This window comes from Ischnura elegans (assembly GCF_921293095.1).
Source record: "Ischnura elegans chromosome 13 unlocalized genomic scaffold, ioIscEleg1.1 SUPER_13_unloc_4, whole genome shotgun sequence".
Taxonomy (NCBI): domain Eukaryota; kingdom Metazoa; phylum Arthropoda; class Insecta; order Odonata; family Coenagrionidae; genus Ischnura; species Ischnura elegans.
In genome coordinates, this window is record NW_025791660.1 from 3,540,316 (window position 1) to 4,117,031 (window position 576,716).

The 576,716-nt window shown below is 39.0% G+C and overlaps 5 protein-coding genes and 10 long non-coding RNA genes across 22 annotated transcripts; 6 read left to right on the top strand and 9 right to left on the bottom strand.

The window, feature by feature from the left end:
• Positions 1–24,757: 24,757 nt before the first annotated feature.
• On the top strand, positions 24,758–33,934 carry LOC124173047. Of its 2 annotated transcripts, XM_046552567.1 has the most exons (3): positions 24,758–24,836; positions 30,129–31,593; positions 32,418–33,934. In XM_046552567.1, the coding sequence occupies exons 2-3, from the start codon at positions 30,271–30,273 to the stop codon at positions 32,421–32,423; spliced, it is 1,329 nt and encodes a 442-aa protein (XP_046408523.1). In that variant the 5' UTR covers positions 24,758–24,836; positions 30,129–30,270; the 3' UTR covers positions 32,424–33,934. The 2 variants fall into 2 exon arrangements, with proteins under 2 accessions (XP_046408523.1, XP_046408522.1); XM_046552566.1 differs by having other exon boundaries at positions 30,129–33,934.
• Positions 33,935–61,514: 27,580 nt separating this feature from the next.
• On the bottom strand, positions 61,515–339,148 carry LOC124173289 (zinc finger protein 182-like). The gene is made up of 6 exons (XM_046552808.1): positions 339,119–339,148; positions 338,778–338,897; positions 332,903–333,028; positions 314,156–314,281; positions 309,429–309,492; positions 61,515–63,407 (listed from the first exon to the last, which is right to left on the bottom strand). The coding sequence occupies exons 1-6, from the start codon at positions 339,146–339,148 to the stop codon at positions 61,804–61,806; spliced, it is 2,070 nt and encodes a 689-aa protein (XP_046408764.1). The 3' UTR covers positions 61,515–61,803.
• Positions 108,551–109,112, top strand: LOC124173061. Its single transcript, XR_006868370.1, has 3 exons — positions 108,551–108,684; positions 108,920–108,969; positions 109,088–109,112. It is a non-coding gene; the product is annotated as an uncharacterized LOC124173061 (long non-coding RNA).
• Positions 109,177–129,221, top strand: LOC124173062. 2 transcript variants are annotated; one of them, XR_006868371.1, is made up of 5 exons: positions 109,180–109,219; positions 120,270–120,423; positions 120,703–120,906; positions 122,831–123,001; positions 128,166–129,221. It is a non-coding gene; the product is annotated as an uncharacterized LOC124173062 (long non-coding RNA). The 2 variants fall into 2 exon arrangements; XR_006868372.1 differs by lacking the exon at positions 120,270–120,423 and having other exon boundaries at positions 109,177–109,219.
• On the top strand, positions 266,310–274,278 carry LOC124173052. Of its 2 annotated transcripts, XR_006868365.1 has the most exons (3): positions 266,310–266,390; positions 269,888–271,348; positions 272,170–274,278. XR_006868365.1 is itself a non-coding variant. In XM_046552573.1 (2 exons), exon 1 carries the CDS (start codon positions 270,031–270,033, stop codon positions 270,718–270,720), a length of 690 nt encoding a protein of 229 aa, XP_046408529.1. In that variant the 5' UTR covers positions 269,638–270,030; the 3' UTR covers positions 270,721–271,348; positions 272,170–274,278. The 2 variants fall into 2 exon arrangements, 1 of the variants encoding a protein (XP_046408529.1); XM_046552573.1 differs by lacking the exon at positions 266,310–266,390 and having other exon boundaries at positions 269,638–271,348.
• On the bottom strand, positions 320,987–324,437 carry LOC124173064. Its single transcript, XR_006868374.1, has 2 exons — positions 324,397–324,437; positions 320,987–321,045 (listed from the first exon to the last, which is right to left on the bottom strand). It is a non-coding gene; the product is annotated as an uncharacterized LOC124173064 (long non-coding RNA).
• Positions 325,604–326,306, top strand: LOC124173057. 2 transcript variants are annotated; one of them, XR_006868367.1, is made up of 3 exons: positions 325,604–325,691; positions 325,978–326,020; positions 326,141–326,305. It is a non-coding gene; the product is annotated as an uncharacterized LOC124173057 (long non-coding RNA). The 2 variants fall into 2 exon arrangements; XR_006868366.1 differs by having other exon boundaries at positions 325,638–325,742; positions 326,141–326,306.
• Positions 339,149–339,733: 585 nt separating the features above from the next.
• Positions 339,734–343,184, bottom strand: LOC124173065. Its single transcript, XR_006868375.1, has 2 exons — positions 343,144–343,184; positions 339,734–339,792 (listed from the first exon to the last, which is right to left on the bottom strand). It is a non-coding gene; the product is annotated as an uncharacterized LOC124173065 (long non-coding RNA).
• A 34,508-nt stretch (positions 343,185–377,692) lies between these two features.
• On the bottom strand, positions 377,693–378,894 carry LOC124173231. Its single transcript, XR_006868463.1, has 3 exons — positions 378,366–378,894; positions 378,138–378,274; positions 377,693–377,837 (listed from the first exon to the last, which is right to left on the bottom strand). It is a non-coding gene; the product is annotated as an uncharacterized LOC124173231 (long non-coding RNA).
• Positions 378,895–437,470: 58,576 nt separating this feature from the next.
• On the top strand, positions 437,471–438,750 carry LOC124173290. Its single transcript, XM_046552809.1, has 3 exons — positions 437,471–437,522; positions 437,686–437,767; positions 438,319–438,750. The coding sequence occupies exon 3, from the start codon at positions 438,397–438,399 to the stop codon at positions 438,748–438,750; it is 354 nt and encodes a 117-aa protein (XP_046408765.1). The 5' UTR covers positions 437,471–437,522; positions 437,686–437,767; positions 438,319–438,396.
• A 35,516-nt stretch (positions 438,751–474,266) lies between these two features.
• Positions 474,267–489,219, bottom strand: LOC124173252. Of its 2 annotated transcripts, none has more exons than XR_006868478.1 (7): positions 489,081–489,219; positions 482,533–482,632; positions 482,323–482,450; positions 482,054–482,228; positions 481,899–481,974; positions 481,365–481,429; positions 474,267–474,664 (listed from the first exon to the last, which is right to left on the bottom strand). It is a non-coding gene; the product is annotated as an uncharacterized LOC124173252 (long non-coding RNA). The 2 variants fall into 2 exon arrangements; XR_006868477.1 differs by having other exon boundaries at positions 481,365–481,822.
• A 1,975-nt stretch (positions 489,220–491,194) lies between these two features.
• Positions 491,195–491,823, bottom strand: LOC124173253. Of its 2 annotated transcripts, XR_006868480.1 has the most exons (4): positions 491,693–491,823; positions 491,477–491,548; positions 491,358–491,408; positions 491,195–491,230 (listed from the first exon to the last, which is right to left on the bottom strand). It is a non-coding gene; the product is annotated as an uncharacterized LOC124173253 (long non-coding RNA). The 2 variants fall into 2 exon arrangements; XR_006868479.1 differs by having other exon boundaries at positions 491,477–491,823.
• Positions 491,824–494,257: 2,434 nt separating this feature from the next.
• On the bottom strand, positions 494,258–497,750 carry LOC124173292. Its single transcript, XM_046552810.1, has 7 exons — positions 497,571–497,750; positions 497,013–497,391; positions 496,806–496,889; positions 495,427–495,510; positions 495,287–495,322; positions 495,102–495,146; positions 494,258–494,377 (listed from the first exon to the last, which is right to left on the bottom strand). Exons 1-7 carry the CDS (start codon positions 497,579–497,581, stop codon positions 494,258–494,260), a joined length of 759 nt encoding a protein of 252 aa, XP_046408766.1. The 5' UTR covers positions 497,582–497,750.
• Positions 497,751–497,827: 77 nt separating this feature from the next.
• On the bottom strand, positions 497,828–508,182 carry LOC124173348. Its single transcript, XR_006868516.1, has 4 exons — positions 508,151–508,182; positions 507,772–507,952; positions 504,199–504,334; positions 497,828–497,936 (listed from the first exon to the last, which is right to left on the bottom strand). It is a non-coding gene; the product is annotated as an uncharacterized LOC124173348 (long non-coding RNA).
• A 227-nt stretch (positions 508,183–508,409) lies between these two features.
• LOC124173015 lies at positions 508,410–509,449 on the bottom strand. 2 transcript variants are annotated; one of them, XR_006868333.1, is made up of 5 exons: positions 509,148–509,449; positions 508,955–509,005; positions 508,739–508,812; positions 508,596–508,634; positions 508,410–508,453 (listed from the first exon to the last, which is right to left on the bottom strand). It is a non-coding gene; the product is annotated as an uncharacterized LOC124173015 (long non-coding RNA). The 2 variants fall into 2 exon arrangements; XR_006868334.1 differs by having other exon boundaries at positions 509,115–509,449.
• Between the last annotated feature and the right edge of the window lie 67,267 nt (positions 509,450–576,716).

Consider the following 576,716-nt stretch of genomic DNA (forward strand, 5'->3'; position numbering starts at 1 on the left):
ACAGAAATATGAAGATAATAGGAATTACTGAACAACAAAATAGTCATTTTGAAAGCATTCATTATTTAAAAAACGCAGTGGTCTCTTGGACCACATGACAAAGGTTATGGTTCAAAACTCCATTTAAAACAAAAGCAAAAAATAATCAGCTCATAAGAAATGACAAATGTTGCCCTCTGACACTGCCTCAAGTGACCATAAGCTATTTCGTACACACAAACATAGCGATATGACTATTACTCAATCAAAAGAAAAATGCTGATTCCCTTTAAGACAAGAGTTTCAGAGCAGTGTTTTAAGTCTGTAAACTTAGGAATGAGTACGAAGTACACTATAGCAAAAAACATTTTGTGCAAATAAAACAAGAAATATTTGCCAACCATTCTTATCATACATTACGTTCAAACTCTGTTTGTCCATTTCATTAGATAAAAACTTTCTCTTGACAAGTATGCTTCTTTAAAGCAAGGCAGTCACACAATAATAAATACTTCATGGAAAAGCATAGATTAAATGCATTCCCAACTTCCTACTTACCAAATAGGTTACGCAATCTGGTTGGAATGGGTAATCGCTCCTTGCTCGATTTTCCTATTCCCAGTACAGAGAGGGCAATCCTGAAACATAAAATAAATTACTTCTGTTTGTGCTCCCACTGTTTCTTTCTTTTAGTTACTTCAGTAGACTGCAGTGGAGGCCTCTGCAGGAGAAGGAGAGGGGAGGAAGGCAACCCCTCCAGCCCCTGAAGCAGCAAGAGCGACGGGAGGCGATAGGTAGTCACGCAGTGTCGGGATTTTTGGGAGCCAGACTTCATCGTTTGGCTTTGCCATATTCACAGTTGGTGAGAGCATGAGTATTATCGGATGAAACCGGCCCTTTTAAATCACCTGGTAGTTGTTGCTTTCAAGCGTCAACATTATAAAGTAGTTGAAGTGGCTGCCATTACCAGCAGATTGAGCTCTTTTTCCTTTCTGTAGAGGCCGCCATTTAGTTTCTGTGAATATTTCAAATATTAGACGGTTTTATCAAGGATTTTTATTAGTTATTATTTCTGAACGAGTTACGTTTGTTTTGGATCTTGCAGCTTGTATGCTGATTTGATTTACCAACAGTAAGATAATATGATAACTTAGTGTTTTTAGTTGTGTTTTAAGCCCGTGTAGACGAATAATTGATAATGGATACTCGATATTATGGATTACTTTTATTGGCACATTTTTTGTGCTGTGTGTCGAGGGGCAAAACCATCATGGGAGAGTGGGGCAGGACCGACAGAGGTTGGATAATCTTAAGGCCGGTTTACGCAATGCATTAGTATACATGGGCTATTGTCTAAATGTATGAACGCGAGAATGAACGCCAAAATGCACCATTAACCACCCAACTTGCACGAATGCATTCACAGAAAATAGAACCTGTTCTAATTTGGTTCACTTGCGCCAGGTCCTCACTTCCTTTTCTCTTCTAAGAAATGCAAATTACCTTAGTTCTCTATTATCTTCCCCTAATACACCATCACTTATATTATGTTACTTTACTTAACCATGGGACTACCGAATCGACTGCGTAACCTTGAAATATGTTGTAAATTGGACAATAGCTCCTTTTAAAAGATTCCATCTGACATGCACAATTGGTGATCCTCTTATCTCCATCCATTCACCATTCCATCTTTACACTAAAGCGAAGACGTGGCTAGGATGGAAGCATTTTCAAAAGGGCGATGAGCTTCAGGACAAAGCCAAAATTAATGCAAGTCATTGGAGGATACATCCTATGAAGAAGGCATAGTGAATCGTGTCCGCAGGCACGACCAATTCCTCAATCACCGAGGCAATTATGTCTAAAGAACACCACAAGTGTGCTCAATGTTTAATGTATCCATGTCATATGCTTCCTTTCTCGGATTGCGTAAGTGATATATTTAATGCAATGTGAACTATGTATAGAGATAAGGGAGACATTTATGGGTATAGGGAAGTAACTTATTATTTCATAATTAATTTTATTTTAAGATGCCTAAAGCAATATGTAATATCTTCACTCAATTATCCTCATCCGTTTTTTGCAAATTTTTTTTTTTAATATTCAAACTAAAATAAAAAAAATACTTTCAAAATTGATGAGAAGTAAGATACCTTATTGCAAAATATTTTAACTTTATTTATTTTATTTTTCACACAATGTTTGGCATTATTTATTTAACTGGTTTCACCAGAAGAAATCTTTTTCCTTGCTGTGGCTCTCATGTGGTTAATTGCTTTTCTGGTTGTCTAATTTTGGACAGAATCCAGGAATGTGTGATTCAATTTTTATGATAAATAATAAGTTCCGAGTTTATTTCATTCGCTATAATTTCATCATGGCAAAATTTATTTTGCATTTATCATATGTACATTAGCTGCCAAACTCCAGATAATAACCATATTTGCATAAATTTGACATTAACTTTGGTGAAGTCTTTGTTCCACATTACAATTTATTTTTTCCTATTTAAATTTTATGCACAATAGCTATATTTCCCCATCATTACGTTCCTTAGCATTTGTATTGGAGACTCATTACTAGAATTTTTTCCACAGTATTCGCAACCCTTACATTATTTAGTTTACATTATTCTTATTAGTATTTTATTTGGCATTCACTGCAACGAAAAATGCCAAAGAGAGAACCCTCCCCTCACCAAGTTGCATGCTGTCGAGCTCAGAGAAACTGACCGGGCCGAAGGATATATACAATGGAGGATACGTGCAGAGCATAGCGAGTCCTGTAGCAACAATTATCAGATGGAAATATTTAACTATAGAAGAATTTCACCACTTTTTGGCCTTATTTTTCATACAGGAATGATTAAAAAATAGCCCGTATTCACAATTATTCGAAAATGCATCCTTTATATGAATAGTCTTGCCCGCAATGCATTACCGTGCAAAAGATCCACAGAGGAAAAATCATTCGCCTTGACCGGGATTCGAACCTGGATCCCGGTCAAGGCGAATGATTTTTTCTCTGTGGATCTTTCGCATGAATTGTCTTGCTTCAGGAGACAAAACTCGCATGATGTTAATTCTCCATGCCGTTTATTTCAGCGAGGACCCTGAGTCAGAGAGTACCTTACAGATGGACTAACACCCTTCTGATGGACTGTTTATTCAAAACCACAGGCCCCTTATTAATGCATTCAATGAATAAATAGACAAAGTAGTTACCCCCTCATGTGACTTGAGTTTGGAAGACTCTATGGTTCCATAGAGAGCTACACTGGAATTTAGTGAATATATGAGAAAGCATCAAAGGTACGCAACAAAGTTGTATATGTTGACGTAAGCAAAGGGTTTGGCACTGCAGGTCTTCAAATACCAATTGTCTGGAAAAGAGCATTCAGAGAAGATGGTAGAAAAATTGACGGAGAATCATTTTGGTTGCAGCCAATCCTTTTGTATGGACGACTTTTACAAAAGTATTGTCACTTCTAGATCCCATCCAAATGGGAAAACTTACGATATGGGAAAAATGCTGCGAGCCAAGAAAGGTATTCCTCCTGTTGTGCTCTCCCAGGTTTTAAAGAAAGGTTGAGGTGGGGGAGGTCTTATCTGAGGGTGAAATCGTTATCCCAAGGTGGGAGGATAAGTGGGAAGTGCGGACAATCAGCGCTGAATTCAGAGCAAAAAATGATGAAAGCCTCGAAAAGACGAGGTTGCGCAACAAGAAAGCCACAGGAAGTGATTGAATACAACAATTATATGAGTGGCATCCATCATTGGGATCAAATAAGGTCTTCCTATCCCATGAAAAAGAAACCATCAAGTGGCACAAAAATTTGGGAAGCCACCTACTAATCTTACTGTTACCGAACCGTTACTTTTTATTCTCTGAAGATTTTTGAAAAATTCCTCCCTTTGACTTTTCAATTCAAATTTTAGAATCACTTTTAACAATATCTATAACTCCAGCTCCCTTGAAGAGACAAGCATCATCCCAGCACACCTCATTCCAAACCAAGGGCTTATCAAGACATTTCCCCGACTAAAAGACAAAGACGGAAAAGACTAAAACAAAAGAGGTGTAGGTAGCACTTCATCAAGAATGTCTGCTAGGACACTTCATATTATTGCCCCACCTGCCTGGCTGAGCCATGATCATGTCTTGAGTGTTTTCTGGAGTATCACAAGAATTTGTAATGCTGAAAATTATTTACACAGCTGGACAAGTTTGTTTTATAAAATTTATATCGTCTATTTTTATGCGTAAATTTATTTCTTTTTAAATTGATATTATTTGATGCAATACAAATAGTAAATAGAAAAATCTCCTTCCTATGGTTGACAATTTATGATTTGTTTGACGATGTTTCAACAATATAATTCTTCTTTTATACAAATTTTCCTTTCTATTAATTAACCTATGCAAGCCATCACACAATTTTCCCAGAGGTTATCGAATCGCTCAGTCGCATTATCCATGATAAGGAACACCACTTTTGCCAGAAATATTGGTAATATTTAGTATATTTTCTTCAGCGCAATAAACATTTAAAATTGTATTCAAATGTAAAATTTCCAGATTGAAAAATTAATATTAGCTGGATGACTATCTTCATTAGTTTCCAAGAAAATGATTTGGTCTTAATGGGTTTTTGCTGCAGTACTGACAAAAAGCAAAGAAATATCAGAACCATATATATGTATTGCGGCAAGGTATCACAAGATTGACAGGATACTTGGAAAATTTTAATTTAAAATTTTTAAAAAATGGAGGGTTACTTTTGGGAAAAATAGTAAATACATGTACGAAGAATCACAACTCATAAGATCACGTCGTTAAGTTAATAAAAAAATAAAACTTTTTGCCAAAATGTCAGCCACTGAGCATTTTCTTTAAAAAATGGTGATAATACTTGTGATGTCCTCTGGAAAGGACACCACAAGTGTGCCTAATGTTTAGCAATGGAATAATTTTTAACCCACCACTTCGTCTTCAGTTCCCTCGTCTCCAATTCATTGGAGGCTGAGAAAAAAACAGCACTTCTACATTATTGAATTTTTTAAGCTGTGAAATTCCCACTTTTCTCACTACTTTATCTTACGAAATTGTAATTTTTCATAAACTTTTATGAGGGTTTTAAGAAGCAGAATGGTGTCAAAATCCATTTCCACGCAAGGGATTTCCCAGTATTCCAAGGCAGGGCTCACCAGTTAAGATTGGCCCTATTTTGAGCCCCAGCCGAGGGCCCCAATCACTCTGCACCGCCCCTCCCTATCTTCCTTATATATTCCTCCCGTCCACTTCTTATCTCCCCCTGATATCCTATTAATCTTTATTGAAAATTTCTCATTGCCAGTGACTTAGTGTACCTGAATTACAACAAAATTTGCTCAAATAGACAACATCGTTCAATATTTCACTTATCTGATTTTTATGGCATTAATTGTGATTTAAATTTTTCATAATTATGGCCCTACTCTGCACAGATATTAGAGGTGGCCTCATATTATATGTAAAGTATTGGGGCAACACTTTCCTATCTTTCATTCAGTACACGTTGAATATTTTTTCCTGAAAATAAGAATTTACCATTCTGTCCTCTATTAATGAGCAAAATTCATTAGTTGCACAATGCTCAGACGATGGAGAACAGATGCAGATATTGGGGAGGGGTACAGGGTCACGCCCCCTCCCCTGATTCTTTGAAAATAGACAAGGTTTTTAATATGGTTACCATAGTGCATGTTTTGGTTTGATTATCAATCATAAAATATCATACTAATACGGAAGAGAATCTTTTGGTACAATATTTGTTGTATGTTGATCATAATCCAAATTACAAGAAGACACGGGCATTCACAGGTAGGATATTAATTAAACTATGATTTATATGATTATAAAGCAAGCACTACCTCTATGAACACATTCTCTTATCTCCCCTTAATTAAACTCAAATGTCTCTGGATGCATCCTTTACGTACAGAAGGCAACATAACTATTACAAGGGGCATGTAGTAGTAGAAACGATTATAAGAACATATTTAGACACATCATTTCATGACATTAATTTAAACATGAAGGAAAATAAGATATATGAAATAAAGAGAATATAATGAGAAGAATAAAGTTTTACAATGGTCGCTAGTCATAATAACTGTATAAATTGCAAGTTATTAAACTGTGGATCACCCACTTTTCTCTTAATAAGGTAATTAATTTATAAAGGAAGAGGTATGGGGGGGAGTAGTTGTGAGAAATGTAGTCCCAAGTTTCTTTTTTAACTTTGTGGAACCACGATCATCCATATAAAGTTTTTTCTAATTATATTCGACCACAACCATAAGTATTCAATGACCTTGATCGCCTCTAGTCACAATTGAAAAATTCTCCTCCATCTCATAATCCAGCTAGCCTGACCTTGTTCATTCTGCTATTTTGACTCCGCTCTTGACCGCTTCGGAAAGATATTCTCGCAGCAAACGTATCGCCAGTCGACCAGTGCTCTGGAGTACTTCCATGGAGAGCGTGCTGTAGCGAATGCAGCGTTATTTGTACCTCACTCCATGGTAACAGAGATTTCTAAATAGTCTTATCCACTTTCAGAATTATACTCCTATCACCTCACCTTGAAGAGTAGCTCACTGAAGATCGTATCCTTAACTTTCAAATTCAGCGTATTGTTTAAAGGATTTTTGGGATTGTGATAATTGCATCCCAGCTAGCACATTATAAGCCATTGAGATAAGATGAAAGGAAGAAATATGGAAGGCGCTTATCAAGTAAGCTTGTTATAGCTTTCTTACGGCCAGGCCAACAAACATCCAGAGTAATGACAAAATGGATGCCAAACTTACAGCACTTCAGTAGATTATTACATGTATCGATTCCGAGTATTCATTAAGGGATTTATGTATAAGAATAATTTTTCCATTCCTGGCACTTCAAAAGTATGAGAGGAAATAACATCAAATGTCTATAATTTGAAAGTCATTCACATCAATGAACTGATAGCGAAATGACGGACGGAAGACAAAACACAATTTCACATGAAAAGCGTCGTAGAATAATATAAAAATGCCGTAAGGAATCTCTAATATACATATTGTATTCATCGCGTTATCAGGCCATAAATTAAAATTCATAAATGTTATATCTTGCGGACCTTGAATAATTTCAGTTGTTCACGCACACACCAGCAAAGTTTTTCTACGTTATGGAATTTTGAACTGGTAACTACGACTATAGTATCAGTAGGTCTGTTTTGTTTTAGTTGTTGGGAAAATTTAGTTGTGTCTACATCTAAAAAAAACAGTAAAATGGAGACTAATGCCTTTTTATGACGTGGTTTTCTTTATTCTAATTTTCTTGCCTCTTTTCTCTGGCAATATTTGCAGAATATTTAAATAAGTTTTATGTATCAACAATCAGTGAGACCGCAACTTGAACATTTTCCCCACTTTTATAGAAACATATGGCCTTTCTGAAACATTTATTTAATCACTTGTTGTTTGAAAAATGAAATTTTTTATATTCTCGATGGTAAAATGAGAGTATCCTATAGATTTTAACATCATTTTAAACAAAAGCAGTAGTTAATTGGTTTGTAAGAACTGACTAATGCCGGCCTCTGATTGAGGTAGTTACAAAGCTATTTCGTACATATTATTTTGCGGTAGGACTACATCTCGCAGAAAAGGAATTGGTGGATTTCATTTGAAATAGATTTGTGTAGTAGCATTTTTCAGCTATGGAATAAGTATGGGGTAAACTGTGGCAAAAAACGTTTTTTGGATAAAACGAGAGAAATATTTACTATCCATTCTGATGATAAATTATATTCAAACTCAGTTGGTCGATTGTATTAGACAAAATCTTGCACTTGAATGGCATGCTTATTTAAAGTAAGTCAATCACGCAGAAATGCATAATTCATAAAAAAAAGCTTCGATTTAATGCGTTTGCATGTACTCACCAAATAGGTTGGACAATCTGGTTGAAATCGATATTCGCTCTTCTCTCGACTTCCCTATTTCCAATACAGGAAAGGCAATCCTGAAACGTAAAATAAATTACTTCTGTTACTGCAATGGGAAAACTTTTATACTCGTATGAAGCAAACCTTTCTTTAATGGCCTTTTAAACTTGCAGAAATTACAATCCAATATGATGGACAACTACTTTTCAGATAACAGGTGTTGAAGAAAATATGGCAGATCAATTTGCAAGATACAACTCGCACGAGTTATGCTCGTCCCATGACTTAGGAAATGGCCTTTACACGCACAGAGAATGGGCTTATCTAATCTTTAGTGCCTCATAAAAAATGGAGGAGTAGGTATTGCCAATTTACTACATTGTTAGTCATTGCTTGGGCAAAAATTATTGCCATTTTCTCGACTGAACATAATGGATAAGAAGGATAAATATCTATTTAACATTTTTTTCTCGGGTTGATTGCGATTTTTTGCATGATTACAGAGATAGGGGATCACGAGATGATGATGAAGGTAATGGATTTTGAGCTGAACACACTGGCTAGCCTCTACCCCTCGGGTAATCCAGATAAGAAAGCTGACAAGCGTTGTGCTCACAATCAAATAGTGACGCGAACTATTTGCCCAAGAACTGCAAATGCTTCTTCATCAGAGAAACGATTTAATCCAAACATAAGCAAGTTTTATTAAATAACCAAATTAAATAGTGATAACCTATAAACAGTACCGACAAAAGAAATTGTTGGTAGGTACCTATATGTTGATATAGTTATTTCTACCATAATGATAAGATAATCCGTGCCGTAGTTGAGAGAAGAAGGTCGCTTTTGCCGTTTTCGGATGTTGGCACGACGAACGAAGATCAATTGATTTTTCTATACATAGCTTGATAAATGAAGGTGATTTGAAGTTTACTACGTCCTCTAGTATATAATAAAAAAGTTTATTTTTAAGTATCTCATATGTCCTTGGTTGCACACCAAGAAAGCCACAGGAAGTGATTGAATATAACAATTATGTGAGTGGCATCGATAGTTGGGATCAAAAAAAGGTCTTCCTATTCCACTGAAAGGAAATCCATCAAATGGTCCAAAAATTTGGGAATCCACCCACTAATCTTACCGTTACCGAACCGTTACTTTTTATTCTCAGAATATTTTTTGAAAATTCCTTCTATCGACTGTTGAATTCAAATTTTAGAATAACTTTTAACAATATCTATAACTCCAGCTCCCTTGAAGAGACAAGCATCATCCCAGCACACCTCACTCAAAACCAAGGGCTTATCAAGACATTTCCCTGACTAAATGACAAAGACTGAAAAGACTAAAACAATAGAGGTGTAGGTAGCACTTCTACAAGAATGTCTGCTAGGACACTTCATATTATTGCCCCACCAGCCTGGCTGCGCCATGATTATGTCTCGAGTGTTTTCTGGAGTATCACAAGAATTGTTTATGCTGACAATTATATACACAGTTGGACAAAATTGTTTTATGAAATTTATATCTTCTTTATTTTATGCGTAAATTTGTTTCTTTTTAAAATGATATTATTTGATGCAATACAAATAGTAAATAGAAAAATCTTCTTCATATGGTTGACAATTTCTGATTTGTTTGACGATGTTTCATCAATATAATTCTTCCTTTATACAAATTTTCCTTTTTATTAATAAACCTAGGTATGCCATCACACAATTTTTTCAGAGGCTATCCAATCGCTCATTCGCATTATCCATTATAGGGAACAACACTTTTGCCACAAATATTGGTAATAGTGATGGGTCGATTCCAAAATTTTATCGATTCCGATCCCGATTCCGATTCTGACATTTCGATTCCGATTCTACCGATACCGATTCCATCGATTCTGATGCCATAGGCTCCAAGAAAAATATGACTTAATTCCAGGAAACAAGAAAACCACTTTAAAAAATATTACTCTGTAGAAGAGTCAGTTGACAAAAGCATCTTCATATCATCACTATGTAATTAAAATATAATAGCTAAATTTCAAAACAGAAAATACCTGAAAAGTGGTGTTACATGATAGGTATTACTTTAAAATATTGGCACTCATAATATGTCGACCATATATATGTATCCAAACTACAAGGGAGAGCCCTGAGTTCAGAAATTTTCATAGCTGTAATAAAGATTACATTCTACATATATGAATCATGTAATATTTGGCCCTTTCAAATTCTCAAGCAGAAAAACCAATTATTGTACATGCTCAGCCAGCAGGTTTTGACGTATCCATGTTACAGCTGTATTACTGCCTGCAGATAATTGCCTTTTGCTACACACTTGTGTGATTGGACAAGTACTTTCTTACCAAAATTGCAAGCCGATGGAGACTTTGGAATTTTTATTAAAAAATTATGTACATAAACGATTTTTTTGGATCTTGAAACTTCATGGAATTCAAGTGGACGAAGCGAACGAACTATAGAACTAAACTTTAGTTTTGTAGAGCCAAAAAAATTCTATACTTCTCACGTCATTTAATCAACCTTAAAATCTCTTGCTTTTTTTAAGTTCAAGAAAGAAACTAAACACTACAAATGAATATCACATCGGACGGACGCAGTAATAAAAAAGGCTAAAAGAGCCTTGTGGTGTGAAAACTCCCCCTTCCGCGCGACTCACCTCGGCTAAGGTGGAAAGGGAAAAAGGGTATCGGTTGTTTCCTTTCACGGAAACAGTTCATTTTTCTCTCTCTTAAGCATGCTGACTTAATCTCTTCACTTCAATACCCAAGGCATATTTCTTATGCGGGGGATAGTTTCGAAAAATATCCAATCCTTAGTATTTTCACTCGAGTAATGCGCTAAATGTTCTAGTCGATCTATACATAATCCTTTTTAACATCCTCAGTTTAGTGTTTTAAGTCAATGAAGACGATTATCCATGCTTTACATGACGATTTTCAAGACTAATGTTTTTAAAAACTTGAAAAATCGGCCTCAGAGTTCCGCGGCGTGTAGCTGAGCCTTGACGCGCCATTGAAAAATCACTCTTATTTCCTTCGTCGCAGACTTTTTTTCCTAGATTTCTAATTAGTACTCTTTAGAAATCTCTACTTTATATTGTGGTTCAAAATTTCCGAGTTATATGTTTCGTAAACGAAAGATAATGTCTACTTTATGTAAAATTTCACGTGAAAAACGGGTCGGCCATTTTGCGTCGTAAAACCAGACAGATAAGAGCCAAAATCTTCAAAAGTCATTGAAAGTTTAGGCAAAGCACCAGATCAAAGGAATATTGCGTTTTTTATTCCATAAAACTCATACCAACGCAAAACCACTTGGATAAATTCAAAGATTTTTTTAGGAAAAACGATATCTCGCGTGGCATCGAAAAATTGGTCACGTTTGGGCCTCTGTATCTCACTAAAGGTTCGTATATATGTAAAATGGCATATAAATTTATATATGGTAATGATTTAAGATTTTTACGCTAAGTTTCAAGTCTATCCCCAAAAAGGTCATTTTGAACTTTATTCCAGCTTTTTCCGATTTCGGACCAGTGTGCGCCGGGTAGGAAGACGATCGGCCGCCGCGGCTGGCGTAAACGCGTAAAGGTATTCGGCGCCCACGTCGACAATTATAGTGTATTCGGCAAGCTGAAACTACCTGGCCAAGGCATTAGAATGACTTATCGGCTTTAAAAACTGCATTATTACCAACATGAGTTTCATGATAGCGCTTCCTGCCGGCAGATTGCAGGACCTACTAGCCTCGAAAGCTCTGTAACCTTAGCTACTCGACTCGACATTCGTAATGCTACTCGAAACGCTCGAGTCGAGTACCAACTACTCGATCTACTTGAATTTTCGAGTACTTGCACATCCCTAGAAGATGTGTTGTCATTACGATTACGTGGCGCGAAAATTCAAATGACTGTTGGAAACGCGGTCGTATATTCTGTTGTTTGATGTACTACTGGAATCGGAATCGATTTTTCACCTTGGGAAGTACTCGTTTTCAATTCCGGTTCTTGGTTGAGAATCGAGGAATCGAAGAATCGAGGAATCGAACCGACCCATCACTAGTTAGAACACTTATAACTCGAGAACGGATGCACCGATTTCAATGAGATTTGGTTCTTTGGATTTGTCTCAGGCGGGGTTAACATATAGGCCATTAAAAAAGGATAATTTCACACAAAAAATCATCTCTTTCCTGTGGGCATGCTTTTAGGAGTTATAGTAACACAACAATTGATAAGTTGGTCTACAAATTAAATAATTTGTTTTGTTTTTACCACTTTAATAACTGAATTTAGTAACAATATAACATTTTAATTACTAAATATATTCAAAATATTAATTAAATTGAAATTACATTCTAAAAATTTAATTCGAGCTGATTGTAAGCCCAGCCGTGGCCCAGCTCGAGTTGACACTTCACTACCTTGTTTGTAAACAAATCTCCAAGCAATTGTTGACAAACGGTAATGTCCATGTTCCTGTCGAGGAATCGAGTAGTTTTAACTCATTTCTTTGGAATGATTGCAAATTAGTTTCGGCGGTGAGCTCATCAACAGATTTAGCGAGCAAGAACGAAGATGTGGATGACTAAAACGAGGTAAATTCAAATAGTTCATACTCTGCATGGATTCGAATCTTTTAAATTTGTAACAAACGAAGACGAAATCACCAACTATCTATCTGAATATTTTAAGTCCTTGGACGTACCTGGCTTACCAAGACACGATTTACAGAAAAATGTAGTTTCTGTGCTCATGATCTTTCGAAGCCTAAACCAACCATAACTATCCAACGGAACTTGTTTGATCATTAAAAAATTGGTGATGAATAAGATTCACGCAACTTTACTCAAAGGTATTCAAAGGTTAGGAAGTCCTCATTCCGTAGATTCCATGATCTCAACTCATATGCCCTTTTGAGCTTAAACGTATTCAATGTACAATTCGTGTTGCATTCGTGATAACGATTAAAAAATCGCATGGTCATTCTTTAAGTTTTTGTGTTGTTTGTGCTCATGTGCTAATGAAAACCCATGATTTTCTCATGGTCAATTTAGCATGCTATGTTCACGAGTCGATAAACCATCATCTGTATTTCTTCCTTCGCTTCAAGTGCGTAGCTAGGATAGGGGGTTTTGGGCGCAGCTAATACCACAGGTCTGTGGGGTATAGAAAACTCGCGTAAGCGGGAAGTGTGGGCGCACTTCCCCCAGACATTTTTTAAGATAAATGGTACAAAATAGTGGGTTTTGTGGCTGTGTGAATAGTTAAATATGTTTTGTTTGTTAGTCATCCGTCCCCCAAATATTAATAACAAAATCTTTCATAAAAAAATTCTCTAAGCTCTTGGGGGGAGGTTTATCCCCCAAAACCTCCCCTCGCTGCGTCACTGCTTTGCTTCGCTATATTTATTTAGCTTCATCCGCTTCATCTTGCGCCTGATAACAAAACAAAAACTGTTGTTTCTCAGAAAGTGCTTGACACAAGACATTAAACCCGAATGTGTAGGGCTCACCGTGGTGCGTTTATGCATGCAGTACGTTTACGCAGTGCATTTTTTCCAAACAGAGATACTAAAACTGGCGCGCCTTAAGTCATTTAATGCGAATGCTGCTTCATAGGGGCTTTTCTTGCACGATTTTGAGCATCAGTCAAGCGTCGGTCTGGGGTCGTGTCAACCTGCCCCCTGAATGGGCCAAGTGTATGCAACAGACTTGGACCTAAAAACATTTTTTTACAGCTAATAACGCGAATAGCCAACAACTGAATGCGTATAATTTTTATTTCATGAACTGCTTTATTAAACCACAATGCCCAAAATTTCTTAAGCTAAAACGTAAGAAAATTTGTTGAAAAAAATCCGCGTAAACGTGCTCCGATTCACCCTATGTAGATTCAATAAAGAAAATGTCTTTATGACAAGCAATTTTGGTACTCATTTACGTAGTTTTATTGAATTTGTATCCTTATTTTATTATAATAAATTAAACATGATTAAAAATGATACAGCCGCTCTTGATTTATAAATGGTGTAAGTAAGCTGTAAGTTCATTGATTGTTATGCGGTACGAAGTTCGCCGGGCCAGCTAGTATGTTTTAAAGGAGTCCTAAGTGGTGTTGGGCGATATTCTGGGTGCCAGTGTGGGTAAAATCTGCCTACTCTCGGAAGGGGAAGGGTGCTAGGTTGAGGGTAGGAATAAGTTAACTTAAGTTAATTGATCCTCCAGAGTAGGTGGCAACGGACAACTTACTACTCACTGGCTCGTAAACCTGTCCAAGTTTCAGAGGAGGATGGGCAAAAGGACAGGATGTGTGAATTATATGAAGAATTTGGAGGTAGAACTAACTTAGAATACTCAGGCTCTTGCCAACCTTAAAGATGGCAAACCCAAACAACGAAGTCTGGCTCCCAAAAACCCCGACACCAAGTGGCTACCTGTAGTCTCCCGTTGGTCTTCCTACTGCAGGGGCTTTAGGGGTTGTCTTCCTCCCCTCCTGCAAAGGCCTCCACTGCAGTCTACTGAAGTAGCTAAAAAAACATTTGGGGCACTAACAAAAGTAATCTATTTTACGTTTTAGGATTGCATCTTCTGTATTGGGAATTGGAAAGTCAAGGAAGGAGCGATTGCCCATTCCAACCAGATTGCGTAACCTATTTGGTAAGTAGGTAGTTGAAAATGCACTTAATCTATGCTTTTCCATGAATTATTCATTATTGTGTGACTTCCTTGCTTGAAAGATGCATGCCTACCAAGAACCAGATTTTATCTAATAAAATAAACAAACTGAGTTTGAATGTAATTTATTGTAAGAATGGATAGCAAATATTTCTTGTGTTACATCCACAAAAATTTTTTGCCATGGTATAGTTCGTTCTTATTCCCAAGTTTACACGCTTTCTGAAAGCTTTCCCGAAACTAAATAAAACGAAATCTCCATTTTTCTATTCATCAAGAAATAGTCGTATCGCAACGTTTGTGTGTACGAAATAGCTTTTGGTCACTTGAGGCAGTGTCAGAGGCCAACATTTGTCAGCTATAATGAGCTGATTATTTTTTGCTTTTGTTGTAAATGGAGTTTTGAAACATACCCTTTGTCTTGCGGTCTGAGAGACCACTGCGTATTTAAAATTATGAATGCTTTCAAAATGACTTGTTTATACCAATAATTCCTGTTATCTTCATATTTTTTATGCTACAGATATCTTAATCAGAATAAAGATAATATCAAAGTCTCGAAAATTAATGCTTTTATTTCCATTAATATCCGACTTTTAATTCGATTAATAGCGTGTTAGACCACATGCCACTCCTGCGAAATGCATCAAGGAAAGGAATGATTGAAATAGGTTCAATTTTTTCCAATTAATTACCCATTTCAATTTAATATTTATGTCTATATTTTTAAACATGGCAAAATGTTGAATATTAAAACATATTATAAGGTGTTATGGGCACCAGTTTTTTATTCTGTTTCAAAGAACTCTTTTTGCTGTAGAATTGACCCATATAGTTGATGCATAAAATATAGTATAAATTTATGATACCTCAGCAGTTAAAAACAAAACTAAGCAAGAAAAATGTCTTGAAATGTTCATTACTTATGTAAAAAAAACAATTTATTTTTATTTGTGATGTTATTTAAGAATTCTCTTTGGTCTCATTGGGTGCTTTCTTTGAGAGTACACAATCTTTAGGCAATAACAAGGTTTTACTCGTACTATTACTGCTCCATTTTAGAACTGGTTTTGAATTCCACGCATCCGCGAGATCACATGTACAGAAAAGTGGTTTGCATGAATACTTCAAAACCACTGCGTGGCATCAGAAATCAAAATTTTAAGGCACCACGCCTCTTAGTCGCGTCTTGCATATGTTGCCCGGTCTACAACTGCTGTGGGATGTGTATCTGTGAACACGTACCGCGATTGCACACTGCGAGGATTCGAAAAAACAAGACCACTGAGCTTTTTGTGAATGCAGCTAGCACGTGATCACTTCTGTTTTATGAAGGGGATTCTCGTGGAAGTAATAAGGCTGGTGTGTCCTACCATTCAAATGCAGTAATTCTGATGATTTTGCATCCGATTTCAATTTTCATAAAGATCGTTGGGAACACTGAGCGCAAGTGAAATTGGTACACGGATAATCCGCAAGACGGATATGCCGCAGCCGGATAATCGGTAGTCTCAGGACAGGCAGTCTCACTAATATTGATAGAAAACATTTTTACTAATTTTTCCTTATCAAAGTTAAGTGGGAGATTCATCCCCCAAAAAGGCTTTCTCTCCACCTTTTGTGTCCATTTTTACCAAAAAATTACTGAACACATTCCGTGCTCACGGTTTTTTAAAGAAAATGCTCAGTCGCTGACATTTTGGCAAAAAGTTGTATTTTTTATTATTAATGTATTGACGTGATCTTATGAGTTGTGATTATTCGTGCATATATTTGACTATTTTTCCCAAAAGTAACCCTCCATTTGTTAAAAATTTGAAATTTTCCAAGTATCCTGTCAATCTTGTGATACCTTGCCGCAATACATGTGTATGATTCCTATATTTCTTAACTTTTTGCCAGTACTGCAGCAAAAACCTGTTTAGACCAAATCATTTTCTTTAAATCTAATGAAGATAGTAATCCAGCTAATGTTAATTTTTCAATCTGGAAATTTTAATTTGAATACAATTTTTAATTGTGCTGATGAAAATATAATGAATATTACCATTATTTCTGGCAAAAGTGTTGTTCCCTATCATGGATAATGTGACTGAGCGATTTCATAACCTCTGGAAAAATTGTGTAATGGCATACATTTGTTTATTAATAAAAAGGAAAATTTGTATGAAAGAAGAATTATATTCATGAAACATCGTCAAACAAATCAGAATTTGTCAACCATATGAAGAAGGTTTTTCTATTTACTATTTGTATTGCATCAAATAATATCATTTTAAAAAGAAACAAATTTACTCATAAAATATAGACAATATAAATTTTATAGAACAATTTTGTCCAGCTGTGTAAATAATTTTCTGCATAACCAATTCTAGTGATACTTCTGGAAACAGTCAAGACACAATCAAGGCTCAGCCAGGCAGGTGGGGCATTAATGTGAAGTGTCCTAGTAGACATTCTTCTTGAAGTGCTATCTACACCTCTTCTAAAATTTGAATTGAAAGGTGGATAGAAGGAATTTTCCGAAAATCTTCGGAGAAATAAAAGTAACGGTTCGGTAAAAGTAACAGTAAGTTAAGTCTGTGGATTCCCAAATTTTTGTGCCATTTGATGGTTTCTTTTTCATGGGATAGGAAGGCTTAATTTGATCCCAATGATGGATGCCACTCATATAATTGTTGTTTTCAATCATTTCCTGTGGCTTTCTTGGTGTGCAACTTCGTCTTTTCGAGGCTTTAATCATTTTTTGCACTGAATTCAGGGCTGATTGTCCGCACTTCCCTCTTATCCTCCCACCCTGGGATAAAGATTTCACCCTCAGATAAGGCCTCCACCATCTCAACCTTTATTCAATTCCTGGGAGAGCACAACAGGAGGAATACCTTTCTTGGCTCGCAGCATTTTTCCCATATCGTAAGTTTTCCCATTTGGATGGGATCTAAAGGTGACAATACTTTCGTAAAAGTCGTCCATACAAAAGCATAGGCATGGCAAAATGATTCTCCGTCAATTTTTCTACCATCTTCTCTGAATGCTCTTTTCCAGACAATTGGTATTTGAAGACCTGCAGTCCCAAACCCTTTGCTTACGTCAACATATACAACTTTGTTGCGTACCTTTGCTGCTTTCTCATATATTCACTAAATTCCAGTGTAGCTCTCTATGGAACCATAGACTCTTCCAAAAAATCGAGTCACATGAGGGTGTCACTACTTTGTCCATTTCTTCATTGAATGCATTAATAAGGGGCCTAGTTTTGAATAATCACTCCATCAGAAGGGTGTTAGTCCATCAGTAAGGTACTCTGACTCAAGGGTCTCGCTGAAATAAACGGCTTGGAGAATTAACATCATGCGAATTCTGTCTCCTGAAGCAAGATAATTCATATAAAGGATGCATTTTCGAATAATCGTGAATAAGGTCTATTTTTAAAATTCCTGTATGAAAAATCATCCCAACAAGTGGTGAAATTCTTCTATAGTTTAATATTTCCATCTGATAATTGCTGCTTCAGGATGCGCAATGCTCTGCATGTATCCCCCATTGCATATATATCCTTTGGCCCAATCAGTTTCTCTGAGCTCAACGGCATGTGACTAGGTGAGGGGAGGGTTCCCTCTTAGGCATTTTTTCACTACCTTGAATGCCAAATAAAATACTTGAAAGGGTTTCGAACATTTTGGAAAAAATCTAGTAATGAGTCTCCAATAAAAATGCAAGTGACCGTAATGATGGGTAAATCTAGCTATTGTGCATAAAATTTAAATAGGAAAAAATAAATTGCAACGTGGAACAAAGACTTCACTAAAGTAATTGTCAAATTTATGCAAATGTGGTTATTATATCGAGTTTGACAGCTAATATACATAGTGATAAATGCAAAATAAATTTTGCCATGATGAAATCATAGCGAATGAAATTCACTCGGAACTTATTATTTATCAAAAAAATTGAATCACACATACCTGGAGTATGTCCAAGATTAGACAACCAGAAAAGCAATTACCGAGCATGAGAGCCACAGCAAGGAAAAATATTTCTATTTCTTCTGGTTAAAACAATTAAATAAATAGATGTTAAAAATTGTGAAAAATAAAATAAATAAAGTTAAAATATTTTGTACTCACTTCTCGTCAATTGCAAGTCTTTTTTTTTATCTTAGTTTGAACATTTGTAAAAGTTTTTTTTGCAAAAAATGGATGAGGACAATTGAGTGAAGATATTATTGCTTTCGGCATCTTAAAATGAAATTAATTATGAAATAATAAGTTACTTCCCTCTACCCATAAATGTCTCCCTTATCTCTATACATAGTGCACATTGCATTAAATATATCTTTTTCGCAATCCGAGATAGGAAACATATGACATGGATAATGATCCACCATTTCGGAATCCACTCACAGCAAAATCAGATATCTGGGGAATTTTTTGTAAATTAATTACTTCAGTATTTCGTTTTCTTTTATGGAGGCGATTAATTGTGTTCCCATATTTTGGGGGGGTATCTGGACCCCCCTGGACCTCCCTTCTCGCCAGGCCACTGCCTTGGAGACCCCCTTTCACAAGATTCAGTCCTCTAGGGATGCGCCGTCGCTCTGCTTATCCCCATTGTGTTTATCGCTTATCTTATTTGTATTCTCCTGCTGTCCACCTCTTATCTCACACTCCAACCGCTTTCGATCTTACTTTGAAATGAGCGATCGCTTTTCTAGACAGAATTCTGCGTGCGTGACCACTTACCTCTGCGTCCCAAAGCACGTGAAAAGAAATTGAAATGGATCAGAGAGATGACTTTAATAGCAAATTGAGTCATTTGGTGAAAACGACAAAAAACGATATTTTATTTCTTTGCGATCTTGTCTTTAGCCACGTACGCATTCGTAAAATATTGAGTTTTGAATCATTCAGAAAAAGTAGTTTTTCTTGGAACAAGAGTTATTCTCCCTTAAGTTATTTTCACCTATCACAGATTGTATGGCAATATTATTTTTAGAATGAATTTTAAGTATTTACTTTTCGATTTATCTCATTATTCAGTTTCGATTTAATATTTTGCTTTAAAAGAAACAATTCTAGCTGCAGCTGGCAATGAATTTTGAAGAAAAAATATTCTCTAAAACGAAAAAAAGAGTTGCATTTAATAAGAAAAGAGAAAAAATATTGCTCAATAATAAATGTAAAAAACATTTGAATATTGAACAAGGTAAGAATATTAAAATTCACCTAAGTTCTTGCTCACACCTACAATAAAAGGCAACACTGTTTGCTTTACATTAGCTTACATCACTTGTCCCCATTTTACTGCTCTCTGTTTTGCAATCACTTCGGCTGTAGTGATGGAAAAGTTTCATTTTGTACCCCCCCCCCCCCGGTATACAACAAGGGCAAATTTTAAAGATTGTCATCAATATTTCTTGATTTTGTTAACTATAAGCACGATGGCTATAGTATGAGGATTTCACAGCGCATCAAATGTATCGGAAACTTAAATCAAGGTGCCGCAAAAGACGAGAGAAGGCGACGGTTGTAGGGAAAGAGCGATCGACTCGCACGGCTTCCCGCAAACAATGGAGGGCTGAGAGGCGAGCGAACAGTCACAGGGGACACCGAGTCTTTATCAAAACAATAGAAGAGTGGAGAAGGCATCTACAAATGGCATTCGGTTCCTCTTCGACACTTGCCTGTCATTGTAATGACTTTAATGGGTGCTTTCCATTCATAGACACACGTTGACAAAAGTCGACCTGCGTCGAGGTTTTCGTGTTCCATTCTGTGTGTGTCGCCGACTGTTGTGACACAAGTCAACAAACGGTAACGCACAGGAATAGGAGAGTTATAAACAGTTACCGCGAGTCGACACAAGTCGACGCGTGATTCGCATGAATGGAAAGCACCCAATGCATATATTCATGGAATCGAATGGCGTGAACATCATTAGATTATATCATTTCCCATTTTCAGAAATAAATATTTAAGCTAAGTTGCTTGGATAGTTACAGCCTTGAGTTATTCAATTATTTTAATCTAGTGATTACAGATATTCGACGGAAATTTAGTCATTTTCGCAGTTAAAGCTTCAGATGTTGAGGGACCACAACAAAACAATAGTGGGTAAATATCATTTGCTATGGTAAAAAAGTTGCTATGACTTAGGTAATTTTATATGTTTTAAAGCATCCGTAATTATTAAAATCATACCATATCAGACCATATTATATATTATCATTAAATTCCAAGGTGGTGCCGGTAGCAAGATGGACTCCGTACGCTCATATCATTCATGGAAATCTTTCAAACCAATTTGACCATGCTCTAAATTACATTGGAATAATCATTAGTTAGTAATCAATAATCAGAAAGTTTCAGTTTCAGGTGAAGAATGATGGTCATTCGATTGAAAACCCACTGAGTAAAACAGCCATAACACTTTCCTGCCGGCGCCTACGAGAGGAAAACTTTTTCCGTCTTACAAGTAGGGTAGAATTTGAGAAAAAACTCAACATGTGCCCGGCCCTGGTCAATGGGCTATGCATTGTGTTTTCATTTGATTATGCGTTATTTGAGGTCACTAAAATAGACCTAACCCCATCTTCAGCAAGTCCATGGTGAATTCATTGAGTTACCAGTGTTTTTAATTAAAATATTTCTTTTGAATTTCAATTATTTACTCGTCTAAAAGAATTAATAACATTTATGCAGCATTTTGTATATTTAAAATGATTTCTTGCATTTATTACAGCAATGTTAGTGAACACGACACAAAAACTAATTATAAATCCATAATTAGTATGTATGAACCGTGGTGGAAAAAATTAACGCAAAGCTCGTTGGCATCTAAGAGCGGCCAGTTCAGGCACTAATTGTCTTCCAAAATATTGCCCTTGCAATTCTCTTATACAATCGGGAGTTTAAAAGCAATATATCCCTTATACTGGGGAAATAATCATACCCGTCGCATTATGACAAGGCGCAATAGATCCAGCTACGAATTCTTCGCCATATTCTCCGAAGTATGCTTTGCCCACGACTCACCTACAATGGAATCTACTCTCGTCGGGACAGTGGACACAGCCGACATATTGTGCATTGAGATTGCCTGAGAACCCAAACGTTCGTACAGTGTACATTTTACAGGTGACTAGGGTGCCTTCACAGCAATGCGTTGCGTCGACGCGATGAAAACTCTAGCCCCATTGGCAAAAAAGAGCCCTTGACAGCTCAGTATTGCGTAAACAAATGAAATGCGATAGTCGTCGGCTCCTAAACATTGGCCGTAGAACAAGTCGATTATTGATTTCGATAATCGCGCAATACGAACGTTGTTTTTATATTTTCATGCCATGTCATTCCTTAAAACTTTCTTCCCAGCTGGTCATTACGTTGAAATTAAATTTGGCGATTAAAGAGTCGTTAACCATGTATCATCACTAAGAGCACTTGCCTATGCATTATTATGGCTATATTTGATTTCCTAAATCTAGCTATATGAAAAATAGAAAATTAAGTACAGAGAGTGAAAATAAATAACGTGAAATAGTATCAGAAAAATTTATTTGGGGTCGTCATTGCTAAAACAGCTAGGTGCAGCCAAATTACCCAAATAGCTTCAATTTGAGCAATCAAGAGAGGACAGTTATATTACATAAATTGGTATTTAAGAGACAGTAGTCACTAACAAGGAGCTCTCACACTGTGTTCATCTGCTAATACCGATGACGGATGTGCATTATGGTAATCAATGGTCCTTTTGTGATTGTAATCTTATTTAGAGTTTAACATTTGTCTTATGTTGAGAAGAAAATCGATTTAATTACGATCAAAACTTCAAAATAATATTGAATGATGAAAATAATGGCAATCATCACTCCAAATTCTGCTACTCCTGCATATCAACCTCCAGCATACCCAAGCTTATCATAAACGACAACCAATGCGCATTCGCCTGCGCAGTGCTTCCTAAACGTGGAGAAAATCCAACGCGAATACTTTTATCTGCGACGGTGCAGCGTGCTGGCGATATTTACGTCAACTTTCAAAGATGGATATCAATTTTTCAGTTGCCAAGCCGCGCCTTTTATGGAGTAATTGGGATGTTCCGATTGCCTTTGAGTGGTCCGCTCAAAATCCATTACCTTCATCTTCATCTCGTGATCCCATATATCAAAAATCTCGTAGAAGATCACAACCAATCCGATGAAAAACCGTAAAAAGTGATATCCATCCTTCTTATCGACTAAATCAGTCGAGAGAATTTCAATTATGTTTGCCCGAGCGTTGACTGGCAGTATAATGAATTGGCAGTCCCTACACCTCCATTTTTTTGTAAGGCACTAAAGATTAGATAAGCCTGCTGTCTGTGGGTATAAAGGCTTCTTCCTGAGCCAAAGGATGAGCATATCTCGTTCGTGTTGCATCTGGGAACTGTTCAGCCATCTAGTGGTTCAAATCCTGCTATCTTAGAAGTATTTGTCCGTCGTTTTGGATTAAGATTTCTGTAGGTTTAAAAGACGCATTGAAATAAGAGGTTTGCTTCGTGAGAGTGAAATTATTTTCTCATGTCAGTAACAGAAGTGTTTCATTTTACGTTTCAGGATTGCCTTCTCTGCATTGGGAATAGGAGAGCCGAGGAAGAAGCAAATACCGATAACTAACGTGTTGCCTTTCTATTGGGTGAGTAATTTCTAACGCATTTAATGAACGCTTTTTTTTTCAATTATGCATAATAGCGTGATTGCCTTTTTGTATAGAATGCCTTTCAAGTTCAAGATTAAATCTAATACAATCAACCGACAGAGTTAGAAGGTAATTTATTATAAGATTGTTAGCAAATATTTCTTGTGTTATATCCATAGAATGTTTCTCGCCACACGTGTATTACATATGTGTTCGAAGGTTGACAGAGTTAATGCGATATTCCGAAACTCTATGTAAACGAAATCTTCATTTTTTATTCATGGGGAAATAACTTATTCCAACGTTAGTGCATAAAATAGCTTGTGGGCGCCCTAGACCATCTTAATCAGAGGCCATCTTTAGTCAGTTCTCATTAGCTGATTATTTTTTACTTTTGTTTCAGATTTAGTTTCAATTTATACAGGCGTTTCCAATGTTGGCATGCGGTCTGAGGATTTGCTGCATTTTTAATAGTGAATACTTTCAAAATTACTATTTAAATGTCAATAATCATCGCTATCCTCATATTTTTGAGTAATAAGGACATGAAAAACTGAAAAATAAACTTTTATTATTACTTACTAGAGGACCCGGTTGACTTCACATTTTGTTTACATAGCTTGATTTATCAAGCTGTGTAAACAAAAATCAATTGTTATTCGTTCATCTCGCTAACATCCGAAAACGGCTATAGTGACCTTCTTCTCTCAACCACGTCACGGATTAGCTTCTTTTTATTTCATAAATAACTATATCAACAATTAAGTACCTACCAACAATTTTTTTGCAAGTACCGTTCATAGGTTATCACTATTAATTGCAGTTATTTAATAATACTTGCTTACGTTTCGATTTGAATCGTTGAACTGATGAAGATGCGTTTGCAGTTCTTGGGCAATAGTTCGCTTCACTGTTTGATTGTGAGCACAACACCTACCAGCTTTCATATCTGGATTGCTCGTGGGGGTAGATGTTATCCAGTGTGTTTAGCTTAGAATCCATTACTTCCATCTTGTGATCCTATATCTCAATAATCCTGCAAAAAATACCAAACAATTCAAAGATAAATAGTAAAAAGTTATATCTACCGTTTTTCTCCAATATGTTCAGTTGAGAGGATCGTTATAATTTTTACCCAGTAGATCAGTAACAGAGTCAAAAATTGGTTTTCTCTAAACTTCCATGTTTTATACCTCACAAAAGATTAGATAAGCCCATTCTCCTGTGGGTGTAGAGGCCTCACCCTACGCCATCGATCTCGATCGAGTTGTGTAGTCATGGGGAAACGATCCGTCATTTTTTCTTCGCTTTTTTTCTCTGAGAAGTATATTTCCATCAATTTGTATTGATATTTATGCAAGTTTGAAAAGGCATTAAAGAAAGGTTTACTTCATACGAGTATTATAATTTTCCCATGTCAGTAACATAAGTTGCCTTCTCTGCATTGGGAATAGGAGAGCCAAGGAAGGAGCGAATACAAATTTCAACTAGATTTCCCTAACCTATTGGGTAAGTATTTGCAAACGCATTCCATATAAGTTTTCTTTGAATTATGCATAATAGCGTGATTGCCTTTTTATATAAGAATGCCTTTCAAGTAAAACATTAAATCTAATACAATAGGCTGCAACTGAGTTCGAACGTAATTTATGATAAGAGTCAATAGCAAATATTTCTTGTGTTATATCCGTAGAAAGTTTTTTTGCCACCGTGTATTACATACTTGTTCCAAGGTTGACAGTCTTAATGCGTTATCCCGAAACTATTTAAACGAAATATTCATTTTTATATTCATATAAAAATAGTCTTATTGCAATTTTAGTGCAGAAAAGTAGCTTTTTGGCACTTATCTTAATCACAGGCCATCATTAGTCAGTTCTTATGAGCTGATTATTTTTGGCTTTTGTTTCAGTTGTATTTTTGACGCATACAGGCCTTCGAAATTTAATTTATGTAAATTTGGCATGCGGCCTTAGAGACCGTTGCGTTTTTTAATCGTGAATACTTTCGAAATTTCTATTTTTAATTTCAATAATCATAGCATTCTTCATTTTTTTTGAGTCATAAGGACACTAGATACTTACAAATTAACTTTTTTATTTTTTACTAGAGGACGCAATAAACCTCAAATCACCCTCATTTGTCAAGCTTTGCATAGAAAAATCAATTGTCCTTCGTTCGTCTCGCTAACATCCGAAAACGGCTAAAGCAACCTTCTTCTTTCAACCACGGCACAGATAATCTTATCATTATCATATAAATAATTATAACAACATATAGGTACTTACTAACAATTTTTTTGTACTGTTTATAGGTTATCACTATTATATTCAGTTATTTAATAAAACTTGCTTCTGTTTGTATTTAAATCAAAGCTCTGATGAAGAATCGTTTCAGCTCTTGGGCCAATAGTTCGCGTCACTATTTGATTGTGAGCACAACGCTTGTCAGCTTTCTTATCTAGATTACCCATGGGGTAGAGGCTAGCCTGTGTTCAGCTCAGAATCCATTACCTTTATCTTCATCTCGTGATCCCATATCTCAGTAATCTCGCAAAAAATAGCATCCTACCCGAAAAAAAACGTTAAAAAGATATCTATCCTTCTTATTTATTATGTTCAGTCGAGAAAATGGCAATTATTTTCGCCCAAGCGATGACTAGCAATGTAGTAAATTGGCAACACCTAAACCTTCATTTTTTGTGAGGCACTAAAGATTAGATATGTCCGTTATCTGTGGGCGTAAAGGCCTCTACCTGAAGCACAGAACGAGCAGATTTTGCACGAGTTCCATCTTACGAATTGATTCGCCATATTTTCTTCAATACCTGTTATCTGAGAAGTATGTTTCCATCACATTGTATTGTAATTTCTGTAAGTTTAAAAAGGCCATAATGAAAGGTTTGCTTCATACGAGTAAAATTGGGAAATAATTGGGGCCCTCAGCCGGGGCTAAACATCTTATATTTTATTTCCTTACCCGAGGTGCCCTGCCTTGGAATATTTAGGAAATCCCTTGCTAAGGAATGGATTTTGACAGGGTTCTGCTTCTCAATAACTGGATATAAATTTATGAAAAAAAAAACAATTTCGTTGGATAAAGTTCTGTGAAGGGTGGGAATATCACAGCTCATAAAATTCAATAATGTAGTAGTGATGTTTATCTTCAACTTCCGATGTGTTATGAAAAGAAGACGAAGTGATTATTTAGAAATAATTCCTTTGCTAAACATTGAGCATACTTATGGTGTTCTTTCGACATAATTGCCTCAGTGATTGAGGAATTGGTCGTGCCTGCGGACAAGATTTGCTATACCTTCTTCATAGGATGCTCCCGCTAATGACTTCCATCAATTTTGTCCTGAAGCTCATCCCCCTTTTGAAAATGCTTCCATCCTAGCCACGTCTTCACTTCAGCGTAAAGATGGATGGATGGAGATAAGAGGATCACCAATTATGCATGACAGATGGAATCTTTTAAAAGGACCCCTTGTCCATTTTCAACATTAAGGTTGCCCAGTCGATTCTGTAGTCCCATGGTTAAGTAAAGTAACATAATGTAAAAGATGGTGTGTATGGGGAAGGCAATTGAAAGCTAAGGTAATTTATATTTCTTATACCCCGTTTACACTATGAACGTACCGACGTTAAGCGCGACAACTGCACGTTTACACGTCTAAAAGTTACCATCCTAACTCAGTGCTGCCCTCGTTGTGGAATTGTGTCAATTAACAACTGACGACGATACTGCGCGAGGACATTGAAATCTTTGAAATTATGAAGCAAAATAATATTAATATTTTCATGTGCTAAAACTAAAGCTAGACCGACCTGCCGGTAAAACTTTAAAGAATGTAAGATTTATTATGGGAATCTGTCCATAGTTTAATAATATTCATGCGGTGAAGACAGTAGATATGTTGCTTTGCTACGTTCCAAATTGGAATATAATGTCAACTGGTCATCTTATTACAATATCGACTCAATCCGGCTTAAACGTGTCCAAAATTAATTTCTCAAAAGTTAAATAATTACGATATAGGGATCTCCCCGTCTAATTACAGCACTTCATGTCTTCAATCCTTTGTTCATGTGAAAACTTTTGCACGACATACGATCATTCAACAACGCCTTATTCTTCTGTAAAATTATCAGTTCCTATTTAGATTGTTCCTATCTCCTTTATTAGTAAATTTTAATGAATCCCGTCGTAACTACACATCTTAACCTGCTCGTTTTTAATTATCATGGAGCAAATTATGTCTTTAACTCCCAGCTATCCAGAATGATGAGGTATAACTAACTATAACTAGTCATAACAGTCCGTGAAGTCTATAAGAATCTAGATTCTTCGGGAGAACGTGTCAAAAAATTTAAGAATATTCACGCATTAAAGACAGTACACATTGCTCTTATTATTTAACTACAAAAGGCTAAGATTTCGTCTTAATTCGGCACAAATATTGATTTCTCCATGTCTTCGTCTAAATGTTATAGATATTTGTGGCGAATTTTTCCGTGAAACCCTGTATACATCGATTTCAATCGGTTAATATTTTGAGTAGGTTTGTTATTTTCCACCATCTGTGAAGTATAATGTAAGGATACAGGGTTATAGGTTAACCTGTAAATAAAGAAATAAATAAAACTGGTATAGTATAGAATATCCGATATTATTTGCTAAATAGAACAGCAGAAAAAACTTTCCCCTAACGTCCTTCAATTACCTGCTCAATAATGTCTCCAATTGTTGCCATATATCTTAGATATATTAGAGTTAATTATGAAATATCAATTATTGTATCAAGATTGCAACGGCGCGAAAGAATCGTATATGCATCGATATTCATTTCCTAACTCTTTTGTCTTAGCACACAAGCGCTAACCATCGTAAGTTCGGCAGCGTTAGGTACTAAGGCCTACGATGGTAACTCTGCGCGTTTACACGACGTTTTGAGGTTACGATCGTACGGATCAACGTCGCGACGATCATTGTGTAAACGGGGCATTAGAGGAGATAAGGAAGTGAGGAGGAAAACCTGGACTTTACTTGATTTGACGAAAGAGAAATTACAATATACTTGCCGTCCAGAAAGTAACCGAGCAAATATTTATAATTTTTTGATGCATTTCCATCCATGGCATCCGCTATTAGGTTGTTACTCAGGAACATTTTTTCTATTTGAATACAAGAGGGCAGTACTTTTCCACAACATTTCAATGCGTATGACCCGTTTCGGCTCACAGACTCATCATCTGGGACAACAATTGTTCATTAAATCCGGTGGAAAAGTTTCACCATCTCTAATTCAAATATTTCGAACTTCCACCATGTAGCACCTGCATCTGTCGATTTTCATCTACTGTTCTTACTTCTTTTTTCTGTTTTTTCAGCAGCCTATTTTCCCATCTAATCATGTCACGATAGATTTTCGAGCATATCTTCTCTATTTTCATTCGAACCTCACCTCCCTCACTATTATGGGGTCCGTACCCAGATAGCACAAAGTAAGTGAGTTAACCGTTTCTTATGGTTTTCTTACGGAAAAAATTGATAAGCAGCTTATCGTAAGCTAAGGGACTTATATAAGGCAAGGGTAAGACGTTAGGGACGATTAGGTGAGAAATGCCATCAAATATCCTCAGGCAATGTAAGTCACTTCTGTTGGAGCGCCAAAGGCGGCTGAACAGCGTACTACACATGCTAAGCGGTTCATCTTGACATGAATTTCAAGGCTTTTGGTGAAATAAAGCGAGTTTTTATAAGGGCTTAACAATTGATAACAGATTTTCCCGTAAATAGAAAAAAATTAATAACTGCTAGCGACCGGCTAATGAAAAAATAAAGCATAATACAAGTACTCTATCCATGCGGCGGAAAGAAAAAAAAATAACATCAGGGAAGATCTGAACGTGCGTCCTCCGTAACCGAAGTACTGCACGCTAGCCACTACATCACGGCATTTGTTATGACCATGGGGCGTAGTTACCAATTGAATAACCAATTATGTAAAAAAAACTTGTTTGGCATGTGCATGAAAAACGGAAATTATTCAAGGTACATACATTTTAACATTTATGAATTTTAAATTATGGCTTGAACACCCGATGACTACAATACGTATATTAGATGTTCCTTCCGGCATTTTTATATTATTCTACGTCGGTATTCTTGTGAAATTGTGTTTTTCTTACGACCTTCGTTTCGGTATCAGTTCATAAATGTGAATGATTTTCAAATTATGGCGGTATGATGTTATTTCTCCTCATAATATAGAAGCGCCAATGATAAAAACATTGTTTTAATGCATAAAGGCCTTAATTAACACTCTGAAACGATGGGATAATAACAGCATCTACGGAAGTGCTGAGAGTTTGGCATCCATTTTGCCATTACTCCGGATGTTTGTCGGCCTGGCCGTAAGAAACCCATAACAAGCTTACTTGAGAAGCGACTTCCTTATTCCTTCCTTTCACCTTATCTCAATGACTTATAATGTGCTAGCTGGGTAATAAACGATCGGTATTCCTGCTTGGTAGAATACTTTCCAGACATTTTCAGCGCAGCTATATCTATTATGGTCTCCAGCGGAATTATCATCTCCTCATTAAAGCGATTATTATTAAATAGTTATTTCATTTCAAAAATGCCATTCCAAAGTATTTTCCTTATCATAAAATTGATATATTTTAAAAGCGAGATATTTGTTCTTGAGTCATGTTTATGGTAGTTGTTATTATCACAGACCTCTACCGACATATTTTAAGGTAATAATTTCACATTCATTCTTTTTCTTTGCAGTCATATTTCATTCTTTCATAGCAACACTAAGATCGTGTGTTACTCCTCACTGACCAATGCCATCACGCCTGGTTCCCATTGGAAACTCCCTGTATTCTGAATCCAACATACTCTTAAATAATTATTTGAATCTTCCGAAATAATGGCTGGCAACATTTTTGCTATCGGCGCTGAGCAGTTTGTTGAGGAGAGGCTTCTTGTTGGATTATTAACTGGCTCATTGCTTCAGCATAAAGAGCTGCTTGACATTTTAGAAGATGTGGATGTACGGCACGCGCGGCAAAGAACACTCTTGCATGTTGGTGTGGGACTTGGAAAAACTGACTGGGTGGAGGAGTTATTAGCAAGAGGAGCCGACACTGACATTACAGATGACAGTCAACAGAATGCATTGTCTTCGGCTGAGGAGATGGTGCAGAAGTACCCTGATGACGTAGAACGCTCAAAAGTGCTGCAGTTGGTGACGTTGGTTCACAAGAGAGACCAAGTTATTATGCGTCGTCTCCAAGCATCTTCGAGTAGGAGCACTGATCATGTGACACCCGTGGCTAGCCCAGAATGTGATATTGCGTCTCTCAAGTCCTCTGTGGACTCATTGAGGCGAGAGATGAAATCTCTTGTGCGACAGCTGAGCTCATCGTTGGAGGAACTCAAGGATCAAGTGTGTGGACGCGATGCACTGCTGCGTTGTCTGGAAGAATCCGTGACGTCAACAGCGGAGGATGTGACGTGTATCAAGTGTGGTCTTATTGGGGAGGCATCTTTAAGTCAACCTACATCCGATCCGGCCAGAGCAAGGCAGGAGTGCATAGAAGCCATGATGCGAAAGACAAGGATAGAGTACGGAAACGGAGTTGATGGAATGCGTAGATTGTATGAGAGACTGTATGATGAGGATGAATGTACTGCTTGCATAATTAAATTTTTAAGTGGGGATGATCGGGTGAAGGTGATGGTGGATCTGGAAAAGAATCACATTGGAAGGATGAAGGAGAAGGTTGTATATTTGGATGGGACTCAGTGGAATGGGAGTCAATGGATGTCATTTTGTGATTTTGAGAGTGAGACTGTATATTTGGGTGCAAAGGATTCTTCTGGTGATAATGAGAAATTCGTATGTGCTTGGTTAGCTTGGGCCCTCTCACAATTATTCCTGAAACTAGTTTTTGATAATGAGTGGATGCCCTATAGCAAGGGAGACGTGGAACGAGAGCGTGAGTGGATGAGGGCTCTAGAGGAGTTGGAGGAGAGGAGGAAGAGGGGAGAGGGATTACATTGGTGGATCTTTGATGCATTGAGTGGGAAGACACTGAATGCAAAGTTATGTTGGCTTGCGGCAGCTGTCACTAGTATTATCGCTGATGATGGATCCACAGATGGAAGAGCTTATTTGCAGAGGAAATTCCCCCTCCTCTTCTCTCTCTATTCTAACACTGTGATGGGAAAACTTATAGCCAGTGCAAAGGTGGGTCCTATGTCTATTTATTACAGTTTCTTCCTTACATCATGGTCTTCATTAAAACATTGAAATCATTATTTGAAGCTGTTTTAGCCAATAAATCGGTAAATAATAAAAGTAAATGTAAACATCCTTTTGAATAATTGAAAGAATTGTTCGTAATTTAATTGTCCATGATTTCCCAAAAGTGGGCAACTCATTGGTTGGCATGTAGGGGTGAAATGAAGCTTCTGGTACATTGGTTGGCATGTAAAGGTGAAATGAAACTTCTGGTACATTGGAGTTCATCCTCTCATGTGTTCTATGAGTAGTTTGATTTAATGAGTGTCAGGTTTTTTAGTATTAGAATATTTAAATGCAATTCATTGTAGGCAAACATTCTACTTCTCAATCTTCCAAGATGAAGATTTCTTGGTAAAAGGTAAAATGTTTTTGAGATCTTATGTGTCATAAGTTTAAGAAAGTGGCTTCAAAACTAACAAACTCTAATCTAATGGATAAATATCGAGGTTAAAGATAAAATAATATAAGGAAATTGAAGAGTCCCTAAATTCAAATCTATGGTATATCAATGTAGTGATTTTTTTGTGAATTCCAAACAATAGTGAAAGTCTTCCAATATTTTTCACTTATAAAATTAATGATTCTTGTAGAACATGGGTTTGTTCGAGGATGGTTAATAATTGTTGCTTATGGATACTGCCATTGCATTCTTGTAAATGGAAGAAAATATATTTTATCTCACTACGAATATTGACCTAATTTTGACATTGCATTTTGTTTGTGATTGCACTACTTTTCAATCTATTAATTTATATTTTCTGTTTCAGAGATGAATTTGGACTGATACACTTTGGAGATTGTGATGGAGCTAGTCCTGAAGATGAATATTATGTTTACATTCATTATTGTGTATTTCGTGCAATCGTAACACCTATTTTATGATTATACACAGACATATATGTTGATTTCATGTTTGCTACATATTACTTTTTCATATGGTAGGTAATCACATTTTGAGATTCTTGATGTTTTAATCTTCTGGACACATAATTTAGTCAGTCTTTTCCTAGTAATGCCGTTGGGATATTTGTATTTTTGATAATGTATCATATTGCATCGCATTTGCGCTGTTAGTAAATGGAAGGAATGGACCATTTTAGCTTACCAATGTAATGCTACAATTTATCTGAAAGCCATTGTACACATAAATCTATTTGGAATATATACAGCTCTTTCCAGATTTATAATCATATTTTGCCGGATGTACTCATGTTTGTGTAGCCCTTTGATAAACATTAGTTTGTTTTGGTTCATTGCTCTGACCTTGTTTGGCCTCATTCACTTGTGAGACATTTCCCTGTAGTTTGTAATTATAATGATGTAGGCATAACATTGTGTAGTAGGCATAACACTATATTCGTCAAAGATTGTTAATTTCAAAGAAATGCTGTACATTTTAAATGTTATGTAGACTATAAATTTACAATCTTGTCATATTTCACACACAATAGTTAACATGGGATTTTTTTTCAGTTTTTACTAGTTGGAAGGCATTTACGAAATGTCATAAGTAAGTAATTAGGTTCTTAAATTCATTTTCCTACATGTTTGTGAGCTAAGTCCATTTTTATTCTAGTTGGTCTTTTTCAAACTTTCACTGAGGTTAGAGAAGATCTTTTCATTCATTCATGCACGTATATATTTCCAACATTCACATATCCTTTGTATAGTATTCAGTTGACTGGAAATGTGCATTTCCTTATTTATAAGCAAACAGTAAATGTCTCCTAATCCTCAGGATCGCTGCTTGGCTTTCAAGGATTTAAGTGAATATAATGGTTAAACATGTTACCAGTTCTCTTCATAAGAAATATAGCTATTCCTATTTCATGGCTTTGTGATGCCTCCTTTCTTTGGGTTTCATCGTATATCTAGTTTTTTTTTTCTTAAATGGCTCTTCATTTGTCCAATCTCCATTTGGTAAATGGGTTTGCGGTTTTTTTAATTACTTTTTATGTTTCACAATTTTACTTTTTCTATTTTTTGCATTAGTATTTGTTGCTCATTCGTGTCTGTAATTATATAATTTGGTGTTATTTTATTTACTCTCTGCTACCTGGTGCAACATAAATGTGGTTGTTATGATGTGTAGTTTTTTCCAAAAGAAAATCCATTTACAGCGATTGATTTTTTCTAAGGTATTTCTGAATTTATAATTTTACCTGTGCTACACCACTCTAGTTGGCAAGGCAAGATTAACAATCCAGATTTTGTAAATATGATCCATTAGGTATAAATATAATATATTTATTTCGTTAACTAATCTGCAGTAGTGTCATTATATGTGGATTTAAAAAAAAAATATTTTATAATCATATCTGATGGTAAATAATTTACATGTAAATTGCTTTATGATCATTACTTGTAATTGATAATCTAGGATAATGAATGCATATCTATGAGAAAAACAATGCATTTCTGAATAATTCTCTTTTGAATTTTTCTCAGTTGGCTTATCTCTGAAGAGGAATTGCAAGATATCCTCACTTAAGGTGATGCCTGTTCTTATTTATTTTGCTTTCTTTTTATTCCCATTTATTTTTCTTTTTAAAAATGTCATGATACTATGAGGAAGTAATGTATTTATTTTTCAATAATCAAATGGATTATCATGTAGTTGTAAATGTATGCATATTGTTTCTATAATTAAATTACTTATGTGGTATCACACTATATTCTGTACGATGCCATTCAAGGAACATTTGTAGAAATAGCATTTCATTGAATGTGATATGATTAAACCAGTTTTTTATTTTTGCTGCAAACTGTTTTGGAACTTTATCCAATATTGCATTTCATGCTCCACAGAGATAAAATAAATTTTGTAATGCTCAAAGTTTCAGTGATGTGTTTTGGTTTGAAATGAGTATATCCCGTAAGGTGTATCAGATTCAATGATGACAAATTTTGTAAGAAAGTGCAGAAGGACCTCCTGATGTTCACCTCGTATTTGTCATGATGCTTTTTAGTGCCGTGCTCCATAGCCCACCTTATCCTTAAATTTTTTAATCTAATCGCCTATCAAAGGTATTATTATACTCTTCAATTTTGTTATGCATATGATATGAATCCATTTTAAGAGTAAAAGTAATAATTACCCAGCTCAACCCGCAATTATTGTAACTACATTGCATATACTACCAGTCATGAGTTTATAAACTAGGACCTCCTTTCCCTACGAATTTGAATGTGGTATTTTGAATTTGCATTATCATTTATGTACAGACCTTTTATCTATTTACTACACTCCCCAATAACTCGAGGCAGTGGAATAGTATTTTTGTCTGCTGAAACGTTTCCCTTTTGCCCAATATAAGCACAGAACATGTATTGCTGTCTACAGTGACATTCGAGTTATCATTCCATCAAACAATACTGACCTACAGCTTCATCAAATGCTTGTTTTCACGCTCCTCTCGGTTTTATACCGATGTTTCGCTAAATTATATCAGGCACTCACCCTATCTATTTTCACGCATGGTGCCAGTGTCAAAAATCCTTTTTCTTTCAAAACAAATATAATTTTTTAAGATGTAAGGAAGTTATTGAAAAACATATGCTGATTAGTGGGATCAGGGAAAACATTGAGAAATTATAAGAGGGTTCAGGGTTATTATCTTCAGGATGCTTATTTTCATGTTTCTCTCGGTTTTATGCCGACGGTTTTACTATATTCTATCAGACACTTCCGCATTCCAGTGTGAAAAAATCTTTTTCTTTCAAAACAATAAATAATACACACGATATAAAGGAGTCATTGAAAAACATGCGATTATTATGCGGTTCAGGGAAAACCTTGATAAATTCCAGAATAACACTTACTTCCTAGCCTAACTTTCGATTAAAGTCGTTTACCATCGCCTGGTTGAATCCTTAAGTTGTCTGAAGAACATAATCACCTAAGTTTAAAGCCAAATCCAAACGGCTTGTTTTTAAAGAACATTTTTGCACTGAGGCGAAGTGAGGTATCATTTGCTCATCAATTGACAAATAATGCGCAATTATTCCGAATATTAAAAATTTATGATTCAAGTCGTCAAATATAGGCAATAATTAACAAATCTCTCATTGTCGTCCAGAGAGGAATTGTTTGAAAAGTTCATTTTTTCAATAATATAAATATGCTTCGGTTCAATGATTTCCTTACACAATCCACGCCTTATCGTATTCTTTCGACCAATATCTTGCTTTTGAAGTCAGTGATAACCTAAAACATTAAAAAAACGGAACTTTTCTGATATCTATTATTGACAGACGCAAAATATGCCTATTGTCGTCAATAGAATATTTATTTGAGAAATACGTAATTTTTCTCATACAAAATCATTAAAAGACCACGTGAAAATTTTAAATAGAAGAGTATCAGCTCAATTCTTTTTTTTATTTTTTCAACAAATACCACCGAAAGAATTAGGAGAAAATATTAATGCAACATTTTAGGTCTTCCTCTACTTAGGACGCAACTCCGCTTTTTGAACATGAATTAAATAAAAAGTACTGATACCTTTTATTGGGTGTTTCGAAAGAGAACCGCCATGATGCACTACACCAGATGTCTCGTCCTGTATTTCAAAGGCTCCGTCTATATTTACGTCACCAACCTCATTTTCAAAATTTATATGAGTGTACTAATTTTGTGTTCCATTGCACCAATATGCATTAATGTATTTCATAAATAGACATTAATTTTTGTTATTCGATCTGCATCGATAAAATTAATGACAATTAAACATGCGAAATAAATGTTCTTCTGAGCAAATAACATGTTTTTCTGAGCAAATATTCGTTATGACTTAATTTCTTTCAAACCGTAATGCGTATATTTTATATTTTGGATAGATTAAATAATACAACATCTTACTGGAAAAATAACATCTAAAAATTTTAGTTATCAAATATTACGATTTCTGCCAAATGCGTGGCATAAAAAGGGCGAAGATGATCCTGCGTAATCATACTTTGACAGAAAAAACTGCATATTTCTACAAGACGGCAATAGAAGGTAATGCGGGTTGCACGACTGTCTATATATACCGAATAGGGCCAAGGTTGCGAAAACGCAACATAATTTTCCAGATCCGATTTTCGCTTAATGTTGACTTCCCGAAGAAATATAAGCTGTAACATCTATTAATTGAAATTTTGACGTTTAGGTATATGGACGAATAGAAAACTTGATGAAGGAAATAGCTGATCTTAGGAAAACATATTTATCTTACGTATCAGGTGACTTGATAATAGACACATTTTGAGTGTTTTTTTAATAATATCGAAATACTTATGAAATGTCATTAATATCTTTCTAAATCAGTTCTACCTTATATTTATCGAAAATAGTGAGTTCTATATCAATAAAATTCAATTGAAACACTTTTTTGCATTTATTAATAACGTTGCGTTTTCTCAACTTTGGACGTGAATTTATACCTAGTTAGCGGCCATAGGCACATCGCAATGCACAATTGGTTTAATTTGTACGAAAACTTGGGCGAGAAAAAAAATATCGGCAAGATCACTGCCACGTTTGCTCACAAATATAGTAAAGACTATCGCGTGGTCAACTCAAAAGGTTATTTTGGCGCTTTTACTTCGCAGTCCTGGAGATTTTCCGCGTTGAAACATTACCTTCGATGAAGTATGGATTCATCACTATACTACATAGATAAAGTAACGGGTGAAAAAAGGGATTTTTTAAGATAAAGGCTCCAAAGCAGGCGAAGAGTGTGATATGGGCCTTTCAGGTCATGTCAACGATGTTTTGGATGCATATGGAATAATCTACATCGAATACGTGGAAAAAGGAAAAACGGTAACAGGGGAGTTTTATGATCGTTATTGGCAGTGGCGCAGCGAGGGGGGTTTTGGGGGATAAACCCCCCTCCCCCAAGGCTCAGAGAAATTTGTAAGTTTAATCCATTTTACTTATTTGGATCGGTATTACTTGTAGAATAGGGCTAGGATTATTCAAACATCGCTCAGAAAGCCGTAAAACTCGCAATTTTGAACCATTATTCTTAAAATTTTCTGGAGGAGTGCCCACACAACTCCTGCTTACCCTGGTAGGTATGTGGGTGGGTATACCCCACACCCCTAAGTATTAGTTGTGTATAAATACCCCCAGCCTTAATTCTTAGCTGCGCCCATGCAACACATAACATCGTTGTAACAGCATAAATCGTAGCTTTGTTTCCTAACAATCGTGATCTCAATCATATATATTCATCCATGAAAGGTACTGTGTCTGACTTAAAGGAGAGATTTCACTGATATAAAAGTGGATTGCACCTTTTATTACGGATAGAAAATATATAAGATATATATAGAAAATTCTTATCTATTATAGATATATCATTCGAGTCCGTGCGTGGCATGGTCTACTGAGGTCTTTTTTTTTTATATTACTTAAATATATCCTGCTATCCAGCAACGACGTAATATTTCTTGTCAATGATATATTGGCAACGGCTGGCAATGAATTATAAGGAAAACATTTTTTTTAGAGAGTAAGAAAATTTTCTAAGGGCAGGAAAAGAGTAAACGTATTTTAAATTGGTCCAAACAGTTTGCTGTAAGTTCTGTGATCAATGGTAATCGCCGTTTACGTAACAAGTGCTCTTGCTACACGTTTCGCAGAAAATGATTTGATTTTTCTTCACCTATGATGCAATGAGTTAGATTGACGCAAACGAGAACCCTCGTGACGTCACCAACTCATGAAAGAACCTTAAGTAACCTTAAGGTTTTCTTACTTTTCGCGTGCAAGAAAATGGCTTGATAGAGAAGATTTTTATTCGTTTGAGTTCATCTTCACTAATATAGTTATAAGATCAAGTCAGTCTTGGATTAATCCCATAGTCGCAAAATTGTGTATATCTCTGCCTAAAAGCTCTCCCAAATGTTATGCAGACGACTCAATCGCTCGTGCGCGTGGATTTCGTAGGCAATGTAATTCATTGGTGAAAGTGGCCGTTAGACAATGTCCCTCGTGGCTTTCCTCATTGGTCCCAGCGAAGTAAAAGAGCTCCGTGCATTTTGGACTTCTTTCCTTCTCGCAATTCTAATCCACTGCGCTTCCATTCTGCCAATCTCATCCAAGCATAATCTCTCATCCCTGGAACCTCTCTGCAAGGTTTTTGCAGTAATACGTAAAAATATATTGTCTCACTTTCGCAACGTGTCAACAAATAAACTCTCCTCCCTCTTAATCCATAATCTACATCTACGAACTACGCCATAATCCCCTAAAAAAGGCGTGTGGACGGGGGTGCTAGGACAACAGCCATCTACATATAAATAGCAAATGCTCAAACAAGATTAAAACTAGCATAGAGTAATAATTGACAATATGCGTATGTTTAGTTATTAACTACACGAAATTGAGATGTGAAACGATATAAAATATTTATCAGCTGTGGATTCCAAATTATTCTGCACGATTAAAAAAATATAAATAAGTACAATTTAAATTCCAATATATTTAAAATATGAATACAGTTATTTGCGAATATTGTACAATTTCACGATGACGGTGGAGAGGAATAACCAGTGATGATCTTGGACGCAAAGATCCAATTAGTGACTGGTTATTCAGGGCATAAGCTGGTGACAATGTGACTGCTGGTGACAATGGACAAAGCTGGTGACTTTCAAATCTTTGAGTACTGTCTGCGGTATTCTCTTATTCCTTATTTAGAAATTCTTCGGAAAACATGAATTCATTGATAACAAGTAAGGACCCAGTGATTAAGGTTAATTTCTTCTTGCGTGGCCAAAGGCGAGGGCATCACTTATTGGCAACCTGAATGAGTTTAAGCTTAGTTTTGGCGTGCCAGGAGATAGGAATTCAAAAGCAGTAGATGCGTCACTCGAATCCCTAATCTCTTGAATCTTTTTAAAGTTTTATGATCATAGGGATAGTATGACATGAGTTGGTCGTCGCGAAATTTATTAAATGATGAGAAAGGTTTCTTGCCGTCTTGAAAAATAAGCATTCTAGGGAAAATGTCAATCCTGACGATTTTTTTCCGATTTTATATGCTCCATGTAAGTAAATCTGTAGACCATATTAAATCTTTCGATCAAAAAGTCTTCCCGAAGCATGCTGAGGATGTCCTTCTTTCGCCTGCAGCTGAAAGATTGCCGCCATGGGTGGAGAACTTCATTCTTAAAATAAAAGTAACCTGAGGTTTAATTTCACGAGGTAAAGAGTTATTTTTAGGGGTATTTTTAACTAATAATCACTAATATCGTAAACAATACAAAAATATCCCCTCCGAGAGTCCCTAGCAACACAAAAAACATCGATAATTTTTTCAATGCCTTTTTAGTAAAGGATGATTAGCATTAATGAATTAGTGGAGAAATGTTGAGAATATAAAATAGAAACATTATTATTAACACCCCCAACAAAATTAAGAGAAAATTACCTCATAAAAAGTGTAAGAACTTTCGGAGGACGCCGGTGACAGACAGTGGCGCCGACTCCATGGGACCTAAAGTTGCCCGAGCCCTCTCGAAAGTTCGTTATGGGTGTGAGGAGAAAATGTGTCAGGCTTGTCGATTTTTGTTATCAGGGTTCTTATGATGATCATACGACTCTTCCAAAATGCTTAAAAGACTTATAACTCACCACTTGTAAAATTTCCCGTGGCAAGATCCCCAGATTGGGCTCCCCTTATATTTTTTGTGTGTCGGCATCCTTAGTGACAGAGGAAAGCTTGAAACCAGAACTGACGCAAAATGCAAATGCCTGAGAATCTGGTGCCGACGTTAGTGAAGGTTCGAGACCGCTAAGCAAAGGAAAAGAGAAGAACGGAGATTTCAAGGTTGAGGCTGCCGAGCGCAGTCGGCAGCCACCTATTGATGACGCTCGGTTTCAAGGTGATATACGTCAGTGCTTCAACTTGCAAAGGATATTTTTTCCATCATTTCCTGAAAGCGGCCTTTGCAAAGAGAGATATTGATAGTTATTTCCAGTAAGTGAAAAAAGACAGGTGAAGGCAGAGTGAATGTGGTGGGGAGATAAGATATCAGGAATGGAGAGATATCCGTATTCACGACCTCAACGCTTCTCCATTTACCTTTGGACGCTGAGTTTAGCCAATTTAGCCAACTATTTCAACTCTCTTGCAAGAGAGTTGAAATAGTTGCAGTGCGGTGGAAATTTGGAAGATGGGCTAGAATATAACTTCCTCAATGACTTGAATGACATTATATCGTCCAAAAATGAAATAGGAAATTCAAAAAGTATATCCTGTTTGCGTCAGAGATACGTGCTTTAATTGTCTCAAATATAGTCAAGATCTGATTGCGGAAGAATGTATTCTCCACTCTTTTAATTGCAACGCAGTAAAAGAATTCTCCCATCATTCATGGTTCGAATAAAAAACACGCTTGATTGCCTCATGGGTAAAATATTTACGGACATTCACGCTCGAAAATTTTCGGTGTATTTCAAAATCGACGAAATCATGGGGTAGTTTTTTCCATTTCTTAAACCTGCATTCATGGTCATTTTTCCGATGAACGTTGGTCTACGTTTAATCCCACGCTTAGTTTCCATTAAGATTATTTAATGGCTTTTTTGCATGCCTGTAAGCTGGAATTAAGTCACATTAGATTAGTATAGAAATAGTGAAATTCTAAGATCACAATTAAGGATAGCTTTTTTGTAGTTTCACTATAAACTACTGAAAAAAACTACCTAATCACTCAAACCATTTCTACGAAAAAAATTCTTTTAGCAACTACTACCGCTTGATTACGATCAAATGACATTTTTCCGGTCATTCCTTCACAAAATTGGAATTCCTCTCCAACTTGATGTTAAAAAGTTATTTTCAGCATCATAAAACGTGATGACCAGTCTTCAACTACGGTTATAAAGTAAAAATATTGTGCGAAGCAGCGAAAATATAAACAGGAAAATTATTGATGTAGTTTTTCTCCCAATGCCACTGCGAATCATTTAACTATTCAAATCAAACTCGTTGACACATTATTTCTGCATCTTTAATAGTCTCATTACTGTTCTCTTATATCCTAACCACTTTCTGCTGGGAGTGCTTCTCCCCTAATTCGTTTTCCCAAAAACTTCTACTGCAGCCAATCCTTTGACAGTTAAGGCGACAACTTAACATTTCTTGTCAGCATTCCATGGCACTTCCAAATAAGGACTCTCATAATGTTCAATGCAAATAATATGAACTGAAGGTGAGCCCTTCACTCTGAAAGATATAACTTCTTCCCACTCAACGGTTTTCTTTTGAGTTACCCATCCATTCTGAAAATTAGCTATCTTTTTCTCTCCGAACGAAACCTTTTGTATTGCGTTGGGTATTTTGAAAAATAAATACGTTTTGGTGTCGTCGTTTCGAGGGGAAATGTGAAGTAAAACTCAAGGAAAGATTCCAAAGCAGTGAAGTTTTCTCCGGTGTCACACCGGGCCAGGTCCTCTATTTCTCCTTCCAACGTTTCGATGGACAACTCGCCCATCGTCATCGGGGATTCTGGAATCCATTGGATTGATCCAATTCACTGCAATTGTTCTGCAATCCTAGCAAACTTCACTGCAATTGTTCGCCGGAAAAAAAACAAAATTAGATTCCAAAGCAGTTAATAAATTATCACCTTATCTAGCTAACCATCCGGACCAAAAAATATCGGCCGTCACGAAACAAGCTCTTGCAGATGGACACCCGATAAACCGTCGCTTAATTTTGACGAAGATAAAATGGAGATGGTTTGACTTATCTTGTTCACATTTTTCTCGTTGAAAAATGCATAACGACAAATCGTTTTACAGATGCATATATCCCCTGAGCGATAGTGGAGGAATAAATTTCAATGAGATCCCTTTTCCCGTCGAAAAACGATTCGATTTTTAAGACATTTTCTAATAAGTTCCGGGTAGTTTCTTCACGAAACTAGCAAAGAGAGATGCCTATTTTTATTGAAGTGTCTTGTTTTCAGGTTCTGCTCTTTCTCACCCTTGGCCGAATTTCTTGGTGAAAAGAGTTCCACAGGTATATGTTATTCATTATTACAATTGATATTAATTTAAAATAATTGACCTCATTATTTAATTTCGTGGGATTATTTATATCAAGTGATGACTTATTCAATAAAAAATGGAATAAAAATCGAAATAAATATCATTTGATCATGAATTTTTAACATTTGAAACGATGCTCAACGTAGGTAATTATGTATTGTGTTTTGCAGATGGTTTACACTATAATGTTATTCTATTCAAATGAATTTTTTGAGCCATAGATTTTGTCAAATAAACTTCAAATATCATTTTTGTAAGCTGTTAACGTGTATCCTTGTCTTCATTATTATCCACTGTCCAACATTTGCATTCAATTAGTCTTCATAACCGATTGATTCTGAAATTAGCCGGATTTTTCACAAAATTTTAAACTTTAAAGCTCGGGCAGCAGTTTCTGACGTAATCCGATTTTAAAAGATTTGAGTGCAATATCCTGATATCATTTTGCAGCTTTCCCGCAAAGGGAAAATTTGATCAGGGAGAAAACTTTTTTTCGGCCCACCGAACTGCTTATCTCCATCGCGTTTATCTCTCATTTTCTTTGCGTCCTCCTTTTCTCATTTCCCACTTATCCCGTAAGGCGGCGAATGAGATCAACATATACACTTTAGAGGGATTTGGAGGAATTCCTTAAAAGACAAACATAGACGGAGGAATAGCATTTCAAGCAATTACTACTAAGTGTCTGCTGGGATTAATTTATTGGAATCAATGCGGTTTCCTGACTCGCTAAAAGTAATTTTTCTATGTTTCACTCTTAAAGGAGCCCCTAGGAAAGTTTTTAGCACATCCACTTTTATGGATATTTAAGCCAGAACAATGGGGAAAGTTGCATGATCATTTTTTCATCGAAATTATACATGATTCTTATAGCAATTTTCACCAGGAATCCATTTTCACCAATCAAACTTCTCGGCAACCATTGATTTTATCATTAAAATGCATTTGGAAACAGTGAAACCCGTCTGCAAACGCGAAGTTAGCTCTTATTGTTGGTGACGTCATTTCTCCCTACGGCGTTTTCGTTTTGCATATACGGCGGCAGAAGCTACAATGAAGCACTCGTTGAGTAAGTGAATATCTCGGTATTTTTTTAATCTGTGTTTTCTCTGAGACATGTTATGATGTCATTTAGTCACGTAAAATATTTTTCATCCATTTTCTATATTCGTAAAAAGGAATGTGTCGAATATTTGCGAAATGGTAGACGGTTTCGTGTAGGCTGTTGCGATAATCTCCCAAAGGTGGATTCCATAATGATGGCTTTATATTTTAAAAGTAACCCGGACTTTTTGACTGCATAATTTAAAGAAGTGAAGGCTTCGCGGTAAGTTCGTCTAGTTTATTTCATCATTAATAGGCCAGCTTTAACGAATACAGAAATAACTAATTTTCCCCTGTTCAAAATTTCTCCATGAAATATTGATGCATCTAGTTAGTGCTAATATAGTTTATATGATATGAGTTATGATTTTTGCTTTCAGTATGATATCAGTTTTTTGATTCAGTATGTTTTCAAATGCTTTCCGTGCACAGATTTAAGGTAATTTCGCTGTTTTTTTAATGAAAAATACAACTGCATTTTGAAGAAATGGTTTTGGATGAATCGTTCAAAGTATTTTTCGACGCTACCTTCAAATTTTCCCCATCATTGTGGCAGAACCCGGAAATCCTGTTTTTGCACCAAATGGTTATCAATTCAGGAATGAAGGACAAGCTATTCTCACAATATTCTTTGACCTTTCTTATTACTCTCTCAACGTGTCCTAAATCTTTCTATTTGCTTAGTTAGCTTAACTCCATTTTTAGAGATCTTTACATTCTTGGAAACACTTGATGGTCCAATTAACTCTCAAATTTTACCACTGAATGAGTGAGCAGCTTTTTTGAAGCCGCGATCTGCCATTACCCCACAGCCTTTTGGAATTCGCTCAAGAAATTCAGTCGAAGAGAAAACTATCTATTGCCCGGCCACAATAACCCCTCGAAATGAAATTTTCTAAAGAAGAATCATAGGATTTTTTAAATTGAGTTTAGATAGAAATATTTGAGCTGTAAACATACCATTAATTTTGCAGTAATTTTAAAAGCTGATTCCTTTGAAAAACATTTTTTATATTTTTATTTACTATTAGCAGTATAATGCACTGATTGCTGTAAAAAAACGGATTTAGAGTTACCTTCGCAGTTCACTTCTTTTTTTATTGCTTGGCTAATTTTAGCATATTACCTTTTGCAGCGTAATAAACTAAGCGCAGTTTGATATACTTATCACAGTAGAAAAATTGATCTACAAAAGGAAAATGCGTTGTATGTCACTCACTGCAGTGAGAACTGATCTATTTTTATACTCCTATTCAGTTTAAACTTTGCCAAATTAGGTAACCTGGCTTTTCAATTTCTAATTCTAAACAATCAATAATAGACACTACATGCGAAAAGCGAGCAGAAAGGGAATTGGCATGTTAGGCAAAATATTATTTCTGTCAAACCAAAAAACTAGATTCTTCAAAGAACTAACCACTGGAATAATGGAAGCAGAGATATATGGTGCCGCTGTCGAGGACGAGTCATTGAGATGTACTGGGCTAAAATATTGAAGGATTCGTTGAGTCTTATATTCGTTGACATAACCATGAGAAGCAATCTAGTCTTTCGTGATAGCAAATTGACAATAAAATAATTTTCACTGGCTATCCTTGAATAATACGATGGTTTTTTTCCTTCAAAAACAAAGTATACTTGGCCCTTTGGCTTCATATCTCCCTGTCTGATTCCATGTCAGAGCTGCTGCTGCTGTCGCCAAAGTAGGAATCACTTATCACACTCTTCTTCGGTAGTTGAATTGCTACTCTCATTAGCTGCAATACCATCTAGCTTTTACAGGCAGAAGAACTTCATAGGAGAGTTAGCAGCATTGGTAGAAACAGGTTTTTTTCTGAATACCTACAGTTTTTGTTTTTGGCTTCAATTGGCAGAATTTTCCAGGACCTCAACTCTCCTCGACCTTCCTCAGGTTGTATTTCCTCCTGTGGCACACAGTTAGTTGATTGGAGGAAGTATTGGTCATATATCAGTGAGTTTCTTACACATTTTACGCTCCTAGGTAGCAAATATGGTTTTGAGAGAGTTCAGATAGGAATACTACGCATGTATATGCCATAAATATACCACATCAGGTAATAAACGTTGGCACTGTCGAAGGAATAAGTGACCATAGGGTAGTAACTGCAAAGTTTTCTCTAAATACCGCTGTAAACTTTAAAAAAGAGCGTAAAGTTTTCATTTTTAAAAGAGCTAATTTTGATGGGTTTAAGAGTCATATGAAAAATGCTTTCCCCGAGTTTCAAGAATCAGTATTAAAGTTAAATGTAGAGAATACTTGGAAAGCTTTTCTTTCGCTCGTAACTTCAGGAATAAATAGCTACATCCCTAGTAAAATAGTAAAAGAAGGCAGCGAACCGAGATGGTACGACGCGGAAGTGAGAAAATCATTGAGGCGACAGAGAGCGTGTCATGCTAAAATGAAAAAAGTCAGCACGGATTTATCCGCTAATGAACGAGAGGTAATAATTAAAAAAATATAGGATGACTAAAGCCGCCACGAAGGAAGCGTTCAGGAATGCGTTCACGAATTTTAAAAGAAAAACACTAGTAGAGCAGTTACAGGATAACCCAAAAGCATTTTGGTCATATGTTAGGGAAGTTCTAGGTAAACGATCTACCGTATGTTCGCTGAGAAACGACAATGGAGATGTGTTGACAAGCAGTTACGATAAAGCCAATTTATTAAATTCCTACTTTAAGAGCGTGTTCACGGAGCCTTCCGAAAACTCACCCGAGACCGATGACAATCCCTGTATACATAAGATGCCAGCTATTGACATTAGCACGCTCGGAATAGAAAATATATTGAAATCACTTAGTCCAAATAAATCACCTGGTCCAGACGAAATCCCTTCTCGCGTATATAAAGAACTAGCCTCAGAACTTGCCCCCTACTTGCAGTTAATATTCAGTAAATCCATCAAGCAACACGAAGTACCTAATGACTGGAAAATAGCTAATGTAACGCCTATATTTAAAAGTGGAGACAAGGAACAGCCATCTAATTACAGGCCGATATCTTTAACGTCCATCTCTTGCAAAGTCCTTGAACACATCGTAGTCAGCTCGGTAATGAAACACCTAGACGCGCAAAACTTATTAATGGGAAATCAACATGGATTCAGGAAAAGCAGATCGTGCGAAACTCAGTTAGCCCTTTTCGCCCACGATATTTTAGTCTCCGGGGAAGACAACATTCCAGTGGACGCGATTTTTCTTGATTTCAAAAAGGCATTTGATAAAGTACCCCACGGAAAGTTAATAATAAAACTGAAATCTTATGGTCTAGACGAAGATGTCATTTCCTGGATTAGAGAATGTTTGAGCGACCGCGTCCAAAGAGTAGTATTAGACGGTGCAGTCTCCAATGAGGTTAGAGTGACTTCTGGCGTTCCTCAGGGTAGTGTCATTGGCCCACTCCTATTCCTTCTTTATATAAACGACATTGGCGAAGTAGTGCAGAGTAAGTTTCGATTATTTGCAGACGACGCTGTAGTTTACAGAGAAATTCGTTCCAGCAAACATATAGATGAACTAACGAATGACCTTGCTGCTATCCAAGCTTGGTGCGATGCTTGGCAGTTAGAATTAAATTTGGAAAAATGCGTCGTAATGAATTTCTGGAAGAAGAATAACTCCCTACAGCGTAACTATGTCATTCGGGGCACGCAGTTAAAGGCAGTTGAATCTGTGAAATATCTAGGGGTTAGACTCAATAATGATCTATCGTGGAAAAAACATATTCGAGAAATAACCGGTCAAGCTAATCGTAAAATGGGTTTTGTTAAAAGAATATTAGGAAAGTGCGACGACAAAGTGAGAGAAATTAGCTACTTTTCCCTCGTTAGACCACATTTGGAATACGCTGCCAGTGTTTGGGACCCTCATGAAAAAGGCTTAATAACAGAGTTAGAACGCGTGCAAAGAAGAGCTGCCAGGTATGTGAAAGGTCGTTACGATAGTCTTGTTAGTGTAACTGACCTCTTACATAAACTCGGATGGGAATCTCTGTCGGACCGTAGATTGAAAAATAGACTAAACCTTTTAGATAAATTCAAGAGCAGTGTCTTTTCTGACGAAGTTAACCATATCTTGCGGACGCCAACGTACTTCGGAAGATCAGATCATATAAATAAAATAAGAGAGATAGATTGCAGAACAGACAGATTCCGAATGTCATTTTTTCCACGATCAATAAGAGATTATAACGGCAGCAATAGAACGCGTAAATAGATTGCATGACTTGTAGTGTAGCCTACTAACCTATGTAAAACTTACTGCATGTTTCTGAATTTCTATTCTATATTCTATTTCTAACAGCATATAGTAGTATAGTTTGTTATTATACGGGACGTTTCTTAGGCGGTGTGGTGTGCATGTGGGAGTCCAAATGCATGCTGCATGCTGGTGATTGATCACCCCCTGCCAAACACCCTAGAGGTGGCTCGCAGGGTAATTTGTAGATGTAGATGTAGATGTTAATCAATTGATTTCGGAAAGGGGCAAGATAGTCTACTGCAGTGGCGCAGCGAGGGGGGTTTAGGGGATAACGCCCCCCCAGAGCTCAGAGAAATTGTTAAGTTTAATCTATTTTGCATAATTGGATTAATATTACTTGTAGAATAGTGTAAGAATTAATAAAATATCCTTCAGAAGGCCGTAAAAACTCAACATTTTAAACGATTTATGTGAAATATTTTCTGCCGGAGGGCCCCCGCATCTCCCGCTCCCACCCTGGCGGGTAAGCCATACCCCCAGACTCCCCAGTAATAATTGCGCCTGAAACCCCCCCTCCTGGCCTTGATTCCTACCTGGGCCCTTGGCCTACTGTACGTATTCTTGTAATGATTAATCATTGATAAATTCAAAAAATACAATAATTTTTAAGCCATCGGATACTACGACGGCCGTTTTTTTCAACCTTTGATAGCTCAGAAAAAACACCATTCAAGCGACCGGCGGGTACTGCGCGAACAGGGTAGCTGCACGTCCTCCGCACCACACGCTCAAGTCATTTTTCAACATAATTCTGTTGTAATTACTTAAAGTGATCTTTACAAACAAATTCCGTCGTTTTCGTCGACAGATCTTTCTTCCTCTTCATCACCTTAAACCACTACATTCTTCTCGCTTCATTATTCCAGACGACGACGAATATATCTAATAAATAATTTCGTCATGTATTTGAACAACTAGGCCCCGCGTAATATTTATAATTCGACATAAAAGCACTTCACGTAGGTAAAAAAACTTCTTCCTGGCATAGACATGCCGCAACAATCTCCTAACTCCACGCCTCGGACGTTAGCAACTCTGTTTGGGGAGAAATGACGTCACTCCTCTTGGAGACACTACTTTCGCTCGCACCCCCCACTCCTCCATTTTGACCTTTAATATCTCGAAAACTACTGCTTGCAATGAAATTTCTCCGGTAGATAATTTTTCCTAGAGGTTTACGACATTTTGACAGAGTTTTTAAAAAATGTGAAAATTCCCCATTGCGCAGTTGGAGTGAGCTTCTATAAATCATGTATCGCTACATCCAAATATATGCTAAACGGCAAATGTGTTTAAATTTATGGTATGTAAATGATAAAATATGCCGTATTTAAAAAAATGTCAAGGTGAACTAGGAATGTATAAGGCTCGCGTAATTTAATCATAAATTAGCTTAAATATGTCCTAAGACATGATGTGATGAGAAAAAAGGCATTCAAAATACGATAGTACAATACGAATAATACGGAGAATTAGAAATGTGAACTATGAGTCGGGATAGTTAATTATTATGGGGTTGATTTCTTCAGTTTAGGGTACCAGATTTTTTTGAGATGATATTCGAAAAATGTGGAGGAATTATATCATCTCAAATATGTGCGACGTGTAAATCTATTTCCCGTTTGTCTTTAAGTGAACCCATCTACCTTAGTACTTCCGCTTGCAAAGGATAATTGTCCATCATTTCCATTTATCTCTTCGGCACATGCCTCACCCAGTCCACGTTATGACTGAACACCAGACTATGCTCCTTTTATGCTAATTTGACAATCACAAGACTTGAAAACGGAATATTGGTTAAAGTTAAACTATTTTCATCATGAAAACTAAAGTTTTTATAATAGGTTTAAAACCATTTGCATTACTATCTTACCTGTTTCTGCGTTCACTAAGACCTGTCTCCGGCAGGCGTGGATCCAAATTCTCCTTCTCTCAAAATCTTTGGGAAAACGAAAAAACTTCACACTTCCTTTGCATTTGCGATAGCTATTGCTGCAGCCAGAAACCGAACAAAAAGACATCGCAGTTCCTTGGGTACAATTTCCTTTAAACAAAAGTTGTTCGCCACAAGATCCAGTAGTCTTCCCAAGATGCACGTTGCAAATGAAATCCGGTTGACGTCACGCGAACGTCTGCATGCGTAATGGCTTAACTATTTTAGTAGTACAATGCAGAATACGCACTCATTCGGAAGTAGGGGGAAAGTTAATTTCGTGGTCAAGAAAGTCCACATCGAGAGCTTAACTCCGGTCTTACTTGGTTGGCGTGTTAATTTTTGAGTGAAATACCTCCATTTTTGGATATTTTTTCTTGAAAACCGTCATGTTAAAAACCCGAAAATCCAATGCAACAAGCGGAAAAATACCTTTCCGCGTATCTGAACTTGTCTCAATTCCGCGACATTGAAACAGATTTTCGAATGAGGATTTCATTTCTTGCGTAAATAAAGCCCTGAAGTACGGAACAAAAGATGGGCATAAACCATTGTCCGGGGATGGGGAATACAATACGTCGACCGGTCTACTACCGACGGTCAAAATACTATTTTTTCGAAAATTTTGATGACTATTTACAGAAATTTGCAACAATACCGTAAAATTCAACATTTGGGTGCGAAATATTCTTCAAAAGCATTAATGTTTTTACAATAATAAATTCAACTTGGAAACGCCAAAAAACACCATTATTAACGACATTTGCCATGAAGTCGCTGTTGAATACCTTAATTTATGCAACCAAGATTCTCGGTACGTATAGAAGATAACCTTGTCGCATTTCAAAACTACCCCAAAAATACGGTACAACACTAAAGTAGGCGCACCTCACTTTGTGACGTAAGTGGGCGCGTGGGGTCTTTTAATACCCCATGCGGGATTGTTTATAACTTCGCCAAATTTGTTTATTTTACACTGCTATATTTTACGATATATGCTGAATGTTGGATAATTCGACTTAAGTACCTTTAATCATTTCCTATTAGTTGAGCTAATTAATATGATCTCTTTTCTTCTATTTGCTTATTTCACTATGTGCGGGTACATAACTCATGTATTTTATCATTTACAAACGTTTTAAACGGTACATAACATTTTAATGCAACATATTTTTCTCTAAAGACATTATTTTAATAATTTTTGCTGTAAGAAATAATTTATATTGTTATTATATAGCAAATGTTTATGTCGAATTATGTTCACTTTTTTATCTCTGAATATCATACTTTAACATCTAGGGAGTAGTTCATTATCGACTAAAGATGTATTAAAATCAAAATATCAAATGTTCAGAATTATGTTTTATGTAAGCAATTTTTTTCTTATTTATTTAATTATTAGAACATATTTTTTCAAATCGCAATTTGAAGGGCTTTATATAATTATATACTGCACATAAAACTTTATACTCTGTACTAATATGGAGGGTTACAGCAATAATTTCAAAAACAATGACAATTTTTAAGTAAGTCATTTATTATTTTCATTTAAATGATCAAAACAATGAGGGAATACAGTTTTCATATGTTTTAAACACATAGTTTTTGAACAGCGGCTGCAAAATTGGTTTGTTTTTTGTCCATATTTCTAGGGCAAATGGTGCACCTAGCTCTTATTTTCACATCAAACTCACTGTGCCCCGAAGATGTTGACCCTGAAAGTTTCAAAACTTTCTCACGAAGAGATCTAGGTACAGAATTGCATGCTGATCTTTTCCTAATCTGTGCATGAACGAGTTCTCGACTCGAATTCTCGAGTTTTTCTCAGAAATAACCGCCGAACCAACTTACGTTCGGCATTATTGGACACATAAATTACTTGCGCGTTGATGCCTGCGATATTTAGAATCCTAAAAAAACATAACTAATGGCCAACGTTTGCAACGTCTCGCAGTGCTGTACGTCGCACACATTTCGTCTACAGTGTCCACTCCTGACTTGGTATAATTATAGTCAGTAATGATTTCAGCCTTACGCATTTCTCCTGATCTGTCGTCAATTGAAGCATCGTGATGCATAGAAGAAATCATTATAACGTTCCGGTTTTTCTTCGGAATGTAAGATAAGAGTGTCAAGTGTTTCTGAAAGGCAAAAATGCTAGTTCCTACAGCTCTTTGCTTAGCGTTAGATAATTCTGGCGGAATTTCAACCTTGTTTTTCCTCATGGTACCTAAGTATGTTATCCTTTTCTCTAACAAGTCTTGTACCAAGGGAATACTCCTGAACCAATTATCAGCTGTAATATTTCGTCCAGTGCCTGCCATTGTTTTCGCTAAACGCTTCACAACATCGCATGGCCGATTTGAAATGCGGAAAGGTCCTTCTGGTTGTGTTCCAAGATAAACTTCCATAGTATTTGTGTACATCGATCTGGCATCCGTCAAAGTAAAAACTTTAATCCCATATTTTGCCGGCTTGCTTGGGATGAACTGACGAAAGGGACATTTACCTCGAAATGGAACCAATTGCTCATCAATTGTAGTTAGTTCTCCTAAATTGTAATATTTTTCCCAGTTAGAGGTTAAAGTTTCAAAAACATTACGGAAAGCAGTGAATTTGTCATGCTCACGTCTTTGTGGTCGGTCTTTTACGTAATCAAAGCGGACGCAACGCAATAGGAACAAAAATCTTTTCATACTCATTGTAGCATAAAATATTTCGATTCGAAACCAGTCTCTATCCCATAAATCACGGATATTTTGATGTCCAGAACGAATGGAACCTGACAAAATAAGAAGACCTTTGAAAGCCTTCATCTCCTCTTCATCAGTCAATTTTGCATCTCGATCTCTACTGAATAGCAAAGCAATCTGGGAGATGTAAATATTTGTGCATATGGTCACTATACTTACAGTAGCATCATCTAAAAATAGTCTGTAGCATTCGAAAGGGGTTTTTGCATTTTTTGCCTGCAGTAATGGTCCCGACGAACTAGACACAATGTTCACTTGTGGGGTCCTAACTCTGCGTGAAGGTGGAAGCTTTTTCCTACGCGTTACCTTATCTTTTCCAACAAAATCTAATGAGGATGACCTATTGGGAGAGTCGTTGGCACTACACACCTCATCATCAGATGCACCACTTTCTTCTGTCCCCGTATCATGTTCCGACTCACTAAGATGATCCTCTTCCTCCGAAGCAGTAGAATCTCTTTCATCCTCGGAGGGGATATCCCGAAGAAGGTCAAGGATGCGGTTTCTTTCTCCTTCCTCTGGCTCATTCATCTTGTCCGCGAAGGGCAAACTCAAATATTTTTAGGATATGTGTCGAATTCGATGCCGGCATGAAACTGATAACAAATAAACAGCACAAATAAGAAATGAGTCTAATCAGAGTAAAAAAGAGTCGTTTCAGGCGTGATGTGGTGAAATAAAATAATTAAATAATACTGGCAATTTGCCACAAATAAATCTTTCCTGATGACGAAGTATCACTTCGAAATCGGTCGTGGTAATGATTTCTTTGTGGAAATTGCCAATAATATTTAATCTTATCAAGAGTACCATAAATGAACAAGCGCTTCATATACATACCCTGGATAGAAGAAGAAAAATCAGCGGGTTCCCGAGTTACTCCGAGGAAGCTTCAACTACAGTCACAGTTTTCTTGTTCACTCAAGAAGTGTTTCCCCTGCAAAGCACCGTTCTCTTCACGGTAAAAGAGGAAGTAGTTATGGGTACGAGCATAAACTACCTTACTACATCAGAGGAGGAGGGGGTCATCTAAAAGCCTACGGCTGGTTAGGAGGGAATGATGGGGTGAGGGGATTCTTTCAAAGTAAAGCACCTATTTTCTACAATGTGTTGGTTTGATTTTATCCCTCCTCGCTTTTGAATCTTCCATGAATAAATTGTAATACACGAGAAAGAGTGCGTGGTGTTCCTCTGACTCCGCAAGATTCTACTTGATCTGGCCATTCCATCTTCAATGTTGCAGGCCTTCGTAGCGTCACATTGCTTACATTTTAATTAAATTTGAACCCACTATTAGGTTAAGTAAGGATCTCATGACCAGCACTTAAGTTAGAAATGAGAGGAGGGTAGCGTGTAAGGAAGACGAACGCACCACGTGGCGTCCCTGGTACACTACATTTGTAACGTTGGTAGGCGCGTGGGGTCTAAAAAGACCCGAATACTTAAAAATATTATTTTGCGTGAAATTGATCCATTAAAAAAATAGAGGTTTTTTATTTATCAGCTGTATGTAGGTGTCCTAGGAAGGTACTGAAAAGGTCAACTTCGAAAGCAATTTTTGTTATAAAATATTGCGTTTGCTACACCCATGGGGTCTTTAAAGACCCCACGCGCCTACTTAAGGGTTAAGCTTAAAATACCTTTCCGCGTATCTGAACTTGTCTCAATACCGCGACATTGAAACAGATTTTCTAAGGAGGAATTCATTTTTTGCGTAAATTAAGTCCTGAAATACGGAACAAAAGATGGGCATAAAATATTGTCCGGGGATGGGGAATACAATACGTCGACCGGTTTGTTTTATGTATATAAATCGATGCAAAATATTACTTTTTTCTAAAACATAAAGAAGAATTGACAAAAATTTGCAAAAAGTACCGTAAAACTCAACATTTGAGTGCGAAATGTACTTCGAAAGCATTGATGTTTTTACAACAATAAATTAATAAATTCCTTGAATTGAATACCTTAATTTATGCAACCACGATTCTCGGTATGTAGTGAAGATAACCTTGTCGCATTTCAAAACTGCCCCAAAAATACGATTTACGCTACGAGGAAAATAGAATAATTATTATTAAATCTCATTCGAGTGAATATTTGTGAGTTCTGTTTCTATTAACTAACTTACAATTTCTTTAACCACTTATCTAACCGCATTTATATTGCATATATTAAAGAATTTTCGCTTTCTTGACCAAACGAATCAGACTGAACCTGCCCATGTAGTGTTGGCGCGTAGAAGACAGTTGAAAAACAAATAAAGACGTCCATAAATCACTTGGAGTCATTAAACAAGAGTTGCAAACGCATGGAAAGCAGTTACACATGAATATTCTCAGTACACAGCAGTTAAAATACGAATGATGACGTCTGGAAATCCTGTCGAATCGTTAAAAAGGAGTTCCAAACATGTAGAAAGCGATGTCTTACGAATGCTCTTTGCAAAAAGGAGTTAAAAAGGTGATTACAAATGAGTAAAAAACGTCTTCATATTGTCAATTTTTGGTATAAATGAGTGGAAATTGAGTTCTACAGCATTTCCATGATAGATTTTGGTGTTTTAAAAGGGTTCCAAAGCAGTTGGAAAGCAAAAATGTTTCCCTGAGAAACCATGGCTGGCAATATATTGTTTTCAAGAAGACGCATTTTATTGTCATTTGTACAAATAATTGCATGGTGATTGTGGTGCACGCATTCAAGCAACAACACAATACTGAATATTTGGTCCTTCCTTAAAACAACGAATAAAAGTATATGAAGCAGTATTTGCTGCTTCAAAGGTAAAATAAAATGATACGCAAACAGATAAGTTATTTTGTGCGTGAAATTTCAAGCCCCTTCCCCGAATTTGATGACTTCTAACATCAAGCAATATTATGGTTTTTCGAAGTACATTATCTGTAATTTTATCATCAATTTCGTATAAAAAATATTTTGCGATTGATTCAGTACTTTTATGGCTTATCTCGGACGATGAAACTCTTCGAACGGTTTATAATTCATATCGAATTACCTGTGAAAGTGAGTTTTTAAACGTGAGACTTTATTTCTGAGAACTATTTCGGAAATTTTAGGACAGCGAGAAATTATTCTTTTAAAAAGAATCAAACGCGACCATTTTCCTCTGTTTTCTTCATTCTTTTTCAATGTAATATAGATCTTCCCTTTGTGCAGCTACACACACACACACACGTTCCTCATCAACACCTGATCCTTTTTATCTGGAAACTTACCCTTCCCTATCCCAACCTCGTAATAGAAACGGCGCACAGTGGTCCGGATTGCGACAAAGTAGAACAAAAAATCAGATTTTTGCAGGATTGTTTTGAAAATTGCACCACAAATGTTTTTTTTGGCATACTCACTCCATTTCTGCAGTTATTTTTGCAATTACAACATTATTTTAGAAAATCTTGAGGAATTATAATTCATAATTATAATCCTCCTTAGGATACCTGGAATTAGGGTGGTGACAGAGTTTCCATTGGAATATATGCACCTAATTTGTTTAGGGGTGATGAAGAAGATGATGGTGTCATGGACAAGTGCTGTTCATAGAGTGCGGCTTCCATCCAGAAGCATAGCTTTTCTCAATCAGGATATTTTCGGACTTCAAAAGTGTGTGCCCACTGATTTTTCAAGGAAGCATAGGGCAATAAGTGAGTGAGTTTTGATTGGAAAGAAGAATTTTATTTTTTGGATTTTTTTATGATGGACCTCTTGTAATTGAGTTTTTGGATATTTCAAAGTCTTTAACTGGTCCCTTGATGTTCGATTTATCCCATTTTCAGGGTTGTGTTTGGAAACAATAGCATATAAAATCCAAAGATGATTTCTGTATGCGTGGTGTGGCAAGGTTCATAAAACTATTGGCTTGAAACATTAGCCAAAAATAAAACTTCGTGTGGATTCGAAACTTCTCATCATAGGCAGATCTCGGGGGAGGCATTTGCAGTTACAACAAACCCTCCACCGTAAGAATAGGGTAGTTTCCTTCATCAAAGAAACCGAAAGGCATTGATTGCGATTTGTTACCCACCATTACTTTACTCATAATATACGAATTATTTCGTTTTAGAAATACCTGTTTAGACGAATGGCAATGGTCCATTTTTATCCTCATTTGAAAACGGCCAGATTGGCGCCCATGTGATGCCACTCCACGTGACGTCACAGGGACCTAGTTTCTATATAAGAAGATATTGGGTTATACGTCGTCTGAGATTATAAATGCATGCATGAGGTGCAGAGCTCAGGGAAACATGTCTTAATAATCACCTATTAAAACTGGCTAAGGTCGGAAAGTTTTCTTCCTTTGATAAGATATTAATAAACCTTTTTTAAGCCAAGCGCCACCTGCCAGAAAGGTACTCAGCTACCCGATAGCATCCTGCGTCCTATCAGCGCTCAGAGCCTCGATCAAGGTCACCTCACATGGCGGGAGGGGGAACCAGAAATACGTCACACGGAGAGATTTCCTTACCCGTCGCGTTTTCGCGCGCTTGAAAATTTTCACTTTTCATTTAATCGCGAAAAATAGATATCGTCATTTAAAAATCTAAAAGCGTGAAATACGTACTCCAGGAGTCTTTTTCACTGTCTATATCTTCCGATATAGGCAGTGAAAAAATAATAGAAAACCACCCTATTATTAGCTAATCCTATAGAGAACTCACCTCCTGCTCCCACTACTGCACTATCATCCGAATGGTTCCACACATAATTTTTATGCTCACATAGGGTAGGGTTTGAAAACATTAACATTTGAATAATCAATGCTATTGGAAAAGACAAGGTTAGTGGTCAAGAGTGGAAAAAAATAATCTTTTCTGAGGGTCCATCACCTTTACTTTCTAGGACACAACATTTCATCATCATCTTTCTGTTGTAGATTTATTTGTCGAACTAATTAATTTTTCTATATTAAATATGGTATTAATAAAAACTGACCTTCTTTATATGGCAACATAACACTTGGACAATGTCTGAATGGATTGCACACTACACCCAGGTACAATGTTTTTCACTAAAAATACACCAATACTCTGAATATTCTCAGGAATTTCTCCATACACTGTCTCAAAATGATAAATCCAAGTTTTCAATAGAGGCACTATCACAAACAGGCAGGGATGGGCAAAGCAACAGACTTATTTTCAACTTTGATTAGAGAAGTTGCAATCGCTCGAGAACAGCCATTTTTTCTCATGTTTGCTCTTGCACTCCATTCAAGTTTTCCCCCTTTTCTGTAGAAGTGGGGGTCTCATTTGTATTGGAAAGAATGCGGTTCTCTTGCATCAATCGATTCGAATTATGTATCTTCATCAGCCTCCTCGTTACCGTTTCCGGGGATAGCATGCTCCTTTTGCACTTCCGCGGGCTACATTCTTCATTCTCCTTCAGGAGCTAGAGAATTTTCCTCTTCCTAATCACGGGGCGATCTGGAGAGAATGTAATGTCCTGATTCGTGTATTCTATTACCATTATTCTCAAAGGGTCTTGAATCATTTTCCAGCTCATATACTGTCTGTAAAAAAGCAAGATACCCGAGTTTGAGGAGCTCTAGCGTCTAAACGAAGCAATCAACTTCAATGCAAGAAAAAGCATACGAAAGAGAATGCATTTCTGTGTTGTAACATGTACTTAAAAAATCTTCGGCTTCATAATTTTTCCAGTTCTTAATTTTTTCCCCAAAAGCACCCGTTTTATGCGCGTAAAATCAAGGTTTCCTAATTTGAGCGCTTGGCACAACCGTAATTTTCGTTCCTATAACTACAATCTTGATATGAAGAAACCACATCTATCACTAGTAGTTAGCCGAAATCAAGCTGTTTATACCACTAAAATTAACGGAGTTGTTGTACACAACGCAAAACCTCTGCTAACTTCCAAACCAGGGGGTCAATTGAAAATTGATATGTACTGTTGTCTTCCGTAGAATGTTAGTAATACATATACGTAGATCATACACGTTAAATGTCAGCAGTAAAACAAAAGTAATAAACAGGCAGCGAACCGACAGCGCAGTCCCCCACCTGTTTACTGGCTGTAGTCCAACAAGTAAGGAGCGGAGAAAGCCGCTTCCGTAGCAGGGAGAGAACGGTCCAAGTAAAATTAGCCTCTTGGTGCAGCTTGGCTTCCGAGTTGCCCTCAGCGCCGATTCCTCTCTAAACGATAGTTTCGCCGGCGTTGCTGCAGGCGTCTTCGGGTTTGAAATGACGGACGCAGATGTTTTTCAGTCTTATATAAGGCTTAATTATGGTAAGGTGCGGCAAGGTATGGCAATTGGCTGGTTTGGGGATGAGTCTCTTCGAGGCGTTGGAGAGCGAGTACCTGTCCACCCTGTTGAAGCTTGGTGTTTTGGCTATTACGATAGCCTCTTCAATCAGCCGGGGAAATTATTGCTTCTGTCTGGTGATGAGTTTCCGAAGTACACGTTGTGCATTGGCCTTCCCCAAACATGCTCGGCGATGGCGGATAAACGAAGTGATCTATTCTTGGTAGCTCTTTGGTGTTCATTCATTCTGCATTTCAAGGCTCGTGATGTTTGGCACATGCACGAGTCTCCGCAAGAGCACTCCACTCGGTATATTCGCCTTTGTATCTGGATGGCACTTGGCCTTTCATATGGGGTCGTCTGTCTCCTCGCCACAGGATTCTTGCAGAACACGACTAAGTCACAAAAGTGTCACTATGCCGTATTTTGCCACAACCCTCGCACCTTTTTCCGATATATCGGATGCATATATCCTTGAAATTCAGAATGGAAACGCACCAAAGGCCCACCAAAAATAGACAATTTCGTTTATCCGCCATCGCGAAGCACGCCCAAGATTTACTTCGAAAACGCTAAATGCTAAGAATTTTTGGGAGACAAATGGTTCCTGAACTGCCCGCATTCAGACGCTGATGAGCTGTGCGTCAATTTTTTCCGCCACTATACCTATCTTCAAAACTTCATCGCAAGTGGCCATTAAAACCTCTCGGGCAGTCTCCACCCGGACATCAGAATGGGGGACTACTTTTACCTCCGGAATGTTTTGCCTTAGGGAATTCCATCGTGAGTGATAATTTAACATTGGAGAGGCAGCGACTCCTCGGGATATTAATGTGGTTGTTTTCCCTTGCCTTCCTCATCGCAGCACTACAGCCGTTCAAGTAAACGTTCTCACGCCTGCAGTGAAATGAGTGTCGCTGTACTGACCACCGTAACCCCTACCTTATATGAAGATGAGCTGCTGCCTTCTCCTCCAGATGATGCGAGGCATATTTAGAAGCCTCCCATCGCCAAATCACGGCATTTCCAAAGGCTTTGTGTATTCTTTAGTTGGCCTATCTTGCCCAGGGATAGGTATCTGCTCGAATAACTGCCGCCTTTTCTCATGACTGCTTATTCGACATATAAAGTTGCTTATGTCGCTGCTAAATTTTATGACTAAATGTCAACACAACATCTGCATCCCCGGCGGACGCAGTCGCTGGCTGTAAACCTTTAACTGGGGGAGCGTCAAAATTTTTCTGCCACAGTGTGCGGGACATGAGCGGGGAAGATATTTTCCATCGACCCCGGGCGTGTCTAGCAGGTGGTGGACCCTCATAATCCGGGACTGCTCACCCTACCCCCTCACGACGGACCACGAATGTAATATGTCCTTTTTTCTTAATACATTAATTACTTACATCTCGTTTTTGTCCTTACGGTTGATCTTATTCTTTCATATTTCCTCAAGCTGTTCTTCGCTATTTTCTATCTATATTACCAAAATTGACCACCTTTCGATATATCGGGTGCCATGCACGTGGGTGAATTCTCTTTGCTAATCTAACAGTGGCTGCTCTTATATTTAACCAAACATTTTTATTTTGGCATAGTAAATTTAATTTTAAATTTTATTTAACGATTTAACGCAAGCGTATTGATAGAAACTATCCATAAAAAAGATTTTTTCCTTGGCAATAAATAAATATAAACACCCAATGGCACCTTTGAAGGCGACAATGATGCAAGATTACCCTCAAATGTAACGTCATATAATCTTTATGAGTGGAGAAAGAGGAATCCTCTAGTTAACCTAAAATGCATTTCTTCATTCTGAAAAGGTATTAAAATGTGGAAGTCGTCTAGACTTTTTCTTTATTTTTCACAGATAAATTTTAAAATTACATATGCATACAAAGTATCATAAATTCTAGATATAAAAATGTGAACCTAGCTTTGTAGGAGGAACTTACGGCATTCCTCGGCGATTAGATACTGTCAGGATACGCTTAATCTTTTTCATATGTAATCTTTAATACATGTTTATCTGTCCGCCATGTGTTTCCAGACGGCTGAACGGATTGCGGCCAAAGTTTGTACATAAATGAATCTCTTGATCGCTCACTCCGTAGTACTACTTTTGGCTGCGTCCAACGTGTCCTCTGAATCATTTTCTCATTACCAAACCCTGCAAAGGCGCTCAGCGCCACCTAGCATCCAATCTCCACCCTCTGCTTACTCTCCCACCCTCCGATAACATCCCCATTCACTCTGCCAAAGTTTGTACATCCTCCACCTTTATTGCTGCCTTTTCTCGCAACTTCACCATTCTAAGGTTAATGGCCCACGATTATCCTTGCTTTCCTTTTAACCGTGCATTCTGACAAATCATGACGAATCGCTCAGCCGCGAGTGAAAACAGAGAAATAGAAATAAAATTGCATATCTTTTAACAATGAAAATAAATGACATGCTGGATTCATTAAACTAACAAACTCGGCCAGAAGCTTTTATTGTGCACTAATATCACATTATTTACAAAATGTGGACAAGAATAATTATTTTAACAAAGAACATTCAAAGAACAAATGATTAATTCTAAGAAAATTCGGAACCAATTAGAATATGACAATGAAGACTAGACTTAAAGCCAAAAACATTGGAAAACATTGTTCTTCACAAATGTACTAAGAGGCTCTTCTGTAAAAAGAATTTTCGCACATTCTGCACGACAAAGGCTTCTCTCTCGAGTGTATACGAAAATGTGTCACTGAGTGGTTCTTATTCGAGAGAGACTTTTCACACTCGTGTCATGATTTAATGCCTCTCCCCCCATATGCAAACGCATGTGACTGTCGAGAGAACATCTCTTTGTGAAATGCTTGCAGCAAATGCTACAAGAATAAGGTTTCTCTCCCGCGTGTCTTTGAGTGTGTAAGGTGAGCTGACTTTTCCAAGCGAAGGACTTGCTGCACAGGTGGCAGATAAAAGGTTTCTCTCCGGTATGTGTTCGCAAGTGATTGTCGAGAGTACTCTTCTGAGTGAAACACTTGCGGCAAATGCTACAAGAATACGGTTTATCCCCCGTGTGGGTACGTACATGTGTAACTAAGTTACTCTTATCCGAGAAAGCCTTTTCACACTCGTTGCAAGAAAACAGTTTCTCTCCCGTGTGCGTGCGCACATGTCTAACTAAGTGGCTCTTATCCGAGAAAGACTTTTCACACACGTTGCATGAAAAAGGCCTTTCTCCTGTGTGAGTACGTACGTGCACGTAGAGAATGTCTTTCCTAGAGAAGGACTTGCTGCAGACCTTACATATAAAAGGCTTCTCTCCCGTGTGTGTTCGCGAGTGAATATCGAGATGACCTCTACGAGTGAAAGACTTGCAGCAAGTGCTACAAGAATACGTTTTCCCTCCTGTGTGTTTAAGTTTGTTTACGGTGAGGTCCCTTTTCTGAGTGAAGGATTTAGTCCCTTCACTGCATGAATATAGTCTTTTTTCCTTTCTCGAACCCACGTGATTGCGTAGATTTCTAGTGCTAGATGACTTTGAAGATGAACTTTGAGAAGTTGTTTTCTCTTCTAGAGTGATACTTCTCGTCAATCGTCTTCTATTTTTCTCGTCCCCTTTTCCTCCACTGGTTTCCTTGATAAGAATATTTTCTTTTCGCATAGGCTTTAGTCTTTTCCTATCCAGCCCACTTAAAGCATTTGAGATGGTAGGCTCGCAAGATCTTCTATGTCCGCTTGATAGAAGTGCTTCCAGAGACACATCTACGATTGATGATTCTGCTGCAGCATCAAATTTACGAGCAACAAAATGAATTGTCATGTGTTTCATTAGCTCCTTCTTGTTGTTGAACACATCTCTGCAGTTGAAACAATTATATGAATCTTCGTTTGAACTGTAACTCCTCCCTGGATTTTCGATCAAGCAATTAAGTATCTCCTCATTGCCTCCCATGATGGTCTCACAGCCACTTCTGTAATTTCTGCTTATTCTGATAAACCTAAGGTTATGTGAGGTATTTGGTGCATCACAACCACTTTTCTCCCCAACAACAGCCATTGCGGCTCCACCTCTGCTGCTTTTAAGTGATTCAATGTCTTTGGTATTACATTGTCTGACACCAGGAATTGAGCAACTTGATATCTCATCAGATTCAGAAGCACCACATTTCCCCAAGTCTTCATCTATCAGATTTTTCTCCATCTCTTCATGGGATGTTCCAGCCTTGGAATCAATTTGTGTCACCAAAGGTGTGGGACCAATGCATTCATCAATTGAATGATTCCTAAGATTTCCTTCTGCAAGCAGATATGAACTTGATGTTGTTTGCTCGGGCATTGCTTCGGCAGCCGGGACCCCTAGAGAAAAATTCAAATAGCAATTAACACAGTCAGCCATGAAATTTAAGACTACAACATCTTCTATTTAAAATCCATCGAATGGATGGAAAAATTCACAAATCAGGTGGTACAATTGCTTCCCAACTTCGACTTGAACTTAGAGACTCGATGTAAATGAATGGAGGGGAAAAGAACACATAGCATAAAAATGACGAGGGCAACAGGGGTGTAGTAGAACAAAAAAGACGAAATCATTATACAAATAATCAAGCACACACATATGACTTCCAATTGCAGGAAAAGAATAAAATTAGACCCCTTTAAGAATTGGTCCTTTAAAAAGGAAAAAATATTTTCTTTTCAATCGAATATTTAATGATTGGTGAGTATTTTCTAAATTGAAAAGGTTCCTAACAATGGCAATCACAATAAATTTTGTGGTACTACAGTTGAGTATCTAGAAATATTATTTTGAATTTTTCCTGGATTAGTTCTTATAGAGGTAATTAAACATTTAAAGATAGAAGCAATGAACAAACAGCCAAAAGAACCTCCCTTGAGTGAAATATACCCAACTGTCATGAGATAAGCAATGGTTTGGAGCGGCACCGGGGGCAGATATTCCAAGTATTGCACGCAAACCTGAGCTCTTATTTGTGTTGGGATAGTAGCATTTCCAGTCTTTTTCATTATATGCAGTTTAATCATTTCCCAAGCCTTCTTCTGCAGAAAACCACTCCTAAAAACTTGAGAAGATATTTAATGAACCATTAAAATGCCAAGGGCAATGAAAGCAGAAAAGTTGGACTTGAACTTAGAGACTCGATATAAATGAATAATGGGGAAAAGAACGCATAGCATAAAATGACGAGGACAACAAGGGCGTGGAAGAACGAAAAAGACGTAAACATGGGTTAAAATGATACGCATTGCGACGATACGTACCATCAGATGAATTCGCCAACTCTAATGTCGTACGATTTCGATCCCCGGCTCCACTGGTTGGAAACCAGCGGCGATAGTGCATACCGTAACGTCATCCACTGACGGTGGACGGATCTTAACTGATAGAAAAACCACGTGGGTTCTACCGCACGCGATTACGAAACAAAAGGAAAATACGGCAATTTTTGAACCCAAATGCGAAGCACAGCAGAAACAAAACGACTTTGCTTGGATTGTGAATGGTTTTACACATTTATTGGTGACAAAAGAAAATAAAATGAACATAAATAACTTCCTTCTTAAATCTAACGAGGGACGGAATGATTATCTGTTTAGATGACACACTGATGGAAAAAGAATAAAGAATGCAATGCCCCACCAAAACAAAAACTAACACTAGTGCATAACAAAATTTATAATGGCCTCTCTAGGAATTTCTACGACAATTATGAATGACTGTTGGATTTTCCAACTTGAATTTTACATGCCCCACGTCCACACGTACTAAAGTGTCCAGCACTATTGGAATTTCAAGCACAAACTGCAAGGACGGGAGAATACAGGTTTTAGCTTCGGGACAAGCTTTTTCTTTGACGTTAAATGAAATCGTCCCTGATTCACTGTTACAAACTATCACCTCCACACAAGGTGTCTTCTTAGCGGAAGAAATGCTGATTGGAGTAGGGAGAGTGGATAGTTCACTATCCTGGGAGAGTACTTATGCGTCGAGATGTGGCTCCTCGTCGAGATCACCGCTTGGCGCGTCATCAACCCACACGCTTTTGGTGTCCTGAGGTTTTGCGGGATGACCGACGTATTTGCTTTACTCGATTTGATGAAATCTCCTTGACACAGCTCCTATTCCTCAATCCTCCGCCTTTTCCCTCCTCGGTGCGCTGCTGGCCTATTGCCAGGCTTACGGAGTACCTCTGACACCTAGCACCGCCCACTCACAGTTCAACAACCAACACCTCTCTACGTCTTGCGCCGGGCCTGGGTTTATATCGTAAATCACGTGACACAAAAACAATTGACACACGAAACCTGAAATCTGTTTAGAGCACGGCCGCCTGTCTGCTGCTGTGCCCGCGAATTTGAATGAGCAAAAGCTCGGGAATGGGAACGAGCGAAGTGAAACAAAGAAAGAAATAGACCGAATACAAAAATATTGCATTTGCGGGCCACACCGTCAAATTATACTAATAATCAAGCACACACATACGCATCACACATGACTTCCAATTGCAGAAAAAGATTAAAATTAGACCCATTTCACAATTGGTCCTTTAAAAAGGGGAAAAATTTCCTTTCCAATCGAATATTTAATGATTGGTGAAACTTTTCTAAATTAAAAAGGTTACAAACAATGGCAATCACAATAAATTGTGTTGGTACTACATATGAGTACCTAGAAAAATAATTTGAAAATTTTCTGGATTTTTTTCCATAGAGCTAATTAAAAATTTATAGATAAAAGCAATGAACAAACAGCCAAAAGAAACTCCCTTGTGTGAAATATACCCAACTGCCATGAGATAAGCAATGGTTTGGAGGGGCACCGGGGGCAGATATTCCAAGTATGGCACGCAAGACTGAGCTCTTATTTGTGTTGGGATGGTAGAATTTCCACTCTTTTTCAATATATGCAGTTTAATCATTCCCCAAGCTATCTTCTGCAGAAAACCACTTCTTATAACTTGAGAAGATATTCAATGAACATTTAACATGCCAAGGGCTATGAAAGTACAAATTTTCAATAATCAGTAAAAAAATCACCACAGGCTGCCATCTTGTATTACGTCCTGCAGTATAGTTTTTGCACAGAAGTGGTCCACTAGATAGACGTCAATTTTAGTTGTTGTAGGATGTAAGCATATCAGATTTATTTTGGCTATCGCTTTCACCATCAATGGCAGAATCATGATACATTTTAGATAGAATAAGGACGAATTTATTATTTTGGGTCAGTATGACATTATATCGTACAATTCTTGTGGAAACTTAACAAGGTGAATTCCCTGCTCTGCTTTTGGGTGGTAAAATTTCTCTCCGAATTCACCTCTTATTTCTTTTTTTGCACCAACGTATGTAGGCCTTTCTCTTTCAGCAATTATTTAGGCTAAAGGAAAAATAGATTTTTCTTCCCTGCTGTTCATTACATACATTGATGAACACTGCTCCCGCATTAGCAGTAAAATAGGTTTATTTGCTGACGACCCCGTCATCTATCGTGAAATTAGTGATCACTCTGACTATGAAATTCTATCATTGGACTGAAACAACGTTAATTTGTGGAGCCAAGAGATGGCACTCGAACTTAATCTGAGCAAATGCATGACGGTATATTTCTTGTGGAATTCGTACCACTATAACCATGTTTATGCAGTGGATGGTATTAACATAGAGACAACATACAAAGTGAGGTACGAGGGAGTAACGATAACCTTGAACCTATTGTGGGGAACACACATATGAAATTTTTGTGGCATAGCTCTGAAGAAATAAGGATTTGGGAAGCGTATTGTGGGAAGATTTTCAGATAAGATAGTTAAATATAGGTGCTATTTTGCACTCGTCCGACAGCACCTTGATAATGAACGAGCGTATGGGATCCAGCAAAGAAAGACTTAATCAGCGAACTAAAAAAAATACCAAGGAAGGCTGTGTAGTTCGTCAAAAACCGCTACAATTGTACAGAAAGCAATACCCAGATGTTATGTGAATTCGACTGGGAGCCACTGGAGACTCGAAGGCTGCATGCTAGGCTTAAATTTTTTGAAGAGTTGAGAATGGATTTCTTTAAAAGTGACACGGAGGACAAATTACTAGAGCCCCACTATATTTCCAGGTCCGATAGAAGCGATAAATTAAAAGAGTTGTTTTGTGAAACGGGTAGATATGGGAATTTTTACCCCCGAGCCGTTAAGGATTTTAATAAACGCAAGTCCTAATTCCCATAGAGCATATCCTTTTTATGTAAGAACAGCGGAAGTCCTAACACCCCCTACCACACGCCTTTCAGTTTATTATGCAGATTGAATGTAAAATTATTTGATTGATATCAAGAATGCGGCTGTTTCTTAGCCACACTGATTTCATTTCTGGAGCATACCTCTAAATTTAATATTATGTCAACCATATTTTCTCCCCCAAGGAAGCTTCATGCCTAGTTGTCAGTAAAACCTAACAAAGCACCATTGCTAATCCCAAGGACAAAAGATTGAATAGGAATGCACTCATTTAAAAGATTTTCGCTAATTTTCCCACGAATTCAAAATGGTCTAAAAGTATAGCCGATTTTTGCCCTCATTTGACCAAGTTCAATGTTTACATTTTCAATGAACCCTGAAATTTACTTTTCATACTCAATTCTCAAACAAAATGCTCCATTCTGGCTTTTTGGGTGTATAATTTTGAGGATTCGCACCGCTTTTCACCGGCATTTCTGGAAAAAAGGTGCGTGGCTACAATGAGTAAATTTTTTCTTTCAATAAACTAGTCTCCAAGCTTGGTTGAAGCAAGGCAGCATTCTTTTCATTCATTTGATGTGACTCTTTAACTGTCAAAAATGCCAAATAGAGAAAATGAAGAAAAAATTCTTAGCTATAAATAAAAATTCTTAAAATTAAAAAACTTAATGTCAGTAACATACTCTACAGTTTCAGTGAAACAAAAATATTTTGTAAGGGAAGACCATTAAAAACGATTCGAATGACTACAAAAAAGTAAGTAAATATAAAACTTCTTCCCTATTCAATTAACATTTAAAATAACGACAACAGGAAATATGTATGGATGACTAATTCAGGCTCTTCATCCTTCTAAATCAGTCAAAGTAAGGCCGATTTCAGAAGAGACGACTTTTCACATTCCTACATTCTCCGCATGGCACAAGGAAATCCAGAGTTTTCTCATCTGAAAGCTGATTGGTAGGGACATTAGATTATATTAAAGCACAGCGCCGTGCCATCTGAAAGTGACCTAAGCCTTACTTGTATGCAACTATTTGAGGCCCTTGAAAGTACTCATCCATGGCTTCCATTGTGGACTTATGGGACACTGTCAAGTTTTCAATAATTGCTTAAGTCACAGTAAAAGTTGGCGAAATAAAAGCATTTACTTGTAAATCTTCCACATTAACATCAATCCCTCCAAGTATTGAGTTATTTGCAACCTGTAAGAGGACTCACCAAATGCAGACTCATGGGCCGTAGTTGAACTCTCAAATGGGTCCCCATCCTCACTTAAAGTAGGCTGGAAGTAATCATCAAGATATTAATCATGCATGAATAGAGATTAAGGACTTTTTTTGAAAGGATTGATTTTAACTTTTTCATAAACCACATTACAACCAAATATGGAATTCCTCACAAATTTTTCCTTACTAAACAAATATATTTTCAACACTTCAGGGAATTAAATATTATTCCATTTTTTTTCAACATGTAAATCGTCTTTGATTTATGTTCCGCCTGCATTGTAATATTATCTTCATTAGATAACTCTGTATTGGATGTAATTTAGTTCATGTGATACCATGTAATAATTAAGGTTTCTTTGGCAATGAATGAACCGAAATAAAGTAATGGAAACTAGGCATCTGTGTGAAAAAATGGGATAAAATCTGATGTTGCTATATTGCAGAAAAAGATTTCCACAGAGAAAACTAAATTCTTCAGCCAAAATCATGAAAATAATTATGAACAGCAGGCTTTTGTACAACTTTGTGAAGTGAAAAGTAGAAAAAAATTATGAAAAAAGTGCTGCATGCGAATGTTGAACCTCGGACCTCCAGATAGTAGCCAAACACCATAACCACCACACTACCAATGCTACTTGAAAGGAGTCATTTCTAGGGGAACATATTAGGTGTATAAATGTTTAACTGCATTCCATTTTAAAACCATTGGTTATAAAACCCAATATGGTAAGATATTTGTGGACAGGTCCCTATGAACTAAAACACTAGAGTTTGATTGAAATGAGAGACCTGATTTTCTTAATGAGCTATGAATTATCAGTCCTAGGATTTCATATTGTAAAAAAACATCTTCATGAGGCATGATTTATTGGTTGCAGGATATGTTATTGTAAAATAAATATTATATTGATACTTGCATTATCGGTACCAAGATTTAACATAGAAAAATACAAGGCAAGAAAAATATAAGGCAAGAAATCTACAACTATTAAATACAAAATAAAGGGGAAAAATTACTTATTTTGTGATAAGAATATGAACTCTTTTCAGTTATAAGTAACTTTGAATCCAATAGATAAGACTGCCTGTAAATACTCGTGCGTAAGCCTAACTAGCAATGGGAGACCACAAACCTTGCTACACCTTTTTCAATGCCGTATTTTTTATGGCCTTCGGAATGGTAAACACATCTCTGAACTAGTAGTGGTTCCATTGTATGGGCCTTAGTTTGGCTGCAATTAATTAATTTTCATGCGCTTCTTTTCACAAGCCGCCTATAGATCCATAATATCTCACCTCTTAGTCAGACGGGAGCAGGTAGTGGTAGCATTTCAGGCTACCACACAGGGGACCAGGGCTTCATCATGGCTATGTATTTTGTTGTCTTCATCGTGATCATACGGCACCAACTTTTTCAATTTTAATAGGGGTGTTAACCTCAAACGAAATTACCCATTTAAGTAGATGCTAACGGTGAGTTTTGGCTAACAATTCATGTTGGTGAAAACATTTCTGCAATGGGTGCATTAAATTTTCTTTTGTGTACAGCTACTTTGCTGACTGCACACTTTCAGTGAACCCCATTATCCAAGCCGCGCTTGCATTTGTGGATGCCATAGTGAGAAATGCCTTCGGATTGTGGTTTTGTGAGGGCTAATTCTAATACTGTGCCCAATATGAGCTAATTGCCCTATGCTCATTTTTCATTTTCAATTTTTTTAATAAATAGTGGTCAAGGCAAGAAAAAATCTAAATACGCAGAAAATAAATCTAATGATGACATTTTTAGTGCTCTGGAAATTCAAGGAGTCAAACGTGTGAGGTTAAAGTTGATGCATATTAACTATGATAACACTGTAAAATATGTAAATGTACTTATGAGTATATTTTGTATCAAATACTTAATTTTGTTACCATTTACTTGGCCTAGACTGGCTTCCATTTTTATTTGAATTATACCCTAGTAAATGCTGAAATGGTTCTTGAGGGATACATTTCATATTATATCAACAATCTGTGTCACACAATGCTCGTTTATTTTAAGTTTGAAAGGCTTTTGATAATTTCTAGCCTATAAAAACTATGGTGACTAAAGGGAAATAATATCGTAAAATAATCAATTATGTTCCTCTCAGATTCGTCTGCATTGTAACATTGCAAAATGTTGTCAATATTTATTCTTGTGAAGATTACTGAAAGGCCTCTTGCACACACACCGATTCTGTATAGCCAGTAATATACTAGCCGTCACCATGCCTTCGGCAACCATCGTACGCTTTCGGAGCGTTTGAGCCGACCCTCGTATTCCACACTTTTTGCTTAGCCTTTTAAGGGTTAAATTTTTTAATAGAAAAGTTCTGAAACTGCCGCCAGTATCCCCTCCATGTGTACTTTTATTTAAGACCATATAAAAAATTGGTGAACAATCCTATTGCAACAAGGATAGACATGAGACTATTTTTTATCATCATAGCGGAGTTAAGGTATTTAAGTAGTGTCATTTCAAACAAGGAGATACGAGGACTATACTAGCAAGCGTTGGTGTGCGCCAATATGTTAATTTTTTCATTGCTTATACTGATCGACTTCCTCATTAAAAATTAAAATCAATCTTGCGAGAGCACATGCAATTACAAGCTCGCAGTGATCAACAACATGCGTACAGACATAATTAATAAGAACACAAAAGGATTATAAAATGCCATATTTCTCAAACACTTGTAATTCACTTTACTCCAAACGGAGTTTACTAACACAGTACCTATGTGCTAAAAGAACCATTCCAAAATATAATTTCAACTAATAAATAGGGTGATATAAAGTTGATGGCCCTGGACCGGGCGTGCTGGCATATAAAATAAATGTCAATCCTCGAAAACCAAGGATTTCAACATTGTACGTATATTCTAGGCTAGAATGGTCTCGCGTATTCCTACAATGTACTTTGACTGTCTATATTGTGAGTTTTCAAAGTTTGAGGTGTAGAAGCTAATTTTTTAAGATCAGGAAGAGGAACCCATCACACCTGGCGTATAAATTACGCCGTGCGACCAGCCGTGTACCACCTGTGTACCTTTATATCTGTATCACCTATAAATGTACAAGATTTAACTACTTTATAGAAATAAAGATTAATTTAAACTAAAATCGAGTGTTATCATGTATGCACATAATGTGGGCAAAGTACGCCATTTGCCCAGTTGTGTAGAAATAACAGTCGCACCTGCTAGAAGGTTAAAAGCAACAATTACACCAAATGTGTCTTGTGCTCGCCGCTTCCCAAAATCTTCTGTAGCCCTTCCATTATAATAACAACAGTCGCACCAACAAATGTCATTTCTTCAAAAAAAAAAAAAAAAAAGCCATTGTTATAGCTCCCCATTAATCTTTCGGTATGTTTTTGAGGAGAGTAACAAGTGGAGCCTTCACTTCTCCACGTTGGAAATGTCACTGCTTAAATACCTAAACGCCTTTATGAATGATAAAAAAGTCTGATGTCTATGTTCGTCGCAATTAGTAATAAATGAAAAAGTTGAGGCCGTATGGAACAATGAAGACAACAAAATATATAGCCATGACGAAGCTCCGAACCCTGGTCCCCTGGCAGGTAGCCATACTCGCTACCACTACCCCACCTGACCTGTATGCTGAGCAGTGCAATATTATGGAAGTATACGTGGCTTGTGAAAAGTACTCCTTGAAAATTAATTAAGTACAGCCAATCTAATGCCCATTCAACAGAACCACTACTAGTTCAGGGATGTGTTCACCATTACTAAGGCCATAAAAAATACGGCATTGGAAAAGGCAGAGCAAGTTTCATTATCTCCCCTTGTAAGATGAATGGAATTTGAAGATGGGTCACTATACTTCCAATAAACAGTGCCACTGGGAATCCAGGCTCCGGCATTGCAGGAATACAGCTCTTTATTATTCACCACAGGGAAAAAAGTGGAGCTTGGTCACTTGTACAGCTACAGCATTAGGTCATTTGCATCTCACCCCCTCCCTTGTGATGAAGGCAAACAAGTAGGCCACTTGCTGAGGTACCAATAAAAGTAGCATAAACGTGCAAAACACTTCTAACTTGTGGCCCACTTTCCCACTTTATTTTGCTATTGAATGCTAACCAGTTACTAACAAGTATCTATGAAAGGCATTTGACACCAAAATAATGGTTAGCTTCTGAAAATCACAGGTATTTTATGTCATCACATGAATAACAGCACACGCATGAAACACTTTGGACCAACGAGGTACCCCACGTCCCCACTAGAGGGCTAATAAGGTTAACTTTATCGGTCCCAGGATTATATAAAGTAATGTATAAGGCAAAAAATCTACTACACAAATGAACAACATAAAAAGGAAAAAACAGATTTTTTATGATGAGAAAACTTATTTGAGTAATTGGTAACTTTGAATCAAATGGGTTACCTTTAATGCTGTGAAAAAATAAAAATGTCCTAGCATTTTCCATGATTAACATTTTTTACCCACTATCTCCTTCAACAATTAATTAAATTCCATATATACCTGGGCACTCTCCTCAGGAGATGGTTCCTCCTTTGCCCCGACCAGCATCCAGTCCAGATCTGCCACCATGGCTCCTGTGCCCTGAGCTTCCACCTTTTCGACTTGGGAAGCAGTTAAGGTATTGGGCTGCAACATAAACCCCAATCATCATCATTAATGATTGAGATACAGAAAGATAAAAACACTTTTCAGAATTCCTCACACAAATAAAATTAAAGTTTCAAATGGATATATTCTTCATACTACCCTGCAAGCTGCCTCAAGGTAATTAATGTTAGGAATTCATAATATTTATAATTATTTTGTTAAAATTACCACTTTTACCATTTGTCGACTTTCCCAGTTCCACCACTGACGTGATTGTCTATAGTCATAACACAGCTACAAGGGAAGTGTCACATAACCGAGATATATTTGGTTAAACTGTGGTACTGACCCTTTTCTAGGTTTTGAAATAAAAACCAATGTAAGTATATATTTAAACTTGGAGTTTTTGAGAAAACACCATAATGTCTATTTGTAAGAACCGAATTCCCTATTTCAAAGTACAGGTTTTCTCCCTCTCAAACCACCGAAAAAATCCTATCCCTACTCACAAGTGGTGTTTTCTTGAGGTATTTTACATCCAGGGACTACATAAAAATTTGCATTGCAATTCAAGTAGAACAATATTAGCTTTCCCTAAAAAACTGAACCATTTACAACTTATTTGCTCAAAAGGTATAAGACAGTGCTTTCAAACATGTGAAGTTGTTTCAGGTGGAAAAGGAATATATCCATGATAAAATATAAAAAACAAATGATAACGTCTCCACTTTAAGGTATAAATCCACTACTTAACATGGCTTCAATAATATGCGATTTTCATGTTTCATAACCTTTCCAACTCATATGCTAAGCTACACAAACCAGAGCAACCAGTTCATTGAAAAGCAACAGAAAGTCTAGCTACCATTGATGGAGGAAGCAAGAAAGAAGTAGACATTGGAATAGTAAAGGCACACGGAGCATTCTACAAAAAAGAATGATCTATTCACAGCTGAGAATACAAATACAGAGGTAAGGAAACAATGCATCAGATACTAAGTATGGAACATATTTATAAATGGTGGCTTCAAAAGCTTTGAGTCTAAAGCAGACCCTTTGTGTTGATGCTATTCATATACAACTCGGCCACCACTCCATTTCTACCGCATGAATACCAATGACCTCAAAGGCTTTAGCATAGACCCTCTACCTGGAAGTCAATCGCCTGATAACCTATGATGGCAAAAATTACGTCTCATACCATATTGCTTAATAAAACTCATTTCCACTAACACTGCGTATAATTAATGATCTTAATTAACTATTGTCATTCTGTTAAGGAGAGGAGATATATTACTTCTGTAGGCCGACTATCTAGACCCAATGTCAAGTAATGCTTTTGGCAATTGCACAGCAATAGATTTCGATTAATATGTAAACAAAGAAGATTTGAGGAAAGCAATACTATTAAAATGCGTAAAATGATAGCACTTTTGTGTGTACTGAGCGCAAGTTCACGTGTTGTTATGAGAACGATAAAGTTTTATGATCAGGCTACACTGCATTACTATGTTTCCCCGAGGAACGAATTTGCGCTACATCGAAATTGCACTATACGAAGCATGGGTGTACATCGATGTGAGCCACAAATTTTCTAAGGCAGTGGCAAAATACCAATGGCAACACCATTAGAACAAGAAAAATTCATTTTCCTCGTATTTTTTTGGGCACATCATGCACAAAAAAATTGAAAGAAAACGGTGGCGTGGGGAAAAAGCAGACCTTGTGCAACCTGCACCACGTGTCTATCCCACTGTGCAGTTGACGGGAAGGAAAAAAAATGGAAGCTGCTCAGGGTAATTTTGAGTTTTACATGGTCAGCATTGGAAGAGTTAACATCACAAACAATTGATATCTTTTGGCAATTGCCAATCATTGCCTATGCCCAACACTCAATTCAAAAATGGTAAAGAAGGTCATAAATATCCATCATCCCCACAGTAAATTCCTCTTCACTTTCATCACCAAATCCAAATCTGCACCATTTTGATTCCTATGAACATCAGTTTCTCATAAGGAATGCGAGTTATGTAGTTGAATCTAGCTAGCAGCTACATCATGATGTCACGATCAATCTGTTTCAGTGCACCTAATTATATAAAACTCAGTTTAACTCTCAACTCAAAACATCCCCCCTTCCGCTCCATAGTAAACTAAAATGAAGCTGTGTTTGTATGATCACATAACAAATGAGTGCTTAGTGCCGAGATGACAGAGCTTACTTGCTCAGTGAGCAAAGCTGAGCTGTCAGTTTGGCAAAATCCAAAAATCTGTTATTTACATTTAATTTAAATGATTCAAACATGAAAGCTCCTCCGTAGTTGTTCATGACTGAACAGGCAAGGCAAAATGCAGTACGTTTCAGATGAGAAGTATTAATAAATTATGCAGAAAGGTATGACATTGTGCCGTAGAAAACTTAAATTACACTTGGCAAAAGTACACTCACCAGGTCATCAGTGGCCAATGGGTCTACGGCATCACTTGTTATTGCAGCTGGATCTGACGTGCAGAACACAGGAGTGTTCCCTTCACTCAGAGGGTCTTCACTCTCATCTTTCACATGAAACTAGAAGAGAATAATGGGCGTCACTAAATAAAGGAAGAACAACAATTCCCTCATTCGATAATGAAAACTCCTCGTTTAAGTGAGACCACTCCAGCTGGCCAAAGTACTCACGAGATTCTTGCCACTCACGGATCAAACTCCAGCATATAAACGCTCAACTAGTGAGGGGAAAGCTACACCACCAGCATCACGTGGTTAGTATGAGAGTATTGGCCACTTACAGTAAGGGCACAACAGTGGGAACGATACATTGAGGTTCCACTGTACATTGAATTGTCTTCATCATTTCTTCACCTAGGCCTACAAAAAGGATCCACAATTGTTTATGCTGGTTCTTCTGCTGAAATAATGGAGGATGATGGCGTGAAGGAATAGAGGGCAATCATGAGACACAGCCTTGTAATAGCCACCACTAATGGCTTGAACATAGATTTGACAAGGGTATCCAAAATAACACTCCACGGGATAAGAGACATTTCTGTCAACATATTATCAATGCTGTACAACTGCTATTGACTAGCATGAAAATATTTGTGTGGTTCCCCTTCCTGCCTCATGTGTCACTACTAGAAAGAACAACATCTGAAGGTTGCATTATGCCAGTGACTTCCCACAAAAATTCTTAAATTTATAACAAAAACACCCTCGAGAAATTTGTAAAACTGAAGGTGATTAGACTCAGTTTTCACTGTGGATGAGAATATAACTTACCAACTTATCGTCCCTAGGCAATAAGCAGTCTGGCACAAGAATGTATACTTCAGTCATTTGGGCTGAGCATGTACACTCTGATGTGTTTTCAATGGCATCTTGAATGCAGTCCTTAGTCTCCACACAAGGCTCCGACTCCTCATCATCTACCCCTCCTCCTTCAAAACTCTGCAGAAAAAGTAACAGGGATAAACCTTTATCTCTTTAAAAACACATACATGGGATACTCTAAGCATTGCAAAGAAGTGTGTTACACATATTGCCTCTGCTATTATATAAAAAATAGCCTGGTCTACGCATGCCTGTTAATCAAATACTGAAAAACTTCAGCGCAAACTGAAAAAAATTTAACACGAATATCCCTGATATTCCAAGTTCACACAGTGTCTTTTCTAAATATCTTGGGGACCATGGAAGCTGCCTTCTCAAAGCAAAATACATGATGGAGAATGGAAATTATTCAGATGTATCATTTTTCCATTTTTTCAAATCATGAGAAATCAAATGAGAGACTGAAGATGAAATTTTTTGCAGTTACCAAAATGAATAAATCAAGTTCCTTATTTTTGCACTCCATTTGCTTCTGCAATTGTCACTTTTGTAGTAGTAGCTGTTAACAGGCCAAATTCACTATTTATTCTTTTCTCAACAGTAGAATCATGGAAAAAACATGTGGAGCATGTTTTCAATGCATTTGTTATGTTCTCTTACGTCTTGTTAATACTCAAATAAACTCCAGAAGAGAATAAATGGTGTAATATTTATGCAGAAAGAAAACAGGCCTCAATATCATCCTCTGTTCCAAAACTATTTCATGAAATGGTTTTTTAAATTACCCTGGTTTTATTATCCTTAAAACATGCGAAACCAATCACACAGCAATTATGTATTATGCTCAAAACAAAGTTCCTACTGCCTGTCAATTGATGGTTATAGCATGACTCAAGCTTAGACATTAGGTAAACAAACTGCTCAACAACCATGATGAATACATCATGACATTAGATACTTAGTGCTGAGAGAAGAGCACCATAAAGTTAACTGAGATGCTGCTATTACAGAAACACTGTTACACAATTGGTATCATTGCTTCAAAGACAATCATTTCAATGATGACAACTGTCTATGTGAATAAAGGCCAAAAACCTCCAAAGAAAATCAAGTGGAGGCATTTCTCAATGAAGATCAATGGCATACTCAAGAAGAGACTGCTTTGTATATGGAGTTGCTCACCAAGCCATTTCCAAGGGATTGCATGCATTGGGAATTTAGTGTCAAGCAAGAAAATTGTGTTTCCAACGATTCAACAGTAATTCCACAGCATGAAATGCTCAACCTCACATTACAAGTCTAGAACAGTGTATATTAAAACCTAGCTGGAAACACAGTGCAAAGGCTGAATGCACCCACCAAATTCCCCAGACATTGAATCATCTGATTATTATTTGTTGCATTCAATAATACATGGTCTGGCAGATCAGCAGTGGCACTCAGATGAATACATTGAAAAATGGCTTCATTCATGCATAACCTCAAAAGATGAACACTTAAACCATTCCCGTGTTCAAGCTCTGCCATAATGATGGGGAAAAACTCAAGCTAGCAATGGACAACAACCTTCCTTTCACATCTCACCCATAAGATATTCTAATAGCTACATTTCTATCATAGGGTGGGCAGAGCCTTATTAATAAACCACAATTATAAATTATTAATCACATCGTCCATTAAAATACAAAATAAATACACATCACGAAGTAAATCTTTAACTCTACAGTTAGGTGAAAAAGTGTATCACCACAGTTAACTGCATAAACTCAAAGGTACTCCAAAAAAATCAGCAAAAAACCTTAAATTACTCCTTATGAACTAAGAAAATATTTCTGTCAACACACTCCAAACTCATTGAGCAAAATTGATCCACAAATTAAAACAGCATCCCATTCCAAATATCACGCAATTAATACACAAAACGTTATCAAAACAAATACAAAAAAAGGTTTCAAGAGAAAAGACCTCAAAATAGATTGTAAGAATTAAGCTACTCTGAGGATGAATTTATAGCCTTTATTTACGTCGATAGCCCCAAAAAAATAAGAATGCAATAACCTTGCCAGGCATGCATGTCATAAAAAGAATTATCACAGGTTTTCCCTGCGTATAGAAGATCGTTATAAGTTACATGGGAATTCCACTGGGTCAGGTTCTCCAACTCTATCTTACAATCAGCCGAAGTTTCGATGTATGAGTTGTCCATCAACATTAGTGCACCTGGGCAACTCGTTGAAATAGAAATGTCGGCCATGATGGAGTAGGAGAATCTGAGAATTCTTGAGTAAGCTTCTGCATGCCATAGTCTTTTCAAAGATTTTGAAGACCGTTATGAAGGATGAACATCGCAGTACCTTAAAAATTTATTTCCTAACACAGGTAACCTTTGAACGTATTTATGCTAAGGTCATATTTAAACTTGCTTACCATAAAATTTATAGAAAACTTTCAAATTTTACAATGCATTTTTAGTAAGAAAATAGTTTATCTAATTGATTGTGTAAAAACCTGTTTTTATAAGTACAGATGCAAATAATTTTAATTAAGGCATTACCAAAAATGGTTCTAGTCAAATATGCTGTAATTTAAATAATCAAAGTTGATGCAAATATAAAAATTATATTCCAATATTGGAAAATAGTTAATAAAAACAAACTCAACAAATACAGAAACGGTATACTACATCCAAGTTCCTAATTTGCTTCCTAATTTTACATTTTTGATGAAAATGTTTCCTGAGTTAATTTCTCTGCACTTAAATTAATTTCCAATGCTTTGCCAATCTTGCCTTCATTGTACCACCATCTATTCATACAAGATGACTTGAAAATAAACAATCAATTTCCGAAACTTCACAAAGATATTTTTAGTTATACATAACCATAGTCTCATGAGATCATAGTTAAAGGTAAGAAAGAGGCCCCGAGCTAAAGAATGGTAATATATTTACGTGCAACTGTGACTTTATTTGACAACGCATACACAAACCAATTTCTGGGTCTCTGACACTTCAATCTTTAGCAGCAAATCGTCAGGGATTTTATTTGTTCACTTTAACATGCTCCGATTACCTAATCAAATACTTAAAAAGGTAGCGTGGTATAGCACAGTGGGTAGATTGCCTTTTTGAGTTCATAAATATTGAATTTGAATGCCATACTTTCCTAGTAGTTTAGCACACACTTAATTTTACCAGAATACAAAATATCTACAATGGTCGCAACTGTAACCCCAACTGCAACATTAATAGGACCTTGCCATAGATTGACGGATAGGGAAAAACCATTTACGAGGTATTGGACTTGTTACACTTTTCCGTAAACCGTTTCGCAAAATGCATCTTTGTTGATTCCTACTGCTGTCGACATAAACCAAAGAGTTTCACCACTAACTCTGTAATACTTTTACTCCACCAGTCTTTAAATAAGAAATTACGATAAGTACTCACCCTGAAGCAACTACTCGGCAAACTTTTTCTCAGAATGGCGTTTGATTCTAAACAAATCTTTTTGAAAACACTGAATTCCGTAAGTTTCTTCAAACACAGTGGACACATGGTAGTGGGCAGGCCATCTCCCACAGCAACCTGAGATGTTAATAAACAAGTTACATATCAATAGAGTTTGGAATTAAAACATAAAATGTAGTAAGCACCATTTTAAGAAAATCGATAAAATTTAATGTGCCACTTACTTGTAAACCAACTAAATCATGTAGGGCATCCTTCACAGTTATTTTGCATGCTACATTCGAAGTGAATATGCTGTAATAACAATCATGCTTCTCCCTACAAAGTCTGCAAAGGTCTATTTCCGGATTCCTATCTGAAGATTCCGTGATAATCCCGATGGTGCGACTCATGTTTTCGATTCAAAATCTCATTCACTCTTTGAATCAGGTTTATCGTTAAAGAAATCATGTACTCAGCATTGACATAGATCACAAAATCTAACAAGGAAACTACATTCACTTAGATGATGAGTTAAATGAAATACATTAGAATTCTCAAAGAGAGGAACACAAAATCCAACACATGATGAATCGATGGAAAGATATATCACGACTCAATAGCATGGATTGAGAAAATTTTCGACAATTTATGACACGACTGTAAATTCTTCGGACAAACATCCAGGATAAGATTAATCCATAACGTTCACTTGTTATTATATGACTATGGAATCAACCTCAGTATAGAACCCAAGTTTTTTAGTTGCCATTTTATCCGCCAACAGCACACCTATAGAGCAGGCCAAACATCGGTGTGTGAAGAGTAATTTATTTCTATAAAAAAATGAAGGACCATTTCATTTAAAATTCATCAAATGTTCGATTAATTTTAGTGCAAAAATGTTTAGTTAAAAGTTATTCAATCATCTGGCAAGAAAAGAAATTTAAAGCCCAACTTCGTCGTCCACAAGGTCACATTACATCTACAGTCTTTAAAGAAATGAGAATTTATAGGAAAGAGTTCAAAATTCTCTAATGCAGAATAAATTTTTTTTAAAATATGTGTTACTCAAATAATGCAATAAACCAGAATGATGCATCACATATTGTTGGAAATATTAGATTTTTCGATTTTAGGCCTTTTGCAAGCGCAGCCCTCTAGCGGTGCAACACGCAAATGAAGTCCGGTATGTAAACTAAACCTTGTTACCTTGGTCAGTTAGGTTAGGAGTTAGGCCGTCAATGAGCATTGAGTCCGTGTAAAATATTTGCTGTCTTTTCTGTCGAAATGCGATTTATTTTTTAGGTACAATGTAAATTTGAGTTTTTTATGCAATTTTCCTTTATTATTTTGAAGTTTTTGCGTTGGTGTAAGTCATAGAAATGAACGTAATGTACTAGAAATTTGTAAATAACTGAGTGCTGTGTGCATCCTTTGTTTGAGGAGTGAACTGGTTTAGAGATAGAATGAGTTATTGCTGTGAAAATATGAGTATTACCACTGGGAATTTCTCTGAGTCTTCAGAAAGGAATTTCGAGGGTACTCCGTGCAGACTTTGCATGAAGAAAAATGATTATTATTACAACTTATTCTTTTCAATTGCAGGGAGCCAGATAACTGGAAAGGATGCCTTAGGCGATTTTGTTGACTTACAAGTAAGTGAGGGTTTTTTTGATCTGCTTAGTAATTGTTTTATTCCGTTTTATGGGCATGTTTTCTACAGCAAGTCTGAAATCTCTCGCGGATATGTTTTCATTCCTTTCGTAGGTTGCTATTGGAGATGGCCTGCATGCCACTATATGTACACTGTGCTTGAAAAAGCTCATCGAAGTCAACGATTTCAGAAATATTTGTCATGAATCGGACGCAGAACTGACTAAATTTTCGTGTAGAAATTACCTTAGGGTGAGTGCATCTTATTTTATTTCATTGGAAGCCTCGGGTAACTTTCAAATAATGTGAAATCATTCACGTAACCAGATATTAACTTGTTCGTGTTAACTTAACGTGTAGCCCGGCCTTAATAGTTTAAAGTTCATATGGACTGGAATGAAATTTTTGTCAAATGTTTGTACTTGTGGTTTCAACAGATTATAGCATTAACCTGAAAATGTAATTAATCATGTATTTGATGAATCACTTGCCAAGGCGGGCGATGTATTTGTTTGCACGGTACATTGACACGTACGGGTTAATGTCTAAATGTATGAACGCGAGAGTGAACGCCAAAATACACCGTGTAACCACCCAACTTGTGCGAATGCATTCACAGAAAATAGAACTTGTTCTAATTTGGTTCATGCATTCGTACATTACCGTTCTGGTCCGCAAAAATCATTCACGAAAACGTATAATAACTCATACCTGTTAATGCATCGTGTAAACAGGCCTTAATGCTTAGTGACTGTATCAATGTATTACTTGAAAAATTAACTGAAAAGCACTTCTTATTAGAGATCAAAACTTAATGTATCATTGAATTTGTCATTTAACAATACTGACTGTTATGAAAGGACCTCGCCAATGATCCACGGAGCGTGTAAAAAGTCCAATTTCCCGCTTAGTGTTTCCGAATCCTGACGAGGCATTAATTAACTCGCTGTTGGTAGGTACCTCAATGGTGACGACCGAAGTCGTTTTTTATTTTGGTATAACTAAGTGTTTAAAATTCATTCAGTCATAAAAGTGAATAATTTGAATTTACCAATGACCAACTCATAACACAAATCAATGAACGTGAAGAATTTTGTGGAATATGTTTTCCATGTATTTCTTTTGCTTTTTACCTCCTCTTTGTTTTACAACAGAATAATTCAGCTGCAAAAAATATCCAATGAGGCATTTCAACAAATCGATATAAGTATTTTAAAACAAGTTAAGAGAATTGATTTGTGGCTATTTAGTGCATTATTCATTACCATGTTACAATATTATATACGTATGCATTTTTTATATTTGATTCGTAATTGATTGATTTGATACATTTATTACTTGTTTAAATTACATCTGTCAGATGTTGGTAAAAAAATATATGCGCATGCATTAAAAATGTTTATTCAAATAATTTTTTGTTTTATAGTATTTTGTGTACATAATATTGCTGCTGTCAAAAATGAAAGTGTGGTATACATTTATTGCTTTGGAAAATGGGCTCATTCCCATAGGTGTGTTATTTCTAAGAGATATTTTTGCTGTGAAATACTATTTTTTTATGTATTTAGATGTTTTCCCCATGCAGGGATCCTCATAATTCTCACAGGGGATATTAAACTCTGTAGTGCTTTTTAAATCAGTAGAGGTCGTTTCTTTACCGTTCTTGCTGAAAGGTCGGTTTACTCCATGCATTTACCTGTACCAGTTATTATCTAAATATGTGAACCCATGAATTTAAACAAAAATGCACCGTGTAACCACACAACTTGTGTGAATGCATGAATAGACAATAGATCCTGTTCTGATATGGTCAATGCATATGAACACATTCCATTCTGGTCTGCTAAAGTCGTTCATACATTCACTCAATAACTTGTGTATGTTAATGTGTGGTGTAAACAGGTGTTAATAATATGAGGTGATGATTTTGAATCTCGTGATTTATTTTTTTGTCTTCTTTTATGGAAACGCTTATTATTTGTACATATAAGTTTTTTTGTAATTAGACTCATGGATTAGAAAATGGGATGTGTTTAATTTTATTGATCCATTTTGTTTTATTAATTTTGAGCACATGGAAAATTGTTAGCTTTTTTATTTGTTTTACACTCAAAGTTAAGGTTATTTCTAGAATCATATTTGCCCCCATTTTTTATAGTTTATTTACTAATGGGATGTGGTTTTTTTATAGATCAATTTTGTTTGTTTAATTAGGAGTACATGAAAAAAATAATTGTTGGTGTATAGATTGCAATGAACTACTTGAACGGGATAGTCTTCTTTTCTTGTATATTTTGCAATTTTATTTTAATGGCTGTCTTCGTGGGCTGTTTTTAGTATAAGTGGTGAACGACTTTGCTGAAGGAACAATTTGTGATAGTTTATGTAGCAATCACTAAGTCCAAGAGGTACTTCATGGCTTGCACTTGGCCACATCTCATATGTGGTCTTTTAGTATGAAAAACAGTAAAAAATCTCATTAATGTCGAATGAAAAAAGTTTTAAAATATCCATGTTTAAAATAATGCAATGCACTTCAATAATATTTCACTCATCGTTAGATATACCTCATTTTTCGATGGTAAGCCTGTTGCATACGTAAACCTCTAGTGGTGCAATACGCACATGAAGTCTGGTATCTAAACTAAACCTTGCTAGCCTGGTCAGTTATGAGCTAGGGCGTCAATGAGTATGGAGTTCGTGCAAAATATTTCCTGTCTTTTGAGTTGAAATTCGATTTATTTTTGAGGTCATATGTTCATGTGATCTTTTTATGTCTGTTTTCTTAATTATTCTCAAGTTTTTTGCGTTGGTGTACGTCATAGAAATGAACGTAATGTATTAGAAATTTGTAAATCACTGAGTGCTTTGAGATTTGTTTGTGGAGTGAACTGGTTTACAGGTTGAATGAGTTATTGCAGTGAAAAACATAAGTATTACCATTGGGAATTTCTCCTAGTCTTTACAAAGGAATGGGGTGCTCTCCTGAAATTAAAAGCTAATTTTTTTTCAAGTTTAGATGAGTAAGTTAAAGTTATTAACGTATGCAAAATAATATTTTTGCATATAAAATGTATATGAAAGATAAATAATTCATGATTCTCATTATTCTTGTTGCTAGAGAGCTTCTAAGTTCCCAACAATTACCAAATTCTTTCATGCTACAAAAACGCCCTGTGACATCAGCGAGTAAGCAGACTCACTCCATGACAATAACAAAACAGTAGCGACGATAACAAACATCTACGACGATACATAATGTGAAGGGTGTGTGATAACATATATGAATTGTTTAAAAGTTTTTATGGTGCTTGTGTTGCACAATGGTTGACTCGGACTTCGTAAAGACGCATCCTGGGAACATTCTGAAGGTAGATTAGTTCATGGCAACTTATTTCTTTTCCAGCAATGAAGATTTCTTTGTGCAGAGTTGTGAAGCCGCAAAATTGAAATGTAACATAAATTAAATCAATAATCTCATTCGCTAATAATCTAAAGCTTGGTTTGTGTCTCATTTAACTACTGTCATTTACTCATTGATTTTAATGTGTACTTGGCGCAATAGTGGAATATGTGATGTTAACGTTTTGGAGAAATACAACAGATCATATTTTATGCCGATTTACTTAGCATTCTTAAGGTCTGGAAGAGAGACATACCGTGTTTCAGCAGGTTGTTAGGTTCAAGTGTTAATAAATTTGAACATTTGCACTGTTGAAGCTAAGGTGACACCAGAACATTAAGAGACAACAATAAGCTTATACTGTGGAAATTGCCGTAGATGAGGAGGATGAGAAAGTAATAAGCGCTATTTGTCAAGATGGTGCTGCATCTTCCAGTTTGCATACATTCTTTAAACCTGTCAATTATTCAGGATAAATATTTCACATGACTGATGATGGAATTGACGTATAAAAAAATTAATTGTAAAGAGAGATACATAGGTATTTCTAAAACTTGGACAAATAGTCTACTGGCACCACTTAAACCTATTGTTTACTGGCCTCTGATGTCACGCTCAGCCAACATGGCAATGGGTCGTTTTGAGTGCAAGATTAATGTATAATTTTCAAAGTGAAATTCTAAAAAAAAAATACGCAGCTTAGAGAAGAACTGCTTTCACTTTAATGTACAGCACGAAGGGTATTTTTTTATCGCGTAATCATTCATTTTCAGTGAAATTTCCCATTCCGAGGGTACCCCTGTGCAGACTTAGTGTGAAGAAAATGATTATTATTACAACATATTCACTTCAAATGTGGCAGGCCAGATAACTGTAGAGGATGCCTTGTATGATTTTGTCTACTTCGGAGTAAGTGAGGGGTTACATTTTATGTTTTCATTCCTTTCATAGGTTGCTGTTAGAGATGGCCTACCTGCCACTTTATGCCCACTGTGCTTGAAAAAGCTCATTAAATTCAATGGTTTCAGATATATTTGTCAATTTTGGACCCAGAATGTTGTCTGGAAAATTTTGCAAAATTTTCTGTGGAAATTTCTTCAGCGTGATTGATTCTTTTTTCATTGTAAGCCCTGTGAAATCATTCAGGCAAGCAGATATTAACTTGTTCATGTCAATGTACCATGTAGCTCGGCCTTAATAGTTTCAAGTTCATATCATCGAGAATGAAAAATTTAGCAAAATGTTTGTATTTGTGGGCTCAACAGATTATAGCAATAGAAAAAGTAACTAAATCTTGTATTTGATGAATCACTTGCCACCAAGGGCAAAGTATAATGCTTAGTGACTCCAACAAAGTATTACGTGCCAAATTTACGAAAAAGCAATTCAGTTAGATATCAAAATTTAATGGAACATTAAAGTTTTTTATGAATAATATTAAATGTTATGAAAGGACCTTTACAATGATCGACAGAGCAGTGAAAAATGTTCAGCATTCAACAAAATACATGAATTTATTAATTTTTGCAAATATAACCCGTAAATTTGATGTTTGTATTGAATGAAACAAATATCTTGAATTCTATATTCCTTGAGTTATCACGGACAGTTCTGTCTGGTTTTCGTTTTAGCTCATTATAACGTTAATAACCCGGCGTTACTCACGCGAGATTCCCGATCAAGGTTACTCGAGTGGGGTGCTCCTGACACCACATAGAATATTGGAAAAAATGGGTTGGACAATATTTTTATTGAAAAACTTACCAGGATTTATGTTATAAGTATAGCATCAATGAACCTGTAATGGGTCATCCCATTAAAGAATAAACAATTTAATTATGGTTGTTATCAGTGCCCAAATACAATGCAATACAGGTAAGCAAATGGAATTACATTTTATAGTGAAGGAATCTAATATAAGGGAAAAAATAACTTTGAGTTTATTATTTAATCGTCTGAAAGTACTTATTATGATTTAAATCAATATTTACTTGCAGTTTTAACTTGAAGGTAGAGTGTCATCCTCATGGCAGACGTGACTCACATTTCCCCAGAAAAACGATGCTGGATTATAGTGTTGAAAAGTCTGAAACAATGGCCACTGTGACTTGGCCAAGTCAGGTCACAGTCAAGGACATAAGGGTGGCCAAAAGAATAGCATACAATCAAAGGTGTCGATCCATGGGTTTTAAAGGGTGCCCAAGTCATTGGTATTGTCTAAATACTCGTCTTATCCAGTATTTGACCTCCAAGGCTAATACTGAGGTCGAAGGTCATAGAGGTAAATATTGGGCCATCGTGACAACCAACGTGTCAAACCACAGGTTTTAAAGGGTGCTTAAGTCATTTTTGCAGTTCATTTATCAGTGTTGTTGATTTTTTGACCTTAGGAGACCACAATCGGGGTCAATTGTCTTAGAAGTAAACGTCAAGCCATCGAGACAACCAGTGTGTCAAACTATAGGTTTTAAAGGGTGCTTTTGACAGTTTTGTAGTTCATTTATCAGTATTGTTGATTTTTTGACCTCCATAGGTCATAATGGAAGTAAAAGGTCATAAAGGCGTGATTTGATATATCAAGGAAACTAATGTCACCAACCTAAGGGTGACCAAGTGAGTTGCGTGGTACACATAGGACCCATTTTGTTAAGTCGTTACCCTCCTGACGTCATAAGGTGGTCAACATTCACTGAGGTTTGCACAAAAATATCCATGGAATTAACCCGCTAGCCGGAAGGTTTTCAAGGTTGCCCCAAGACAATGGAGTGGTGAGCACCATGCTAAATTAAAGGTTTTAAATGTGTTCTAAAGGGTGGAGCCATTCCCATTTCAATGTTACTAAATGAGTGATTAAGAAGGGGGTTGATTTGAGCCAAATTTTTTCAAACTTTTTTGAAACAAACAAATTTCAAACTTAAATGTGCATTGAAATGAAATTAAAATTTTGGTTTAAATTAATGAGAAAGTCTAAGTCATATTTATAAATGATAATAAAATTAAATATTAAGTACCCAATATTCAATGTGCCCTCCCTCCCGTGACAGGCATAATTGAATTCACTTGACAAATAATCCAGTAAAATGTCCCCAAGCAAAAGCAGGGTAATAAACTCTGCACATCTTATTCTCTCTCTTTTCTGTTCTTCAACATTATTAAATGTTTTTTTATACCCTAGCTGCTTTAAAAATCCCCATAAAAAGAAATCGCACGGAGTGAGGTTGGGGTTCCTTTGTGGCCACTCAACTTCTGTCCCCATGGACACCAGCCGATTTCCAAACTTCTCTTTTAGCACATTGAGGTCTGCCTTAGACCTGTGTGCAGGAGCTCCATCCTGCTGCAACCACACTTCCTCAGCATTTCCAAAGTTTTCATGCTCCATATCCCGGTGAAGTCTTTCCTCCAGCATAGCCTGATAGGTGTCTGTCCTCACGTTCTTTTCGAAAAAGTATGTCCCAAAAACATGGCCAGCTTAAATGGCCATGAACACCATTACACCATTTCAGTTTAACAACCTCTCACGCTGTGCCTTGGGATTACTTGTTGCCCAATATCGTGTGTGGGTTGAAGAGACAGCACCATTTTAAAAAGATATTGCTTCGTCCGAAAGCATAAGCTGAAACAAAGGCAGTGGATGAATTTCATTTTTAATTTAGATACATCATACAAGTTGATATAATATTATCAAAAGACATTAAGAGCAAAGAAAAATAACATAAAACAACAGAATAAATAAGATACTAACCTGAAATGTGAACATAGGGTTTTCATTAATCTTGTCAATCATCCAGTTTGCTGAAATGGTTTCATTAGCCATGATCTCCTTCACGAAGCTCCTGCACCATTCTCATTTTATAAGGCCTCAAGATTAGAATTTTTAAAGGGCGTTGTAACACAGATCTGGAAAGGTGCAATGAAAGTGCACGATGGTGGATGGATCTTGATGGCTGAAGCCTGAAGCCACAACTGTGTTTCTCTGCTTTGATAGGATTGATGGGTGCCCTTTACAATTCCTCTTCTTAAGATGTTCCATGATGAAACAATTTCCCTTCCTGAATTCGTCATATAACCTGTGGTCCTCTGTTCTTGTAAGGCAAACGCCAATGCTCAAAGAAAATTTTATGAATCGTTTTGATAGCTGACTTTCCGTTTAATATGTAAGTCTCGATTATATCTGCGGTGATTGCGGGAGTAAGGCTCTTCACGGTGGTTCTTTCCACTATGACTAACGACAAACTAATGCCAAAGAGACATGCAGCTGAAGAGTTTCCCAAATGGGTGACATTGTTGCTGAGGTAAGGGTGTCTGCATGAAAATACTTGAAAAATGCATCAAACAGTTTTTGAGGCATACAATAAGGTTAATGTGTAACTTATGTAGGGTAATGATATGTGGACAGCTCTATACCTTAGAACAACTTTTGAAACCTTTTGTCTGTCATGGTAGTTGTCCTGTTATTCCTGTGAACAATTCTTTGACATTTGACCCCTACGTATTCATCGGAGGTCAAAAACTAACAAGAGGGACATGTTTATTGCTCCACTGTCTTGGGCATCCTTGAAAAACTTCTTGAGTGATATGTGACTTATTTCAAATTGAAGTAAGTAATTTTCTTGTTTATTTCTGTAATGCATTTAGAATCATGGTAATTGTTGAGGTGTAGTCGTTAGACAGAACTAGAGATATTGTCGGTGTGGGGCCATAAACTTAAAGGATTTTTTTCTCATACTTCAGCCTTAATCAAGCCATACTTTGACTATCGATTGACTTTCATGACTCGGCATCGTTGTTCAACGATCGTAATTTCGACTGAGGAGAATTTGAAGAAAGGATTTCATTGGACCTATTATTAGTATGAAAAATTTCCATCTTGATTTGTAGGTTGTGCAGTCAGATGGCTTCCTGAGATGCGTCTGTTCTGTCTGTTTGGACAAGCTGAGGTAAAACAGTATCTATGAGGACTACTGTCTTTTCAGAATCCCCAGTGTCTTGAGTAACGCTCCACCTTCCAGCTATAGTTACGATTGGAGGGTAAAGGCCACGGAAAAACAGCTGCTTGCTGCTGGAGTTTAGCAAGATCCTCGGGTCAGTGAGTTATTGATTAAGGCAAACTCCATGTTGAAGATGGCATACTTAACTCTTTCTGCCAAAGAAAAATGTTTTCCATTCTACGCATAGCATTTGAATATTTTTAATCTCTCTCTATTGAGGTGTAATTTTCAGAGGAGTACACTTCTCTTGTGTTTGCTTCCCTCTGATTTGGGACTCAACTCAATGGGGTGCCGGGCTATTACCCCAGGCAACTGTACTAGACCCTCTAGCCCATGAGTCCACCATCAAATTATTGCATTACTAGGTACTGTTTTTAATAGAAATATTATTTACGCCTCACAATAACTTAGACTTATGTTAAAATAAGTTAAATGTTCAATTCCCTTTTGAATTTGAAATGGGTTAGGGAAATTTGTTTACTGTGTGGTAATAACAGCGTGGTCCAAAAACAATCTCTTGGCCAGGAATTAAAAAAGAACTTCCAGTGTCCAGATGGAAGAAGGTCCTAAGGGTATTAGCATATTAAAAGAGGCTTTGGTATTCAGTGCCCGGGCAAGAGCGCAGTTGGGTTACGCCTTCCTGAATTTTGCAAACAATAGGCGATTTCATAACAGATATCACTTTCATTGCTGCATATACATTCACAGCATCTGTTGCGTATGTTAATTTTTAGTTGATGTACGGCTGGTGAATGTTTTATTGTTGGCTTATTAACGGACTGTCAATTTGGTGACATTGAGACCGTGAAAACCTGGAAAAAACTGTGAACTTCAGTATGTAGGCAGTGGCAACCCTAAAATCTCCTTTAAATCACAGTTCGAAAGTCATTGTTTTTGCTTTTAATATGTCTAAAGGATTCATTTGTCTAAAGAATGCAAGGTGAAGCCAATGGTTTAAGAAAAACTCAGTATTTTCTTAACATGCAGCCTTATGGCAAATTTACGAAGCTGGGCAAGACATGATGGCTAAATGCGTAAAGAGTACCGTTGGGCATGGCTTCACATCTGAGGGCTTATGCCCTCTCCAGGAACCCCTACGTAAAAGGGGGAGTGCTGGTAAACGTATGAATCTGGCATTCATTTATTTGCATAAGAAATCCTCTGAAGAAAATATTCGGCTTTCGTCTCCCGAGTCAAGAAATATCCACTCATATATTGTCGTCTTTAGTTGAGAAAAGGTTAAATGCACTGAAAGCAATATCTTTTTATTATATTGAATTAGTCACACAAATTTGTTGTTTACTTTCAACTATGTAAAGGTGCTGCAAGCAATGTTACTTAACCATATTTATGTACTTACTATAATAGGTCTGTTTTTAATGGCTTTTATTGTTGTTTTATAAATTAGCAATGTGTTCAATGAATTGCCATCTTGCTATTCCATGTTTCCTTCCTGTGATTTAAATATTTCCTCAATTTGTTACTCAATGTGGAGTATGGGCATATAATTGGATTATTTGATTTTTAAAAACATTTTTACACATTTTCACTGTGTTCATTTTACATTGTCACCATAAGTGTATTCAAATTGAGCATTTTGTCATCAATATGTTTGTGGCATTGGAAATAATGCAGAGGTATTTAACATTTTTTTCCCGGTTGCCTGTTTGAACTTGAGAGTAGCTAATTATGCCAATCGGGAGATGAGAGACAGAGGTCCTCCTGATTTTCAACCGAGTGCATTGTTGGTGTGTTTTTTTTTATGAGGCGTGGAAGGTGGAGTTGTTTGGCTGACCTTCACCCTGCCTATGGTGGCCACACTTGCCTTGTCATAGTCAATCGCTAGTGTTCCACGTGTGATTGATTTTGATTCTCCATGGATAGACCCGAGATTTAGGGGCACATAATGGTGGGAGACAGCCATTTTGTGTGGTTGGTGTCTCTTCTGGGGTACCACCTTGAGAGAGGCAGGGGAGGTTTTTCTCTTTTCAACGAATCTTTAATGCATTTTAATTTCTGTACTAAATGCTTCCTTTGCTCATAGGTTATCCAGCTGCCATTGGACTTTGCGTATCGGGCCAGAGCGTGACGGAATTGCAGAGAGTTTTGCTGGATGTTGGATGCTTTTATTCTCCAATGATATTATCAATAGGTTCCAATGACTTGTGGAGGAACGTTAGATTTCATCAGCTGATGAGTAATTTCCAGTTCTCAGGTACACAACAAAGGCATTGTTCACAATATTTTTGAAACTTTTTTACCATTAAATAAACTGCTGATTTCCTTCGAATCTAAAGGAAATATTTTGTTATCAATGTGTTCGTTGTATTTGGAATCAAAATCATTTAGACTAATTTAATTTTGATACATTGATTCAGGAATACAATTTATTCCTTTATTCAGCAATGTAAGGGTGCTTCAAAAAATTGCGTCACTAAGCGACCTGTACACCATAACTATTATTTTCATAGCAATTGTAAAAGGTTATATTTTAATGATTTTATTGTCCTTCCATAACACATTGTTATACCAACAAAGCATTTACATTTCCTTATGTGGTTATTTTAACTCAGGACGTGATGGATATTACTGTACATTACGATTCTTAAAAACATTTTCCATCTCCGCAGTGTTTCGTTTTTCGTCAATGTCACCATAGCTGTTTCTTTAACAAAGACAGTGAAAACATATAGGCTTTAATGAGTAAATGGCATTGAAAGCATTGTAGAAGTCTCTAAATTATAATTTAATTTGCACGCAGCAGCAGTTTAATTAAACCCATTGTAGCATATGAAGCTGCTCTTGATTTCAATAGCTGGTGCATGAGAGAAAGAAATTTTTAATTCTTGAATAAATGCATTGTAATACTGTTCCATCGTGGTTCGTGGAGAGGGGTGTTGATTAGCTGAGCTTCCTTCCGGGTATTGTTGTTGCACTTTCATTTTCCCTGTCAAAGTTTTCTTCGTTTGATAAGGTATTAATAAACCTTTTTTAAGCCAAGCGCTACCATTCAGCAAGGTACTCAGCTACCCGCTGGCAGCCTGCGACGTATCAGTGCTAAGCCTCGCCTCAAGGTCACCTCACCGGGCGGGAGGGGGAACCAGAAATACGGCGTACGGAGATATTTCCCGGCATGCATACTTGAGCGTCGCGTTTTCGCGCGCTTGAAAATTTTCACTTTTCATTTAATCGCGAAAAATAGATATTGTCATTTAAAAATCTAAAAGCGTGAAATACGTACTCCAGGAGTAATAATCTTTCGTTTAAGGCAATAAAAAATAATAGGAAACCACCCTATTCATCAAATTGCATAGCAATAATTGCACACATACCTGGGCATTCTCCTCAGGAGATGGTTCCTCCTTTGCCCCGACCAGCGTCCAATCCAGGAGTGTCACCATGGCTCCCCTGCCCTGAGCTTCCACCTTTTCACCTTGGGAAGCAGTTAAGGTATTGGGCTGCAACATAAACCCCAATAATCATCATTAATGATTGATAGACAGAAATGTTAAAACAAAACTTTTGAGAATTCCTCATACAAATAAAATTAAAGTTAGCTTCAAATGGATATATTCTTCATACTACCTGCAAGCTGCCTTAAGGTAATTAATGTTAGGACTTTATAATAATTTTTTAAAAAATACCACTTTACTATATAACTATTACTTCTTATTTTGATCGCAAAATCCCTGCAAAAGCCACCTGATGATCCACAGGCCAATCGTTTCTGGAGATGCAGAACTCCAGATAAAATCTTATTCATAACTGTAACTTATTTTGCGAAAGAACTTTGCATGAGAATCCAGAGCTCATAGGTAATAACAAAAATTAATGGAAAATAAATGGGGTCAATAATGGAGGATAAATTTAGTGTACATTTTGGTTTGTAATTCAGTTTAGAGACATCAAACCTTTTGACTAATAAATTAAACTTACTCAGACAAGATATAACAGAAGGCCATTCTGAGTTAACAAAAAAGAGAAATCTGTAGATAAACTCCTTATAGAACACAGCTTGCGTAGCTTCAATGGGAAAATATGAAGGTTCATTTACTCTGCATGGACAACTGATAAGTAGGGATGGGAAAATTTTGCCATCATGAATTTTGCGGATTTAGACACAGTGTCATGGTAGAGGTAAGACGTTACAAAATACCCCAAAGTGACTGGGAAAATGACTTATGAACTCACGAAATGTCGCAAATTGTGTCCCAAAATACGAATATTTATTTTTATGGGGAAAATTTTGAAACTATAATTTCAAACACAGGAAAAAGCATTACATGACACAGAATAATTTCAATTCGATTAAAATTAACACAAGTGCGAGTATTCCTTAGGTATGTGGAGAAGTGCAGTTCGTAAGAGCATCACTAATGTTACGATACAATCCCGGGAGGATGGCATCGTGTGTTTTCGATTTGCTGCATTATGAGGCAATGGCAAAATATATGGCAATCTCCCATCCTTACTCTAGAGGGAATAACCGTATATTTGCTCCCAGAGTTGAACAATAGAAGAGCAATTTATGCAATTTTTTCTTATCAACATCACGAATGGAATATTACATTAGTAGAGGAATCTGAAGCATGCCCCTAGAACTGTTGTCACTCCGTGAGTATTAAAATCAGATTTCAGTGGTAAATCCCGATTAGAACTGTCTGCTAGCCCGGCGCTAGCCTGATGAATGCACCCATGGACAGCACGTGCCTGAATACCTGTTGTTTGGATCTCTACCTTTTAGCTAGATCTGTCAAATAATTGTTTTTCCAGGGTCCATTGTTAAGTATTGCTGCTGGTGTGTCAGACATTCTAGTTATTTTGACGAGTTATTGTAGTGCCGAATGAAAAATTATGAAAAGGGACAGGGCTTTTCCGTATCAAATAGATGAATTTTATTGTATCGATAAAAGTATGGTTATGTTCCAATTCTGCAATTGTCAGGTAGCTTGGGAAAGGAAAGACTCGATTGAAAAACATTGGAAATCTTCGAAGCATCTAACTGCTGCAAAATTTGGTAATTATGGATATTCTTTAAAGTTAAAAACATCAATCTCTATCTGCATCAACTGCTGCCATGAAAGAAACCAAATTGCTCATCATTTTGGGAAGTGGGTAGTATGAAACTTTCTCAAAGCTGACATTCTTCTCTACAAATTGGAAAATGAGCACATGAAGTCATTTTTGAATGACAGGAATAGAAGGATCAACAACTTTCCTATTTCCACATGGTGATTTATTGAGACCGACCATGGTTTCATTGCAGCGTAAAATTATCAAGGTTGCTGTAACGAAACCATGGTTGGTCTCAAAGAATTACCATGTGGAAATAGCAAAATTGTTGATCCTTCTATTCCTGCGATTATGGATTTCCACAAAGTTACACCCGCTGCTGTTAATTATTTTTGAATGAATTCGTGGAGTGCAAGTATACGAGTACAGCAGCTTTTTGTAAATCAAGTCAAAGCATTCTAATCCTAAATCCTAGTCATAGGAAAACTAACATTTTATTTACCGCTGTGAATAATTTTACCTCGCCACTGGTGCTGGAGAAATTCCCTGCATTTGCCAACTTAGGGACAAATATATTCCTGATCTAAAATACAACACGAAGACTCAACTGAAGGACAAGTAGGTTATAGTTTTTTGTGATAAAACAATGGAAAAGAGAGAAGAAAATGTTTTTGGGATCCAGCTAAAAATTGTTGAACTTCTTGATAGTGCCTTGGACATTGTAGTTGGTGACGTGTGTACTTTGGAAACAGCTAATTCAAAAACATGTTCAAGAGCAATTTTAGACACACTGAAGAAATATGAAATACCACTCGATAATGTAACAGCATTAGTGTCAGACTCTGCTCGCTAAATGACAAAATGTTTTCATGCAATGGAGGATTTGTTGTCAGACATTGTTCTGATTATTCAGTGCTGGGGCCATCAACTTAATTTAGTACTGTATACTCTTGTAAAAGATCTGCATATTTTGCATCAAGCAGTATCCAAAGTGAGGATGCCATTCCTTAACACATGAAAAAGGAAGCACCTTTATAGAAAACATATCTGAATACAGCCTACCCCGAATCAGCAAGTGCCACTATTTCCTCAGCCATTTTTAACCAGGTGGAGCTCCTGGTGTGAATCTGTGGCATATCTTGCAACACATGCAAAAGGTCATTGTAGGGTTTATGCACAGTGAGAACATGACACGTGACAATGATGGGTTGATTTTTCTCATAGTATTTCAGAAGAAGACTAGGAATCAATCCAAATACAGGCTATGTTCATCACAGAACATGGCAAACACATTGTTGAAATGATCACATTTCTGGAGGGACACTCACAGCCAGCTGTACCTATTCTAGATGGGCAGCTAAGGGTAATTCAGCAAGCACTTGAACTCATTGTATGAGGGAGTTACGGGAGCAATATTATTAAACTACTAGAGGATTGTGGAAGGGGAGTCGGTAGGGGCTAAATGAGTGCAGTTCTGTCCAGTGCAGCTTCCCATGCTGTAACCAAGCTACTGGAGTTCCGGGCTTTATTTGACTCTACAGCATTACCTATGTTATTCTCGATCCCGTGGGATTTGTAAAAGAAGTAATTTAGATTGAAATTTACTTATTAGAAAGAATTAAAGCCTACTAGCCACACTAAACAGCATACAATTTTTATACATATCACATTCCCCATTTCACTACCGACAGGTATTATAGCTTAATTTTTGACTTAAATCGATTTTCCCGGTTCCACCACTGAGGTGATTGTCTGCAGTCATAACACAGCCACAAGGGAAGTGTCACTTAACCAAGATATATTCAGTTAAACAATGGTACTGTCCCTTTTCTAGGTTTTGAAATAAAAACTAATGTAAGTATATATTCAAACTTGCAGCTTTTGAGAAAACACCGAAATGCCTATTTGAAAGAACCGAATTTACAATTTCAAAGTACTGCTTTTCTCCCTCTCAAACCATCAAAAAATTCACATCCCTAATCATAAGTGGTGTTTTCTTGAGGAATTTTACATCCAGGGACTAAATAAAAATTTGCAATTCAATTCAAGTTGAACATCATTAGCTTTCCCGGAAATAACTGAACCATTTACAACTTATTAGCTCAAAAGGCATAAGACAGTGCTTTCAAACACGTGAAGTTGTTTCAGGTGGAAAAGAAATATATCCGTGATAAAGTATAAAAAACAAATGATAACATCACCACTTTAAAGTATAAATACACTACTTACCATGGCTTCAATAATATGCGATTTTCATGTTTCATAACCTTACAAACAGACTTATATGCTAAGCTACACAAAGCAGAGTAACCAGTTCATTTATAAGCCACAGAAAGTCTAGCTACCATTGATGGAAGAAGCATGAAAGAAATAGACAATGGAAGAGTAAAGGCACAAGGAGCATTCTCCAAAAAAGAATGTTCTACTCACAACTGAGAATACAAATACAGAGGTAAGGAAACAATGCATCAGATTCTAAGTATGGAACATACTTATAATTGGTGGCTTCAAAATTTACAGCTGCAGAACAGTTAAGAGATAATTGTGAGTTTAAACTTCCATGCAATATTCCTTCGATGATCTCTATTTTCAAAGCAATTCACCTCTTTCAATTTCTATTCTAGGCAAATGGTTTTTCATGATAACTTCTTGATTTTTCTACCCGCATTCCTATATTTGGCCATTGTTCTCTTGGTTTTCCCTCTGTATGGCTCTATCAAAATCACCTACTGCAGCACAGTATTCCTGTGTCACAAAGGTCCTACGACTGCTGGGAGGGAATGATGCGATTGTGTTTGAAACTAATGCAGACCCTTTATGTGTTAATACTATTCATACACAACTCGGCCACCACTCCATTTCTCCTGCGTAAATACCAATGACCTCGAAGTCTTTAGCATAGATCCTCTACCTGGAAGTCAATCGCCCGATAACCTATGATGGCAAAAATTACATCTCATACCGTATTGCTTAAAGAAACTCATTTCCACTAGCTCCACGCATAATTAATGATCTAAATTAACTATTGTTATTCTGTTAAAGAGTGGAGATAAATTACTTTGGTAGGCCAACTATCTAAATCCAATGATGAGTAATGCTTTTGTCCATTGCACAGCAATGGATTTCGATTAATATAGGGACAAAGAAGATTTGAGGCAAGCAATATTAGTAAAATGCATAAAATGATATCACTTTCATGAGCACTGAGCGCAAGTTCACGTGTTATCATGAGAGCGATAAAGTTTTTTGATTAGGCTATACTGGATTACGATGTTTCCCCATGGAATGTATTTGCGCTACATCGAAATTGCGCTATACGAGACATGGGTGTACATCCATCTGAGCCACAAATTATCCATGGCAGTGGCAACATACCACTGGCAATACCATTAGAACATTACCAATTCATTTTCCTTGTATTTTTTGGACACAACGTGCAGAAAAATATGAAAGAAAACAGTGGCGGGGGGAAGAAGCCGACCTTATGCAACAAGCATCACATATCTATCCCGCTGTGCAGTCGACAGGAGAGGGAAAAACGGAAGCCGCACAGGGGGTTGATTTTGAGTTTCACATGGTCAGCTTTGAAAGAGTTAACATCACTAACAATTGATACCTTTTGGCAATCGACTAGCATTGCCGATGCCCAACACTCAATTCAAATATGGTAAACAAGGTCTAAAATATCCATCATCCCCACAGTAAATTCCTCTTCACTTTCATCACAAAATCCAATTCTGCAACATTTTGATTCCTATGAACATCATTCTCTCATAAGCAATACGAGTTATGTAGTTGAATCTAGCTAGCAGCTACATTATGATGTCATGGTCAATCTGTTTCACTGAACGTAAGTCAATAGTATTCAGTTTAACTCTCGATTCCTAACATCCCCCCTTCCACTCCATGGCAAACGGAAATGAAACTGTTTGTGCGATCACATAACAAATGACTGCTCAGTGCTGAGATGATAGAAAGCTTACTTGCTCAGCGAGCAAAGTTGAGCAGCCAGTTTGGCAAAATACACCAAATCTGTTCATTACATTTAATTTAAACGATTCAAACATGAAAGCTCTTCTGTAGTTGTTCATGATTGAACAGGCAAGGCAAAATGCAGTATGTTTCTGCAGAAAGGTCTTAGGAATAATGCAAAATAGAATGACATTGTGCCAGAGAAAAATTAAATTACACTTGGCAAAAGTACACTCACCAGGTCATCAGTGGCCAATGGGTCAGAGGCATCACTTAAAATTCCAGCTGGATGTGACGTGGCGAGAACAGGAGAGTTCCCTTCACTCAGAGGGTCTTCTTTCTCGTCCTTCACGTGAAACTAGGAGAGAACAATGGGCGTCACTCAATAAAAGCAAAACAATAATTCCCTCACTCGATAATGAAAACTCCTCTTTTAATTGAGACCACTCCAGCTGGCCAAAATACTCATGAGAATCTTGCAACTCACAGATCAAACTCAAGAATATTAATGCTCAACTAGGGAGCAGGGAGCTACGCTGCCAAAAGCACATGATTTTAATGAGAGAATTGGCCACTTACATTAAGGGCACCACAGTGGGAACGATACATTGAGGTTCCACTGAAAATTGATTTGTCTTCATCATTTCTTCACCTAGGCTTATAAAAAGGATACACAATAGTTTATGCTGGTTCCTCAGTTGAAACAATGGAGGATGATGGCTTGAACAAATAGAGGGCAATCATGAGAGACAGCCTTGCAATAGCCACCACTAATGGCTTGAACAGAGATTTGACAAGGGATTCCGAAATTATACTCCATGGGATAAGAGACATTTCTGTCAACAGATTATCAATGCTGTACCACTGCTGTTGACTTGCACGAAAAAAAATTGTGTGTTTCCACTTCCTGCCTCATGTGTCACTACTAGAAAGAACAACATCTGAAGGTTGTATTATGCCAGTGACTTCCCACCAAAATTCTTAAATTTATAACAGACACACCCCCATTCCTCATACAACCGAGAAATTTGTATAACTGAAGGTGATTAGACTCAGTGTTCACTGTAAATGAGATTATAACTTACCAACTTATCCTCCCTGGGCAATAAGCAGTCTGGCACAGGAATGTACACTTCAGTCATTTGGGCTGAGCATGCGAACTCTGAAGTGTTTTCAATGACATCTTGAATGCAGTCCTTAGTCTCCACAAAAGGCTCCGACTCCTCATCTTCTGTCCCTCCTCCTTCAAAACTCTGCAGAAAAAGTAACAGGGATAAACCTTTATCTCTTTAAAACACATACATGGGGTACTCAAAGCATTACGGAGAAAAATGTTACACGTATTGCCTCTGCTATCATATAAAAATAGCTTGGTCTCTGCATGCCTGTTAATCAAATACTGAAAAGCTACAGCACAAACTAAAAAAAATTAACAGGAAGATCGCTGATATTCCAGGTTCACACAGTGTCTTTTCTACATATCTTAGGGACCATAGAAGCTGCCCCTTCACAGCATAATACACGACAGAGAATGGAGATTATTCAGATGTATCATTTTTCCGTTTTTTTTTTCAAATCATGAGAAATCAAAAGAGAGACTGAAGATTCAATTTTTTGCAGTTAAGAAAATGAATTGATCAAGTTTCTTATTCTTGCACTCAATTTGCCTCTGCAATTATCATTTTTGTAGTAGTAGCTGTTACCTGGCCAATATCACTATTTATTCTTTTCTCAACAGTAGAGCCATATAAAAAAACAAGTGGAGATTGTTTTCAATGTTCCTATTATGCTCTTATACCTCCTGTTAATACTCAAATATAAACTCTAGAAGAGAATAAAAGGTGTAATATTTATGGAGAAAGAAAACAGACCTCAAAATCATCTTCTCTTCCATAACTATTTCATGAAATGGATTTTTAAATTACCCTGTTATTATTATCCTTAAAACATGCGAAACCAATCACACAGCAATTATGTATTATTCTCGAAACAAAGTTCCTACTGCCTGTCAATAGATGGCTATAGCACTGATTGTTGGTCAATTTTGAACTACCAGAATAATCATGACTCAAGCTTAGACATTAGGTAAACAAACTGCTCAACAACCATGATGAATATGTCACAGCATCAGATACTTAGTGTTGAGAGAAGAGCAGAATAAAGTTAACCGAGATACTGCTATAACAGATACACTGTTACACGATTGGTATCATTGCTTCAAGGACAATCATTTCAATGATGACAACTGTCTATGTAAAGAAAGGCCAAAAACCTCCAGATAAAATCAATTGGAGGCATTGCTCAAAGATGATCAACGCCATACTTACTCAAGAAGAGACTGCTTTGTATTTGTAGTTGCCCACCAAGCCATTTCCAAGGGATTGCATGCATTAGGAATTTAGTGTCAAGCGAGGAAATTGTGTTTTCAATTATTCAACAGTAATTCCACAGCACGAAACCTCACATCACAATGCCTAGAACATTAAATATTAAAACCTAACTGGAAACACTCAAATGCAAAGGCTGAATGCACTCACCAAATTCCCCAGACATTGAACCATCTTATTATTATTTGTTGAATTCAATATTACATGGTCTGGCAGATCAGCAGTTGCACTCATGTGAATACATTGAAAAGTGGCTTCATTCATGCATAACCTCAAAAGATGAACACTTAAACCATTCCAGTATTCAAGCTTTGCCACAATGATGGGAAAAAAGTGCAGCTAGAAATGGACAACATCCTTCCTTTTACACCTCACCCACAAGATATTCTAATACCTACATTTCTATCATGTGGTGGACAGAGCCTCATTAATCAACCACAATTATAAATTATTAATAACATCAACCATTAAAATACAAAATAAATACACATCACGAACTAAATCCATAACTCTACAGTTAGGTGAAAACGTTTCTCACCACAGTAATCTGCATAAATACAAAGGTATTAAAAAAATCATTAAAAAGCATTAATTATACCTTATGCACAAAGAAAATATTTCTGTCAACACACTCCAAACTCATTGAGCAAAATTGATCCACAAACTAAAACAGCATCCCATTCCAAATATCATGCAATCAGTACACAAAACATTATCAAAACAAATTTAAAAAATGTTTCAAGAGAATAGACCTTAAAATATATTGTAAGAATTAAGCTACTCAGAGTATGAATTTATAGCCCTTATTTACACCGATAGCCCAAAAAAAATTAAGAATGCAAAAACTTTGCCAGGTATGCATATCATAAAAAGAATTATCACAGGTTTTCCCTGTATATAAAATCGTTAAAGTTAACATGGGAATTCCACTGGGTCCAATGTACGAGCTGTCCATCGTCATGAGTGCACCAGCGCCCTGATTATGTAACTGTGAGAAGGGTGAGAGCGATGTCGTTGCCAGGGGCAACGCGATTCCCACGACGGAAGGTGATAGCAGCGATTATGAAACCGTGATCGCTCTCTTTATCACGCTGCGAGCGTCATCGGCCTATCACGTTCGAAACCCATGGTGACAAGCATATGCTGACATAAAAACGAGCACGAAATGCATATGTTAGCAAACAATTATTGTTTATTTAATTTAAAAATGCCCTATAACCGATTAAAAACCAATATAATTCTTAATTATTTCAACTGGAGTCCTCTGTTGACTTTATAGTAGCCCACGTTGTTCAATTGTTATATGCGCACGGTAGTGAATTCGATAGAGCTGCTTTATTTCCACACAGCAAATTGGAAAGTACTGCTAATTGAAGTACATCCGTGATTTAAACGTCAATTACTTTATATCGAAGTTTAATTATCAACATTTGCCAAGTACGTTCTCCAACATATCAACATCGTTAAACTCAACTGATTTGGGCGTTACCTGTTGGGACGATGAAATGTTCATGATGAAGCAAAACTCAGAACTATTCCACAAACTTTTATTTTAACAGACAGGTTAGTCTTGATAATGACGGTATAAACGTCGAAACTAGTAGACTGTTACAATAAAAGTTTGTGGAATAGTACTGAGTTTTGTTTCACCATGAACATCGTTAAACTCCTTTTCGATTTTTTAATCATCATAAATCAACTATATAACGAACAAAATATATGGAACAAGTAAAGAGAGATGTGAAGGAGAAGAAATACGTAGGAGTGAAAAGATTAGCTGCTAGGAGAACTGAGTGGAGAGCTGCGTCAAACCAATCCTAGGATTGTTGACCAGTGATGATGATGAAATCAACTATTAACTACTTACATTCAAATCGCTAGCGCGATTACACTTCCATTATCATTTCAACATTAATTAGTTTCAATCCAAGATCACGACTTTTTGGCCATTCTCTACGATATAGTAAATATAATGACTGCAGCATCTCCCGGCGAGCATTAGCATAATGGATTACGTTATCACACATCGGAAAGTAATACAACACTTTCCCCATAACTTTACCATAATACGAGTACTTTATTATAATATTATCTATTGGCGAAGCGAAGTACTTAGCTTTGAACTACATCCATTTTATGTTTTCGTTGTTTGTTATTGTTATTTCAAATACTCCGCAGACGACGCATTCTTGGACAGAGATGTGTCGAAGGATTTCATTGGCTCTTCAGATTTCTCAATGATACCAACCTCACGCGCTCGTACCTGTATGATACGCGCGATGACGGTGGCTTACATGATCGCGTGATACAGCGGAACGTGATAGGAGAACGTGATGTTCATCTCTCGCCGTCGTCGCTGTCACATTTACATAATCAGGGCGCAGGACAACTCATTGAAATAGAAACGCCGGCCATGATGGAGTAAGAGAATCTGGCCTGGCGTAACTCCTGAAAAAGCTTCTGCATGCCATATCCTTTGCAAAGATTTTGAAGACTGTTATGAAGGATAAAGGGGCCTATTACGAAGGAGCGGGCGGTACGCTACCGCCGGGCGGAGTTTTCGTTCGGTATACGGTATCATACCGCCCCTTGCGATTACGAATGGGACGGTCGGCAAGTCACCGCCGGGCGGAGAGTACGTGTCAGGGGGTCGGTAAGGAGCGATGCGGCGGAAGTGACGTTTGTATGAAAAATTCTGAGCTCCTTCAGCCCGAAAATGGTGTAGCCAATGGCAAGGGCGTGCGGTGTTCCAATTCCGCGGCAACTGTTCCTAGCAGACGAATATTTCGGCAAGAGTTGTTGGCAGTCTATAAAGACAATTAGTGGTATTTATGGATTAATAAGGATGTGTTCTTCGTTAATTCACCTTAAAAGTTTGACAAATGAACGAATTTTGCTCCTCAATTCTTACTTATAGGATAAAAAGTTGAATAAAACAATAATTAGCAGTGACTTGCGGAAGATATCATCAAAAAATCACGTATGAGCAGACGCAGGTAGTGACAAATTGCGTGGCAGACCATCGAAAATTTACGATAGAAGTACTTTTAGGGCCAACGGGCAAGGTGAACCACCAATTCCATTAGAGCTTTGACCGAAATGTCCATTCTTAAAAAATATATGAAAGCTGGAGAGCCTTAATCACAGACAATATGACACTCAACATCTGTGAAATGACAAAATATCTGTTGCTCTGCATTCCTTTCGTGTTAGTAACGGGGTTTGGAAACCTAATGCAAATTCAGAGAACAAGAAAGGCACTTTTAAAAATAATGAAAAATAACTTTTTGGCTGTTATCTATGAAAAGCAATGGAGAATTAAAAAACACAAGATATTCGCTTCTGGTTAAAATAAAATTTTATTTCAAAATAATGTGACAGAGTTTCACCATTTCTTTGGTTTAATCACGGGTACACAACCACAGCAAAACAGTCTGCCCACAATAAACATGTACGTGAGATCGCGAATCGGTTCCTCGGCAATCACACACACAGGCTACAACTTATTTCAATATTTCAGGTAAAATCCACAATCGATACAAGCTCACACCATTATAAATAATGGTAAACAGGCAAATACGATCATAAAAAACTGGAAGTCACTACCATTCTTATATTCATCACGTAAACATTACAATCAAGAGCTCGCTATGATGAAAACAACTGTTTAATCACTGATTTTAAGCCTCACATTATCCTACGCAAGTGGCACAGGTGACTTTTCTCACTACAATTCCTTGGTACGAAATTGATATACTAGTATATAAACAAATTTCACACATGACTTTGAACTTGATAGCTTGATCGTGAAATGTTATCTCTGCGGTGAATGACGAAGGTATAAACGCCACTGACAATCTTTACATTACTATCAGACACTTCTCGATAGCGTAAACCACTTTTTAAAAACCAACCACAATGGAACAGTGATAACTACAGCTCCTGGCAGATGTTTGTCAACCTCGTCAAACTTTGTGCATTACAACCACTGGTACTGTGATTAACGGTAGTTGTCACATTGAAAATAACACTATTTTGAAACAAAAGATGTTCGTAGAAATCTCCAAGCAGTGAGCAAAAGTTACATTCACCTCACTATTCAAGCAGTTATAACGTTGAAAATAACACTACTTTGGCACAGAAGATGTTCGTAGAAATCTCCAAGCAGCGAGCAAAAGTAGTATTCACCTTGCAATACAAGAAGTTGTCACGTTGAAAAAATAATATTTTGCCACAAAAGATGTTCGTAGAAATCTCCAAGCGGCGAGCAACAGCTGTGTTCACCATACAATACAAGCACAGGCAGTCCTTAACGACGAATTTTCCGGCACCTATGAAGAAATGGAAGATGTTATTGCATATAAAAACATTGCGGACATTAAAAAACATCCAAATTGTTCTAATTAAATAAATGAATGAGGGTCAACTTACAATCAACGTATCCATCTCCTACGGCCGTGGCTCTCTCTCTCTCATCTCAGACGGCTACAACGTTGTTGTTATATGGGTATTATACTTTTTTTGTTCAACTGCTCCAGTCGGCTCCAGTTTTGTATTTTATACGCTTACTCAGACATTAATATTATAAATAACACAAAATATGATAGCTTCCGAGTTTCTATCGTCGGATATTTTGTTTTAAAAACGCCAGCTCGACCCGAAAAATGTAAACAGACGTCCGCCATTAGGGGGTCGGTATCTCACCACCGGGGTAGCTGGCCGTGGTATCATACCGACCCCTAAGCCGTGGTATGATACCGACCGGTGGCCACTCGTAATCGCTCGGGGGCGGTAAACGCGCTTCGGGGCGGTATGATACCGCAGGCGGTATCTCACCGCATGCGGTAAGCCGTTCGTAATAGGCCTCAAACATCTCAGTACCTAAAAAATATATATCCTAACACAGGTAACCTTTGAACTTGTTTATGCTAAGGTCATAATTAAACTTGCTAACCACAAAATTTATAGAAAACTTTCAAATTTTATAATGTACTTTAAGAAACAAAATAGAGTTTATCTAAAAGATTGTGTAAAAAACTGATTTTATAAGTAAAACGCAAATAATTTTAAAAAGGGCACTAACAGAAATGGTTCTAGACAAATATGCTGTGATTGAAATAATCAAAGTTGATGCAAATATAAAAATTGTATTCCAATATCGGAAAATAGTAAACTAAATAAAAATAAACTTAACAAATACAGAAGAGATATACCAAATCAAAATTCCTAATTTTCTTTCTAATTTTACATTTTCGATGAAAATGTTTTCTGGGTTAATTTTTCTGCACTTAAATTAATTTCTAATACTTTGCCAATCTTGCCTTAATTGTAACCAGCATCTATTCATACAAGATGACTTGAAAATGAACAATCAATTTCCGAAACTTCGCAAAGATATTTTTAGTTATACATAACCATAGCCTCATGAGATCATAGTTAAAGGTAAGAAATGGGCCCCGAGCTAAAGAAAGGTAATATATTTACGTGCAACTGTGACTTTATTTGACAACGCATAGACAAACCAATTTCTGGGTCTCTGACACTTCAATCTTTAGCAGCAAATCGTCAGGGATTTTTTTGTTCACTTTAACATGCTCCGATTACCTAATCAAATACTTAAAAAGGTAGCGTGGTATAGCGCAGTGGGTAGATTGCCTTTTTGAGTTGATAAATGGTGAGTTTGAATGCCATTCTTTCCTGGATATCGTAGTTTAGCACACACTTAATTTCACTAGATGACAAAATGTCTTCAATCGTCGCCATTGTAACACAAACAGCAACATTAATAGGACCTTGCCAACGATTGACGGATAGGGAAAAACCAAATTTACGGGAAATTGGACTTGTTACACGTTTCCGTAAAACGTTTCGCAAAATATATCATTCTTGATTCCTACTTTTGTCTACATAAACCAAAGAGTTTCACCTCTGCAATACTTATACTACACCAGTCTTCAAATAAGAAATTACGATAAGTACTCACCCTGAAGCAACTTTTTCTCAGAACTGCGTCTGATTCTAAACAAATCTTTTTGAAAACACTGAATTCCGTAAGTTTCTTCAAACATAGTGGACACATAGTATTGGGCAGGCCATCTCCCACAGTAATCTGAGATTTTAATAAACAAGTTGCACATCAATAGTTTGGAATGAAAACATGAAATGAAGTTAGCACCATTTTAAATAAAATCGATAAAATTTAATGTGCCACTTACTTGTAAGCCAACTAAATCATGTAGGGCATCCTTCACAGTTATATTGTACGCTATATTCGAAGTGAATATGCTGTAAAAACAATCATGCTTCTCCCTACAAAGTCTGCAAAGGTCTATTTCTGGATTCCTATCTGAAGATTCCGTGAAAATCCCGATGGTACGACTCATGTTTTCGATTCAAAATCTTATTCACTTTTTTAATCAGGTTTATCGTCAAAGAAATCATCTACTCAGTATTGACAAAGATCACTAATTCCAACAAGGAAACTACATTGACTAAGATGGTGAGTGAAAATATAATACTTTAGAATGCTAAACGAAAGGAACACGAAATCCAACAATTGATGAATCGACGGAAAGATATATCACGACTCAATAGCTTGGATTGAGAAAATTTTCAACAATTTATGAACAATTGTAAATTCTTTGGACAAGCATCCACGACAAGTTTAATCCACAACGATCACTTGTTATTATATGACTATACAATCAACCTCTTTATAGAACCGATGTTTTCTAGTTGCCCTGTTATCCGCCAGTAGCACACCTATGGAGCAGGCCAAACATCCGTGTTTGAAGAGTATTTTCTTTCCATTTCAAAAAATTAAGGGCCATTGCATTTAAAATTCATCACATTTTCGATTAATTGTACTGTAAAAATGTTTGGTTAAAGGTTATTCAATCACCTGGCCGGAAACAAAATTTAAGCCCAACCTCGGCGTCCGCCAGGTCAGATTACATCTACAGTCTTTAAATATGAGAAAGAGTTCAAAATTCTTAAATGTAGAATTAAAAAAGTTTTAAAATATTTTTTTTATTCAAATAATGTAATGAACTAGCATAATATATCACTTATTGTTGGAAATATTTCATTTTTCGATTTTAGACCTGCTGCATACGCAATTCTCTAGCGGTGCATTACGCAAATGAAATCCGGTATGTGAGCTAATCCTTGCTATCATGGTCAGTTAATAGCAAGGCGTCAATGAGCATGGAGTTCGTGGAAAATATATGATGTCTTTTCTGTTGAAAAGCGATTTATTTTTGAGGTCCTTGTCAATGTGAGCTTTATAAGCCATTCTCCTGGATTATTCTCAAGTTTTTTGCGTTATCGTAAGTCATGGAAATGAACGTAATGTATTAGAAATTTGTAAATCACTGAGTGCTGTGGGGATGATTATTGAGGAGTGAACTGGTTTTACAGATAGATTGAGTTATTGCTGTAAAAATATAAGTATTACCGCTGGGAATTTATCTGAGTCTTCAGAAAGGAATTCTGAGGGTACTCCGTGCAGACTTTGCATGAAGAAAAATGATTATTGTTACAACATATTCTTTTCAATTGCAGGAAGCCAGATAACTGGAAAGGATGCCTTAGGCGATTTTTTTGACTTACAAGTAAGTGAGGGTTTACATTTTATTGATCTCCTTAGTTATTGTTTTATTCCGTTGTATGGGCATGTCTTCCACAGCAAGTCTGAAATATGTTGCGCATATGTTTTCATTCATTTCGTAGGTTGCTGTTGGAGATGACCTGCCTGCCAGCCCACTGTGCTTGAAAAAGCTCATCGAATTCAATGATTTCACAAATATTTGTCATAAATTGGACGGAGAACTGAGAAAATTTTCGTGTAGGAATTACCTCAGGGTGAGTGCATCTTATTTTATTTCATTGGAAGCCTCGTGTAACTTTAAAATAATGTGAAATCATTCACGTAACCAGATATTAACTTGTTCGTGTTAACTTACCGTGTACCCCAGCCGCAATAGTTCAAAGTTCATGTGGGCTAGAATAAAATTTTTGACAAATGTTTGTATTTGTGGTTTCAACAGATTATAGCAAAAACTTGAAAATGTAATTAATCGTGTGTTTGATGACTCACTTTCTATGATGGGCAAAGTATTTGTTTATACGTTACATTAACACGTACGGGTTAATGTCTAAATGTATGAACGCCAAAGTACACCGTGTAACCGCCCAACTTGTTCGAATGCATGCACAGAAAATAGAACTTGTTCTAATGTGGTTCATGCATTCGTATATGTACCGTTCTGGTCCACAAAAATAATTCACGAAAATGTACATTAACATTAATTCATCGTGTAAACAGGCCTTAATGCTTAGTGACTGCATCAATTTATTACATGAAAAATTAACTCAAAAGCACTTCTTATTAGAGATCAAAACTTAATGTAGCATTAAATTTGTTAGTTAACTATATTGAATGTTATGAAAGGACCTCGCCAATGATCAACGGAGCAGTGAAAAATGTCCAATTTCCCGCTTAGTGTTTCCGAATCCTGACGAGGTATTAATTAACTCGCAGTTGGTACCTCAATTGTGACGGCCGAAGTCGCTTTTCCTTGTGTTATAACTAAGTGTTTGCAGTCATAAAAAGTCATAAAAGTGAATAATTTGAATATACCAATGACCAACTCAAAACACATATCAATGAACGTGAAGAATTTTGTGGAATATATTTTCGATGTATTTCTTTTGCTTCTTACCTTCTCTTTGGTTTTACAACAGAATAATTCAGCTGCAAAAAATATCCAAAGAGGCATTTCAACAAATCGATTTGAATATTTTATAACAAGTCGAGAAAAGTGATGTGACATACCTGGCTATTTAGTGTACTTGTTCTTAACTATGTGACAATATTAAATACGAATGCATTTTTATATTTGTTTCGTAATTGATTGATTTGATAACTTTATTATTCGCTAAAATTATATATGTTAGATTTTTATAAAAAAATTATGTGCTCGCGCATAAAAATTTCATTCGAATAATTTTTTGTTTTATAATGTTTTGTGTAAATAATATTGGTGCTGTCAAAAATAAATATGTGGTATACATATAATTAAATCAGTAGAGATGGTTGCCTTACCGTTCTTGATTAAAGGTGTTTACTCCATGCATTTACCTATGCTGGTTATTATCTAACTATATGAACCCATGAATGTAAACAAAAATGCATCGTGTAACCACACAACTTGTGTGAATGCATGAATAGAAAATAGAACCAGTTCTGATATGGTCAACGCATATGTACACATTCCATTCTGGTCCGCTAAAGTCGTTCATGCATTCAATCAATAACTTGTATATGTTAATGTGTGGTGTAAACAGTGGTTAAAAATATGAGGTGATGATTTTGATTCTCATGATATATTTTTTTGTCTTCTTTTATGGAAACTCTTATTATTTGTACACATAAGTTTTTTTGTAATCAGACTCATGGATTAGAGAATGGGATGTGTTTTATTTTATTGATCAATTTTGTTTAATTAATTTTGAGCACATGGAAAATTGTTAGCTTTTTTATTTGGTTTACACTCAAAGTTAAGGTTATTTCTAGAATCATATTTGCGCCCATTTTTAAAGTTTATTTACTGATGGGATGTGGTTTTTTTTATAGATCAATTTTGTTTATTTAATTTGGAGTACATGAAAAAAATAATTGTTTGTGTACAGATTGCAATGAACTTCTAGAACGGGAAAGTCTTCCTTTCTAGTATATTTAGCGATATTTTGCAGTTTTATTTTAATGACTGTCTTCGTGGGCAGGTCTAAGTATTAGTGGTGAATGAAATTGTTGAAGGTGCAATTTGTGATAGTTCATGTAGCAATCACTGGGTCCCAGAGATACTTTCATGGCTTCCACTTGGTCACATTTCATCTATGGTCTTTAAATATGAAAAAGAGTAAAAAATTTCATTAATGTGGAATGAAAAAAGTTCATGTTAAATATCCATGTTTAAAATAATGCAATGCACCTCAATAATATATCACTCATCGTTGGAAATACCTCATTTTTCGATTATAAGCCTGTTGCATACGTAAACCTCTAGTGGTGCAATGCGCAAATGAAGTCTGGTATCTAAACTAAACCTTGCTAGCCTGGTCAGTTATGAGCTAGGGCGTCAATGAGCATGGAGTTCGTGGAGAATATTTGCTGCCTTTTTCGTTGAAATTCGATTTATTTTTGAGGTCATATGTTAATGTGAACTTTTTACGCCCGTTTACTTAGTTATTCTCAAGTTTTTGCATTGGCGTACATCATAGAAATGAACGTAACGCAGACTCGCTCTGTGGCAATAGCAAAATAGTAACGACGGTAACAAACATCTACGACGATACTGATTCATAACGTGAAGGGTGCGTGAAAACATGTGAATTGTTCAAAAGTTTTTACGGTGCTTGTATTGTGCAATGGTTGACTCCGACTTCGTAAAGACGCATCCTGGGAACATTCTGAAGGTAGATTAATTCATGGCAACTTATTTCTTCTTCAGTAATGAAGACTTCTTTGTGCAGAGTTGTGAAGCAGCAAAATTGAAATGTAACATAAATTAAATCAATAATCTCATTTGCTAATAATGTAAAGCTCGGTTTGTGTCTCATTTAACTACTGTCATTTACTCATTGATTTTAATGTGTACTTGGTGCAATATTGGAATATGTGATGTTAAGGTTTTGGAGAAATACAACGGATCATATTTTATGCCGATTTACTTAGAATTCCTAAGGTCTGGAAGAGATACATACCTTGTTTCAGCAGGTTGTTAGGTTCAAGTGTTAATAACTTTGAGCCTTTTCACTGTTGGGGCTAAGGAGACACCAGAACATTAAGTGAGAACAATAAGCTTATGCTGTGGAAATCGCATGGATGGGGAGGATGAGAAAGTAATAAGTGCTATTTGTTTAGATGGTGCTGCATCTTCCAGTTTGCATACACTCTTTAAACCTGTCAATTATTCAGGATAAATATTTCACATGACTGATGATGGAATTAAGATATAAAAAAATTAACTACGTAGATAGATGCATAGGTTTTACTAAAACTGGGACAAATTGTCTACTGGCACCACGTAAACCTATTGTTTACTGGCCTCTGATGTCATGCTCTGCCAACATGGCAATGGGTCGTTTTGAGCGCAAGATAAATGCAAAATTTTCAAAGTGAAATTTTACGAATAATGTTCAGCTTAGAGAAGAACTGCTTTGACGTTAATTTACGGCACAAAGGATATTTTTTTTATCGCATAATCATTCATTTTCAGTACAATTTCAGTAGAGGGTACCCCTGTTCAGACTTTGCATGAAGAAAAATGATTATCATTACAACATATTCACTTCAAATATGGCAGGCGAGATAACTGTAGAGGATGCCTTATATTATTTTGCCGGCTTAGAAGTCTAAGTCAGGGGTTACATTGTATTGATTTCCTCAGTTATTGTTTTATTCTATTCTATTCATATTCTATTCATTACTTTCCACGACAAGTCTGAAATCTCTTGCATATATTATCATTCCTTTCGTAGGTTGCTGTTGGAGATGGCGTGCCTGCCACTATATGCCCACTGTGCTTGAAAAAGGTCATCAAATTCAATGATTTCAGAAATATTCGTAATATATTGGACACAGAACTGATAAAACTTTTGTCTGGAAATTACTTCAGAGTGATTGATTCTCATTTTTTTTCATTGTAAGCCCTGTGTAACTTTCAAATAATGTTAAATCATTCACGCAAGCAGATATTAACTTGTTCGTGTTGATGTACCATTTAGCCCGGCCTTAGTAGTTTCAAGTTCATATCAACGAGAATGAAAAATTTAGCAAAATGTTTGTATTTGTTGGTTCGACAGATTATAGCAATAGATTGAAAAAGTAACTTCATTGTGTATTTGATGAATCACTTGCCACGACGGGCAAAGTATAATGCTTAGTGACTGCATCAAAGTATTAAGTGTAAAATTTACAAAAAAGCATATCAATTAGAGATCAAAACTTAATGGAGCATTAAAGTTGTTAATTAATGATATTAAATGCTAGGAAAGGACCTTGACAATGATCAACAAAGCAGTGAAAAATGTTCAGCATTCAATGGAATACATGATTTGATTAATTTTTACAAATACAACCCATAAATTTGATGTTTGAATTGAATGAAACAAATGTCTTGAATTCTATATTCTTTGAGTCATCACAGTCAGTTTGGTCTAGTTTAAGCTCATTATAACGTTAATAACCCAGCGTTACTCACAGGAGTTTCCCGATCGAGGTTACTCGAGTAGGGTGCTCCTGACACCACATAGGACATTAAAAAAATGGGTTAGACAACATTTCATTTGAAAAAATTGATTTATGTATTTTAAGTATAGCATCATTGAATCTACAAAGGGTCTTCCCATAAAACAGCAAACAATTTAATTATGGTTATAAGCAGTGCCCAAATGCAATGCAATAAAGATGAACTAATGGAATTAGATTTTATAGTGAAGGAATGTAATGGAAGGGAAAAATTTAACTTTCAGTTCATCATTTAATCATCTGAAAGTACTTATTATGATTTAAATCAATTTTTCCTTGCTGTTTTAATGTGAAGGGAGATCATCATCCTCACGGCAGAGGTGACTTACAATTGCCCAGAAAAATGATGCTCGATTGTAGTGTTGACATGTCTGAAACAATGACCATTGTGACTCGGTGTTCCATCTGAGAAATTTTTGTTCACACTTCTAATACGTACCTGATAATACTTGGATTATACTGAGACTATACTTGGGGGTGGTGTTCCCCCCAAAATTTATAGCCTAATCCTCATCTGTCTCCTACAAATATTACTTCCTCAGAATCTTCAATATGCACAGTGAATAATTTTATCATGGCATTAGCACGGTAGTCCTTTTTGGCCCCGTGCTGACTCATATTTCTGTAACTTATCAAAGTTTCGTAGTCTAGGTTCCTAATGAACGTAAACACGTATTGATATTTTTACACTTTATTTTCCTTGTCAGTGATCCTTAGAATTTTTCTTACAGTCTTTGGAAGTATAAATCATATTGCTCATGCACGTCCCATTATTGCACGAGCAACGGAAAAAATTTGTTTTATTTATTTCACACACCACCGAAAACAGCCCTGTTCAGCCTTAACATCGGCCATAACATTAAACAATCACAAACATCCATAGGGGTAACTTACCCAGGCGGGACTCAACCCGAGACCTTTGGTTTGGCAGGTGAGGACTTTACCCCGCCGCCACCGAGGCTAGCAATGTCTTTATTCTCATTTTAATGTCTTTATTCTGCGGTCATACGATACATCTACTACTTCTTTCTTTTCAGCTCATTTGAGATAATTTTATTTCTGATCTTATCCTTATAAATGACTACCAACTCCCTCAAAAATTTTCGCAGGTATTTTGATCTATACGTCTTCCTTCGTAGATTTATGTTATTGTACGGACTGTCCCAACGGTGGTGTGTCATTTTTGACCTCTAATTTTAGTAACTCCCACTCCAGCAAATATTCGTGAAAGTTGGCATACTTATGGGGAAAGGTCATAAGTTTTGTTGAATGCAAGCAAAATTTTAGAATTTTGATCATTTGACCTCACAATGTGGGCCCAAACCAAAATTTTGAATTCGCCTCATGGGGTTTCAATGTTAAAAAAATCGAGATAGAAAAAAGTCTGAATTTCATTGATCTGAATGTCAATTCTTAGGTTTTCGGACATGAGGAAACCAAAAATAACACTTTTGTTCATGAAAATTCAACTGTTGACCCAGTCAGGTCACAGTCAAGGACATAAGGGTGGCCAAAAAATAGCATACAATCAAAGGTGTCGATCCACAAGCCATAAGGCATCCTCTAAAGTTATCTCGCCTGCCACATTTGAAGTGAATATGTTGTAACGATAATCATTTTTCTTCATGCAAAGTCTGAACAGGGGTACCCTCTACTGAAATTGTACTGAAAATGAATGATTATGCGATAAAAAAATATCCTTTGTGCTGTAAATTAACGTCAAAGCAGTTCTTCTCTAAGCTGGGTTTGAAAGGGTGCCCAAGTCATTGGTACTGTCCAAATACTCGTCTTATCCAATATTTGACCTCCAAGGCTAATACTGAGGTCAAAAGTCATAGAGGTAAACATCGGGCTACGTGACAACCAACGTGTCAAACCACGGGTTTTAAAGGGTGCTTAACTCATTTTTGCAGTTCATTTATCAATATTGTTGATTTTTTGCCTTTAGGAGGTCACAGTGGGGGTCCAAGGGTCTTAGAGGTAAACGTCAGGCCATCGTGACAACCAGCGTGTCGAACCATGGGTTTTTAAGGGTGCTTACGACAGTTTTGCAGTTCATTTATGAGTATTGTTGATTTTTTGACCTCCATAGGTCATATTGGGAGTCATAGGTCTTAAAGGCATGATTTGATATATCAAGGAAACTAATGTCGCCAACCAAAGGGTGACCAAGTGAGTTGCGTGGTACACGTAGTGCCCATTTTGTTAAGTCGTTAACCTCCTGAGGTCATAATGCGGTCACATTCACGGAGGTTTGCACTAAAATATCCTGGAAATTAACCCGCTCACCGGAATGTTTTCAAGGATGCCCCAAGACAATGGAGCGGTAAACACCATGCTTAATTAAAGGCTTAAAATGTGTTCTAAAGGGTGGTGCCGTTCCCATTTCAATGTTACTTAATTAGTGATTAAGAAGGGTGGATGGTGGGTTGAGTTGAGCCAATTTCAAACCTAACTGTGCATTAAAATGAAAGTAAAATTTACGTTTATATTAATGTGAAAGTCAAAGTCATATTTATAAATATTAGTAAAAATAAATATGAAGGACCCAGTATTCAATGTGCTCTTCCTCCCGTGCCAGGCATAATTTAATTCACTTGACAAATGATCCAGTAAAAACGTCCTCAAACATAAGCAGGGTAATAAACTCTGCACATCTTATTCTCTCTCTTTTCTGTTCTTCAACATTATTAAAAGTTTCTTGCACACCAACTGCTTTAAAAATCCCCATAAAAAGTAATCGCACGGAGTGAGGTCGGGGCTTGTTGGTGGCCACTCAACTTCTGTCCCCATGGACACCAGCCGATTTCCAAACTTCTCTTTTAGCTCATTGAGAACTGCCTTAGACCTGTGTGCAGGTGCTCCATCCTGCTGCAACCACACTTCCTCAGCATTTCTGAAGTTTTCCCACTCCATATCCCGGGAAAGGCTTTCCTTCAGCATAGCCTGATAGGTGTCTGTCCTCATGTTCTTTTTGAAAAAGTATGTCCCAAAAACATGGCTAGCTATAATGGCCATGAACACCATTACACCATTTCTGTTTTACGACCGCTCACGCCGTCCCTTGGGATTACTTGTCGCCCAATATTGCGCGTGGGTTGAAAACAACGTACCATTTTAAAAAGATATTGCTTCGTCCGAAAGTATAACCTGAAACATAAAAGCAGTGGATGAATTTCATTTTTGATTTGGATACATCATACAAGTTGATATAATATTATCAAAAGGCATTAAGAGCGAAGAAAAATAACGTAAAACAACAGAATGAATAAGATACTAACCTGAAATGTGAACATAGTGTTTTCATTAAGCTTGTCAATCGTCCAGTTGCTGAAATGCTTTCGATAGCCATGATCTCCTTCACGAAGCTCCTGCACCACTCTCACAATATAAGGCTCCAAGTTTAGAATTTTTAAAGCGTGTTGTGACACAGATCTGGAATTGCCCAATGAAAGTGCGCGACGGTGGATGGATCTTGATGGAGATGCAAAGATTGAAGCCACAACTGCGTTTCTGTGCTTTGATAAGATTGTTGGGTGCCCTTTACAATTCCTTTTCTTAAGATGATCCACGATGAAACAATTTCCCTTGCTAAATTTGTCGTATAACCTGTGGTCTACTGTTCTTCTAAGGCAAACACCATGCTCAAAGAAAATTTTAGGAATCGTTTTGATGACTGACTTTCCATTGAATATGTAAGTTTGGGAAGCTCGGACCACCCTTGTGTGGTCCGCTCAAACTCCATTACCTTCATCTTCTTCTCTTGATCCCATATGTTATGTTTATGTTGAGAAAATGTTTGAGTTATCTATGATTAAAAATACAAAATAATATTGAGTAATGAAACTATTAGCACTCAACACTGCAATTTCAGCTACTCCTGCATGTTGATCTCCAGCTTACCTTAGCTTCCCATTAACAACAACCAATGCGAAAGCGCCTTCACACTGCTACCTCAACGCAGAGAAAATCCAACGCTATTTCATTTTCTTGTGATGGTGCTGCAAGCTGGTGAAATTACGTCACCATCCCTCAAAGACGGGTTTCAATTTTTCAGTTGCCAAGCTGCTCCTTCCGTGGTGTAATTGGGAAGCTCTGACCACCCTTGAGTTCTCAGCTCAAAATCCATTACCTTCATCTTTATTTCCTGATCCCATATGTCAATAATCTCTTAAACATAACGGGATCAGTGATTGAGGAATTGGTTGTGCCTGTGGTCTAGCTTTACTGTACCTTCTACATAGGATGTTGCCTCCAATGAATTTTGGCTTTGTTCTGAAGCTAAATGTTTGTTTGAAAATGCTTCCCTCCAAGCCACATCTTCACTTCAGCGTAAAGGTGGAAGCCACACGGCCCAAGGTATGCAATGCATGGCGGGTTATCGAAAATGTCCCATTAAAATTGTTCAAGGTGGAGCTGGGCTGCATCAGTGCCGATATGACGGGCATTGTCATGGATCAGAACACTTCCGGAAGTCAGCATGTCTCCTCATTTGTTTTCAATGGGAATGGATGTAACGTTTTACACTGAGCAGCTGCATTAATGTTAAAATTCTCTTTTATTGGCATACAGATGAAGACATGTCAATGCTGAAGCCATTCAGTGAGTGTTCTGGCTGTCGATCTATAGTGCTCATTTGGCTGGCGAATACCTAAAACGAACAACTCATGGTCAGAATATTATTAATATATATTATAATAACTAGAGCGTTTAGTGCGGAGGACGCACAGTTGCCCTATCCACTGACTACCCACTTGTCACTTGTATGGTGTTTTTGCTGAACTATCGGAGGTAAAAAACCACCCTTGCATTAATTAAGATCTTTTTTTAATTTTTTAAAAATTTGTTACAAACAAATAGATGGTATATTGGTTTAAATTATAAAATTTTTATACCTTCTAGAAAATGTATGAAATTACTTTATGCTTATTCAAGCAAAATATATGGTTATGTTTAAAGAAGTTCACTACATAGAGGTTTGTGTATAAATTTAAAAGAAGGGACAAAGGGGTGGTATGAAGTATGGAGGTTTATGATGTAAAGAGGTACACTATATAGAGGTTTTACTGTATTTCTAATCCAGCCGCGTGGACGGCATGTGAAATATACAAGAACTACCATGAGAAAAAAGTTTCCCTAGACCAGGAATCGAACCACGGACCCTTGGCTTTCCGTGCCACCGTGAAGACCACTACGCTTTCCATGTTCTTTGATTCCCATGGCAGTTATACCGAGGCTCATGTTACTAGGTGTTGGGACCTCATGGTCCATCAAGGATGGCAACGCGAGGGAGAAAGGACTTCCAGAAAGCCACAACCGGTTGAGATCCTCAAACCTGCGCTAAAGCCACACAAAGCTGTATTTGTTATATTTATCCCTCGTGTTGCCATCCTTAATGGACTGTGAGGTCCCAACACCTAGTGCCATGTGCCTCGGAATAACTGCCATGGGAATCAAAGAACCTGGAAAGCGTAGTGGTCTGCGCATTGGCCCGGAAAGCCAAAGGTCAATTCCCAGTCCAGGGGAATTTTTTCTCATGACAATTCTTGTATATTCCTACGTTCTGTTAATGATTGCATTGTCAGCCATCTAATATTAAGTCATTAAATGGCCAGCTTAAATGTCCATGAACACCATTACACCATTTCAGTTTGATGACCGCTCACGCCGTGCCTTGGGATTACTTGTCGCCCAATATCGCGTGTGGGTTAAAGACACAGTACTAGTTTAAAAAAATATTGCTTCGTCCGAAAGCATAAGCTGAAATATAAAAGCGGTGGATGATTTTCATTTTAAATTTAGATGCATCATACTAGTTGATATAATATTATCAAAAGACATAAAGAGCAAAGGAAAATAACATAAAACAACAGAATAAATAAGATACTAACCTGAAATGTGAACAAAGTGTTTTCATTAAGCTTGTTAATCATCCAGTTGCGGAAATGCTTTCGATAGTCAAGATCTCCTTCACGAAGCTCCTGCACCATTCTCATTTTATAAGGCTTCAAGTTTAGAATTTTTAAAATGTGTTGTAACACAGATCTGGAAATGTCCAATGAAATTGCACGTCGGTGGATGGATCTTGATGGAGATGCAAAGACTGAAGCCACAACTGCGTTTCTGTGCTTTGATAAGATTGTTGGGCGCCCTTTACAATTCCTCTTCTTAACATGTTCCACGATGAAACAATTTCCCTTCCTAAATTTCTCGTATAACCTGTGGTCCACTGTGCTTCTAAGGTAAACACCATGCTCAAAGAAAATTTTACGAATCGTTTTGGTAACTGACTTTCCGTTTAATATGTAAGTCGATTATATCCACCCTGATTGCGGGAGTAAGGGTCTTCATAGTGGTTCTTTCCACCATGACTAATGACGAACTAATGCCAAAGAGACATGCAGCTGAAGAGTTTTCCAAATGGGTAACATTGTTGCTGAGGTAAGGGTGCCTGCATGAAAATACTTGAAAAATGCATCAAACAGTTTTTGAGACACAAAATAAGGTCAATGAGTAAATTTGTAACTTATGTAGAGTAATGATATATGGACAGCGCTATACCTTAGAACAACTTTTAAAACCTTTTGTCTTTCTTGGTAGTTGTCCTGATATTCCCGTGAAAGATTCTGTGACATTTGACCCCTACATATTCATCGGAGGTCAAAAACTAACAAGAGGGATATGTTTGTTGCTCCACTGTCTTGGACACCCTTGAAAAACTTCTTGAGTGATATGTGACTTATTTCAAATTGAAGTAAGTAGTTTTCTTGTTTATTTCTATAATGCATTTAGAATCATGGTAATTGTTGAGTTGTAATTGTTAGACAAAACTAGAGATATTGTCGCTGTGGGGCCCTAAACTTAAAGTTTTTTTTTACTTCTGCCCTAATCAAGCCATACTTTGACTATCGATTGACTTTCATGACTCGGCATCGTATGTCAACGATCGCAATTTCGACTGAGGAGAATTTGAAAAAATGATTTCATTGGACATATTATTAGTATGAATAATTTCCCTCCTCTTGATTTGAAGGTTGTGCAGTCAGATGGCTTCCAGAGATGCGTCTGTTCTGTCTGTCTGGACAAGCTGAGGTAAAACAGTATCTATGAGGACTACTGTCTTTTCAGAATCCCCAGTGTCTTGAGTAACGCTCCACCTTCCAGCTATAGTTATGATTGGAGGGTAAAGGCCACGGAAAAACAGCTGCTTGATGCTGGAGTTCAGCCAGATCCTCTGGTCAGTGAGTAATTGATTAAGGCAAACTCCATGTTGAAGGTAGCATACTTAACTCTTTCTGCCAATGAAAAATGTTTTCCATTCTACACATAGCATTAGAATATTTTTAATCTCTCTCTATTGAGGTGTAATTTAGAGAGGAGTGCACTTCTCTTGTGTTTGCTTCCCTCTGATTTGGGACTCAACTCAATGGGGTGCCAGGCTATTACCCCAGGCATCGTACTAGACCATGAGTCCACCATCAAATTCTTGCATTACTAGGTACTGTTTTTAATAGAAATATTATTTACGCCTCACAATAGCTTAGACTTATGTTAAAATAAGTTAAATGTTCAATTCCCTTTTGAATTGGAAATGGGTAAGGGAAATTTGGTTACTGTGTGGTAATAACAGCGTGGTCCAAAAACAATCTCTTGGCCAGGAATTAAAAAAGAACTTCCAGTGTCCAGACGGAAGAAGGTCCTAAGGGCATAAGCATATTAAAAAAGGCTTTGGTATTCAGTGTCCGGGCAAGAGCGCAGTTGGGTTGGGCCTTCCTGAATTTTGCAAACAATAGGCGATTTCATAACAGATATCACTTTCATCGCTGCGTTTACATTCACAGCATTTGTCGCATATGTTAATTTTTTGTTGATGTACGGCTGGTGATTGTTTTATTGTTGGCTTATTCACAGACTGTCAATTTGGTGACATTGAGACTGTGAAAACCTGGAAAAAACGGTGAACTTCAGTATGTAGGCAGAGTGGCAACCCTAAAATCTCCTTTAAATCACAGGTCAAAAGTCATTGTTTTTGCATTTAATATGTCTGAAGGATTCATTTGTCTAAAGAATGTAAGGAAGCCACTGGTTTCAGAAAAACTCAATATTTTCTTAACATGCAGCCTTATGGCAAATTGACGAAGCTGGGCAGAACATGATGGCTATATGCGCCAAGAGTACCGTTAGGCATGGCTTCACATCTGAGGGCTTATGCCCTCTCCAGGAAAATGGGGAGAGCTAGGAAACATATGTATTCGGCATTCATTTATTTGCGTAAGAAATCCTCCAAAGAAAATATTCGGCTTTCGTCTCCTGCGTCAAGAAATGTCCACATATATTGTCGTCTTTAGTTGAGAAAAGGTTAAATGCAGTGAAAGTGATATCTTTTTATTATATTGAATTAGTCACACGATTTCTTTACTGTCAACTATGTAAAGGTGCTTTGCGGCAAGCAATGTTACTTAACCTTGTTTATGTACTTACTGTAAAAGTTCTGTTTTGCATGGATTTTATTGTTATTTTACAAATTAGCAATATGTTCAATGAATTGCCATTTTGCTTTTCCATGTTGACTTCCTGTGATTTAAATATTTCCTCAATTTGTCACTCAATATGAAGTATGGGCATATAATTGGATTCCTTGATTTTTAAAAACATTTTACGCATGTTCACTGTGTTCATTTTACATTGTCACCATAGGTGTATTCAAATTGAGCATTTTGTCATCAATATGTTTGTGGCATTGGAAAAAATGCAGAGGTGACTAACATTTTTTTCCCGGTTGCCTGTTTGAACTTGAGAGTAGCTAATTATGCCAATCGGGAGATGAGAGACAGAGGTCCTCCTGATTTTCAACCGAGTGCATTGTTGGTGTGTTTTTTATGAGGCATGGAAGGTGGAGTTGTCTGGCTGATCTTCACCCTGCCTATCGTGGCCACACTTGCCTTTTGATAGTCAATCGGTAGTGTTCCACATGTGATTGATTTTGATTCTCCATGGATAGACCCGAGATATACGGGCACATAATGGTGGGAGACAGCCATTTTGTGTGGTGAGTGTCTCTTCTGTGGTACCACCTTGAGAGAGGCAGGGGAAGTTTTTCTCTTTTCAACGAATCTTTAATGCATTTTATTTTCTGTACTAAATGCTTCCTTTGCTCATAGGTTATCCAGCTGCCATTGGACTTTGTGTATCCGGCCAGAGCATGACGGAATTGCAGAGAGTTTTGCTGGATGTTGGATGCTTTCATTCTCCAATGATATTATCAATAGGATCCAATGACTTGGGGAGGAATGTTAGATTTCATCAGCTGATGAGTAATTTCCAGTTCACAGGTAAACAACAAAGGCAGTGTTCACAATATTTTTTAAACTTTTTTACCATTAAATGAACTGCTGATTTCCTTCGAATCTAGAGGAAATATTTTGGCATCAATGTGTTTGTTGTATTTGGAATCAAAATCATTTAGACTAATTTCATTTTGATACATTGATTCAGGAGTACAATATATTCCTTTATTCAGCCATGTAAGGGTGCTTCAAAAAATTGCATCACTAAGCGACCTGTACACCATAACTATTATTTTCATAGCAATAGGAGGGAACACTCAAAATTAGAAATTGGATTTAGTTATTTTAAACCAAAAAGATATGAATGAAAAACACACACGCCAAATTTTAGAGCTCAAATTCGATTTTTAACCGAGATACGTAGCTTTAAAAGTCCGCTAGGAGCTTTGGCCACGCCCACGACGCGAAACGTATTTCTATTGGCTGACGCCGTGTGACGTGTGAACCTCATGAATGCCGCGGGAGAAACTCTTGAAGAAGCCGTAAACACATTAGGTTCGTGGAAATAGTGGCCAAAAGTTTATCATCATGGTGAAACAAAACATTAATTTTGTTCTGGCTGATTCTCGAAATGTACTGACATTATCAACCGAGGCTCTGAACAATTCTTTTTTCCCAAAACGAATCATTTCATTGAAATGAAACTTCGTAAGATGAAATTTTTACAGTTTTCAGAGAGACAGTAATCACGGCAATTATAGTGGATGCTTTAATTTGTTGACATACCATCGTAAAATCCTTTACTTATTAATGGTTTTTAGTTTCCGGATTTAAATAATGAAGTAAATTAAAAAATGTGCTAAGGTTATAGCTGTTTTCTTGCTCTCTGAAGTGAGGAAGTTCGGGGTTCTCTTCGTTTCTTTTAGGATTAATGTTAAAATTTCGTTGGAACAGCATTTTTAAAAGAGAAACCTCGCTTTGGTCAACTGTGCTCCTGATAACTCTTCAAGTCAGTTTCATACTATAAAACATGGTAAACAGTTGTCATCAAAATGGTAGAGGAACTCAGAGATCCGGATTTTTACGTGAAAATATCCGTTAGTTCCCTTATATTTACATCTGAGTTACACGTACAGCCTCTTTCAAAAGTTTTAGGACAAAGTTTGTGGCACCACTTATGCTTCTATAGGAAATTTAGTATCCTATACTCCTTTCGTAGTTTTCTGCTGTGCTCCACTAGCATTCCGCTTGTGAGTGAAATTACATGTATGGACTCAAAGAGATAAATTATTTTATACTGCAAATGTATCATTCCGCTTCTATTTATGCAGGTTGTAATGATTATTTCGTATGTATTTACTGCATACTTGAACCGGTTTTCACCTTTACTTTTTATAATACTTATTTTTTGAGTAATTTTATGTGACCGAGGCGGCCAAGTGACCATCGATTTGAGCTGTGCTTGTGAAGGTTGAAGGATCAGGACTGTTTTTCATAATTTTTCAGCTTTTTCTCTTGTTTTCTTTCTTAGTTACAGGTTTTTTGTATTCGTAATTTCGCTGTCAATGTCAATATGATTTAATTGAAGCTAATGCAAATTTTTTAAATTAATAAAAAATATGGTGGATAAAATCCTGAGGTCGGCGTTAACGTACCTACAGTTTGAAGTCTGGCAAGAGTAGTCGCACATTACATTGTATAATTTGACACTTATTCTTTTTCGATTGATGATAGTTCAAACTATTTGCTAGTATTCATTCAGTACGCATTTTCCTTTGGTTTCTCTGTTTTGTTGTAAGATTAGAAAAATTAAAAAAGAAATAAAAGTTATTATTTACTATTTGTGCTTCCATTAATAAATCTGGCGGCACGGTGACTCAAATGTGCTTAGTTCTGCTTGCTTTGAGTAATACGATATCGTAGTATTTCCTAGAGTACAAATTTGTGATTATGATGTATTACTTTGTACTATTTGGCACATCACCAGGTTAGCATCGAAGACACTTTCCGTTACACTACTTAGCTTTTAATGCGCAAGATAGATACAAAGAGTGAAAACCGGGGAAAATATGTAGTAAATGCACACGAAATAATCATTAAATCCAACATTAATTGAAACATAATGATGTATTTGCAATTAAAAAGTCAAATTTCCCGTTGAGCGCGTACGTATTTTAGCAAATACGAAATTTTGCTATGTGTAGCCAAAGACAACAAAAGGAGTAATGGAAACTAAATCCCATTGAGAAGCAGAAGAGACTTACATTAAAATGGCCCTCACTAATTCTATAACAGCCCATCTCTGAAGGAATATGCTGTCTCCATGCAACGTCGTACCACCGCCTTCCTCGGTCTCGGTCGTTTGGCACTGCAAAAAAAATACTTTCCTTGTGTTTAACGAGAGGTAGATTCACATTAAGCACACAACAGTACACGTAAGGTTTCCTCCCACTCATTTAAAATTCTCCGTTTCATCTACCATTTATTTATACTCGAAAAAACGCCTGCGATAATGCACTCCTTATGCAAGCAATGCAGACATAATGAGGTTCACACGTCATCAACATGGCGTCGCCCTAGAAATACGTTTTTGGCGCGGAATTCAAGTTGAAACTTCAAACTCCTCTAGGGGCGAAATTATTCAGCGCTCAGTGGTAAAATTTGGTGAGAGGCTTTCTAACACCCATTGCTTTATAAATCAAGAATAATATTTGGTAGTGTAATCCCTTCTATTGTAATAGCTTATATTTAAAGGATTTTATTTTCCTTCCATAACACATCGTTATACCAATTAAGCATTTACATTTCCTTACGTGGTTATTTAAACTCAGGATGTGATGGATATTACTGTACATTACGAATCTTAAAAACATTTTCCATCTCCACGGTGTTTCGTTTTTGGTCAATGTCACCATAGCTGTTTCCTTATCAAACGCAGTGAAAACATTTAGGCTTTACTAAATAAGTGGCGTTGAAAATATTGTAGAAGTCACTAAATTATAATTTAAAATGCACTCTGACAGCAGTTAAATTAAACCCATTGTAGCATATGAAGCCGCTCTCGATTTCAATAGCTGGTGCGTGAGAGGAAGAAGTTTTTAATTGTTGAATAAATGCATTGTAATACTGTTCTTTTGTGGTTCATGGAGAGGGGTGTTGATTAGCTGAGCTTACCTCCAGTAATTGTTAATGCACTTTTATTCTCCCTGTCTATGCCTTACATACCTGTAACTGTTTGTCCTGCAATCTTCTTGAGATGCTATTTTCAATTCCTTGCCAGAGATTTCACTATATTTTATTGTTTGCTGATAATCAATTGTCCACTGCCAAGTTTAACGGCCATCTTGACAACTCACCATGTCATCTCCACATCGGTTACGAGTAAATTCTTCTGTTAACTGAAAAGCTTGGTTGTTTTTGCATTTAAAGTCATGTGTGTGCACGAAACGCGAGTGTTACCTGATCATGTGTTTATTGGTATAAGTGCTATAGTGGGAACGGATATTTAACAAACTGATCAACATTACAAAATAGATTTATTTTAGTTTAATAGTGGCAATTCATTTGCCTTCATGAGAGGCACCTTGCATGATACATTAATGCATGAGCTCCAAAAAGAAGGTTCTTTGGAGTATGCTATTGTACAATTTATTCACATCATATCAACTTACCCTGATCCCTTGTATGAGTTATTTGATATCATTTTGGCATTAGTTGAAATTCGTGGCAGTACTGTATGGCTGGTGGGGAATGTTTTGTTCATGACTATGAATCACTAATACTTAATGCATGTATTAAAAAAATTAAAAGCCATAACAGCAAGAAACATATTTTTTTAATTTTAGCTTAGCAAATATACCATTACATGACATGCTGCCAGTGTGTGCTGTAATAAGAAGCATATTGCATCATGTATCAATGCATGGGCTCTTGAAGGAGGTTTGTTGAAGTACACTTGCATAGCCTATCTACCCATTCCAGCAATTTTTTACACAGGAATGTGGAACTCTGTTGTCCCATGGAGGGGTGGAAGATTCTCATTCAATCTTTGATTTCAGGTTTCTGTGTTATCGTGAATGTTAACGGGAAAAGTATTTTTTAGGGGAATGGGGCCTTTTTAGAAGGGGTCTTGAGTTATGGTGACATTAGGGCATCCATGATTGGGGATCCTGCCAGTTGGTGAAACTGAAGGGATCTTCTGGCATATACCCAGTTCAATTGGATTTTTAAATATAATGCACTCATGTTCAAAAGCCTCAAGTGGTAAATTCATCTCCTTATTTTAACTCTAATATGTTTACCTGTTGTATGCGTAACCCACCAAAATTTTTTATCAAATGAATTAAATTTTTGTTGAATTTTATGCATTTGTTTTTTCATGACTAGTTGATAATTCATTGCATTGTCTCTCACTTAAGTGGGGATAGTCTCTTTTAATATTTCTCTGTTTTAATTCATCAATAATGTATGCATGGTAGTAAGGTACTATATACATAAAAATTGAATCTCTATGTCAGCACATTTCATTCTCCATCCTGCAGCTGCCATAATTCCACCAACCATCTTGTAGATGAAATGATTCTCTCAGCGATGGCTTCATATTCTAAGGTGATATTTTTTTGCAAGTCACCATTTTTATCTGCAAATTTGATGCATATCCTTCAGCACAACATGGTGCTTTAGAGATTTACTTTGGTTAATAGTTTTTTGGCAGCTGCATTGGTGTACCAGGGCTTTCGTCATAAGTAGTATGTTCTCGTTTTCTGCAATGCTCCACAAATGTACTGGAGAATACATATATGGTATATACTGAAGTGGTGTTGCTCTATTGGAATTTGACCTATGTAACCTCTGGTATAATCTCTACCCTCCGTAAGCCTGAACAGTCTCTTGTCCATCCACTTCCCTTCCTACCGCTCCCATTAATAAGAGGCTGCAAAATGCTGTAACATCTCTAGGCAATGGGTAGAAGTGGTTAGTAGTTATGTAGTCTCATCAGTGCCAGCTGTGGAATTGCCTCTAGGGTCTTAAGTATTTAGAACTGTGGTATACCGACATTATAAGAATATTAAATTTCCTAATATGCTAAATCGGTATTATTATCTTAATCATCATTTCCAATACATAATTTTATGCAGCAGTTTTTAAGTTTATCCAGTTTGTTTTTCCAATTATTCTCATGTAGGTATTCTTAACTTGACTGTTCCAGATGAATTTCTTAAGATATGTAAAGAGCAGAGGCGAACTAGGGCAACAGGAAATCTCTTCCTTCTGTCTATCCAAACAACATTTGGATACTGTGAAGAGAGCCATGCCTCAAGAGCCCCAGAGGCTCAGCTCGAGGCTGTGAAGTGATATATGGATGTTAACCCAGAAGTACTTAAGTATGAGACATTCATCTTAATCCAGGCACAGAAGAGACTGGATTTAATGGCAAGAAAGAAGTCCGGATATGCCTTGCACACAACTTAGCATCAAGAGGTGAAACCCATGGTGTCCACCTGTGCATTTCTGTTAAAGTATCTTACCTAACAAATCTCACCTCGGGAATAGGAAAGCAACGAATGAAATAGCTGTTGAAAAAAATAAAGCGGCCTGAATTTGAACTATTTTACCCAAAACACTAAAAAATGTGAAACAACCTTTGGTAAATTTTGCTGACAAAATTTCGATTGCTTGTGATAAATAAATATAAATCTCTCCTTTGTTTCTGCTTGCGCAAAGTAATCTTTTTATCCTTAAATTGCTCATATTTGAGTTGCAATACTTACATGTATGTCAACTACTTGATTTTACTTGATGACTTCTGCCAAAGTAACTTTCAGTAAGTATTACCCCAGAAATTTCAAGGTATACAGTTAAGAATTTTATTAATTTGTAGAATGTCATTTAAATTAGGTTGTTGTGATCTTGTCATGGTCTTCGATTGTGAAAGTGTATATTCTCTATACTTGCACCACAGTGGGCCATCAAATGAGTTTCCTTAAATCGTTAATTTTTGTACAATCTTCATATACTGGAATACAGTAAATTTACCTCTACATTGCAGCCACACTTCTTCTCCTAACTTTGGAAGAGAATGTACGCATTTCATGTGCAACATTGCTTTCAGTTGTAATAAAAATGTTGATTGTGAATTAGCAACTTCATATTATTTTTTTTTTCGAAGTTTCACAATCAAAGACCTAGGCTGCTTATGCATTATTCTTAAAAAAACATCGGAATTACTCTTCAGTATAACAAGCATTTAATAGTAGCTGTTTAGGAAAGCATTCCCTGCGGAGAGGGGATTAGAGAATACCTCCGCAGTATCCCTGCTTGTCGTAAGAGGCGACTAAAAGGGTTGGAATCACAATAACTATGAAAGTTATGGTTCCTGAGTAATGAAAATTGGAAATAATAATTTATTCCATCCTGGAGGCATTACAGGAGTGCAATTTATAGGTCAGATTAAAACTAAAAGAAGTTATCCTACACACTCTAAAAAAACTTTGACTATAGGAATGACAATATGACTGACTATATGAATGACTGGCATTTAAATACAGACATTGTTGGAGTGTTTTTAGATGCACTGGAAGAGCATTGCGCACTTTAATACACAACTCTTGGTCCCTCCTAGAAGAGACTTCACAATTTTGTTTAAGATATGGATCAGTTACCTGTCTAGTATTATGTTCTTGGTAGTGTATTTTTTCAGAAACAAAGATAAATTTTCCCTTGTAAAAACCCATGCACATAAAATATAAATCCATGGTACGATAAGCAATTCTAACTTTTTAAAAAGAGGGTGGCTTTGGCTCCTGAACATATCATAATGCATAGATCTTACTATTTTATTTTGAATTTTAAAAGTAAAAAAAATTGAAATGGATCATAGTCATGGAAACGGGAAATACAAGAGAACAGTTAACTATATAACTCACTGCTAACATGAGGTGTGGAACTGAATTACAATGTGAAGAGATAGTGTATACTTGAGTTACCCTGGTCCTCGCGTGTCCTAAGCACCCCACATTTTTTGTGCTGGCTCGTGACAAAGAAAATTATTAAAACAAAAATTCAATTTTTTACCCTTAATTTGTATTATTTTGTCATGCCATGAATGTAGAATCTATTAGTAAAAATTATTTGTTCAAGTGTTCCTGTATGTCTTTCGCATGAATTAATTGCCTTACTCATCAATATCGCCATCCTGATATCCAACCACAAGAGTTCAAAAATGTCTGCAATTTAAATCCATTATTATTCAATTACAGAAGTCTTTCGGCAAGTTAAGTGAAAACAGATAGCTCGTAGTACCTTCTAGGTGCCTGGTAGCAGTAGTTTGGTGTGCTTTATAAGCTGAAGGTGTGGGCAAGGGCAAAATCTGAACATCTTGGTATCAAATGGGAAAACTCTAGGTGATAGCCTTTTTTATATTATGAAATTAAATATCATCCCTCTTGAGGAAATAAAACCAGGAATCACTGATAAATATCTATATTATAACAGTTATTTTAAATTTTTGTTGCTATCGCCTGGATCTGAGAAAAATCACTTTCTCTGTCCCACACCTCACTGTCTTTGTTATTTTAAATTTTTGTTGCTATCGCCTGGATCTGAGAAAAATCACTTTCTCTGTCCCACACCTCACTGTCTTTGTTGCAGTGCAGTTCATTCGCAATGCAACATTTTTTAATCCTTATCAATGCCATCACTGATTCAGAATTTATCGTAGGCAGTAGTAAGATATTATAGTGATGAAGGTATTCTTGGTTCAAGTGGGGTGCGGATGGTGGTTGAACTTTGTGGAGGGAATATGCATTACTAAGGCGTAGCATTGCGTGACACAAATGAGTTAAATAATTGGATTCAGTGCTTTGAAGATGGATCTTCTAGGCTATGTGGTGGATGCTGTAGCAATGGTTGAACTAATATTACAACTTAGTGGCACAGCAATGGAATATACCATGTAATGGTTGAATTTTTAATAAAATAGCTATTGGGTTTACAATGCTCTCATGCCCTCCTATAGGAACATCAGTTTTTTACACTGCACTGACCTGTTAAAAAGCAATTTGATATTTAGTATGCCACTTTGTGAAAGAATATTGATATTGGATTGCATGGTTTGCGAATAAGCACACATGATGGAAGCACAATGGACTTAGTTCTCGTCGTTGCAAGTTCTTGGTCATTCTCATTAGGAAAGCATTCCCTGGGAATGGGGGACTAGAGAGTCCAACAGTATCCCTGCTTGTTGCAGAAGGCGACTAAAAGGGTGATGGCAGAGCAAAGGGATGGCCAGCTTGATGTCTTTCTCTGAGACATCCTTTAACAGTTGATAATAATATTTATTGTTCCGTTGGTCAAGGAAATTTGACATAGAACATGGCCATGAAAACATAAAAATATACACTTTACACAATATAGACATATTATATTTCAAGATACTCTAATCATAGCATTAGACTTGGTCACAAGAGTATTCCTTAACACAGTAGTAAGCTTTATTGAGCAACATTTTCTTTAATTGACATTTGAATGCGTGGGGAGATATAATGAACTTAATTGATTGGGGCAATTAATTGTATATAAGGGAAGCAGAGTGAAGCGGTCCATGTTGAGCAGCAGTCAGATTGTAACTGCAGATGAATGTGGTTCTTGGAGCGAGTGGAGTGCTGATGAATGGTGGAACTTAGTGGAAACAGAGAGGGATTGTTTTTTGCAAAGGTGCAACATTGCAAAATATACAAACAGGGTAGGGTTAGTATATTTAGTGCTTTGAAGAGAGGTCTTCAAGGTGCTCTGATAGATACCCTAGCTATGGCTTTAATTGATCTTTTTTGGAATGAGAAGGCTTAAGTTGCAGCACTACTGATACCCCAGAAGATAATTCCATAAGACAGGTGGGAATGAATTGCAGCATAATAGACTAATTTCAAAGTGTCAGTGGAGGTGATCAAGGCTAGTTTCCTTAACATGAAGGTACCGGTTGAGATTTTCTGTATAACTTTATTAATATGGAAAGACCAGTCCAGATCTTCTCTAAGGTGGAAGCCAAGAAAATCAGTGGAAGTAGAGCAGTGAATACTCTTATTATTGATTCTTAATAATAAGGTAGATGTTGGTGGAGATATTTTACAGTGAAAATGCATGAAGCATGATTTATTGTTGTTAAGTGTCAGGTTATTTTCGAGACACCAATTCACCATACTGATTAGGGTGTGATTTATGCTGCTAGACAAGTCAACCCAGTGTTTATGGAAGAAGTATCATCAGCATATAAAATTGTGCTGCAATTAGGCAATGAAAGAGGACGGTCATTTATGAAAATTATGAACAACAGGGGTCCCAAAATAGAACCTTGAGGAACACCACAACTTGCTTCAAGAGTTCCGGATTTAAAGGTGTTTATTCCCAACTCAGACTTACTTAAGATGTGTGCAATACAGACTATTTCTGTATTGCACAATTTGCTTGCGATTGGAAAGGTATGAGATAATCCATGCATGAGCATTACCATTAATACCGATATTTAATAATTTACTGGATAGTATGATATGATCAATTGTGTCAAAAGCCTTACTCAGGTCAAAGAAGATGCCTGTAACCCTTTCATGATTGTTTAAGGACTGGCATATGGTTTTGAGAAGATGGAACGCAGCTGTTGTTGTAGATTTACCTTTTCTGAAACCATGTTGAGCTGCATGCAACAAATTATATTTTTCAAGATAGTGTACAATGCGGTTGTACATGAGTTTCTCAAAATTTTTTGAGAAAACTGACAGGATGGAGATTGGTCTGTAGTTATTAGATTCGATTACTGATCCCTTCCTGTGAATGGGTGACATAAGGGCTACTTTTAAGTTGGAAAATTACCCATGAAATTGATGAGTTGAAAATATCAGGAGAGAGGTTTGGCTATCCATTTGGAGGCACTTTTTACATCAGGCACAGACACTTCATCATAACCAGCACACCACTTATTTGCTAGGGAGTTGATGATTGGAAGATATTGTGCAGGGTCTGAGGGGAAAAGGAAAAAAGAATATGGGGCTTGTTTAACTTTGATTCAGGAAGACCATTACTTGGCGCAACATGGCAAAATTGTTTATTAAAATGGTCCGCAATAGCAACTGGGTCCGTTATTGGAGTTTTGTTGAAAGTCATGTATGAAGAGCTACGTGATTCACTGCTTGCACTAGTATGGTATTTAATGATGTTCCAAGCAGCTTTCACACAGTTGCTGGATGAGGAGATGTAGGTAGCACTGTGATATTTAATGAAGTCCTGGATGAACTTTTTGTAACTTTTCAAGTTGACAAGGTACGTGTCACGTAAGGAATGATCTGATGACCAAATCCTAAGTAATTTATGCATTCCAGAATGCATGCAAAAGAGGAACTGTCCTTTCCATCAATTTGAAAGACAATGTACACAGGTTCGGATTCACCCAAAGTTACGCTATAGGCACATCTCCATTGAGCGCTCCTCCTCACTTGAGCCCCCCCCCAATATTTATGATAAGGCATACCAACTCGATAGAGGTAAGATTCGGAAAAAAGGAATAAACAGATATATGGCTGACAGCATAATTTTTACACAGGGAAAACTTGGACAATTCAATTAAAGAAAAACAGCTTGGAGTAAAACAACAAGAAACAGTTTAACTTATGTCTACCCTTAATTCATACAATAAAAACAGACGTGTAATTTCAAAAATAGAAACATTGCGTACCGCTGTAACTGAATGAACTGCCTCCCCTGAAGGAGCCCTTTGCACTGTGGAGCCCCTGGACAAATCTAATGAGTCAAATTAAAGTGAACAATTTGATAAATTTATTAAATAAAATAAATGCATAGTTTTGAAATAATAATCACTCTATCAAAACTTTAAAGACTGCCTGAATATCAGCCATAGCTACAATCACAGTTTAAATGTATAAATACTGCTCTAACGACACCAAATATTTCGTTAAGGAAAAATGGAACATCCGAATATTTCTGCTAACAAAAAATTTTTCAGAGTGATTGAGTTATGAATATATGCACACATCTTTTTACCAAAAAAATCGGAAAATGTGGAAAATACACCTCTTATAAAGAGTAAATATTCCATAGATGAAAGAATCCATAAATGCATTTCACAATTCATTCATCTGTGGTGATGTCTTAGAATAATAATATTTATCTGAGGCGATAATATAAATTAGAACCATTTTTCCCATCCACCAACAACATGATGACAGTAAATATTTGGCAGTGAATTGAAATACAAATCTTATTCTAGGAATAATGTTAAATCAGCAAGTGCTGACTTTATATTTAAGTAACAAATCCGATGAGTCAAATTCAAGCGAACAATTTAATAAAGGCATTGTTTTTAAATAATTTTGAAGTAAGAATACCTCCATCAAAATTTTAAAGACCGTCTGAATATTAATTCATGTTTACAATCACAGTTTATGTAAATGTTTAAATACAACTCCAAAGTCACCACATATTTCGTTAAGGAAAAATGGAGCATCCAAATATATTTGAATATTTTTCTGAGGTATCATCATTGATGGATACATACACATATTTTTTGCTTAGAAAAACTAGCAAATGTACAAAATCCACTTCTTAAAATAGTACATATTCCATACATGAAAAAATCCTTTAAGACATTTCACAGGCCATCCATCCGTGGTGATGTCTTAAAATAATAACATTACCTGAGGCATTAATATAAACTAGCACCATTTTTACCATCTACCCATGATCACAATAAATATTTGGCAGTGATTTGAATCATACATCTTACTTTAGGAATAAGACTACATCAACAAGAGCTCACTTTAAACTTAAGTAAAAATATGAGGAAATTCTATTGCAGAATTTAATAAATGCATAGGTTTTATATAGTGCTGAAGTAGTAATAATTCTATCAAAACTTTGAACACCGTCTAAATATTCTCTCATACTTACAATCACAGTTTAAATGTATAATGCAACTCCAGTGACTACATATTTTTCGTTAAGGAAAAAGTATAACATGCAAATATTTGTGTGAACAAAATATTTTTCCGATGGATCTTAAGTTATATATATTTACACGTATCATCTAGGTTCTAAGATTTTCGCGGCGTTGGTTATATGGTCTTTCCGTTCCATTCGGGTTTTTCACCGCGTTTGTTGTTTTTTTTTTAAAGACAACAGTTTCGCTGGCGTTACAGTCAGCGTCTTCAGGTCGAAGGTATGTGAAAAAAATGTGATGTGCCCTTTGTGGCGGGCACATCAGAAAAGATTGCCAGAATGCTTAGAAAACACAACGTAAAGCACGTTTCAATTGCGTGACAAAGATTTCAGACAAGCTATCCGGAGCGAAGGACAAACTCCCAATGCACCTTTATGAGGGAATATATCGAGTGCCTTGTTCATGTGGGAAATATTACATTGGCGAGGCCTGCAGATCAATGAAAGTCCGATTGCAGGAACATCGGAGGACCACCCAAAAACAAGCAGCACCAACTCTCAGCCATATCTGAGCATGCTTGGAATGAACCTGGGCATAACATCCTCTTTGAAGACGCCAGGATAATAGCTAAAGAGAATAAATACTTCCCTCACTTGATCAGAGAAGCTATTGAGATAGCGAAAACGCCCGCAAAATTCAACCGAGATCAAGGCTACAGCTTGCATACTGCATGGAAGAGGATTCTCCGACCATTAACAATGAGAGATGGACAACCGGCCAATGAGAGAGCAGCAACGGATCAGCAGCCGCCGCCGACTATATAAGGCGGAAAATTTTATGCCTATAAAAGGCGAAAAAAAATTTCCAATTTTTTTCACATACCTTCGACCTGAAGACGCTGATTGTAACGCCAGCGAAACTGTTGTCTTTAAAAAAACAACAAACGTGGTGAAAAACCCGAATAGAATGGAAAGATCATATTTACACGTATCTTTCTACTTTAAAACAGCAGAAAAATTAACAAAATGAAGCCCTAAGAAAGAGTGGATACTCCGCAGGTGCAGAAATCCATAAAGGTATCTCACAGGCCATTCGTCATCGGTGATGTCTTTGAATAATAAAAATACTCTCTCAGCCGAAAATAGAAGATATCACCAGTTTTCACATCCACCAACAACATGATCACAATAAATATTTGGCAATGATTTCAAATAAATATACTGCTCTAGGAACAGTGCCACTTCAACGAGAGCTCATTTTATGTTGAAGCAACATATGTCCTGAGTCAAATTCTAGCGAACTATTTAATAAATGCATGGTTTTTAATACTTTTGAAATAAGAATAACTCCATCAAAACTTTAAATACCTATCTTATTATTCACTCATTTTTAAAATCACAGTTTAAATGTGGAAATAAAACATTACTAGGGCACCAAATATTTCATTTAGGAAAATTGAATATCAAAACATTAGGGTTAATAAATATTTTTGTAGGATCTTTAGTTAAGGGTACTTATACATATCTATTAATTAACTAAATGCCAGCCATTTCTGTCGGTATCTTACGGTCGGTATTAAATATTCATTTGTAGTTGTACGAGGTTGTTCAAAAAGTACCCGGAATTTTTTTTTTCAAAAATATATTTATTTATTCGTCTACATCATCAATTTGAGATCCTATTTAAAGTCCACACAAGCCAGAGTAAGATTCACCACTCAATCTCTTCCAATGCTAATATTAGAAAGAAATCTGCTAAAGGGCCAAAATGACTGTATCAGTTTATCTTAGGGAAATGTAGCTTGGGTCCTTAATTGATAGCTTTCTCGGTCAAAATTACAAACTAAAAATTCCATTACATTAGCATAACTATGGGGGGAGGGAAGATAGCTCCCCCACCCCAAAAGCCTCAGAAATTTTAAAAACTATTGCCTGAATTAGACACCCAATAACTGTATCTGCTTTAAGTTAAATTTGAAGTTCCAAAATTATGCAAAAAGCATTTCTAGGCATGTTATTGTTCAAAATTTTTCCTGGACTCCTTGTTGCCTGTGGGGGTAGCCCCCCCAGTCCTCCCCAAAAGAATATTCCTATTAACGCCACCTGTCCGTACCTGTGGCATACTGCCGTTGTACTTCAAGAGTTATCGTGAGAAAAGGAAAGATTCTAAGATGTATCAAGTTGAGTATCATGAACACTTCCAAAGAACACCCAGATATAACTTCATACATTCCCCAATGAGCTAAATGTAATACGTCATTGAACCATTTTGCCAAAAATTTACTTGAGACAGCGTTGAGAATAAGGTAAGAATATTTCGTGATTGACCAATGAAAATTTAAAAATATGGATCTAGAAATCGTATCATTGCAATTTTTAAAAATAAGCATCAAATTGGAAAGCAAACTTTTCATTTAATACTACAAAAATTAGGCGGTGCTACGATAAAGTTTAGTGAGAAAAGGACAATAAGAAAATTACTTTTGACTAAATTTTTATTGCCTAAGCAGGGAAAAAGTACCAAAAACAAAACACATACTATTTTAAAAACCCTCGCAATGCATTAAAGTAAAGAACAATAATAAACACACACAGAAACCTTCAAAAATAATTACATGCAGTGATATACTGCCCCAGTGGACCCATTTGATACTCATGGCCTCCAACCATAGTTGAGGAAGGCCTTCCGTATGACACGTCACTAATAAGAGGAGTGCTCATTTCTCCATGCTCATGCAATGGCCTTACATTTTCATCTCCAGCATTCGTGGAACAAATTACAAAGAATTATTACCCAACTCTCATTTGACAATAATGTTGAACAGCATCCTAGAAGGTTCTATACAGACTGCAAAACAACATACTTATTTTTATTCGGCTTTCTGGCGTAACGGTACTTCCCTTCACAGACCGGTCATGCCTCCTTATATTTCCTGACATTCAGTTGAATGTCCTTTTGATAGACGGCACCTCTTTACCCTTGAATCGTGATTCTGTGTACACTGTAATACATTAAGAAAAGATATATTAGCAACAACAAATATTAGATTCCTTACAAAAACATGTGACAATGGACAAAGCTACAACTCTATAAAAAGCAGCAGGGAGATTTCATCTCAAATCAGGCAGAGGGGTGTCAGGTGAACACCGATTACTCTGAAATTTATATATGTGAAAGCAGTATCCTTACGATGAATAGTGATGACTTTATTTCTGCTCAGAACTGAACCGTTATAAAGATACCATCCTTTGAACATTGCAGAATCACGCCTCAGAGTAAAAAATTAAAAATCACATAAACGCTGATTACTAAGGAATCATGGCTCGTAAAGCAGTGGTTATTGTTTCATTTTAAAGAGAATTCATTGTTTAAACAAGTCCTATTTGTTTATTATTGCTTCAAATGGCTTGCAAGTTATGCCAGAATGTGTATGAATGAATTCTCTTTAAAATGAAACAATATCCACTGGTCTACGGGCCATGGTGCTTTAGTAATCAGCATTTATGTGATTTTTCATTTTTTACTCTGAGGCGTGACTATGCAATGTTCAAGGGATTGTAAATTTATAACGGTTCAGTTCTGAGCTGAAATGAAGTCATCACTATTCATCATAAGGATACTGCTTTCACATACATAAATTTCAGAGAAATCGGTGATGGTCACCTGACATGATTTTGCACTATCTGCCTGATTTGAGATGAAATGGCCCAGCAACAATGAACCTCTTATTTAACATTGAACCAGGAAGACCAATTCGTGGGAACACATATCAGAATCTCAAAATTCATAAGCACACATATCAATGTTTCAGACAGTAATACGCTGGTAAAGGCAATTACCGTATTTCTTCAAATAGTCCCCCCCCCAATTTTGAAGCTTGAGTTCCAGGAAAAAAGGGGTTTGAATATAGTCTCCCCTTTACTCTTACCACAATCATTTTAGGAAAAAAGGGGGCACTATTTTCAGAGAAATGCTGTACATGTGAATAATCAGAATAGCAAGGAGGCCAGTTTAGGCAAGATGGCAGTTTGCAAACTCACCGCAGTTCTTATAGGAAATGATGGATAATTTAACTACAATAGGTAGTTTAGGTCAAACAACTTGTGTCACTAAATCGATCGTGATATCTTTTCACATAGGCATACATCTTAACGAAACAGCCAAAATATAGAACTAATAAGTACACTACATCCAATTAAAAGTATTAATTTCATTGACACACACTGCACTGCACTTAATACATCTGCATCAGCTGCTGGAAGTCCACCCATTGCTGCTCTTTGCCCTCTTGCGCAATGTGTTTTTATATACTCCCTCCCCTTTATCTTCTCCAGCAGGAGCCGCTGCAATTTCCCTGGGTTGCTTTTTGCCCTAGAGAGGCACTCCATTTTATCGATTTTCCTAATCATTATATTGAAGCCATGGTACACAGGTATCTACCGAAATGAAGATTCAGATACAAAATTAGGAAGTAATCATAGCTCCATACTTTTAGATGTTACGCATAATGAGATAACATTAATAGGCATTGTACAATGGACAGCTTACATGTTCTACCCTTACAATAATTAAAAATTTATATTCATAATACCATCAATAATTAAGAATGTTGATGAATGAAATGGTTTCCTAACTCTATGGTAACAGAAAGCACATGGCAACACGCAAGACCCACGCAACATGCATGAAGTTTTCCCTGAACAATTTACCAATAACAATATATAATTATAGCATCAAGATGCTCTATTATTACTATTATTATTATTATTATTAAATATTGGTTACAAGTCGACCATGTAGTCGGGTGGTAACATAAAGTTATTACACAATAATATACATAAAACAAAATGCAAAACAAAATACTTAGTACCACAAAATTTTTGAAAAGCCCTCAACAAAACCATTTTTACACAATACATGTCCCCGTATACCTAACACCAAGTCAGCAAAAATACATTAAATATCTACATTTACATTGCCCTCAAAATCCATTTTTACACAATAATATACTAAGACAAAAGGGAAAAAAACAAGAAACACAAAATTTGACAAAAAAAAACCTGTGACAAAACATTTTAGTATTCAGTATGCTCCTTTGTGAAAAAAAACTTGACATTGGATTGCGAATAGGCAAACATGATGAAAGCACAATAGACTTCCTTCTGATTGTTGCAAGTTATTGGTCATTCTCATTAGGAAAGCATTCCCTGGGAATGGGGGACTAGAAAGTCCAACAGTATCCCTGCTTGTCGCAGAGGGCGACTGAAAGGGTGACGGTGCAACAAAGAGATGGCCAGCTCGATGCCTTTCTCTGAGGTGTCCTTTTACAGTTGGTTCCTATGTACAGCTTCTGCAATGAATGTACTGTAATGTTAGCAGTCACCCTAATTTTTTTTGTCTGTATCTTACACTTAGCACTGGTGGTTATGCTAAATATACTTAAAAAAATTTCATGAAGACAGGCAAGAGGCTGTTTAAAATTATATAAATATATGATAACAAGAATGTTGATACATAGACTTACTCAGCAACAAAATAAAAAATGCAGGGAAGTTGGCAGTATTACTGACAGACTGCATGGAGCATATTGTTTATCATATAGCGCATTGGTGCCTCCATGGTTACAATATTGAGATTTGGAACACGGTTTACAGGCAAAATTCTTGACTGAGTCCTTAAGATAGGAATGCCTTATAATTCATAACTACCAAATGTGGAAAAATAAGTCCCGAAAATGAATATAACATTTAAGATGCTTTTTGGCCTGCTCGAGAGTGAGATTTACGCTCATTACGTACCAACAGGAGGGTTCTGTAAAAAATGTTACCTTACCACCACTCAGGTAGAGTTTCACTGAAACACGCAAACTCCACGCATCAGGCGATATAATAAACCATGTTAACATTCTTTTTGTTACATCTGCAAGATGATTTCCCCCAACAGTACTCAAATAAGTTACCTGTAAAGTAAATAAACTACATGGCAAAGAGTAATTTGTTATGTCTTAATGTTTACAGCCACATTTATTACAAACACTATACAATTCACATGTTACACTTCCATCACTCCATTTCCGAGAGGGGAAGAAAACGAAAAACAATCAACCCAACAGAAAACAAGCAATGCCAACCTTTGCGATATGACCACATCCTCTCTCTAAGATTTTAATACACAGAAAAAGGAAACAGACCCGTTCCCTTGGCTGTGGTTTCGCTAGATAGTAGATAGGGACAGAAAACCATGAGAGCTCAAGGGGAGCTCTTCGAGGATACAACCACCGGGGCCGGGAACCCAAGGCCTAGCCTTATACGCCCGATCACCCGGGGAGGGGCTGGATGGGAAGGAAAAAGGATAGATGCGCCGTCGCGATCGGAGTAGATAGGGACAGTGGGAATCTCGTTCATCCATTCATGCGCGTCACTAATTGGATGACGAGGCCTTTGGCTAGTTTACAGGAATACTTCTGCTCCTGTTCTTCCTGGGCTTCTTCTTTGCCCGGTCCTAATTGTGCCATCAGTACTTTCTTTTCAAACACTTGCTCGACTAGTCGCTAATTTAAATTTCCCTAAATTAAATTATCCTAATCTTTCGGTCGCTCCGGACCGAAAGATTAGGATAATTAGATAGCTCATAGTTAGACCAAGTCCTCGCGACCACAACCCAATGGTCCTGAGCCCTTTGACTGTAGCTTTCGGGAGGGGCTGGATGGGAAGGAAAAAGGATAGAGACGCCGTCGCGATCGGAGCCCGCCGACGCCTCCGGGGAAAGGATAGGAATGGAAGGGAGAGGAATAGGGAAAAAACACCCCAGCGCTATAGAAGCGAAGGGGGCCCTACCTAGCGAAACCAAGCTGTTCGGGCCGGAACAGCCTTATGCCTTCTTTTCTTCCATTTGAATTTCCCTCTTTTCTTCTTTTTCCCGCCTGCCTTGGTTTTTTTGTTTTGTGCCGTACTTTTTTGCCTAAAGAGGGCTTGAGCAGCACCGGAAGAACGGTGCAGGCCTGCGGCACCGGTATTCATTCATTCGCTTGGGTCCGGGCGAAGACGACAGATTTCGTTCGCCTGAGTTCAAGGCGAAGAGCGTTTATCTCGTCGAAGCTCTGACGAGAATCAAGTGGTGGACGGACGCATGGGGTGGAGAGTTCGGGCGGAAGCCAAGGTAAGGCGGGATTCCCTTCCTTATTTTCTTCCACCCCCGTCATTTCTTCCTTTCACTTTATTTAAATTTTGGTTTCCAGTCCCTCATTTCTCTTTTCTTATGATTTTCGTCGTAAATGTAAGGCTAGTTCCGGCCCTGCATGCATTGCATTTCGGGCGGAGCACAATGGCCCCGTGACGCGACATTTTTTGGTGCCGAAACCCGGGACCGATTTGGAAATCATTAGGCTTTATTTTATTTTAATTTATTTAGTGCATTTAGTGCAATCATGCCAGAAAGTGAAATAACCACGAGACAGAATTTCGAATCGCGTCTATCCCTTCTGCGATTCAAACGGGACCAGTTCAAAGCCACTCTTTCGGTCGCGTATGATTTGGCACGTCAGTTGACTGAATACCAGGGGCGAGTCAGGGAGCATCCTAATTTTGGCGTATTTTCTGCCAGGTGTTCTAGTCTAAAGGAGGTTTATCGTGGTTTTTTAGATGAAAATTTGGCAATTTTTGAGCACTGCAATAATTGCAATCGCGCGGACGTGTATAAGCTAGATTCCGTTTTGGCAAAGGGGTTCGAGGAGAAGTATTATTTTATTTTGTCTGTTTCTGATGGATTGAGGGCGTCCACGAGCGATGTGGACGGGGAAGCCCCTGTGCAATCTCAAAAATGTAAACTCCCAGCCATTGATGTTCCGAAGTTTTCGGGGTTGTTTTCTGAATGGCCCGCTTTTCGCGATATATTTAAATCGGTGGTGCATTACCGGAATGATATATCCGCCATTGAAAAATTTTCCTATCTTAAATATTCTCTCCAAGGTAAGGCATTGGCAATAATTGCCTCTGTACCTTTTGGCGAAGCTCATTATCCATCCGCCTGGAGAGAATTAAACGATTTTTATGATAATCCTCGCATTCTTGGATTTTCATTTTTGGACAAAATGTTGTCGTTTCCAGAAATTTCTAATAATCAAGCAGAGTTACAACGATTCGTGACAACATTTGCAGAAATGTATGCGGCCTTAGGGACCCTGAATATTCCAGATTTGGGAGAATTTATTTTATTCCGCTTAGCCGCTCGAGTTTTGAATTCTGAGATATTATCCCAGTTTGAAGGATCGCTGAGTGGAAACATGTTCCCTTCTGTAACAAATCTAATTGATTTTGTAAAGAAAAGAATTAAAATTCTGCAAACATCAAGCGGATCGGTTTCTAAATTTACCTCCACGAATTCTCGAGGTAGATTTAAATTTTCTCTGCCAGTTTCAGCCAACGAAGCCTCTTCAAGGATGTCTAATTATTCAGAGAAACGTGATAATTGCCCATTGTGTTCTTCTTTGCATCCTTTATTTAAATGTCCACGTTTCATTGAAATGAGTTGTAATCAACGTTCAACCTTTGTGCGTTCAAAAGGGCTGTGTCTCAATTGCCTAAGGCCGGGTCATTGGGCTCCCAAGTGTCAAGCAAGAGGTATGCGCTGTCAAAGATGTAAACGCTATCACCACACGTCTTTACATAATTCTGCCGAAGACGGGAACTCAGTCGGCGCGAAGGACGCAGGAAAGGTTTCCACCGGATTGCGTGACGATAGTCAAGAGGGTATTTCCTTGTCAAAAACATCTACCACCTCATCCATACCCCCTGCTATCATATCGTCATGCACTCGGAGTGATCGGCAGCATTCGACTATTCTAGGCACAGCGGTTGCCTTGATTCAGGCTAGTAATGGGGCGTGGGAGCGTATCAGAGTTCTAATAGATCCAGGCTCGCAGTTATCCATTATTTCGTCCTCGGCGGTAAGGCGATTATCTTTGCCCATCTCCGCTTACGAGGGCGAGCTATTTGGCTTAGCGCATGTTCCCCTGCAGCAACCCAACGGTCAGGTTTTATGCTCTTTATCTCCAAGACATACGTCATCCCCCGTATTGACCACGAGGTCGGTTGTAGTATCGGAGGTCTTAAATGAACTTCCATCAACTCCTATCCCACTCTATCTTTTCAAAAAATTTGCACATTTGCGTCTCCCAGATCCCGAGTTCGATAGACCGGCCCCCGTAGAAATGTTATTGGGCATGGATTTATTTCCTAGGATTCTTCTTGGTGGGCGGAAATCATTGTCTTACGCAAATGTGATAGCTATGAATTCTGTGTTCGGTTGGGTTATAATGGGAAGTTATCCAACCATTTAACCCCAGAATCCTTCTCAGGTACTTTCGCTGGCTATTGGTAAGAGGGAGACACTTCTTCTCAATCAACTGAAAAGGTTTTGGGAAGTGGAAGAAGTGGAGGTCGAAATTCTACCGAGACCTGAAGACGTGCAATGCGAAGTAGGGTTTCAAAATACGCATCGTCGTATGTCTGACGGTAGATATCAAGTTATGTTGCCATTTAAGGCATGTCCTCCCACTCTGGGAGATTCTCATGGATATGCTATCACGCGCTGGATGAACACGGAGCGCAGATTGTCAAGGAACTCGCGTTTAAAAGGCGAGTACCATAAATTCATGAGCGAGTACGAGTCGCTGGGACATATGTCCAGGTCTACGAGTCCCGGATCGTATTATCTGCCCCATCATGCCGTGTTTAAGGATGCTTCTCAGTGCGGTCAAATACGTGTTGTTTTCGATGCCTCGGCGAAGACATCACTCGGTAATTCACTAAATGACGTCTTAGAAACTGGTCCCAAACTTCAAAAGGACATTTTTGACCTTTTAATTGGATTTAGGACGCATAAGGTCGCGTTTATTACCGACATTGTGAAAATGTATCGACAAATATCGTTACATCCCGACCATCGCACCTATCAACACGTTGTCTTCCGAGAGGATCCATCGTCCTCATTATTGGATTATGAATTGAATACGGTGACCTACGGAGTTGTTTCTTCACCTTTTCTAGCGATTAGAACTCTACATCAGCTCGCCAGTGATGAAGGACAAAATTTCCCGTTAGCCTCAAAGGTGCTTCTTCATGACACATATGTTGATGATATCGTCACGGGAGCGAGCTCGATTGCAGAGGCACTAAATTTGCAAAAGCAATTAATTTCCTTGCTTTTATCAGGAGGCTTTTCTCTTGGAAAATGGGCAAGCAATGCTCCGGAATTGTTAAGTCATATTCCCGAGGAGAAACGGGTATCAATTTTAAATTTTGATTCAAGCGATGTTTGCCTTTTAAAAGTTTTGGGAATGTATTGGTCACCAAAATCCGATACTTTTTCCTATCATGTCAATTTTGATACGGTGGTCAATTCAAAAAGAAAGCTGCTTTCGAACATTGCCAGAATTTTTGACCCGATTGGGGCTTTGTCTCCCGTAACTTTATGGGCTAAAGTTTTGATGCAATCCCTGTGGAATGAAAAATTATCTTGGGATGATTCCCTTCCAGAAGTCATTAAGAATCAATGGGATAATTTTGTCTCGCAGAGTCAGTTGTTGCAGCAGATAAAGTTTCCTCGATATATATTTCCACGGTCTTCTTCAGAGGCGCAACTGATCGGATTCTGTGATGCATCGGAGCGCGGCTACGGTGCGGTGGTGTATATAAGAACGATCGCAGAATCAGAAATTAATGTTCATCTAGTTGCAGCTAAAAGTAAAGTTGCTCCCTTGAAAACTTTATCTATTCCAAGGCTTGAGTTAATGGGAGCGTATTTATTATCTAAGCTTCTATCCCGTTTGTCATCTTTTTTGGAGAAAAGACTTCAGATCCTCAAAATATATGCCTGGACCGATTCTCAGATTGTGTTGGCGTGGTTGCGAATGTCACCTCATTTATTAAAGACCTTTGTTGCTAACAGAATCACTAACATTACGGCTTCAATTCCCAGTTCTTCGTGGAGACATATTGAATCATCCAACAATCCAGCGGATTGTGTTTCGAGGGGAATGATGCCAAATCAGTTGCTGCTATGTGACTTATATTGGTCAGGTCCGGAATTTCTAAGGGAGGATGAATCAAAGTGGCCATCTATACCTTCGGAAAGTAAATATGCAAATGATCTACCGGAGGTTAAGATTCAAGCGCAATGGGCAGGGGCCATCCAAGATGAAAAGGGATGTTCATGTCATTGGATGAAGGCGTACTCCTGCTACTTGAAATTAATACGAACAGTTGTATTTGTGCGTAGATTTATCTCTGGTTGTAAGGAAGTGCAGCGACCATCCAATCTTTTTATTTTGGAATCTGAATGGACCAAATCTCTTAACCTCATCATAAAACTGGTTCAGAAATGTCATTTCAAGAATGTCCTCCATTCTATTTCTAGAAACAAGTGTCTTCATTCTACTTTTTCTCGTCTATCTCCTATTATAGATGATCAAGGGATCCTCAGGGTGGGCGGCAGGCTCATTAATTCCGCATTGCCTCAATCACAAAAACAACCTGTTTTGTTGCCTAAGGAGAGTCATCCCTCTAGATTGATTGTGCGACATTATCACTTTGCATCTCTGCACGGGGGACCTCGAATGGTAGAGGCATTAATCGTCAGAAAATTTTGGATTATATGTGGTAGAGCACTGGTGAGATCGGATGTAAGATTTTTTTTTTCTCGCTAGTTGCGCGTTAGTTTCGTTTTTAACATTCTTATTCCTTCTAATTCCCTATCCACGGCCTAACCTGAGTCATGTAGTAAGTCTTCCAGATGGGCCTCTGGAAGTGAAGCTATAGTATCCCAAACCCAACTCTTAGGATAGGACTAAGAACGCAGCTTATTTCAGTTTTCGTTATAAAGAGGTGAATTTTTGCTAAATTCAGGTGGGCGGTATGTTCGGGCCGGAACAGCCTTATGCCTTCTTTTCTTCCATTTGAATTTCCCTCTTTTCTTCTTTTTCCCGCCTGCCTTGGTTTTTTTGTTTTGTGCCGTACTTTTTTGCCTAAAGAGGGCTTGAGCAGCACCGGAAGAACGGTGCAGGCCTGCGGCACCGGTATTCATTCATTCGCTTGGGTCCGGGCGAAGACGACAGCTTTCGTTCGCCTGAGTTCAAGGCGAAGAGCGTTTATCTCGTCGAAGCTCTGACGAGAATCAAGTGGTGGACGGACGCATGGGGTGGAGAGTTCGGGCGGAAGCCAAGGTAAGGCGGGATTCCCTTCCTTATTTTCTTCCACCCCCGTCATTTCTTCCTTTCACTTTATTTAAATTTTGGTTTCCAGTCCCTCATTTCTCTTTTCTTATGATTTTCGTCGTAAATGTAAGGCTAGTTCCGGCCCTGCGTGCATTGCATTTCGGGCGGAGCACAACGGCCCCGTGACGCGACACAAGCATACGCAATTTCTCTACCACCATCCCGGGGAGATTTTCCTATGAGGAAGAAAAATCCCAGATGGGACAGTGGGAAAGTAGATAGGGACAGTGGGAATCTCGTTAATCCATTCATGCGCGTCACTAATTGGATGACGAGGCATTTGGCTATTCATTTTTGCTTTAGGTCTTGATGGGTTGGCGTTACAAGCACAACCAACCTGAGCAGATTTTGCGGAGGTGGACTGCCGCAGACAGAATATCATTTACAGCCAATGCCAGTGAGCTCACCCAATCCCTTCCCTTACTTCGGGCTCACGCGTTCGAGCCGTCATACGACCCCATGCCCAAAAACAAATCCAACCTCCACGGAGACAGCGTATCGTGATCTGATCCAAGGTCCCTTTGGACAGTCAGTGTCGCCTCAGACTATCCGCAGACTCCCCAGACCAGACTCCCCTCCACGATACCGTACAAGTCGTGTGACTGATTGCAGAGCAAGCCACCCACCATCTCTCCGCAATCCGCGAGGTAAGAGAATCATTGCTCGCGTAGTAACCGAGCTTCCTGGAATGCTGTGCATCCAAGGGCTCTAGCCGACACAACCTGCACATCAATCACTCTAACAAGACCATCCTTCTTGGCTATTAGGTCCGGTTTACGGTTGCCGTCGTCACTTGGGTTAAGTTTTTCTCTTTCAATCGTATAGCCCTTATCCTTCAAGCTGCTCGCAAGAAAGCCGCAGATGGCATCATGCCGACGGATACGTAGGCCCTGGGTGCGGAAGCATCCCTGCACTACGTGGCCGGCGGACTCCTGGATTCTGCACCCAGCCCGGCAGTTCAACACGTCACCCTCCTTCCGTTGTCCCCTCGTGGTGCGTTTCAACGTCGGCAGAGCATTGCTGCGGATCTGCTGGAAGTGACAATAGTCACGACCGGGAATACCACCGGCGCGCGTCACCCAATTGGAGGAGTTTTGACTTCGGTGACGCTCCCGAAGGTCTCCTCCGTCTGCAGATGTATGCAGAATTCCAGCGAAGTGCTTTCTCGCCGCCTCTCCCCGATGGGTCTCGATCCTTCGGTGGTTAAGGATTTGGCGTGCCCATGCGAGCTGCCTCTGTACAGATGGCGACTCAAATGCAGCCCGAGCAACCTCATAAGGGCTCTGCGCGAGACGGCCAAGGCGTTTCACTTTCCAGATGGGTACCATAGTTTCAAGATTCAGAATACCAAGGCCACCGTCCCGAATGGCAGCATGGAAAAAGCCCACCGTCACGTCATGGGGCAAGTGCAGAAATAGGCGAGCGGCTGCGCTCAGCTGCCTATCAATGGAAGCCAGCTTGGTTACGGTCACTCTCCCCAGAACTAATCGATGGATCAGCCTAGGGAGAACATATAACCTGAGCATCTGAAGCCGCTGCTGGGGCATCAGTGGGGCTTTTCTCACTCTGCGGATCATCTCCGAGAGTGCTGGTTCCAAATCTGTACAAGCCTCGCCCAACGTAGTCCCGAGATAGTTCCAGTCCCCAAGGGAGGCCAGTGGTTCAATTTTCTGGCCACATCTCAGGGAGAAACCTAGGTCAGTTACGACCTTCAGCCTCTTCCCTTTGCCGTCTGGAATCAGGGAAAACGTTCGACTCTTCCAGCTGTTGAGAGTCAGGCCTTGTTCACCGCACACTTCCTCAAATCGAGCAAAAGATCGACGCATCCCTGCAGCGGTTTCCGACACAAGCAGCACGTCATCGGTGAATGCCAAGGTGTTAACCCTGACATCGCCGAGTTGGTAACCAACCTGTGACGGAATCGTGCGGAGTGCGAGGTCCTTTACCCGATTGAATAGAAAGGGACTCATGGGATCCCCCTGTCTCACCCCCCGCCGCACGCACACCTCGCGAGTCTCACCCTTCCACCCGATGACAGTACGGATGCCAGAATAGAGCCCTCGTATGTATTCAGGTGGGATACCCGAGGCCACGGCACACGGCCGCGCCGCCGCTATTATCGCCTGGTGCCTTACCGTGTCGAATGTCTTCAACACGTCCAGAATGGCGATATGTATTTGGCGACGACGTATTCTGGCATCAGCTAGGACACTGCGTACCACTGCCGCATTTTCTAGCGCCTCATCACCAGGGATAAATCCCCTCTGGTGTGGGTCTCCTTGGATGTTAGCGGAGAGTCGCTCGGTCAGGGCTTTCTGTGCCTGGCGCAGAATTACCGATGCTATTGCAAGCGGTCGATAATCTGCTGGCGTCCGTGGTGCCTTCAACTTCGGGAGGAGCACGGTACGACTTGAGTTTGAGATCGTTAGGGATCTCAGTGGTAAACAAGAAGACGTTGAAGAGGGCCGCGCGTTGGAGTGGTGAAACTGCCCTCCATTGTCTCACCGTTTTGCCGTCGGGTCCCGGTGCTGACTTGGGTCTCAGTTCATTGTCTTGCACGTCACCTGGTGTAACGGGCTGAACTGCTAGCTCGAGGGGGGGTCCCTCGGCCGCCTGCGGTTCGTGACAGACTCGGGACAGCGGTTCGGGCACTTCCTACATGACTTTAGCCCAGTACCTGAACACCTCTCGAGAACCGAGGGCATCCGGAATCCCGGGCCTCCCATCAAGGATTTCACGCGCGGCCTTTTCCTGGTTTTTTGACCACAAAGTCTGGATCCGTGCATACTCACTACGCTTGCGTGCCTTTCCATTACCAATCGGTGTAGATTTCGTAGGCTTCAATCGCTTAGACTCGCCTCTATCAGTCCTAGGAAAACAGGCGTTGACCCACGCCAGGATCTCATCATTCACCTGTTTTCCCTCAAGAGCGAGTTGGAAGATGGTCGCCAACTTAGCGACATTGTGCGCCTTTTCATTGGAAAGCTTCGGAATTACATCACGAAGCCATTCCTCCAACAGGTCGGTGCCCTTGGCTGACTTGGGCGACGACTCTTGATTGGCGGTCATCGGAAGAGAATTTTGAGGGCCGGTCTCAGGAGTCTCGTTTTTGAGTGAGTCGAGCAGCGCCCGGTATTCTTGGCGCTTCCGTTTGCTCTTGATCCGATCGAGTGACCACTCTGGGAACAACTCTTTCAGATGTATGTTCAAAAACTTAACTCCGTCATTGATCGCCCTCAGCTCAGCTTGAGCGAGCATACGTAATTCCTCCCCCTCCCACCGAGGACGAGTCCGAGCGACCGAAATCTTCGCGTTCGAAATCGCATTATGTGCGCGACTAACGTGGACATCTAGCCCGATCTTGGAGTCGAAAGATCTGTCACAGTGTAGGCATGGATATGATTCATGGGTTGGAGCAGGATTTTCATGGGCTACTTCGGGCAGAATCATCGCTAGACGCCCCCTGGTACTCCCCGGGGGAGCAGCCCCGTCATCCGAGACCGGGACGGGGACGCCGGCATTCTTCTTATTCCTTGGGCCCAGCAATTAAGACTACCGGCCTGGCAAGCCGACGGGTCTAGGCCTAATCTGGTATCTGCTAGGGCTTGCGCCCTACCCGACTCTCACCGCGAGGAGGTTCCATTATGGCCATTTTGGTCAGAATTCCGCTGCAAAGTCAGGGCCCTGGCTTAGCCCCGCCATTACCAGGCGACGGTCACGATGCGTAATGTGACACGAGATCGTGCACGGTTCACCGATTCCCAAAGCGATCAACCTGGCTCCCGACCTGGGACGACGAGGTTCCACCAGAGCAAAGCGATCTTCAGCGTTCATCATCATTTTTTTACAAGGTGGTGGAAATATCGTTACGGACACCTAGGGAATGGGACCCTAGGTAGTGTGAGACTCATTGCTGGCTGGGTGTTCGGCCAGGATATACTCACTAAAACCACCACCTTCCGCTGCTGATCTGACCTTGGTCAAGCGTTTGGCTTCATTTCCTGCGGCCATTCTTCAGATCTTGTTGGTGCAGGTTTCCCAAATTGCTTCCCATTTCTTCTTTCCGCTGACCCGATTCCGGTCCTCTCTCCTTTTCTGTACTCGGTCATCCTATTAAATCTGTTCCAAATCATGTGGCCTCCTTGCAATACTCTCGTGGTGATTCCTGCCAAAGCACCGGACTTGATCCCTAATTTTCTTAAATCGCTAGCTGACTCTTCTGACCATACGACTCTCCACGAAACTGTTAAAGATGTTACTTTAATCTCTTCTTTCTTCCTTTTTAACTTATCCGCTATCGCTCTCTTGATTTAATCTCTGTCGTACTTCTCCACCTTTTTCTTGTCCACCTCATTCAAGGTTCTTGCCCCACTAAATATCTGCGCATCGATAATCCACACTTCGTCACCTTTCTCCGCAACCAGGTCTGGTTTCCGCAATCCTACCTTCGTTTTGTAACTCGGGTTCAGGTGAGTCCGACATGCACACTGCTTCATCTCGTTGTTAATAATCTTCAAAGCCGCGTCGTGACGTATAATTCTCCCTCCATGCGTTCTGAAGCGTCCTTGAATTATATGCGCGGTGGTTTCATCGCCCTGGCATCCGGCTCTGCATTTCAGTTCTACTTCAGGGTTTGTTCTTCTCCCTCTGGTGTTTCTAACTCGTTATGGTAGGCAATTTACATGCACGTGTTGATTTTGCACGTATTCTCTTCCTGGAATACCAAGGGAACCAGTGTAAATCACCTGGTGCTTGCTCTCACTTTAGATGACTCTCTCATCTCCAACCCATCGATTGAAGCATGGAGTTTCTTCGTCCAGTAATCAATGATGTTTGTTTTATTGATTACATTCCTACCGTCCCTTCTCATTGCCTTTTCGGCCCAATCCAATCTTTTTTGTATCCAAAATTGTCTCGCTATTGCTGTCGCTTCCGGAGATGGTGATTTACCCAGGCCTGACAGTCTTCTCCACATTAGACTCGGTATTATCGTCTCAAATGCCGGCAGACCCAGACCTCCCTCTTAACACTGAGCGTGGAAGTACGCTATTGTCACATCCTTCGGAAAATGAAGCCATTTTCTTACCGCGCTGCGTACTTGCCGATCCAGAGCCCTTTGCGTCTTCTTCGTTGTACCCGCGAGAACCAACGCATGATAGAACTGGGGTATCAGGAAGTTCCTAACAATCTTCACATTCTGCTGAGGTTTTAGCGCAGTCTTTGTGATATACTCTAATGCTCTTTCTAGTGTGCGACCAGTCTTCCTTAATCCCAATGGGGAAAAGTTGACTCCTAAGTACCTCCATTCTTCTTAGGCTTTCAGCTGTTTCACGAAATATCCATAACTCAACCTAACTTTAGGCTCTGTACCAATCCTGAATTGCTTCGTTTTCTTGTTTGGTACTATTGAAAAGGCCACACACTTCTGCGAATTAAGAGTTAATCCATTTCTTTCACCCTCCTCTTCCACTTCCTTCAGTGCAGTTTGAAGCCCGATTTCCGATGACGCTTACACACTAGATCATCAGCGTAACCTACTTCCGTAACTCTAGTGTCTCCCACTTGGTAACCGATCCACTTCGGCTCTGCGTTAATAATCCTGTCAATGACCAGGCAAAATAAAGGAGACGACAAAGTATCGCCTTGCCTTACCCCTCTGCAGGTTCTAATTGCACTCGTTCTTTCTCCATTTACTTACGTCATTGTACTAGATTTGTTGTAAGTCTCCACAATATACTCAATGAAAAACCTTGGGAGTCCAACTTCAGCCATCGCCCTAGTTATCGCCTCATGCGTCACACTATCATATGCCTTAGAAATGTTTACAGGTAATACATGCAATTCTCTGAATTTTTGTTTAGAGTCCGCGATGACGGATCCGAGTATGGAAATATTTTCGTCACATCCGTCTTGCATGCATCTCTGCCGCTTATCGCCAACTCCTGAGCAGATTAATCGCTTCGCAAGTATTTTGTGAAGCTGGCGGACCACAACCGAAGCAATACTAATAGGTCGGAAGTCCTCCGGTTTGTCGCTGCCATTCTCCTTAGGCACAAAAACAGTCCTTCCCGTTAACATTTCCTCATAAAAGTTTCCTTGATATAATATTAAATTATAGAACAGGCTACGTACACTGGCTAGAATACTTCTCCACTGTCTCGGCGTAACACCATCGATTCCCGCCGCAGATGAGGCAGGAATTATTGTAGCTTCCACTTCACTAGTTTTTATTGGTTTAACAATCCACTCGAGCTCTTTATTACCCTCACTGATCACCTCATGGTTACTCGGTGCCCCTTCTCTGGATAAAATTGGCTCCCAAAAGTTTTTAATCGGGCCAAACTCAGGAGGCTTTGTTCGCTTTGCTCCTTCGAGAACAAAGGCTGCCGCCTTCCCCATATCCTTCTTAAACATTTTTTGAAGTGAAGCATACTCCCTTCACCTTTCCCGCCACGCAGGGCCTTTATCATTTCTGATCTTCCTTGGTCTTGGTGGATTGGGTCCATCCATATCTCCTGTTTCTACCGGACTTCTCTTCGGAAACACTATCTTCACCCACTGACAACAATCCAGGGTCTCTTCACCATGAATATCCCTCTCCGCTATATTGATTAATGTAGAGGCCTGGTGCGTTTTTAAATCTTTCACTTCCTCGATGAACTCCACCACATTTGTTCTCAACAATTCCTTAGGACCGTTCGTTGCATCCTTTGCTTTTACTACCGCCGTCTCATCCTTTTTTCGGTGTTTCGATCTCCACATCCTGTGTCTTCGCTACGGTTACCGGACTAATTGGCATTTTAATTCTCGTTATGCTTTCGATAAGTCGCGTTACCATTTCTTGGTATTCGCGTTTCTTTCTTAGTCCTTTTATGCTGTTCTGATGACGGTTCTAGCATTTGTTGCTCCCAGAGTATTATACAAATGCTGATATACAAACGTATTTTTACCGCTAACCATGTAGCGCGCTTCTTCGTTCGCATACACAAGCATTTCTTCCTCACTCCACCTCTTATTCTTAGCCGTCTTAATAATCTCATTTGCCAGGTCAAGATGGCAATGTCTTTTATGAACGCCAAGTCCAATCTTTGTTGGAAATCCCCTTGGGGGTTCGCAGTCAACACACATATGTAACTCTTTCTTCACATCCAAAGTCCTCCCGGATTCATTTTCTCTGTCTTCTCCATGGGACGTGCCCGCCTTAGGGTCAGTGGTCCGAGGCTCCACTGACGGGGGACCACAGGTCCCTAGAAAAATCTTTTTATTTCTGTTCGTACCCAAGGCATGTCGATCCAGCGGGAAGGCAACCCACTGGACCACTGGAAGGGCTTTTACACCCGATACCTTCCCCGTTATTTTAAGGTACACCGATTGTATATCTGGTAGGCACGGAAGCAGGCTATTTGGGGAAGGGTGCCCCCTTACAGTCGGTTAGCGCACCAAGCCTTCGTCCGTTAGCCCTCAGTCCTGGCATTTGAGGTTACCGACTCACACCACATGGAGGTGAACGTAAGGCGCATGGTCATCCTCGGCTCTCCACTTCCACTTAAGGAATTGGTTCCTTGGCGACCTTAAGAGAGTCATAGTTTACTCACGCACGCCCCCGGCCGAAGGCCGGCCCAGCCGGCCTCAACCTTCGACAGGGAGCTGGTCGGAACCAAGGAGTAGAAGGAAAGGGAGTCACGCTATCGGTTAAAGCACCAAACCGGGGGCACCCCCTTACACCCCGTACGCCGTCAACATTCTGACAAACGAGGAGGCCGGACTATCGGTGCTCTTCTCAAGACCGGGCCTCTCCCAGACCCAACTATGCTCGCCCATTTTAGCGAATTTTGCTCGCGGAGCAGGGGTCGCTAGCGCCCAGACCGTGCGGTCGCACAAGGCTTGAGAGAACGACCCCGTCCCACAACGGGAGGGAGGTTCCTCGCCTCCTGGTGCGAGGGGCGACTAGACATCGGTTTCTGGCTCACCAACAATCTGGATCACAGCTGACCCCTCGAGCGTCTGCCGCCTGCCAGCAACTCAGCCAGGGGGTAGAGTCGCCTCTACCAGCTTAAGGGAAAATGCTCTTACTCCTGGCAACGGATCCCCTAACTTGCCCCAACTAACGGCCACAACCCCAACGAGTCCGACCCAAGGCATTAGACTGGCTAACCTCACCAGTGGCTCCCGATTGAACCATTTTTAGAAAGATTTCTCTTTCAGCCATTGAATGGTCACGGCTGAGGCCGCTTGCGCGTACCTCTCCCTCACATCAGATTGAATCCCGCTGCGCCAACGTTACCCTAGGGTCACTAGGGATTGGGTAGCAGTCTGGGAGACTTTTAAGGATGCAAGCCCGTGTGGTCTCTCTGGGCTAACCTTAGCTTCTATGGGAGTGCCAGCCTCTCACGACAGCCTCGAACGGCGGCGCCACGCTTGCTCCATCCCGCATCACCGCGGTTCCCATCATTATTTCGGTTCCCCGAACAACATTTGGTGGGTTACGGCTGGGTCGCTAGTGCGATTCCCTACCGCGCTTGTCTGAACTCCTTCGCATCCTTTGCCCGGTAACGGGATTGGGTAGCTCCGGAGAACTTTCTAGGCGTGCCAGCACGGCAATCATACTCCAAGAGCCACAGCCAGGATTTAGCTGGGAATTGCTTCCCGTTGCCCGGGATCCGCCACGAGGAGGCACCTGGATGACGACTGAGTAACCGAATTTCCCGGATTTAACCCGCCTGAGGACACCCGTACTCCGTTCTACCCTCCAGAGCCTGCCGCGCTGGTTCCCTCAAAAACGCTCATGTAGAAAAGAAAACTTTCCAGGGCTCCCAACGGCGTCTCCGGGCCCTTTTAGGTTACCTTGACGACGATTTTTTTTACAAGGAGGGGAAATCCAATTACGGACGCCTAGGGACGGGTACCCTAGGCAGTGTGAGGCTCAGCCATGACCATACTCACTAAAACCCCTCCCTTTCCAAGTCAGTCCCGTACCTGCTGACTGACGGCTTAATTTCTTCTCCCCTGGAGTACCCTCGTGGTAATAGATGACAGTGTGCCTTTTGTTAGTCCCGCGTCGAGCAGCTCCTCCGATTTTGGATGTTGGAGCGCAAGTTACTCATAAGTTGGCGGCCGTCTTCCCCTAATCCCCTATCCAATTCCTGTTTTAGCAGAAGTCATCTGGCTCCACCGCGTCCAGTTGGTGTGGCTCCCCTGGAGTACCCTCGTGGTAATAGATGACAGTGTGCCTTTTGTTAGTCCCGCATCGAGCAGCTCCTCCGCAGACATCTTGCTCCAAACGCCCTTCCAGGAGACGGTGCAGGCAGCTATTGCTACGTCTTCACTCTTCACTCCTTCTTCTTCTGCAACCACCGTCTTCAGATCTTCAACGTTGTATTTGTCCTTCTTCCGACGATGCGATTGGTCAAGGCTTGTAGCTCCGCTTACGACCTGAGCATCCAATACAATAGTTTGCTTGTTCTTCGTAGCAACGATGTCCGGTTTCATTCTTCCCAATCTCGTGCTGAATTTCGGCTCTTCCCTTGCCTTCCATCCTTTCATTCGCAGCTCATTGCAGAGAATCTTGCACACATCGTTATGTCGAAATATCCTTCCGCCATGGGTCCGGAAGCAGTTTTGCACAATGTGCGCGGCTGTTTCAGTTGCGTGGCATCCGGCGCGGCATTTCAATTCTTCTTGGTCGATTCTTCTTCCTCTTGATTTTCTCACTCTACAAAGGAAGGGCATTAATCCTAACGTGATGGTACTGAATGTAATCTCTTGCGGGATCGCCGTAGCTACCACCATCGACCCACCTACTACTCATAGGCACTTTACCCGCTTCGCGCAACTCCTTTCCATCGTTAGATGAATAGAGCTTATCAGTCCAGAACTTCTCGACCTTGGTGGAACCCTCACCTCTGCACCCCATCGTAGTCAGAACCCGTTCGGCCCACCTAAGGCGCCCTTGCACAAATTCCAATCGTTGGGCGATCCTCGCGGCACATAGGGAAGATTTTTCCATTGATTCTAACCTTTGGAGCATCAGTGCTGGTATCGTCGTGGCAAATGCTGGGATACCCAAGTCCCCGTTCTTACAGCCTGCGTGAAATTATCCAGCGGCGTATCCTTAGGCAAAACTAGCCACTTCCTAACTGCCTGGCGCACTTGTCTGTCCAATGCACGCAGGATTTTAGATGTACATCCTGCTAGTAGTAATTGATGATAAAAGCGGGGGATTAAGAAACATCGTAGTATATGAAGGTGCTGCTGAGGTTTTAAAGGGGCAGAAGTAATCCTACCCAGTTCCTCCTCCAAACTGCGGCCAGATTTAATGATGCCGATTGGAGAGAATTCTACGCCTAAATATTTGAATCGCTCAGTTGGGCGGAGCTGTCTAATCGGCGTTCCATTGGTGAGGAAGAATTGCTGCTCCGTTAAGATTTTGTACTTTTTCACCTTTCCCGCTGGTACTATAGAAAGGCAATGGCACTTTTTCGCGTTAAACAGCAGGCCGTGTCTACTAGCCTCCTCCTCTGCTTCCAAAATGCTTCTTTTCATGCCTTCTTTAGTTGACGTCACGATCAGCATGTCGTCTGCAAATGCTAGATTTTCTACGTTGCATTCTCCTCATTTGAATCCTACTCCGGCTGGAGCAGAACGCAAAATCTTGTTCACAACGAGGCAGAAAATAGGACCCGACATTGGGTCACCCTGCCGGACTCCTCTTGTGACTCGTATGACTTCCGACCGTTTCCTACCAACCTCGAGACAAGTTCCACTCCTCATATAGGTGTTCGATATGAATCCTACAAACTTCTCCGTAGGGCCAATTTCCCTGAGAACGTTGACGATAGAGAGATGGCTTACGCTGTCAAACGCCTTTGCTAAATCAAGGAAAGCGACATGCAGCTCCTTGAGGTGGTTTTTAGCTTCATGAAGAAGCGTTGCCAAAACCATGATATTTTCTGCGCACCCATCGTTCAGGGCACGTTGCCTCTCACAAATCAGCTGTGCGTCGATTAACCTCCTGGCCAGAATTTTATGTAACTGGCGCACTACAGTGGAGGCGATGCTTATTGGTCTGAAGTCCTGAGGCAAATTGCTTCCGCTTTTCTTCGGGACAAAGATCGTCCGACTAACTAACATTGACTCGGTAAATCCTCCAATGTATAAGACAACATTGTACAAGAGGACGGTGAATTCTTCTCGGGTTTCCATCCGGGTGAGCTCCATCTCCATCGCTGCCGACGTTTCGATAGAATCCTTTTCTATCGTCATCAGGGCCGATGAAATCTTACATTGTGAAATCTTACATTGTGAAAACCAAAGTGAAATCTTACATTGTACAAGAGGAGTTTAATGGAGATAGGTACTTTTTACCACAGTTTAGGATTAATTCCATCAACTCCCTCTGCTGAACTTAAGGGAATTTTCGCTGCTTCCAACTCGCCCATCGCGATTAGCTTCATTATCCAATCGTACTCTTTCTTGGGGCTGGGTTGAATTGGGGGATTTAGTACTGAAGGCTGAGTTAGAACAGATTCCCAATATTCCACCATTTGGCTTAGAGGCGGCGTTTTGGATTTTACTTTTCCATCCAAAACCTCAGTCGCCACTCTACTCATGTTCTTCTTAAATGCTTCCTGCTTTTTTTCATACCTCCTCCTCCGGAGGCGCCAGTTCGGAATTGGATTTTGGGCCGCTTGTTTCCGTGCCCTTCTGTTTTTATGCTTCTCAGCTTCATCTCCCTTAGCCGGGAATGTGTCCTTCAACCAATGTCCCAGATCTTCCCTTACATCGTCGCCTCCTATTGACCTGTTGCTAATCTCCGCTAGAGTTTTGCCATTGAAGTTACCGATACCGTTTACTTCGCTTGCAAGCCGTTTGATTTAATCGATAATCGTGTCGTTCACCTCATCCCTTTCGTTTGACTTAACGGATTCATCGGTGACACATTGTGAAGGCGGTTCCTGAGTGTTCGCAGCTGATAGTCTCTTCACCTCCTCTAAGACTGCCCGCTGGTAATCGGATCTCTTGCGCAGACCTTTAATGCTATTAATTCAGCGATCAGGGAACTGCTCCATTAGATGCTGGGTAATAAATCTTACACTCCTGATCCTTGTGCGCGCCTCCTCTTTGACGAAGAGGGTCTTCTCTTCCTCACACCATCGTTTACTCACTCCATCCACGTTCATCGCCGTGTTTGCCATGTCTGGGTGTTCCCGCCGTCTGTGAACACCGATTCCAATTTTAATCGGGAAATTTCTTGGGGGGTCGCAGGCTGTAAATCTAAAAGGTGGTCCGTCCGGGTTTACCACTCCACTATTCGAGGTGTAGTCATCATCAGTTGGTTCGGGGATCGTGTGCTCGCCTGTCGTTGCCACATGGCCAGTGATCCGAGGCAGCACTGGCAGAGGTTCACTTGAACCTCGGATTCTTTTTCCTGATTCCGTCGTACCTATGGCTTTAAAGCCTAGTGGGAAGGCAACCCACTAGACCCCGGGTGATTGCTCGCACTGTGTTTTACGTGCACCGGCTACCACCATTAAGGCACTGAGGCAGGCCACTTGGGGGGGCCGCCCCCTCACAGCTGCCTATTGCACAAAGCCTCCGCCCGTTAGCCCTCAATCCTGTTAGTGATTGAGGTTACCGACTCTCAGCACGAGTAGGTGGGCGTGAGGCACATTGTCACATGGTGTGGCTGTGACCTTTAAAGAACTTTATTTCCTTTTTTATGTCATACAAAGTGAAAGGTTAAACAGCACAATATGAGCAACACCCAGATCAAGTCACCCCTTCCCTTAGCAGCACTCCCCCCTCCCCTTACAGGTCATTTTGTTCCACTGAGTCCAATTTGTATGTGTCCCTTGCAACACCCTGGTCGTCACATTGACCAGGGCCCCCGGTTAAGCCCCATACCCCGCAGATAACGAGCACTTTCACTGCACCAGACTCCACGCCAGCTGATCGTCGCTGTGGTGAACTCCGGAGCCGCGTCTGGGTGACAAGTTTCCATCCACTGGCGGACTCCCTCGTTGCTCTCGTACTTCTGCAACTTCCGCCGAAGAACTTCCTTCAGGTCACCCGCTCCGGAGACGATCCTCGCGTCGACCGAGATGGAGCGGTCTCCGCGATTTCCTCAGTCCCTCGTCGGTCGGTATCCTCGGTTCCCGTTCTGTTGTCCATCCCTTGCGTTGGAGGGACGAGTCGATGATCGACACCACACAATCGTGTCGTCTGACTTGTCCCCCGTGCGTCCTCCAGCAACCCTGGATGATGTGGGCCGTGGTTTCGGAGACAGGGCACCCAGCTCGGCACCCCGTCTCCATGTTGGGCCGCCGACCCCTCGATGTCCTTATGCGGCTGGGCAGGGCGTTGATCCGCACGTGCTGATATTGGATGAAGTCCCGGCCGGGGATGGCAGCTGCAGTTGCGTCGACCCACGCCGTAGACGACCTCTCCTTGGCGCAGTCTCGGAGCTCTCTTCCATCCACCGACCGGTGCAGCCCGGACGCCCAAAATTTCTGGGCGTCCCGTGCGGACGGCTCAGCCACTTCGAGGTCAGCCGTTGATCTCCTGGCCCAGTCAACCAGTCGCCTGAAATGACCGGTTGACACCACGGCTCGGGTTACTGGATCCTCCGACCGGTGGAGCCGTTGAAGTCTGCTCCACCGTTGGAACGGGATGGAATACCGGAACGCAGGAACCCCCAGTCCTCCTTCTTTCACCGGGGCATGGAAGTAGCCGACGGGCAAATCCTTCGGCAGGCACAGCCAGGACCGCAGAGCGGCCCGGATTCAGGCGTCCATCTCCTTAAATCGCCCGCACGTCAGCCTGCCGAAGGTCAAGGGGTACTGCAGTCTCAGAATGATGTGATGTCGCAGCACCCACAGCCGCTGATGAGGTTTCAGCGGCGCCCGCCGGACCCTCTCCAGTAGATGTACCAGGAGAGGTTTTCCCGGGAATCCCTCAGCTCCCTCAAACTCCACTCCCAAGTACCTCCAGGACTTAAGCACACCATGTGCCTTAACTGGAACGCCCCGGAGGTAGAACGATGGTTCCGGCAGGACTTTGATCTTCTTCACCTTCCCCGCCGGAACAAGGGAGTGGCTCAGGCATTTCCCGGGATTTACTTCCAATCCGCGCTGCCCCCGTGACTCCTCAACTCGATCCAGCTGCTTTTGCATCCCGACGATGGACTGGGATGCATGGACGAGGTCATCTGCATAACCCATCGCTCCTACCATCGTCCCCTCCAGCCTGTAGCCCACCTCGTCCAGCTGCTCCTCCAACACACCGTCCAGGACCAAGTTGAAGAGAAGTGGTGACATCGGATCCCCCTGTCGAATCCCGCGCCGAACCAGGACTGGCTCAAAGATGGCTCCCCGATGATGGAGTCTGGTGGTCGCTCCAGCGTAGGACTGCCCGACGTAGCTTCGGAAGTGGGCAGGAAAGCCCTTCACCGCCAGCACTCCCAGGATGGCGTGTTGGCTGACGGAGTCAAACGCCTTCCGGAGATCGAGGGAGACTAGATAGAGCTCCCTCCGCCGGGCCTTCGCGTCCTGCAGCAGGGCCTGCAAAGTGATTATGTTTTCGCAGCACCCATCCCGCCACAGGAACGCTCGCTGCCGGCCATCGAATACCGGCAGGTCCATAATTCGGGAAGCCAAGATCTGATGAAAGTGCCGCAGGAGGAAGGATCCCACACTCAAGGGCCTGTATTCTGTCCTAGTGTTCACCGCCCCCTTTGGCACAAACACAGTCCGGGATTCCTTCCACTCAGGGGGTGAGTCACCATGTAGGAGGACCAGGTTGAAGAGACACCGCTTCACCGACGAGCGAACTGCACTCCAGCGCGCCGGGGTGATGCCGTCTGGTTCAGGAGCCTTCCCCGCTGCCACTCGCTCGGCGATGATTTCCTCCTCAGATATTGGTTCGAGGAGGAGCCGGCTCTCGATGGTACTTCTTCTGGGTCCTGGAGTGTACGGAGCGGATGGGGATCCAAACAAAGGACCCCAGTACTCCTCCATCTCCCCCAGGGTGTGCGGGGGAGACTCCTTCCTTCCCTCCAGGACCTCCCTCGTGGCAGCGCTGGGGTTCTTCTTCCACAGCTCCTGGATCCTGGCAAACTCCCGACGGCGCCGTGCTCTGGGCCGTGCCGGCTGGTGTGGCTGCGGCCTTCTCTGCGGGGCTGGGGCCAAGGCATCACGGGCAGGAGCAGGCGGGGCACCCATTGTCTCCCTCGTCCATCTAGATAGTAAGACAAGAAAACCATGAGTACCAAGGGTAGACTCCCCATTTCGAGCAGGAGCCGTGGATTCCATCGGGCCGCTACTTCGGCGATCCCGGCCAGTTGACTATCCAGGGCTTCGCGGAGAGGTTGAAGCTCCGCGACCTGCTCCGTGTCTGAAATGGGGGGTGGCGACGGAGGATGGAAGCTCAGGGCACTCTCCAGCTGACGCTTATAAGCCAGCTGGCGGCGCTTCCCATTGATGGCTTCCAGGGACCGGCCCGGGAGGCGTGCGGCTATGAACTCATTCATAAACCGCTCCCCCCGGCGGACCCCTTCCACCTCAAGGCGCACCATGACCCTGGTCTCCTCCTCCGTCCACCGCCGCTTCTGCCCAAGCTGGATTTCTGCATTCGCCTCCCGGGGGTGGGCCTTCACGCGGTGGACTCCAAGTCCGCGTGCGGTTGGAAAGGCTCTGCTGCAGTTGGGACACTGGAACTCAGTGGAACCGGACCTGTTCGGGGCTGCTGCTGCTTCTGGGTTGAGTTAACTATCTCCGGGTGCTGCTCTTGGTGCACTCGCCCCGGCCTGTGGGCCGGGCCGATTTTCCATCCGAGACTTTGTTACTTGCAGGAGCGGTGCACGTTGACGGACCGGGGGGTGCTAGCCCCTCGGTCCCTTGGGTCGCCGTTGCCCTCGTCAGCTACCACCGGAGCGGCACCCGATTCACACCACGGGGAGGTGAGGGTCGACTTGCGGAGGATGGTAGCGGGCCAAACAAGTGGCCTATTTTTCCCAGAGCCTTCCGCCATAGAGAACGAAGAGAGAGTCATAGTTACTCCCGCCGTTTACCCGCGCTTGCTTGAATTTCTTCACTTTGAAATTCAGAGGACTGGGCAGAAATCACATTGCGTCAACACCCGCTGGGGCCATCGCAATGCTTTGTTTTAATTAGACAGTCGGATTCCCCCAGTCCGTGCCAGTTCTGAGCCAGTCATTGAATGGCGGCCGAAGAGCGGCGCGCGAGCGGTGACCCCGGACGGGCCGTGATCGCCAGCTCAACTGGGTCTTCTTTTCCTGCTGATTCTTCCTTCCCACTGTCCCTATATTGGGATTTTTCTTCCTCATAGAAAAATCTCCCCGGGATGGTGGTAGAGAAATAGCTTTGCTTGGTTTCGCTAGGTAGGGCCTCCTTTGCTTCCATAGCACTGGAGTGTTTTATCCCTATTTCCCTCCCTTCAAGCCCTTTCCTTTCACTGGAGGCGTCGGCGGGCTCCGATCGCGACGGCGTCTCTATCCTTTTCCCTTCCTGTCATCCCCCTCCCCGGGTGCGCGGGCGTATAAGCTATGTGCTTGGTTCCTGGCCCCGGTGCGTTTTAACCCTGGTGAGGGTTCGCCCAGAACCCTCGAAGTGTCTGTCTCTGCTGATTCTTCCAAGCCCGTTCCCTTGGCTGTGGTTTCGCTAGATAGTAGATAGGGACTGTGGATTCGGGGGTCCCAGGGCGAGCCCCGCGAGGATACTACTCGAGGACCGGGAACCAAGTCTGAAACTTATACGCCTCTCTCTTATAGACCCTCTTATAGACTCTCGAGAGGGGGGGGGGCAGAAAGGAAAAAGGAATGGAGGCATCGCTGCGAAGAGAGCCCGACGACGCCACCGGGTTAAGGATAGGAAAGGAAGGGAGGGGACGAGGAGTCCCGCGCCGTCACAAGGCGGGCGGGCCCTACTAACAGCGAAACCAAGCATACGCTATTAATATTCTAACAACCTTGGAGGATTATTCTATGAGGAAGAATAATCCAACGATCAAATCGTTAGATAAGTAGATAGGGACACCAGTGTTAGGGACATTGCCCCCATGTTCCCTTCACCACCCCCCGGGTTTCAAGTTAGTACTTATTTCCCGGGGGCTGCTTTTCTTAGCCTTTTTAGTGAGTTAGCCGGATAATTGATTTTTGCGTTTTGCGTATCATTAGATTAATTTGCCCCGGCTTTCGCCGGGCTGGTGTCTCCCTCACTAACCGCATAATGCGTTTGGATCATTGGAATTCGGCTTTCTCAAGGCTTTATTGACTTGGTTCGTGTTATTATTGTTGTGTGAGCTCCATAATTTTATTCATGAGGCGTTTAGTTTAGTTTGTTTTATTATTTTATTATCCATCAAATCATTTTTATTGAATTTCAATTTGTTCTGGGCTAATTCATTTTTGATTTCGGTTCTCCAGTGTTCAAGTGCATCACATTCCTTTAATAAATGCCATGCGTATTCGATTGACTTGTTGCAAAATGTGCATATTTCACTGTCGCTGAGGTTAAGAGTTTTCAGTTTTCCTCTAAAGTCACCGTGTTTAGTCAGGAATTGAACCGTCACGTGGTCTAGGTTGGAGGCTTTACGTTCTACTGTTTGCTTGACGTTTTTAAAATAAGAGTAAGTTTCTCTTCCCTTGGTAGAGTCGTCCCATCACTTTTGCCATTTGGCGAGTGTCTCTTCACTTAGTCGTTTCCTTTTCATCCCGCTATCCGCGTTAGTCATTTTATTTTTAAAATTTTGTCTTCTCTCTTCCACCAGAAGATCGATAGGGATGCATCCCGCTAAAATACATAATGCCTCGGTGGAAACAGTCCTGTATGCTTTTGTTACTATCAGTAATGTCACCCGCTGTGCTCTTTGAATGTTTTCTCGGCTTTTATTTCTCATTATCACTTCAACTCCCCAGGCCTCGCAGCCATACTGTAGTAATTGTTCTGCCAAACCAACGTACAACTTTCTCAGTGACGCACACGTGTATCCTTGATTTGCTCGGGCAAGTCTTGCTAGCTGAATGAACGTCTCTTTAATTCTTCTTATCACATATTTGCAGTGTTCATCAAATTTTAGCTTTTCACTGACTATCACACCCAAGTATTTTATTCTGTCGCTGTATTTGATGTTCCTACCGTCCATTTTAACAATTGGCTCACTTATCATTTTCCCTTTGAGTAAGGTGAATTCAGTTTTTGCTCTGGAGAACTCTAGCTTATTTCCTACTCCCCAACTTGTCACTTTTTTTAGAGCATCGTTGCTTTTGTTTTCAACTTCCTTCCTGCTATCCCCTTTTATTAGAAGAAGGGCGTCATCGGCGTATGCTATGATTTGTGATTCGTTTGGTAGTTCGAGGTTCAGGAAGTCGTTGAAAATAATGTTCCAAAATAAGGGTCCCAGCACTGATCCTTGGGGGCAGCCTTTGCTGAGTGTTTTCGTTACCACAGTGACGTTGATCTCCAGAATGGTTCGTAGCGTGTTAAAATAATCCTTCAGTACATTGTAGATATTTCTAGAGCAGCTCTCTATAAGTAATTCATTTAATACGATCGGCCACCAGGCGTTGTCAAAGGCTCTGGAGATGTCTAAAAAGATTCCTAATACATATTTCTGCTGGGTATTTCTGACACTTTCCACCATGTTATTGTTTGCGTCGACTGTTCCTCTTCCTGGCATAAAACCAAATTGCTGCTTGTTTAAATATTGATTAGTGTTTAATACCTTGATTATTCTTATAGAGATTAACTTTTCGTAAATTTTACCGAGCACCGGGAGTAACGTTATTGGACGGTAGGATTTGGCTTCTGATAGGTTTTTATTAGGCTTTGGGAATATTTTTAAAATGCCAATTTTCCACTCTTCGGGGAATTTTTCATTTTGTAATAAGTCATTATAGATTTTCAGTATTTCGTTTTTAATATGTGGATAGGCATGTTTAATAATCTCCGCTTGTATTTCGTCGTGGCCAGGAGCTTTTTTATTGTTTAATTTATGGATTATTTCGTTTAGTTCGAATGGTTCCGTCGTTGTTCCATTTAGTAATACTGATTTTGTTTTATTTCGTAGTGCTTTTTGTTTTTCATTATCGTCTAATTCACTGTCAGAGGGGAGTAGAGTATCCATAAGTAGGTCTACCGTTTCCTTATCACTTTTTGTGAATTCGCCGTTTGATTTTTTCAGGGTGCATGGAATTATCGTTTGGTTTTTCCTACGTATTAATTTATAGGCGTAGTCCCAGGGATTTTCATTACCTTTTGTTATTGTTTTCTCCTAGCTTTCGCGTTTTACACTTTTAATTTCGTTGTAGTAATCGTTTCTTCTTCTCCTGTATTCCTGGCGCCAGAGTTCTAAGTTATGTGACTGGATTTTTAGTTTTTCTTTAAATTTCTTTTTAGCCTTTTTTCACTCTTTTCTTAGATTTGTCAGTTTTTCATTCCACCAGGGGACATTTTTTAATTTTTAGTTCTTTCTTGGGATAGTCTTATTGCATGCCTCGAGGATTATTCTTGTGAGATTTGCTGCATTGCTCACTTCACTGGATTTGATTTTTATCTCGTTTTCGAATACGTCCCATTTTGCCTTAGCAACGTTGAAATTTCTTTTGCTTGTGGTTTTGTTAAACGATGAACTTTCTGAGATTTGGAATAGTATTAGGCGATGATCTCTCAATGTTTCCTCATCGCTCACAATCCATTTATTTATTTCGTCGTTAAAACCTTTAGTTAAAGTAACGTCAATGTTACTAACACTATTCGGGCCTGCGTACGTCGTTAGGTAACTAAAACAATTTTCTACCGTCAAATCGTAAAATAAAATAAAATCATCAAGCTTATCTCCGCGGTCGTCATTTTTTTTGTTAAACCATAGGGTTGATTTTGCGTTGGAATCCGCCTACAGAATTACCTTGCACTCTTTTAAAGTCCTTAAAACCTTTTCGATTTCATTCAGAAACGGGTCGATTTCGTCTGAGAACTTGAAATAGCTGTTTATTAGGATAATGTCTTTGTAACTCTTCGTGGTCAATTTCAGTCACTGTTTTGGAATTCGTGAATTGTGTTAATATTGTTAAACTCAGATTTTTGTTTCTGCATACAGTGGCGAGTTCTGGTGGCTATACGTTACTCCCGTGGAGAAGGGTATTTTTCCATGCACCGAGTATGGCTCTTGTATCATTATTAGGTCTAGATCATGATCTTTACCTGGCTTCTCGAGATTGCCCATGGCTGCGAGGCTCCTTCCGGTGTTGATTTGCCCGATTTTGATTTTAAATAGGTGTACCGCCATACCCAAGTGTTTCGCACTTCTGCTCCCTGGCTTTTTTGAAAAAGGGACAGTTACGGTCCCCGGATCGATGCGAGCTGGGTTTCTCCGCAGTCGCGCAGTCGCACATTTCGGCGTTTTTTCTTTATTCTTGCAGTCCTCGTATCGATGCTTGCCCGAGCAGTGGGTACAAATGTCGTCTTCTCTCTTGCACAGCGTGGTTTTATGCCCGTAGGCTTGACATTTAAAACACCGGAGAACCGAAATATAGTCTTTTATCTTACAACACGACCACTCTAAGTAGATTTTCTCCTTTTCCAACAGCAAATGTCGTGTCTCCATATTTGTCTCAAAGATCCAATGCTCTTTTTCGATGTCGTTTGCTTTAAGTTGGTAGACTTTTTTGAAATTATTTTTGAATTCCTCTTCATTTATTCGTATGTTGACGTTCTGGTTGTAAATTTTGTCTATCACTATTTCAGCACTTAAATGTTTCGGGACGTCGTACACTTGAATTTGTGGTTTTCATTTCTGTATTTGTTCGATAATAAACCCTTTCTCCTCAAGTAATTTGTTATTGATCATCCTTTCTATGTTGTTCCTTTTCTAATTCGACGAGGACTCCTTTCTCGACGTTCCTGCTGCGCTTGACGTTCACTCCCAATTCGGCTGGGGTCACAGTGTTTTTCAGCATATCCGTTATTTCTTTACCACTTTTTTCTTTATTTGAGTGTTTAACTATGATTAGCTGTGGGGCCGGCTTCAGACTGCTACTCACTCCTGTTACCTTGGGCTTTTGGATTACTGTGGTTTGTGATTGCTGTATTTGCTTTTGGGTGATTTCTGCGAAGGTTTTGATTTCATTCTTAGCCTGTGCCGAACTTGTTTTCTCACTTTCTTTAATTATTTTTATGATTTCTTTTCTCTCTTCTGTCCTACCTTCTAATTGCGCGTTTTTCAGTGTTATTCTTAAGGTAAGTTTGTCTATTCCTTTGAGTCGTTTAAAGTGTTCATCTTAGTTGCTTCTAGAGAGTTTACCGCTTTTTTCTGGGATTTGAGACTTTTCTGTATTTGCTCTATTATTTCTTTAATTTTTTCATATGGGTTCCTAGATTCACTTACACACTCATTTTCACCGTCCTCCTCAGTTTTTTTTTAGTCTTTTTAGGTGTATTTCCGTCGCACTCATCGCTTCCACTACCCCTGGGCCTCTTATCAATCTTAGGGGTTTCCTTCTGGGGGTTCGCTCGAGCTTGCTAGATCGTCTAAAGGCCGCGGCCGGATCCACTTCCACCTCGTCCGACATTTTCTCTACGTTTTCCGTTGTGGATACTGTTTCCTAATATAGTAAGGAACACAATGTACGGGTATCCCCACCTTGGGGGAGCCCGGATGACTCCCGGGAGTTTTTCGTCGATTTCGGCGGGGAATGACTGGCCAGTCGGGGGGGAAGGCGATGAACGGGGCGGTTAATCGTCGCTACACTGGGAATTGGGGATCCTTGGACCTGGGAGGGATCCCGGGCGATGAGGTAGGAGCCCTGGGGAGGACTCGTTGATTCTTCTTGGGATGGGGGGATTGATGATTGGACCTGGGACGACGAACGTCGACTTCTTGAAGATGATGCTCCAGCGATGGGAGTCTCTACGTTTACCTACACTAGGAGAGAAAACACACACACACACACCCTTTCTGCCGGGGCAGTCCTGAGTAACTCACGCAGTCATACACACACACACACACACACACACACACACACACATGTTCAGGGTCTCTGTCCCACAGTCCTACGCGCACTAGCTCTCTTTGCCGGCCGCGGGAGCTTATTACAGGGACGTGTCCCTGACTGATGGCCCGCGGCACGTTTCCCGGCCCCAGCCCTCGAGGAGGGGGAGCCACCCAGATCTTATTGGTCACTAGTAATCGCGTATTTTCAGTCAATGTCTCAGTTAAATCACTCCCTCCAACTGACTTTGAAAAGTTCAGTGTCAATGTTTTTACTCACACGTTAATGCTCACGCAAAACGCACTCGACAGCAGGTAGACCACACCACTGCTGGGCCTGGGGGACAGGAATCATGAGGGTTCAAGGCGAACCCTCTAAGGGTACAACGCACCGGGGCCCGGAACCAAGCCCGAGGCTTTTACGCCAGGACACCCGGGGAGGGGGCGGAGAGGAAGGTAAAAGGACGGAGACGCCGCACAGTGGGCTGAAATCGAAAAAAGCTGGACAAAACCTCGAAAATGGTTTTTTTGAGTATGGAAGTTGAAACTTTGCACAGTTGTTGCCAACACATTAGTGCATTTTTTGACGCAAAACGTTTTTCTTAGGCTAATTTTTTATATAAAATACATAGCCTCAAAGTTGAACAAATTTGGCGCAAATTGCCCGCTTTGAATTGTTTTCGAAATTCAGCATGTTTAAACTAATGTCACACCGTTAGTAGTAACTCAATAGCAACAAAAATTTATAACATTGTTAAACGGTTTGTTATCATCGATTATCATCAACTTTTATGACTTAGTTGTTGTATTTGTGACCAATACGATACAAAATGGCGGACCCTGTTTTTCGTCGAATTTTTGTGTTTATGTAGGATTTTAAAAAAAGGATCACCGAGTTACCTCGAGATATTTACACCACATATACAACAAAGTATATAGATTATGATAATCGGAAGTACAGCTGCGACCACCAGCGACGCCGAAATAAAGATCGATTTTTCGAACGTGCGGCACCGCCCGGAGCTGGCTGCTGGCCACGGGAATTGCCGTACTCGACGGATGTTGGATAGTGAATCATTTTAAGCAAGTTTATTGAATAAAAGCTATGATATATTATTACTACATTTATTTTCCTTTTGTTGTAACCCAATTTCTTTACTGCCTTGTAATATTTATCGTCGATGCAGTACAAAATGGCGGACCCTAATTTCAGTAACATTTTTTCCCGTGTGTGGCTGTATAAAAAGGAGGACACCGAGTTGCTCTCAGATATTTACATCGTAATTGCATCAAGCCTTTTAGAGTCTTCATCCACAGAAATCATCTGCGACCGTTCGCAACAAACTAAATAAAATCGATGTTTTTACCGTGCCGCGCCGTCCGCTGCTGCTCCCTGGGCGCATGGAATGTCGTGACGCAGCGTACATCATAAAGCGCTATGAAGTCTTTGCTGTGGATATGTTTTATTCGAACATAATTATTACTATTCCATTTCAAGTTGGATTGTTATCACTTCAGGTAAATGAATTCATTCCTCTATCCATTTTTACTGACTAGTGACTCTTTACCAAATTCCCGAATGCAAACTAGCTGACTTGAAACTCTGACAATTCCGCTCGTGCATTTTACCACTTGGATGGGTAAAACGGCTCTATTATCCTGCTTCTAACCTCAAAGACAAAATACATTTTACCACCATCTGACCAACCCGCAGCCTGCTGGTATTTGCCCGTCCACCCCATGCGGTAGTCGCGAAAAGGGTCTTTTTATGACCCCACGTTGCACGTGTGCGGTGCCTTTTACCTTTTTCGGAAATTCCGTTTCTAGAAAGAAATGTATATATGAATTTAGTTTTGAATATACAGTGAAAGAGGTTAGTTTTGCTGTGGTGATTTTGGATGCTTTGGACACACGCTTTGGATATTGAGAACTCCGGGAAATCTCATCGGTTTTCTGATTAACTTCATTGGCGGTGTCAATCACTCATTCACCAGGCATCTATCATCCAAATGGTAAGAGATTTTCATTTGTAGTTCTTTATATTTGCCTCGTTAAGCAATTTCCCTTTTTTTATTTACCATTAACGCCTCTAGAATTGACCCTTTCTTTAATTTTCATGTATGTTACTTGTTATTGGTAACTCGTTCGCCTGAAATGGAACTAGTGTTGAATTGAACAACAAATTTGGATCAATTATAGAAATGTCTGGTCCCGAGGTAACTCGTCTATTGCTTCATAAAAGAGTTGTCAAATCCGGATGCAAATCCTGCGGAGAGATATGAATTTTTAATGTAATATCTGACGAAAAAATTACACGCGCAAGGTAATATTGAAGCTACGAAGGGCCTTAGTGACTCTCTTAAACGATAATTTTTGATTCGCTACCAAAGGAAATGGGAATCCTGCAGTAGAGACGATGAAAGATTTTTGAGGAGAAATATTAAGTGGCTGAAAGAACCTATATAAGTACCAGAAAACGTTCTAGAATTTACCAGAGCTTCTAATTCTTCGGGTAAGTATATGCGATTAATAAGTGACCTGAGTTGTTGCATAATCTCAATGGATTTAAGGGCGATTTTTTGCTCATTTTGATCCCATTATAATCTGGTGGACGCCCGGAAAAAAAATTTGACAAAGTTAGCGAAAGAACTATGAGGAGGAAGACTGAAAGTCTTAGATCTTCTCACTCGGCGGCAACTTTATCATTCGCAGCATCGATGACATTAAGAGAGGAAGGAGATGAGGCGGCCTCCAAAATGGTGAAGCAAATTACAACGACCACTCCAACCAGAGCAAGGAGAGTCCTAGCTAAATGGAAGACACCCATTTCAGGTTTCTCCATGATGTCAGTAGACGAGGCTCTTTCTGTTATCACATCGATGCAACTAACAAAAAACCAGTACAAGGATCTTCGGAAAATAGCTGAAAGCTATGGTCATAAAGTATACCCGAACTATGAAAGAGTGAGGTTCGCTAAACATGCTGCGTACCCGGATGGCATAGAGATTATAGAAATATCGTGCGAAGTCAATCTACAAAGTCTCCTCTCGCACACTGCCTCACGGATTCTAGCTTGCGTGGCAACTATTCCTGATGCCAGAAATGAATTTAAGTGCACTCTGATTTGTATATAAGGTTTCGACGGCAGTTCTGGGCATTCACAGTATAAGCAAGTTTGGCAACAAGAGCCTAAGTCGGAGGAATATTTGTTTATGAGTTCTATGGTGCCCCCGACCGTTCATAAGGTCCTAATACATGGAGCAGGTATAGCTTCAGAGATGATTCTTTATCTAGGGCAATTATCTGAAGAAGCAATTGAAGCACGCGATAAAGATAGCAGAAAATATCAAGAAAGCTTTAGCAGGAAGCACTCAAGAATATCTACCAACGATGACGTATTTCGCCGGTTCCTCCTGACCTCGGATCCAGTAATACCAAACGCCGAACCCCTAATTGAGAAGAAATCCCGAAAAATGCCGATAGAAGTGAGGAATTTACTGTTACTAAATGATGATGACCCAGAAATCCTGCAGCCTGGAAGTGAAAGCGACAGTTATTCAACCGACTCGGAGTGATGCTATTACATGTACATAGGGTAAGTTCAACAGTTATTTAGATATTCATTGATAACCTTTTAGCAAAATGGAAGGACTGAGAAAGAAGCCTAAAAGCCTATACAGTTAATAATAACATTTAATACATCCTCAGCAAAGGCTTTGCATTCATAGCGCTTTATAATGTACGCTGCGTCACGACATTCCATGCGCCCAGGGAGCAGCCGCGAACTGCGCGGCACGGTAAAAACATCGATTTTATTTAGTTTGTTGCGAACGGTCGCAGATGATTTCTGTGAATGAAGACTCTAAAAGGCTTGATGCAATTACGATGTAAATATCTGAGAGCAACTCGGTGTCCTCCTTTTTATACAGCCACACACGGGCAAAAATGTTACTGAAATTAGCGTCCGCCATTTTGTACTGCATCGACGATAAATATTACAAGGCAGTAAGGAAATCAGGTTACAACAAAAGGAAAATAAATGTAGTAATAATATATCATAGCTTTTATACAATAAACTTGTTAAAATGATTCACTATCCAACATCCGTCGAGTACGGCAATTCCCGTGGCCAGCAGCCAGCTCCGGGCGGTGCCGCACGTTCGAAAAATCGATCTTAATTTCGGCGTCGCTGGTGGTCGCAGCTGTATTTCCGATTATCATAATCTATATACCTTGTTGTATATGTGGTGTAAATATCTCGAGGTAACTCGGTGATCCTTTTTTTTTAAATCCTACATAAACACAAAAATTCGACGAAAAACAGGGTCCGCCATTTTGTATCGTATTGGTCACAAATACTACAACTAAGTCATGAAAGTTGATGATAATCGATGATAACAAACCGTTTAACAATTTTATACATTTTTGTTGCTATTGAGTTACTACTAACGGTGTGACATTAGTTTAAACATGCTGAATTTCGAAAACAATTCAAAGCGGGCAATTTGCGCCAAATTTGTTCAACTTTGAGGCTATGTATTTTATATAAAAAATTAGCCTAAGAAAAACGTTTTGCGTCAAAAAATGCACTAATGTGTTGGCAACAACTGTGCAAAGTTTCAACTTCCATACTCAAAAAAACCATTTTCGAGGTTTTGTCCAGCTTTTTTCGATTTCAGCCCACTGTGCGCCGTCGCGATCGGAGCCCGCCGGCGCCTCCAGGGAAGGGAAAGGGCTGGAAGGAAATGGGAGTAGGGATAAAGCACCCCAGTGCTATGTAAGCAAAAGGGGCCCTACCTAGCGAAACCATGCCTACGCAATTTCTCTCCCACCATCCCGGGGAGATTTTTCTATGAGGAAGAAAAATCCCAATATAGGGACAGTGGGAAGGCATGGGGGACACTCGTTGGGGGATTAACCCCCATAAACCCTCCTTCACCCCCCCGGGTTTCAAGTTGGGACTTATTTCCCGGGGGCTGCTTTTCTTAGCCTTTATTTGAGTTACCGATATTTTGATTTGGCGTTTGCGTTTGCCGTTTTTGTTTTGCCCTGGCTTGCGCCGGGCGAGTGTCCCCCTCACCTCCCGCAATGCGGTAGGATCATTGGGAATTGGTTTCTCAGGCCTTTGATCAATTTAGTTTCTTGGTTCGAGTTATTTTCTCTCCATAATTGTTCTCATGAGATTTCTGGTTGCTATAAAAACTTTATCATTCATTAGGTCATTTTTGTTAAAATTTAGATTGTTCTTGGCTAATTCACTACGTAGCTCGGTTCTCAGATGTTCCAGGACTGTGCATTCTCCCAGCAAATGTCATCCATACTCCAATTGGTTTCCACAGAAAGTACACTTATCATTCTCACACAGGTTAAAATGTTTAAGCTTAGCGTTAAAGTTGCCGTGTCCAGTTAAAAACTGACAGGTCACATGATCTAGGTCGATTGCTTTTCTCGTTATTCGTTGTCTCACGTCCGGAAGGTAAAAATAAGTTTCTCTTCCTTTAGTGGACTCATCCCAGCGTTCTTGCCATTTGGTAAGTGTATCCTCTCTGTGAAGTTTCCTTCTCATCTCGCTGTCGGCGTTCGTTAGTTTATCGTAAAAAATTTTCATTCTCTCCTCGATTAATAGGTCAATCGGGATGCATCCCGCTAAAATACAAAGGGCCTCGGTAGAGACGGTTCTATATGCTTTAGTCACAATTAGAAGTGCAATCCTCTGTGCTCGAAGAACGTTCTGCCTGCTTTTTCCGCGAATTGTGATTTCCTTACCCCATGCTTCGCAGCCGTACAGAATAAGTGATTCAGCCAGTCCTACGTAGAGCTTTCTTAGAGATTCGCACGTGTATCCCTGCGCTGCTCGGGCAAGCCTGACGAGGGGGAGAAAAGTTTCCTTGATTCTTTTGATGATGTTTTTACAATGTTCATCAAATTTTAGTTCTTCACTCACGATCACCCCTAGATATTTTATTTTCTTGCTGTATTTAACATTTGAATTATTCATTTTAATGATTGGTTTGCGTTGGATTTTTCCCTTCAGCAGAGTCGTTTCTGTTTTCTCCCTCGAGAATTTTAATTTCCTCTCCTCTCCCCAGTCTGATATTAGATTTAACGCCGTGTGTCCCTTTTCTTCCAGTTCTTTCCTACTATCCGCTTTGATAAGTAAAAGTGCATCGTCTGCGTAAGCTATCAGCTCCGAGTCTTTGGGTAGGTCCTGGTTCAGGAAGTCATTGAATAAAATGTTCCAGAACAGAGGTCCAAGAACAGAGCCCTGTGGGCAGCCTTTGGTTAAAAGCTTGTCCACAGATGCGTCATTTATCTCCAATACGGTTCGTCGTTCTGTAAAATATTCCTTAGTGACATTATAGATGTTTTTTGAGCAGTTCTGCGTCCTCAATTCATTTAAAATGTTAGGCCACCATGCATTATCAAATGCTCCGGAGATGTCCAGAAATATTCCCAGAACGTATTTTTGGGTACTGTTAGTCACACTTTCACACATTTGATTTATTGCGTTGATAGTACCTTTTCCTGGCATAAACCCGTATTGCCTTTGGTTGAAATATTGTTTTTCATTTAGCTCTTTCATTATTCTTTTTGAAAGAAGCTTTTCATAGATTTTTCCTAACACCGGTAGTAGCGTAATGGGTCTGTAAGCCTTAGGTTCCGTTTGGTTTTTATTTGGCTTAGGAAATATTTTTAGGATGCCGATTTTCCAATCCATGGGGAAGCTTTCATCATTCAGTAATTTGTTATAAATTTCGAGCATTTTGTTTTTCACGTGCGGGTATGCGTGTTTAATCATTTCAGGCCTTATTTCATCGAATCCAGGGGCTTTTTTATTCTTTAGTTTTTGCACTATTTCGTCTAGTTCTTTGATTTCGAATGCCATCGTAGTTTTTCCAGTTTGTTGTTTATTGCTTGTTATTTTACGAAGATTCTTTTGGTTTTCACTTTCATCACTTTGCGCATCAGAGGGCAGTAGGGTATTTATTAGAAGTTCGGCTGTTTCCTCGTCGTTTTTGGTGAATTCCCCGTCTGGTTTTTTAAGTGTTCGTGGTGTTATCGTTTGTCGTTTGTTTCGTATTATTTTATACGCGTAATCCCATGGATCTTCGTTTCCTTTTGATACAATTTTCTCCCAACTTTCTCGTTTTGCCCTTTTTATTTCGTTGTTATATGTATTTCTGATTTCCTTGTATTCTCTGTACCAGACCTCTAAATTGTGTGCTTGAATTTTGACTTTTTGACTTAGTTTTTTCTTTGATTTCCTACACGCTTTCCTTAATATGGTTAAATTATCATTCCACCAGGGGACATTTTTCTGGCGTGGCCTTATCTTTGGGATGGATTTTTCACTTGCATTCTGTATGAGAATAGTTAGGGATTCGACGTCGTACACTTTCGATGCATTATTTTCTATTTCCTGCTTAAATTCCTTCCAATTTGCTTTTGCGATGTTGTATTTACTTTCCGTAAGTTTTTGACTCGGCGTAGGTGTTTTGGTGATTGTAAACGTTATCAGACGGTGATCACTTAGCGTTTCATCGTCGTTGATTTTCCATCCGTGGATTTCGTCGTTAAAATTTTTGGAGAGGGTCACGTCTATGTTACTTGATCCGTTTGGTCCTTCATAGGTGGTCAATTCGCTAAAAACGTTCTCTACGGTCATGTTGTTCACCAGAATAAAATCCTCGAGCTTATCCCCACGCTCGTCGTTTTGCCTGTTGAACCACATGGTAGATTTAGCATTTGCGTCCGTCGAGACGATGATTTTGCAATCTGTGAAGGTCCTGAGGGCTGTTTCTATTTCGGTCAGAAACGGATCTATTGCGTCGGCGAATTTAAAATAGCTATTTATTAGAATTATGTCTCTTGAGCCTGGAGTGGTTATTTTAACGGTTACCGTTTTGTCGTTTGTAAACTGAGTTAAAGTTGTAATTTTTAGGTTTTTATTTCTGCAGATGGTAGTTGCCCATATGGTTTCTGTATTAGCTTCCCCATACGCTACTCCCGTGGAGAAGGGAACTTTACCGTTTACAGAATACGGCTCTTGTATCATTAGTAGATCTAATTTGAGGTCGCTGCTAAGTTTCTCTAGATTCCCCATTGCTGCGAAGCTCCTTCCTGCATTAATTTGTCCTACCGTTAATTTATACGGGTGTGCCGCCATACCCGAGCCGCTCGCACTCCTGCTCCCTTGCCTTCTAAAAGAATGGGCAGTTTCTATCTCCGGAACGATGTGAGTGTGGCTTGTCCGCTGAGGAGCAGTGAAAGCATTTGGGCGTTTCCTTGGTCTTTTTGCAGTCCTCAAACTTGTGCTTGCCCGAGCAGTGCGTGCAAATGTCTCCTTCTCTTTTGCACATCGTTGTCTTGTGACCGTATGCCTGGCATTTTAAACATCTGAGAACCGAGATGTAGTCTTTAATTTTACAGCAACTCCACTCCAGATAGATTTTCTCCTTTTAGATTAACAAATGTCTTATTTCCATGCTCGTCTCAAAAATCCAATGTTCCTTATCAGTTTCGTTTGCTTTTAGCTGATACACTTTTCTGAAGTTGTTTTTAAATTCCTGCTCGTTTATTCTGATTCCCACGTTCTGAGTGTAGATTTTCTCAACGACTGCTTCCACGTTTAGGTGTTTTGGTACATCGTAAAGTAAGACTTGTGGCCTTCTTTTTTCTATTTTTTCTACTATGAATCCTTTGTCCCTGAGTATTTCGCTGTTAAGCATTTTTGTGATTTGATTCTCCTTTTCTAATTCCACTAACACTCCCTTCTCCACATTGCGGCTACGTTTTACATTAACTCCGAGTTCGGCTGGCGTTACAGTGCTCTTTAACATTTACGAAATTTCTTTTCCATTCTTTTCCTTGTTTGTATGTTTTATTATGATTAATTGCGGAGCAGGTTTTAGGTTAGCCTTTAGTCCAGGCACTTTTGGGCGTTGAGACGTGGATCCTTGCGCCTGATTTAGTTGTTTTTGAGTGATCTCCGCGAAGCTTTTTATTTCGTTTTTAGCTTGCATTGATGTTGTTTTTTCGTTTTCGTTAATGATTTTTATTATTTCTTTTCTCTCACTTGCTCTACCCTCTAGTTGCGCGATGTTCATGGCCATTTTCATAGTGATGCTTTCGATTTCTCGTAGCCTCTTGGAATGTTCTTCCACGTTGTTTTTAGAAAGTTTGCTGTTTTTTAGTTGCGACTTTAAGCCGTTTTGGATTTGTTCAATAAGGGTTTTAATTTTTTCGAATTGCTCCGTTGTTTCATCAGTGTTTCCTTGGTTTTCGCAGTCACTATGATGTTTCGCCTGTTTTGGGGTGTTTCCCTCGCACTCATCGCTGGCGCTGCCCCTGTGCCTCTTTTCCTTCTTAGGGGTTTCCTTCTGGGGAGTTCGCTCGAGCTTACTCGATCGTCTAAACGCTTTCGCTGGATCGTCCTCCACCTCCTCCACTTCTGTTTCTTCTGGATCCATATTCGCTGGCATTTCCTATAGAAGCCAAAACGCAGATGCACGGGGATCCCCACTATTGGGGAGCCCGAGTGGCTCCCGGTAGTTTTCCTTCGGTTTGGGTGGGAGGAACTGGCCAGTCGGGGCAAGAACAGGGGGGTATCGTGGTTCACAGGGGGATTGGTGATCCTGGGCCTGGGGGTTCCCGGGCGGTGAGGGGAGGGCACTGGGAGTTTCTTCTTCCTGGGTTGAGAATATGGTCGGACCTGGGACGGTGGACCTTGGGGGACCTGGGATGATGGGTCCCAAGGGGACCTGGGACGACGAGTCTTGTCCGATTGACGTTGGTGCTCCAACGATGGGAGTCTCTGGATAAACCTAACACTAGGGAGAAGCACACACACACTCACTCTCTCTGCCGTGGCAGTCCGGAGTCATACGCACAATCACACACACTAGCACACCTGTTCAGGGTCTCTGTCCCACTGTCCTACACGCGCGATGGCTCTATTTGCCGGCCGCGGGAGCTTATGTGATACGCGGCCTGGGGGACAAAAAAAAAAAAAGAGAGAACGGAATTGGAATGTTGGCAGAAATGCGTTGCGCCCTTCGGAGCCCCTGCATTCTACGTTTCACGCTCATTCCAATTCCGTTCTAAACCTTAGGAGTGCAAAATGTTGCACTCCTGGCTGTCACATAATTCATTCTTTATTGAATGCTTTTCAGTTTGGTGGGGTTCCTTACACCCCCGCATTACATTTATAGTGTACAATTCTTTCCTTAATCATTCCAGTGACAATATGTATCAGTGCGAACACATATAATAATACATAAAATACAGAATACAACCTACGGAAATACAACTGAACACACAAAGTACAATTACAGAGGATAAATACTAGAGATAAAATACAGAAGCTTCTGCCATTATGAGAATCAAAAATAGCAATTCCCTTTTATCGTTCCAATATCAGAGTTAAAATAATTGGGTATTTCCCTAATACGTCACATCATTACATCATATACTATATAGAACACACAAAATACAATTACAGAGGATAATTACTAAAGAGAAAATACGGAAGTTTCCGCCGTTATGAATATCAAGAACAACATAACTTGCTTATCATTACAATAACAAAGTTAAAATAATTGAATATATCCCTAGTACATCACATCATTCCATCATAGAATATACTGAACACACAGAATACAGTTACAAGGATAAATACTAAAGATAAGGTATAGAAGCTTCCACCATTATGAAGGTCAAAAATAACATAACATAACCCGGTTATCTGTGCAATATCAAAGTTTTAATATTTTGGTATAACCCTAGTACGTCATAACAACAGACACAATATATGCTGAAGAAAACAAAAGAAAGGGCTGCCGACCACTAGTCGCCGACATGCTTCCCTCTCGAAGCCCACCGAGAAGGCGCCATGGGTAGGCCCTCTCTTAATTCCTCTCCCCGTTGAATTCCCTGACCATGCTCAGCGCCTCCGCGTTTGGCAAGATTAGTTTGATCAAGGCGTCCGGTTTTTTTGGCCACTGTAAGATAATCTCTGCCATCTTTGTTCTCAGACTCTCAAAGTTGTTGCATGAGTATATCCTATGTAGCACATTATCTCCTCCGTCGCCACATACACACCTTTCACTATCTTTCTTTCCTATTTTGTATAGGTACTCTCCATATCCTCCGTGTCCCGTTAGAATCTCTGTTAATTCTTTGTCCATGTGGAAATTAATTTGGAGTCTATCTTCTATGTTGGGGAAAAATTGTTTAGTAGTTTTGCCCCTAGTTTCCGCTTCCCACTCTATCTGCCACTCCTCTATTATTTTGGTGTTTATCCTTCTCATGTCTGCTTTCCACTGTTTGTGACTCTCATAGTGTGTGTCGTATAGGGTGGTAGAGCCGGCTCTGCGGATTTCACTTTTAGCTCTCCACATTCTGAGTTCGTGCTCTATTGGGATTATGCCTGATACTACATTAAGAGCTGGGTGGCTGGCTGTTGCATACGCACCAGTTATGACTAATAGGCAGTGTCTCTGGGCTTCATTTAGTTTCCTTTTTATTCTGCTGTGGTCAATCTTTGTCCCCCAGATTTCTATAGCGTATCCCAATATAGGGATGGTAACTGCTCTGTAGATTACCCTCATGTTGTCATTTTGAATTTTATATTTAATTTTTCCTAAGCGCCTTATCTGTTGAAAGATGTTTTTTACCTTATTGGCAATGTAGTTGACATGGGGCACATATGTCAGTTTGCTGTCGATCATTAGGCCTAGGTATTTGAATACATTTACTCTTTGAATATTCTTACCCGAAATTTTAACTGTGGGGTTTCTATTGAGTTTTTCCCCGAAGCACATGTATACAGTTTTTTTTCCAGACACTTTGATTTTGTTAATTTTACACCAGTCTTCTATTAGGGCTGTGCACTTTGCGGTTTTTTCTTCTAATTCTTTCCTTGTATTTGCCGGGATAGTCAGGGCAATGTCATCTGCATATGCAGTAAAATGACAGTTCTCTGGCAATATTAGCCGTAGGAGAGAGTTCATGTATACGTTCCACAGAAGGGGCCCCAGGATTGACCCCTGGGGGGCTCCTTTTGATACCTTTTTTTTAACTTTCCTGTAATTTAACTGAAGAGTTGTTGTTCTGTCTGTGAAATAGTTCTTTAATAAGCCTAGTATATTAGCTGGGATGCTTAGTGTTTTCAGTTCTGTGATACAGCTGGGCCACCAGAGTGAGTCGAAGGCGCCTTCAAAGTCTACGAATAGAACTATTGCGTATTTTGTACCTCGGGTAGAGATTTCGTGGATCACTTTCTGTATTGCGTCTATTGTGCTTTTGCCTTTCCGGAATCCGTACTGAGTGTTGTGATACAGGAGGTCTTCTGGAACTGCTTCTTCTATTTTGTTTTTAATTATTCGTTCAAATATTTTGCCGAATTCTGAAAGGAGGGTTAGTGGCCTATATGATTTGGGGTCTGCTGGTTCCCTTGTCTTGTCTTTTAGTATCGTTTTTAGTAGTCCGGCTTTCCAGGAGTTTGGAAAGTATTTTAGTCTGAGGCAATCCTGAAAGATGGTAGTTAAATACTTTTTCGTTATGAACTGTGTTTTTTGGATGTATATTCCGTTTATTTCGTCTATACCAGGTGCCTTCTTCTTACTTATCATGCTGATGGCGAATTCTGTGTCCTCGATTGTTATTTGGACATCTTCTCCGTCTCCATTCCCGTCGTTGGCTTGCTTTCTTATGTCCTTCTGAACTTCCATTTCTCCCTCCTCTGTATCACTTGGTATTAGTTTGTCTAGTAAGTTTTCCATTGTCTTTCCAATAAATAAGACTTTTCCTTCATTGTTCAGGGTAGTGCTGAGCGGGCGGGATATTTTGAGTTTATCACACGCTAACTTATATGTGAAGCCCCAGGGATTATTTCCTATGTCATTTTCAACGAACGTAGTCCAGCTTTTCGCTTTTGAGATTTCCATTTCATCTTTGTATTCCCGTATGGCTTCTTTGTACCTCTCTTCATGAATTATTCTATCCTGTATTATCTTGCTCCTCTGGAATTTCTTTCTCAGCTGCTTGCACTTCCTTTTTAATCGGTCCAGCTTCGTATTCCACCATGGTGTTGTTCTTCGTCTGTTCCTCACTTTTGGAATTGCGATATCCCTTGCTTTTAGCATACTTTTTGTAAGGGAATCAATCCTTTTATTCACATTCTCTGTTGAAGATTCCCATAGAATGTTTTCAAAGTATGTCCAGGTAGAATAATGAAAGGATTGTTTGAATTTTTCCCAGTTTGCGGCACCAATATTGTATTTTTTTGGAGTTGGGTACTTGTTAGGATTGACGTCTTTTGTGTGAATTTGATATGTTATGAGTCTATGGTCACTGATGGTTATACTATCATTTACCTCCCAGTTGAAAAGGAGCTGTGCTGCATTGCTATTGGTTAGTGTGATATCTATGTTAGATTCCCCATTTGGGGAGAAGAATGTACTTGCTTGTCCTGGCTCATTATGTATTTATAGATCCTCGGTTAGAATGAGGTCCTCTAATTCCTGTCCTCTTGAGTCAGTTACCTTGCTGTACCAAATTTCATTTTTTGCGTTGGAATCGAGCCCTATTATGAGTTTCTTGTTTTGGCAAGTTTTTATGAGTCTGGATAGATGTTGGAGATATGATTCAATCTGGTCACTGGGAGGGAAATATGCTGAGATGAAGACCATATCTAGATGCTTGCTTATGATTTCGACCATAGCGAAGTGAGGTGTGGTCTGTATGTTGAGGACATCATAGTTTTCATTCAGAATCACTATTGCTGCTAGGAATGGTTGTTTTGCGTTTAAAGGTGATATTTTAGTCCGCATGTTAAATCCAGGGATTTTCCATGTTCCCTCCTGCGGTGAGAAGTAGATATATGGCTCTTGAAGCAGGAGAACGTCCAGTTGTTGCTCCTCTGCTACCCTTTGGAGGTCTGCTGTACTTAATCGCGACCGTTGAAGATTTATCTGTCCTATTTTGATGATCTGTTTATGAATAAAATCCATAATCGATTTGGTCCGTCAACTCTCTTATTTTCCTCTCCAGGATAGGACATTTTTCAAAGCTGGCCTTGTGGTTTGAGTTATCACTGTTAGCCCTTTTGCAATTAGCACAGCATGACGGCCCCTCTTTGTTTGGGCATTGCCTAGTGTCATGTGCTCCCGAGCAGTGCTCGCAAGTGTCTTCTTCGGCTTTACAATATTTACTAATATGTCCAAGTCTTTGACATTTAAAACATCTATTAACTTTGATGAAGTATTTCACCTTATGGGGCTCAAAGCCTATATACGCTCTTTCTGACTTGAGAAGCTGACTTCTAGTGAAGGGGTCTACCTCCACCACCCAATTGGCATAGTTGCTTTCTTTCTTGCCGAATGAGAATACTACTTTTATAACAGCTTCTTCCATCAAGTTATTTTGCTGTTTCAAGCTTTGCACTATTTCTTCTTCAGACTTTTCTTTATTAATATTATACATTACTACTCTTGGTAATAGCTTCTCTTTTCGTTTGATTGACAGTTTCGCTGCCTTCAACTCTTTACAATTCCTTAATTTTTCTTCTATGTCCGGCTGATCACTCTCCAATAGGATTGTGTTATTCTTAGCTCTTATCATCCTATTAATGGTTAGCTTGTGGGCGCACGGGTTGAGAACTTTCTTCAACAATTCTTTAGTATCATCGCTTGTTTTGATATCTTTGTTGTCTTCGTCAGGCACTATAGCAACAATAGTTTGGTTTTTCGGGCTGTAAATAGCGCCATTTGGGAGCTGCACCGCATTCTTTGGGATATTTTGAGCATTGACTACTTTACTTGCATATGTTGGGCTGGGCTGGATCGTTTGTGTAGCCTTAAGTTCCTCTTTTATAATACCTCTAAGAGCTTCCTTTTGCCCATTGCTGCACTCTTGGATAGTTTTCAGCTTAATCTTCTCTGCCCATAAAGCGTCAAAATCTCTCCTTATGTCACTGAAAGCATCTATGATTTCACTCTTTTTTGCCACCGTGTAAATTTTTTCAACTGTCATAAGTTTGAGAATCGAGTCTATCTTTTTTTCGAAGTTCTCCTTTACATCCTCCGGGAGGGAGGCACCCTCCTCGGAGGGAGTCATTTTCCCACTTTCTTTCAGAGACCGTCTACTATTTCATTCATGTTCACGGAAAACAAAACAATAGATAGGGACAGTGATAGGACAGTGAAGCTCCAGGAGCCTTAAAATCACTCAACTTAAATTAGTGCGTAATATTAACTGAAGTTTCTGTTTGACACTACAAAATAACAGCCGTTAACACACAGAGTGGAGGGAAATTTTTAGCGCGGCAAAATTTTTATTATTAAGGTGGCAGTAATTTTTCGAAAATTTTCACTTTATGAATTTTTAACACTTCACTGGTTGCTCAGATCAAAATTTCACTCGGTGGATCTACTTAATAAATTCGAATGTACTTACAGTAATTTTCACAGGGTTGTAGGAGCCGCCACAGCGGAGAAAAGACACTTCCGGTTGACCAACCACGGGCCTGGGGGACAGTGGGAATCACGTAAATCCATTCCTATGCGTCACTAATTGGATGACGAGGCATTTGGTGAGAGAATTTACCGCAAGACCGGCATCGCCGGTGTGTGTTCAGCCTGGAGTGCTGATCTTTTAAGTGTGCCTGCAGAGACCACCAAGCAAATAATGAATAAACTGCATGCAACCAAGAAAATTTATCAAAACACTGGACAAATAATAAAAGCCTAAGCCGATCCCAATGATCCTTTTGCTTGCAAAAGGTGAGGGGGACACTCGCCCGGCGAAAGCCGGGGCAAAATTGACTGTGTTCAAACCCATAAACAACAATAAATCGGCTAAATTTACCAAAGGCTAAGAAAAGCAGCCGCTAGGAGATAAGTTGCCTACTTGAAACCTAGGGGGGTGGCAGGAGGGTCCGCGGGGGCATTGCCCCCACCGAGTGTCTCTTTTGTTAGTAGGGCCCATCCGCCTTTGTGACGGTGCGGGATTCATCGTCCCTTCCCTTCCTTCTCTATCCCCTCCCCGGAGGCGTCGTCGGGCTCTCATCGCGGCGGCGCCTCCTTCCTTTTTCCTTCCCGTCCTTCCCCTTCTGGGTGCAGAGGAGAAAAGGTAGCGCTTACAGTCCCTGCCCAGGAGTGTGTCCCCGCGGGCCCGCCCTAGGGTATCGTTTCCTTTGTCTCTTTTGTTGAAATTTGGCCCCCGGACCCAGCAGGTTTATAGGATTCGTAAAACCTGTTGTTTTCGGGTGCGAGTGTGATTTACTATGAACTGTGAACATAATAGTCAATAAGGAGGTGAAGTACTGTTGAACTGATAATTGTGCCTAAAACTCTAAACTATATTGTTCTTCCAAAAGTGAATCTGGGGGTCCCCACCTCCAAGATGTCGGGGGTCGGGCATCGAGCTGCGGGCGATTAGTCGAGGATCGGTCCTCGCAATAAGCTCCCCAGCCGGCTAAGAGGGCCACGCGCTGCGGTGGACAGTGGGACAATTACTGTGCCGTAAAAGGACTTGTGTGTTACTAGTGTTCAAGAGTTTGTGTGCGTGTGTTGCCGTTGGACTGCTCTGCAGATAATGTCAGACGTGACGGACCTGACGGGTGAAACAGGGGAAGGGCGAGAGAAAGTCTTTCGCCGTTCCATGAAGCTTGCCAGGACTCCTCCTCCTGAGGGGGAAAATTCGGAAAAAAAGAGGCCGTGGGTCTGAGGAGTCAGAGGGAGTAACCCCAAAAAGAATTAAAGAAGGTAAGGAAAATAAAGAGGATAATGCCTTCAGACACTATGACAGTATTCGACATCTACTTGAGATAGTGGATAAAAGCATAAGGTCTCAATACAAAAGCGGAAAGCTTACTAAAAGCCACATGGAGGAGCACCAGAAAAGAATTAAGGAAATTAACATTATTGCTCTCCAGATGGGAATGGAGATGGCTTAACTTTAAGGAAAAGAAAGTGAGCGGAAGGGAATAGTAAAAATACTACATGAAACGAAAATAAATCCCCCCGTCCCTGAAATATCCTTTTCTGCCTTGGTCAAAAGGCCACAGGTAACCGGACTCAAAAAAACAGGTCAAACCTCCCCCGCAATTCATCACCGTAAAGCACTCCAATAACGACTTCGACGGGAAAAAGATAAAGCGAATTCTTGAGAGTACTATTATACCAACGGAATTGGGGATTAACGTTAAAAGAACAAGGAACATCGACAAAGGAATTCTAATGGAATTAGAAAAAGAATCTCAGATCGATTAAATAATAGCTTGTAAAAAACTAAAAACCTAAGGACTAATCATTGAAAAATTAAAAAAAAGAAACCCTCAGGTTCTCATCTACGATTTCCCTAAGGTTATCCCCACGGAAACGGTGATTAAAAAACTATACGAACAAAACATAGGAATGATCATTCTTGAAAATCAATTCTACGAACAATTCAAAAACGTCCATTAGCTCAAATCGAATGAATCAGAGAAAGAGCGCCAAATGTTTGAGTGCACTATGAAGGTTAGGGACATACTCAAAAGCAAAGATAAGGTATATTTGGGGTGGGATTCATGCAAGATCAAAGATTACATTACTGTGCTTCGCTGTTTCAAATGCCAGCAATATGGACAGAAGACTTCAAAATCCCGAAAGCAGGAAAAATATGTTACCACTGTTGCGAGAAACATTACTTTGAAGGATGTCCAAATGAGGAAAGGAAACCCAAATGTTTTAATTGCTCAACCGACGATAAACAAATCATAGCCATCGGACCGGGGACCGAAACTGCCCGGCTCACATAAAAGCCAAGGAAACAGAATGCCAAAGACTCGGTTTTGGCGGGACGTAACCAAGAAATTAAAATAGGACAAATCAACGTAGGCAGGTCCTATGCTGCAATGCAGCACTTGGAGAAAGTGGCACAAGAGCTGCAACTTGACGTTCTCGTAATTCAAGAACCTTACGCGTACAGGGGAAAAGTAATCTTCCCCAAAGGTCAAATTTACTATGATGAGAGTGCTGAGTAAATTCGGTGCTGCACCATAGTATTAAACCCATTAATAAAATTAATAAGGATTTCCCAACATACCGACGGTAAAACCGTGACTACCAAAATACATCATTCCAACCAAGAATCAATCCTCTTAAACAGTTACTTAAAGTACTCTGACGAAATTCAGGGCTATTTAAATAAAATTGAAAGAGTATTTGTAGAGTACACTCGTAGTGAATTAATCATTGCAGCAGATGCAAACTCGAAATCGCAAATGTGGTGCAGCGAAGACACTGACACGAGAGGAGAACTACTTGAAGAATTGATTATTAGCTGGGACCTGCAAGTTGAAAATAAATTTAGTGAACTCAAAACTTACGAGGGCCCCTCGGATATGAAACTAATATCGATGTCACCTTGACTAGGAACATGAACGATAGAAACAAAATCTGGTTTATAATCGACGAATCTATAAGTGACCATAGACTGATAATCTTCAAAGTCGAGGTGAAACCGTGGCAACCGAATGCGACCGCAAACAAAATGGACACTAGGTTTAATATCAAAAAAGCAAATTGGAAAGCCTTCGACGACACCATTAAGTGCAAAATGCAGGAGTTAGGTGACCACCCAAGTCCAGATGAGATCCAAAAATTGTTGCTAGAAGCCTGCGAAGCGAGCATCCCCAAAACGACATGCAATGATAAAAAAGTAAGTTGGTGGTGCCAGGACCTCGAAAGGAGAGAAATGAAGAGAAAAAGAAAAGGGTATATGCGAAGGAAAAGAATCCAGGAAGCCGACTTGGTCTACTGGTGGACTGCTTTCGTCAAATCAAGAACTAAATACATGGAAAGGATCAAAACTTCAGAACGTGAGAGCTGGGAACGCCTATTAGAAGAAGGAAACGATAATCCATGGTGCCTCGCATACAACATAGATCGGGAAAGGAGAAAACCTATAATCCCTAAAACTTTAAAACGCTCGGATGGGACATTTACAGAAAAAGTAGAAGTCACTTGCAAACTCCTGCCGGATACATTATTACCACATGACTACTCGGGGAACGATACAGAGGAACAGGAGGAATACTGCTATACTGAAAACTAGGAGCCTGACACTAATGAACCGTAATTCACCGTAATAGAACTAGACACGGCATTAAAACGATTAAAGAACAATAAAGCTCCTGGCATTGACAGAATCAAAGCCGTAACCATAAAACATGCATATAATCGACTCAAACAGAAACTCCTAAACACTTACAATCATCTTCTAAACATAGGTGAAATCCCCAAAATATGGAAAGAAGGAGTTCTTAAAATATTTCCAAAATCAGGCAAGGATACGAGTCTCCCCAAATCGCATCGCCCCATTACACTACTACCAGTATTTGGGAAAATCTTCGAAAGCTAATGCCTAATAGATTTAATTCGTACCTTAATAACATACAATACTTTTATCCTAGGCAATATGGTTTCCGTGAAGGAAAAGGTACCATGGACGCACTCAGCCAACTTATAAAGACGTCGAAGAAGCTCAAGAAAAATACGTTGTAGGGGTCTTCTTAGATATTGCAGGAGCCATGGACAACGCCTGGTGGGGAGGTATACTTAAAAAACTAGTAGAGTGTAGGTGCCCTAGAAACATCTATGACCTAATTAAGGACCACTTAACAAATCGAACTGTGCAGTGCGAGGTATTAAAATGACTAAGGAATTAAATAAAGGCTGCCCCCAAGGATCCGTCTTGGGTCCTCTTGTATGGAACATTATCTTCGACGAATTTCTGCGGATAGAACTCCCAGAAGATACAAAAACCATCGCGTATGCGGACGACGGGCTAATCATAATATATAAAAGGTCGAAGTAGAGCAGAAATCAAGAGCCGAGCAAACAGGGCCATCGCTACTATCATCGAATGGGGAAACAAGAATAAACTAACCTTTTTCAAAGACAAAACGGAATGCACCCTTCTGAAAGGAAATCTTAAAAGGAAGCCAATAGTCAAAATCGAAAACATTACCATCAAATATTCAAAGAAGATCAATTATCTAGGAGTGCAGGTAGGAGAAAAACTCGACTTCTACGAACACACAAAATACGTCACCGAAAAGATAAAAACAACATTCCTTCCGCTAATGCAATTAGCCAAGAAGACTAACATTTACAATACGCAATCATTGAGAAACTATACGTCGGCGTCGCCCACCAAATCATCACCTATGGATGGGAATGTTGGTTTAGGGACATCAGAAACCGCGTAAAATGCCGAGATCAAATTCTGCGTGCTCAAAGAATAGCTTTGCTAGACATCACCCTCGCATACAAGACGGTTTCTACAGAAGCTCTATGTGCAATATCCGGGATAATTCCGATGGACTTACTTGTAGATGAACAGGCGAGAAGAATTGAATAACCCGACGTTACAGAGGAAGAATTACGAGAATGCACCCTACGGAAGTGGCAGGAGAGGTGGGGATTCAGTACGAAAGGAAGAGAAACTCATCTCTACTTTCCGAGTGTCAAAGAAAGAATGAATTGAAACCTAAACGATCTTAACCCTAATATTTGCCAATTCTTAACCGGGCATGGGGATTTTAAATCCAAACTTCATAGTTTTGGACTAGCAAAATCACCCGCATGCAATGCTTGCGGGCAAAATGAAAATCCTTGGCATGTGATTGCAGAATGTCCAGCTTACGAGTGCCTCAGAGTGGACCTAAACATGAGGTTGAAAAATCATAATCTTAAAATGGAAAAAAAAGCACTATTCCTGAAATCAATAGTAACAGAAACTAAAAGTACCATGGGATAAATTTTAAACTATAAAAGGAAATACATATCTCAAGATGATGACTAGTAAACTCACAACAGCCAAAATTCTTACAACAGCCAAACGGAAAAACCCAAGTCGACTATCCCGATGAGCCTTACCCATCTTGGGTAAGGGGAGGGGGACAACTGGCCCCGAAAGGGGACGATCGAAACGCAAACTACAGTCGACATAAATTTGGGTAAGGAACGAGAAAAGCGGCCTCCCGAAAATAAGTCTACGACTTGGGTGGTGGAGGGTCCTCGGGGGCTTTGCCCCCGAATCCAGTTGTCTCTTTTGTTGCCCCCATGGGCAGGCGGTTTGGTTAGTTGCGAGAGTTCAGAGCCCCGCACCAGCCGCCCTTGCTAGGTCCTGCGCCGCTTAACGCAGGGAAAACCCTAGGTTTCTGAGCCGTTTAACTCAGAAGGATCTTTTTACTTTTGGCTTTCCCTCTGACTTGATTCACTTGACGTTTTCGGCCAAGTGTGTAAGAGACAAAGAGGCAAAGAGGGTTTGCCATTTGTTTTGTTTTGTTGTATTTACACATATTGTTTGTTAGGAAAACACATTCACCTAATGAACTACTGAGGTGGAAGGCAGCTTGTACATGTAATTGTAACAGATGTAATGTGTGAATTTGGTGTATCATGTTATTTTGATGGAGAAATATACTCATGTTATACATGTACTGGCAGTAATTCCATCACATGTTAATTTTGAACATATTAGAAGGTATTTTAATGATAATGTTTTTTTGTAAAATAAAATTAATCAGTTTTCAAATCAAATACAAAAACCAGTTACAAGTTTTGCAATTTTTTATATTATACAATTTTATGGAAATATCATATTGCTTAGTTTTGTCTAAAAGCAATTCTGTTGCAAATGGTAATGACATTCTCTTATTTCATTTTGCCTGAGTTGTTGCTATGTTATTTTTCAAACAAACGAAACCAAGATTGTCCGCAGCGAAAAGGAGGAAGCTGATACAGGAGATGTCTTCAAGACACCGTCGCCGCCTGATAGCTCGTGTTGACCTGAATGATGCAGCATTACCGGAAGAAACTGCTTGCGTTCGTGCTGATGAAGACGAGATTTTCCTCAATGCTGAGGAAACGGGGGAGCCTGATAATCTGTCTGTGGCTGACCAGGAGTCAGCTGATGAGACAACAAACTTAGATGTATCGGCCGATTCCTCAGGCTCTGAAGACTCAGACAATGCATCAGATTCTGCCTTAGAGATTCAATGTGTGATGGGTTGGCTAAAATTTATCTAGCATTGTCGGAGTGGGGGGCAAAAGGTGTGAGTTGGGATAAATTTAGTGACCTGAAGATACTAAGGCTACATCCATGTTTTAGTTCCCTCCCTGCTGATGGTATGACATTACTGAACACTCCTCGCAATGTTGCCATGAAACCCATTGGTGGTGGCAGTTATTACCTTTGTGGCTTGAAAGAAAATCTTTCTAACATCCTGCAGCACTATCCTCTGGTTGCCCAATCAAGGTATTTGAACCTGTTGTGCAGCATTGATGGGCTTCCCCTTGCCAGCAGTTCTGGGAGCCAAGTTTGGCCCATACTGATGAGTCTAGTTGGTCATTCTGAGATCTCACCATTTGTTGTGGGAATTTTTCATGGGTATGAGAAACCCCAGTCATGTGCTGATTATTTGGAGAAATACGTGGAAGAAGTGAAATCCCTCATCAATTCCGGCATAACCTTCAATGGGTCCACATATCGTATAAATGTGTTGTGCTATGTTTGTGATGCTCCTGCTAGGGCTTTCATATCCCAGATTAAGAGCCACACGGGGTATTCTGGCTGTGGGAAGTGTAACATAGAGGGTGAATACATTTCAAACCGTGTTGTGTTTAGTGAAATAAACTGTCCTCGCACCGATGAAAGTTTTTCGAGGAGGGAGGATGAAAGCCACCATATAGGGCATTCTCCCTTGGAAGAAATCCCAGGAATGGGAATGGTGACTAGGCTGCCATTTGAATACATGCATCTGGTATGCCTGGAGGTTATGAGGAAAATGCTGGTTGCCTTCACAAAAGGAAATTTGAAGGTACGACTGCCTGGCCACAAAATTTCAGCCCTAAGTGCTGCACTGGAAAGCATAAGAAGCTTCATTCCAGTGGAGTTCAACAGAAGGCCTCGGTCATTGAAGGAGTTGCTCCGATGGAAGGCCACAGAATTCCGTACGTTCCTCTTATACTTAGGACCTTATGCTCTGCAAGATATTGTTGCTAGGGAGGTAATAAAGCACTTTATGGCTCTCCATTATGCTGTCAGAATTTTGGTGTCCAAGAACTATCACCACAACTTGGATTACGCAAAAGTGTTGCTTCATTATTTTGTTGAGAACTTTGGCACACTTTACGGCAGGGGAAGTGTGTCATATAATGTCCATGGTCTGCTGCACCTGGCAGATGACTCTAAAATGTTTGGGCCATTGGATAGATAGAGCGCTTTCCCTTTTGAGAACTACCTTCAACACATTAAAAAGCTTGTGCGGAAGCCAGACAGACCCTTGGCTCAGATAGTGAAGCGACTGCATGAGGAATCACTCTGGTGCAGGGTACCTTGTGAGCAGGTGCCTAGATATGATAGCATGAAAGGAGTGGGAGCAATGCCATACGGCTTGGTGGAGCCGTGTTTCAAGCTTTTTCAGAATAAGGAAATGAGGATAACGACAAAATCGCCTAATAATTGCGTAATATTTGATTGTGGATCTGTTGTCATTGTGCACTGCATGGCTACAAAAGATGGTGAGGCTCACCTCCTTGGAAGGTGTTTTGAGGCAGTGGAAGAATTTTATAATGAACCTGCCTCATCTGCCTGCATCGGTGTTTACAAAGTAAAGACTTTAGGAGAATGGAGTGTGCGGCCTGTTGCCAGTATCAGATGCAAAGCTCTGACAATTCCCCTAGTCAATGGCATGGGGTGTTATGTTGCATAATAGAAGGGATTACACTACTAAATATTATGCTTGATTTATAAAGCAATGGGTGCAAGAAAGCCTCTCACCAAATTTTACCATTGAGCGCTGAATAATTTCGCCCCTAGAAGAGTTTAAAGTTTCAACTTGAATTCCGCGCCAAAAACGTATTTCTCGGGCGACGCCATGTTGATGACGTGTGAACCTCATGATATCTGAATTGCTTGCATAAGGAGTGCATTCTCGTAGGCGTTATTTCGAGTATAAATAAATGGTAGATGGAACGGAGAATTTTAGAGTGGGAGGAAATCTTACGTGTACTGCTGTGTGCCTAATGTGAATCTACCTCTCGTTAAACACAAGAAAAGTATTTTTTTGCTGTGCCAAACGACCCAGACCGAGGAAGGCGGTGGTACGACGCTGCACGGAGACAGCACATTCCTTCAGAGATGGGCTGTTATAGAATTAGTGAGGGCCATTTTAATGAAAGTCTCTTCTGCTTCTCAATGGGATTTAGTTTCCATTACTCCTTTTGTTGTCTTTGGCCACACATCGCAAAAGTTCGTATGTGCTTAAATATATACGCGCTCAACGGGAAATTTTACTTTTCAATTGCAAATATATCGTTATGTTTCAATTTATGTTGAATTTAATGATTATTTCGTGTGCATTTACTACATATTTGCCCCGGTTTTCACTCGTTATTTCTATATTGCGCATTAAAAGCTAACTATTGTAACGGAAAGGGTCTTCGACGCTCACCTGGTGATGTGTCAAATAGTACAAAGAAATACATCATAATCACGAATTTGTACTCCAGGAAATACTACGATATCGTATTACTCACAACAAGCAGAAATAAGCACATTTGAGTCACGGTGCCGCCAGGTTTATAAATAGAAGCACAAATAGTAAATAATAACTTTTCTTTCTTTTTTAACTTTTCTAATCTTACAGTAAAACAGAGAAACCGAAGGCAAATGCGTACTGAATGAATACTAGAATAATTGTCAAATTATACAATGCAATATGTGACTCCTCTCGCTAGACTTCAAACTGTACGTTAATGCCGACGTCATGATTTTATCCATCATTTTTTTCTTAATTTAAAAAAAAAAGCTTCAATGAAAGCGTATTAGTGAAATTACGAATACAAAAAGCCTGTAAATAAGAAAGAATACGAGAGAAAAAGCTGAAAAAATAATGAAAGACAGTCCTGATCCCTCAACCTTTACAAGCACAGTTCAAATCGATGGCCACTTGGCCGCCTCGATAACATAAAATTACTCAAAAAGTACGTATTATAAAAAGTAAGGGTGAAAACCGGTTCAAGTATGCAGTAAATGCATACGAAATAATCATTACATCCTGCATAAATAGAAGCGGAATGATAAATTTGCAGTATGAAATAATTTATCCCTTAGAGTGCATATATATATATTGCATACTCACAAGCGGAATGTTAGTGGAGCACAGCAGAAAACTACGAAAATAGTATAGGATACTAAATTTTCTTTAGAAGTATAAGTGGTGCCACAAACTTTGTCCTAAAACTTTTGAAAGTCACTGTACGTGTAGCTCAGATGTAAATATAAGGGATCTAACGGATATTTTCACGTAAAAATCCCCATCTCTTAGTTCCTCTATCATTTTGATGACAACTGCTTACCATTTTTTACAGAACGAAACTGACTTGAAGAATTATCAGGAGCACAGTTGACCAAAGCGAGGCCTCTACTTTATAAACGCTGTTCCAACGAAATATGAATGCTAATCCCAAAATAAACGGAGAGAACCCCGAACTTCCTCACTTCAGAGAGCAAGAAAACAGCTATAACTATAGCACATTTTTTAATTTATTTCATAATTTACATCCGGAAACCAAAAACCATTAATAAGTAAAGGATTTTACGATGGTATGTCCACTAATTAAAGCGTCCACTATAATTGCCGTGATTACTGTCTCTATCAAAACTTTAATAATTTCATCTTAAGAAGTTTTATTTCAATGAAATGATTCGTTTTAAGACAAAAACGTTGTTCATTGAACCTCAGTTGATAATGTCAGTACATTTCGATAATCAGCCAGAACAAAATTGACGTTTTTTTCACCATGATGATAAACTTTTGGCCACTATTTCCACGAACCCAATGTGTTTACGGCTTCTTCAAGCGTTACTCCCGCGGCATTCATGAGGTTCACACGTCACACGGCGTCAGCCAATAGAAATACGTTTCACGTCGCGGGCGTGGCCAAAGCTCCTAGCGGACTTTTAAAGCTACTTCTCTCGGTTAAAAATCGAAGTTGAGCTCTGAAATTTGGCGTGTGTGTTTTTCATTCATATCTTTTTGGTTTAAAGTAACGAAATCCAATTTCTAATTTTGAGTGTTCCCTCCTATTGCTGCATCATCAATATTAATGGTTTACTATTTAATTCACCCTCCTTCATTTATTACAGGTGTGTTTGGTCATTTGAGTCATGTTTACCACATAGTGCATGTAGTCCTATTTTTTATATTATCGATTATAGTTTGTAAGAATTTTTTCCAGCGGATATGTATTGCTTGACTTTTTCTTGCCTTATTAAAGTGTACGTAATTATTCTTTTCCTTATTTTTACAGGATGTCTTGGTGTTTGGCAGAATTTTATCCCCACAGGGACTATGACAACATGTCGATTCAAGTTGTCCCAAGTTCATGGGTTCATCAAGTGGACGGAAAGCTTAATACTTGGTTCCCGCCCAACTATTACTCAATTGCTGCCATAAGACGAGCAGTGAAGCAGGAAAAAACCCCAGAAGATGACTGGGACAAACTTGAACTACATTACGTGATTAAGGACTTTGGTATGTACATAATCCCTTATACTATAGTTATCACTTCTATTTTTCTTGTTAGTCTGTGTCTGGTATTCTATTACTTTTCCATTTTCATTGCTTACTAGACTCACTGATAGATGCCAGAGCTCTTGAAGCAGAAGTTGCTGACTGCTCTGACACAGAGTTAGAGGTATTTGTAAGTGCATACTTGGGGACCCAATCAAAGAGGAGGCGAAAAATGAGGAAATGCATATATCCAGATGAGTCCAGTGACTCTAGAACCTCGGGGACTATTCACGATGAACTTCCCAACCTCCCCAGTAAGTAAACCTATTCATTGTAAATTAAAAATTAACCAGGTTATAAAATAATTCATTTACTATAAATTATGTGGTGTGTGCCGTATTTGATTGGATTATGTATATCTTTCTGTTTTACTTCCTTTCCTCTTCTATCTTCTCTTAAGGCATGGCAGTTTTGCCTCAAGGTGCCGCTAAACTGAGTGGCCCAAACGGGAAGGGGAAGCATCCAGGAAAGGAGATGAGAGTAGTGGCAAGATTGAAGATACCCAATAGGCTAGAAAGCCCTGTACCTGCTGTTCATGCTCCTATCAAGCAAATAAGTAAGGAATTAGTAATGGAGGATGCCTCCACCTCTCAACAAGCTGCAGAGTCAAGGGTATTTGCTTCTGGCATAAACATTGATCAGTAAAGCAGCAAAGGAGAAAGCAATACCTTAACAGATAGGAAATTAAGATTAGAAGATTCAGGCACATCATCTCAAATGAAAGCTCTTTTGAGCTAAAAAAAATCCTTTTCAGCTTCTGTTTTAAAAAGCTGATGCATATTAGTTATTGTTTTCATTGCTCTAAGTGGGTAATGATTTTAGTGCTTCCTGACAATAAATGATAGACAGTAGTATGAAAGTTCTTTCAGGATAATGATTCCAGATACACACTTTGTAATGTTCCATTCTTAAGTTATCACACTCATGACTGGATTTGACTCTCTCAGATCATTTCAAGTAAGTTTTTCGTGAAAAGTCAACTAGTCTACTGTCAATTCATCCAGGTTTTTCACCAGGTTTAACAGTCATAAAATACCAAAGGCTGACTAGCCTGCCATCCATAAGTAGTGTACTTTCATACATGTGTTGTTGGAAATCATCAGTTTGATGAGTAACTCAATATTAACTTGTTAAATGGAGCTGTTTCCTTGAAGAAAATTATTATCTTAGGAATTCAATGATTTTAGCCCTGTTGAGACACCTAATCTATACTTATACATCCATTATTATTATGTTTTCTCAAATTTATCAATCCTTTTCTCCTCTGTTTTTTTAGGTATGACTATTTCTACTCCACGGCAAAGATCAGAAAGTATTGGTATGGGCGACACAGCTGCTGCGGAAGTTGGGTCAAAAGTGTGTTCTCCTGAGCAAAATACCTCTCAACCTCATGCTAGCCACAATGGTATGGGCAAGTGGAAATTACAATAACACCAAATACATGAAGTGGATTTAAATTCAATATCTGCATAGTTTCTGCAAATGGGACAACATTTGTTGAAAATCCAGCATAAAAACGTACAATTCTGAAAAATTTCTTTTGAAATTTTTCTAAGCTATTAATATATGTGCAGTAAAACCTCTATGTTGTGAACCTCTTTACATCGTAAACTTCCATACTTCATAATACCCCTTTGGTCCCGTCTGATTTGCACGTAAATTTATAGGCAAACCTCTTTAAATCGAAAAACCTCCACTTATCATACCAAGGAGACACCTTCGAGACTGCCTAACTACCTCTGCAAATCGTACCAAGGCAACAAGAACCATTAATACAGCCGTGATTATGTACATGGAATGAATAAAATTTTCAATAATAAATGTTTCACTTTTTTTCTTATACATATACCTTTAATATGCTGTAATTTTCACGTTAATCATTAGTTGTGACCATTTTGTTCAATATGAGAGCATACCTACCAGTAAATAAGAAAAGAGGAATCAAACTATCCTAGTCATTTTAAGTGACTGTTGAATTGAGAGAGATCACATCATTTACTCTCGAATCATTGTAAAAATGACGTGATAGCGCTCCCTTTATGTAATTATTAAATGATACATGTATATTCACTAATTCATGCATGTTTGTTTAAACAGGTAAATATAATAGTTTAAACACAGTACTGCCTTTTATTTCCGACGGATAGGAAAAAATGGTGCTAATAAATCTATAGTGATCCTCCATACATCAAATTGCCCAGATTTTGGTCCCCTCCATTATGGCGTAAAGAGGTTATAGTTTATAACGCATATTCCGCTGTTGGCAACATTGATATTTTTAGCGATAGCGATGAATATTCCATATTTAAGAAGAAGTGTATTTTAGGATTGTCTAACACTGTCTGACCTCATGCTAATTCGGTAATATCTTTTTTTTATGTAATTTATATTTTAGTGCTCCTTTTCTCATGTAATAATTAAAATTTTAAGAATGTTTTATTAATTACTAAGAGTTATATTGCCAGATATGCACATGTTCTGTTCTAAACTGGGTATATGCCCTTAATTTACATTGTTTTTATCGTTATTACTATTGTACTTGATGTTTAATGAAAGCTAGGCAAAATATATTGACAGTTCAATTTTTTCCTGTTTGGAGGTTGGAAAGCTAAAGACTTTTTTTTGTTTCAGATATTGTGTCAGCAATTAAAACAATGAAAGGGCAGATGAATGTGGGGCATGCAAGCCTCAGCGATAGAATAGATGCGCTCACTTTAAGGCTGGATGTTGTGCTGCAGCAGAAGGGTAGTGCTTCTTATTGGAGTGGATATGAGTCCCTCCACAAGCTTCCTGCAGCCTCAGAAAGGAATTTGTTAGCTGTGGAGCATGACGTTGAAGTTGATTTGGAGTACCGGGGGTTTTTGGTAAATTTTCCAAACATATGTGGCGAAAGGCAAAGATAACTTTCCTCCAAATATTTAGAAAAGTTAGTAATTCTTTATTCTAAATATCGATTAACATTTTGTCTGCTTTCTTATCCAGATTGATTATTTGAAGAAGAGGTGCTCCACCCTTTTGCCATGGTCTGCTGGGAAGGAGCAAGGGTCTGCATCTGTCACAAGATGTGTGAACGACTGTTGCGTTGCGTTGTTAACAAATGAGTTGGCAGCAACGTACTCAATGACGGGCAGATCACAAGGAAAGACCGCATTTTCCACCAAATTCCCAAATCTAATACATACTATTTGTTGTAAGTTCTTGATTCGTCATGTTACATTATAATAAAACAGGCGCAAAATATGTTCTTAAAATTTTCAACCCTTTTTGCAGTTGCAGTAAAATAAAAAGGAGAGGGACGTTTTAACCCCTGCATCCAGGAAGTTAGGAGTAGAATGGGCGAATGGATGCGCCAAGCAGTGCGTCGAACAGAGGCAGGGAAGGCTGCAAGGATAGCCTGCTATGAAGCCCGTAAATTAAGGGCCATATCAGATCCTAATAATTAATAATTGACTTTTTTACCCTTTTGTAGAAGACCTTAACTACTTATTTTTTTATTTATAGGAAGAACACGCTTGTAGCTTTTGGTTCCTTTTATGTGCAAACAGTAGTTGACGTTTTTGGGAGAATAGTCATATGTTTTTTTATGAATACCATAAATGTAGAGGGATGTTGTAGTCAAGATTTCGTGCTTCAAAGTAAGGCAGACAAGGTTATTTATATATTTTAAGTTTTAATTCTCAAAGATTTCTTTTGTGAAATGAATATCTTAATGCTTTTGTACCTGTAGCTAGAGAAATTAATACCATAGAAAATCAAGGATTTAAATGTAGCATAGTGCACATATTTTAAAACTCTCAAAGACTCTTTATTGTAAATGATGCAGTTTATTCAGACTGATGCAGATATGCGACAATTTGGTTGTTAAGATTTTGATATTTTTTCACTACTTCTAGGAATTGTCTTACGTGATACCAATGAAGAAATATTATTTGTATAGGTGATTTATTTTTTATCTTCTTCTTTGAGAAGAGGGTAAACTTGAAATTTTTTTCATATCAATAATATTAATTATATTGTTATTTGATGATACTATTATAAACTTTTTATTAAAATGTTATCTGATTTGTAAATAAATTCTCATACATGGATCTCAACCTCTTATTTGACCTCTTGCTTATAATTTTCGCCTCCGTTCAGACTCAGGAAATCAGTCGTGGATGATTGAAATTGGGCTGACATACCCATCTCAAGGTTTCCAACTAAGTACGAGCCACTTAAGAATGCTGCATGTTGGGGTTGCGTGAATTATCCACGAGAATTCCATTTTTACAGACTTATTAAAGTGGCAGTGTAAGTTTTTGTCAGTTGTGAGTTTTTCGTGGTAATTAGAATTCATGGTATAGTTTTATTATTAACCTATTGAGAACTTACAATTCGTAACGTTCTCTGCTGGCACCATGGCGTCGCTACGACCGGTAGCTATCGATTGTGTTGCGTTCGATACATTTTTCGATCGTGCCAGTTACGATATATCTCATTTTCGACTTAAACGATACAGATTAGCCTAAGCGCTGTGTTCCTGCGCGCTTCGTATCCTTTCGAAAGCACTTCGTAGCGGACATTCACATGCTCCGTACGCGCTTCGTCGACAGGCCGTGAACGGAAATTATGCATGACGAAAAGCGACGGAGCGGCATAGTATCCCCGTAGTCAATGGGTACTTTGCACATACGAATTAAATACGGAGGTTTCTGTGCCGTCTGGGTTTACAATAATATGCTAAAATACTTTAGGTTTATAAAAAAAGTCGCGGTTTTTAATGTTCGTATTCCATTATTTTGTATGTAAACACATATATCACCTCCGCCAATTGCGGAATGAATGTTTTCCTCCCATATATGTGCCAAGGAATTTTAATGTACTTTGTATTTTATGCTTGACGTGTTGTTCCTCGCCAAGGGACATAAAATAATTTGACCATGTTTTAACAAAAAAATTTGATGTGTTCAGAATGATGTGATCGGCGGCCAGGTGGATCGGCGCCCGGCTCACGAGCAAAAGGGCGGAGTCGGCCGAGTCGGATGTTCGAGTCCCCAGGTCCCCGAGTAATAGAGGAAAATTTTATTTCAATTTGGAACCTCATGAGGGGGGGAAATGTGTATTTACTTTACCTAATTGTAAAAAATTGCATTTTGTTTTGTAAAAAAATGGTTTGTTAAATAAATATATTAAAAAAAAATACACCGGTTCTCGTCTGATCACCGAAGTTAAGCGACGTCGGGCCCGGATAGTACTTGGATGGGGGACCGCCTGGAAACACCGGGTTCTGTTGGTATTACTTTTTAATTTTTTTCCTCACCCAAAGGAGAACGAATTACACTTTTCCCTCGAAATTTATGCGTAGAAGGATTTGCATAACATTTTGTTTCACGCACAATGGAATTACTCCCATTTTCTTCCAATGAAACGATTTCAAGTCGCACCGTTCACTATTCCACAATTCATTACCTTTTTGGTATTGGGAGAGAGAAATGAAATTACAAAAAATATTAATATAGCGAAAAAGATTTTGTTCCGCGAACGATGGAGAAGATTTCTCACACGTTGCATTGCAAGCAAATATTTCTGTATCCGGTTTGCTGCATTCATAAACTATTTCCCCCAGAAACCGGACTTAACACCGTCCGGAAAATGTAGATGAAGAAATTGGAACGCCAAGAATTATCTTTCTTAATATTATACCATTGCTCTTTCTCATATCCGCATAACATGATCTCCTATTGCCTACCAATATCTTGCGTTATATCGATCATTAAACAGTCGAAACAAAAACAGGCGACATTTACTGAGCGATTACAGTTGAAAAAAATCGCCATTACGCCAACAAGCACACCGTTACTGAGGTAATTTTTCAGTAACACATTTTCAAAGATGAACTACAAGAAATAATGTAATTGAGAATTGCTTACGCATCACGGGACTGTTGTCTCAAATTGGTAACTATCCAACATGATTTACTTCAAACGCGATCGCGAAGATACCATATCTTCCACCGATTCTCAAGTCGCCACGATCATGATAACCTTTTAAGGATTCGGTTATGTACTAGTCAACGGCAATTCGCGATTCCAGCCCGGAAGACGCCAACTACCGGCGAAAAATGAAAGCAGCGCGATGGTGATAGCGTGAGCTGTTTACGTGTAACTCATATGCCGAATGTAGGCTGCGTTGTGCCTTAAAGTAATCCCTGACGCCTGTTAGCTCCTTGCCTGATAATCATCCCTCTTTAATAGATCTTTCGCTAATTGTCTCGCACTTCTGTGATACCTCCAAAACTGTATATTTTATGTAACTCTTAACTGTAACGTAACTGAATGTTTTTTCTCACAGCTCAGCCTCTCAGGCATTCGAACTTTGCTTGCAGTCTTTTCTATTATTTCGTCTCGGGAATCAACTGTAATAACCTCTTAATTAGTCTCGAGCATTTATAGTTTAATTTCTTCCCTCCTTCGTCTTTCTTTTTCTGTCGTCGTACACTTTCATTTATATACTATATTTCATTCAAGAGGAAAATGAACCGCAAGGTGACTGTATTTTGGCGTCATGGACGCGTTTTTTGGTGGAAATTCTTCCTCAAGAAATATTAATTAGGGAGAATGTGTCCTCAAAGCTAGGCGTAGGTATAGTTCCTGTTGGCGCTAAGGTGAAGAGAGAGGATCGCGATCCAAAACACATTCATTGTATTTTGATATCCTAATTGGAGACGTGGTGCATTGAAATAATTTGAAACAGTTCATTAGATTAATAACTTTTCTTACTTAATAACATTCTTCGTTTGAGAACTCAGCGTTAACTTCACCTCATTAAATAAAAGATTCCTTATAGTTTCCAGCTTTTTATCAAGCAGGATCATTAAATTATCTACATGAAGGTTAATATCCCCATCTGGAGTACGATACGTACAGATGACAATAATATATAAAGAAATAAACTTTACTATCGAAAATTCAAAAACATTGTGCATGGGATACACATTTTTACGGCTAATTGATTGAAAGAAAAACATTTCTAACTCATGCAAACGTTCCTCCATTTTTAATCTCAGTTCTGCAGAAGTAGCTTCCCATCAAAAAAACCAAGTGATACTACTAGTTAACCCTCCTTTAGGGCATTCATATTATATTCTTTGTAACTCCTCAGAGCATATGATATTTAAAGTAGAAATCATTTATAAAAGTACCTAGTTAAAATATTTTCTATTTGTTACTCTCCCCACTGTGTGAGCAAAATAATAAACCACTACCCTTGGTGATAATAATGTATCTTATTGTAGCCGTACGTCATGTAGGTACCATTTGGTTCACTATGCTTCTCATATATGTTCCTATTTCCTTGCTCCTTTTACCCAGAAGAAGCTTCTCAGTATCAATAGGTACTCATATACTAGTTCTATGATAGTTATTCTGCAGACACTCTACTGATAGTTGTTTGTAGATTAACATAATCTCAAATGATGACTTGAAGTCAGGTCCATTCTTAAAAGGTTAGCTGGATACCTTAACATTATTTATGTCTTTTTGATGAGAAGTGCTTATCTAAATGTCTCTGATGAAGAGTAAGGTGGATTGGAAAGGTTAAATAAGGTGGAAGTGCAATATGGATGTGGTGGCTGAGTAAACCAATGCAATCATTTCTTCCAATTGCACCGTCTCCTTCATCACTCCATCCACTTATAGCGTATTTCACCTCTCCACCTACATATTTGTTGGTCTTTCTCCAGTCATTATGACCTAAACATCCTGTTGACATGCCAAAGTACAGACCTGACCTAATGGTATCATGCAGCTGCTGTACTAGTGAGTAACCATTCCAGACCACTAAATTCTTTCCTATTTCCTACTCACAGGCTGTCAATAACAGTGAGAATATTAAAATCACAGTTCAATCATGGGCCTAATCATCAGAAAGGAGGTTTCTTAGGAAGAGCAATGATAAAATGTTTATGAATTAAGACTCAGTTGGCATGCAGGTTCACAAATACAAAGCCATTGAAGTCAACAATAGTGAGGACATTAAAGCCACAGTTCAATCATGGACCTAATCATCAGACAAGTGGTTTCTTAGGAAGAGCAATGATAAAATGCTTATGAATTAAGACTCAGTTGGCATGTAGGTTCATAAATACAAAGCCATTGATGTCAAAAACAGTGAGAATATTAAAATCACAGTTCAATCATGGGCCTAATCATCAGACAAGTGGTTTCTTAGGAAGTGCAATGATAAAATGTTTATGAATTATTACTCAGTTGGCGTGGAGGTTCACAAAAACAAAGCCATTGAAGTCAAAAATAGTGAGGACATTAAAGTCACAGTTCAATCATGGACCTAATCATCAAGCAAGTGGTTTCTTAGGAAGAGCAATGATAAAATGTTTATGAATTAATACTCAGTGGGCATGTAGGTTCATAAATACAAAGCCATTGATGTCAAAAACAGTGAGGACATTAAAGTCACAGTTCAATCATGGGCCTAATCATCAAACAAGTGGTTTCTTAGGAAGAGCAATGATAAACTATTCATGAAGTAAGGCTCAGTTGGTATGCAGGTTCACAAAAACAAAGCCATTGAAGTCAACAATAGTGAGGACATTAAAGTCACAGTTCAATCATGGACCTAATCATCAAACAAGTGGTTTCTTAGGAAGAGCAATGATAAAATATTCATGAAGTAAGGCTCAGTTGGCATGCAGGTTCACAAAAACAAAGCCATTGAAGTCAACATAAGTGACGACATTAAAGTCACAGTTCAATCATGGACCCAATACTCACACGAGTGATTTTTTAGAGAGAGCAATGATAATATGCTTATGAATTAAATTTCAGTTAGCATGCAGTTTCATCAATACAAAGCCATTGAAGTAAAGATAAATGAGGACATTAAAAGCACAGTTCAACCATGGGTATAATAAGAGGAAGTTTTATGGAGAAAACTGTTTCAAAAAAGGAATCTGAAGGGAATGTAATGGATCGGAGTTCCTAATTCAGGGTTCGATGAGGCCACCGAATAACATTGAGAAACGCTTAATTTCTCCTCATCGTCGATTTTCTCGGCGAGACCATTGCCTTGTTAGTATTTCCCATGACGTTTTATAAGTTGGAACATTACGATAGAGTTATAAAACGAAGTTAATAATGATCCAACGGAATAGATAAATGTGCACCAATGTCATGGAGAGTGGTTCAAAAAACGATATATATTGAATGAAAAAGTGCACTACATACGGGAAATCCTTTGTACTGTGACATGCAAATACGATACTTATGAACTCGAAAGATAGTAAGAAAAAACATAACAGATGATGGAGCAAAATACCCATATAACGCTCGTTGCGATCTAATCTATTAACATACTTTATCATCAATGTGTCCGCCATTTTGGGAAATTACGTCACCGACGCTAGCGCCGCTAGTGGTGATTTGAGTCGCCAATACCAGACGGACGTGTCTGAGTCGAGCTCCGTCCGATACGCCTGAGTGAACCCGACCGCGAGACCGGTTTTTCTCTGCCCGGCGTTTGCCTTCGGCATCCGCCCGGGCCCCGCTATCCTGGGCGAAGGCGAGAGTGCTTTGTTTTTTTTCGAACTCTTGCGGCGCAGTTTAGCGCATTTTTCAAGTGTATTAGATTGCTAGTGCACGGAAACGCGACAGCGTAATTGAATCGATATGCCGAAAGAACGAGTGGCTACTATTAAGATTAATCTTAACAATGTGGTTGCTGACCTTACCAGTTACGAGTAAATGGAATTTATCGAAGAGGAGCTGGGATTAAAGGAGGAAGAGCTCATCGGGCTGCAATTCGGGCCTTTCAAGAAGTTAGCGTTCCTCAAAATGTCATCTGAGGAGGCAATGCAGAGAGTTCTCTTGGAAGGAGAAGGGCTTGTGCCCTTTCCTTCCAAGCGGAACAAAAGAGGACTTGTTCGAGTGGAACCGGCCACGAGGAGGGCATCATATGTGAGGGTGTGCATGCTGCCTTTCGAGGTCACGAGAGAAGAGGTATGCGGCATACTAGGGGACTACGGGAAAAATAAAGAATATTCTGAGACGAAGTGGGGCGGGGAGCACCGCTTCAAAATAAAAAATGGGAACCGTTTACTAAAAATGATTGTCGAAAAAAACATTCCAAGTTAAGAAAGATTTGATGCTTTCCCGGCGAATGATGTGAGTAAACGTCTCTCGGGTTTCCCACCGGGTTAAAGGCTTCATAATGGCCGACGTTTCGAGCTCCGACTCTGCGCTCATCATCAGGGCTACTGGATGCTGTGATGCGGGAATGGGCCTGCTTATATGCTGCCCTCCTCCGGTCAGGTTCCTCGGGATTGGCTGGTAGTTTCCCGCCTGATGGGGTTGACTCCGGATTGGTCTGTCCGTCGTATCGTCCTTTCCCTGTATTCGGTCAGTTTTTTCAGAACGGGTTTCCAAGTGCTGCTAAGGGAATACCCTGAATCGCGATTAAAGTTCTTCCTCTCCAGTTTAATTTCGATGGCTTCTTTGGTGAGACGGTCCCAAAAACTTTTGGCATGACTAAGTATCTCTGTTTTTTCAAATTGAATTTTATGGGCGTGTTCGACACTATGCTCAGCAATGGCAGATTTTTCTAGCTGACCAAGCCTCAGATGAACAGCCGGCATCCCAACATCACCTTCACCATGGAACTAGAGAAGGATGGCCGGCTACCGTTCCTGGATATTCTCATCCAACGGAAGAGCGATGGAACTCTTGGCCACAGCGTTTATCGGAAACCGACAAGCACCAACTTGTACTTGAATGGAGGCAGTCACCATCATCCTTCGCAGCGCTCAGCTGTACTGACAACCCTGTTTCATAGAGCCATGTCCATCTCTGACCAAAACAGTTTACCCTCGGAGTTGGCACATCTGAAGAAAACCTTTGCACAAAATGGTTACAATGGACACCAAATTTCCATGGCCCTTAAAAGGACCTCCGAACCACGGGATAAGCGCCATATAGAGGACAAGGAAAAGCCGGTTGCAAGAGCGTGCCTGCCTTATGTCTCATCAGTTTCGGGGAAGATTTCGAGGATACTCAGGAGGCACAACATCGAGACCATCCACAAGCCTCCCATGAAATTGAAGGAACAGCTGGTACGAGCGAAGGACCCAGCCGGTCTCAAGATTCCTGGTGTCTACCGTGTCCCCTGCGAGTGCGGTGAGGCATACATTGGAGAAACTGGCCGCACCATTGAAACCAGGCTTAAAGAACATAAGCGGCATCTGAGGCTTGGTCAGCTAGAAAAATCTGCCATTGCTGAGCATAGTGTCGAATACGCCCATAAAATTCAATTTGAAAAAACAGAGATACTTTGTCATGCCAAAAGTTTTTGGGACCGTCTCACCAAAGAAGCCATCGAAATTAAACTGGAGAGGAAGAACTATAATCGCGATTCAGGGTATTCCCTTAGCAGCACTTGGAAACCCGTTCTGAAAAAACTGACCGAATACAGGGAAAGGACGATACGACGGACAGACCAATCCGGAGTCAACCCCATCAGGCGGGAAACTACCAGCCAATCCCGAGGAACCTGACCGGAGGAGGGCAGCATATAAGCAGGCCCATTCCCGCATCACAGCATCCAGTAGCCCTGATGATGAGCGCCGAGTCGGAGCTCGAAACGTCGGCCATTATGAAGCCTTTAACCCGGTGGGAAACCCGAGAGACGTTTACTCACATTCCAAGTTATATCAATGTGGCTGGGGAAAGGGCCGTAATACATTACGACGGTCAGATTCAAACCTGATCGAGATGTGGGGGCACGGACCATTTGCGCTTCAAATGTCCAAATTTGAATATAATCTTAAAAAGGGGATGTAGCGATGCGGCAAAGTCCATGACGGTGGAGGAGGAAGAACAAATGGAGATCAGTCATAAACAAGGGGAACTGGTAGGGGAGGAGAGTGGAACAAAAAATGTCACAACAGGAAAGAAGACGGGAGAGGGGAGTAAGGGGATAATGAATGAGGACTTGGATCTTGGGAAAAAAGGGGGGCAAGAAGAGGAAGTAGAGGGAAAGGAGAATTAGGAACTATAGTGGTGGCTCAGACTCTTCATCATGCATGAGCAATGAAATGGAAGTTCGGGGGAAAGAGCAAATAGTAGCAAAGAAATTGAAGATAGACGAAAAGAACGTGGAATTTTTCACGACTACGAACAGTGAAATCGGCAGACCAAAACGCTTGGGGAAGGGGAAGGGGTTCTCGAGCGAAGAGGAAGGTGACTCGGAAATAGAAATTCTCCACATGGACTGGGCGAGTTTAATGGCGGGGGACGGAGGGGGAGGGAGTGAGGAGTGTGCTCCAGCTGAAGCTACGGCAAACCTGCGTGGTGAGTGGGACGAGGGGAGGGGAAGTGGGTTATGGGAGGGAAGTGCATCGGCCGTTTCGCTTGACCGACCGCGGGAGGAGCCGGGTGAGGGGAGTGATGAGTGTGTTTTGGCCGCCACGTGTGAGGAGTTGCGGGTCGGGCCCGGGATGGAGGGAGTAAAACAGGTTTGGGAAGGGAGTGGAAAGTGTGTGTTGTCCGACGCGGTGAAGGAATCGCGAGGCGAACAGCTGACAGACGAGGAAGTCGGCTTAAAATCAGCTGACGATCGTGAGAAAAGGAGCACGAAAGGAAAGTGCATCGATCCGAACTTTTGGGGCAAGCAAAAAAGTAAGAGGAAAGGCACAGCAAAAGGTAGTGGTGAAATTAAGTTGAAGGAGTCGCAGAAAGACTCCAAATAAATCAACTTAAAAGTAACTATGTCTCTAAAAATTGCAACACTGAATATTGGCGGCATAACCGCCAAAAACAAAATTGATGATATTATTGTATGTTTTAAGCGTAATAATCTAGATGTGCTGGTAATGCAAGAGGGGAGACTCGATTTTTTTGGAGTAGACAAGATGTTAATGTCCTAGTTAACTCCCACGGGAAGCGCGGCACGGGAATAATTTTTAAAAAGCAATTGTGTGTAAAAGGGGAACATTATAGCCCAGACGGCCGTGTTTTGATTGTAAATTTTGAAAGGTTCCAAATCATAAATGTGTACGCCCCTGCTGGTAGCAGGCTGTCATAGGAGAGGAAATTGTTTTATAATGATATACTGTGTAAATATATGAATCATTTTCAGGAAAGATGTATCCTGGGGCGCGATTTCAACGCGATCGTCGATACAAAAGGCAGTCTAAATAACAGGGACAGGATAATATATCCAATTAATACTGACTTAAAAAATTGCTACAATGTTTCGATGCAGTCGATGTTGATGATATTTTCTTAGAAGAACATATAATCAAATACACGCTAATAAAAAAACTACGCAACGAGAATAGATCGATTTTATATAAGAAAAAATTCAAACATCAAAATAACAGGTCAAGAGACATTCCCGGTTGCATGTAGTGACCACAATATCTTAATTTTGTGCTTGAACAATATTGATTGAGCGAATAACATAAAGAGGAAACAGAAAGCTAGAGTCAATGTAAATCTCTTTAGTAATGAGGGAATAGGGTTTGAATTTAAAGAAAAATGGACTGAGTGGAGGAACAGATATAAAAATTTCAATCCTGGAAATAAATGGGAAATATTAAAAATTAAGGCAAGGGAATTTTTCATAGCCACGGAAAAAATACATTATAGGATTTAAAATCAAAGATAAAATTCTATAGGGAGGCATTAAAGGATGTTCTGAAGTCCTCCACTGACACTGGCGAAATATTCAAAATAAAACAAAAGATCCAAAATTTAGAAAAAGAGAAAACGGATTTTAAGACATTCAAAAATTGTAACTATTACGTGGAAGGGGAATTGTCTTCGCTTTTCCACCTGGTAATTGGGAAAAAGAAAGCAAAGGAAACCAGGATAGAATGTATCGAAAGCGAAGACGGAAATCGGGTATTGACAGAGGGGAATGAAATAAAACAGTTTATTTGCAAATACTTTAAAGAAAATCTGGAACCGGCACAGACGGTCAATCAAGGGCACTTTACAACTAAATTGCAATTAAGAGAGGAAGGGAAAGAAAAAGTAAGTAATAACTTTGGGTTTGAGGAAATGAGTAGAGCAATCAGGGAACTAAAGAAAGGGAAGGCTGCGGGAAACGATGATCTGGGCTCAGAATTTTACTTAGGCTTCAGCGATTTGATTTCACCGGAGTTGTTTGAATGATTTTTGTTTTATTTGTCACAGGGGAAGCTTACAAGTTCGCGAAGAGAGGGAAAAGTTATCCTCATTCCCAAAATTGCAGTGCCAAAATAAATAACGGACTACCGTCCAATAACTATTCTAAACACGGACTATAAAATTTTCGCGAAAATTATAAAGAATAAAATAATGAATGCAGCCGATGAGATAATACACCCATTGCAGTATGCAATTAGTAAGAAAGGAGAGAATAGAAACACGGCTACTAGGGTAATAAGGGATATAACAGCTGCAAAGGACAGCCTAGGTGTGCCAAACTTACAACTCTTGGCAGTGGACTTCGAGAAGGCTTTCGACAAAGTCAACCTTTTGTTTTTAAACTCAGTAATGGAGAAAATGGGATTCCCAAAAAGAACAATAGATGTAGTAAACACCCTATATAATGACCCATATGTAAAAATAGAAGTGAGTAAAAATGAATACACGGAATGGATACCATTGGGCAAGTCCTTAAGACAGGGATGTCCCCTCTCGATGATTCTTTTCTGTATACAACTGAACCCCCTCCTAGATATGGTAGAGGACAGGAATGTTGGACTAGAAATGGACTCCTTTAAGATCCCATGCATAGCTTATGCGGATGATGTGACGATCATCCTAAAAGACGAAAAAGAACACAATCTGGTCCACAGTATTCTGACATCGTTCTCCGACATTAGCGGCATGCCTGATAATAGGAAAAAAACCTGCTATCTGAACTTGATCAGTAAAGATAATTTTAAAACGGATTTGTGGGAAAACAAGGAATCAGTGAAAATAATGGGGATTCAGTGGGAAAGAAATATGGTTAGATCTGTGGAAAACAATTGGGAGAAATTGAAAAACGCGATGGTGGGAGCATGTATGAAATCGCATGAGCAAAAACTGAACCTAATCCAAAGAGCACTCATTTTGAACAATTGTATTATAAGTAAAATTTGGTATGTGGGCCACGTACTGCCACCACCAAACCACCTTGCTGCTAAAATTGTCAAATCCTCAAATATTTTCGTATGGAAAAGTTATGTTTTTAAACTGGCCAGACATCAGACGATACTTAAATGGGGACAAGGTGGTATTGGCCAAACCGATTTCTACAGCAAGGCAGCAGCCTTATTTTTTAATGGTATATTTAGAGCTTTAGAATTTGCAAGTCCTTGGGAACAAGCCTTGAAAAAAATGGCAATCAAAAGTCTAGGGAACACACCGATTTTTAAAAGATATATTAAAGATGCCATGAGTTTCCTCGAGAAGACAGACGTGGAAAAATTAAAGAATGTTAAATCCATATATGCCGTCTTAGTGGAAGGGATTGTTAATACTAAATCGTTGAGCCTACATCCCACCAAAGGTACTTTAAACGGTAAGAGAGTGCGGAAAAATATCAAAAATGTAAATATCAGTGTGAATAACAAATTACTAATTTTTAATGTGGTTAATAATTTATGTACAACAAAGGAATAACTAAAGAAAATCGGTATGGTCACCTCAGAACTTTGTGAATGTTGTAAGATAACTGAAGATTTACAGCACAAATTTTTTACTTGTGTAAAAGTAAGAAATAAATGGTGTAATGTCAAAACTATGTTTAGGAAGCTAAATACTTTTGGAGAAAAAGATATAGGTGATCTAAATATTTTATGCTTCGAATATACCCTTTATCAAGCTTTAAGATGGACGCAATGGGCCTTATATCGGCGTCCTTTATAAATCAGATTGTAAAAAACGAAGGTACCTTTGACAAAAACTTTAAAAATATGGATTTAAACCTATTAGGCCAGGAGGCAAGAAATATTTACATGTGTTTTCATTTTCCTAAAGTGTATTTTAAACATAAATGACTTCCTCTGTAACCTAACAATAAAAAATAGAAAGGAAAATATTTATTGTAACCATGTAAATTAGTGTCTTATACAATTGTAAAAATTTTTCTGTTGCATATCTACAGGTATTATAAACATGGCTGTGTGGAAGTATTTCATGTATGTATATTTTTAGTTTTGTTTGGTTGTTATCGGGATGTAAGTGCAAAGAAAGTGTTCATTAATGAAAAAGAAGATCTAATAATCAAAGTTACCTTGTACCCAGTGAATTCAAGGGACTTCCACGGTGGCCTGGTGGATAGAATCCCGAGCAGTGTGAAGGAGAGTAGTGTGGTGTGGGTCGGGCGTTCGATTTCCCAGGCCCCCAATTTCCCATTTTACTGTGGGAATTTTAATTCCATGTCATCTGTGTTTCGGTATAGGGTTAAAATCTATTGGTATCAGTTTGTGTGAGTGTTTCACTTTGATGAGATAATGTATCTTTGCATATGAAATCCCCTTGCAATAAAAATCTTCTTTTTGAAGTGACTGTATGGGTGTTACAAAGTGTTTTCAATGAAGAGTGCAACTGGCAGCGTAGTGTTTTCAATGAAGAGTGCAACTGGCAGCGGTGGCTTGGTGGATCGACGCTAGGCCAGTGAGCGGAGGAGTATAGTGTTGAGGCCGGGCGTTCGAGTCCCCAGGCCCCCAAATCGCCGGAACAACGTAAGAGCTTTTGAAGGGGCAATCTCTCTCCAGCAATCGGTATTTCTACAAAAATGTAACCATGTGATTTGTGTGCCAGATTTGATTTGCATTGTTTTTTTCTTACTGACAATAAATATGATTTTATAAAAAAACACCACGTTGAATACTCGACCGGAGCGGACGTGTGTGATAGGGGCTCCCGAGCGGTTCGACCTTCAACTGCTTTTGAGTTGACGAGTGGACTATCTTTTCTCCCCGACGATCTTGACTTGGATCGTTTCGGGGGGGCTTTTGTGGGCAAGCCGGGCACGCGTGCGTGAGTATGCACGGCACGACGTGCTCGAACTTTGAACTTGAGTGAAAATTTACAACTTTTTCGTAGTTTTTTTACAGCTCCTGGGATGTCGGTTGAGCGTAAGAACACGACAAGGATCACCTTTAACGGGTTGACATCACCGCCGACGCCAGTGGAGCTCTATCAATTCATCGATGTAGAGCTGAAGCTGGCTACAGAAGACGTAGAAGGCCTGCAGTACGGAAAATTCCGGAAGGAGGTCTTCCTGAAAACCACGACGGGAGACATCATGGATAAAATTCTGGCGGACCACCGGGGAGATATGGCCTTCCCGTCGAGGACCAACAGAAGAGGACGTGCCATCATGGAGAACGCGTCGAAAAAAACGCACATAATCAAGGTATGTCTCCTGCCTTTTGATATCTCACAGGAAGATTTGGTGCGTGAACTCTCCAAATATGGACAAGTACTGGCGTACAGTGAATCAAAGTGGGGTGGGGATTTAAAATATAGAGTAAAAAATGGGACAAAGGCAATTAAAATGACTCTTGACAAAGACATCCGCAACCAGATAGTAATCAAGGAACACCATGCGGTCGTGCATTACGACGGACAGAAAATCCTATGCTCAAAATGTGGTAGCCCTGACCACCTTAGGGTACAGAGCCCGAATTTAACAAGGAAAACGGGGTACTCGGACGCAGTATGTCGAGAGGGGTCAGAGGGGGGCACCCTAGATGATATCGTAGACCTCATCCGTCTTGAGGAAGCCCCGGGGGAGTTGGAGACCCCCGAAAATTCTACACCGCAAACAAATACGGACAGTGTAATCACTATCGATCTTACTCAGGCTCCCACTGACACTGAAACGCCAGGACCAAAGACACACTCCATCCCCTCAACTACACCACAGGAAGATGCGTGTTTACTAACTGAATACACGACAGAAGAAGCGGAAGAAGAGGGTGGAGAGGGCACAGAGGAAAAAGTGAAAAAGAAGCGAGTGCGTCGTAGAAAGAAAAAAACAAAGGGCGACGACTCACAGAATGAAACAAAGATTGAAAATGATAATAGTTCGGGGATAGACGGTACTTCGCTGCCGATGGAGGGAGTGGAGATGGGCAGCACGGGGACGGACACACAGGGCGAGAACTTAATAGATACTTTCACACAGGGGAGAGATATAACAAGTGATAATACAGAGGACATGGACGACGATGGTTCAAATCTTTCCTGTGAAGCCAGCTCGTCTAAAGGTCACGAGTATGTGAACCCTAGGCCAAAAGTGTCAAAACAGTGTATTGGTAAGAAGAAGGATACACATTTTTCCTCAAAAAAGGTTAAAAAAAAGTGTCACTATATACGAGGGAACAATTCCTAAAAGACCAAACTGAAAAAAAAAGAAATGAAAAAAAATATTGATTTATTCACGTTAAACATGGGAGAATCAGGTGTCTTCTTGACCTTTGGGAAGGGTGCAGGGGTAGGAGTGCATATAAAAAACATGAAATCTGTTCATGTGGGGGCCAGTGGTCCCCCGTGCTTTCTTTCCTTAAACAGGATTAGGACTCTCGAGCGTGAAAGCTCACAGAGGTTTGGCGAGAACACCGTAAGGTTGGCAGCCCGTGCTGCAGAGGACAAGCCGGCAAGGCAGACTTCTAAAAATAGCCCAAACGCCAGGCTGCTCGACGCATGCATGCTGCCGTGGAACGCAAAAAACCGGTTTGGAAACCTGCCTGAAGCCGAGGATAAGCTCGAGGAATGCAGCCAGAAAAAAAAGGTAGATGACATGTTTTCGTTCCTTAACGACTGGCCAGAAGAAATTAAAGGATATTTTAAAGTGTATTTCAGTGTTTGTGTTCGAAATGGTTTTTGCAATAGGATGTATAGAATGATAGGGGTGATCATGAACCCAAAACTCCGACGGTCTTTCAGTAAGACCCAATGGCTCAGTGGTAGAGCGTCGGGGTTTGGGAGAGTAACAATGACGATGGTCTGGGGTTCAAACCCAGGAGCCACTATTTCGAAATTTTGCAAGATGGTCATAGCAATAATATTTTCGCCTAATTACTGTGTAATTAAGAATGCTGAAAACATCGTCTGGCCAGGTGAATTGAAAATTGTTAAAATTCATTAGTTTATTGTATGCTTCTGTAATACTTTTGGAGGGTGGATACATGCTCAGGGTGAAGGGTTTTTGAACCCGAGTTTTACCATGTTCTTACTCAATCACAAGTGTGATATGTATACAAAGGTATTTTGGACAATGTATTGAACAAATGTTTTACACACATTATGAAAGTAATTACTTTTAACACAGCAGGTATAATACACCCGGTAAAAATTGCAACAGTTTGGGGCATTTTCCAGGAAATAAAAGCGGACATAATATTGTTACAAGAAGTACATAAAGATTCAAACTGGGCACATCCAAACTGTAAAATCTTTGATAACTTTGCAGAGGGAAACCTTGAAATTGCAATTTGTACGAGAGGGAATCTGAATACTAGCAATTGTCGCCGGCATAAGTCGGCCAGAACAATATCATTAAAAGTAGAGGATATAAATGTTATAAATATATATGCCCCCTCAGGAGCACTGTTTAGGAGGGAAATAGATGTGCTATTTAATGAGACCATCATCCCATATGTTAACTGTTTCCACACGAAGGCAATATTGGGTGGCGACTTTAATGCCATATACCGAAAACATGATAGTAACGCGAACCAAAACTCGATAAAATATCCAATCTCAAAATCCTTTCAGTTATTAGTAAACAGCATACAAGCAACAGACACCGGTTTAGCAATAGGGAACAAGACACAATTTTACACAAGATTTGGTTTTCACACAAGCAATAGACCGGATTACCTCTTCGTTTAAACAGCCTTAAAAAAATACGTAAATTTATTTCAAAACCTCCCGATGTCATTATCAGACCACAATGCAATAGCCATAAACATAAATATAGACGCACACACACACAAAGGGGCACAGAAAAGAAACTGGAAATTCGATGAAAGCATTCTTGACAACAAAGAGGCACACACACGAATACATCAAAAAATAAAAGAATTACTAAACCACCCTGCAATAGGAAATGATATTGGTAAATGGTGGGAGGAAATTTTTAAACCAAGGGTAGTTATAACAATAAAACATATCACAAGAGAGAAGCAAAAAGAGCAAACCGAGACTATAAACTTGTACAGGGAAGTGTTAAGGGGTATGATGTTAAAAACAAACCGGACCCAAACGGAGGAAAAACAAGTAAAGGACATGAAACAACAATAAGGGAATTAGAAATGAAAAAATATGCGCCAAAGAAATGGCAAAGAGAAATCTATAAAGATAACTGGGGTCAGATAAGCCAAGCAACATTAAAAAAGACTATTGAATTGAAAGCTAAGTTAGCGCACGAGGTAGTGTGTGCAGGCGAGGAGGATGAAGGGGCGCTTCTGCAAAAGTTACACACACATTATCATAACTTATACAAATAAATATGGGAAATGGGAGGAACAGTCCTCCCCACCTCTAACAAACACAAAAAAACTAGACAATGATACGAAAAATACTTACAGACAAGAAATAAACGACGACGATTTGGATATCGTTAAAGGGAAACTAAAAAAAGGAAAATCACCCGAGGCAGACGGGCTAAGTTATGAACTTTACATTGCATTCTGGAACACGATCAAACATGCTTTAAAACTACTTTTTAATTACATACAGAAAAACGAACTAACAGAACAAATGAAAACAGCAATAATACACCCGATCCCAAAAATAGCCAAACCTTCCAGAATAGAACATTATAGACCCATTTCACTACTAAATACCGATTATAAAATATATAACACATACTGAAAAACAAACTGGAAGAAATAGTCACCCCACTAATACACAAACAGCAGTATGCAGGAACAAAGGACAGAAACGCAATAGATGCAGTAACCACAATTAGAGATATAATAATTTCAACCCCCGGCCCTGGTGACACCTTCCCTCTTTTAATTGCAATTGATCTGGAGAAGGCCTTTGACCTGATAAGGATACAATGGAGAGTAAAAATAATGAAACACATGAATATACCAGAAAGCCTAATAAAAGCGATAAAAAATATTTACAAGGACAATAAAGGTAAGATAAAATTTAGAAACATGACATCAAATAATTTTAGCATCACAAACTCAGTTAGACAGGGCTGTCCCCTATCCATGCTCTTGTTTGCAATAGCTTTAGACCCAATATTGAGGGATTTAGAAGGAAATTGAGTCGGAACATACAGAAGGGGGCAACAATACTCAGCAATATCTTATGCGGACGACATAACAATATTTACCAAAAACGAAACAGAGATATTAAAAACCAAAGAAATAATAGAATAATACGAAAAAGCCGGGATAAAAATGAATCAAATCAAATCAAAAATACTGAACCTAGACACATCAAAAAAACTAACAGGGGATATCCCATGGGAAGAGGTTCAAAAGGTTAAGATCTTAGGCCTGATTTGGGAAAGAAAGGTAACAAATATGGTAAATACTAACTGGGAAAACATATTACAAACGGTGAGGAACCACTGCTCAAGGTTTGGACAAGTAAACATACCATTCATAGCAAGAATAAAAATAACAAATGTTTTAATATACCCATGTTTTTGGCACACGGCACATGTTTGGCCGCTGCCCAAAAGGATAAATGCCAATGTAATAAGACCCACAAATAACTTCATATGGAAAGGGTTCCTAATAAAATTAGAGAGAAAAAGATTGTATTTTAACCAAGGCAAAGGGGGGCTAAGGCTCGAAAATGTGGATCGACTCGATCGACTACAAGAAATAACGGAATTGAGATTTACTTAAGCATCATGGGACTACTGCCTGGAAGTGGAAGGAAGGAAGCCTCCTATCCAACAGAATTTAATGCAAACACACTCGCGAAAAAACGACATCCTCCATCGATTCTCAAGTAGCCACGATCATGATAACTTTTTAAGGATTCGGTTATGTACTCGCCAACGGCCACACGAACTGTGCGGACGCGTTCTGAGTGCTCCGATAGTCCAAACCCGAGATAAGACTCCCGGCCGGGTGGCCTGCCTCGGCCGGCCGCACGAGGCGACGATCACCCGTCCCGGCGATCCTCTTCATTTTCCTGCTTTTGACGATCCTGAAACTTCACAGAAGCAGCCATGTGATTTTGTGTGTTTTTCTCTACTGACCCACGGGCTACAGTTTAGCCATTGTGAAATAGTTTTCGGAAGCTTTCTTTTTAGTTATCCCACGAGTTGAGTTTTAGTTTACATTTTGTTTTTGGCAAGTAGCGGAGTGTGCCCGCCCCTGCCTGCGCGCAATCTTGCGCCGGGCAGGTTGTCATCAGTGATTATTTTTTCTTTCCCCCTTTTTTGGCGATTTCCCTCCCTATGTTTCTCCTCTATTAGTGCTACGATTGAAATCAATCGCACTAATACGATCGTCATAACGACGGAAGAATCGTCAAGATTTGCCACGCTGCTGGAGGCGCACGTTTTTGTGAAGAAGACGTTGGGCCTCGCGGTGGACGATGTCGACGGGATCCAAATCGGCTACAACCGAAGAAATATTTACCTGAAATTGAAAAACGAAAATATTATGAAGAAAGTTCTGGAGACGAAGACTAAAACCCTGCCATTTCCCACCCAGGAGGGGAAATTTATGACGGCTACCATTGATTCTACTGACGACGCCCTAGTCTTAGTCAAGATCATGTCCCTGCCACTCGAAATGCCTATCGCGGTGGTCATCGACAAGCTCAGGCGTTTTGGTGAGATCAAGTCATGCTGGGAAGGGGTGTGGAGGGGCAAGGACCTCCTCGGCGGCACCAGAACCGGCACCTTCTTTGCGAAGATGGTGATCAAGGCGAACATCCCCTCATACCCTAATTTCAGAGGCCATAAGGCCCTGATACTTTATGAGGGGCAGAAGAAAACATGTGCCCGGTGCCACGAGGAGGGCCACATTCGTAAGAATTGCCCGCGGATTGATTTTGGAAGACGTTTTGCGGACGTGGCTGCCCGTTACCCCTCTGCACCCGCTGACGATGAAGAAATAACGGCCGACATCGCTCAGCAGCTGTCCACGATGGAGGAAGAACCATCAAATCCCGTCCCCCGAATCCGAAGGGACCCCCCTTCCCGGCTGACATCATCCCTGAACTTAATTCCGAGGGCCCAAAAAACAAAAAACATCCGACGATGCTCCAAAAGTTCCATACTCTGCATCCATGGAATTTCCCCCCCCCCCCCCTCCCTCAACGAGTGCCGGCCCCTGACCATGCGGAGCGACATGTTTTCGCGTCTGTTCGGGTCATCGCGTCTCCTGACTCACAGTCCGATGACGAGGGCGACCCAAAACCCCCCAAGGAAGCGTCAACTGACACCAGTGGTGTGGAGCCCACCTCGGAGCACATGGAGGATCATGCAGCGGAGCACGAGGGAGAAACAATTGAAGACCCTTTTACCCCTGACGAGGCAATTACTATTAGCCTTGTCACTTCCACCTCCCCCTTCACTTCCCCCATCTCCCTTTCTCCTCACAACTCCCTCTACGACCTCTCGCATGTTATCGAGAGCGCCCCCATCCCATTCCCCTCCCTTACTACGGCGGAGCCAGACGACCGGCAGGTGACGACTTCCCCCTCACACTCGCCGTCCCGAGGGGCTGTCCCTCCCTGCGGGAGCCTAAGTGGAAGCGATGGCGAGCCGGAGCGGGCCGCGAGAGAAGGTGAAAGCAACGAAGAGCAGCCGACGGGTGGCCGCAGGCCACGCAACCGATTCCATAACGGGTCGGAAAGACGAAGAAAACAGAGGGAACAAAAGAACAGCGACTTGCGCTCTCAACAAAATTCACCCCTCACGTAAGTTCTTCTACCCACTGGCCTGTAATGAGAATCCTTTCTTTAAATATTGCGGGGATTCACAATTCCCTTAAGATAAATTTAATTTTGAACTTCATTAAAACACAAAACATAGATATTGCATGTCTACAAGAGTCATTAGAGGGGATCGTTTGGCCTGACCCCCTCTACCGGTCCTTCGCCAATTGCGATGGACCGGGCCGACGTACAACCGTCTTAATTAAATCCGGGCTTCCAGGAAGCAACATCAGATTCCACCCCTCAGGGAGAATAACCTCCCTAAAGGTATTTGATATCCATGTGGTAAATGTCTACGCTCCTGCACATGTTGAGCGGAGGGCGGACAGGGATTTGTTTTTAAATGAAACACTGTTGCCGTATTTACATGTCTTTACAGGGAAAGCCATTCTCGCGGGGGATTTTAACTGTACATATCGCGGCGAAGATCGTCAATCTTCCCGTGCTCGTGTCGAACCTCCGAGCCGGGCTTTTAAAATTTTAATCGAATCTGTGTGTTTAACAGATAGTTTTTTAAATTATAACTCCGACACCGTGCCATTCACGCGCACGGGCCCAACATCGCGCTCGAGAATTGATTTCATCTTTTTATCCAGAGCCCTTAAATCCCTTCCTCGAACCCCTTATTTATTGCCAATGTCCCTTTCAGATCACTGTGCCCTAATCCTAGACCTCTCCCTACCCCTACCCTCCCCCACCCCGATCACTCCTTCTACTACTTCGTTCTGGCGGTTAGCCACTCGCCTCCTAGAAATGCCTGAGTGTACAGAGAGGATTATGGCGAAGGTAGCTCAGCTGGCTGACTCCTTCGACCCAGACAAGAATGTTGTCACATGGCGGGAGAATTATTTTCAACCTAAGGCCTCTCTCCTACTCAAAAAAATGTCAAGGCAGTGGAGGAAACAAAAAGAGGCAACGATTAGATTTTACAGGTCGGCATTGGAGGAGATTATCACTTTGCCCCGCCGGCCTGATAACTTTTACTCTATGGTGCGAGAGTTAAAAGGTATTATTCTCTCGCATGAAATCGCTCGCTACTCTCCTCGCACATGGCAGCGGGAGATAGACAAGGATGGGTGGGGCCCGCTGTCCCTCTCCGAACTCAAGCGAGTGATAAAAATAAAAAAATAGACATTCCACTGCCAATATGGATCGCTTCTTAAGCGAGGCCGAAAGACATTTTATAAGTATTTATGACCGCTACCCTGTTTGGAGTGATGCGCGCTGACCCCCACTCCCCGTCCTACCAACACTCCCGAATGATGAATCTCTCAAGCTCGAAAGCGCGATCCGAGGGGAGGAGGTTGAGCTGGTCCTCCGCTCCCTCCCCAAGGGTAAGTCTACCGGCTCGGATGGTCTTCCGCACGAGTTCTATGCTGCATGCTGGGATATTTTAATTCCCGTGTTGACGCGGATTTTTAATGTTTTTTATGCTTCCGGCGGCGAGCTGGCTCCAAGTCAGCGGACCGCTGTGATTACTTTGTTGCCAAAGAAACATCGGCCGAAGTCGTATAACGATTTACGGCCGATCGCCTTACGAAACTGTGATATTAAAATTTTTACTTGAATTTAAAAAAACAGTTTCTCGGCCGTTACCGATTTGATTTTAGATAAATCCCAGTATTCAGTCCCTAAAGAACGTAGCATCCTGGATGCTTCGGCTTTGCTGAGAGATCTTTTTATCACGCCAAACGAAAATTTCTTTTATTGTGTCTTAGCTATAGATCTCAGCAAAGCCTTTGATTTTATTAGGATCGAGTATGTTTTAACTGTTTTAAAACGAATGGATTTTCCTGACGTTTTTATCAGTGTAATTAAATTATTATACACAGACGCCACGGCCTGTCTTCGGGTTGGGGGAGGGTTTTCCGGGCCCTTATCAATTAAGAATTCAGTCCGTCAGGGGTGCCCCTTTCCATGGCTCTCTTCGCGGTGGCCATGAACCCTCTAATTAGAGGTTTACAGCTGGCGGGGGTTGGCATTGAGCGTTTAGGCTCAAAGTTTAGCGGAATTGTGTACGCCGATGACATTACTCTTTCCATCGACAACCACGAGCAGATGGAAACTGCTCGTGAAGTAATCGAGGCGTACACGGCAGGGGGAGTGGAAATTAACCACGTAAAAAGTAAGGCAATCGTCTTACAAGGGACACCCCCGTCTAATCCCTGCTGGAAGGTGACGCAGGATCCAGTCAAGATTCTCGGTATATGGTGGGAGAAGCCAATCCCCGCCATGCTCGAGCATAACTGGGATGAGGTCCTTCAGACAATAGCATTTAATATTCGTAAATACACTTGCATCTCCCTGCCCCTGACGGCTAGGGTTAAATTAATCAATACCTTGATTTACCCGAAGACTTGGTACGTGGCGCATACATGGCCACTAACACGGAAGCACCATGCACAACTTGTCACACTTACAAACAGCATGGTGTGGCACAAGATGCCGCGCAAGGTAAAATGGCAAGAGTTGTATTTGAGTCGCAGTAAGGGGGGGCCTGACCTCATTAATGCTGAAATAAAAGCGCGAGTGATCCATTGTAAGATCGCATTCTTGGTCAAGCGTTTATACGAACGGGTTTTAAGGGGAGGGGAGGGGGGTTCTGCTCCCCCCTCCGCCAACTTTTGGAGGAGCTGGGCGGCATGCAGGGTGGAGGAGTGTGTCGCTAGTGTTATGTTTGGCGTGATTGCGGGCCTTCAGCTCACAAGGGTTCATCTACATATGATGGGACTGGCTGACATGCCCCTCTGCCCTGTGTGTAACCACATGGCATCTGCCTCACCATGTCCTTAGCTGTGGGGATAGTCCGAGGACATGGAGGGATATTAGAGATATTTTCTATATTCCCTTTGTAGTTGTCCTCGGCTTGACGATCATAAACTCCTAACTCTAAATTTCAAACTATTTCTTTCTTTCAAAACTAATGCACTTTCTGCCATCATTTCCAAATTCGTCTTTTTAACCTTACAAAAAAAGACAGCAGGAGAAGGACTTTTAAGTTTCGTGTTGGGTGCACCATTACCCGGCGCACCGCCGAACTTTCGCTCCTTCTTGGAAAATGTGTTCATCGACATTGTCGACTTTGATCCTGGGTAATGTAACACCCAGATGGTGACAAAAAGGTAAACATTTCTAGTGAATAGGTCACTCTTTTAATAAGTGCTTAACCTTGAAAAAGAAGAATTTTTCTTAAACTGATTTTGTTGGACTTTATCACATGTGAAAGATTATTTTCAATTTATTTCTTGTTAATTAATTGTTTTTCTTTCCTTACTTATGTTACACCAGGGCATTATAAAAACAAGGGAAAATCAGTATTCAACGCCTTCAGCATTGAAATCATCGTGTTATGTGACTTTTCCTTTTTTTCTATGTATGAAATATTATTTTCAATTATGAATGTATTGTGAAAAGCTGAAGTAATAAATATTTTGAATCACACCACGTACAATCCACCGGTTCTCGTTCGATTACCGAAGTTAAACTACGTCGGGCCCGGAAAGTACTTGGATTGGTGACCACCTGGGACCACCGGGTGCTGTTGGTATTACTTTTTTATTTTTTCCATACCCTAAGGAGAACGAATTACACTTTTCCGTCGAAATTTATTCGTACAAGTGTTACCATAACATTGTTTCACGCACAATGGAATTACTCCCATTTCCTTCCAATGAAACGATTTCAAGTGGCACCACTCACTGTTCTACAATTCATTACCTGCTTTGGTATTGGGAGAGAGAAATGAAATAACAAAAAAATTATGAATACAATGCCGTTATACGATATTCGAAGCTGCTGATGTTTACGATCTAGTTTAGGAGAGCCAAAAAGTTAATTTCACTGTCATAACGAGTTCGTATACCACCAGAATTGACCATTTTTATATAAAAAATAGCTCAAATATTCAATTTTTAAGACCGGAAACCTTCCCAGTTATGGTCAGCGATCATAATATTCTGATCATTCCCTGTAATATCAACAGCGTAACATCTAGGAAACAGAGAAATAACAGAAATAGGGTGAACACAAATTTATTCCGGGACCAGGAGATCGTAAGTGAGTTTACAGAGAAATGGATGGAGTGGCGAAAGAGGTTCAATCATTTAAATCCAGGGAACAAATGGGAGATATTCAAATTTAAAACAAAAGAGTTCTTTGTAACAAAAGGAAAAAAAGATGCTACGGAATTTAAAAAACAAAAGTGAATTTCATAGAGGCGCATTGCGAGATCGTCTAAAATCTAATACAGACATTGAAAAAATTTATATGGAAGAGAAAAAAATCTTAAACCTAGAAAAGGAAAAGGTCGAGTTTCAAACATTTAAGAGTCACGATGATTATGTGGACGGGGAGAGGAGATCTCTATACCATCTAATTAACGGAAAAAGAATATGTCCCTCTATAAGAACGCTCAAAAAGCACATAAGAACACTAGAAATACGCAAGTATGCCCCACGCAAGTGGCAGAGGGAACCTTGTCACGATGATTGGGGCCCCATCAACCATGCCACGGTCAAAAGATCGATCGAACTCAACAAGACTTTGATTCCCTCGGATGTGGTTGCGGACGGCGAGGACGCGGAGGCTTTCCTCCGAGCAGCCGCATCACACTACGAGGCAATCTATAATAAATAGTATGGCGAGTGGGAAGAGGGGTCTTCTCCTCCCTCCCTGAGATACCCAAACTAGATGAAGATGCAAAGAACGCCAACGAACACAATATATCCGACCAAGACCTAGAAGCCGTACGGCACAAATTAAAAAAAGGGAAAAAAGAAGAAAAAATTTTCTCCGCTGAAGAAAATGTTTTCCCGCTAGAATTTCTACTTTTTAGGTTGGGGACAAGGATTAAACTTATTTTACATTTTGCAATGGAAATCGAAGAATAATTTTTTCCTGTGTGACATTTTATGATTTATCCTTTGTCCACAAAGCTTCTTCAAATTAGTTGAGAAACTAAAATGGGAAACATTGTGAGATCGCTTGCTGAAATGTAGACTGCATATCCTAAACAAAGTCCAAGATAATGTTTTCAGCTTTAATGTTATATATATATTTCGAATCTCGGAGTACGATTCATAGATGGTGGAAGTGTAATTTAGCCGGGCTTAAGTCTGCTTTTTCCGTTTCATAAACTCCACTTCGGAGGAAATTAATAGGAATTAATTTTTTTGTGAGAACACCATTACGGGCATGCGCGTTTCAAGAAAACATCATAAACATGATATATCTCTGTTCCCTGAAAATATAACGAGTCAGAATTGATGGAGATGACCCATTACTTCTGCGGTTGAACTGTATGGGCCGTTATACTGCCTAGGGTATTTTTTTGACTATGTGATAACTACAGCACATTAAAAGGTAGAACAAATTGTCAAAATATATATATATTGATTTTGAATACGAGCTAATTATTGAGTTCTTAGGTTATTAGTGTGTTTACATTCTACAATTTCACTTCCAGATACTTGAAATTTTAGCAGAATATTGTTTTGCATGCATTCGTTTTGATGATATAGGTATTCTTGAGTGTTCATTTCTCTAGCATATTCAGCCCCGTACGTCAAGATTCCAAGAATTACAACATTGGTAGGCACGAAAGAATTCAATAGTCACCCATAACTCCTTCAACATATGCGCCCACCTGAGACAATCACTGATATAGGGATACGAATAGCGGTGAATAAATTCAATCCTTGTGAATCTATAACAATTTTCCATTTTTTTCAGAGAACATCTTCAGGAAGCTCTGAGTAGCACTAAAAGAATTAGCTGCCCGGCGACATGCCCCAGATATTGTCCTAGGGATGAAGACCCTCCAAGTACTTCTTCTGAGGAAACAGGTGCATAAAAGTCACTCGAGGCCATAGCGAAACAGCGAGCCAAGAAGGTAAGCATTCGAAATTCTGTGTGTGGTCTTTCGTGCGATGTAACTCTTTCTCGTTGGCCAAGTAAGTTGATGTACTTCCTAATGTCCGCATAACATTGGTCGATCTGTTAATCTGCCTTTTCAGGTGGAGAGGGCAAGTAAAAAAGAATAGCTCAGGACGAGGCTATGCACCTCTTCATAAATAACTCTGCTGTAGCCTCTCCGCCGAAGGAACAATTTCCGTCGGAGGAGAATGTAAAGAGGATGTTAGATGAAAGGGAGGCTCAGGTAGAAAGGAGGATGAAGGCAGTGATCGAGGAGTGCGTCTTCTCCCTTTTAGATAAACATTTTTCAAGACTGGAGGATATGATTTGTAAGTCCAGCAGGAATTTTAAAGTAAAAGTTGTACCTTCCCTAGCAATTTGTTTATATTGAGACTACTGTTACCTTATTGCTGAGAATGTGGTGAACTGGTATTGTGTGCATGACTGATCAATTAAGAACGCCTCTTTTTTTCTATTTAAGATGCCAAAACTTATGTACGTTACTTACAATTTATGTTCTTTGGTACCCGACTAATTACCTCTATGTCCTTGGCCTCTCTCATCCAGTCACGTGGCAGTGAGGCTGGAGGTGGAGTTTGCAGCAGTGGGGTGCTCACTGCCCAGGATTCCATTCCCCATAATGACACTCCCCACAAAGTAGGGCCATGCAGTTGGTGTTTGTATCATGATTACATAGAGTAATATCCTCATCAATATGGAGGGTATTTTGTGTATTAAGGTCGTGAATACTCCCGATAACCTTTAGAGAAATGCTCATCACTTTCAGATCCATATTGGTTATGGAGTCCGGATGGACCAAAAGCTTTATGAATCCATGTTGGGTGCTAAGCAAAAATCTGATTGGGCAACTTGGCTAATTCAAGGTGTTTTTGGGCCGGAAGCCGGGCCTTCACATCTGCGGCTAAAGTTGCTTATGATACTTGTTACAATAATAATAATGTTTACTTTACGGGATTAAACCCAGTTTACAAAAAGTAATTGTAAAGGAAAACAGTATTGTTTTTACAAAAGTAAACGAAGATAGTGTTGCATAGTGATAGTGTTGTGTTCTTTCTGAGGTAACTAAGCAATTAAAACAAATAGCATTTAGACTAGTGGAACATGCCAAATTATGACATAGTTGACATGGAAACAACAGATCATCAAGTTTCATATCCATTTCCATATCCATTGTTTGAAAAGTTTCTCTATATGGGGTGCATTGAGTATGAAATCCAGCGTAAAAATGTACTATTATTTAAAATCTGTTATGTAATCTCTCGATTTTATTTATTTTGTGATGAGGAAACCAGATGACACTGTTATATTCTACGATAGGACCTACCAGTGATGACTACTAGTCTTTAAGCAAATACATGTTTTTTGTATGACTGAGTGGCCTACTTATAAAGCCTAGCATACGTAATGACTTTCAAACAATATGCTCAATATGAGCATTGATAGGCTGAGCATGATCAAAATAAACACCCAGGTCCTTCACGGTTGAGACTCTTGTTATGGCTTCATTATCAATAATATATCTAAAATATTGTTTCCTCCGAGTGAATGATATAACACTGCACTACTTTACATTCAGAGTCATATGATTATATTTGCACCATTCATAAACCCTAGAAATGCAACTGTTCAGTATTAAACTGTCCACATTGCTGCAGATGGTATAATGAATCTTAAAATCATCTGCGTACATCAAATGGAGAATGGGATAAATGATACTACTAATATCATTTATAAATATCAGATAAAGAATGGGACCTAGATGAGACCCTTGAGGGAAACCGGATGTTACATTAAATTCTTTGGAGGTAGCATGTCGATGTATATATAAGGAATGGTATTCCATGGATGCTCTGGGGCTGAAATGGTTGGTTGCGTAGGCAATTGTCTTTGCTAATGAGTAGGTAAATTATTAGAATTGTCAGCCAATGAAACGGTATGAGGGAATGTTTGATTCCTGTAGTAGTAAGCCCTTTTATTATGCATTCTTGCCAGTATGATGCTAATTGATTCCTGTAGTGGGAAAGTTATTCATGTCACTCAACAAGAGGCAAAGTTATACAAGAAGTTAACCGTAAAATACAGAATCGCAATGATAAACATCCATTTTAATGGTGTATGTCTATCAAGGAACCTCATCCCAAAATATGTCAACGTACGAGTGAGTTCTTCGTCCCGATCGGCCAGACTAGCCCAGAAGGTTGCGCAGAAATCTTGGATCAAGGGAGAACTTCACGAATGGTATACCAGACGAGACAACATCGCTCATCATCGGGACCTCCTCCACACGGAATTAGTACATTCGTTGCATGGTGCGGAGTGGACGGTCTTCGATGATAGTGTCCGGAGTTTGGCAAGTTAAATTGCTTTCAAGAAACTGCAAACGGTGAATAAGAAACTGGAAGGTCTACAACGACGTCAACTGCATCACAAAGATAAAGAAACTGTAAGTTTGGAATTACCCAACCCTTGTTCTTTTTATGATCGAGTTATCAACTTAAGCCAACATAATTTTCAGCCAGAGGAAATAGAGTTGTTAAACAAAGGTCTTAAATATTGCCCAAATTTCCCTAATGGCTCAGAGGACATTAATAATCTGGTAGTAGATTGTGAAATGGCGGTGAGAAGGGAGGACTATACTATTAAACATGTGGTGGCTCACACTATCGGCTCAATTTTTAAAGCGAAGCAGGAGGCAGAGACAAACGAAGGTGGCCGGCGCACGGGTGAAGCAGCTATTGTCACCTCTTTGAGAAAATATTTGGTGGATAATGGTTTATTAGCAATGAAAGCGGAAAAAGGGAATTCTGTAGTGATAATGGACAGGTAGAGATATGTCGATAAGTGTATGGACTTCATTAAGGCTGTTGTATGTATGTCGTATAGATGTCGCCACATATGTGTCGTTGCTGCCACTTGTGGTAGTGTTGTTTGCTGTACAGAAACCGGCAGTCTTTCTGTAGTGACTACATTGTCAAGACCAGGTATTATAACGGACCAATAAATCTACAACATGGTGTCAGAAGTGTCGCGAAGTACCAGTTTCTTTAAGTCTGTGCTACGACTGTTATGTTTCAAGTAAAAGTAGATCGAAATGCCTAAAACCGACGAATCCGAACGGCTTGAATCAAATACGGGTGTTCAACCGCGATCACAGACTACGATCGGCATGTCAGGCCACGTGCGTCCGAGGGAGACAGAGGGCAATATCGCAGTGAATTGGAAACACTGGGTCAAACTTTCGAAATATATCTAATTGCCAGTGGTCTCGTGTCAGAAAAGGAAGAACGACGGGTGGCATTATTACTCCTTTACATTGGCCCCTACGGGTTGGAGGTTTTTAACTCCTTCAACGTGGACAGATCACAAGTTACTTTTGATGAATTGGTGAGAAAATTTAATAGCCATTTCCTGCCAAAAAAGAACCTGACTATGCAAAGATATAAATTTTTTTCAAGACTACAAGGTCAGGATGATATCGATGTATATTTGACTGACCTGCAAAATCTAAGTCATACGTGCGAGTTCGGTAATTTGCGAGAGTCGCTGGTAAAGGACATATTTATACTAAATATGAATCGGCGACATCATGTGGTTAGAGAGAAGCTACTGCAAGAGCCAGACCTCGATCTCTCTAAGACAGTTAATCTCGCCAGTCATTCTGTCGTCACAGCGAGATGCGGAAAAACTGGAAGTGGTTGATGTAAGCTTTGTTCAACGTTCGCGCCCCGGTGCACAAACACGTGTGACGACCACGCAGAGTTCAGCAACGGCACGGTCCACGGGAAATACGCAGACGCCCGCGCATGCGCAGCAACGTCAACCGTTCGGGCGGCAGCTGCTCAGATCGCCGCGGCAGACTCAATGCTCCAAGTGTGGTCAAGTTCATCGCTACAAGTGTCCAGCAGAACAGGTTCAGTGTCGAGTATGCTCTAAAAAGGGTCATTATGCAAAATGTTGTTTTTTCGTGACACTATTAAAACTGTGACGGTCGATTCTATCGATCAAAATGATTCTTTGTTTTTGGGTATCATCAATTGCCAAAATGAATCAAAGTCAAACGATGACAAACCTGTGATGTGTAATAATGTTTTATCGTCAGCCTGGCAAATAGAACTAATGATCAATGATATTAAAGTTCCATTTATTTTGGACACTGGTGCCATGTCATATCCTTCGAAACATTTAAAATTTTAAATATTGTTGAGTCTTATATTGTACAAACATCAATTAGAATAAGTGGATTTGGGGGTAGTGAGGTCAAAGTCAGGGGAATAGTTAATTTAAAATGTGTACTTGTTCCTGCAAGGGTTGTGTCAATTAAATTTGTGGTCGCTGACCAACCATGTTTTTCTGTTATAGGGCTCACAACATGTCAAGAGTTGGGACTAATCAAGAGAGTTTTAATGACCTCTAATTCTAATATATTTGTACGAAGTGTCACATTTGACTCTATTGCTTAAATATTCTGACCTTTTTCAGGGTTTGGGATGTCTCCCATACAAATGTACTCTAAATATGCACTCTGATGTACCACCCAAGGTTGAGCCTCTCAGGAAGGTGCCATTTTCTTTATACTCAAGGCTCAACGATGAATTACAGAGAATGGAAAAGCTGGGAGTGGTAACAAAGGTATCTGACCCAACACCCTGGGTAAGCTCAATTGTAATAGTAGAAAAAAAGTCTGGGCAGTTGAGGATCTGTCTTGATCCTCGTAATCTTAATCGGGCATTAATGAGGTCTCATTATCATCTGCCAACCATTGAACAAGTAAGATATAAACTCAAGGGTGCTAAAGTATTTTCTCATCTTGATGCTTATTCAGGCTTTTGGCTGATACCATTGGAACCAGAAAGCTCTAATTTATGTGCTTTTCAAACCCCCTTTGGCAGGTATAAATTTCTAAGGCTGCCATATGGACTTAATTCTGCACCAGAAATATTTAGCAGGATCATGACAGAAATATTTTTTGATATCCCTGGTGTTTTGGTTTATGCAGATGATATTTTGGTGTGGGCAGAAAATGAAAGTATACATACTGAAAGAATTCAGAGTTTTTGAAAGGGCTAAGGAAGTTAATCTTAAATTTAACAAATCAAAATGTCATTTCAGAGTCAAGGAAATTAACTTTCTAGGTCATATTTTTGATGAGAATGGCATGAGGGCAGATAATTCTAAAGTTAGGGCCATATGTGAAATGCCTAGACCACAGAACCCTAAAGAATTGAAAAGATTTCTTGGTATGGTTACTTACTTAAGTCCCTATTTAAATAATTTGGCAAAAGAATCTGAAACACTTAGAAAACTTCTTGCTAAAGATGTTGTCTGGACTTGGGATTCAAATCATGATAGTGTATTTAATAGATTAAAGAAAATAATAACTACTGCTCCAGTGCTTAGACATTTTGATGTTAATTTACCAATCACACTGTCAGTTGATGCTTCTAGCACTGCTGTTGGAGCTGTTCTATTGCAAAAGGGTCAACCAGTTTCATATGCTTCAAAGAGCCTTACAGAAAGCCAGCAAAGGTATGCACAAATTGAAAAAGAATTGTATGCTATTCAGTTTGGTTGTCAGAAGTTTCACCAATTTGTTTATGGACATATGGTCAATGTTGAAACAGATCATAGACCTTTGGTGACATTGTTTCAAAAACCATTGGCAGATGTGCCTAGTCGCCTGCAAAGAATGATGTTGGAACTTCAGTCCTATCATTTAAAAGTTATTTATGTTCCTGGTAAATATATGTTTATTGCTGATGCACTGTCAAGGGCTCCTCTTCCTGAAACTGAAGTCACTGACATTAAACAGGATGTGGAAGTCCATATTAATTTGTTGTTAAATAATCTAGCCATGTCTGAGCAAAAACGTGAAGAATTTATTGCTGTAACAAATGATGATCCAACATTGTCAGTACTCAAAAAATATTATTATGAAGGCTGACCAAGCTCAAAAATGAAAGTGGAACAGTGTGCTAATCCGTACTGGAATATGCGCTCTGAAATAAATGTAGCAGGTAACTTAGTTTTTAGAGGATCCAGTCTTGTTGTCCCTGCTGCCTTACGCCATGAACTTTTACAAAAAGTCCACATGGGTCATCAAGGGCTAATTAAAACTAAAAGTTTAGTTCGTGGCATAATATACTGGCCAAATATGAACTCTGACTTAGAAAATGTAATCAGTCAATGTGAAATTTGTGCCAAATACCGGTGTCATAATCCCCATGAACCAATTGTTAATTACCCCATTTCTAAATTTCCCTGGGAGCGAGTTGGAGTCGATTTATTGTCCTTTAGATGTTTGACGTACTTAGTAATTGGAGATTATTATTCTAAGTACTTTGAGTTGGCATTGTTAAAAGCAGGTTATACTACATCCTTAGTGGTCACCCAACTCAAGTCAATTTTTGCTCGCCATGGAATCCCAGTGTATCTGGTTAGTGACAATGGCCCTCCGTTTAGTTCAGCAGAATTTAAAACATTCCTTTCTGAATGGGAAATAGAGCATGTTACCACGAGTCCTTACTATCCAAGATCTAATGGCCAAATTGAAAGTTTTGTTAAAATAGCAAAAAGTATCCTATTAAAGAGTCACGAGGAAGGCAAAGATCCTTATCTAGCCTTGCTTCATTATAGGACCACTGCTAAAACCAATTTACCTTCACCGTCAAAACTATTAATGGGCCGTCAGTTAAGATTTAATTTGCCTATTTCTCTCCAAAATTTACAACCGAAGACAGTGACGTTTAAAGAATATCAAAGGGGCATTAAAAAGCAAAGAACTTCCATGAAAATCTATGCTAATCAGAACAAAAGAATTGCCCACATTTAAGGCTGGGGATCATATATACTTCAAAAAAATTCCAAATGATTATTGGCATCCAGCTGTCATTACAGCTGTATCAGAAAACTGCCCCAGGTCATATTACCTTAGGACACCTGATGGAACCATCTATCGCAGAAACCGCCATCATTTGAGGCTAAAATATAATAGCTCGAAATCATTTCCACAATCAGTGCAAAATTACAATAACCTGGCAGAATTTCCCACTCCCACGGCAATTCAAGGAATGAGCTCTCAGGTTTCAAGGGAAGGACAGGATGACCAACAACTATCAACACCTAAGTCTAACAGGTCTAGGTCGGGTCGACTTGTTAAGCCCCCTAAAAGGTACTCTGACTCAGAGTATCCTTAATTGTGTTAAAATCCTCATATGTATGTATTATTTCCAAGAATGTTGTTGGGTTCATTATATCTTTATTAAAAGTTATTTTGTTATTCGTGATTCCAGCCAACTACACGCCAACTACCGGGCGAAAGTAGAATCACTGGTCTGGGTATACTTTTGCGCACGGCTCATTCAGAAAAGGTTCTTCTGAGGAGAAGTAGTGTCGTTTGCTTGCTATGGAGAATATTCCGATGACTTTTTCTCCAAGAAAAGGGAAATCTAACAAGAATTGCTGTGTGCCACAGTGTTCTTCCAAGGCCTGTAGGGACACCGTAGTTCGATTTCACGTATTTCCAAAGCCAGGCGATGTTTTCCATCGCAGGAATGATTGGGGTGAGATGGAGAAGGTCGATCGACGGAATTTGTGGATCCACCGGCTGAAAATCGGGAAAAAGGTGACGAAGAACATGTTGGTGTGTTCTTTGCACTTCGTAAAGAACGATTATATATTACCGGGTACGTATACATGTTTCTATTTCACTTTTTTTTCTCTTAATTTGTTTCAACGTGGCTGAGACCACGTTGTGAAGTCGATACAAATACTTACCTCGTTGTAGTTTTCTGTCTTTTAATGTGTTCTTTCTAATTAGATTTGCCAGCAAGACATCGATTTTTGAAGAAGGGAATTTGCCAGTCTCATCTGTAGAAAAATCTCCTGTTGTAGTACACAGACGGCATGGACGACGAGAAGATCCAATTAAGGTAGGTATTTCAAAAGAATGTACAGTTTAATCTTGTAGTTTCCTGCCGTATATTAAAAATCTAAATACGTTGATTAATAACCATAGTTAAGACTGGAAATAATGCGAACATAGGTGGGTCAACTGCCTTCATAACTGGGTTGTAACATGAAAGTGGTTATTGAGTTGGCTGTTTTCGTTAAAGAGTGCTGAACATGCTCTTTCTCGTATTTACTGGTTGTGGTAGTATATTGGGACGCTAAATTAGTTGAGTTTATATCGAATGAATTGTGGAATGGAAATGCAGTCCTATTGGCCTACAGCTGTTTAAAAACACAATAAGCATCCTAAAAATGAAATGGCATACATCATGCAAAAGGCTGCATTATATCAAGGCGATGTGATGGAGATATTGAAAAAAAACATATGGATTTGAAATCTTGCAGTCCACCTCTATATTTAAATATTTTAGGTTTACAACGAGAGGTTTGTAATTTAGATAAATATGGGAACAGTTAATCTTGAGTTATTGCATGATTAACGCTAGAGAAATGGTTAGAAAAGTGAAAACTTATAATTTTTATAGTTATTCAAAAATACAGGTTCCACTAATGCCATACTGTTAATTGTTTATCTGTCGACTGAATTTCTATGGAATCAACTTCTCGGATTGAAAAATGTTTTCAACCAAAGTAGCCTCCTCTTATAATTTGGATAAAGATAAGGATCTGTTTCCATATCACTGTATAAAAGTAAATCTTCAGTTATTTATTTGGTCCATCTTATCTCAGTATTACCAAATTTAGTACTGAAAGAGTGTTAGCATTTCATGTGTCTTGCAGTAAGCAACTCAGTTCTACCTACAAATGACGATCATTGAAAGCTTTCATTATTTTTATGGATTTTTTACTGAAAAGTCTCTAATGTGTCATTTACCTTTGTTTTGGCCTCATCGTTTTAGTTGTCTCAATTGCCCTAATTCATACAGATGTGGAAAGAGTTTCACTGGGGACATTTGTCATTCACCATTCCTCTATGAGGGATCATTTCTGTGTTATTGCTTTTTACCAATGCCAAGTAATGTTTTGAATCATTATAATCTGGTCATTTTTTATTTAGATCCAAAGTGGAGGATTGATCAAGGCAGTTGCTGAGTGTGATGAGGCCAACATCCACCAGCTTCTTGCAAGCCCCATTGATGAGCCCACTAAAGATTCTTCGATAGAAACTCAAGAGATTGCAGCTGCTGAGGCCCTGATATCACTTGGAGATGGAGAGGTTAGGGGTGTACAATGCACCATTGGCACTCAATGTGTGAAGGAGACTAGGGATTTTGGGTGCCAGGTATCTAGTGGAGACTTCCTTTCGACGGTGGCTGACATGATTGCAAGTGAGAGAAACCTCTATACGATGACTGGTCTCAATTCCTTTTTGCAATTGGCTAGTATACTAAGTTTATTTTCGGAACTTCAGCCTGAAAACACGAGGTACTCCCTGAACAACAAGTGTAAAGTTATTTTAACACTAATGAAGATGAAGCTAAATTTATCTTTTGCGGTTCTTGCAATCCTTTTTGGTTGCACAGCCACCACCTGCAAAAACATTTTCGCAGGAACTGCGATGGTTCTGGCTGACTGCTTGAGGCCAGCTTTGGAGTGGCCGTCCAAAGACGAGGTGTTAAAGCGCATGCCAAAGTGCTTTGACAAGTTTAGAAGGGTGAGAGTTGTTTTAGACTGTACAGAGGTGAGGATGTCTAAGTTCAGATGTTTGAGATGCAGGATAAGTTCTTACTCGCATTATAAATGTAATCACACTGTTAAATTCATGATTGGTGTCACACCTGCTGGGGTAATAAGTTTCCTCAGTGAGGCTTATGGAGGTAGAGCCTCAGATAAGAAAATATTTGAGGAAAGTGGATTGGTTAATATGTTACTGCCATATATTGATGAGGTGATGGTGGATAAGGGATTTCTAATAAAATCCATTTGCGAAGCACATGGAATTAATGTCATCCATCCACCTTTTCTGAGGAAGGCAAAGCAATTCAGTAAGGCTGATGCGCTAGCTACTTCAGACATTGCAAAGGCCAGGGTTCACGTGGAACGTGTTATCGAGAGGGTAAAAAGGTTTAAAATCCTATCAGATACTGTCCCAACAACTTTGCTCCCATATATTGATCAAATCATGTTAATAGCATGCTCATTAACTAACTTATCATCTCCTGTGTTGGCTGATGACAAATTTTTGTAAGGTAAAAAGTTTTAGTTGTAAATGAGTGTATATGTCATGTAATGTTTTATATCTCTTTCATAAAGTTGATCAATGAATGAGAGCAAAGTTTTTGAGATAGTACATTGCGATTTCTCGAAATAATTCCAACAGTCAAAGAATAAATGATCATTTGTATTATATTGCCACTATATTGTTAGTTAAATCTTTTTATCGTCTCGATCACACATTCCACGTAAACTCTGGCCTTTGCAATATCCGAAGTGGCTTGTACATTAAGCTTTGTAATGCTAGGACATATTTTACATATTGCATTACAGACAGTTACAATTGTTTTTTCATTCTATGCCTTCATCATGTACTTGTACCACATTCTTCCACATCAAATGTAATTTTATTTGTTTTTAGCATTGTTTTTCCTTCCTTAAAAAGGGGGATGGATGACATTAATTCCATGGTGTGAACTGGCTGTTATTAGTTTATTATTAGTTATTAGTTTGAACATTGTAAATCATCCAAGATATGACTACAACTGTTGGAAATAACATCACTTGAACATATTTCAATTATTGTAATGCACTGTATTATGTATTTTTTTTCATTCTATGCCTTCATCATGTACTTGTACCACAAATCAAGTGTAATTTTATTTGTTTTTAGCATTGTTTTTCCTTCCTTAAAAAGGGGGATGAATGTCATTAATTCCATGGTGTGAACTGGCTGTTATTAAAGTCTAAATCTAGTTATAACATTGTAAATCATCCAAGATATGACTACAACTGTTGGAAATAATATCACTTGGACATATTTAATTTATTGTAATGCACTGTATTATGTATTTTTTTCATTCTATGCCTTCATCATGTACTTGTACCACATTCTTACAAATCAAGTGTAATTTTATTTGTTTTTAGCATTGTTTTTCCTTCCATAAAAAGGTGGATGAATGACATTAATTCCATTGTGTGAACTGGCTGTTATTAAAGTCTTAATCTAGTTTGAACATCTTGTTTCATTTAACTCCTTCAAGACCCAAGTTACTAGCTGTCCATGCCACCAAGGTCAACTCTTTTGCATGTTAGAATGTATTTCTTATGTTCTCTATGTAGACTACTGTGATTAACCTCTTTTCACTCCATACTCCTTTTGAGGGAAGAAGGTACATATTCCATGTAGGAACAATGGGGATACATAAATTATATGTATTTCTTTTTGTTTGCACATATTTTCTGAGAAAATGTTGCCATTGTGGAGAAACATCGGTCCAATATTTGGGAGTCTAATTGGTTGTAGCTAAAGGGGCTGCTGGTATGTCACAGGTCTGGGGAGGGGGGGAGCTACATCCGCATATGAGTCAGTATGTGGTTGTATTGCTGTCATCTATGATGAATTGATGATTTCATGTAGGTAGGTTAGTTCGGTACATTATTACAGTGGGCCAAATTTTAATCCTTTAAATACTTGCATGTACAATTGCAGTCATATACAGCTAGTGACTTGTTTAGGTAATACCTAACTAACTAATTATCTTATAGCTTGATTATAGTTTTCGATCGCAGCTGTAACTCCATTTATTTTTTTTAAATTCGATGCATAGGATAGAGAATTGGATATGTACCAGAGAAAGAGGTCAGTGTAGACCAAAGTGGTCATGATCTATAATTAAAATGGCTCTTCCTTATGGTAAACATGCCAATGCCTGGCACAAAGGTTTTCTCCATGCAGTTATATCCCAACAGAAACAATTTTAATGTAAATTAAATTTATTTTCAAATTAGTAAGAGGCTTGAAGCTTCTCCTTTAAGACTGTTTATTTGTTAAATTTCTTTCTTTCCTTCCTTCAAATTATCTTTCTTCCGCCTTAATTGTATGGTACTCTTGCCACTGACTTGATGAACACTGCCACATCCATAAGTTAGTTGTAAATGATTGGCATTTTTTGCATTATCATTTATGAATACTGAAGGTTAAATTAATGTAGCATAACATGATCAACCACTAACAGCTAGTAATACAGCCACTTACTATTGGAACTTTAACCCTTGGTTAGCTTTGGCATTGCAGAGATGAGTGAGTGCTATGATAGCTTTGTTTTCTAATTGTTTAATAGGGTATTATTTATGCAACAATATTTTTTCAGAACTAGAGGACGAGTGTCATATTAATGGAGAAAACCTTAATGGGCCAAGCATTAGCATCTTTACTCGGTACATATGGGGGCAATAGAAAGGAGGGTAACATTAATCCCAAGAGGGCATGATAAGGTATTGAAACGACTCCCCTCTTGTATGTTTGAAATTTAATGGAAGAGAAATCAAGAGTGATATCGAAAACTACAAGCAATACAACTTCCCCAAAAAAATTCAGTATGCATAAATATTTACACAGTATTCCATTACATTTATTGTTTTTTAAAATTTCAATAAGTACATTGTCCAAAATATCAATGAGTTTTTGTTACTTACAAAGAAATTGTGCAATAATATCCTTGAAGGCAAGTGCATTTTAAAAGTGAGTTTGTTGATCACAGTGCGACTTCACCTAAGAATTAAAATTCATGGCTCAAATACAACTGTGGATTCAATTGTGCCAATCGGCACCGTTCTTCATTTTTGGACTAAATTGTATTGTAAGGAAGATGAATGGCAAAGTTTTTGTGACTTATGAAGAAATTGTGCGTTATTTGGGTGGAAATTGCAGCCAACGAAATATCGTTGAAGGGGAGTGCGTTTTAAACGCGGGTTTGGTGATCACTGTGGGGCTTCACCAAAGAAATGGCTGTGAATTAAAAATAATGGCTCTTGTTCTTCAGACAAGTGGTCTTACCAAGGAGCCGCTTCAAATAAACGGACTCAATAGCCTAACAACTGATGAAAAAATCGAGATCCGGAAGTTTGATTGCTCTTGCAAAGCAGAGCAGTCAAAAAATGCAAGCACGTGGTCGCAGTGACATAAAGTGCATGTGTAACAAGAAGAAGAAGCTGTGTGGAAGTTTCATAGATTATGCAAAGCTGGGCAGTCAGCCACTGACTATTGGAACTTTAACCCTTGCTCAGCTTTGGCATTACAGAAGTGAATAAACGATGAAAAAATTCTTCCAGGGCAGTCAGTCACCAAATTTCTTACAATTCCATTTCTTCTTCCCTGAAATGAGAGCATTAATGAGTAATACAAATTTTAGAGCAGTATTAATGATGAAGTCTTATACGTTTATATGATAAGACCGAGATTGTAAAGCATACCCTGTAAACACAATGAGTTGCAGCAACGTTGCAGTCAGGTTGCACGAGGTTGCAGAGGTTGCAGGGCTGTTGCGGTCTCTTTGCAACGTCCTGGCAACGTTGCAGACAGGTTGCACGAGGTTGCAGAGGTACTTAGGTCTCTTTGCAACGTTGCAGACAGGTTGCTTTGCAACATCCTTACAACAATTTTCCCTCATTCATTAAAATATGAAAATATTGAGCTAAAAGAATAGGTACCCACACAGCAGAGGATATTCCTGGAATATCCTATTTTGATCCCTTATATTCCTATTTCGTCCCAGAGACATTGCGAACCATTGTGGGATATTCGCGGTATATATTTTGACATTAGGCTTTTGTGTATGTAATAACTGAGTCACAGTTGTTACAGTGTGTTTCATCATTTCTTTTCGGAACACCCAAGAACGCCGTCCACCTGGGGTGCTACGAAATGCAGATTAATTAAAAAATCAATCAATTCCCTTAAGATGTAAAAAAAATCCTGCCATGATAAGTTTTCCTCGTTTCATAAAGAAGAATGTTCTTCGAAATGTGATTTCACTCGTGCTTTTTAATCTACTAAGGTGATGATACAAAAAAGATATATTTCCCAGTGGGATTTATTCCTCAAGTCATAAGGCGAAACTTAATTTTTCGCCTACCAAGATTTAGACTCCCGCCCGCGATGTCGAGCTATCGATTGTGGATACCATCGATGGTCGATTCCACCAATAGTCGATTTCCATCGAGAGAAAAACAACATGCCAACAGCCATGGCCGTTTGATGGCCGTTGTCGTATTCATGTGCACATTAATAATGTTACGTGAACTGTGTTGTGTTCTTCGTGAGCGGAATTGATCCTGCCGAAGCATATCAGCCTCTTAAGTTCTTCTTTTACTTGTTTCACCAGCACCTAGGCAATCATCTACTGTTACTACGTAATTTTGTAGTGTTATGTTTGCGAAACTTCTCCAACAAAAGTTTATCAACCGCTGAAGTTCTACTTTTGCTTCCTTCATCAGAATCTGGGTAAGTAGAAGTGTTGCTTATTGCAACATTTTTTATTTTAAATGAAGCATATTCTTAATATTTTCAACCTTCTCACACTTCCTGAGACAGCTCAGTCAATCCATCTTCTGTGGATTGAAAAACATTGCATATGCATAAACTTAAATTTATTTTAATGCTTGACGCATTGCATCACCGTAGTGTGGGAGGATTATGAAGAAAAACTTCTCGGCTTTACTATTTATTGAGTCATTTAAAGTTATTTACATTTTTTATAGTGTTTATTTTTCATTTAGGTGTAGTGGGTTTAAGGCTGCTATTATGGATAAGCGTTGCAAAAAATAGCATACGCTATTCTGCGGGTCATTATAGCAACGACCCCGTATTATGAATGAAGCGTAGTAATAATTTTGTTCGGAATAGCAGCATGCTATTTCTTGCGCGAGCTATTTGGAAGCTCCGCCTCTTCCCGTATGAAAAACTTTCTGAACAGTTTGCGTAACCAATGAGGGAGAAGATATTTTATATATTTTTCTGTATTTTACGGAATATTGACTTGAAATTATAAATAATTGCTTTATTTACATTTAAAAATTATATTAAACCTTGGAAATATATAATACGCTTTGAAAATCTCATTTAAGAAATCAGCTGTTTGTTGTGGTTGTGATAATTTCCCAATGGCTTCAGACAGGTGGGTTAGGTCATAATTTCGTTGTTATAATGATGATTTATCGGACATAAATATTCAATGATTTACCTATATCCGATCGGTCCTTTACCGTGAGATATATGCTATGCGAAATAATCATTGAAAGCTAAATATGTTTGATTTTCTTCGTAAATGTGTTAGGCTTCGAAGTCTGTTTGTTGCATATCAGAATTAATATGTATCAACTTTTATTGTATTGCTCGTGACGATATCGTTTTACTGTATGAACTAGAAGCTTTCGTTTCTAATGTTATCTATATATTATATGACTCCCTAATTTCAGTGTTCATTCTCTGTTTAGGAAATGAAGTAGGTGGCAACGTCACAGCTGTGCTTTCATGTATTATGATGGAATAGTATCGATATTTCAGCTGCATATTTGGAAAAAGCAGAGGGAGGTGATGGTGAATTTGAGGATGGATGGAACAGCTGTGAAAAAGTGAATCTAGCAATAGTGAATCGTGTGGAAAGCGCTGTTGTGTCAGTTATCATTGTTTTCGTATCAGCTGATTTTATTATGTGCTCACTGAAATTTTTGATAGACCCTGAACTGTGCCGATAAACTGAAACTTAATTGTGTGAATAACTTACTTGTCTATAGAGGAAACAATTTGTATTCAATTCCACATGATATATATTGCATTAATGATGTAGTGCATGGATATTCCATTAAACGTTTGTGGTGAATCATATTTGTTCGGAAACTTTATTGGTGTTCGGAGAAATCCTTTGTTTTCAAGCAAGTAATTCAAGTCGACTGCCCGTGTTTATAATTTAGTAAATTTTTAGTTTTAATTGTAGAAGGCAGCGAATAGTGGGGAAAACAATTTCGACTCGTTGCATGTATTTGTATATACTGTCCAATTGAGGAAATGAACGGCTGATCAAAGTATATGGTATTATTATGGTAATATATGGTTTTCATTGAAAGCTATAACTATTAATATATTTGGCGAGTTAGTGTGTTAACACAAGCTTGAAATTTTTCAAGAATCGACCTGATAGCCTACATTGAGGATATTTTTTCGTACTGTCGATGAAGCAAGCTTGTGATTCATATATTAAGCTCGAATGTTAATTCCTAAACAAATCACTTAACTAGTTAAATATTCATCACTATGCTACTATTATTTAATTAAAATAAAGCTGATATCATTTTATTTTTGGCTATTATTCCATTTTTCAATGCTTGATTAGGTTACTTTAACCTCAGAAAAACAATTCGACATCGCAATGCGCACGTTTTCTGGTTGCAATACCGAATTGCTCGGCATCGAAGACCGCGTAATATTATAGCAAGCCTACCGGTTGCAATTCGCCGTTCATAATAGTAAATAGCAACGGGCCTATGCTATTCTGAGAATTACGTCTTCCGGTGTAGTAAAAAACACGAATTGCAACCGTTCGTAATACCAAATAGCATAGGCGTTGCAATACGCTATATTATAGCAACATCGGTTGCAATAATGAAGAATAGCATAATGCTATTCCATCCATAATAGCAGCCTAAGTGTAGCTTCATGTCAAAAACATCTTCATGATGATGTAAAAAGTTTTGGATCAAAGTTCCAATCAGGTAATTGTTATTAAAAGAAAACATTTCAATCAATTTTGTGTCTCATTTTTGATAATTTTTTGTAGTTAAAGATGTCACTGTGATTTTGTTAAAGAGGGGATAAGTAATGGGATTTGATTTGTTGGAGGCAAGTCTATTTGTGCACATTACTCAGGGATAAAACCATTGGGCCATAATGATAAAGTGAATATCAGTTTATCTGTGGTAATATTATTAATACCCAGCCCAGTATAGGAAATGGTTTAGATTCATCTTCCTTTATGTTTGCTTGAAGCACTTTTCAATAGAGTGATCAAAGACTGAGATGCGTTGGCTCCCTAATATTGTTTTCTTCTAAGCAAGCAGACTGTTTGATCTTGATTCCAATTATGCAGGGTATCCCATTTATCTTGACCACCCGAAATAACTTTTTGTTCAGATGGAAGTTCAAAAATGTGTCAAGCAAATGTTCATAAGCCCTCAGGGGGACATTAATCAGCATGACTGCCTTCCTTGTATCTTTGTTTCTACAAAGATTTGAAGAGTGGTATGTCTTTTTTAAATGACACCCTATATTTTTTATGAATGACTGGTGGAGTAGTTCCAATACCCGCCTTCCTGCACTAAGTGCTATTGAGTCAGACATTTTTCATAGCACTGTGTTTATGTTAATGGTCCACTGTGCTACATTTTTGAATAAGTCTTTAGGAGAGGAAATGAACTGCCAAATAAAAAATATAGGGTGCCATTTTAAAAAGACATACCGCTGTTCATATCTTTGTAAATAATAAAGCTACAAGGAAGTCAATCATGCTAATTAATGTCCCCCTGACGGCTAATGAACATTTGCTTGACACATTTTTGAATTTCCATCTGGACAAAAAGTTATTTCGGGTGATCAAGATAAATGGGACACCCAGTATTCTTCATGTAAAATTGTCATAGTGGATGTGTACAGCCTTTGGTTCAATGAATTATCCCTAATATAATAATTTTTATTTCAGATTGATTTTTTGAAAAGAGTTGGGGGTTCTACTCCACCAGATGCAACAAGGCGTGGGTTGAGAGCATCATTCTTAGATGATGTTGCAAAGTATTATTTATTGGAAGGCCTTAAAGGGAACATAAAGTTTGGACAGACACACATTCATTCGGCTCTAAGCTGTAAGTAAAGTTTTCAAATTTCTATTAATTAAATACTTCAAAGAGACCAACATATGTCAGTAGCTTAGGTATTTTCCTTGAGAGCTATCAGCAATCCATCCTTGCATTTTGTTGAAATTCTTGCAAGGACATTACTTTTGTTATTTTGTGCTGTCCAGCGCCCAGAATTGAATTATGCTCTCTAGTCTCTTGGGTTGTATTCAAAGTTAGTACTCTCCCTTTCAATACAACCCTAGCATTCGATTATTTTTATTACCATTCCTATGATTTTCAAGATTGGCTGTTCTAAAAAATATCATGAGATAATTTCTGTTTTCTTTGAATGACATTCAATTATTGTTGTGCTTGCTTATTTCATTAACATTTGGACTAAACTTTTATTTCTCTAAAGTAAAGAAACCACTCTCCAGCCTTAAATTTATCAGGTGGATTTTGTGGGAAAATTAACTGCTTACGCCTTAATTATCGAGGTCATTTCAAGATCTCATGTAATGACAGTAATGATAATAGAATCGCTCAAGAAAATGACTAAGTATATGCAGCCAAGCTCGTGTCTCAAACCCTTGTTTGTCATTTCATATGAAGTAATTTGCCAACTCTTGCCTCATAGAAAGTCCAAATTTGTGGGCTCTGACCTAGGTGGCAAGTGCAATACTAATCCTGCTGATTTCATCAGCTGACCATCACATCTTATTGGTTATGTGCATCTATTTAAAAATGGCCCTATAAAAACTACTGTCTTAATTATATTATAGTCAATTTACTTCTCACCTTTATAATAAGATGAAAAGTACATTATACATATTTTTTAGTAATGTAAACTTCTTCTGGTCCCATAGTTATTTCTGAAGACCTTCTTCAGTATTTAAAGAGAATTGAGAAGACGCAGCTGGAAATTTTAAAGGAAATTCGGGCTTTGAAAAGAGCTAAGTCGAACTGCCAGATGCCAGATGAAAGTGACAACGACTTATTATTGACCTGGAAATTCCCCATGGATACAATGGAAGAATTTGATGCCCTGGAGGTGGAACTCCTCAAAAAGCCATTCCACGCAGCTCTGGTAAAATAAAACTTTTGAGTGTCATTTGTTTGATGGGCTTTTATAAGTAGCTATTTGTGAGTTTTTTTGTGTTGTAAAAATTCCTCTGATTTTTCAGACTGTAGAGTTATGCAGACGAGGTCGGAATAACATTACTGAGGGTGTTTTCGGCATGTTATACCACCTATTTACCAATAACCTTGGCCGGAGATTTTCATTTTTCGGCCATTCCAAAATGAACACTAAAAAAATCCAGTTCTTTGCCACCAGAACGTGTGCCTGTATTATTGGTATGTTGTGCTTATAAAATTATTTCAAAATGGGAACTGTTCAATAAAACTACTTGTGTCTAAAATCCTTACTAAAATTTAATTTCAGATGCTTTCCGTTGCAAGCCCACATTAAAGGAATATGGCCATAAGCACATAAAGAAGAAGGCAATTGACTGGTTCAGGCACGCTGAGTCAAGGCATCAGAGGGTGGAGGAAAGGAAAACAAATTGTAAATAAGGAATAATAAAAAAATTTCCTTTGAAACGACACAATTTAAAGTATTATTTATTAAAGGTTGCATCACGTTACGCTTCTGGTGGCGAAGATTTGTGAAAATGTAGTAAGGATTAAATTTTGGCAGTAAATTGGTTGACGTGAGACGTAGCTGCAACGTTGTGGCAACCTATATGGTTTACAGAAGGTTGCAGGCAGGTTGCAATCATGTTACGTGTCACGTTGCAAAGATGTTGTGAAGACGTTGTGAAAACGTAGTACGGAGGACGTTTGGCAGTAAATAAGACGTTGTCACAACGTTGCATGGAACTCCCAGTTGGTTGCCGTGAGACGTTGCTGCAACGTTGTGGCAACCATTATGGTTTACAGGGATACACAGGATGTTTCAGGAGGAATCTGCAGTTCTTCAGGAGGTGGTAGGGTATAAAATTAAAAGCATTTTTGTCCTATAAACAAGGGGTGGCAACTCCATTGTTACTAAGCTATGGTAACACAAACATTTTGTTGGATGCACTTTGCAATTACCATGGAAACTCAGAATAAGACAATATGCTGTGCTGGAAGTGATCTGAAACTTGCGTTGATCGTGCTTGATATGTGTTTCCTTTATTTTATGCCATCCACAAAGAGAATGGTGGCATATTTCTACAATGATGAACGTCACACTTGAATTCATTCCCCTTCAGTACATCACCTTTGTGTCAATCTTCCACTGTCATAGTCAATCACCATGGTAGTTAAAATGTCTAACATTATTCACAGTCCCCTGTAAGAATAAGCTAACATTCTCCTGAAACCTGAAGCTATTGCCGATTCATCCTGGAACACCTTCTATATTAGGAAACCCAAAGAGGGATAGGATCGACATGAATGAGCAATAATGAAGATGAGGAAACTAGAAAGATATTTCCGCTCATGTAATTCGTTACCTCCAGTGGCGCAGCGAGGGAGGTTTTGGGGGATAACACCTCCCCCGAGCTCAGAAAATTTTTAAGTTTAACACATTTCACTTAATTGGGTTAATATTATGTATACAAAAGTGTAAACTTTAATAAAATATCCCTCAGAAGGCCGCTCGTAAAAATATTTTCAAGGGGAGGGCCCTCACACCTCCCCCTTACCCTGGCGAGTATTCCACACCCTCAGACACCACAGTCTTTGCACCTAAAATCTAAAGGGGAGGTCCCCTAGCCTTAATTCCAATCTGCACCCCTGTAACATGGGGGTCAGGCTAATTGGGGATACTCTCCCAGCAGTAGTGGGGATCCGAAAAAATTACCATTCTCTCTAGTGTAAATTGTGCACCCAAGTGGGGAGTATAGCCCGCCCCCCCCCCCCCATAGATCCACCACTGCAAGAAGCCATTTATGTCCTAATACTGTTTTATAATATGCTAAGTTTTCCGTAGGAAATTAGTGATTAGAGTGAGAAATTTCTATGTCAAGTACTTACGAGATAAAACTTTCAGAACCACTTAGGCCGCCCTCTTCTTGGATTACTTGTCCTCCAGTTCTGAAAAAATAATTTTCATAAATAACTTGCAGTCAAACAATATAATATGAAACTATTAGAATGTTCACTTAATTATGCAAAGCCAAAGCTGAGCGAGGGTTAGAGGCAAGAAGTACCTTTAACGCCCTCTCACTAAATGCCTGCGAGACTGGAGGCCTTGCAGCAACCGTCTTCACATGACAGAAATTCTTGATCCTCCCCGCCGAGTAATTAATTCCACACTGCTTCTTCTTCTTGTTCCACATGCACTTTATGTCAGTGGATGACAATTCCTCTATTTCGTTTAAGTCGTTCCTTAGACGTAAAATTGGTTATATTAGTTATTTGTGTCAAGTTGTTTGGCGGACTACAATGATATAATTTTCATGTAATCGTAGAAATTGATATTAACACAAAAATGTATATAGCATCTTAACAATCGCGATGCAGAATACACAATAATGTACTCCTGAATCCATTGTTTGTAATCGACTGATGAATTTGACGTTTATGTTAACTACTGTCTACTACCACTCAATATCTATGCTAATGTGCAAAACGATCTAAAAACTACAAACATGCTTACCTATTTAAATACCATAGCACTGCGGCTACGTGCTTGCATTTTTCTGACTGCCCTGCTTTGCAAGAGCAATCAAACTTCCGGATCTCGATTTTTTCTTCGGTTGTTAGGCTATTGAGTCCGTTTATTTGAAGCGGCTCCTTGGTAAGACCACTTGTCTGAAGAACAAGAGCCATTATTTTTAATTCACAGCCATTTCTTTGGTGAAGCCCCACAGTGATCACCAAACCCGCGTTTAAAACGCACTCCCCTTCAACGATATTTCGTTGGCTGCAATTTCCACCCAAATAACGCACAATTTCTTCATAAGTCACAAAAACTTTGCCACTCATCTTCCTTAGAATGCAATTTAGTCCGAAAACGAAGAACGGTGCCGATCGGCGCAATCGAATCCACAGCAATAAGGAGAATCACGGAGATTGCAATTGAAATGTTACGAGAAGTATACCCGTACTGACGGCCATTTTGGATTGCGACGACAGCGCCGCTAGTGGTGATTTGGTTTCCGAATAAAGGAAGGGAGATGTTGTATGTAGGTCGTATAGATGTCGCCACATATGTGTCGGTGCTGCCACTTGTGGTAGAGTGTTGTTTGCTGTACAGAAACCGGCAGTCTTTCTGTGGTGACTACATTGTCAAGACCATGTATTATAACGGACCAATAAATCTACAACAAAGGCTAATGAAATTGTGTTACTGAAGGAGGACCCAACGGCTAAATATCAGGAGGAGTGTAAAAAAGCCCTCTCTAATGTTCGAGTCCTTTTTTCTCCAGAGGAAATTAGGAGGGTTATAGTGATGAATCCGCTAGCCCCTAGTTTTTACGGGATGCCGAAAGTGCACAAGCTGGATATCCCTATTTGCCCAGTGATCTCTGGTATTTCATCCCCGGTGCACATTCTTTCCAGAGTGCTAAAATGTAAATTCATCGAGTATTCCAAGTTCAAAAGCACTCATAGTGTTAAAAATTCCTTTGAATTAGCAACTAAATTACAGGAAGTGAAAACTCGGGAAAAAGGTGTGTTAGTGTCATTTGACATAGTAAGTCTGTTTCCCAGTGTCCCGAGGGAGAAAGCAGTCGAGCTTGCAGAAGAGGTGTTAATTCAATCCCAAGCCCCCCAAAATATTGTGAACGAACTAATGCATCTCATAAAACTCTGTGTTAAACAGAATTACTTTGTGTTTAATGGTAACCATTACCAACAGGATAGTGGACTGGCTATAGGGTCCCCTCTATCACCCTTACTGGCTGAAATATTTCTGAATAATTTGGAAAAAGAATTATTTCAAAGCAATCACCCGCTCTTGAAAAATGTGCATTATTGGTACCGTTACGTCGATGATATTTTGTTTATGGAACGGAACTAAGCACCAAGTGAGAAACTTCGTGAAAATGTTAAATACGATAAATGAAAGCATTTAGTTTACAGTGGAAATCCAGGACAGTGACAAAATAAATTTTCTTGATTTAACTATATCCATTCATAATGGTAAACACATGTTTGGTATTTACCGCAAACCAACATGCACCGATCATGTGATCCATGCAAATTCAAAACATCCTCCTAGTCAGAAGCTAGCAGCCTTTCGCAATATGGTTCACAGAGTTATCGTCATTCCCTTAACATATGAGGAATACTATAAGGAGTTAACCATCATTAAAGCTATAGCTAATGGTTTCACGGCTGCTATGATAGACAACATGGTAGCGAAAAAGAAAAAAGAAATTTCCCTTAGGCAGATATATTCGTTGGACCCTGGGGAAGCTCAACGCTGGAGAAAAATAAATTATATTGGTAGTGCTTCCCTAAGAGTAGGTAAATTTCTTAATCACCTTGGCATCAAACCAGCCTTCCACAATACAAAAATCTAAAATGTTTGCTTCCCAGTGTAAAAGACCGTGTGGATATCAGGGACCAAAGTGGAATTTATAAGCTTAAGTGTGGGGATTGTATGGCGTCATACATTGGACAGACGGGGAGAAGTCTGAAGGTCAGAGCAGAAGAGCATAAGAGGGACTTTGAAAACAGGGAAAGAAAATCCCAGTTCGCGGCTCACCTCCTAGAAGATGGACACCGGGCCACTTCATCCCAGAAATGCTGCAACGGTTAAATAAAGGAAAAAAAATCGATATTTGGGAACAGTTGTACATCGTTTCTGCCATTAGTAGGAAAGATGTTATTACTAATGACCATGTTTTTCCCCTCCATTCTCTGATCCTTGACCTCCCTCAGCTAATCGGGGAAAAAACCCTCCGAGCACCTGAAAACAGTCACCTTCCCCCCCTCCCCTACCTCAACCCAGACCAATGGTCAGTTTAAATTCCCGACCCTCCTTTCCACCCCACCTTCTACCCCCATTTCTCAAATGTTGGGAGTGTTCAAATTGTGTATATATATTGGTATGGTTAATTTCTTGGTTTAGTCTTGAAAATGCTGCAGTGCAGCAAAACATGTTGACTCTAGTGTAATAAAAATATTTTATGTGGAAAGTGCAAAGTGTTTCACTTAATATCAGTTAAGGAATTGGGTCTATAACTAGCAAGACTGTTCTTATCACCTTTCCTATGTACAGAAACAACTCTGGAAATTTTTAATGCATCTGGGAATTTACTTTCCCCCAAACATTTATTTACACAAATAGTAAGAGGATCAATCACACAGTTAATGACATTTTTTAGCAAATTACAAGACAGATCATAGTAATCAACACTATCTGAATTTTTAAAAGTTTTTACTATTTTCAAAATTGTATCTGAAGTCACCTCTGTGAACTTAAAACTAGGCCTAGTCAGGGTTTCAGGTTTTTGACATCCACCATCAATAAAATTAAGTGCACTTTCTGAGGGTCTGTTTATTGTTGAACATACTTCTTGAATTGACTGAATGCAAAATTTATTGAACTCATCTGGTGATATTGGAGTATTATTGTCTTTTTTGTTGGTCTTTGTAACTGAATTAATTATACTCCTGGCTTTTTTGCATTTGTTTTTAGACTTTTCTATACTAGCTTCATTATAGGATTTCTTAGCTTCATGATGGCTTGTCTATATCTATATTTAGCTCTAGAATATAATCCTTTATACAATTCAGATTTGTCTCTCTTGTATAAACTGGAATATAACAAAACGGTATTTTTCATCTGCCTTAACTGTGGGGTATACCAGTTGATATTTTTCTTATTATTACTAGGCCTACTGATGCTATTGGTAAGAACTTTACATTTTCTTAAAGGGATACTATTTTAAAACATATTTATAAATACAGAGAAAAAATTGTCAAAAACAATATCAGAAGAACACAATTGTAGCGTATTAAACATGGTTTCCCAGTTAATAGAAGTAAGGCCATGCTTAAGCTTATCAATATTCTCTTTGGTTATTGGCCGAGTAGTCACAATTTTAGAACATAGGTTGTAACGGTCTAAAGTCATATTATTCAATCTAATCAATACAGCATTATGGTCTGAAAAAGGAAAATGAACTACATCATAGGACAAACAAGTTCTATCAATATTTGTAAATACATCGACATCTACTCAATACCCTGCAAGCCACCTCTAGGGTGTTTGGCAGGGGGTGATCAATCACCAGCATGCAGCATGCATTTGGACTCCCACATACACACCACACCGTCCAAAAAACGTCCCGTAAAATAACAAAATACAGTGCAACCTCGATATAACGACACCCCACGGTGTACTAATAAACACTCGCTATAGCGAACTGTCGCTTTAATGGAGGTGGAGCAAATAATAGCCAATATACCTGGTACGAACAGACATACAGGGACAGGAGTGGTGCGGCGACAGATAAACATCTTTCTGATAAACGTAAGCATAAATCCAGACGAAAGGCGATGTTTTTTTGCATCACTAAATTTCCTTACTCAAACAATGACTAACTATTCAAACAATTTATAAGCGCCGCACTGAATAAAAATCATGGAAAGCATTGTTTCGTCAATCATTATGCCAATGCACAACCGACGAAGCCATTTTTCTATGCACTTAATTAGGTAGTTCATTTACGTGATCATTCTATTATTTTGGTATTTTCCACTGAAAATTCAAAAATTAATTGATAAAACTGTATCGCGGTTTTTTAATGCCTCAAATGTTTCCATTGGTGCATGTTTATTGTTTCTGTACGTTATGCGGCAGTGAAGTGAAATAACGCATTACATTTGTTTCTACAGGCAAAAACGGTGGAAGGTTGTATAACGTTCCCGCCTTGGAAGACTTTTTCTATCAAATAATGTAATACCTACATAATCTATGGTAAAAAGTTTGCTAAGCTTGAAAAATGATGTGATTAAATTTGCCGTTGTTGAAAAAAAGTTTCTTTTTGAGTGTTACGCTCGCGATGTATTTGAAGTAATACACCGAGTTTACCACGGCACTGCAAACGAGAGTTAGTTGTTCTGCGAGTTCTTCCAGCGGCCACCAGGGGATGCTCGGCTACCACGTAACAAAAGAGAGCGCCAGTACGACTCCGACCACTGACGCGAATAGTTCACCCTTGTAAATCCGCAACGGAGAATAAATACGTCCATCCGGTCAATTCACGCTGAGTATCATTGCTTCGTACATCCTACATCATCGCTAAGGTGCACTACCTACCTTTAGAGGCATCATTGCAAGAAATACCTCATACTGCAAGGGTTTTGTCGAGGAGTTGTATGTAAAAAAGTTCCGTTTCGCCTATGTTATATGACGCGGGGAATACTTCTAAAGATACTTACGATCGGAGTCCTTTCTTCCACGACTTCGGGTTTACACCGCAGGCATCACCAGCAATTATGAGGGGAGATAACGCTTTGGTGCTTCGCGTTAGTATAATCAACCTTCTGCACTCTTAAAATTCTCGATTCGCAATCTATCCCTGAAATGTTCCGCTTTAGGCTTGGGCGTAGCCCCTTTCTCAGAAGTTCCCGCAGATTGGAATGGGCAAAACCACCCGAACAAAGCTCCTTATAGCTATTCATCGTCTGCATTCCTTGGGCGCTTCTGTGTTTTTATAATTTTGCAGAGCGAATAAGAAGATAAATTAATTTCAACTCTCATATTACTCCTTTATTTTTATTTTCTCACTTAGACGTGTTTGGTGTTTTTTTGGCCATGGTGACTGCCATCAAATGCTTTCTATTCACGCAACTCACGGACGTGCGGGTATGCTGCCGACTGCTTTCTGCCGTCCGAGGAACAAAAGAAGATGAAGCATTCGCGAATGCTAATGCCACAATATTTTCACCAAAATTAACTACTTATTTATCGAACGACAGTTTACCACATAAATTTGAGACTGAGCACTCCATTAACTTCATATCTAACAGATCGCTAGCAATTACAGAGGTTAAGGAGTCTTGATGAAAGTCTTCCGGCGGTGAAACCCTCGCTATGGCAAGAGGCAGCACCAAAAGGGTGTCGTAAAAACGAATTTTTTAACACTCTTATTATATCCGTATGTAACATCGGCTATCTCTCGTTATATAGGGAGTGTCGCTATAACCCGTACTCGCTTTAACGAGGTTCCACTCTATACTACTATATGCTGTTAGAAATAGAATATAAAATAGAAATTCAGAAACATGCATTAAGTTTTACATAGGTTAGTAGGCTACACTACAAGACATGCAATCTATTTAAGAGTTCTATTGCTGCCGTTATAATCTCTTATCGTGGAAAAAATGTGGATCGTGGAAAAAATGACATTCGGAATCTATCTGTTCTGCAATCTATCTCTCTTATTTTATTTTATGATCTGCTCTTCCGTAGTACGTTGGCGTCCGCAAGATATTGTTAACTTCGTCAGAAAAGACACTGCTCTTGAATTTATCTAAAAGGTTTGGTCTATTTTTCAATCTACGGTCCGACAGAGATTCCCATCCGAGTTTAGATAAGAGGTCAGTTACACTAACAAGACTATCGTAACGACCTTTCACATACCTGGCAGCTCTTCTTTGCACGCGTTCTAACTCTGTTATTAAGCCTTTTTCATGAGGGTCCCAAACACTGGCAGCGTATTCCAAATGTGGTCTAACGAGGGAAAAGTAGCTAATTTCTCTCACTTTTTCGTCGCACTTCCCCAATATTCTTTTAACAAAACCCATTTTACGATTAGCTTGACCGGTCATTTCTCGAATATGTTTATTCCACGATCGATCATTATTGAGTCTAACCCCTAGATATTTCACGGATTCAACTGCCTTTAACTGGGTGCCCCGAATGATATAGTTACGATGTAGGGAGTTATTCTTCTTCCAGAAATTCATTACGACGCATTTTTCCAAATTTAATTCTAACTGCCAAGCATTGCACCAAGCTTGGATAGTAGCAAGGTCATTCGTTAGTTCATCTATATCTTTGCTGGAACGGATTTCCCTGTAAACTACAGCGTCGTCTGCAAATAATCGTAACTTACTATGTACTACTTCGCCAATGTCGTTCATATAAAGAAGGAGTAGGAGTGGGCCAATGACACTACCCTGAGGAACGCCAGAAATGACTCTAACCTCATTGGAGACTGCACCGTCTAATACTACTCTTTGGACGCGGTTGCTCAGAAATTCTCTAATCCAGGAAATGACATCTTCGCCTAGACCATAAGATTTCAGTTTTATTATTAACTTTCCGTGGGGTACTTTATCAAATGCCTTTTTGAAATCAAGAAAAATCGCGTCTACTGGAATGTTGTCTTCCCCGGAGACTAAAATATCGTGGGCAAAAAGCGCTAGCTGAGTTTCGCACGATCTGCTTTTCCTGAATCCATGTTGAGTTCCCATTAATAACTTTTGCGCATCTAGGTGTTTCATTACCGAGCTGACTACGATGTGTTCAAGGACTTTGCAAGGGATGGACGTTAAAGATATCGGCCTGTAATTAGATGGCTGTTCCTTGTCTCCACTTTTAAATATAGGCGTTACAGTAGCGATTTTCCAGTCATTAGGTACTTCGTGTTGCTTGATGGATTTACTGAATATTATCTGCAAGTAAGGGGCAATTTCTGAGGCTAGTTCTTTATATACGCGAGAAGGGATTTCGTCTGGACCAGGTGATTTATTTGGACTAAGCGATTTCAATATATTTTCTATTCCGAGCGTACTAATGTCAATAGCTGTCATCTTATGTATACAAGGATTGTCATCGGTCTCGGGTGAGTTTTCGGAAGGCTCCGTAAACACGCTCTTGAAGTAGGAATTTAATAAATTGGCTTTATCGTAACTGCTTGTCAACACATCTCCATTATCGTTTCTCAGCGAACATACGGTAGACCGTTTACCTTGAACTTCCCTAACATATGACCAAAATGCTTTTGGGTTATCCTGTAACCGCTCTACTAGTGTTTTTCCTTTAAAATTCGTGAACGCATTCCTGAACGCTTCCTTCGTGGCGGCTTTATTCATCCTATATTTTTTAATTATTAGCTCGCGTTCATTAGCGGATAAATCCGTGCTGACTTTTTTCATTTTAGCATGACACGCTCTCTGTCGCCTCAATGTTCTTCTCACTTCCGCTTCGTACCATCTCGGTTCGCTGCCTTCTTTTACTATTTTACTAGGGATGTAGCTATTTATTCCCAAAGTTACGAGCGAAAGAAAAGCTTTCCAAGCATTCTCTACATTTAACTTTAATACTGATTCTTGAAACTCTGGGAAAGCATTTTTCAGATGACTCTTAAACCCATCAAAATCAGCTCTTTTAAAAATGAAAACTTTACGCTCTTTTTTAAAGTTTACAGCGGTATTTAGAGAAAACTTTGCAGTTACTACCCTATGGTCACTTATTCCTTCGACAGTGCCAACGTTTATTTCCTGATGTGGTATATTTGTCGCTAATAAATCAAGAATATTTTCTCCTCTGTTTGGTGCGGATGCTATTTGAAACAATGAATTAGATGTAAAAGTGTCTAATAAAGCCTCGCAGATCACTTTATCCCTCCCACCAGGAATGAAGCTATAAGTCTCCCAATCTATAGAAGATACGTTGAAATCTCCACCCACAATCAAGTTTCTTTAAGGATACTTGGATGCTACGCTGTTTATTTGATTTTGTCAGAGTGTCGCTTTTGTTTTATCATCATTCCGCCTTTTCAGGCACTCTGATGTTGATTCAATTTTAATGTCCTTTTCCAGGACTGGGAATACATTAAGTATTGAGGTAAGTGATGAGGCATGTGTTCCGGATTTCCTGTAGAGGAGATCGGATGAGAGTAGCGGTCCCAGGGATTTAAGTTTGCTACTCCTAGAGCAGCAATATCGGTAACTTGGGATGATGATGTTCGTTCATAAAATTTCTTCCCTAGGGTCTTCAGCTTTTCTTCTAATGGTGTTTCATCCGTTTTTAAATATAATGCCTCATTACCTGCCCATTTAGGGATTTTGGTGATCGATCTCAGCGCTTTCCTGATAGCCTTATCTAGTTTTCGTAGTGGGCCTTTGAGAGCAAGCCCAGACCAGATTGGTGATGCGTATGTGATCGCTGGAAGGAGTGTTGCTTTGAAAATTCGCAGTCGGAGATGCTGAGGTATATGATCGGTGCTGAGAAGTGGCTTGAGTAGCCAGTTGTTTTTGGGAAATTGTCGTTGCGTTTTGCAGACATGTTGTCAGAATTGCAGTTTCTTGTCCAGCTCAATGCCCAGATACGTTGCGTGTTCACTCCATGGGATTATTACTCCTCTTAGATTTGTTGGAGCTGCAGGTCGAGGGTTTTCTCTCTTCCTTCTTTGAAATAAAACCGTTTTGGTTTTGGATGGATTGAGTTGTATTCTCCATTTTTCATACCAGTTTGCCACCTTGTCCAGAGCTGCTTGAAGGTACTTTGCAGCATATATTGGTCTGGTTGATCTGCAAAGTATGGCAGCGTCGTCTGCGAAAAGGCTCACTGTCGTGTTCCAACCGAAGTCGTTTGGAAAATCGGCGGTGAATATGGAATAGAGTTGAGGACCGAGTACCGATCCCTGCGGAACTCCAGCTAGTATTGGGCGGTCAGTGGATTCAGCTCCATCCCAGCTGACGCGAAATGTTCTATCTTGGAGGTAGTTCCGAATAATCTTGGTTATCCACTGAGGGTAGCGGTATTTTTCCATTTTCCATATAAGTCCCTCATGCCAGACTCGGTCAAACGCTTTGCTAACAGCAAGGAATGCAGCGGCGCAGCAGCCATTAATATTGAAGGAGTTAGTGATATAATTGGTTACTCTGAGGAGAGCGTGCAGTGTAGAGTGCTGACTGCGAAATCCATATTGAAAAGCTGGAAGAATATTGGCTGTTTCGGTGTGGTACAGCATAGATTTTTGGATTATCTTTTCCAGCATTTTCCCCAAGCCATCAAGCAGCGATATTGGTCGGTAGCTGGATATTGCGGATGGTTTTTTGCCAGGTTCTTGCAGTCCAATGATTTTGGCTTTCTTCCAGGTGTTTGGAAAATAGCCAATTTTTATGCAGCTGGTTAATATGTATGCAAGCAAAATGCCAGCAGCTCTCGGTAGTTGTCGCAGGATTTCATTTTTTATGCAGTCCGGTCCAGGTGCTTTCTTCTTTTTGAGATGTTGGAGCTCTTCGGCAATTGCTGATAGAGTTACTACCGGAGGATCAGCGACAACAGGTTTGATTTTGAAAATCCAGCATTGACCTTATATCTGAGTTAGGCGGTCTGTAATACGAACATAATAAAATAGTTTTGAATTTTGGACATTTAATTAAACACCACATAGATTCAACGCTGGTCTCAGTTACGGTTATCGCTTGGCTGACGATTGAATTCTTTACAGCTATAAAAAGTCCGCCCCCAACTCGATTAATTCTATCTTTCCGATAAAGAGTGAACGATTTTGGGAAGATCTCATTGTCTGAATCATCATCTGTTAGCCAACTTTCTGTTCCAAAAATGACGTTACACTTCGTACTATGAATTAAATGGTGGAATTCGGGAATCTTATTTCTTAAATTGCGGCAATTAACCACAGCCACGATTAAAACTTCGGAAGTAGTGTTATTGCGATTCGGGAATAATTCTAATTTGGTTTTGTCGAATAGACTATTCACAGGCTCTATACCACTGATAAATGGAAATGTATGTCTTATTGTCTCACTATCAAAATCACTTGAGCCTGGACTGCCTTTGAACGTATTTCTCGACTGACGCTTCTCGTGCTTAAATGTAATACCTGAAACGCTGATTTTTCTTTCTACTTCTCTATTCTCATTTCTGGAAGAATTTTTGTCAGTGAAAAGTTTTGAACTTACCCCTTTATTTTTCAACCCACTAATATATCTACACTCTGCCCTACTCTCTACTCTAAAAAAGACCTACAGTGCTCAAATATGCTACTCGCTACACGACTAGCCGACTCGGCGGTGTAATGGACTCCCGAATGGTTCAGAGGGATCCGACACGATCGGATTGCCGGCCTAAGGTCCACGAAGGAGGCTCCGATGTCCGTGCAGAAACGACCCAGCCTCTGGTTTATGCCTTCCACTCGGCTCCAAACCAGAGAACCACGATCGATCCTCGGGACAAGACTACAAATCGAAAGCTCAATGCCGACCCCAATGGTCCCACCCACCCGCTTCACTTCGGCATTCAGATCCCGGAGGGAATCTAGAATTCACTCAGATCCACGGAAGGTGGCATCATTGACGCCGACATGAGCCACAACCCGCAGTCTGGAGCACTTCGTGCCCCGTACCGCCGCACCAACCGCCTGCGTCACCTGAGGAACACCGCCACCAGGGATGCACCATGATGCCACACGGTCGCTTACACCCTCGCGGTCTGGACTCTCCCGTAATGGGACCATCACACGACGGACATTGCTACTCCCTAACACTATGATCCCCCCCTTCCCACTCTGACGCCCCTTCCTAGGTGCCGGTTTCGGGGTACAAGTAGGCACGTCAGGCACCTCGGAGTTTCCATCCGACAGCAACTGGTACCTGTTCGAGACGGGGATGGGATTTGCCTCAGCATCCCCCAAACCCCATCTTAGAGTGACACTACCACCGTCCCTCCGAGACACGACCCTCCAAACCTCAGATTTACGGGGTGACGTGACCCCGTCATCGAGAGATTGACCTCAAGGAAGGCTCTTGATCGACCAGCCGCTATTTGCAATCGGGCGAACCCGTGCAGCCTACATTATCGAGACAAGCCGAGCCTCTGGTAGGTTTACAGTTAACAGAATAAAGGTTAAATTGTCTAAGGATATTTTTTAAATCAGTCACAGTTTTTGTCTTACAAAACATCAAAACTGGCATTTACATCCCCTCCAATTACAATTTTATATTTTCCCTATTTTGGGATACAAAGGGATACTAAGAGGGTATCGAGTTTCTCAAGAAAGACATGGGGGTCACCATAAGGAGACCTATATACTACTACAATTAATAGTCTAAGACACTCCATTACTAAACCTGAAGTTTCAAAATGCAGCTCATCACAGAAAACACTGAGATCTAGCTAACTACATTTTGGCGCAAGATGTGTTTTTATATAGATAGCAACTCCTCCATGCAAATGGTGTTTTCTACTGTAACTATTTATTAAAGTGGATTCATCTAATACTTTATAACTAAGCTCTTCCTCTTTACACCAGTGTTCACTTATACATAAGATATCAAGCACATTGTCATTTGAGAATTCATTTATTAATAAATCTTTGTCAACCATACCTTGAGTATTGAGAAAACTTATATTAAAATCTACTTTAGGTTTTGCTTGATTCGTATACAAAACTAAATCATTGACAATTTGACCAGGTTGTATAAGCTTATTAGTGGCACCAATGCACTTTACCTGGTCTAGGCCTATAAGTTTTTTGTCAGACCATTTGAGACATCTACACAAAGAGCTGAATGATTTTCTTTCTTTATCTTATTTAGTACTACTCTGACAATTGTATTACTTAAAACAGACTTGCCTTAGTTGTTAAAATGATGGCCCTGCTTGGTATGCCATTCTCTAATAGCTTTGAAGTCATGGTTGGTGCGATCCACTTCCTTATTCACACAGGACCATTGGGGTAAATCATGTCGTTGAGGCACATTAGTGTGGGTCAGTACTTCTAGAGTACTTCAGTGTTGATGTAGCTGTTTTCCTCTCATTCCTGCTGACGTTGTTTGCTCCAGCCATTACCACAACAAATTCTTTATCGGTAAAGGGTTTGCCATCTTTTCTGATTGATGTTGCTACGTCTCGAAAACCGGCCCCAAGTTTTACAATACCTTCTATTTCACATTCATTACTTACAGAAGACCTACTTTCCCTTAGCATAATTGATAGTCCTCGGGCATAACTGTCTGAATACAACTTGAGTTTAGGTTTCTTCACTTGTTTTGGTTTATTATGTAGGCCTAGTAAGGATGCTGAGTTGTCAATTAGGCCTAAACAATTTTGATCAGTTTCCAAACTATCAGTGACTTTAAGTACATTATATTTATTTTGAATTGGTAAGATAAAGTCCTGACTAAGTCTTTTGTTGCTTGATATGTATGAGTTCCCCTTTGATTTTACTGTTTCCCATCTTCTGCTAGGTCTACTGACGAAATTAATTTGAGACATAACCTCACTTTCTGGCAATATTTCACTAAAGCTTGAAATGTTGAGGCATACCTGACGATCACTCTCTTCTATGGTGAGTTTGAGTCTTCGATTTTCATCCCTTAAAGCTTTTAGGTCTTCTTGTAGCTCAGCAATAATTACCAGTGAAGAAATTTTATCTTCATCAGATTCAATGGTGAATTTCACATTGTTATCTAATGAGCTGGGATAGGCTTCAGAACACTTTGGACACGTCCACTTTGAACTTTCGTCAGGCAAGTCACTCTCACTAATATTTGCCCAAGCAAAATGATTCCATCGGTCACACAAATCACACAGAATACCATTTCTTACATTTTGCACATTTGATATTAAGAATCAACCTATTTTTCACGGGAGCTGAAGCAGCACATACTACCTTTACCGCCGCCATATTGCTAAAGGTACTCTCTGACTCAGGGTTCTTGCTGAAATAAACGGCATGGAGAATTAACATTATGGGAATTCTGTCTCCTGAAGGAAGACAAGTCATATGAAGGATGCGTTTTCGAATAATCTTGGAAACAGGCAATTTTTATGATTCCAATGAATAATAAGGCCAAAAAGTGGTGAAATTATTCTATAGTTAAATATTTACATCTGATAATTGTTGCTTCAGGACGCGCTATGCTCTGCATATAACCTCCATTGCATATATATCCTTTGGCCCGGTCAGTTTCTCTGAGCTCGACGGCATGCGACTTGGTGAGGGGAGGGTTCTCTCTTTGGCATTTTTTCACTACGGTGAATGCCAAATGAAATACTTGAAAGAGTTTCGAATATTATGGAAAAATCAAGTAAAAGCTATTGTACATAACATTTAAATAGGAAAAAATAAATTATAACGTGGAACAAAGACTTCACTTACGTTATTGTCAAATTTATGCAAATATGGTAATTATCTCGAGTTTGGCAGCTAATGTACATTGTGATAAATGCAAAATAAATTTTGCCATGATGAAATCATAGGGAATGAAAATCCCTCGGAACTTATTATTTATCATAAGAATTGAATCACAAATACCTGGAGTCTGTCCAAAATTAGACATCCAGCCAAGCAATTACCCAACATAAGTGCCAATTACTGGTAAAAATAAAAATAACAGCAAGGAAAATATTTCTATTTCTTCTGGTAAAACCAATTAAATAAATAGATGTCAAACATTGTGTGAAAAATAAAATAAGGTTAAAATATTTTGTAATAAGGTATCTTACTTCTCCTCGTTGATTGCAAGTCTTTTTTTATTTTAGTTTGAATATTTGTAAAAGTTTTTTCTTTTTAAATGGATGAGAACAATTGAGTAAAGATATTATTGCTTTCGGCATCTTAAAATGTAAGTAATTATGAAATAATATGTTACTTCCCTCTACCCATAAATGTCTCCCTTATCTCTGTACATAATGAACATTACATTAAATATATCATTTACGCAATCCGAGAAAGGAAACATGACAAGGATAATGATCCACCATTTCGGAATCCACTCACAGCAAAATCAGATATCTGGGGAATTTTTTGTAAATTAATTACTTCAGTATTTCCTTTTCTTTTATGGAGGCGAGTAATTGTGTTCCCATATTTTGGGGAGGTGTCTGAACCCCCCGGACCTCCCTTCTTGCTAGGCCACTGCCTTGGAGACCCCCTTTCACAAGATTCAATCCTTTAGGGATGCGCCGTAGCTCTGCTTATCTCCATCGTGTTTATCGCTTATCTTATTTGTAATCTCCTACTGTCCACCTCTTATCTCCCACTCGAACCGCTTTCGATCTGTCTTGGAAATTTGCGATCGCCTTCTCTAGACGGAATTGTGCGTGCCTGACCACTTACCTCTGCGTGCCACCGCATGTGAAAAGAAATTGAAATGGATTAGAGAGATGACATTGATGCCAAATTGAGTCATTTGGTGAAAACGACAAAAAACGATATTTTATTTCTTTGCGATCTTGTCTCTAGCCACGTACACATTCAAGAAATATTGAGTTTTGAATTATTCAGATGAAGTACTTTTTCTTGGAACAAGAGTTATTCTCCCTTAAGTTATTTTCACCTATCAGATTGTATGGCAATATTATTTTTAGAATAAATTTTAAGTATTTACTTTTTCATTTATCTCATTATTCAGTTTCAATTTAATATATTCTTTGAAAGAAACAACTCTAGCTGCAACTGGCAATGAATTTTGAAGAAAAAATATTCTCTAAAAGGAAAAAAGAGTTGCATTTAGTAAGGAAAGAGAAAAAATATTGCTCAATAATAAATTTAAAAAACATTTGAATATTGAACAACGAAAAGAATTTAAAAATTCACCTACGTTATTTCTCACACTTACAATAAAAGGCAAAACTGTTTGCTTTACATTAGCTTACATCACTTGTCCCCATTTTAGTGCTCTCTGTTGTGCAATCACTTCGGCTGTACGGATGGAAAAGTTTCATTTTGTACTCCGCCTGGTGTACAACAGGGGCAAATGTTAAAGATCGACATCAATATTTCTTGTTTTTGTTAACTAAAAGCACGATGGCTATAGTATGAGGATGTCGCAGCGCATCAAATGCATCGGAAACACAAATCAAAGGGCCACAAAAGACGAGAGAAGGCAACGGTTATAGGGAAAGAGCGATCGACTCGCATGGCTTCCCGCAAACAATGGAGGGCTGAGAGGCGAGCGAACAGTCACAGGAGACCCCGAGTGCTTATCAAAACCTTAGAAATGCGGAGAAGGCATCTATGAATGGCATTCGGTTCCTCTTCGACACTTGCCTGTCATTGTAATGACTTTAATGGGTGCTTTCCATTCATTGACACACGTTGACACAAGTCGACCTGCGTCGCGGTTTTCGTGTTCCATTCTGTGTGTGTCGCTGACTGTTGTGACACAAGTCAACAAACGGTAACGCACAGGAATAGGAGAGTTATAAACAGTTACCGCGAGTTGACACAAGTCGACGCGTGAGTCGCATGAATGGAAAGCACCCAATGTATATATTCCTGGAATCGAATGGCGTAAACATCATAAGATCATATCATTTCCCATTTTCAGAAATAAATATTTAAGCTAAGTTGCTTGGATAGTTACAGCCTTGAGTTATTCAATTATTTTAATCTAGTGATTACAGATATTCGATGGAAATTTAGTCATTTTCGCAGTTAAAGCTTCAGATTTTAAGGGACCACAACAAAACAATAGAGGGTAAATATCATTTGCTATGGTAAAAAAGTTGCTATGACTTAGGTAATTTTATATGTTTTAAAGTATCCGTAATTATTAAAATCATACCATATCAGACCATATTATATATTATCATTAAATTCCAAGGTGGTACCGGTAGCAAGATGGACTCTGTAGGCTCATATCATTCATGGAAATCATTCAAGCAAATTTGAACATGCTCTAAATTTCATTCGAATAATCATTTGAATGCAGAAAATTTCAGTTTCAGACGGTGAATGACGGTCATTCGCAAGATCATTCGCCAAATCATTCCCATGGTCATTCGATTTAAAACCGACTGAGTAAAACATCCATAGCTTTTTCCTGCCGGCGCCTACGAGAGGAAAACTTTTTCCGTCTTACGAGTAGGGTAGAATTTGAGACAAAACTCAACATGTGCCCGGCCCCGGTCACTGAGCTATGCATTGTGTTTTAATTTGGTTATGCGTTATTTGAAGTCAATAAAATATACATTCTAACTCCATCTTTGAGCAAGTTCAAGGTCAATTCATTGAATTACCAGTGTTTTTAAATATAACATTTCTTTTGAATTTTAATAGTTTACTCTTCTGAGAGAATTAATGACATTTCGATCGAACAGGTCGATTCATGATTTAGATAATCGCGCAATAGGAATGTTGTTTTTATATTTTCGCGCCACATCATTCCTCAAGATTTTCTTCCCAGCTGTTGATTGCGTTAAAATTAAATTTGGCGATTATAGAGTTGTTAATCATTTATCATCAGTGATGGCACTTGCCTATGCATTATTATGGCTATATTTTATTTCCTAAGTCTAACTACATGAAAAATACGTACAGTGAGTGAAAACGAGTAACGTGGAATGGTGTCTGAATTATTTATTTGTGATCGTCATTGCTAAAACAGCTATGCGCAGCCAAAATACCCAAATAGCTTAAACTTTAGCAATCATGAGGGTACAGTTATATTATATAAATAGGTATTTAAGACACCGTAGTTACTAACAAGGAGCTCTCACGCTGTGTTCAGCTGGTAATACCGATGACGGATGTGTGTTATGGTAATGCAAGGTCCTTTTGTGATTAGAATGTAATTTAGAGTTTACCATTTGTCTTATGTTGAGAAAGTATTCGAATTAATTATATTTAAAACTTTAAAATAATATTGAATAATGAAACTAATGGCAATCATCATTCCCAATTCAGCTAATCGTGCATGTCTGCTTCCAGCACACCTAAGCTTCCCATAAACGACAACCAATGCACAATCGCCTGTGCACTGCTGCCAAAACGCGGAGAATATCCAACGCGAATACATTTTTCTGTGACAGCGCTGTGTGCTGGCAAAAGTACGTCATCAATTTTCAAAGACGGATTTCAATTTTTCAGTTGCCAAGCCGCGCATTCTATGGAGTTAATTGGGAAGTTCCGACTGCCCTTGATTGGTCAGATCAAAATCCATTACCTTTGTCTTCATCTCGTGATCCCATACATCAAAAATCTAGCAAAAGATCATAACTTATCCGAAGAAAATATTGTTAGAAGTGATATCCATCCTTCTTATCGACTAAGTTCAGTCGAGAGAATCACAAATATTTTCGCCCGAGCGTTGACTGGGACTATCGTGAATTGGCAATCCCTGCACCGCCATATTTTATAAGGCACTAAAGATTAGATAAGCCTGATGTCTGTGGGTATAAAGGCCTCTTCCTGAGCCAAAGGATGAGTATATCTCGTTCGTGTTGCGTCTGGTGAACTGATCCGCCATCTTGTGGTTCAAATCCTGTTATCATAGAAGTATTTGTCCATCGTTTTGGATTAAGATTTCTGTAAGTTTAAAAAGGGCATTGAAAGAAGAGGTTTGCTTCATGAGAGTGAAATAATTTTCTCATATCAGTAACAGAAGTAATTTATTTTACGTTTCAGGATTACCTTCTCTGCATTGGGAATAGGAGAGCCGAGGAAGGAGTGAATACAAATTTCAACTAGATTTTCCTAACCTTTTGGGTAAGTGTTTGCAAACGCATTCCATATAAGTTTCTTTTGAAATCATGCATAATAGCGTGATTGCCTTTTTATATAGAATGCCTTTCAAGTGCAAGATTACATCTAATACAATCGACCAACAGAGTTTGAACATAATTTTTTATAAGAATGGTTAGCAAATGTTTCTTGTGATATATCCATAGAAAGTTTTATGCCACCGTGCATTACATACTACTTCCAAGGTTTACAGACTTAATGCGATATCCCGAAACGCTATTTAAACGAAATATTCATTTTTATATTCGCAGAGAAATAGTCTTATTGCAACGTTAGTGCGGAAAAGTAGCTTGTGGGCACTCATCTTAATCACAGGCCATCATTAGTCAGTTCTCATGAGCTGATTATTTTTGGCTTTTGTTTCAGATGCATTTTTGACGCATACAGGCCTTCAAAAATTTAATTCATGTACATTTGGCATGCAGTCTTAGAGACCGTTGCGTTTTTTAATCGTGAATACTTTCAAATTTCTATTTTTAATTTCAATAATCATCGCATTCTTCATTTTTTGTGTAATAAGGACATGAGATACTCAAAAATTAACTTTTTTATTAGTTACAAGAGGACGCAATAAACTTCAAATTACCTTCATATATCAAGCTATGCGTAGAAAAATCAATTGTTCTTTGTTCATCTCGCCAACATCCGAAAACGGCTAATGCGACCTTCTCTCAACCACGGCACGGATTATCTTATCATAATGCTAGAAAAAACTACATCAACATATGTTTTTACCAGCAATTTTTTTGGTCGGTACTCTTTAAAGGTTATCACTCTTAAATTCGGTTGTTTAATAAAACTTGCTTATGTTTGTATTTAAATCGATGCTCTGATGAAGAATCGTTTGCAGCTCTTGGGCCAATAGTTCGCGTCACCATTTGATTGTGAGCACAACGCTTGTCAGCTTTCTTATCTGGATTACCCATGGGGGAAGAGGCTAGCCTTTGTGCAGCTCAAAATCCATTACCTTCGTCTTCATCTCGTGATCCCATATCTCAGTAATCTCGCAAAAAAATCGTAACCAACCCAAAAAAATAACGTTAAAAAGATATCTATCTTTCTTATCCATAATGTTCAGTTGAGAAAATGGCAATTATTTTCGCACAAGCGATGACTAGCAATGTCGTAAATTGGCAATACTTACACCTTCATTTTTTATGAGGCACTAAATATTAGATGAGCCCGTTCTCTGTGGGTGTAAAGGGCATTTCCTAAGTCATGAGACGAGCAGATCTCATGCGAGTTGCATCTTACGAATTGATCTGCCATATTTTCTTGAACACCTGTTATCTGAGAAGTATTTGTCCATCATTTGGGATTGTAAATTCTGTAAGTTTAAAAAGGCATTAAGGAAAGGTTTGCTTCGTACGAGTATAATAAGTTTCCCATTTCAGTAACAGAAGTAATTTATTTTACGTTTCAGGATTGCCTTCTCTATATAGGGAATAGGGGAGTCGAGGGAAGAGCGAATACTCATTCCAACCAGATTGCCTAACCTATTGAGTAAGTAATTGCAAACGCATTTAATCTAAGCTTTTCTTTGAATTATCCATGGCTGTGTGAATGCCTTACTCTAAAGAAGCATGCCAATCAAGTGCAAGTATTTTGTAATACATTCTTCAAACAGAGTTTGAGCGTAATGTATGGTAAGAATGGATAGTAAATATTCTCCCGTACTTGTTCCATAGCTAAAAAACACTGTTACGAAAATCTAATTTAAATGAAATTCACTAATTCCACGAGGCGTAGTCCAATCGCAACATAATATGTACCTAATAGCTATTTAACTTCCTCAATCAGAGGCCGGCATTAGTCAGTTCTTATGAACTGATTATTCACTGCTTTTGTTTAAAATGGTGTTAAAATCTAGAAGATACTCTCATCTTACCATCGATAATATCTAAGATTTCATTTTTCAAACAGCAAGTTATTAAATACATGTTTAGGAAAGGACATCTGTTTCTGTAAAAATGGGGAAATTGTTCAAGATGCGGTCTCACTGATTCTTGATACATAAAACTTATTTAAATATTCTGCAATTATTGCCAGAGAAAATAGGCAAGAAAAGTAAAAGAAAGGAAAGCACGTCCTGAAAAGACATTAGTCACCATTTTACTGTTTAATTTTTTTAAGAGGTGCAGACACAACTAAAGTTTCCCAACAACTAAAACAAAACAGACCTACTGAAATAATAGTCGTAGTTAACAGTTTTAAATTCAATAAACTAGAAAACATTTGCTGTTATATGCATGAACGACTGAAATTATTCAAGGCCCACACGATAAAATATTGATAAATTTTAATTTATTGCCTGGTAATGCGTTGAAACAATATGTATTTTAAAGATTCCTTAAGGCATTTTTGTATTATTCTACGTCGCTAATCGTGTGAAATTCTGTTTTTCTTCCGTCCGCCTTTTCTTTTGCATCAGTTAATAAACATGAATGATTCTCAAATTATGGCCATTTGATGCTATTTCTACTCATATTATAGAAGGGCCAAGAATGGAAACATTATTCTTTTGCATAAATCCCTCACTGAATCCTCTAAATCTATAGAATAATCTACGGAAGTGCTGAAAGTTTGGCATCCATTTTGTCATTGCTCTGGATGTTTGTCGGCCTGGTCGTAAAAAAACCATAATAACCTTACTTGATAAACGCCTTCCATATTTCTTCCTTTCATCTTTTCTCAATGGCTTGTAATGTGCTAGCTGGGATGCAATGAGCACAATCCCAAAAACCCTGAAAACAATTCTCTGACTTTTAAAGTTAAAGATACGATCCTCAGTGAGCTACTGTTCAAGGTGAGGTGATAGGAGTATATTTCTGAAAGTGGATAAGACTATTTAGAAATCTCCTTTACCATGGCATGAGGTCCAAAGAACGCTACATTCGCTACAGTGCGCTCTCGATGGAAGTGCTCATGAGCAGAGGTCGACAGGCGATACGTTCGCTACGAGAATTTCTTTCCGAAGCGGTGAAGAGCGAAGTCAAAATGGCGGAATGAACAAGGGCAGGCTAGCTGGATTATGATATGGAGGAGATTGTTCCAATTGTGACTAGAGGCAACCAAGGTCATTGAATATTAGTGGTTATTGTCGAATATTATTAGAATAAACTTTATTTGGAAGATAGTGGTTCCACAAAGTAAAACAAGGAACTTGGGGCTCATTTCTATCGCCTAACCCTGCATACCTCTTACTTTATAAACCCATTACCTTACTAAGGAGAAATGTGGGTGATCTACAGTTTAATAACTTGTAATATTTCACTTATTATGACTAGCGACTATTATAAAACTTTAATACATTCTATTTCATATATCTTCTTTTCTTTGAAGTTTTACTTTGTGGATGGGATGATGTGTCTAAATATGTTCTTACAATCGTTTCCACCTCTGCATGTCCCTTTAAATAATTTTTGTGGCCTTCTGTGCGTAAGGGATGCTTCCAGAGGCTTTGAGTTTATTTTGTAGGGGATAGGAAAATGTCTTTGGAGAGAGAGTGCTTGCTATGCATTCATTTAAATCACAGTTACATTAATATCCTATCTGTGAATGCCAGTGTCTTCCTATAATTAGTATTATGATCAACATACAAAAATTATTGTACCAAAATATTCTCTTTAATATTAACGATATTTTATGATTGAAAATCAAACCAAAACAAACGCAATGATAACCATATTATAAATTTTGTCTTTTTTTAAGAATCAGGGGGCAACTAAGGAAATTTTATTCTTTAATAGGAAACAGAATTGCTTTTTCTAATTTTCAAGTAGAAATATTCAACGTTTAATGAGTGAAAGATAGTAAATTTTAGCTCCAGTATAATAAATACAATATGAGGCCGCCTTATAAATCTGAATAGGATATATTCTTTTTTTACTGAAGAGTCAGGGGGAGATATGAAGTGGACGGGAGGAGTTCGTAAGGAAGATAAGCAGGGGTGGTGTGGGGTGATTTGGGCCCTCAGCTGGGGCTCAAGATCTTATCTTTTATCTCCTTACCCGGGGTGCCCTGCCTTGGAATATTTAGGAAATCCTTTGCTAAGAAATGGATTTTGACAGGGTTCTGCTTCTCAATAACCGGATATAAGTTTATGAAGAATAACAATTTCGTAAGATCAAGTTCTGTGAAAGGTGGAAATATCACAGCTCATAAAATTCAATAGTGTAGTAGGGCTGTTTTTCTTCAACTTCCGATGTGTTATGAACAGATGACCAAGTGATTTATTATAAATTATTCCTTTGCTAAATATTGAGCGCACTTGTGGTGTTCTTTAGACATAATCGCCTCGGTGATTGAGGAATTGGTCGTGTCTGCGGACACGATTTGCTATACCTTCTTCATAGGATGTTTCCGCTAATGACTTCCATCAATTTTGGCTTTGTCCTGAATCTCATCGCCCTTTCGTAAATGCTTCCATCCTAGTAACGTCTTCACTTCAGCGTAAAGTGTGAATGATGGATGGATGGAGATAAGAGGATCACCAATTATGCATGTCAGATGGAATCTTTTAAAAGGGGCTAATGTCCATTTTCAACATATTTCAAGGTTACGCAGTCAATTCGGTAATCCCGTGGTTAAGTAATGTTACATAATATAAGTGATGGTGTGTATGGGGAAGGCAATAGAGAACTAAGATAATTTGCATTTCTTAGAGGAGATAAGGAAGTGAGGAAAACCTGGACTTAGCTTGATTTGACAAAAGAGAAATTACACTTTACTTGCCGTTCAGAAAGTAACAATGCAAATATTTATAATTTTTTAATGCATTTCAATCCATGCCGGCATCCGCTATTAAGTTGTTACTCAGGAAAATTTTTTTGTTTGAATACAAGAGGGCAGCACTTTTCCACAACAATTCAATGCGTATGACCCGTTTCGGCTCACAGAGTCATCATCTGATACAAGATTGTGCTTTAGTTGTTATGTTTGCACACTGTTATTGACAAATTTCAAGGTAATAATTTGATATTCATTCTGTTTCTTTGCAGTCAACGTTTCATCCTTTCGTAGCAACACTGAGATCGTGTGTTACTCCTCGCTGACCAACGCTACCACGCCTGGTTCCCATTGGCCACTCCCTGTATTATGAATCTAACATACTCTTAAATAATTATTTCATTCTTTCGAAATAATGGCAAGGAACATTTCTACTAGCGGCGCTGAGCAATTTGTTGAGGAGAGGCTTCTTGCTGGATTGGTGAATGGTTCATTACTCCAGCATAAAGAGCTGCTGGAGATGTTGGAAGATGTCGATGTTCGTTATCCACGGCAAAGAACACTCTTGCATGTTGGTGTGGGACTAGGTAGGGCTGATTGGGTGCAGGAGTTACTGGTGAGAGGGGCCGACACAGACATTACAGATGACAGTCAACAGAATGCATTGTCTTCGGCTGAGGAGATGGTGCGGCAGTTCCCTGAGGATGTAGAACGCTCAAAAGTGCTGAATTTGGTGACATTGGTTCACAGGAGAGACCAAGTTATTATGCGTCGTCTCGAAGCATCTTCGAGTAGGACCACTGATCATGTGACACCCGTGGCTAGCCCAGAATGTGATACTGCATCTCTCAAGTCCTCCGTTGATTCATTGAGGCGAGAGATGAAATCTCTTGTGCGACAGCTGAGCTTATCGCTGGAGGAACTCAAGGATCAAGTTAGTGGACGCGATGCACTGTTGCGTTGTCTAGAAGAATCCGTTACGTCAACAGCGAAGGATTTGACACGTCAAGGTTGGGCTTGGTGGGGAGGCATCTATAAGTCAACCTACATCCGATCCGGCCAGAGCAAGGCAGGAGTGTGTGGATGCCATGATGCGAAAGACTAGGATAGTGTATGGAAGTGGAGTTGATGAAATGCGTAGATTGTATGAGAGACTGTATGATGGAGATGAAATCACTGCGTGTATTATTAAGTTTTTAAGTGGGAATGATCGGGTGAAGGTGATTGTAGACTTAGATTCTATAAACATTGAAAGGATGAAGGAGGAGTTTGTGCAATTGGATGGCACTAAGGGGAATGGGAGTAATTGGATATCATTTTGTGATTTTGAGAGTGAGACTGTATATTTGGGTGCAAAGAATTGTTCTGGTGATAGTGAGGAATTCTTTTGTTCTATGTTAGCTCGGGCCCTCTCACAATTATCTCTGAAGTTAGTGTTTGATAATGAGGGGAGGCCGTATAGCAAGGGAGATGTGGAACGAGAGCGTGAGTGGATGAGGGCTCTAGAGGAGGAGGAGAGGAGTAAGAGGGGAGAGGGATTACATTGGTATATAAATTTAGCATTGGATGGGAAGACACTGAATGCAAAGTTATGTTGGCTTGCGGCAGCTGTCCCTTGGATTATCGCTGAATATGGATCCACAGAAGGAAGAGCTATTTTGCAGCAGAGAGCCCCTCTCCTCTTCTATCTCTATTCTAACAATGTGATGAGAACACTTCTAGCCAGTGCAAAGGTGGGTCCTATGTCTATTTATAACAGTTTCTTCTTTACATCATGGTCTTCATTAAAACATTGGAATCATTATTTGAAGCTGTTTTAACCAATAAATCGGTAATTAATAAATCTAAATGTAAACATCCTTTTGAATAATTGAAATAATTGTTCGTAATTTAATTGTCCATGATTTCCCAAAAGTGGGCAACTCATTGGTTGGCATGTAGAGGTAAAATGAAGCTTCTGGTACATTGGTTGGCATGTAGAGGTGAAATGAAACTTCTGGTACATTGGAGTTCATTCTCTCATGTGTTCTATGAATAGTTTGATTTAATGAGTGTCGGGTTTTTTAGTATTAGAATATTTAAATGCAATTCATTGTAGGCAAACATTCTACTTCTCAATATTCCAAGATGAAGATTTCTTGTTAAAAGGTAACATGTTTTTAAGATCTTATATGTCATAAGTTTAAGAAAGTGGCTTCAAAACTAACAAACTCTAATCTAATGGATAAATATCGAAATTAAAGATAAAATAATATAAGGAAATTGAAGAGTCCCTAAATTCAAATCTATGATGTATCAATCTAGTGATTTTTATGTGAATTCCAAACAATAGTGAAAGTCTTCCAATATTTTTTACTCATAAAATGAATGATTCTTGTAGAACATGGGTTTGTTCGAGGATTTTTAATAATTGTTGCTTATGGATACTGCCATTGCATTCTTGTAAATGGAAGTAATATTTTATCTCACTATGAATATTGACCTAATTTTTACATTGTAATTTGTTTGTGATTGCACTACTTTTTAATCCATTAATTTATATTTTCTGTTTCAGAGATGAATTTTGCCTGATGTATATAGGAGATTTTGATGGAGTCAGTCCTGAAGATGAACATCCCGTTCACAATCATTTATTTTCTTTAAGCCTCTCAGTTTTTTATTGGGTTAACTGCATTACTTGTGTATTTAGTGCAATCGTAACACCTATTTTATGATTATACTCAGACATTTATGTTGATTTCATGTTTGCTACATGGCACTTTTTCATATGGTAGGTAATCACATTTTGAGATGCTTGATGTTTTAATCTTCTGGACACATAATTTAATCAGTCTTTTCCTAGTCATGCCTTTGGGATATTTGAATTTTTGATAATATATCATATTGCATCGCACACGCGCTGTTAGTAAATGGAAGGAATGGACCATTTTAGCTTACCAATGTAATGCTACAATTTATCTGAAAGCCATTGTGCACATAAATCTATTTGGAACATATACAGCTCTTTCCAGATTTATAATCATATTTTGCCGGATGTACTCATGTTTGTGTAGCCCTTTGATAAACATTAGTTTGTTTTGGTTCATTGCTCTGACCTTGTTTGGCCTCATTCACTTGTGAGACATTTCCCTGTAGTTTGCAATTATAATGATGTAGGCATAACATTGTGTAGTAGGAAAAAAACACTATATTCGTCAAAGATTATTAATTTCAAAGATATGCTATACAATTAAAATGTGATGTAGAATATCAATTTAAAATCTTGTCATATTTGACATACAATATTTAAGATGGTTTTTTTCATTTTTACTATTTGGAAGGCATTTATGAAATGTCGTAATTAAGTAATTAGGTTCTTGAATTTATTTTCCTACATGTTTGTGACCTTAGTCCATTTATATTCTTGCTGTTCTTTTTCAAACTTTCACTGACGTTAGAGAAGATCATTGCAATCATTCGTTCACGTATATATTTCCAACATTCACATATCCTTTGTATAGTATTCAGTTGACTGGAAATGTGCATTTGCTTATTTTTAAGCAAACAGTAAATATCTCGTAATCCTCAGGATTGCTGCTTGGTTTTCAAGGATATAAGTGAATATAATGGTTAAACATGTTACCAGTTCTCTTTATAAGAAATATAGCTATTCCTATTTCATGGCTTTGTGAGGCCTCCTTTCTTTGAGTTTCATCGTATATCTAGGGCATATTTTTTAAAATGGCTCTTTTTTGGTCCAATCTCCATTTGGTAAATGGGTTTGGTTTTTTTTATTACTTTTTATGTTTCACAATTTTACTTTTTCTATTTTTTGCATTAGTATTTGTTGCTCATTCGTGTCAGTAATTATATAATTTGGTGTTATTTTATTGTCTCTCTGCTACCTGGTGACAACAGAAATGTGGTTGTTATGATGTGTAGTTTTTTCCAAAAGAAAATCCATTTACAACGATTGATTTTTTCTAAGGTATTTCTGAATTGATAATTCTACCTGTGCTACACCACTCTACTTGGTAAGGCAAGATTAACCATCCAGATTTTGTAAATATGTTCCATTAGATATAAATATAATATATTTATTTCGTTAACTAATCTGCAGTAGTTTCATTATATGTGGATTTAAAAAAATATTTTATAATCATATCTGATGGTAAATAATTTACATGTAAATTGCTTTATGATTATTACTTGTAATTGATAATCTAGGATAATGAATGCATATCTATGAGAAAAACAATGCATATCTGAATAATTCTCTTTTGAATTTTTCTCAGTTGGCTTATCTCTTAAGAGGAATTGCAAGATATCCTCACTTAAGGTATTGCTTGTTCTCATTTATTTTGCATTATTTTTCATCACATTTATTTTTCTTTTTAAAAATGTCATGATACTATGAGGAAGTAATGTATTTATTTTTACAATAATCAAATGGATTATCATGTAGTTGTAAATGTATGCATATTGTTTCTATAATTAAATTACTTATGTGGTATCACACTATATTCTGTACGATGCCATTCAAGGCACATTTGTAGAAATAGCATTTCATTGAATGTGATATGATTAAACCAGTTTTTTATTTTTGCTGCAAACTGTTATGGACCTTTATCCAATATTGCATTTCATGCTCCACACAGATAAAATAAATTTTCTAATGCTCAAAGTTTCAGTGACTTGTTTTGGTTTGAAATGAGTGTATCCCGTAAGGTGTATCAGATTCAATGATGACAAATTTTGTAAGAAAGTGCAGAAGGACCTCCTGATGTTCACCTCGTATTTGCCATGCTTTTTAGTGCTGTGCTCCATAACCCACCTTATCCTTAAAAAATTTAAGTATAATCGCTAATCAAAGGTAGATATTATTAAATTTTTTACATTTTGTTATGCTTAAGATATGAATCCATTTTAAGAGTAAAAGTAATAATTACCCAGCTCAACCCGCAGTTGTTGTGACTACATTGCATTTCCTACCAATCATGAGTTTATAAACTAGGACCTCCTTTCCCTACGAATTTTAATGTGGTATTTTGAATTTGCATTATCATTTATGTACAGACCTTTTATCTATTTACTACACTCCCCAATAACTCGAGGCAGTGGAATAGTATTTTTGTCTGCCGAAACGTTTCCCTTTTGCCCAATGTAAGCACAGAACATGTATTGCTGTCAACAGTGGCATTCGAGTTATCATTCCATCAAACAATACTGACCTACAGCTTCATCAAATGCTTGTTTTCACGTTTCCCTCGGTTTTATACCGATGTTTTCACTAAATTATATCAGGCACTCACCCTATCTATTTTCACGCATGGTGCCAGTGTCAAAAATCCTTTTTCTTTCAAAACAATAAATAGTATGCACGATATAAAGAAGTGATTGAAAAACATACGATTATTAGAGGGTTCAGGGATAACCCTAAGAAATTCCAGAATAACACTTGCTTCCTAGCCTAACTTTCGATCAAAGTCGTTTACCATCGCCTGGTTGAATCCTTAAGTCGTCTGAAGAACATAATCACCTAAGTTTAAAGCCAAATCCAAACGGCTTGTTTTTAAAGAACATTTTTGCACTGAGGCGAAGTGAGGTATCATTTGCTCATCAATTGACAAATAATGCGCAAGTATTCCGAATATTAAAAATTTATAATTCAAGTCGTCAAATATAGGCAATAATTAACAAATCTCTCATTGTCGTCCAGAGAGGAATTGTTTGAAAACTTCATTTTTTCAATAATATAAATATGCTTTGGCTCAATAATTTCCTAACCAAATCCACGCCTTATCGTCTTCTTTCGACCAATATCTTGTTTTGGAAGTCAGTGATAACCTAAAACATTAAAAAAATGGAACTTTTCTGATATCTATTATTGACAGACGCAAAATATGCCTATTGTCGTCAATAGAATATTTATTTGAGAAATACGTAATTTTTCTCATACAAAATCATTAAAAGACCACGTGAAAATTTTAAATAGAAGGGTATCAGCTCAATTCTTTTTTTTATTTTTTCAACAAATACCACCGAAAGAATTAGGAGAAAATATTTATGCAACATTTTAGGTCTTCCTCTACTTAGGACACAACTCCGCTTTTTGAACATGAATTAAATAAAAAGTACTGATACCTTTTATTGGGTGTTTCGAAAGAGAACCGCCATGATGCACTACACCAGATGTCTCGTCCTGTATTTTAAAGGCTCCGTCTATATTTACGTCACCAACCTCATTTTCAAAATTTATATGAGTGTACGAATTTTGTGTTCCATTGCACCAATATGCATTAATGTATTTCATAAATAGACATTAATTTTTGTTATTCGATCTGCATCAATAAAATTAATGTCAATTAAACATGCGAAATAAATGTTTTTCTGAGCAAATAACATGTTTTTCTGAGCAAATATTCGTTATGACTTAATTTCTTTCAAACCGTAATGCGTATATTTTATATTTTGGATAGATTAAATAATACAACATCTTACTGGAAAAATAACATCTAAGAATTTTAGTTATCAAATATTACGATTTCTGCCAAATACGTGGCATAAAAAGGGCGAAGATGATCCTGCGTAATCATACTTTGACAGAAAAAAACTGCATATTTCTACAAGACGGCAATAGAAGGTAATGCGGGTTGCACGACTGTCTATATATACCGAATAGGGCCAAGGTTGCGAAAACGCAACATAATTTTCCAGATCCGATTTTCGCTTAATTTTGACTTTCCGAAGAAATATAAGCTGTGACATCTATTAATTGAAATTTTGACGTTTAGGTATATGGACGAATAGAAAACTTGATGAAGGAAATAGCTACTCTTAGGAAAACATATTTATCTTACGTATCAGGTGACTTGATAGACACATTTTGAGTGTTTTTTTAATAATATCGAAATACTTATGAAATGTCATTAATATCTCTCTAAATCAGTTCTACCTTATATTTATCGAAAAAGTGAGTTCTATATCAATAAAATTCAATTGAAACACTTTTTTGCATTTATTAATAATGATGCGTTTTCCCAAATTTGGACGTGAATTTATACCTAGTTAGCGGCCATAGGCACATCGCAATGCACAATTGCTTTAATTTGTACGAAAACTTGGGCGAGAAAAAAAATATCGGCAAGATCACTGCCACGTTTGCTCACAAATATAGTAAAGACAATCGCGTGGTCAACTCAAAGGTTGTTTTGGCGCTTTTATTTCGCAGTCCTGGAGATTTTCCGCGTTGAAACATTACCTTCGATGAAGTATGGATTCATCACTATACTACATAGATAAAGTAACGGGTGAAAAAAGGGATTTTTTAAGATAGAGGCTCCAAAGCAGGCGAAGAGTGTGATATGGGCCTTTCAGGTCATGTCAACGATGTTTTGGATGCATATGGAATAATCTACATCGAATACGTGGAAAAAGGAAAAACGGTAACAGGGGAGTTTTATGATCGTTATTGGCAGTGGCGCAGCGAGGGGGGTTTTGGGGGATAAACCCCCCTCCCCCAAGGCTCAGAGAAATTTGTAAGTTTAATCCATTTTACTTATTTGGATCGGTATTACTTGTAGAATAGGGCTAGGATTATTCAAACATCGCTCAGAAAGCCGTAAAACTCGCAATTTTGAACCATTATTCTTAAAATTTTCTGGAGGAGTGCCCACACAACTCCTGCTTACCCTGGTAGGTATGTGGGTGGGTATACCCCACACCCCTAAGTATTAGTTGTGTATAAATACCCCCAGCCTTAATTCTTAGCTGCGCCCCTGCAACACATAACATCGTTGTAACAGCATAAATCGTAGCTTTGTTTCCTAACAATCGTGATCTCAATCATATATATTCATCCATGAAAGGTACTGTGTCTGACTTAAAGGAGAGATTTCACTGATATAAAAGTGGATTGCACCTTTTATTACGGATAGAAAATATATAAGATATATATAGAAAATTCTTATCTATTATAGATATATCATTCGAGTCCGTGCGTGGCATGGTCTACTGAGGTCTTTTTTTTAATATTTCTGAAAAATATCCTGCTATCCAGCAACGACGTAATATTTCTTGTCAATGATATATTGGCAACGGCTGGCAATGAATTATAAGGAAAACATTTTTTTTAGAGAGTAAGAAAATTTTCTAAGGGCAGGAAAAGAGTAAACGTATATTAAATTGGTCCAAACAGTTTGCTGTAAGTTCTGTGATCAATGGTAATCGCCGTTTACGTAACAAGTGCTCTTGCTACACGTTTCGCAGAAAATGATTTGATTTTTCTTCACCTATGATGCAATGAGTTAGATTGACGCAAACGAGACCCTCGTGACGTCACCAACTCATGAAAGTGGCAGTAACCTTCAGGTTTTCTTACTTTTCGCGTGCAAGAAAATGGCTTGATAGAGAATATTTTTATTCGTTTGAGTTCATCTCCACTAATATAGTTATAAGATCAAGTCAGTCTTGGATTAATCCCATAGTCGCAAAACTGTGTATATCTCTGCCTAAAAACTCTCCCAAATGTTATGCAGACGACTCAATCGCTCGTGCGCGTGGATTTCGTAGGCAATGTAATTCATCGGTGAAAGTGGCCGTTAGACAATGTCCCTCGTGGCTTTCCTCATTGGTCCCAGCGAAGTAAAAGAGCTCCGTGCATTTTGGACTTCTTTCCTTCTTGCAATTCTAATCCACTGCGCTTCCATTCTGCCAATCTCATCCAAGCATAATCTCTCATCCCTGGAACCTCTCTGCAAGGTTTTTGCAGTAATACGTAAAAATATATTGTCTCACTTTCGCAACGTGTCAACAAATAAACTCTCCTCCCTCTTAATCCATAATCTACATCTACGAACTACCCCATAATCCCCTAAAAAAGGCGTGTGGACGGGGGTGCTAGGACAACAGCCATCTTCATATAAATAGCAAATGCTCAAACAAGATTAAGACTAGCATAGAGTAATAATTGACAATATGCGTATGTTTACTTATTAACTACACGAAATTGAGATGTGAAACGATATAAAATATTTATCAGCTGTGGATTCCAAATTATTCTGCACGATTAAAAAAATTTAAATAAGTACAATTAAAATTCCAATATATTTAAAATATGAATACAATTATTTGCAAATATTGTACAATTTTACGATGACGGTGGAGAGGAATCTCCAGTGATGATCTTGGACGCAAAGATCCAATTAGTGGCTGGTTATTCAGGGCATAAGCTGTTGACAATGGTCTACTTTCAAATCTTTGAGTACTGTCTGCGATATTCTCTTATTCCTTATTTAGAAATTCTTCGGAAAACATGAATTCATTGATAACAAGTAAGGACCCAGTGATTAAGGCTAATTTCTTCTTGCTTGGCCTTTGGCGAGGGCATCACTTATTGGCAACCTGAGTGAGTTTAAGCTTAGTTTTTGCGTGCCAGGAGATAGGAATTCAAAAGCAGTAGATGCGTCACTCGAATCCCTAATCTCTTGAACCTTTTTAAAGTTTTATGATCATAGGGATAGTACGACATGAGTTGGTCGTCACGAAATTTATTAAATGATGAGAAAGGTTTCTTACCGTCTTGAAAAATAAGCATTCTAGGAAAAATGTCAATCCTGACGATTTTTTTTCGATTTTATATGCTCCATGTAAGTAAATATGTAGACCATATTAAATCTTTCGATCAAAAAGTCTTCCCGAAGCATGCTGAGGATGTCCTTCTTTCGCCTGCACCTGAAAGATTGCCGCCATGGGTGGAGAACTTCATTCTTAAAATAAAAGTAACCTGAGGTTTAATTTCACGAGGTAAAGAGTTATTTTTAGGGGTATTTTTAACTAATAATCACTAATATCGTAAACAATACAAAAATATCCCCTCCGAGAGTCCCTAGCAACACAAAAAACATCGATAATTTTTTCAATGCCTTTTTAGTAAAGGATGATTAGCATTAATGAATTAGTGGAGAAATGTTGAGAATATAAAATAGAAACATTATTAATAACACCCCCAACAAAATTAAGAGAAAATTACCTCATAAAAAGTGTTAGAACTTTCGGAGGACGCCGGTGACAGACAGTGGCGCCGACTCCATGGGACCTAAAGTTGCCCGAGCCCTCTCGAAAGTTCGTTATGGGTGTGAGGAGAAAATGTGTCAGGCTTGTCGATTTTTGTTATCAGGGTTCTTATGATGATCATACGACTCTTCCAAAATGCTTAAAAGACTTATAACTCACCACTTGTAAAATTTCCCGTGGCAAGATCCCCAGATTGGACTCCCCTTATATTTTTTGTGTGTCGGCATCCTTGGTGACAGAGGAAAGCTTGAAACCAGAACTGACGCAAAATGCAAATGCCTGAGAATCTGGTGCCGACGTTAGTGAAGGTTCGAGACCGCTAAGCAAAGGAAAAGAGAAGAACGGAGATTTCAAGGTTGATGCTGCCGAGCGCAGTCGGCAGCCACCTGTTGATGACGCTCGGTTTCAAGGTGATATACGTCAGTGCTTCAACTTACAAAGGATATTTTTCCCATCATTTCCTGAAAGCAGCCTTTTCAAAGAGAGATATTGATAGTTATTTCCTTTAAAGTGACAAAAGACAGGTGACGGCAGAGTGAATGTGGTGGGGAGATAAGATATCAGGAGTGGAGAGATGTCCGCATTCACGACCTCAACGCTTCTCCATTTATCTTTGGACGCTGAGTATAGCCACGAGAGTTGAAATAGTTGCAGTGCGTTGAGAACTTTGAAGATGGGCTAGAATATAACTTCCTCAATGACTTGAATGACTTTATACCGTCCAAAAGTGAAATAGGAAATTCGAAAAGTGTTTCCTGTTTGCCTCAGATATACGTGCATTCATTGTCTCAAATATGGTCAAGATCTGATTGCGGAAGAGTGAGTTCTCTACTCTATTAATTGCAACGCAGTAAAAGAATTCTCCCATCATTCATGGTTCGAATAAAAAAAACGCTTGATCGCCTCATTGGTAAAATATTTACGGACATTCATGTTCGAAAATTTTCGGTTTATTTCAAAATCGACGAAATCATGGGGTAGTTTTTTTCATTTATTTAACCTGCAGACATGGTAATTTTTCCAATTAACGTTGGTCCACGTTTAATCTCACGCTTAGTTTCCATTAAGATTATTTAATGCCTTTCTCCATGCCTGTAAGCTGGAATTTACTCACATTGGATTTGTATAGAAATAGTAAAACACTAAGATCACAATTAAGGAAAACATTTTTGTAGTTTCACTATAAACTACTGAAAAAACTACCTAATCAGTCAAATCATTTCTACGAAATAATTTCTTTTAGCTATTACTACCGCTTGGTTACGATCAAATGACATTTTCCGGTTATTCATTCACTAAATTGGAATTTCGCTCCAACTTGATGAGAAATAGTTATTTTCAGCATCATAAAACGTGATGACCAGTCTTCAACTACGATTATAAAGTAAAAATATTGTGCGAAGTAGCGTAAATGTAAAGAGGAAAATTATTGATGCAATTTGTCTCCCGATTCCACTTTGAATCATTTTACTATTCAAATCAAACTCGTTGAAACTTTATTTCTGCATCTTTAATAGTCTCATTACTGTTCTCTTATATCCTAACCACTTTCTGCTGGGAGTGCTTCTCCCCTAATTCGTTTTCCCAAAAACTTCTACTGCAGCCAATCCTTTGACAGTTAAGGCGACAACTTAACATTTCTTGTCAGCATTCCATGGCACTTCCAAATAAGGACTCTCATAATGTTCAATGCAAATAATATGAACTGAAGGTGAGCCCTTCACTCTGAAAGATATAACTTCTTCCCACTCAACGGTTTTCTTTTGAGTTACCCATCCATTCTGAAAATTAGCTATCTTTTTCTCTCCGAACGAAACCTTTTGTATTGCGTTGGGTATTTTGAAAAATAAATACGTTTTGGTGTCGTCGTTTCGTGGGGAAATGTGAAGTAAAACTCAAGGAAAGATTCCAAAGCAGTGAAGTTTTCTCCGGTGTCACACCGGGCCAGGTCCTCCATTTCTCCTTCCAACGTTTCGATGGACAACTCGCCCATCGTCATCGGGGATTCGGGAATCCATTGGATTGATCCAATTCACTGCAATTGTTCTGCAATCCAAGCAAACTTCACTGCAATTGTTCGCCGGAAAAAAACAAAATTAGATTCCAAAGCAGTTAATAAATTATCACATTATCTAGCTAACCATCCGGACCAAAAAATATCGGCCGTCACGAAACAAGCTCTTGCAGATGGACACCCGATAAACCGTCGCTTAATTTTGACGAAGATAAAATGGAGATGGTTTGACTTATCTTGTTCACATTTTTCTCGTTGAAAAATGCATAACGACAAATCGTTTTACAGATGCATATATCCCCTGAGCGATAGTGGAGGAATAAATTTCAATGGGATCCCTTTTCCCGTCGAACAACGATTCGTGTTTTAAGACATTTTCTAATAAGTTCCGGGTAGTTTCTTCACGCAACTAGCAGAGAGAGATACCTATTTTTATTGAAGTGTCTTGTTTTCAGGTTCTGCTCTTTCTCACCCTTGGCCGAATTTCTTGGTGAAAAGAGTTCCACAGGTATATGTTATTCATTATTACAATTGGTATTAATTTAAAATAATTGACCTCATTATTTAATTTAGTGGGATTATTTATATCAAGTGATGACTTATTCAATAAAAAATGGAATAAAAATCGAAATTAATATCATTTGATCATGAATTTTTAACATTTGAAACGATGCTCAACGTAGGTATTTATATATTGTGTTTTGCAGATGGTCTACACTATAATGTTATTCTATTCAAATGAATTTTTTGAGCCATAGATTTTGTCAAATAAACTTCAAATATCATTTTTGTAAGCTGTTAACGTGTATCCTTGTCTTCATTATTATCCACTGTCCAAAATTTGCATTAAATTAGTCTTCATAACCGATTGATTCTGAAATTAGCCGGATTTTTCACAAAATTTTAAACTTTAAAGCTCGGGCAGCAGTTTCTGACGTAATCCGATTTTTAAAGATTTGAGTGCAATATCCTGATATCATTTTGCAGCTTTCCCGCAAAGGGAAAATTTGATCAGGGAGAAAACTTTTTTTTCGGCCCACCAAACTCCTTATCTCCATCGCGTTTATCTCTCATTTTCTTTGCGTCATCCTTCTCTCATTTCCCACTTATCCCGTAAGGCGGCGACTAAGTTCAACATTTACCCTTTTGAGGGATTTGGAGGAATTCCTTAAAAGACAAACACCGACGGAGGAAAAGCATTTCAAGCAATTACTACTAAGTGTCTGCTGGGATTAATTTATTGGAATCAATGCGGTTTCCTGACTCGCTAAAAGTAATTTTTCTATGTTTCACTCTTAAAGGAGCCCCTAGGAAAGTTTTTAGCACATCCACTTTTATGGGTATTTAAGCCAGTACAATGGGGAAGTTGCATGATCATTTTTCACCGAAATTATACATGATTCTTATAGCAATTTTCACCAGAAATCCATTTTCACCAATCAATCTTCTCGGCGACCATTGATTTTATCATTAAAATGCATTTGAAAACAGTGAAATCCGTCTGCAAACGCGAAGTTAGCTCTTATTGTTGGTGACGTCATTTCTCCCTTCGGCGTTTTCGTTTTGCATATACGGCGGCAGAAGCTACAATGAAGCACTCGTTGAGTAAGTGAATATCTCGGTATTTTTTTAATCTGTGTTTTCTCTGAGACATGTTATGATGTCATTTAGTCACGTAAAATATTTTTCATCCATTTTCTATATTCGTAAAAAGGAATGTGTCGAATATTTGCGAAATGGTAGACGGTTTCGTGTAGGCTGTTGCGATAATCTCCCAAAGGTGGATTCCATAATGATGGCTTTATATTTTAAAAGTAACCCGGACTTTTTGACTGCATAATTTAAAGAAGTGAAGGCTTCGCGGTAAGTTCGTCTAGTTTATTTCATCATTAATAGGCCAGCTTTTATGAATACAGAAATAACTAATTTGCCTCTGTTCAAAATTTCTCCATGAAATATTGATGCATCTAGTTAGTGCTAATATAGTTTATATGATATGAGTTATAATTTTTGCCTTCAGTATGATATCAGCTTTTTGATTCAGTATGTTTTCAAATGCTTTCCGTGCACAGATTTAAGGTAATTTCGCTGTTTTTTAATGAAAAATACAACTTCATTTTGAAGAAATGGTTTTGGATGAATCGTTCAAAGTATTTTTCGACGCTACCTTCCAAGTTTCCCCATCATTGTGGCAGAACCCGGATATCCTGTTTTTTCACCAAATGGTTATCAATTCAGGAATGAAGGACAAGCTATTCTCACAATATTCTCTGACCTTTCTTATTACTCTCTCAACGTGTCCTAAATCTTTCTATTTGCTTAGTTAGCTTAACTCCATTTTTAGAGATCTTTACATTCTTGGAAACACTTGATGGTCCAATTAACTCTCAAATTTTACCACTGAATGAGTGAGCAGCTTTTTTGAAGCCGCGATCTGCCATTACCCCACAGCCTTTTGGAATTGGCTCAATAAATTCAGTCGAAGAGAAAACTAGCTATTGCCCGGCCACAATAACCCCTCGAAATGAAATTTTCTAAAGAAGAATCATAGGATTTTTTAAATTGAGTTTAGATAGAAATATTTGAGCTGTAAAAATACCATTAATTTTGCAGTAATTTTAAAAGCTGATTCCTTTGAAAAACATTATTTATATTTTTATTTACTATTAGCAGTATAATGCACTGATTGCTGTAAAAATACGGATTTAGAGTTACCTTCGCAGTTTACTTCTTTTTTTATTGCTTGGCTAATTTTAGCATATTACCTTTTGCAGCGTAATGAACTAAGCGCAGTTTGATATACTTATCACAGTAGAAAAATTGATCTACAAAAGGAAAATGCGTTGTATGTCACTCACTGCAGTGAGAACTGATCTATTTTTATACTCCTACTAGCTGACCCGGCGAACTTCGTACCGCCTAACAATCAATAAACTTACAGTTTACTTACACCATTTATAAATCAAGAGCGGCTGTATCGTTTTTAATCATGTTTAATTTATTATAATAAAATAAGGATACAAATTCAATAAAACTACGTAAATGAGTACCAAAATTGCTTGTCAGAAAGACATTTTCTTTATTGAATCTACGTAGGGTAAATCGGAGCACGTTTACGCGGATTTTTTTCAACAAATTTTCTTACGTTTTAGCTTAAGAAATTTTGGGCATTGTGGTTTAATAAAGCAGTTCATGAAATAAAAAGTATACGCATTCAGTTGTTGGCTATTTGCGTTATTAGCTGTAAAAAAATGTTTTTAGGTCCAAGTCTGTTGCATACACTTGGCCCATTCAGGGGGCAGGTTGACACGACCCCAGACCGACGCTTGTCTGATGCTCAAAATCGTGCAAGAAAAGCCCCTATGAAGCAGCATTCGCATTAAATGACTTAAGGCGCGCCAGTTTTAGTATTTCTGTTTGGAAAAAATGCACTGCGTAAACGTACTGCATGCGTAAACGCACCACGGTGAGCCCTACACATTCGGGTTTAATGTCTTGCGTCAAGCACCTTCTGAGAAACAACAGTTTTTGTTTTGTTATCAGGCGCAAGATGAAGCGGATGAAGCTAAATGAATATAGCGAAGCAAAGCAGTGACGCAGCGAGGGGAGGTTTTGGGGGATAAACCCCCCCCCCACCCCCCAAGAGCTTAGAGAATTTTTTTATGAAAGATTTTGTTATTAATATTTGGGGGACGGATGACTAACAAACAAAACATATTTAACTATTCACACAGCCACAAAACCCACTATTTTGAACCATTTATCTGAAAAAATGTCTGGGGGAAGTGCCCCCACACTTCCCGCTTACCTTAGCGAGTTTTCTATACCCTACAGACCCGTGGTATTAGCTGCGCCCAAAACCCCCTATCCTAGCTACGCACTTGAAGCGAAGGAAGAAATACAGAAGATGGTTTATCGACTCGTGAACATAGCACGCTAAATTGACCATGAGAAAATCATGGATTTTCATTAGCACATGAGCACAAACAACACAAAAACTGAAAGAATGACCATGCGATTTTTTAATCGTTATCACGAATGCAACACGAATTGTAAATTGAATACGTTTAAGCTCAAAAGGGCATATGAGTTGAGATCATGGAATCTACGGAATGAGGACTTCCTTACCTTTAAATTTTCCTTTGAGTAAAGTTGCGTGAATCACATTCATGACCAATTTTTTTAATGATCAAACACGTTCCGTTGGATAGTTATGGTTGGTTTAGGCTTCGAAAGATCATGAGCACAGAAACTGCATTTCTCTGTAAATCGTGCCTTGGTAAGCCAGGTACGTCCAAGGACTTAAAATATTCAGATAGATAGTTGGTGATTTCGTCTTCGTTTGTTACACATTTAAAAGATTCGAATCCATGCAGAGTACGAACTATTTGAATTTACCTCGTTTTAGTCATCCACATCTTCGTTCTTGCTCGCTAAATCAACCATCTTTGATTCTTTTGGTGATCAATCATATTCTGGAACTCTTTGTTGATGAGCTGAAACTAATTTTCAATCATTCCAAGGAAATGAGTTAAAACTACTCGATTCCTCGACAGGAACACGGACATTACCGTTTGTCAACAATTGCTTGGAGATGTTTACAAACACGGTAGTGAAGTGTCAACTCGAGCTGTGCCACGGCTGGGCTTACAATCAGCTCGAATTAAATTTAAAAAATGTAATTTCAATTTAATTAATATTTTGAATATATTTAGTAATTAAAATGTTATATTGTTACTAAATTCAGTTATTAAAGTGGTGAAAACAAAACAAATTATTTAATTTGTAATTTTGACTGACTTATCAATTGTTGTGTTACTATAACTCCTAAAAGCATGCCCATAGGAAAGAGATGATTTTTTTTGTGAAATTATCCTTTTTTTAATGGTCTATATGTTAACCCCGCCTGAGACGAATCCAAAGAACCAAATGTTATTGAAATCGGTGCAGCCGTTCTCGAGTTATAAGTGTTCTAACTAACACGATTTTCGACTTTCTTTTATATATATAGATTCAGTTTAAACTTTGCCAAATTAGGTAACCTGGCTTTTCAATTTCTAATTCTAAACAATCAATAATAGACACTACATGCGAATAGCGAGCAGGAAAGGGAATTAGCATGTTAGGCAAAATATTATTTCTGTCAAACCAAAAAACTAGATTTTTCAAAGAACTAACCACTGGAATAATGGAAGCAGAGATATATTGTGCCGCTGTCGAGGACGAGTCATTGAGATGTACTGGGCTAAAATATTGAAGGATTCGTTGAGTCTTATATTCCTTGACATAACCATGAGAAGCAATCTAGTCTTTCGTGATAGCAAATTGACAATAAAATAATTTTCACTGGCTATCCTTGAATAATACGATGGCTTTTTTCCTTCAAAAACAAAGTATACTTGGCCCTTTGGCTTCATATCTCCCTGTCTGATTCCATGTCAGAGCTGCTGCTGCTGCCGCCAAAGTAGGAATCACTTATCACACTCTTCTTCGGTAGTTGAATTGCTACTCTCATTAGCTTCAATACCATCTAGCTTTTACAGGCAGAAGAACTTCATAGAAGAATTAGCAGCATTGGTAGAAACAGGGTTTTTTTCTGAATACCTACAGTTTTTGCTTTTGGCTTCAATTGGCAGAATTTTCCCAGACCTCAACTCTCCTCGATCTTCCTCAGGTTGTATTTCCTCCTGTGGCACAAAGTCAGTTGATTGGAGGAAGTATTGGTCATATATCAGTGAGTTTCTTACACATTTTACGCTCCTAGGTAGCAAATATGGTTTTGAGAGAGTTCAGATAGGAATACTACGCATGTTAATCAATTGATTTCGGAAAGGGGCAAGGTAGTCTACTGCAGTGGCGCAGCGAGGGGGGTTTAGGGGATAACGCCCCCCCAGAGCTCAGAGAAATTGTTAAGTTTAATCTATTTTGCATAATTGGATTAATATTACTTGTAGAATAGTGTAAGAATTAATAAAATATCCTTCAGAAGGCCGTAAAAACTCACCATTTTAAACGATCTATGTGAAATATTTTCTGCCGGAGGGACCCCGCATCTCCCGCTCCCACCCTGGCGGGTAAGCCATACCCCCAGACTCCCCAGTATTAATTGCGCCTGAAACCCCCCCCCCCCCCTCCTGGCCTTGATTCCTACCTGGGCCCTTGGCCTACTGTACGTATTCTTATCATGATTAATCATTGATTAATTCAAAAAATACAATAATTTTTAAGCCATCGGATACTACGACGGCCGTTTTTTTCAACCTTTGATAGCTCAGAAAAAACACCATTCAAGTGACCGGCGGGTACTGCGCGAACAGGGAAGCTGCACGTCCTCCGCACCACACGCTCAAGTCATTTTTCAACATAATTCTGTTGTAATTACTTAAAGTGATCTTTACAAACAAATTCCGTCGTTTTCGTCGACAGATCTTTCTTCCTCTTCATCACCTTAAACCACTACATTCTTCTCGCTTCATTATTCCAGACGACGAATATAATCTAATATAACGACGAATATATCTAATAAATAATTTCGTCATGTATTTGAACAACTAGGCCCCGCGTAATATTTATAATTCGACATAAAAGCACTTCACGTAGGTAAAAAAACTTCTTCCTGGCATAGACATGCCGCAACAATCTCCTAACTCCACGCCTCGGACGTTAGCAACTCTGTTTGGGGAGAAATGACGTCACTCCTCTTGGAGACACTACTTTCGCTCGCACCCCCACTCCTCCATTTTGACCTTTAATATCTCGAAAACTACTGCTTGCAATGAAATTTCTCCGGTAGATAATTTTTCCTATAGGTTTACGACATTTTGACAGAGTTTTTAAAAAATGTGAAAATTCCCCATTGCGCAGTTGGAGTGAGCTTCTATAAATCATGTATCGCTACATCCAAATATATGCTAAACGGCAAATGTGTTTAAATTTATGGTATGTAAATGATAAAATATGCCGTCTTTAAAAAAATGTCAAAGTGAACTAGGAATGTATAAGGCTCGCGTAATTAAATCATAAATTAGCTTCAATATGTCCTAAGACATGATGTGATGAGAAAAAAGGCATTCAAAATACGATAGTACAATACGAATAATACGGAGAATTAGAAATGTGAACTATGAGTCGGGATAGTTAATTATTATGGGGTTGATTTCTTCAGTTTAGGGTACCAGATTTTATTGAGATGATATTCGAAAAATGTGGAGGAATTATGTCATCTCAAATATGTGCGACGTGTAAATCTATTTCCCGTTTGTCTTTAAGTGAACCCATCTACCTTAGTACTTCCGCTTGCAAAGGATGATTGTCCATCATTTCCATTTATCTCTTCGGCACATGCCTCACCCAGTCCACGTTATGACTGAACACCAGACTATGCTCCTTTTATGCTAATTTGACAATCACAAAACTTGAAAACGGAATATTGGTTAAAGTTAAACTATTTTCATCATGAAAACGAAAGTTTTTATAATAGGTTTAAAACCATCTGCATTACTATCTTACCTGTTTCTGCGTTCACTAAGACCTGTCTCCGGCAGGCGAGGATCCAAATTCTCCTTCTCTCAAAATCTTTGGGAAAACGAAAAAATTTCACACTTCCTTTGCATTTGCGATAGCTATTGCTGCAGCCAGAAACCGAACAAAAAGACATCGCAGTTCCTTGGGTACAATTTCCTTTAAACAAAAGTTGTTCGCCACAAGATCCAGTAGTCTTCCCAAGATGCACGTTGCAAATGAAATCCGGTTGACGTCACGCGAACGTCTGCATGAGTAATGGCTTAACTATTTTAGTAGTACAATGCAGAATTCGCACTCATACGGAAGTAGGGGGAAAGTTAATTTCGTGGTCAAGAAATTCCACATCGAGAGCTTAACTCCGGTCTTACTTGGTTGGCGTGTTAATTTCTGAGTGAAATACCTCCATTTTTGGATATTTTTTTCTTGAAAACCGTCATGTTAAAAACCCGAAAATCCAATGCAACAAGCGGAAAAATACCTTTCCGCGTATCTGAACTTGTCTCAATTCCGCGACATTGAAACAGATTTTCGAATGAGGGATTCATTTTTTGCGTAAATAAAGCCCTGAAGTACGGAACAAAAGATGGGCATAAACCATTGTCCGGGGATGGGGAATACAATACGTCGACCGGTCTACTACCGACGGTCAAAATACTAATTTTTCGAAAATTTTGATGACTATTGACAAAAATTTGCAACAATACCGTAAAATTCAACATTTGGGTGCGAAATATTCTTCAAAAGCATTAATGTTTTTACAATAATAAATTCAACTTGGAAACGCCAAAAAACACCATTATTAACGACATTTGCCATGAAGTCGCTGTTGAATACCTTAATTTATGCAACCAAGATTCTCGGTACGTATAGAAGATAACCTTGTCGCATTTCAAAACTACCCCAAAAATACGGTACAACACTTAAGTAGGCGCACCTCACTTTGTGACATAAGTGGGCGCGTGGGGTCTTTTAATACCCCATGCGGGATTGTTTATAACTACACCAAATTTGTTTATTTTACACTGCTATATTTTACGATATATGCTGAATGTTGGATAATTCGACGTAAGTACCTTTAATCATTTCCTGTTAGTTGGGCTAATTAATATGATCTCTTTTCTTCTATTTGCTTATTTCACTATGTGCGGGTACATAACTCATGTATTTTAACATTTACAAACGTTTTAAACGGTACATAACATTTTAATGCAACATATTTTTCTCTAAAGACATTATTTTAATAATTTTTGCTGTAAGAAATAATTTATATTGTTATTATATAGCAAATGTTTATGTCGAATTATGTTCACTTTTTTATCTCTGAATATCATACTTTAACATCTAGGGAGTAGTTCATTATCGACTAAAGATGTATTCAAATCAAAATATCAATTGTTCAGAATTATGTTTTATGTAAACAATTTTTTTCTTATTTATTTAATTATTAGAACATATTTTTTCAAATCGCAATTTGAAGGGCTTTATATAATTATATACTGCACATAAAACTTTATACTCTGTACCAATATGGAGGGTTACAGCAATAATTTCAAAAACAATGAAAATTTTTAACTAAGTCATTTATTATTTTCATTTAAATGATCAAAACAATGAGGGAATACAGTTTTCATATGTTTTAAACACATAGTTTTTGAACAGCGGCTGCAAAATTGGTTTGTTTTTTGTCCATATTTCTAGGGCAAATGGTGCACCTAGCTCTTATTTTCACATCAAACTCACTGTGCCCCGAAGATGTTGACCCTGAAAGTTTCAAAACTTTCTCACGAAGAGATCTAGGTACAGAATTGCATGCTGCTCTTTTCCTAATCTGTGCATGAACGAGTTCTTGACTCGAATTCTCGAGTTTCTCTCAGAAATAACCGCCGAACCAACTTACGTTCGGCATTATTGGACACATAAATTACTTGCGCGTTGATGCCTACGATATTTAGAATCCTAAAAAACATAACTAATGGCCAACGTTTGCAACGTCTCGCAGTGCTGTACGTCGCACACATTTCGTCTACAGTGTCCACTCCTGACTTGGTATAATTATAGTCAGTAATGATTTCAGCCTTACGCATTTCTCCTGATCTGTCGTCAATTGAAGCATCGAGATGCATAGAAGAAATCATTATAACGTTCCGGTTTTTCTTCGGAATGTAAGATAAGAGTGTCAAGTGTTTCTTAAAGGCAAAAATGCTAGTTCCTACAGCTATTTGCTTAGCGTTAGATAATTCTGGCGGAATTTCAACCTTGTTTTTCCTCATGGTACCTAAGTATGTTATCCTTTTCTCTAACAAGTCTTGTACCAAGGGAATACTCCTGAACCAATTATCAGCTGTAATATTTCGTCCAGTGCCTGCCATTGTTTTCGCTAAACGCTTCACAACATCGCATGGCCGATTTGACAGGCGGAAAGGTCCTTCTGGTTGTGTTCCAAGATAAACTTCCATAGTCTTTGTGTACATCGATCTGGCATCCGTCAAAGTAAAAACTTTAATCCCATATTTTGCCGGCTTGCTTGGGATGAACTGACGAAAGGGACATTTACCTCGATATGGAACCAATTGCTCATCAATTGTAGTTAGCTCTCCTAAATTGTAATATTTTTCCCAGTTAGAGGTTAAAGTTTCAAAAACATTACGGAAAGCAGTGAATTTGTCATGCTCACGTCTTTGTGGTCGGTCTTTTACGTAATCAAAGCGGACGCAACGCAATAGGAACAAAAATCTTTTCATACTCATTGCAGTATAAAATATTTCGATTCCAAACCCGTCTCTATCCCATAAATCACGGATATTTTGATGTCCAGAACGAATGGAACCTGACAAAATAAGAAGACCTATGAAAGCCTTCATCTCCTCTTCATCAGTCAATTTTGCATCTCGATCTCTACTGAATAGCAAAGCAATCTGGGAGATGTAAATATTTGTGCATATGGTCACTATACTTACAGTAGCATCATCTAAAAATAGTCTGTAGCATTCGATAGGGGTTTTTGCATTTTTTGCCTGCAGTAATGGTCCCGACGAACTAGACACAATGTTCACTTGTGGGGTCCTAACTCTGCGTGAAGGTGGAAGCTTTTTCCAACGCGTTACCTTATCTTTTCCAATAAAATCTAATGAGGATGACCTATTGGGAGAGTCGTTGACACTACACACCTCATCATCAGATGTACCACTTTCTTCTGTCCCCGTATCATTTTCCGACTCACCAAGATGATCCTCTTCCTCCGAAGCAGTAGAATCTCTTTCATCCTCGGAGGGGATATCCCGAAGAAGGTCAAGGATGCGGTTTCTTTCTCCTTCCTCTTGCTCATTCATCTTGTCCGCGGAGGGCAAACTCAAATATTTTTAGGATATGTGTCGAATTCGATGCCGGCATGAAACTGATAACAAATAAACAGCACAAATAAAAAATGAGTCTAATCAAGAGTAAAAAAGAGTCGCTTCAGGCGTGATGTGGTGAAATAAAATAATTAAATAATACTGGCAATTTGCCACAAATAAATCTTTCCTGATGATGAAGTATCACTTCGAAATCGGTCGTAGTAAAGATTTCTTTGTGGAAATTGCCAATATTATTTAATCTAATCAAGAGTACCATAAATGAACAAGCGCTTCATATACGTACCCTGGATAGAAGAAGAAACATCAGCGGGTTCCCGAGTTACTCTGAGGAAGCTTCAACTACAGTCACAGTTTTCTTGTTCACTCAAGAAGTGTTTCCCCTGCAAAGCACCGTTCTCTTCACGGTAAGAGAGGAAGTAGTTATGGGTACGAGCATAAACTACCTTACTAAATCAGAGGAGGAGGGGGTCATCTAAAAGCCTACGGCTGGTTAGGAGGGAATGATGGGGTGAGGGGATTCTTTCAAAGTAATGCACCTATTTTCTACAATGTGTTGGTTTGATTTTATCCCTCCTCGCTTTTGAATCTTCCATGAATAAATTGTAATACACGAGAAAGAGCGCGCGGTGTTCCTCTGACTCCGCAAGGTTCTACTTGATCTGGATATAACTTAACCATTCCATCTTCAATGTTGCAGTCCTTCGTAGCGTCACATTGCTTACATCTTAATTAAATTTGAACCCACTATTAGGTTAAGTAAGGATCTCATGACCAGCACTTAAGTTAGAAATGAGAGGAGGGTAGCGTACAAGGAAGACGAACGCACCACCTGGCGTCCCTGGTACACTACATTTGTAACGTTGGTAGGCGCGTGGGGTCTAAAAAGACCCCAATGCTTAAAAATATTATTTTGCGTGAAATTGATCCATTAAAAAAATAGAGGTTTTTTATTTATCAGCTGTATGTAGGTGTCCTAGGAAGGTACTGAAAAGGTCAACTTCGAAAGCAATTTTTGTTATAAAATATTGCGTTTGCTACACCCATGGGGTCTTTAAAGACCCCACGCGCCTACTTAAGAGTTAAGCTTAAAATACCTTTCCGCGTATCTGAACTTGTCTCAATACCGCGACATTGAAACAGATTTTCTAAGGAGGAATTCATTTTTTGCGTAAATTAAGTCCTGAAATACGGAACAAAAGATGGGCATAAAATATTGTCCGGGGATGGGGAATACAATACGTCGACCGGTTTGTTTTATGTATATAAATCGATGCAAAATATTACTTTCTTCTAAAACATAAAGAAGAATTGACAAAAATTTGCAAAAAGTACCGTAAAACTCAACATTTAAGTGCGAAATGTACTTCGAAAGCATTGATGTTTTTACAACAATAAATTAATAAATTCCTTGAATTGAATACCTTAATTTATGCAACCAAGATTCTCGGTATGTAGTGAAGATAACCTTGTCGCATTTCAAAACTGCCCCAAAAATACGATTTACGCTACGAGGAAAATAGAATAATTATTATTAAATCTCATTCGAGTGAATATTTGAGAGTTCTGTTTCTATTAACTGACTTACAATTTCTTTAACCACTTATCTTACCGCATTTATATTGCATATATTAAAGAATTTTCGCTTTCTTGACCAAACGAATCAGACTGAACCTGCCCATGTAGTGTTGGCGCGTAGAAGACAGTTGAAAAACAAATAAAGACGTCTATAAATCACTTGGAGTCATTAAACAAGAGTTGCAAACGCATGGAAAGCAGTTGCACATGAATATTCTCAGTACACAGCAGTTAAAATACGAATGATGACGTCTGGAAATCCTGTCGAATCGTTAAAAAGGAGTTCCAAACGTGTAGAAAGCAATGTCTTACGAATGCTCTTTGCAAAAAGGAGTTAAAAAGGTGATTACAAATGAGTTAAAAACGTCTTCATATTGTCAATTTTTGGTATAAATGAGTGGAAATTGAGTTCTACAGCATTTCCATGATAGATTTTGGTGTTTCAAAAGGGTTCCAAAGCAGTTGGAAAGCAAAAATGTTTCCCTGAGAAACGATGGCTGGCGATATATTGTTTTCAAGATGACGCATTTTATTGTCATTTGTACAAATAATTGCATGGTGATTGTGGTGCACGCATTCAAGCAACAATACAATACTGAATCTTTGGTCCTTCCTTAAAACAACGAATAAAAGTATATGAAACAGTATTTGCTGCTTCAAAGGTAAAATAAAATGATACGCAAACAGATAAGTTATTTTGTGCGTGAAATTTCAAGCCCCTTCCCCGGATTTGATGACTTCTAACATCAAGCAATATTATGGTTTTTCGAAGGACATTATCTGTAATTTTATCATCAATTTCGCATAAAAAATATTTTGCGATTGATTCAGTACTTTTATGGGTTATCTCGGACAATGAAACTCCTCGAAGGGTTTATTATGTAAATCTAATTACCTGTGAAAGTGAGTTTTAAAACGTGAGACTTTATTTCTGAGAGCTAATTCGGAAATTTTAGTACAGCGAGAAATAATTCTTTTAAAAAGAATTCAACGCGACCATTCTCCTCTGTTTTCCACATTCTTTCTCAATGAAATATAGATCTTCCCTTTGTGCAGCTACACACACAGACGTACTCCACCTCCTCGACACCTGATCTTTTTTTTCTAGAAACTTACAATTCCCTGTAGAAACGGCGCACAGTGGTCCGGATTGCGACAAAGTAGAACAAAAATTCAGATTTTTGAAGGATTGTTTTGAAAATTGCACCAAAAATTTTTTTTTGACATACTCACTCCATTTCTGCAGTTATTTTTACAATAACAACATTATTTTAGAATATCTTGAGGAATTATAATTCATAATTATAATCCTCCCTGGGATACCTGGAATTAGGGTGGTGACAGTTTCCATTGGAACATATGCACCTCATTTGTTTAGGGGTGATGAGGAAGATGATGGTGTTATGGACAAGTGCTGTTCATAGAGTGCGGCTTCCATCCAGAATATTTTCGGAGTCCAAAAGTGTGTGCCCACTGATTTTCAACGAAGCCTAGGGCAATAAGTGAGTGAGTTATGATTGGGAAGAAGAATTTAATTTTTTGGATTTTTTTATGAAGGGCCTCTTGTAATCGAATTTTTGGATGATTCAAAGTTTTTAACTGGTCCCTTGCTGTTCGATTTATCCAATTTTCAAGGTTCGGTTTGGAAACAATAACATTAAATCCAAAGATGATTTCTGTATGCGAGGTGTGGCAATGTTAATAAAACTATTTGGCTTGAAACCTTAGCCGAAAAAAAACTTCGTGCGGATTCGAAACTTCTCATCATAGGCAGATCTAGGGGGAGGCATGATCAGTTACAGCAAACCCTCCATCGTAAGAATTATCAGCTAATCCTAAAGAGAACTCGCCTGCTGCTTCCACTACTGCACTATCATGCAAATGGTTCTACATATAATTTTTATGCTCAAATAGGGTAGGGTTTGAAAACAATAACATTTGAATAATCAATGCTTTTGGACAAGACAAGGTTAGTGGTCAACAGTGGGAAAAAATAATCTTTTTTGAGGGTCCCTCGCCTTTATTTTCTAGGACACAAATTTCTTCAGCATCTTTCTGTTGTAGATTTATTTGTCGAACTAATTAATTTTTCTTTGTTAAAATATGGTATTAACCCTAGAAGTGCACACTTCTTTTTTCAATCATAAAGTGCACACTGGGGTCCAGTGGACCCCATAACTTTTAAATTTTTTAATTTCAACCCCCTGATATTTTTTTACTATTAATATAGTAAATATCAATAATAGAAGTGTTTTTTACACTTATATGAAAATATAAGTTATTTAAACAAATTAAAATGAAATTAAAACAATATTTTTCATTCTAAAGACATAAAAATTCTTTAAGAAAGTCACCAATCCTACTTTTATTTACTCTAACGAATGTTTTAGATGTACAGACAAATAGTTTTAACAGCTTAAGTATTACATTGTGTAGTTCATTTAAAAAAATGTTTCATATTTTTTCTTTCCATAAAACGTAGTAATTTTAACAATTGAAAACAACAAAATTTTCCTGTGAATTTTTTTTTTAATTTTTTCACAAATTTCATCAGGACTTCCTATTGCTCCAAAATGTACATAACTATTGTTTATTTACAGGTAAAATATAAATTTTTAGAAAAAAGTGCTTTGTTGTTAATTTCTCACTCCAGTACAGGTAGTACACAGATAACTTCGGTGCTCGTCACACATCAGAGCGCGGCACGATGAGCATATAATTCTTGTTTTTCTGTCTCTATTCCTTGGGCATAAGCTGCATCGTATTTTGCTTTGAAGTATTTCAGGTTTATCAATTGCTGATATTTCAATTTTCAAAATTTCCGCAATGGTATTCCTAATTGAAGAACGCAGGTTTTTTTTCAAAATCCGTTGATGCAAATGAAGTTTGATGAGTGACAAAGCCAGTTTTTCAAAAATGTTCTCTGGTTTATTTTTTCATTACTATCAACATGAGAGTCAAGAACCATTGCGTTTATACCAGCTTGGTCTAGCATGCCATAGAAAATCTGCATTGGCCATGGAATGGGTTTTTCTGGCTGTTGTATATTCATGACACAGTTGATCAAATGTGTCTGTTCCTCCTTTAGTAGCATTATACATGCAAATAATCTCGGGCTTTCCATTGTCTTCATTTATAGCATCATCCAAATGAAAAGATTACAACAAAAGCACTATTTTATTTCTTTTCGGTGTGAAAGATACCAGGGTTATGCCAGGGTCAAAGGCAAATCGTGAAGATTGAACAACAGCACTTCTTGTAAAATCCACCGGAATTTGACGCTTGTTTTTACAAATGGTGCCCACCATCGTTATTGAATAATCTTTTAGCATCTTCTTTACAAGCTCAACAGAAGTGAACCAATTGTCGCACGTAATATTTGTATTCGTGCCATGAATTGGTGTTGACAATGTCGGTACATAATATGTCGGAACAGTTTCATCTGGATTGGTAACTACTTTTCCTATGTAAGGACAGGCATTTACTATGTAAAACGTTTGTGAATCATTCATCATTACAATTTTTATGCCATACTTATCTGGCTTTCCTTTCATATATATATCCGAAAGGGGCAATGAGGAGTGTAATATTTCTTGCAATTATCTACAAACCCTTCCCAAATTTCACGAATTTGTGCAAATTTATCGATCGATCTGCGCTGCATTCTCGTGTTTTTATCATAAAAACGCAAGGTTGACAGCAAAAACAGGAATCGGTGAAGAGACATGGTGCATTGATACAACGTAGATCCAAACTCAGTTAACCACAGTTCATACAAATTTGTGTTGCACGTCTTCTGCACCCCAGAAAAACATAGAAGTCCAAACAAAGCCTCATCTCCTCAACATCTACATCACCGTGGTACGATTGAGGAATTGTGACATTTTGACGCTGCCGTTGTGTTTCCTCATTTGTGTGCGTCATTATTTTATTTCGTAAAGCGCTATCCAACAGTAATTTCCAAGCTTGCCGGGAAGTTTTGACGTCGTGCGTTGCTCCTTTTGGTCCAGGCAGATCCGAAACCAAATTTCGCTCTCTCTTTCGATCTCCAAATAATTTCAAACGTCAATGATTGATGAATAGTTTACTATTATGAGTAATATATGTTCAAAACTATTGCTCTACAATCCATTCCATTGAAGTTTGTTCGTACGTCTTACACTCCGAAACTCCTAAATTATTTGCGAAAGAGGAAACCAAGAAATTTCACAAAAAAAGTTGATGCCCTCAAATATCCCAAATTGATAAAAAATGATAAATGGCATTTTAATTACTTTAAACGTATAAATACGATTATAACAAATGTATTTGCAGCAAAAAAGGCAATAATAAAATGTGTTAATTTTTTTTCGCAATTTCAAAAAAATTTCATGAAGTGCACACTGGGGTCCAATGGACCCCAGACCATTTTCAATATTAAATTATAAAGCAATAAGCGCGTTGAAAAAATCACCACACACTAGAAACTTTTACTAACATATAAAAGGAAATTTACATTGGTATGAGACTTCAATATTTTGTGCATTACAAAAGTTACAGCAATGAAAAAAACTCCTGGGGTCCACCGGACCCCAGTGTGCCCTTCTAGGGTTAATAAAAAACTGCCAACATTACACTTGGACAATGTCTGGATGGATTGCACATTACACCCAGGTACTATGTTTTTCACTTAAAATATACCAATACTCTGAATATTCTCAGGAACATCTCCATACACTGTCTCAAAATGATAAATCCAAGTTTTCAATAGAGGCACTATCACAAACAGGCAGGGATGGGCAGAGCAACAGACTTATTTTCAACTTTGATTAGAGGAGTTGCAATCGCTCGAGAACAGCCATTTTTTTCATGTTTGCTTTTGCACTTCATTCAAGTTTTCCCTCTTTTCTGTGGAAGTGGAGGTCTCATTTGTGTTGGAAAGAATGCGCTCCTTTTGCAACAATCCATTCGAATTATGTATCTTCATCAGCCTCCTCGTTCCTGTTTCCGGGGATAGCATGCTCCATTTGCACTTCCTCAGGCTACATTCTTCATTCTCCTGCAGGAGCTCGAGAATTTTCCTCTTCCTAATCACGGGGCGATCTGGAGATAATGTAATGTCCTGATCCGTGTATTCTATTACCATTATTCTCAAAGGGTCGTGCATCATTTTCCAGCTCATGTACTGTCTGTAAAAAAGCAAGATACCCGAGTTTGAGGAGCTGTAGCGTCTAAACGAAGCAGTCAACTTCAATGTAACAAAGAGCACACGAAAGAAAATTCATTTCTGTGTCGGCGTGTCACAAAAAATCTTCGGCGTCATAGTATTTCCAGTTCTTAATATTTTTTCCCCAAAAGTATCCGTTTTATGCGCGTAAAATCAAGTTTCCCTAATTTGAGCGCTTGACATTACCGTAGTTTTCGTTCTTATAACTACAATCTTGATATAAGGAAGCCACATCTATCACTAGTAGTTAGCCGAAAACAAGCTGTTTTTACCACTAAAATTAACGGATGTGTTGTATACAACGCACACCTCTGCTAACTTCCAAACCGGGGGGTCAATTGAAAATTGATATGTACAGTTTTCTTCCTTAGAATGTTAGTAATACATATACTTATATCATACACGTTAAATATCAGCGGTAAAACAAAAGTAATAAACAGGCAGCGAACTGACAGCGCAGTCCCCCACCTTTTTACTGGCTGTGGTCCAACAAGTAAGGAGCAGAAAAAGCCGCTTCCGTAACAGGGAGAGAACAGTCCAAGTAATATTAGCCTCTTGGTGCAGCTTGGCTTCCGACTTGCCCTCAGCGCCGATTCCTCGTTCAACGATAGTTTCGCCAGCGTTGCTGCAGGCGTCTTCAGGTTTGAAATGTCGGATGCAGATGTTTTGCATTCTTATATAAGGCTTGATTATGGTAAGATGCGGCAATCTATGGCAATTGGCTGGTTTGGGGAAGAGTTTCTTCGAGGCGTTGGAGAGCGAGTAGCTGTCCTCCCTGTTGAAGCTTGGTGTTTTGGCTATTTCGATAGCATCTTTAATCAGCCGGGGAAATTATTGCTTCTGTTTGGTGGTGAGTTATCGAAGTACACGATGTGCATTGGCCTTCCCCGTACATGCTCGGCGATGGAAGATAAACGAAATTATCTATTCTTGGCAGCTCTTTGGTGTTCTTTTATTCAGAGGTTCAGCTTTTATTCAGATGCAAGTTCATTTTTTCTTCATTTCATTCAGAGGCTCGTGATGTTTGGCACATGCACGAGTCTCCGCAAGAGCACTTGACTCCGGAATGTTTCGACTTAGGGAATTCCATCGTGAGTGATAATTTAACGTTGGAGAGACGGCGACTCCTCGGGATAATAATGTGGTTGTTTCTCCTTGCCTCCCTCATCGCAGTACTACAGCCGTTTACGTAAATGTTCTCACGCCTGCAGTGAACTGAGTGTCGCTGTACTGACCACCGTGGCCCCTGCCTTTACTCATATGAAGATGAGCCGCTGCCTTCTCCTCCAGATGATGCGAGGCATACTTAGAAGCCTCCCATCGCCAAATCACGGCATTTCCAAAGGCTTTGTGTATTATTTACTAGGCCTGCCTTGCCCAGGGATAGGCTCATATCTACTCGAATCACTGCCGCATTTTCTCCATGACTGCTTATTCGACATATAAACTTGCTTTAATCGCTGCTAAATTTTATGACTAAATGTCAACACAACATCTGCATCCCCGGCGGACGCAGTCGGTGGCTGTAAACCTTTAACTGGGGGAGCGTCAAAAATTTTCCGCCACTGTGTGCGGGACATGAGCGGGGAAGATATTTTTCCATCGACCCCGGGCGTGTGTCTAGCAGGTGGTGGACTCTCGTAATCCGGGACGGCCCACCCTACCCCCTCACGACAGACCATTAATATATTATGTCCTTGGTAATTACGCAGAGACGGAAGACCCACCACCGATAGTACAAGAAGGAGAGACCAATGCATTCAAATAAGTTTCCCCGGCTAACGTACAGCAGCAAGATAAATAAATTCCTAGGAAATGCAAGGATTCGTTGGAATTATTTCGTCTTGAATGCACCTCGCAGAAATGGGAGCTCTTTCTCTCTCGGAGAAGGGATAATCCGGGCAGCGCTCCCCGTGGTGAGGGTGTCCATTCCTCGAAATACGCCTTTGTGCTCTCTGCCACTATACCCTTTTTCCCAACTGATGGCGGCTGGGTGGAAAATAGCAAGTAGCCAATCAGAAGCGCTGACCCTTCCACTTCTCCTTTCTCCTCCATCCGGCCGGCCGGCGTTGCCAGCCTTGGGAATAACGGTACTTTCGGGAGCGGTGGAAGGTTCTAGGACGAACGCTGTGCGGTTCCAACGGATTAGATTTGGCAACATTGCGAGCTGGAGAGGGATCAGCACTGCACGGAGTTCGGAGAGAGACTGCGGGCTCCTACACACTTTCTTCTGTCGCACTTCTGTAATTGGATAGAAGAGTGGGTGGGTTTCGAGCAAGCTCGCGGTCAGCCGCCGTCAGTTCAGAAAAAAGGGTACACGTTATCCCCGCTATCACAATGCAGACCATTTAAAAACGTTTCCGTGGCCTAAAGTATAACTTATTAGTGCATAGCGTCCGATTCGTCGAACCTCAGTATATAATTTCTTTCTGGGCCCCAATTGACATGCGCTAAATAGTGATACTATATTAAGTTGACATGGATTTCAGTCTTAACTGCGCTGCTAACATTTCAGCTGACTACTTGAATGTATCGACTTAAGAAGGATTTATGTAAAATATGGCATTCAAAGAACTTTCAGTCGCCCCACAGGGTAATTAAATTCTTTTTTTATTGAATTTTTTTCTAAATATGTTAATAAATTTTATCTTATCCGATATATCGGACGCCATGCACGGGGGTCAATTCTCGTTACTTATCTACATATGGCTGATCTAATATTTTGGCCACAAACTTTTATGTAAGTATAGTACATTTAATTTTAAAATTGCGTTAATTTTATTTTACAGTGGAATGTAAGCATAATGTAAGTAACTTCCCATAAAAAGATTGTTGGCCTTGGCAATAAATAAATATAAACACCCAATAGCATCTGTGGAGGTGACAAATTATGCAAGGTCACCCTCTAATGTAACATCATGTAATCTTTGTGAGTGGAGAAAGGGGAAACCTCTAGTTAACCTAAAATGCATATCTTCATTCTGAAAAGGTATTGAAATTTGAAAGTAGACTGGACGTTTTCTTTATTTTCCTCAGATAAATTGTTAAACCACATTTGTGTACAAAGTAGCATAAATTCTAATTATAATAATGTGGACCTAACTTCTGAGAAGGAGGAACGTGTGGCATTCCTCGGCGATGTGATAATGCCAGGATGCTCTTAATCTTTTTTGCACGTAAAAGAGGATGTCTGTTTGCTGCCTGCTATGCATTTCCATACGGCTGAACGGATTGCGGCCAAAGTTTGTACATTGGAGAATCCCTTGCTCGCTCACTCCGTAGTACTACTTTAGGCTGCGTCCGACGTGTCATCTGAATCATTTTCTCACTACCAAACACTGCAAGTGCGCTCAGCGTCACCTAGCATCCACCTTCTGTCCTCTGCTTACTCTCCCACCCTCCGTTAACATCCCCATTTACTCTGCCAATGTTTGTACACCTTCCACCTCCATTGCTGCCTTTTCTCGCAACTTCACCGTTCTAAGGTTAATGGCCCACGATTATCCTTGCTGTCCTATTGACAATGCATTCCGACAAATCGTGACGAATCGCTCAGCCGCGAGTGAAAACAGAGAAATAGGAATAAAATTGCATACATTTTAACAATGAAAATAAATAACATGCTGAATTCATTAAATCAACAAACTCGGCCATAAGCCTTTTATTGTGCACTGATATCACATTATTTACAAAATGTGGAAAAGAATAATTATTTATACAAAGAATATTCAAAGAACACATGATTATTCTAAGAAAATTCGGAACCAATTAGAAGATGCCAATTAAGACTGGACTTAAGGCCAGAAACATTGGAGTGAATACTGTGGACGTGTTTAAACAAAAATGTGTAGTGTAGGCTGCTTCATCATAATCTTATAGCCTGGGTGTGCCCTTTTCTGCAACTACTCTCTTTCAATATTCATTATGAAAATCCAGAAACACATTACTGGGCACGCATTCATAGAAACATGTAGAGGGCTCATCATCCCTACTGGACAATACCATCATTCATTTCCCGTTGTGCAGGCGAAAATTAACGATTACACTCCTCCGTGCAGCTTTGCATGAGGTTTAATTGGAACATTTGTTACATTTATTTAAATTATCCTGTCCACAAGAAAATGTTGCATACGTAAACGTGACTTATCAGAGTGCAACCACGCAACATACACAACATGAATAGTCTCTCCATTTGGAGAGCGTGTCGAGGTTGGGATTAGAAATAACAGCGAGAGACTTGGTGCAAAATACGAAATAATAATAATACATCACAATTGTACGTTTACACATGTGGTGGTCAGGGCCACTGTTTGCAGTGATGAACGTGATGCGGACTATGCATAAACAAGGCTGCGCTCACACGTGTGAGCATGTATGTATATCTGTCAAGGTAACCACTCACTGCAAAACACTTCCAACAAATGTTACATTGATAAAGTTTATCTACTGTGTGTGTATGAATGGGTTACTAGGTCGCATCATGGCGTGACAGACTTGCTGCGGATGTTGCAGAAATAAAGCAACTCTCGGTTTTTTTGTACACATGTCTATACTAAGAGGCTGTTTCGAGATGGAAATTTAAATTCGCCGCACGAGAAGGGTTTCTCCTACGTGTTGTTTCGCATGTGACTCTTAAGTGAACGACTCTGAGTGAAAGATTATTTTTGTGGATTCTGCGTGAAAAAGATCTCTCTTCTGCGTGCGTTTGCATGTGTCCCACCACATAGCTTCTTCTGCGAAAAGAATTTTCGCACACTCTGCACGACTAATGCTTCTCTCTCGAGTGTATACGAAAATGTGTCACTGAGTGGTTCTTTTTCGAGGAAGACTTTTCACACACGTGTCATGATTAAAGGCCTTTCTCAGTCGTATGCAAACTCATGTGAGTGTCGAGAGAACATATCTTTGTGAAATGCTTGCAGCAAATGCTACAAGATTAAGGCTTCTCTCCCGAGTGTCTTTGAATGTGTGAGGTGAGGTGACTTTTCCTAGCGAAGGACTTGCTGCACACATTGCATATAAAAGGCTTCTCTCCCGAGTGTAATCGTACGTGACTGTCGAGATGACCACTCTGAGTGAAACACTTGCGGCAAATGCTACAAGAATACGGTTTATCCCCCGTGTGGGTACGAATATGTCTAACTAAGTTGCTCTTATGCGAGAAAGACTTTTCACACACATTGCATGAAAAAGGCCTCTCTCCCGTGTGCATGCGTACATGTGCGTTTAAGTTGCTCTTATCCGAGAAAGACATTTCACACACGTCGCAAGAAAATGGTTTATCTCCCGTGTGTTTTCGAATGTGTGAGGTGAGCTGACTTTTCTGAATGAAGGCCTTGCTGCACACGTTGCATATAAAAGGCTTCTCTCCGGTATGTGTTCGCAAGTGATTGTCGAGAGTACTCTTCTGAGTGAAACACTTGCGGCAAATGCTACAAGAATACGGTTTAACCCCCGTGTGAGTACGAATGTGTATAACTAAGTGGCTCTTATCCGAGAAAGACTTTTCACACTCATTGCATGAAAAAGGCTTCTCTCCCGTGTGTGTTCGCGAGTGAATGTCGAGTTGACCTCTTTGAGTAAAACACTTGCTGCAAATGCTACAAGAATACGGTTTCTCTCCCGTGTGCGTGCGTACATGTCTAACTAAGTGGCTATTACTCGAGAAAGGCTTTTCACACACATTGCATATAAAAGGCTTCTCTACTGCGTGCGTCAGCACGTGACTGTTGAGATGACCTCTTTGTGTGAAAGGCTTGCAGCAAGTGCTACAAGAATACCTTTTCCCTCCTGTGTGTGTAAGTTTGTGTACAATGAGGTCCCTTTTCTGAGTGAAGGACTCAGTGCACTCCCTGCATGAATACAGTCTCTCTTTCTTTCTCGGACCCACGTGATTGCGTAGATTTCTAATGCTAGGTGACTTTGAAGATAAACTCTGTGTAGTTGATTTCTCTCCTACAGTGAAACTTCTCGTCAATCGTCTTATGTTTTTCTCATCCCCTTTTCCTCGACTGGTTTCCTTGATAAGAACATTTTCTTTTCGCATAGGCTCTAGTATTTTCCTATCCAGGCCAATTAAAGCCTTTGAGGTGGTAGGCTCGCAAGAACTGCTGTGCCCGCTTGATGGTAGTGCTTCCGGAGACACATCTGCGATTGATTCCGCTGCAGCATCAAAATTACGAGCAACAAAATGAATTTTCATGTGTTTCATTAGCTCCTTTTTGTTGTTGAACACATCTCTGCAGTTGAAGCAATTATACGAATCTTCGTTTGAACTGTAACTGCTCCCTGGATTTTCGATCAAGCAATTTAGAACCTCGTTGTTGCCTCCCACGATGGTCTCAGAGCCACTTCTGTCATTTCTACGTATTCTGATAAACCTAAGGTTATGCGAGGTATTTGGTGCATCACAACCACTTCTCTCCCCAACAACAGCCATTACGGCTCCACCTCTGCTGCTTTTAATTGATTCAATGTCTTTGGTATTACATTGTCTGTCATCAGGAATTGAGCAACTTGATATCTCATAAGTTTCAGAAGCACCACATTTTTCCAAGTCTTCATCTATCAGATTTTTCTCTATCTCTTCATGGGATGTTCCAGCCTTGGAATCAATTTGTGTCACCAAAGGTGTGGGACCAATGCATTCATCAATTGAATGATTCCCTAGATTGCCTTCTGCAAGCAGATATGAAGTTGATGTTGTTTGCTCGGGCATTTCTTCGGCAGCCGGGGACCCTAGCAGAAAATTTCAAAATAGCACAGTCAAACGTGAAATTTAAGAATACAACATCTTCTACCTAAAATTCATTGAATGGATGGAAAAATGCACAAATCACGTGGAACAATAGCTGCCCAAGTTGGACTTGAATAGAGACTCGATGTAAATGAATGGAGGGGAAAAGAACACATAGCATAAAAATGACGAGGGCAAAAGGGGTGTAGTAGAACAAAAAAGACTAAATCATGCATTAAAATGAAACATATACAAATAATTTAGCACACACATACGCACCACACATATAACTTCCAAATGCAGAAAAAGAATAAAATTAGACCCCTTTTGGGAATCAGAATTGGTCCTTTAAAAAGGGAAAAATATTTTTCTTTTAAATCGAATATTTAATGATTGGTGAATATTTTCTAAATTAAAAAGGTTCCTAACAATGGCATTCACAATAAATTTTGAGGTACTACAGATGAGTATCTAGAAAAATTATTTTGAAATTTTCCTAGATCAGTTTTCATAGAGGTAATTAAAAATTTAAAGATAAAAGCAATGAACAAACAGCAAAAAGAAACTCCCTTGAGTGAAATATACCCAACTGTCATGAGATTAGCAATGGTTTGGAGGAGAACCGGGGGCAGATATTCCAAGTATGGCACGCAAGCCTGAGCTCTTATATGTGTTGGGATAGTGGAATTTCCACTCTTTTTCAGTACATACAGTTTAATCATTTCCCAAGCTTTCTTCTGCAGAAAACCACTCCTAATAACTTGAGAAGATATTTAATGGACCATTAAACTGCCAAGGGCAATGAAATCAGAAATTTTCAATAATTAGTAAAAAAAATGACCAAAGGCTGCCATCTTGCATTCTGTCCTGCCGTATAGTTTTTGCACAGAATTAGATGTCCACTTGATCAACGTCAATTTTAGTTGATGTAGGATGTAAGCATATCAGATTTATTTTGGCTATCCCTTTCAGCAACAATGGAAGAATCATAAAGCATTTTAGAAAGAATAAGGACTAATTTATTATTTTGGTTCAGTATGACATTATCGTCAATTCTTCTGGGAACTAAAGAGAGATGAATTCCCTGCTCTGCCTTTGAAAGGGAAAATTTCTCTCCGAATTCACCTCTTATTTCTTTTTTATTTTGCACCAACGTATAAAGACCTTTCTCTTTCAGCAATTATTTTGGCTAAGGGAACAAAAGATTTTTCTTCCCTATTGTTCATTATACACATTAATGAACTCTGCTCCCGCATTAGCAATATAACACGTTTATTTGCTGACAACCCTGTCATCTGTCGCAAAATTAGTGATCACTCTATGAAATTCTATCATTGGACTCAAACAACGTTTATTTCTGGAGCCAAGAGAGGGGACTTGAACGTAATATGAGAAAATACATGACGGTACATTTCTTGCTGAATTTGCACAGCCATACCCATGTTTATGCAGTGGATGGTATTAACATAGAGGCAACGTACAAAGTGAGGTACGTGGGAGAAACGATAACCTCTAACCTATTGTCGGGAACACACATAAGAAATACTTTCGGCATAGCCCTGAAGAAATAAGGATTTGTCAAGTGTATTGTGGGAAGATTTTCAGATGAGAAAGTAAAAGAAAGGTGCTATTTTGCACTCGTCCGACCGCACCTCGATAATGCAACAAGCGTATGGGATCTGGCGAAGAAAGACTTAATCAGCAAACCGAAAAAAATACCAAGGAAGGCTGTGTGGTTCGTCAAAAACTGCTATCTTTGTACAGAAAGCATTACCCAGATGTTATGTGAATTGGACTTAGCCGCTGGAGACTCGAAGGCTGAGTGCTAGGCTTAGATTTCTTGTACAGTTGACTTTTGATTTCTTTAAAAGCGACACGGAGGACAATATACTAGAGCCCCACTATATTTCCAGGTCCGATAGAAGCGATAAATTAAAAGAGTTGTTTTGCGGAACGGGCAGATACGGGAATTAGTTTTTCCCCCGAGCCGTAAAAGATTTTAATAAACGCTAGTCCTAATTCCCATAGAGCATCAACTTTTTGTGTAAGAACAGCGGAAGTCCTAACACCCCCTACCACACGCCTTTCAGGTTATCATGCAGATTGAATGTAGAATTATTAGACTGATATCAAGAAATCGGCTGTTTCTTAGCCATACTGATTTCATTTCTGGAGCATACCTCTAAATTTAATATTATGTCAACCATATTTTCTCCTCCAAGGAAGCTTCATGCCTAGTTGTCAGTAAAACCTAACAAAGCACCATTGCTAATCCAAAGGACAAAAGGGTGAATAGGAATGCACTCATTTAAAAGATTTTCGCTAATTTTCCCACAAATTTAAAATGGTCCAAAAGCAAAGTTAATTTTTGCCCTCATTTGACCAAATTCCATGTTTAAATTTTCAATCAACCCTGAAATTTACTTTTCATACTCAATTCTGAAACAAAATGCTCCATTCTGGCTTTTTGGGTAAATAATTTTGAGGATTCGCACATCCCCCCTTTTCACCTGCATTTCTGGAAAAAAGTGCGTGGCTACTACGAGTAAATTTTTTTCTTTCAATAAACTAGTCTCAAAGCTTGGTTGAAGCAAGGCAGCATTCTTTTTATTCATTTAATATGACTCTTTAACTGTCAAAAATGCCAAATAGAGAAAATAAAGAAAAAATTCTTAGCCATTGCTCATTTACATACCCAACAATTTCAGTGAAACAAAAATATTTTGTTAGGGAAGACCATTAAAAACGATTCAAATGACTACAAAAAAGAAAGTTAACATAAAACTTCTTTCCTATCCAATTACCACTTAAAATAAAGACAACAGGAAATATGGATGAATGACTAATTCAGGTTCTTCATCCTTTTGAATCAGTCAAAATAAGGCCGATTTCAGAAGAGAGGACATTTCACATTCCTTCATTCTCCGCATGGCACAAGGAAATCCAGAGTTTTCTCATCTGAAAGCGGTCTGAGTTTCATGACCAGTTGACGCTGTTGATGCTGCAGTGCCTGGTCGGATAGAAATGGGCGCAGTGGAGAACACGGCATGATTTGACCGGTATGAAGGCATCGGTAGGGACATTAGATTATATTAAAGCACAGCACCTGTGCTTTACTGTCCTGAAAGTCTGAAAGTGACCTAAGCCTTACTTGTATGCAACTTTTTGAGGCACTTAAAATCACTCATCCATGACTTCCATTGTGAACTTATGGGACACTGTCAAATTTTCAATAATTGCTCTAGTCACAGTAAATGTTGGCTAAATAAAAGCATTTACTTGTATATCCTCCACATTAACATCAATCCCTCCAAGGATAGAGTTATTTGCAACCCGTAAGAGTACTCACCAAATGCAGACTCATGGGCAGTAGTTGAACTCTCAAATGGGTCCCCATCCTCACTTAAAGTAGGCTGGAAGTAATCATCAAGATATAAATCATGCACGAAAAGAGATTCAGGACTTTTTTTGAAAGGATTTAAACTTTTTTATACACAACATTATATCAAAGTTTGGAATTCCACAGAAATTTTTTCCTTACAAAATAAAAATATTTTCGACACTTCAGGGAATTAAATATTATTCCATTTTTTTCAACATGTAAACGGTCTTTGATTTATGTTCCGCGTGCATTGTAATATTATCTTCATTAGATAACTCTGCAATGTATAAAATTTAGTTCATGTGATACCATATAATAATTAATGTTTCTTTGGCAATGAATAGACTGAAATAATGTAATGGAAACTAGGCATCCGTGTGAAAAAATGGGATAAAATCTGATGCTGCTATATTGCAGAAAAAGATTTCCACACAGAAAACTAAATTCTTCAGTGAAAATCATGGAAATAATGATGTACAGCAGGCTTTTGTACAACTTTGTAAAGTGAAAAGTAGAAACAAATTATTAAAAAAGTGCTGCATGCAAATGTGGAACCTAGGACCTCCAGATAGTAGCCAAACACCATAACCACCACACTACCACTGCTACTTGAAAGGAGAACATTTCTAGGGGAATATACATATTAGGTATATAAATGTTGAACTGCATTCCACTTTTAAAACCATTGGTTATATAACCCAACATGGGAGGATATTTGTGGACAGGTCCCTATGAACTACAACACTACAGAGTTTGATTGAAATGTGAGACCTGATTTTCTTAATGAGCTATGAATTATCAGTCCTGGGATTTCACATTGTAAAAAAACATCTTCATGAGGTATGATTTATTGGTCGCAGGATATTTTGTTGTAAAAGAAATATCATATTGATACTTGCATTATCGGTACCAAGATTTCACGTAGAAAAATACAAGGCAAGAAAAATATAAGGCAAGAAAACTACAACAATTAAATACAAAATGAAGAGGAAAAAAATGACTTTTTTTGAGATAAGAATACGTACTTTTTTCAGTTATAAGTAACTTTGAATCGAATAGGTAAGACTGCCTGCAAATACTCGTGGGTAAGCCTAACTAGCAATGGGAGACCACAAACCTTGCTACGCCTTTTTCAATGCCGTATTTTTTATGGCCTTCGGAATGGTAAACACATCTCTGAACTAGTAGTGGTTCTGTTGTATGGGCCTTAGTTTGGCTGATATTGATTAATTTTCATGCTGTACTTTTCACAAGCCACCTATAGATACATAATATCTCACCTCTTAGCAGACGGGTCAGGTGGGGTAGTGGTAGCGTTTCAGGCTACCACACAGGGGACCAGGGCTTCATCATGGCTATATATTTAGTCTTGATCGTGATCATACAGTGCAACCTTTTTCAATAATTTTAATAGGGTTGTTAACCTCAAACGAAATTACCCATTCAAATAGATGCTAAGGTGAGTTTTGGCTAACAATTCATAGTGGTGAAAAAATTTCTGCAATTCGAGATTCCAGACCAGAGAGACGCTATCTAGCGGCCGAATTCGCAAGTACAGGTTGAGGGATACCCCTATTAGCATTCAGAAGGAGCACGTTGAGATTCAGTGGCGTTGAGCAGTTTTTTGAGATTTAAAATCTCTTTCATTGACTTTAATCTCTATAATTTAATTTTTAGTCGTATTAGAGATAATTAATTACATCGTAACATAGTTTTAGCTGAGTTAGTATACCATTTTAAGTTATTTATTAAGTTATTAGTTACCAGGCTCGCGTGGTCCTCTTTTTTAGGATCTTAATTTATTATTACCTTAATTTTCCGTAGTCTTAGGCGGTTGTTGATTGAAAATTTTAGTAATCTGTATCTTGTTGATAATCTCTCTAGTTTTTAGAATAGCTCATTCAGTTTTAAGGGTCATTGTCATTCTTCTTTAAGTAGGTTAGCATTTTACTAGTGTACTAGTTTTGTTAGATCATTTTTTAAATCATTTAACTGGTTATTTACACGCATTATTAGTTTAATACTTTTTATAGTTGTTAGTGATAGGTTAGTTACTTAGGTATTCCGGGTTTTGCGTTAGATAGTAGGTATCGCCACTTAGTCTTGAAGTGATTCTGGCAATGGCTAGTGGAGGTACGAAGTTTTCGCCGAGGAAGCATTGCTGTCTAGCCTATTAGGGGGTTATTTGAAACATAAGACAACTAAAATTTAAATAAGATACCTTACTTGCCTGTTGGGAACTGAGTCAATCAATGAGAAGGCACGTTCATTGGTAGAAAAATATTTATACTCATAGAGCTATTTCGATTGCATCTAAGGGTGAGCAATAATGCAAAGGATAAAACAATAGGTTACTTATCCTCAAATTTTATGCCAGTTCAAAGCTATATACAGATTTATTACAAATTAGAGAGAGCCAAATTATAATAAGCAATACACTACTAAAGCTAAAAACATTTAACGTTGGTCCAATCCTTACCAAAACATTAAAAATCTCCAAAATTATATTTTTTGCAGGAATGGATCTGACGTCACACACAGCTACTTCGCTGACTACATGCTTTCAGTGAACGCCGTTATCCAAGCCATACTTGAATTTGTGGATGCCATGGTGAGAAATGCCTTCGGATTGTGGTTTTGTGAGGGCTAATTCTAATACTGCACCTAATATGTGCCTGATGCTCATTTTTCATTTTCAATTTTTTTCAATAAATAGTGGTCAAGGCAAGAAAAAATCTAAATACGCAGAAAATATATCTAATGATGACATTTTTAGCGCTCTGGAAATTCAAGGAGTGAAGCGTGCAAGGTAAGAGTTAATGCATATTAACTATGATAACACTGTAAAATATGTTAATTGTACCTATGAGTATATTTTGTATCAAGCTGAGCTGATCCTTGTATTCCACACTTTTCGCTTAGCATTTTAAGGGTTAAATTTTTTAATATAAAAGCGCTGAAACTGCTGCCAGTATCCCCTCCATGTGTACTTTCATTTAAGACAGTAAAATAATTGGTGAACAACCCTATTACGACAACCATAGACATGAGACTATTTTTTTATCATCATAATGGCATTTATGTATTTAAGCAGTGTCATTTCAAACACGGAGATACGATGACTACACTAGCAAAGGAAAATAATTTCAACTAATAAATAGGGTGAAATAAAAGTTGATGGCCCTGGACCGGGCGTGCTGGCATATAAAATACGTCAATCCTCGAAAACCAAGGATTTCAACATTGTACGTATATTCTGGGCTAGAATGGTCTCGGGTATTCCTACTATGTACTTTGACTGTCTTTATTGTGAGTTTTCAAAGTTTGAGGTATTGAAGCTAATATTTTATGATCACGAAGAGGAACCCATCACACGTGGCGTATAAATTACGCCACGTGACCAGCCCTGTACCACCTGCGTACCTTTATATCTGTATCACACAAGATAATGTACAAGATTTAACTACTATATAGAAATAAAGATTAATTTAAACTAAAATCGAGTGTTATCATGTGTGCACATAACGTGGGCAAAGTATGCCATTCTCCCGGTTGTGTAGAAATAACAGTCGCGCCCGCTAGAGGGTTAAAGGCAACAATTACACCAAATGAGTCTTGTGTTTGCCACTTCCCAAAATCTTCTGTAGCCCTTCCAATATAATAACAGGAGGCCCACCAATAAATGTCATTTCTTCGAGAAAAGCCACTGTCAATCTTTCGGTATGTTTTTGAGGAGAGTAGCAAGTGGAGCCCTCACTTCTCCGTATTGGAAATGACAGTACATAAATACCTAAACGCCATTATGATGATAAAAAACTAGTCTCATGTCTATGTATGTCGCAATTAAAATTAATGAAAAAGTTGACGCCGTATGATCACAATGAAGACAACAAAATATATAGCCATGACGAAGCCCTGAGCCCTGGTCCCCTGAGTGGAAGGCCTAAATGCTAACCACTACCCCAACTGACCGGTACGCTGAGTAGTGCGATATTATGGAACTATACGCGGCTTGTGTAAAGTAACACATGAAAATATATGAATTAAAGCCAAATTAAGGCCCATTCAACGGAAAAACTGCTAGTGCAGGGATGTGTTCAGCATTGCAAAGGCCTTAAAAATACGGCATTGAAAAAGGCGCAGCAAGGTTTGCGATGAGGGCAAACAAGTAGGCCACTTACTGAGGTACCAATAAAAGTAGCATAAACGTGCCAAACACTTTTAGCTTGTGGCCAATACATTCCTACTTTCTTTTGTGCGATGTTGGACGGTAACCAGTTACTAACAAGGATCTATGAAAGGCATTTGACACCAAAATAATGGGTAGCTTCTGAAAATCACAGGTATTTTTTGTCATCACAAGAATAACAGCACACGTATGAAACACTTTGGACCACCGAGGTGCCACACTTCCCCACTGGAGGGCTAATGAGGTTACGTTTATCGGTCCCAGGATTTTATATAGTTATGTATAAGGCAAGAAAACTACTACACAAATGAACAACATAAAAAGGAAAAACCAGCTTTTTTATGATAAGAAAACTTATTCGAGTAATTAGTAACTTTGAATCAAATAGGTTACCTTTAAACCTACATAAAAATTACAATGTCCTCGCAGTTTCCATGATAAACATTTTTACCCACTATATCCTTCAATAATTAATTGAATTCCATAATAATAATTCCATACATACCTGGGCATTCTCATCTGGAGATGGTTCCTCCTTTGCCCCGACCAGCGTCCAATCCAGGTCTGCCACCATGGCTCCCCTGCCCTGAGCTTCCACCTTTTCGCCTTGGGAAGCAGTTAAGGTATTGGGCTGCAACATAAACACCAATCATCATCATAAATGATTGACACACAGAAATATTAAAATAAAACTTTTAGGAATTTCTCATATGAATAAAATTAAAGTTAGTTTCAAATGGATGTATTCTTCATATTACCTGCAAGCTGCCTTAAGGTAATTAATGTCAGGAATTTATAATATTTATAATTATTTTGTTAAAACTGCCACTTTACTATATAACTATTACTTCTTATTTTCATCGCAAAATCCCTGCAAAAGCCACCTGATGATCCTCAGGGCAATCGTTTCTGGAGATGCAGAACTCCAGATAAAATCTTATTCGTAACAGTAACTTATTTTATGAAAGAACTTTGCATGAGAATCCATAGCTCATAGGTAATAACATACATTCATGAAAATATAGGGTCAAAAATGGAGGATAAATTTAGTGTATATTTTGGTTTATAATTCAGTTTAGAGACATCAAACATTTTGAATAATAAATTAAACTTCCTCAGACAAGATGTAACAGAAGGCCATTCTGAGTTAACAACAAAGAGAAATCTGTAGATTATCCTTGCTAGAACTCCTTATAGCACAAAGCTTGCATAGGTTCAATGGGAAAATATGAAGGTTCATTTACTTTGCATGGACAACTGATGAGTAGGGATGGGAAAATTTTGCCATCATGAATTCTACGTATTTAGACACAAAGTGTCCTGGTTGAGGTAAGACATTACAATATACCTCAAAGTGACTGGGGATATGACTTTTGAACTCACGAAATGTTGCAAATTGTGTCCCAAAATACGAATTTTTATTTTTTTGGGGAAAATTTTGAAACTGTAATTTCAATCACAGGAAAAAGCATTACATTACACGGAATGGTTTCAATTCGATTAAAATTAACACAAGTGGGAGTATTCCTTAGGTATGTGGACGAGTGCAGTTCCTCATAGCATAACTAATGTTGCGATACAATCGCGGGAGGATAGCATCGCGTGTTTTCGATTTGCTGCCATACTAGGCAATATGTGGCAATCTCACATCCTTACTCTGAGGGAATAACCATCTATTTTCTCTCTCAGTTGAACAACAGAAGAGCAATGTATGACATTTTTTCTTATCAACATCACAAATGGAATATTATATTAGTAGAGGAATCTGAAGCATGCCCCTAGAACTGTTGTCACTCCGTGAGCATTAAAATCAGATGTCAGTGGTAAATCCAGAGTAGAACCGTCCGCTAGCCCGGCGCTAGCCTGATGAATGCACCCATGGACTGCACGTGCCTGAATATCTGCTGTTTGGATCTCTACCTTTTAGCTATGTCTGTCAAATAACTGACTTTTCAGCGGCAATTGTCAAATATTGCTGCTGGTGTCTCAGATATTCTAGTTATTTTGACGAGTTATTGTAGTGCAGAATGAAAAATTAAGCAAAAGAGACAGGGCATTTCAGTAACCAAAGGATGAATTTTATTGTATCGATAAAAGTATGGCAATGTTCCAATTCTGCAATTGTCAGGTAGCTTGGGAAAGGAAAGACTCGATTGAAAAACGTTGGAAATCTTCGAAGCATCTAACTGCTGCCAAATTTGGTAAGTATGGATATTCTTTAAAGTTACAAACATCAATCACTCTCTGCATCAACTGCTGCCATGAAAAACCAAATTGCTTATCATTTTGGAAAGTGGGTAGTATGAAACTTTCTCAAAGCTGACATTCTTCTCTACAAATTGGAAAATGAGCACATGAAGTCATTTTTGAACGACAGAAATAGAAGGATCAACAACTTTCCTATTTCCACATGGTGATTTATTGAGACCGACCATGGTTTCGTTGCAGCGTAAAATTATCAAGGTTGCTGTAACGAAACCATGGTTGGTCTCAAAGAATTACCATGTGGAAAAAGGAAAGTTGTTGATCCTTCTATTCCTGCGATTATGGATTTCCACAAAGTTACACCCGCTAGAGTTAATTATTTTCGAATGAATTCGTTGAGGGCAAGTATACGAGTACAGCAGCTTTTTGTAATTCTAGTCCAAGCATTCTAATCCTTTCCATAGCAATAGGAAAACTAACGTTTTATTTACTGCTGTGAATAATTTTACTTCACTACTGGTGCTGGAGAAATTACCTACATTTGCCAACTTAGGGACAAATACATTCCTGATCTAAAATACAAAGACAGGCCAACATGAAGACTCAACTGAAGGACAAGTAGGTGATAGTTTTTTTGTGATAAAACAAAGGAAAAGAGAGAAGAAAATGTTTTTGTGATCTTGCTAAAAATTGTTGAACTTCTTGATAGTGCCTTGGACATTGTAGTTGGTGACGTGTGTACTTTGGAAACAGCTAATTCAAAAACATGTTCAAGAGCAATTTTAGACACACTGAAGAAATATGAAATACCACTCGATAATGTAACAGCATTAGTGTCAGACTCTGCTCGCTAAATGACAAAATGTTTTCATGCAATGGAGGATTTGTTGTCAGACATTGTTCTGATTATTCAGTGCTGGGGCCATCAACTTAATTTAGTACTGTATACTCTTGTAAAAGATCTGCATATTTTGCATCAAGCAGTATCCAAAGTGAGGATGCCATTCCTTAACACATGAAAAAGGAAGCACCTTTATAGAAAACATATCTGAATACAGCCTACCCCGAATCAGCAAGTGCCACTATTTCCTCAGCCATTTTTAACCAGGTGGAGCTCCTGGTGTGAATCTGTGGCATATTTTGCAACACATGCAAAAGGTCATTGTAGGGTTTATGCACAGTGGGAACATGACACGTGACAATGATGGGTTGATTTTTCTCATAGTATTTCAGAAGAAGACTAGGAATCAATCCAAATACAGGCTATGTTCATCACAGAACATGGCAAACACATTGTTGAAATGATCACATCTCTGGAGGGACACTCACAGCCAGCTGTACCTATTCTAGATGGGCAGCTAAGGGTAATTCAGCAAGCACTTGAACTCATTGTATGAGGGAGTTACGGGAGCAATATTATTAAACTACTAGAGGATTGTGGAAGGGGAGTCGGTAGGGGCTAAATGAGTGCAGTTCTGTCCAGTGCAGCTTCCCATGCTGTAACCAAGCTACTGGAGTTCCGGGCTTTATTTGACTCTACAGCATTACCTATGTTATTCTCGATCCCGTGGGATTTGTAAAAGAAGTAATTTAGATTGAAATTTACTTATTAGAAAGAATTAAAGCCTACTAGCCACACTAAACAGCATGCAATTTTTATACATATCACATTCCCCATTTCACTACCGACAGGCATTATAGCTTAATTTTTGACTTAAATCGATTTTCCCGGTTCCACCACTGAGGTGATTGTCTGCAGTCATAACACAGCCACAAGGGAAGTGTCACTTAACCAAGATATATTCAGTTAAACAATGGTACTGTCCCTTTTCTAGGTTTTGAAATAAAAACTAACGTAAGTATATATTCAAACTTGCAGCTTTTGAGAAAACACCGAAATGTCTATTTGAAACAACCGAATTTCCAATTTCAAAGTACTGCTTTTCTCCCTCTCAAACCATCAAAAAATTCACATCCCTAATCATAAGTGGTGTTTTCTTGAGGAATTTTACATCCAGGGACTAAATAAAAATTTGCAATTCATTTCAAGTTGAACATCATTAGCTTTCCCGGAAATAACTGAACCATTTACAACTTATTAGCTCAAAAGGCATAAGACAGTGCTTTCAAACACGTGAAGTTGTTTCAGGTGGAAAAGAAATATATCCGTGATAAAATATAAAAAACAAATGATAACATCACCACTTTAAAGTATAAATACACTACTTACCATGGCTTCAATAATATGCGATTTTCATGTTTCATAACCTTACAAACAGACTTATATGCTAAGCTACACAAAGCAGAGTAACCAGTTCATTTATAAGCCACAGAAAGTCTAGCTACCATTGATGGAAGAAGCATGAAAGAAATAGACAATGGAATAGTAAAGGCACAAGGAGCATTCTCCAAAAAAGAATGTTCTACTCACAACTGAGAATACAAATACAGAGGTAAGGAAACAATGCATCAGATTCTAAGTACGGAACATACTTATAATTGGTGGCTTCAAAATTTACAGCTGCAGAACAGTTAAGAGATAATTGTGAGTTTAAACTTCCATGCAATATTCCTTCGATGATCTCTATTTTCAAAGCAATTCACCTCTTTCAATTTCTATTCTAGGTAAATGGTTTTTCATGATAACTTCTTGATTTTTCTACCCGCATTCCTATATTTGGCCATTGTTCTCTTGGTTTTCCCTTTGTATGGCTCTATCAAAATCACCCACTGCAGCACAGTATTCCTGTGTCACAAAGGTCCTACGACTGCTGGGAGGGAATGATGCGATTGTGTTTGAAACTAATGCAGACCCTTTATGTGTTGATACTATTCATACACAACTCGGCCACCACTCCATTTCTCCTGCGTAAATACCAATGACCTCGAAGTCTTTAGCATAGATCCTCTACCTGGAAGTCAATCGCCCGATAACCTATGATGGCAAAAATTACATCTCATACCGTATTGCTTAAAGAAACTCATTTCCACTAGCTCCACGCATAATTAATGATCTAAATTAACTATTGTTATTCTGTTAAAGAGTGGAGATAAATTACTTTGGTAGGCCAACTATCTAAATCCAATGATGAGTAATGCTTTTGTCCATTGCACAGCAATGGATTTCAATTAATATAGGGACAAAGAAGATTTGAGGCAAGCAATATTAGTAAAATGCATAAAATGATATCACTTTCGTGAGCACTGAGCGCAAGTTCACGTGTTATCATGAGAGCGATAAAGTTTTTTGATTAGGCTATACTGGATTTTTATTGCGCTATACGAGGCATGGGTGTACATCCATCTGAGCCACAAATTATCCATGGCAGTGGCAACATACCACTGGCAATACCATTAGAACATTACCAATTCATTTTCCTTGTATTTTTTGGACACAACGTGCAGAAAAATATGAAAGAAAACAGTGGCGGGGGGAAGAAGCCGACCTTATGCAACAAGCATCACATATCTATCCCGCTGTGCAGTCGACAGGAGAGGGAAAAACGGAAGCCGCACAGGGGGTTGATTTTGAGTTTCACATGGTCAGCTTTGAAATAGTTAACATCACTAACAATTGATACCTTTTGGCAATCGACTAGCATTGCCGATGCCCAACACTCAATTCAAATATGGTAAACAAGGTCTAAAATATCCATCATCCCCACAGTAAATTCCTCTTCACTTTCATCACAAAATCCAATTCTGCAACATTTTGATTCCTATGAACATCATTCTCTCATAAGCAATACGAGTTATGTAGTTGAATCTAGCTAGCAGCTACATTATGATGTCATGGTCAATCTGTTTCACTGAACGTAAGTCAATAGTATTCAGTTTAACTCTCGATTCCTAACATCCCCCCTTCCACTCCATGGCAAACGGAAATGAAACTGTTTGTGCGATCACATAACAAATGACTGCTCAGTGCTGAGATGATAGAAATCTTACTTGCTCAGCAAGCAAAGTTGAGCAGCCAGTTTGGCAAAATACACCAAATCTGTTCATTATATTTAATTTAAACGATTCAAACATGAAAGCTCTTCTGTAGTTGTTCATGATTGAACAGGCAAGGCAAAATGCAGTATGTTTCTGCAGAAAGGTCTTAGGAATAATGCAAATTGGAATGACATTGTGCCAGAGAAAAATTAAATTACACTTGGCAAAAGTACACTCACCAGGTCAACAGTGGCCAATGGGTCAGAGGCATCACTTAAAATTCCAGCTGGATGTGACGTGTCGAGAACAGGAGAGTTCCCTTCACTCAGAGGGTCTTCTTTCTCATCCTTCACGTGAAACTAGGAGAGAACAATGGGCGTCACTCAATAAAAGCAAAACAATAATTCCCTCAGTCGATAATGAAAACTCCTCTTTTAATTGAGACCACTCCAGCTGGCCAAAATACTCATGAGAATCTTGCAACTCACAGATCAAACTCAAGAATATTAATGCTCAACTAGGGAGCAGGGAGCTACACTGCCAAGAGCACATGATTTTAATGAGAGTATTGGCCACTTACATTAAGGGCACCACAGTGGGAACGATACATTGAGGTTCCACTGAAAATTGATTTGTCTTCATCATTTCTTCACCTAGGCTTATAAAAAGGATCCACAATAGTTTATGCTGGTTCCTCAGTTGAAACAATGGAGGATGATGGCTTGAACAAATACAGGGCAATCATGAGAGACAGCCTTGCAATAGCCACCACTAATGGCTTGAACAGAGATTTGACAAGGGATTCCGAAATTATACTCCATGGGATAAGAGACATTTCTGTCAACAGATTATCAATGCTGTACCACTGCTGTTGACTTGCACGAAAAAAAATTGTGTGTTTCCACTTCCTGCCTCATGTGTCACTACTAGAAAGAACAACATCTGAAGGTTGCATTATGCCAGTGACTTCCCACCAAAATTCTTAAATTTATAACAGACACACCCCCATTCCTCATACAACCGAGAAATTTGTATAACTGAAGGTGATTAGACTCAGTGTTCACTGTAAATGAGATTATAACTTACCAACTTATCGTCCCTGGGCAATAAGCAGTCTGGCACAGGAATGTACACTTCAGTCATTTGGGCTGAGCATGCGAACTCTGAAGTGTTTTCAATGACATCTTGAATGCAGTCCTTAGTCTCCACAAAAGGCTCCGACTCCTCATCTTCTGTCCCTCCTCCTTCAAAACTCTGCAGAAAAAGTAACAGGGATAAACCTTTATCTCTTTAAAACACATACATGGGGTACTCAAAGCATTACGGAGAAAAATGTTACACGTATTGCCTCTGCTATCATATAAAAATAGCTTGGTCTCTGCATGCCTGGTAATCAAATACTGAAAAGCTACAGCACAAACTAAAAAAAATTAACAGGAAGATCGCTGATATTCCAGGTTCACACAGTGTCTTTTCTACATATCTTAGGGACCATGGAAGCTGCCCCTTCACAGCATAATACACGACAGAGAATGGAGATTATTCAGATGTATTATTTTTCCGTTTTTTTTTCAAATCATGAGAAATCAAAAGAGAGACTGAAGATTCAATTTTTTGCAGTTAAGAAAATGAATTGATCAAGTTTCTTATTCTTGCACTCAATTTGCTTCTGCAATTATCATTTTTGTAGTAGTAGCTGTTACCTGGCCAATATCACTATTTATTCTTTTCTCAAGGGTAGAGCCATATAAAAAACAAGTGGAGATTGTTTTCAATGTTCCTATTATGCTCTTATACCTCCTGTTAATACTCAAATATAAACTCTAGAAGAGAATACAAGGTGTAATATTTATGGAGAAAGAAAACAGACCTCAAAATCATCTTCTCTTCCATAACTATTTCATGAAATGGATTTTTAAATTACCCTGTTATTATTATCCTTAAAACATGCGAAACCAATCACACAGCAATTATGTATTATTCTCGAAACAAAGTTCCTACTGCCTGTCAATAGATGGCTATAGCACTGATTGTTGGTCAATTTTGAACTACCAGAATAATCATGACTCAAGCTTAGACATTAGGTAAACAAACTGCTCAATAACCATGATGAATATGTCACAGCATCAGATACTTAGTGTTGAGAGAAGAGCAGAATAAAGTTGACCGAGATACTGCTATAAAAGAAACACTGTTACACGATTGGTATCATTGCTTCAAGGACAATCATTTCAATGATGACAACTGTCTATGTAAAGAAAGGCCAAAAACCTCCAGAGAAAATCAATTGGAGGCATTGCTCAAAGATGATCAATGCCATACTCAAGAAGTGACTGCTTTGTATTTGTAGTTGCCCACCAAGCCATTTCCAAGGGATTGCATGCATTAGGAATTTAGTGTCAAGCGAGGAAATTGTGTTTTCAATTATTCAACAGTAATTCCACAGCACGAAACCTCACATCACAACGCCTAGAACATTAAATATTAAAACCTAACTGGAAACACTCAAATGCAAAGGCTGAATTCACTCACCAAATTCCCCAGACATTGAACCATCTTATTATTATTTGTTGAATTCAATATTACATGGTCTGGCAGATCAGCAGTTGCACTCATGTGAATACATTGAAAAGTGGCTTCATTCATGCATAACCTCAAAAGATGAACACTTAAACCATTCCAGTATTCAAGCTTTGCCACAATGATGGGAAAAAACTGCAGCTAGAAATGGACAACATCCTTCCTTTTACACCTCACCCACAAGATATTCTAATACCTACATTTCTATCATGTGGTGGACAGAGCCTCATTAATCAACCACAATTATAAATTATTAATCACATCAACCATTAAAATACAAAATAAATACACATCACGAACTAAATCCTTAACTCTACAGTTAGGTGGCAATGTTTCTCACCACAGTAATCTGCATAAATACAAAGGTATTAAAGAAATCATTAAAAAGCATTAATTATACCTTATGCACAAAGAAAATATTTCTGTCAACACACTCCAAACTCATTGAGCAAAATTGATCCACAAACTAAAACAGCATCCCATTCCAAATATCATGCGATCAGTACACAAAACATTATCAAAACAAATTTAAAAAATGTTTCAAGAGAATAGACCTTAAAATATATTGTAAGAATTAAGCTACTCAGAGTATGAATTTATAGCCCTTATTTACACCGATAGCCCCAAAAAAAATTAAGAATGCAAAAACTTTGCCAGGTATGCATATCATAAAAAGAATTATCACAGGTTTTCCCTGTATATAAAATCGTTAAAGTTAACATGGGAATTCCACTGGGTCCAATGTACGAGCTGTCCATCGTCATGAGTGCACCAGGACAACTCATTGAAATAGAAACGCCGGCCATGATGGAGTAAGAGAATCTGGCCTGGCGTAACTCCTGACTAAGCTTCTGCATGCCATATCCTTTGCAAAGATTTTGAAGACTGTTATGAAGGATAAACATCTCAGTACCTAAAAAATATATATCCTAACACAGGTAACCTTTGAACTTGTTTATGCTGAGGTCATATTTAAACTTGCTAATCACTAAATTTATAGAGAACTTTCAAATTTTATAATGTACTTTAAGAAACAAAATAGAGTTTATCTAAAAGATTGTGTAAAAAACTGATTTTACAAGTAAAACGCAAATAATTTTAAAAAGGGCACTAACAGAAATGGTTCTAGACAAATATGCTGTGATTGAAATAATCAAAGTTGATGCAAATATAAAAATTGTATTCCAATATTGGAAAATAGAAAACTAAATAAAAATAAACTTAACAAATACAGAAAAGATATACCAAATCAAAATTCCTAATTTTCTTTCTAATTTTACATTTTTGATGAAAATGTTTTCTGGGTTAATTTTTCCGCACTTAAATTAATTTCTAATACTTTGCCAATCTTGCCTTCATTGTAACCACCATCTATTCATACAAGATGACTCGAAAATAAACAATCAATTTCCGAAACTTCGCAAAGATATTTTTAGTTATACATAACCATAGCCTCATGAGATCATAGTTAAAGGTAAGAAATGGGCCCCGAGCTAAAGAAAGGTAATATATTTGCGTGCAACTGTGACTTTATTTGACAACGCATAGACAAACCAATTTCTGGGTCTCTGACACTTTAATCTTTAGCAGCAAATCGTCAGGGATTTTTTTGTTCCCTTTAACATGCTCCGATTACCTAATCAAATACCTACTTAAAAAGGTAGCGTGGCATAGCGCAGTGGGTAGATTGCCTTTTTGAGTTGATAAATGGTGAGTTTGAATGCCATTCTTTCCTGGATATCGTAGTTTAGCACACACTTAATTTCACTAGATGACAAAATGTCTTCAATCGTCCCCATTGTAACACAAACAGCAACATTAATAGGACCTTGCCAACGATTGACGGATAGGGAAAAACCAAATTTACGGGAAATTGGACTTGTTACACTTTTCCGTCAAACGTTTCGCAAAATATATCATTCTTGATTCCTACTTTTGTCTACATAAACCAAAGAGTTTCACCTTTAACTCTGCAATACTTATACTACACCAGTCTTCAAATAAGAAATTACGATAAGTACTCACCCTGAAGCAACTTTTTCTAAGAACTGCGTCTGATTCTAAACAAATCTTTTTGAAAACCCTGAATTCCGTAAGTTTCTTCAAACACAGTGGACACATGGTAGTGGGCAGGCCATCTCCGACAGTAATCTGAGAATTTAATAAACAAGTTGCACATCAATAGAGTTTGGAATGAAAACATGAAATGAAGTAAGCACCATTTTAAATAAAATCGATAAAATTTAATGTGCCACTTACTTGTAAGCCAACTAAATCATGTAGGGCATCCTTCACAGTTATATTGTACGCTACATTCGAAGTGAATATGCTGTAAAAACAATCATGCTTCTCCCTACAAAGTCTGCAAAGGTCTATTTCTGGATTCCTATCTGAAGATTCCGTGAAAATCCCGATGGTACGACTCATGTTTTCGATTCAAAATCTTATTCACTTTTTAAATCAGGTTTATCGTCAAAGAAATCATCTACTCAGTATTGACAAATATCACAAATTCCAACAAGGAAACTACATCGACTAAGATGATGAGTGAAAATATAATACTTTAGAATGCTAAACGAAAGGAACACGAAATCCAACAATTGATGAATCGACGGAAAGATATATCACGACTCAATAGCTTGGATTGAGAAATTTTTCAACAATTTATGACACAATTGTAAATTCTTTGGACAAGCATCCACGACAAGTTTAATCCACAACGATCACTTGTTATTATATGACTATACAATCAACCTCTGTATAGAACCGATGTTTTCTAGTTGCCATTTTATCCGCCAGTAGCACACCTATAGAGCAGGCCAAACATCCGTGTTTAAAGAGTATTTTCTTTCCATTTCAAAAAATAAAGGACCATTTCATTTAAAATTCATCACATTTTCGATTTATTGTAGTGTAAAAATGTTTGGTTAAAGGTTATTCAATCACCTGGCCGGAAACTAAATTTAAGCCCAACCTCGGCGTCCGCCAGGTCAGATTACATCTACAGTCTTTAAATATGAGAAAGAGTTCAAAATTCTTAAATGTAGAGTTAAAAAGTTTAAAAATATTTTTTTTATTCAAATACTGTAATAAACTAGCATAATATATCACTTATTGTTGGAAATATTTCATTTTTCGATTTTAGGCCTACTGCATACGCAATTCTCTAGCGGTGCAATACGCAAATGAAATCCGGTATGTAAGCTAATCCTTGCTATCATGGTCAGTTAACAGCAAGGCGTCAATGAGCATGGAGTTCGTGGAAAATATTTGATGTCTTTTCTGTTGAAATGCGATATATTTTTGAGGTCCTTGTCAATGTGAGTTTATAAGCCATTCTCCTGGATTATTCTCAAGTTTTTTGCGTTATCGTAAGTCATGGAAATTAACGTTATGTATTACAAATTTGTAAATCACTGAGTGCTGTGTGGATGATTTTTGAGGAGTGAACTGGTTTTACAGATAGATTGAGTTATTGCTGTAAAAATATAAGTATTACCGCTGGGAATTTAGCTGAGTCTTCAGAAAGGAATTCTGAGGGTACTCCGTGCAGACTTTGCATGAAGAAAAATGATTATTGTTACAACATATTCTTTTCAATTGCAGGATAACTGGAAAGGATGCCTTAGGCGAATTTGTTGACTTACAAGTAAGTGAGGGTTTACATTTTATTGATCTCCTTAGTTATTGTTTTATTCCGTTGTATATGAGCATGTTTTCCACAGCAAGACTGACATCTCTTGCGCATATGTTTTCATTCATTTCGTAGGTTCCTGTTGGAGATGACCTGCCTGCCAGCCCACTGTGCTTGAAAAAGCTCATCGAATTCAATGATTTCATAAATATTTGTCATAAATCGGACGGAGAACTGAGAAAACTCTCGTGTAGGAATTACCTCAGGGTGAGTGCATCTTATTTTATTTCATTGGAAGCCTCGTGTAACTTTCAAATAATGTGAAATCATTCACGTAACCAGATATTAACTTGTTCGTGTTAACTTACCGTGTAGCCCGGCCTTAATAGTTCAAAGTTCATGTGGGCTAGAATAAAATTTTTGCCAAATGTTTGTATTTGTGGTATCAACATATAATAGCAATAACTTGAAAATGTAATTAATCGTGTATTTGATGACTCACTTGCCATGACGGGAAAAGTATTTGTTTATACGGTACATTAACACGTACGGGTTAATCTCTAAATGTATGATCGCCAAAATACACCGTGTAACCACCCAACTTGTTCGAATGCATGCACAGAAAATAGAACTTGTTCTAATTTGGTTCATGCATTCGTATATGTACCGTTCTGGTCCACAAAAATAATTCATGAAAACGTACATTAACTCATACCTGTTAATGCATCGTGTAAACAGGCCTTAATGCTTAGTGACTGCATCAATTTATTTCATGAAAATTTTACTGAAAAGCACTTCTTATTAGAGATCAAAACTTAATATAGCATTACATTTGTTAGTTAACAATGTTGAATGTTATGAAAGGGCCTCACCAATGATCGACGGTGCAGTGAAAAATGTCCAATTTCCCGCTTAGTGTTTCCGAATCCTGACGAGGTATTAAGTAACTCGCAGTTGGTACCTCAATTGTGACGGCCGAAGTCGCTTTTTCTTGTGGTATAACTAAGTGATTACAGTCATAAAAAGTCAGAAAATCAGTCATAAAAGTGAATAATTTCAATTTACCAATGACCAACTGAAAACACATATGTATCAATGAACGTGAATTATTTTGTGGAATATATTTTCGATGTATTTCTTTTGCTTCTCACCTCCTCTTTGGTTTTACAACAGAATAGTTCAGCTGAAAAAATATCCAAAGAGGCATTTCAACAAATCGATTTGAATATTTTAAAACATTGGAGAACACCGCATGATTTGACTGGTATGAAGGCATCGGTAGGGACATTAGATTATATTAAAGCACAGCACCGTGCCATCTGAAAGTGACCTAAGCCTTACTTGTATGCAACTATTTGAGGCCCTTAAAAGCACTCATCCATGGCTTCCATTGTGGACTTATGGGACATTGTCAAATTTTCAATAATTGCTCTAGTCACAGTAAAAGTTGGCTAAATAAAAGCATAAACATATACATCCTCCACATTAACATCAATCCCTCCAAGTAAAGAGTTATTTGCAACCCATAAGAGTACTCACCAAATGCAGACTCATGGGCAATAGCTGAACTCTCAAATGGGTCCCCATCCTCACTTAAAGTAGGCTGGAAGTAATCATCAAGATATTAATCATGCACGAAAAAAGATTCAGGACCTTTTTTGAAAGGATTGATTTAAACTTTTTTATACACCACATTTAATCAAAATTTGGAATTCCGCAGAAATTTTTTCCTTACAAAATAAAAATATTTTCGACACTTAAGGGAATTAAATATTATTCCATTTTTTTCAACATGTAAACAGTCGAATAAAATCAACAGATTTAGGCGTTACTTGGTGGAACGATGAGATATTCATGGTTAAATAAAAAACACAGTACTATTCCACAACTTTATATTTTTGCAGTCTACTTGTTTCAACGTTACAACGTCATTATCAAGACTAACTGAGAAAAGCATACAACATCCAGCCTTATTTATCCAACAATAATGTGAGGGAAGGAGGAGGGGGGGGGGAACTAAATAGGAGGAGCATTGAGCATTGTTGGTTGGGCATTGTTGGTTGGATAGGAGGTTCAAAACAAAAAGTATAAACGCTTGGGGAGGTGGGGGGGGGGCAGGCAGATAAAAGTCAGGTGGTAACTTCTCATTAACCTCGTTACCACCTGACTTTTATCTGCCTGCCCCCCCCACCTCCCCAAGCTTTTATACTTTTTGTTTTGAACCTCCTATCCAACCAACAATGCTCAATGCTCCTCCTATTTAGTTCCCCCCCCTCCTCCTTCCCTCACATTATTGTTGGATAAATAAGGCTGGATGTTGTATGCTTTTCTCAGTTAGTCTTGATAATGACGTTGTAACGTTGAAACTAGTAGACTGCAAAAATATAAAGTTGTGGAATAGTACTGTGTTTTTATTTAACCATGAATGTAAACAGTCTTTGATTTATGTTCCGCCTGCATTGTAATATTATCTTCATTAGATAACTCTGCAATGGATGTAATTTAGTTCATGTGATACCATATAATAATTAATGTTTCTTTGGCAATGAATGAACTGAAATAACGTAATGGAAACTAGGCATCCGTGTGAAAAAATGGGATAAAATCTGATGCTTCTATATTGCAGAAAAAGATGTCCACACAGAAAACTATATTCTTCAGTGAAAATCATGGAAATAATGATGTACAGCAGGCTTTTGTACAACTTTGTAAAGTGAAAAGTAGAAACAAATTATTAAAAGAGTGCTGCATGCTAATGTAGAACTTAGGACCTCCAGATATTAGACAAACACCATTACCACCACACTACCACTGCTACTTGAAAGGAGAACATTTCTAGGGGAATATACATATTAGGTATATAAATGTTGAACTGCATTCCACTTTTAAAACCATTGGTTATATAACCCAACATGGGAGGATATTTGAGGACAGGTCCCTATGAACTACAACACTACAGAGTTTGATTGAAATGTGAGACCTGATTTTCTTAATGAGCTATGAATTATCAGTCCTGGGATTTCATATTGTAAAAAAACATCTTCATGAGGTATGATTTATTGGTCGCAGGATATTTTGTAGTAAAAGAAATATCATATTGATACTTGCATTATCGGTACCAAGATTTCACGTAGAAAAATACAAGGCAAGAAAACTACAACAATTAAATACAAAATGAAGAGGAAAAAAATGACTTTTTTTGAGATAAGAATATGTACTCTTTTCAGTTATAAGTAACTTTGAATCGAATAGGTAAGACTGCCTGCAAATACTCGTGGGTAAGCCTAACTTGCAATGGGAGACCACGAACCTTGCTACGCCTTTTTCAATGCCGTATTTTTCATGGCCTTCGGAATGGTAAACACATCTCTGAACTAGTAGTGGTTCTGTTGTATGGGCCTTAGTTTGGCTGCTATTGATTAATTTTCATGCTGTACTTTTCACAAGCCGCCTATTGATCCATAATATCTCACCTCTTAGCAGACGGGTCAGGTGGGGTAGTGGTAGCATTTCAGGCTACCACACAGGGGACCAGGGCTTCATCATGGCAATATATTTAGTCTTGATTGTGATCATACAGCGCCACCTTTTTCAATAATTTTAATAGGGTTGTTAACCTCAAACGAAATTACACATTCAAGTAGATGCTAAGGTGAGTTTTGGCTAACAATTCATAGTGGTGAAAAAATTTCTGCAATTCGAGATTCCAGACAAGAGAGACGCTATCTAGCGGCCAAATTCGCAAGTACTGGTTGAGGGATACCCCTATTAGCATTCAGAAGAAGCACGTTGAGATTCAGTGGCGTTGAGCAGTTTTTTGAGATTTAAAATCTCTTTCATTGACTTTAATCTCTATAATTTAATTTTTAGTCGTATTAGAGATAATTAATTACATCGTAGCATAGTTTTAGCTGAGTTAGTATACCATTTTAAGTTATTTATTAAGTGATTAGTTACCAGGCTCGTGTGGTCCTCTTTTTTAGGATTTTAATTTATTATTACCTTAATTTTCCGTAGTCTTAGGCGGTTGTTGATTGAAAATTTTAGTAATCTGTATCTTGTTGATAATCTCTCTAGTTTTTAGAATAGCTCATTCAGTTTTAAGGGTCATTGTCATTCTTCTTTAAGTAGGTTAGCATTTTACTAGTGTACTAGTTTTGTTAGATCATTTTTTAAATCATTTAACTGGTTATTTGCACGCATTATTAGTTTAATACTTTTTAAAGTTGTTAATGATAGGTTAGTTACTTAGGTATTCCGGGTTTTGCGTTAGATAGTAGATATCGCCACTTAGTCTTGAAGTGATTCTGGCAATGGCTAGTGGAGGTACGAAGTTTTCGCCGAGGAAGCATTGCTGTGTAGCCTATTAGGGGGTTATTTGAAACATAAGACAACTAAAATTTAAATAAGATACCTTACTTGCTTGTTGGGAACTGAGTCAATCAATGAGAAGGCACGTTCATTGGTAGAAAAATATTTATACTCATAGAGCTATTTTGATTGCATCTAAGGGTGAGCAATAATGCAAAGGATAAAACAATAGGTTATTTATCCTCAAATTTTATGCCAGTTCAAAGCTATATACAGATTTATTACAAATTAGAGAGAGCCAAATTATAATAAGCAATACACTACTAAAGCTAAAAACATTTAACGTTGGTCCAATCCTTACCAAAATATTAAAAATCTCCAAAATTATATTTTTTGCAGGAATGGCTCTGACGTCACACACAGCTACTTCGCTGACTACATGCTTTCAGTGAATGCCGTTATCCAAGCCATACTTGAATTTGTGGATGCCATGGTGAGAAATGCCTTCGGATTGTGGTTTTGTGGGGGCTAATTCTAATACTGCACCTAATATGTGCCTGATGCTCATTTTTCATTTTCAATTTTTTTCAATAAATAGTGGTCAAGGCAAGAAAAAATCTAAATACGCAGAAAATATATCTAATGATGACATTTTTAGCGCTCTGGAAATTCAAGGAGTCAAGCGTGCAAGGTAAGAGTTAATGCATATTAACTATGATAACACTGTAAAATATGTTAATTGTACCTATGAGTATATTTTGTATCAAGCTGAGCTGATCCTTGTATTCCACACTTTTCGCTTAGCCTTTTAAGGGTTAAATTTTTTAATATAAAAGCGCTGAAACTGCTGCCAGTATCCCCTCCATGTGTACTTTCATTTAAGACAGTAAAATAATTGGTGAACAACCCTATTACGACAACCATAGACATGAGACTATTTTTTTATCATCATAATGGCATTTATGTATTTAAGCAGTGTCATTTCAAACACGGAGATACGATGACTACACTAGCAAAGGAAAATAATTTCAACTAATAAATAGGGTGAAATAAAAGTTGATGGCCCTGGACCGGGCGTGCTGGCATATAAAATACGTCAATCCTCGAAAACCAAGGATTTCAACATTGCACGTATATTCTGGGCTAGAATGGTCTCGGGCATTCCTACTATGTACTTTGACTGTCTTTATTGTGAGTTTTCAAAGTTTGAGGTATTGAAGCTAATATTTTAGGATCACGAAGAGGAACCCATCACACGTGGCGTATAAATTACGCCACGTGACCAGCCGTGTACCACCTGCGTACCTTCATATCTGTATCACACAAGATAATGTACAAGATTTAACTACTATATAGAAATAAAGATTAATTTAAACTAAAATCGAGTGTTATCATGTGTGCACATAACGTGGGCAAAGTATGCCATTCTCCCGGTTGTGTAGAAATAACAGTCGCGCCCGCTAGAGGGTTAAAGGCAACAATTACACCAAATGAGTCTTGTGTTTGCCACTTCCCAAAATCTTCTGTAGCCCTTCCAATATAATAACAAGAGGCCCACCAATAAATGTCATTTCTTCGAGAAAAGCCACTGTCATAGCCCGTCAATCTTTCGGTATGTTTTTGAGGAGAGTAGCAAGTGGAGCCCTCACTTCTCCGTATTGGAAATGACAGTACATAAATACCTAAACGCCATTATGATGATAAAAAACTAGTCTCATGTCTATGTATGTCGCAATTAAAATTAATGAAAAAGTTGACGCCGTATGATCACAATGAAGACAACAAAATATATAGCCATGACGAAGCCCTGAGCCCTGGTCCCCTGAGTGGAAGGCCTAAATGCTAACCACTACCCCAACTGACCGGTACGCTGAGTAGTGCGATATTATGGAACTATACGCGGCTTGTGTAAAGTAACACATGAAAATATATGAATTAAAGCCAAATTAAGGCCCATTCAACGGAAAAACTGCTAGTGCAGGGATGTGTTCAGCATTGCAAAGGCCTTAAAAATACGTCATTGAAAAAGGCGCAGCAAGGTTTGCGATGAGGGCAAACATGTAGGCCACTTACTGAGGTACCAATAAAAGTAGCATAAACGTGCCAAACACTTTTAGCTTGTGGCCAATACATTCCTACTTTCTTTTGTGCGATGTTGGACGGTAACCAGTTACTAACAAGCATCTATGAAAGGCATTTGACACCAAAATAATGGGTAGCTTCTGAAAATCACAGGTATTTTTTGTCATCACAAGAATAACAGCACACGTATGAAACACTTTGGACCACCGAGGTGCCACACTTCCCCACTGGAGGGCTAATGAGGTTACGTTTATCGGTCCCAGGATTTTATATAGTTATGTATAAGGCAAGAAAACTACTACACAAATGAACAACATAAAAAGGAAAAACCAGCTTTTTTATGATAAGAAAACTTATTCGAGTAATTAGTAACTTTGAATCAAATAGGTTACCTTTAAACCTACATAAAAATTACAATGTCCTCGCAGTTTCCATGATAAACATTTTTACCCACTATATCCTTCAATAATTAATTGAATTCCATAATAATAATTCCATACATACCTGGGCATTCTCATCTGGAGATGGTTCCTCCTTTGCCCCGACCAGCGTCCAATCCAGGTCTGCCACCATGGCTCCCCTGCCCTGAGCTTCCACCTTTTCGCCTTGGGAAGCAGTTAAGGTATTGGGCTGCAACATAAACACCAATCATCATCATAAATGATTGACACACAGAAATATTAAAATAAAACTTTTAGGAATTTCTCATATGAATAAAATTAAAGTTAGTTTCAAATGGATGTATTCTTCATATTACCTGCAAGCTGCCTTAAGGTAATTAATGTCAGGAATTTATAATATTTATAATTATTTTGTTAAAACTGCCACTTTACTATATAACTATTACTTCTTATTTTCATCGCAAAATCCCTGCAAAAGCCACCTGATGATCCTCAGGGCAATCGTTTCTGGAGATGCAGAACTCCAGATAAAATCTTATTCGTAACAGTAACTTATTTTATGAAAGAACTTTGCATGAGAATCCATAGCTCATAGGTAATAACATACATTCATGAAAATATAGGGTCAAAAATGGAGGATAAATTTAGTGTATATTTTGGTTTATAATTCAGTTTAGAGACATCAAACATTTTGAATAATAAATTAAACTTCCTCAGACAAGATGTAACAGAAGGCCATTCTGAGTTAACAACAAAGAGAAATCTGTAGATTATCCTTGCTAGAACTCCTTATAGCACAAAGCTTGCATAGGTTCAATGGGAAAATATGAAGGTTCATTTACTTTGCATGGACAACTGATGAGTAGGGATGGGAAAATTTTGCCATCATGAATTCTACGTATTTAGACACAAAGTGTCCTGGTTGAGGTAAGACATTACAATATACCTCAAAGTGACTGGGGATATGACTTTTGAACTCACGAAATGTTGCAAATTGTGTCCCAAAATACGAATTTTTATTTTTTTGGGGAAAATTTTGAAACTGTAATTTCAATCACAGGAAAAAGCATTACATTACACGGAATGGTTTCAATTCGATTAAAATTAACACAAGTGGGAGTATTCCTTAGGTATGTGGACGAGTGCAGTTCCTCATAGCATAACTAATGTTGCGATACAATCGCGGGAGGATAGCATCGCGTGTTTTCGATTTGCTGCCATACTAGGCAATATGTGGCAATCTCACATCCTTACTCTGAGGGAATAACCATCTATTTTCTCTCTCAGTTGAACAACAGAAGAGCAATGTATGACATTTTTTCTTATCAACATCACAAATGGAATATTATATTAGTAGAGGAATCTGAAGCATGCCCCTAGAACTGTTGTCACTCCGTGAGCATTAAAATCAGATGTCAGTGGTAAATCCAGAGTAGAACCGTCCGCTAGCCCGGCGCTAGCCTGATGAATGCACCCATGGACTGCACGTGCCTGAATATCTGCTGTTTGGATCTCTACCTTTTAGCTATGTCTGTCAAATAACTGACTTTTCAGCGGCAATTGTCAAATATTGCTGCTGGTGTCTCAGATATTCTAGTTATTTTGACGAGTTATTGTAGTGCAGAATGAAAAATTAAGCAAAAGAGACAGGGCATTTCAGTAACCAAAGGATGAATTTTATTGTATCGATAAAAGTATGGCAATGTTCCAATTCTGCAATTGTCAGGTAGCTTGGGAAAGGAAAGACTCGATTGAAAAACGTTGGAAATCTTCGAAGCATCTAACTGCTGCCAAATTTGGTAAGTATGGATATTCTTTAAAGTTACAAACATCAATCACTCTCTGCATCAACTGCTGCCATGAAAAACCAAATTGCTTATCATTTTGGAAAGTGGGTAGTATGAAACTTTCTCAAAGCTGACATTCTTCTCTACAAATTGGAAAATGAGCACATGAAGTCATTTTTGAACGACAGAAATAGAAGGATCAACAACTTTCCTATTTCCACATGGTGATTTATTGAGACCGACCATGGTTTCGTTGCAGCGTGAAATTATCAAGGTTGCTGTAACGAAACCATGGTTGGTCTCAAAGAATTACCATGTGGAAAAAGGAAAGTTGTTGATCCTTCTATTCCTGCGATTATGGATTTCCACAAAGTTACACCCGCTAGAGTTAATTATTTTCGAATGAATTCGTTGAGGGCAAGTATACGAGTACAGCAGCTTTTTGTAATTCTAGTCCAAGCATTCTAATCCTTTCCATAGCAATAGGAAAACTAACGTTTTATTTACTGCTGTGAATAATTTTACTTCACTACTGGTGCTGGAGAAATTACCTACATTTGCCAACTTAGGGACAAATACATTCCTGATCTAAAATACAAAGACAGGCCAACATGAAGACTCAACTGAAGGACAAGTAGGTGATAGTTTTTTTGTGATAAAACAAAGGAAAAGAGAGAAGAAAATGTTTTTGTGATCTTGCTAAAAATTGTTGAACTTCTTGATAGTGCCTTGGACATTGTAGTTGGTGACGTGTGTACTTTGGAAACAGCTAATTCAAAAACATGTTCAAGAGCAATTTTAGACACACTGAAGAAATATGAAATACCACTCGATAATGTAACAGCATTAGTGTCAGACTCTGCTCGCTAAATGACAAAATGTTTTCATGCAATGGAGGATTTGTTGTCAGACATTGTTCTGATTATTCAGTGCTGGGGCCATCAACTTAATTTAGTACTGTATACTCTTGTAAAAGATCTGCATATTTTGCATCAAGCAGTATCCAAAGTGAGGATGCCATTCCTTAACACATGAAAAAGGAAGCACCTTTATAGAAAACATATCTGAATACAGCCTACCCCGAATCAGCAAGTGCCACTATTTCCTCAGCCATTTTTAACCAGGTGGAGCTCCTGGTGTGAATCTGTGGCATATTTTGCAACACATGCAAAAGGTCATTGTAGGGTTTATGCACAGTGGGAACATGACACGTGACAATGATGGGTTGATTTTTCTCATAGTATTTCAGAAGAAGACTAGGAATCAATCCAAATACAGGCTATGTTCATCACAGAACATGGCAAACACATTGTTGAAATGATCACATCTCTGGAGGGACACTCACAGCCAGCTGTACCTATTCTAGATGGGCAGCTAAGGGTAATTCAGCAAGCACTTGAACTCATTGTATGAGGGAGTTACGGGAGCAATATTATTAAACTACTAGAGGATTGTGGAAGGGGAGTCGGTAGGGGCTAAATGAGTGCAGTTCTGTCCAGTGCAGCTTCCCATGCTGTAACCAAGCTACTGGAGTTCCGGGCTTTATTTGACTCTACAGCATTACCTATGTTATTCTCGATCCCGTGGGATTTGTAAAAGAAGTAATTTAGATTGAAATTTACTTATTAGAAAGAATTAAAGCCTACTAGCCACACTAAACAGCATGCAATTTTTATACATATCACATTCCCCATTTCACTACCGACAGGCATTATAGCTTAATTTTTGACTTAAATCGATTTTCCCGGTTCCACCACTGAGGTGATTGTCTGCAGTCATAACACAGCCACAAGGGAAGTGTCACTTAACCAAGATATATTCAGTTAAACAATGGTACTGTCCCTTTTCTAGGTTTTGAAATAAAAACTAACGTAAGTATATATTCAAACTTGCAGCTTTTGAGAAAACACCGAAATGTCTATTTGAAACAACCGAATTTCCAATTTCAAAGTACTGCTTTTCTCCCTCTCAAACCATCAAAAAATTCACATCCCTAATCATAAGTGGTGTTTTCTTGAGGAATTTTACATCCAGGGACTAAATAAAAATTTGCAATTCATTTCAAGTTGAACATCATTAGCTTTCCCGGAAATAACTGAACCATTTACAACTTATTAGCTCAAAAGGCATAAGACAGTGCTTTCAAACACGTGAAGTTGTTTCAGGTGGAAAAGAAATATATCCGTGATAAAATATAAAAAACAAATGATAACATCACCACTTTAAAGTATAAATACACTACTTACCATGGCTTCAATAATATGCGATTTTCATGTTTCATAACCTTACAAACAGACTTATATGCTAAGCTACACAAAGCAGAGTAACCAGTTCATTTATAAGCCACAGAAAGTCTAGCTACCATTGATGGAAGAAGCATGAAAGAAATAGACAATGGAATAGTAAAGGCACAAGGAGCATTCTCCAAAAAAGAATGTTCTACTCACAACTGAGAATACAAATACAGAGGTAAGGAAACAATGCATCAGATTCTAAGTACGGAACATACTTATAATTGGTGGCTTCAAAATTTACAGCTGCAGAACAGTTAAGAGATAATTGTGAGTTTAAACTTCCATGCAATATTCCTTCGATGATCTCTATTTTCAAAGCAATTCACCTCTTTCAATTTCTATTCTAGGTAAATGGTTTTTCATGATAACTTCTTGATTTTTCTACCCGCATTCCTATATTTGGCCATTGTTCTCTTGGTTTTCCCTTTGTATGGCTCTATCAAAATCACCCACTGCAGCACAGTATTCCTGTGTCACAAAGGTCCTACGACTGCTGGGAGGGAATGATGCGATTGTGTTTGAAACTAATGCAGACCCTTTATGTGTTGATACTATTCATACACAACTCGGCCACCACTCCATTTCTCCTGCGTAAATACCAATGACCTCGAAGTCTTTAGCATAGATCCTCTACCTGGAAGTCAATCGCCCGATAACCTATGATGGCAAAAATTACATCTCATACCGTATTGCTTAAAGAAACTCATTTCCACTAGCTCCACGCATAATTAATGATCTAAATTAACTATTGTTATTCTGTTAAAGAGTGGAGATAAATTACTTTGGTAGGCCAACTATCTAAATCCAATGATGAGTAATGCTTTTGTCCATTGCACAGCAATGGATTTCAATTAATATAGGGACAAAGAAGATTTGAGGCAAGCAATATTAGTAAAATGCATAAAATGATATCACTTTCGTGAGCACTGAGCGCAAGTTCACGTGTTATCATGAGAGCGATAAAGTTTTTTGATTAGGCTATACTGGATTTTTATTGCGCTATACGAGGCATGGGTGTACATCCATCTGAGCCACAAATTATCCATGGCAGTGGCAACATACCACTGGCAATACCATTAGAACATTACCAATTCATTTTCCTTGTATTTTTTGGACACAACGTGCAGAAAAATATGAAAGAAAACAGTGGCGCGGGGAAGAAGCCGACCTTATGCAACAAGCATCACATATCTATCCCGCTGTGCAGTCGACAGGAGAGGGAAAAACGGAAGCCGCACAGGGGGTTGATTTTGAGTTTCACATGGTCAGCTTTGAAATAGTTAACATCACTAACAATTGATACCTTTTGGCAATCGACTAGCATTGCCGATGCCCAACACTCAATTCAAATATGGTAAACAAGGTCTAAAATATCCATCATCCCCACAGTAAATTCCTCTTCACTTTCATCACAAAATCCAATTCTGCAACATTTTGATTCCTATGAACATCATTCTCTCATAAGCAATACGAGTTATGTAGTTGAATCTAGCTAGCAGCTACATTATGATGTCATGGTCAATCTGTTTCACTGAACGTAAGTCAATAGTATTCAGTTTAACTCTCGATTCCTAACATCCCCCCTTCCACTCCATGGCAAACGGAAATGAAACTGTTTGTGCGATCACATAACAAATGACTGCTCAGTGCTGAGATGATAGAAATCTTACTTGCTCAGCAAGCAAAGTTGAGCAGCCAGTTTGGCAAAATACACCAAATCTGTTCATTATATTTAATTTAAACGATTCAAACATGAAAGCTCTTCTGTAGTTGTTCATGATTGAACAGGCAAGGCAAAATGCAGTATGTTTCTGCAGAAAGGTCTTAGGAATAATGCAAATTGGAATGACATTGTGCCAGAGAAAAATTAAATTACACTTGGCAAAAGTACACTCACCAGGTCAACAGTGGCCAATGGGTCAGAGGCATCACTTAAAATTCCAGCTGGATGTGACGTGTCGAGAACAGGAGAGTTCCCTTCACTCAGAGGGTCTTCTTTCTCATCCTTCACGTGAAACTAGGAGAGAACAATGGGCGTCACTCAATAAAAGCAAAACAATAATTCCCTCAGTCGATAATGAAAACTCCTCTTTTAATTGAGACCACTCCAGCTGGCCAAAATACTCATGAGAATCTTGCAACTCACAGATCAAACTCAAGAATATTAATGCTCAACTAGGGAGCAGGGAGCTATGCTGCCAAGAGCACATGATTTTAATGAGAGTATTGGCCACTTACATTAAGGGCACCACAGTGGGAACGATACATTGAGGTTCCACTGAAAATTGATTTGTCTTCATCATTTCTTCACCTAGGCTTATAAAAAGGATCCACAATAGTTTATGCTGGTTCCTCAGTTGAAACAATGGAGGATGATGGCTTGAACAAATACAGGGCAATCATGAGAGACAGCCTTGCAATAGCCACCACTAATGGCTTGAACAGAGATTTGACAAGGGATTCCGAAATTATACTCCATGGGATAAGAGACATTTCTGTCAACAGATTATCAATGCTGTACCACTGCTGTTGACTTGCACGAAAAAAAATTGTGTGTTTCCACTTCCTGCCTCATGTGTCACTACTAGAAAGAACAACATCTGAAGGTTGCATTATGCCAGTGACTTCCCACCAAAATTCTTAAATTTATAACAGACACACCCCCATTCCTCATACAACCGAGAAATTTGTATAACTGAAGGTGATTAGACTCAGTGTTCACTGTAAATGAGATTATAACTTACCAACTTATCGTCCCTGGGCAATAAGCAGTCTGGCACAGGAATGTACACTTCAGTCATTTGGGCTGAGCATGCGAACTCTGAAGTGTTTTCAATGACATCTTGAATGCAGTCCTTAGTCTCCACAAAAGGCTCCGACTCCTCATCTTCTGTCCCTCCTCCTTCAAAACTCTGCAGAAAAAGTAACAGGGATAAACCTTTATCTCTTTAAAACACATACATGGGGTACTCAAAGCATTACGGAGAAAAATGTTACACGTATTGCCTCTGCTATCATATAAAAATAGCTTGGTCTCTGCATGCCTGGTAATCAAATACTGAAAAGCTACAGCACAAACTAAAAAAAATTAACAGGAAGATCGCTGATATTCCAGGTTCACACAGTGTCTTTTCTACATATCTTAGGGACCATGGAAGCTGCCCCTTCACAGCATAATACACGACAGAGAATGGAGATTATTCAGATGTATTATTTTTCCGTTTTTTTTTCAAATCATGAGAAATCAAAAGAGAGACTGAAGATTCAATTTTTTGCAGTTAAGAAAATGAATTGATCAAGTTTCTTATTCTTGCACTCAATTTGCTTCTGCAATTATCATTTTTGTAGTAGTAGCTGTTACCTGGCCAATATCACTATTTATTCTTTTCTCAAGGGTAGAGCCATATAAAAAACAAGTGGAGATTGTTTTCAATGTTCCTATTATGCTCTTATACCTCCTGTTAATACTCAAATATAAACTCTAGAAGAGAATACAAGGTGTAATATTTATGGAGAAAGAAAACAGACCTCAAAATCATCTTCTCTTCCATAACTATTTCATGAAATGGATTTTTAAATTACCCTGTTATTATTATCCTTAAAACATGCGAAACCAATCACACAGCAATTATGTATTATTCTCGAAACAAAGTTCCTACTGCCTGTCAATAGATGGCTATAGCACTGATTGTTGGTCAATTTTGAACTACCAGAATAATCATGACTCAAGCTTAGACATTAGGTAAACAAACTGCTCAATAACCATGATGAATATGTCACAGCATCAGATACTTAGTGTTGAGAGAAGAGCAGAATAAAGTTGACCGAGATACTGCTATAAAAGAAACACTGTTACACGATTGGTATCATTGCTTCAAGGACAATCATTTCAATGATGACAACTGTCTATGTAAAGAAAGGCCAAAAACCTCCAGAGAAAATCAATTGGAGGCATTGCTCAAAGATGATCAATGCCATACTCAAGAAGTGACTGCTTTGTATTTGTAGTTGCCCACCAAGCCATTTCCAAGGGATTGCATGCATTAGGAATTTAGTGTCAAGCGAGGAAATTGTGTTTTCAATTATTCAACAGTAATTCCACAGCACGAAACCTCACATCACAACGCCTAGAACATTAAATATTAAAACCTAACTGGAAACACTCAAATGCAAAGGCTGAATTCACTCACCAAATTCCCCAGACATTGAACCATCTTATTATTATTTGTTGAATTCAATATTACATGGTCTGGCAGATCAGCAGTTGCACTCATGTGAATACATTGAAAAGTGGCTTCATTCATGCATAACCTCAAAAGATGAACACTTAAACCATTCCAGTATTCAAGCTTTGCCACAATGATGGGAAAAAACTGCAGCTAGAAATGGACAACATCCTTCCTTTTACACCTCACCCACAAGATATTCTAATACCTACATTTCTATCATGTGGTGGACAGAGCCTCATTAATCAACCACAATTATAAATTATTAATCACATCAACCATTAAAATACAAAATAAATACACATCACGAACTAAATCCTTAACTCTACAGTTAGGTGGCAATGTTTCTCACCACAGTAATCTGCATAAATACAAAGGTATTAAAGAAATCATTAAAAAGCATTAATTATACCTTATGCACAAAGAAAATATTTCTGTCAACACACTCCAAACTCATTGAGCAAAATTGATCCACAAACTAAAACAGCATCCCATTCCAAATATCATGCGATCAGTACACAAAACATTATCAAAACAAATTTAAAAAATGTTTCAAGAGAATAGACCTTAAAATATATTGTAAGAATTAAGCTACTCAGAGTATGAATTTATAGCCCTTATTTACACCGATAGCCCCAAAAAAAATTAAGAATGCAAAAACTTTGCCAGGTATGCATATCATAAAAAGAATTATCACAGGTTTTCCCTGTATATAAAATCGTTAAAGTTAACATGGGAATTCCACTGGGTCCAATGTACGAGCTGTCCATCGTCATGAGTGCACAAGGACAACTCATTGAAATAGAAACGCCGGCCATGATGGAGTAAGAGAATCTGGCCTGGCGTAACTCCTGACTAAGCTTCTGCATGCCATATCCTTTGCAAAGATTTTGAAGACTGTTATGAAGGATAAACATCTCAGTACCTAAAAAATATATATCCTAACACAGGTAACCTTTGAACTTGTTTATGCTGAGGTCATATTTAAACTTGCTAATCACTAAATTTATAGAGAACTTTCAAATTTTATAATGTACTTTAAGAAACAAAATAGAGTTTATCTAAAAGATTGTGTAAAAAACTGATTTTACAAGTAAAACGCAAATAATTTTAAAAAGGGCACTAACAGAAATGGTTCTAGACAAATATGCTGTGATTGAAATAATCAAAGTTGATGCAAATATAAAAATTGTATTCCAATATTGGAAAATAGAAAACTAAATAAAAATAAACTTAACAAATACAGAAAAGATATACCAAATCAAAATTCCTAATTTTCTTTCTAATTTTACATTTTTGATGAAAATGTTTTCTGGGTTAATTTTTCCGCACTTAAATTAATTTCTAATACTTTGCCAATCTTGCCTTCATTGTAACCACCATCTATTCATACAAGATGACTCGAAAATAAACAATCAATTTCCGAAACTTCGCAAAGATATTTTTAGTTATACATAACCATAGCCTCATGAGATCATAGTTAAAGGTAAGAAATGGGCCCCGAGCTAAAGAAAGGTAATATATTTGCGTGCAACTGTGACTTTATTTGACAACGCATAGACAAACCAATTTCTGGGTCTCTGACACTTTAATCTTTAGCAGCAAATCGTCAGGGATTTTTTTGTTCCCTTTAACATGCTCCGATTACCTAATCAAATACCTACTTAAAAAGGTAGCGTGGCATAGCGCAGTGGGTAGATTGCCTTTTTGAGTTGATAAATGGTGAGTTTGAATGCCATTCTTTCCTGGATATCGTAGTTTAGCACACACTTAATTTCACTAGATGACAAAATGTCTTCAATCGTCCCCATTGTAACACAAACAGCAACATTAATAGGACCTTGCCAACGATTGACGGATAGGGAAAAACCAAATTTACGGGAAATTGGACTTGTTACACTTTTCCGTCAAACGTTTCGCAAAATATATCATTCTTGATTCCTACTTTTGTCTACATAAACCAAAGAGTTTCACCTTTAACTCTGCAATACTTATACTACACCAGTCTTCAAATAAGAAATTACGATAAGTACTCACCCTGAAGCAACTTTTTCTAAGAACTGCGTCTGATTCTAAACAAATCTTTTTGAAAACCCTGAATTCCGTAAGTTTCTTCAAACACAGTGGACACATGGTAGTGGGCAGGCCATCTCCGACAGTAATCTGAGAATTTAATAAACAAGTTGCACATCAATAGAGTTTGGAATGAAAACATGAAATGAAGTAAGCACCATTTTAAATAAAATCGATAAAATTTAATGTGCCACTTACTTGTAAGCCAACTAAATCATGTAGGGCATCCTTCACAGTTATATTGTACGCTACATTCGAAGTGAATATGCTGTAAAAACAATCATGCTTCTCCCTACAAAGTCTGCAAAGGTCTATTTCTGGATTCCTATCTGAAGATTCCGTGAAAATCCCGATGGTACGACTCATGTTTTCGATTCAAAATCTTATTCACTTTTTAAATCAGGTTTATCGTCAAAGAAATCATCTACTCAGTATTGACAAATATCACAAATTCCAACAAGGAAACTACATCGACTAAGATGATGAGTGAAAATATAATACTTTAGAATGCTAAACGAAAGGAACACGAAATCCAACAATTGATGAATCGACGGAAAGATATATCACGACTCAATAGCTTGGATTGAGAAATTTTTCAACAATTTATGACACAATTGTAAATTCTTTGGACAAGCATCCACGACAAGTTTAATCCACAACGATCACTTGTTATTATATGACTATACAATCAACCTCTGTATAGAACCGATGTTTTCTAGTTGCCATTTTATCCGCCAGTAGCACACCTATAGAGCAGGCCAAACATCCGTGTTTAAAGAGTATTTTCTTTCCATTTCAAAAAATAAAGGACCATTTCATTTAAAATTCATCACATTTTCGATTTATTGTAGTGTAAAAATGTTTGGTTAAAGGTTATTCAATCACCTGGCCGGAAACTAAATTTAAGCCCAACCTCGGCGTCCGCCAGGTCAGTCGCGTTACCTTGGCCCACAGTTTTCCCAACCCACGCATTCATACCAACCCACAAGAGCACAGTCTCTCGCCGCGACCCTGTGACGTGAACGACGGTATTTTGACAGACGGTACTAGTTTGTAATATTTATCATTACTCTGTTATGCGTCCATTCATCTCGCTGCTTTTTTGATATATGGCAGACAAGACATCAATACTTAGTACTATATACAGATATTCTGCGAATCGTACCTGATTTACAAGTTACAGGACCTACAATACTTAATATTTTCTTGCCGCGACGCTTTGACTTGAATGACGGTATGAGTTTATAATATTCATCATTACTCTGTTATGCGTCCATTCATCTCGCAGCTTTTTTCATATATGGCAGACAAGACATCAATACTTAGTACTATATACAAATATTCTGCGAATCGTCCCTGATTTACAAGTTGAAGGACCTACAATACTTAATATTTTCTGGCCGCGACGCTTTGACTTGACCGACGGTATGACTTTATAATATTCATCATTACTCTGTTATGCGTCCATTCATCTCGCTCCTTTTTGGATATGTGGCAGAAAAGACATCAATACGTAGTTATGTAGACAGATAGTCCGCGAATCGTCCCTGATTTATAAGTTACAAGACCTGCAATACGTAGTATTTTCTCGCCGCGAAGCTGAGACTCGCCGGAAGGTATACCTGTTAAAAAATCATCATTACTCTGTTATCCGTCCATTCATCTCGCTGCTTTTTTGATATATGGTAGACATGACATAAATACTTAGTACTTTACTCTGATATTCCGCGAATCGTCCTTGATTTATAAGTTACAAGACCTGCAATACGTAGTATTTTTTCGCCGCGAGGCTGAGACTCGCCGGAAGGTATACCTGTTTAAAAATCATCATTACTCTGTTATGCGTCCATCCATCTCGCTGCTTTTTTCATATATGGCAGACAAGACATCAATACGTAGTACCATAGAAAGAAAGTCCGCGAATCGTCCCTGATATATAAGTTACATGACCTGCAATACATAGTAATTTCTCGCCGCGAAGTTGAGACTCGCCGGAAGGTATACCAGTTTAAAAATCATCATTACTCTGTTATGCGTCCATTCATCTCGCTGCTTTTTTCAAATATGGCAGACAAGACATCAATACTTAGTACTATATACAGATATTCTGCGAATCGTCCCTGATTTACAAGTTAAAGGACCTACAATACTTAAAATTTTCTCGCCGCGACGCTTTGACTTGACCGACGGTATGACTTTATAATATTCATCATTACTCTGTTATGCGTCCATTCATCTCTCTCCTTTTGTGATATGTGGCAGACAAGACATCAATACGTAGTACCATAGAAAGATAGTCCGCGAATCGTCCCTGATTTATAAGTTACAAGACCTGCAATACGTAGTATTTTCTCGCCGCGAAGCTGAGACTCGCCGGAAGTTATACCTGTTTAAAAATCATCATTACTCTGTTATGCGTCCATTCATCTCGCTGCTTTTTTGATATATGGTAGACATGACATCAATACTTAGTACTTTACTCTGATATTCCGCGAATCGTCCCAGATTTATAAGTTACAAGAATTGAAATACGTAGTATTTTATCGCCGCGAAGCTGAGACTCGCCGGAAGGTATACCTGTTTAAAAATCATCATTACTCTGTTATGCGTCCATTCATCTCGCTGCTTTTTTCATATATGGCAGAGAAGAAATCAATACTTAGTACTATACTCTGATATTCCGCGAATCGTCCCTGATTTATAAGTTACATGACCTGCAATACATAGTAACTTCTCGCCGCGAAGCTGAGACTCGCCGGAAGGTATACCTGTTTAAAAATCACCATTACTCTGTTATGCGTCCATTCATCTCGCTGCTTTTTTCATATATGGCAGACAAGACATCAATACTTAGTACTATATACAGATATTCTGCGAATCGTCCCTGATTTACAAGTTGAAGGACCTACAATACTTAATATTTTCTGGCCGCGACGCTTTGACTTGACCGACGGTATGACTTTATAATATTCATCATTACTCTGTTATGCGTCCATTCATCTCGCTCCTTTTTGGATATGTGGCAGACAAGACATCAATACGTAGTTATGTAGACAGATAGTCCGCGAATCGTCCCTGATTTAAAAGTTACAAGACCTGCAATACGTAGTATTTTCTCGCCGCGAAGCTGAGACTCGCCGGAAGGTATACCTGTTAAAAAATCATCATTACTCTGTTATCCGTCCATTCATCTCGCTGCTTTTTTGATATATGGTAGACATGACATCAATACTTAGTACTTTACTCTGATATTCCGCGAATCGTCCCTGATTTATAAGTTACAAAACCTGCAATACGTAGTATTTTTTCGCCGCGAAGCTGAGACTCGCCGGAAGGTATACCTGTTTAAAAATCATCATTACTCTGTTATGCGTCCATTCATCTCGCTGCTTTTTTCATATATGGCAGAGAAGAAATCAATACTTAGTACTATACTCTGATATTCCGCGAATCGTCCCTGATTTATAAGTTACATGACCTGCAATACATAGTAATTTCTCGCCGCGAAGCTGAGACTTGCCGGAAGGTATACCAGTTTAAAAATCATCATTACTCTGTTATGCGTCCATTCATCTCGCTGATTTTTCAAATATGGCAGACAAGACATCAATACTTAGTACTATATACAGATATTCTGCGAATCGTCCCTGATTTACAAGTTAAAGGACCTACAATACTTAAAATTTTCTCGCCGCGACGTTTTGACTTGACCGACGGTATGACTTTATAATATTCATCATTCCTCTGTTATGCGTCCATTCATCTCGCTCCTTTTGTGATATGTGGCAGACAAGACATCAATACGTAGTACCATAGAAAGATAGTCCGCGAATCGTCCCTGATTTATAAGTTACAAGACCTGCAATACGTAGTATTTTCTCGCCGCGAAGCTGAGACTCGCCGGAAGGTATACCAGTTTAAAAATCATCATTACTCCGTTATGCGTCCATTCATCTCGCTGCTTTTTTGATATATGGTAGACAAGACATCAATACTTCATCAGTACTTTACTCATGGTAGACAAGACATCAATACTTCATCAGTACTTTACTCTGATATTCCGCGAATCGTCCCAGATTTATAAGTTACAAGACCTGAAATACGTAGTATTTTATCGCCGCGAAGCTGAGACTCGCCGGAAGGTATACCTGTTTAAAAATCATCATTACTCTGTTATGCGTCCATTCATCTCGCTGCTTTTTTCATATATGGCAGAGAAGAAATCAATACTTAGTACTATACTCTGATATTCCGCGAATCGTCCCTTATTTATAAGTTACATGACCTGCAATACATAGTAACTTCTCGCCGCGAAGCTGAGACTTGCCGGAAGGTATACCAGTTTAAAAATCATCATTACTCTGTTATGCGTCCATTCATCTCGCTGCTTTTTTCAAATATGGCAGACAAGACATCAATACTTAGTACTATATACAGATATTCTGCGAATCGTCCCTGATTTACAAGTTAAAGGACCTACAATACTTAAAATTTTCTCGCCGCGACGCTTTGACTTGACCGACGGTATGACTTTATAATATTCATCATTACTCTGTTATGCGTCCATTCATCTCGCTCTTTTTGTGATATGTGGCAGACAAGACATCAATACGTAGTACCATAGAAAGATAGTCCGCGAATCGTCCCTGATTTACAAGTTACAAGACCTGCAATACGTAGTCATATCTCGCCGCGAAGCTGAGACTCGCCGGAAGGTATACCAGTTTAAAAATCATCATTTCTCTGTTATGCGTCCATTCACCTCTCTGGTATTTTGATATATGTCAGACAAGACATCAATACTTAGAATTATATACAGAATTTCCGCGAATCATCCCTGATTTTCCAGTTACAGGACCTGCAATACGTAGTAATTTCTCGCTACGAAGTTGAGACTCGCCGGAAGGTATACCAGTTTAAAAATCATCATTACTCTGTTATGCGTCCATTCATCTCGCTGCTTTTTTGATATATGGAGACAAGACATCAATACTTAGTACTTTTATCTGATATTCCGCGAATCGTCCCAGATTTATAAGTTACAAGACCTGAAATACGTAGTATTTTATCGCCGCGAAGCTGAGACACACCGGAAGGTATACCTGTTTAAAAATCATCATTACTCTGTTATGCGTCCATTCATCTCGCTGCTTTTTTCATATATGGCAGAGAAGAAATCAATACTTAGTACTATACTCTGATATTCCGCGAATCGCCCCTGATTTATAAGTTACAAGACCTGAAATACGTAGTATTTTATCGCCGCGAAGCTGAGACTCGCCGGAAGGTATACCTGTTTAAAAATCATCATTACTCTGTTATGCGTCCATTCATCTCGCTGCTTTTTTCATATATGGCAGAGAAGAAATCAATACTTAGTACTATACTCTGATATTCCGCGAATCGTCCCTGATTTATAAGTTACATGACCTGCAATACATAGTAACTTCTCGCCGCGAAGCTGAGACTTGCCGGAAGGTATACCAGTTTAAAAATCATCATTACTCTGTTATGCGTCCATTCATCTCGCTGCTTTTTTCAAATATGGCAGACAAGACATCAATACTTAGTACTATATACAGATATTCTGCGAATCGTCCCTGATTTACAAGTTAAAGGACCTACAATACTTAAAATTTTCTCGCCGCGACGCTTTGACTTGACCGACGGTATGACTTTATAATATTCATCATTACTCTGTTATGCGTCCATTCATCTCGCTCATTTTGTGATATGTGGCAGACAAGACATCAATACGTAGTACCATAGAAAGATAGTCTGCGAATCGTCTCTGATTTATAAGTTACAAGACCTGCAATACGTAGTATTTTCTCGCCGCGAAGCTGAGACTCGCCGGAAGGTATACCTGTTTAAAAATCATCATTACTCTGTTATGCGTCCATTTATCTCGCTGCTTTTTTGATATATGGTAGACAAGACATCAATACTTAGTACTTTACTCTGATATTCCGCGAATCGTCCCAGATTTATAAGTTACAAGACCTGAAATACGTAGTATTTTATCGCCGCGAAGCTGAGACTCGCCGGAAGGTATACCTGTTTAAAAATCATTATTACTCTGTTATGCGTCCATTCATCTCGCTGCTTTTTTCATGTATGGCAGAGAAGAAATCAATACTTAGTAATATACTCTGATAATCCGCGAATCGTCCCTGATTTATATGTTACATGACCTGCAATACATAGTAATTTCTCGCCGCGAATTTCACATAGGTTAGTAGGCTACACTACAAGTCATGCAATCTATTTACGCGCTCTATTGCTGCCGTTATAATCTCTTATTGATCGTGGAAAAAATGACATTCGGAATCTGTCTGTTCTGCAATCTATCTCTCTTATTATATTTATATGATCTGATCTTCCGTAGTACGTTGGCGTCCGCAAGATATGGTTAACTTCGTCAGAAAAGACACTGCTCTTGAATTTATCTAAAAGGTTTAGTCTATTTTTCAATCTACGGTCCGACAGAGATTCCCATCCGAGTTTATCTAAGAGGTCAGTTACACTAACAAGACTATCGTAACGACCTTTCACATACCTGGCAGCTCTTCTTTGCACGCGTTCTAACTCTGTTATTAAGCCTTTTTCATGAGGGTCCCAAACACTGGCAGCGTATTCCAAATGTGGTCTAACGAGGGAAAAGTAGCTAATTTCTCTCACTTTGTCGTCGCACTTTCCTAATATTCTTTTAACAAAACCCATTTTACGCATGAATCAACGCATGGATTTGTATTTTAAATTATGAATAAATTTTTCGAGCATTCCTCTAAAATTTGCGAACCAACATTTTTATAAACTTTCCCCAGGAAATGCGATTATATGCAGAGCATTCAACCTGAGAGGAAGCAAAGAAAACCTTTGTAAGAAACAGTTACAAAAAAAAAATATTACTGCCATGGATCGCGATTTTTCGTATCTGCGGAAATGCGACCATTGCAAACACTCTATTCCAGGAAGATATTAATGCACACACTGGTTAATGGTCACTGAGACACATCACCGTAAATCCTCCCTTATGGGGTTGAAAAAGAGTGGGATTCATTTCCAGGAATCCATTACCTAATGCCCGAATCGTCTACGCCAGGACGAAAGAAGATCCATTAACTGTTGTTCCTATGCACTAGCAAATACTCCCTTTCACCTCATGCAACCCCACCCTCGTCATCCCGTCCGTTCCTCACGTATTTCTTCCTATGCTGGTCAAGGACACTTTGAGAATGGGATAGGTGGGGGAGGAGCGGCCTAACGATGAGGGGATTCCTCAGGAGTTCTCTCTCATTGTCAATTTTCAAGCCTTATCTCTGTGCTTTTTGTGCGTCATTCGCCGCCAACTTCTTAATCCAAGAGGAGCTCAAGGAACATATTCCCATCGTACACGCCCCATCACGGAAGCACGGTAGGGTCACCACGGGGCGTTTCGCTTACTGCCCCCATGGAGCGATGGAAGGCTAGGGAGAGGCTATTGTTAAAGACGAAGTATGCCTGAAAGAACATACCATTTTCAGGAAAAAGACCCATGGCTAAGATAGCATAACGATCACGGAAATACCCAAAGAAAGTAGAAGTTATCGTATAATGGACCTAAAACAAGAAAATAAGGGACAATTCGCGGAATGTCTGTGTATGGTACCAAGTACTTCTGTCTTCATTTATGTCGAGAAATTACAAGGCATTGTAGGTCCTACATCTAGAATATATGGGACAATTCGCAGAATATACCTATGCAGTAACGGAGTAATGATAAATATTATAAACTAATACCGTCGGTCAAGTTACAGCGTCGCGGCGAGAAATTACTACGTATTGCAGGTCTTGTAACATGTAAATCAGGAACGATTCGCGGAATAACTGTATATAGTATTAAGAATTGATGTCTTGTCTGCCATATATGAAAAAAGCAGCGAGATGAATGGACGCATAACAGAGTAATGATGATTTTTAAACTGGTATACCTTCCGGCGAGTCTCAACTTCGCGGCGAGAAATTACTATGTATTGCAGGTCATGTAACTTATAAATCAGGGACGATTCGCGGAATATCATAGTATAGTACTAAGTACTGATGTCTTCTCTGACATATATCAAAAAACCAAAGAGATGAATGGACGCATAACAGAGTAATGATGAGTTTTAAACAGGTATACTTTCCGGCGAGTCTCAGCTTCACGGCAAGAAATTACTACGTATTGCAGGCATTGTAACTCTTAAATCAGGGACGATTCGCGGAATATCTGTATACAGTACTAAGTATTAATGTCTTGTCTGACATATATAAAAATAACAGATAGATGAATGGACGCATAACAGAGTAATGATGAGTTTTAAACAGGTATACTTTCCGGCGAGTCTCAGCTTCACGGCGAGAAATTACTACGTATAGCAGGCCCTCTAACTTGTAAATCAGGGACGATTCGCAGAATATCTGTATATAGTACTAAGTATTGATGTCTTGTCTGCCATATATGAAAAAAGCAGCGAGATGAATGGACGCATAACAGAGTAATGATGATTTTTAAACTGGTATACCTTCCGGCGAGTCTCAACTTCGCGGCGAGAAATTACTATGTATTGCAGGTCATGTAACTTATAAATCAGGGAGGATTCGCGGAATATCAGAGTATAGTACTAAATATTGATGTCTTCTCTGACATATATCAAAAAACCAAAGAGATGAATGGACGCATAACAGAGTAATGATGAGTTTTAAACAGGTATACTTTCCGGCGAGTCTCAGCTTCACGGCGAGAAATTACTACGTATTGCAGGCCTTGTAACTCTTAAATCAGGGACGATTCGCGGAATATCTGTATACAGTACTAAGTATTAATGTCTTGTCTGACATATATAAAAATAACAGAGAGATGAATGGACGCATAACAGAGTAATGATGAGTTTTAAACAGGTATACTTTCCGGCGAGTCTCAGCTTCACGGCGAGAAATTACTACGTATAGCAGGCCCTCTAACTTGTAAATCAGGGACGATTCGCAGAATATCTGTATATAGTACTAAGTATTGATGTCTTGTCTGCCATATATGAAAAAAGCAGCGAGATGAATGGACGCATAACAGAGTAATGATGATTTTTAAACTGGTATACCTTCCGGCGAGTCTCAACTTCGTGGCGAGAAATTACTATGTATTGCAGGTCATGTAACTTATAAATCAGGGACGATTCGCGGAATATCAGAGTATAGTACTAAGTATTGATGTCTTCTCTGACATATATCAAAAAATCAAAGAGATGAATGGACGCATAACAGAGTAATGATGAGTTTTAAACAGGTATACTTTCCGGCGAGTCGCAGCTTCACGGCGAGAAATTACTACGTATTGCAGGCCTTGTAACTCTTAAATCACGGACGATTCGCGGAATATCTGTATACAGTACTAAGTATTAATGTCTTGTCTGACATATATCAACATACCAGAGAGATGAATGGACGTATAACTGAGTAATGATGATTTTTAAACTGGTACGCCTTCCGGCGAGTCTCAACTTCGTGGCGAGAAATTACTATGTATTACAGGTCATGTAACTTATAAATCAGGGACGATTCGCGGAATATCAGAGTATAGTACTAAGTATCGATGTCTTCTCTGACATATATCAAAAAATCAAAGAGATGAATGGACGCATAACAGAGTAATGATGAGTTTTAAACAGGTTTTCTTCCCGGCGAGTCTCAGCTTCACGGCGAGAAATTACTACGTATTGCAGGCCTTGTAACTCTTAAATCAGGGACGATTTGCGGAATAACTGTATACATTACTAAGTATTAATGTCTTGTCTGACATATATCAAAATACCAGAGAGATGAATGGACGCATAACAGAGTAATGATGAGTTTTAAACAGGTATACTTTCCGGCGAGTCTAAGCTTCACGGTTAGAAAATACTACGTATTGCAGGTCTTGTAACTTATAAATCAGGGACGATTCGCGGACTATCTTTCTATGGTACTACGTATTGATGTCTTGTCTGCCACATATCAAAAAAGCAGCGAGATGAATGGACGCATAACAGACTAATGATGAATATTATCAACTCATACCGTCGGTCAAGTCAAAGCGTCGCGGCGAGAAAATATTAAGTATTGTAGGCCCTCTAACTTGTAAATCAGGGACGATTCGCAGAATATCTGTATATAGTACTAAGTATTGATGTCTTGTCTGCCATATATGAAAAAAGCAGCGAGATGAATGGACGCATAACAGAGTAATGATGATTTTTAAACTGGTATACCTTCCGGCGAGTCTCAACTTCGCGGCGAGAAATTACTATGTATTGCAGGTCATGTAACTTATAAATCAGGGACGATTCGCGGAATATCTGTATACAGTACTAAGTATTAATGTCTTGTCTGACATATATAAAAATAACAGATAGATGAATGGACGCATAACAGAGTAATGATGAGTTTTAAACAGGTATACTTTCCGGCGAGTCTCAGCTTCACGGCGAGAAATTACTACGTATAGCAGGCCCTCTAACTTGTAAATCAGGGACGATTCGCAGAATATCTGTATATAGTACTAAGTATTGATGTCTTGTCTGCCATATATGAAAAAAGCAGCGAGATGAATGGACGCATAACAGAGTAATGATGATTTTTAAACTGGTATACCTTCCGGCGAGTCTCAACTTCGCGGCGAGAAATTACTATGTATTGCAGGTCATGTAACTTATAAATCAGGGACGAATTTCGGAATATCAGAGTATAGTACTAAGTATTGATGTCTTCTCTGACATATATCAAAAAACCAAAGAGATGAATGGACGCATAACAGAGTAATGATGAGTTTTAAACAGGTATACTTTCCGGCGAGTCTCAGCTTCACGGCGAGAAATTACTACGTATAGCAGGCCCTCTAACTTGTAAATCAGGGACGATTTGCAGAATATCTGTATATAGTACTAAGTATTGATGTCTTGTCTGCCATATATGAAAAAAGCAGCGAGATGAATGGACGCATAACAGAGTAATGATGATTTTTAAACTGGTATACCTTCCGGCGAGTCTCAACTTCGTGGCGAGAAATTACTATGTATTGCAGGTCATGTAACTTATAAATCAGGGACGATTCGCGGAATATCAGAGTATAGTACTAAGTATTGATGTCTTCTCTGACATATATCAAAAAATCAAAGAGATGAATGGACGCATAACAGAGTAATGATGAGTTTTAAACAGGTATACTTTCCGGCGAGTCGCAGCTTCACGGCGAGAAATTACTACGTATTGCAGGCCTTGTAACTCTTAAATCAGGGACGATTCGCGGAATATCTGTATACAGTACTAAGTATTAATGTCTTGTCTGACATATATCAAAATACCAGAGAGATGAATGGACGTATAACTGAGTAATGATGATTTTTAAACTGGTACGCCTTCCGGCGAGTCTCAACTTCGCGGCGAGAAATTACTATGTATTGCAGGTCATGTAACTTATAAATCAGTGACGATTCGCGGAATATCAGAGTATAGTACTAAGTATTGATGTCTTCTCTGACATATATCAAAAAACCATAGAGATGAATGGACGCATAACAGAGTAATGATGAGTTTTAAACAGGTATACTTTCCGGCGAGTCTCAGCTTCACGGCGAGAAATTACTACGTATTGCAGGCCTTGTAACTCTTAAATCAGGGACGATTCACGAAATAACTGTATACAGTACTAAGTATTAATGTCTTGTCTGACATATATCAAAATACCAGAGAGATGAATGGACGCATAACAGAGTAATGATTATTTTTAAACAGGTATACCTTCCGGCGAGTCTCAGCTTCGCGGCGAGAAAATACTATGTATTGCAGGTCATGTAACTTATAAATCAGGGACGATTCGCGGACTATCTTTCTATGGTACTACGTATTGATGTCTTGTCTGCCACATATCAAAAAAGCAGCGAGATGAATGGACGCATAACAGAGTAATGATGAATATTATCAACTCATACCGTCGGTCAAGTCAAAGCGCCGCGGCGAGAAAATATTCAGTATTGTAGGCCCTCTAACTTGTAAATCAGGGACGATTCGCAGAATATCTGTGTGTAGTACTAAGTACTGATGTCTTGACTGCCATATATGAAAAAAGCAGGGAGATGAATGGACGCATAACAGAGTAATGATGATTTTTAAACTGGTATACCTTCCGGCGAGTCTCAGCTTCACGGCGAGAAATTACTACGTATTGCAGGCCTTGTAACTCTTAAATCAGGGACGATTCGCGGAATATCTGTATACAGTACTAAGTATTAATGTCTTGTCTGACATATATCAAAATACCAGAGAGATGAATGGACGCATAACAGCGTAATGATGATTTTTAAACAGGTATACTTTCCGGCGAGTCTATGCTTCGCGGCGAGAAATTACTACGTATTGTAGGTCCTGTAACTTGTAAATCAGGGACGATTCGCAGAATATCTGTGTATCGTACAAAGTATTGATGTCTTGTCTGCTACATATCAAAAAAGCAGCGAGATGAATGGACGCATAACAGAGTAATGATGAATATTATCAACTCATACCGTCGGTCAAGTCAAAGCGTCGCGGCGAGAAAATATTAAGTATTTTAGGTCCTCTTACTTGTAAATCAGGGACGATTCGCAGAATATCTGTATATAGTACTAAGTATTGATGTCTTGTCAGCCATATATCAAAAAACCAGCGAGATGAATGGACGCGTAACAGAGTAATGATGATTTTTAAACAGGTATACCTTCCGGCGAGTCTCAGCTTCGCGGCGAGTAAGTACTACGTATTTCAGGTCTTCTAACTTGTAAATCAGGGACGATTCGCGAAATATCTGTTAGTAGTACTAAGTATTGATGTCTTCTCTGGCTTATATCAAAAAACCAAAGAGATGAATGGACGCATAACAGAGTAATGATGATTTTTAAACAGGTATACCTTCCGGCGAGTCTCAGCTTCGCGGCATGAAATTACTACGTATTGTAGGTCCTGTAACTTGTGAATCAGGGACGATTCGCAGAATATCTGTGTGTAGTACTAAGTATTGATGTCTTCTCTGACATATATTAAAAAACCAAAGAGATGAATGGACGCATAACAGAGTAATGATGATTTTTAAACAGGTATACCTTCCGGCGAGTCTCAGCTTCGCGGCGAGAAATTACTACGTATTGCAGGTCTTGTAACTTTTAAATCAGGGACGATTCGCGGAATATCTGTATATAGTACTAAGTAATGATGTCTTGTTTGCCATATATAAAAAAACCAGCGATGTCAATGGACGCATTTGTGAGTTATGGTAAATATAGTACAGTGATACCGTGACCTGAGTTTTAAGCTAAATGTTGGCATCACTGCAGATTGTTGGGATAAAACTGTGGGCCAAGGTAACACAAGTCGCCAGGTCAGATTACATCTACAGTCTTTAAATATGAGAAAGAGTTCAAAATTCTTAAATGTAGAGTTAAAAAGTTTAAAAATATTTTTTTTATTCAAATACTGTAATAAACTAGCATAATATATCACTTATTGTTGGAAATATTTCATTTTTCGATTTTAGGCCTACTGCATACGCAATTCTCTAGCGGTGCAATACGCAAATGAAATCCGGTATGTAAGCTAATCCTTGCTATCATGGTCAGTTAACAGCAAGGCGTCAATGAGCATGGAGTTCGTGGAAAATATTTGATGTCTTTTCTGTTGAAATGCGATATATTTTTGAGGTCCTTGTCAATGTGAGTTTATAAGCCATTCTCCTGGATTATTCTCAAGTTTTTTGCGTTATCGTAAGTCATGGAAATTAACGTTATGTATTACAAATTTGTAAATCACTGAGTGCTGTGTGGATGATTTTTGAGGAGTGAACTGGTTTTACAGATAGATTGAGTTATTGCTGTAAAAATATAAGTATTACCGCTGGGAATTTAGCTGAGTCTTCAGAAAGGAATTCTGAGGGTACTCCGTGCAGACTTTGCATGAAGAAAAATGATTATTGTTACAACATATTCTTTTCAATTGCAGGATAACTGGAAAGGATGCCTTAGGCGAATTTGTTGACTTACAAGTAAGTGAGGGTTTACATTTTATTGATCTCCTTAGTTATTGTTTTATTCCGTTGTATATGAGCATGTTTTCCACAGCAAGACTGACATCTCTTGCGCATATGTTTTCATTCATTTCGTAGGTTCCTGTTGGAGATGACCTGCCTGCCAGCCCACTGTGCTTGAAAAAGCTCATCGAATTCAATGATTTCATAAATATTTGTCATAAATCGGACGGAGAACTGAGAAAACTCTCGTGTAGGAATTACCTCAGGGTGAGTGCATCTTATTTTATTTCATTGGAAGCCTCGTGTAACTTTCAAATAATGTGAAATCATTCACGTAACCAGATATTAACTTGTTCGTGTTAACTTACCGTGTAGCCCGGCCTTAATAGTTCAAAGTTCATGTGGGCTAGAATAAAATTTTTGCCAAATGTTTGTATTTGTGGTATCAACATATAATAGCAATAACTTGAAAATGTAATTAATCGTGTATTTGATGACTCACTTGCCATGACGGGAAAAGTATTTGTTTATACGGTACATTAACACGTACGGGTTAATCTCTAAATGTATGATCGCCAAAATACACCGTGTAACCACCCAACTTGTTCGAATGCATGCACAGAAAATGGGACTTGTTCTAATTTTGTTCATGCATTCGTATATGTACCGTTCTGGTCCACAAATATAATTCACGAAAACGTACATTAACTCCTACCTTTTAATGCATCGTGTAAACAGGCCTTAATGCTTAGTGACTGCATCAATTTATTTCATGAAAATTTTACTGAAAAGCACTTCTTATTAGAGATCAAAACTTAATATAGCATTACATTTGTTAGTTAACAATGTTGAATGTTATGAAAGGGCCTCACCAATGATCGACGGTGCAGTGAAAAATGTCCAATTTCCCGCTTAGTGTTTCCGAATCCTGACGAGGTATTAAGTAACTCGCAGTTGGTACCTCAATTGTGACGGCCGAAGTCGCTTTTTCTTGTGGTATAACTAAGTGATTACAGTCATAAAAAGTCAGAAAATCAGTCATAAAAGTGAATAATTTCAATTTACCAATGACCAACTGAAAACACATATGTATCAATGAACGTGAATTATTTTGTGGAATATATTTTCGATGTATTTCTTTTGCTTCTCACCTCCTCTTTGGTTTTACAACAGAATAGTTCAGCTGAAAAAATATCCAAAGAGGCATTTCAACAAATCGATTTGAATATTTTAAAACAAGTCGAGAAAAGTGAGTTGATACACCTGGCTATTTAGTGTACTTGTTCTTTACTATGTGGCAATATTATATACGAATGCATTTTTATATTTGATTCGTAATTGATTGATTTGATAACTTTATATTTGCTAAAATTATATATGTTAGATGTTTATAAAAAAATTATGTGCTCGCGAATAAAAATTTTCATTTGAATAATTTTTTGTTTAATAATGTTTTGTGTACATAATATTGGTGCTGTCAAAAATAAAAGTGTGGTATACATATAATTAAATCAGTAGAGATGGTTGCCTTACCGTTCTTGATTAAAGGTGTTCAAACTCCATTCATATACCTATTCTAGTTATTATCTAACTATATGAACCCATGAATGTAAACAAAAATGCATCGTGTAACCACAGAACTGTGTGAATACATGAATAGAAAAAAGAACCTGTTCTGATATGGTCAACGCATATGTACACATTCCATTCTGGTCCGCTAAAGTCGTTCATGCATTCAATAAATAACTTGTATATGTTTATGTGTGGTTTAAACAGGTGTTAAAAATATGAGGTGATGATTTTGATTCTCATGATATATTTTTTTGTCTTCTTTATGGAAACACTAATTATTTGTGCATATAAGTTTTTTTTGCAATCAGACTCATGGATTAGAGAATGGGATGTGTTTTATTTTATTGATCAATTTTGTTTAATTAATTTTGAGTTCATGGAAAATTGTTTTTAAATGTGTTTCACTCAAAGTTTAGGTTATTTCTAGAATCATATTTGCGCCCATTTTTGAAGCTAATTTACTGATGGGATGTGGTTTTTTTACATATCAATTTTGTTTATTTAATTTGGAGTACATGAAAATAATTGTTGGTGTACAGATTGCAATGAACTACTAAAACGGGAAAGTCTTCTTTTCTAGTATATTTTGCGATATTTTGCAGTTTTATTTTAATGCCTGTCTTTGTGGGCAGTTATAAGTATTAGTGGTGAATGACATTGTTGAAGGAACAATTGTGATAGTTCATCTATCAGTCACTGAATCCAAGAGATACTTCATAGCTGCCACTTGTTCACATTTCGTGTATGGTCTTTTAGTATGAAAAACGGTAAAAAATCTAATTAATGTCGAATGAAAAAAGTTTTAAAATATCCATGTTTAAAAAAATGCAATGCACCTCAATAATATTTCACTCATCGTTAGATATACCTCACTTTTCGATTGTAAGCCTGTTGCATACGTAGACCTCTAGTGGTGCAATACGCATATGAAGTCTGGTGTCTAAACTAAACCTTGCTAGCCTGGTCAGTTATGAGCTAAGGCGTCAATGAGCATGGAGTTCGTGTAAAGTATTTGCTGTCTTTTTCGTTGAAATTCGATTTATTTTTGAGGTCATATGTTAATGTGAACTTTTTACGCCCATTTACTTAGTTATTCTCAAGTTTTTGCGTTGGTCGACGTCATAGAAATGAACGTAATATATTAGAAATTTGTAAAACACTGAGAATTTTGTGGATGATTTGTTTGTGGAGTGAACTGGTTTACAGGTTGAATGAGTTATTGCAGTGAAAAACACAAGTATTACCATTGGGAATTCCCCGTAGTCTATACAAAGGAATGGGGTGCTCTCCTAAAATTAAGAAGCTAATTTTTTTCAAGTTTAGCTTAAGTTAGTTAAAGTTTTATATTGTATGCAAATAATATTTTTGCGTATAAATTATATATATGCATTATAAATAATTCATGATTCTCAATATTCTTGTTGCTGGAGAGCTTCAAAGTTCACAACAATTATCAAATTATTTCGTGCTACAAAAATGCCCTGTGATATCAGAATGCGAGTTAGCAGACTCGTTCTGTGGCAATAACAAAACAGTAACGATGATAACAAACATCTACGACGATACTGATTCAGAACGTGAAGGGTGTGTGAAAACATGTGAATTGTTCAAAAGATTTTACGGTGCTTGTATTGTGTAATGGTTTACTCCGACTTCGTAAAGACGCATCCTGGGAACTTTCTGAAGGTAGATTAATTCATGGCAACTTATTTCTTCTCCAGTAATGTATATTTCTTTGTGCGGAGTTGAGAAGCTGCAAAATTGAAATGTAACATAAATTAAATCAATAATTTCATTCGCTAATAATCTAAAGCTTGTTTTGTGTCTCATTTAACTACTGTCATTTACTCATTGCTTTTAATGTGTACTTGGTGCAATATTGGAATATGTGATGGTAACGTTTTGGAGAAATACAATGGATCATATTTTATGCTGATTTACTGAGCATTCCTAAGGTCTGGAAGAGAGACATACCGTGTTTCAGCAGTTTGTTAGGTTCAAGTGTTAATAAATTTGAACGTTTGCACTGTTGAGGCTAAGGTGACACCAGTACATTAAGTGACAACAATAAGCTTATACTGTGTAAATCGCCGTGGATGAGGAGGATGAGAAAGTAATAAGCGCTATTTGTCAAGATGGTGCTGCATCTTCCAGTTTGCTTACATTCTTTAAACCTATCAATTATTCAGGATAAATATTTCACATGACTGATGATGGAATTGACATATAAAAAATTAATTGTAAAGAGAGATACGTAGGTTTTTCTAAAACTTGGACAAATAGTCTACTGGCACCACTTAAACCTATTGTTTACTGGCCTCTGGTGTCACACTCAGCCAACATGGCAATGGGTCATTTTGAGCGCAAGATGAATGTATAATTTTCATAGTGAAATTCTACAAAAAAATATGCAGCTTAGAGAAGAACTGCTTTCACTTTAATTTACAGCACGAAGGATATTTTTTTATCGCATAATCATTTATTTTTAGTAGAATTCCCCATTCCGAGGGTACCCCTGTGCAGACTTAGCGTGAAGAAAGTGATTATTATTACAACATATTCACTTCAAATGTGGCAGGCCAGATAACTGTAGGGGATGCCTTGTATGATTTTGTCGACTTAGGAGTAAGTGACGGTTTACATTTTATTGATTTCCTTAGTTATTGTTTTATTCCATTCTATGGGCATGCTTTCCATGACAAGTCTGAAATCTCTTGCATATGTTTTCATTCCTTTCGTAGGTTGCCTTTGGAAGTGGCCAACCTGCCAATATATGCCCACTGTGCTTGTAAAAGCTCATCAAATTCAATGATTTCAAATTTATTTGTCATATTTTGGACGCAGAATGTTGTCTGAAAAATTTTACAAAATTTTGTGTGGAAATTTCTTTAGTGTGATTGATTCTTTTTTCATTGTAAGCCCTGTGAAATCATTCACGCAAGCAGGTATTAACTTGTTTGTGTTGATTTACCATGTAGCCCGGCCTTGATACTTTCAAGTGCTTATCAACGAGAATGAAAATTTAGCAAAATGTTTGTATTTGTGGGCTGAACAGGTTATAGCAATGGATTGAAAAAGTAACTAAATCTTGTATTTGATGAATCACTTGTCATGACGGGCAAAGTATTATGCTTAGTGACTGCATCAAAGTATTACGTGCAAAATTTACGGAAAAGCAATTCAATTAAATATCAAAACTTAATGGAGCATTAAAGCTGGTGATTATTAATATTAAATGTTATGAAAGGACCTTGACAATGATCGACAGAGCAGTGAAAAATGTTTAGCATTCAACAAAATACATGAATTGATTAATTTTTACAAATATAACCCGTAAATTTGATATTTGAATTGAGTGAAACAAATGTCTTGAATTCTGTTTTCTTTGAGTTATCACAGACAGTTTGGTCTGGTTTTAGTTTTAGCTCATTATAACGTTAATAACTCATGCAAGTTTTCTGATCAAGGTTACTCGAGTACGGTGCTCCTGACACCACATAGAACATTGGAAAAAATGGGTTAGACAATATTTTATTTGAAAGAATTACTAGGATTAATGTATTTTTTTAGCATAGCATCATTGAATCTACAATGGGTCATCCCATAAAAGAGTAAACTATTTAATTATGGTTATTATCAGTGCCCAAATGCAATACAATAAAGATGAACAAATGGAATTAGATTTTATAGTGAAGGAATCTAATAGAAGGGAAAAATTTAAGTTTGAGTTTAGTTTTAACTGTCTGTTAGTACTTATTATGATTTAAATCAATTTTTACTTGCAGTTTAAATTTGAAGGTAGAGTGTCATCCTCACGGCAGAGGTGACTAACATTTCTTCAGAAAAACGATGCTGGATTATAGTGTTGACATGTCTGAAACAATGACCACTGTGACCCGGTGTTCCATCTGAGAAATATTTGTTCACATTTCCAATATGTACCTTATGATACTTGGATTATCCTGAGATTGTACTTGGGGGTGGTGTTCCCCCCTATAACCTAATCCTCATTTGTCTCCTACAATAACTACTTCCTCAGAATATTCAATATGCACTGTGAATAATGTTATCATGGCATAAGCACGGTATTCCTTTTCTGCCGTGTGCTGACTCATATTTCCGTAAATTATCAAAGTTTCGTAGTGTAGGTTCCTAATGAGCATAAACACATATTGATATTTTTACACTTTATTTTCCTCATCAGTGATCCTTAGAATTTTTTTTACAGTCCTTGGAAGTATAAATCATATTGCTCACGCACATCAAATTATTGCACGAGCAACAGAACAGTTTTGTTTTAATGTCTTTATTCTGCAGTGATACGATACATCTACCACTTCTTTCTTGTCTTCGCTTTGTAGCACTTTCACATGTTGATAAATCCTTGAAATAAGCTGTCTTTCTTTTCAGCTCATTTGAGATCATTTTGTTTCCGATCTTCTCCTTAAAAATGACTACCAACTCCCTCAAAATGTTTTGCAGGAATTTTGATCTATACATCTTGCTTCCTAGATTTATATTATTGTACAGACTGTCCCTATGGTCGTGTGTCATTTTTGATCTCTAATTTTAGTAACCTTCACTCCAGCAATATTCGTGAAAATATGCATACTTATGGGGAAAGGTCCAAAGTTTTGTTGAGTGCAAGAAAATTTTTAGAATTTTGATATTTTGACTTTATAATGTGAGCCCAAACAAAAATTTTCAATGTTAAAAAAATCGAGATAGAAAAAAGTCTGAATTTCATTGATCAGGATGTCAATTCTTAGGTTTTCGGACACGAGGAAACCGAAAATAACACTTTTGTTCATGAAAATTCAACTATTGACCCAATAAGGTCACAGTCAAGGACATAAGGGTGGCAAAAGAATAGCATACCATCAAAGGTGCCTATCCATGGGTTTTAAAGGGTGCACAAGTCATTGGTATTGTCCAAATGCTAGTCTTATCCAGTATTTGACCTCGAAGGCTGACACTGAGGTCTAAGGTCATAGGGGTAAATGTCGGGCCATCGAGACAACCACGTGTCGAACCACAGGTTTTAAAGGGTGCTTAGGTCATTTTTGCGGTTCATTTATCAGTATTGTTGATTTTTTGACCTTAGGAGGTCACAATGGGGGTCAAGGATCTTAGAGGAAAATGTCGGGCCATCGTGGCAACCAGCGTGTCGACCCATGGGTTTTTAAGGGTTCTTACGACAGTGTTGCAGTTCATTTAACAGTATTGTTGATTTTTTTGACCTCCATAGGTCATAATGGGAGTAAAAGGTCATAAAGACATGCTTTGATATTTCAAGGAAACAAATGTCCCCGACCAAAGGGTGACCAAGTGAGTTGTGTAGTACACTTAGTACCCATTTTGTTAAGTTGTTAACCTCCTGACGTCATAAGGTGGTCAACATTCACGGAGGTTTGCAAAAAAATATCCAGGAAAATAACCCGCTAGCCGGAAGGTTTTCAAGGTTCCCCCAAGACAATGGAGTGGTAAACACCATGCATAACTAAAGATTTAAAATGTGTTCGAAAGGGTGGTGTCATTCCTATTTCAATGTTACTAAATTAGTGATTAAGAAGGGGATGGTGGGTTGATTTGAGCCAATTTCAAACCTAACTGTGCATTAAATTGAAAGTAAAAATTTGGTTTACATTAATGAGAAAGTCAGTCATATTTATAAATAATAATATAAATAAATATAGAGTACCCATTATTAAATTTGCCCTCCCTCCCATGCAAGTAATAATTGAATTCACTTGACAATCCATCTAGTAAAAATGTCCTCAATCATAATCGGGGTAATTTTACTAAATTTTACTAAATAATAATAAACATTTTACACATGTTCATGGTGTTCATTTTACATTCAATGTCTTCATACGCGTTTTCACATTGAGCATTTTGCCACCAATGTGTTTGTGGCATTGGAAATAATGCAGAGGTCGCTAACATTTTTATTTCTCTCTGGTTGTCTGTTTGAACTTGAGAGTAGCTAGTTATGCCAATCGGGAGATGAGAGACAGAGGTCGTCCTGATTTTCAACCGAGTACATTGTTGGTGTGTTTTTTATGAGGCGTGGAAGGGGGAGGTGTTTGGCTGATCTTCACCCTGCCTATCGTGGTCACACTTGCCTTCTCATAGTCAATCGCTAGTGTTCCATATGTCATTGATTTTGATTCTCCATGGATAGACCTGAGATTTACGGGCACATAAAGGTGGGAGACAGCCATTTTGTGTGGTGGGTGTCTCTTCTGGGGTACCACCTTGAGAGAGGCAGGAGAATTTTTTCTCTTGTCAACGAATCCTTAATGCAACTTGTCTTCTATATTAAATGCTTCATTTGCTCATAGGTTGTCCCGCTGCCGTTGGACTTTGCGTATCGGGCCAGAGCACAAGGAAATTGTGGAGAGTTTTGCTGGATGTTGGATGCTTTTATTCTCCAATTATATTATCAATAGGATCCAATGACTTGGGGAGGGACGTAAGAATTCACCAGCTGATGAGTAATTTCCATTGGATACTTCTCAGGACTCATTGCTTGACATTGAGGGTGGTTGTATTAAGCACGATCCCCACTCCAGCTCAATGGGGAAACATAATACATGGGCATCATTTAGTAGCCATCAACTGATGTACACTAAAAAGGGAGAGTAAGACAATGTTTTCCACTCACTTGATTCATAATTATGTCAATTATTCATTTGTGTTACAGTTGCCATTTCGTTCATGCATTAACATGATACTCATTCTGGTGATTTCATTTCCTTTTCTAGTGATTTCCCATTCTGGTGATTTCAAATCTCTTTGGTGGATTTCAGGTGATCGACTTCATCACACCTTTTCTTTGGGATTGTAGGGTGAGGGAGGAGTTTTTTGAATTGTAAGCTCACAAATGTCGTACTAATATATTTATATATATGCTATATCTTCACCTATTGGGCATATGTTCTTACATACATAACCTCCGTAATTAATAGCTGGATGGGATGCAGAGACTGCAGGGGGCCGGACATTATCCACCTTAACCAGGAAGGCATGCGCTTTCTCATAAATATTTTGGTGAGGAGTAAAAACACATGGTTTTTAACAGTTTCATAGTCAGCATGTAAAAGGGGGTTTCTTTTCCGTTGGGGTAATTCCCTGGATAAGATCAGGAAGCATTTGCCTGGTAACCTCGATAGGTAATGTGGAATAACCAGGGAATAGGTGGTAACATATGCTGTTGGTAGTCGAGGGAAGTGAATCAACAGTTTTTTCAACAATGTATGTTTATTACACAGGGTTTTTCAACATTAAGTGCCATAAACACATGCAAAGGCAGTGTTCACTATATTTTCGAAACTTCTTTACCATTAAATGAACTGCTGATTTTCTTCGTATCTAGAGGAAATATTTTGGCATCAATGTGTTCATTGTATTTGGAATCAAAAGCATTTAGACTAATTTCATGTCGATGCATTGATTCAGGGATACAATATATTCCTTTATTCAGCCATGTAAGGGTGCTTCAAAAAATTACGTCACTAATTGTAAGCGTACACCTCACCTCACCTCACCTGTACACCATAACTATTATTTTCATACCAATTGTAAAAGCTTACATTTAAATAATTTTATTGTCCTTGCATAACACATCATTATACCAACTAAGCATTTGCATTTCCTTATGTGGTTATTTAAACTCAGGAAGTGATGGATATTACTGTACATTACGATTCTTGAAAACATTTTCCGTCTCCACAGTGTTTCGTTTTTGGTCAATGTCACCATAGCTGTTTCCTTATCAAAGACAGTGATAACATCTAGGCTTTAATGAGTAAGTGGCATTGAAAATATTGTAGAAGTCGCTAAATTATAATTTAATTTGCACTCTGACAGCATCATTACAAAATAGATTTATTTTAGTTTAATAGCGGCAATCCATATGCCTTCATGAGAGGTACCTTGCATGATACATTAATGCATGAGCTCCAAAAAGGAAGTTCTTTGGATTATGCTATTGTACAATTTATTCATATCATATCAACTTACCCTGATCTCTTGTATGAGTTATTTGATATCATTTTGGCATTTTTTGAAATTCGTGGCAGTTCTGCATGGCTGGTGGTGAATGTTTTGTTCAGGACTATGAATCAGTAGTACTTAATGCATGTATTAAAAAAATTAAAAGCCATAACAGCGAGAAACATATTTTTTTATTTTAGCATGGCAAATATATCATTACATGACATTCTGCCAGTGAGTGCTGTAATGAGAAGCACATGGCATCATGTATCAATGCATGGGCTCTCGAAGGAGGTTTGTTGGAGTACACTAGTATAGCCTATCTACCCATTTCAGCAATTTTTTACATAGGAAAGTGGAGCTCTGTTGTCACGTCGTGGGGTGGAAGATTCTCCTTCAATCTTTGATTTCCGGTTTCTGTGTTTTCGTGAATGTTAACGGGAAAAGCATTTTTTAGGGGAATGGGGCCTTTTTTAGAAGGGGTCTTGAGTTATGGTGACATGAGAGCATGCGTGGTTGGGGATCCTGCCAGTTGGTGAAACTGAAAGGAAGTGCAGGCATGTACCCAGTTCAATTGGATTTTTAAATATAATGCACTCATGTTTAAAAGCCTCAATTGGTAAATCCATCTCTTATTTTCAACTCTAATATGTTAACGTGTTGTGTGTGTAAGCTACTAAAAATTTTTATCAAGTGTATTAAATTTTTGTTGAATTTTATGCATTTGTTTGTTCATGACTGGTTGATAATTCATAGTATTGTCTCTCATTTAAGTGGGGATAGTCTCTCTTAATATTTCTCTGTTTTAATTCATCAATAATGTTTGCATGGTAGTAAGGTACTATGTACATAAAAATTGAATCTCTATGTCAGCACATTTCATTCTCCATCCTGCAGCTGCCGTAATTCCACCAACCATCTTGTAGATGCAATGATTCTCTCAGCGATGACTTCATATTCTAAGGTGGTATTTTTTTGCAAGACACCATTTTTATCTGCAAATTTGATGCATATCCTTCAGCACAACATGGTGCTTTAGAGATTCACTTTGGTTAATAGTTTTTTGGCAGCTGCATTGGTGTACCAGGGCTTTGGTCATAAGAAGTATGTTCTCGTTTTCTGCAATGCTCCACAGATGTACTGGAGAATACATATATGGTATAGACCGAAGTGGCGTTGCTGCATTGGAATTTGACCTATGTAACCTCTGGTATAATCTCTACCCTCAGTAAGCCTGAACAGTCTCTTGTTCATCCACTTCCCTTCCCACTGCTCCCATTAATAAGAGGCGGCAAAATGCTGTGACATCTCTAGGCAATGGCTAGAAGTGGTTAGTGGTTATGTAGTCTCATCAGTGCCAGCTGTGGAATTGCCTCTAGGGTCTTAACTATTTAGAACTGTGGTATACCCACATTATAAAAATATTAAATTTCCTAATATGCTTAATAGGTATTATTATCTTAATCATCATTTCCAATATATATAATTTTATGCGGCAGTTTTTAAGTTTATCCAGTTTGTTTTTCCAATTATTCTCATGTAGATATTCTTTACTTGACTGTTCCAGATGGATTTCTTAAGATATGTAAAGGGCAGAGCAGAGGCAAACTAGGACAACTGGAAATCTCTTCGCTCTGTCTACCCAAACAACGTATGGATACTCTGAAGAGATCCATGCCTCAAGAGTCCCAGAGGCTCAGCTCAAGGCTGTGAAGTGATGTATGGATGTTAACCCAGAAGTACTTAAGTATGAGACATCTTAATCCAGGCACAGAAGAGACTGGATTTAATGGCAAGAAAGCAGTCCGGATCTGCCCTGCACACAACTAAGCATCAAGAGGTGAAACCCATGGTGTCCACCTGTGTATTTCACTGTTAAAGTATCTTACCTAACAAATCTCACCTCAGGAATAGGAAAGCAATGAGTGAAATAGTTGTTGAAAGAAATAAAGTGGCCTGAATTTTAACTATTTTACCCGAATCACTAAAAAATGTGAAACAACCTTTGGTAAACTTTGCTGACAAAATTTCGATTGATTGTGATAAATAAAGATTAATCTCTCATTTGTTTCTGCTCTTGCTAAATAATCTCATTATCTTCACATTGCTTGTAACTGTGTTGCAATACTTACATGTGTGTCAACTACTTTATTTTACTTGATGACTTCTACCAATGTAAATTTCAGTAAGTATTACCCCAGCAATTTCAAGGTATGCAGGTAAGAATTTTATTAATTGGTAGAATGTCATTTAAATTAGGTTGTTGATGTGATCATGTCATGGTCTTCGATTGTGAAAGTGTATATTCTCTATACTTGCACCACAGTGGGCCATCAAATTAGTATCCTTAAAACGTTAATTTTTGTACAATCTGCATATACTGGAATACAGTAAATTTACCTCTACGTTGCAGTCACACTTCTCCTAACTTTGGAAGAATATATGCAATTAATGTGCAACATTGCTTTCAGTTGTAATGAAAATGTTGATTGTGAATTAGCAACTTCATATTATTCCTTTATTCTCGAAGTTTCACAATCAAAGACCTAGGTTGCTTATAAGTTATTCTTGGAAGAAAAAAACCATCAGAATTACTCTTCAGTATTACAAGCATTTAATAGTAGCTGTTTAGGAAAGTATTCCCTGCGGAGAGGGGATTCGAGAATACCTCCGCAGTATCCCTGCTTGTCGTAAGAGGCGACTAAAAGGGTCGGAATCACAATAACTATGAAAGTTATGGTTCCATAGTAATAAAATTGGAAATAATTATTTATCCCATCCTGAAGACATTACAAGGATATAATTGACAGGTAAAAATTAAGATGAAATTGTTACACAACAAAAAATTACTAACATTAAAACTACAAGAATTTCTCCACCACACTGCAAAAATACTTTGGCAATAGGAATGACCTTAGCTGGCATTTAAATTTGGACTGTTGGAGTGTTTTTAGATGCACTGGAAGGGCATTCTGCAATATAATTCACAATTCTGGGTCCCAAGGAAGGGACTACAATTTTGTTGAACATGTAGATCAGTTACCTGTCTAGTATTAGGTTCTTGGCTGCACATGTTTTTCACTAATAAAAATAAATTTTCCCTTGTAAAAACCCATGTACATCAAATATACATACATGGTACAATAAGCAATTCTAACTTTTTAAAAAGAGGTCTGCTCCTGAACTTATCATTATGCATAGATCTTACTATCTTCTTTTGAATTTTAAAAGTAAAAAAAATTGAAATGGATCGTAGTCATTGAAACAGGAAATACAAGAAAACATTTAATTATCCAACTCACTCCTAACATGCAGGGTAGAACTGAATTACAATATGAAGAGATAGTATATACTTGAGTAAGCCAGGTCCTCGCGTGTCCTAAGCACCCCACAATTTTTGTGCTGGCTCATGAGGAAGGAAATAAAACAAATATTCAATTTTTACCTCTTAATGTTGCATTACTTTATCATGGCATGAATGTACAATCTATTAGTCAAAATTATTTGCTTAAGTTACGTTCCTGTATGTATTTCACATGAAATTATTGGCTTACTCATCAATATCGCCATCCTGATATCCAACCAAAAATGTTCAGAAATGTCTGCAATTTAAATCCATTATTAAACTACGGAAGTCCTTTGGTTAGTTAAATGAAAACAGATTGCTCTTCATACCTTCTAGATGCCTAATAGCAGTAGTTTGGTCTGCTTTATGAGCTGAAGGTGTGGACAATTGCACAACCTGAACATCTTGGTATCAGATGGGAAAACTCAAGGTTTTTTTTACGTTATGAAATTAAATATCATTACTCTCTAGGAAATTTCACTAAAAAAAATCAAGAGACAGAAAGACCACTCGAGCCACCGAGAAAGTGAGGACAATTCAGTTTGAAAGAAAGAATACTCCACTAGTCCCTGCAATGAAATCTGACTCTGTAAGATCTCCATCACTTCCGACCTTCATCCACAATGACGTTCCAGAATCCAAAACTCTCTGATCTCTGTCCAGCTTCTCCAAAAGTTTTCTTGTGAGAGCCCTCAATTCACCTATAAGCTCATTAACGCTGAGAGCTGCAGTCCCCGTAGTGTCTAGCTCTGACTTCATATTAGTGAAGAATTGGTCTAGGAGCTTGACTTTTCGTTTTCCTGAAAAAGCATTGGCGTGGATAATTTGTTGAGTTCCACTTGAGAGCAAGGACGTCTGGGCAGCACCAGCCATCTTTGAATAATACTTGAAATGTACCATCTTGAAAGCAACTTTCTTAGCTTCACCTGTTCTTTGGAACCCTGTTCCAAGATCTTTTCTCTTATAGAAATTTAACCCAGTAATGTCATTCAGAGTACCCAGATCTTCCTTATATGTCCCAAACATACAGTGGAAGACAATTTGAGCCGTTTGTTCAGGGCTGAAATTTAGATTTATCTTGAATTCCAATTTCAATAGTTTCTTGTACCAATTGTAAGACTTCACTCCTGATACGTTTATGTCATCTAGGAGCATTTTATCTCCATCAAACCTCAGATTGTAAAGTGCATTGCTGGGGAAAAAGATCCTAGTTTGAGCTCTGGTACCAACAATGAGGCTAAGATCTGCTAGAGCAGTTATTAGACCTGCAATGTTTTTAGCAACTTTTGCCTGCTCTAATTGCAACACTATGTTTCTGATGTTGGGAATGTGCGAAAATGCTCGCTCAACTGCTGCTTTCCACTTTTTCTGATATTTTCCCGTTGTCTTTAACATTAACAGTACTGATGTGAAGGCTCCTAAGCTCTGCGCCATGGCGGCTCGCTTTTCAGGCGGGTAAGTTACCCCTTCAAGCATGACATGATGGCGGCCTCCAAGCCCATAATCAGCTACTAAGACTTCCTTGTCTTTAGAGATAGGCATTTTAGAATGGCCAATTCTCAATTCTTTCATCCTCAGACCGAAGCCTGTAAAGAAGGAGATGAAAGGCATCATGGTTCCCCAACAGCAATTTGGGTTGTTTTGATCCACGGTTTCCACCTCCAGTCCCGCAGCAGCACAACTATTTGTGAACATCTCCACGAGGGTGGCTAACTCTATCTTATGACCATCTAAAACAAACCCTTCTGCAGCTTTCTCTTCAAGGGGTGACTGGGCTTTTTGTGCCTTAAGTTTCACTATTTTAGCGACAGTGAACAATGCATTTGCTGCCTTGATTCCAAAAGTCAAGTCAACTTGCAACTGTTTGGCGGTTATTCCCGTAATCTTTGCAGCCAATGTGTTAGCTAAAGCCACAAAAAACTCCTTCAAAGCAAAGAGACATCTTGACTTCATGGCTTCATCTAATGGTATCTTCCTTCTTTTGGCTTCTGTGATTTCATTTTCTTCGTTGTCTGCATCTACCAGTTTTCTCTTTGCCCCAAGAACTACAGCGGCCTGTGATGTTGTAGGAGGACTTCCCTCTTCTATAACTTGCATTTCACTCTCGTCATCAGTCATTCTGTCGTTTTCTCTAGGCATATTGTTTTGAAATATAAGGATTTGTTATTACTACATGATCAATGAAAAAACCAAGCCAAGACCAACATTAAAACCAAGAATCACTTATTCATCTACATCCTAACAGAAATATTTTATTTTTGTTGCTATCGCCTAGATCTGAGAAAAATCACTTTCTCTCACCCACACCTCACTGTCTTTGTTGCAGTGCAGTTCATTCGCAATGCAACATTTTTTAATCCTTATCAATGCCATCACTGATTCAGAATTCATCGTGGGCAGTAGTAAGTTATTACAGTGATGAAGGTGAATATTCTTGGTTCAAGTGGATTGCTGATGGTGGCTGAACTTTGTGGAGGGAATATGCATTACTAAGGGGTAGCATTGCGTGACACAAATTAGTTGAATGATTGTATCCAGTGCTTTGAAGATGGGTCTTCTATGCTGTCTGGTGGATACTGTAGCAATGGTTGAACTACTATTACAACTTAGTAGCACAGCATACCATGCAATGGTTGAACTGTTAATTAAATAGCTATTGGGTTTACACTGCTTCTCCCACCCTCCTATAGGAACATCAGTGTGTTACACTGCTATAACCTGTGGCAAAACATTTTAGTATTCAGTATTCTGCTTTGTGAAAAAATTTTGACATTGGATTGCGAATAAGCAAACATGATGAGAGCACAATAGACTTTGTTCTGATTGTTGCAAGTTCTTGGTCATTCTCATTAGGAAATCATTCCCTGGGAATGGGGACTAGAAAGTCCAATAGTATCCCTGCTTGTCGCAGAAGGCGACTAAAAGGGTGCCGGTGCAACAAAGGGATGGCCAGCTCGATGTCTTTCTCTGAGGCGTCCTTTTACGGTTGGTTCCTATGCACTGCATCCGCAATGAATATACTGTTAAGGTTAGCTATCACCCTTATTTTTTGTGTGTATCATACACCTAGAACTGGTGGTTATGCTAAATATACTATAAAATGTTTCATAAAGACAGGCAAGAGGCTGTTTAAAATTATATAAATACATGAAAACAAGAATATTGACACACAGACTTACTCAGCAACAAAATAAAAAATGCAGGGAAGTAGGCAGTATTACTGACAGACTGCATGGAGTGTATTGTTTTTCATATAGCGCATTGGTGCCTCAATGGATACAATATTGAGGTTTGAAACACGGTTTACAGGCAAAATTCGATAGGAATGCCGAATAATTCATAAATACCAAATGTGGAAAAATAAGTCCCGAAATGAAAAATAACATTTAAGATGCCTTTTGGCCTGCTCAAGAGAGATTTGCGCTCATTACGTACCAACAGGAGGGTTTTATAAAAAGAAATAAAAAATGTTACCTTACCACCACCAAGGAAGACTTTCACTGAAACACGCTAACTCCACACACCAGGCGATATAATAAACCGTGTTAACATTCTTTTTGTTACATCTGCAAGATGATTTCCCCCAACACGACTCAAATAAGTTACCTGTAAAATAAATAAACTACATGGTAAAGAGTAATTTGTTATAACTTAATGTTTACAGCCAAATTTATTTCAAACACGATACAGTTCACATGTTACACTTCCATCACTCCATCTCCGAGAGGGGGAAAAAACAAGCAATGCCAACCTTTGAGATATGACAACATCCTCCCTCTAAGATTTTAATACATACAAAAAGAAATCATGAATAACTTCCTGTTTACAAGTCAAAAACTTGTTTTGGCTGGGCAAATAAACTGAATATGACTTATTAATGCCATTAAATTACAATAAAACCAGTTCTCTTAATAATCTTAGAGTTTATGGTGAAAGCTGTGAATGTGGCACAATAAACACTGCAGAAAATTATTTTCCAAGAGCTGCAAGCAAAAAAAACACAAATTTCAAGGGAGCATTCAAAACAACACAGGAATCATGCAGCAATTTTACATCAAAGCTTGAATTACTACAATGCTTTTAAATGAACTATTGCTGGAATAACATTCATTTCATCCGGTCATTCCATGTTGGGGAAGTGCCTTCAGTTTACAAGATGGACTGTGGAAAATTTCATTTTTAGATCATAAAAATTTAACAAGATACCGCAATAGGATAATAATCATAGTGAAAATGAGGCCAAGTAGGGATATACATTTCTATTAAATGGCTTTGGACTTAAAATGAAGTCATTGCAGTAACAAGCAGGATATTAGCTAAATCAAAGTTATCAAATTAAAGATAAAACGATGTACTTACCAATAATATATTCCACTCTACCCTTATCTAACGCAGGCTTTACGTCCACAGTTTTCTATTGTCCCTGTCAGCATGCATTTACCTAGCTCCTCCATGGAGAAAACCATCACAGCCAAATCTGTGGCTAGCTGCCTGGCACTACTATGGTTGCATTTAGCAATCCTCTCTCGCGAATATTCAGTGCCACCAAAGACAAATTTCACCCTACAAATTCAAGCAATTAAAAAGGGTAAATGAGATTATGTATGAAGCAACATCAACGATTTAGGAACAACAGCAATCTACACCTGAGCCACAAATGAGTGAAAATCTGCAAGAAGTTACCAGTACCACTTCAGAAGAAGAAGATACATACCACTTCAGTAACGTTGCCTTCGGGCAGCAATGGAGCTGTGGTAACTTCCCTCGGTTGTCCTTTGGCAGCTTTATTCTAGAAGGAAAGCTTATGGTTAAAGTCTTTCAAAGACAAATGTGCCTCTCCAACGACAGGAATAAAAAACTGTCTTGTGTTAAGTATAGTTTAAAAAATCATTTTCCAGTCTCCCACATGCATTAAAATGAATTAGCATACATTGATACTGCTGTCACAAAGGAGAACTAAAACTAGTCATTAAATCTGCCAGGATGTACCAGAATATGTACATACCACTTCATTAACACTTCCTTCGGGCAGCGAAGGAGCAGCGCTGTTTGCCCTACGTTTTCCTTCTGCAGCTTCATTCTATAAAGAAAGGCAAATATTAGAGACTTTCAAAGAAAATATGACTCCAGTGACTGGAATAAAAAATTTCTTACATTAAGTATAATCAGTAAAATAAACAAAATCATTTTCCAATTACCCACATGCATTGAAATAAATCAAATAAAACTAAGACTAGCTGTATAATCACAAGGTGGCACTAGAATATGTACATACCACTTCCTTAACACTGCCTTCAGGCAGCAGAAGAGCAGTACCTAACACCTGCCCTAGGTTGTCCTTCCGCAGCATTATTCTGTAAAGAAATTCTAAGATTAGAGACTTTCGAAGACAAATATACCTCTCCAATGACTGGATTAAAAAAATTCTTGCGCTAAGTATATTCAGCATAATTAGCAAATCACCACATTACAAGGGGAATGTAATTGTACAATATGACTTATGTACGAAGGCGCAGTTGCATTGCATCGGGTAAAGCTATTAATTGCAAGAATGCATGCAACAACATACATGCGAGATGGCAAAATAGCCCCAGCTCTAACTCCAAGTTTGCATTCTCGCAATTTCATGCCATATTGAGAAATTAATGCAGTTGCAGAATGAGTAATTATGTGCTCTGTGTATAACGGCCTAAAGACTAGTTTATAAATGTCAGGCAAGGCATATATAAAAGGCAGCACTACATACATACCATTTCATTTACAATGCCTGCAGGCAGCAAAGGAGCTGAGGCACTTGGTCTGGACGTTGTTTTTTGGATGGTTTTCCTTATTTAATTCTGAAGTTTCAGATGGATATCTTTCAGAGCCAAGTTGAATACTAGTTTTCCTTTGCATTCTGTTCATATTTTTAAGTACATTTTTGCTTACTTCTAGCATTTTCCCCAGATCTATAGTGATAAAAAATTAATTACAATCGACTAATTCTGAGACGTACAAACTTGATAGTAACAGAAATAGTTATAGATATCACAAGAGGCATTATTTATTATGTGGGTAATTAGAATACTCTCACCCAACATTAAATGCCGGTAACATTGTTCAAAACTTAAGCTTGCTGAGAAATAAATGTAATGCCATTTGTTTGCTATAGCCTGCTACTTGTAGAAACGGATCAGGATTGGAAATAAATAAGACGGATATTAATTTCACACGTTTATTCGCGATCACGGGTGAATAACGACAACCGGAAATACAAGTAAAACAAAAACATACAAAGAGGAAGATAGTTCACCTTCATAACACTTGGTGTCTCTGCGTAGATATTACAATTATAAGATTACAAATAACACACCCCTATAATCTAATAATTGTACCAGCTTAATTGTACTACAACCAAGAGTATGTTCAATTTGTCCAAGCACAACAATATTGATTAATTCAAACCAAGACCTTCAACACAAAAAAATGTGTTTTGGACTGTGAAGTCCCTTTGTCATAACATCAGCTATCATCTCATTCGTGGGAAGATACAGTAAATTTATCACTTCACTTGATACCACCTCCCTCACAAAATGATGCCTCACATCTATATGCTTTGTTCTATTGTGGAACACAGGATTTGAGGCAATCTTTTGGGCACTTTGGTTGTCATTATATACATTTATGGCCCCACAGTTCGTCTTGTAGCAGCTTCGACTTCACGAAGTCACTCGATATTTCGGCCCCGGAGCTTTCCAGAGCCATCACCATCGGCTCATACTCTTCCGGGAGCCCCTGTAACATAATTGCACCAAGGAACTCGTCGTCCACAGCCTTGTCCACCGCTGCAAGCTTCTGGGATAGGGACATCACCTCGTTCACGTAGTCCTCCATGGAGGAGAAGTTCGTCAACTTCACCGAGCACAAGGACCGCAATAATCGCAAGCGTCGATTGAGGCCCTTGTCTTCAAAGGCTGCCGACAAGCTCTCCCAAGCTTCTAAGGCTGTTTTCGTTGACCTTACATGAGAGAAGGCACACGGCTTGACCATTAAGCAAATTTTAGCGTGGGCCTTCTGATCTCGCCGTGCTCTCATTTGTGGGCTGGTTTTGTCTTCCGCATCGCATCCCTCAATACAAGACCAAAGGTCCTCATGTATAAGATACATTTTCATCGCGAATTTCCAATCACAAAAATTCTCACGACCTTCAAGCTTTTTAATAGCCGGCAAGCCACCGCTCGCGCCATGTGACTCGGCCATCGCGTACTTTTCACGTAAAAAGAATGATAAACACACAACCGAGCTACACCGTGCTACAAATACTTAAGCCGTTATTTCGGAATTAATTGTGCTGGGCCCATAACCTGTAGGAACGGATCAGGATTGGAAATAAATAATACGGATATTAATTTCACACGTCTATTCGCGATCACGGATGAACAACGACAACCGGAAATACAAGTAAAACAAAAACATACAAAGAGGAAGATAATTCACCTTCATAACACTTGGTGTCTCTGCGTAGAAATTACAATTATAAGATTACAAATAACACTACTTACCTTCATTAAGCATTTTCAATGACTTCAATCTTGCCACTTCTGACCTTAATTGGCGAATTTCCTCTGCCTGTATTTCCACTTTCAAGATTAACAGAGATTTGCTAACATAATTGTAATTTTCTTCCACGTCAGAATCCGAGGAATCGTCACCCTGAAATGTAACAAGAATCAACAAGAGGGCCCTTCAAACTGAAATGAACTGGAACGTTCAGTACAAATACACACATAATACACGAACCACATCGAGGATGCAAAGGTTAACAAAAACGTAAAATCGACAGCGAAAGAGGTATTGCATTTACTGTCAAGGTAATTTCCGGCTCGTGGTTAGTAAAAAGCCAGTTCACATTCGCTAATATTTTCCAAACGAACGTTTCGTGCCTTAATGCATCTTATACAATAAAGACAATGACAATGGAACGATTTCTTTAAAATAAGCAAAGATGCATACCAAGCAATCGGCTGCAGTGTTGCCATTCCGTCGTAACTTTTTCCACGATCCTGCTCTATACAAGTACTAGCATTTTTGCTTCCTCTCCTTTGCTTTCTTGATTCCCCCTGTTGAGGTATAGTTTTCTTCTTCTTCGCCTGTTGAGTATTTTACCGAGTTTTATTCTTACTCTATCAAACATTTCTGTTACCTGAAATGCATAGATACACAAGACTGTTAACCACTCACGATTTTTTGCGATGTTGAACACTCCTCTCGCGGATTCCTCTCCTCATCATCAGTTGATGAAGACCCTCTTCCTGGCCACACGCCTTCTATCCTCCTCCCATAAATACTCTACACTTTCATCTCTCTCCTCTTCAGGATTCTGTGACACAAAAGACTCCAGACATGATTCACAAGTGGTGAACCTTCGGCATTTGCCTACCACGTATCCGCTGAAGTGCGACAGCACAAAATCAGATGAGTGATTGGGGAAGTAGTCGTGGTCTTCCGCAGCCCTAATCACATCTGTGAGCTCATCAGACACATTACCCTTATCCACAATCAGGTCTAATATACCCTGGAGCTTCTCCTGCCGGAGACTAACATTCTCTATGTCCTTCTCAGACATAAGTGATGTCAGCATCTCCCCTCCGGATATGTTGCTTCCTTTTGGTGGTTTTATTAAGGAGTAAGTGCTGATGAGGCGAAACATCTGTATAAATAGTACAGGGTCAGGATGGTCGTTGGCACCACCAGCAGACCTCATCATCCCAAAGAATCTCTGAAAAGGAAGAAATAATACTCAGTACATAATCTCCGCTATTGACTTAAGGTTGGAGCTCTTGTTAAATAGAAGAAATATTTCATATGGCTATATATACCTCCAAAGCATCTTGGTTCATTCGGGAGGTCATGAGGTAGCTGAAGCCATATTCCGACTGCAAGAATTCCAATAACTCCAATGTAGACCTTGTAGAGTCATATGGAAGCCCACAGAGGTGGTCTTTGAGAGGAAGTAATAATTATTGTCAAGAGCTGCCTTCTCCCAATCCTCCATGTAATAATATAATATAATTTTATTTCTGTTGGTTACATTATGCAACATAGAAATCGTCAGGTATACATACATACATAAATATATACAAGGCATAAAAAAGAGGGTCACATTTTACAACAATCACAGTCATTATCAAAATATTCTGCTAAGGTGTAGTATGCTTTATTAATTAGGAGCTCCTTTAGGCATTTTTTAAAATTGGATGTGGATGTAATGGATTTTATGTTCGGTGGTTAGCTATTGTAGATGACTGAAGCTGAGTGAAGTGGACCGTGCTGAGATGAGGACAGAGAACAATGGGGCAGGTGAATGTTATTATGATTACGAGTGTGGTAGGAGAGTACTTTGTGCTGAGCTGGGAAATCTTCTGGGTTTTGCTTTACAAATAGGGCACAGTTTAGAATGTAGAGGGATGGAACAGTAAGAATTGACAGTTTTTCGAATAGGGGTCTGCCAGGGGTACGTGAGGTAAGGCGAAGTATAGCTTTTAGGGCTTGCTTTTGGAGAGAGAAGATCTTTCTGGAGAGAGTCATTTCCCCATTATAATATCCCATAAGTGATGTGGGATTGGATTTTACCATGAAAAAATAATTTCAAGGTGTCAAAGGTTACGACTTGAGCTAATCTTCTAATGAGGAAGATGCCAACTGTTATTTTTTTGTAACATTATTTACATGGTGAGACCAATCCAGGTTTTCATTGATTGTTAACCCTAGAAACTTAATGGCTTGGGAACGAAGGATGGGGTTATCACTTACTCGGAGTAGGAGGCTGGAAGAGGGAGGACTTCTTTTGTGATGGAACTGAAGATGAAAGGATTTCAGGGAATTTATGGTGAGACCATTGGATCTGCACCACTCGTTCATATCAGAGACAGCGGTTCTGCAGAGGTATCCAAGTTCAGTGGAGTTCTTTTGATTGCAGCAGACATGACGTATCATCAGCATATTGGAGGAGTTTCCCAAGAGTAATTCAATTGGGAAGGTCATTTACAAATATTAGGAAGAACAGGGGTCCAAGTATTGAGCCTTGAGGCACACCTTGATGAACCTCTAGTGGCTCTGACAGGGTAATTTTGGGTCCTTTCGCAGTTTGATAGTTAAATTTGACTTGCTGCTGCCGGTTAGTAAGGAAGGATTTTATCCAGAGTAAGGCATTGATACCCAGCCTCGAGAGTTTAAAGTACAAAATTTCATGATCAATACTGTCAAAGGCTTTGCTAAGATCATAAAATATTCCATTAGTGGAATTTCTATTATCTACAGCCTTGTGGATATAGTTTAGTAGTTGGAATATGGCAGTGATTGTTGATTTTTTGTTTCGGAAGCCATGTTGACTTTCATGAAGCAATTTTGGATTGGATGAAGGTATTGGATGAAGTGCCCAATAGACTGTGGACGCAAGGAGTTAAAATCATAATTCGAATCGATAATTCATAATTAACTTTGGTCAAATACATAAAATATAATAACTCAGTATTGAGCGTAATGATACCTCCCAAGCCTTAGTGTCCTTAGCTAGTGCATCGTTCCTTGTCCTGGAATTCATCACATGAATTAAGCCAATGAATGATGACGATGGCTCACAGTCACCCAAGTGATGATGGCGTGGCTTGTACATGCTCATGGCAGCAGCAACACTTCTACCAAAAAACTGTACAGGAAGGTAAGATTATAATAATTGACAGAAAATACCACGCCCTTAATTTCACTTCAAGCTCCACTAGCCGATAACATAATAAGCAATATGAAACTCTCTACCTGAAATGCACGGGCCACATTCAACTGGAAGCTGCAGACATTGTCCAGCATCACAACTGTTTCCCAATGCTTCAGCTTAACAACGCCATCAGGAGTCTATTGAGAAAGATAAAGGAGCACATTATTGCATTTACCACAATTACAACTAATCCAAGTGATGGCATTCAAGGTAACTCACCCAAGTTTCTTCGTGGGAGGTAATGAAATTCCTCAGATTTTTAACCAAATATGGAAAATCTGAGGAGAACCACAGCCTCCTTGAAGAATCATATGGGTGCTCACAGCTCGGTTTTTCCTTCTCTATGCCGAAGAGCATCCACATGGATCTGTTCCACTGGGCCCCATCAGTAGTAACCAAATCCACGTGAAAGCCGGACTTCTCCAACAGAATGAAGTACTCCATTATGAGGTGGTGCAAAACTGTACTTAAAGCCGAACCTTTGCTTAAGAAGCAAGCCACAGCTTGCACCCACCTTCCCCTGAATGGTTGGTACATCATGACCAACGCGTGGTCCCCTCTTTCATTTTTCTGGTGCAATGGAGTATAATCACCCAAGTCAGTAAAGCCATTGATGTTCAAGCTTTGCCGATCAAATGAAATGGCTTTGGAGAGATTCATTTCGTCTACAAGAAGAACACCTACAAAAGATTGAGATAAAGTAATATACACATTTCAACTGAATATTATATACAAATGTCAATTGGCACATTGATGTATTATGTAGCCTTACCTCTCCTTCCCTCCACAGAAATTTCACGAGCCTTTTCCTGCAAGTAACGGAATGTTGCTTCATGGAATCCATAACTACCTTTCACATTACTTAGGTAACGTTAAAGAGTAGTTCTACTTGGAAGGGCGAGAATTCCATGAGAACGAATGTGCTCGTAAGCTTTCCTGCTCTTAATGCGTAGAAGGAGACACTCATGTACCCATTCACGGGTATAACGTCTCCCCTTGGCATTCCCAGCTTGGGCAGCTGCAAAACAGGCCTTCACAGCCTCTTGCTGGGTGCGAGGAAGGCTTAAAATATACTCTTCCAGAGCCTCCTGTGACTTGCCAGCCCACTTTTCCTGGATGCAAGTCATTTGTTTCTTTAGCTCACCAACCTTGAAGACATAAACAACAAAAATAGAGGATTGGGCAAAACAATCACTGAAAGGAAGACTTCTAACGACTAATATTAAAAATCTTCAAAATGCCATTCACAGAGCAAAAGTAGAGATGTTTAACCTTGCGCTGAAGACAAGAAGCCTTTAAACGGCGCCGTGTGGTCTTTGTTTTCTGGATAATGAAGTCTTTTACTTCTTTTAATCCTTATATTTTCGGTTTTACACCCTTGTGTTAGTGATTTCTCTCTTTTTTTAATGTTTATTATTTCATATTTAGGATATTCTCTGGCCTTTTGTGTTCGTCCTTCAGGGTGTCTTTAAATTTTATTATTTCTTGGATCGCTTCATTTTCATTTACCGTCAACTCTTCGTAATATTTCTCTGCTGTTTTTGGCGCAACCTCCTTGACTGCGGTTGTGTTACTTATTCTGTACACCGCTTCATTGCGTATCCTAATTTTAAAGATTGAGCGTAGATGTCGTCTCTCAAGCTTATCGATTTTGTCGATTTTTTCTTTGCTCAGTAGTCCCCACCACGCCGGTGCTGCATATAATAATTTGGATTGAATATAGGACTTATATATTATGGTCTTTGCAGCTACTGGGGTGGCGTTACTTTTCAGAATTGGATTTAGTGACACTCTCGCGCCTATGTATTTGGCTATAATTTTGTTGATTTGGCTGCTCATGCTGAGTTTCCTATCAAACTCGACGCCTAAGTATGTAATTTGATTTTCCCAGAGTAAGGGTTGATGTTTAATTCTCAGTCTCTCCCGTCGATTGTCTTCGACTGTAACCTGTTTCCTGAACATTATTGCTTTTGTCTTTTCGGTATTAATTCTCATCCTCCACTTGCTGTTCCGCTTAATAACCTCATCAAAGGCTTCCTGGCAGTATTCTGTAGCCTTATTCGGGCATTTGCTCCTTGCTACTATTGCAGCATCGTCTGCATATAAGGCAGTTTTAGAATGCCAGTCCTCTCTGTCTATGGGGAAGTCTGCGACATAGGTGTTAAAAAGCAGGGGGCCAAGGGCCTTTAAACGGCAGGTCCTCAATGTCCTTTATTGGATTTCACCCTTGGAGGATTTCACCCATTTCAAACTCTCTTCCTCCTTTCTCTATCAGCTAAAAGTTTTCTAGCTGACCGACAAGGGGGTCGCCAATCAGTGGGCCTTCTACCCATGTTGCCTCTCATCACATTCCCCTCATCAATATACCCATTGCAATCGGCTGCCAAACTGTGCATGAAAGAGAAGGTAGACACTTCATTAAAAAGTAATAACACTAAGTAAATCTTGACGACTGTTGGATTTGGGCCACCAGTTTCCTTTTGGAAAACATTTTGCCATAAGATAGATGAATTTAGAAAGTGAGGAAATATACATTCAAGAGCACTGAATTAGTAGCATCTATAAGCATGAGCAATTAAAGAGATGCAATGAAAATGCAACAGATAAAACTCACCATAAAGGCAGAAATCGCAGTCCTGAGAGATACCACGAATATAAATTCAATATGAGCAACCCATGTAAGGTCATGGAATTGGTGAAAAGGGAATGGTACTGGAGCAAAAGTAATATAAATCCTTGTAACAATGAAATACGAATTAAGAGAGCTCCCCAGTGACAGTAGGAACAGAACTTGAGTTAAGGGCCTAAACTGGACATCACCAACCATGTACCGATCAAAGTTGAATGTATGTTAAAATTTATACTAGGATTGGAAACGTGGGTGCTGTTTATCACTGGAGGACACAAAATTTTGTTCAACAGCTACAAATAAGGTTGAATTTATAATGCAGATCTATACATTGCAGCACCACAATGAAAATAACAGGCACAACAAGGAGGAAGTGGCTACGCTGCTTGATTCTAAGGTGCAAAAAAGTAGAAAGGTCAAATTCAAGCAATATGCTGAGTAGTTATATGTAATGGTAGACTATATCCACATAGCTCATTCCGGCACTTAACTGTGCTCATAAAAATTAAAATGCTCAGGCCTCAGGATAAAGGTATTCGAGAAGCTATATTGAAATATGGCACTATATTGAATGCAAAAATTGAAACCGTCTCTCATTTCAAATCGAAACTTTTTTTTAGAAGAGACAAATAAAGCATATTTAAACAACATAATAAATTACCTAAATTCATATTGTTTAAACATTGCCATATAAAAGCTCCACATTGGAATAGGAACTGGATAAATGATAAGGAGTACATGGGATATACAAAATCTACAGAGGAAAATTCATTTGCCTTGCCCGACATTCAAACACAGACCCTTTGATTTCCAGCTGAGTGCTTCAACTAATTACGATACAGATGCGTAAATTGCAGTCTGTTGAAATCTGGGTTCAAATCTCCGTCAAGGCAAATGATTTTTCCTCAGTGAAATTTTGCGCATTTGTGCATTGCGGGTGACTCCGTAAAGTTATCACCGTAGCTAGTCCCAGTAAACTGGATGAGTGCACTGGGTATTGACGATTTTCCATAGGAAACCCAGATGGATTTTCTCCACTCACTAAAAATGAAGATTAATAATTATCACAACACATACTGAAAAACAACATGACAAAATAGAAATACTGCCAGGAGCTGAGGAATTGAAAGCCATTTTACATGACTGTGCATCATCACTGGCGTCTTTGGACATTCCAGCACAGATCTTCAACAGGTCAAGTTTTATGATGGCATCACTTAAATTCTCTGGAGTGGATATGGTATAAAAACCATCCACAATTACCTCCTTCCCATGTAAGAACACCTGCAAGGACATTCATTAATTTGTAATGGCCTATCATCATCGTTAACACATCCACAAACTTCTTTGCATGAAAAAAATCAGTGGCCAACAGAAAAGTAACTCACACTCATAATATAAAAACTTACCTTTACATGGAGTTCTTTGTCTATATCCAATGTTTTCCACACCCTAAAGTCTACTCCCACACACAGGAAGAGGACGCTGTCATTAACAATGGCAGTCACCCAATTCTTGCCCGGCAGAGCAATGGAAGTGCAGGCTTCCAGGATGCAGTTAAAACTAAAGGCTGGCTCCGGCACCTCAAGCCCTTCAACAGGTGTTTGGGGAACTGGCACATCCTCCAAAACCTCAGCTGATTCAAGAGCTTATGCCAGATCAGCTAGCATGGATAAGTTTACATGGGGCTGTGAACCATTGACATCAGGAGTGAGCTCGGTCTCCACAGCTCGAGAGTAAGTTACCACTGGGTGACTCCTATATTTAGGAGGATTTCAGGGAGTATGCTTCTTGGAGAGGTATTTTGGGAGGTTTGGGAAAACAGTCGGGATGGCCTCAGGCTTCAGAGTGGGTCTTTCCCTTGCTACCCTGTGTACACTCCCATCAAATACCCTCGTCTCGAAGAAGCGAATAATGTCACTATCAGGAAAGTGGAGCTCGCACACCACATCCGATTCGGACAACACTATCCAGACGAGGGATAGCCTTGCGCCATTTAAGCAGCTGGGATTCACCCTGAAACGTTATGCACACACACACACACATTCAGGTAAATCATACATACAAAATTATTAGCAATTGGGGCAAATTGATGAATAAAAATATGAAGAAGCAAACTCATTAACGGCCTAAACTAGACATCGGCCCATCCAATTAGGAAGGTTGGATATCAGACCTCATCTATTCAGAACCGTTGAGAGCTGATTCGGATCCCGTGGAGATGATACAATACCATGCAAGTAATACACACACTCCTTTCAACATGAGGCACGGAGCCCCTACCATCGAGCCCCAGGGATTTCGCTACGATAACCAAGAACACGACCAGAATAATATTTTTTGGTCCTCATTATTCCACAGAAAACATAACAAAGCAAACTACGCCGGCATTTCTATGAAAGCATTATGAACATGACGCAACTTATCAGTGCTTACTGCAATGCCACTCTCAGTCCGCTACATCCTTTCAAAAATTTGCAATTCTATCCACTCGCACAATATGACAAACAACTTAACGAAAAATTAATTTTAAATCATAAGATAGAAAAAAATAGATAAGGGAATGGCAAAAACCGAAGTTTGCCCACGCGGTCCGCCATGTGACTGACGATACCGCTTTCACCTCATGTAGAGAACTATCTAAAAATCTTCAATTCCATCCACTCGCACAGCATGACAAACAATTTAATTTAAAATTAGTAGTAAATGATAAGATAGAAAAGAAAGGATAATGAAATGGCAAAAACCGGAGTTTCCCCACGCGGTCCACCATGTGACTATAACGGCACCAGCTCATACCTCATTTAAAGAACTTTCTAAAATCTCCAATTTGATCTACTCTAACATTATAACAACCAATTTAAAGAAAAAATAATTCTAAAAAACTAGATAGAAAGTAATAGAGGAGAAAATGGCTAAAAACGGAGCTTGACCATGCGGTCCACCATGGTGGCTAACGACCACACTTTCACCTCATTTTGAGAACTTTGGCAATAATTCACACTGCAAATTTGAATTTCTAATGAATAATAATACACTTTAATTTGAATAAATAATAACCAAAACCCAAAATTATCCAATTACCTTCGCCTTGAACATGCTATGGTTCCGTATCCCCAATCGCTTATTTTCCCTCGGCTCCCAATCGCAGCCGGAGCTGCATCCGGGCACAAAACACCGAGATTTACCCATGAAATGCCGCTCACTCATAAGCCGCCACTGACAACAAGCCAAATGAAGGGGATGGTAGTGTCGGTCGCGCCACAAGTGGCAAAAGTTGGAGTTTGAATTAATGCGCGGGACCCGTGTTCAACTGCTACTGCCACCTAGTGGGGCCTCCTTAGTAATGTAAACTCTATGGTCGGGCTCTTGAGGGGGACGTAAGTGAAGCGCCCGTCTGGGGCGCCGGAAGGCGCTTAAGGGGGCTTACAGACTTGGGTCGGGAGACTAGTACTCTCCCAGGCGACAAATAGTCTCCTTTCTCCGGCGGGGCGCGCTAGAGACTTGGAGCGGGCGACAAATCTCGCGCAGGCGCTTCGCGAATCTCCTTTCTCCCATTTTCGGGAGAGAACTGAGTTACAGACTTGCCCTCCAGGAAATTACTATAAAAAACGTTATTAAAGCAAATAAAAAAGGTTTGAAGAGAAAATCCTCAAAATAGATTGTAAGACTTGAGATACACTGAGCATACATTATTAAACCTTATTTAAGTCAATAGCCCCAAATAAATTAAGAATGCAACAACCTTGAAAGGCATGCATATCATTTAAAGATTCATCACCGGTTTTCCCGGCGTATAGAGTCGTGAAAGGGTAACTTAGGAATTCCACTGGGTCCGGTTCTCCAACTCTATCTCACAATCAGCCGAAGTATTCATTTACGAGCTTTCCGTCGTCATCAAGGCACCTCGACAAGTCCTACATAGAAATGTCAGCCGAGATGGAGTTGGAAAATCTGACCCGCTGTAATTCTTAGTAAGCTTCTGCATGCCATATCCTCTGCAAAGATTTGGGAGACTGTTATGTAAGGTAATTACCTCAGCTCCTAAAATGTATTTCCTAATACAGGTAACCTTTGATATTTTTTATGATTAGGTCACATTTAAACTTGTTTACCACATATTCATACAAAAGTTTCAAATTTTATAGTGTATTTTTGTAAACAGAGTAGATTTACTCCAAAAGATTGTATAAAAACGGTTTTTATAAGTACAAACGCAAATAATTTTAATGGAGGCACTAATAGAAATGGTTTAAATCATATATGCTGTGATTTAATTACTCAAAGTTGATACAAATATAGAAATTGCATCCCAATATTGGGAAATTGTAAGTAAAAATAAACTTAACAAATACAGATAAGATATACCACATTATACTCCTAATTTGCTCTCTAATTTTACGCTTTGGATGAAAACATTCTCTGGGATAATTTTTGCGCCCTTAAATTAATTTCTAAACTTTGCCAATCTTTTGAAGTCCAAATCCAGTCCAATGAAGTTTTCAATTGATTTGGCAGAATTTTTCCAGTACCAAATGTGCCATCAATAGATTTACTTATTTACCTATATGCGACATCTGATCTCCTCGGGCCATTGAGGTCCAATCCAATGACAGTTTTTAAGGACAGAAAATCAGCACCATTCATTTAAATTCCACGTAAAACCTTTGAGAAATGAGTATCAGAGAAATTAACCCATTTACGGCCAACGTTGCGAAAACGCAACATTATTGAGAAATGCAAAAAAATGTTTCAATTGAATTGTATTCATGTAGAAATCGCTTTTTTCGATAAAAATAAGTTTAAACTGATTTTTAGTGTGATTATAATGACATTTAATAAGTATTTCAATATTTATAAAAATACTCAAAATGTGTCAATTTTCGAGTCTCCTGTTAAGCCAGATAAATAATTTTTCCTAAGAGTAACTATTCCCTTTATTAAGTTTTTTATTCGTCCATGTGTACGCAGAAATTTCAATTAATAGATATTAAAGGTTATATTTCGTCAGGGAGTCAACATTAAGCGAAAATCAGATCCGGAAAATAATGTTGCGTTTTCGCAACGTTGGCCGAATTCGATATCTATAGGCAGTTATGCAACCCGCATTATCTCATATTTTCGTCTCGTAGGAATATGCCGTTTTTACTGTCAGATATAATCCTACGCATTTTTATGCCTCGTATTAGATAGATATCGCCATATTTGATTATTAAAATTCTTATATATTATATTTCCAATGAGATGCTGCATTATTTTACCTAAATCCAATATAAAATTGAGATGCATTACGGCTTGAAAGAAATGAGTCAAAGTGAATATTTTTACAGAAGATAACGTATTTTCCAGTTTTTAATTGACATTTTTATCACAAAAGATTGAATTACAACAAATAATGACTATTTATGAATTACATGAAAGCGTTCCGGGTGCAATGGAACACAAAACTTTGTACTTTCAATCCGAATTAATCCTTCCTTACTTCACGATTCAGCGACTATCACCGACTTCCACAACAAGATATTGGGTGAATGAAGACGATAAGGCGTAGATTGGGTTCGGAAATGATTGAACCAAGACATATTTAGATTACTAAAAAATAATCTACACTTTTCAGACAATTCCTGTCTGGACAAAAATGACAGATTTGTAAATTATGACCTCAATTTGACGGCTTGAATAAAAAATTATAACAATTCGGAATATTTGCGCATAAATTTTGAAATAATGTGCAAATGGTACCTTACTTTGGTCACTACAATGCATAAATGTTCTTTTAAAACAAGCCATTTAGATTTTGCTTTTAACTTTGGTGCTTATGTTATTCAGACGATTTTAGGGTTCAACCAGGCGATATAAAATTGCTTCTATCGAAATTTAGGCTTGGAAGCAAGTGTTATTCTGGAATTTGTCAAGGTTATCCCTGATCCCTCGAATCATCGTATGTTTTTCGATAACTTCTTTTCATCTTGGAGACTATTTATTGTTTTGAAAGAAAAAGGATTATTTGTCACTGGAGCCATCCGTGAAAATACGAGTAAATACGTATAACGGAAGAGTGTCTGATAGAATATAATAAAACCATCGACGTGAAACCGAGAGGAACATGAAAACCAACATTTGATAAAGCCGAAGGTCTTAGTGCTGTTCGATGGAATGATAAATAGATTGTCCCTGTAGACAGCAATACAAGTTTTTCGCTTCCATTTGGCACAGGGAAAAGTTTCAGCAGAAATAAGAAAATACTATTTCACATACTATTCTATGTTAATAAAAGAAAATACTATTCGTGTTATTGGGGAATATAGTAAATACATGGGAGGTGTGGACCTACTTGATAATGCAAATGCAAATTACCTCACTAGAATTCAGGGGAAAAAAGGTCCTAGCTTATCAACTAACTGGACAGCGTTTGCACTAATGCCAGTAGATTGTACAGGTTATGCAACGGAAGTAAATTTCACTGGTAGACTTCAAATCGTATCTAGCAGGGACGCATCTAGAAAGTGAAGTGAATCAGTCAATAGATGACGTACCCCTATATAATTCGCGTCCATAAACATAGAAAAAGTTAGGCCATATAATTCATTGCAGATTCGTGAAGCATGAAGGGACGAATTTGGCCATAGAGTTAAAAAAAATTCAGTAGTTGCCGAAACACTGTAAAAACCAAACCATGTATAAATGTACGAAATTTTATGTTCCATTGCACCCAAAATGCTTGAGTATTTCATAATTAGCCATTAATTGTTGTAATTCAATCTGCAATGATAAAATTAAAGTCAATGAAAAAATGTGAAATACATGCTCTTCTGAGAAAATTTTCGCTTTGACTTATTTCTTTCAAACCGTAAAGCATGTCTATTTTATAGTGGATTTAGGTCAAATAACAACAACATCTCGTTGGAAACATAATATCTAAGGAATTTATTTATCCAATATGACGATATTTGTCATATGCGTGGCATAAAAAGGTATAGGATTATATCCGACAGTAAAATCAGCATATTCCTATGAGACGGCATGGTATTGTAATGCGGGTTGCATAACTGCATACAGATATCGGATTCGGCCAACGTTACGAAAACGCAACATTTTTTTTTTACCATAAGCAAATTTTTTTGAAGGCCCATATTTTCAATTTACCTTATTTAGCATGTTACTAGGTAAAATGAAGAGAAAAAAATATATATTTTCAAGTATTTCTTTACTCGGCCGGTAATGGGTTAAATAGTTAACTCTTGCATAAACATCATCAAGTTACAATTGAACATTTAGGGCCAGGGTCACTGCTACAATAGAAAACAAAGTAGACTGCAGCCCACTTAGGCAGACCAATGACATGAATAACTTTCCCACAACAGGAATCAATTAGCAACATACTGGCAATAATGCATAATAAAAGGGCTTACTCATACCGTTTCATTGGCTTAAATTCTAATAATTTACCTACTCATTAGCAAAGACAATTGCCTACGCAACTAACTATTTCTGCACCAGAGCATCCATGGAATACCTTTCCTTATATATACATAGACATGGATGCTACCTCAAGGAATTTAATGTAACATCTGGTTTCCCTCAAGGGTCTAATCTAGGTCCCATTCTTTTTCTGATATTTATAAATGATATTAGTAGTATCATTTATTCCATTCTCCATTTGATGTACGCAGATGATATTAAGATTCATTATACCATCTGCAGCAATGAGGACAGTTTAATACTGAACAGTTGCATTTCTAGGATTTATGAATGGTGCAAATATATTCATATGACTCTGAATGTAAAGTAGTGCAGTGTTATATCCTTCACTCGGAGGAAACATCATTTTAGATACATTATTGATAATGAAGCCAATATAAGAGTCTCAACCATGAAGGACCTGGGTGTTTATTTTGATCATGCTCAGCCTATCAATGCTCTTATTGAGCATTTTGCTTCAAAGTCATTACGTATGCTAGGCTTTATAAGTAGGCCGCTCAGTGATACAAAAAAAACATGTATTTGCTTAAATACTATTAATCATCACTGGTAGGTCCTATCGTTGAATATAACAGTGTCATCTGGTATCCTTATCACAAAATAAATAAAATGGAGAGATTACATAACAGATTTTAAAGAATAGTGCATTTCTACGATGGATTTCATACTCAATACACCCCATATGGAGAAACTCTTCAAACAATGATCTGTTGTTTCCATGTAAACTATGTCATAATTTGGTATGTTGCACTAGTCTAAATGCTATTTGTTGTAATGGCTTAGTTACCTCAGAAAGAAATTGCAACACTATCTTCGTTTACTTTTGTAAAAACAATACTGTTTTTCTTTACAATTACTTTTTGTAAACTGGGTTTAATCCCGTAAAGTAAACATTTTTATTATTATAACAAGTATCATAAGTACCTTTTGCCGCAGATATGAAGGCCCGGGGAAATGCCTTCAGACATTCCATCCGCAGGAACTGCCGCATCTGCTTTGCTTCCGGCCCAAAAACACCTTGAATTAGGCAAGTTGCCCAATCAGATTTTTGCTTAGCACCCATCATGGATTCATAAAGCTTTTGGTCCATCCGGACTCTATAACCAATATGGATCTGAAAGTGATGAGCATTTCCCTTAAGGTTATCGGGAGTATTCACGACCTTAATACACAAAATACCCTCCATATTGATGAGGATATTACTCTATGTAATCATAATACAAACACCAACTGCATGGTCCTACCTTGTGGGGAGTGTCTTTATGGGGAATGGAATTCTGGGCAGTGAGCACCCCACTGCTGCAAACTCCACCTCCAGCCTCACTGTCACGTGACTGCATGAGAGAGGCTAAGGACATAGAGGTAATTAGTCGGGTACCAAAGAACATAAATTGTAAGTAACGTACATAAGTTTTGGCATCTTAAACAGAAAAAAAGAGGCGTTCTTAATTGATCAGTCATGCACTTAATACCAGTTCACCACATTCTCAGCAATAAGGTAACAGTAGTCGCAATATAAACAAATTGCTAGTGAAGGTACAACTTTTACTTTAAAATTCCTGCTGGACTTACAAATCATATCCTCCAGCTTTGAAAAATGTTTATCTACAAGGGAGGAGACGCACTCCTCCATCACTGCCTTCATCCTCCTTTCTACTTGAGCCTCCCTTTCATCTAACATCCTCTTTACATTCTCCTCCGACAGAAATTGTTCCTCCGGCGGAGAGGCTACAGCAGAGTTATTTATGAAGAGGTGCATAGCCTCGTCCTGAGCTATTCTTTTTTTACTTGCCCTCTCCACCTAAAAAGGCAGATTAACAGATCAACCAATGCTGTGCGGACATTAGGAAGTACATCAACTTACTTGGCCAACGAGAAAGAGTTACATCGCACGAAAGACCACACGCAGAATTTCGAATGCTTATCTTCTTGGCTCGCTGTTTCGCTATGGCCTCGAGTGACTTATATGCACCTGTTTCCTCAGAAGAAGTACTTGGAGGGTCTTCATCCCTAGGATAATGCCTGGGGCATGTCGCCGGGCAGCTAATTCTTTTAATGTTACTCAGAGCTTCCTGAAGATGTTCTCTGAAAAAATGGAAAATTGTAATAAATTCACATGGATTGAATTTATTCACCGCTATTCATATCCCTATAACAGAGATTGTCTCAGGTGGGCGCATATGTTGGAGGAGTTATGGGTGATTATTTTATTCTTTCGTGCCTACCAATGTTATAATTCTTGGAATCTTGACGTACGGGGCTGAATATGCTAGAGAAATGAACACTCAAGAATACCTATATCATCGAAACGAATGCATGCAAAACAATATTCTGCTAAAATTTCAAGTATCTGGAAGTAAAATTGTAGAATGTAAACACACTAATTACCTAAGAACTCAATAATTAGCTCGTATTCAAAATCAATTTATATTTTGCCAATTTGTTTAACCTTTTAATGTGCTGTAGTTATCACATAGTCAAAAAAATACCCTAGGCAGTATAACGGCCCATACAGTTCAACCGCAGAAGTAATGGGTCATCTCCATCAATTCTGACTCGTTATATTTTCAGAGAACAGAGATATATCATGTTTATGATGTTTTCTTGAAACGCGCATGCCCGTAATGGTGTTCTCACAAAAAAATTAATTCCTATTAATTTCCTCTGAAGTGGAGTTTATGAAACGGAAAAAGCAGACTTAAGCCCGGCTTAATTACACTTCCACCGTCTATGAATCGTACTCCGAGATTCAAAATATATATGTAACATGATAACTGAAAACATTATCTTCGACTTTGTTTAGGATATGCAGTCTACATTTCAGCTAGCGATCTCACAATGTTTCCCATTTTAGTTTCTCAACTAATTTGAAGAAGCTTTGTGGACAAAGGATAAATCATAAAATGTCACACAGGAAAAAATTATTCTTCGATTTCCATTGCAAAATGTAAAATAAGTTTAATCCTTGTCCCCAACCTAAAAAGTAGAAATTCTAGCGGGAAAACATTTTCTTCAGCGGAGAAAATTTTTTCTTCTTTTTTCCCTTTTTTTAATTTGTGCCGTACGGCTTCTGGGTCTCGGTCAGATATTTTGTGTTTGTAGGCGTTCTTTGCGTCTTCATCTAGTTTGGGTATCTCAGGGAGGGAGGAGAAGACCCCTCTTCCCACTCGCCATACTATTTATTATAGATTGCCTCGTAGTGTGATGCGGCCGCACGGAGGAAAGCCTCCGCGGCCTCGCCGTCCGCAACCACATCCGAGGGAATCAAAGTCTTGTTGAGTTCGATCGATCTTTAGACCGTTGCATGGTTGATGGGGCCCCAATCATCGTGACCAGGTTCCCTCTGCCACTTGCGTGGAGCATACTTGCCTATTTCCTAGTGTTTTAATGTGCTTTTTGAGCGTTCTTAGAGAGGGACATATTCTTTTTCCGTTAATTAGATGGTAAAGAGAACTCCTCTCCCCGTCCACATAATCATCGTGACTCTTTAATGTTTGAAACTCGACCTTTTCCTTTTCTAGGTTTAAGATTTTTTTCTTTTCCATATAAATTTTTTCAATGTCTGTATTAGATTTTAGACAATCTCGCAATGCGCCTCTATGAAATTCACTTTTGTTTTTTAAATTCCGTAGCTTCTTTATTTCCTTTTGTAACAAAGAACTCTTTTGTTTTAAATTTGAATATCTCCCATTTGTTCCCTGGATTTAAATGATTGAACCTCTTTCGCCACTCCATCCATTTCTCTGTAAACTCACTTACGATCTCCTGGTCCCGGAATAAATTTGTGTTCGCCCTATTTCTGTTATTTCTCTGTTTCCTAGATGTTACGCTGTTGATATTACAGGGAATGATCAGAATATTATGATCGCTGACCATAACTGGGAAGGTTTCCGGTCTTAAAATTTGAATATTTGAGCAATTTTTTATATGAAAACGGTCAATTCTGGTGGTATACGAACTCGTTATGACAGTGAAATTAACTTTTTGGCTCTCCTAAACTAGATCGTAAACATCAGCAGCTTCGAATATCGTATAACGGCATTGTATTCATAATTTGTTTGTTATTTCATTTCTCTCTCCCAATACCAAAGCAGGTAATGAATTGTAGAACATTGAGTGGTGCCACTTGAAATCGTTTCATTGGAAGGAAATGGGAGTAATTCCATTGTGCGTGAAACAAAATGTTATGGAAACCCTTGTACGAATAAATTTCGACGGAAAAGTGTAATTCGTTCTCCTTAGGGTATGGAAAAAATAAAAAAGTAATACCAACAGCACCCGGTGGTCCCAGGTGGTCACCAATCCAAGTACTTTCCGGGCCCGACGTAGTTTAACTTCGGTAATCGAACGAGAACCGGTGGATTGTACGTGGTGTGATTCCAAATATTTATAACTTCAGCTTTTCACAATACATTCATAATTGATAATAATATTTCATACATAGAAAAAAAGGAAAAGTCACATAACAAGATGATTTCAATGCTGAAGGCGTTGAATACTGATTTTCCCTTGTTTTTATAATGCCCTGGTGTAACATAAGTAAGGAAAGAAAAACAATTAATTAACAAGAAATAAAATGAAAATAATCTTTCACATGTGATAAAGTCCAACAAAATCAGTTTAAGAAAAATTCTTCTTTTTCAAGGTTAAGCACTTATTAAAAGAGTGACCTTTTCACTAGAAATGTTTACCTTTTTTTCACCATCTGGGTGTTACATTACCCAGGATCAAAGTCGACAATGTCGATGAACACATTTTCCAAGAAGGAGCGAAAGTTCGGCGGTGCGCCGGGTAATGGTGCACCCAACACGAAACTTAAAAGTCCTTCTCCTGCTGTCTTTTTTTGTAAGGTTAAAAAGACGAATTTGGAAATGATGGCAGAAAGTGCATTAGTTTTGAAAGAAGGAAATGGTTTGAAATTTAGAGTTAGGAGTTTATGATCGTCAAGCCGAGGACAACTACAAAGGGAATATAGAAAATATCTCTAATATCCCTCCATGTCCTCGGACTATCCCCACAGCTAAGGACATGGTGAGGCAGATGCCATGTGGTTACACACAGGACAGAGGGGCGTGTCAGCCAGTCCCATCATATGTAGATGAACCCTTGTGAGCTGAAGGCCCGCAATCACGCCAAACATAACACTAGCGACACACTCCTCCACCCTGCATGCCGCCCAGCTCCTCCAAAAGTTGGCGGAGGGGGGCGCAGAACCCCCCTCCCCTCCCCTTAAAACCCGTTCGTATAAACGCTTGACCAAGAATGCCTCGCCCGGGCGAACAAATTCGGCAACCGTCCGCGCTGATGCGAGCGATCTTTTTAACTCGTGAGAGGAGGCGCTGCCGGCGGCCCACGACGCCTTGAGCAACGCACTCCTCTCCGGCGAGTCCCCTCCCAGAATCCTAAATGCGATCTTACAATGGATCACTCGCGCTTTTATTTCAGCATTAATGAGGTCAAGCCCCCCCTTACCGCAACTCAAATACAACTCTTGCCATTTCACCTTGCGCGGCATCTTGTGCCACACCATGCTGTTTGTAAGTGTGACAAGTTGTGCATGGTGCTTCCGTGTTAGTGGCCATGTATGCGCCACGTACCAAGTCTTCGGGTAAATCAAGGTATTGATTAATTTAACCCTAGCCGTCAGGGGCAGGGAGATGCAAGTGTATTTACGAATATTAAATGCTATTGTCTGAAGGACCTCATCCCAGTTATGCTCGAGCATGGCGGGGATTGGCTTCTCCCACCATATACCGAGAATCTTGACTGGATCCTGCGTCACCTTCCAGCAGGGATTAGACGGGGGTGTCCCTTGTAAGACGATTGCCTTACTTTTTACGTGGTTAATTTCCACTCCCCCTGCCGTGTACGCCTCGATTACTTCACGAGCAGTTTCCATCTGCTCGTGGTTGTCGATGGAAAGAGTAATGTCATCGGCGTACACAATTCCGCTAAACTTTGAGCCTAAACGCTCAATGCCAACCCCCGCCAGCTGTAAACCTCTAATTAGAGGGTTCATGGCCACCGCGAAGAGAGCCATGGAAAGGGCCACCCCTGACGGACTGAATTCTTAATTGATAAGGGCCCAGAAAACCCTCCCCCAACCCGAAGACAGGCCGTGGCGTCTGTGTATAATAATTTAATTACACTGATAAAAAACGTCAGGAAAAAACATTCGTTTTAAAACAGTTAAAATAAACTCGATCCTAATAAAATCAAAGGCTTTACTGAGATCTATAGCTAAAACACAATAAAAGGAATTTCTATTTGGCGTGATAAAAAGATCTCTCAGCAAAGCCGAAGCATCCAGAATGCTACGTTCTTTAGAGACCGCATACTGGGATTTATCTAAAATCAAATCGGCAACGGCCGAGAATCTGTTTTTTTAAATTCGTCTAAAAATTTAATATCACAGTTTAGTAAAGCGATCGGCCGTAAGTCGTTATACGACTTCGGCCGATCTTTCTTTGGCAATAAGGTAATCACCGCGGTCCGCTGACTTGGAGCCAGCTCGCCGCCAGAAAACATTAAAAATTCGCGTCAACACGGGGGTTAAAATATCCCAGCATGCAGCATAAAACTCGTAGGGGAGCCCATCCGAGCCGGGTGACTTACCCTTGGGGAGGGGTCAGAGGACCAGCTCGACCTCCTCCCCTCGGATCGCGCTTTCGAGCTCGAGAGATTCATCATACGGGAGCGTTGGTAGGACGGGGAGTGGGGGGCAGTGTGCATCACTCCAAGCAGAGTAGCGGTCGTAAATGCCTTTAAAATGTCCCTCCGCCTCGCTTAAGAGGCGATCCACGTTTGCAGTGGAGTGTCTATTTTTTTTTATCACTCGCTTGAGTTCGGAGAGGGACAGCGGGCCCCACCCCTCCTTGTCTATCTCCCGCTGCCATGTGCGAGGAGAGTAGCGAGCGATTTCATGTGATAAAATGATGCCTTTTAATTCTCGCACCATAGCGTAAAAATTATCAGACCGGCGCACAGTGGGCGGAAATCGGAAAAAGCCGGACAAAATTACAAAATGGCTTTTTTTGAGTTATAAACTTGAAACTTCACAGGTATACTAAAAAATGATTGAAATTTATTGATATGTACTTCATTTGACATAGATCCTACCCGTTACTGAGATACAGAGGCTCAAACGTGAGCAAATTTCCATAAAAACGCCCGTCTTCAATTTTCTCTGAAAATCTTCCAAAGTAAGTGAATGGTGAAGTTATGGGTGGATTTTTTCCGAATAAAAAACCACATAATCTGTTATCATGGTGTTTTTTCTTTAATTTTCCGTAATCTTTAAGAATACAGCCCATAAATTCTTACCGTGCAGTAACAAAATGGCGGATACTGTTTTTCGACGAAGTTTTACATTGAGGTAGAGTTTCAAATAGGTTTTCGGCAAGGTCGCGCAGAGTAACTTATATGAGAGCATTGTTTGAAGATTTCTTGAGGTCTTTATGCAGTTTTCTTTGAAATAAGTTTGCGTCGCCGGAAATTACATTGATTTTTCGATCGCGCGGCAGGGTTCTTCTCCGCGCGTTGGGAGTTGGATTAGCCGCGCCGCGGTAAGGTTATTGAAGCTGTATGGGTTTTAACGCTCAACATTCACCGTTTTTATGTTTTGCTTCAAGACACCGATTCTCAAATGGTCTATGGTGAAGACAGTGGAGGTTTTTCATGCGATGTACTTGCACGTTTCATCGAAGTTCTTTTCGTTATCTTTGGATACGATCGAAGACCATGCTTCTATTAAAAGCGTTCAAACCTCGACAAAGTGAGTAGTTTTCCATACAAAAATACCTACCAGAAAGATACCAGCTGAAACCCTTATACCTTCTTCAATCACCGATCCCTGACCCTCAGGATTCTAATTTCGAAAACGGTCGTTTTATGACACCCTGGAGCGGAGCCCTTTGCCGTCTTAACGGAGGTATTTCCATGGGAACTTCTAGCTTTTTTTAAATGTGCATCATACCCTCAGTTCTACTTTGACATACAGATTACCATGTCTTTACACGTTTACCATACGTTCCTCCCCGTGTACGCATTAGGGCATTGGATAACCATAGGTTCGACAAATTTATTACAGTATTTTACAGTACAGTACATTATTAGTATTTCTAAATTTTACATAGGCTCCATCCGCCATTCCATAGAAAATGCCACCTCACATTATTACATGACTTGATATCTACAAAATAATATTGGAATTGGTAAAAAAATCATTCACTCGGTAAAATATAATTGCTCTATTATTTATCGCGGAGGCTGAATTTAAGACAAGGCCCTGATGCTCTGAAATTTCTCAATGACTTCCTGACAAAACGCATCCTATGGCCATACCTTAAGAAATGGGTAGAGAGTTCTCGAAATAATGAATGATTTTTGTGTCGATACAAAAGTTGGCTCGCTGACTCTATAACATTTCCAGAATTTGTCATGCATTACTTTCCCGATACTTCAACGACAGCCGGTTGAGTATTGTATTTTTGTAAAAATCTATTCCTCTCAAATTGATTGACTAAATAAAATTACCCCTGTAGCTTCATGCTACAAAATTCATATTATATTTGCCAGGCATTCCAGGGCGGCCAAAAAAATGTCGCACCTAATGTGTTAGATCACGCAGAAGAAAATTCAAACTTTAAAAACTACTGCTACTACTGCTGAGCTTGCTCTCGCGGCATCTGTGAGTTTGAGAGAGAGGGGAGACACTGCAGCAGCTCACCTAATTGCAGAAATAACAACTACGACCCCTACTCGGGCTAAGAGAGTTCTTTCAAAGTGGAGGACGAGTGAAAAGGTCCACCCTGAGATGACAGTGGAAGAGGCACTGTCATTGATGATTGCCTCTGATTTGACCAAGCGTCAACATCGGTCTTTTCGTAGGACAGCTCTGAGCCATGGACACGAATTGTATCCCAGTTATGATAGAATAGCGATAGCAAAAAAAGGCAGCTTATAACGAAGGAATTAAAATAACTGAGACCATGTGCGAAGAAAACCTTCAAGCACCACTGAACCACACCATATTGGGAACAATAGCCTGCTTAGCCACCAGTTCCACCTCTCAAGAATTTAAATGTGCGGTGAACTACAGATTAATCTCTAAGTACGGTTTTGATGGAAGTTCGGGCCACTCTCAATATAAGCAAATGTGGCAACAATTGGATGCTTCAGATAAATTCCTAGTCATGAGTTCCCTTGTATCTCTTAGTTTGATTAAAATGCTGCTGGTAACAAAGGCGCTACAGATAACGACTTAAGTTTCCACTTTCTCTTGGTTAATTACATTTATCTCTAAACTTTTGATAAAGACTTTAAATTGCATCGGAGGCACTTCTCACATATAGGCTCCACAATTTTAGATGACACTATCTGGGAAAATCCACTGCCGACGTCGACACGATTTTGTCATCCCATCCGCTTTAGGTGAAAAAAAGAGACAAAAGAAGTTACAAAATCGGAAAGACGTTACCTATATCGAAAGGCAGGTGGATGGCCTTAATGATTTCAACTCTGGATTTTACACGATCAAGTTCTGTTTACTACTGACCATGATCAACGGAAAAGTAATGCTTACATTGCTTATCTTATTTTCCTAATTTTTTCTTAATCTTAAAACCCATATAATTTATTATCCTACAGGGAAGTATAGTCATTTCGAAATTAAGAAAAGCGATAGTCTTTAGTTTGCAACACACTGAAGGACAGCTGAATCATGGGGTTCTAAATCTGCGGTGCAATAGCGTCGGGTATAAATAACTTAGGAGATGTAAAATATCGTTCACCTGATATCGATAAATATTATGTTGGTTTGTGTACGCTGCACTGCCACATATGATTTGCTGAATGCATATTGGATATGTCGTATCAATTGGAATTTAAACAGTGGCATTTGATAATTTAAATTTTAATTTATTTTAGTTAGGGAAGAAATGCTAAGAAATTTTTCAGCTAAAATTGATAATATATATTAAAATAACTATTTTGAAAAAGATGTTCGGGGATTTATTCAAAACTTACTCACAGGCAAGTGGAAGTTTGAAATTTCTACGCTCCACAAGTAAATTAAAATCACTATTACAAATTCTGCGCACTCAAGAGAACTTAACTTTCCTTCACCACAGTCAAAGTAGAACTGAGGGTATGATACATATTTTTAAAAATCTAGAAGTTCCCGTGGAATTGTCTACCTAAACTACCCTGTCTTCATCGTATCTGCTTCAACAACTTTCTAGTGCTTACTGTAGGTGCAGACATGAGATTGTCACGCGATCCATAATTTTCGTCCATAAAATTTTGATTATTTAATTGCCATCAGTAATCTATGTTCATGATTAGTAATGTTAAGTCACTGAACACTGCATTATTAGCCATCTTCTTGAACATTATTCTCTTCATCTCAAGAGTAAAACATTAGATTTAATGACGTTTTTGCAGTTCGTTATTTGTTCAATTTGCCGACTTGGGTGGCGGCGGGGTAAAATGCTCGCCTGTCAAAGAAGTGTCGGGTTCGAGTCCCGCATGGGTAAGTTTCCTTTATCAAGCGCAACGTTGTCGCAGAATAATTTATTCACGCCATTTATGTCTATATTGATCCGTCGGTACGTATGAATAAAGTATGAATTTTGTAACGCAAAGCTAAATGTGGAATAGTATTTATTCAATAAATTTGAAAGAAATAGATTTTTACAAAAATACCAACTCCCGTAGAAGTATTGAGAAAGTAATGCAAAGCATATTCCGGAAATGTTATGGATTCAGCGAGCCAATTTTTGAAGCGACACAAAAATCGTTCATTTTTTCGTTCCCATGGAAATACCTCCGTTAAGACGGCCAAGGGCTCCGCTCCAGGCAGGGTTCTTCTCCGCTCTGGTAGGTCTTTTTGTATGGAAAACAACTCACTTTGTCGAGGTTTGAACGCTTTTAATAGAAGCATGGTCTTCGATCGTATCCAAAGATAACGAAAAGAACTTCGATGAAACGTGCAAGTACATCGCATGAAAAACCTCCACTGTCTTCACCATAGACCATTTGAGAATCGGTGTCTTGAAGCAAAACATAAAAACGGTGAATGTTGAGCGTTAAAACCCATACAGCTTCAATAACCTTACCGCGGCGCGGCTAATCCAACTCCCAACGCGCGGAGAAGAACCCTGCCGCGCGATCGAAAAATCAATGTAATTTCCGGCGACGCAAACTTATTTCAAAGAAAACTGCATAAAGACCTCAAGAAATCTTCAAACAATGCTCTCATATAAGTTACTCTGCGCGACCTTGCCGAAAACCTATTTGAAACTCTACCTCAATGTAAAACTTCGTCGAAAAACAGTATCCGCCATTTTGTTACTGCACGGTAAGAATTTATGGGCTGTATTCTTAAAGATTACGGAAAATTAAAGAAAAAACACCATGATAACAGATTATGTGGTTTTTTATTCGGAAAAAATCCACCCATAACTTCACCATTCACTTACTTTGGAAGATTTTCAGAGAAAATTGAAGACGGGCGTTTTTATGGAAATTTGCTCACGTTTGAGCCTCTGTATCTCAGTAACGGGTAGGATCTATGTCAAATGAAGTACATATCAATAAATTTCAATCATTTTTTAGTATACCTGTGAAGTTTCAAGTTTATAACTCAAAAAAAGCCATTTTGTAATTTTGTCCGGCTTTTTCCGATTTCCGCCCACTGTGCGGCGAGGCAAAGTGATGATTTCCTCCAATGCCGACCTATAAAATTTGATTGTAGCCTCTTTATGCTTCCTCCACTGCCTGGACATTTTTTTAAGTAGGACGGTAGACTTGGGCTTGAAATAGTTCTCCCACCATGTGACCACATTCTTGTTTAGGTCGAAGGAGTCAGCCAGCTGAACTACCTTCGCCCTAATCCTCTCTGTACACTCAGGCATTTCTAGGAGTCGAGTGTCTAACCGCCAGAACGAAGTAGTAGTAGGAGTGACCGGGGTGGGGGAGGGTAGGGGTAGGGAAAGGTATAGGATTAGGGCAGAGTTATCGGAAAGGGACATTGGCAATAAATAAGGGGTTCGAGGAAGGGATTTATGGGCTCTGGATAAAAAGATGAAATCAATTCTCGAGCGCGATGTTGGGCCCGTGCGCGTTAATGGCACGGTGTCGGAGTTATAATTTAAAAAACTATCTGTTGAGCACACAGAATCTATTAAAATTTTAAAAGCCCGGCTCGGAGGTTCGACACGAGCGCGGGAAGATTGACGATCTTCACCGCGATATTTACAGTTAAAATCCCCCGCGAGAATGGCTTTCCCTGTATAAACATGTAAGTACGGCAACAGTGTTTCATTTAAAAACAAATCTCTGTCCGCCCTCCGCTCAACATCCGCAGGAGCGTAGACGTTTACCACATGGATATCAAATACCGTTAGGGAGGTTATTCTCCCTGAGGGGTGGAATCTGATGTTGTTTACTGGAAGCCCGGATTTAATTAAGACGGTTGTACCTCGGCCCGGCCCATCGCAATTGGCGAAGGACCGGTAGAGGGGGTCAGGCCAAACGATCCCCTCTATTGACTCTTGTAGACATGCAATATCTATGTTTTGTGTTTTAATGAAGTTTAAAATTAAATTTATCTTAAGTGGATTGTAAATCCCCGCAATATTTAAAGAAAGGATTCTCATTTCAGGCCAGTGGGTAGAAGAACTTACGTGAGGGGTGAATTTTGTTGAGAGCGCACGTCGCTGTTCTTTTGTTCTGCCTTTTTTTTCGTGTACCCTACCCGTTATGGGATCGGCTGCGTCGCCTGCGGCCACCCGTCGACTGCTCTTCCTTGCTTTCACCTTTGCTCACGGCCGGCTCCGGCTCGTTATCGCTTCCACTTAGGCTCCCGCAGGGAGGGACAGCCCCTCGAGATGGCGAGTGTGAGGGGGAAGTCGTCACCTACCGGTCGTCTGGCTCCGCCGTAGTAAGGGAGGGGGATGGGATAGGGGCGCTCTCGCTAACATGCGAGAGGTCGGAGAGGGAGTTGTGAGGAGAAAGGGAGATAGGGGAAGTGGAAGTGACAAGGCTAATAGTAATTGCCTCGTCAGGGGTAAAAGGGTCTTCAATTGTTTCTCCCTCGTGCTCCACTGCATAATCCTCCATGTGCTCCGAGGTGGGCTCCGCACAAGGAGCTTAGAAGAATATGGAGTCGCTGGAGACCCCCGCCTCCCGTGGCAAATATCGGCCATCTTGCTACGCTCGTGCGCGTCATCCCCTTCACTTGTCTCCTTGATAAATTCCGCCATTTCTTCCGTGAATGCGAAGTCGCGAGGTAGTGTTGCCTGTTATCTTCAATTCACAGTGGTCCTTCTTGGAGTTAAGGTTATATTCCTTGTAGAGTATATTTAGTTCCTCGATATTTATGGTTTATCAAGAACCATCGCAATGGTTACGTGTTCAGCTTTTGGTTGCACCAACCGAAGTGAAGCAAGGAAGCCCGGAGTCACATTTCACGTGTAAGTAGAAATTGCAAAAAATTAAGTTTTTATTAATTTCTACCCTGTAGTTTTGTGTAAATTTATGTTTCCATTAAATGATTTGCTAATGTAAACGAAATATTTACCCAATGAAAATGCTTAAAGCCTAAGGTCATTCTAAACTGCTAAAATTCTCATTTTGACGAATGTAGTTCAATTGAATCCCCCCAATGCCGAAATTCAGAAGTTACTTATGTTATTGCTATCATCTAAATTTTATTACTGCTAGACTTCCGAAGAATCCTGATCGAAGGGCCAAGTGGGTGCAGGCAATACGAAGAAGGGATTGGGTGCCTTCAAGTAGAAGTGCACTCTGCTCTGACCACTTCAGAGAGCAAGATTTTGACCGCACATCTGTTTCAACCGTGAGACTTCGAGATGGTGTAGTCCCATCAGTATTTCCTGCATTTCCCTCATATCTGCAAGGAGACGAATCTGTGAGTTTTCATATCACAAATATTACATTCCTATAAATTATTTTTTCAGTGTGCCTATTAATATTATAGATGTACTAGCTGATCCGGCAAACCTTGTTTTACCGTATAAATTATTCCTAGTTTAAATCTAGTTAATAATAATATTGGTATGTCAGGTGTTAGTAGGTAAATAAAATATAAATAACTTATTGTAAGTGTGTGGGGAGCACGCTGTGAACGGTGACGGCTTATGATGATAACAAAACATCAAACGGTCTTTTTTTAATTCGTTGTACTTTTACAATCGTAGTCGATATGTTTCTAGTTAGGTCTCAATCTCAAAGTTGAAAATTGTAAAATTGTGGTAGATACTGCTGGAAAACGGTATACCGATAATGTATTTGTTCTTTTATATTTTACCCACCTTCACCATCGTAAAATGCATATATATATATATTTCTCTTTTCATTGAAAATGACTTGGGCCTTGAACGTTAGTGGGTGAAAGAAAGCTTATTGAACTTTTTAGTGACAATTACAAAGGATTCATTTTGTGACTACGCTTTAGAAAAGGATTAGTACTTTACTTTAGAAAGGGATTCATACAATATAAACAATGTTGACAGTCGTCAAGGGGATAGTAAGCCAAAAACCAGGGTTCCCACTCAGCCTTGAAAACCTTAAAACCGTGAATAAGCTGTTAATGTCATCCTAAATTGCTGCGTTTACATTCACGGTGTCTGTCGTGTTTGTTAAATTTGTATTTAACGTGCAACCAATGATTGCTACGTGGTCAATATTTCTACCTAAAACGTTTTATCTACAAACCGTGAATTTGACGGCATTCAGACAGTGAAAACCTGAAAAAGCATTAATTTTATAATTTAGTTAGAATGGGAACCCTGAAAACACTAAAATCTCAGCATAATTTTGAATGTTTTACAAAGTTCACCGTAAATTACATGAAAAACCAATTTTGAATGCTAAAATAAGAATTTGTATTTATTTTTCTGTCCAATAGTATATGTTTCAATAATTGTGACCATTATCTCTAACTTAAGTATTCCAAATAAATAAGATCTTCAGTCATTAATAACTAATTTCATATATTAGAAGGTAGGTTATAGTTTCAATGATGATTGTTCCTTTGGATGTTGAATTACATATGAATCTAAAGTGTAGTTTACGATGTGTTAGGGTACAATAAGTGCTTTCCATTGAGCTACATCAATTGATATGTGACCATGAGAAAGAATGAATTGCAGTTAATTTTTTTTATACTCAATTACAGGTGAAACGACAACCTAGAAAGAGAGCAAGGATAGATATGCCTGATCATGCTCAAGAATTGATTGAGCCAAATGAAGTGGTGCTGACCGATGTACCTCAGCCAGGACCATCCTCAGCAATTCAAGAGGACATAAGAGCTGTGGTTCCTGACACACCAAGGAAGAAATTCCTGTCGTTGAAGCTGAAGAGTGTCATGGGGAGACTTGCTTCCAAGAACAAGAAGTTAAAGGCTCTACGGCAAACAAGGAGTAGGCTTAAAAGTAAGGTTACTACCCTGCAGCATGTTATTAATGAACTGCAGAAGAAAAATCTCATCAATGATGAATATGCTACTTTTCTAGAGAATGTTTCAAAGGGTAATAAAGACCTTTTGATGCGCCAGATTAAGAAAAGCAATGGTTTGAAACTGCCTCAAAAGTATTCACCGGAGTTGAGAGCATTTGCTCTTACTCTGAACTACTATTCCCCTAAGGCATATTCTTATGTTCGCAAAAATTTTGATTCTTGCTTGCCACATCCCCGTACCCTTAGTAGATGGTATGAAACTGTGGATTGTATGCCTGGGTTTTGTAAGGAAGCCAAATATTTATTACATTTGACTGCTGAGAGAAATTCTTTTCCTCTTTTATGTAATCTTGTAATGGATGAAATGTCTGTGAGGAGGTTTGTGGAGTTTGATGGGAAAGAGACGTGGGGTTATGTTCGTTTTGGAGGAAATTTTGCAGAGGATGACCAAATGCCTGTTGCTAAAGAGGCATTGGTATTCATGCTTGTTGGGCTCAATAGTAGTTGGAAGGTACCCATTGCATATTTTTTTATTGATGGTATGAACGGGGAACAGCGATGCTCATTAGTTAAATCATGCTTGGAGTGGGTACATCACCCTAATTTAAAGGTCACATCAATGACATTTGATGGTCCATGTGTCAATTTTTCCATGGCTAATAACTTAGGTTGCAATCTAACGCATTATGCGAGCTTGAAAACTTCTTTCCCACATCCAGTCACTCAGGAGCCAGTATCTGTACTCCTTGATGCATGTCACATGCTGAAACTGGTCAGAAATACATTTGGGGACAAAAAATGTTTATTTGATGGGGAAGGCCAACCAATTCAGTGGGCTCTTCTGGAGTCTCTTGAGGAGCTGCAAAGAAAAGAAGGTTTGCATGTAGCCAATAAATTAAGGGCTGTTCATATCAATTATAGGCAGCAAATCATGAAGGTGAAGTTGGCTGTTCAGCTACTCAGCAACTCAGTAGCTGATGCATTGACCTATTGCCAGGTAAAAAAGATAGCTGGTTTTGAGAATTGTAATGCAACTATTAAATTTATAAAAATGTTCAACAGACTTTTTGATGTTTTAAACTCTCGGTCAATTTTCAATAAGGGTAGTAAACGTCCCATTGACGTGCGGAATTACGTAGAGACAAAAAGTTTTTTCTGTGAAATGGATGATTACATCCAGAAGCTGAAGCTTGGAGATGGGACTTATATTTGTGCAAGCCCCAGAAAAACTGGTTTTGTTGGTTTGAGGGTCTGCATGATTAGTGTCATGGCCATTTATGAAAAATGGGTTGAAAGGGAATGTATTTTGAAGTACTTATTAACATATAAGTTGAGCCAGGATCACCTGGAAATTTTCTTTGGTGTTATCAGATCCATGTTTGGTTGTAATAATAACCCAAGTTGCCGTCAATTTGCAAGTGCGTTTAAAAAGAATTTAGTGCACAAGGAACTGATGGAAAACAAAAATGGAAATTGTGTGCCAATAGACCACGTTCCCATTTTAACATGCTCTGTGGTAAAAAACATGAACATTTCCTCAGTCAGGAGCATAATGGTGGAGGAACAAGTTGACATCATGGAAGAGCATAATTATGCAGGAGTTCCTGATGTGTTGAAGGTGTCAGAATTTAAATATGACATCATTAGGTATATAGCAGGGTTTGTAATTAGAAAAATAGAATGTTCAATTACTTGTGAAGATTGTTTGGGTGTTTTGAGGAAAAATAGTGAGGACTCGATTCCCCTTCTCATCAATATAAAAAATAAAGGGGGCTTGATCTGTCCATCCAATGATGTAATTTCTGTCTGTGCATGCTCTGAAAGGGTATTAAAGACATTTCTTTTGGAGCACAGCATGTGCAAGGTTAATGGCAATGTGTTGTACAACCTGACCAGTAAAGTTCTGGCTAAGATGTTACCTAATCAATTATTTTCATCCCTTAATGAGCATACACACGATCAGTCTTTTGAGGGAAACCATATTGTTATATTGATAAAATTAATTTCATTGTTTTACATGAGATTGAGGTGCCATCATGAGGCAAGAGGAGTGAATGATGCCATCCACAAATGTGTGGTTAGGCAAAAATTGAATAAGCTGGTTCTTTTTAAAGGTCAATGATTAATTATTAAAATTAAAAAGAAAAACTTTGTGTTTTGATTTATACTCTTATTTACATCACAAGGTATCACCTCAAACAATTTTGGTCAATGATGGGTTATAATGTGTTTATGTTTTGCTGTAATTCACATGTTCAATAAATAGCATAATTTACAAAATGAAATACGGTGTTCTGATATTTTAATTAGAATTATGTGTATCAATTTTATCCCAATGATGAGGTTAGCTACTTGCATCTCCAGGGTCACGGGTGAGTTTTTATTTCCAGAAATCGATATAAGTAAGTTTCCTTTTTAATTTTGGCAAGTTATGACTGAAAGTATTATGACCATTTCCTATTGCTCATGATTTGGGCCTGTTCAATAAGAAAATGTTTGCCACTATTGATAATTAATATTATGCTTTGCTGAATTTGCTAGTGCTGGAGGAAATGAGGGGAGTCAAGTTGATTTCATACAATCAAATTATGGGAAAGCTTTTAATAGTGGAGGCCATGACTTGCTAATGTTATTTTTATTAGTTTTTTTTGTCCTATTGAAAAATAGACTTCAATAGGTGATGCTTGAGAAATATTCACCTTAGTAAACTGCTATATTTGAAGTACCCCTTTAACTGGTTTCCCTTTTTTATATTTATTAACGACTTACCTACCTGTTAACAACGCCGATTCTAAAATAATATTTGCAGATCCAACAATTTTTCATTTGATTTAGGCATTATTAGGGTATTGTAATTATTACAAGAACATTTAACTTAAATAAGGGCCCCCGCGCATTAGCAACTTCTACAAAGCAACTATTTTGTCCTTTGAGGAAGTTCCAATGAAACACACGGCATTCACTGGCCTCGCGGACGAGCGATGTTTTAGTTGCAGCAGCTAAATAATTGCGTATTTTGAGGGTGAGTAAACTGTTGCCGTCAGGATAAGACCACGTTGAGAGTTGCCAGTGCACGGGGGGCCCTGAGTGGTTAGTCTGAGAAGAATTGGCTTCAATTTAATGCAGAAAAATGTTTACGTTATGATTCTCAACAAAATATAAATGTGCACGATTAAAGTACCTATGTGTCGGATAAAAGTCATTTTTAAAAATATTCTTAGCACACTCCTTCATTGGATAACCTGATGAGGTATTTACATTGCATTAATTCAAAATGTTATGAAGCGCGAAATCAAATGATTCTGAGTCTAGTAATTATGATATGTATGGTACGCCAGCTTGACGGTAAAATTTGCTAGTTTGCTTGACGGTAAAATTTGCCCAGTGGGTGCTTTCCTTCATTGACACAAGTCGACTTGCGTCACGGTTTTCGTGCTCCATTCTGCCTGTGTCGCCGACTGTTGTGACACAAGTCAACAAACGGTAACGCAAAGGAATAGGAGAGTTATAAACAGTTACCGCGAGTCGACACAAGTCGACGCGTGAGTCGTATGGATGGAAAGCACCCACTTAAGGCAAAAATAAGTCGAAGAAATTAATCGGTGATATTTTAAAGCCGTGATTTAGCCGCAATTTCATCAGTTTTCGCCATATACCCCCGTTCAGAAGCTCAATGTTTTGAGCGTAGTGGGCGTGGTCAGTCCTTCCCATCAACCCCCATTTCTGCCACTCGTTTCTCTGTGTACCTGGGGTAGCCATGTCGCCTCCATATTCTTCTAAGCTCCTTGGCTCCGCACCACTGGTGTCAATTGACGTTTCCTTGGGGGGCTTTGGGCCGCCCTCGTCATCGGACTGTGGGTCAGGAGACGCGATGACCCGAACAGACGTGAAAACATGTCGCTCCGCATGGTCAGGGGCCGGCACTCGTTGAGGGAGGGGGGGGGGGGAAATTCCATGGATGCAGAGTATGGAACTTTTGGGGCATCATCGGCTGTTTTTTGTTTTTTGGTGCCCTCGGGATTAAATTCAGGGATGATGTCAGCCGGGGAGGGAGGTCTCTTCGGATTCGGGGGGACGGGCTTTGATGGTTCTTCCTCCATCGTGGACAGCTGCTGGGCGATCTCGGCCGTTATTTCTTCATCGTCAGCGGGTGCGGAGGGGGAACGGGCAGCCACATCCGCAAAACGTCTTCCAAAATCATTCCGCGGGCAGTTCTTACGAATGTGGCCCTCCTCGTGGCACCGGGCACATGTTTTCTTCTGCCCCTCATAAAGTATCAGGGCCCTATGGCCTCTGAAATTAAGGTATGAGGGGATGTTCGCCTTGATCACCATCTTCGCAAAGAAGGTGCCGGTTCTGGTGCCGCCGAGGAGGTCCTTTCCCCTCCACACCCCTTACCAGTATGACTTAATCTCACCAAAACGCCTGAGCTCGTCGATGACCACCGCGATAGGCATCTCGAGCGGCAGGCACATGATCTTGACTAAGACTGGGGCGTCGTCAGTAGAGTCCATGGTAGCCGTCATAAATTTCCCCTCCTGGGTGGGAAATGGCAGGGTTTTAGTCTTCGTCTCCAGAACTTTCTTCATAATATTTTCGTTTTTCAATTTCAGGTAAATATTTCTTCGGTTGTAGCCGATTTGGATCCCGTCGACATCGTCCACCACGAGGCCCAACGTCTTCTTCACAAAAACGTGCGCCTCTAGCGGTGTGGCAAATCTTGACGTTTCTTCCGTCGTTATGACTATCGTATTAGTGCGATTGATTTCCATCGTAGCACCAATAGAGGAGAAACATAAGGGGGGAAAATCACCAGAAAAAAGGGAGAAAAGAAAAAATAATCACTGATGACAGCCTGCCCGGCGCGAGACTGCGCGCAGGCAGAGGCGGGCACACTCCGCTACTCGCCAAAAAAAAATGTAAACTAAAACTCAACTCGTAGGATAACTAAACAGAAAGCTTCCGAAAACTATTTCACAATGGCTAAACTGTAGCCCGTGGGTCAGTAGAGAAAAACACACAAAATCACATGGCTGCTTCTGAGAAGTTTCAGGATTGTCAAAAGCAGGAAAAAAAAGACGATCGCCGGGACGGGCGATCGTCGCCTCGTGCGGGCGGTCGAGGCAGGCCTCCCGGCCGGGAGTCTTATCTCGGGTTCGGACTATGGGAGCACTCAGAACGCGTCCGCACAGTTCGTGTGGCCGTTGGCGAGTACATAACCCAATCCTTAAAAAGTTATCATGATCGTGGCTACTTGAGAATCGATGGAAGATGTGGTTTCTTCGCGAGTGTGTTTGCATTAAATTCTGTTGGATAGCTACCACTTTCAGGCAGTAGTCCCATGATGCTTAAGTAAATCTCAATTCCGTTATTTCTTGTAGTCGATCTTTGAAAATGTGTTACTGAAAAATCTCCTCAGTAACGGTGTGCTTGTTGGTGTAATGGCAATTTATTTCAGCTGTACTCGCTTTGTAAATGTCGCCTGTTGTTGTGTCGACTGTTTCATGATAGATATAATACAAGGGTTGCATTTATTTATTGAAAGAAATTAGTAGGCAATAGGGGATTATGTAATGCGGATAGGAAAAATAGTATTCTCCGAAGGGAATCATTTTGAGAAAGATAATGCTTGGCGTTCGAAATTCTTCATCCACATTTTCCGGGCTTGACGGTGTTAAGTCCGGTGTCTGGAGTAATAGGTTATGAATGCAGCAAACCAGATACAGAAATATTTGCTTGCAATGCAATGTGTGCAAAATTGTCTCCATTGTTCGTGGAACAAAATCTTTTTTGCTGTATTCTTAATTTATTTTTTTATTTCATTTCTCTCTCCCAATACCAAGGCAGGTAATGAATTGTAGAATAGTGAACGGTGCGACTTGAAATCGTTTCTTTGGAAGGAAATGTGAATAATTCCATTGTGCGTGAAACAAAATGTTATGCAAACCCTTCTACACATAAATTTCGACGGAAAAGTGTAATTCGTTCTCCTTAGGGTATAGAAAAAAATAAAAAGTAATACCAACAGCACCAGGTGTTCCCAGGCGGTCACCCATCCAAGTACTACCCGGGCCCGACGTTGCTTAACTTCGGTGATCGGACGAGAACCGGTGTATTTCGTTTTGTGTTTTGTGATTTTATGTCCCGCACGGATCTTTCACGTGTCTTTAAGCTTTTGCCCCTTGCTGTCGATCTCGACCTCTCTGGTCTTTCTATATCACTTTCCACATTTTTTTGGGGGTAGTTTTCATGGTAAGGGGATCAGGGGCTAAAACAAAGCTACCACTGCCGCTGCGACTTGGTCTTATTTCTATCGTGGACATCCAATCCGGGGAGCGTGACCCCACGGGCTGTTCGAGGCACACGCTTTCAGTCTCCGGGTTTTCTATCACCATCAGTTCATCGTTGTCGTCGGCTTTAGCCGGGGACGCCTCCGAGGGAAGAGACTCCGTTTTCTCTTCTCCTTCGGTGTCATCTCCTGAGGAGCCCCCCTCGCCTGTGGATTTGTTTCTATGCTTTCTTCCGCCTCGACTTCCCCTTTTCTTCTTTGGTGAAGCGGTCATCTTCTCGGCACTGTTGCCAACCATATTTTCCATGGTATCCTCGTCTCCTCGTTGTTCATTTGTTCTCTCCTCCTGCGTGTCTTTAGGGCTGCACTGATCCCGCACCTCTTGGGTTTCGTCGCTTTCCCCCTTTTTCTCCCCCCCTTGGGCCCGCGATGTCTCACCCGTCGAGGTGCTGGCGGTTTCACTTCCCCCCAGATTTTCCAGGTCGTTTCTCGCTTTCCTCGTGACCTCCTCCTCTATTTCTGTCTGCTCTCTACCAACATTTGTATCCTCTACCATCATCTTCTCTCCCCGTAGAGTCTGGGCATATGATTGCTTGCCTCTGGTGAGGAGCAAGGGGCATGCTACCCTCATATGCCCCGTATCGCCGCATCTTGAGCATGTTGGTTTCTGTCCGGCGTACAATATGGCCGCTCGGTACCTGGCTACCTGGATATATGATGGAATATCCTTCTCTATTTCCATTTTAACACTTCTACCACCTGTGAAGGTACCCTCCAGGGTGTTCGGCCCCACCCATCTGTTCATTTGATAGTCGAGGATTTTGCCATAAGGCTCTAGAGCCTTTATGACCTCTTCTTTAGGCACCTCCAGGTTCAGAAAATGGACTTTTACGATCGTAGTTTTTTTACTGGCCGAGGGTACCAGCACTTTGTGATTCTTCCAGGTTCTACAGGTACCTCCTCTTAACACCTCTTCCATTTTCTCTTCAGTCTTGACTTTAACAAAGATGGTCCTTCGTTGGTTTGTTATTATCACTCCTATTGCTTCATTATTCTGGATCCCGAGCTCCGTCTTTATAAAGGCGTGGATCTCCAGGGGTCCAGGGGCGTCTTCATTTCGGTTAAACTCCAACACCAGGGTGTTCACTTTTGGGTATTCCATCTTGGTAATTCCGATTTATCACTAATTTTCTATTTCACTCGTTTCTACTCTTTTCTCCGTCTCTTTTTGTTCGTCTGCCCCCGAGCTGTTTCCCCCTGGTTTCTTCTTTCTGCATTTCCTCACTTAACTCGCGCCCCGTTCTCTTCACCTCTTCTTCTATTTGTGTATGCTCCTTTCCGATGTCATCTATTTCCATCGGGTCCTCCCCCCTCACCCTTTCCGCGTATGTCGAAGTGGTGCCAACACCCAAGATTAGCGGGCAGTTAATTCTCAGATGAGAAGTCTCCCCGCACCTAGAACATGTCGGCTTCTGCCCATAATAGTAGATGGCTGCTCTGTGTCTGGCTACTTGCAGGTATGACGGGATTTCAATTGTCAGTTCCATTTTCACGCTGCATGCACCCGTGTGAGTGCCCGCTAACGTCTTGGGGCCAGCCCAAGTATTACACTGGTAATCCAGAATTTTCCCGTATGGAGCAAGTGCTTTTAGGACTTCCTCTCTCGGTACTTCGATGTTAAGTAAATGTACTTTGACGACTGCCACCTTCCTGGTCGCCGATGAGATCTTCACTTCCCTATTTCCCATTTTCCTTAACTCGCCAGCGGCGAGTATTTCTTCCATTTTTTCTTCCGTCTTTAACTTCAAAAATACGGTTCTTCTCTTGTTGGTAATAACAACCGCTACGGCATCTTCGGATCTTACCCCGAGCTCGGACATGATATACTCATGGATCTCAAGGGGATGTGGTGGATCTACATTCTTCTCCAATTCTATGCACAGGGTATTAATCTTTGGGTAGTCCATGGTTAAGCCCCGTAGCACTAGAATTAAACTTCACTAAACACACCTGAGTGTGTCACACGTTTTGAGTTCACGTCGCTAGATCGCAAAAAATTACGAGCCCGCACTCGGCAAAGGCTCCCGGCGATCGGCTTCGCGATCGCCGGGAGCCTTTGCCGAGAAAAAACTTTCTTTGCTGAGAAAAAACACACGGTCGGTCAAACGCTCAGCGCTCTCTCTCAACACAACCTTCTCCGCCGAGTATTCAACGTGGTATGGCTGTTGGCGAAGATATTATAGTCTTTTGAAGAATCTTATACTCATTCGGTGATTAGAGTCGATAGTTTACTATCTGACTTTGTAACAATTTGGATTTAAATTTCATAATGGAATGAAATTTAGCACAAACGCCGCATAAATTTCCATTTCAAAAGTATCGGTTTCGGAAATGGATCTGTAACAGGTATTTTTCAGTAATGTTGCAGTTTCGGAAAGGAAGGAAGCTGAAGCGCGGACTTCCCGTGACAAAGTAGAGGATTTTTAAGATGGATTTCAATGTGAAGCCAACGTGGAATATGTAGTGCAGCTGAAAATGGTGGAAAAACGGAGAAAGGGTTTGACGAAAGAGCAACTGTCCGACCAGTTTGCTGAGTGACATAGTGCCTTTGGTTGCAAATGGGACATTACAACGAAATAACGTTAAGGAACGTCTCGTGCGGCTGCAATTAGACAAAGTTTCAACGCACTGGACGGATTGCCATGCAACGAGGAATAGTGGATATTCGCGTGTTTCGTTGCTGAAATCAGCATTTATTTGCGTTTTATCGACTAATTGTCGATTTTTTCACAATGAACTGTCTTCTTTTTATTTCCTAATGTTAGGCTTTCCCTCGCCTAAGTTTTTTTGGCAATGCTCTGTTCTTTTGTATCTATCCCAAGTGCTTGATTTGGGAATAGATAGGTCACTTAATATTTCATGCTCGTTTTGACTTAGTTTTTCATAATATGTAGTTATTTGTTCCTGTAATATTTCTTCTATTGTTTTTGTGTTCGCCAGTTTATATATTGTTTCATTGTCATTATTTACTACCCATCTTGTTTTCAATATGGCCCGTAAACATTTCCTTTCGGTGACACCCATTTTTCTCCTATTTGTTTTATTGATTAGTCCGATCCACGCCGGTGCTGCGAAAGTCATTATAGGTTTTATGTACGTATTATAAATATATACTCTTACCTCAGGCGGCGTCGAGTTGTTATGAATTATAGGTGCTAAGCCGGCTTTTGCTATAATTGCCTTTGTTTTTATGTTGTCAATATGTTAACTAAATCCAAGTTTATTGTCCAGGGTCACCCCAAGGTACTTGGCCTTGTCAGTATACTTAATCCCTTGTTGACGAATGCGGAGGATTAGGCACCGCGGAGCGTCCTTTCTGTTGTGAAAAACTATCGTCTGTGTTTTGTCGGCGTTTATCTTAATTCGCCACTTCTCATACCAAGCGTGAGCTTTGTCAAGTTGGTCTTGTACCAGTTCAGCGGCTAACTCAGCGTCCCTACTCCTCGTGAGTATAGCCGCGTCGTCAGCGTATAATGCTATCTTCGTGCGCCAATCCTCCGCATCTCTCGGGAAGTCGGAAGTAAAAATGTTAAAAAGTAGCGGTCCATATATTGACCCTTGGGGGACCCCTGCCGTCAAGGTTTTTAAATCACTAGTTTCATTACGCCATTTGACTTTAAATTGTCTATCTCTGAGGTAAGAGTGTGTCCATTTTAAAATCCAACCTGGAAAACTGTTCCGTTCCATTTTGAGAAGTAAACCGTCGTGCCAGACTTTGTCAAAAGCCTTGGATATATCCAAAAATACTCCTATGGTTATTTCTTTTCTGTTAAAACCGTCAGTAATATACTCCGTCACGCGATGGATTTGTTGGGTGGTGGAGTGAGAGCTTCTAAATCCAAATTGTTCTGGTGGGAGAATATTATTTGTCTCCACGTAATCACGTATGTGCGGTACAATTATCCGTTCTAACAGTTTTCCCAGGTTGGATAGAAGTGAAAGAGGTCTCATCTCCTCGGGGAGTAATGTCTTCTTTTGTTTCTTAGGTATACATTTCATGACTGCAGTTTTCCATTTACTTGGGAAATGCCCCGTTTTTATTGAAAAATTGGCCATTTCGGCTACATATTTCATTGTTTCGATGGGTATTTGTTTTATTACCTCGTTTGGTATATTGTCTTCCCCAGTTGCCTTTATATTTGGAAGGTTCTTTATTATTATTTTGACTTCATCGACAGTTATTTTTGGTATATTATTTTCCTCAATTAACCAGTCATGAGGATTTATATTTATTTCCGGCGTGGATGGGCACGCTTTATTGGTCGAGAATATTTTTTCTAAGTTTCCAGCCATTATGTCCGCTTTCTCTTTAGAATTGTAAATTTCTGTGTCGTTTATTTTAATTACTGGGTCCCTCTGCGGAGTTCGTCTCATTGATTTTACTACTTTCCAGATCGACCCGTCACTTTTATTCAATTGGAAGAGAAGATCTGCCCATCTTTCTTTCCTTAATTGAACAATTTCTCTTTTAATCTCTTTATTTAGTGTTTTTATTTTATTTTTCAGATATGCCGTACCAATATTTTTATACATTCTTCTGGTATTATTTCTTTCTCTTATGATATTTTTTATATTATTGTTTAGTTTTATATCTTCCGCCGGTCTTTTTGGCTTTCGAGGGATTGCAACCTCCATGACAGTTATGATCGCCTGCTCTAGCGTTGTGGCCATTGCGTCCAAGTCATTATTATTTTCGATGTTTTTAGTTCTCTCCGCCACCGTCGCGCGGAAGAGACCCCAGTCTGCCAGGTTGTAACATAGCCTTTTTGGCAGATCTGGCAGCTGTATTGGTCGTGTACCAATATTTAAAAGAACCGGGTAGTGGTCACTGCTAAGTGCGTTCACCGTTATTGCCTTAGCCGGGCGCCTCAGTCCCTTGGTCACGGCAAGGTCAATAATGTTATTGCTGTACACTCTTGTCGGCTCGTCCGGTGCAATAATTCGTAGGCGCTGTGTCTGTGTCCAATTGTATAATCGCTTGCCGTTGACATTGTCCTTTGGGCAGTGCCACTGCGTATGTTTACTATTAAAATCTCCTCCACAGATTATTGGTGTGTCGTGATTTAGTAACAGATCGAAGTCAGTGACTTCGAATTTTTTAGTCGGTGGCAAGTAGCATGAATAAATTGCTATTTCTCCCATATCCGTCATAATTTTCGCACCCACTACTTCGAGGCTCGTCATATTATGTTTTTCTATTTCTTCATATATAAGGTCGTCTTTTATTAAAATGGCTGTTCCACCAGAGCTTTTCCCTCCCCTCGTTTTTACTCTATCGTTTCTCAGAACGACGTATCCACCTACTTCCCACACCTTATCTGGTTGGAGGTGAGTTTCAGAAATGAGACACACTTGTATCTTCTGTCTTCCCAGAAAGTGTACTAGTTCTTGCGTTTTTTTTATCTACGCCTCCGTTTATATTAAATAACATGATGCCCAGTGATCTATTTTTCTTTTTATTATACAAGACTGGTTCTCCTGATAAGCATGTCCGTTATTTTCGTTATCATCTCTTGAAACATTTGCATCTGCTGTTGCATCATTATGCCGAAGTTTTTTAATGTTTCTAATATGCTCCGAGGTTCGTTGTTTTCGTCAGATATGCCCGAGCTTATATTAATATTATTTGAATTCGTTTGCGTGTCCGGAGTTGTGTGCTCAACTTCCCTTGTCTGATTATTGACGCTGTCATTGACGTCATTCTGTGACCTTGAGTTCGGATTAACGTTCACTTCGGGCCGGGCCTGCGTCGTAAGATGACTATTTGGATTATTTTCTCTGCCGTCGTTTGTCCTTGACCTTGTGTTGTGTTCCTGAGTTTGAGAGTTAATCTCACGTGACGAGTCTGCGATTGCCGTTTTTTCTACAGGTGCTTGCTGCCTTATTCGTCTTTGCTCCCATGCATTTGTTGATGGTGTTGCTGCCGGAATAATTATTTTTGGTTTTTCAACGATTTTAGGGGCCTCTTTTCCTATATTTCTTTTTTCCTACATTGCGTTAATTCTTTCCATTTCTTTTTGGTAAAAGACGCATTCTAGCGATCTTGCCTCATGCGCCTCACCACAATTGCAGCATTTCTTCTCCCTTTGCCCCTGGTGTCTTTGCCTTCATGAGACCCTGCACAGATGTAGCACCTCTGTGCCCTGGCGCAGTATCTCGAGCCGTGGCCATAGGCATTGCACCGGTAGCATCGCTGAGGGGTCTTGTAGTAATATGGCGATATGCTTATCGGATGAGAGCATATTATCTTTATGCTCTCGATTTGATTCACATTAAAGTTTTCTTTCTTCTCCACCGTTATGACCAGTGGCGGATACAGATGGGGGGCGCAGGGGGCGCGCGCCCCCCCTTGCGGGTCCGCCTGTATTGCCGAGCATTGCAAAACCACAATTGTAACTTTTTATACCATAAGATGGCATTGTCTTTTACATGTTTATAATCACGTTAAATAAAATTTTCATATACTTTGCCTGTGACTTGATCATCTTTTATCACGATAAAAGTAAAGACAACTCAAGATATGTTGCGCCCCCCCCCTTGAGTTTTTTCTGTATCCGCCACTGGTTATGACGTATATGTCATCGATCTTTCTTGACATGGTGCGTACTGCTACACAAGGGATGCCCTGTTCCGTAAGGCTTTCTTGTATGTAATCCAGTTCTATTCCCCTATCTAGACCATGGATTACATATCTCACCACCCCTTCTCCTTTCGGTGCCCACGTGTGGTATTGCGCCTGTTCTCTCATTAGAAATGTTTTAATTGTTTCGTAATCCTCCATATTCCTCATTTGGATTCGTGATCCATTGTCACTTTTACGTATTATAAACGTTTTGTTCGTTGCCATATTTTTCAATTTTTTAATGAAGTTCGTCATGTCCTTCATTTTCGTCACGACCATTGCCGGCGGCATTTTCTTTTTTAATTTATTTTGCAGGGTAGTATTATTTGTGTCCGTGTTGTCTTTCTCGTTGCTTAATGGACTGAATTTATTGTTCAGGGTTATGACCGGTGCCTGATCACTAAGCGTGGAGGAGAAGCGGCGCCTTTTGTTGTTTTTTCCTCCGCGTTTCGTCGATCCTTTCAAAGATGCCCTCTTCCTCTGTGCCGTGGTCCTCGTTACTTTCGTTATTTTCCTCTTGAGTCTCCATCCGCGTGACCTCAAGTTCTGTAGGGTTTTGGCATGACTCAGTGATTATTTCTGATGCCTCCTCTGATGTCGTGACCGATTTTTTCTGCACACGTGCCTGGGTCTTCGATTCCCTGGGAAAAAGTACTCCCGCTATGTTACTTGGGAGCGAAATTCTCCCCTCCGCAGCGCGGGGTTTGGCTCCCAAACTATCCGACCTTTGCCGTATTCTTGGGTCCCGTGACGAGATTTTCGCCTAATCATTGTCCAATGCCTCGGTTCGTGCGTCTGTTATGGTGGCCGATGGCCTCCCCTTTACAGGGGAACGAAACATCTCGCAAGAGACTCTGCCCTAGTAATGCGTGTGCAATGTAAAAGCTCAGTGAGAGGGCGCGGTGATCCCGCCGATCCCCAACCGCAAGCGGAGGGGGGCACAGAGGGTCTTCACCAACCCTCTCCCTACCCTACTCTCTAGATCCCTATAAGGACCCACCTGCCACTCACGGAAGTGCAAGGAGGTTCACCCCAATTAATCTGCTCAATTAGGGGCCCTCTATCCGGAAGTGACAAGTGAGAACGACCGATGTAGATGGCAAAGAAAGTCTACCACTCGGGGATGAGAAGGTGGGACTCAGCCCCCCTCCCCGAGTGCAACTTCCGCGCGTGTCGTGTACTGTCGAGTCTCTTGCTCCGGTTGTAAAATTTTCCGAATAAAAAAGGTAATTAACCAAGCCAGTTGCTCAGAAACTGAACCATTCGTGAAGCATGTGCTCTCCTGTCCTCATCCGTGAAGAAAATCGTCGAATCGTCGATGTCGAGAGAATGAATTCGAAGAGAATGAATTCGAAGAGAATGAATTCGAAGTTGAGAGAACGTGATTCGAACCATGTCTGTGTGGCTTACACATTCTACGGCCTGCCGCTGGCCGATCTGATCGACCAATCCGGTGTCGGCGAGTCCCGACTCCACCGAATATAATCGCAACTGCACTGCGCAAATCCAGGAACCAATAACTTCAATCAAATACATCAATACTTAAAGTTAAATTTCTATGCACAAATTTCATCTTACAAATCCTGCTTTCAAATTCATATGCATGGCCTTTGACTTTATCTGCATTACGGATACCAAGAAATATTTGTTAAACAAATTTAGTTTCACGTAATCAATACTATCAAATTGAGTACTTTACTTCATATGAACCTAAATTGCATAAATTTAACGCCAACTTGGCCCAGGACTTAACTAACTTCCTTTCCTATCTTGTCCTAAGTAATTCCAAATTAAATATCCTGAAATAAAGCTCATTCATCTATTAAATTAAATGTAAATATGTAAAGCAAAATAAAGCCTGATAATTATCTTAACTCTGACGAATGGCATGTAAATAAATATACAAATGACAATGACCATAAACGATTTGCTTATCATGTAAATAAATAATATATTTATCAACTTGCATATAAACTTGCATATATACTAAAGTGCCCAATGACAACCTAGTGCTTGCTCTATTGTATTATATTGTATATTAATTCCGATCTGTAAAATTACAGCACTCCACACCGGCTAAGCAAAGGACACCAGGATAACGCCTTCCAGACACCACTTGACTTCTGCTGCAACATCAACATTCATCAGCATCTTTTACACGGCGGTCTACGTGAGGTTCTGCCGGTTTCCCTCACGTCTCGGACGAATGTCAGACCAAAAGCCATCCCGGAGAAAAAGAGTTCCAGCAAAATCTGTATAACAATGCTGCTACAAGCTCACAAACATCTGTAAACTAAAATACCAATGACAAGCCCTGAAGAGGAAAAATGTCCTATGACGGGGTTCATGCTGTAAATATGTCTATATATATAACCAATACTATGTAAATATTCATGTACACTGGCAGCATTGAAAATAAACGCTTTTTGACTTGACTTGACTTGCGCAAAAATTTATTCTTCTTGCTGGACATCGGCTTCTCGGGTTTCTTCGATGCGCAGTCGCTCGTCATCTGTTTCAGATTTTGAATCTACATATGAGGCATTGCCTGGTGAAAACCGGCTGAGGGCTCAAATACGAGTCGTGAAAGGGGGCGCCTTGCCGGCGTGCTGATCACTGGAGTAGTGCGTTCTCACGTCAAGGCGACTCGCCCGAGTAACGAATATCCCCAAGGTCGTCTCGGTCATTAGTACCCAAGTAAGAGGTTATTTATCTCATTGCACTCTTGGGGAAAGTGATCGGGTCCACTTATTAGGGACTAGGAGGCAGGATAGGGGGGGATCTGGGTTCGACCGTCTGTGCCCTGCCGCTTCGGCGGTAGGATCTGCCGGGGCTCCCGCTAAGATCCTCCACAGTTCCCCCCCTCCTGGTTACGAGTTATGAGTAGGGAGCCCTCAAAAATGCCTGTGAATACGTCTCCAGTCAACAACAACTTGGCCAGATATCGATCTTATTCTGACCGCGATCCACGAGTGACTAAAACGCAGGAGAAAAGGGTGCCCATCCCGGATAACATAAAAAAAGTTCTCTTCCCTGAGGCGACGACATCGAAGAGAGCGGAAAAACGGCTAGTAGAAGAAACCCGAACCGAAGACGTGATATCATCAATGGAGCTCATAGACGACTCCGTAAGCACGGATACAAACCATGAAGACCACCCTGTGGATCAACCTGCCTCTCAAGGGAATGATTTATTTGTCACTGTGAAAGCCGCAACCAACAGGCGTAAAAGACAACGAAAAGATAACGTGGAGTCTGCAGAAATTACAATTAGTAATAAATTTGATCCACTGTCAAGAGCCTCCACTCAACAAAATATAGACAACATCCCGTAAGGCGATGTTGCAAACATTACGAAAACCAGAAAGCCGCCGGCAATTGTTTTGTATGGCGTAAGGAACATGACGACCTTAATAAAACAGAGCGAATCGCTTTTTCATTAAAAAGCTAAATGACGTATCTAAGCTACAACTGAAAACAAAAGACGATTACGATCGAGTCAAAACCTTCCTAGAAGAAAGTGACGCACAACATCATGCCTGGTCAGAGAGGAACGAAAGAATAGTACGATATATTATCCACGGACTCGACCACAACATGGACTGCGATTACATACAAGAAGATTTCATCACGCAAGGCATCCCGTGCGTGGGTGCACGAATCTTAGGAAAAACAAAAACCGACGCGTATGTAATTTCAGTCCAGAAGCAAACAGGCTTCGATGTAAAGAAACTGGAGGATATTAGATTCGTCTGTAAACACCCGATCACCATTAACGTCAACAAATACAAGGATCCACAAAGATGCTATAGATGCAATAGATATGGACATGGCTCAAGAAACTATATGGCGGCTCCGCGATGCTATTTTTGCGCTCAAGGACACGAAGGCAAAGACTGCCCAAGGACAGACCCATTGAAATGTGTAAACTGTGGGGGAAAACATGCAGCGGGAGCGAAAGAATGCGTCGAATACAAAAAAAAGCATTAAAGCGAAATAAACCTTTTATGGATGAAATGCGTGAAGAACGCCAAGAAAACTTTATTCCGGCACCCAAGCCATTAATAAACGTCTGGGAAAATAGAAATCAGGCAGGCGACGTTACTCACGCAGCAAAAATAACTCAAGATAAGCATGCACAAAGACAGAAAAATATCCCTGGATTATCTAACGAGCCAGTTCAAAGCCAAGGCAGCAGAACCAATAATGGCATCAACTCACCAGAAAGTCAAAGCAAAGAGGCAGGTCAAAATCAAGTCACAAATGACCTAATGCAAACAGTAACAACGCTAACTCAGATGATGCAACAGCAAATGATGATGATGCCGGAGTTTTTAAACAAGATAATGCAAATTTTGAACTCACAAACCAATCATGGATAATACGCCCATGAGAAATAAATCACTAGTCATCGCCTGTTGGAATGCAAACGGCGGATTAAAAAACAAGCTTCCAGAATTACAAATGTTTTTAAATAGAAACCACGTAGATGTTCTTTTTATTTCGGAAACAATGCTTAAAGAGAACATTGATATCAGCATTGACGCCTACGTCACATATTGACGTGACAATGATAATATTCAGAGAGGCAAAGCATCTGGTGGGGTGGCAATTGCAGTATCTGAAGGAGTAAAATCCAGTGTTTTACCTAATGACGACCTCCTAACGCTGGAAGCTATAGGAGTGATTATTGAAACGAGAATGGGAGATATCAGACTATATTCCTGCTATCTAAGCCCATCGAAAAAATTTGAAGAAAATGACTTCGATAAACTCTTTGTCGACGATAAAGCAACTATAATCGGCGGTGACTTCAATAGTAAGCATGTCGAGTGGAACTGCCCAATTGAAAACGAAAACGGAAAGAAACTTAAAAAATATACGGATGAGAAAGGACTGAGAATCACAGCACCAGTAGAACCCACCCGAATATATGGAAATTCGGTCATCGACTTCGCTATCAGTAAAAATATCAAAAGTTATATGAAGTCATACGTAATCAACAGTCTAACAAGTGATCATTACCCAGTTATGGTAAGGGTTGGTACGAACCCCATTTTACACACGGATGAAAGGTTACGCTATTGCTACAACCTGGCTAACTGGAAAACTTTTCAGGACGAAATTGAGAAGAATCTGAGTCCAATCAAATCCAAGACGATAATCGATCTTGACTCCAAAGGTGAATCACTGGGAGAGGTCATATATGCTGCCATGGAAAAAGCCATCCCAAAAAAGAAAAAACGTGGCGAGAATTTCCTTCCACTCCCGTCCGATATTAAAGACATATTAAAAGAAAGAGATTATTGGATAAGGAAATACCGGAATTTGGGAACGAGACTTCTTAAAAACAAAGTGAAGACTAAACAAAAAGATAACCTGCAGTATTCGAGATCTGAGGAAAAGGACGTGAGAGACAAAACTTAAAAATCTCGAAAACAACAGAGAAGGAATTTGGAAAATTGCAAGGGGCATGAAAACATCAACACCGCCGGACACGGTCATTAAAACAAACGAAGGCAATCTGCTAAGAAACCCCAAGGACAAGGCCGAACATCTGGCAACTTTCCTTGAGAGGGTGTTTAAACCGGTACGCAAGAGCATCTTCACACCGGATTTAATTATAGACCGCGAATGGGAAAAGGACGATGAAGCGCCATCAATAACCGAAAACGATGTACGGAACGAAATAAAAAAGTTGGTAAAGGGTAAGGTGTGTGGCCTAGACAACATACCCAACGAAGTACTTCTTAAACTACCAGAAAAGGCAATTATGTTTTTGACGACATTAATTAACGAATGCATTAGACATGGGGATTTTCCCACTCCGTGGAAAAGAGCAGTGGTTATTTGTAATCCTAAAATGAGAGGCAAAACTCTTAGTAGTGACGAATTTAGGCCTATCTCGCTACTGTCAAATGTAAGTAAACTTATGGAAAGGCTCATCATCCCATACTTTGAGCAGTATGCCAACACCGTAATCCCGCAAGAACAGTTCGGGTTTCGCAGGGGTCTGTCCTGTACACAGCAGGTACACAGAGTTTTATACTACATCTGTGATGGCTTCAATAAAAACGAGACAACAGTTGGTGTCTTTATCGACGTCTCGAAAGCCTTTGATAGTGTTTGGCACGAAGGTCTACTACACAAAATGATTGAGTGGGGTTTCCCTTTGTGGATCTTAAACATGACACGCTCATACTTGAGCAAGAGGACCTTCGCGACCAGGTGGAAAGATGTGTCTAGCTCTGACAAGGAAATGTCTGCAGGGGTGCCCCAAGGCTCTGTGCTTGGCCCCCTGCTTTTAACATCTATGTCGCAGATTTCCCCATAGACAGAGAGGACTGGCATTCTAAAACTGCCTTATATGCAGACGATGCTGCAATAAAAGCAAGGAGCAAATGCCCGAATAAGGCTACAGAATACTGCCAGGAAGCCTTTGATGAGGTTATTAAGTGGAACAGCAAGTGGAGGATGAGAATTAATACCGAAAAGACAAAAGCAATAATGTTCAGAAAACAGGCTACAGTCGAAGACAATAGACGGGAGAGACTGAGAATTAAACAGGAACCCTTACCCTGGGAAAATCAAATTACATACTTAGGCGTCGAGTTTGATAGGAAACTCAGCATGAGCAGCCAAATCAACAAAATGATAGCCAAATACATAGGCGCGAGAGTGTCACTAAATCCAATTCTGAAAAGTAACGTCACCCCAGTAGCTGCAAAGACCATAATATATAAGTCCTATATCCAATCCAAATTACTATATGCAGCACCGGTGTGGTGGGACTACTGAGCAAAGAAAAAATCGACAAAATCGATAAGCTTGAGAGACGACATCTACGCTCAATCTTTAAAATTAGGATACGCAATGAAGCGGTGTACAGAATAAGTAACACAACCGCAGTCAAGGAGGTTGCGCGAAAAAAAGCAGAGAAATATTACGAAGAGTTGACGGTAAATGAAAATGAAGCGATCCAAGAAATAATATAATTTAAAGACACCCTGAAGGACACACACAAAAGGCCGGAAAATATCCTAAATATGAAATAATAAACATAAAAAAAGAGAAATCACTAACACAAGGGTGTTAAACCGAAAATATAAGGATTAAAAGAAGTAAAAGACTTCATTATCCAGAAAACAAAGACCACACGGCGGAGGGGGGGAAGAGCTCATCGAGGGACTTCGAGGATCAGCGAAGAGCAGCAGCCAACTAGGAGCAGACGCCGACGCCAAGAGGACACCGACGCGCCAAGGAGGACACCGGAGGAAGCGCTTGCGCGACCGAGGCATCCGCCTAGGCACCGATTGGGATCTCTCCGGGCTTGGCCCGAGTCCTTCTAAGGACTCGTGTTTCTTCCCACAGGGGACAACTTAGAAGCCGCCGACGCCTGAGAGTGAGGGGACAGCGCCGCGAGGACATCCGCGAGCAGCGCTTGCGCCGCTGTACACAGCCGCGAAGGCCCAGTCCTACCCGGGACTTTTTCGGTTATCTCCGTGCTTTTTGTCTAGTCCTTTTCAGGACTAGGCCTCTCCTCTGCTTAGCGTCTCAGCCCTTTTAAGGGCCTTTTTCTTACAGGAGTAGCAAAAGCCACCGCCGCCGGGGAAGAAGGACAACAACGTAGCAGCAGCAGACGTCAAAGAGAGAGAGAGAGGACAACGCCGCGAGGACATCCGCGAGCAGCGCTTGCGCTGCTGTAGGCAGCCGCGAAGGCCCAGTCCTACCCAGGACTTGCTTTTTCGGTTACCTCCGTGCTTTTGTTTAGTCCTTTTTAGGAATAGGCCTCTCCTCTGCTTAGCGTCACAGCTCTTTTAAGGGCCTTTTTCTTACAGGAGTAGATACAGCCACCGCCGCGGGGGAAGATGGACAACAACGTAGCAGCAGCAGACGTCAAAGAGAGAGAGAGTGAGAGAGAGGAAAGCGCCGCGAGGACATCCGCGAGCAGCGCTAGCGCTGCTGTAGGCAGCCGCGAAGGCCCAGTCCTACCCAGGACTTGCTTTTTCGGTTATCTCCGTGCTTTTGTTTAGTCCTTTTTAGGACTAGGCCTCTCCTCTGCTTAGTGTCTTAGCCCTTTTTAGGGCCTTTTCTTACAGGCGTAGTAGCAGCCACTGCCGCCGGGGAGACAACGCCGCCAGGACATCCGTAGGCAGCGCCTGCGCTGCTGAGCAGTCACCGACGCCGCCCGCGACTGACCAGGACCGAGGAAGAGGGACCACCGGGGCCGCGGCAGATTTTTTCTTTTCCCTTCTCCTCTAGGCCTGTGTAAGAAACTCTCTGCGGGCCCTACGGGTAACCCAAAGTTAGCACCCTTGCGACAGTATTCCCCCGCCCGGGGGAACTAGTAACTGCCCAAGTGAAGTCTGCTAGTGGAGAGGGTTCGGTCCTCAACTCTTCGGCTGTTACACACAAAACCTCTCATACGACCTACCCCGACGCACTTGTTGGCCATAGGGTGAGAGTCCCCATTTCATGAAGCTTGCACGCTAACGCACTCGTTAGCAGCCGAAGGAAACTCCCCATCACAAACATTAACGGCGCCCACGTAACGTGCGGTGGGTTCTCCAGCCGTGGGGCACGCGATCACCGTCGGGGCTATTCTGCTTTTCTTCGGGCAAGTAGTCTAATAGGTACACAGGGGTTGGGGAGGACAACACCTGCGCTAGGCGGCCTTCCCCCGTCTGGGGAGGACCTGACACCAGGGCCTTAAGCCACCAAAGTTCTTGGCAACCTTTCCGAAAGGATCCAAAGAGGGCCTTTTCGTACTTATTCTTTTCGCTTCGAGGCATTAGAGCCTAAATCTTCAGGGGCATAAGAGCCTCCTCCGCGGCATCAGCGCCGCCTTAGGTTTCTGGGGCATCAGCGCCTAAGTTTTTAGCAAGGCATCAGCGCCTAAGTTTTAAAAAGGCATCAGCGCCTAGAAATAGGGGCCTGATTTGAGAGGCATCAGCGCCTCCCAGATCTAAGCGGGACTTGGCATAAGAGCCACCCCGCTCTTGCTTCAAAGGCCAAATCACTAAGTTTTCGCAAGGCATCCGCGCCTAAGTTTAAAAAAAAGGCATCAGCGCCTAAATTTTTAAAAAGGCATCAGCGCCCAATTTTTTACAAAGGCATCAGCGCCTACAGGGGCTTCCTAAACACTTGACTCACTTGCAAAATAGAGGCTCCATTCAGCCGCGTAACGGCAGCGGTGCCCGTATTTTTGGTGCTTAACACGACCGTCGACGACTAGCTCGCATAACGAGAAGGCCTTCGGTTGCGCTGCGTCACGGCCAACCTGTTGCAAGACTGCTCCGCATCACGGATGCCAGGCTCCGCGTCACGGAGCCTGGTAAGGTCTGAGAGTCGGCGCGATGGAGAGAGTCGTCTCCGGACGACTACACAACCGCCCTTTATCATGCCCGACCAAATATAACCCGAGGTCTCGCGGTTCCCCTAGGGCTCTGGCCTTACCACGGATCTCAGGATCCCCCCCTGCGAGGCCGGATGGAACGGGTACCCGGATCTCTTCCTCGCCGTCCGCGGGGACTGACACCGAATCTCCTGAATCCCCGGACTCTGCCGCGTCCTAGTTCGAGGGCTAGCCCGGCTCCCGTCCCGCCGTCAGCGGACGAGGCCGTTACCTCCCCTGCCGCATCTTCCTCTTTGGCTTCCTTTCCCAACATCACCATGAGGTCGCTCGCCTCACCCTCCCCCTTCCAACCAATCACCCCAGCGGCAACCTCTACCCCCACCATCGTGGCCACTCCGGTGGCTGCACTACCAGCCCTGATGGCACTACAAGTGCCTACCCCTCCCTCCTTCCTGAGCCAAACGTTCAGCCTCGTTACGAGGAGGCAGCCATCCGGTGCTCCAACTCGCACCATCCCACCAACTACGGCACCCACCGCCACGAGACCATCCCACACCCCAGCCACACCCCCGACCCGCACCTTCCCAGTTCACATCGCCCGTCTCCCACGATTCTGCAGTCAGCGCAGCTTCTTCCAAGCTTGGCGCCAGGCCTATCCGGACCTTGCAAATGCCCGGAAATTCGTCTATACGGAACGGGATTCGTCAATACGGAGCGCACCGCGATAGTAAACATAGATCGTAGAGGAGTGGAGACCCTGAGGCAGGAATATAGACGATTGGACTATGCCATAGGGGAGCCGCTCCAATACCATCTCCCCCCTGAACGGCGCCCGACCGCGCCACCTCCCACACCCGCGAGCGAAATCTTCGATTTCGTCATTCTAGGTGTGGACTACGCCACAAGAGTGGACCACATGGTGGAGAGACTCCAGGAATTGGACATCCCTGTGAAGGAGGCCTGGCGAATCTACACGCGGGGGAGGAAGAAGACGACCGTCGTGAGGGTCCTCTTTCCAGCAGCCAGTGAGGCGGATTGCGGGAGAACCTTGGGGAACGGTTTCTCCCTAGATGGCCGCTTGTATCGGTGCGAGCCGGCTCGCCCATTCCGATCCAGGAAGGTCGCCCGCACCCAGGAGCGGCCCCCGCCGCAACATGGTGCTACTCGTGTCCAGAGTCGGCACCCTCCGCCTCTGGGCACACGTGAGCGCGCTGTCTCCCCGGCTCGCCCTGAGCGCCCGGCAGAGCAGCGCCATGACCAAGCCCCTGAAGTAGATTTCTTCTCGGATCTCTTACAGGCACAATCAGGGGACCAGCCAGCGACGAGGAGCCAGGTGATCCGCTTCATGTCGCAGGTCATCCGAAACACCGTTCACCCCAGCGTCGCAGAGGAGGTCACGGACGTCATCAGAGCAGCGGCAAGGACCATCTTCGGATGGAGGACCTACGCGGGAGCGACGCGCCGAGATTAAGAAATTAACATGAATCAGTCCCCAAAAGTGTCGTTCCTAAACGGAGCCGTGGCCCAAAAACGGTCACTGCTCCGGGAACATATGAGGAGCAAGAAGGTCGCCATCATGGGGCTGGTGGAGACCTTCCTCAAACCCTCCGCTAAAGTAAAAATCTCTGGCTTCCAGGAGTTCTCCGTACCGAGGGCTAAACCACGATCCGGTGGAGTCGCCATCTTGATCCGCTCCGACATCGCGGCCAAACACCTAGACATCCCGGAGAACTGCCTGCCAGAAGGAAACGACGCAGTGATGGCGAGCGTGCGGCTTGAACAAAGAGACGTGCAGATCTGCGTGCTCTACTGCAGACCACGAGCGCCGCTACCGATGAAGCTCCTGGACTTCATCGCTGACAGCAAGCAACCCACAATACTCCTCGGGGACTTCAACGCACGCCATCACGCCTTCAGCGACCACGCTTCTAACGCCAATGGGCGCAAACTCCTCTCCTTCCTCCTTCGCAGCCATGGTGCGGCTGGACATCCCTTCCCCCACTTCCATAGGGAGAGGAGCATCCAACCCTGACCATGCAATCGTCATGGGTGACCTTATGCCTCTATGCGGACAGGTCAACGTAGACGATTGCATTACATCCGACCACCTCCCGTTCTCTTTCTCATTCAGGTGGGTGAAACAGCGAGGGAACTGCGTCTTCCAGCGACCAGACTGAAAGAAGGTGGACTGGGAAGCCTTCAACAGAACAGTACAGGCTAAAACAGAAGACATCGGAGCTCTACACAACGTTCCGGAAGTCGACGCAGCGATAAAGACCGTGGTGAGGGCCTTCGCCGAAGCCGCCACTGCTATCCCGATGAACACAATTGACACCGCCTGTCCGCCGCTCGCCCCACAAATAGTGAAACTCATCAAAGAAAAGAGGGCGCACAGTGGTCCCAAATCGAAAAAAGCTGGCCAAAAGTAGTTTTTTCGAAAATTTTCAAGGAATTTTTGGACCTTATATTCGGATTCTACAGGATATGGTCTACAAATTACACTACTAAGTTAGTATTTTTGTTCATCAGAGCGGCTGCAGTGATCAATCAAACATGGAGCATTCACCGTAAAAATCACAGTTGCTAGAAATCGGTCGATTTTGATGGAGTTCAGCGTCATGCAGGACAACCTTTACGCGATATATTTGGCCAAAAAACATTTTTAACTACAAATATAAACATTATTACATAGTAGGACATAAATTTTATTCGGATTTTACTATGTTTACTATTTTATATATATTTTGTAACTTAAGTGTTTTTTACCCGAATTTTCAAATAAAATGTACAATATCGTTTAGAGAGGCACGTGAATGCACGGTGTCTTTTGCACCAATACAAAGGGAAAAATATATGCAACGCAGTAGTGAACAAAAGTTTTGCTACTAGTTGCTACTCCGACCTCAGCATTGATTTAACTATAATGATGCAATGCGCTGACGCGGACGGCGGCCTGGCTGGCGCGTGGTAGGGCTCGAGGAAATCCAGTATTTATGGGTGTTATTCAACATTGTTGGATATTTTTTTTCTACAAAAAATATTTACCCTATGAATAAACATCTCTTGCCATACGTAGAACATTTTATCATTAATAGTTTCCACTTGGCCTTACCTTTTATTTACGTGTGCCCATGCTCTCATAAAAATTGCTTAAGGACTCGAGCGGAAGGATATATTTATGGAACGAAAGTTCGCAGCTATGCTTATAGTAATCCTCAAAAACTTGAATGCAATCAAAACAAAAAAGAATCCCTCAAATGCTACTCCACCCTTTCCTACCGTTAGACGGATTAGTTTTTGCCCTCACGCGGCACATTGTCCCTCTGTCGCCTCCTTAGCGGCCTCCTCAACCGCATGCAGGGCAAACGACTGCCGAAAAGGCCTAGGCTATTTATTGCGCCCATTGGGAAAACACAAACACCGCTCTCTGTACACTTGTTATGAATTGCACTTTGACCACCGGGGATGAACGGAGTAAGCCTTTTCACTCTTCAAATGTGATATTTCCTAGAAAATGGAGATAATACCATCGCGAACCTCACACTATGGAACCCCCAAATTACTTCTAGACATCGCTTTTCCGACATTTTCCCGCCAAAACTCAGTTTTAGTCAGATTTTGCCAAACGAAAGACGTGAAAGTTAGTTTCCTCAAGCGTGAAGATCGAGTCTTGAAAAAGTCGAGTATCCTCGAACTTTTTAAAGAAGACTTGTGGGGTTGAAGAAGAGTGCCCATAGTGTTTTAGTTCGATAACTCTGAAAATTTTCACGCGTCTTGAGATGCATGAAAAATTTCTTGAAAGTGGAAAAGGGTCCGTATCATTTAAATGGAAAACGGAGGATCTTAGAGCTAGCACATCGCCGGTAGAGCATCCATGAGTTATCGAAGCAAAGGTGATGAGTTCGTGGCGAAAATAATAAATGAGATGACAACAACCACTCTCTCAAGAGCGCGGCGAGTGTTATCTAAATGGAGAGCCAAGGATGTGAGGCAAAGCAAAATCTCCCACGAAGAAGCCCTTTCCATGATCGTTTCCGGTAATTTCACGAAACATCAGTACTTGCTCCTCCGACGGACATCTAAAGAAGCTGCCCTTCCTGTTGTCCACTTGTCCGAGGAGGCAATGGAGGCGAGGAATAAGGACATAAGAAGATTCAGGGAGCACCATGCAAGGAAATTTTCCTGGATAGCAACGAATGAAGACCTGTTTAAAAGATTACTCCTAACTTCAGATGCAATGATATCAAGTATTTCTAAGGCTCAAAGAAGGAAATTACTTCAATTACCAGTCGAGGTAAAGAGTTTATTAATCCTGGAAGAATTGAGTGGATGACGACTGTGATGAGGATTTGTCGGATAGTGATTATGAATGTATTTAAATTTTTTTCGTAACAATGACTGAGAAAGATAAGAAGAAATGTTAACTTATTTTTTTGATGATTAAAAAAGCCCAAATTAATGGAAAATCTCATTTAATTTTTCGTACCAAATCATGTGCTCGTTAAATTGATGCCTCACTGCGTAAAGAGCTTATTGCAAGTGTATATCAATAAATTTGGCGTTTAACTTGAGTTATAGGAGTTATGAAATATTGTTTATAACATTTCAATGATTGTAATAATGCCTCCGTTGAAACTTGTGAAATAAGGAACCCCGTTTAAAATTGCTTCCAAATCCATTGGCACGTGACAAGGAACTATAAAATTGTCTACTTAATTAGAATTAGATATAATTTTTAAACAATTAATGTAGTACAATAATACTAATAATATACTTATAATATAAATTTACAATTAATATTACCTTATTTTTCGTATGAAATACGATCAAACATATGAGAAAGTAGAAAATGTTCTCTTGGTTCATTCAAAATCAGTTGTTCAAAATTTGTCCAAAAATAAACAATGCAGTCATTTTATATGCATTTATGTATCTTTTAAATAACTAATTCTGTTTTATGATATGTATAATTTTTATTTACTATCACCAGTATAATCTCAAATTCCAATGTTAAAAACATTAATTGTTTAAACAAATTGTGAAATAACAATAAAATTATTGCAAATACATAAAAAAATAGTTATAAATTCAGAATAAGCGGGTCAAAAACAATAAGAATAGACCTTTGGGTCAAATATATACATAATAACAATAGCGTAATTAATTTTGGCCAGCTTTTTTCGATTTGGGACCACTGTGGGGACCGAGAATGGATCCGGAACAGAGACCCGGCAGTCAAACAAGAGTGGAACAGGCAAAACGCTGTCATACGCAGAAATGCCATCAAAATGAAAGAGAAAGCCTAGGAAAATGCCTGTAAAAACCTCGACTACCGGGACGAGGGTGCGTTATGGAGAAAATTTAAGCTGCTGACGGGACAGCTGACTCAGACGCACAGCTCATTGAAGGGTCCCGATGACAACCCGATAGCAGAGCCAGCAGAAAAGGCAGAAGAATTCCGGAGAGTACTGCAAGACGTCTACTCTCCGATGCAAGACCCCCTTTTCAACAATAAGAACATGAAAACCTGTATCTTCCACGCCAGATGGAAGAGGGGGCGATTCCTGCCGTGGGAAGAAATACCTGAGGAACAAGAAAGAACGGGCATCCTCAGAAGCATCACAGAGGAAGACATGGCATCTGCTAAACCGAGGAAAAACAAGGCACCCGGAGAGGATGGTATAAAGGCCATACATCTGATGCACTCACCAGCGTGCTTACCACCTCTAACGAACATCTTCAACGCAGCCCTTGCACTAGGATACTATCTTCAGGCTTGGAAGAAAATGACCATGGTAATGATACCCAAGCCTGGAAAGGACAACTCGAAAGCCGAGAACTACCGACCTATTATCTTAACCAGCACCATAGGAAAGTGGTTTGAGAGATTCATAGTGCAGCGCTTGACCAAACTACTGGAAGAAAACGGAGCACTACCACAACTCCAATATGGATTCAGACCACACCGGTGCACCACGGATCCCCTCACTCTCCTAACCAGCACAGCAGCAGAAGGGATCAACAGGAACAGATACACAGCAGCACTGTTCCTGGACATAGAAAGGGCATTCGACAGCGTGTGGCACGACGGGCTTATGTACAAGCTTGAGAAGCTGCCCGGGATGGAAGAGGACCTCCTGCGGCTTATCAACTGTTTCATCAGAAACAGAAGCGCGAGGGTTAGAGTCGGGCCCCAGATCTCCTCCGCTTTCCCACTACAAGCCGGTGTCCCTCAGGGCACCGTGCTGTCCCCCCTACTCTTCTCGCTGTACTGCCACGACATACTCACGGACAAGAAGCATAGAAAGACCGTGGAAGTTATCCAATACGCCGACGACACTGCCCTATGGAGCACAGTCCTTACACCGCGGACGGCGGTAAACTACATACAGAGCATGCTGTCGCGCCTTGAGAAGTGGTTTAAGGACTGGAGAGTTAGGCCAAACCCAAAGAAGACACAACTGATCATCATTAAACCTCTTGGGAAGAAGCATTATCAACAGCAGCAAGTGGCCCTATGGAACCAAAGGGTTCACCAGTCCACCACGGCAACCTACCTGGGGGTGCTAATTGATCAAAACCTCACTTTCAGGAAGCATGTCGCCAACATCACGGCGAGGTGCAACAAAAGGAGTAACCTCATTCGCGCGGTCAGAGCAAGGGGGCGCGGAGTATCAGAGAGGTGCGGCCTGCTCCTGTTTAAGTCTTTCATTAGACCAATTATGGAGTACGCCGCCTGCTCTACTCCCGTACAACAATTCCCTACAATAATACATCTCGTTTGAAAGACGTGTCCTACGGCAGACCTTCTTGTTGCACCCTCGCACCAACAGGAAGCAAGTCTACAACATAACTAATATCGTGCCTCTCCTCCACAGATTATGCCGGCTACGGAGAAACGCCGCAGGGAGGACCGCAGAGCACACCCACGACTGTTCAACGACATCATGCTTCCTGGGAACGGAGTCGTCGTAAGATCAAACAAGCAGAAGCTCTACTCCGCTCCAAGATTCATCAGCGACCACCTTCACCTGTTCCTGCCCGACGTAGAACTGCCTCCGTCATCATCAATTGCACCAGTGATCCCCGCCCCCACATCGTTGACCATCATACCAGGGCTCCCACTACGGCCCAAGAAACGGAGGCAGAAAAGGAACAAACCAGTCAACCCCCACCCTAGTGAGAACGACACCGTCCTAGAGCTGCCGCTCCCCCCTGATCCCCAGTGATACCAGTGACAGAGTAGATACTATCTACCTATTTATTTATTATTTATTTATCTATTTATTATTATTTATACAAAGACTATGGCCGTGTTCCAATCCACCGAAAATGCGCTCTTGCGCTCTTACCCGCACTTTTGGATCGTCACATATCGGAAGTGACGTCACGTAGTGCGATTCCAATCCGCTAACGTTCCTGCTCTGAAGAGCGCATAGGCGAAGAGCGCGAGAGAGCACATGCATTCACCCTCATTCGCTCTTCAACCGTCGTGGAGGTAACCAGAGGAAACATGGAAGTGGAGAAAGAATTCATTTGTAAGTATATACTCTTAAATACGAGTAATTGTGATATATTGTGTGCTCAAATTCTTGTGCGTGTTATTTTTTTTTAAATATGTGTTGTATTATGTATATTGAAATGGATTGAATCCAGTATGGAGGTTGAGAAAACGGCGCATGTACATGTTCACTGTAAATTCTTTTCGGAACAATCCCGTGAAGTATCGTAGTTTGTACCATTTAAATTGTTTCAATGATAATTAAGGCATAACTTTTCAAATTTTGACTGTTCAGCTCTAAAAGGCGGTGATGAACAACGTGGTTAGCGTATATATTTTGCGAGTGGAAAAGGGGTACCATTGACACTATTTATTAACTCATTTCGTCAACCGAAGTCTGTTGACCTAGCTTTTCCTGTATGTTTTATCCCATAGAATGAATTTAAAGGATAGTTCAAAAACGTGGTGGTTGTGGTTACTCGTAACAGCGTTATATTGCCTTTGACCACGCTATTTCGCCTAGGATTTTGGTTTGGATGTGATGCGGATTTATATTTCTGGTTTATTAAATCTGAATTATATTAAGTTTGTATTAAGAAGTGGAGTAGGTAAATCAGGAAAGCGTGGCCTTCGCTTCACAATTGTAGATAATGGAATATGACTTGTGAACCCCAGCCTGTTGACGCTGTTTTACACAGGGCACGTTATTGCACAATCTGATTAGTGTACGATGGCGTAGCTTAAATTTCTCTGCTGTAAGGTAGTGAGCTTGTAGAAATTTTGCGAGAGTACGTGCTCGTGAGGTGGCAATGTAGTCCTTTTCTAATTTATTAGTCCATTCGCGCCATTGCACGCCGAAATGAGAAATTAATGCAGTCATAACCCAAGCAATTATGTACCCCGTATAAAACGGCCTTCCGATGAGGAAGGGGGTTGGTAAATGCTAACACCACGTTGACGCAATGCCAATGATAAGAGGGTTAACGAGAAAGATTATAATTGTCATCACCTATAAATAAAGAATCCCCAGTGTGCGATATGATTATCGATCTGTTGTTCCGTCATGTAATATTTTGTGGTGTTGATATTTTTATTTCATTTTTCAGGGACAGATGAAAAAATATTTGAGTTCATACAGCTATGGAAGAGGTATGCGGCCCTCTTTACAGGGAGAAAGGGAACACTCCCCGCCGCATACGGGTAAGTTTGCTGTTCACATTTCTGTACTGCATTAAAGTTGGGCAGAATGAGGCCGTTAGTTGCCCTTGAGATGTGCATGTCCAATTGCTTTACAAGCTTAAAGGACCGATAACCCCATGCATCTTCATGAGCTTTATTACTAATTGTAACCTTCATTTTATAGGAAAGTCGCAGCGGAACTGGGATTTACGGGGCCGTATACCTCCCTAAAGAAAAGGTGGGAGAACTTATATGAAAAGTACAAGGTGAGTCCATTTAGCTCCTGTGAGTCCTGTTAGCTGGACAAACATTGCATTCTGTTGTCACCAGGTGTTATTTTAAAACCACTTCCTTGTTTGTCTATCAGATTCTGAGTGTTCTCACTGACTAAATCATATCGGGAAATGTCAACATATAAAGGGAAATATAGCTTCCTTTCATAATGACTGCATCGGGGGATAGCTCAATTCTATCAAGTATTGTCAATAAGTTGTCCTCTCACAGCAGCATGAACTTGATCATTATCCTTTGCTACAAGGTTACTTAGTTCTTTTTTTGGTAAGGTATTCCCATATGTTGAAGCATCAATTTCAGTTTTCCTTTTATAATTATCCATTATCCCATTCAAAATGTTGCATTACTTAACTCAATACGATCAAAATCATTCATTCTATTGTGATCGTATTTATTTAAGAGCCTTTCCAAAACGCGAAGATAATTAGAAGTGTCTCAATACAGTCAACTGTTGGTAACATTTTTTTTGTCATTCCCTTGTGGAATTTTCTTGGTGCTCACAACTGTACTCTCTCCATTACAGAAATGCAAGTACCCACGCAGTGGGTTAGGGACGGAGGGCGGGGACAAGGGCCCTCTGTCCTGGAAATTTTACGTCCCTATGGATGAAGTCTTGGGCAGCCACCACAATGTGGCCCCGGTGCTTATCTTGGACTCAGGCCATGATGCTCACCAGGAGCAGGCCATGATGCTCACCTGCAGCAGCCATCCAGAAGGCAGCAGCCATCTAGCAGCCAGTAGCAGCTCCTCCCTCACACAGACTCCCTCCTCCAGCAATGGCGGTCTGCGGTTTGGGGGGACCCCACATCCGAGGAAGAGGAGCAGGGAGGAGGGGACTGAGGAGCTGCTCGAGTATTTCAAGAAGAGCAATGAGAGGTGGTTGTCGCAGATGAAGGAGCTGATGATGGCTCACAAAGATATTTCAATTAAACTTAGTGAACTTTTGAATAAATAATGACAATGAGATTTATATTTCATTTGTTGTAATTTTGCATCCAACCTCTCACCTGCATCAGCAGTCCCTTAAGCAGAACTATGGTGATGGTTAAATTGAAGACTATTCCGCAGTAAGTAACATGACGATTGGTGGTACATGAACTAGTCTTCATTGTACATTAAGCGGGATGAGTATGCTAATGTCTGAAAGGTAGGTATATTGGGCAGCTATGTCTGAATCACTGGCTTAATTGAGAATAAGGTTTGGGGAGCAGGGTCTTCATAAAAGAATGCAAGAAAATTATGAATATTTTTTACAATAAGATTTCAAAATTGTATAATTCTAGATAACTTGATATTTTTTCATAACAAGGACAATCCACTAATAAAATTTATTGATCCGTTAAAGGATGCATCACGAAAAGGAATACACGGGATATATGTCACGGCTGCTTACTACTTAACCTTAACTATTAAGGCCTTTTTTTAATCTGGCGAAATATTGATACATAGATATAATTAATGTAACTCAATTTTTTGGCATTGTTCTTTGCTGCTGCTTCTAATCACAATTTTTTAGATGGCGTAGTAATATTTTCTGCATTCTTCATTTATTGCGGACTCCCTGACGGCACGTTACTGGTTGTGTAGCAAGATTTGCAAGTTAAGGGTCATTATACCAACAGTTGGCAATACAGTAGACTCAGGTCAATTGGGACATATGAGGAATTTGCCCCAATTAGGTGAAAATGGACATAAAGCACTAATAAATTGTAGAAGGCCAAACAATGTTTATAACGCAACATGTTTATTAAGCAAATAGTTACATTAAATTGGCGACTAAAATAATACAGCAATTATTTACGAAAGCATTAAATTCATTTCAATGCCAATGACCAGGCCTAGGGGCTTATCTGCCCAAAAATTTTAATATAAGCAAAAGTCCAAAACTAAAAAATAATACTTTTCATGAAAAAAAATCACAGGGATTCTGAGCTAAGGAATTATCAATTATGAAGATATCCAACGAAACACTATAATTATTTACAAATTTTACAAAAAAAAACAAAAATTTACACAAAATATAGCAAATAAATTTTAGCGCTTATGGGAAATAGCTATTCACTCTCAGCACCTTCACTGGTGAAGAACCACTCCCTTTAACATGATGAATCATCATCCCTTCAACAAAAGAGATAATTCCCTAAAAGGCAGAATATATTAATTACATTTACAGAGAACAAGATAACAAGCCATCAAAATGAAAATTAGTACTATTTTACATATGCAAGGACACTCCTAGGAAGGCTTACAAGGATGCACCCCAGACCTCCAAATCCAGCAATTCAATGACTATATAAAGATGTAATAAAAATTTGGTTCACCTCCAGCCAGCAATTACCAAAATAATATGAAATGAGCCATTGAAAAATAGCCAAAGCGAAGTGGCATCCAAAAAGTCAAATGATTTATGCCACTCAACCATTTCACTATGGGCAGCTATCAAAACTATGCCTATTGTTTAAAAGGGCAAATTATAATATCTGCACAAAAGCAAAGAACTAAACCATTGGAGAATTAAGGAGCTGAACTCAATTTGACAGCTAATAGATTTCAGGATGACAACACCTTGAACACCATTGCGACTACGACATTACACACACTCAGATGAACCAAAATTGTCCAACAATACACATTGACTACAAAGTACAGAAATGATAAGAGCAGATATCTTTCAGAAGACTTTCAAGTCCTCATCATGAGCATGTGTCTGCATCAGGAGCAAAATAGAATCAATAAAACAGCTCAAATAAGCATAATTTGGATCCTGCAGGTCAATAGAAGTTTGTATGCAAGTAACAAGTAGTAGTAGTATTTGGATTTAGGGTGCGTCGACGGCAAGGTCATTTTGCACCACTACTGTGCTATTTAATTACAAAAGTTATGTATAAAGTAATCTACTGCATCTGATGTCTTCGTTGAAAGTGTACATAATTAGACTTTATTAAAAATGTTTATTTCTCTGAGAAACCGAAATGTACAGATTAAGTTGGTAGGGTGGTCTCCTAAAAGGGTTTTTAGGTCTCCCCCTAGATTATTTCGTCTTCGCGCTTCGCGGTACTTAACACAATCTAGCATAATGTGTCTAATACTTAATGGACATTTACAATCCCCACATTGGGGAGGTTCCTTCTCTTCAGTAAAGAGATACGCATGGGTCAGGGGGCTGTGCCCTATCCTCAATCGTGTAAGTACTACTTCCTCTCTCCGATTACTACGAGCTGAGGAGGGTCACGCTGCTACCATGTCCTTGATGCCACGGAGCTTGTTATTATTTAGAATCACGCAAAGACGGACGCGTTCTTAATAAATACCGAAGGAAAACTATTTTTTTAAAATTTTCTTCGATTTGAATAAGGAGTTAGAGAAAGAAAACATGCGTAAAATAAGCTCAACCTCCTTACGGATGTTGGTAGCCACATTATCTACGAAAAAAGATGAGGGGACCAGCCGCCGAGTGGCAGAATTTCTACGCCACTCTGAGGAAACAGCAAAGCGGCATTACCGCGTGCCTCTTCCGTCGAGGGTTGCGGAGGAGTACAAAACCCTTTCCTCTCTCGTCCCCGCGGGACCCTCAACAGAAAGCCAAGAAGAGGATGCAACGGAGATTTACCGCAATATCTTTTTACCAATGGCTACAACAATATTGGGCACAGACCCCTATAAGAACTTTCCCGACAACCTGGATGAGGTTATCTCTTCAAACCTAGGGAAAAAATTTCAGACGACTGACGAAATGAAAGAAGAACTTAGAACAAAATATGAAAAATCGGTTCACAAGAAACGAGTGGAAATTCTCGCAGTGATGGCCTTTATGTGTGACAAAAACAACTTTTCAAGTGACATTGTCGAGAAGGAAAGGCTTCGACTCAATTGGCAAGAAACCAAAATTGGCAAAAGGGCGTTTTTGAAAGATGTTTTGTTTTTATGGACGAAGATTAAGCGAACAGGTATTGTGCCTGCTGCGGCAGTTCCCAAAGTTTAAAATTATTTGGGTGAGTGGAACTTCAGGGTTCACAAATACGATCTGAAATTTTATGGTAAATAGCATGCATAGCATTATGTCTTATATTGCACTTTTCAGATTTTTTACAATCATGTTTATGAGTGCCTAGCAATGACGTCCAAACACCATGAGCAACTGATACCACAGTCAATTTGGATCATCCACAACAAAATATGTACAGATTTCATGTTAATGTTCCCCTTCCAGTCATTGTGGCATTATTGCAAAAGAGATGTTTGGGGAGGGGACCGCACGAAGGAGCAGAGTTGCCACTAACATGACGATTGCAGAAGTCTGAATGCCCTATTAGTCCCTGGAAGCAAAGCATATGTGATTTACGTGGCAAAGCATAAAACTGGCTCCACCGGATGCGCCAAAGTAATAGTAGAGGAAAATCAATGGAATATATTTGATATGTACCTTCGTCTAAGGGTGAGTAACAAGACATTTTTTCATCGATTTTGGCATGGGTTTGGCATTAATCGTACCAGAATCGAGAATGCAAATAGTTATACAGATTATATAGATTACATGGATTAACACTGGATATCACTTAGTTAATGGATCAAAGGGTATTTTTAAGGCCCGACACTCCGCCACGCCACCTTTATATATTCAGCGAAATAACATTTTCTACGCCAATATGCCAGTGGTCAAACACATATATCATAGAAGGCCTACATTTCGGCCAAGTTTTTACTTTCGGACCAAAAGGAGTTGAACGACCCCCTAATATTAATTCGTCTGGTACTCAGTGAAGAATAAATGCATCAATGTAGCTTTTTACCACTGCAATAGTTATGTAACTATGAAAGGAAAAATACAAATAATGTCGCTGCATCATGATCGAAAACGGACTTTAAAACAGGAACAGTGTCACGTCTAACAAGTTTTAAAACTCAATACAAAACTGAAAGTTGCTGGCTAGTATTTTTTTACGCAGAAAACTTTAGTATACGGAAGAAACGAGATTTAAATACTTTCATTTTGTGAAGTCACTATCGGTAGTGTAGCACAATGGACAGCTACGGATAACGATGTGGCCGACGACCTCTCAATATAAGTTCATCTGGTACGCCGTACAGATAAAGTGCATTCATAATATTTAATACACGTAGAACACGTAAAAATCTTCGGAAAATACGAAATTCCGCTTCATCCTTATTCGAAATAGGACCCTCAAATGAGGAACGCTGGTATGTCCAACCTGAAGGACTAATTGAATTGATGTCTGATCGCAATTGAATTCAGTAAATACAAATTTCCTGCGCTCGAATGCCGGAAGTCAAACCCATTTGAATATTTCGGCCCACCCTTCCACCAAGTCTAACCCTTGGGACGGATAGGAGTGGATTGACATGCATATATATATATTATGACTATGAAACTGTCTGATGAACATGATTATGAAACTGTTCTCCTCCATTGCCTACAGAAGAGCACCCAACTTAGGTAATATTTTAAAATCCACCCGCCCCCTCCTACGGCACGCTCTGCCCCCACCTTCCTCCCTGACTCCATGCAACCGCCCCCGCTGCAAGTGCTGCCCCCTGCTACGCCCCACCACTTCACCTGTCATCAATAGATCCTCCTCCACACCATCCTGCACCTCCTTCAACGTTGTATACAGGCTATTTTGTAATTTTTGCCCCGCGTACTACATAGGAGAATGCACCACGCCCATATCCATCCGTATGAATAACCACAGGCACTCCTGCAAAACTCCCCCCTTTCATGAACCCATCCCCATTCACACTTCCTCACACAACAGTACCTTCGACCAATGTTTTTCCCTAACCTTCATTGAAGTTTTGCCAGAGAGGGCAACTATCATCGAGGTGAGGACGAGGGAGATGGCCCACATCTGGGTTGAAAAGGCGTTTGAAACGCCCGGGCTAAACATCGCCCATTAAAAGCCGAAACAAACCCTACCCTCCCTTTCCCCCCCTCTCCCCTTCCCCTTCTTCCACCCCCACTACCTCACCAAGGAGGGCGACTGGAGGAACTTACCCGGCCTGCAGCAGTTCACCTTCAGCACTGAGGATAGCGGATCAATCCGCTGAAACGTCTGAACGTTTATTTGTGAGTGTCCCTTTTTTACGTGTGTCTATGTTTTTAGTAGTACAATTTTTGTTCGTTCGCCTCGATCGGTCACATTTATATATATATATATATATATATATATATATATATATATACACACGTTTGAAAAAAACTCACACGAGCATTTTAAATAATGTAAAACTTCTTCTTGCCCTGGGGTGGGCACACAAAAAAACTTAGAAATTGACAGAAAAACGAAAAATAAAATAAAAGAGAGGAACTTACGGGGAAAGGTTGTTTTTACAAATTTTCGATGGGACGCAGCCCATCTTTCTCAAGTGAGAAGAGGAGGGAAAGTGAGGAAAGGGCATAAGGAAGGGTGCAAGGCAGAGGGCAAAGATGGAGGGAGGAAAAACGGTGGACGGGGATTGGTTGTTCTTTCTAATGGGCGCGGTTGATTCCTGGACCAGAAAACGCACGGAAAGCCCATATGCATGCCTGTTCCAAGTCCTTCAGCTCTAGGGGGGTGGTAGACGGGGGGAGGGAGGCTAATATTCCCACTTTGTAGCATTGGTCAAACAGAGCTTTGTGGGAGGAAGCATGAACGGCGACTGGAAGGGAAGCAGAAACAGAAGAAACGCTATTGCATGAAGAGCGATGCCCGTTCATTCGGATGCAAAGGGGAGTGGTGGATAAGCCGATATAAAAAGCGGGGCATTTCTGGCACAACAGTATATACACAATGTTTTTTGTTGTGCAAGAAATGTCCGACACAGAGGGGAGAGGGAAGGCAAGGAATTGATCGGGAAGGGGTTCGGTGATGAGGATGTGACAAGTTTTGCATCTTGCACGGTTGCAGGGCGAGGGCTGTGGTTTAATATAGATACTTTGTTTGGGCAGTGGTTTGGTTGTTTTTAAGATGCTGGCCAGATTTGGTGGTCTTTTAAAAACGAGTGAAGGGCATCGCGGGAAAAATCTGGAAGTGGTCGTGTTATCTGAGAGGATGGGGAAAAGGTCTTTTAGGGTCCTACGCAGTACGTCCACGCCCGGAAAAAAGGTCGTACAGAGAGAAAGAAACTGCGACGAATTGTCCCCGCCTAGTTTTTTCGGGACATATGATTTTTTTCGGATCTTATTCCGGAGGAGGGGTTCCGGGTAACCCCTTCTCCTGAGAGCATGGTGTAAATTTGAAAGGAATCTATTAAGGGAGTCTGGATTATTACATATTCTGTGACCACGGATGGAAAGAGAAAAAGGGAGGGAGCGTTTTGTATGTGTCGGATGACAGCTATTGTAGTGTAGATATTGCTGTTTGTTTGTGTTTTTAATGTGTACAGATGTGTGAAATTTATTTTTTGTGAGAAAGATGTCCACATCAAGGAATGTGACATGAGTGGAGGAGGAATATGAAGTAAAATTTACAGATGAAAATGAATTGAGGCAGGAGATGAAAGTGATTAGGGATTCCATTCCATGTGGCCACAAAAGAAAGATATCATCTATATATCGGACCCAAAGGGTGGGTGTGAGTGGGTATTGGGAGAGAAAAGACTGTTCTAGGCGGCCAAGAAAAAGGTTTGCATAGGACGGACTGAACCGGCTCCCCATAGCGCACCCCCTAGACTGCGTGTAGTGATTGTTATTGAACGAGAATGAATTGTGTTTCAGTATTATCTCGGAGAGGTCGACGAGAAACTTTGTGCTCGGAATCTGTGGAGTGGAGCGCTGCTCAAGGAAGTGTTCGAGAGCGGATAGGCCTTCTGTGTGCGGTATGGAGGTGTAAAGAGATGTGACGTCGATGGTCGCCATGAATACCAAATGAATATATATATATATATATTCATTTGGTATGAAATGTAGAATCACTCCATTCACAATTTTGTCGACAAGCGGAATATTATCGTAATATTGCATCGGGAATCAAAGACAATGTCGCTTCTTCGTAATTAGAAAACGGATTTATAAAATCGGCCGCTGGTAGGCCAAATGTGTTGGACTTATTAGATTGATCTTATAATTATGGCCATATTTTGAATTGATATCTCAAAAGATACTTGTTATTATTTTCAAAAATATTCAGTGCCATAAAGACGGTAAAATTTATTTATATTAAATTCATATGGTGTCTTTAAGTTAAATTGGGCGATGTTCTTCACTTAATTCTGTGATGATTCTTCTGGGGGATTAAATGTGTCCTAATTGTACGTGTTTACTTATCTATAGTGTGTATTGAGAATTCGCTTTCTTTTAGTTGAAACAAGGTAACTAGTCCTTTTATAAGTTACACTGGATTATGAAACTGTTCTTCTCTTAAACAGATGTCTTCAATGCCCATATCCCCATCGAAGAAGAGGAGAATGAGGAAGAATTAATAAGAGGAGAATCTTAGGTTAGCCCCAACTTATTTACCGAAAGAAATGTGGCCCAACCAAAAATAACGGCAATAAGGCAAGGCCCTCTGTAGTATCTAGAGATGACTCTGGCTTAGATTTTGTTCCCTCACCTGAAGAAGAATCTCAGAGTGAGGAGGACTTGACTGAGAACGTTGAAAAGGATATCCCTCATGTTGAGCGAAGGGATGACTCCGCTTCGGATTTCGTAATATATACTGGTGATAAATCTCCGAGAGAGGCGGACGGACACCAGGGTTTGGTGGTACCGAGAACTTCCTCAAATCTGCCTAGCAGGAGCAGATGCATATCGAATAGAATGGCTCTGGACACAGTGGGGGCCTTGAAACCATGCCCCGTGTGCGGGAGGCGTATGAAGACATACATCGCTCGGCACATAATGGCTGCTCACAAATACATTTGCTACTCCCTGGGGCGAGATAAAGTAGAATCATGTGCAAAAATTGTCACTTTCTTAGACGGCAAGGGAGTGTCGAGATACCCAGAGGACTACGTGAGGTGCATATTTGGACCATCATGGCAGACTAACAAAAAGTTAGTAATCAAAGGACTTGCCAAGCTTGGAAATCAAATTAATCCCTCAGGAACAAACTTGTTAGTGGCCTGCAGCACCGAGATGAGAGAGATGGAGGAAGAAGACAGCTTTTCGCCCGTCATAAAAATGTAAGTCGATATTTTACCATTATTACGTTATTCTCTAGGCAATAAATGAATTGCGATTTTTAATAACGAAGCGTTCTCTTTCTAGATCGTGGAACGCCGTTCAAAATGGTTGGAAGGAACGATGAGTTACTTTTCGCTGGACTGTGAAGGTGAAATTCACAGTCTCTCGCATGCCGCAGGATAGAGGTTATCCCTTCGGAGTCATCCCTCGAGGAGGCATGCGGGGTGGAAGAGGAGAGAGATGGTGACGGGGTAAGTGACGGGTCCACGGGTTATTTACTATGTTTGATTTATTTTTCTACGAACACATGTTTCCTTTCCAATAAGCTTATTTAATTATAAATTGTTATTTTCGGGGAAGCAGGCGTAGTTTTTTGCTTCTCCTTTGCAAACGTTCGTGCCTATTTAAATAAATATTCTTCTATTTTTAGAGATACGGACATCAATACTGATATAAAATGGAGGATGGTATCAAAAAACAAGGACAGCGGCTCACCAAAGCCCTGCCCTCTTTGCGGAAGAAGACATAGCACACAAATGGTCCGCCACGTTGATCGTGTGCATCCTTCCATGTTTCCCAAACATGGAAAGGAAACCATTGAGATGTGCTCCCGGGCAATAACTTCGAAAGGTGTATTCCGATACCCGGAGCACTACATTTTGAACATATTCGGGGCACAATGGAGGAACTCCCCTGAACAAATACGAGAGAGCCTCGCATGCCATTCTAGATAGAGGTAATCCCTTCGGGGTTATCCCTCGAGGAGGCATGCGGGGTGGATGAGGAGAGAGATGATGACGGGGTAAGTGACGGGTCGTCCTCCGTTGAGACATGATATTTCTCAATATTCTCATACATATACTTCGTCGATTTCATAAGTGGGAAATTGTTAATGCTATCCCCATTGACTTTATGTTTTTCTTTTTCGAACGCTGAGACATCGGAAGAGGTAGGAGAATCGTCGTCATCGATTCCTCAGGTGGATTCAGGTCAGCGGAAAAAAAGTATCAACAGAAAACAGGTTCCACCATTGAGAGCCTAGATTTTACTCAACTAAACCGCTTTTCATTTGCACAAACAATGGTGGCAATTGTCCCATTTTTTCGTCTTTTATATCAAAGGACACAGTTGGATGCCTTTACAACAGCCTGGGCATTACTTCTATTACTACTACTATACTTACTTAATATTTATTATATTAATGCTATGTATTTTTTAATATTCATATTGCACATATTATTTTATTCGAAATTGTATTATGAAATTCATTCAATTGCCAACTGCAATCCATCACGTATTACCTCACCCCTCTTCGAGGTTCAGACTAATAATCTCCTGGATGTGAGTCAATGATTTATTTACACTTTTTATTAGTATATAGGACACTTCTAGTATCCCATGAAGTTTTTTACTTTACACCCTGTAATATTACGTTTTCCTTTTCAGAACTCTGAAGGTACTGCTGCAGAGGAGACAGCTTTGCCTGCGGTGAGTTGAGTACTTGGATGAAAAATAGAAATAGATGAGAGGTTTTTGTATGTGTATAAAGTTTGCACTCCACTTCACCATTTTCAAATCATACAAACATCCGTTGCAAAAGAATTACTTCATTCTTCATTCATATCTTAAAACAGAGTCGAGGTTCACCAGCAGGAGCAGGTGTCGGAGAATCTGTGAGTTAATGTTATATTTATATTTGATACCTAGACTAGAAAAATACCTATTGCATATCATGGAAATCATCCAAATTCAACTTTTCACTTTGCCAAACCAAAAAATGTGACTTTGGGTTTCTATATCCTCTGTTAGGGATACACAAATGACTTGACCGTTTTTCTTTCCTCTAAGGATTTAAGTCTTCCCGCGACGCCAGACATTTTTCAGCCACATCCGACGCCGCAAGGTAGGTAATGGAAAAACTGTTTCAAATTGTGACATTGAAAGTTTAAGTGCTAATTTAAGCGAAAATTCTTAGCTAGATTTTTTTTTATTTCAAGGGAAGACCTGGATTGACGGATGCTCGGGGGAAGGGAATGAAGCCGGGAAAATGGAACGATGCATTCTCGCGGAAGTGAAGCCTTGAAATAAAGAATTTTCACGGGCCAACCGGGATTCTAGCGTGCGAGAAACCCGGGTTAGAGTATCCTGCGCCCACATAGATTTTGACCGGACCTTCTTGAGACGTTTGGACTACCAGGACAGACGCGTGCCCGAAACTCTTAAATTCTCAGTGATGAATACAAGCACAGACTTAGTGCCTCGGATGGCACGGGACGCTGGCCCTTAGCCCGTGCAGCACCGGAGAGGGGCCGATGATGACGACCCTTGCACCGACACGGCTTACGATCATTGGATTGTTTACCCGTCCGAGCGGGGGAGCCAATGTGATCTCTGCCGTGGGACATTCACCACCTGCAGCTCACTGTGGCTTCATCTGAAAGACTCGCACTCTGGTACGAGACAACGATTTCGCTGTGCCAAATATGTTACTGAGTTTCGAACCTATCAATCAGTAGCTTATCATTGCTGCACTGTCATTGACGCCAGAGTGCCCGGCGAAGGCGATTTCACTTGCGAGGCGTGTCCCAGGTTCTTCCTATGGCAAAGAGGTCTGTTGACTCACGAGCGGCACACTCACGGTGAGTTGGGAAATGAGAAGCGCCTCTTAGCGACCCTAGTCCTCAAGGTTTTCTAACCGAAGGTCCGGAAAAACTACGTCTGGAACGAGTTAGAGACAAAGGAATAAGAGAGATTGCCTGTGAAATACGCTGGAGACCATCGCATTTCCCGGATCGTATTTCCTGGATCGTATATCTGGATTTGACTGAAGAAACTATTCGTCAGTCGGCCTACTGCCCGAAGTGGAAATACGCCGCTGGCAGAGTTCTATTCTTCAAAAGGCGCAACATTTGCGAATACCAAAAGGGGAAACGGTACGCAGACTGTGCGAAAAAATCGATGTTGTGATCGCCAAGGCGATCTTCGGAGCACCCGAAGCGGTAACACATCTTGGCATTGACCAATTTGTAACCGAATGGCTTCATCCGATCCTAACAGGCAAATCCCCAGGATCGGACGAAATATCGACGTAGTAGAACCTGCCGAAATGGGGATGCATGGAGAAAGAAAGCTCAAGCCGCGGCTCAACAGCGCTACAAGTATGCAAGGACTTCGGAAATGTACCGGAATGGCCCCCGAAAATCTTTTTATTTTATTTATTTTTATTCTCCAACCACCGGATACAGCTCTTGTTGGCCATTTTACACCGGGGTGTTCAACAAATGTAACAAATAAACCTGCACAAACGACCATGCCCTGGACAGGTGAAACCTACCCAGGCGGGACTCGAACCCGCGACCTCTTGTTTGGCAGGCGAGAACGTTACCCCGCCGCCACCGAGGCCGGCGAATTGGCCGAGGCCGGCAACCTATCACCTATCATTCACAATCAGTTGGATTGTGAATGATCGGTGATCGGTTGAGTACGTTAAGGAAAGGTGGTTACGAATTTGAGAAACCGACCGCATCGGCAGTTCGGTCCCTCTACAAGAGACTCTGGGAAAACCCAGTGATGGACTCACTTGTCCTAGGGGATGCCAGAGTCCAACCTATCGGGAGAACGACTTTCATCTCAAGGAGCGATGTGTTGGAACGAATAAACAGAGCGAGGTGGGGAAGCGCCCCAGGACACGACGGTATTAGCCGGCGTCATCTGGAGGAGATTCCGGGCATTCACGTTGCATTGTGCAAGCTCTATAACCTACTGCTGGCTTTTCCCAAAAGCGAAACCGAACGACACTTCTTCCGTAGGAGTGCAAGTATACGAGAAAACCTGAGAACTGGCGGCCGATAACGACTAGCTCTCTTTTGTCGCGGGTTTGCTCGGGCCTGATTGCCCAACGACTGGGCGAGACAGTACCCTTGTCCCGCAGACAGAAGGGCTTCGTATCGGGGAATGGCTGCTTTAAAAACTTTTCTTGCTGAATGAGGCGGTTAAGCACGCAAAGAGAAATGGCGGTGTGACGGCTGCCCTATTGGACGTCTCCAATGCGTTCGATTCGGCGCCTCACCAGGTAATCCTGAAGTGCCTCAAGTACAAGGGAGTCGTCCCACAAATGACGCGCGTTGTCCCTGGGATGTATAGGGGCGCATGGACAGAGATTGGCGGATTCAGTAGGAAGATCCGACTGAACCTTCTCCGGGGGGTGAAGCAAGGGGATTCCCTGTCGCCACTGGTTTTCAACGTCGTGCTTGACCCTCTTCTCAACGGCTGGACTCGTCCGGCCTAGGGGTTGCCATTCCATCGGGTCGGCTCTCGGTACTAGCTTTCGCCGACGATCCTGTCCTCCTCGGAGAGACCCATGCTGAATGCCAGATTCTATTAAGCAGGGTAGTGGAATTCCTTAAATCCGTTGGGATGGAACTAGACCCGAGTGAATGTGCTTGTTTCGCTGCCAGGAGTTTAGGAAAGACTTTTGTTCTGGCGGAACCAACCCTGACTATAGCACGGGAGACAGTCGAAACTGTCGATGCAGAAAATTCGGTTACTTACCTCGGAATGCCTATAAGCCCATGGTTGGGGATTGGGCTGAAGGACGCTTCTGAATGACTGCTAAGAAGCGTTGAACGCAGGGCTCGATTGCAACTCAAGCCAGCGGAAAAACTTCATCTCATCCCCACGATCATCATTCCGAAGTTCATATATAGTCTAGGCGCAGCAGTACCGTCGGTCTCGGCTCTAAACAGACTAGACCTTCGGCTGCGGACCGTCTATCTTAAGATTCTTCACCATCCGAATTTCGTCGTTTCGAACGTGTTCTACGCGAGAAGGCGTGATGGAGGGCTGGGGCTCCCCCGGTTACGGAACGCAGTGCTGCTAAGGTACATTAAACCGATGCTTCGCCTTAAAGGGTCAGACGATCCCGCGATCCGGTTCTTGAGTACGCAGAGGAATGATGGTCGAATACGGGGTTGGCCCGCAGCCTCAGAATGGCTGCACCTGCAAACTTCGCAGAGGTGAAGAAGTACAAGGAACTCATCAACCGAAAGGGGGTTCCTCGAGTGGAAGCAGAGGAAGTCTCAGGGTAAGGGCGTTGCATACTTTGTAGATGACCCCATCTCCAATTGCTGGCTTCTGGGGGGCGAGACCATCTCTCCTGGCCGGGAGAGATAGAGGTGATCAAACTACGGACGAACACCATTGCCACGCGCGAGGCTATTAGCCGTGGAAGACCGAACAATGGACGAGACCCCATTTGCCGAAGATGCAATGCTCATATTGAAACCCTGGGCCATGTCTTGGGTCAGTGCTTCGCGGTGAAATGCCTTCGTATGAGACGCCACGACTTTATCGTCGATTACCAATGTGACCGCTAGAGAGAGAACCCGGAGGTACGGTGGGCGAAGGAGCAAACTTTTCGGATTGAGCCAGGGGACGAGAAACTGAAGCCCGACTTGGTGATGGCGTTCAGAGGAGTAGCTTACATCGTCGACGTTACTGTCAGGTTGGAGGTGGACGGATCTCTAGCCGAATCTCACGCCCAAAAGGTCCTCAAGTACGAAGTTCTTGCTCTGCAGGTAAATTGCATGTTCACCATGAACAGGGGAAAAGTGCTGCCAATAGGCTGCAGGTGCTCGAGGTGCTCTTCCTAAGCAAACGAAAGAGAACCTTGCTGGGCTCCGCCTAGGAACGAGAGTTATTTACTATGTTTGATTTCATTTTTTACGAACACATTTGCTTTCCAATAAGCCTATTTTATTATAAATTGTTAGTTTCGGGGACACAGGCGTAGTTTTTTGCTTCTCCTTTGCAAACGTTCATGCCTATTTCAATAAATAGTCTTCTATTTTTAGATATATGGACATGAATACCAAAATCAAATGGAAGATGGTTTCCAAAAAAAAGGGCAGGGGCACACTAATAACCTGCCGTATATGTGGTAAAAGATATGACACCCAATTAGTCCGCGACATAGAGAAGATGCGCCCTTCAGTGTATAAAAAACACGGAAGGGATGTTTTTGAAAAATGTTCCAGGGGAGTAACTCCTCCGGTATCTAAAGGTATAAGCAGGTACCAGGAGCATTTTATTTTGAATGCATTCGGTACAATATGGAGAGACTCACCAGAAGAAATTAGGGAGAGCCTCGCATGCCTCGGGTTTGAATTAATCCCTTCGGGGATATCCCTCCCGGAGGCATGCGGGGTGGAGGAGGAGACGGATGTTGACGGGGTAAGTGACGGGTCGTCCTCCATGGACACATGATATTTTTCATTCTCATAAATAAACTTCGTCGTTTTTGGTAGTAGAAAATTGTTTGCGCTATTCCCATTGACTCCATGTTCTCCATTTTAGAGCGCTGAGACATCGGAAGAGGTAGGAGAATCGTCATCATCGCTTCTTCAGGTGGATTCATGGCAGCGGAAAAAAAGTACCAAAAAAAAGTTTCTGCCATTGAGAGCCTAGATTTTACTCCAATAAACCGCTTTGCATATGCGCAAACAATGGTTTCAATTGTCTCATTCTTTTCTTCTTTCATATCAAAGGACACAGTTGGATGCCTCTACAACAGCCTGGGTATCACTTACTAAATATTTATTATATTAATGCTATGTATTTTTTAATATTCATATCGCACATATTATTTTATTCGAAATTGTATTATGAAATTCATTCAATTGCCAACTGCAATCCATCACGTATTACCATACCCCTCTTCGAGGTTCAGACTGAAAATCTCCCGGATGTGAGTCAATGATTTATTTACACTTTTTATTAGTATATAGGACACTTCTAGTATCCCATGAAGTTTTTCACTTTACACCCTGTAATTTTACGTTTTCCTTTTCAGAACTCTGAAGGTACTGCTGCAGAGGAGACAGCATGGCCTGAAGTGAGGTGAGTACTTGAATGAAAAATAGAAATAAATGAGAGGTTTTTTTATAGGGATACAGTTTTCACTCCACTTCATATTCTGTCTTACATGATATGTCCTACTTCATTCTTCATTCATATCATAGGACAGAGTCAAGGTTCACCAGTAGGAGGCAGATGTCGGAGAATCTGTGAGTTAATGCTATTTTTATATTTTATACTTAGACTAGAAATATACTTATTGCATATCATGGAAATCATCAATTCAACTTTTCGTTTTCCCGAACTAACATAAGCAAAATGTGACTTTGGGTTTCTTTATCCTCTGTTAGGGATACATAAATGACTTGACAGTTTTTCTTTCATCTAAGGATTTAAGTCTTCCTGCGACGCCAGACATTTTTCAGCCACCTCGGACGCCGCAAGTTAGGTAAAGGAAAAACTGTTTCAAATTGTGACATTGAAAGTTAAAGTGCTAATTTAAGCAAAATTCTTAGCTAGATTTTTTTAATTTCAGGGGAAGACCTTGATTGACGGATGCTCGGGGGAAGGGAATGAAGCCGGGAAAATGGAACGATGCATTCTCGCGGAAGTGAAGCCTTGAAGTAAAGAATCTTCACGGGCCAACCGGGTCTCTAGTGTGCGAGAAACCCGGGTTAGAGTATCCCGCGCCCACACAGATTTTGACCGGACCTTCTTGAGACGTTTGGACTACCAGGACAGACGCGTGCCCGAAACTTAAACTCTCAATGATGAATACAAGCACAGATTTAGTGCCTCGGATGGCACGGGACGCTGGCCCTCAGCCCGTGCAGCACCAAAGAGGGGCCGATGATGATGACCCTTGCACCGACACGGCTTACGATCATTCGATTGTTTACCCGTTCGAGCGCGGGAGCCAATGTGAATTCTGCGGTGGGACATTCACCACCTGCAGCTCACTGTGGCTTCATCTGGAAGAGACGCAATCTGGTACGAGACAACGATTTCGCTGAGCGAAATGTGTTACTGAGTTTCGAACCAATCAATCAGTAGCTTATCATTGCTGCACTGTCGGGGGATTGACGCCAGAGTGCCCGGCGAAGGCGATTTCACTTGCGAGGCGTGTCCCATGTTCTTCCTATGGCAAAGAGGTCTGTCGACACACGAGCGGCACACTCACGGTGAGTTGCGAAATGAGAAGCGCCTCTTAGCGACCCTAGTCCTCAAGGTTTTCTAACCGAAGGTCCGGAAAAACTACGTCTGGAACGAGTTAGAGACAAAGGAATTAGAGAGATTGCCTGTGAAATACGCTGGAGACCATCGCATTTCCCGGATCATATTTCCTGGATCGTATACCTGGATTTGACTGAAGAAACTATTCGTCAGTCGGCCTACTGCCCGAAGTGGAAATACGCCGCTGGCAGAGTTCTATTCTTGAAAAGGCGCTGAATTTGCGAGTACCGAAAGGGGAAACGGTACGCAAACTGTGCGCAAAAATCGATGTTGTGATCGCTAAGGCGATCTTCGGAACACCCGAAGCGGTCACACATCTTGGAATTGACAGTTTTGTAACCGAATGGCTGGATCCGATCATAACAGACAGAGAGGACGAGGGCGAGGCAAAGCCCCAGGATCGGACGAAACGTCGACCCAGTAGGACCTGACGGAATGGGGAGGCAGAGAAAAAGAAAGCTCACGTAGCGTCTCGAAAGCGCAATGAGTACGCAAGAACATCGGACATGTATCTGAATTGCCCCGGAAAACTCGCCAGTTTGATCGTGAATGATAGGTTGAGCTCGTTACGGGCAGGAGGAGACGGAATTGAGAAACCGACCGCTTCGGCAGCTCGGTCCCTCTATGAGAAACTCTGGGAAAACCCGGTCATGGATTTGCTTGTCCTAGGGGTGCCAGATTCCATCCTATCGAGGGAACGACATTCATCTCAAGGAGTGAGGTGTGGGAACGAGTTAAGAGAGTGAGGTGGGGAAGCGCCCCAGGACACGACGGTATTAGCCGGCGCCATCTGGCGGAGATTCCGGGCATTCATGTTGCATTGTGCAAGCTCTATAACCTACTGCTGGCCACTTCCCAGACAAATGGAAGCGAAACCAAACGACACTTCTTCCGTAGGAGTGCAAGTATACGAGAAAACCTGAGAACTGGCGGCCGATAACGACTAGCTCTCTATTGTCGCGGGTTTGCTCGGGCCTGATTGCCCAACGATTGGGCGAGACGGTACCCTTGTCCCGCAGACAGAAGGGCTTCGTATCGGGGAATGGCTGCTTCAACAACTTTTCTTGCTGAATGATCTCGTCCGACTATGATGATGCCGACGATCTCGTCCTCCTCGGAGAGTCCCATGATGAATGCCAGATTCTATTAAGCACGGTGGTGGAATTCCTCCTGTTCGTTGGGATGGAAGTAAACCCGAGTGAATGTGCTTGTTTCGCTGCCAGGAGTTTGGGAAAGACTTTTGTTCTGGAGGAACCGACCCTGACTATATTGGGGGAGCAAGTCAAAACTGTCGATGCAGAAACTTCGGTTACTTACCTCGGAATGCCTATAAGCCCGTGGTTGGGGATTGGGCTGAAGAACGCTTCTGAATGACTGCTAAGAAGCGTTGAACGCAGGGCTCGATTGCAACTCAAGCCAGCGGAAAAACTCCATCTAATCCGCACGTTCATCATTCATGTATAGACTAGGCGCAGCAGCACCGTCGGTCGCGGCTCTAAACAGACTAGATCTTCGGCTGGGGATCGTCTATCGTGAGATTCTTCACCATCCGAATTTCGTCGTTTCGAACGTGTTCTACGCGAGAAGGCGTGATGGAGGGCTGGGGCTCCCCCGGTTACGGAACGCAGTGTTGCTAAGGAGCATGAGATCGATGCTTCACCTAAAAGGGTCAGACGATCCCGCGATCCGATCCTTGAGTACGCAGAGGAATGACGGTCGAATTCGGGGCTTGGCCCGCGGCCTAGGAAAAGACGTGCCCTCAAGCTTTGCAGAGGTAAAGAAGTACAAGGAAATCCTTAACCGAAGGGAGATATTCGAGTGGAAGCAGAGGAAGTGTCAGGGCAAGGGCGTTGCATACTTTGTAGACGACCCCATCTCCAACTGCTGGCTTCTAGTGGGCGAGACCCTCTCTCCTTGCAGGGAAAGATAGAGGCGATCAAACTACGGACGAACACCATTGCCACGCAAGAGGCTATTAGCCGTGGAAGACCGAACAATGGACGAGAGCCCATTTGCCGAAGATACAATGCTCAGATTGAAACCCTGGGCCATGTCTTGGGTCAGTGCTTCGCGGTGAAAGGCCTTCGTATTAGACGCCACGACTTTATCGTCAATTACCTATGTGACCGCTTGAGAGAGACCCAGGAGGTACGGTGGGCGAAGGAGCAAACTTTCCGCATTGAGCAAGGGGACGAGAAACTGAAGCCCGACTTGGTGATGGCGTTCAGAGGAGTAGCTTACATCGTCGACGTTACTGTCAGGTTGGAGGTGGACGGATCTCTAGCCGAAGCTCACGCCCAAAAGGTCCTCAAGTACGAAGTTCTTGCTATGCAGGTACATTGCATGTTCACCACGGAGAGGGCAAAAGTGCTGCCAACAGTGGTAGGTGCCCGAGGTGCTCTTCCAATGCAAACTGAAGATAACCTTGCTGGGCTCGGCCCAGGAATGAGAGGGATTCTACGCACGCTGTCCTTTGAAACCCTAAAGGCAAGCCTGAATATGCTCTCATGCTTTATGGACTACGGGGAATGACGGGAAGGAGAGGACAAACATTCTTGCTACAGTCGAAGCGAAGCCTATATTGGGGAAACTGGACGAACCATCGAAAAGTGGCTGAAGGAGCATAAGCGGGACCTAAGGTTGGGACAACCGGAGAAATCGGCCATAGCTGAACACAGCACACAACACGCCCACGTCATCCAGTTTGATGATGCCAAGATCCTGACGCGTTCCACCAAATACTGGGATAGAGTCGTAAAGGAGGCCATGGAAATTCGATTTTACCATAAAAACTTCAACCGTGACGCAGGCTATGCCATCAGCAACACCTGGAAACCCCTTTTTGCAGATCTAAAAAGCAAAAGGATCAACGGATTGGCTGCCAAGAGACCAGTCCTCAACCAATCACGTGTAACGTGACCTCCAAGCAGGGTTCATAAGAGAATCCTCAGTCCGACATTCAACTACCCTGATGACGATGCTCGAGTCGAGCCTCGAAACGTCGGCCATGGAAAGCCTCAACCGGTGGAAAACCAGAGAAGAATTTCTTCAATAATAATTAAATTTATCATTGTATTTTTTTTAAATATTTATTGTATTTAATCTCGCAGATGTACACGTTTTTTACAATGTCGACACCGAGGTTCCATGGCCGAGGCGAAGGCTTCTTTTGAAGTCTGTTTTGACCACTGGAAAATTGCCTTCATTGTTCTGGTTTGTTGTCACTCGATGTTCTACCTTCATTAAATTATAGCACCCATTGACGCTATTTTGACATATCCATTACCGTACCATCAAATATCTCCTTCAGTTGTCTATGAACTTCAATCGATGTCACACCACCCGAGTGCAGAAAAGAATGATAGCACGCAGTTCGTGTGAGAAAAACGCCGTCATTTCCAGTATCTATAACATTTTTCATTCTAGATGCTGCCGAAAGACTTGTCTTACAGTTCAGCCATCTCTTTCAGGTATTGACAAAAAGTGTGGACTCCTTAGAAAAACAATAGACATATTTCTATTTGTTTCCAGTCTGGAGAAAAAATATTGGCAGCCATAGAACCTGAATGAACCTCGTATACGGGGAAGGACAAAAATGACCACCAATGAGGCATTTAAAAATGTCCACAAGCAAGAGCCAAAACCCCTAGGGGAGAAAAGGGTCGAAGCATGCACAAGGGCCGTACCATTACTATTTGGCAAGGGTATATCTAGATATCCAGAGCATTTTATCCTGAAAATGTTCGGGATAATTGGACACAAAAAAGGATGAATTGATATAAGTTTAGGGGTCGGAGTCACCCCATAAGGCACCACTCTGGATGCAGCCTGTGGCACATTCGAAAAGGCAAGTGACAAGACATAGGGCGACTCAAGAACACCTTATCATGGATTTCTATTGTAATTTTCAAATGAGAGTTGTTCGTTATCGCAGGAAATGTCATACTTTACTTTTTTAGGGCGCCGAGATATCGAGGAAGAAGGGATCCCCACACCATCGCCATTGCCTCGGGTGAGTTAAAGACAGGTGTACAGTAGAAATCGAAGAGGAGAGTTGTTAATAAGTGCTTCGATTTCATTGAACTTCTTCATTTATCATTTGAAAAAACACAAGTTAAAACTGTCTAGTTTCTTTTTTTTTATAAAGTATAGGGAAACGCATTCGGTTGGAATGGAGGACACACCAGTTGTTTTGGACGGGGAGATGGACGCAAAATGCCCTATTTACGTGAGTCAACCATTTATTCTCACTTGATAATAGGACTAGAGGGATACTTATTTTATTCCATGCTTATCACTCAAATTCACCAGTTTCCTTATGCGGAAACATAGTTCATCCCCGACAATTTTATTTTCACAATTTTAGGATGCTGAGACATCTTTGGTGGACGGGTTTCAAATTTTGTTCCCAGGTTTTATCCAACTTTGTATTATCTTCGTACATACATATGTTGGAAATTTCTCTCATTATGCTTCTTTCATATTTAAAGACACGGAGATAGTGAAACTGAGGAAGAAACAAGAGGTGATTACTTGGAGTCTCAGTTAAATACCTCTGTGAGTCAATCAAACTTGTCACCTATTGTGATACTTTTTTAACTGTCTTGAACCGTTATTTACAATTTATGATTATGGGATTCTTTTTCTTTCATAGGAATCTTTCATTGACCTCCTGCCGGTACTGAGAATTGGATCTACCGTTGCCAGCACAAAGTTCGATATACCAGGTACCTTGCCTTTTCCACCCTCAAGGGCTATGAATGAGATACGGGAGGTATTACCTGCAAACCTCAAGAGAAATTACACTGACATATTTAAATATTTTTAAGCAAATGGTGGATGTTTAAACATGCTTTTTGATGTTCTTGCCTTAATTGCAAACATATGCTCACATTTTATGCGTAATTTAAGTTATATCCTCCACATTGATTAGTAAATGATGCATTGATGTTTTTATCTATTATCTTTATACCTTTGAAATTCAGAGTTCACCGTTCCGTGTTTGAGAAACACGGAAGGGAAACCGTGGAGAGATGTAGCAGGGCCATCACCTCTTTGAGTGGGAAGGGGGTGTATATGTACCCGGAGCATTTTATTCTCAATTTATTTAGGGATCAGTTGAAGAACTCCCCAGTGGAGATGTCAAGAAGCCTTGCATGCCTCGGGATAGAGGTAATCTCTTCGGGGTTATCCCTCGAGGAGGAATGCGGGGTGGATGACGACAGAAATGAAGAGGAGGTAAGTGACGAGTCTACGGGTTATTTACTATGTTTGAGATCTTTCTCTACGAACACATATTTTCTTTCCAATAAGCTTATTTTGTTATAAATTGTTAATTCCAGGGAGGCAGGCTGTAGTTTTTGCTTTTCCTTTGCAAACGTTCGTGTCTATTTAAATAAATATTCTTCTATTTTTAGATATAAGGAAATGAATAAAAAATAAATTGGATGATGGTGTCGAAAACTAAGGGCAGGGGAACACCTAAACCCTGCCCTATATGTGGCAAAAGGTATTCAAACCAATTGGCCCGCCACATCAAGTTAGTTCACCCTTCAATATACCACAAATATGGAAGGGAAGTGATAGCCAAATGCTCCCGGGGAGTAACCAGCCAGGTTTCGAAAGGTGTAAACAGGTATCCGGAGCCCTTCATCTTGAGTGCATTCGGTCAAGCATGGAGGGACTCCCCAGAGGAAGTTCGGGAGAGCCTCGCATGCCTCGGGGTTGAAGTGATCACTTCGGGGATATCCCTCCCGGAGGCATGCGGGGTGGAGATGGAGAGGGATTTTGACGCGGTAAGTGACGGGTCGTCCTCCATGGAGACATAATATTTTCCATTTTTTTTATAAATATTCTTCGTCGTTTTCGGTAGTGGAATATTGTTTACGATATTCCCATTGACATTATAGTTTTCTTTTTTAGAACGCTGACATCGGAAGAAGGGAGGAAGTGGGAATTTCGCCTCCGTCAGCTCTCCTCCACACGGAAGCTGAAAATATTCCAGATGTGATTCAATGAGTTATTTACACTTTTTATAGTAAACAGGACACTTCTCATATCCCATGAAGCTTTTTACTGTACGCCCTGTAACGTTACGTTTCCCTTTTCAGAACTATGAAGCTGCGGAGGAGACAGCGTTGCCTGTGGTGAGTAGAGTACTTGGATGAAAATAGAAATATATGAGAAGTTTTTTTATATGTATACAGTTTGCACTCCACTTCATTTTCAAATCATACAAACATCCGTTGCAAATGCCTAAGTTCATTCTTCATCTATATCTTAGGACAGAGTCGAGGTTCCCGGACAGGAGGCAGATGTCGGAGAATCTGTGAGTTAATGTTAAATTTATATTTGATAGACTAGAAAAATACCTATTGCATATCATGGAAATCATCCAAATTCCACTTTTCATATTCCCGAACCAGTATAAGCAAAAATTTGACTTTGTTTCTTTATCTTGTTAGGGATACATTAATGACCTCGAAATTTTCTTTCAGTCGGAGGAGTTGAGTCTTCCCGCGACTCCGGATATTTTTCAGCCACCTCCGACGCAGCGAGGAAAGTAAAGGAAAAACTGTTTCAAATTCTGATATTGAAAGTTAAAGTGCTAATTTATGCGAAATTATTACCTAGTTTTTTCTTAATTTCAGGAAAGGACATTTCCCAGATTAATTTTTTATGAATTTTATAAAGGAATTCACATAATTTTTAGAATTGTATTTTTTAAATATTTTTCTTATTTAATGTGTTTTTTAAATATTTACTGCATATAATGTCTGTATTTTAAAAAATATTTATTACATTTAATATCTGTGTTTTTTAAATATTTATTGTATTTTATCTGTGTATTTTTTCAAAATATTAAGTGTAGTTTATCTCTGCATTTTTAAAATAGTTATTGTATTTATAAATTGTATTTAAAATATTTATAGAGTGTCTCTATTTTTTAAATAAAGAAATATACATGCATATATATTCGATACATTTTTATTACCAATGAGAGTATACAATTCATTCGATTTATAAGTACGTATTTTCAAAATTTTAATTCGGATCTCCAGTGGCTCAGGAAATAAAGGTGTCTTAAATTAGAATATAAAGGCCCTATTGGTCTTAAAATGCATTGAAACAAAAAGCAAATGGAAAGAAAAATACGAATCTTAATATGCCATAGAATACAAATTCTTATATGATATACTGAAGGTCATTGTCGAATCTTTAACAAATTTTGAGAAATTTAAGCTCAAAATAGGTCAGATCAACGCTTTTAATCTCACACGTTTGACCTACCATCACTCATATGTAAAAATTTATATTTGGTTATTTACTTTTTATTAATTCCATTTCTACGAACACACGTTTTCTTTCAAATAGACTTAGTAAATTATATAATGTTATTTTCGGGGAGGCAGGCTGTACTTTTTGCTTCTCCTTTGCTAACGTTCGTGTCTATATAAATAAATATTCTTCTATTTTTAGATATATGGAAATGAATTAAAAAAAATTGGAAGATGGTGTCAAAAACTAAGGGCAGGGGAACACCTAAACCCTGCCCTATATGTGGCAAAAGGTATTCAAACCAATTGGCCCGCCACATCAAGTTGGTTCACCCTTCAATATGCCACAAATATGGAAGGGAAGGGATAGCCAAATGCTCCCGGGGAGTAACGGGCCTGGTTGCAAAAGGCATAACCAGGTATCCGGAGCCCTTCACATTGAATTTATTCGGTGAAACATGGAGGGACTCCCCAGAGGAAATGCGGGAGACCTTTGCATGCCTCGGGGTTGAAGTAATCCCTAATAATTTTTGGTTATTAACATTTTATTAATACCATTTCTGCGAACACACGTTTTCTTTCAAATACACTTAGTAAATTATATAATATATGTTATTATATATATATAATTATTAAATAATGTTGTTTTCGGTTAGGCGGGCTGTAGTTTTTGCTTTTCCTTTGCAAACGTTCGTGTCTATTTAAATAAATATTCTTCTATTTTTAGAAACATGGAAAATAACGAAACCGTAATATGGAAGATGGTTATGAGAAAAAAGGGCAGGGGAACGCTCAAGCCGTGCCCGATTTGTGGTAACAGATTTTCCACGCAATTATCCCGCCATATCAAAAATGTTCACCCTGCCATATTTCAGAGATATGGCAGGGATGTTATCCAGAAGTTCTCCCGGGGTATCACCAGCCTGGTGGCGAACGGAACCTATAGGTACCCGGAGCACTATGTTTTAAGATCTTTTGGGGCCCTGTGGAAGGACTCCCCACAAGAAATGAGGGAGAGCCTCGCATGCCTCGGGGTGGAAGTAATCCCTTCGGGGATATCCCTCCCGGAGTCATGCCGGGTGGAGGTGGAGAGGGATTTTGACGGAGTAAGTGACGGGTCGTCCTCCATGGAGACATGACACTTTCCATTTTTCCATAAATATTCTTCTTCGTTTTCGGTAGTGGAAAATTGTTTACGATATCCCCATTGACATTGTTTTCTTTCTTTGAACGCTGACCTCGGAAGAAGGGAGGAAGTGGGAATTTCGCCTCCGTCAGCTCTCCTCCAGACGGAGGCTGAAAATATTCCGGATGTGAGTGAATGAGTTATTTACACTTTTTATAGTATACATGACACTTCTCATATCCCATGAAGCTTTTTACTGTACGCCCTGTAACGTTACGTTTTCCTTTTCAGAACTCTGAAGCTACGTAGGAGACAGCGTTGCTTGAGGTGAGTAGAGTACTTGGATGAAAATAGAAATATATGAGAGGTTTTTTATATGTATACAGTTTGCACTCCACTTCACCATTTTCAAATCATACAAACATCCGTTGCAAATGTCTAAGTTCATTCTTCATCTATATCTTAGGACAGAGTCGAGGTTCCCGCACAGGAGGCAGATGGTGGAGAATCTGTGAACATAAATGACCTCATAATTTTCTTTGAGTCGGAGGAGTTGAGTCTTCCCGCGACTCCGGATATTTTTCAGCCACCTCCGTCGCCGCGAGGTAAGTAAAGGAAAAACTGTTTCAAATTCTGATATTGAAAGTTAAAGTGCTAATTTATGCGAAATTATTACCTAGGTTTTTCTTAATTTCAGGAAGGACATTTCCCAGATTAATTTTCAATGAATTTTATAAAGGAATTCACATATATTTTAGAATTGTATTTTTTTATATTTATCTTGTTTGATATCAGTGTTTTTTAAATATTTATTGCATATATTACCTGTATTTTAAGTAATATTTATAACATTTAAAATCTGTGTTTTTTAAATATTTATTGCATTTTATCTGTGTATTTTTTTAAAATATTAAGTGTCGTTTATCTCTGCATTTTTAAAATATTTATTGTATTTATAAATTGCATTTATAATATTTATAGAGTGTCTCTATTTTTTAAATAAAGAAATATACATGCATATATATTCGATACATTTTTATTACCAATGAGAGTATACAATTCATTCGATTTATAAGTACGTATTTTCAAAATTTTAATTCGGATCTCCAGTGGCTCAAGAAATAAAGGTGTCCCAAATTAGAATATAAAGGCCCTATTGGTCTTAAAATGCGTTGAAACAAAAAGCAATTGGAAAGAAAAATACGAATCTTTATGTGCCAAAGAATACAAACTCTTATGTGATATACTGAAGGTCATTGTCGAATCTTTAACAAATTTTGAGAAATTTAAGCTCAAAATAGGTCAGATCAACGCTTTTAATCTCACACGTTTGACCTACCATCACTCATATGTAAAAATTTATATTTGGTTATTTACTTTTTATTAATTCCATTTCTACGAACACACGTTTTCTTTCAAATAGACTTAGTAAATTATATGTTATTTTCGGGGAGGCAGGCTGTACTTTTTGCTTCTCCTTTGCTAACGTTCGTGTCTATATAAATAAATATTCTTCTATTTTTAGATATATGGAAATGAATAAAAAAATAAATTGGAAGATGGTGTCGAAAACTAAGGGCAAGGGGAACCCCTAAACCCTGCCCTATATGTGGCAAAAGGTATTCAAACCAATTGGCCCGCCACATCAAGTTGGTTCACCCTTCAGTATACCAAAAATATGGAAGGTAAGTGATAGCCAAATGTTCCCGGGGAGTAACGGGCCTGGTTGCAAAAGGCATAACCAGGTATCAGGAGCCCTTCATATTGAATTTATTCGGTGAAACATGGAGGGACTCCCCAGAGGAAATGCGGGAGAGCCTCACATGCCTCGGGGTTGAAGTAATCCCTAACAATTCTTGGTTATTAACTTTGTATTAATACCATTTCTGCGAACACCGGTTTTCTTTCAAATAGACATAGTAAAATATATAATGTTATTTCCGGGTAGGCAGGCTGTAGTTTTTGCTTTTCCTTTGCAAACGTTCGTGTCTATTTAAATAAATATTCTTCTATTTTTAGAAACATGGAAAATAACAAAACCGTAATATGGAAGATGGTAACGAGAAAAAAGGGCAGTGGCACGCCCAAGCCGTGCCCGATATGTGGAAAGAGATTTACTTCGCAATTATCCCGCCACATCGCAAAGGTTCACCCTGCCATATTTCAGAGATATGGCAGGGACGTGGTCGACAAGTGCTCCCGGGGTATCACCAGGCTGGTGGCAAGCGGCACTTATAGGTACCCGGAGCACTATGTGTTGAGATCTTTTGGGGCCCTGTGGAGGGACTCCCCACAAGAAATGAGGGAGAGCCTCGCATGCCTCGGGGTGGAAGTAATCCCATCGGGGATATCCCTCCCGGAGGCATGCGGGGTGGAGGAGGAGACGGATGTTGACGGGGTATGTAACGGGTCGTCCTCCATAGACATGATAATTTCCATATTTTCATAAATATACTTCGTCGTTTTCGGTAGTGGAAAATTGTTTACGATATCCCCATTGACATTATGTTTTCTTTTTTAGAACGCTGACATCGGAAGAACGGAGGAAGTGGGAATTTTGCCTCCGTCAGCTCTCCTCCAGACGGAAGCTGAAAATATTCCGGATGTGAGTCAATGAGTTATTTACACTTTTTATAGTATACAGGACACTTCTCTTATCCCATGAAGCTTTTTACTGTACGGCCTGTAACGTTACGTTTTCCTTTTCAGAACTCTGAATCTACGGAGGAGACAGCGTTGCCTGTGGTGAGCAGATTACTTGGATGATAATAGAAATATATGAGAGGTTTTTTTATATGTATACAGTTTACACTCCACTTCACCATTTTCAAATCATGCAAACATCCGTTGCAAATGCCTAAGTTCATTCTTCATCTATATCTTAGGACAGAGTCGAGGTTCCCGGACAGGAGGCAGATGTCGGAGAATCTGTGAGTTAAAGTTAAATTTATATTTGATAGACTAGAAAAATACCTATTGCATATCATGGAAATCATCCAAATTCCACTTTTCATATTCCCGAACCAGTATAAGCAAAAATTTGACTTTGGGTTCCTTTATCCTCTGTTAAAGATTGATTAATGAATCCTCTGTTAGGGATACATTAATGACCTCATAATTTTCTTTGAGTCGGAGGAGTTGAGTCTTCCCGCGACTCCGGATATTTTTCAGCCACCTCCGACGCCGCGAGGTAAGTAAAAGAAAAGCTGTTTCAAATACTGATATTGAAGTTAAAGTGCTAATTTATGCGAAATTATTACCTAGGTTTTTCTTAATTTCAGGAAAGGACATCCCAGAATAATTTTATATGAATTTTATAAAGGAATTCACATAATTTTTAGAATTGTATTTTTTAAATATTTATCTTATTTAATATCAGTGTTTTTTAAATGTTTATTGCGTATAATATCTGTATTTTAAAAAATATTTATTATATTTAATATCTGTTTTTTTTTAATATTTATTGCATTTTATCTGTGTATTTTTTTTTAAATATTAAGTGTCGTTTATCTCTGCATTTTTAAAATATTTATTGTATTTATAAATTGTATTTAAAATATTTATAGAGTGTCTCTATTTTTTAAATAATGAAATATACATGCATATATATTCAATACATTTTTATTACCAATGAGAGTATACAATTCATTCGATTTATAAGTACGCATTTTCGAAATTTTAATTCGGATCTCCAGTGGCTCAAGAAATAAAGTTATCCCAAATTAGAATATAAAGGCCCTATTGGTCTTAAAATGCATTGAAACAAAAAGCAATTGGAAAGAAAAATACGAATCTTTATGTGCCAAAGAATACAAACTCTTATGTGATATACTGAAGGTCATTGTCGAATCTTTATCAAATTTTGAGAAATTTAAGCTCAAAATAGGTCAGATCAACGCTTTTAATCTCACACGTTTGACCTACCATCACTCATATGTAAAAATTTATATTTGGTTATTTACTTTTTATTAATTCCATTTCTACGAACACACGTTTTCTTTCAAATAGACTTAGTAAATTATATAATGTTATTTTCGGGGAGGCAGGCTGTACTTTTTGCTTCTCCTTTGCTAACGTTCGTGTCTATATAAATAAATATTCTTCTATTTTTAGATACATGGAAATGAATAAAAAAATAAATTGGAAGATGGTGTCGAAAACTAAGGGCAAGGGGAACCCCTAAACCCTGCCCTATATGTGGCAAAAGGTATTCAAACCAATTGGCCCGCCACATCAAGTTGGTTCACCCTTCAGTATACCACAAATATGGAAGGTAAGTGATAGCCAAATGCTCCCGGGGAGTAACGGGCCTGGTTGCAAAAGGCATAACCAGGTATCAGGAGCCCTTCATATTGAATTTATTCGGTGAAACATGGAGGGACTCCTCAGAGGAAATGCGGGAGAGCTTTGCATGCCTCGGGGTTGAAGTAATCCCTAATAATTTTTGGTTATTAACATTGTATTAATACCATTTCTACGAACACACGTTTTCTTTCAAATAGACATAGTAAAATATATAATGTTATTTTCGGGTAGGCAGGCTGTAGTTTTTGCTTCTCCTTTGCAAACGTTCGTGTCTATATAAATAAATATTCATCTATTTTTAGATACATGGAAATGAATAAAAAAATTAATTGGCAGATGGTGTCAAAAACTAAGGGCAGGGGAACACCTAAACCCTGCCCTATATGTGGCAAAAGGTATTCAAACCAATTGGCCCGCCACATCAAGTTGGTTCACCCTTCAATATACCATAAATATGGAAGGGAAGTTGTAGCAAAATGCTCCCGGAGAGTAACCGGCCTGGTTGCAAAAGGTGTAAGCAGGTACCCGGAGCACTTCATCTTGAGTGCATTCGGTGCAGTATGAAGGGAGTACCCAGAGGAAGTTCGGGAGAGCCTCGCATGCCTCGGGATAGAGGTAATCCCTTCGGGGTTATCCCGCGAGGAGTTATGCGGGGTGGATGAGGAGACGGATGTTGACGGGGTAAGTGACGGGTCGTCCTCCGTGGACACATGATATTTTTCATATTCTCATACATATACTTCGTCGTTTTCGGTAGTGAAAAATTGTTTACGCTATCCCCATTGACACTATGCTTTCCTTTTAAGAGCGCTGAGACATCGGAAGATGTAGGAGAATCATCGTCATAGCTTTCTCATGTGGATTCAGGGCAGCGGAAAAGTACCAAAAAAAAGGTTTATGCCATTGAATGCCTAGATTAGAATGGAGGAAACCATCAACTAATGTCAATACTTCGAGGCAAACCGTTTGGCCTAACTTAATGTACCATAAGAAAGATGTGACCTCATTACGGATGCAACCCGCAACATTTTCTGCGTGAAATCGTCCAACGCGTTGGACGTACGGACTTCACCTTACATTTATACACAGTGGAACTTGGTTATAACGGCATCGGCTGTAACGTCAACTCGGGTTTAACGTCACATTTTATGCAGACCAGCCAAAATTGACCATTTTACGTTGTGCGAAAACCCGTTTATATCGTCAACAAATATTGCGACGCGTCAAATACTTTGCGCTTCTTAGGTTACAAAAGTGGTAGTGCGATTGTATTATGTCCCAAAGAAACCACGTGTAGAGACATTAAAAGCAAAAACAGGTGACAAGCTGGACGTTGAGCTTGTGACGGGATGCAACTCTTTTAAACGTTGCGTATACAGTGGAACTTTGTTATAAGGGCATTTGCTGTAACGTCAACTCGGGTTCAACGGCACATTTCATACAGACCAACCAAAGTTGAACATTTCATGTTGTATTTACAAATATTGCGACGCTCGGGTATAGCGTCAAATATTTCGCGGTTCTTAGGTTGCAAAAGTGCTACTGTGATTGTATTATGTCCCAAAGTTCATAAAAACCATGTGTAGAAACATCAAAAGCAAAAACAGGTGACAAGCTGGACGTTGAGCTGCTGACAGGATGCAACTCTTTTGTTTAATTGGTGTCTGGAGGTAGAGGGGGCTGTCCCGCATACCTAGGTCTTATCCCTTCCCACCCCTACATTCTACAAGGCCACTGACGCAGGCACACTGTATTGTATTGTTTGTTTCGTTAGTTACGGTAGAATATAAGTCACAGCACAGTAAACAGTGTTGTATATAGCAGAACATTTGCGTTTTTACTTCGTCCTTTCCCTCAGGTTTAAGGGTGATTTTTTATACCGTCATTCGGATATAACGTTAAAAATCTTCTGGTCCCTTTGATGTCGTTATAACCAAGTTCCACTGTGTTAGTCACTCGGAAAGTTCAGAATAAATGAAATATACATAAGATGTTGTGGTATTGCTCGTTACGTTCTACAAATATTAGGAATAATGAATAATAGCCGGAAAAATGTTTTTTTTTAGTTTAGAAATGCATTTTTTGTTATGCTTCCATGAAAGGAATCGAGTATCATTGATGAAATCTCAGCATATGTAAAGGAAAGAGAAAACCATTAAAGGCGATTTTGGATGTGCGCCAGTTTTAACTAACGTCGAAGTGCATTATAAACCGTAAAAATTAAAAAAACAACAATCATTAAAAAAGCAGAAATGATATCCAAGAAATTAAAAAGTCATTATGCAAAATAGCCCGAAGGATGCAAACGTAGACTTCTTATGTGTTAAAATGAGAAGGAGGTTTACCGAAGAATGCAACGATTAATAGATTCGCAGTTTTAATGAGTAATAACGCGTTCATATTGAATTCACCGATCAAATTTTAACGGAGGTACTGCATTTATTTAAGTTTTCTAGATAATTTTGCGCACTCGAAAAATGTAAAATGCAAAGCTTTAATGCATAACAATAGGAAGAAAATTATACATAACTTTTCTCTTATTGATTAAAAAAATTTATTGTGAAAAATCAAGTAATTTTCATTCTTTATAATTAATTACTCCACGGTTATTTCCCACAAAACATGCATTTTATATTTCTGCCCAATTTGCGGCAAGAGGTCCCAAACCCAAATGGTCCGCCACATCCAACAATGGTATCACAAGATAAATACAGTGTGAGAGCTCCTAGTTGGTGACTTCGGTCGTTTAAATTCCAATTTATACATAATAATTTTGCCTCGTGATCTACTCAAGATCATTTCTATCAACGTGAGCAATTTAGATAACACGACTAGGACAATCTGTTTGAACAACTGTTATCATTAATAAATATTCCTCATAACATTCCACGTTAATAATGTTCACCAAGTGTATGTAATTAGTAATTTTTCGAATATTCCTAGTTAGGAAATAAAATTTAAAGATCATAGTAATGCATAGGCAAGGGCCATCATTTCATGCATTATTGTCGACATTATGGTCGCTTTACTAACTTCAAATGCTATTTATAGTTAAGTAGAATATTTTGAGAAATCAAATTGCGTAAAAATACACAAAACAGCATATGTATTCTGCGTTTGGCTCGAAATCATGATACGATACGCTCCCAGGCCGAGTTTAAGGAGCAAACGCTTTTTGCCTTTCATTTGTGAAGGGCTCCGAGTTACCGATACGATTTAGCTCCGACCCCAAGTACGCAACGCCGAGCTATGAAGGCACCCTAAGCCGCATTGTGCGACAAGCAGGGATACTATTGAAGCATTCTTATATTTCCTATCCGCAGGGTGACTTTCCTTTCCTATCCACTAATGTTATGCTTGAGAACCCTGTATGTATATAAATTGGAAAAATTGACAAGTAGCCTTTTTGAGATGCCTTCACAAGGCGCCTAAAAGACGCATGTAAGCTTGAAGATGATAGGCACCTTATATGCGCCTTGTGTGTGCCTTATGAAGGCAGTGCCTTGCCTTAAAAAAGGCACCTTTAAGGCAGTGCCACCTTTTGGAGGCAGTGTCTTACGTGGGAGCAGCTTTTAATTGAACCGCTTCAATGGCCACCCTCACTATTGTGCTGTTACCCTTTTAGTCGTATTGTACGGCAAGCAGGGATACTATGGAATCATTCTCATATTCCCTAACCACAGGGAATGCTTCCCTAAGCAGTTACTATCCAGCACTGTTCAACTACCCGGGTAGCACTAAATATCTTCTAGATATCTGGAAAATAACTGCAATGTCTTAAAACATTGTAACACCACCACCACGCCTAGAGTATCATCAATGCCGTGGATATTATAAAATCAACGAGATGTCTAACATACATCATTTTGAGCGGAGTCTCTTTGTAAACATTTTTTAGTTAGCCTTCCATGGTATTGTGTTGAAATTTGGAAGGATCATAGGAAAAGGATTACTTCTGAAAACATCTAAATGCTTGGATCGATTCAGATAAAGATACTGCAATGAGTCACTGACAACAAGACATTTGTCAATGCTGTAACTCTCAACTATGTGCTTGTACTACTCTGTACTATGTGCTTGCCTCAACTATGTACCCCAGTACCTAGTCAAGTGAATAAGGCTTCCCATATATAAACAGTGTCTCAAACCACAGCACGGAGCATTGTTGCGCCACTCAGCAGCAGTAAAGCCATAGCTGAAGTGTCCATCTTTAAATCACAGCACCCAATCACTTTACCTTATTAATCCCTTATGCTACCTTGTACTGTGGTAACACTTGTTCCCTTCAGATTTCTATCCGGAGAAGTTTCATCGGCACTCCACACTCGCCAAGAACATTCACCAACAACCCCCATAGCATCTGACCACTGTACAACGTGCACTGAACCACTCTGTATCCCACGTATAGAACAAGCTACTACAAGCGATTACATGTTACCCCTATAACTTAGAAAATCCAAAATTCAATCACACAATATAGCTAAGCAAACGTTGTAACAGCTTTGAAAAAGCTCAAACGATTGTGAAGAATTAAACATGGCATGAGCCCTCACCGAGATTGGTAATGTATTTTGCATTTGCTTTCGTGTTCCAAATTCATTTGTTCCAAGTAATTACTGCCAGGAACCAGAATATTTCAGAATTATTGCAATTGCAAACCCTTTTAGTCGCCTCTTACGACAAGCAGGGATACTGCGGAGGTAATCTTGAATCCCCCATCCGCAGGGAACGCTTTCCTAAACAGCTCAAACCTTGCATGCTACCAACAACAATGAAAAGTGATTGCCTTGATTTTTATTAACAATTTTACCCAGGTCTTTAACTGCGAAAATACAAATAAAAGGTAATTTAAAGGTCAAAATTCACCAACATCACTATCGTAAATGATGACTACCCATTAATGAACCCAACCATTCTGCAACTTATGCGTATGATGAACTGGCCCAAGTACTTAAACTACCTTACTCTGACAAGTAAAAAAATTCTATCAGTTCAAATATTGCTAAATTAGACTGGCAACAGCTTTGAAATTCAGACAGACTTGGGCGATTACAAGTGAAATTTCTGCAGCTGTAAAGGTCTGCATTGAGTAACTTTGTAATTCCTTAAGTTTTCGTGACCATTACCAATTTCAAATTTTAATGACGAAGAAACAGTCAACGTAAGAAATAGTTTTTGTTATTACAAACCCTTTTAGTCGCCTCTTACGACAAGCAGGGATACTGCGGAGGCATTCTAAAATCCCCCATCCGCAGGGTATGCTTCCCTAAACAGCTCAAACCTTGCATGCTACCAACAACAATGAAAAGTATTACCTTGATTTTTATTAACAATAATTTTACAAAGGTCTTCAACTGCGAAAATACAATTAAAAGGCATAGTCAAGATCAACATTCACCAACATCACTATCGTAAATTATTACTACCCATTAATTAACCCAACCATTCTGCAACTTATGCGTATGATGAACTGGACCAGGTACTACCTTATTCTGACAAATGAAAAACTATCAGTTCAAATATTGCTAAATAAGGCTTGCAACAGCTTTAAAAAGCAGATAGACTTGGCCGATTATAAGTGAAGCTTTGCATCAGCAAAGGTCTGCATTGAGTAACTTTGTACTTACTGAAGTTTTTGTGACTCTTACCAATTTCGAATTTTAATAACGAAGAAACAGTCAATGTAATAGTTTTTGTGAAGTTCTGCATCGCAAAGGTCTGAATTTAGGAACTTTGTACTTCCTGAAGTTTTTGTGGCTATTACCAATTTCAAATTTGAATAACGGAGAAACAGTCAACGTAACAGTTTTTGTGAAAGTTTTGCATCGCAAAGGTCTGCATTTAGGAACTTCGTGCTTCCTGAAGTTTTTGTGGCTATTACCAATTTCAAATTTTAATAACGAAGAAACAGTCAGCGTAATAAATAGTTTTCGTACTTGCAAACCCTTTTAGTCGCCTCTTACGACAAGCAGGGATACTGCGGATGTATTCTAAAATACCCCATCCGCAGGGAATTTTCTCTTAGACAATTACTACTACATAAATACTCACCCAATGAAAATTGATACAATTTTTTATCTCAAGGACATTTAAAAGCAACTACGGTATTCAATTGTGAAACGTCATAGCAAAGAAATACTTTAAAATGACTAATTCACAATACGCATGGTAGTTACAACTGATAGCAATAAAGATCACATGACTTGCATGAATTCTCTTCCAATGCAAGGTGATGCACTTTGAATGCATTTTAGTCAGGATTATGTGCATATTGTTAAGGAATAACCATGTTACAAGGAAACATGGCATGACGCATTAAATAGTTACTTATATCTTCACCTTTACTTGTCTTCAGTCGTATCACCACTCCCTTGGTAGAAGTCGTCCTGTAAAAGAAAGTTGCTCACACAGACAAAAGTATTGTAGCGCAGTATTAATAAGGTTTATTTTGTGAAGCAGATATGAAGGTGAGATTTCTTTATTTATTACAATCAATAAACACTATCAGCAAAATAAGCCAATGGTTGTTTCATCTTGTGGGGTGTTATGTTTAAAAGAGTTCAAATTAAGATCTCTTTATTTTCTTTCACAGCCTTTTGATCCAATTCCTCTCCTATTCCACCAAACAATGAGGTAGGACAGCAGTGAAGATGAGAGATGCACACCATGGGATTCCTCTCTTGATGCTCAGTTGTATGCAGGCAGGGCAGGAATGCTTCATTATCATTACTGCCAGCCTCTGCTGCCCATGGATTGAGATGAATGCCTTCTTCCTCTGCACTTCTGGGTTAACATCCATACGTCACTTCACAGCCTCGAGTTGAGCCTTTGGAAATTTTACAGGCACACCTCTATGCCGTGTATTCGAACAGTTTGGATAGACAGAGGGAAGAGATTTCCTGTTACCCTAGTTGGCTTCTGCTCTGCCTTTCACGAATATCAGGAAATCCAGCTGAAACATCAAAGTAAATAATGCAAGACAATAATTAGGCAAACGAGCTGGATAAACTAAAAATGATTTCCTTAAATATGGCATGGCCAAAAGAGGATGGCAAAAAAATTATGATACACATTAAGCATATTAGGATATTTAATATTTTTCTAATGTAGGTATACCACAGTTCGAACAAGTTATGATCCCAGATGTAATATCACAGCTGACACAGATTTGACTACACAACCACTGACCACTTCTAGCCACTGCCTAGAGATGGCATTGATTTTTGCAGTAGGGGCCAGTCATCAAACAACTTTTTTGGTAATTCAAAGTTTGACACACGGAAAAATGTAGCCCGAGGAACCAAATGAACAGAAAAATTTTGTTCCTATAAGTTGACATCCTGCAGTGATGCCAGGGCCATTTGTGCTTAGCTTAGGACACCCGCAACACATAACCTCTTTATATTCTGCTTTGGTGATAAAATGTTCTGATTTAAATGTTTTTTTTGGCCAATTCTGCACCAGTCATGCCTGAAATTGTCAAGGTAGGTGACATAGATCCAATACCAACTGCTTTTTATACAACCACAGATTTGAAAATGCAAAGAAACGTAAAAACTTTGAAAATATGTTACAGGACATATTATCTTAATTATATCTTTATTAAAGGCAACTTACTGTGCTCGTATGGGCATGATTACACCAATATGACCCTTCCGCTTACAAAGTACATACAAACAATTATTCACTATCCTCCAATTGCAAGAAATTATTCTTCATTACAGTTTGTTTCTGAATTCAGCCTGATATTTAGCAGAAATATAATCTTCACAGCTACAGCAACAGAGGATATCATTTCCAATTTAAAAATAATGCACGTGAAATTCTGATATCTGTACATGCAGGTAATGAGCCACTTTAAATAAAACCACTTTTCCACAAACCTAATATCCAGCTCATTCTTATCATCCTGACGATATGCAACACCCCTAGACTCGTATGCGGAGCTGGAAAGCATATGTTTAAGGAAGTATTGGCTACTTCAACCATTTCGTGCTGGAACCTAATGTAGGGAAAATCTACCACTTTAAGAATCTCTTGAAAATTTTATGCACTCCCTTTTCAGAAGCTTTCTCGCACCGACAGAAGGCAGAGGTTCGCACCCATCCTAAGCTGGGACCCAACTCAGGGTACAAAGATCCCCTTCATTCCGAGTCGAATTATTTTGTCTTAAAATTAACGCTGAAGCTTTTCAATCAGCGATAGCAAGCATAACATACATATAAAATATCCGCCGCAATATCACAGCAAATAATGCCACTGAGTGTTTAAAATCAGTTTGATTTAGTGACACTAGAAGACTGCTTCTTTCCCTTGCCTGACAAGGCTCGTAATGAATCCACTACGAATTCAACGAGTGAGATAGACTAGTGGTTAAGGTGAAGACTTACCACGGCAGCAATCTTTTTTTGTAATTTATAATATTTTTCTATTCCACATCGACAGATTTCGCACTAAACGGACTTCCTTTGATGTTAATACTAGAACTTCACTTGAAACTCTCAATCCTCAATACCCTCATGCCACAAAGTGATGCATTGACTGTGACACTCCCTTTTAAGAACCCTTCTCGCACCGAAAAAAGGCAGAGGTTCGCACCCATCCAAAGGCTGGGACCCAACTCAAAGAGGACAAAGATCCCCTTCTGTCCGAGTCCACAGTCAAGTGAATGAAGTGGTCGCGTTTCATTTATTAGCATGTATTTGTTGCTCCCATTGATTTTGGAAAATATAAAATTAATTCCCTACATTTTTATGAGCAAGAAGAAATTTCAAACTTAGTCCAAACGTTCATGCTAATGGATTTAGTGTATTTATCAATTCCACATCGACTGATTTGGGACTAAACGGACTTCCTTTGATATTAATATTAGAACTTCACTTGAAACTCTCAATCCTCAATACCCTCACGCCACAAAGTGACGCAGTGACTGGTCGAGCCAATGCGATCATTTTTGGTGTCAGCCGAGCACATCCTTCTCTCTCCCACCTATCACAATTTACTCCTGGTTTTGGGATAACTTTCGAGAATTATAATTAAAAAACTAGAGATGGGTCGCATAGCAAAGGGTCTAGCTGGTTAAGATGGCGAAAAGTGCCCCCCAATGTTTTGAAAAAAAATATACACTTGAAGTGCATCAAAAATTATGTTTCCCCAAAGTTACAGGCCTTAACAATGGATTATAACCCCAAAAAAAATGAAAAACGATTTTCATTTTTATTTAACTATATCTCCAGTTTTTATTTAACACATCTTGGTCCGGCTCCCTTTAAACTAGACTAGCCATTGGGGCCGGTCATATTTTATGCCATAGGCCTCAATATATGTTCACTCTATTATAACGTCGATAAAAAAGACGTCAATAAGAAAAAATTTCACAAAAACAAACAGTAAAGCTACCTGAAGACGCACAAACCAGAACTAGGTCGAAATAGTTCCAAATAAATCCGTAGAGGTCAGCAGGAGACTGCACTGCATGAAAACATGAAAACGTAAAAACGCGTGATCGGCACATAAGCGCTGGCGGCGGAAACACGTAAAAACACGTGTGTGGACCATAATGTGTTAAGTAAAATTGTTATCTTGATTTTAAAATGTAAATACAAAAACTTTCTACCACCGCGATTTTTTTCAAAATTTTCAGACTGAAAACTAAACTTTTACAAAGTTTGAAATATTCAAAATTAATTAAAAAATTTAGGAAACAGTAGACACGCTGAAATAAATATATGTTGTTACCCTTACGCCAAAGTATATTCCTAATTTTTTTTTTCAAATTTTTAAAATCGGTGGAACACCATGAAAAACACGAAAAACTGCTTTGCGCCATTTGCATCTATGTATTCCAGGAGGAAATTTGAATTGATTGTTGAGAGCAACGATTGTTGATCAGTTTGTAATATTATTGATTAACCCCTTAAATGGGGAGTGCGACCATAGTCGCACGTGCCATCACGTCGCAATGTTAGGCGGAGAAGGCATGAATATTCATTCTTTATGCATCATTGCATGTTTTTTGCTTTGTCAAAGGTTCTGTACCAATATAATTTAAGTATATTGCCATTTTTGTGCAATAGGTTTACTATTAATTTTTTTTCGAAAACGGCATCTCCGAAAATCGGTGGATCTGCTCCCCACCAGGTGAAAGATAAGGAAATTTCTGCCCCCAACCAAGGGGTTAAGGCTACAGATTAGCATAAACAATTCCCATTACATTTAGATTAGTCATAATTACTGGTTATAACCATACTGCTAAGCTTTAATTTCGTCTTCAAGCTTCGAGAATTACGATGACTTCATCCCTCCTGGCTTTAATATGCAACTTTGGAAATCAGCCAAAATCCTGGCCTGGGTAAATCAGCAAAATAAAATCAAGGCCTATAATCAGTATATGGGGGGAGTGGATTGAGCTGATGAAAATATTGACAAGTAACAAGCATCAATCCGTGGAAAGAAATGATACTCTTCCTTCCGTTAGCCTTCCGTTATTTTACTGCTGGCTTTACAAAATGCTTGACAATTGCATAAAATAAAAGATTTGAAGCCAATGGACCTTCTTAAATGCCGTCACCGTGTGGTCTGTCATTATATAGAGACATATGGTAATACTGCTGAGCCTGGTGGGAAAGGGAGTCCATCTATGAATCGTAAACTTGACTCAAATCATAGGATTGGAAAGCAAGGAAAGCAAATTCGCTGTGTCCAATGTCACAAAAATAACACTTTTTAATGTAAAAATATGCAATATATAATTGCATGTCAAGTGTTCACTTGGATATCTCCCTTAATAGTACGCTACCTTGGTTTGACAAGGTTCTAACTGACCATCAGCTGGTTTTGAGAAAAACCAAAATTTAAAACTGCTCTATTTCTATTATTACTAGGTATTTATTTTAGATTTTTGGCACATACACTAGTGATCTACTAGATACACTAGTAATTATTACTTTAAGAAAATATGTTATGTATTTTATTTTTATACATGTTTATATGAGTAATAAAATAAGTAAAATGCAGTTAGAACCTTGTCACACCAAATATTAGTTTTTTCTCCTTCCAGTTGGAACTTTTTCACTGTTCAAAATCTGTTATTATTTTACATAGAGGAATAAAAACCAGTGCAACACATAGAGAAACATAAACTTAGTTATCTTGAGTGAAAACACCAAATTTTGCAAAAATGTTAGTTAGAACCTTGTCAAACCAAGGTAGCGAGTTAGTTAATAACTGTCTGAAACTAATGTTTTGCCAGTTACCATTGAGTTCCTTATAGTATTGGATTTGCCTAATGCTCCATTTTTGGAACACCTCGTAATTAATAATTGGCAAGAGATACATTGTTTTTTTTTTCTTTCGGATATTGTTTTCATACATTAATATTTATTCACGACCATGGTTTCAATGTTAGAGGTCATCATCGGGTGAACTCTACAGAGGTCCATCACATCCCTTTATAGCAGTTGTTGAACGGATTGGTCGACAGAGAAGAGGGAGGGGAAAAACTAGGTCATTTGGTATGAAAGAAGTTAGGGGGAGGAGGCTCCCTTACGGAGGGCATGGCAGGTGGAGGGGGGATGGTTCAGGTGAGAGAGAGGCCGAAGAGTTCGTCATGTCATTAGCCCAGGAATTTTGGAGTGGGAGGCTTAAAAGAGGGGAGTGGAAGTCATACAAAAATTCGTTTACAATGTCGTCATTGGGACATACGTCTAACGATGAAACCATGGTACGTAAATAAATATTTATGTGAAAGCACAAAGTTCTTCTTTCTTAATTTAATTATGAATCACTTTCAGCAAGCTACGTCTCATATAATTACCGTATAAGCTTGTGTAAGAGGCGCACCCCTATTTTGAGGATCGAAGCTATAAAGAAAAAAAATTTTGCGACTTTTTTTATCCTATCGTGCGGTGTTGCAGACGTATGCCTGGAATTTCGACAGTTATCGAAATGTCCTCTTTCAGTACTATTTGAAGAGGAAATTTTGATAACTGCGGCGGCATAAGAGGGAGTAGAAAGAGTTCCGATCCTCTCTTTGCATACGCCATCGCTCCACGTTGCTTGTCCTACTCACGAACTATTTTGTTTAAAAGCTCTCGCAGGAGTATTACAATAGAATTGCAACCGCGGAAAATGTTAAGGCAAAACACGACAGGCACATAGCATGAGCTTTCCCAAGAGATTGAACAACAATCGGGGCAATCTCAGCGCCGCAGGATAATAACCACGTCGTAGATTTAAGGCCCCTTGCACACGCACCGATTTTGGACGGCCGGTTAAATATCGGCCGTCCACATTCCAATAGTGAACAATGGGAGAGCATTAGAGCTTGCACACGTACTGACCATACGCCGGCACCGGCAAAATGCCGGTTAGCTGCCGGCTACTGTCACTGTGGATCGCCGAAGCGGGCTCAAAAACTTAGCAACGTATTGTTTGACCGTAAAAATCCGGCGTGTGAGCAAGAATCGCTTCGCTGGTAAAATATCGGCCAATATTTTACCGTCCAAAATCAGTGTGTGTACCTAACGGAACTACACTCGGCTCTCCATCAGCTAATGCCTCTGCCGTTTTTTTCCTTTCCGAGACTCCACAGGAAAATATCAAGTTACAGGGGAACAATGGAAACTTGTTTCATCCCTACCCCGTTCCACCAACTGACCTTTTTCGGTATACCAGGTTCAATTCCCAGAGTTTCTGGAGGTCAAATGCTACGTGAGTCACCTTCTGAGCTTGAACATATCTCGATATCTTTCAGCAAGTGTATGACACACACGAGGTTCAAAAATAGAAAGAGATCTAACGCGATGCATATCTGACAGAATTTAAGTTTTTAAGCTCTAATTGTTTGACACAAAGATTTATAGCTAAAATAAGGCTACTAATATTCAACATAGTCCAAACAGCACAATTTCGGAAGAAACAAGCGTAGCATAAGCGCATTCAAACAAGAAGAGACGGACTGGAAACTCAGGCAACGCAAACTGCGTATATCACATTGCTGCGTCTTCGCCCCTTCGCTTTACGTTCTAACGTTCTTCCCTTGCACCTTCGCTCGTAGCTTTAAATACGGAGGGGAGGGAGCCCTCTTCCCCCGACCTCTCCTTCAGCGCTCTTCACTTATAAGCATTTCCGATTTCTTCTATCCACCATTAAGTCCAACAATGAGCACACTCGTTCGAATTTTTTCAACCGCAGGTTTTGACACCAATATTACTATATGCAGTATAAATGCCGCGGGATGCCCACTTGTGGCAATAAATTTAACGCGCCCTCCGGAGCGAATCACCCTGCGCGATCTTTTCAATGTTCACCTCTGGGGTACCGACGTGACGGCGCGATGCTTGCAAGAAATTCAAACAGGAGCATTTTAAAAATACGTCACTAAGGGAGAAACTCCCCTGCCTGCCGCTTGATTTTGACCCAGGGTTTCAGATGACTGACTCACGCTGAAAACCAAGGCCACTCAGTTCCCCTTGAACTTGCAACCGGTGAAGGGGAGGGGGGAAGATAAGAAGTTTGTGTAAGAGGCGCACCCCCATTTTCGGCTGCAATATCTGGGAAAAAAGTGTGCCTCTTACACGCGCACGCGCGGTATGTAAAAATTTATGTTAAAATTTTTCAAACCTTCGGCATACATGGGATAGAACACTCACCTCTCGAAAAATCTGCCATCCACCCCACTGTGCTGGAGAAGGAAAGGTGTGGCAAAAGTCCCCCCCTGGAAGGGAAGTCAGTAATGAGAGAAACAGTTAACGTCTGGCAGCATGCTTGAGTGCAAATACTCTGTAATATCTTCCATCTGTAGTACCGGTGTAGCCACCGTCCCAGTGCCAGTACATGCCTCCTGTATATTACATTACTCCACATAGCTGGCGCTGGAGGTATAGTAAGAAAGAGAACAGCGAAGGTAAAGACAATATTTTTCAACTGGCACATAGGCCTACTTGTAACCGACAAACACAAAGACACACACAGCCATTCACGCATCACATTCACACGTGCAAGCACTCCCTACCATACACTCCTCTCCAAGCATTCCATCACCACCTCCATCCCCCTCTGATTAAGGTGGACACCGTCGGGACGGCGACGATTACCTTGACCCATATACCTGTACGGAAGAAGGAAAGGAAATGAAAACAACCTTCATTGGGCATTGGAAAAGCATATGAGAATGAAATACTAACCTCTCAAAAAATGTGTCGTCTACCCCACCGTGATCGAGAAGAAAAGGAGTTGTGATATCCACGACCCGGATCCCCCCTGTAAAGGAAGTCAGTTATGAGAGAAACGGTTAACGTCAGCCAGCATACGTGAGTGCGAATACTGTGTAATATCTTACATCTGTAATACCGGTGTAGCCACCGTCCCAGCGCCAGTACGTGCCTCCTGTATATTACGTTACTCCACATAGCTGGAGCTGGAGGTATTGTGAGAAAGGTTACTCCAGGGGCCAACACCCGCAGCTTCATTATTAATCGATGTATATCGGCCCTCAACGTTCGATATACGCAATCCTGGATGAAAGGGGAGAAATAATACGTTATTCTCCACGAGAGAGGAGTCCACTGACACTCTCTTTCACCGAAAAGTTGAAATAGGAACACTTACATTCCGGAGGTCGTTCGACCCGATAAGGACAATCACAGGCCTCGCAAAATATCCATGGTCATCCACAAGTCTCCTCAATTGGATGACTTTCTGCCCCGATACACATAAGCCGATGCGGGCAGGGCGAACTGTTGTAAGAAATCACAGGGGATGAATGTGAGGAGATGTTAATGGAGAAGGTATTTCATCATAGTACAAGTATGTACTTACCTCCCTCCAACCACCACCCTATATGCGCACCCAAGTGCACTACGTGTGAGTCGCCCAAAAGCTGATCACCGAACAGAACGGGCCCTTCCTTGGTCCGTTGCTGAAATTATAATAATAATAATAATTATTATTATTATTTATTCGACGTTTAACACAATACAATGCAATAGTCTTCGTCAAAGTCAATGAAATACTAGAGCTAAATAATACAATTACGAGTACTGCATTCAAGAAATTCATTCATAGAGTAGAAAGCTTGTCTACATATCCATAGGTGGAGACAACGCTTAAACTCTGGTAATGAACAGTCTCTGGCCTCTCAGGGTAGGTGGTCAAAAAGGCACAGCTTTACATGGTCAAAAGACTTGCTTGTTGTTGACAGCCTACATTGAGGCTGAATGAGATTATTTTTTAGCCTAGTGTGTCATGATGGTGAACGTCACAACCAGTTTTATGGCTGTGCAGGTTCATTTTTACATTTATAAGACATTTAAATACAGTAGACTCTCGTGTTGTCCAGTTGACCCGAGAGTTGTCCAGTAACAGACAATGGTCTGGGTAGGGGATAAAGGGGCTAGGTAAGAAAGGGAAACGCTTACAAAGTGTTCCATGAAGAAAAGAACCGGAAGGGACGACGACCGTGAAGGACCTAGAGGAATAATTACTTGTTCTTGTGATTTGAAGAATGGGCTTATTTTGGTGGATCAGGCTTATTTCAGTGCTCGTTTATGCATTTGACAACGTTGTATGACTAGGCGAGGGTGTGGGGTGCGTTTGGGGGACAGCGATTGGCTCTAAACCGTGCTGGCACAGGATTATCCGCCCCTCCTATTGTGCCGTAATCGGACAACTCTCACCAGCCGGACTGCATGTAAATTATCGGGAAGTACGGTTATCCTGCGGGATGCAACACTGCATTACACGTATGCGCTAACTCACGATTGTGGCGAACTAATCTAGCGGGGCCTGCGATGCATCCGGAGACGAAAAAATAGCTCCCCGCGGTAATGAAGAACGGGCGAAACGCTGAACAGTTCCAAAATTCACACCAGATTCAATGATACCTTATTTAGATTGTGATCACAGTGAGAGTTTCCCAGCGCCACACCGCATAGTATAGGCCAAATCGAAAGGTGCCGAATTTGAAATTTGAAAGTTTTGAATTCTCGTATCTCTGAAAAATCGTACATCGAATGTGTACAAGGAAGAGGATTGACTGTACATCCAATTTACTAACTATGAGTGGGCCACCACGACTTCACAGGAATGAAGGCTGTTATATGATATAGCGTGTAAACTGAATAAAGAACCATAATTGACGCTCTTTGGCACAGTACACGAGAATAACTTAAACGTGGCACGATTATTAAAAATTAAGTGCAGTGAATATCCACCTAAATGCCGTGACTTGTGCGTGTAACTTCATAATAAAGTTCATATTGTAACCGCCGGGACCGGGACTTAGGTTCGTAATTTCGTAAAAACGAAAATTTCGTAATAACGTTTCTTATACTATAGCTTGGATAGGCCTTTTCGACGGGACCAATGATTTGCTTCGTAATAACGAGAACTTCGTAACAACGTTGTTCGTATTAACGAGAGTCTACCGTATATATTGACCATACAATGTCATTATGCCTTGGAGAGCAGCAGGGTTTGCGAAAGTTCACATAATGCTATCCACTGCATTGTTTGTGTTGTCGAGACGCGAATGACATTTGCATGCGACCTAGCCCCCCCACTATCCTCCACCGCTTCCCCCACTTCTGAAAATAGAAAATAAAAAAGAGGAAAGCTTAAGCTAAATAAAAAAGAGAAAGAGGTAATCCAAAAAGTGTTTTACGTATCTCATGGAGAAGCAAAAAAAGGGACACATACGGAGAAAAGAAATTGCAAAGTTTGCGTTGCGTTCTCGCGGCAATGGTAAGGAATGGGTTAGCTGCTGCAGTGGTACAGTTACAATCCGTGGGAAACATCGGTACAAAACATGGGAAAACAGTATTGGAATTGACATTTTTGCAAAAACGTCACTCATGCTGACAAATTATACCACCGTAGGCTGTTAGATAAAATAATGAAATCACCCTACGAGCCACATCTACACTCTTTGGCCAGGTGTGAACAATCATGAATATGCAGCATGCAGTTGGATTCCCACTTGCTCACCACATGATTGAAAAAACGTCATGCATGCTAACGAGTTATACTGCCACACACTGTTTGAAATGGTGATATTTTGATGCTATCCCTTCATTTTAGAATGATTCCACCAGCTACTATTTAAACAATTTTAAGAAAACCAACAATATATATGTCATTGTGATTGATGGTTACTTGTGTATCCATCCAATACTTCCATTGTTGTTGCCAATTGTAGTGAACATTTTTCTTCTTATATTTATAGAAATGGAAAAAATTGCGCAGCCGTAAGGAGATAATGTGAAGTGGTTCAGTTTGGGACGTTAGCAAATAATGAGATGGGAAATCCTATTGGGTTGGGGTTCCAACACGGGAAGTGAGTGGCTACTGTTAAATAAACCAAATGAAGAGGGGCCCTGGGATTTGGGAATGGAGTAAAGGAGGAAATGCCACTGGTTAGAGAAGGCTTAGTACTTGGTTATTGAGATGTCAATGATGCACAGTGGTCCCAAATCGAAGGAAGCTGGAAAAAAAATTACAATGTCGTAATTTCAAAAATGAAATTTGGTAGCAGATTTGAATCACTTGAAACCCGTTTCGGCATTATTTTTATGCATCCTTTTGTTTCAAAAATATTTGAGCTATTATTCAAACAATTTTAAGAAAAAAACAATAGTATAGCGGTCATTGCGAGTCATTTAGAACAATCAGGGGCTTCTCTAAAACAAAATGGTGGAGACATAAAAAATTCCCTAATTTTAATATTAAAAGTGCTGCAGGTTAGCTGCTTATTATATTCATACAAGTACAATCAATGACTTAGGAACTACTTCGGGGCATAACCCAGAAAATGGCCACTTTAGCAAAGTTAACAAAATCCTTATCTTTATCGCAGAAACATGGTTCAAAGACGAACAAGATTGCTTTAAAAGCAGGAGTGCAATGAAAACAATCATTTCTTGATGATGGGATGGACTGATTGATTTTCAAATTGCTGTCAGAGTGGTCAATTTTGGGGAAGGAAGCCCCCGGCTTGGAGGGTTGAAGATAAGGCCCAGCAAGGGTGAGCTCGTCGAGGAAAGGGTCCCGGATTAGCAACCTTTCGGATTGCTTGGGCGAATGCACATGGTAGGGAGGAAGAAAAAGTACGTTCACCGCAGTCTGCCGTGCCAACATACTAGATACGTTCATAGCAGTGAAAGGGTTTGAAGATAATGAAACATACAAGTAATTGATTTTTTTGCGCACCACTAATTTCCGCTGATAGCTTTGGATTTGAGAAGAAACGTCTTGCTCGTATTTCCACCATTTGTGGTACCGCTACCCGCTCTTGGAATGTCTATTATAAGACCCAATCTTGTCCTGAAATTCTGCTGCAATTCTTTGCGAAAAAGGTTTGAAATTATGAAATTCGACTTAAAGTGCCAATTTTCCAGTCCCACTGACTTCATACACATTTCGTTAAAAAGTGACACTTTCATATGCAAAAATCAACAACACTTTTAGGATGAAATATTAACAAAATTTTAAGTACCGTAGACCATAACATGAAGGTGTAGAGTAAGAAATTTTTGGGCATGGTTTTATGATATAATCACTGAAAACCGCCGATCTGCTGGTTTTATTGTGGAAAAATACCACTTTTTCAACACCTAATTATGAAGGAAGACACCACATGGTGGTCTGATAACACACGCCAACAAAAAAGTTTTTTTTTGGAGCCGGGAGTTTTTGAGCTGGTATTTACAATATGCGTGGTGTTGAATCCAAATATGTTGTCTGTTTTTATGTAACAGCTTTACCTTTTTAGATACCGCAAATTTTATGATTAGAGTCTTTTAAATATTTGATATTTTTCAGAAATTTTTTTCAAATTCAAATGAATTTATAAAAATAACTAATTCATAGCCACTATGCAGTATTTACTTTGAAAATCACCTTTTTACCTTTGAGAAGGGGTTGGGGAGGATTTGGCGTGTTAGAAGAAGGGGAGACAGGCGTAGGTACAAGTGGAGACAGTGGGAAAAGATCCAACTAAGGGATATGGAAATCCGCGGTGGAAAAGGACCAAAGTCATAACTGTGGAATAACGACACGTGGGAAGAATCACAGAAAAGGGGAGCAGAGTAAATAAGGGGGATGTGGTAAAAAGATAGCGTGTCCTTGAAAATGGAGAGGCGGGAGTAAGTAGGTAAGGGGATTCCCGAAAGCAAATGGTCAAATTCTCAAAGGTTTTTAAGCCACCTCTAAAAATGAGCTCAAATCGAAGAAGCTGTGTAAATCACTGTGATGTGTTTTGTTACATTTGTGGGGAATATACTTTAAAAGAAAATAGGAAAAACATTACAGACTTCATGAAACGCGCATGCTTGGGATATTTCGGTGTTCAGCTTGGTGACCAAGCTAAAAAGTGAGCACCGTACGTTTTGTGTAAAACATGTACAGAACATCAGCGGTAGTGGACTACAGGAAAAAGGAAAATTTTAAAGTTTGGTGTGACAATGGTTTGGAGAGAACCTACAAACCATATTGACAACTGTTATTTTTGCATGGTAAATGTTTCGGGAATTAGTCAAAGAAATCGCCATAATTGGAAATATCCATATTTACCTTCAGCTAGACGCCCAGTACCCTATTCAGAAGAAATCCCGATCCTAATATTTCAGGCATTACCAGATTCGTGTGAGGATGAATATGAGCTATGTGAACACATTCTTGATGTTATTAACAATAGTGGTAGTGACTGCGAGGCAGTATCAACAAATCCTCAACTATTTAATCATGATGAACTAAGCAACCTTGTTAGAGAATTGAACTTATCGAAGAAAGCATCTGAACTACCAGCTTCAAGGATTCATGAAAATAATTTGATGGAACAAGGTGCAAAAATTAATTTTTATCGCACAAGGGAAAAGGATTTGCTACTCTTCTTTACTCAAGAAGACAATCTTACTTTAGACGTTAGAGGTCTTCTGAAAGGAATTGAACTACCGCATCATGAAGCTAGTGATTGGCGTTTGTTCATTGATACCTCCAAGCGCACCTTAAAATGTGTTCTTCACAATGTCAACAAGTTTGGCTTAATACCAATCGCTCATTCAACTGAAATGGAAGAAGAATATGATACAATAGCTTTTTTCTTATAGAAGATAAAAATACCAGGGATATCGCTAGGTAGTTTGTGTAGATTTAAAAATGGTGAACTTTCTTCTTGGGCAGCAGTTTAGCAACACAAAAATCCTTATATCTTTTGCCTCTGTGTTAGCAGGGACAGACAAACCACTGGATTAAGGAGGAGTGGTCAAAGAGAGAAAATTTAATTGCTGGGTAAAAACATTATTGCTGAGTCTCGGGAGAACGGGAGAAAATCACCTTACCGCCCCTTCATGTTAAACTAGGCCTAATGAAGCAATTTATAAAGGCTCTTGACAAGGATGGACCATGCTTCGGCTACATAAGAATAAAAATGCCACAGATAGGTATAGAAAAACTTAAAGCTGGAATTTTTGACGGGCCACAAGTCAAACAACTAACAAAGGATCCTGCTTTTGTCAAGTCAAAGAATGAGATTGAAAAAAACAATTGGCTTTCATTTGTTGAGGTAATAAAAATTTTTCTGGTTTTCTGGTAAAAAAAAACAAACTGAATCACAAACTGAAACGGTAGAATTATCTCGAGCTGGTAAACAATATGCTCTCTAACTTTAAATCACTAGGATGTAACATGAGCATAAACGTTCACTACCTATACAGGCGCTTTGACTGTTTGCCTGAAAATTTAGGCGACCAATAGAAAAACATGGTGAAAGATTTCACTAGGAAATCAAAACAATGGAAGATCGCTACCAAGGAAGATGGGGTAACCATATGATGACAGATTACTTCTGGTGCTTAAAACAAGTGTTTCAACAAAGTGCACGCAAGAAAATCACGCAAAAGAAGCATCCGAAGTGTTGAGTGACATTTTTACATCTTTTCTTTTAAATTGTGTAATTTCATTAAAAATGTTACTATTTATATTCAATTGTATTTTAAAACTATTGTAATTGTAGGTGATTTAACATTCCTATACATAAATCAAGTCTTTATATTTAGTGGGTTTTATCATTTATGTAATTATCCCAAATCGTCATATTGAACATTTTTTTGCATAAGTAACAACATATCTGTATCTTGAAAACTAGAGCTGATAGGAAAAAACTAACATCATATTTGGATTCAGCACCCCAATTACACTTGAAATCAGCTTTAAAAGCTCCGGCACCAAAACCACTGTTGACCTGTGTAATTTTTACAGAGCAATTAATAACCTTTTAATGTAAGGATTCAAAACTCCCAAGTTCATCCCATGGCTGGTAGTGGCTAAACAATATATTTTATCGCTCCATGTGAAATGACAGACAAACTTACCCATATTTCAGGTCCGGCTGCAGACACAGGAAGCTACACCTCTGACGGTCTCCATCCTATCAGGCTGACCAGGATCCTTCTTTCCTATTTCAACATCTCCTATCTGACACAACACCTCTGCTTTTCCTTGTGACCACACAGCTCGGAGCACTAGATAAGAAATGAATAATATTAGAACCAACTGAACTTATAAGAGTAGAAGGCCCTACTTCCTTGAACTAAGGGCTTGAGTATGCACCAAGCCATGGAAGAAAACTCAACATGTTATACAAATTATGCCAACAAACTTACTTTGCATTTCTTTAAAAACAAAAGTAAACAAGCAACACAAATTTAAATTCCAGTTGCAACAGTCAAGTAGCTGCAATTCTAGAAAAAAACATGGCAGTCGTGGGACTGCCGTTGGACGTGAAAACTTTTTATTTGAAAACTTTATGACATTGACTGACATTAAAAAAGTACAAGAAGCCTATGCAATAAACTGGATTACAAATATAAACTCGGAAAAGCCATGTTACTAACAGCAATTCAAGAAAATATTTCTTATAACTACTGCTATGAACAAAATTGACAAAGTTTTGTCAACAATAAACGTAGCAATGCTTTCTGCTTCAGAATATATTTTCATACATGACAAATGAGCAAACTTATAACTCTTTAATCCCCTCCCCTACATTAACAGTGAGGCGGTGACGATTTTGAGGTGATGGTCACACAAGTTCAGTTTATTTTACCAATCTGAAAAAAAGTGCGCCAGATCAAAATAAGAAGTTTTCACTTCAAAACTGTTATGCAAGTGTTTCCTTTTCTATATTTCTTCAATATATAGTCGTAAACACTCATCGAATTTTATGGCACAACATTCAAATAAGCTACTCAAATTGAACGTATAAAAAAATCGAGTCACAAGTCCACGCCTTTTACCCACCTACAAAAGTTCTCAGTGCGACATAAGAAGTTTTAACTTCAAAAGAATTACATTACAAATATTTACACATGTAAAATTGTTGTGTTGTAAACATCCAGTATCCACTTTTACTGGATTTTTTTTCGAGCATTTACTTACCACCTAAACTGAGAAAAGTATGAGAAATTGGATCATATACCAATACTTAAAGAGCTCCATGAGAGTGGTTTTATTTTTTGCTTCAATTCATGCTAATTGAATGATAAATAGTGGTGAATGATAAAATGAATGGTAAATAACGGTTCAAGAAAGTTAAAAAAGTGTCACCATTGGCAACAAGTTTGATGGACTCACAGAGGTCTTCAACTGAGCCTCCAAATCCAGGATAATCACCTCTGGTGTCTCCCCCAATTTCACTATATCCGAATACTACTACAATTCACTATATTCACTAAAATATGAAACAAGCATAACGAGAGACATTATCAACATATGTATGCACGAAGATAAAACAAAGAAGCGGTGTAAAACCTGGGAACATAATAAAAAATTTCTTTCCTAATCTGCTATTCACCGAAGTTATGAATTCACCCGTGGCAGTTGTGATTTTGGGCCCTGTCTAGCGCAGATGTCTCAGCATCCTAAAATTGTAAATAATAAATTGCCGGGGATAAATTGTTTCCGAGTAAGGTAAATTTAGAATTTGGTTGAATAGCATGGACTAAAATAAGTATCCCTCTAGTCTTATTATCAAGTAGGAATAAATGGTTGACTCACATAAATAGGGCATAGCCTGTCCACCTCCCCGTTCAAAACAACTGGTGCTTCCTCCAAATGAACGGAATCCGTTTCCTTAGACATGAAATAAACAAAAAGGAGAAACTTTACACTAATGATTTTACAAATGAAGAAGTGGGATAAGTAACAAAACGAAAATTTTGTTATCTAAATCTGCTATTCACCTAGGTTCTGTATTCACCTGCGACAGTTTTGACTGTGGAGACCCGTCTTCCACAGATGTATCAGCATCCTAAAATTGGGAAAACTTAATTAACGGGAATGAACCATGTTTCCGCATAAGGAAAAGGTAGAATTTGGGTAATTAGCACGGACTAAAGTAAGTATCCCTCTAGTCTTATTATCAAGTGAGAACAAATGGTTGACTCACATAAATAGGGCATCCACCTCCTCGTTCAAAACAACTGGTGTTTCCTCCATTCCAACTGAATCCGTATCCTTACCCCTGAAAGAAACAAAGAAAAAAGGCATTTTTAACTTATGTTTGTTCAAATGAAAAATGAAGAAGTTCAATAAAATCCAAGCACTTGTTCACAACTCTCCTCTTCTCTTTCTGCTGTATATTAACTCACCCGAGGCAATGGCGATGGTGGGGATCCGTTCTTCCTCGATATCTCGGCGCCCTAAAATAACTAAAATTAGCACTATAACTTTCAATGTCACAACTTGAAACAGTTCTTCCTTTACCTACCCCGCGGCATCTGAGGTAGTTGAGACTCCAATCCCTGGTTGTAAGTAAGAGGATTATGTCATCCATGTTTCCCTAACAGAGTATAAAGAAACCCAAAGTCAGACATTTGCTTATATTGATTCGGGAAAGTTATAGGTTGATTTCAGATGATTTACATGGTGTGCAATAGGTACTTTTCTAGTCTAAGTATCAAATATAAATATAGCATTAACTCACAGATTCTTCGACATCTGCCTCCTGCAGGTGAACCTCGACTCTGTCCTAAGGTATGAATGAAGAATGAAGTAAGAAGTTGGCAACGGCTGTTTGCATTACAGTCGGATCCGGATTTAACATCTTCGCATTTAACGTTTTACCGCATTTAGCGTTTATTTTTTGCGGTCCCGATTCATTCCCTATTAGGACAATGTAAAAATTATCTGTATTTAGTGTTTCTGCATTTTGCGTTTTTCCGCATATATGGTCGTAAAAATTTTTCCCGCACAAGATTTATTTGCCCGATTTAACGTTTTTTCAAGACGGCTCATGCAAATGATTATCAAAATCTTGGAATTTCTGCTCATCGACAAGAAGTCTCTCATGAAAGTTTACCAAGAGTCATTAGAATTTACCGGGGAACGCTCCTTCAACTGCTTTCTTCCGCGAATGCAGCGCTGGGACCTTCAACTCGCAAGCTGGGTGATTTGTCCTCTCGTAATGTTTCGCTCCCCTTCTGATCCAAACACACCAAACACTTTTTGTATCAGATCCGATCTAATAGAGCTAAGTCATCCCTTGATAACCTCTAACTACCTTGTCCTTCACTTCGTGAACTTCGATGATACGTGACGACTGATGACACGAGTTATCATCCGAGGGCCGCTACAATGATGGTTTCCTCGTAATGTTTTCAATTGACGGCTTATGCCCCTTTCTACTCTACTCTCTACGGGCAGTCCATTGTTAGCCCAATATTTTTCCAGTCAGCTACTTTCTCTTTTCATAAGAGGCTCGATATCATTTGTGAAGTTCACTAGAAGATTATTTTTATAATCCATTCCAAGGTCAGTTTCCACGGAGGAACAGCGAAAGAAACGAGGAAGTGTTTCCTCTGTCATGATCGTGAGTGAAAACATTCTTTCCTAATGGAACAACATTATTTTACATCGTAATTTAGATATCCCGGAGCCTAGATACCAACATGTGGCTGGTTGATATCGCTGTCGATTCAAAGATCTGGTGCTATTTTATGTCTAAAGAGAATGACAATCGGAGTTTTGACAATGAGCCTCCTGAGCGCACATTTTGGATTTCGAGGTCATCCAAAAAAGGAGAATCTTTTTTCTAGTATGCGTACAAGTCGATGGTGATTCAACTCGATGATAACACCAGATTCAATGTCATATATCCGCGGCCTCATGCAGGTCGAATGGAGCCCGGAGAAGTTGCTTACGCGGCGCGCTGATCACCTTGACTCCGACTCACCATGTTTCTCGGCTGTCCTCGGCATGCCCATGACTCTAAATAAATCGCTCATGCTGGAAAAAAAATCACCATATATCACGGTAAAATAGATGAGCGCGGAAAAATACGAAAATCCAGCAGGAATCCCTTGGTGCTTGACTGCGACACCATAACTCGGACGAAATTGCCAAAACTGCAGAGGCACTGTCAATTTTTCAGATGAAATCCAGTTCTGTTGAAGATTAAACCTTTCAACTTAACACAGTTTAGCTAATGGTTATTCAAGGTCCAACCAAATTTTATTAAAAGCTGCTGAGAAACATGGTGAGTCGGAGTCAAGGTGATCAGCGCGCCGCGTAAGCAACTTCTCCGGGCTCCATTCGACCTGCATGAGGCCGCGGATATATAATAACGAATCTGGTGTTCTCATCGACTTGTACGCATACTAGAAAAAAGATTCTCCTTGATTTGGATGACCTCGAAATCCAAAATGTGCGCACAGGAGGCTCATAAATCGCTCGTTTCGCCGAGGCAACAGAAAACGTTAAATTGTCAAAATTCCAGAAAACCTTCCTTTTCCTATATATTCAATAGTTTATAATTCGGGATTAGCGATCTTCTGCTGTCCCTTTATTTCACTCATCTTTACTGATGCAATGACAATTTTTCAAGTACCTACTTACACCTTTTTTTTATGATATTAGAAATGCCATAGTCACTACATGTCACTTTTACAGAAAAAAATTTAAAATTACTTCGAGGCCACTGAAATATGCGTAAAATGGAATCACTAATTTCCATAATAATATTCCGTGTGGGAATGCTTTTAAGTTGATGAATATTATAATTTTCTTAAAATATTTCATTGAAACAATTGTCATCCTCTCATTACTTATTTTTACTACCAATTTTTTAACTGATTCCTGAAAAGTATAATCCAACCGTAATTGGGCAAAGACATTTAATCAATGAATTTGTTGCTGCATTTAGCACCTTCAAGTTACTTAAAATAATATTTTTTATTCATAAAAAGCCATTCCAATCATTACAGGCCTAAAACCTGAAAAAAATGGCAGGTCCTCATTTAGTGTTTTTCCGCATTTAGTGTTTTAAATTTTGTCCCCGCTGAAAAACCTTAAATCAGGATTCTACTGTATTTGAAAATCATCTATATCTATTTTTTATCGAAGTTCTATTATCAATACATGCCACGCCAACTCCTTCGTACTGGTACCTTCACAGTTCTAAAAAGGAAAACTGAAAATTACAGGGCATAAAGTAAAAAAACTTCATGGGATATGAGAAGTGTCCTATTCACAAATAAAAAGTGTAAATAATTCATTGACTCACATGCGGGAGATTTTCAGTCTCCACCTCGAGGAGAGCTGAGGTGTTACATGATGGAGGCTGAGTAAGCGTTGCATACGACTCTCCTACCTCTTCTGATGTCCCAGCGTTCTAAAAAGGAAAACATAGTGTCAAGGGGATAGCGTAAACAATTTTCCACTGCTGAAAACGACAAAGTATATTTATGAAAATATGGAAAATATCATGTGTCCACGGAGGACGACCCGTCACTTACCCCGTCAACATCCGTCTCCTCCTCCACCCCGCAAAAATGCAGAGATAAACTACACTTAATATTTTTAGAAAATACACACATAAAATACAATAAATATTTTTAAAAAACACAGATATTAAATGTAATAAATATTTTTAAAAATACAGATATTATATGCAATAAATATTTAAAAAACACAGATATTAAATAAGATAAATATTTAAAAAAATACAAATCTAAAAATTATGTGAATTCCTTTATAAAATTCATAGAAAATTAATCTGGGAAATGTCCTTTCCTAAATATAGAAAAACCTAGGTAACAATTTCGCATAAATTAGCACTTTAACTTTCAATATCAGAATTTGAAATAGTTTTTCCTTTACTTACCTCGCGGCGTCGGAGGTGGCTGAAAAATATCCGGAGTCGCGGGAAGACTCAACTCCTCCGACTCAAAGAAAATTATGAGGTCATTAATGTATCCCTAAGAGGATAAAGAAACCCAAAGTCAAATTTTTGCTTATACTGGTTCGGGAATATGAAAAGTGGAATTTGGATGATTTCCATGATATGCAATAGGTATTTTTCTAGTCTATCAAATATAAATTTAACATTAACTCACAGATTTTCCACCATCTGCCTCCTGTCCGGGAACCTCGACTCTGTCCTAAGATAGACATGAAGAATGAACTTAGACATTTGCAACGGATGTTTGTATGATATGAAAATGGTGAAGTGGAGTCCAAACTGTATACATATAAAGAAACCTCTAATATATATCTATTTTCATCCAAGTACTCTACTCACCACAGGCAATGCTGTCTCCTCCGTAGCTTCAGAGTTCTGAAAAGGAAAACATAACGTTACAGGACGTACAGTAAAAAGCTTCATGGGATATGAGAAGTGTCATGTATACTATAAAAAGTGTAAATAACTCATTGACTCACATCTGGAATGTTTTGAGCTTCCACCTCGAGGAGAGCTGATGGAGGCGAAACTTCCACTTCCTCCGTTCTTCCGATGTCAGCGTTCTAAAAAAGAAAACACAATGTCAATGGGGATATCGTAAACAATTTTCCACTACCGAAAACGACGAAGAATATTTATAAAAAAATGGAAAATATCATGTCTCCATGGAGGACGACCCGTCACTTACCCCGTCAAAATCCCTCTCCACCTCCACCCCGCATGCCTCCGGGAGGGATATCCCCGAAAGGATCACTTCAACCCCGAGGCATGCGAGGCTCTCCCGAACTTCCTCTGGGGGGTCCCTCCATGCTTGACCGAATGCACTCAAGATGAAGTGCTCCGGGTACCTGGTTATACCTTTCGAAACCAGGCTGGTTACTCCCCGGGAGCATTTTTCTACAACTTCCCTTCCATATTTTTTGTACACAGAAGGGTGAACTTTCGCGATGTGGCGGACCAATTGCGTGCAAAACCTTTTGCCATATATAGGGCAGGGCTTAGGTGTTTCCCCCTGCCCTTTTTTATGGACACCATCTTCCAATTTATTTTTTATTCATTTCCATATATCTAAAAATAGAAGAAAATAATTATTTAAATAGACACGAACGTTTGCAAAGGAGAAGCAAAAATTACAGCCTGCCTTTCCGGAATTAAGAATTTATAACAAAATAAGCTTTTTGGAAAGAAAATATGTGTTCGTAGAGAAAGATCTCAAACATAGTAAATAACCCGTAGACTCGTCAATTACCTCCTCTTCATTTGTCGTCATCCACCCCGCATTCGTCCTTGAGGGATAACCCCGAAGGGATTACCTCTAACCCGAGGCATGCAAGGCTCTCATGTATTTCTTCAGAGGAGTTCCTCCACTGTGCCCCGAAAAGGTTTAATATGAAGGGCTCCAGGTATCGGAATAAACCTTTCGCAACCAGCTAAGTTATTGCCCGGGAGCACTTATCAATGGTTTTTCAAACACGGAAGGGTGAAAATAAAGCTGAACAAACCACGTCGGCGGCTAACAAACAGTCAATAATGTATGCTAAAAATCAAGTACTTGCCGCGAGAAGGGTGATAGAAATTAATGGAAAACAGAGATTGGACAAACACGGCCAGTTTTTCAAGTCTAACATTTCGGACTCAAAAAAGGACGGACCAATGAAACTAATTAAAATATGTCATATAAAGTTAATTTTTCACTGTAAATAATTGTTGACAACAAACCTTTGGACATCTGATTAGTAAATATACTAAGAGTTCTGAAAAGGAAAACGTAACGTTACAGGGCGTTTAGTAAAAAGTTTCATGGGATATGAGAAGTGTCGTGTATACTATAAAAAGTGTAAATAACTCATTGACTCACATCCGTAATATTTTCAGCTTCCGTCTCGAGGAGAGCTGACGGAGGCAAAATTCCCACTTCCTCCCTTCTTCCGATGTCAGCGTTCTAAAAAAGAAAACATAATGTCAATGGGGATATCGTAAACAATTTTCCACTACCGAAAACGACGAAGTATATTTATGAAAATTTGGAAATTATCATGTCTATGGAGGACGACCCGTTACTTACCCCGTCAACATCCGTCTCCTCCTCCACCCCGCATGCCTCCGGGAGGGATATCCCCGATGGGATTACTTCCACCCCGAGGCATGCGAGGCTCTCCCTCATTTCTTGTGGGGAGTCCCTCCACAGGGCCCCAAAAGATCTCAACACATAGTGCTCCGGGTACCTATAAGTGCCGCTTGCCACCAGCCTGGTGATACCCCGGGAGCACTTGTCGACCACATCCCTGCCATATCTCTGAAATATGGCAGGATGAACCTTTGCGATGTGGCGGGATAATTGAGAAGTAAATCTCTTTCCACATATCGGGCACGGCTTGGGCGTGCCACTGCCCTTTTTTTTCGTTACCATCTTCCACATGATGGTTTTGTTAATTTCCATATTTCTAAGAATAGAAGAATATTTAATTAAATAGACACGAACGTTTGCAAAGGAGAAGCAAAAACTACAGCCTGGCTCCCCAGAATTAACAATTTATAACAAAATAAGCTTATTGGAAAGAAAATATGTGTTCATAGAGAAAGATCTCAAACATAGTAAATAACCCGTAGACTCGTCACTTACCTCCTCTTCATTTGTCGTCATCCACCCCGCATTCGTCCTCGAGGGATAACCCCAAAGGGATTACCTCTAACCCGAGGCATGCAAGGCTCACATGTATTTCTTCAGGGGAGTTCCTCCACTGTGCCCCGAAAAGGTTTAATATGAAGTGCTCCAGGTATCGGAATAAACCTTTCGCAACCTGCTAAGTTATTGCCCGGGAGCACTTCTCAATGGTTTTTCAAACACGGAAGGGTGAACATGTTGGAATTGGCGGACCATCTGTGTTTGGTACATTTTCCACAAATAGGGCAGGGCTTCGGTGAGCCTCTACCCTTGGTGGTCTTAGATACCATCCTTCTCTTACGATCGATATTCATGTCCGCATCTCTAAAAATAGAAGAATATTTATTTAAACAGGCACGAATTTTTGCAAAGGAGAAGCAAAAACCTACGCCTGCCTCCCCAAAAATAACAACTCATAATTAACTAAGCTTACCGGAAAGGAGAGGTATGTTCGTACAAATTGAAGTTAAACACAGGAAATATCCAAATGTGAACTTTTCAAAATTTACTTTAAACTCATGGAAGGAAAGAAAAGGTGTCACAGTGATACTCATGGACTAGGTTAATGCCTAAAAATTTTAAAGGCCCTTCCTTCTTATGAGAATATAGAAACAAATGCAATGCTGAACAAGCCCTGTCGGCAGCTACATATAGTCCATAAAGTATGCCAATAAATAAGTTTTAGCCATGAGGGAGAGAGATAAAAATAAATGGATACAAGAGATTGGACTAACACGGCCAATATTTCTTACAAGTCTAACATTTTGGACTCAAAAAATCGACCGGCAGATTCCGATTCTTAAATTTGAACACAAATAAAAATACCGTACGAGTAACAATATTTTCATAAAGAAACATCACTTGATTGATCAAAACAACAATGTTCACAATAAGGCATAAACTCTTGAAAACGGATTGTTTACGTTCGGAAAGGAAATATTTATAGTGTTACCATCCATAGCATTTGTAATACGCTGGCATCAATTTCATACTCTGAATTGTTAGTAGAAAAATATTACATTATAGTAATGTCTATATGAAGTTACTATTCCTCATTACACACTATTGCTTCACCTAACTTGCACCACCAAGCTTTAAATCTGCAGTTACTAAAACCGTACCAGAGGTTTGACCAACTTGGCCAATATTTGTTACGAGTCATACGTTTTGGATGGACAATTTCATTTCTTCTCTTATGCACAAGTAGTTGATTCATAAAAATTATAATATTTAATTCTAAGCAGACATCACTAGCCTTTTTAAAACACTAATCTTTCTCCTTCAGTCAAGACTATCCCTCTTGATGACACTTTGTATACAATTGAAGGACAACATTCATACAGCTACCAACCATTACCTACATGTAATACATTTGAATTCGTTCATTTAAAATTTATTAAAAGAGAGGGCTTTATAGTCCTAAATTTGCTTGTTATAATAAAGACGACATTATTATCATTATTATTTAGGTACCTGGCCACCGAGAAAAAAATTGGGGCTGGGGGATGTCTGGTCCCGCTGTTTGTTTAGATTTTGTTATTTTCAAACGTGGCCGTATCTGGAGGGATCCTGGCCCCTCCAAAGGTTTCGTAGTACCTCTAAAATATCTGGGGGCGGGAAAAAAATACATACAGTCCCCTCCGATTTTGATGGGGGCATGGTACACAGAGACCCAGTAGCCACTCTGATGTAGCAGACATAAATAGGGTAGTTTCCTTCACCAAAGAAAACAAAAGGCATTGATTGCGATTCGTTAATCATCATTAGTGTATTCATAATACACAAATTATTTGGTTTTTGAAATACCGGTTTAGACGAATGGTAAGGGTCAAATTTTATCCTCATTTGAAATAGGCCAGATTGGCTCCCATGCGATTCCACTCCACATGACGTCACAGGGACCTAGTTTCTACAGGAGAGGATAGGAGTTATACATCGCCCGAGGTTACTAATACATGCATGAGGCACAGAGCTCAGGTAAACATGCCTTAATAATCACCTATTAAAACTGGCTAAGGTCGGAAAGTTTTCTTAGTTTGATAAGGTATTAATAAACCTTTTTAAAGCCAACTACCAGCCAGCAAGGTACTCAGCTACCCGCTAGCATCCTGCGTCCTATCAGCGCTGAGAGCCTTGATCAAGGTCACCTCACAAGGTGGGAGGGGGAACCAGAAATGCGTCATACAAACTTTTCCCATCATTCCTACTTACGCGTCGCGTTTTCGCGTGATTAAAAGTTTTCACTTTTCATTTAATCGCAAAAAATAGATAATGCCATTTAAAAATCTAAAAGTGTGAAATACGTACTCCAGGAGTAATAAGCTTTCGATTTAGGCAATAAAAAAATAATAGGAAACCACCCTATTGAAGGAACTTCATCACAGCTAAGGGGGCTCCCCCCCAGATTTTCTAGGGGGACTACAGTGCTCCAGGGGGGAGAGGGGGGGCACTATGCCCTAACTATGAATATATTTATTAATCCAAGATTCAATTCAATTTAATATTGATATAAAAAAAAGGAATTGATTTTCTCTTCAAATGAAAAAATGATTGGATGCACATGTACATTAATGTAGTAATATTATTTACTCAAAGAAATCAATAAAAAATATGCACTGTACTTTGAGTAGCTACGTTAGATGTAAACATTCCAAAAATTTTGTAATACCAATTACTAGAAAATATTAAGTTTATAACATTAAAACTCTTTGCAATGAAAAAAATATGAATAAACCTACACATTAGACACATACAAAAAGCATATTCATAAACCTTGCCTTGCAGTTTCAAAAATAAATACAGTGCTGTGTGTAATTAATACAGAAATAAATATTCAATACAGAAATCAGCAAGTCAAATAGATTTTCATACAAAAAATGCATATAGCAAATAGGATTACAGTAAGAGTACCTAACATTTCTATGCTGCTATATATACATAGGTATCAGTTCTAAAATACTGATTAAGAAAAACATTTAAATGTTTTACATAAAAAAATGTGTTCGTAAAATTAAAAACATAATATTCATTAAAAGCTATGAAAAAAATTTTATCATTTAGGTCAACCTTGAAACATAGAATAGAACCTATGTATCACACTAAAAAATCATTAAGGTGCAAATTGATAAAAATGCATGATACACTTACAAGCAATGGCATCTGATGGAAATAAGTCAACTTTTGGGAATCTGATATTACATATCCCGAGCCCCAAGAGACTCTTTTTTCTCGTGGTATAGAGCATTTTTGGAGGGCATTCGTTAAAAAGGGTCTCGCTGAACCTTTTTCGACCCCTCCATGGTGGGACTCCGCATTATCTCGGACTCCGAGAGTAGTTGTGCTCCCTCCTTTCCGGGTTTACGATGACCATACCTGCGGCATTGGTTCGCGGTCAACTTATGTATTGCTTATATGTATTTAGCAAATGGATAATTGTTGCTTGCACGTAAATTACAGACATAGAATATGTATATATCCTCATTTTTATCTGGGCATTGTCAAATTTTAAACGAAGTTCTAAGGCCATTATCAAAGCATTTAACGCAGCAACAATTTCCATGTTGATGTTTATACATAACTCGAGATATAAGTTAATATTTGTCGTAGAATTTAGTTTAAAAATTCTAAACGATGCTCAAAAGACAAAAAATTCAATTCTTAGTTTATATTTCTTGAGAATTGAACAAATATTGGATTCGGAGGGTTAATCCTAAACCCTGAAGCGTTGGGTCCCGAGACAAAGGCGACCTAAACCCACGACCGTCCTGAAAGGGGGAGAGCTAAAAAACGTATATATACGGGTTTCGTTTTCTTGACCGCGGAAAGTCTCACTCGTATATATACGCCCGTGGTCTCCCGGGTCAGGAAACGTCCACACGTATATATACGTGTACGGTACAGAAAAGGTTAAAAAGTTCAGGAGAGAAACCACCCTCTCAGACACAACTGAAGCACCTTCTATAGTCAAGTACTTCATTGCGACCTCATACATTCCAGGGAAGGCATTTCTCATATCCTTCCAGAATTGTATTGGATTCGATAATCTACTCAGTAAGGGTGGATCAGGTATAATTTTAATTCTGTGGGTAAACTCCCATCTTGGGGATCAGGAATCGCATGCTAACTTTCTTCTGCCATGGTATCATGTACTGACCATAGGTCATCTGTATTTTGCTGGTTGGTTACTATGGGGGGACTAAGGGGCCCCTGACTCCTCAGTACGTCCTTTATTTCATCCCTGATATTAGTCACTGCTTTTGCAGCATTAAACTGCCATTTGAAATATATATTTTTTTAAATGGGGGTGGAGGATAGTGGCTGCAGCTAAAAAAGGCTGTTCCTCAATGGGGTCCAATCTTCCCTCAACTTGTTCTCTCAATTTCTGTAGGAGCTCACCTACCACAGAATTATTTACATTAATTTTTGAGAGTGCAATGCATATACAATTCCACATCAGAATCACCAGGCTACCACTGATATACAGTGGAACTTGTTTAGTACGTTTCTGAAGGAACCACAAAAAATGAACGTACTAACCAGGAATATATGCTAACGAGGAAAGTAAATAATAGCATTCAGGGTAATTGCGGTCTGTGGAAAAGTCGTCATAATTAGAAATATTATCGGTAGTGCTTGTACCATCGCCTTCCTGAACTCTTTTCACTTTTAAAATGTGCACTATATTGAAAAACAATACCATATGAATAAAAATCACAATGTTTCATAGATTTCCTGAAGACATTTACATGAAAACGGCGTCTATCTCCCGTGATTAATCCTAAATATATATTCATAGAAAGAGGACAAGAAAAGCTAAGTCATTTATTTTTTGTCACAGCATACTCGGAGAATATAGCAACAACCCTGAGTATGTCAACTGGTTGTTTTTAAACATTATAAAAATTGGACAAAATTATATTAGCCTTTAAGTACAGCGACAGCCGTGCACATTCGCTTCTGGAATGAAACCATATCGATTAAGATATCGATCGATATATCGATTAATAACACGCAAGATTATTAGATTACGACGTAATTACAAGTTATTAAGTTTTATTACATTAAGTTTTTTTATTATACAGTTGAAATTTACTTTAAAAAATTGTCCATTGTCGTCTGCTTTCTCACCGTATTTTTAAGCTAAGCTTCGCGTGGATACCCAGAGCATCGTCTGCTCCCACAGCAGTAGTCAAGTAAATATGCACGTACTCCAGAGCCTAAACCACCTAGACGTCGAGTTTATGGAGTACTGCTTTAGATAAAGTGGGATTAGGATAAGACTATTAGATTACGATTTCTTCATCATGATATCTCGTACAGTAGCAACAATTGCCCACCTGCAAAATTTGTGTGCAGAGGGCACTGCAGAGGCAATAGAAGGTGAGGAGCTTGGGGTGGGTAAAATCGGGGCTTCTCATTGGCTGCAGTTTAGTTAGTGAGACATTCCTGATAAATGGCCATATTTTATACTCAACACGTCACTAGAATTGAGAAATGCCTTTGGATGAATCACAATCAAAGAAAGAGATCAATGGCTAATAATAATTGGCTCAGATAGAAGATACTAGAGAACGAATTGCGGGTTGCGTCACGGCAAGCAATTGAGCGTACTAACCAGGAAAGCGCAATTTTTTCAAACGTACTAACCAAATACTTTTAACTGTATAATGTTCGAATGGTACCGGGACCGAGAGAAATCGCCATACTAAGGAGGAAAACATACGAAGGAGGAGCGTACTGACCAAGTTCCACTGTACTTATATTCTGATATCTGTTTAGTGGAGGCCTCAAAAGGTGCTAAAATCATTACAACATCTCCCATAATCTCCAACTCTTCTGACGTTGGCATAGGAGGAGCATCCCTGTGGGATGGGGAGAGGAGTATTTTACCCACCCTTGGTAACAGTAATGGGAATCTTTCGATACAGTAAAATGTGTGGTTCCACCTGGTAGGAACATCCTGCTTTAAATATAAGTAAATGCTCCTTCTCACCTTCTTCTGCTCCTGTCTTAAGTGGTCTTGGGCCACATTACTCCGCTTAAAGTAAGCCACAATTCTTTTAATTTTCTCAATCACTTCCACCACTTCTTCCTTAGCTCTCAGAGCTTTAGTCACGACCAGGTTTGTTTTGTGTGCCAGGCAGGACACATGTACCTCACGATTGGGAATTAGTAGCCTTGTAGCCCCAACAATATTATAAGCATTGTCAGTGGTTAAACTAACAATTTTTTTCATCAATTCTCCATCCGCACATCATATCCTTCAGATCACAGCACATATAGTATGCGGTGTGGTGTGGAGTAAATTGCTTTATCCCGAAAATCGTAGATACCATAGTGAAGCTCTATTCATATGTAATGAAAAGGAAATTGCGCCACAGTTTCAATAGAAATGTATAATTTCATGGTACAGAAATTTTGATTAGAAGAGTAAGAGATGATTACATCTTGTTAATATGGATCCAACGACTATAGTTCTGGTTACTATTATAATAGCCTCAATTTGTAAAAATTCATTTATCTCAACGACTCAACATTTATTTATCACTACAATTCACCGCAAAATTGTTGGTAGATCATGGCTTACCAATGCAGTGTCCAGTCAATACGATGAAGTTCATAACAGTTGCTGCATCCATAGTGAAAGAAACCCTCCTCACACATTAGACTGCCTGGCGGACAATGCTGATGGCTTCATATTTTTGTGACAGCATCCTCTTAATCTATAATATGGAAAAATAGAGTGTATTAGTGTGGCATATATACTATTTAATTTTACCATTTTCTGTACAAAAGCATTTTTTTTCTGATCAAAAATATTATCTTCAGACCCTTTAGTAACAACTGACCCTCCCAATTATTTTCTTGTGATTCCAAGATTCCAGTGACTCAAGAAGGTGCTATTGTGCTTTTTTTGAGTCATCGCAGCTATTTTTTTACATATAAACTTAACAAGTAAGATAAGAATAAAGAAAATAAGATTAATTAACTATTCAGGAGGCAAAAAAGTGAGACTAATATAGTGCTTGGAAAGAAAAAAGACTTTATATAAATAGTGTCCTAGAGAAGACAGAACATAATAATGTTCAAAATTCTAAAACCCTTTATAGCACATGTGTTATGAAATTTTTCGGAATTACTGCAGTAAATATCTATAAAAAACCGTCAGGGTTCCAGTCGTGTTCCTTTGGAGATAAACAGGATGGAGAAGTTGTTACAGAAAAGGTTGTGGTATTGGTGAGGAAAGATTTTGATGAATTACTCATTGCGGGAGATTAACGTTTAGACAATGCAGAAGGAAGTATATTCCAGATTTTACAGCCAAAAATAGAAGAACCAAGCTAAGAGGAAGTGGAAAATGCAATTACAAATCTGAAAAATGATAAAGCTGCATGAATAGATGGTTTGAATGCAGAAATAATTAAGGCAGGGATCTGGCAATACAAAAAATCTATTATAATACAATTGCTGTTACAAAACTGGAAAGAAGAAATTCCCAAGGAATGAGAAGAAGCTATAATTGTCCTGCTGCACAAAACGGTGACAAAGAAGACACTAAAGTTTTTCTAAAATAGTGCTAAACAGATTGGAAGTGTGTACAAATGAGACTGTGGAAGAACACCACACAGGATTCATGAAAGGCACATCTACTAATGACCAGATAGTTATTGCTGCTTCAAAATACTGGTAATTTAATGAACAATTTTTTGGGTTATCGGTCGATCTTAAAAAATCATATGATAGTTTAAATTGGAGAAAAGTGTGGGAAAAAATGGAAAACTTTCGAATTCCTAGAAAATTAATTGAGTTCCCAAAGCTCCGTTTACAAATGAAAGGTGAAAGTTGACAATGAATACTCCATGAGCTTTGAGGTAAAGACTGGCATGATAAGGAGATGGCCTTTCAACTATACCTTTTAATTTGGCATTGGAGAAGTTACTGAAAGAAATCAGGAAAACAGACTTGAGAATGCCTAGAACAAACTGCTAACATCAAAAATTTTATCCATCAGAACCAAACTTAGAACTTATGGAACTATAAATAAAACCGATCCTTATATATGGAGCTGAATCATTGGGTTATTGACAAAAGAACAGAAAAGAAATTTATTTCCTATGAGAATAAAGTGTTAAGGAAAGTTTTTGGACCAACAAGAGAGACTCGAAGCAGGAGAAGAAAACACTACAGGAAAAGCAGGGACCTTATTGACTCGCCCGACGTCGTATCTGAAGCTAAGAGCCACAGATTGCATTGGGCAGAGTACATAATATGAAGAGAGCAAGAGGCCCTATTAAAACAAGTCTGGGAAGAAAACCCTGATGCAAGACGACCTCCAGGAAGACTGGGAAAAACATGTAAAGATACGTGCTGATTGATACGGGGAGAATGAGAGTCAGTGGGGCGGATGCAGATGTTAGAAAGAGTTGGAGGCAGACAGTTAGCAAGGCTTAACACTATCTAGAGTAAAATGGCCATGAGAGCAAGTATGTGTGACCAATCATTTAGAACCTGCAGTATAGCCATTCAAATACATGAAATGAAGGGATATAATTTTGGTAGATGTAAATCCACTGTGAAATACCATTTTTCATGGAGTGAAATTCTAAGATCAAATATGGGGAAGAGGTACAGCCGTCCAAATTTCTCCTCTGCAACTGACGCTGATTACGAGGAGGGTACATGAAAAATGCAAGCTAGGGGTATAAACATCATTGGCAAAAATCACTGATATTACTGTACAAAAATCTCTAATTTCATGTTCCAGCTATTGAAAACACACTCGGTGATTCTCAATGCAAATAAAAAAGATTTATGTTACTTCCTAGTTCACCCTATTCCAGATTATCTTATCATCAATGACAGATCTAACAGGGTGGCCCGAACCCCTCAATTCATAACAACCGCACTAGCAGCAATAGCCAGTTAGGTGGTCATTCAGTTACTCAAGTTATAGTTGGAACATTTGTCGCATATCTCTTGATACTTTTATCCAGGCATTCCAAAAGGGAGTTTCGTGGTGCAAAGCAGGCTATTAAAAGAGGTGCCCCCGCTCCCCCTCCCTAAATTTGCCTATGGCAGTCACATACTAATTAACAATGACGGATGTCTTCCATGCCATGACTTAGCAACCATTTTCCCACAGAAGGAGACAAGGACTTCTTACGCGTTTCCACAAATGTATAACATTTGAAAATTTATTGTTTTTCATTTGCTAAATACAGCATGTTAATTTGAAAAATGTATCCGTACTTTTTTTTTATCTCTGCATGGTAAATTCGGCAGCAAATGATATGAGAGGCGCAGCGAAGGAAAGGTCCTGGAGGTCCGGAAGATATAAACATTGCTTGCTTGCCATCACGATGACTTTGGCCCCATTATATCTCGCAATGAAAGTGAGCTATTAATTACGTACAGAGGTACAGATTCAATACTCCGAATTCATATTTATCCCATATGAAAAATTTAGTTGATGCTTTTCTTTACCAGTGACTTACGTACATCTCTGTGGATGTGTTTAAATATTTCTCTTTCATATTTGTAATGAGACTTTTTTGTTAAATAAATCCTATACATTCATTTGAGCATTCGAACATTAATGTAACTACTTGAAACACAGTAATCACTTACGGATTAACGGTACTCCATTATACGCTAACTAAGTATGGATTAACGTAAGTCGAGGGATGCCTGCATTTGAAAATAGCCTTTCTTTGTATAATATAGAGAAACAAAATCTAAGACAACAAAAAAATCAGAAAGTTATTTCCACACATTCTTTTATTTTTATGCAACTCATGACCAAATAGGCCTATGTAATCTACTTTCAGATATATCAGATTTTTTGGTCTACATAGGGTCAGAGTTGAAAATTTGGAAAAGCAGTTGCCAATTGCATGAATTTAATAATCTGATCTTGAATGAAAAAATTTATACCATACAAATATTTAAAAAGTATATAGAATAAATGCAATAAATATTTAAAAAAATACTTTGATACATTTAAAATTAATTACAGCGTTCACTTAAGTAATTTTTACGAGGAAATATTAAGAAAACTCCCTCTATCCCTCCCTGAAACTACGAAAAATCAATGTGAGAAACTTACATTAGCACTTGAACATTTAATGTTCCAATTTGAAACAGTAATTCCTTTACTTACCATTTTTCAACATACTTCATGGCGTGGGAGGCCATTGATAAATATCCGTAATCTTGGGGAGACTCCATGTCCAATCCTCCCATGTGGTTCCACCTGTATAAGGCCTGTATATTGTAATTTGGGACACCTTATTTCTTGAGCCACTTGAGATCCAAATTAAAATTTTGGAAATGCGTAGTTGCTACTAGAATGAATTGTATAATCTCATTGGGAATGAAAAAAATTGTTGCATATATATATTTAAAAAATACAGAGATGATATACTATAAATATTTTAAAGAATAGGATTCTAAATTTAATTATTATGTCTTTCCTTTGTAAGAGCTATAAAAGAAAAGTCTTCAATGTCACAATTTGAAACACTCTTTCCATTACGTACCTCACGGCATCGGAGGTGGCTGAAAAATATCTGGCATTGCGGAAAGACTTAAATCCTCAGATGCAAGAAAAATGGGCAAGTCAGTTATGTATCCCTAACAGAGGATAAAGAAACCCAAAGTCACATATTTGTTAATATTTATTTGGGAAAGTTAAAGGTTGAATTCGGATGACTTCCATGGTATGCAATAGGCATTTTTCTAGTCTAAGTATTAAGTATGAATATTGTATACATGCATAAGTATAAATATATTAACTCACAGACTTTTCCAGGGGCCTCCAAGTCTGGAACCTCGACTCTGTCCTAAGATATGAATGAAGCATGAAGTAAGACATTTGCAACGGCTGTTTGTATGATTTGAAAATGGAGCAGTTGAGTGCTAACAGGGCACGTAATTAAAAAACCTCATAACTACTTCTATGTATCATCGAAGTGCTCAACTCACCACAAGCTGCGTCGTCTCTTTTGTACTGGTATCAGAGTTCTGAAAAGTAAGACATAAAATTACAGGGCGTAAAGAAAAAATCTCATGGGATACAAAAAGTGTCCTATATACTAATAAAAAGTGTATAAACTTCATTGACTCACATCCAGGAGATTTGGCATTTCCACCTCGGCGAGAAGTAATACCCAGGCTGGTGTCAGCACATCCACCTGTGTCCCTAGATATGAAAGAAGAAAAAAACGAGACAATTGCAACCATTGTTTGTGCAAATGAAAAACGGTTTAAGTGGAGTAAAATCTAGGCTCTCAACGGCAGAACCTGTTTTCTGTAGCTACGTTTTCCCGAAGCCCTTGACCCACCTGCCGAAGTGAAGATGATGATTCTCCCACCTCGTCCGTTGTCTCAGCGTTCTTAAAAGGAAACAATAAAGTCAATGGGGATAGCGTAAACAACTTCCCACTGCCGAAATTGAGGAAGTAAACTATGTATAAAAATATTATGTCTCAACTTGCTACTCACTTAGTATGAAATGCTCCGGGTACCTATATATACCTTTAGCATATGAGGAAGTGATGGCAACATTTCTCCACGGTTTCCCTTCCGTGTTTTTCAAAAACGGAAGGGTGAACACGTGCAATGTGGCGGACCATCTGTGTTTGGTATCGTCTTCCACGAATAGGGCAGGGCTTCGGTGAGTATCTTTTGAATGTCTCTTCCTTAGGGTGAAGGACCCTTAGCCACCCTACCACTGGTACCCTCATCCTGTAAAGTAGATATTGTAAAAATTAACATCCTTACTTACGCAGAGCATAATTCTCTTATAATTTCATTTTTCAAGTCCTCATTTAGCTCTTCGAAAAATATTTTGCTTCCACCCATCGTATTTGTTAGAAACTTGTTTGTTGACTTGCTTGAAGGTGACATTCTGTACTTCACCAATAGCCATATTTGTGAGCACTCCATTTCTTTAGGTAGTTCTGGTAAGGGTTACGCACCCCAAAAATCTGCCATGCACTTGCCGTACTTCGTGACTCCTAAGTAGATTATTAGTAAAAGTAGATCATTTCTCAATTTTTCCACAAAACGTTGTCCAGTATTCTCATACTTACTATAGTAATCATCCCTCTTACCTAGAGCGTCCTGGTTTAAAAAATTAATTCCCACTATCACACTAGGTATTTTTAAATTGCGTCCTCCTTTGTCACACTCATATCTTCCAGAGCTTCGTCCTGTTATATTTTTCCTTTGAAATTCTCTTCACGTTAATTCCTCAGTAATCAATTTCAGAGAGTAAGATCTTGCTCCCTTCTCTCCTTAATAGCTTTGTCCCAACTTTCATTTATCGCCCTTATCCGTGAGAAAGTTAAGGCTTGAACAAGGTTCTGCCCATGGCTCTTTATTGACTACAGTCATTCCTACTGCGGCCGAGTACTGCCGCAAATATAGGACATGTCCCAAAAAATCGACCAATGCGTTCCTATAACCGCAGGGCCCAGTGAAGCTGTGCAATCTTGGAGGGTAGATAAGCAGGTGTCTTACATTTCTTGAATAATTTTGGGGGTTATCATTCCCCCTTTGTTATGTCCAGTAGTCATTCAGCTGTTTTATAAAAGGTTGTTCATCCGTGCACTGTCACCTGTCGTCCATAGTCCTTTCGATTTCATGGACATGTGATTGCTTTTCTTTCACGCCCAATTGAGGCTAGTATTGACGTCGGAAGGATCTGAAAAATAAATATTTTTGTGATCTTTATTGGCCTCAGTCAACACCTAAATTGCCATGAGCACATACAGTTTCGCTTAAAACAGACATTTCGCCAGGTAATTTTTTTTGAAAGTCACTGGCATTCTACACTATTTAAAGAACAACTTCACAAAGGTTTTACCAAAAGATATGGTGTGGTGCAAAATGACCTCCAATGTCGTTGCACCCTTTAAACAATGTAACTATTGCTACTCCTTTCTTATTTCCTCAATGCTGATTGCAAATAGAGATCCACCAAAAGTTTTCGGTAAATAACATTCAGGCATTCATGTTACCACAGCAAGAAAATTTCTCGTTGTTAGAAAAACATGACATTATTTACCTCATCTACATAATACTTTCTGCTTTCTTTTTTGTTTCAGCAGTGTGGAAATTCATGTGCACAACCGCAAACTATGGTTCTCGGGGAGTGTGGGGCACCCCTTTAGGCAATACCTCACCACCTATACTAAAGCCACACCAATATCCTTTCTTGACGTGTGGAGTGTTGGTTACAGGCACAAATAAAAATGCCTGTTATAATAATCTAGTGAAATTCAGGGCTACTTAAAACGGACGGAAAATGGAAACCATTGTCTTTTCTACTATGTCATGTATAGAACACTCATCATGAATACAAAATATCTTGTGTGCTTTGCAGGCATGTATTGAAGAAATGATTTTTTCCTACATTAACCCTAGGAAGAATGAAAAAAAAATTGCGTTGCAGCCGGAGCAGGTCCAATGGACCAGGAAAGTTTTTATAACACCTTTACTATCAACACTAGCCTGTTTAAAACACTTATCTCTCTCCTTTAGTCAAGGCTATTTTTGTTGATAACTCTGTTTAACAATCGAAGGAAAAAATTCATAGAGTTACCAACCATTCTACATGTAATACGCTGGAATCAATGTAACAATTTGAATCATTAATAGAATATTCATTTTTTACAAAGTGGTGATTCCAATTCATATGATTTCTTTAATACCTATGAAGACAGAATATCATGTTATTTAATTCGAGAAAAAGTTACTAAAATTCTTAATTTAAAAAGTTTCATAGTCCAAAGCCATGACATCGCAATGTATTTGAAAGAATATCGCAGGATGAAGTATACAAACGAATCATATAGCCTGACATCATGAACATATAGTTCCATCTTTCATTTTGACATTTGAATGTGTTATGTTGAACCAATCTTCCGGCAAGATCTCAGATTACATACATATTAAATCCTAAAATGGAATAGTAACCCTATGACCCTCCGAACATAAGTTGAAAACACACATAAGTAATGACGCATTTAATAGGTAAACAAACCTATCTAGCTGTTCCATTACACTAATTTTCTTATTCGGTCCACTTGCTACAAGGCATGTAAATAATGTAATAACAATCCAAATAACATGCATGTGGACACGCCAGTGTTACTTTGAGCACTGTGGAGTCTTGTATTATCAAGGTTGCACAGCATATTGTCAATAGTTTTTTTCAAGTATAAATTTTGTGGCAAATAACAATTTTTTTTATACTTTCAAATGAATTACTCCTTTTGTTCTGTGCATCAGCAATTTTTAAACGAAATGTTAGCATAAAAAACAATTGACTTATTGGACTTACACTCTAAGTATGTAATGTTCACTAACTTTCGTCATTATTAACGGTAGAAATTCATTTAAAATCCTACAAGCTTAAAAAATATAGTCAACGAAAGATGTGGAATGAGTGGAAGAATGTTAATGGCTAATAATAATAAATTAAATCATGAATTCAGAGGTTTGCGATCCTTAAGAAGATACTAGAGAACGAATTGAGGGTTTTGTCACGGCAAGCAATTGAGCATACTAACCAGGAAAGCGCAATTTTTTCAAACGTACTAACCAAATGCTTTTACCTGTATCCTTAATCTTTTTTTTGTTCGGGTGGTACCGGGACCGAGAGAAATCGCCGTACTAAGGAGGAAAACGTACGAAGGAGGAACGTACTAACCAAGTTCCACTGTATTTGGTCAAAAGAAAACACTGGTAATGCTATAAGTTGACCATGGATTCGAGCTAAGATGGAGTTAGAGAGTCGAGACAAGAGGGTGGGATATGGGATGGGCAATTTGCAGCCTCAGCCCCCTTGCATTGGGTATCAAAGCTGAGGGACAAAAATACCAGGGGATCTACAAAAAAAAAGCTCCCCACTGAGAGGTTTAAAATATTCTCATGCTACTCAGAGCACTGAAAACGTGTTCAAATTGCAGGTGCCGGCAGGAAAGGGTTAAGATTTCGACACACATTTTAATATTTTACATGATCAAAAATCAATGGTATTAGCTTTCAAGATATTTGACTGCATCCAGACTCTCCTCAAGCATGTTTCCCCAAATGTTGTCGCTTTCTCGTCACATACTTGTGTTACACTGGCAAATGCTTCCAAGGAAATCGAAAGCGTTTTGGATGAGCGTCCTTTTGCAGTGCTTTGGCGAATGTGCTGAGCGTGTGGCACGGAGGAAGAAAAGGTACGCTCACAGCAGCCTGCTGTGTGTACGTACCAGGTACGTTCACCGTAGTGAAAGTGTTAAGCTAAGAGGGATACTTGTTGTGAATGGTAATCAGCCATATTTTACCCATAGCTTTCTTGAACTTTCATGTGCAAAACATATGATTTTGGGTTTTTTTTTTAATACTTTCTTAGGTTTTGTTTGATGGCCTCATGGCATTACAGGCGGTCCCCGACTGTACAAAAGTCGAACCATTGAATTCCATACTAATTAGGGGTTACGTTCCAAAAAAGCGTAATATATGTACTAAAACCTTTTTTTTCACGGATTTTATTTCAATTGACTTAATTTTAATAATATGTCGATAAAACTCCTCAAATCATTTAATTTCTTTCGAAAATACGCAGAAAATGCAAATAAAAGTTAAAAAACAAGAACTCCGTTGGCTTTCGACTGAAACTTCCTCTTGGCGTTTAAATTGACATTCCACTTATTACGTCCACTATAAATGAAAAGACATATCAAGAAGCATAACAAAATGTAGTTGTTGAACCCGCACTCTGGATACCTTTTTATTTTTACACCAAAATTCGACATTTGGCAGGTGACATTCGTGATTGCATATATTTTGCATTTTATTCAAAAAAGACAAAAGACAAATGGAATTCAGGTGATATTTCGTGCAATATCGTTGCTGAAGGTGTACATGAATTAAACAGCACTCGACCAAAAAAAACAAAATATGACACAATTAGAAACAAGATCTTACTTGTTTTATTGAAAGTTATTTGATGATGTCTAGTCAACTTCTTTTGAAAAATATCTTCAATGAAGGTTTTCTTCTTCTCTTGATAAAGGAGCCTATAGCAGATCTCTCCCAAATAAATCACCTATATTAGAGTCAACTACCAACAATTCCCTTCATTTAATACGTTCGTATTGTTCGCATATACTGCCATTTGAAACAATTGAATGCTGGGATGTGCAATAGGCATCGTGGGAATTAAAAAAAAAATTACAGGCCAACGTCCAGAAGTCCGAATTTAGCATACGAAAGTCAAGTAAAAGGTGCCAATTTTGAACGTACGAAAGTGCGAATTGTACAAAAGTCGAGGACTGCCTGTACTTGTAATTTGGGCTACTGTTGCCAATGTAAATCTGGAATTCTTTGGAAGAATTTGCCAGTGAAACACAAGTATGCGAAGAAGAAAGCAACCAAACCCCTCCCCAAAAGTGACCGCTCTGACTGTGCATTTTGAAAATCAATCAATGCAATTTCTGAGGAAAAAGGTGTGTTTTTAAGCCGTGTATACGTTTATTTAAACTTATTTTGATGACTTCTTAGGTTCTCTAGCGGTATATAGGTAAAATGGTTTTGGTCTCATGCCTCCAATAAAAAATATTGACATACTACTCATAGCACTGAAAACGTGTTCAAATTGAGGGTGCCGGCAGGAAAGGGTTAAGATTTCGACACACATCTTAATATTCTACCTGATTAAAAATCAAGCTTTCAAGATATTTGACGGCATTCAAATTCCCCTCAAGCACGTTTCCCCAAATGTCACTTTCTCATCGCATACTTGTGTGTCACTGGCAAATGCTTCCAAAGAATTCAAAATTTACACTGGCAACAGTAGCCCCAATTACAAGTCATGCCATGAGGCCATCAAACAAAACCTAAGAGTATAAAAAAAAACCAAAATCACATGTCTGCAGATGAAATTTCAAGACAGCTATGGGTAAAATATGGGTGATTACCTTTGACAACAAATTTCCCTCTTAGCTAAACACTTTCAGTACCGTGAATGTACCTGGTACATACACAAGGCAGGCTGACGTGAGTGTACCTTTTCGTCCTCCCTGCCATGTGCTCAGCACTTTCGCCAAAGCACTGCAAAAGGATGCTTATCCAAAACCCTTTCCTTGATTACCCTCTGAGCGGGGGGCCTCCCTCCCCAAAAGTGAGATAATAGCATCGCGAACCTCACACTATGGAAAACCTAAATTATATCTAGACATCGCTCGCCCGAAATTTCCTCGCCAAAACTCAGTTTTCCTCAGATTTTGCCAAACGAAAGACGTGAAAGTGAGTTTCCGCCAGCGTGAAGCTCGAGGCCTGAAAAAGTCGAGTATCCTTGAACTTTTGTTAAGGGGACTTGTAGGGCTGAAGAAGAGTGCCCATAGTGTTTTAGTTCGATATCCCCTGCCAAACAATTCCATTGTTAATTTTCGTGCAATATAGGACATTTGATTAAGCTATCCTTGTTAGTGCCTTCATCTAACACCTCAGGGGATATGAAAATTTTCACGCAACTTGAGATGCATGAAAAATTTCTTGTAAGTGGAAAAGGGTCCATATCGCTTAACCCTTTCGAGACAGCGGAGTTTTCGTCTTAGCATGACTGCTGTACTGAGCCGCGAGAGACTCTTCTTTCTCGTAGTACGGCACATTTTTGGAGGGCATTCGTTAAGAAGGGGCTCGCTGAACCTTTTTCGACCCCTCCACGGTGGGACTTTGCATTATCTCGGACTCCGAGGGTAGTTGTGCTCCCTCCTTTCTGGGTTTATGACCATACCTGCGGCAGTGGTTCGCGGTCAACTTGTGTATAGCTTATATGTATTTAGCAAATGGATAATTGTTGCTAGCACGTAAAATACAGACATTGATTTGAATTCCTCAAATTTATCTGAGCATTGTCAAATTTTTAACCAAGTTCTAAGGACATTATTAATGCATTTAAAGCTGCACAAACTTCCATGGTGATGTTTAGGCATAACTCAAGATATAAGTTAAATGACCACGACCGTCCTAAATGGGGGAGAGAGGAAAATCTCACAGGTATATATACGCCCATCGTCTTCCGGGTCAGGAAACGTCCACACCTTTATATACGTGTACAGTAGGTAAAAGGTTAAAAGCCAATACTTATTGCCTATTGGACTGCTGGAGCAACAAGTTAGAGTTAGATGAGGACGTTAATTCAAAAGTAACCAGAAAAAATTTGCGTAGAAAGTTTTTTCTCAAATTAACCTTGCCGGTGGAAGGAAAGAAAAAGAAATGACAGGTTTTTTAGAAGAAAGTTCCCTGATTGCCTAAACCAGAAGTTGAAATTTCCTCTGTCTTTATTTAAATGTCGACCTATTATATCCAGTAAGTGTTTAATATGGAATTTGTGATGAATTAAGAGTGATATTCATTCTACTTCAATATGTTCATCAAAATTGCTACTTTTGAAGGTTCATCAGGTTTTTTGAAATTGGTCCAGTGAAAGGGCCAAGAGAAGGAAAACGGAAGATCATAGAGCTAGCATATCACCAGCAGAGCATCCATGAGTTGTCGAAGCAAAGGTGATGAGTTCGTGGCGAAAATAATAAAAGAGGTGACAACAACCACTCTCTCAAGAGCGCGGCAAGTATAATCGAAATGGGGAGCCTAGGAGGTGAGGCAAAGTCAAATCTCCCAGGAAGAAGCCCTTTCCATGATCGTTTCTGGTAATTTCACAAAACCTCAGTACTTGCTCCTCCGACGGACATCTAAAGAAGCTGCCTTTCCCATTGGCCACTTGTCCAAGGAGGCAATGGAGGCGAGGAATACGAACATAAGAAGATTCAGGGAGCACCATGCAATGAAATTTTCCTGGATGGTAACGAATGAAGACCTGTTTAAAAGATTACTCCTAACTTCTGATGCAATGATATTAAGTATTTCTTAGGTTCAAAGAAGGAGTTCAAATACCAGTCAAGGTAAAGAGTTTATTAATCCTGGAAGAATTCAGTGAGCAGAGTGATGAGGATTTGTTGGAAAGTGATTATGAATGTATTTAAATTTTTTTGTAACAATGACTGAGGAAGATAAGGAGAAATGTTAACTTTTTTTACAATTATAAAAACCCAAAGCAATGGAACATCTCGTTTAATTTTTGTACCAAATCATGTGCCCCTTAAATACCCCACCTCGTTAAGAGCTCGTTGCAAGCGTATATTTGGTGTTGAGTTATAGGAGGTATGAAATTTGTTAATAACATTTCAATGATTGTAACAATGCCCCCATTGAAACTTGAGAAATAAACAACCTAGTGTAAGATTGCTTCCAAATCCATAGGCACGTTTCAAGGAGCTATAAAATTATCCGCTTAATTAGAATTAGATGTTATAATTTTTCAAACAATTAATGCAGTACAATAATATGAATAATATACTTGTAATATAATTTTCCAAATAATATTTCCTTCTTTTTTTGTATCAAATACGATCAAACGTGCGAGAAAGTAGAAAATGCTCTCTTGGTTCATTAAAAAATAGTTGTTAAAAGATTGACCAAAAATAAACAATGCAGACATTTTATATGCAAATGTGTGTTTTAAATAACTAATTCACTTTTATGATATGTATAAAATGTATTTACAATCGCCTGGTTAATCTAAATTCCAATGAAAAAAATTAATCCTTTAAACAATGTGTGAAATAAATATAAAAGTATTGCAAACACACGAAATATAGTTATAAATTCAGAATAAGCAGGTCAAAAACCATTGGAATAGACCTTAGAAATTAATAGTAATTAATTTTGGCCAGCTTTTTCGATTTGGGACCACAGTGCGGCCGTACTTGAGAGGTAGCGCATACTCAAATGTATATGTCACGCTGCGCGAAATCTTTACATGTGAACATCTCTAGAACCCGGGCCTATGTGGAAGAAAGCCGTGATACATTTTCCACCTTACCTATATAGTTTCAGCATATAACATCCGCATCCAGATCCTGAACATCACTTTGGCTACGTCTCGTTGTTAGTTACAAAAGCAGAGTTTGCAGGCTGTGTTAGTTCCCACCAAGCATGCAACATCAAATATCTACCGTATGTTCCCTGAAAAATGACAATGCAGATGTATTTACAAACAGTTACAATAATGGCAAATTTATGAAGTTCCCACTTCAAGAGCATATTCACCAACCCTCCTGAGAACTCAATCAAGACAGTTGACAATCTCTACATATGAAAATGCCACCTCTTGAGTTAAGTGCTCAAGGAATAGAAAATGAACAGAACTCTTTACACCAAATATATCACCTAGTCCAGACGAAATCTTTTCTCTCATACTTAGAGAATGAGCCACAGAAATTTCCCCACTACACATAGTTTATATCCAGTAAATCCAATGAGCAACACGAAGTGGCTAATGATTGGAAATTTGCTAATGCATCCACAATAGATAAGAGTGGAAACAAGGAACAGCCATCTAATTACAAACTGATATCATTAACATCTCATGACAAGTCCTCGAACACTTAGTAGTCAGCTCAGTAATGAAACACCTAGACTTACAAAACTTGTTAATGAGAACTCAACATGGATTAAGGAAAAGTAAATGATGCGAAACCCATTTAGCGCTTTTCCCCCCACAATATTTCAGTCTCCATAGGGGACACCATTCCTGGACACGATTTTTCCCAATTTCAAAAAAATACTTCAAGAAAAATTAAATTGCCCGACAAAAAATTATTAATAAAACTAAGAACTGATAGCATAGATAAAGATGTCATCTCCAGGATAATAGTACTTTTGAGCGACCCCATGCTTAGAGTACCTGGTATTACCCGGTGCAGTTTCCAGTGAGGTAAAAGTCACTTCTGGTATCCCACAGGGTAGTGTTATAGACCCACTCGTATTCCCATCTATATCAACGATTATGGTGAAATAGTACACAGTTAACTAGGATAATTTGCAGACGATTCTGTAGTTAACAGGGAAATCCATTGAGCCCAGTAAAGGTCGGGATGAACCAACAAACGACCTAGCTGCTGGGTAATTTCATCTCAACTCAGGCAGATAGAGCAAAATCATAGACCCAGTCTTAAAATATCTGGTTAAACCTCACATTAACTAACGTGGAGATGAAGGTGACGTACAGTGTAACAGCAATTTTGTAAAGCAAACCTTCAGCCGGTTGGCTGATTGCAACTTTGACGAGAGGAGAACTTTGAGAGGAACTTAGAGAGAGCATAGCTACTGTAATTCTCATACCAACAATTGACCTTGAAAAGTGAAACAAACTAAAGTCAACAAAAAATCGAGTGCGGAGTACGGTGAAATATTTGTTTACCTTTCTATCGAATAATGGTTAGGCTTGAAAACAAAGAAGACACTATGGCCAATCATCAGCATGTGGTTAAAATAAAAATACTTCTGTCAATTTGGAAATATTGGCAAGTACAAGTGTAATTGTAGGAGTGCTGCAATACGAGTAAACCATAAATTACATGGAGATAATGAATTACTATTTGTCAATGGATCAAATTAAAGTGGAGTCCCTTTGAAATAAATAGTGGGAAATTAATCGTTGGTGCTTATATCACAGGAATTTGTATTGTGAAACCAATTGAAATGGATTTCTATTGATTAGACAACCGGAGTGATTTTAAGAATATTTTAAGGCTACAATGTAACCATAATGACCATAAATTTTAAGCATACTTTTGTAGAAAGATATATCTCCTGGTCAATGGTATGGCCCGTACCCTATTCAAAGCACTCATCATGGCCATAATTTCAATTCAAATATTTTTAACCAACCACCGTCTAATAGAAAAATTCATCAGTGTACATTAAAAACAATGGCTTCTGCCACACTGATTATGTCATTGTTCTGATTATAAATCAATTAATTTACAAATAATTTATGGTAATTCATTTGATTACTTTATGCCTATATAGAAGCATTTTCAGTTTTATAAAAATGTACAAAATAAGGTGGTATTTAGGAGGTAATTAGGTGTGAGAGACACGAAAAGAATTGAGCCATATGATTTTCAACTAGCAGCAAATATTTCATAACTTAAAATTATATCATCATATTTGTGACTATATATACTGGTAAGAAGGAATATGTTTCATAAAATTCATAGTCTCAGCCAAATAAAATTAGAATGAGGTACAGAATTAGTTTAAATGTCTTCATTAGCAAGACGAAAACCTATTGCATGACAGCAATCAGCCCTTCCCATTGAAGTATAAGGTGAAACATTTTATGAAACATGCTGTCAATAGTGTAGCTAATATTGTAATAGACACGACTGCTTTTTTTAAATGGTAATGCCATTGAGAATGAATTCATTGCCATCAGAAAATTGAATTGATGGTCATAAATCACTGATTATGAAAACAACGTCATTGTCTCAAATTAAAATTTAAGTAGAATGAATGAAATTTGAATTACCTAAAAGAACATTACGTAGCCCTACCACATTTACTTCAGGGGCTCGTGGTCTAGTGAACTTGACATCCAATTATTAAATAAATGAACAGTTAGCAGCAAACCTTTCATTTATTCATGCTGTCCAAAAACAGTGAGGCCAATATCAGAGTACACACAATAACAGGAGAATCAAATTAATAATATTACGCAACGTAACCAATAATGAACAAACAATATTCAGCAGCATTTACAAATAAATAACAAAGAATAATAAATTTCATTGGGTGGTGCAAGGAATAGGGGGAAAATTACAATACTGATGGTTCACGATGGATGAGGGATGAAAAAAGGATGAAAATTTGGAAAATGGCATCCAAGTTAATGGAAGAAGGAAGTTTAAATAGAAAAGAATGTTAAGAGACAGAAAGGCAGGGGGTGAAACAATGAAATAGGTCACTCAACCTCGTCGTGCACGAAGGAACACGAAGCAGAAAAAAAGGAAGAAAGTCAGATGATGTGTATTTGCCATTAATGAAATTAAAGAAGAGTCTCTGGTCATTGAGGATATGGCGATCAGGTAAAGTTGTAATGCCAGGAGAGGATCTAATCTTATTGAGAGAGAAGTTATGAAAAGGCAAGGCATACTTGATAAAAGGGTGCATGTTATAACAATATGCATACATAAGAAAACATAGCTACTCTTTCTGGCGCACAGCTTGGGATGGGGATGTATTCTTTACGTAAAGACTATTTTGGCAAAGCTTGTGTTAGAGTAAGTTTTAAGTGCTATCACAAGAACAACTAGACTTCACATCGAATCAACAGCAAAGTAAAAATAAACGGAAAAGAGACAGGTTGCGAATATATTAAAGTTGTTGGGTTCAATTTATAAAAAATAATCTATTGAAAAGCCTATCTAATCAGAATGAAAGCTTGAAATGAAATTTTTCAACTCTCAGTGGTGTTTACGGATACTATACATCAGGCTTATCAAAGGACTCATAACAACAGGGGAAACAATTTAATAATACACATTATGCAATGTAACCAATAGTGGTGTTTACGGATACAATACATCAGGCTTACAAAAATATTGGGGGGGCTCAAACCGGGGATATTGCCCCCAGAAATTTTATAGTAAGTATTTAAGTAGTGAGTTTTTAATTTTTAACCATTTTATAAGAGTCATATGATCAACATTAGAAACCTGATAACTCGAATCTTGATATCTGAACACTCCAGGGAAAACCGACAAGTCTAACACTTTTTCCTCACACCCATAACGAATTTTTGAGGGGGCTCGGGCCCCCTCAGGCCCCATGGAGTCGGCGCCACTGCTATACATATATATATATATATGTGATACAAAATTTCCTTTATTCTCAGCCCACCATACATGAAGTTTTCATGGAGCATGTTTGAAATATTGAGCAAAGTTCTAAATTATACAACGACAGGATAGGGACAAGGGGTTAAAATTCCAGCTGTAGTGGGGGTCGAAAAAAAGTCATTCTATCTAGTGTGAATTGGATAACCATGGGGGATCTATGTGGGGGCTAAGGGGGATTGGATATCCCCCTTAGCCCCCACATAGATCCACCATTGTATAAACAAACAGTTATTTACATAGCATTTAAAGTAAGTATTTGCAGTTAATGTAAAGCATAATGATTCCAACATGATGACTACTGAACTGCACCTGTCTTTTTGGGATATGAGTTTTCAAAGGAATTATGTTGTTACCAGGTGTCACAGCTAGTCATTTTTTTACTACCTACTCTAAGGTAATTCTTTCGAATGTAGCACCAAATAATCTCTGAAAGCACCATAATGACATCACTCGCTAATAATAAATGTATATGCTTTCATGACCATAACTGGGATAATATGACCTCCTCATAGAATTTTATCATACCATGTGCTATTTTAGAAGTGATTAAAGAAGCAATTACTCTTACATCCACGCCACTTTCATAAATCTTTTAAGAAAATTAGCCTTTCTGACATGATCATAGACTGTTTCTCATTACATAAATTGCTGCTTTGCATGTTAAAAAGGCCATTTTACACGGTACATGGAATTGCGCAATCTGACGTACATGCGAAGGCGCAATCAAAATTGCGTCATGTAAAGCTGTGTATTGCTGGAACACATGCGAGAATGCGTGATGCTAAAATAGCCCCTGTTCTAATTTCGTTCATGCATTCATGCAATTCCGTGCCCCGTGTAAAACGGCCTAAATACATCTCTAGGACTACAGATCGGAGTGAGACAAACAGGCAATAAATAAAAAGAGAAGATTTAGGGGGATAATCACTGCACCAAAGTGCAAATAAGTCTGGTTAAGACATATGGAGGAAGGTTAAGTGTGAAACTGGTATTGACCCAGATAAAGAATAAGAATAGGGGTACACAGGAACATATAGATAAGATTGAAAGAAAGTAGGAAAGGCTAGACATGTTAAGTGAGGTGAGGGAATTAATGCAGGAGATGAATTAGATATATAAATGATGTGGATGAAGTGTGCAGCAAACTTGAGATGCTGACAACAGTGATATAGGATTTTTAGTCACAAGCAAGGGCAAGGAGACAATGATTCTATAATAAATGGAAGAAATATGCATGTTACAAAAAACTATGTCCACCTTATTGAGTAGATTACTTCATGACATTAAATAATGGAATGAGATATCTAGTCATACGTGGTCACAAGTGCACAATGCCTAATGGATTTTTGAACTTTGGTACTCATTATTGATTGTCCAATGGATGGAGCATGAAACAATTAATGAAAGCTACATATGGGATTGAAATCCCAAGAAATTAAAACGTGTACCAGATATGTGATGTATAATGGCTGTTCTGTATAGGAACGACTTTACTTATCCTTTTGAAACTTATTAAAAGTATTAGTTAGTTAAACGTCGACAAGTAGTAGTAAAGTTTAATATTTTAGGTAGAAACCATACCAAGAATCCCATTTAAGACTTTCAAAGAGCTTATCGATGAAAAATTTTCAGTGGTCACCAATGAACATGGTAAATAATGGGCAGTGAATGAAGTCAATTCCTATAAATTAAACCTCATGAACAAATACATATGTACACGGACAACACCTCCAATAGCCAGAGTAGCCCAGCAGGCTAAATATTATAAGAAATACAACTGACTCTGGTTGTTTCAAACATTCCCCTAGCAGGCGATGCTTGAGAACCTTAACATAATATTTCTTTGATTAATCCAGCCTTTGATATTCCTCGAGTCTTTAGGTGTAAGGGTCCAAATTCTATCCATGAATAAAGGCTCAAATGTGTGGAAGAAAATCAATGTTTTTAATGATAACGCATCGATTTGTTTACTTTCAGTAAGTTAAAATATTCAAATCCGAAAAAATATAACCTAGTATTGGTAACCAAATGGCACAATGCATTAACCTGAGGTATCTAAATAGGCACCACTGATTCTATGGCTCTGAAGCCACATTTGATGGTAGATAATTTGCAAGGAGGTTTCAGCAGTACATACAATTATAATTATTTATGATAAGCATGTATTAACCTGAGGTATCTAGATAGGCACCACTGATTCTATGGCTCTGATGCTACATTTGTTGGCAGATAATTTGCAAGGAGTTTTTAAAAGTACATAACCCGTGTTTGCCTAAGAACAATACTTTGGCTCTAAATTCACATTTCTTTTCAGTTGAAGGCAGCTCATAACAATATGCAAACAAGAGAAACTACACATGGGATAGGAATTCACTCTTGCGTGACTTTCAATTTCTTTTTCTATCAGAAGGATGACAGGTCATTACTAAAGTCACATAGGTCACAATAATTAGTAAACTTCCACACTCTAAATGCTAATTTGCCAAATGAGTTCATTAATAATTAATACATCAACCACCATACATACAAATCCGTCATTCTTACTTTATTACCCACACGAGGGACATTGGTTGAATCAATTTGCCTTTCTCAAAGAAAACTCAAACAGCATCTTAATATACTACGTACGAAACGTGCTATGTCCTTTCTTTTTCACGCAATCTTTCACTTTCCCCATTCATTCCCATATATTGATCTCCAATAAATATCTAGCCCTACGCCACATATTGTTTATAGTGCTACCTACAATTTTTAATGTGGTACTTAGACAATCATATCTTTGGCAAAGGAAACGCGAAAGCATTTTAACAGCGTACCCCCTTTCACCTCATAACCTATATCCTCACTATTAATTGTGAAACATCACATGCTACTAAATCGGAATGCAAATAGTACGATCTTTTTCTCTCTTTCGATTGCCAAACACGAAACTTGGCTGTTCTTCGAACTTAAACTGTATTTGTAAACACCGTCACATTTGGAATTCTTTGATGAAGACAGCAAAATCAGGTTATAATGGATTTATATACCTACACTCCTTTTTAACCTCCTTCCTATCATACGATATGTAATTTTAGCATTTTCCACCAACACTTCGGCTACTACAAATCATAACAAACGCCACCACCGTCACAAATATTGCATTATTCTCAGAGGTTGAGCACACTATCTCAGACTGCAGTCCACAGAATAGACAGTATTCATTGGATGGTGATTATCTACGGAAACTGGAAGTCCTCCAAAAACGGGCCCTAAGAAGAATCACGGACGCACCCTGGTACGTCCGCAACAGCTATTGGCGATGCAAAGATTACCGCAGCGCCCCTAGCGGCCGCGCCTGGAATCACTCTAACTCAGACACACTCCATCCTTTGTCGTATTTACTGCATGTGTTTCAACGTGAAAAGCGTGAGAAGACGGTTATTTCTTGAAGATGTTATCGGTTGTGGACGCCAATGAAAGCAACCTCAGGGTTTGTGAGGCCCATGCGTGAGGGAGAAGAAGTTTTACATGCTGGCTTTGTGATTTCGGTGAGGAAAAAGAGTCGGTGGTTCATGTGCAGGCTTTGGTACTTCGCACCGCGGGCCTGACTTCTGATCATCCGTATTCCGTGGATTTGTGGATTGATTTATCTCAGAATTACGGCGATCGGTTATCGAGGGATCTGAGTTTATAGTGTGGCCGTATTGTTGTGTACCTTTTTAGTACTGGCGCATCATTAACCTCCTTTATACACTTCAGGTGCCCCTGGTATTGAAATATCTATGTTTTACTCGGGGATTAGAGTGGGTGAAGGACTTTCGTTCTGTACTTCCCGGTCCTCCTCCTCTGCGTCTCAGGACTTCCATATCATTAGCAGTCTCTTGAGCTTGTTTGAGATTCTCTTCGAGGTGATTTCGATTGTGGAAGCACTCACCCAGATAAAACTCCAAAGTGTGGATGCAGTTCTGCTGGAATTTTATGAGCAAAATGTTACCGTGACCTAAGACCAAGTGGCTTCGATCTCGGCAACCCCGCAGAGGACTGATGCTTGGTTCAAAGACAGAAATATGTCTATCCCAGCATCTAAGGCTTAAAACCAGTCCACTTATGCGGTAAATCCTAAAGCTAATTGGAAAAAACTTTAAGCAGATTTGTACTACAGCAATTTTACTGGTAACAAGTACACAGACAGGGGCAACAAACTTGAAACTGTAGCGAGAAAGAGGTATGAGGAGCTTGAGGGTTGTCAGGTGGTGGAATCAGGACTTCTACTCCGTCCAGAAATTCCTTGGGTGAGAGCAAGTTTGGATGGACCAGCTTTGGGTGATGGCAGGTTAATGAGAAGTGTTGAAATTAAGACATTTAAGGATGGTGAGACTTGGAGTATTCTTGAACTATTTGATTTTTCCAGAAATATTGTCTTCACCTAGTTTTTTTCTCTTGCTCAACTGTGATGTTATAGTCTATGTATTTTGATGTGCCAGTATTAAGTTACCAGTGTGAAGTTTTATTTTCAATGTTTTACTATGATATTTTGCATTTTACCAATTTTTTGATCAGTAATGCCAAAGTAACTTTATTTTGTGTATCTAATCAGAAAAATATACTAGGATTTCTTTTGCAACTGCTTCATTTATGTTTTTCTCTCTCAAAAGCAGTGTCTGTGAAGTACGTGGTTGACAATTCCATATGCAAGTTAATATAACACAAAACAAGGAGAAAAGACGAATGTTGATGAACAGTTCTCAGATAAAAAGTTCTCAGTTCTTATTCACAGTTAAGTCTCTCTAGTCACAAACACAATACTTGTGTGTAATAGCATTACATGAACTTGTCAATATTCATGATTGGAGGTGCAAAATTAGTTAATTAACACACAGTAAAAAGAATTTCATCTGCATATGGGAGTAGCGTCCATTATATTAGACCCAGTATCATTTCATATGCCCGCAGACGTTGAATCACTCTCTTAACATGACCTCTAGCTCTGGCAATGTCAGCATCATCCTTAGATAACTGACTTTCTTCTGAAGAAATTGAGGGCAGATGAGTCTAAAATTTCTCTGCAAGAGAGGACAATCTTACTTATGCACCTGCAAAATTACATTACTTCAAGAAAATAAATTCAAAAATATCTTACCGGGCGACACTCATTTTCAATTCTGTATTCTTTGTCCAAAATCACTCTATCTTGGTAGTCTAATCTATGCAACTCGCAGCTATCAGTGACAATAAACTTGTCCAAGGCTCGTCCACCATATAAAGAACTTATCTCAGTTATTAGTCCAGATGGGGCAATGCCAAGATTGACTTTCGCAGTGTGACCTCTCTTGTACTGTGAATACGTTAAAATTCAACATTTAGGACACTTGCATTTTTCTATAGGAATTTCCATGCAATCCAGTACAATCCTGGTGAACTTGTATTTTGAAAATGATGATGGTAGGTTGGCTCGGATCGTTGCTTGATCAGGCCAGGGTATCACTGACTTCAACACGCGTGCTAGTAAAGGACATGTGTGATTAAAATAATTTGTGTTTGGACACTCGTTTTCCCATCTTCAGTACTATAACCCACTTTCGCCGTAAACTTTCTTCCTTCGGAAAAAATGGAAGCTTACTTCGTGGGAATTAGAACTTGAACACTGTGGAACGCTGCAGTAAGTGGTGTTTCTAGAACTTTTCTGGGAGTGCGGACAAATAATCGTGGTCCATGATTTCCGCTACGTAAACTAAGATATACGAGCAACGAATGTGTCTGAGTTAGAGTGCTTCCAGGCGCGGCCGCCAGGGGCGCTGGGGAGAATCTTTGCATCGCCAATATACACAACAATCTGAAAATTAAAACAATACCACAATTCCTCCACGACACCGCAAAAGCATTTGAAGACTCCCAACAAAAAACACAAAACACACTACTTACACCCATTTGGACATACGAAGAAAACCCCCACTTAAAGTACCATAGACCGAGAAGAGCACTCAACCAACCTCAGCAATAAAACAATAACCACGTAAACACAAAACCGCCAACAACAAACACAACCGAAAACTGATTACCAGCAATTGCTGAACATCAAGACTGCTAAACACAGTTACCGAAAATCAAACAACAGAGGTTAGTTTAGGATCTCGTTGCGTATAACAGAAGAATACTTCTAAGAGCATGAAAACAAGAGGTCTGCTGCAGATAAATTACCGTTATTAAGAAAATATTTCACTTATTACATTGTTATTATGGTGCTAAAAATATTGTGAATTGATTACTAACATCATAGATACGGAGCAAAACGGGAGGATGCCGCGCTTGGCCAACTATTTCTTATTATAATATCGTAGGGTACTTCAGCATTTCAAAACGTCCGTCACTTTAAACCTTCACGCCAACCTTTAATCAACAATCTTCCCGTTAACCTTTTACCCCGGGAAAATCCACGGTTTAGCTTGAATACCACTTAACCGCCCAGAATTGACTTGAACGTCAATTACACAACAGAATTTCGGGACTTAACTGACACTAAGCGTAAACTCTAGTTTAACCAGACATAAATAAGCCGGCCCATAATATGCAACCTCTCGGTAAATTACAAGTCACCGTTATCCCCACCTTGGTTAACGTGAAGTTTAGTCAGGCATTATAAAACCGGCCCTAAAATATCTTCGCACTGGTTCAGCATGATTTATGAACAAAAACAATTCTTAACGCCAAAACAACTGATTCAAACAGGCACAATAATAGGTGAGAGAATTCAACGGAAAATTTATTGATCTCGTAATGGGAAGAAAATCTATGAAAAACAATTAATACCTACGAGAAGCACGTAATTAAAAGAAGATGAACTCACTTGTGAAAAATTTAAGACTACATGTTTTGTAGACAGACTACAGACTAAGTACACTATCATGTTTTGAGATTAATGTATTTTAGCCATTGTAAATACTGCGCTCACTATACAATGCAACAGTTGTGCAATGCGAAACTAGAAAAATTTTGTCGTGAATAAAATTTCCATGCATCGGGAAAATGATCTGCAAATTTTACAAGGAAAAAACGTCCACTATGAATTAAAATTTCAACTCTTTCACATAAGTGCAGTTGTATTTCAACATTTCTAGATGATCTAAATGCTCGAGTTATTTATCTTTCCAATTAAAACACAATTCTTTCCGTGAAGGCATTCATTTTCCGATCGCTAAAACCGATTGCAAAATTGCGAATAATATATAATAATAATAAGAAATGCCACAATAAATATTCACTGGAAAACACCGGCTACCTCCCCTACTTGTAATCAGAGCGACACTGATTTTTCGGAGCTATCATCAGCGAAAACCCGAATTCAAACAAATGCAAATGGAACTGCGGAAAAAATTTACTCACGGTAGATAACCAATTCGCGTACTGGCCCCAACGAAGATATTGGTCCAAAACACAGGAATAGCAACAGGCCTTCCAACAAATGCAGATAACGTTGGAAGTTCACGGCACATTCTGAGTACAGCAGACTTCGGGGCACTGGATCTCAGCGTACGCGGACAGGGTGGACGTCAGGTGTCGACCATTTCATGCGGGCCTCAAGGAAGAAGTGACGAAATGACAGTGGGCGGCGATCTCTTGAGGCGCTTGAGGCCGATCATTGGACGGACGGCCAGAGGGGTAACCAATGAGGCTCCAGCCCCACCGCGCAGGCGCACTTCCCCTACCCACTGATCCCTGCATCCCTGCATAGCCCCTGACCAGTTTTCCCCCATTGTCTCAACCACTTGAGAAACATGATGATCCCAAAAAAACTGCGTCGTTTTTTTCTTTGATTCTGCCACGGATTCTGCGAAGACAAACTGCGTACCGGAGGGCCTCTTCGGCTTGATGGGAAATAGAGCTGTGTCGTTCATGAATGAATCGTTCAAATGAACGATTAGAGGGCTTGAACGGAACTAATTGAATCTACGATTTTTTCGTTCGAAATTAACCGCCGAATCCAATTCGTTCAAATGAACCGCCGAATCCAATTCGTTCAAAATGAACCGACGAATCCAAATCATTCTAAATGAACGATGGAAGGTTCAAATCCTCCAAATCCAATTCCTTCGATAAGAGCTTTTTCAACTAGGCTAGACTGCGTAGATGCTACCCATGAAAGGCGATGAATTTTCATTAGATTCTGAGGAATGGCCATACAGGTTGATAATAAAAATGAACTCTCCACCATAATTACTACTGATTTGACTCGCAGGTACATGCAGTATGTATTTTAGTGTGACAGAACTGATATGCACTGATTTCGTAGAACGTGATAAAAGCTTTTGGAATATTTGAAATGCTGTAGGTAGACCGATTCAAGTATGATTAATACATCTACATAATACCCTGCGAGCCACCTCTAGGGTTCTTTGCACGGGGTGATCAATCATTACACGCATAGGCGGATTTGCCTAACCCCCCCCCCCCCCCTAGACGCTTAAATAATAGGCAAGATTTTAGCACGATAATTAATACTTTCGTTTCATTTTGTGTATAACGGAGACTCAGTCATTTAATTTCATTTTAATAACATTCATTTCAAAATAAATAGAAATTTACCACAGTAGTTGTTAACCCCGCCCCCAAAACCGTGGATCCGCTTCTTGTTACGCATGCATTATTTATTCGAGATTCACACAGATTCAGATTGAATCAATATTCATATGAATTCGATATTCACATGGATTTGAGATTCCACGGTTCATTCGGTTAATTATGAGCGATTTAAAGAACCGATTCATTGGCACGAATCAAATACCATGAACCGATTCCATCAAATGAACCGAAATTCCCTACTCTAATAGGAAATAATTGTGACTACTACCAAAATGCGTAGTTCCCCCTCCAAATAGCCATGCGCATTTCCCCGAAATTCACCCCCATGTGAAATCCGTCACTCCTGCGTGAAGGCCAAGCCTTGAAGCCCAAACTTCGCAGTTTGGCTGGCAGCAACGTATTTCACATGGGGTGAATGAACATATCAGCGGTATAAGCGGTCTAGTCAACAAGGAATTTAAATTTTTACAACACAAGTGCTTCAGAGGCAACATTCGTACTAAACAGATTGCACTCATTGTAAAATATTTTTTTCAATTCACAGGACTATGAGAAACGCTAAAACACATGCGATTAAGTGATAAAATCAGCACTTCTTAAGGAAAAAAATACCTCATCCGATCTCGATCCTGAGACTTATGACATTTACATAATACCGTGCGAGCCACCTCCAGGATGTTTGGCAGGGGGTGATCAATCACCAGCATGCAGCATGCATTTAGACTCCCACATGCACACAACACCGTCCAAAAAACGTCCCGCATAATAACAAACTATACTACTATATGCTGTTAGAAATAGAATATAGAATAGAAATTCAGAAACATGCATTAAGTTTTACATAGGTTAGTAGGCTACACTACAAGTCATGCAATCTATTTACGAGTTCTATTGCTGCCGTTATAATCTCTTATTGATCGTGGAAAAAATGACACTCGGAATCAGGAATTTATCTAAAAGGTTTAGTCTATTTTTCAATCTACGGTCCGACAGATATTCCCATCCGAGTTTATCTAAGAGGTCGGTTACACTAAAAAGACTATCGTAATGACCTTTCAAATACCTGGCAGCTCTTTTTTGCACGCGTTCTAAATCTGTTATTAAGCCTTTTTCATGAGGGTCCCAAACACTGGCAGCGTATTCCAAATGTGGTCTAACGAGGGAAAATTAGCTAATTTCTCTCACTTTGTGGTCGCAATTTCCTAGTATTCTTTTAACAAAACCCATTTTACGATTAGCTTGACCGGTTATTTCTCGAATATGTTAATTCCACGATAGATCATTATTGAGTCTAACTCCTAGATATTTCACGGATTCAACTCGCCAATGTCCTTTATATAAAGAAGGAATAGGAGTGGGCCAATGACACTACCCTGAGGAACGCCAGAAGTAACTCTAACCTCATTGGAGACTGCACCGTCTAATACTACTCTTTGGACGCGTTCGCTCAAAAATTCTCTAATCCAGGAAATGACATCTTCATCTAGACCATAAGATTTCAGTTTTATTATTAAATTCCCGAGGGGTACTTTATCAAATGCCTTTTTGAAATCAAGAAAAATCGTGTCGACTGGAATGTTCTATTGCTGCCGTGGGCAATTGGGTGGTCGGAGTGTTTGTCTAGAAGCTCGCAAGAATATTTTTATTCTGCATTTATGATATCTTTTACTGATATACTCGATGTCTCTTTTGTGTATTCCAAATATGGCCCAGCGAGGGAAGAGTAGCTACTTTCTTTCACTTCGTCGTCGCACTTCCCTAATATTCTTTTAACAAAACCCATTTCAGCTTAGCGAATTAGCTTGACCGCTTATTTCCCGAATATATTTATTCCACAATAGATCAGTATTGACTCTAACTCCTAGATAGTTCTCGGATTCAACGGTCTCTAAATAGGTACCCCGAATTATATTAACATATCTACATAGGTTAGTAGTCTACACTATCAGTCATCTAATCTATTTATGAGTTTTATCGCCTCCGTTAAAATATCTTATTGATCGTGGAAAAAAAGCATTCCGAGTCTTTCTGTTCTACAGTCTACCTCTCTTCTTTTATTTATACGATCTGATCTTCCGTAGTATGATCATGAAGTAGCAAATGTGGGTAATAAGGTGGCCTTAGTGTTGGTCTGGCAGCTCAGCTTAATTGGGAGTTATTAATGGGGTTTGGGAGTTTAATTAATGGGAGTTTAATAATGGGAGGATAATTGGGAGTTTAATTAATGGGAGTCCAAATGCATGCTGCATGCTGGTGATTGATCACCCCCTGCCAAACACCCTAGAGGTGGCTCGCAGGGTATTATGTAGATGTAGATGTAATTCTGAATTTATGATATCTTTTGCTGATATACTCGATGTCTCTTTTGTCAGTCCTGCTTAACTTTGACGAACGGTTGTTTTTTCCGGCCCCATTGCGCTGAGGTCGGATTTTCAGTTGGAAAATGTAAGGTCACGGTTTCCAGTCCCGTCTTTTTAAAACAAAATATATATTCCCGCAATTTGGGTATTTATTAAAATTGTTCCGTATCCCAGGCCAGCCCACCCATATTGCCAATAGGGAGAGCATAGAGTGGCAGTCTCTCTTTGCAACGACTCTTTTCCCTATTTATAAATGAAGTATAGCAATACAATTCTGGAGATACATTGCAAATACCTTAAAGTAATGGAATACACAATCTATTTGCGGTCTTCGTTCGTGAAAAGCTCAACGTTCTTCATAGGGCCCCTCATATGCCCCTCAACGTTCCATGCCCGTTTTCCCATGAGAAAAACAATGGAATCCATGCCGTGGGTTTTTGGATGAATTTTCAAAAGTACATATGATCGGTTTTGAGCCTTATAAAGGATTCAGTCACAAGGCAAAAGAAATTATAAATGTTTGACGGTAGTATTTTTTAATCATTGCCAAGCCATACAACCTAAAAATAGCATTTTTCGAAGCCCCTAATTTCCAAACACGTATTTCCCGTAAAGAAAGCATGACGTGGCAGACCCCATGCAACGACTTTTTTCAGTACTTTCAATTGGAGTATTCGGATTGAATTCTGAAGATACTTTGGAAATACATTAAATTTACGGAATACGCATTCCATTTCCGGCCTTCGTTCTTCATAACGGCCCTGTGCCCCTCAACGTGCCATGAACGGTTTCCCTGATATATAAGCATTGGAATCCGTGCAGTTGGTTTTTGTATGAATTTTTTTAAAAATACTTGGATGGGGCGAGGATGCGTACGCCGCTTAGATGGAGGATGCTAGCATGCAGCGGAGTACCCTGTTAGCAGGTGGCTCTTGGCTTAAATAAGGTTTATTAATGCCTTATCAAACGAAGAAAACTTTCCGACCTTAGCCAGTTTTATAGGTGATTATTAAGACATGTTTCCCTGAGCTCTGTGCCTCATGCATGCATTGGTAATCTCAGTCGATGTAAAACTCCTATCTACTCGTATAGAAACTAGGTCCCTGTGGCGTCACATGTAGTGGCATCGCATCAGCGCGAATCTGGCCTTTTTCAAATGCGGTTAAAATTCACCAATGCCATTCATCTAAACTGGGACTAAAATTAGCTACTTGTCCCTCGTTAGACCACATTTGGAATACGCTGCCAGTGTTTGGGACCCTCATGAAAAAGGCTTAATAACAGAGTTAGAACGCGTGCAAAGAAGAGCTGCCAGGTATGTGAAAGGTCGTTACGATAGTCTTGTTAGTGTAACTGACCTCTTAGATAAACTCGGATGGGAATCTCTGTCGGACCGTAGATTGAAAAATAGATTAAACCTTTTAGATAAATTCAAGAGCAGTGTCTTTTCTGACGAAGTTAACCATATCTTGCGGACGCCAACGTACTACGGAAGATCAGATCATATAAATAAAATAAGAGAGATAGATTGCAGAACAGACAGATTCCGAATGTCATTTTTTCCACGATCAATAAGAGATTATAACGGCAGCAATAGAACTCGTAAATAGATTGCATGACTTGTAGTGTAGCCTACTAACCTATGTAAAACTTAATGCATGTTCTGAATTTCTATTCTATATTCTATTTCTAACAGCATATAGTAGTATAGTTTTTTATTATAAATGACGTTTTTTGGACGGTGTGGTGTGCATGTGGTAGTCCAAATGCATGCTGCATGCTGGTGATTGATCACCCCCTGCCAAACACCCTAGAGGTGGCTCGCAGGGTATTATGTAGATGTAGATGTACATTTATATAATACCCTGCGAGCTACCTCTAGGGTGTTTGGCAGGGGGTGATCAATCACCAGCAATTAGAATCCAACAAGCACACCACACGGTAATAAAATTAAGAAATAATAATAAAATTAAGAAACATGCATTAAGGTTTACAGAGGTTATTATTCTACACTACATGTCATGCAATCTATTTATGAGTTCTATCGCTGCCGTTATAATCTCTTATTGATCGTTGAATAAATGTTGGCGTTACATTAGCGATTTTCCAGTCATTAGGTATTACGTAGATAGGCGGATTTGCCACCGCTCTCCTCCACCCCCCATCCTAGACGCTTAAAAAATAGACAAGATTTAGCACTATTAACAATACTTTCCTTTTAATTTGTGTATAACTGAGACTCAGTCATTTCATTTCATTTCATTTTAATAACATTCATATCAAAATAAATTGAAAATTACCACAGAAGGTGTTACCCCCCCCCCCCCCCCAAATCCTGGATCCGCTTCTTATTACGCATGCATTATTTATTCAAGATTCACACAGATTCAGATTGATTGAATATTCACATGGATTCGATATTCCACGATTAATTCGGTTAATTATGAACGATTTAAAGAACCGATTCATTGGCACGAATCAAATACCATGAACCGATTCCATCAAATGAACCGAAATTCCCTACTCTAATAGGAAATAATTGTGACTACTACCAAAATGCGTAGTTCCCCCTCCAAATAGCCATGCGCATTTCCCCGAAATTCACCCCCATGTGAAATCCGTCGCTCCTGCGTGAAGGCCAAGCCTTGAGTCCCAAACTGCGCAGTTTGGCTGGCAGCAACGTATTTCGCACGGGTGAATGAACACCTCAGCGGTATAAGCGGTCTAGTCAACATGGAATTTAAATTTTTACAACACAGTGCTTCCGAGGCAACATTCGTGCAAAACAGATTGCACTCTGTGCGAAATATTTATTTTTAATTCGCAGGACTATGAGAAACGTTAAAACACACGCGATAAAATCAGCACTTTTTAAGGAAAAAATGCCTCATCCGATCTCGATCTTGAAACTTACGACATTTAAGTGGAGCTTCCAAGCTACTAGACTGATTTGATAAAGGGAGGTCTGGTGACTATTGAGAATGTAAAAATGTATTTACGCTTGTCCTTGGAAAGGAGGTTTGCGAATGAAATTAACGATTAAAAACTATGTTTCCGACCAACAAGCACAATCTCTTGCCTTATTTTATTTCAAAATATAATATTGAATCTTTTGTGTCACACACTCTTCGGCTAAGAGTTTTAAAACTCTTCCAATTTATGTTATTCGGATGTCAACAACGTATTTCGAAGTACTAGTTCCTCGACTCAATAAGAAAATAAGTGTTATTATACAAGACGTTACAAGAGCTCTGTTATTGTAAGTTGAACGTGATGAATATAAGAATATGACAGTGACTTCCAGTTTTTGATTAGAGTATTTGCCTAGTTCCCACTATATTTTTATGGCATATGCTAGTATTATGTGTATGGATTTACCTATATTGTTGAAATAGGTTGTAGCTTGTGTGTGTATTGGCAGCGGAACCGATTCGCGATCTCAAATGTGGATTGTGTGCAGACTGCTTTGCTGTGAATTCGTACCGTAGAACGGATAGGACTACCTTCTCCGCTAATACGGCGTTGCCAAATTCAACAGCACAGCTCGTAAGCTTATGATCGTTATCCTCCAATAATACAAATTTCTTTTACATCTCGATTTGCCACTGACGTACAGCAACAATAGCTTAACAAATTCCATGAGGGTCGTGGCATCAATTTTTGGTGTCCTAAAAAAAAGGCTGGTGTCCTACCACCCCTTGCCACACGCCTTTTAGGCGGCTTGCGGGGTATTATGTAGATGTAGATGTTTGTTAAAGAATATCTTATTACTACCTTGTGTAATTCAAGTAATGTTCGGAAAATCTTATGGTTAAAATTCCGTCTTAATATTTACTATTGATGTAACGTGAAAACTTTCTGGAAGGTTGGCCCCACATAAGACATTCAAATGAAAGATAAAACTATATTTTCATGATGACGGGTAATATGGTTATATGCTTCGTTTGTACATTTCATAATGTAATATTCTTTAGAACGCATATTAGGCAGATTAGTGTTTTTAAACGAGCTGGTGTGTCCAAAACGTTGGAATGGTAATATATATTGGCCGTGTTGGTCCAATTTATGTCTTACTTCTTCAGTAACCACGGTTTTTCTAGGTTGGTCGAATGCTTTAATCATTGGAATCATTTGTTTTCGACGATTAATAAGTTCATAGATATTAGTAAAATGTTATTAAAGGGCATGACACATGCATATAGTGGAATATTTTACTACGAACTATTCAGAATATGATATTGATCCCAGCGCATTACAAACGGAATGGCTGGTAACACTATAAATATTTTTTATCCGAGCGTAAACAACGCGTTGTCAAGAGTTTGTGCCTCAAGTGAATGATGAAAGTAAGTGTTTTAAACAAGCAAGTGATGCGTTTTCATGACAATATTATTACTAGTATGTTGTTTAAAGTTGTGTTGACGATCAGGGATGCCGATTTACAAAAAAATATTGGGGGGGCCAAACCGGAAACAGTTTTTTTGAAATGCAGTAGGTTGACAGATTCTCGCGGACTCAAGTATGATCCTCTCTGGTATGATTAATACATTACACACATAGGCGGATTTGCCATTTTCGGTGGTCTGCTGCCGCATTTTTTAAGCAAAGTTAACAATATCATTCTTTTTCATCGCAGAAACACGGTTCAAAGACGTACTTGATTGCTTGATTGGTAGGAGTGCGATGAAAACAATAATTTTTTGATGATCGGATTGATTGATTGGTATTCAAATTGAAGTCAGAGCGGTCACTTTTTGACCCCTGCTGGTAGGCTCGATGAGACGGTGCTGCGTGGGTGAGCTCGTCGAGGATGGGGTCCCGGATTAGCGACCCTTCGGAGGGTGTACCACGCCCATTATTATTGAAGTCCCTGCTCCACGGGCCCACGAAACGCATTTTAACCTTTTCGCCGCACGTGAGGAGAGGGTTTTCGGAGATGAACAGCAGTGATGGGGTTAAGAATCGGGAGAAGTCTGTCCACTTTTTTGAGTCAGAAATATTCGACTACTAGTGGGTAACAAATCTTGGCCCTGTTGGTCCAATCTGTAGTACGTCTTCAGTAACCATGGATTTCTACCACATAAATGTATGCATTAATGATTACCTTCTTCCGGTTTCTTAATAGGGTAGTTTCCTTCATCAAAGAAAACGATAGGCAGTGATTGCGATTCGTTACCCACCATTAGTGTATTCATAATATACAAATTATTTGGTTTTTGAAATACCGGTTTAGACGAATGGCAAGGGTCAAATTTTATCCTCATTTGAAAAAGGCCAGATTGGCGCCCATGCGATTCCACTCCGCGTGGCGTCACAGGGACCTAGTTTCTACACGAGAGGATAGGAGTTATACATCGTCTGAGGTTACCAATGCATGCATGAGGCACAGAGCTCAGGGAAACATGTCTTAATAATCACCTATTAAAACTGGCTAAGGTCGGAAAGTTTTCTTCGTTTGATAAGGTATAAATAAACCTTTTTTAAGCCAAGCGCTACCATTCAGCAAGGTACTCAGCTATCCGCTAGCATCCTGCGACCTATCAGCGCTCAGAGCCTCGATCAAGGTCACTTCACAAGGCGGGAGGGGGAACCAGAAATGCGTCGCACGGACTTTCCTAGTTACGCGTCGCGTTTTTGCGCGCTTTAAATGTTTCTCTTTTCATTTAAACGTGAAAAATAGATATCGTCATTTAAAAATCTAAAAGCGCGAAATACGTACTCCAGGAGTAATAATCTTTCAATTTAGGCAATAAAAAAATAATAGGAAACCACCCTATTAAGGATTAATGGCAACGCTCGCTAGGATCTCCCATTGCATGTTTTTTCTTAGTTCTAACCTTGCATATATTTGCTCTGGGAATAACTAACCATTAGCAATTTTTTTATGAATATGCATGTATATTTTTCTAGTGTGCGTAATATTTCTATGACCGTGTGGTGTGCATGTGGCGGTCCTCTTGCATGCTGCATGTTGGTGATTGGCCACCCCCTGCCTATAGGTGGCTGTCACACCCTACATCTACATCTACATCTACATAATACCCTGCGAGCCACCTCTAGGGTGTTTGGCAGGGGGTGATCAATCACCAGCATGCAGCATGCATTTGGACTCCCACATGCACACCACACCGTCCAAAAAACGTCCCGTATAATAACAAACTATACTACTATATGCTGTTAGAAATAGAATAGAAATTCAGAAACATGCTTTAAGTTTTACATAGGTTAGTAGGCTACACTACAAGTCATGCAATCTATTTACGAGGTCTATTGCTGCCGTTATAATCTCTTATTGATCGAGGAAAAAATGACATTCGGAATCTGTCTGTTCTGCAATCTATCTCTCTTATTTTATTTATATGATCTGATCTTCCGTAATACGTTGGCGTCCGCAAGATATGGTTAACTTCGTCAGAAAAGACACTGCTCTTGAATTTATCTAAAAGGTTTAGTCTATTTTTCAATCTACGGTCCGACAGAGATTCCCATCCGAGTTTATCTAAGAGGTCAGTTACACTAACAAGACTATCGTAACGACCTTTCACATACCTGGCAGCTCTCCTTTGCACGCGTTCTAACTCTGTTATTAAGCCTTTTTCATGAGGGTCCCAAACACTGGCAGCGTATTCCAAATGTGGTCTAACGAGGGAAAAGTAGCTAATTTCTCTCACTTTGTCGTCGCACTTTCCTAATATTCTTTTAACAAAACCCATTTTACGATTAGCTTGACCGGTTATTTCTCGAATATGTTTATTCCACGATAGATCATTATTGAGTCTAACCCCCAGATATTTCACGGATTCAATTGCCTTTAACTGGGTGCCCCGAACGATATAGTTACGCTGTAGGGAGTTATTCTTCTTCCAGAAATTCATTACGACGCATTTTTCCAAATTTAATTCTAACTGCCAAGCATCGCACCAAGCTTGGATAGCAGCAAGGTCATTCGTTAGTTCATCTATATCTTTGCTGGAACGGATTTCTCTGTAAACTACAGCGTCGTCTGCAAATAATCGTAACTTACTCTGCACTACTTCGCCAATGTCGTTTATATAAAGAAGGAATAGGAGTGGGCCAATGACACTACCCTGAGGAACGCCAGAAGTGACTCTAACCTCATTGGAGACTGCACCGTCTAATACTACTCTTTGGACGCGGTCGCTCAAAAATTCTCTAATCCAGGAAATGACATCTTCGTCTAGACCATAAAATTTCAGTTTTATCATTAACTTTCCGTGGGATACTTTATCAAATGCCTTTTTGAAATCAAGAAAAATCGCGTCTACTGGAATGTTGTCTTCCCCGGAGACTAAAATATCGTGGGCGAAAAGCGCTAACTGAGTTTCGCACGATCTGCTTTTCCTGAATCCATGTTGAGTTCCCATTAATAAGTTTTGCGCGTCTAGGTGTTTCATTACCGAGCTGACTACGATGTGTTCAAGGATTTTGCAAGAGATGGACGTTAAAGATATCGGCCTGTAATTAGATGGCTGTTCCTTGTCTCCACTTTTAAATATAGGCGTTACATTAGCGATTTTCCAGTCATTAGGTACTTCGTGTTGCTTGATAGATTTACTGAATATTAACTGCAAGTAATGGGCAATTTCTGAGGCTAGTTCTTTATATACGCGAGAAGGGATTTCGTCTGGACCAGGTGATTTATTTGGACTAAGCGATTTCAATATATTTTCTATTCCGAGCGTACTAATGTCAATAGGTGGCATCTTATGTATAGAGGGATTGTCATCGGTCTCGGGTGTGTTTTCGGAAGGCTCCGTGAACACGCTCTTAAAGTAGGAATTTAATAAATTGGCTTTATCGTAACTGCTTGTCAACACATCTCCATTGTCGTTTCTCAGCGAACATACGGTAGATCGTTTACCTTGAACTTCCCTTACATATGACCAAAATGCTTTTGGGTTATCCTGTAACTGCTCTACTAGTGTTTTTCTTTTAAAATTCGTGAACGCATTCCTGAACGCTTCTTTCGTGGCGGCTTTAGTCATCCTATATTTTTTAATTATTAGCTCGCGTTCATTAGCGGATAAATCCGTGCTGACTTTTTTCATTTTAGCATGACACGCTCTCTGTCGCCTCAATGATTTTCTCACTTCCGCGTCGTACCATCTCGGTTCGCTGCTTTCTTTTACTATTTTACTAGGGATGTAGCTATTTATTCCCGAAGTTACGAGCGAAAGAAAAGCTTTCCAAGTATTCTCTACATTTAACTTTAATACTGATTCTTGAAACTCGGGGAAAGCATTTTTCAGATGACTCTTAAACCCATCAAAATCAGCCCTTTTAAATATGAAAACTTTACGCTCTTTTTTAAAGTTTACAGCGGTATTTAGAGAAAACTTTGCAGTTACTACATTATGGTCACTTATTCCTTCGAAAGTGCCAACGTTTATTACCTGATGTGGTATATTTGTTGCTAATAAATCAAGAATATTTTCTCCTCTGTTTGGTGCGGATGCTATTTGAAACAATGTATTAGATGTAAAAGTGTGTAATAAGGCCTCGCAGATCACTTTATCCCTCCCACCAGGAATGAAGCTATAAGTCTCCCAATCTATAGAAGGTACGTTGAAATCTCCACCCACAATCAAGTTTCTTTCAGGATACTTGGATGCTACGCTGGTTATTTGATTTTGAAAATCCAACATTGACGTTATATCTGAGTTAGGTGGTCTCTAATACGAACATAATAAAATAGTTTTGAATTTTGGACATTTAATTGAACACCACACAGATTCGACGCTGGTCTCAGTTACCGTTATCGCTTGGCTGACGATAGAATTCTTTACAGCTATAAAAACTCCGCCCCCAACTCGATTAATTCTATCTTTCCGATAAACAGTGAACGATTTTGGGAAGATCTCATTGTCTGAATCATCATCTGTTAGCCAACTTTCTGTTCCAAAAATGACGTTACACTTCGTACTATGAATTAAATGGTGGAATTCGGGAATCTTATTTCTTAAACTACGGCAATTAACCACAGCCACGATTAAAACTTCGGAAGTAGTATTATTGCGATTCGGGAATAATTCTGATTTATTTTTGTCGAAGAGACTATTCACAGGCTCTATACCGCTGATAAATGGAAATGCATGTCTTATTGCCTCACTATCAAAATGACTTGAGCCTTGACTGCCTTTGGACGTATTGCTCGACTGACGCTTCTCATGCTTAAATGTAATACCTGAAACGCTGATTTTTCTTTCTACTTCTCTATTCTCATTTCTGGAAGAATTTTTGTCTGTGAAAAGTTTTGAACTTACCACTTTATTTTTCAACCCACTAATATATCTACACTCTGCCCTACTCTCTACTCTAAAAAAGACCTACAGTGCTCAAATATGCTACTCGCTACACGACTAGCCGACTCGGCCGTGTAATGGACTCCCGAACGGTTCAGAGGGATCCGACACGATCGGATTGCCGGCCTAAGGTCCACGAAGGAGGCTCCGATGTCCGTGCAGAAACGACGCAGCCTCTGGTTTATGCCTTCCACTCGGCTCCAAACCAGAGAACCACGATCGATCCTCGGGACAAGACTACAAATCGAAAGCTCTATGCTGACCCCAATGGTCCCACCCACCCGCTTCACTTCGGCATTCAGATCCCGGAGGGAATCTAGAATTTCCTCAGATCCACGGAAGGTGGCATCATTGACGCCGACATGAGCCACAACCCGCAGTCTGGAGCACTTCGTACCCCGTACCGCCGCACCAACCGCCTGCGTCACCTGAGGAACACCGCCACCAGGGATGCACCATGATGTTACACGGTCGCTTACACCCTCGCGGTCTGCCCTCTCCCGTAACGGGACCATCACACGACGGACATTGCTACTCCCTAACACTAACTAAATTCACCCCTACCCTACCCAAAAACCCTATAGGTGGCTCGCAGGATATTATGTAGATGTAGTTATATGTATTACCCTGCACCAGGGCCGCAACTCGGATTTAACGCTGGGGGGTGGGGGTTCAGGCGCAAAACTCTGGGTTGTCTCAGGTTGTGGAACACCCGCCAGGGTAAGCGGGAGGGGTGTGCTCCTCACCCCCAGAAAAAAGTTCATATAAATGGTTCAAAATGGTGAGTTTCACGGCATTATACCAAAAAAAAGGAGTAAGTACTAAAACATTTCGAAGCAGGTAGGTACTTACTTCCCAGTTTCAATTTCTTACGATGCCAATCTATGTCCTGAATTTAGTTAGTGAACGCATTTCTTCAACGGTGAATAAGAGAGATAGATTGTAGAACAGACAGATTCCGAATGTAATTTTTTCCACGATCAATAAGAGATTATAACGGCAGCGATAGAACTCGTAAATAGATTGCATGACTTGTGGTGTAGCCTACTAACCTATGTAATACTTAACGCATGTTTCTTAATTTTATTATTATTTCTAACAGCATATGGTAGTATAATTTGTAAGCATGCGTGACGTTTTGTGGACCGTGTGGTGTGCATGTGGCGGTCCAATTGCATGCTGCATGCTGGTGATTGATCACCCCCTGCCAAACACCCTAGAGGTGGCTCGCAGGGTATTATGTAGATGTAGAAGCCTCAGCCCCTTCCCTCCTCACCGGACTTCACAGGTTCGCTCGAGTACACTGGTCCTTGAAGCAGGGATTCTAGATAAGGCGGTGTACATTGTATGTGTTCAAAGGCGTACCCAGGATCAAAACTAAGGGGGGGCAAGCCATGGTTGTTCAAGTTTTAGGTAAGATTTAAGCATGGTAAAGGTGAATGAAATCAACATTTTATGGAAACCTTAACAGCTCTTCATTAGTTTTAAAAATTATTTGCTTGACAAAATATTAATTTCCTTAAAGACAATCGCGATTTTTGCTTCTAGGGGTAGGGCTGCCCCCTCCTGCCCCTCGCTGGGTACGCCCATGTATGTGTTTTGTTTTCAACCTAATGGCGGCGCACCGCTTTTCCTTCCTGATTCTGTCTTCCCTCACACACCTCCTCCTTAATCAACCCATCTCTTCCCCCCGTACAAAAAGCATAACACCCGAGTCTGTGGTCGTCCAGCGCGTAAACGAAGCATATGAATTTCAATACAACAGAAAGCATACAAAAGAGAATTTATTTCTACGTTGGATCACATGCTATTTAAAATCCTCCACTCCTCAGTGTTTCCTGTACTTAATTTTTTCTCACGAAAGTATCCGTTTTTTGCACCTAAGTTGCGCTCATTGAACAGCATACATTTGTACCAATTAAATTTCAATCCACCCATTAGGTTCGAAGTTAGCCGAGGTTTACGTAATTTAGAATAAATTCATTAATTTTACTGGCATACGCAATTTGTTTTCAGAAAACTGTTAATACTAGATAAGGCTTCCTTACATCAAAATTGCAAGTTACTCGAATAAAAACCACGGAAATACCAAGCGCTTAAATTTGGGCAACTTGATTTTACGGGCAAAAAACTGGTACTTTTTTGAGAAAAATGAAGTACAGGAAACATCATGGAGCCGAAGATTCTCAAAAGGATATGATCCCACGCAAAATAACATCTTTTCAAGGCACTGCAGAAATAAGTGACTTAGTACGCAGTCACGCGCACGGGTGCTAAGTTCCATACACCAAGCCGGGATCCCGGCTAAGGGCCAGTTTCACCAACGAGGATAATTGAATTAACTCGGATAATATTCTCAAAAAACCGAGATATTACAACAATCGCGTTTCACCAGATGCATTAACTCGGTTTTGGGCTGTTATCTCGGTTTATACTTTTACTGACGATATTCCGCCGTTCAAAGCTTATTATCCGAGTTAATCTGAGGGCAGATGTAACGTGGCATGGCGCTTTACATTTACTTACTCATCCCAAAATGGCAAATAAAACTGCAAAGGCAGTTCTCGCTCTCATTGAAGAAGACGAATTTTACTCATAAGGGAAGGTGGAGGTTTCCAATGCCGTATATTTTATAGCATTCGGAATGGCGAACACATCTCTAAACTGGTAGTGGTTCTAATGAATCGGCCTTAGTTTGGCGGTAATTAATTAATTTTCATGCCGTACTTTTAACAAGTATTATTCAATAACACTGTATAATGCTAAAATAGCACATTTACTGTATGACGGGCGGTTGGTGTAGTGGTATCGTCGTCGATTTTCACTCTGTGGACCAGGGTTCCAGCCTACGCCGCAACAAGTTTTTCGAAGCTTTTTTTGTCATCTTCATTTTGATCATACGGCGACAAGTATGTGAATAATTTTAATTGACGCAAGCATAGACATGAGGAAAACTTTTTTATCGTCATAGTACGTGATCTCCCCTCGTCAAAGCAATTTCACGTTTCTTTCTCTTAAACTTGAGCTTTTCCATGCCCATGCTCCTCTCGAGCCAATGATTCTGACAACTCTTGCCAAAATAAGTTCGTTTTTTTAAATGTTACAAGCCTTTCTTTGAATTTTCTTACATATATATACAAAAACCTTTAATCTCTGTCCTCTTCCTGAATTAATACCTATGTAACAGCATTGTTATCTTCAGAATTGCAATTTTACCAATGTGAGACGTAATTAATTGTTGTAGCACAAAATAACCGAGAACTGTGTTTATTTAAACCTGGGAGTCTCGGTAAATTTAAAAATTTCATTTTTAAATAACGATACATCAAACAAAGGTGCTTACAAGTTCTTTACCGCAATATTCTCGCATTCCTTGCTCTTGCCAAACGCGGTTCCCCTATTTGTTTTTTATTACCCGTGCGTGGTATTCGGTAAGGCAAATTCATAAATCCTGCCACGAAAACGTAATATTTGAGCTTTTCTAACTCTCATTGTCAATATTAACTCTGCTGCTGTTCATTTTCTCAATCTGTATGTACTTGATTGTACACTTACCGGCCTATTAAAGCTGATTCCATGTCATACGGTTGCTTACCGTCATTTATTTTCCCACGTCAGAGTTATGAGAAACGTACGACCCAAATCATTTATTCTGATTATCTTGGTTTTTCAAAACTAAGATAAAATATCGTTGGTGAAACACGATCCTCACATTTCTGAGATAATAATTTTAATCGAGTTTTTGAAAACTGAGATAATAGAGAATATTATCCGTGTTGGTGAAATTGGGCCTAAGTCAAACAATTTGCCATGGCGAACTTCATCCCTCAGTGTATTTAAAATTCTCTTTTGTGTGCTTCTCTTAGCAAAGAAATTAATTGCTTCATCTAGACGCTAGAGCTCCTCAAACTAGGTTGTCTTGTTCGATACTGTGGTTGTTGATCATCATTTGGTTTTGTCTGAGGTCGACGGTAAAGCCGTAAGCTCTCTGACTTGTATTTCTCCGCAGACTTTCTATGACTCCTGGCCAAATGAATTACTATGTCAAAGAATTACTACTACGACCTCTAAACACAGACGTTTTCGAGGATAAAGAGTTTTTGAGTACATGTTTCGCATATCATAATTGAAGCCGCCGAAGATAAAACTATTTTTTCAGAAGGGAAAAAGTGTGTACAGGACAGACTTCGAGTGGAAAAGGGGTTGATTGCAGAAAGCAGGGAATTGACTCAAAGAATAATGGAAATGCAGCGAGGAGATATTTCGCCAACCCTGCTTTGTCCTCTAAAATCTATGGAATATGCAAGGAACTAATCAAAAGATTAAGTATCGTTTTGAAAGCAGTGGCATAAAAACATGCAATTAATGTGGAGGTGTTAATTAAATCAAGATGCTCTGGAGATGACAAGGATGTGCGCGGAGTTACACGGATGGTGTTACATGCCAGCTTTTGTGGATAGAATGCAAATTCATGGAGGTGATATTATTTGTGAGGCTCCGTTACCCATCAAGGTTCTATCAGAAGGGCCACTAGAGTCCCGCAATAAAGATATCAGGCGCTGTAAGGGAAGTAACACCAGGAAAATTTCCGCTGCTACGATCAATGGCCTATTGGCCATGCTTTTAATCACTTCATGCGTCTTAATATCGTCAAAATGAATCTTAACAAATGCAAAGAATGCCCGTTACCCAACCCGAAATTATGAATCTTCTATTTCCCTCTTTAAATAAAAGTTATGAATAGACCCAGATGGTTTAATGTCGCACTAATTCGGGTAAGCAAGAGTAAATTTCATCCTGTTTAAATTTTTTTAGAGATAGGGGTCCAAAACGAGGGGGGAAATTTATGAAAAAAAGGGTACTTAGTAATGGGTTTTAAACTAATTATAACACTTTTCACAATCGAAAAAACTTCATTTTTTAATACTTAGCGTGCCATGGACGTAATATTACGTCCTGCTAATCTTTCGGAAGATTGCCATGGACGTAATATTACGTCTTTCTATTTCATTGACTTTGTTTTCGAGAAGCCGTAATATTTCGCCCGTGGTACCTTTCCAGTTTTCTGCTTACTGGTTTTGTTATTTCAAAAATGAATTGCTCGATGGAGAATGAGTTCTTTTAATGTCTTGAGGACGAAAAGTCCTCCGTAGCTCCCGGCATCCTTATCTCAACCTACTTTGTGTGGAGATTCTTTGGAGGAAAGAACCGTTCGTTGAGGGTGCAGTGACCCTTTTTGTCATCCAGGATTTTGAATAATTGGGGGATCGGGTTGGTGTGGTTGCTAGAGTGTTGGCTTCCCACCCGGTGGGCCCGGGTTCAAATTCCGGCAGCGGCAGAGAGTTTTCAGAGACTGCCCGATCCCTGCTTGAGTGTTGTGTGGAGGACATTTCAAGCGCAACACTCCGTCCGTCGGATGGGACGTTAAGCCGTGGTCCCTTTGGCGCCTTTCGTTCAGAGCAGGCTAATGCCGACGCCGGGTTTCTCTCCACCCTTTCTTCAATACCCTTCCCTCATGGCGCAAATGACCACAGCTGTCGGTCGCCTCCTCCAAATACCATACCATTTTGAATAATTTGCTTGGGGCAATGCTTTTTATGATTTCCATAGTTTAAATAGTTCAAATTCAGCGTAATAAAACAATATTATGCATTTTATGGCGGTACGTCATTTGTTGCAACTTTTTCATTTAAAAAAACAGTAAGGAATATCATTGCTAAAATATATACTTAAAATTTAGCAAAAAATGTTATTCGACTCATTCATAAAGAAAAGTCAATTTTTATTGAAATACACATCGATATAAATATATTTTCGATGCTAATGTTTAAAAAAAAATTAGCGAATTAAGTAAAAATGGCTAAATTTTTCGGTAGGCCTTTAGAATTAGCGGCCGGCACTAAAAGTGTTAAAAAAATTTTAATTTCATGATTTTTCAATAATTTGTTTTCTTTTATTGAGGAAAATAATTGTGCTTTTATATTTCGGGCGGGGGTCCGGATGTCTCTCACCCCTGCCCCTGGCTACGCTATTGGGAAGGTTAACTGGTTGGGTCAGTTGATGAGAGAGAATGGAATTTTGAAAGTAGCTTTGGAGGGAAGGGTGGAAGGGATCAGAAAAGGGGGAAGGCTGAAGTTTATTGAAAACGTAATAAAATCTGAAGATATGGACACTTGAAGGAGATGGCAGGAGACGGGAGGGAATGGAGACAGCATTGGCACGGGGGAACTGCCGACGGGAAGAACACAACAAGATTAAGATGGATCATTCAAGTAAGCAATGTATTGGCATTGAAGACATTTTCAAGAAATTGGGCATCACATTCATTAATTAACGCGCCGGAGGCGCTGTCCCGCTGTTCCGGTGAATTCCTTCACCCTAACCAGCCAGATTACAGGAGATTACAATTCTGTTGCGCAATTGTCTATGTTGTGTGGGTAGTGTTTTGTTTGTGTGAGCAGAAGCAGCAGAAGCTTATAACTAATATGGAGTTTGACATTTACATATTGAAATTAAATGAATACAATGATACACAATTAAACCTTTTAATAGCAGGTTTTCTTTACCGTGGTAATTGGGGGTATTTACCTTTAAATTTAGATGATGGGTGTGGAGTTACTTTACTCTCTTTTTATTTTGAGTTTATTAATTTTTATTATATTTTTTTTGTTTTATTTTATTTAATTTTTTTTATTTTTATTTTATTTTTATATATTTTTTTTCTTTTGATTTTTTTGTTTTTTATTTTCTCTTTTTTTTGTTATTCATTCTCTACTTGCAATATAAGCGCCCAACCCAACCCGTCCAGCCAGACAGGCCATTTCGACCACTTCGGGACGGTTGAATTACCAATCCCAAGCCCACCCCTTCCAGTAAAATCCGGCGACACTAGCTTCGCCGGAGGTGGGGGCGGCGGTCGGCTTTCCAGAGCTCCCCCTCCCTTTTCCCGTATGCTGTCAAGCGCCTTACCCCTCCCCCGGGCAAGCCGCAACGTTGCCAGCTTGTACAAGAGGCGGAGGGAATCCAAACATGGGGAATTTTCCGCAACAGGCGGCGATTGGGATTCAACGGAAGTCGTTCTTTTTAAAGATTCGATCTTTACGATTCATGTCACTTGGGTGATTCCATCAACTGATCCAATCATTTCGATCTCTCAATCACTTAGATTGATGACTTGGGATTGACTGAAATCCCTGATTGAATCACGGAATCTACATCTGCATAATACCCTGCGAGCCACCTCTAGGGTGTTTGGCAGGGGGTGATCAATCACCAGCATGCATCATACCATAGATCAGATCATATAAAAAATAAGAGAGATAGATTGCAGAACAGACAGATTCCGAATGTCATTTTTTCCACGATCAATAAGAGATTATAACGGCAGCAATAGAACTCGTAAATAGATTGCATGACTCTTAGTGTAGCCTACTAACCTATGTAAAACTTAATGCATGTTCTGAATTTCTATTCTATATTCTATTTCTAACAGCATATAGTAGTATAGTTTTTATTATACGGGACGTTTATTGGACGGTGTGGTGTGCATGTGGGAGTCTAAATGCATGCTGCATGCTGGTGATTGATCACCCCCTGCCAAACACCCTAGAGGTGGCTCGCAGGGTATTATGTAGATGTAGATACAATTGGACTCCAACATGCACACCACAAAGTACAAAAAAAGTCACGTATAATAACAAACTATACTACTATATGCTGTTAGAAATAGAATATAGAATAGAATTTCAGAAACATGCATTAAGTTTTACATAGGTTAGTAGGCTACACTACAAGTCATCTAGTCTATTTACGAGTTTTATCGCTGATCGTGGAAAAAAGACATTCGGAATCTGTCTGTTCTGCAATCTATCTCTCTTATTTTATTTATATGATCTGATCTTCCGTAGTACGTTGGCGTCCGCAAGATATGGTTAACTTCGTCAGAAAAGACACTGCTCTTGAATTTATCTGAAAGGTTTAGTCTATTTTTCAATCTACGGTCCGACAGAGATTCCAATCCGAGTTTATCTAAGAGGTCACTAAAACTAACGAGACTATCATAACGACCTTTCACATACCTGGCAGCTCTCCTTTGCACGCGTTCTAACTCTGTTATTAAGCCTTTTTCATGAGGGTCCCAAACACTGGCAGCGTATTCTAAATGCGGTCTAACGAGGGAAAAGTAGCTAATTTCTCTCACTTTGTCGTCGCGCTTTCCTAATTTTCTTTTAACAAAACCCATGTTACGATTATCTTTACCGGTTATTTCCCGAATATATTTATTCCACGATAGATCATCATTGTGTCTAACTACTACATAATTACACGGATTCAACAGTATCTAATTTGGTACCCCGAATTATATAGCTACGTTGTGGGGAGTCATTCTTCTTCCAGAAATTCATTACGACGCATTTTTCCAAATTTAATTGTAACTGCTATGCATCGCAACACGCTTGGAAGCAGCAAGGTTATTTGTTAGTTCATCTCTTTCTTTGCTGCAACGGTTTTCTCTGTAAACTACAGCGTCGTCTGCAAATAATCGTAACTTACTCTGCACTACTTCGCCAATGTCGTTTACATAAAGTAGGAATAGGAGTGGGCCAATGACACTACCCTGAGGAACGCCAGAAGTGACTCTAACCTCATTGGAGACTACACCGTCTAATACTATACTCTTTGGACGCCGTCGCTCAAAAGTTTTCTTATCCAGGAAATGACATTTTCGTCAATACCATATGATTTCATTTTTATTAATGACTTTCCGTGGGGTACTTTATTAAATGCCTTTTTGAAATCAAGAAAAATCGCGTCTACTGGAATGTTGTCTTCCCCGGAGACTAAAATATCGTGAGCGAAAAGCGCTAACTGAGTTTCGCACGATCTGCTTTTCCTGAATCCATGTTGAGTTCCCATTAAAAACTTTTGCGCGTCTAGGTGTTTCATTACCGAGCTGACTACGATGTGTTCAAGGACTTTGCAAGAGATGGACGTTAAAGATATCGGCCTGTAATTAGATGGCTGTTCCTTGTCTCCACTTTTAAATATAGGCGTTACATTAGCGATTTTCCGGTCATTAGGTACTTCCTGTTGCTTGATTGATTTACTGAATATTAACTGCAAGTTGGGTCAGTTTCTGAGGCAGGAATCAGAAGATTCAAACCGTTTAAACAATCAACACTGATCATAGACGAATAAAGACCTATCCATTGAAATGAATCGCATGTCTTGAGGGAATTATGAAGGAGACATTGAAGAAATTGATGCATAGAAACGCAATATAAAAATATTGGTAATATATATATGAAAACTGCTAAATTTAAATTACTCATCTCCTGTGATAAAGTGCTAATAGCGATTGGTTATTTTGAAGGTACGGAGAAATATTTTTGTTTTGATACATTTTTGGAGAGATTTACGAATTTTGAGGGAAATATGGTCCATGAAAACATTCATACAAACAGTTGTAAAAGCATGTCTGAATAGAAAGAAATCCGATTTCGGATTTAGAATGCTTAATCCAATTACTCTTTTCTCAATCATTTCTAATTTCATTCTTGAATCACCTATACTCATACTCATTGCCATACTAAAAATATCGAGTGTGCGAATCATAGACGTGCCAAGTGTAATGTTTAATTTCAAGCAGAATGTTTTTCGCACGTTTCGAAAGCATATCTTAATTAGACCTAACATAAGTAAGCCGGAAAAGGCACATCTCAATTGTCGTTTCTCAGCGAACATACGGTAGATTGTTTATCTTAAACTTCCCTAACATAAGACCAAAATGCTTTAGGGTTATCCTGTAACTGATCTACAAATGTTTTTCTTTTAAAATTCGTGAATGCATTCCAGAACGCCTCCTTCGTGGCGGCTATAGCCATCCCATATATTTTTTAATTATTAACTCGCGTTCATTAGCGGATAAATCCGTGCTGACTTTTTTCATTTTAGCATGACACGCTCTCTGTCGCCTCAATGATTTTCTCCTTCCGCATCGTACCATCTCGGTTCGCTACCTTCTTTTACCGTTTTACTAGGGATGTAGCTATTTATTCTCGAAGTTACGAGCGAAAAAAAGCTTTCCAAGAATCCTCTACATTTAACTTTAATGTTGATTCTTCCAACTCGGGGAAAGCATTTTTCATATAACTCTAAAACCCATCAAAATCAGCTCTTTTAAAAATGAAAACTTTACGCTCTTTTTTAAAGTTTACAGCGGTATTTAGAGAAAACTTTGCAGTTACGACCCTATGGTCACTTTTTCCTTCAACGGTGCTAAAGTTCTATTAGCGACAAGTATACCTGATGAGGTATACTTGTCGCTAATAAATCAAGAATACTTTCTCCTCTGTTTGGTGCGGATGCTATTTGAAACAATGAGTTTAGATGTAAAAGTGTGTAATAAAGCCTCGCAAATCACTTTATCCCTCCCAGCGGGAATGATTCTATAAGTCTCCCAATCTATAGAAGGTACGTTGAAATCTCCACCTACAATCAAGTTTCTTTCAGGATACTTGGATGCTACGCTGTTTATTTGAATGTTACTAGTCAAATATTTCGGACTCAAAAAAGTGGACAGATTTCTTCCGGTTCTTAATCGTCAACACAACTTGAAACAACATACCAGTAATAATATTGTCATGAAGACACATCACTTGCTTGTTTAAAACGCTTACTTTCATCCTTCCGTTGAGGCACAAACTGTTGACAACGCGTTGTTTACATTCGGATAAATATATATATATATATATATATATATATATATATACACTTCGAAATGTTCCTCGGCGAGGTAAATATCATAAAAACCCTAGGATGGGCAGTATCAGAACACACAATAAAAAATAGAAACTCACTAGATAACTAAATTTTCGGTGGTATTACCACCTTCCTCGGAGTTAGGTAAGAGACTCAATAGTCTCTTTGATGTTTGCAGAGGAATATATATTATTATTGGTAAGTATTTGCGTATAACAAAAATAGTCAGTCTAATTATTTTTTGTCCAAAACATTTGACTACTAAGACATATTGGACGCGTTGGTCTAATCTCTTGTACTTATTCAGTAACCATAGTTTTTTAAGTTTAGTCTAGTGTTTTGGGTAGAGGAATCATTCGTTTTTGACGAATAATAAGTTCACAGAGTCAAAGAGTCTCTTACCTAACTCCGAGGAAGGTGGTAATACCACCGAAAATTTAGTTATCTAGTGAGTTTCTATTTTTTATTGTGTGTTCTGATACTGCCCATCCTAGGGTTTTTATGATATATATATATATATATATATATATATATTTACCAGCCATTCCGTTTGTAATGCATTCGGATCAATGTCATATTGTCAATAGTTCGTAGTAAAATATTCCCCTATATGCATATACCACGCCCCTTCATAACATTTTACTATTATCTGTGAACTTATTATTCGTCAAAAACGAATGATTCCTCTACCCAAAACACTAGACTAAACTTAAAAAACTATGGTTACTGAATAAGTACAAGAGATTAGACCAACGCGTCCAATATGTCTTAGTAGTCAAATGTTTTGGACAAAAAATAATTAGACTGACTATTTTTGTTATACGCAAATACTTACCAATAATAATATATATTCCTCTGCAAACATCAAGAGCTTGTTTGAAAACACTAATCTTCCTCATTTAGTCGAGGCTATTCTTCTCGATAACTATTTGTTTACATTCGAATGACTAATGTTTATAGAGTCACCAAGCAATCATTATGTAATAAGCTAGAAATAATGTTATATTTTGAATTGCTTTTATTAGAATATTATTCTGTACAAAAAATTTATTCCTCTTATTAGCATTTTTTAAAATACCTACGAAGTATGTATATTACACATAGCATTCGTGGAGAACAATCGAAATATGATATTAAAAAACTTAATCATAGAAAATACAAATTCCTAAGTCATGAAATAACTTTGTATTCGAAACAATATTATATTATGAAATGAACAAACGAAACATATAACCCAATAAATGAGTCAGGCTTGTCGATTTTCCCCGGAGTGGCCATATCTACATCTACATCTTCATAATACCCTGCGAGCCACCTCTCGGGTGTTTGGCAGGGGGTGATCAATCACCAGCATGCAGCATGCATTTGGACTCCCACATGCACACCACACCGTCCAAAAAACGTCCCGTATAATAACAAACTATACTACTATATGCTGTTAGAAATAGAATATAGAATAGAAATTAAGAAACATGCATTAAGTTTTACATAGGTTAGTAGGCTACACTACAAGTCATGCAATCTATTTACGAGTTCTATAATCTATATTTTTTAATTATTAGCTCGCGTTTATTAGCGGATAAATCCGTGCTGACTTTTTTTCATTTTAGCATGACACGCTCTCTGTCGCCTCAATGATTTTCTCACTTCCGCGTCGTACCATCTCGGTTCGCTGCCTTCTATTACTATTTTACTAGGGATGTAGCTATTTATTCCCAAAGTTACGAGCGAAAGAAAAGCTTTCCAAGTATTCTCTACATTTAACTTTAATACTGATTCTTGAAAGTCGGGGAACGCATTTTTCAGATGATTCTTAAACCCATCAAAATCAGCTCTTTTAAAAATGAAAACTTTACGCTCTTCTTTAAAGTTTACAGCGGTATTTAGAGAAAACTTTGCAGTTACTACCCTATGGTCACTTATTCCTTCGACAGTGCCAACGTTTATTACCCGATGTGGTATATTTGTCGCTAATAAATCAAGAATATTTTCTCCTCTGCTTGGTGCGGATGCTATTTGAAACAATGAATTAGATGTAAAAGTGTGTAATAAAGCCTCGCAGATCACTTTATCCCTTCCACCAGGAATGAAGCTATAAGTCTCCCAATCCATAGAAGGTACGTTGAAATCTCCACCCACAATCAAGTTTCTTTCAGGATGCTTGGATGCTACGCTGTTTATTTGATTTTGAAAATCCAACATTGACGTTATATCTGAGTTAGGTGGTCTGTAATACGAACATAATAAAATCGTTTTGAATTTTGGACATTTAATTAAACACCACACAGATTCAACGCTGGTCTCAGTTACGGTTATCGCTTGGCTGACGATTGAATTCTTTACAGCTATAAAAACTCCGCCCCCAACTCGATTAATTCTATCTTTCCGATAAACAGTGAACGATTTTGGGAAGATCTCATTGTCTGAATCATCATCTGTTAGCCAACTTTCTGTTCCAAAAATGACGTTACACTTCGTACTATGAATTAAATGGTGGAATTCGGGAATCTTATTTCTTAAACTACGGCAGTTAACCACAGCCACGATTAAAACTTCGGAAGTAGTATTATTGCGATTCGGGAATAATTCTGATTTGCTTTCGTCGAATAGATTATTCACAGGCTCTATACCGCTGATAAATGGAAATGCATGCCTTATTGTCTCACTATCACAATGACTCTATGTCGAGATTCGAGTTATTAGGGTTCTAATGTTGATCACATGACTCCTCTAAAATGCTTAACCCTTAGAGGACCAAGGGAGGGCTAAAAAATGTCCACCTTTTTATTTTTTCAATATTTTAAGCACTCATTCACCCAATACAGATTTATAACTTCGTTATATTGTCAAATATAGGTTTAAAAAGATAAATACATCTTGATGTACATGGAAAATTTTGTTCATTAAATGTTATGAGAGCGTAAATACGCGGTGGACACAAAGTAACCCTCCCTTGGTCCAACCTGTGACATATTTTTCGACTGAATGGAATCGGTTAATGGGACAAATAGTTTTGTTTGGCATTATAATTTATAACTTAATTAGTTTAAATTAAGTATTAACGTTTATTTTAATTCAACCATAGGCTCCATATTGCATTTATGTATTTAAACTATACGATGTAATTAATTTGATTTTATTTAAAAAATTTCTACTTTACATAGTTTAAATTTTTATTCTATTCTAAGAAATCAGAATTCGTAAAAATAGTTTTCAACGTATTTATCTTACATATGGATTAATTTTCTTAAAAATTTTGAACTGCATGCTTAAATAATTACTCTCTGTTTCTATTCACTTTGCTTACTCTTATAGGCTTTACTGATACATTATATCGAAAAAAAGCTTCTGAATACCCTTCTGAAATTTTGAATATTGAAGTCATTCCCTCTATAATACTTTCACAAAAACCTTTTCACTGTATTTATTTTATTCATTCATGAACAGGAAAGGGCGCGAAGAGCTCTATCCAGCCATTCATGAAGCATCTTATACAAAATGAATTTTTGCATACCCCGGAAACACTTTGGTTACCTATCTAATCAGAGTCGCAAGAATTCGAAGTATTTTACCTTCATGTCAAACTGGAATGCCATTTATGCGAAAATATGAGTGCAAGAAGAACTAGCCCACCCTCTTACCGTGATATTAGTGTTTTTAAATTTATGACACACCGGCTAATTTACTCAATACCTTCACCCTCACCCTCAGCTGCTGCGTGATTTGAACTCTCGCCATTCAAGATGCAATCTGTATACAATATATTGCAAATTATACAATCAGGATACAATCCCAAAATTACCTATCATGCGTTGAGCATTTACGATGCATGGCATGCTGTCTGCAAAGCTGTCTGCAAAGCTCCTGTGAAATTTTGGTCCTCATGTTGACATCTAGAGCTACTATGCGGTGGCTTTTGAGTGAAAGGGATTATATCTTTGAAAAGTTTTCCTATCTGCTTATCTACTTGACTGAGAGTGACGTGTAATGAGAATTGGAAATTACAAGTGACACAGAATAAATCAGTAATGCAGAATTGAGTGAAACTGTAGTCCATGTTGGTGAAATCAGTTCAAATAATGAAGTAAGGAAGGTGAAGGAAGTGACTTTTGTAGGAAAAAAAGCAGCTAGGAAGATATGGAGTACGTTGCAAAAATGGCAAGGAAAAACCTGAGTGATCCTCCTCACGTGACTAGGCGAACCATTCAAAATATATTGCGGAAAAAGCAATGTTTACTACCTGCTGGTAAGGAAAAGGATATGCGCAAGTCATTTGAAAAAATTTCAGCCCTGAAATTCTAGACATGATTTTACGGCATACAAATGAAGAAGCAGTACGAGCTCGAAGTCTAAAAATGATACGGTAGAACTAAAATCCTTCGTATGAGTTTTGATATTGTTCGGTGCAAACGGTGATAGCAAGTTACAATTGCATGATTGGCGGTTACATAGATTTGGAAGGTCCTCCTATATTGCTGCGAAGAGTTGAAACTGATATCAGGAACTATTGGCTTATTTGATGAAAAGTCTACTCGGGGAAAGACAAAGATGAAAAGACAGGGTTGCGCTTATTTTTCGGTATTCCAAATCGTCAATGCGATATCACCCAAATATTACATTTGTGAACCCGATATGTTAGTTGATGAAATGTTATCATTGTTTAGGGGAAGGTGTAGATTTATAGTATTCATGAAACAATAACCAGGGTAGTATGGGATACTTATCAGAATGTTCACCAACTGTTATGAGAGGTATGTGCTCAACATGGAAATTGTTGCCTGAGAAAATAATGAACCTTCAACAAGCAGAGGTTCAAACGACATAGTGAACGCCTGGTGGTCCCAATCAAGAATTCCGGGGGAAATGTGTCAAGGGGTAGCTACTATAATTCTGTGGAGCCAGCAGAAGAACTTTATGGATTGACTATGGTTGGAACTACTCAGAGTAACAGAAAACATATTCCGGAACAATCGAAGGGAACAGCTAGTCAGAAGATTTTTTCAAGTTTGTTTGAATTTACAGACCCGAGATCTGGGAGTTCACCGGTGACTCTTATCATTCATCACCAAAGAGAAGCCTAAGAAAAATTTCGTTTCTCTATCCATACAGCATATAGAAATCTACTCATATCCGATATAAATGTCAGTAATTGTTTCAAAAATAAATGTGACATAAATTTGCTCTACTGCAACACCAAAAGAGGAGTTGATGTTATTGATCAGATGCTATGCAAGTACTCCACCAAAAGATCTACAAGAAGTTGCCAATCTGTCTTCTTTGCACTAATCGACATTGCTGCCCTAAATGGATTTCCTGGTTTTACACTCATTTTCCTCAGTAAAATATCAAGAAAATTAAAAGAAGACATCATTTAGGCATATTTGTTGGGCGTTGTACTTGTGCGGCCACAATACAGTATTAGTTGGAAAAGACAAAAGGTTTACAGAACCACATTTTATTGATGATGGAAGGGGTCGCGGATAGAAAAATACAGCCGTCATATGTTGCTGTCAAAGTAATTGGCACAGGAAGTTTCCACGGGTGCAGCAACGCACTCACATCAAAAAGAGAAAAACCAAACAAATTATAAAAAACTATGATTATATGTACTATATGTAACAGTTATATTTGCGGTAACATGGCATAAAAACTAACGTTTACAATACAGGCAATAATGCTGCATTATCAGAAGATTCGAGTTGATTATTCATTAGTGATTGCTAATGTTAATAATTTTATAACTTTATCGGAATGATATGGTTATTGATAAATAAATACTACAAACGATATAGAACATAATTTTTTTAATTAGGAGACGTATAATGATTTATCATGTACTTTTAAAGTAGGTAACTGAAAACGGAGTGGAAAATTTTAGGTTTATTTTAAATATATTTAAAATTGTTGTCCTGGAGTACGGTTGCTGAAAATTGACTGAAATTTGAAAAACTATGCCTTATTGTTATTTTAGATGCACAGTTATCGGTGATTTAGAAACTTAATTTTCAAATAAGAGCATGAAACCCGGAACCTCTGTGAAGAAGTTTTATCATAATTTCGTTTATGATCAGTTTAAAAAGATTTGAAAATTTCAATATTTTTACTAAGATTTTATTACTTTCAGCTGGATAAACAACTTTTAAAATGTGTTAACAATGAAAAAACACAATTGTTGAAGATATATTTTGTTTCATGATTAGTTAAAACGAAAAAATATAAGTGGACATTTTTTGACCCTCCCTTGGTCCACGGTGTAACCGGAAAAAGGTTGGTCCTTTAAGGGTTAAATAACTTAAAACTCACTACTTATAAAATTTCTCTGGGCAAGATCCCCGGTATGGGCCCCCCAATATTTTTTGTGAGTAGACATCCCTGGATATTGTGTAAGCTCCGATGCTACCTCCGTCGGCTTCCGATTGTGGTGCTATGATTTCAATCGTGTCTGATGATGGGTACATCCGTGTCTCAAACAAACGTTAACGTCGTAATCCATTATCCAGCGGCACATCAGATAAAAAATGTGCTCTCAAGGGAATTCCACGACGCTCTCTTTTGCACGTATGGAACTTCAAATCAGACACATCGGCGGAATCTGTTATGCAAAGGCGCAGCAAGGAATTAAGGCTGGGGGGGGGGGGTGCTTAGGTGCAACTAATCCTGTTTTGTGTGGGTGTATGGATTACCCGCCAGGATAAGCGGTAGGCAAGAGATTAATAAATTGCGGAATTTTAAGATAAATGGTTCAAAATGGTGAGTTTTACGGCTTTCTGAGGGATGTTTTATTAATCCTTACACTATTCTATCAGTAATATCAATCCAATAAAGTAAAATGGATTGAATTTAAAATTTCTCTAAGCTCTAGAGTTCTGGGGGGGGTTTATCCCCCAAAACCCCTCCTCGCTGCGTCACTGCTGTTGAGGAGTATGTAATATCTGAAATTTCGGACCTATTAATGCATCCTCGGACATCAATGCAGTCTTGGACACACATACTGAAAAACTCAAGGTAACTTGTGGAAAATATGCATCCTTCCGTGTTTCTGTGAATTGTGAACTTCGTGAAAATCTGAGAGAGCCTTATTTCTGGCCGGGTAATGTCGTTGTTAATAATTATTCTATTCGAAAACCACGCCTCTCAACGCCGGAAGGGTAGTCGGTGACGTTACTTCTAAATTGAACGTTTATTACCAAAATGTTCAATCTCTACGGAATAAACTTTATGATTTTACTGTCCTGTTGGAATCGGATTTCGCCCATTTCAATGTTATATGTTTAACGGAACATTGGTTGAAGCCGGATGAGACTAATTTTGCTTGCGTTTCTCATTTTTATTTTGGGAATCACTCCTGCAGAACTGATTAGAAAAATGGTGGAACAGGTATATTAATTAAGGCCGATACACACGGTGAATGATCATGCTGAACGATCACGTTATAATTCACAGGATCATGCGAGCAAAATAGAACATGTTCCAATTTCCACTGAATGATCATGCGCATGAAGGTTCATTCGCGAATTGTTCCGTTATACACGGTGAATGATGATGCTGAATGATCATGCAAATGAAATCATTCGCCGTGTATAGCGGCCTTTAGAAACGGCATTCCTTCCCAAACAATTAATCTTAAAAATGTGACTCCAACGGTTAACATATTGAATTCTCTATATTAAAATTGATGTCAATTAATGTTTTTGTCGTTTGAATGTATCGTTCGCCAACTGGGGTAATTAACATTTTTGCACACAATTTAACGATTCTACCATTGAATTAGTTCTAAAAAACAAGAATCCTTGGTGATATGTAGTGATTTTAACATTTATTTCTCAAATGAAGGACGTCACAAAGTTATGAAAGTAGTAAATCCTTTGAACTCTTTTAACTTATCGCACTGCATCACTTCCCACATCAGAATATCATAACACAAAGAATCTGTTTCGAATCAAATTACGACCAATATTTCAATAAGTAACTTTTCAGTTAACATTTTCGACCCTGGTTTCTCAGATCATAAAGCCATTACTGTAGAAATAAAATATATAAACAACCCACCAATTAGCGGATAAATCCGTGCTGACTTTTTTCATTTTAGCATGACACGCTCTCTGTCGCCTCAATGATTTTCTCACTTCCGCGTCGTACCATCTCGGTTCGCTGCCTTCTTTTAATATTTTACTAGGGATGTAGCTATTTATTCCCGAAGTTACGAGCGAAAGAAAAGCTTTCCAAGTATTCTCTACATTTAACTTTAATACTGATTCTTGAAAGTCGGGGAAAGCATTTTTCAGATGACTCTTAAACCCATCAAAATCAGCTCTTTTAAAAATGAAAACTTTACGCTCTTTTTTAAAGTTTACAGCGGTATTTAGAGAAAATTTTGCAGTTACTACATTATGGTCACTTATTCCTTCGAAAGTGCCAACGTTTATTACCTGATGTGGTATATTTGTCGCTAATAAATCAAGAATATTTTCTCCTCTGTTTGGTGCGGATGCTATTTGAAACAATGAATTAGATGTAAAAGTGTGTAATAAAGCCTCGCAGATCACTTTATCCCTCCCACCAGGAATGAAGCTATAAGTCTCCCAATCTATGTAGATGTAGATACCATCCAACCTCCCAAACATTATCCTTTTTTTATCCCATGTCACATGGATTGGTTAATCTACCGTTAAATGCAGTGAATTTCAATTGTGAACTCTCCAAAATTAAAGCAATTGCAGTTTAAAATGGCTACAGTGTAAACATTATTACTAAAATCCTTCAGAGAAAGTTGAAAACGCGAGACATTTCCCAGCTTTGCTTCCTTCCCCTCATCACAGAGAAATCTAAAAAAATGGCTCTGGCTTATGTTTAAATCTTTCAAACAGGCTTGCTTCGAAAATTCCCCAAAAAGAAATTCAATGTTTCTTTCTACAACCCCTACACTCTCGGTTAAGTTTTGTGTCGTAACAAAGACAAAATAGATTCCATCCATCAACCTGGGATTAATGAAGTTAATTGTGAATCATGCAACATGTGTTACATCAGTCAAACAGGTAGAGGTTTCATTACCGGAACGGAGGAACGTTGAAGGTGCTGGAAAATTGGGGATGAAACGTCACTTCTCGCCAAAAACTTTCTAAAGACTTTAATTGTTGCCATTTTCAACCTGAAATTCTACACTTCGAAAGAAAAGGCCTGTTTACACAGTGCAATAACTCGTACGGGTTAATTCCTAAATGCATGAAATGAGAATGCCTAAATGCATGCACGCGAGAGTGAACGCAAAAAGGCACAGTGTAGCCACCCAACTTGTGCGAATGCATGCAGAAAAAATAGAACCAGTTTTAATTTGGTTCATACATTCGTACATATGCCGTCCCGGTCCACAAATAACATTCACACATACGTACATTAACTCGTACGTGTTTATCGTGTTAACAGGCCTTAAAGGCACAAGAATTGATGTTTTAGAGCAATTAAAATTGCACAGAGTGATATGAACATGCTCATGAGCAGGGACGCCGACATTCAAAAAATATTGTGGGACCCAAATCTTAGCCCGGGAAATTTTGTAAGTAGTGAGTTTGAAGTTTTTTAAGCATTTTGGAAGAGTCATAGGATCAACATTAGAACCCTGATAACTCGAATCTCGATATCTGGGCCCTCCGCGAAAATCGGCAAGCCTGACATTTTTTCTTCACACCCATAACGAATTTTTGAGGGGGCTCGGGCCCCCTCAAGCCCCATGGAGTCGGCGCCACTGCTCATGAATGAACAAGTGTTTGTCACCCACTCTCCTCTCCTTAAAATTCCCTTCCCGAAAAAGATGTTCAAATTCTTTCTTCACCCACGCCTTAACCGACCCCAACCGATCCGCAGGGTTTTTCCCGTCCGCCCACTCTCTCTCCTTATTGTGTTGACCATGTTCTTTTTCTGGCAACTTCCTCCCGCCTCCCCTCCTGGTGGACTCCTCCCCCCCCCCCCCGCCTCCTTTCCTGCGTCACTACTTTTCCTTTCATAACGACACGCGGCCTCTCTTTTTACCCTAACCCCCTTTTTTCAGCCTTTTCATCCCCCCTCCCGTTTTTTCTTGGTTCTTCGCACGTGTCGTTATTTTATAGTTATGACTAGAGTACTCCTTCAAATGTGGGTTTCCCACATCCCGTAGTAGTATGTTCAATCTTAAATGTTTATATTATGTCCTGGAATGTGTTTAATTTTGACAAAGCCTATGTCATCATTTTGTATGAGAAAATAGGTGAATTATATATTATTATTATCTTTTTCAAATATTCAGCAGATTGCTTATTTTTAAATCTAATGGAGATAAGATAATTCAAATTAAAAACTTAGTGTTTCCTTTAGTTTTCCCGATTATGTTACTCGTGCTTCCTAACTTAGCTACAATGATTAGGGTTAAGTACGGCATTAGCGAGGCAAGTAATCCAGTCGAGTTCTGGATGAACAAATTGCTGAGGAATGCTAATCCATCAAGTCTCACGGAATCTAGGACAGACTGAAAACATGTCGAGAAATCACAAAACACATTCTGTTGCCAATAAAATGCATGCAGATAACTAAGTTTTCCTTTTCATTTCCCCGATAATGGAGGATACTTCTCCAGCCTCTCTCCGGTGAGAAACTTACCACAGTTTAGTGATGGGTGAAAATAATCGTTTTTTATGATAAGGGATTATTGTGGTCCGATTGTTTCAATTATGTAATCGATTATGGAGTTTCGATTTAATCGTTGAATCGATTATTAAAGTTCGATCTTCACTTGAAAAAATTGGCACCACTAGTTGTTGTTTTCATATATCTCTAATCGCGTGATAACCCAGTACGGGTGGCTACATTTTTATATAGAAATTATATCGCAGTATATTTGAATTACTTGTGATAGGGAAAATTCGTATCGAAAAATCGTATGATATCCTTGCGATTATCCAAGATAGAATTGGTATAATCGTATGATTTGTTGCCTGCACATAATCGGTAGAATCATATGAATCGATGTCTACTGAAAAATCATACGATTCTACCGATTTTCAAAATAATCGATTATGCCTTCCCGATTTTTACACGGAATCGCTGCTTGGGAACCGATCACCATTTGATACGATCAATCGATTACGACGGAATTTTGTCCATCTCCACCCCCGTTGCCGGTGAAGATGAACCATGCCCTTCTCCACAGTGGGAGAATTTTTCCATGTGGGTGAATAAGGGTGGGATGGGGATTGCCTGAGGAAGGAAGTGTGGTCAGCATCACGAGGGAAGAAGGGGACAGCAGATAGAAGGGTGGGGAAAGGGCTTCCAGCCTTGCCTGAGTCTTGTACGTTCGGGGGCCGTATTTTTTAAGATGCACTCAAGCGTAGCCTACGTTATATACAACGTATGTATATGTATATAACGTAGGCTACGACTCAAGTTCAGACACCTGAGGGAGGTAGCGAATGGGAAATGGTGGGGAAGGGGTTTTGAGATGTGTAAGTTTGGGGTCAGGAAGAATAGTGAAAGGCTGCTCGAGGGAGTGAACAAAGGTTTCGGAAAGAAAGACGTCTCCGAATGGGGGAGGCGTGGACGGAATAAAGTTCATGGTTAGAGTTGGAAGTGCCTCTTCATTTCGAGTAGCCTGAAACAAGTTGGTGGTAAATAGAGACCAATATTTAAGATACTTCAGTTTTTATTCTGGAAAGCAAATCGAGACTCAAATCACTAACACTATTAACCTTCAAACCACTGTCACAGCAAATGATGAATTTATGCAATTAATGGCAACTGGAAGACATTATACATTATTATGAATGCATTTAAAATATTAATTACGACATTATGATAGGCTTTTACCACAAATATAATTAGAAGAATCAGAAAATACTCAACAACCCCAATGATTTGTCGTCATGATTTCCTTAGGTATCCTCGGAGTTCTATTTCCGAATTCGGCCGATAGTTGGCGTAATGCCTGTCTGGATTCTCGAATTTCATACACGATAAGATATTACAAAAAAAATCTGCGATTCTTTTTTTAATTTTTATCTTCTCCATCGCCGCCTCCACCATGGCTTCTAACTTGCATAAATGGCAATTAAATTAGGGTTCAAATTCGTTCACCAGATCAAAATTTCTTTTGGAGGGCAGCGTAAACTTCTTTCTTCTTCGGTGGAAGGGAATAGTGTAAGGATTAATAAAATATCCCTCAGAAAGTCGTAAAACTCACCATTTTGAGCTTTCTTGAAATTCCGCAATTTAAATATCTCGCACCTACCGCTTTTCCTGATGGGTATTCCAAACCCCCAGACACCCCGGTATTAGTTGCACCTTAACCCCCCCCCGTCTCATTTCCTAGCCACGCCCCTGGCATCGAATGCCAACCTCCGGGACGCCCTCATGAATCGCTATCAAAGGGAATCCGGACGACTTCCAGCAATTTGAGATCGTAGAAGAGGAAATCTCCATCCAGGATTCGGCTATGGCGTTGATTGCATGTAATAGCGCCCATTTAGCGTACCCTGAGTACCCTTAAATACCCAGAAAAGAGTTCTTCCGAGAAAAATATCAGGGATTAATGCTATTTGTCAGAATTTCCCTTGTAAGGTGTTTTGAGGCTCTCACATCAATATTAAGTCAGCTCATCATACTAATTGGGGAGAAGGTTGCAGCATACGAATGAGAACAGTGATGCGTGAAATGTCACGGAAATGGAAAGTATGACACTGTCTCATTCTGCACTCATTGTTGCATATAAATGAATCACGAAGGCATTCGACCAGAGTGAATTGAGTTTGCGTGGAATGAGGGGTTCGCCGAGGTGAAATCGAAATGTAGGTAAAATCTAGGCGAGGTCTATTTGCAATGAGGGCGAGATGTGTCCTAGTCAATGGCAGTTCAATCCAAACTTACCTTCTTCGGAGTGTCTACATCTACATAATACCCTGCGAGCCACCTCTAGGGTTTTTGGCAGGGGGTGGTCAATCACCAGCATGCAGCATGAAATTGGACTCCCACATGCACACCATACCGTCTTAAAAAACCTCCCGTATACTAACAAACTATACTCCTATATGCTGTTAGAAATAATAATTGAATTAAGAAGCATGCATTAAGTTTTACATAGGTTAGTAGGTTACACTACAAGTCATGCAATCTATTTGCGAGTTTTATTGCTGCCGTTATGATCTCTCATTGATCGTGGAAAAAATGACATTCGGAATCTGTCTGTTCTACAATCTATCTCTTATTTTACTCATGTGATCTGTTCTTCCGTAGTATGTTGGCGTCCGTAAGATATGTTTACCCTCGTCAGAGAAGACACTGCTCTTGAATTTATCTAAAAGGTTTTGTCTACTTTTCAATCTACAGTCCGACAGAGATTCCCATTGTCCCAGTGTCCATCCAAAGAAATCAACTACGACCGTTAGCATCAAGAAAAATAAAAAAAGAAGTGTTTGCCGTGCGCGCAGTCCACGGTAGCTCCCTGATGGTACGGAACAGCGAGGTATTACTCAACATGCTTGCAAATCACTCTCTCGCCCAAATAGCTGACAAGCCTACGAGAGGAAGTAAGATATTAGACCATTTAGCAGTAAGCCATCCTAAGTTGATAAAACAAGTCCATGTTATTGACGGTATAAGCGATCACAGAGTTATCCTTGCACCGTAAAAAATTGATGTAGTTTCAGCCGTAAACCCAAAGCGCAATATTTACTTATTTCATAAATGCAACTTCACTAAATTTTCCGGGATGGTTTAAAAACTCCTACAAAAAATTCGTAGTTGCATCAAAGCACCAAAGCACAGATGTAACATGTAAACACTTCTTAGTAATTCTGCGCCAAGTAATCAACGAACATATTCCGAAAAACTGTAATGTGATGATAAGGAACCTCGTTGGTATAACAAAGATGTCAGAAGGGAACTTAGGAAACAGAGAAAAACTATATAACTTGTATAAAAAGTCCATTACGTCACGTAATAAATCGAAGGAACTTGAAGCTAAAGAAAGTTACGCTGCACAACGCTCAATAACCGAAAAATCTATGCGAACTGCAATGCGAAAGTTAAAAAAAAAGTACTCGGTGAAGATCTCGAAGAAAATCCGTAATCCGTTTGGTCGTACGCAAGAGAGCTTCAGGGAAAACATTCAACCGTAGATTCGTTATTTGATAAAGATGGTAAACTTGTCACCGAAAATAATGACAACGCTAACACTTTAAATTCCCACTTCGAAAGTGCATACACTACTGACGATACTCAATTTAATTTAGACATCCCATATACTGAGGAATCGATGGAAGAAATATGTATTCAAAGGGATGGGATAACTAAACAACTACAATCGATTAAGAATAGCTAATCTCTGTGTCCGGAGGGAATACCCGCGCGTGTCCTCAAGGAGTAAGCTCCACAGATCGCAGATTACTTAGAGATCATATTCAAGAAGTCACTCTCCGAAGGGAAGTTACCGAAAGACTAGAAAATTGCAAGCGTTATACCCATATTCAAAAAGGGAAAGAGGCATGACCCAGGCAACTACCGTCCGATTTCATTAACATCGATTATAGGCAAGATACTTGAGCATATCATCGTTAGCAATCTCATGACTTTCTTGGAGAGACGTAACTTGCTCCATGACTGCCAGCACGGATTTCGTAAAGTTGAATCATGCGAAACACACCTCGCGCTCTTTCTTCACGACGTTATAAAATGTGGTGAATCGAAAAGACAAGTTGACGCACTATTTCTAGATTTTAAGAAAGCTTTCGACACTGTACCTCACAACAAACTTTTATACAAATTACAGTCATGCGGATTAAACGAGACAGTTGTAAACTGGATACGCGACTTTCTCAGAGATCGTAAACAAAAAGTCGTTCTTGACGGAATTAGCTCTGATGTTGTAAAAGTTACATCAGGTGTTCCACGAGGAAGCGTAATCGGCCCCCTGTTGTTCATTATATACATTAACGATCTCTGCTCCCGCATTAGCAGTAAAATACGCTTATTTGCTGACGACGCTGTCATGTATCCCGAAATTAGTGATCACTCTGACTATGAAATTCTATCATCGGACTTAAACAACGTTCATTTCTGGAGCCAAGAGTGGGGACTCGAACTTAATCTGAGCAAATGCATAGCGGTACATTTCTTGCAGAATTCGTCCAACTCTAACTATGTTTTTGCAGAGGATGGCATTAACATAAAAGCAACAGACGAAGTGAAGTACCTGGGAGTTACGATAACCTCGAACCTTACGTGGGGAACACATATAAAGAATATTTGCGGTATAGCCCTGAAGAAATTAGGATTAGTCAAGCGTATTGTGGGAAGATTTTCGGATGAGACATTAAAGAAAGGTGGCGGTGAATTCTTCTCGGGTTTCCATCCGGGTGAGCTCCATCTCCATCGCTGCCGACGTTTCGATAGAATCCTTTTCTATCGAAACGTCGGCAGCGATGGAGATGGAGCTCACCCGGATGGAAACCCGAGAAGAATTCACCGCCATCATACGCCGGGAAAAAGTGAAATCTTTCATTAAAGAAAGGTGCTATTTCGCTCTCGTCCGACCGCACCTTGAATATGCTGCGAGCGTAAAGGATTCGGTGTAGACAGACTTAATCCGCGAACTGAATAAAATACAAAGGAAGGATGCGCGTTTCGTCAAAAACTGCTACGGGCGTACAGACAGTGTTACCCAGATGTTAAGCGAATTAGGCTGGGAGCCGCTGGAGACTCGGAGGCTGCGCGCTAGGCTTAGATTGCTTGAAAAATTGAGAATGGATATTTTAAGAGCGATTAAGTGAACATAATATTATAACTACACTATATTTCCAGGTCCGATAGAAGCAATAAATTAAGAGAGATGTTTTGCCGAACGGATAGATATGGGAATTCGTTTTCCCCCGAACCATAAAGGACTTTAATCAACGCTAGTCCCAACTTGATACAGCACTTCACCCCCTGCCACACGCCTTTTAGGCGGCTTGCGTGGTATTATGTATATGTATATGAACATAGAACCTCTATGGTACGGAATGCCGTGACGCTGCGTACATTACAGTTTGTTGTGTACAATCTTATAGTATTATATAATAATAATAACAACAATAGTAATTATAAAGATATCTTTTATTTTCGTGTGCACTGAGGCCTATGAGAAAATTAATGCACAGCTTTTACATTTTCACCATTGGTAGATAAATAGAATAGAGGAAGTAAATAAAAGGAATTACAGATAAATTCAACCAGTGCAGATCGCGAAGAGCATCAAAACAATTCGGAAAAACAATATTTTAGACAAAAAACTATAGTAGCATAGTTTTATAGTCATTTATGCGGATGTTTTTAGATTTAATTACCTGTAACTATTTTATTTCACATGGGAATGATGTCACTATGGGGTAATGCAATCAATCCATAGTCAAGGACTTTTCCCCATTTTTCTATCTTATCCGAACTACCTCAAATTTAAATCTGACAATTTCTTATGCACATTTTAACCCTTTTTGTGGGTAACACTTTTTTTGGGCTACTTTTATTCTCAAAGATAGAATCGTCTTTACAACCTTCTGGCCAGGCTACTTTTGGTGGGTATTTTCCCGTGCACCCCGCCAAGGCAAAAAGGTCCTTTTTATGACTAGGTGTTCCTTATGCGCGTTCCCTCTGAGCGATTTTGAAAAAAATAATCAAGTCATCCCAGAAAGTTCAAGACCTCATTACTCACACAATTTTATCGCTTTGCATTCCATGATTCATCGCATGCATGTGCGAATGCATGCACAGAAAGTAGAACCTGTTCTAATTTGGTTCATGCATTCGTACATGTTCCGTTCCGGTCCACAAAACTCATTCACGCTAACGTACATTAACTTGTACGTGTTAATGTATCGGTAAACAGGCCTTAAGAGCAAAAAGACTTGATGTTTTAGAGTAATTCGAAATTGTACAGAGTGATATGAATATGCTCACGAATGAACAAGTGTTTGTCACCCACTATCCTCTCCTTAAGATCCCCTTCCCGAAAACAAATGGTCAAATTCTTTCTTCACCCTCGCCTTAACCGGCCCCAACATCCACAGGGTTTTTCCCGTCCGCCCACCCTCTCTCGCTATTGTGTTGACCATTTTCTTTTGCTGGCAATATTCTCCCGGCACCCCCGCTAGGGCACTCCTCACCCCCACCTCCTTTCCTGCCTCACCACTTTTCCTTTTCTAACGACACGCGGCCTCTCTTCTTACCCTAACCCCCTTTTTCTCACTCGTCTCAACCCCCCTCCCGTTTTTCCGTGGTTCTTCCGCCGTGTCGTTATTTTACAGTTATGACTAGAATCTTCCTTCCAGCGTGGGTTCTCCACATCCCTTAGTTGTACCTTTTCCCACTTTCTCTGCCTTGTACGCCTGTCATCACCCCCTTCTTCATAGATGTGAAATCCTCCCCAACCCTTTCTCAAGGGTTAAACTCACAAAACTTCAGCCTATCTAAACAAGTCTACAAATTTTAAACCGTGTAATTCTTCTTTTCTCCACCCCATCACCCCTCTGGAAATCCTGCAAATTGGAATGTCTCTCCAGAATAAATTATCATCTGGCTGTGTTGGTATTAAAGACAACTTAATTATAATTATGAGTAGAGATACGTGAAAATCGCACATTCATTTTTATTTTATCGCACTTTCAATAACAGTTTATCGCATTTTGTAGCGTCTATTTTTATTTTCATACTGAGGTAGATGACGATAAGATATAGTGAAACACAGTTATATGAAAAAATACAGAATATTTTCAATAATTATTTTGTAGAACAATAATAAATTAACGAATAACATACATGGTGGCGGAGCTGTAGCTTGCCCGCGCCCAATTGTAGTTCGCGGCCACGTAGAGTGAGCCAGCCAACTAGCAGCTGGCTGACTCTCGGCACTCGGCACAAAATGTACTAATTTTGCCATCGAAAAGGCAAATTTTGGTTAAAATATCATATAATTCCAGTCATTGCATCTATGTCGCATTTGCGATTTTCACGCATCTCTACTTAAAAGCATTCTTATCCGTTTAAAACGTCTGTACTTTCGTACTTCATTCTCAAGGGTAACTCTTTCTTAATCCCTTTCTTAAGGGTATAAAGGTGATTTTCAAATGTTTTGCAGTGTCTTGTACCAGATGATGGCTCAGTGAGCCGAAACGCGTTGTAAGCAGTAAAAGATTTTGTGGAAAAGTGCTACGATCATTTATTTATTTAAAAATGTCTAACTTCCACCAATTGAATCCTGAATCTGTTCAAATATCATATATTCTTGAGACTACTTTCCCGGATAAATCATGTCCAGTAAATAATTGTACCTCAAAAAAGAATAGTTGGCTAACTTCTGAAATAATTCATCTGAGCAGACTAAAAAGAGAGGAATACTCAAAATACAAGCGGGGAAATAATTGTGAAAATAAAACACTTTATACTTTCATTTCTCCAAATACTTCAGAAAAATGGTTCAGTTTTCAATCATCATTCAATAAAAAGCTACTGCTAAACCCATACTCATAAATGAAAACAACATGGTCAGTAATATATATAGAAAGCAATAAAAAGTCAGGAGTCCAGCATAACAATATCTCTTTAATTGACTCTAGTGGCTTCGAAACACTAAACACTAAAAATATTCAATATTTTAATAACTACTTCATCGAACTACCTGAAAAATCCTACAGTCTTTTCACAAAACTTACAAATCTTCAACCTCTCTAAACAAGTCTACAGAAAATACGAATTTCAAACCGTGTAATTCTTCTCTCCTTCATCCTATCACCCCTCAGGAAATCCTGCAAATTGGAACGTGTCTCCAGAATAAATTATCATCTGGCTGTGATGGTATTCCAGGCAAGACAATTATGCATTCTATTCCTATATACACTCTTTAAAAAATGGAAAAAAAAGATCCTGATAATTACAGACCTATTCTTTCAGGTTTCTGAAAGATTTTTGAAAAAATTATGAACAGACGTCGCATTGAATTTCTCTAGACAATAATGCAACCATCACTTCTTCACAGTTTAGCTTTAGACAATATAGGTTAACCAATGAGGTTTTTTTACTAATACTTCAAACAGTATTGATGACAAAAATCAAACCTTGGGACTCTACATTTACCTGAAAAAGGCTTTCGATACAGTAAAACATGATTTGCTGCTTGAACGTTTCACAAAATATGGCATAACTGGACTTCCTCACAATTGTATAAAATCTTATCTAAATGATAGAAAACAATTAACTCAAATTTCTTACTATGATGCCTATACCAACTCAATTAAAACCTTTTCTTCAAGCACGAAAACTGTGAAACATGTGGTGTCCCTCTTTTACATTTATCTAGAATTTCAAGTTTTAATATGTTTTTTTTTCATAGTTGTGAGTTCATATAACTCTGTCTTGAATTGCCGTCACAAAGCCTGCAGTCTCCGGGTATAAATAGCCATCTTGGAGCCATTTCAGAGATGCATTTTTGTCAACCCAATCCTCCAGTATGACTGTTGGGAACTCTCCATGTAAGATTTTGGACTTCCATTCCTATTTTTGTTGGTTTAAGTCTGGTATTTGGATCCGATTTTGGTTCTCTCCATATTATTATTATTATTATCAGTGGTGTAACAAGGAATATGCTTTGGGTGGGGATTGAGGAAGGGCAACTTTCCACCCCCATCGCACCCCCGTTTGGGAAAATTTCGGAAAAATGACATCCCTGCAAATGAATGCCATTTTACATAATTTTGTCACTTAAATTTTGGGTTTCATGAAAAGGTTACGTTGGCATTACTATATGTCAAAACTAGACAATAATTGTGAATATTATTTTTATTTCTCTGAGGCTTTGGGTGGGATCTATCCCTCAAATCCCCCCATAGTTACGTCACTGATTATTATTATTACCTTTTTCAAATTTTCAGCAGAAATCTTATTTTTAAATCCAAAGGAAATAAAATAATTCTAATTAAAAGTTTAACGTTTCGTTTAGTTTTCCCGATTGTGTTACTCGTGCTACTATGATTAGGGTCAGTTACAGCATTAGCGAAGCAAGTAATCCAGTCGAGTTCAGGCACCCTGATTATGTAACTGTGAGAAGGGTGAGAGCGATGTCGTTGCCAGGGACAACGCGATTCCCACGACGGACGGTGATAGCAGCGATTATGAAACCGTGATCGCTCTCTTTATCACGCTGCGAGCGTCATCGGCCTATCACGTTCAAAACCCATGGTGACAAGCATATGCTGACATAAAAACAAGCACTAAATGCAAATACAGTAGATTCCGGTTAATGGGTCCACCGGTTACTTGGGGCAGCCGCTTAATTGGGGCAAATCTTGAGGAACCGAATCCAATTGAAGAATATCCCAGAGTTTTCTCCGCTTAATTGGGACAGAATGCCGCTTTATTGGGCCATGAGTCGGCGACATTGACTCTATGCTCGCAACGAAATTAAAATTTTTTCGTATCAGAATACTGTTTTTTATATTTTCCTTCTTTAATTTAGTCTTATTTTTCTCAAGTGTACCTATTCTTGTCTTAATCTTAAAACTCTTTTTCTTATATCATCCGTGTGAGGAATCGGATTCCGTTTCCCGACCATAAAACCTCATTCAACGTAGTGATGTTTTCAAGAGGAGAGGACTCCTGTGGCAGGCTATAGGTGATAGAATGAGCCCGGGATGGTTAGAAAGAACTAATGACACCCGTGGTGAGGGTGTAAGAGCGAGTACGGGCCAATTTCTAGGAATTACTGGCTGTTTTTGAACAGAGGAGACGATACGAGGCGAACAATTTCGCTTACAAAGAGCTTTTTGTTTGCAGCATCTTGAACAAAATTCAACTTACTCATGAAATTTATCCTTTTAATTCCTTTCCCTCTGTACAACTGAGTAGTCACTTTTGGAAAATTACGTTTCTTCGTTCCTTTCTCTTTTCCCCATCACTCTCCCAGTAGTCTATGCATGCACAAAAGACACTTTTCTCTTCACTTGTACCCAGTCATCTGTGAACTAACAGTCTAAAACCAGTTTAAATGGTGCGCATATCTGGTGGGATTTATCTCGTGCTCTACGATCTAAGTGAACCTAGGATAAGTGATATTTTTTTAGTTCTGAGATTCAGTGACGCTCCATTTCTTGGATAATATGCCACGTTAAGACCTTTTACTCGCTGAGATTTGCTATACTCGACAAAAATAAAGATTATCCTCAATCCAGTCATCTCCGTTTTGCTGAGATTACCGGGATGCCAAAATTGACGATAGCTCAGTTATTGAAGCAACAGGATAAACTAAGAGAGGAATGGAGTCAAAAAGGAAAGCAAGCATCGTCTATGAAACGCAAGCGTCAACGTAAGGATCCAGATGTTGAGGACGCTTTTGATCAATGGTATTCCATTGTAAGCGATCGAGGGATTTGTGTAAGCGGTCCAATATTAAATAAGAAGTCGGAGGAACTAGTTTTGAAACTTGGTCATGACCATTTTAAGGCAACAGATGGTTGGCATCTCGATGGAAGACCAAAAACGAAATAAAATTCAAGAGAGCTAACGGAGAAAAAAGTGCAGATGTCGTGAGTGCAGAGGAGTGGAAATTGAACAAACTGCCCAAGTTACTCCTGAATTTGTGCGCTGATGGCATTTACAATGCCAATGAAACGGGACTGTAATACCGAGCAACACCAAATGGCTCTTCTTATTACAGTCATGTAGGACCAACGGGCTTCAAAAAATCGATGAATCGCGTCACTGTTCAGTATTGTTCAAATGTTTCGGGAACTGACAAAAAACTCTTCTGGCAATTCTGGAAAGTGCTAAGCCTCAATGCTTTAAAGGGTTAAGAATAAGCAGTTTACCATCAGAGTACCAAGCCAATAGCAAGGTAGCGATGACAGTGAGTCTCTTTACGCAATGATTGACCAGTGGGGATATAGAATTAGCATGGAAATCAAGAAAGGTTCTTCTTGTACTTGAAAACTGTACGGCACATGCTAATTGCCAAAATGTGTGTTAAAAAATTATCAGTTGGAATTTCTGCTTGGAAACATAACGTCCTTGGAGCAAGCAATGGATATGGGGATCATAAAAAAATTAAGAACACTTTACCGTGGGAAATAAGTAGATAATATTCTTGAATCTATAGAAGACAACCTTCTGATATCATCATCCACCGCAAACGCGCTAAGCTCAAAGGTGAACATTCAGCAAGCAATATTGTTTCTGGCTAAAAGATGGCCCGATGTCAAATGTCAAAAAATTCAACATTGTTTTTTCATTGCGATTTCTAAAGTTTCAGTGCAGTGTACGACATTACAGCAGAATCTGAAAATGTATTCAACTCCAAACTGTGCCACATAACAAGCCATGACGAGTTCGATTACATTCACTGCAATTTGGACCAATGAAAACTGTGAACTTGGTATTGCTGAAACCATATTACACAGGCAACATTGAAGCTGGAGGTGAGGATGGTGATGGAGATGAAATCGCACCTGAACGTAGCTAAGTGATAACTCTGGATGCAAGAAGGTTCATTGAGGGTTTGCGACTCTTCTTCATGTGAAAGGCAATGAAGATAGCCCAAGGTCGTCATTGGATTTCTGTGCCGACTTGGGTCGTACGAATAGGATGACGAGAATGCTGCAGAGAACATTAGAAAAATTCCTTGGGCGAGGAGATACGATTTGAAATGAAAGTACTTGCATGTTTAGGAATTTAAGGAATCACATATTATAAACTAATTAACCTTGAATTTTTCTTCAATAGGAGTTAGTAAATGACATTCATCCAGCATCGCCTGAGACTGTGAAAAATATTTTCAACTAAGATTACTATCATTCTTAAAAATGTTAATAAATTAACTAATCTCGCTGATTTATTAAACAAATTAATAGTTTAATAAACGTTGTTTGCATTATAACCATTCCTTAGTCTTCTTTCTATCATTTCAAAGTTTGTTTATGTACATGTATGGGATAGTTCGCCTAATTGGGGCAGCCGCTTAATTGGGGCAACGTGTGCCTGTCCCGATGTGTCCCAATTAACCGGAATCTACTGTATTAGAAAAAAATTATTGTTTATTTAATTTAAAAGTGCCCTATATTCCAATTATGTGAAACCCAAAAAAATTCTTAATTATTCCTACTGGAATGCTCTCTTGACATAATTATTGTCCACGTTGTTCAATTACACAGGCCAACAAAAAACAACTTTTTTTTTGGTACCGGGAGTTTTTGAGCTGATATTAACAATATTAGTGGTGCTGAATCCAAATATGATATCCGTTTTTATGTAACAGCTCTACTTTTTTAGATACGGTGCATTTTATGATAATATTCATTCAAATTTTTGATATATTTCAGAAAATATTTTTCAAATTTAAATCAATCTATAAATAAACTAATTCATAATCACTCTGCAGTATTTACTTTGAAAATCACCTTTATACCTATTAGAAAGGGGTTGGGGAGGATTTGGCGTGTTTGAAGAAGGGGGAGACAGGGGCACAGAGCAGAGGCAGTGGGAAAAGATACAAAGGGATGTGGGAAACCCACGGTGGAAAAGGACCCTAGTCATAACTGTAGAATAACGGCACGTGGGAAGAATCACAGGTAAGTGTAGAAGAGTAAAAAAGGGGGGATAGGGTAAAGAGAGAGTGTGTCTTTGAAAATGGAGAGGCGGGAGTATGTAAGCAGTACGGGGATTTCCGAAAACAAATGGTCAAATTCTCAAAGTTTTTGTAAATTAGCCTCTAAAAATGAGCTCAATTCGAAGAAGCTGTGTAAATCATTGTGATGTGTTTTGTTACATTTATTGGGAATATACTTTAAAAGAAAATAGGAAAAACATTACAGACTTTGTGAAACGTGCATGCCTAGGATATTTTGGTGTTCAGCTTGGTGACCAAGGTAAAAAGTAGGCACCGCATGTTGTGTGTAAAACATGTACAGAAAATCAGCGGTATTGAACTACAGGAAAAAGGAAAAGTTTAAAGTTTGGTGTGACAATGGTTTGGAGAGAACCTACAAACCATATTTACGACTGTTATTTATGCATGGTAAATGTTTCGGGAATTAATCGAAACAATCGCCACAAATGGAAATATCCAGATTTGCCTTCAGCTAGACACCCGGTACCCCATTCAGAAGAAATCCCGATCCTAATATTTCAGACATTACGAGATGTATGTGAGGATAAATATGAGCCTGATTCTATTGACGATAGTGACAGTGACTACGAGGCAGTATCAACAAATCCTCAACATCAATCAAGATGAACTAAGCAAACTTGTTAGAGAATTCA

Bases quoted from the DNA above. Each gene is read 5' to 3' on its own strand.
- LOC124173047 (XM_046552566.1), top strand. From the start codon at position 30,271: ATGGCTGGCAACATTTTTGCTATCGGCGCTGAGCAGTTTGTTGAGGAG.
- LOC124173052 (XM_046552573.1), top strand. From the start codon at position 270,031: ATGGCAAGGAACATTTCTACTAGCGGCGCTGAGCAATTTGTTGAGGAG.
- LOC124173289 (XM_046552808.1), bottom strand. From the start codon at position 339,148: ATGTATCGTTCCCACTGTGGTGCCCTTAAT. The intron at 338,898-339,118 runs GTAAGTGGCCAA...GTTCTCTCCTAG, and splicing joins CCCACTGTGGTGCCCTTAAT to TTTCACGTGAAGGATGAGAA. The intron at 333,029-338,777 runs GTGAGTGTACTT...TTTATGTTGCAG, and splicing joins CATTGGCCACTGTTGACCTG to CCCAATACCTTAACTGCTTC.
- LOC124173290 (XM_046552809.1), top strand. From the start codon at position 438,397: ATGGATGAAGTCTTGGGCAGCCACCACAATGTGGCCCCGGTGCTTATC.
- LOC124173292 (XM_046552810.1), bottom strand. The intron at 495,323-495,426 runs GTGAGTCAATGA...TTTCCTTTTCAG, and splicing joins AAGCTCAAAACATTCCAGAT to AACTCTGAAGCTACGGAGGA. The intron at 495,147-495,286 runs GTGAGTAGAGTA...TGTCTATCTTAG, and splicing joins AGGAGACAGCATTGCCTGTG to GACAGAGTCGAGGTTCCCGG.